The sequence below is a fragment of the Pan paniscus genome, chromosome 13 (assembly GCF_029289425.2).
Source record: "Pan paniscus chromosome 13, NHGRI_mPanPan1-v2.0_pri, whole genome shotgun sequence".
In the NCBI taxonomy this organism is placed as follows: Eukaryota; Metazoa; Chordata; class Mammalia; order Primates; family Hominidae; genus Pan; species Pan paniscus.
In genome coordinates this window covers 87,193,175-87,769,890 of record NC_073262.2, presented here as the reverse complement: position 1 = coordinate 87,769,890, position 576,716 = coordinate 87,193,175, and the positions used below count along the sequence as shown (strand labels likewise).

General features: G+C 34.1%; 2 protein-coding genes across 2 annotated transcripts; one reads left to right on the top strand and one right to left on the bottom strand.

Annotated features, from left to right (window-relative positions):
- Positions 1 to 166,099: 166,099 nt before the first annotated feature.
- Positions 166,100 to 509,402, bottom strand: ZNF804A (zinc finger protein 804A). Its single transcript, XM_003823521.3, has 4 exons — positions 509,270 to 509,402; positions 241,900 to 242,043; positions 172,384 to 172,514; positions 166,100 to 170,336 (listed from the first exon to the last, which is right to left on the bottom strand). The coding sequence occupies exons 1-4, from the start codon at positions 509,378 to 509,380 to the stop codon at positions 167,096 to 167,098; spliced, it is 3,627 nt and encodes a 1,208-aa protein (XP_003823569.3). The 5' UTR covers positions 509,381 to 509,402; the 3' UTR covers positions 166,100 to 167,095.
- On the top strand, positions 509,379 to 516,527 carry LOC117979419 (basic salivary proline-rich protein 2). Its single transcript, XM_034954620.3, has 2 exons — positions 509,379 to 510,074; positions 511,955 to 516,527. Exons 1-2 carry the CDS (start codon positions 509,379 to 509,381, stop codon positions 512,000 to 512,002), a joined length of 744 nt encoding a protein of 247 aa, XP_034810511.1. The 3' UTR covers positions 512,003 to 516,527.
- The last annotated feature ends 60,189 nt before the right edge of the window (positions 516,528 to 576,716 follow it).

Sequence of the window (576,716 nt, the reverse complement as noted above, 5' to 3'; positions counted from 1 at the left end):
GAATAAAGAAAGACTTCAATGTTACTCAGAGGATTAAAAAGTGGACAGAATCCTCTGGTATTATGGATTGTTTATTATTTGGGAAAGTAAAAGAGCTGTTCAATTCAACAAGATTATCAAGGAACTCATGTATTTAAAGACCAAAAATTTTAAAATATGTGTATTTAATCTGCTTCCAATTCTTCTAACAATATGAAAAATTCACCATGAACATGACTTTCTCTACCTATGATGTATATAACTATATGCTAACTGACAGTATGAAGCAAAGCTATAATTATGAATAATGATTAAGGAATCATAATACATTAATAATATTTTGAAACATCTTGTATCATACTAGAAAGTATTGTAGTGTATATTACTTGTCTCATTTTCTTTTTTACTAGATATATCTCTACAGTAATAAGTCTTGATGCTGATGAGATAAGAAAATTTAGATTCTAGCACACAATGAAATTAATATTAAAAGTATATTCAAACAGTGTATAATTATTTTGTGGATAATTTTAAATTAATTAAAAGCAAAGGCAAAATATATATATATTTTATATAATATATATTTTACATGTATATTATATTATATATATACACGTGTATATATATAATGTATAATTAGATAAATAAGCAAAAGGAATTATAACTGAATTTCAATTAAATCTTGTTTGGGGAATAAACATTTTAAATTTTCTTTCTTAACTGAATTTATTCTTTGTATTTCAGCAATACTCATATATTAACCACTATCTTGAAATCTAGATGTTGAAAGTTATGTTTCAGGCTTTTTATAAGCTAGTGAGAATTTCAATTTACATGTAGAAAAATGCCTTGATGGAATTTTAACATCTAAGGAGTTACTAAGTAGTGCTGTGTATGTACAGCTTTATGAAAAACTAAAAGATTATAGAAATCAGAATAACCAAGTTCCTAATAAGGTTGGCAATCTAACTTTTAGCTACAAGCAAAATTTGTATTAACGTTATCAAACCTTTCCCCTACTACCATTATTACTTTAAATCTGTATTAATTATGGTGCATTAGAATTGGTTGCTGATTAATATCTTCTAATCCTTTTATTTTTACCATAAAATAGTTCTAAATCAATTCTTTGCATTATTTAACCCCTCATACTTAATTAAATTCTGAAGCATTATTATATGACTTATATTGTATTATAACAGGGCTATCCCAGGAGTTTCCATTGCTGCTGCCAAGTTTTCCAAAAGTGTTTATGTTTGTTTGTTTTGTTTTGTTTTGTTTTGCTTTTTGAGACAGAGTTTCTCTCTTGTTGCCCAGGCTGGAGTGCAATGGCATGATCTTGGCTCATTACAACCTCTGCCTCCTGGGTTCATGTGATTCTCCTGCCTTAGCCTCCCAAGTAGCTGAGATTACAGGCACTGGCCACCACGCCCAGCTAATTTTTTGGTATTTTAGTAGAGATGGGGTTTCACCGTGTTGGTTAGGCTGGTCTCGAACTCCTGACCTCAGGTAGTCCATCCACCTCCGCCTCCCAAAGTGCTGGGATTACAGGCATGAGCCAGCGCACCCAGCCTCCAAAAGCTTTTAAAAAATTTTTTGGATACTTTGAGCCCACTTGCATTGTGAAAAAATGATTATAACTTATTTAACAAAAGTTCGACAAGTGTGATTTTTCTTCACCAATAATGCAACAAAGAATTGGAGACAGTCTTCGCAGCCACAGCAATATTTTCCATATGGTAATATCAAGTAGTAACAACAAGTAGAATATCAGAGAGGTAGAAATGCAAGTGTGAATCAGGGAATTGACACATTCTCAGCTAAATAACTGGCATACAGAGTAAAATTTATTGTTCTAATTATGGTATATTCTTTACAATGGAGATTAAAAAAATATTCCATGATCCATACTTAGTATTAAGGACATTTTATATTCTTCTCTTTCTTCCAAAGCTGTTTTATTTCCAATTTTAAAAGGTGCTATGAACGTATTTGGCAGCAGTAAAGTTTCTAATTCTCTGTTCATGTTTATGTTGAAACAATTAAGAATCATATTTTAAATGATCTCTTGAACATCTTTTAAATATATTCATGCATATTATATTTTACTTAAATAGTCCTTTTATTTACTATCAAGATTATATTTCCCTAGAGTTACCTCTGGCTATGCTGGTATGGTTTATAATATAATAATACAGATTTGTGTAATCAGTATAAAACGTTTATACTGAAATATTTCAAGTCATTTGCCATACAGTGAAGCTAAAATTAAAAAAAATTATGCCAAAATATAAATAAGAAGTAGAATATATGTGCATTAGACAGAGCCTATTTAAACTGTCTTGGAAGTGATGAAAACATGACACAAAAATGTTTATAGTAGAAATATTAGAATATGTTTACTGCATCTGTTCTTTGATATAACCCCTTATCTCAAATTAGTTTAATTATAAATATTTAGATTTATTTCTTATATAGCAGAGTAATATTTTTATTTAACTTTTGAAAATATATTTCTTATTCAAGGGTGTTCTGGGGTGCTTTATATATAATAGAGCTTTTAAAACAGATATACTCGAAGTTTAACAGTATTAACACAATACCAATAAACATTTCAAACTAGAGAAGCTGTGAAAAATAGGAATCTAGAGTTGGAAGTAGCTTTAATGATCATGTAGCCCAATCCCCTCATTTTACAGACAGAGAAATTAAAGGACAGTGAGAGTATTTGATATTAAGCCAAGATTATGATAACAAATTACCAGTAAAGCTAGGACTTGAACCTGATCTTGCAGGGGCCTGGCATTTAAAATCAGTGCTCCTTCTATTATATTAAACAGTAACAGAAGTGTTTGTAGCGATATATTACTAAATTAACTCTATAGATTATTCTCATTTCATTTCTTACGTTTTTATTAGATTTCTTATAACATTATTTTGATTTAGGTTTTAGAACTTAAATTTAACTTTAAAAAGCATGAAAGAGACGTTGTATGTTAAAGGCATATTCATTTTCCAAAAAGTCATAATTTTGAAAAATTCAGATTTGAGTAAGTCAAATAAAATCTAAGTTAAGTATATAACATGCTAAAGTTCTAATATTCATCAGCAGGTCTCCTAAATTAGAACTTGTAAGTGGAAAGAGACAAATTTCAGAACATTTTCAAGTTATTCTGTTTGTCATTTTCTGCTCAGGTCAATTAAGAGACTCTTAAAATCAAAAACAGTTGCTATTTATTGTTAAGTAAAATTAATGTTGTATTAATTATATATAACATTTTTCATTAGGATACATTTAGAATAACATCATATTTTTATAATATTACAGGTTCCTAGTATTTGCACCCCAAAGTGCTGCAATATAATACCCTAATTCTTGCTATTATATACCAACATGGAAGTACTAATTGCTTATTTTTCCCTCTTTAAAAAAGTGTGCAATATGTTGCTTTTAGATAGTCACATAATTATGTGACTATTATTAACTTTCTAATTTTAGAACATTTTATTCACTTCTAGAGAAACTTTGTAAGCATCACCAGTCATTCCCACACATTCACTCCCACCCCCACCCTCAGTTCACAGTAACCATTAATCTATTTTTTGTCTCTAAGATTTGCCTATTCTAGAAATAGTACATAAATAAAATCATACAATATGTGCTAATTGACACTAGCTTCTTTCACTTAGTATAATGTTTTGAAGGTTCGCCCATGTTGTAGCATGTATTAGTGCTCTTTTTTTTATTGCCAAATAATATTCTGTTGTATGGATATATCACATTTTGTTGATCCATTAATCGGTTTCCTAGATACCTTTTAACAGCTCGAGAAAATTCCCTTTTATTTTTACTATATTCTTATTATAAATTGGTATTGCTTTTTCTGCATTCATTGAAATGATAATGTGTTTATTCTGTTAATATAATGCATTAAATTTATTTTATGTATTAAACCAACCTTAGATAATTGGGATAAATATCACTTAACCATAGTACCATTACTGGATTCAGTTGGCTACTATTTTGATAAATATTTTTGTGCCTATATTCATAAGAAATATTAATCGGCAGTATTAACTAATCAAGATATCTTTGGTTTTGATATCAGGGCAATACTGACCTCATAGAATGAGTTAGGAGGTATTTTCATTTTTTTCTATTTTATAGAAGCATTTCTGAAGAATTGAATTAATTTTCCTTCATATTTGGTAGAACTCACCAGTGTAAGCTGGGGTGGGGGCTGGGCTTTTCTTTGTGGGAAGTTTTACATTCACTAATTCAATGTATTTACCTGCATGGTCTATTCAGGTATTCTGTTTGTTCTCGAGTCAGCCTTAGTACTTCGTATCTCTCTAGGAATGTGTTCTTTTCATCTAAGTTATCCAATTTGTTGGCCTACATTTATTCAAAGTACTCAACATCTAATTCTCTTGAAATGGAGCTTTCGTTCAAGGCTGACACAGAGCTGGAACAAAAGAGATTGAGATAGAACAAGCTAAAATGCCCTGAAGCTGATAATTTTCACTTAATGTAATTTGTACTAAAATTTTCCTGGTATCCCATTATGATAAAACTCTCAAAAATGATGGTTATTAGTAAACCTAATGTATACACATTAAACAACAACATATTAAAGATAATTATTAGATTCAACATATTAAAGGTGATCATTAATCATCTGATTATGATTACTTTTGAAACATGTGATTTCAATAATTTTGGCATTCAAGTCATAAGACCTACCTTGCCAGATGACATTATTTTATCCTTAAACTTATTATAATAACAAAATAAAAATTCATCTCACTTTAAAAATAAAAATACTTTGGAAATCTTAGATTAGTTTTTTTCTAATAATACTTTATTTTCTAAGATTTTATTATCTTTAAATCTTCTTCCTGATGTGCTCAGCCTTGTGCATGTGTTAACAGCTTGCCTGGAGTCAAAAGCAGCTAACGTTGGGTTTCTGGTGTGAAACCTTTTAGTTAATCTTTTCAGAAGCATTATTAAAATACTGTAACCTCCAATGGAGTCAGTTGGCCTTTGGGAAAAGGTACTATTTTAAGAAGATCTAGGTCTGTTGGAAATTTCTATGCTGCCTCATTTCTACTTTTTTACATAATAGCTATTAAAGTGAGTGATGCTGTGCTGAATGACTACACAGCAAAACCTACTTGTTTTAAATACTATGCAATCTGTGCTTCAGGTTACTGGCTAATTGCAGTAATTTTTTCCACTGACCAGTGAAATTTCACTCTCTGTGGGAGTTACTAATCCTCACAAAACAGACTATGCTACCCTCTCTGAGTATTCATGACCACCCACAACCCTAATCCCTGGAGTTCATTACTATCTATTAAAAATCTCTATGACCCAAAACAACATGGGGACCTGTGAGTACTCCAGAATAACCACAGATGCAATAGTCTATGTCTTCATTTCTGCGTGCCTTCGAAAGCTTTGTTTGCACAGACAAAAATACAGCTTTTCAGTAAAGCTTCAAACACAAATGACATCTATAGTGTGTGATAATTAGCAAACTCAATTTGAAATAAACATTGTTAAAACAATATTACTTAATGTTAGCTATATATTTAGATTCAACGCTTATGGTCATTAGTGCTCATCAATTGATTCCTGATTTTAAAAGACAAATGTGCTAATTAGAAAAAATACAGAAAGCAAAAAAATAAAATTACAACACCTGTAATCACACTACATATAAGCTGCTAATATATTTCTGTTTATTGCTATACAGCTCTTAAATCATGAATTTTTATGTATCAATTAATAGATGAGCAGAGCAATAGAAAGACATATATTTGTGTACATAAGGCAACTGTATGTAAATAATTTACATCTTGCTTTACTCTCTCTACAGACAAAAATCTTTCTGCTACTGTACTTTTTATATTTACAATGGCTGCATATTATTCCAGTGTGTACATTTACCTAATTTATTTCATCATTTCCTTTGTCCTGTGCTTTTGAATTATTGTGAGTTTGACCTATTATAATGAAGGGTTGAATATCTTTGACCATACATTATGGGTAACACTTTGCATTGTTTTCTTAGGAGAAATTCCTAGAAGTAGAAGTTGAGGTCAAAGTAATGCTTAATTTAATACTGTTGGTAATAGCGGGAAATGATTATTCCATACTGTCACTTCATTTGTCCTTGAAATTCGTTCTATATTGAGTTTACCATTTTTATTAAAATAGAAGATAAGATTTTTTTTTCATTTTTAGCTACTTGTAAAGCTTACAGTTTATGTACTTACATGTTTTCTTTATGATATTACGTCTTCTTAAAGATCAAATGAATTTATGTGTGTAAGGTACTGTTTTCTTTATCTTTTCATGTTGTTTGGTAACCAGAATTTTACACCAATATTTTATGATCTTTGCAATGTCTGTGGGCTGTATAACGTAAATCCTCTGTTAAATCCTGGTGTAGATTACCTGACTTCTCCTTTTTTTAAAATAAATTTATCAAGAAGTATATCAATTGTATTAGTCATTTAAGTAACCTACATTTGAAATTTTTGGATCATCAATTGTAAATTTTTTCATTAAAAAATAGTTTGGGCCAGGTGCAGTAGCTCAAGCCTGTAATCCCAGCAGTTTCGGAGCCCGAGGCAGGTGGATCACCTGTGGTCAGGGGTTCAAGACCAGCCTGGCCAACATGGCGAAACCCCATCTCTATTAAAAATACAAAAATTAGTCAGGCATGGTGGCACATGCCTGTAATCCCAGCTACTCGGGAGGCTGAGGCAGGAGAATTGCTTGAACCTGGGAGGCCAAGAGGTTGCAGTCAGCTGAGATTGCACCATTGCACTCTAGCCTGGGCAACAAAAGTGAAATTCCATCTCAAAAAAAAAAAAAAAAGGAATTAAGACAAAGGAAATAAGCATGCCATGCAATTCAAGAAGTATGGTGATGACTTCGCAGATATATGCATATATTAATTATTGTCTTGCCAATGGTATGGACTGGGACAGGTGTAAGAAATGTTCTTGGGGAAAGCGTGCTACTTCCTAGTTCTCTGTTGACTCATTATATTCTCAAGTACACATGAAAGCACTTGAGTGAGCAGTAATGCAGAGGTCATTAAAAATAAAGCAGAGCCGTAATCCCAGCAGTTTGGGAGGCTGAGGTGGGTGCATCACGAGGTCAGGAGTTCGAGACCAGCCTGGCCAACATGGTGAAACCCTGTCTTTACTAAAAATACAAAAAGTTAGCCGGGCATGGTAGCAGGCGCCTGTAATCCCAGCTACTCAGGAGGCTGAGGCAGGAGAATTGCTTGAACCTGGGAGGCAGAGGTTGCAGTGAGCCGAGATTGTACCACAGCACTCCAGCCTGGGTGACGGAGTGAGACTCCATCTAAAAAAAAAAAAAAAAAAAAAAAAATATATATATATATATATATATATATATATATGTATAGATAGATAGATACACACACACACACAAATTTACGAGTTTTTCCTTCCACACTCTTTAGATCAAATTTTCTTGTTCTGTCTTTGATAGCCCCATAGATTATCAGTTTTTTAGACCTTCTTTTTTAATATATAAATGTATAACTGTAAAATTCCCTTTGAGCACTGATTTAGCTATATCCCTCAAGTTTTGATATTTCTTTATATTTTAACTCAAAATACTTCTAATTTTTGACATAATCCATTTTTACATTCATTTTTTCTTAGAAGTATAGGTCTTAATTTTCAAATATATGAACTTTTCCATTCATATTTCAAGTAGATTTTTTATGTTAAACACAGAGTGATCACAGAACTATGTTATCTTCAAATTTCTGAAACTTCTTGTGCATTGTGAATCTAAGGCACATTGTGTCTTAGAATATAATCAATTGCTGTATGTATCCCATGTGCTCTTGAAAACGTGTATTCTTCATGAGTGTAGAGTTCTATTGTGTTATTTTATATATGGACATGCATTCAATTTTTATATGTATTTGTGAATTATTCAATATTCTTGCTCGTTATCTGTGGTCACCTATCAGTTACTGAGATATGTGTTAAAATCTGTCATGAAGATTACATTTGAGCCTATAGTTAAATTTTGGCTTTATAATTTTGAACTTTCATTATTAGGCACAAAGATGTAAATTTTAAATCTTCATGAAATGAAAATAAGAGCAAGAAGAGATGAAAAAAATTTAAAAAAGAGATAATTGAAGAAGGCCTCACTGTAGCTGACAACTCCTTGCTCTGAAGATCTGTGATAATTTATCTTTATTAGTACTAGAACCAAATATCTAAAAGCTCATTAGATCATGCTGTGGATTCCAGAAACATATTTTTTTTTAAATGGCATGAGAAATGGTGACATCAATACAATGGCCAACTTGAAGCTTCTAGTGGTCTTTCTCCTCCCCAACCAACAAAACAAAACAACAAATAAACAACTATATTTTAAACAAAATAACTAACGAAGAGCACCAGAGAACAACATAGAAGCAACAGAAAATTTTTAGAGCACAGAAACCCATATGGAGGTATACAAAAAAAAAAAAAAATCTTGCCTCTGCCACCCCATACTCCAAGTCATGATCAGCTCAGAACCAGGAGGGACTTCACCCTGTAAGGGAAGCTTCAAGTGAAATGGTAAGCAAGAGGACCCAAACAGCCCCCATCACCAACATAGACTCCTGGAGTCTGCTACTGGAAAACGCTGCGGTACTCTCAGGCTCTGTGCCAAGTTGAGGGAGCTCCCAAGATTCAAGAGTTCATATGCTGTGCTACACCTTAGAGGAGGAACAATACTGTGCCCTACCCCAGTTTCTATGCTGCTACTGCTCTGTGCCATCTTGAAACCAGAGTCACTGTTAGAGTGCATCCTATTCCTGGTGCTAGCAGCCATTGCAGCCTGGAGGCTTTGCTGCCACTGTACCATGACCACTAGAGAGTACATCAGTCTTGAGCCTAGCGGCTGCTATGCCCTAACACCTGGAGTCAAGCTTTCTTAGAGTTTTCCATGCTCTCATCCAAGGCCATGGTATATCCTCCCATTTGTGCCCAAGCTGAAGTAGAGGCTTGCTTTTTGAGGATCCAGGGCCTGAAACTGCAAAAGTAGTTGTGGCCAGCAGTGTTCCTTTTTCTCCACAACCTCACCAGCATCTGTTATTTTCTAGCTTTTTAATAATAGTCATTCTGACTGGAGTGTGATGCTATCTGTTTTAGTCCATTCTCATGCTGCTAATAAAGACATAGCTAACTAAGACTGTGTAATTTATAAAGGAAAGAGGTATAGTTGACTCACAGTTCAGCATGGCTGGAAAGCCCTCAGGAAACTTACAATCATGGCAAAGGCATAGCAAACACATCCTTCTTCACAGGGCAGCAGCAAGGAATAGCGTCCAGCAAAAGTGGGAAAGCCCCTTATAAAACCATCAGGTATCATGAGAACTCACTTACTATCGTGAGACCAGCAGCCTGAGGGTAACCACCCCCATGATTTAATTACCTCCCACTGGGCCCCTCCCACAACATGTGGGGATTATGGGAACCACAATTCAAGATGAGATTTGGTTGGGGACACAGCCAAACCATATCAGTATATCATTGTGTTTTTGATTTACATTGCTCTAATCAGTGATATTGAGCTTTTTTCATATGATAGTTGGCAACATGTATGTCTTCTGAAAAGTGTCTGTTCATGTTCTTTGCCCACTTTTTGATGGGGTTGTTTGTTTTTTATCTTGTAAATTTGTTTCAGTTCTTTATAGATGCTGGATATTAGACCCTTGTCAGATACATAGTTTTCAAAAATTTTCTCTCATTCTGGAGGTTGTCTGTTTACTCTGTTGATAGTTTCTTTTGCTGTGCAGAAGCTCTTTAGTTTAATTAGATACCATTTGTCAATTTTCATTTTTGTTGCAAAAGCTTTTGGCACCTTCAATCATGAATTATTTGCCCATGCCTACGTCATGAATGATATTGCCTAGGTTGTCTTCAAGGGTTTTTATACTTCTGGGTTTTGGGTGAATATTTTATTGTGGTTTTGATTTGCATTTCCCTAATGTTTAGTGATGTTGAGCATTTTTAAATATACCTGTTGGCCATCTGTACGCCTTCTTTTAAGAAATATCAATTCTGGTACTTTGCCCACTTTTTAATCAAATTATTTGGGCTTTTTTTTGGTATTGAGTTGTTTGAGTTTCTTATATATTTTGGATACTAATCCCTTGGCAGATGTATGATTTGCAAATATCTTTTTCCATTCTGTAGGTTGTCTCTGCGCTCTGTTGGTTGTTTCCTCTTCTGTGCAGAAGTGTTTTAATTCAATGTAATCCCATTGGTCCATTTTGGCTTTTGTGGCCTGTGCTTTCAAGGTCTTATCTAAAAATTCCTTATCCCTACCAATGTCATAAAGAACTTCCTTTATGTTTTATCCTAATGGTTTTATAGTTTTGGCTCTTACATTTAAGTCTTTAATCCATTTTGAGCTGATTTTTATAGGGTGAGACATAAAGGTCTAATTTAATTTTTTTTATGTAGATGTTGCAGTTTTCCTAACATCATTTGTGGAAAAGATTATACTTTCCCCAATGAATGCTCTTGGCACCTTTGTCAAAAATCCATTGGCTGTAAATGTGTGGATTTATTTCTGGGCTCTTTATTTATTTATTTTCCAACGGCCTACATGTCTGTTTGTATGCCAATATCATGCTATTTTGTTTACTATAATTGTCTACTATAATTTGAAGTCAGGTAGTATGATGCCTACAGTTTTCTCCTTTTTTTTTTTTTTTTTTTTTGAGATGGAGTCTTGCTCTGTCACCAGACTGGAGTGCAGTGGCGTGATGTCACCTTACTGCAACTTCCACCTCCTGGGTTCAAGCGTTTCTCCTACCTCAGCCTCCCGAGTAGCTGGGGCTGCAGGCATGCGCCACCAGGCCCAGTTAATTTTTTTATTTTTAGTAGAGATGGGGTTTCACCATGTTGGCCAGGATGGTCTCAATCTCTTGACCTTGTGATCCACCCACCTTGGCCTCCCAAATGCTGGGATTACAGGCATGAGCCACCGCACCTGGCCTTCAGCTTTGTTCTTTTTCCTCAAAATTGTTTTGACTATTCAGGGTCTTTTGCAGTTCCATACAAATTTTAGCATTTTTTTTTCTATTTCTGTGAAGAGTGCCATTGGTATTTTGACAAGGATTGCATTGAGTCTGTAATTCCTATACACTTTGGGTTGTATAGACACTTTAACAATATATGTTCCTCCAATTAATGACCATAGAATATCTTTTTGTTTATTGTGTATTTTCAACTTCTTTCATCAGTGTTTCATAGTTGCTATTGTAGGGGTCTTTACCTTTTTGGTTAAATTTATTCCTAGGTGCCTTTTTTTTTTTGTAGCTATTGTAAATGAGATTGTTTTCTTGATTTCTTTTCAGGTAGTTTGCTAGTTGCATATAAAAATGCTACTGCTTTGGGTTTTTTTACTTTTTCAATTTTAATTTTAATCTTAGAAACGGGTACATCTGCAGGATTGTTATGTGTATTTATGTGATACTGAGAAGGGATCTTCTTGCAGTGCAGATTTTTGGGGTGTAGATTCCATCACCCACTTAATAAGCATAGTGCCAAATAGATAGTTTTTCCATCCACGCCTCCCACTCTCTCTCCTCCAAAGTATTCCACAATGTCTATTGTTCACATGTTTATATCCATGTGTGCTCAATGTTTAGGTTTCAGTTGTAAGTGAGAACCTGTGGTACTTGGTTTTCTATTTCTGGATTAATTTGCTTAGGATAATGGCCTCCAGCTACATCCATGACGCTGCAAAGGACATGATTTCATTCTTTTTTACGGCTGCTTATTTCTCCATGAGGTGTATTACCACATTGACTTTATCCAGTCCACCATTGATGGGCACTCTAGTTGATTCCATGTCTTTGCTATTGTGAATTGTTTGGAGATGAATATATGAGTGCATGTATCTTTTTCACAGAATGATTTATTTTCCTTTGGGTATATACCCAGAAATGGGATTGCTGGGTCAAATGGTAGTTTTGTTTTAAATTCCTTGAGAAATCTCCAACTGCTTTTCACACTGGCTGAACTAATTTACATTCCCACCAAGAATGCATAAGCATTCAGCCTTCACCACCCTCTGTTGTTGTTTTAATTTTTTTAATAATAGTCAATGTGATTGGTTTGAGATAGTATCTCATTGTGGTTTTGACTTTGATTTCTTTGATGACCAGTGATGATGAGCATTTTTTTCATATGTTTGTTGGCTCCTTGTTCGTCTTCTTTTGAGAAGTAGTCATGACCTTTGCCGATTTTTTATTTATTTTTTGCTTATTCATTTGTTCAACTTCCTTATAGACCTGGATATTAGACCTTTGTCAGATGCATTGTTTGCTAATATTTTGTCCTATTTTATAGGTTGTCTGTTTACTGTTGTATTGGTCCCTTTTCACGCTGCTCTTAAAGACATAGCTGAGACTGGGCAATTTACAAAAGAAAGAGGTTTAATGGAGTTACAATTCCACATGGCTGGGGAAGCCTCACAATCAGGGCAGAATGCAAGGAGGAGCAAGTCACTTCTTACATGGATGGCAGCAGGCAAAGAGAGAGGGAGCTTGTACAGGGAAACTCCCATTTTTTAAAACCATCAACTCTCATGAGACTTACTCACTATCAAGAAAACAGCACAGGAAAGACTTGCCCCCATGATTCAATTACCTCCCACTGGTTTCCTCTCATAATATGTGGGAATTGTGGAAGTTACGATTCAAAATGAGATTTGGGTGGGGACACAGCCATACCATATCATTCCACCCCTGGCTCCCCACAGATCTTGTCCTCACATCTCAAATCCAATCATGCCTTCCCAACAGTCCCCCAAAGTCTTAACTCATTTCAGAATTAACTCAAAAGACTATAGTTCAAAGTCTCATCTGAGACAAGGCAAGTCCCTTCCTCTTATGAGCCTGTAAAATCAAAAACAATTAGTTACTTTGTAGATAAAATGGGGGTACAGGAATTAAAGATAATTATACCCATCCCAAAGTGGGGAAATTGACCAAAAGGAAGGGGCTAAAGGTCCCATACATGTCCAAAATCCAGTGGGGCAGTCAAATCCTAAAGCTCCAAAATGATCTCCTTTGACTTCATTTCTCACATCCAGGTCACACTGATGCAAGTGGTAGATTCCCATGGTCTTGGGCAGCTCTGCTCCTGTGGCTTTGCAGGGTACAGCCTCTTTACCGGCTGCCTTCATGGACTGGTGTTGAGTGTCTGTAGCTTTTCCAGGTGCATGGTGCAAGCTGTCAGTGGATCCACCATTCTGAGGTCTGGAGGATGGTGGCCCTCTTTTCACAGCTTCATTAGGCAGTGCCCCAGTAGGGACTCTGTGTGGGGACTCTGACCCCACATTTTCCTTCTGCACTGCACTAGCAGAGGTTCTCCATGAGGGCCCTGCCACTGTAGCAAACTTCTCCCTCACCATCCAGGTATTTCCAAACATCTTCTGAAATCTAGGCAGATGTTTGAAAACCTCCAATTCTTGAGTTCTGTGCACGCACAGGCTTAACACCACGTGGAAGTTGCCAAGGCTGAGGGCTTACACCCTCTGAAGCCATGGCCCAAGCTCTAAATTGGCCCCTTTCAGACATGGCTGGAGCTGCTAGGATGCAAGGTACCAAGTCCCTAGGCTGCACACAGCATGGGGAACTTGGGCCCCACCCAATAAACCATTTTTTCCTCCTGTGATGGGAGGGGCTATTGTGAAGACCTCTAACATGCCCTGGAGACATTTTCCCCAGTGTCTTGGGGATTAACATTTGGCTCCTCACTACTTATGCAAATTTCTGCAGCAGGCTTGAATTTCTCCTCAGAAAATGGGATTTTATTTTCTATTGCATTGTCAGGCTGCAAATTTTCTGAACTTTTATTTCCTGTTTCCCTTATAAAACTGAATGCCGGCCAGGCATGGTGGCTCATGACTATAATCCCAGCACTTTGGGAGGCCGAGGTGGATGGATCACCTGAGGTCAGGAGTTTAGACCAGCCTGGCCAATATGGTGAAACCCCGTCTCTACTAAAAATACAAAAATGGGCCAGGTATGGTGGCAGGTGCCTGTAGTCCCAGCTACTCAGGAGGCTGAGGCCGGAGAATCACTTGAATCTGGGAGGCGGAAGTTGCAGTGAGCTGGGATCAGGCCACTGCACTCCACCCTGGGCAACAGAGTGAGACTCCCTTTCAAAAAAACAAAACAAAACAAAACAAAACAAAAAACAAAAACAAAAAAACTGAATGCCATTAACAGCACCCAAGTCACCTCTTGAATGCTTCACTGCCTAGATATTTCTTCTTCCAGATACCCCAAATCATCTCTCTCAAGTTCAAAGTTCCACAAATCTCTAGGGCAGGGGCAAAATGCCACAGGTCTTTTTGCTAAAACATAACAAGTGTCACCTTTACTCCAGTTCCCAACAAGTTCCTCATCTCCATCTGAGACCACCTCAGCCTGGATTTCATTGTCTATACCACTATCAGCATTTTGGTCAAAGCCATTCAACAAGTCTCTGGGGGTTCCAAACTTTCTCAGATTTTCCTGTCTTTTTCTGAGCCCCCCAAACTGTTCCTACCTCTGCCTGTTACCCAGTTCCAAAGTTGCCTCCACATTTTCAGGTATCTTTTAAGCAGTGGCCCACTCTACTGGTACCAATTTACTATATCAGTCTATTTTCATGCTGCACATAAAGACATATTCAAGACTGGGCAATTGACAAAAGAAGGAGGTTTAATGGACTTATGGTTCCATATGGCTGCGGAAGCCTTACAATCATGGTGGAAGGCAAGGAAGAGTGACTCACGTCTTAAATGGATGGAGCAGGCAAAGAGAGAGAGCTTGTCCAGGGAAACTTGTTTTTCAGATCATCAGATGTCCGGAGGTGGAGCTTGCAGTGAGCCGAGATCACACCACTGCACTCCAGCCTGGGCGACAGAGCAAGACTCTGTCAAAAAAAAAAAAATAAAATAAAAATAAATAAATAAATAAATAAACCATCAGATATCATGAGACTTAATCACTATCATGAGAGCACGGGAAAGAGCCCCCACCCCCCCAACCCCCCACCCCCGCAGTCAGTGATTCAATTACCTCCCACTTGTTTCCTCCCAGGACACATGGAAATTGTGGTAGTTGTAATTTAAGATGAGATTTGGGTGGGGACACAGCCAAACCATATCAACCGTGTTGATAGTTTCTTTTGCTGTGCTGTTTGCATGTTAAGTTCATATCCTGAAACTTATAACTTTAGTACTTAAAGTTTGATGAAAATATTAGCCTTTGTATAATCAATAAAAGTTCATCGTATGTATTCTAGTGGTTGAAATATCTCAGCTAACAAATATATTTAACATTTTACTCCCCTAGATGAAATTTCTGATCTCTGCATAGAACTTAAATAATTTGTTTCCTTGACAAATGTCCACACATCTCTTATTCTCAATAGTTTAGCTGACAAATATTGTGGCCACTTTCATATATGCATGATCAGTGTTCCTTTGCAATAGGCTTTTCGAGGTTTAGTAACTCTTAGCTAAAAGGTATACCTTCTCCTGTTCTGTTGAGAGTTATGAGGTCTTATCTTTCCTACTTTCACATAATGAGATCGCACTTCCACTGCTAACAATAAAGCAATTTTAGTACAATTAGATATAAAAAAATACCTGTGATTTTGGCATGTTAAAAATTGTGATGGTTTCTTTTCTATGTTTTCTTCTTGCAGTGCAGATTTTATGAGCAACAAAGTTTTGTTTGTAAATTCTATACCTGTTGGTTTTCTTCACAAGCTTGATGTTGAGAACTTATTAAAACAACAAATTTACTATGAGTGTGCATTGCAGAACAATTGTTTCCTACAGGGTTTCTGCAGAGCAAGAAGTACAGTGGGATATTAACAAATATTTTCTAAAAACAATGTCTGGGAAATTCTATTTTATATAAAGTTAATAGTATTTATGTTTCTTACAGGATTTCTTTGTGTCTTACTATGCTAAATAAATTGTCACTCTTTCTAAAAAGGCAGTTACAGAGCTTAACATTATCCAAATGCATTTTGCTGTGATACCTGTAATAGACTGCAATATTGTTCCAAGTTTTTACCTCTCTATGTTTCTGCGTATTTGCCCTGGGACTGAAGTTCCTTCCATTAGAGATAGAGTGACCTTTACATTCTCTAGGTGTCTTGCTTCACTTTGTGACTTACTTTGGCTAAGAGAATGATGTGGAAGTTATGGTATCACATTTTCGAGCCAAGGATATAAGAACCATCTTATTTTCTGTTCAGCTATCTGTTATGTTTCTGCCATTAAAATGAGAAGAAAAGAAGCCAAAGTAGTTATTTTCTCCAAGTAGACACAATTGGATGATACATGGACCCAATACAAAGCTTGGAGACACACCCAGCTGATCTCTGCCAAGATAAATAAACCAACCTCAGCAAAATGACAGATGTGTGATCATGGCATTAAATGCCTTTTGTTTTATACCACTTAATTTTGAAATGGTTTTAATGCACATTAATTTATAAATAGCTACCTGGTACAGAAACATTTGTATAGAAGTCACTATGGTTAGATTACTGTATTATTAGAGTTCTCTAGAGAAACAGAACAAATAGGAAATTAGATAGATGAAAGATAGATAGACAGATGATAGATAGAGCAATAGATAGATGGGTAGATAAATAAGCAGGAATATATACATACCTACAGAGAGGGAGAGATACCTATTTTAAGAAACTGACTCATATGATTTTGGGGCCTGCCAAGTCTGAAATCATTAGGGCAGCCTGAAAACTTGACAGAATTTGATGCTCTGGTCTCAGAGCAGAATTTCTTCTCAGGGAAACCTGAGTTTTTGCTTTTAAGGCCTTCAACTGACTGAATGAGGCCTGCCCACATTATTGCATTTAATCTTTACTTAAAATCAGCTGAATGAAGATACAGCAATGACAACAGAGTACCTTAACTGCAGCACCTAGATTCGTGTTTGATTAAATAACTGGGTACAATAGCTCAGGCAAGTTGACACATAAGACTACCCATCATGATTACCAAGGAAGACAGTTGATAAAATATTGCAATGTAGGTAAGCCCACAGATAAAAGATGGGACGCAGACTCAATTTATTTTCTTTTGTTGATCTTTCAGTTTTAGTAGATGGCATTAATTTTAATATTAAAAGACAAAAATAGAAAAATATAAGTGCAGACATGAAATTATAGCTCACCTTCTTGAGCAAAATTTGAAGATTGTTATACCAATGGAGAGTATTAATGAAATTAGAAGCAACTGAAAGGCAGACTATAATTTGCCGCCTCTTTCCCACAAGAAATGCCTAATAATCTAGGCTGAATCCAGTTACTTGATAAAAAAGAAAAGGAACAGAAAACTAGATATGCATGAAATGACTAGCTAACACTTTATTTTCCTTAATTCCAGGATTACAGCAGAGCAAAACAGAGATTAAAATTAGTGGAAAATTAAGCTGAATGTTTTGGAGAATAAGTCAGTAGAAAGAAATTACATTTTATTAATCTTCTTAACATTCAAATTGAGAAACTATTTTAAAACTATATAACGTAAAGCTATTGTAAATTTATTAAATCTAAGAGTTCTAAAAGAAACCTGTCAATGACATAATCAAGAAATATCCTAAAATAAATAAAATAATGAAAAATGTATTTCAAGCAAAATATAGTTGAATAAAATAGTTCAGATGGGTTAGTAATTACACAAATAAGTTGTATTATACATAGCTACAGATCATATGGGATAGAACAATAACTCAAATTGTTAATTTATACTTGGAGAAGAATTATTTATATTAAGCTGAAAGATCTTAACTTTTACACATTCAGAAAGTTAAAATACCTGTTCTAATGATAAGGCTTGAACTGAGATTTGTCTAGCTTCACAGTTTCTCTCTGTTTATATATTGCCATCCTGCTTCCTTTATTTGGCTTACATTGTCCCTTAAAATCTGGTTCTTCCCTCTTTACCAACTTCATCTCCTGAAAGCCCCCTTTCATGAACTACACTCCAACCATACTACATTGTGTGACATTAATAAAATGGGCTGTGAGTTTTACTCACTCTTTGTGCTCTTCTTAAGACAAACTTTTTCCACTTTCCTATAAGGCAGTGCTTCTTAGACTTTAACACAGATTAAAATTACTTGGAGGACTTTTTAGCAGACATATTGATGGACATCATCTCCATGGTTTTTGACTTTAGGTTGGTGGCCTAATAATTTGCATTACTAAGAATTTCCCTTGTGACACTAATCCGTCTTGTTTGGGGACCACACTTTGACAACCGCTGCCATATAGGACACATAGTCTTCAAGCTTCTGCTTGCTATTGTGTTTTCTGCAATTTTAATCTTAGTCCATTGTCTTCTTCTACATTGTAATGTGATGCTTATAATGAGATAATTTCTATCTGTAAAATAAGATTCAGAATTTATATCTGTAAAATAAGATTCAGGATTATTATAAGAACAAAACATTTCTCAAAATAAGTTTTTCCAAGTCACGTAACTAGTAAGCAGTAGGAAAAATAAAGGGCAAATTTAGGCCAGGGTGGTGGCGCATGCCTGTAATCCCAGCAGTTTGGGAGGCCGAGGCAAGCGGATCATGAGGTCAAGAGATCAAGACCATCCTGGCCACAATGGTGAAACACCATCTGTACTAAAAATACAAAAATTAGCTGGGCGTGGTGACACATGCCTGTAGTCCCAGCTACTTGGGAGGCTGAAGCAGGAGAATCGCTTCAACCCTGGAGGCTGAGGTTGCAGTGAGCTGAGATCACACCACTGCACTCCTGCCTGGCAACAGAGCGAGACTCCATCTCGAAAAAAAAAGAAGAGACAAATTTAACTATGAAAATACAGCATACATACACAATAGAAATGGGGTGTATGTGTGTGTATTGGGGGAGCATAGGAACAAAGAGAAAATAAGTTAGTTAAATGTCATGGCTAGATAAATGACACAGAAAATGGTGAATATGGGTTAAGACTATAGTGCTCATGTCTGAAATTGACCATCTAGATATAGCAGATACTTGTCATATCCTTGATATTCTGCATATTCTCATTTAAAACCTCAGAAGATTGAAATTTCTTTGTGGAATAGAGTGACCTAAATATTTATTCTTAGTGAATCTGAGCCTGTTTGTATTATCTGAGTAGATTTGAAGAAGAATCTGATGATTGTTTCCTGAAGACTCTAATGAATGTGTTAATATAAGGTGAAACATAAAAGTCGCCTAAATTTTCATCCATATCATTTCCTTCCCCAGCTTCACAAGCATAACTCTGTTAGGGTCGATCACTTCAATAATAAATGCATAACTAATCTTTTTGCTTCATTACTTGTGATGTGAGTAATTCAAATAACCCAATGACCATCTTGTCATCTAATCCATTGAAACATATCATAATTGTTACCCCTACTGGAAACATTTCTTTCTTAAACTCTAAATTATATAGTTGAACTATACTGGTTAGGATAGTAAGAAAAAAAAAGTGAACATAATTCAAAGATTTAGGAGACCCTATGCTATAGTTCAGTGGTTTATAGTCTCATTCTTCAGAACAGCATTTCAACTCATAAGAAATTGCCTTCCACCCAACACTGTGCTAAAACACTGGGTCATCCAGTGCTTAAGAAAATCTTCTGCTTCTGACTGATGAGATAGATAATAAAACTATTGCATCCTAAACATTAATCCATTGCCTTACATCCTTCACTGTGAATGAGATTCATGTTGCAATGTTTTTTTGGGGGGTACAATATCATAAAGTTATATAAAACAGTCACTAAATACATGAATGGCAGTACTTGCAAAGGCAAGATGTCTGAATAAAAGCAAATCTAGATTCCTGCTAGCAAGTTTCTAGCTGGATTCCTTGACATAATGTGGCATTCCTAGGCTTAGAGACATGAAGAATAGTGGCTAAAGAAATTATTAGGGATTTTTTTCAAAGAGGCATTTTTTTTCCTTTTCAATATCCTCATTTTCTCATATGACACCTAGAAAGTTATGACGTTTACTGGTGTTACAGTGTAGTAACCCTGAGAATCAAGCCCCAAGTTTGTTTTTAATGAATTGTGTAAGACTCTGGTTACGTAAGCCCAGAGATAACTTAAACAATGACATAGAAATTCAGAGTTATGGCCTATATCTTAAGATAAAAGTATGAAAAGTTAAGCTTATTATTCTCTTACTTTATATCCATTCTCATAGGTCACAACCACCCTAATCTCCTAACATATTCAATGGCAGAACCTGCCTGGCTACACAGAGCATAGCCCTCAGTAAACCTATGGTGTTAAATAACCACAGTTGATAATATATTTATCTTTTTTTTTTTTTGCAACAGGATACCAGCGACTGTTAAGATCCCATCCAAAAATATTGATTATATTGCTATTTGTTACCCTGTTTACTCCATGCAACATAATACACCATATTTCCTCCAGGCCCTGTTATCTTCTTTATCTGTGGCATATGAGAAAAGAACACTCAATCATATTGTAGACTTTCTGATAGGTCACAAAGAACAATACATCAAAATTGCCCCATAGGAGGATGAGAAGACTGAGGCATTTGTCCATTCACAACTAAACACATTTGGCTGAGGGAAATACTTCTGGGATATATTTGCATGCAGCTTAGAGGTTTCCTATAGCTTGAGGAAGTTGGTGGTGCATGGAACTGTCAACTGTACTGTAAAAATTAACAATTGCTGTATAACAAATTATTTCAAAACGTAGTGACTTTTAAAACAACACAAATTTACTTTATCATTTCTGTGGGCTAGGAATTTGGACATAGCCTACCTGGGCCATCTGCTTCAAAGTCTGAAAAGTTGTGCTCAAGACGTCAATGAGGGCCTCAGTCGTTTTAAGGCTGAAATGGAGAAGGACTCACTTCTAAACTGACTCACATGACTGTTGTTAGTGTTCAGTTCTTTGTGAGCTAATTGAACTAAAGGCGTAATTGAACAAAAGGCCTCAATTTGTACCTGACTGATAGTTGCAGGATTTCCTTGGTTTCTTGCCATGAGAACCTTTTCAACATTGCAGTTTGTTTCATCAAAGCATCCAAGCCAAGGAAACAATAGTCAGCGAAAATTATGGAAGAAAATGTATTTTGTAACCTAATTACAGATATGGCAATCTGTCGTCTCTGTTGTTTTCTATTCTCTAAAATGTGAGTCACTACATTCAATGCACACTCACAGGGAAGAAATTACACAAGGGTGTGAATACTAGCTAGTGGTATTTTTGTGCACCATTTTAAAAATCTGGGTATGATACTGTATTAGTCCATTCTCACGTGGCTATAAAGAACTACCTGAGACTGGGTAGCTTATTAAAATAAGAGGTTTAATTGACTCACAGTTCAAAAGGCTGTACAGGAGGCATGGCTGTGAGGCCTCAGTAAACTTATAATCATGGTGGAAGGGGAAGCAAGCACATCATCACATGGTGGCAGGAGAGAAGGCGGAAGTGGTATGCACTTTTAAACAACCAGATATCATGAGAACTCATTCACTATCATGAGAACAGCAAGGGGAGAATCTGCCCCCATGATCCAATCATCTTCCACCAGGACCCTCCTTCAACGGGTGGGGATTACACGTCGACATAAGATTTGGGTGGGGACACAGAACCAAACCATGTCAGATACATAAGGTGCTTAAATTACGTGGGCTGGGAAATGTCCAGTGCATCAAAACCATCTGCTAGAACTAAATTATTTTAAATGCCTTATTAGAGTAGATTCAGCATATAAAATGTCATTCCACATAAACATATTAATGAAAAAATAGATGCGTAAGGAAAACTAAAGATGCATTTACAGAGTGAGATGCTGTTTCAAAAACAATGTGACTTACCATACATTCTTACTCACTGTCCTAACAGAAAAAGAATATAGGAAATAGTTATTAGCTAGTATTTTCATTAGAAGACACTGAAGTCCAGGAATTGCCTGTGGTTTTAAGCTCACTGTTTTACAGAACATAGGCACATTGAAACAGCCAAACTAAAAATAATAAAGCAATTTTTCAATATCATTACTTGATTATAATCAAATTAATCATAGCTAGCAAAAACACTAATCAAACCACATAAAATAAATTATATGCTAGAGAGATTTACAAGTGAGTCAAGCTTAGCCTCGCTTTTTGAATTTAAACTCTCATTAAAAGATCCTTATTTCAGTGAATTTAAGTAAAAGGAGAACAGGACAAGTACTTCCTTTCTCCTTAAGAATAATATAGGTCTAATAAAGGATTAAAGCTATGATTTATTAATCTTAATAATGTAGGAAAATTAAAGTGCTGACTCTTTTTTTGTAATTTAAACAAAAGAGCAACATTGTATGGGTATGCAAAATAAATTTTCCTAGAATTTGTCAAAAGAAAATATAACATCATCCTCAAATAGTTTCCTGTAGACTTGTCCATGTTTTACCCCAAGACTAGAGATATGTAAAACCTACCGACTTAATTTTGTCTTTGGGAGTAATTATCTTGGAAATAAGTGGTAAGTAAATGCAAATTGCTTAAAAAAGTCAACTTCATTTTGAATCAACTTAATTGTATTCGTAGATTCAAGAAACATATTTTGTTGATATAGATTAATAGTTTCTAATAATAATTTTAAAAGCCATTCCTTTCAAATAATTTTACTTAGGAATTTCAATAAGCTGCATTTCTATTATATGAGGTATTATGTTTGCTGCTTTGTATTGTATTCTATAAATAACCTACTTTCACATAAACGATGTTACAACTTATTATCCTAGTTAATTACAAGCATTTAAAATCAGATCCCAGGTTGTGGATTTCCTTTATGCCTGAATCACATTCTAATTTTCATTACAAGCTAAATCTCTTAATGTAGCTTATACATAATATTTCATAGATTAGAAATGTATTTAGAAAATACCGTGAAGGCAAACTGAGTCAACTTGAAGCATTCTCTTCATTGATTAAAAAATTATGACTTTTAAAGTAAGTTTGATTCTCTCTGACTTAATGAAGAAATTGGATCTTTAGAAATATTTCAAAAAGATAGCAATCTTCACTGGTTTTCTCCCATAAAATCAATTTCAGAGAAAATATCCTAAAAAGCATGTTACTAGAGGTTGCTGCTCTGTATATAGAGCCTATGAGAGACCATTTTTCCATATACTACTGATACTGGGTACAGACAAAGAAAAACAGATACCACGAGAAGACATTCAGAACACAGGAAAAAATCAAGAAATGCATGCATGGAAGATCCATATTTTTTTCTGTTTCACCTTGCTCAAGTTCAAAAGAACAATGAGTTAATTAGTTCAGGAAATGAACATTCCGTTCTCTAAAATATGAAGTAATTAGTTGAAATGTCTAGAGGATAATAACTTCATCGAAATATTTATTTTCAGTGTTTATTTTTACTGTGTGCGTTTAAGGCATACAACATGATGTTTTCAAACATACTATGACATATACATAAGTGCATAATTACTATAGTCAAACACATTAAAATGTCTACCATCTATGGTTACTTTTTGTGGTGTGAGTGCCTAAAATCTTCTCTCTTAGTAGATCTTTAATATACAATATAATAATATTAACTCTAGTCTTCATGGTTGCATTACATCTCTAGACTTATGCATCCTACATAACTGCAAATGTGTACACTTTGACCTACTTCTCTCCCATTTCCTCCTGCTCCCTGCCTCTGGTAACCACCTTTCTACTGTTTCTATTGATTCAACTTTTTTTTTTTTCTAGATTCCACATATAAGTGAGATTATGTCATTTTTTGTGTGTGTGTTTGGCTTATTTTACTTAACATAAGGTACTCAGGATCCATCTAATTGTTGTAAATGGCAGTATCTTCTTCTTTAACAAGGCTGAAAAATAATATATTATTTATACTTATATATATATACACACAAGCGTATGATATTCATATATACACACACACACACAGACACACACACAATTGACCCTTGAACAACATGGTTCTGAACTGAATGAATCTACTTCTACATGTATGTTTTTCAACCAAATGCAAATTGAAATACAGTGTTGATGAGATGCAAAACTCATGTATACAGAGGGCTGACGTTTTATTTGCAAGTTCTGCAGCGTTAACTGAGGGACTTGACTATGCCAGGATTTGTGTATATGCCGGGTTCCTAGAGCTAATCCCCTGCATATATCAAGGAATAACTATAAGGAATAACTATATATATATAGTTATATTTATATATAGTTATATATATCAAGGAATAACTATATATTAAAATGTATATATAACTATATAACTATATATATCTATATATATAGATATATATAATTTTTTATCCATTCATCCATGGATGGTCACTTAGTTTACATATCTTGGCTATTGTGAATAATGGTGTAATGATCCTGGGAGTGCAGATATCGCTGTGAGATGCTGATTTCATTTTGGGAGAGGAGCCCCAACAGAGGGGTTCCTGGGTCATATGATAGTTCTATTTTTTATGTAGGAACCTCCATACTGTTTTTCATAATGGCTGTACCAATTTGCATTCTCATAAAGATGTCCTTATCACCACACCTTGTCGGGTAAGAGACCAAAGAAGGTATTGGTCTCTTATCTTTTTCATGATTGCCATCCTAAAAGGTGGGAGGTAATATCTCATTGTGGTTTTGATTTGCATTTCCAGATGATTAGTGAGACTGAGCATCTAATCATATACCTGTTAAGCATTTCTTCAGAGAAATGTCTGTTCGGGTCTTTTGACCATTTTTTAATCAAGTTATTTGTTGTTTTTCGTATTGAGCTGTTTGAGTTCCTTGTATATTTTGGATATTAACACCTTGTCAGATTTATGGTTTGCAAATATTTGCTTCCAATTTACAGGTTACCTTTTCGTTTTGTTAATTTTTTCCTTTGTTATGTGGATTTCTTTTAGTTTGCTGTAGTCCCATTTGTTTGTTTTTGCTTTTGTTGCTCAAATTTTTTTTGATATCTAAAAACATTATTGCCAAGGCCAATGTCAAAAAGCTTGTCCCATGTTTTCTTCTAGAAGTTTTACAGTTTCAGGTCTTACATTTAGGGATTTAATCCATTTTGAGCTGATTTTTGGGTTGGCATAAGATATGGGCCCAATTTGATTCTTTTGTATGTGAAAATTCAGTTTTCCTAACATCATTAATTGAAGAAACTATTCTTTCCCCATTGTGTCCCCTTGGTAGGCTTGTTGAAAATTGGTTGACTTTACATGTTGGAGTTTATTTCTGGGTGCTCTATTATGTTCCATTTACTTACATTCCTACTTCATGCCAGTACTGTGCTGTTTTGATTACTAATTAACCTATTTTAAATCAAGAACTGTGATTCAGCCAAATATGTGTTTTTTTCTCAACATTGTTTTGGCTATTCATGGCCTTTTTTTCCATTTAACTTTTGAAATTGTTAATTTCTATGAAAAACGCTAGTTTAACTTTGATAGGGATTACATACAGTCTATAGATGACTTTGGTTAGATGGATTTTTAACAATCTCAATTATTTCAACCCATGGGCAGATAATATCTTTCCATTTATTTGTATCTTCTTCAATTTCCTTCATCAATGTTTTATCGTTTTAAATGTACACATCTTTCATTTACTTTGTTAAATTTATTTCTAAGTGTTTAATTTTTCATGCTATCATAAATGGCATTGTTTTCAATGTTAAGTTTGGATTAGAGTACTTGCATGTACCTATTTTAGTAAAGTGCATTGATGAATGGAATTTTGTCTATAAAAGACAAAGTGTTTCTTTTTAATATTGTATACAGTTAACTTTCTCACAAACAAGAGTCTTTTGAAGGTATTTTAATAAATGATAAATTGATTTTTGAATCTTGCTAGAAAATTATAATTTGAAGAATAAAAATGGGAACTTACCAAGATCTATTTAGGTTATTACTTAAAATAATATAATTTATATTAATAACAGATGGCTAATATTATATCTGAGTATGTATATTTATGTATATACATATTTCATGCTCAGTTAAGCACAAAATCAATCTTTTAAACAAAAATACACAAATTTATAAATTTGTTACTTGCATTTTATTTATAAGCATCAGCAACATTAAATAAGTACCAAACCCTTGTCTCCAAATGAAAATTTATATTCAGTGAATGTATATTCAATGAATAAATAATTGATGTTTCATAATAAATTCCAGGGAGAACATTAAACTTGATTTAAAATGGATCTTAAATAAAATTTTATATGAATTGTATATGCTGTTTGTCATTTCAGAGTAAATTAAAACTAAAACTTTTTGGGTATGTGTTATTTACTTGTGATTGTAACTTTGACTCATTGTGACATGCAGTTAATATTTAATTTTTATATTACTAAACTTAATAATATAAAAATTATATATAAAAATATAAAATATAATATCAAAAAACACAGAAAGTAAAAAAATATTATTCCACCATATTTAATTGGGTACAAAATAAATAATGCCTAAACTGTTACTGTAATTAACACTGAAACTGCTCCTTTCTGCTATTTGCATTTTATTAAAAGGTTTTTATTTAATGATAATTAATTGAATGACTGTTGATATTCATTTAAATGATCACATTTCTCTTCATTCATTATAACAAATGGAGTAGAATTAATTATATTAACAGAATTTACCCTGTAGAATCAAACAAATAGTACATATATGATCTCAGAACACAATTACAATAAAATATCTGTTGATTCAATATTCCTATATTTTATTAAATAATTTTGAAACTAATACTATTCTTCAGTTTATTCTGACACCTCATTGCTCTATGTCCCACATCTCATTGTGGGCTTTTACCAGATTTTACTTTCAGCAGTTTTATCTGCCATTGTCACTATAGAAAACCATTGGCACTCTCAAATTAAGATAATTCAAGGAAACTTTAATAAAAAAAACTATTTATGAAAGTGTGGGGAAATCACATGGGAACCACAAGTTACTAATATATTGAGAACTAAAGAGATTTGAGAGTAGAGGTGTTACCAGACACTGAAGAAGAAAACCCCTTTAAAAGTGACATGGCCAACCAAGGGGACTTGCAAAGAGGAATCCAGGGAATTAAATGTCCTTCCCATATTCTGATCCCCCCCTTCAATCTCATTCCTGGGTTAACATTGGCCGAAATCAAGATAAGCCGTTTAAGACCGGAAGCCAGATGAATGTAGTTCATACAGTGAAGTCACTGAGACAATAATAGAAGATAGTCGGCAGAGTATTATATTAGTGTATAGAAATAATTGGAAAAATGGAGGGCCATGTTTCTGTAGTTAGCCATCTGCATTCTGTAAGGGTCCCAAGGTGAAGTGGGAGGTCAGGGGCCTAGGGCAGGAAGAAAGACCTGTCTAAAGTTTAATCAAGCTAAAGGAAAAGTTAAGGTTGTCTTTGTTAGTGATCCCTCTTTCTTCAATGGTTACTTTTATTTACATTCAGAAAATTTATGGTTCTCTCACAGTTTTTACTTTCTGTATTCTATAGGCCTCATGTTCAGCCACATATAAGTAACTTACTGGAGACCTCTCTAAATTTTATGAACAGGCTCAGACTTTTGCACAACTTTCCAGACCACCAAGAATAAGTGAGATTTTGGCAAGGCACTCTGGCTGTCCCTTTCACTGGATATGCCTGTTAAGTACCTGGTCTGCCATTGTGCTGTTTGCTACCAACAGTATGATCACCTCCAGCTATCCCATGCTAGACTTCCCTAATTTTTGCCAGAAGCTATCTATTGTTTTTGACAGTGCTGGGCACGAATTTTCCCACAGTGTACTCCTAATAAAATCAGCTTGTCTGAAAGCACAGCAGGACTGCCCTACATGTTGGGGAGGTGAGGGTCCTGCCCTACATGTTGGGGAGGTGAGGGTCCTGCCCCATACGTTGGGGAGGTGAGAGTCCTGTCCTACATGTTGGGGAGGTGAGAGTCCTGCCCCATACGTTGGGGAGGTGAGAGTCCTGTCCTGCATGTTGAGGAGGTGAGAGTCCTGTCCTGCATGTTGAGGAGGTGAGAGCAATCTCAGGCTGAAATGCCCTGGACTCTCACTTTTACCAAGATTTAATAGGCCTTCTTGAATGTTTCTCAATTTATTAAATCTTTAACTGGTTGCTTTTGACAACTTTGCTAAGTGTTGTTTCTGCTTTTGGGGGATGGCATTAACCAAGCCTCTTAGTCGTTCCAGAAGCCCTCCTCCTCCTCATTCTACATTTTTTTATCCAGAATTTTCTTGCCTCAAGTTGTTTTCTATTGCTGAGGTTAGAAAGGCCATTCGTGGTGCTGCTTAAATAAATGATTTTTTCATATTATTTATATCTAATAATCATGAATTATCACAAATCATATTGCTAAATATTTTTAATTAGAACAATTCATTTCATATTGCATTATTTCAGAAACATAAAATCTCTCCTAAATAATCTCCCTGTTTGACTTTCTTAAACAGTGTTTCACTATGAGCATCATAGAATCTGATTGAAATGTAAATCTGATCACAGCACATGCTTGTTTAAATATTTAATAGGAGCTCTAACACTTCCCCAGATTTACAACATTCTGCATATCTGGAACCATCCTGTCTCTCTGCCTCATATTTTACTAACTCTTTACTTTGTAGTTTATCTTTGAATAACATTGAACAGCATGCATTTCCTTGCTACACACCATACCCCTTCACATCTCTGCAATTTGGAATGATTAGATTGCAATGTTTATCTCATTATCATTTAGTTATATTTTAACAGTTGACAAGTATGCATTGCCGAACACCCACATTTGAGGCTGGATTAATCAGTTCTTTCACTTATCCAGTAAATCTTTGTGCATAATATTTTACTATAGTTTGGAAGCCATTTTGTTAAAACTATCACTGGATTGTACATATGTGCTCCTCAAAGTCACATAACCTTTTTTATTCATGGTACTTACCATAGTACCTAGGAAAAGAAAATGAGTTTTGTTAATATTTGTGAACAAAATCACACTGATTTGGGCTGACATAAATGTAAATTATAATTTATTTTTGTGTATATACATTTACATATATCCCTTTACATTATTGCAACTTTTAAACATCAATTCTTTGACTATAAGCCCAAAGACTGTGAACTTCATTTGTAAAAAGGCAAAGATGGGCAGATGTACAACTCCATGGGCCCAATTAACTGTTGCCTTTGAGGTAAATATAAGTTGTCAAAGGGTGCATTGGATGATCTACTGTTCTTTGCACTAGGTTAGAGAAAATTACTAATTTTGTCATATGCAAGATCAAAGCTGCTCGATGTCACTGTGTCACTACGTCATTGTAACCATGCACCTTTCTAGACTTTTAAAATTTCCCCCATAATTCACAGCCTGGGGGATTTTGAATAAATTTGTTTTTAGCATTTCTTAGTTCATTTCTTCCTTAATTTATTTACTCATGCAATACAAGTATATGTTTCAGTATTTAAAATATGAAAAGACTTGTCTAGGCATTGGAAAATAAAATAATTTTTAAAATAAATAATCTTAATGAATTTCATTTATTTATTTATTTATTTATTTGAGACAAGATCTCACCCTGTTGCCTAGTGTGGAGTACAGTGGCGCCATCATAGCTCACTGCAGCCTCTACCTCTTGGGCTCAAATGATCCTCCTGCTTCAGTCTCCTGAGTATCTACCATGCCTGGCTAATCTTTATATTTTTTCTATACATGAGGTCTCACTTTGTTGCCCAGGCTGATCTCAAAACTCCCGGGCTCAAGAGATCCACTTCCCTCGGCCTCTCAAAGTGCTGGGACTACAAGCATAAGCCACCGCAACCAGCCATTTTCATGAATTTTAATCCCAGGTGGAGAAAAGTAAATTCAAATGAATAACTGTGTAATATACCTATTAAAGACATAATTAAAATACACACTGAAAGTAAATCTAATAAATATTTTACTGGCTATTCCAAATAATGCAATAAGAAAAAAAGATAAATGTCAGGGGAAAATAACTAAAGCTACTATTATTGTACATAAAATGTTTGTCTGCACAGAAAGTCAGTAGAATGAATTACCAAACAATCATCAAGCTCTTCTAATAAAAACCTGTTATGCTAATGGACCCAATACAAGTTCCACATATTGAAAGCATTAGCTCTCTATTCACAGTCAATATGACAGCTCTAGATGGAGAAAACTTTTAAAGTGTGCTGTTGGATATTGATTAATACCCTTCGTTATTCCATGTACTGTGAAAATTTCAATTTAAAAAAATCAAAAAAAATGAAGATTAAAAATAGAAAAAGAAGTGGAAGAGGTAATTCTTCCACTGAATGTTGAGTGAAACATTCTATTGATTTACTATATAGCTTTGTTAGAAATATACACTTTCCTAAACAACACACTATTTGGCTAATTATCTATGGAATCATTATAATTGTACCAATGAATAGAACCACCACATTGTAGGGGTGTATCTGCTAAAACTTACTAGGTAATACAAAATTATTTTACAAACTGATTATGAAAATCTGGGATCAGCATGTTATGAGCCTTTTTAATTGATCCATTCAGGAAGACGTAAAATGTCACATTTTGGTTTCAATTTGTATTTCCTGTTTACCAACAAAGTTAGCTAAATTTTCTATGATAAGTAACCATTAATGTTTTCTCTAAAGAGAAATGCCTGTTCTTGTATTCTGCCTATTTTTCTTTTGGGTGCCTTCTTATATATTGAAAGGATTATTATTGTTTATTTACACTTTTAAAATTTTCTGTCAATTTTATTATTAATATTGTAAACATATTTAATATAGCATACTTATGCATTTATAACAAGAGGAGTCACTGTATATATGAAACAAAATGCCAGTCTCTTTTGAAGTACAAAGAAGGAAAGAAGAAGGGAGAAAATAGAAAGGGAAGGAGGGAAGAAAGAAAGGAAGACAGGCAGGAAAGAAAGAAGGCAGGCAGGCAGACAGCTGGGCGAAGAATATCACCAAGCAAACCTACTTATTGGTATCTGCTTTAGAAAAGTCCTTTTACTTGTTCACGTATTGGATGAATGAATGATTTGTTTTCTAATGTTTTATTTCCTTTTCTTTTCTCCCAGGACCATTAATTCTAGTTTTAACTAACTATAGGTTTACAATATGTATTCTTTGTATTATAATTAGCTGTCAGGGTGGATTGTGAGTAGTGTTTATTCTTGATCTCAATAGTTTGGGGGGATATGCTGAGAGATTCAGATTTTGGTGGTCAATTTTATCTTACACAATCAAAAATTCTTTGTATTTTGAGTCATTTATTATCTTTTTTCCTTTGTAGAGTAAGATTTCTTTAGTAATAGGCTTTCAACATATGAAATAAATGAGTTAAACAAGTAAAACATTTTGACCTTACCTCTTTCTCTTAGATGACCTCTTTTGCTTAGATGATATGCCATTCTATTGTTTGATCTTTTCATTAAAATTTTGTTTCAAATATCATTTTAAATTCCCTAATGAAAATAAAATACTTTTGGCCAAATTTATTTACATAGATATTTTAATTTCCAAGAGTCTTTCTGGAGATATATATACCTGGATTTCTGAATTTATGTATATCCATATGGAACAATGCAATTTTTTAAGCAATAGATTATGCATTCTAAACTGAATGGCTGGAACTGTACTTGTGATTATACAGTATATATACAATACAATTAGTAATACTAATACTATACAATTAGTAACCATAAATAAAAGATGTAGCCTTTCTATATTTTCAATATTTGTAAAATATAGTGGAGCACTGTATTTATGATTCCATCATGAAAAACCAGCATCACATTTAGTCCTCCTTATGATTTTATAAATCATGCTGATAAATTTATATAATTTTTGCAAAAATATTTGAGTACATTGCAACAGAAATATTTTATGCACACACATGCAATATTCAGTATTCATATAATATAAATATAAATATTGAATATAATATAAATTTTAATGTAATAGGGATAATATATATTATGTGTAATATATATAATAGTTGCAATGAATGCACACACATATAATACTGTGTATAGTAACACTAAATAAAATGTATGTATATGTAGCAGATGACATATACTGAATAGAACAATTATTTCATTGTGTGATGAAAGAATAAATAATCATTGTGTGTTAAGTTATCCACTCTGAATGATTTAAGGGAACACGTTTATCAAAAAAACAAAAAAAACAAAAAAAAAAACCAGCATATTTGGGCCAGGTGTCGTGGTTCAGTCAGAGGCGGGGGGATTGCTTGAGGCTAGGAGTTTGAGACTAGCCTGGGCAACACAACAAGACCCTAGCTCTACAAAATTAAAAAATTAGCTTGATATGTATGGTGGTGCTCACTTGCAGTCCCTGCTGCTCAGGAGACTGAGGCAGGAGAATCGCTTGAGCCCAGGAGTTTGAGGCTGTAATGAGCTATGACTGTACCACTGCACTCCAGCCTGGGCAACAGAGGGAGACCCTACCTCAAAAAAACAAAATAAAAAAGATTTGTAAAATGGATACCACCTTTTTCTATTAGTGCATTTCAATGTACATTTGAACAGTGATGATGCATTGTCAATAGTTTTAAAACCGTAGCATGACTTGACACAGGTTATTTTTATATTGGGATGATCATTTTTAGTCAGCACCTCTTATTTGTTACACCAAACTTAGATTTCAAGAATCTTTAAAATAATCTTATAAATGCACACATTCTTAATAGTCACACTGGCACATTTTCACTTGAATTTTAGCTTTTGGTCCCATGATGCTCTTCTCTTTGATGTTCATCTGTTAGAGCAGAGTTCATGATTATTTCTCCCTACTCGCACACAGACAATGATGTGCTTCAGCAGCTTTCTAATATTGTTGATTGTCTTCTCTATTCTTGATTTATTACACTCCAAAGAATGTGGGTTGAAATGAAAGGCTAAAAGTTTGCTGTGGCACAAGGTATTTTTTCAAAGATGTCTTGTTGGGAATATGTCTTTTACAATTTTTTTGTTCTTTTTTAGATGCTCACAAAATTGTTTATTTAAAGAATTGGTGGTTTTAGAAGCTGACTTGCCATTGGGAAAAATATTTCTATCTATGCAAGAGTATAAGAGCTTGACATATTCATTTATTGTGAACTTGAAAACTCTTTGTACTTGGTGGAGACTAAAAAAGACAAAAATAGTTCTCATCATGGATTTCATGTTTCGGAACTATCCAAGCATAATAACAATGAACAGTATAAACAAAAAGGGACTAATCTATGTTATTAAGTTCAACAACTTCTCAAGACAGGCATTTTAAAAATTAACTTCCCTCTTCAATCCACCAAATTTTAGTTGTTAATATGTCATTGTGTTAAAAGCTGTTGAAACAAGAAGTTTCCCCTTAAGGAAGGAAAGTAAAGATGTAAACAATAAAATATATAAATATTTTAAATGGTTGTAGTAATACATCACAGGAAACTGTAACAGAGTATAAGAGGCAACACATAGATTACATAGAGTTATCTGAGAAAGTGGTACGAGAAGGGATCATACATGAAAATATAGTGCTATGTGCTATTGAAAAAGAAACTGAGTATTTTTAATGCTTACAAAGACTCCTTCACAATATTTATGGTTACATGTTTTTTAGATGGTCATGATATTTGTTATAACTCTCTGATTATATTATGCTCACCTTATATTCCAGAGTACTTGATAATGTACTTAATTGATTTTTGAATGATAATAGGTAATTATTAGAATGGCTAATTTCTTTTTTTCTCATTTTACTGAATATATATTTTGAATGCTCCAAATGATTTTAATAAAATGTTACCTTATCAATTTGTTATGACAGTTTTATTTTTGGCATAACGTATATGTTCTCATCCTTTAAACACAGGTGGCCCAGGGTGACTCAGAATCAGACATTCTCTTTGGAGACATGGTACTGAAACAGAATGTAAATTGAAACACCAAAGAACAAAAAGATTTCATTTTCTCACATGCTTGTTGTGTTGGGTGGAGAAGACAAGGAATGAAAAGAAAGGGTAGGCGACTTCAGAGAAAGATATTTCCACTCGAATGAATATAACTAATTTTTTTTCTTATTTACTTAAATAACTCAGAACATTATGTTGATAAAGTAAGATCTGGGAAAATAAATAGGAAAAGCATGCCAGATAGAATCCATTACATTTATAGATTTCAGGGACAAACAGCTTACCCAGTGAAAATCTAGACATCTGGGATAACAAAGAAATTCTGACACAGAATTTTCAGTAACCAGTGTCAGTAAATGGGAGGAAAAATGAATGAAATAATAGTAAACTTAGTGATGTATTAGGTATTTTTCGATTCCAGATACAACTTAATTTCAGTTGGATGTTTTTGTTTCAGAGTATGTTTATTCAGTTAAATAGAGTTATAGTATTTTATATTAGAGTGCACAACATGCTGTGGGTATTCTCAAGAATGTGAATTGTACTTGGCACTAGAGTTAGAATTCAATGTAAGTTGAAAAGGTTTTACTCTGTATTATATTCTTTAGCCATTATTAGGTGATCAAATTGATGATTCTAAACATTAGATTCTAGACACTTTTTTCTTAAGGCTTACTTTATAGTTGGAGTAGATAAAGGCAAATATAAATAGTAATACCAAATTGCCATTTTCCCTTCACTCTCACCTGTTGTCTCAGGGCTGCTCATTCTCATGGTCTAGGTGTGTAACATAATGATAGATATTCTTTCTGAGGATAGTATACTAGTGGGTTTACTTAGATCATAAACTGATCATTACTAGGCAGCTCTCTTTATTCGCTTCTTCAAAAAAGTGAAACCAAAGTGTGGAGTCAGCATGTGACATGTTATTTTAATAAACAGATGTTCAGACTGAGAGAATATGTGAGAGAGAAAAGTCAACTAAAACACTATTGCAATCAACATAATTCACAATCAATATAAAAATCAAAAGTTCTCCAATTAATCAAAATAATGAGATAGAATATCTCATGGATGAATACTTTGTTCACAGATAGCAAAACTTAGGAATAAAGTCACCAAGATATGTGCAAAATCTCTATGGAGAAAGTGGTAATAGTTTATTGAAGAATAAGAATAAGCTCTAAAAATATTCATAGAAATGCCATGTTAATGAACAGAAAGACTCAGCGTTTTAAAGATTTCTGTTCCCCCTAAGTCTGATAATGGAGGCATAAGTCGCCAGAAAAATATGTCAGAATAGAACAAATAATAATATAATATCACAAAAATACCTATATATATATAAAAAATAATATATAATGAAGTTATTTTAAGGCAGTGGATACATAGTAAACTTTAATGGCAATATGAGGAATAAACACTTATAAAATGTATATGATGTATGTCTATATCTTTCTAGCTAATGAATATATTACAGAGGAGAATATTAGAACATTTCACCTTAGATATTAAAATTTTAATACATAAGACACGAAAAGAAAGCAACAAAGTGAAAAAATAACTGCTACATAAATGTATATACACATATATGTATTATATATCATATCTATCATATAAAGGAATATTTATAATTAATATATAAAGAAGTTATGCAAAATGTTGAATAAAGATTACCATATAAATATGCATAGGTTGTGCCTTGCACAAGGGGGTTTGTTAACTTGCAGAAAGGAACTGAAATCTAGTCTACATCGTGCTCATCAAGCCTTCCTGGCCTGAGGGTGTGTCCACCTGGAGGCACACTTTCTTTGTTGCACAAAGGTGTCCAGTGAGCGGTTCACAGTGGCCTTGATGAAGGCAAATGATATAAACAGGCAGTTCAAAGAAAAAAATTCAAAAATGTTCGAGCTACATATAAAAAGAATTCCATCGTACTTGTATTCAGAGTAGTTAAGAGGTACTAAGTATACAGGAGAAAATATTATATGTCTAATAGAATAATTTAAAAGAATTAAAATAGCAAATTTGATATGGATAAAAAGAAATATTACCCTGTTTGCAATGTTCAATTATAAATAAGTATGAAATTTTTGGAAGTTATCTATCAACATTCAAAATACATATATAAATATTAACTCAAAAATTCACCTCCTAGGAATATATCATACAAATACAGATATATACAGGAATTCATGTACATAGATTTTAATTGTAGTCCAGTTTCTATAATTAAAATAGAAAAACAAATATTAACATAATGGATAATAAATTTTTTTACATTAATTTCATATAATAGTACACATATAAAATACACTTTATTTACTGACATTTCAAAAAATCAATGAATTTTGCTATATTAAGAACAAATTTCCAAAAAATTCAATTATCCCACAAGTATTTATTGAGTGCTTACAAGGTGCCAAATGCCAAATATCATGGACAAATGCCTTTGCATTTGTGTAGTTTATATTTTAGTGGGGATAAATAAACAGTATACATGTAAGAAGGTAATAAGCGTTATGAAAAAAATGCAATAAAACCTGCAATGTGTATACGAGTGAAGGTAGAGGTGGAATTGGTTGCAATTTAAATGGGGTAACCAGGGTAGATTTTATTGAGAATTTGGTATTTGAGAAAATGCTTGAAAGAAGACAATGGAAGAAATCCTACAGATATCTAGTAAAAGAGTGTTTTGCTGCTAGAGGGAACAGGCAGTACCAAAGCCCTGAAGCATGCTATGTGAAAGATGAGAAAGGAATGTGGCTGCAGTAGAGTGAGGGGGAATACAGAAATAACAAGAGATGAAGTCAGTATAGAGATGGGCATCAGAGTGTCTAGAGATTCATAGACTAATCAGAGTCGAAAGACAGCATAATTGTAAAGTGAAAGGTCATAAAAATAATGAAATAATAATGAAAATAAGATAATGTGTGAAATTACATACCGACAAATTAGTTTGATGATAAAACAGCTTACTAAACATTTTTTAAAAATAAGTTATTTCTTTCAGAAATACATACCTGTAAATTACATGTGCTTTACATTAAAATTAAATTTCATTAAATGGGCAGCAGCAGCGGGAGAGTTTTGATTAGAAGAATGGCATGATCTGATTAATTTTGACAGGCTCACCCTGTGGAGTGTGTTGACAATAGACCCTGAGATAAAAAGTAGAAATGAGGAGATCAGCTAGGAGGCCGGGGCGGTCTTCCAGGTGAGAGAAGGGGGCTTATATCAGGATTTGGCATGATTATACTTTGGCAAGGTTCCTTTAGAAATAAAAATAATTAAAACAAATCAAATGTAGGTCTTCATGTATGTATAGAGAAAGGTTGTAAATTCTTAGATAAGGATCCAAAAGTAGATGTGCAAAAATATTAACAAATTTCACTTCTAGAAATTTAAAAAACACAATTTAATTCATAGAATTTAACAGTTCTCATTTGGATTTTGCTTAGCTTATGAGAGTGGTGCAAACACATGTAATCAAGATAAATGTGTATGGTATCTCATATTTGATCCCAACTATTTGCTTCTCAATCCATTGCCATGACCCTTGTATGAGGATTATCCTTTCCCACTCTACTAAATTATGAGCTTGGTTATTTAACTAATGGAATGTGCGTGGAAATTACATATGCTACATTGCAACACAAGCTTTATAAGTGATAACATAATTGGCTTCTCTTTGTTCTCTATTTGGCCTATGACGAAGATTCTTTGCTTGGTCAAGCTTAGGTCAGGCTTCTGGACCTTCTCCTAAGACTATCTGTACACTTCCTTGTAAAATCCATTTTCAGCAAAGAACCCTGCAAAGTCAGTTCAGCCAGAACCCCCTATCATCCATATCTCATTTTCCTCAATATGTGGTCAGGTTCCTCATTTCGCAGGTAATACCTGATCACTCTGGCCTGCCTTCAGCACGAATCCTGTTAAGTTGGTTTAACCAGAGCCCCACTTACCGCTGAAGTTTGCTCTCAGAATTTTCTACCTACTGATCCCCATGCTGCTTCATGGCTAAAAATTTCCACTTGCTCACAATGTATTTGGAGTTGAGTGCAATCTCCCGCACTGCAAGACCCCATTGCGGAGGTTCCTATACCTGTCACATTGGTCCTGAATAAAATCTTTCTCACCGTGCTTTAACAAGAATCATTGAAGAGTTTTTTTTTTTTCCTTTAACATCTAGACCATAAAAAATAGCATGTTCTAGAAAGGAAGCTATTTTTTCATTGTGTGTTGTGGAATGAGAATACATGGTGAGGAAACCATGTTTTTGCTATTGTTCTTGAACCTCTTGGCAAAGAGTTAGTAACATATCCTAGATATCATTCAGTTGGGGCAAAGAAAGTGAGGTAAGGAATACAGAGGTTATTGATGGTTCTGATGACCTTTCTATATAAGAAAGTATTAGAATTATCTCCTCTGTTATGCAGATAATCTGATGCTTAGCTTAGTAACATAAAACTTACCCTGGTTGTACATGGGAAATTTAGGGACATGGAAATATTTTTCTCAATTACAAAAATTAAAATGTTCTTTATAGTAACATGAAAAGACAATTAGCTTTGTTATGCCTTAGGATGTTTTATAGTTCTATTTCTCAAATATAGATGATTAGAAAGCAAACAAACGGATATGAAAAGTTTACTCATAGATTATTTTCAAAATGTATATACTTTGCTATATTTAATTCAGTTTCTAAAGGTCATCTATCCCAGTTCTTAAGTGGATTAATTTTCTTTACTTGTTTTTGTCTGTTTGAATAATAAAAAGTATCCAGCTATTAATTGGAATATGCTGGCTAATATTAGAGGAAGACATAGATTAATTACCTTTACCTGAAAAAGAGATAAAAGAACAGTATTTCTCTTACCAAAAATTGTATAAATGTATACATTATTTAATTTATTGATTTCTTGAAGTTAATACTTTTAGGAAATGGTATTTAGATGAATTTGCTATTGGAAATCTGAAAGAAGACTTTCCAAAACTTAAATATCTGAAAAGCAAAGATCAATAAGTATGAGAAATAAATTCATTTTAAATATCAGAAATGAATGTGAGATACAAGCTCTAAAGCAAATTAAATTCTCTAAAGCTGCCCATCAGCCAGCCACCACGGATTTGAAGGTCATTGTTGCTGGCTATTTGGCTAAATTTCAACTCAATTTCAGCCCTGATCAGTGATTCGAAACTGACCCACACAGATGGGCAACCATGTGGTGCCCCAGTGCATATTAATCAGAAGATTCTCCTACTCCATAAAGGAATAGATCAGATGTTTAAAAAGAAACTGTGTGAGGACAAAATGCAGAAGGCTTGAGAGATGTGCCAAACAATTCTGAGACACTTTGCATATTGACTCTTCACTCTGTGATGCCTTCTTGCCTATGGGGAATCTAGATCCTACATAAATAACTTTTCCATGCATGAGAGGACGCAATCAGGGAATAAACATCCAGTTCAAATGATTTACAGTTATTTTAGCTTTATAGAATACAATACATCCAAAGTTTCTATTTCATTGATTCTCCACAGTGAAATATAATTTTTGTTATTCATTTTTTTTGTGCTTGATTTTTGGTTATTAGTGCCCTAAGGGTATGGAGAACTAGAAATATGAAGCAATCGAAGCATGAATGTACATGACTTTGAGGATTCTATCTCATTTTGAGTTAAAATTTAAATAATATCTACATTGGCTTCAATAACATGTTTCCTCTATTATCTAATTACAAATATCTAAAAATGGTTTCTATTTCCTCAATATACTTTGATAAAAATAACTGTGTATAGGCCAAATAAGTGACAGATGTAACCAAAAAATATACAATACAGAAAAAGCTATTTTCATACTTTTTGTTTTAGTAAGTTTCTTTATTTCCTCACCAGATGTATTTATAAGAAAATAAAAAACTGGAATAATTTTATGACTAGCCAAAATCACCCAATAAAGCAAAAAGTAGCTGTTGTGCCTTTATCATATGAATAGAAAAGATAAGAAAAGAAAAATGTGGCACATATACACCATGGAATACTATGCAGCCATAAAAAATCATGAGTTCATGTCCTTTGTAGGGACATGGATGAAGCTGAAAACCATCATTCTCAGCAAACTATTGCAAGGACAAAAAAACCAAACACTGCATGTTCTCACTCATAGGTGGGAATTGAACAGTGAGAACACATGGACACAGGAAGGGGAACATCACACACCTGGGACTGTTGTGGGGTGGGGAGAGGGGGGAGGGATAGCATTAGGAGATATACCTAATGCTAAATGACGAGTTAATGGGTGCGGCACACCAACATGGCACATGTATACATATGTAACAAACCTGCACGTTGTGCACATGTACCCTAAAACTTAAAGTATAATAATAATAAAATAAAGTACTAATTTTTAAAAATTACTTAATAAGGATTATCTGATTCCCAAATTCTGACACTCCCTTTCATTTAGAAAAAACTTGCTTTAAAATTACCTATTCATATAGTTTGACTAAGTGAGCTATAGAAAGGAATTTCACCTTTCTTTACCAGATCAACTTTATCAAATCTGTGTTCCTTTAAATTCTTGTGGTGAAACAAGAAAGTACAATAGCATTCTGAAATGAAAAGGTTCAACCACTTTAATAAACCCTAGAATATCTGACTTCGTCTACTACTCTGGACTTATGTTTTCCTGTTATACCAGTTTGCTGCTATTGATATTTCTAGGGCTATTTTTAAAATTTTTCACCATGTGTGTATGACTACAATTAATATCCCTCTTGAAAAATCACCATTTTCTATCTCTCAGGTTTTCGGTGTTTTACTTAAAAAAATAAGATTTGTTTTATAATATTCTCAAAAGCAATATGGATAATCATAACTTAGTTTATTCTTTGAAAGATTTATCTTTGTGGATTTGTTGAGTTGGTGACCTGTGTTTCCATCCAATTTGGAATCACTGAAAAGTTTTCAGACTTGACACTGTCCTATTTATCCCCAAAGCACAAACAAAAACAACAGTCTTGTTACGTAAATGCATGCACAATAGTACAGCCTTGTACTATAAGGTTTACCTATGTTATCTCTCATATTAATCCTCACAACAATCCTGTAATCCTATTGTATGCTAGCATGGTATCTTCTATTGCTCTTTATTCAATACTCTTGAAAGCATATATTCAATTTCTGTTTTTTCCGTTTAATTGTAAGCTCCATGTTAAAGAACCTCTTGACATGAATCTAACATTCATGGGAAAATCCACAATAATATGACTGTCTAATAGCGTTTAGACAATAAACTTGTGTTGAGCAAATAAATTAATGTTTGGAAGAGGAAGATATTGTTTCTATTACAAATGCAGAATCTGAGGTTAATTAGGTTTAAGTTCTTTGCTCACCTTCAAATATCTAATAAGTAGCAGAGCTGGAAATCTAAGACCCACTTACATCTCCATGAAACCTAGATGAGTCTCATTCAAAAGCACTTGCTTTTAAACATTACATTAGTATGTGCACGTACAATCTTTCTTAAGTAATGACTTATCTTTGTCATGACTATCTAGTCAGCCATCAACCCCTATTCTTGTTTTTGTTTGTTTTAGCAATTTGTTTTCCTCTTAATTTCTTTTTTACTATGTCCACTAAACCAATAGCTACTTTATTTCAATCATCAGGTAACTTATTTTGTTCATTCTTTTTCTCTTGGATAATACAGCCTTACAAAAGCACTCATTTTAATTTCCTAAAATATTTTTATTTTTGTTTTATAACTCAATTGTTTGGCATTAAATGTCATCATATAGAGCTTCCAAACTGTATTATTTAAGGCCCTGATACTAAGGATTTTCCTATGGTGAGGTGCAGAGCAGGGCCTGAGGAAGCAAACCTACAGTGCCTTCATTCCCTAATTTAAACAGAACAGAGCTGCTTTTATCGATTTCATATATTTATTGTTTAAATGGTTTTAATTTGAAGAAAGGATTCTAATATTGTCAGTAGTAGTAGTGGCAGTAGCAGTAGTAGTAAGAGATTTATTACCTAGTTACCTTAATACTTCATAATCCGAACTTTGAGCCAATGGCTACCAATTAACTTCCTTAATTCCAATTATTATTCCATTTACATAAATACTTTGTGTTTTACAGTATGTTTTTTCTAGTCTGTCATGTAGGTCACATTTTGGTTCAGTTCCAGTGTATCCTCAGAAATGGAGAATTATTGTAAAGATACTAAGGAGCTTGAGATGTCAAAGAAGGTCAAACATTTAAATTATATACACTCACTCCTAGGATTTTATGATCATTAAATCTGAGAAACTGTCATAACAACCTTTTACTTGGCATAACTCAAAATCAAGGATCCCAAGCAACACAACTTCTCTCTGCTAAACTAACGTGTATTATTCCTGAACTAAGGGTTTGGATTGTGTAGTTTTGGCAGTGGATGACACTAAAATGGATTATCCAAACCCTCAGTGGTCCTCTATGCCCATATTTAAGACTATAGTAAGCTTCAAGAGTTTTTTTAAATTATGCCCCATCCATCTCTTCTTCCTTTGTCCTTTGAAGAGGCATTATGAAAGGGGTTAATATTTAGATTTTCTTTAGGTTATGGTAGTTGTTTATGTTATTTATTAATGATTAAAAGGGCTCCTTAAGAAACTGTGGTTTACATTTGTTTATTTTAAGGGGCATTAATTATTTAGCCCATCATTAGAGTGTTTTTTTAATTTAACAGTCAATAACTAATTTGAGTGAAAAAAGAATCTGCCGGTAATTTATCTTTTTCTCCTTTTACTAAGATAAGCATGCCTGGTCTTGTATTCCTTTTTATTATCAAATTACTTTGTAATAACAAAGTATAGGAGTGGTAAGAGAGGGCATTCCTGTCTTGTGCCAGTTTTCAAAGGGAATGCTTCCAGTTTTTGCCCATTCAGTATGATATTGGCTGTGGGTTTGTCATAGATAGCTCTTATTATTTTGAAATACGTCCCATCAATACCTAATTTATTGAGAGTTTTTAGCATGAAGGGTTGTTGAATTTTGTCAAAGGCTTTTTCTGCATCTATTGAGATAATCATGTGGTTTTTGTCTTTGGCTCTGTTTATATGCTGGATTACATTTATTGATTTCCGTATATTGAACCAGACTTGCATCCCAGGGATGAAGTCCACTTGATCATGGTGGATAAGCTTTTTGATATGCTGCTGGATTCGGTTTGCCAGTATTTTATTGAGGATTTTTGCATCAATGTTCATCAAGGATATTGGTCTAAAATTCTCTTTTTTCGTTGTGTCTCTGCCTGGCTTTGGTATCAGAATGATGCTGTCCTCATAAAATGAGTTAGGGAGGATTCCCTCTTTTTCTACTGATTGGAATACTTTCAGAAGGAATGGTACCAGTTCCTCCTTGTACCTCTGGTAGAATTCGGCTGTGAATCCATCTGGGCCTGGACTCTTTTTGGTTGGTAAGCTATTGATTATTGCCACAATTTCAGATCTTGTTACTGGTCTATTCAGAGATTCAACTTCTTCCTGGTTTAGTCTTGGGAGAGTGTATGTGTTGAGGAATTTATCCATTTCTTCTAGATTTTCTAGTTTATTTGCGTAGAGGTGTTTGTAGTATTCTCTGATGGTAGTTTGTATTTCTGTGGGATCAGTGGTGATATCCCCTTTATCATTTTTTATTGCGTCTCTTCAATTCTTCTCTCTTTTTTTCTTTATTAGTCTTGCTAGTGGTCTATCTGGCCAGGGCAATTACGCAGGAGAAGGAAATAAAGGGTATTCAATTAGGAAAAGAGGAACTCAAATTGTCCCTCTTTGCAGATGACTTGATTGTATATCTAGAAAACCCCATCATCTCAGCCCAAAATCTCCTTAAGCTGATAAGCAACTTCAGCAAAGTCTCAGGATACAAAATCAATGTACAAAAATCACAAGCATTCTTATACACGAACAACAGACAAACAGAGAGCCAAATCATGAGTGAACTCCCATTCACAATTGCTTCAAAGAGAATAAAATACCTAGGAATCCAACTTACAAGGGATGTGAAGCACCTCTTCAAGGAGAACTACAAACCACTGCTCAAGGAAATAAAAGAGGATACAAACAAATGGAAGAACATTCCATGCTCATGGGTAGGAAGAATCAATATCATGAAAATGGCCATACTGCCCAAGGTAATTTAAAGATTCAACGCCATCCCCATCAAGCTACCAATGAATTTCTTCACCGAATTGTTAAAAACTACTTTAAAGTTCATATGGAACCAAAAAAGAGCCTCCATCACCAAGTCAATCCTAAGCCAAAAGAACAAAGCTGGAGGCATCACACTACCTGACTTCAAACTATACTACAAGGCTACAGTAACCAAAACAGCATGGTAATGGTACCAAAACAGAGATATAGATCAATGGAACAGAACAGAGCCCTCAGAAATAACGCCACCTATCTACAACTATCTGATCTTTGACAAACCTGAGAAAAACAAGCAATGGGGAAAGGATTCCCTATTTAATCAATGGTGCTGGGAAAACTGGCTAGCCATATGTAGAAAGCTGAAACTGGATCCCTTCCTTACACCTTATACAAAAATCAATTCAAGATGGATTAAAGACTTAAATGTTAGACCTAAAACCATAAAAACTCTAGAAGAAAATCTAGGCATTACCATTCAGGACATAGGCAAGGGCAAGGACTTCATGTCTAAAACACCAAAAGCAATGGCAACAAAAGCCAAAATTGACAAATGGGATCTAATTAAACTAAAGAGCTTCTGCACAGCAAAAGAAACTACCATCAGAGTGAACAGGCAACCTATAAAATGGGAGAAAATTTTCGCAACCTACTCATCTGACAAAGGGCTAATATCCAGAATCTACAATGAACTCAAACAAATTTACAAGAAAAAAACAAACAACCCCATCAAAAAGTGGGCGAAGGACATGAACAGACACTTCTCAAAAGAAGACATTTATGCAGCCAAAAAACACATGAAAAAATGCTCATCATCACTGGCCATCAGAGAAATGCAATTCAAAACCACAATGAGATACCATCTCACACCAGTTAGAATGGCGATCATTAAAAAGTCAGGAAACAACAGGTGCTGGAGAGGATGTGGAGAAATAGGAACACTTTTACACTGTTGGTGGGACTGTAAACTAGTTCAACCATTGTGGAAGTCAGTGTGGCGATTCCTCAGGGATCTAGAACTAGAAATACCATTTGACCCAGCCATCCCATTACTGGGTATATACCCAAAGGACTGTAAATAATGCTGCTATAAAGACACATGCACACGTATGTTTATTGTGGCATTATTCACAATAGCAAAGACTTGGAACCAACCCAAATGTCCAACAATGATAGACTAGATTAAGAAAATGTGGCACATATACACCATGGAATACTATGCAGCCATAAAAAATGATGAGTTCATGTCCTTTGTAGGGACATGGATGAAATTGGAAATCATCATTCTCAGTAAACTATCACAAGAACAAAAAACCAAATACCGCATATTCTCACTCATAGGTGGGAATTGAAGAATGCGATCACATGGACACAGGAAGGGGAATGTCACACTCTAGGGACTGTTTTGGGGTGGGGGAAGGGTGGAGGGATAGCATTGGGAGATATACCTAATGCTAGATGACGAGTTAGTGGGTGCATTGCACCAGCATGGCATATTTATACATATGTAGCTAACCTGCACAATGTGCACATGTACCCTAAAACTTAAAGTATAATAAAAAAAGAAATAAAATAAAATAAAGGAAAAGAAAACAAAGTATAAAATAAAACTATTGAGTGAAATTTTTAACAATCAATTAAAATAATGTCAGAAAAATATGTACTATACTAAATTCCCCACCAACTTAAGATGAAATGCCTAAAATTAGAAGCCTTCTTACCTGTGACCAGATCAAGATATACAAACTAATTGTCCTTAGCTTCAGTCATCAGCCTCCAAAGATTGATTCCAAAATATACATAGGGGATTGATTTTTTGAAGATTTTAATTATACCTTTTCTTACTTCTTCCAGATTCCTATTTTTAAAAACAACAACAAAGATCAGATGGCGGTAAATGTGTGGTATTATTTCTGAGGGCTCTGTTCTGTTCCATTGGTCTATATCTCTGTTTTGGTACCAGTTCCATGCTGTTTTGGTTACTGTAGCCTTGTAGTATAGTTTGAAGTCAGGTAGCATGATGCCTCCAGCTTTATTCTTTTGGCTTAGGATTGACTTGCCAATGCGGGCTCTATTTTGGTTCCATATGAACTTTAAAGTAGTTTTCTAATTCTGTGAAGAAAGTCACTGGTAGCTTGATGGGGATGCCATTGAATCTATAAATTACTTTGGGAAGTATGGCCATTTTCACAATATTGATTCTTCCTATCCATGATGATGGAATGTTATTCTATTTGTTTGTGTCCTCTTTTATTTCCTTGAGCAGTGGTTTGTAGTTCTCCTTGAAGAGGTCCTTCACATCCCTTGTAAGTTGGATTCCTAGGTATTTTATTCTCTTTGAAGCAATTGTGAATGGGAGTTCACTCATGATTTGGCTCTCTGTCTGTTATTGGTGAATAAGAATGCTTGTAATTTTTGCACATTGATTTTCTATCCTGAGACTGCTGAAGTTGCTTATCAGCTTAAGGAGATTTTGGACTGAGACGATGGGTTTTCTAAATATACAATCCTGTCATCTGCAAACAGAGAAAATTTGACTTCCTCTCTTCCTAATTGAATACCATTTATTTCTTTCTCCTGCCTGATTGCCCTGGCCAGAACTTCCAACACTATGTTGAATAGGAGTGGTGAGAGAGGGCATCCCTGTCTTGTGCCAGTTTTCAAAGGGAATGCTTCCAGTTTTTGCCCATTCGGTATGATATTGGCTGTGGGTTTGTCAAAAATAGCTCTTATTATTTTGAGATATGTCCCATCAATACCTAATTTATTGAGAGTTTTTAACATGAAGGGTTGTTGAATTTTGTCAAAGGCCTTTTCTGCATCTATTAAGATAATCATGTGGTTTTTGTCCTTGGTTCTGTTTATATGCTGGATTACGTTTATTGATTTGCATGTGTTGAACCAGCCTTGCATCCCAGGGATGGAGCCCACGTGATCATGGTGGATAAGCTTTTTAAGGTGCTGCTGGATCCGGTTTAGAAATATCACACATCTACAACCATCTGATCTTTGAAAAACCTGACAAAAACAAGAAATGGGGAAAGGAGTCCCTATTTAATAAATGGTGTTGGGAAAACTGGCTAGCCGTATGTAGAAAGCTGAAACTGGATCCCTTCCTTACACCTTATACAATAATTAATCCAAGATGGATTAAAGACTTAAATGTTAGACCTAAAACCATAAAAACTCTAGAAGAAAACCTAGGCAATACCATTCAGGACAGAGGAATGGGCAAGGACTTCATGTCTAAAACACCAAAAGCAATGGCAACAAAAGCCAAAATTGACAAATGGGATCTAATTAAACTAAATAGCTTCTGCACAGCAAAAGAAACTACCATCAGAGTGAACAGGCAACCTACAGAATGGGAGAAAATTTTTGCAATCTACTTATCTGACAAAGGGCTAATATCCAGAATCTACAATGAACTCAAACAAATTTACAAGAAGAAAACAAACAATACCATCAACAAGTGGGTGAAGGATATGAACAGACAATTCTCAAAAGAAGACATTTATGCAGCCAAAAGGCACATGAAAAAATGCTCGTCATCACTGGCCATCAGAGAAATGCAAACCAAAACCACAATGAGACACCATCTCACACCAGTTAGAATGGCAATCATTAAAAAGTCAGGAAACAACAGGTGCTGGAGAGGATGTGGAGAAATAGGAACACTGTTACACTGTTGGTGGGACTGTAAACTAGTTCAACCATTGTGGAAGACAGTGTGGCTTTTCCTCAGGGATCTAGAACTAGAAATACCATTTGACCTCACCATCCCATTAGTGGGTATATACCCAAAGGATTATAAATCATGCTGCTATAAAGACACATGCACACATATGTTTATTGCGGCACTATTCACAATAGCAAAGACTTGGAACCAACCCAAATGTCCATCAGTGATAGACTGGATTAAGAAAACGTGGCACATATACACCATGGAATACTATGTAGCCATAAAAAAGGATGAGTTCAACTCCTTTGTAGGGATATGGATGAAGCTGGAAACCGTCATTCTCAGCAAACTATCGCAAGGACAAAAAACCAAACACCTCATATTCTCACTTAGAGGTGGGAATTGAACAGTGAGAACACTTGGACACAGGAAGAGGAACATCACACACCAGGGCCTGTCATGGGTTGGGGGGAGCGGGGAGGGATAGTATTAGGAGATATACCTAATGTAAATGATTAGTTAATGGGTGCAGCACACCAACATGGCAGATGTATACGTATGTAACCAACCTTCACGTTGTGCACATGTACCCTAAAACTTAAAGTATAATAAAAATAAATAAATAAAATATAATAAAAATTAAAAAATAAATAAATAAAAAAATAACAACAATATTTTGTGGGGCTTCCTTTTAGAGAAAAGTGCACAGAGCCTATTTTTGTGTATTGAACTAATTTGTCTCTATATTGTTTTGCTGTTAAAAATTTGAATATGAACCTTTAGCCAGGCTTTTAACAGATAACAAGAAGAAAACAAAATCATTGAACTTTGAACTCTGTGGTTGTCAGTGGTCTCTGGAAAGGACTCAACACAGTGAGTCCCTATTCCTGGTTATTGAGTTGGGTTTAAAATGCTGGTCAATATTAGAGTTGCAGATGTGTTGTATGTGAAAATAAATAATTCACAATCTAAGCTGTTGGAACCTTAAAATATTTTGAGCTTTAACGGAATGTGATTATGAGACCTGAGCCACATAAATAGGCAGCCATAACCTAGGAAGCTGTGAACTGTGTTTCTCTAATTATAGACTAGTCTTTTTCCTTATCTACATTGTTCTGTAAAATGTTATAAATGACTAAAGGGCACCAGGGAAGACCCTTTCCATCTTAACTTTTGTTATGTATTATAGATTAACTTCCCTCTTTCCTTTCTCATGCGAGGACTGCATGACTATCACAGTGTCTAAGGTGACACGTTTAAATACACTCTTTTATTTTATTTTTATAATTTCAACATGTATTTTAGATTAAGGTGGTACATGAACAGGTTTGTTATAAGGGTATATTGCATTCTGCTAAGGTTTGGGATACGAAGGACCCCATCACCCAGTTAGTGAGCATAGTACCCAGTAGGTAGTTATTCAGTCCTTTCTCTTCCACTCTCCTCTTCTAGTATTCCCCAGTGTATATTGTTCCCATCTTTCTGTCCATGAAATATACTCTTTTAAATTCAAAAGGAAAAGAAAATAAGTGATAGGAAAGAGAACAAACTGTAACTAATTAAATTACTTACACTCATAAACCAAACCAGCCTTATATAAAAAATGTTACAGTCCCACTACATTTATTTGTTTTCTGCCTATGTAAGGAAGACCTTGACTTTTAACTTCAAGGCACGACACCATTCCTTTGGAGTTTGTGTTATCGCAGTGGCCGTTCTTAGCTTAGTGCTTAAATAAACTTTTAAACTGGATTCTAATCCTTTCAGTTATTTCAGGTTGACAAATTCAAACCCTGCATCTGTTGAGAAATACTATAAGCTGAATAGGTATGGGAGATATTTACCAAGGCTAGTTATTAGTAAGTATTAAAATGCCTTGAGGAAGCCAAGTCATTACTAGAACTCAGATAAAGCCACATGGATAAAACCACTCAGACCAGATCACATGGATAATTCCACCACATACAATTGACCTTAATCTGTTAAATTATGGATAGAATGGCTGAGTTTGTTTCTCTTAAATACATAGTCATAGTTATTGTCAGTTTAATCTTGATCTCTGAGACTACAGACATTTTTGGCACGTTTTCTATATTATTTATATCGCCTTCTCTTTATCCATTTCTAGTTCATTCTCTTTTGTGAAAACGCTTGATTTTGGAGAACTCAAGTTTAGTTCTTGATCTCTTCACTTTTCTATATACTCTCACTTCTTCGCCAATATCATCCAGTCACACAGTTTTAAATCAGTCATTACAGTCATCACTTGGAATCTGCAGATTGACTCCAGGACTCCCGTGAGTACCAAGATTTGTGAATGTTCAAGTTCCTTATATAAAATGGTGTAATCTATGCATATAACCTAGGTAAATCTTCCTGCAAACCTCAAATCATCTCTAGATTACTTATAGCACCTCATATAGCACCTTATACAATGTAAATGATATGTGAATAGTTATTATACTTATTTTATTTGTATTATTTTTATTGTTGTATTTCTATTTTGTCCTTCAAATACTTTTGATAGGCAGTGGGTAGAATCTGCACATGGAGAACGTGCAGATATGGAGAGCCAACTATATGTTGATGATGCCCAAATTTATATTTCCTTTTCAAACTCTTGGCTCTAATAAAGAAGTGAATACCTGTCAATTTAGATAAGTGATATTCATGTCAAACTAATTTTTTTAAATAATTGCATTCTAATCTTTATCCTGAAAAATTTCAGTCCATTCTCAATTTTAAAAGATTGAGAAAAGGTACACCTATATATGGCACTTCCCATGAACGAAGCTTGTAGGATTGGAAGTTGGATTGGGTGAGTCAGTGAGAGGTGACTAAATGTGAAGGCTGAGGACATTAATGTACATTACTATAGACTTTATAAACATTGTACACTTAGGTTGTACTAACTTTATAATAATAATTTTTTTCGTTTATCAGTTAACCTTAATTTCTTTAACTTTTTGGCTATTTTGTAAAAACATTTCACTTAAAGCACAAACACATTGTACAACTATGTCAATTTTTATATTATTATTCTATAAACATTATTAAAATAATTTTTTTAACTTTTCAAACTTTTTTCTTGAAAACTAAGACACAAACATACACATTACCCCAGGCCTACACGAGGTCAGGATCACCAATATCACTGTCTTCCACCTCAATGTCTTGTCTCACTTGAAGGATTTCAGGGGCACTAACACACACGGAACTGTCATCTCTTGTCATCACAATGCATCTTCTGGAATACCTCCTGAAGGACCTACCTCAGGCTGTTCTACAGTTAACATTTTTTATAAGTAGAAGGAGTACACTCTGCAAAAAAAGAATATAGTAAATACATAAACCAGCAACATAATTCTTTATTATCAAGTGTTAGATACTCTACATAGTTTTATGTGCTATACTTTTATATGACTGGTAGTGCAATAGGTTTATTTATGCCAGGATTACCACAGACATGTGAGTAATGCATGGCACTACAACATTTTGATGGATACAACATCCCTAGGTGATGAAATTTTTTTAGCTCCATTATAGTTTTATGAGACCACTACTGTATATGTGATTTGTTGACCAACTGTGTACCTGTGTGTAACTCTACATAGAAATTTTACTAAATTTGGGGGAACGATTGTCTTTTCTTAGTATATGTGGTTTTATTTTGATGTGAACAATTTCTGTATACTGCTGTATAGGATTTGAGTAATCAAATACACAGTGTGATTGGTAATACAAGTTTCAGCTTGCCTCTTTAATCAAGGTAAAACAGTTATTCAATAATAATTTTCTCATTTTACTGCGTGAATTATTTAATAAATAAAATAAGCATATTTATGATAAATTCGTATATAGTAGACTCGGAAAAGAAAGATCAATTAAAAGCTTAATTGTTTTGATAGGCTAGAGTAATTGGGGGTTGAGATAAAACAAAAGCAGCAAAAATGAAGAAATATATTAGAAGACACCTTGCCACAAGCTGAAAGCTGCGGCATTCAGACTACATTTATTGTTCAGAGTGTGCACTAACATAACAACAACGATGACGAAAACCCTGTTTTTTATATTTAAGGCTGACTAATGACATAAAGGTTACAAAGGCAAAGTTCACAGTAGGTCTTTTGGAGTCTATTGTCACTTATTTTTTAAACTTAACATCCACTAATTAGGACGTTTTCTTTTAACTTTTTTTCATGGAAATAGATATTCATTTTTCTGAGATACATGCAAGAGTGAAATTGCTGGGTCATATGGTATGTCTATTTTTAGTTTAAAAAGGAATTGCAAACTATTCTCCAGAATGTCTATATTCATATAAGTCTACTAAAATAAATGAAGAAAATTTTGGGAACTTAAAACTTGACAGTAAAAGAATGACTTGACAATAAAAGAATGATCAAATCAAAGAAAAACAGATAAGTTGGTCCTTATCACAATTAAAAACCTATGCTCTGTGATAGACCCTAATAAGAAGATGAAAATACAAGCTATGGACTAGGAGAAAATCTTTGCAAACCATGTTGTATCTCACAAAAAAACTCCTATATAAAGAATTGTCAAAACTCACAATTTTAAAAAGCCAAGTAAAAATGGGTAAAAGACAGAAACCCATATTTTACTGAAAAGGATATACAGAAGGCAAGTAAGAACATAAAGCCTGTTTCACATCATCAGCCATTAAAGAAATGCAAATCAAAACTAAATGCAATTTCAAATTAAATGACATTCCATATACCTATAATTATAATAATGTCTAAAATTTTTTAGTGTCTTTTTCGTAGAAATTTATGTTCAAGTCTTCTGTTCACTTTTCATAGATTTTTTTTTCTTGTTATTGAGTAGTTTGGGTTCCTTGTATATTTTAGATATTTGTTCCTTATCAGTTACGTGATCTGCAAATATTTCATCCGCATCCATGGGCTGTCTCTCAATTAATTGTTTTCTTTGCTATGTAGAACCTTTTTATTATAGTTTCATAAAATCCCATTTGTCTATTTTCACTTTTTTCCCTAAAGCTCTTTCCAGACCAATGTCGTAGAATTTTGCTCCTGCATTCAACTTTTTAATCTATTTTAAGGTGATTCTTGTGTAGGAACTGAGACAAAGGCCCATTTTTATTTTTTTGTATTAGATACTCAGTTTTCCCAACATCATTTATTGAGGGACTGTCCTTTTCTCCTCATGTGTTCCTCACACTTTTGTTGAAAATCAACTTACTATAGGCATGTGGGTTTATTTTGGGCTCTTTGTCCTGTCCCATTGGTCAATTTATCTGTTTTTATGCGAATATTATGCTTTATGATAAATATAGCTTTGTAATGTAAACTGAAATCTTTGTAATGCAATCTAATAGTGTGATGCCTTCAGATTTCTTTTTCTCAAGTTTGCTTTAGCTATTAGGGTTTATTTTGTAACTTCTGTTTCTATAAAGAATGACATTGGAATTTTGATAAAGATTGCATTGAATTTGTAGATTGCTTTGGGTAGTGTAAACATCAAAAATTCATTTTTTCTAATCTATAAACATGAGATATCTTTACATTTATTTTTGTTACATTCAATTTCTTTCATCAGTGACTTATAGTTTCCAACTATATATATCTGGACAACATATATATAAAAACGGCTCAACACCTATAATCATCACAGAAATGTAAATTAAAACCACAATTGGATACCACTTTATACCTGTTAGATTGGCTATTCTCAAAAAGATAAAAGACAACAAGTGTTGGCAAGAATATGGAGAAAAGGGAATCCTTATACATCATTGGTGGTATTGTAAATTTATACAATATTTTGAAATATTTATACAGTATTATACAAAATATTATACAATATTTTGAAAATATTTATACAGTATTTTGAAAAATACTGTGGAAGCTCCTCAAAAACCTAAAACAGAATTACCATATAATCCAGCAATCCTACTGTTGGGTATATGCCCAAAGGAATTGAAATTGGTATGCTAAAAAGGTGTCTGCATGCCCCTGTTCATTGCAGCATTATTTACAATGGCCAGGATATGGAAACAACTTGAGTGTCTATCAACAGATGAGTGGAATAAAAAATGTGATATACTGTACATACACAATAGAATACGATCCATTCTTAAAAAGAAAAAAAAAACCAAACAGGCAATTCTGCCTTTTATGACAGCATGGATGAACCTAGGGGACAGCATGCTGAGTAAAATAAGCCAAACAGAGAGACAAATACTATATAACGTAACTTATACATGGAAACTAAAAAAGTCAAACTCATAGAAGTTTAGAGTAGAATGGTTGTTACCAGAGGCTAGAGGCAGAAGAGGTAGACAGGGAAAGGGAAGACTTTGGTCAATGGAAAAAAAAGTTACAGTTAGGAGGAATAAATTTTATTTCACAGTAAGGTGACTATAGTTAATAATAATGTATCATGCATTTTAAAATAGCTAAAAGAGAGGATTTTTAATGTTCTCACCATAAAGAAATGATACATATTTGAGGTGATGGCTAATTACCCTTATCTGACCATTCCATAACATATATATTCATCAAAACATCACATCGTGCCCCATAAATACATACGATTATATTTTCACTTAAAAGCAAAATAAAAAATAATAATTAAAAAAGTAAAATTTTAATATTCTGTTCATCATAAAAACATTATTTTCAAAAATAAAATAATGATGGCACCAAATGCCGATGAGGATGGGGAGAAACTGGATCACTCAAGCATCACTGGTGGAACTTTTATAGATATTTTTGTTATGGATTGACTTGTGTTCCCCTAAATTTTATACATTGAAATCCTAATCACCAATGCCAGTACACTTGGAGATAGGACCCTTATAGAAATAATTAAGGTTAAATGGTTTCACAAGAGTAGGTCCCTAATCTGCTAAAACTTGTGTTGTTAATAAGGAGAGAAAGACACCAGAGCGCTCTCAGTTGTGGAAGGACAGAAGAAAGGCCATCTGAGGTCACAGCAAGAAGCTAGGAAAATGCCTCATGAAAAACCAACCCTAAAGCATTTTGATCTTGGACTTTCAGTTTCTATAACTGTGAGAAAATAAATGCCTGGTGTTTAATGAAGCCAACCTGTCTGTTGCATCTTGTTATGGTAGCCCGAGATTATTAATACATTCTTTTGAAGTGAAAGAGATCCGAATTTTTCTAACTGTATCAGATATGTTGAACAAGTTACAGAAGAAAGAATGGATCCAAAGATGAAAACCAGCAAAAAGAAAAACAAAGTTTTTCAAACCATAGTGATATATCTTGATCTGTTGAATAAATATATTGCTTTCTAAATTTGATGGTACAATAGAGTTCCCACATCCTTGAACCACACAAGATGTTAAATTCTAGCAGGCGTGAGTGGAGAAACCAGAGTTTTCCATAGAGTTTAGAATGTGAAGAGCACATGGCACAAGGGCATGGACCACCCTCTATCATGATTGTGAGTTAATCTCTTTGTTCCTTTCTTATATTGTGATCCTCTGAAAGGAAAAACATAAAAAAACTCTTATAAAACTAAGCAAATGAAACAAGGCAGGTTGACAACAGAATACATACAGAATGAGTGAACATTAAATTTTTGGCTCCTTATTTTGTGTAAGACATAGTGCAAAGCATCAGCAGGAGACAAGTTTATTTTCTAGAGTTTTGCATTCTGAGAAAGGAAGCAAATGTTTCAAAAATATATAAATCTAATACAAATAAAATTGAATCAATGCTATAAAACAGAGCCACTTGTGTGCCCTCTTGCCCCTGACTAATTCTAGTCTGCAGGAAATGTACTCCTTTCTCCCTAGGAAAACCACCTGCATATAACTAACTAGGACTTGAGCTGCTTATGACACTGAAATATCAAAGAAGAAGTATTAAGTAGAGGATTAGAAAAGAGAATCCAGTTTCAGAAACATTTACTGGGTCAGAGATTTTTAAAAATGAGGTAGTGGTCACCTGCATAGAAAATACCTACTTAAAAAGAGATTAGATCGAGGTAACAGAAACCTTTTCCAAAACTTACAGATATTTTAATAAAGTTCAAGAGGAAGAAAATTCAGTCGTAATGACTGAAAAAAGATTACATAAGAAGGTCTTACATAATCCACACATTAATTTAATCATACATTTGTGTGGGCTGGTAATACATGACATGATCAAATAATTCTTGTGAATCTTTTCATGGAGCTTTTCAACATTATGCTGTAATCAAAGTTCTCTGGCAGATGTTGAGGAGGGGAGTGCATTGGCAGAAGGGGGCATGTTTTCCATCATGAAAACCATTGTGTATGTACATAGCCAAATAATTTGCCTCCGTATAGGCCCAGAACTGTAAGGAAATAAGTCATTTTAAAACCATTAAGTCAAATTATCTTACTAGAATAAAATTACTAACACAAATCACTAACAGAGAATGGAACAGCATGAACTAAGGTTCTTTATAAAACTTGTAAATGGTATGTTTTATTCATTTATGTACATACTCCCACAAATTGATCTTTTCAAAATGACTTACTTTATATTTTCAGTATTTTTTCTACAGATTTTGTACTAAAGTTTATTAGAACATACTACTTTGCAGGTAAATTCTCTACTTCCTTTATTCTCCCTTGGCTTCTAAAAATGGCATAAAAATTATAAAATTTTACCATATTAAAGGAATCCTAAGTACTTAAATATTTCTCAATTATAATTTCACTTTCAACTTTTTCTGGGAGTCTGTAGGAGAGTACAAGGTATCACACAGTGGTACAGATATCAGTTTTCTCCCACTCAATGACTTTTTATGTGTTCATCTATAACTTATTTATAGAATTTAATTCTGGCATAGAAACGATTCATCTGTTCTCTTAGCAGTGGCAGAAGATACTCCATAAAATTAATGGATTGAGATTATTTCCTAAAATATCAACCTTAAAATGTTGTGCAGGAAAGTGAAGCAGAGAAAATACTGTTCATTTGATGCTAATTTATCTAATTCACCATACATTCACTTATTCCTCACAGTCATTTCACATTTGATATTGACTCACTCTGAATAACTATATCATTCCAAAACATTACTGAAGCCAGAACTATTCTTAAAAGGATAAGTCAATGTATATACTTAGTGCATTCAAAATAAATAAAATCCCTAAATTTTAATAACACATAACACCTAGAAAACAATAGATTGGTCTTTATTTCTGAATGTATACTGAAAAGAAACATCACAGTTGTCTTTGTGATTATAGTGTAAATAGCCAAAATAACTACATCAAAAACATGCTGAATTGTGAGAAAGCTAACATATTAAGTCACATGCTTTAATCAAAATGACTGATATCCTTAAATCCAATATCATCTTCTTTTCACATTCCTAAGAATAAACAGCTAACTTCTTTTTAAGCTACTTGTCAATAGCTCACAAAATTCAAATGTTCATCTATTTAATAGAGAAATTCTATTTCTATAAATAGATTTTACAAATAGACTTTGAAATTCAGCACTGCTAATGTATGATTATGCATTAGTCCTTTCTGATTACTTACACACATTCATGCTTTATATGCTCAGTTCACATTTCAAATTTATAACTGATGGACATTTTTCTACTACAAAGGTCTTCGCAATCATTTTCCCTTATATAACAATGTTACAATTGAGAATGGACACCATAATTTGGAAACCTCAACAGTTAGTGTGGGGTGCCTCTCAAATGGTTGGGAGAGGAGCTTAGTGGACACTGTCTCAGTGAAAACAGTCTTTTGACTGGTGAAAACTATAAAAACAGCTGTAGTCTGCTGACATTTTTCTAAGGACAAACAGCCAATAGTGAAATATGTATTCAAGAATATACATTTAAACTCAGAAAAAAGAGAGAGTGAGAGTCTGTGGCATTTGAGCCACAATCCACTTCAATTTTCTCTTCCCTTTCCCAGCTCATTGTTACTTCAGCTCTTCACTAGTCAGACTAAAAGACCAGGCTGTTTTTCCTCACCAGTTACTAGTTTAGGGCTATATTTTCAGTTGAGGGCTTCAGTTTCGCACTGGGAGAGGCAGGTTGTTGACATCTCTTAGCTTCAATTCTGAAGTTGTAGAAACTCCATTTCAAATAGATGTGGCCAAAAAAGACTTTAGTTTTATTACTTCACTCACAGGGCAGAAGTTCTACCCCAAGTGCAGTAGGCTGGAAATGCTGAGGCCCAGTTGTCTCTACTACAGTTTGCTCATGAGGTAGAGGTTCCACATTGGGAGAGGCAAGCCAAGAAGATCAAGAACTACTATCTTTGGCCAGTGCCCTGCTTAGAGAGCAATAATGTCACTGAGAAGAAGTAGGCTGCTGTCCTCAACCTCAGCTACAGTACAGTAATACACTAAGACTGCCTTTATTTGGAACAGAGTATGGGGAAGTTCATTGGTAAGGGCAACAAAGAGGTGACTGGTAGCTCTATGATGCAAATACCAAAAAAATGATAGAGCATGTAGATATTTGAACCAGAAAATGCTAGGGAAAGAGAAAGTTAAAAAGAAAATTTGTGGGGTCTACCTCAAAGTGTAGTGACATCCTGGCTCTGTAAAGTTGCCCACATTTTACTGGATCAGACTATGGAGAAATGTATGCTTCACAATGTAACCAAAAACAATATAGCATCTGCTGGCTATTAGTGGAGATTACCAGCTGAATGTGAAACAATAGAGGCTGACCAGCAAGAAGCTTACAGGGAGACCGGGGGAAAAACACTTAAAGAGATCCAGACTAAAATCAATCCCACTCTGGTGGTAAGAGAAATTGTGTGCAAGGCCAAGACTGGACTCTATAGGGAACATCAAAGGAGGCACACTGTGGGAGGAAATAAATTTCACAAATAAAGTCGAGCAAAGTCACTAAATAAATAATAACAAGCTGTATAAATGTAAGTTGAATCAGTATTTAGAGTTGATTTAATATATTATCTAAAATGTTCAGTTATAAATGAAAAATTATGAGATATTTAGAAAATAAAAAAGAGTAATTTGTTTTCAGAATAAAAAGCACTGAATAGAATCTGTCTTCAGGGAGGCCCAGATACTCGACTTAACAGACAAAATTGTTAAAATAGCTAGTATAACAATGTTCAAAGAAGGAAATATCACCATGCTTAAAGAACTTAAGAAGGGGGCTAGGCATGGTGGCTCATGCCTGTAATACCAGAATTTGGGAGGGCAAGGTGGGAGAATCACCTGATCCTACAAGTTAGAGATGAGCCTGGGCACAATGATGAAACCTAATGTGTATTAAAAGTACAAGAAATTAACCAGGCATGGCGGCATGCACCTCTAATTCTGGCTACTCAAGAGGCTGAGGTGGTAGGATCATCTGAGCCTGGGAAGTTGAGGTTGCAGTGAGCCATGATCATACCACTATACTGCAGCCTAGACAACAGGAGTGAAACCCTGTCTCAAAGCAAAACACAAAAAACAAAAAAAGAATTAATTTAAGAAAGGTATGATGGCATTGACTCATCAAATAGAGAATACTTATAAAGAGATAGAAATTCTAAGAAGAACTAAACTGAAGTTCTAGAGTTGAAGGTTTTATGCCAACAAAAATGAAAATTTATGACAGGAGCTCAACAACAGATTTAAGCTGTCAGGGGAAAGAATCAGTGAACACAAAGATAGATTCATAGTGACAAATCTGTAAAAAAAAACTTAAAAAAAACAGAAAAGAACAGAGTATATAAGAAATGTACAACGTAGTTAAGTAAAACAACATGTAAATGATGAGAGTGTAAGAAGGAGGAGAGCAAGTGTGAAGAAAATATATTCCAGGAAATAATGCCTTAAACTTCCTCAAATTTTATGAAAATCATTATTCTAGACATGTAGGAAACTCACCAACCTCAGGTTGGTGTATATAAAGAGATCCATGCCTAGTCATATCATCATCAAAATGTTGAAAGACAATGATGAAATCTTGAAAGGAACAAGAGAAAAATGAATAATCACATAAAGGGATGATGTGTAAGATTATCATGTATAAGATTAATGAATGACTTCTCAAAACAAAGAATGGACACCAGAAGGCAGTGGGATAATCTGTTTAAAGAGTTTAGGGCCAGTGGACTGTCCACCAAGAACTTTATGTACAAGAAAATAATCTTTTCCATGTAGAGTAAAAACACAGATTTATTGCAAAGCAGATCCAATTTACAAAAATTGAAAAAAAAGAATGTTTTTGAGGCAGAAAGGAAGTAGCACCAGACAATAATGTGATTACACCTGAAAATACAGAGTACTTGTTACGGTCTGAAATGTCATGCCTTCCAAAAATTTATATGTTGAAATCCTAGCCTCAGAATGTAATGATATTTGGAGATAAGGTATTTGAACTGGTAATAAAATTAAAATTAGGCCATTAAGGTGCATCCTATCAAATATAATTGTTATCTTTACTAAAAGAGAAAATTTGGACACAGACATATACAGAAGGAAGACAATATAAAGATACAGAGAAAAGCTAAGGAGAGGGACCCAAAAGAGTTCTCCTTTTTTTTTTTTTTTTTTTTTTTTGAGATGGAGTCTCACTCTGTCACCAGGCTGGAGTGCAGTGGCGATCTCGGCTCACTGCAACCTCACCCTCCCAGGTTCAAGCAATTCTCCTCTCTCAGCCTTCCAAGTAGCTGGGACTACAAGCTCACGCTACCATGCCCAGCTAATTTTTGTATTTTTTGTAGAGACTGGGTTTCAACATGTTGTCCAGGATGGTCTCAATCTCTTGACCTTGTGATCACCCGCCTTTACCTCCCAAAGTGCTGGGATTACAGGCATGAGCCACTGTGCCCGACCCAGTTGTGTTTTTTTAAATGGTCCTTAGAAGAAATCAACTTTGCAAAAATTCTTAGACTTCTAATTTCCAGAGTAGAAAAAATATTTTTAAACTCCAGAATGGAAAATAAATTTCTATGTTTAAGCCACTCAGCCTGTGCTATCTTCCTACATCAGCCCAAGTAAATGTTAGTGTTGCTAAATGCAGTGCTTGTAGAGGTGACTGTAGGTAATTATTAAAAGTTATATAAACGTGGAGTAGAAACAGCAGTGTTTGGAGGCTCCCATTGAAAAAAACCATAATAAGCATGTGAATTCTTCACCAGCAATCAAGGTATCCAGGTTCTCTCATTACAACTGACTAGCCAGGCTGGCCTGGCCCACAGAGAGAAGGAGGAACAGTGTGGTGCAGCTGTCCACCTGAAGACCACACATGAGAACCAAAGGAGGCAGTGAGTGAGCGTGCTACCCAGCAGGGGAAGCCATGCTTTTTCCATGTAACTGTGCAACCAACCCACGGATCTAAAGATCTCACTCGTGAACCCACACCACCTGGGCCTTGTATCCCAACCCCGGAACATGCAGACTCCTAACAGCCTTTCAGCTGGGATCTGCTTAGGCTTACCTAACTCCCAGTGGGAGGGGCAACCAGCACCTGGGCTGTAGCTGACTGCTGTCTAAGCCATCTGAGCTCCTTGAAGGAGGGGCAGCAACCAGCACTAGGACTCACAACTGCCTAACATGCTAATCCCCTTGGGTTGCGGAAGGGCAGCATCCATCTCTATAGCTCCAGGCTGTGCTTTTCCCCTGCTGGAGCCAGGGAGGCTGGAGCGCTTGGTCCCAAGACTTGCTGTGGTAGTCTGTGGTCAGAATGCCTCTTCAGGCCTGACCCTGACCCATCTTTCCTTATTGGGCAGGGCTTCCCTGAAGGAACTCCAATAACTCCAGCCAGAGGCTCAGGGTCAGAACCCAGATGTCCCTGGGCCTGACTTCTTAAGGGGAGGGGTGGCCACAGTCTCTGCAGACCAGCAGGCTTAGCCTTTTCTGAAGAATCTGGGCAGCCCAGACAAGTAGGTTTCCCCCAAGGAAGGCACACCCCCTCCACCAAGGGACAAAGCCTTCATTAAATGGGTCCTGTTGCCTGTGCCACCCAACTGAATGTGACTCTGACAGGGGTTGTCAGACACCCTATTCAGGAACAATTCTGCTGACATAAGGTTGATGCCCCTCAAGGTCAGAGGTCCCAGAAGAATGAGCAGGCACCCACGTTTGCCGTTTTCCAGCCTCCTTGAGTGAAATCTCCAGGTGCAGGAGTGAATCAGGTGAATAGGGCCTGAAGTGAATCCCCAGCAAACTTCAGCAGCCCTATAGAAGAGGGATCTGACCATTGAAAGAAAAACAAGCAGAAAGCAACAACAGCATCAACAGAAACAACAAAGCCCCACAAAAACCCCGTCCAATGGTCAGCAGCCTCAGAGACCAAAACTAGACAAACTCACGAAGATGAGAGTCAAAGAAAAATCCCTGAAATCCCAAAAGGCAAGAGTGCCTCTTCTTTTCCAAATGATTGCAATGTCTCTTCAGCCAGGGCACAGGACTGGACAGAAGATCAGATGGATGAATTGAAAGAAGTAGGCTTCAGAAGATGGGTAATAAAAAACTGTGCTAAATGAAAGGAGCATGCTCTAACCCAATGCAAAGAAGCTAAGAACATTGATAAAAGATTAGAGGAATTGCTATGTATCTAGAATAATCATTTTAGAGAGGAACATAAATGACCTGATGGAGCTGAAAAACACAGCATGAGAACTTAGTGAAGCACACACAAATATCAATAGCTGAATTGATGAAGCAGAATAAAGGTTATCAGAGTTTGAGGATCACCTTGCTGAAATAAGGCATGCAGACAAGACTAGAGTAAAAGGAATGAAAGGAATAAACAAAGCCTTCAGGAAATACGGGACTTCATAAAAAGACAAAACCTATGATTGATTGGTGTACCTGAAGGAGATGGGGAGAATGGAAACAAGCTGGAAAACACACTTCAGGATATTATACAGGAGAACTTCTCCAACTTAGCAAGGCAGGCCAACATGCAAAATCAGGAAATACAGAGAACACCATTAAGATACTCTACAAGAAGATCAACCCCCAAGACACATAATCGTCAGATTAACCAAGGTTAAAATGAAGAAAAAAACTGTTAAGCACAGTCAGAGACAAAGATCAGGTCACTTGCGAAAGGAAGCCCATCAGACTAAGAGCAGACCTCTCAGCAGAAACTCTACAAGCCAGAAGAGACTGGGGGCCAATATTCAACATTCTTAAAGAAAATAATTTCAACCCAGAATTTCCTGTCCAGTCAAACTAAGCTTCATAGCAAAGGAGAAATAGAGTACTTTCCAGACAAGCAAATGCTAAGGGATTTCATTATCACCAGGGCTGCTCTGCAAGAGCTCCCGGAAGAAGCACTAAAAGTGGAAAGAGAAAGCCAGTACCAGCACTGCAAAAACACACCAAAATATAAAGAAAGACCAATGACGCTATGAAGAAACTGAATCAACTAGTGTGCAAAATAACCAAATAACAGCAAGATGACAGGATCAAATTCACACATAACAATACTAACCTTAAAGGTAAATGGGCTAAATGTCCCAATTAAAAGATACAGACTGGAAAATTGGATAAGGAATCAAGACCCATCCGTGTGCTGTATTTAGGAGACTCATCTCACATCCAAAGACACACATAGGCTCAAAATAAAGGGATGGAGGAAAATTTACTAAGCAAATGGAAAAAAAAAAAAAAAACAAGAAGCAAGGGTTGCAATCCTAGTCTCTGACAACACAGGTTGTAAACCAACATAGATCAAAAGAGGCAAAGGAGGGCATTACATAATGGTAAAGGGAACAATTCAGTAAAAAGAGCTAATGATTCTAAATATATATGCACCCAATACAGAAGCACCCATATTCATAAAACAAGTTCTTAGAGAGCTACAAAGAGACTTAGACTCACACACAATAATAGTGAGAGACCTTAACACCTCACTGTCAGTATTAGGCAGATCAATGAGACAGAAAATTACAAAGGGTATTCAGGTCTTGAACTCAACTCTGGATCAAGTGGACCTCATAGATGTCTACAGAACTCTTTACCCCAAATCAACAGAATATACATTCTTCTCAGTGCAACATGGCACTTATTCTAAAATCGACCACATAATTGGAAGTAAAACACTTCTCAGCAAATGCAAAATAACTGAAATCATAACAAACAGTCTCTCAGACAACAGTGCAATTAATTTAGAACTTGGGATTAAGAAACTCAGAACCACACAATTTTATGGAAATTGAACAACCTGCTCCTGAATGACTCCTGGGTAAATAATGAAATTAAGGCAGAAATCAATAAGTTATTTGAACCCAATGAGAACAAACAAACAACATACCAGAATCTCTGGGACACAGCTAAAGCAGTTTTAGGAGGGAAATTTATAGCACTAAATGCCCACATCAGAAAGCTCGATAGATTTCTAATTGATACCCTAACATCACAATTAAAAGAGCTAGTGAGGCAAGAGCAAATAAATACAAAAGCTAGCAAAAGACAAGAAATAACTAAGATCAGAGAAGAACTAAGAGATAGAGACACCAAAAAAACCCTCCAAAAAGTCAATGAATCCAGGTTTGTTGAAAAAATTAACAAAATAGATAGAGCACTAGCTAGACTAATAAAGAAGAAAAGAGAGAAGAATCAAATAGACACAATAAAAACGATAAAAGGAATAACAACACTAACCCCAAAGAAATAGAAATTACCATCATAGAATACTATACACACTCTACACAAATAAACTAGAAAATCTAGAAGAAATGGTTAAATTCCTGGACACATAAACCATCCCAAGACTAAACCAGGAGGAAGCCGAATCCCTGAACAGACCAATAACAAGTTCTGAAATTGAGGCAAAAATTGATAGCCTACTAACCAAAAAAAGCCCAGGACCAAATGGATTCAGAGCTGAATTCTACCAGAAATACAAAAAGGAGGTCATATCATTCCTTCTGAAACTTTTCCAAGCAACTGAAAAGGAGGGACTTATCCCTAACTTATTTTATGAAGTCAGCGTCATCCTGATACCAAAACCTGGCAGAGACACAACAAAAAAAGAAAACTTCAGGCCAATATCCTTGATGAACATCGATGCAAAAATCCTCAGTAAAACACTGACAAACTGAATCCAGGAGCACATTAAAAAGCTTATCCACCACAATCAAGTTGGCTTCATCCCTGGGATGCAAGGCTGGTTAAACATATGCAAATTAATAAACAATAGATGTTGGTGAGGCTGTGGAGAAAGAGGAACACTTTTACACTGTTGGTGGGAATGTAAATTAGTTCAACCGTTGTGGAAGAAAGTATGGTGATTCCTCAAGGATCTAGAATCAGAAATACCATTTGACTCAGCAATACCATTACTGGGTATATACCCAAAGGAATATAAATCATTCCACTATAAAGACACATACACACGTATGTTTATTGCAGCACTATTTACAATAGCAAAGACATGGAACCAACCCAAATGCCCATCAATGGTAGACTGGTTAAAGAAAAGATGGTACATATACACCATGGAATACTATGCTGCCATAAAAATAATGAGATCATGTCCTTTGCAGGAACATGGATGAAGCTGGAAGATCATCCTCAGCAAACTAACACAGAAACAGAAAACCTAACACTGCATGTTTTCACTCATAAGTGGGAGTTGAACAATGAGAACACATGGACACAGAGAGGGGAACAACACACGTCAGGGTCTATTAGGGGTTGAGGGATGAGGGGAGGGAACTTAGAGGATGGATTAATAGGTGCAGCAAACCACAATGGCACATGTATATCTATGTAACAAACTTGCAGATTCTGCACATGTATCCCATTTTTTTAGAAGAAATATTTAAAAAGACATACAAACAGCCAACAAACATAAAAAATTATATAATTGTATTTTTTCTTTTTCATATTTATTGATTTAAAAGCAATTTAAAAACAATATGTAGGCTGGGTGTGGTGGCTCATGCCTGTAATCCCAGCACTTTGGGAGGCCAAGGTGGGAGGACCACCTGAGGTCAGGAGTTCGAGACCAGCCTGGGCAAGTTGGTGAAATCCCGTCTCTACTAAAAATACAAAAATCAGCTGGGCATGGTGGTGCATGCCTGTAATCCCTGCAACTCTGGAGGCGGAGGCAGGAGAATTGCTTGAACATGGGAGGCAGAAGTTGCAGTGAGCTGAGATCACACCACTGCACTCCAGCCTGGGTGACAGAGAAAGATTCCATCTTGGGAAGAACAAACAAACAAAAACCCCAAAACAAACAAACAAAAAAACCCAATATGTATATAATTGTAGTGTTGAGACTAAATATGCAAAGCTGTAATGTATTGGAGAATAACATCACAAAGGAGATGAGGGGGGAAGCTTCATGAGTGAAAGAAAGTTTCACAAGTTGAGAAATCAAATCCACAAGAATAATTAATACAATCAGCAATAGTAATTAGGAAAGTTGCTACAACTAAGTCTGTAAGTATATACTCCCTTTGCTTAGCTTCTTTAGAAGGCACAAAATTATTTACAGTCAACTATTGTCTTCCATTCAATATCTCTTCACTCCCTTGATTGTTTCCTTTGTTGGACAGTAGCTTTTTAGTTTAACATAGTCTGATTTCCCTATTTTCATTTTTGTTACCTATACTTTTCAGTCCTTAGCCGTAAAATATTTGCTACCGGAAAGTCCATAGGCTTTTCCCCCTATATTTTCTTCTACTAGTTTAATCATTTTGGGTCTTACGTTGAAATCCTAAAACCATTTTTAGTTGATTTTTGTGTATGGTGAGAAATAGAGGCTTGCTTTCATTCTTCTGCATATGGATATTCAATTTTCTCAGCACCATTTATTTAAGAGGAATTCCTTTTCTCAACACATATTCTCTGTCTTTGTTGAAAATCAGTTGATTGTAAATACATAGATTTATTTCTTGGTTCTCTATTTCATTTAGTTCTGCTCTGATATTTATTACTCCTTTCCTTCTATTCATTTTGAATTTGGTTTGTTTTGTGTAATTTCCTGATGTGCATCATGTAGTTGTTTATTTAAAATTTTTCTACTTTTTTGATGTAGGTGTGCATTGCTATAAACTTTTCTCTTAGCACTGTTTTTCCTGTGTCCCATAGGTTCTGGTATTTTGTGTTTACATTTTCATTTGTTAAAACATTTTTTCCTATTTTCTTCTTTATTTCTTCATTGACCCAATGATTGTTCAGAAGCATGTTGTTCACTTTCTATGTAATTGTACAGTTTTCAAAGTTCCTCTTCTTACTGGTTTCTAGTTTTATTTTATTGTGGTCTGAAAAGACACTTGATAGAATTTCAATTTTTTCAATTTGTTGAGACTTGTTTTCTGTCCTAACATATCGTCTATCGCAGAGAATATTCCATGTGCAGATGAGAAGAATTTGTATTCTACAGTTGCTAGATAGAATGTTCTGTCTTTTAGGTCCATTTGGTCTAATATTCAGTTTAAGATAAATGTTTCTTTATTGGATTTCTGTCTAGATGATCTGTTTAATGATGAGCATGGGATGTGGAAGTTTCCAATTATTATTGTATTGGAGCCTATCTCTCTCTTTAGATCTAATATGCCTGAGTGCTCTGGTGTTGGGTGCATATATATTTAGAATTTTTTATCCTCTTGCAGAATATATCCATTTATCACTATATAATAATCTTCTTTTTCTCCTTTTACTGTTTTTGACTTAAAGTTTGTTTTATCTGATTCAAGTAGAACTACTCCTGCTCATTTTTGGTTTTGTTTGCATGGAATATATCCTTCTATCTCTTTAATTTCAGTCTCTATATATCTTTACAAATGAAGTGAGATTCTTGTAGGCAGCATATAGTTGGGCGATGCATTTTTTTAAGTCAGTCTCTATCTTTGAATTGGGAAATATAATTCATTGACATTCAAGATTATTATAGATAGGTGAGACCTTATTTCTGTTATTTTAAAAATTGTTTTCTTGTTGTTTTGTATATCTTTTGTTTCTTTCTCTTTCTCTTATTGTTTATTATTACAGTTTGGTATTTTTCTGTAGTGGTAATATTTGAGTCCTTTGTCTTTCTCATTTTTGTATCTGCTGTATCAGTGAGTTTTACACTTCTGTCTGTTTTTCTGATAGTAGGTAGCATCCTTTCACTTCTGGGTGTAGGATACCCTTAAGCATTTCTTGTATGGCTGGTATAGTGGTGATGAATTTCATCAGTTTTTTGTTGTCTTAGAAAGATTTTATTTCTCCTTCATTCCCAAAGAATAGCTTTTCTGAGTATGGTATTCTTGACTGACATCTTTTTCATTCAGCACTTTGAATATATCATTCCATTCTCTTTTAGCCTGTAGCATATCTACTGATAAATCTGCTGTTATTCTGATGAGGTTTCCCTTATATAAGGCTTGACACTTTTCTCTTGCTGATTTTAGAATTCACTCCTTGTTCTTGACTTTTGACAGTTTGACTGTAATGTACCTTAAAGAATACATTTCTATTCAGGGATATGTGAGCTTCCTGCATCTAAAGTCTACACCTCTCATAAGAATTACAACGTTTTCAGTTATTTGGTTAAATAGATTTTCTATGCCATTGATCTCTTCTTTGCCTTCTAGAACACCCAAAATTAAAATATTTAGTCACTTTATTATGTCTTGTATGTCATGTTGGCTTTTCTCATTCTTTTTTATTCCTTGTGCTCTGACTGGGTTATTTTAAAAGACCCATATTCAAATTCAGAAATTGTTTTTTCTGCTTGACCTAGTCTATTATTGAAGCTCTCAATTATATTTTTAATTTTATTTATTAAATTATTCAGTTCCATGATTTCAGTTTGGTTATTTATTATTATAACTATCTCTTTGTTGAATTTCTTATTTGCATCTTGAATTGTTTTTCCAATTAGTTTATATTATTTATCTATGGCTTCTTGTATCCTACTGAGCTTCTTTAATATCATTATTTTGAATTCTGTTCAGAAATTTTACAGGTGTCCTTTGGAATCTATTACTTGGAGAATTATTGTGTTTCTTAGGAGTTGTTACATTTTCTTGCATTATCATGTTTCTTGTGCTCTTATGTTCATATCTATGTATCCCCATGTAAGAGTCACTTCTTTCAGTTTTCTCCATTGGCTTTTAAGGGGAAAGAATTTTTTCCTATAGCTTTATGTTATAGTGATAAACACCTACATATGAAAAGAATGAAGATTACAAATCAATCACTTAAGTGGCCCTCTTCCTCATTGACTTTCAAAGTGCCTTCTAATGAAGTGTAAACTTAGTCTGTTTTTTTGGCTTTTCATGGTGTGGATAAAACCTGTTTTTTTATTTTAACTTCTTATGTTCTGTGTCTTTTCACTCATGCTAATGAAGATATCCTATTAGCTGTTTTCTCTACTGCCTTGTATTTTTTTTATGTTTGTCCATATTTTTCCTTTGCAATGCTTTCTTTATTTCTCCACGTTCTAGTCTTTCTTACATTTTCTTCATTTCTCATTCAAGTCTTAGTAAGAACATGGAAATTCATCTTTTAACCAACATACATGCTAAATCTACCAATGAATGACAGTTGTGTAATGACAGAGGCCACTTTTTCTCTGCATAGAAAGAATGGCACATCATTCTTCCCTTTGTTTCCTTTTAGAATACTGTGGTTATTTTCATTAGGCTTGTATAAGCAACCAGTTTTTGGATTTTTTTTTATATTTTAGCACCCTTTTAGATCATTTTGTTGCAAATCTCTTTCTACTTAGTATCATATATATTTAAAATCTTCCTTATAACACATATAAACTGGCAGTAAATTCTGTCAGCTTTCCTTTGGCTGAAAAGTCTTTCCTTCCTTCATTTTGCAAGGCTGTTTTGCGTAGCATAATTTTGAATTGAGAAATTATTTTTTCTTGAAGTATTTGCTAAAGGTCATTCTATTGTCTTTGGGCTTGGATGGTTTTACAATGAAAGCCTACTGTGTTTTTAACCTATGTTTTTCTGTATGTAACCTGTCATATTTGTCTGGCTGCCTTCAATATTCTTTATATCTTTGATTTTCAGCAGCTTAAAAATGAAATGTCTGGGTGGTGTGTTTGTGTGTGTGTGTGTGTGTGTGCACACATGCATGCATGTGTCTGTTGTTTATATTGTTTGGGGTTCACTGTGATTTTAGGACCTAAAGTTTGATGGGTTTTTTTTTTCATTATTTTTGGAAAATGCTCAGTCATTATATTTTTAAATATTTCTTCCTTCCCATTTTCGTTCACTTTTGCAATTTTGATCACATACATGTTAAAATAGTTTTTTTCTTAATTGTCCCACAGCTTTTGAATGTCTCTTTTATTGGTTTTCTTCACTCCTTTTTCTCTGTGTATTTCAGTAGAGAAAATGTTTAATGACTGTATTAATCCATCCTTACACTGCTATGAAATACCCTAGACTGGGTAATTTATAAAGGAAAGAGATTTAATTGACTCACAGATCCACATGGCTGGGGAGGTCTCAGGAAACTTAAAATCATGGCAGAAGGCAAGGGAGAAGCAGACACCTTCTTCGCAGGGTGGCAGGACAGAGTGAATACAAGCAGGGGAAATGACAGATGCATATAAAACCATCAGATGTTGTGAGACTCACTCATTAGCACGAGAACAGAAGGGGGGAAACCTCCCCCATGATACAATTACCTGGTGCAATTACCTGGTCCTGCCTTTGACATGTGGGGATTATGGGGATTACAATTCAAGGTGAGATTTGGGTAGGGACACAGAGACAAACCATATCAATGACCTATCTTCAAGCTTCCTGATTCTTTCCTTAAATATGATGAGTACTCTTATGAAACTTTTAACATAATTCTTCATCCTTGTTACAAGCTTTGATTTCTAGCATTTCTACTTGATTTTCATTATATCCGTTTTTCTAAAAATTCTCATGAAATTCTGACTATTTCCTAACCTTTTCATTAGATCCTTTAACATATTAATAATAGCTACTTAAAATTCACTGTATTATATTTCCAACATCTATATCCTTCTATGAGTCTGATTTTGTTTTTTAAATGTTGAAAGTGAGTTGGAATTTTTTTGCACTTCTCTGTTTCTTGTAATTTTATATTGAATGCTGAACACTGAATTATGGACATGTAACAGCAGAGACTGATCTGAGGTAAGTAGCAATCGTGCTGAAAAATGGCATACTGTTTTTTCTGCCTGATGGATATTGTGGGGATTTAGTCAATTTAGACAAGATTTCAGCTGGATTTGGGGATTTTGTTGCTCTGATTTCTTATAATTGATCACCTGCATAAAATTCTTCTAACATTACCTTGTATAGCTAGGGATGCTAATTTTTTATTAATTATTGTTTCTTCTCTACTCTCAGTGTTCATATGTACCATATGTACCTGTTTCCCAGAGTCTGTATTTGTCTATGGTTGTGATCTTCTCCAGGTGTAAAATGTAATCACTTGTGACTGTTCTTGATAATCAAATGGTGGAATGTAGCTGAAATTTTCTGTTATTTTTTCGTTTTCCTTTTTAGTCAGGCCTTGTTTCTCTGTCCAAATAATATATTCAAGATCAAAATCAAATATAAAATTCTCCTCCATGAAGATCTCTTTTTCCTTTTCTTCTGCTGGATGTCTGTTTTTCCTCTTTTGAATCTCATAGGACTTAATTTATCCTCCCCTTGGTAAGTTCCACGTTTTATTTTGTAATAAACATGCATAAATTTTATCTAATCTTTAAGGTATTGGGACTTTAAGTGCTTACATTGTTTTCCTACATATCTTACAATTCCTAAAGTATGTGAATACAGTCAGTTATCAATAAATACTTACAAAATGAGACCACTTTTGACATAATCTAATGTGTGATACATATTTGGGAAATTTGTCATAGAGCAATTAGTAGTTTGTAGCTTATACTAGTCATTATAAAATGAATATTTTAATGCATAATAAAAATAAATATATAAAAAGGGATCTGAAGATTGAATCATAAATTTCCTTCATAAGTTATTAGCTTCATGTGTTAAGCTAATTATTTTATTAAATTAAAATTTCTGGGTCACTCTAGATAGGGTATTTAATTTTTTAAAAGGGATAGCCTCACATTATATTGCTGAATCTGCAATGCTACTACATTTTATTTCTTTACAGGATGCACTTTTCAATTAAGACGAAAGAGGATATAGTACAAATATTTGATTGATATTGAAGGGGTACTAGAACTCCCATAATAGTAACAGTTGAGCACTTTCATTATGGACTAATGCCAGAATTGCACATAATATATTACAAAATGATGTCTCTTCTCTTTCTTCCTTTCCATTAGCATTTATATGCTATTTCATTGTTCATGATATAGAAAATTTACTTTTTAATTATCAGTGAAGGAATTTTTGTAATGTACAAAAACTACTTATACTTTTGTCACAATCACCTTTAAAAGCCTACATTATTATACTGGGTATGTGCTCTATGCTTTTAGAGATTGTGACAGTTTGAAATGTATTAAATATGTTATCACTGTGTGTAAATTGACAGAAAAAGTTTGATGCTTAGAATATTTTAAGCATGAAAATATCAAATCCATTATAAAATAACACAAGAAGGAAAATATTTAAAGAAGTCAGTTAATTTATAGAACACTTCACAATATATTTTTGTTTACTTCCTGGAAAAATTAAATGTATTATTGGGAAGTAAAATAAATTCACCTATTACGAAAGTGGGATACATACTATTTGTAATAAAAGATGAACAAATTTTGTTTACTATGAAGACACATGAAAGAAAAATAATCTTTTAAGTGAATTCATCATTAGAAAATTTTTAAAAACTATAAATTATACATGTTATATTAATTTATAGAATTTATCTAACTGATGCTACATGGAGTGATTTATTTCAAATAAGTTATTGATATAAAAATCCAAACACACTCTTGTCCTAAAGAAATGCACACACACACACACACACACAGTTTCCTTTTCCCTTTCTCACTTTTATTTTTATTTATGTATTTATTTATTTAGTTAGTTTTTGAGATGAATTCTTGCTCTGTCCCCCAGGCTGGAGTGCAATGGCATGATCTCGGCTCACTGCAACCTCTGCCGCCTAGGTTCAAACAATTCTCCTGCCTCAGCCTCCAGAGTAGGTGGGATTACAGGCATGTGCCATCACGCCTGGCTAATTTTTATATTTTTAATAGAGACGGGGTTTCACCATGTTGGCCAGGCTGGTCTCGTACTCCTGACCTCAGGTGATCTGCCTACCTTGGCTTCCCAGATTGGTGGGATTACAGGTGTGAGCCCTCACACCCAGCCTCCTACTCACTTTTAAAATATGTTCTATAATTCTTAATGTTGTCCCATGTGGAAAGAAATTGCTGTTGTACTAAGATTATAACCATCACTTTACAGTTATTTTATATGTACAAATTTATTTTGAGTATGTCCTATACTTGTTCATCTGAATATACACTTCACAAATCATCCCTGCTTATTACTTTCAGCTCAAGATTGATAAATGACTTGTTTCAATATCATAGGTAATTTAAAATGTCTTCATCCTGCCTTTCCTTAGGGCCTCACTTTAGGTAGATTAGGTGTCATCCTTGTTTACGACAAAAAATATAACAGTGAAAGAGTTTCCTATAGATGCGGCAACAGTTAGTAAAATGTATAACCTGCTCTTTTGTAGTTATTATTCTCTGGCATTTCTGCCCTGATAAAATGGTCCAACTAATTTATGAATAGGCAGTTTGCCATTCAGACAGATGGCTCTGACTGCAGTCCAGAGACCATGTATAGTCCAAAAATGCTGGTGTTGACAGGATTTTCAGACATAAAAAATCAAATGACTGTCAGTCTCTTCTTAAAATGTGTCATCACTAACCCACTACTTATTAGACTATGTTCTAATACAATTTTTTTTGTTCCCATAAGAACCGCTTTATAAAAAGAAGTATTTTTATGAAAAATAAATAGTTGGGCTTCCTGTTTCAAACAACAAGGCAAAATTTTATCTACAAAAGTTAATCAATTCAAACATAAAGTATAATTCTAACCCACAAATTTTATACTACTAGGCCAGAAGCTGATCACGCCACCAAAATGATTAGACTTCTTGCCTTAGAGAAAAAAGATCATCAATAGCTTCAAAATTATTACTTCTGATATGATCTATAATTCATGAATATAAAGCACTATATTAGATTTATTTTTAATAGTAGTTTGATATGTAAGAAACCTTAGTTATGATTTACTGTGAAATTAGTTTATTTTTCATTAACTATCTGAAACATAAAATAATAACTGAAAGACAAGTAAACATCAATAGAATTAGTAGCCCTATATTCTGATACCAATTTTCAATTGAAACTAAACAAAATCTACCACACATTTGCTTTAAATGTCTATGTTACTGGTACATATAGACACTACCTTTATTTATAATGTTTTTTTTAATATAAAAGGGGATCAGTCTGCTAAAAATACTACTGTTTTGATGATTGGCATGGTTAATGGCATTGGGTGCAAAACCACTATTGTCATGAGGCCTTTCTTAAAAAGAAAAAAGGAATGTGATGTTCTAATGAATTTAGGAGAAAAGTTGTTTTATAATGCAGAGAATATTCTACTCCATCTAAATATCACTCTGTCTAAATCACAAACTCACTTTCAAAGTTATTTGGGATTGCTTCAAAAAGACAACGTTTTAAAAGACTGTTTGAAGACAAAAATGGACAAAAACTAGAATAAATTTAACATATATACATTAAAATAATTATTTGCAATTTCACTGCAAGCTAAACAAAATAATGAGTGCTGAAAAATAGCAAATTTTGAAATCACATGCAGGGTCATTACTATTTATATGCATTCGGCATTAGAACAGTCATACCAACAGGCAGCAGTGAGTAAATAGAGACTAGTTAGTAAATGGAGCCTTCATTTAAGTAGTCGCAGTTTTTAATTTTCCTCCATGAAGCCAAACTGCCAATATGAGTAAGCTTGGAGCTCTTTAGCAAGAACTACTAATATATAAATATATAGCTAGTTGGTTAATGATTTACATATTATTTCTACATTATTCTCTGTGCAGATTCCTGTGTGAGAGCAAAATGATAAAACATAGATCTTATTCTTTAGAAGTTCAATACACATTAGTGAGACAGGACACATATCTAAGTGAAGATGTGCAAAGAAACAATTGAAAGAGACATCATAAGAGTTTCGTAAGGGACATAGAAAACAATGTATAGTATAAATTAGTACTTAAGAATAAAAAATTAAATTCAAATAATTGGTTAAAAAAAAGAGGATATAAAAATTAATTTTTACAAATAACAGTGTCCAAATAGTTATTTAATGTGAGTGAAACCAACAAATTCTTATTTGCAAAAACAAAATTTCTGAAAATATCTTTGGCCCTTTCTCTTCATTACAATAAATATTATGTTACCATTCTATTTTTTAATTATAAACATTTCAATCATACAGAGTAATGTAATGAGCTAATTTAGACATATTAATTACCTCAATTTGCTTAAAACAAGTATCAAGTTTGTGATCACTTAGAGTTATGACATTCAGATGCTGTAGTGTGGAATTTACTATGGTTCTATTAAACATTTTAATCAATTTCAAATATATTCAGCCTATTATTTTCCATATTGCAAATGGAACAAAAAACAAATGTTTTAGTTTTGAACTTAGAAAATAAAAAGTCATCATTTTAACCAATTGAAAAAGGCTTCATTCACACAGCATTGCAGATATTTAAGGTGAGTCCAAAATCTACAACATTTTCTAAACATTTTACCATTAGACTCCTTATTCTTGAAGAATCTTGTCAAACTATTGTACATTGAACAAAAATTAGAAAACAAAATTTTAATGATACTTTCAAAATATAAGACAAAAAATAAAATTAAAAGGGGGAATATAGTCTTGGCAATCTTAATAATAGTATAAGCAAAATCATCATACTAGGAAAGGCTATTACAGCAAAGACAAATGTTCTTTATATTAAATTAGAAAAAGACTATCATCTTGACATCTGCTCCAGTATAAAATACTGGTGAACTAGTTACAGTGGTCTTGAGTGGAAACATCACAGTTTGGAAATAAACTAGCTAGACTTACCAAGAGAAATGGAGGAAAGACTCAGATAAATAAAATCAGAGATAAAAGAGGCGGCATCACAACTGATACCACATAAATACAAAGAATCCTAAAAGACTACTCTGGACAATTATATGTCAAAAATTGGATAACCTTGATGCTAGAAGTTGGATAATCTCATAGAAAGGGATAAATATTTAGACACATACAACTGACAAAGACTGAATCATGAAGAAAAAAAAAAAAACAGAAAACCTCAGTAGACCAGCAATAAATAAGAAGATTGAAGCAGTAATAAAAAGTCTCCCATCAAAGAAAACCTCAGGATCTGATACTTTTACTGCTGAATTCTGCCAAACATTTAAGGAAGAACTAATACGATTTCTCCATAAACTTTTTCAAAAATCAAAAAAGAGGGAATACTTCAAATTTTTTGCAATGCTAGCGTTAACTTAACTTCATACCAAAACCACACAAGGACATCATAAGAAAAGAAAACTACAGGCCAATATACTTGATGAATATAGATGCAAAAAATTATCAACAAAATACTAGCAAACCAAATTCAACAACAGATTAAAAGGATCATTCACCATTATCATGTGGGATTTATTACTAGAAAACAAGGATGGTTCAAAATATGTAAATTAATAAATGTAATACAGCATAGTAACAGAATGAAAGGAGAAACATCATTTGATCATTTCACTACATGCAGAAAAAGTGTTTGACAAAATTCAGCATGCTTTCATGATAAAAACACTCAACAAGGTATAAAGGGAATGTACTTCAACACCATAAAGACCACATATAATAATCTCACAACTAATATTATACTGAACAGTGAAAATCTGGAACCGTTTTCTCTAAGATCAGGATCAAAACAAGGATGCCCATTATTGCCACTTCTATTCAATATAGTATTGGAAGTCCTTGACAGAGCAATAAAGCAAGAGAAAGAAATAAAATGCATCCAAATAGGAAAAGAAAAAGTGAAACTATTACTATTTGTTGACAATAAATATTATATAAAGAAAACTGAAAATAATCCATCAAAAGAATGTTAGAACTGACAAAAATTTAATAAAGCTGTAGGATATAAAATCAACATAAAAATCAGCAGTGTTTTTATACACTAACAACAAGCTTTCTTAAAAATCAATCAAGAGAATAATCCCGTTTACAATAGCTAAAAAAAAATAAAATACTTAGAAATAAATTTAACCAAAAAGTTTAAAGACACAAACACTAAAATCTATAAAACATTAATGAAATAAATTGAAGAAGAAATACATAGATGAAACAATATTGTATGTTTATGGATTAAAACAACTAATATTGTTAAAATGACTATACTACCCAAAGCTAACTACAAATTCAATGCAATCTTTATTCAAACTCCAATGTCATTTTTCATAGCTATAGAAAATATCATATATAAATATCATTTATAAATCATATATAAAAATATCATATATAAAGGTATAGATATATCATTTTTCATAGGTATAGATATAGATTGATTTCATATGGATCCACACACACACAAAAACAAATAGCCAAGGCTCTCATTCAAAAAGAACAAAGCTGGAGGTATCACACTATTTTGTTGCAAACTATATTACAAAGTAATAGTAATTAGAGCAGCATGGTACTGGCATAAAAACAGACACATTGACAAATAAAATAGAATAAAGAGTCCACAAGTGAGATTCTAACTATGGTCAATTAATTTTAAACAAATGTATCAAGAATATGCAATGGAAAAAGGACAGTTTCTTCAATAAATGGAATTGGAAAAATGGGATATTTCAATAGAGAAGAATGGAATTGAAACCCTATCTCATACCATATAAAAATCAAATCAAAATGGATTAGAGACTTAAACATAAGATCTGAAGCATAAAAACTATAAGAATAAAACAGAGGAAAACCACATGAGATTGGTTTAGGCAAAATTTTTTTAGATTTGATCCCAAAACTGCAGGCAACAAAAGCAAAATAGACAAATGAAATTATGTCAAAATAAAAAGGATTCTGCACACCAAAGGAAACAAGTAACAGGGTGAGGAGACAACTTATAGGTGGGGAGAAAATATTTGCAAACTAAAGTACTAATATGTACAAGATAAAGTATTAATATATAAGATATATAAGAAATTCAAAGAACTCTGCAGAAAGAAAACAAATAGGCTAATTGATTAAGAAATGGCAAAAGACCTGAACAGACATTTCTCAAAAAATTCTCAAAAGAATCTTCTTGGTCTATATCTCTGTTTTGGTACCAATACCATGCTGTTTTGGTTACTGCAGCCTTGTAGTATAGTTTGAAGTCAGGTAGCATGATGCCTCCAGCTTTGTTCTTTTGGCTTAGGATTGACTTGGCAATGCGGGCTCTTTTTTGGTTCCATATGAACTTTAAAGTAGTTTTTTTCCCCAATTCTGTGAAGAAAGTCATTGGTAGCTTGATTGGGGATGGCATTGAATCTATAAATTACCTTGGGCAGTATGGCCATTTTCACGATATTGATTCTTCCTACCTATGAGCATGGAATGTTCTTCCATTTGTTTGTATCCTCTTTTATTTCATTGAGCAGTGGTTTGTAGTTCTCCTTGACGAGGTCGTTCACATCCCTTGTAACAGAACAGAGCCCTCAGAAATAATGCCGCATATCTACAACTGTCTGATCTTTGACAAACCTGACAAAAACAAGAAATGGGGAAAGGAGTCCCTATTTAATAAATGCTGCTGGGAAAACTGGCTAGCCATATGTAGAAAGCTGAAACTGGATCCCTTCCTTACACCTTATACAATAATTAATTCAAGATGGATTAAAGACTTAAATGTTAGACCTAAAACCATAAAAACCCTAGAAAAAAACCTAGGCAATACCATTCAGAGCAGAGGCATGGGCAAGGACTTCATGTCTAAAACACCAAAAGCAATGGCAACAAAAGCCAAAATTGACAAATGGGATCTAATTAAACTAAAGAGCTTCTGCACAGCAAAAGAAGCTACCATCAGAGTGAACAGGCAACCTACAGAATGGGAGAAAATTTTTGCAATCTACTTATCTGAAAAAGGGCTAATATCCAGATTCTACAATGAACTGAAACAAATTTACAAGAAAAAAACAACCCCATCAACAAGTGGGCAAAGGATATGAACAGACACTTCTCAAAAGAAGACATTTATGCAGCCAAAAGACACATGAAAAAATGCTCGTCATCACTGGCCATCAGAGAAATGCAAATCAAAACCACAATGAGATACCATCTCACACCAGTTAGAATGGTGATCATTAAAAAGTCAGGAAACAACAGGTGCTGGAGAGGATGTGGAGAAATAGGAACACTGTTACACTGTTGATGGGACTGTAAACTAGTTCAACCATTGTGGAAGACAGTGTGGCTTTTCCTCAGGGATCTAGAACTAGAAATACCATTTGACCCCACCATCCCATTAGTGGGTATATACCCAGAGGATTATAAATCATGCTGCTATAAAGACACATGCACACATATGTTTATTGCGGCACTATTCACAATAGCAAAGACTTGGAACCAAGCCAAATGTCCAACAATGATAGACTGGATTAAGAAAATGTGGCACATATACACCATGGAATACTATGCAGCCATAAAAAATGATGAGTTCATGTCCTTTGTAGGGACATGGATGAAGCTGGAAACCATCATTCTCAGCAAACTATTGCAAGGACAAAAAACCAAACACCGCATGTTCTCACTCATAGGTGGGAATTGAACAATGACAGAAAATGGACACAGGAAGGGGAACATCACACACCGGGGCCTATTGTGGGGTAGGGGGAGAGGGGAGAGATAGCATTGGAGATATACCTAATGTTAAATGAAGAGTTAATGCGTGCAGCACACCAACATGGCACAGGTATACATCTGTAACAAACCTGCACGTTGTGCACATGTACCCTAAAACTTAAAGTATAATAAAAAAAAAGAATCTTCTTATCAGAAGACAGATACAAGAAAAAATTCTCAAAATCTCTAATCGTTAGGGAGATGCAAACTAAAATCACAATGAAATACCACCCCATACCTGTCAGAATGACTAGTATCAAAAAGAGGACAAGTGTTGGTAAGGTTGCAGAATAGAGAGCCCTTGTACACTGTTGGTGGGAATGTAAATTAGTACAGTCATTATGGAAGGCACTATGAAGATTTATCAAAAACCTAAAAGTAGAATTACCATAGGATTCAGCAATCCTATTAAACTCATAAAAGCAGAGAGTACATTGATGGTTTTCAGAGGATGAGGGATGGGTAAAGTGGGGAGATGATATTCAAAAGATGCAGGGCCTCAGTTAAATGGGAGAAAGAAGTCTGTGTTTTTTTTAGATCAATTGCAAAATTGGTGAATATAGTTGATAATTGAATACTGTACCTTCAAAATCACTAAGAAACTAAATTTCAAATGTTCTAGTCACAAAATGTTAAATATTTGTGGTAATAGATGCTTACTTAACTAAATTATTCCACATTTTATTCAAAAATCATATTATTTTGTATCACAGGAATATATACAATTATAATTTGTAAATGTGTAATAAAAATTTTAAATGTATAAGCATGTGCCAAGAAAGTATTTCTCAACTTTCCATTTAATATGATATTAGTATATAGTACATTTTTAAAAAAGAATGCTTCATCCCAGCACCTTGGGAGGCCGAGGTGGGTGGATCACAAGGTCAGGAGATTGAGACCATCCTTGCTAACACGGTGAAACCCCATCTCTACTAAAAATACAAAAATTAGCCGGGCGTGGTGGCGGGTACCTGTAGTCCCAGCTACTCGGGAGGCTGAGGCAGGAGAATGGTGTGAACCCGGGAGACAGAGCTTGCAGTGAGCCGAGATCGCGCCACTGCACTCCAGCCTGGGCGACAGAGTGAGACTCTGTCTCAAAAAAAAAAAAAAAAAAAAAAAAGAATGCTTCAAGTGTTTTTCACTTCTTGTCAGAATACCTTTATTGAGTATAAAATCAAGAATACTGAAATGGTCCTGCAGGAAAATCTGTCAAGTGACAATGAACCCTGGGGTTCCTGAGTATACATGACTTGTGCATGTAAGAAGTTTGCAAAAATGAGTGGCTGCTTGGTTTTGGATTTGAGACATATTCATTGCCTTAGGATATTGGCACTAAGCATGACCACAGATTAGGAAGATGGTTTAAAAATAGAAAACAGGCTGATTGAAAAATAGAAAATAAGTAAAGTTAATATAAAGTTATATTAAGCATCAAATTTAGTCAATGTTCCTGAGCAGAGAAGACTAAAAAGCAAGTTATCATTTTTTTCATACATACCTATTTCTGCAATTTTGGGAACAGAATGAGCAGGTCTTTGAAGGACAGTTGAGAAATTTATTTCAAGAATTGGAGTCAAATCACATGCAAAAAATATCATGTGTTTATGTTAAAGGTGTTTCATATAGTAAGTGAAATTAAATACCATCATAATGTTTCTAGGTAGGCATTTTGTTCTTTAAGTCTAAAATTTTAGTTTAATATTTCTACTTCTGTAAGCTTTATTTTAAGAAATTTTATTATAAAAGATGTGCAAAATATTTATTGCAGTTTGGGAAAATTACAATTGTGAAAAAAGGAAAATGCCTCAAATTAGCATCTTGATATGGTTTTTCTGTGTCCTCACCCAAATCTCATCTTGTATTTTAGCTCCCATAATTCCTTCATGTTGTGGGAGGGATCAAGTGGGATATAATTGAATCATGGGGGCGGATCCCCCATACTGTTCTCATGGTAGTGAGTAAGTCTCATGAGATCTGATGGTTTTGTAAGGGAAAAACCTTTTTGCTTGGCTCTCACTCTTCTCTTGTCTGCCATCATGTGAGAGATGCCTTTTACTTTCCACCATGATTGTGAGGCCTCCCCAGCCACATGGAACTGTGAGTCCATTAAACCTCTTTCTCCTGTAAATTGCCCAGTCTTGGGTATGTCTTTATCAGCAGGATGAAAACGGACTAATACATATCTCATGTTTAAAAAATAGAAATAGCTCTTTGAAACACTAATTGTTTCTTTTGCATATATACCCAGGAATGGGATTTCTGGATCACACAGTACTCTTATTTTTAGTTTGCTGAGGAAGCTCCATACTGTTCTTCATAGTGGCTACACTAATTTGCACTCCCACAAACAATGTATGAGAGATCCCTTTCATCTGCATCCTTGCCAGCATTTTTTTCTTTGTCCTTTTGATAATGGCCAGTCAAACTTGGATGAGGTAATAATCCGTTATGATTTTTATTTTCATTCCCTTGATGATTAGTGATGTTGAACATTTCTCATATATCTGTTGGTTATTTTTATGTCTTCTTTTAGAAAAGGTCTATTCAAGTCTCTTGCCCATTTTGATTGGATTATTAGACTCTTTCCTATAGAGTTATTTGAGCTCTTTATATCATCTGGACATTAAACCGCTGTCAGATGCATAGCTTGAAAATACTTTCTCCCCATCCATAGGTTGTCTCTTTACATTATTGTTTATTTAGTTGTGCAGAAGCTTTTTGTTTGATGTAATCCCATTTGTCTATTTTTGTTTTCGTTGCCTGTACTTTTGAGATCTTATTAAAAAAATTCTTGCCCAGTACAATTTCACAAAGTGCTTCTCCTATGTTTTCTTCTGGTAGTTTTATGTCTTACATTTAAGTCTTTAGTGCATTTAGAGTTCACTTTGTATGTAAGTTTCATTCTTGTGCATGTGGCTATCTAGTTTTTCCAGCACCATTTATTGAAGAGACTGATGCGGCACTATTCACAATAGCAAAGATATGGAATCAACCTAAATACCCATCTACAGATGAACTGGGAAAGAAAATGCGAATATTATTGAGCCACAAAACAGAATGAAATTCTGTCATTTACAGCAACGTTGGTGAACCTGAAGGACATTATGTGAAAAGCAGTGAGCCAGGCACAGAATGACAAACACCACATCAGCTCTTTCATACGTGGAATCTATAGAGTAGTGGTTACCAGGGACCAAGGAGCAGAGTGGTTACCAGGAAATTTTGGTACAAAGTTACAGCTAGAAAAGAAGAATAATTTCCGATGTTCTGTTACACAGTAGGGTAACTACAGAAAATAATAATGTAGTGCACATTTCATGATAGCTTGAAGGCAAGATTTTGAATGCTGTCACCACAAAGAAATGATAAATGTTTAAAGTGATAGATATGGTAATTACTCCACGTTGATCATTATGCAATGTATACATCCGTTGAAGTATCACATTCTACCCCATAAATATGTATAAGTATGTTTCACTATAAATTAAATAATAATTAATAAAAAAGTAAAATAAGGCTAGGCACGGTGGCTCACGCCTGTAATCCCAGCACTTTGGGAGGCCAAGGAGGGTGGATCACCTGAGGTCAGGAGTTGGAGACCAGCCTGGCCAACATGGTGAAACTGTCTCTACTAAAAATACAAAAATTAGCCAGGTGTGGTGGTGTGCAACTGTAGTCCCAGCTACTTGGGAGGCTGATGCAGGAGAATCTATTGAACTCGGGAGGTGGAGGTTGTGGTGAGCCGAGATCATGCTACTGCACTCCAGCCTGAGCGACAGAGTGAGAACCCATCTCGAAAATTAAATAAATAAATAAATAAATAAATAAATAAATAAATAAAAACCTGTCCTAAAAAAAATTGAGATGGGAGTGTTAAATTATACTTATGGCATGAAAAAAATGTAAAACAAAGCAGATAACAAAAGAAAATCAAAACAGAAACAGAACATATCAGGCTCCAGAATGTCCATGTTGCATAAATATTCAGGTCTATCTCTTATGGAAATTATGCCCAAAAAGGGAATTATTACATGAACATAAACAAGCATCCTCAACATGCTTTTTCAACAAAACTAGAAAGAGGTACAATTTGAGATTGCAACATGTAAATCCTATCAAAAAGATACAAGATCAGGAAGAAATTATAAAATAGTAAGTGGAATGAAAGTAACCTCACAGAACAATCTTGATGAAAATGTCATGCAGTGGCAGATATCAAAGACCTCCCAGTCAGCAACAGATACACTTCCTAAATAAACTGCATTGTCTAATGTGGAAAGACACATAACTTTTTTGCCACAGTTGATTTTTAGAAGTGGGGTGAACAGGGTTGATGTGAGTATTCCACAAACTTGATGGGATTCAATTTATTATAGGAAACGAATTTATGTAAGAATATAGACAAACCATACTGTGTTACCAAAATACCAGGGGTTCGGGCAGCTCACCACAAAGAATGCCAATCATTGAGATGATGATTGTTGCCAAGGAAGAAGACTAATTGGGTGCTGGAGCCGTGAAGATGGGAGATGAGTCTCAAATCCATCCCCCTGACCAACTAAAGTTAGGGGTTTATATAGGAGGGAGGAAATATAACAATGTGTAGAAAAACAGAAACTCAAGAGGGGCAAGGAAGCAAACATGATGAATGAGGGGTCCTGCATTGCATTATCTGGATGTGATGATCTGGTGAGTGTCAGTTCTTTGACACTTTCTGAGAAAACTAGGGGACCTTTCGTGAAGAAGGAACTCAGATAAAATAAATGTAAATTTCTTTAAAAAAATATTTCCATAGGTTTTTTGGGCAAACAGGTGGTATTTGGTTACATGAGTAAGTTCTTTAGTGGTGATTTATAAGATTTTGGTTCACCCATCTCCCGAGCAGTATACACTGGACCTAATTTGTAGTCTTTTATCCCGCACCCCCTTCCAGCCCTTTCCTCCTGAGTCCCCAAAGTCCATTGTGTCATTCTTTGCCCTTGGGTCCTCATAGCTTCCCTCCCACTTATGAGTGGGAACATATGATGTTTGGTTTTCCATTCCTGAGTTACTTCAATTATAATAATAGTCTCCAATCCCATCCAGGTTACTGTGAATGGATTAATTCACCCTTTTTTATGGCTGAGTAGTATTTCATTGTGTGTGTGTGTGTGTGTGTGTGTGTGTGTGTGTTCATTTATCCATTCATTGACTGTACCAGTTTACATTCTCACCAGCAGTGTAAAAGTGTTTTCTTTTCACCAAATCCACACCAACATCTATTATTTTTTGTTTTTTTGATTATGGCCATTCTAGCAAGAGTAAGGTGGTATTGCATTGTGATTTTGATTTGTATATCTTGTATTTCCCTGATCATTAGTGATGTTCAGCATTTTTTCATATGTTTGCTAGCCATTTGTGTATCTTCATTTGAGAATTTTCTATTCATGTCTTCAGCCCACTTTTTGATGGCTTTAAGACCTAAAGGGTCAACTTCTACGTTTATAAAAAAAAAAAAACTGTCTATGGGACTATTAGACTGGTTTCACTTGCAGAAAGCAGTAAAGTCTGTGGCTCCAGATAAGTGATTTATTTGTTTGATGAAAACAAATCATCTTAGGACAGTGCCTAATACCTCGCTGCCTCCCAAACTGGGATATTCTAGCAAATCATTGATTTAGAAAAAAATCCAAGTAATTCAATTTAAAATAATAACAAAAGGAACTGGTATAGCATCATATCATACAAGGATTCACCACGAAAGTGTAAGTTGAAAGATATCAAAGACTATTAATAGATGAAGAACGTTTATCAGAAGAAATACACCCATGTAACAGATGAGTGTCATGATCAAATGTTTTTCTATGAATTTAATATAGCTAATGGAATGATGTTTCTGTGATATCTAAGTTGGCAGATACTAGACTCACCTGCAAAAAGAACTATAGGAAACTTGATAAATTACCATAACAATAGCAACAAATAACTAATAACACATCAAAAATAAAGCACTATTTGAACAAAAGCCCTGCCTATTGAAGGCATTAGAGAACAACCAGAAAAAGAATTGAGAAGCCAAATTTATTAACAGAAAGTAATCACATTAAAGTGTGCTGGATCTTCACAGCCTTCCTCTCCCTCTCCCAAGATAATATGTCTATTTATAAGGGTTAAAGTTTAATAGAGAAAAAGACATAAGGAAGTATTCCTAGACCTCAGAGAAAAAAAGCTCCACTGAAAAGCAACTGTGTATGCATCATTATCATCTTCACTCTCTTCTCCTATAGGACAAGTGCACTGTGACTTTTCATGTTACTTAAAAATACAGACTTCTTTGTTTTTGTGTTTGTTTTCAATCTCACGTTGCTAAAAATCAAGTCCTATCTCCTCTTTTTAGGTTTTTGTTCTATTTTACTCTCAAGCTTAGTTTGCAAAAAAAAAATTCTCACAATATGCTTTCTAAATTGCACATTCTTATTTAACGTAGGCCTTCATCAACTTCACCAACAAACTAAGCAGCAATAAGACTATCAGAAAAATCAAGTTTAAGACATGTGCCTAGGCATATTTATCTCTCAGGTATTGTCAATTGACATCATTTCAATCACCCTGTTTGCTACTGTGCCTTGCAGTGATGTTTGCTTTTATACTAAAAAAAAAATTAAGAATAAAATATGACAATTGACTTTTGGTTATATTTCCCCTTCTTTACAATGCTCTAGAATTTTTTTCCAATTAGGAGGGTAAAACTTACTCAATGTGAAGTACAGTAATGCATTGAGGACATTAGACAAATTAGTTTAGTAAGAAGCCTAGTGTTTCTTTTTTTCCTTTTTAAGGATGTTAAACAAGTCTGTCCATAAAATTGCATATTTTTGGTTCTATTATATGTCCTATTTTTATTTCAATTTTCAAATGTGTATTGCTAGTAAATAGAATGACTAAATTTTATATATTAATCTTACATCTTGCCACATTGATTAACTCACTTATAAGTTCTAATATGTTCTTTGTAAATGCTTAAGGATTTTTCAAAAGTGTTCCTATCCATATTTTTCAGCACCATTTATTCAATAGCTATCTCTATTCACAGATGGCATTTATAGACACAAAAGCAAATGTAAACAAATAAATTTTGAATAGCTATACTAATATGAATAAAAAATCACCTACAAAAGGAAGCAGTCTGGTTTCAGCTTTCTCCTACAAATCATTTATCTTCAGAAATTAGTGTAGCAATATCTACTAGATCATCAGAGAAAGAAAGCGTAACTTGAGGATTTTGTGTTTTATATTCAGCAAAAGCATTCTTAAAGTATAAAGGTGTTGAAAGCTTGAGGCCAGGCGCGGTGGCTCACACCTGTAATCCCCGCACTTTGGGAGTTTGAGGCAGGCGGATCACTTGAGGCCAGGAGTTTGAGACCAGCTTGGACAACATCATGAAACCCCATCTCTACTAAAAATACAAAAAAAAAAAAAAATAGATGGGCATGGTGGTGGGCACCTGTAATCCCAACTACTTGAGTGGCTGAGGCAGAAAAATCACTTGAACTCGAGAGGCAGAGGTTGCAGTGAGCCAAGACTGTGACACTGCAATCCAGTCTTGGATGACAGAGCAAGGCTCTCTCTCAAAAAAAAATAAAAATAAAAATAGAAAAAATAAAATAAAGCTATTGAAAGCTTATAGTACGTTCTTGTCAAGGTTGAAAATGGCATTATCATATATTGCTAGAGGAAATCTTGATACAAAAATAATAGTAAGGAATTTGGCATTATCAGAATTACAAGCACCTATGCCTCTTGACTTTGACTAATTTTTAAAATAAATCCTATCTATTCTAATATAGGTCAACATTAAATTGCTCATACTCAATTTATATTAAGAAAATATTAGAATAATACAAAAGTCTTGGTGTTTCACATGCTACCATGTTAACATTTTGTGCAATCAGGAACCAGCAGCTGAAGACAAAATACTGTAGTGTAGCTGAACACATCACTCTCCAGAGAAACCCAGTATTAAACACAATGCCCAATCACTCTATATTCTTCATCTTGGTTTATTCTGTTTTGTAAATGTTTAATGTGTAATTCTTGCTGATTTTGCCTATGTATCCTTGTCCCGGTAATTGAGCAACCTCAATTCTTTATTATTTCCCCTTCTTCATTTCTCATTTTCCCTAAACTTTAATAGGTAAAGTTCTTAATTTTCTATTAATTAATTAGAATTTAAGAAGTCTTAATATTTTACCAATAGTTTACCTGACTTGTTATTTCTTATATTAGCACTCTAGTTAAAAAGTTTAATTATTTTGGAACAGTGTGCATTTAATGCTTTTTTTTCCATAAGTCGTTACTGTCAGTGTCCAATGTTATAAAATACAGGGTTTTGCAAAACAGATATTAGGTAACTTTTTCTTTTCATATCATGTCAGTTAAAATAGTTAAGTCCTGCCTCCTTCACCCATGTTTTTTTCTGATCTATCTAACCTTTGAAACTAGTTCATAGTAGTTTTCTCACATTTCAAAGTATTCAAAAGCAATTAAACTATCAGAAAACAAAAGTTGGGACACGTTTTTGGGCAGATGTATCACTTCACTTCAAATCACTCTATTTAGATGGGTACTGCTCCTTGTACTAACATTTATATTAACTCTCAAAAGAATGTTCAAGAAAATGTGAGGAATAAATAAGGCAACTGACTTTGGTTATTTTTATCTTTGTTCATGATCATTTAGAAATTCTGGTTAATCAGGAAAACAAGCTTTCTCAATCTGAAGTCCAGTTTTGCATTAAGGAAATAAGGCAAGTTAATGATTTAATTCAAGCAGTGACATAAAAATGTTGAAGGACAACCAAGTACATATAGTGCATTAACTTAGATGTGTTGATAGACATTATAATATATTTTTATACTTTAGTAGTTAATTTTACTGTAATTAATGCTAACTCTTTTTGAGTTGCCTTTGAATCTCTTAATTTCTTCAATTATGCCATTAAAATTATTGTATTCAAAATTGTGTCAAAAACAAAAAGATTGATTGCCACCGGTGGATAATCAGTGGCTTCCTGTTTGCAATTGAATTTTGAGAACATGATTTAAAATTTATCTGAAACTCTAGACCAATTTCACATTGTTTTCATAATTAAACTCTCAATAGCTGTTAAATACCAAAAGACTGCACGTGTGATTTAGGCGCTAAATTTGGTGTCATAAGCTCTTTTATCATGTGCACACCACCAAAGTGCCACTATCATTAAAAGTAATTCTGTCTATTTCATCATTGTTCTAATGACTTTGAAATCTCCTTTGGCAATGTCATTGGATAGTAAAGAGGTCGCTTAACCAAAGTTCTTGTGTATCTGAACATAGATATATTCTCAAGAATAGAATAGAATAGAAGCTCCTCTCTTCTGAATAAAAAGAAATCCTAGGCTATTTATATGTACTTTAGGGTGCTTATCGAGTAATTTATGATATCACATTATGTGTTGGTTGAAATCTTTACCAACTTCCAGTGCTTGTAAGCCCATTTTCTCTGCATCTATTGATATGAACATACAAAGGAGGTAGACCTCACTCAGATTTTCAGCAGTGCAGAATGGATAACGATCGAGATTTATTCTTCATTCTAAAATACCCTTTAACAAAAGTTACACATCGCATAAATGTCTCCTGCTCCTATCCTATTATGTGTGTACAACATTTTTAATATTCTAGTGTAGTCATTTTAATTATTTAATAATATTATTATATGATTTAATATATATGTGAATATTAAAGATTTCCAATGATCCTACTTTTAAACCAGGTCTATAGATATTCTCTTGTCTATGTCATTTATCTCTTATTTAGTCAATTTCCTTTATTGAAATTCCCTTACTCATTTTCTTTCTCAGAAAGATAAAAATGTTTAGAAAATGGTATCTTATCTGAACTATTAAGTTTTACAATCATGTAAAGAGAGAGGGCTTTTGATGTTGAAAGTTTCATATCTTAACTTTCAATAAAATTATAGAGAATTTAAAATAAACTGTATTTAAATTGCCTTTTAATGTGGTTTTATCTTTCCTATGAAAAATTGAAATTAAAATAACGTATTGCCAATATTTCCCAGAGATAGGCATTTTATCATGTTTCTTGTATAATTTCAACAGTACGTGCTTGACCTAATGTGACTTTATGTTACATGTAATAGTGAATTTGGATACATATTTAGATTAACTCTCTGTCAATATTGATTATGTTTTAAAAATTCCCAAGAAATTACATAATCTTAGATAAACATGTATAGAATTAATATTTTACAAATAAATTTAAAATATGTATGACAATACCCAAATGCATTAAGTTAAAGGAAAACCCATCAAATTTATCTAGTACAGTTATAAGAGTTTTGAACAATATTGAAACATGGATTTATTCCATTTCTCTAGATCTTTTAGTCAAGGATTTTAGTGTAACATATTTGACAACTAATGTTATTTTACTGTTATTCTTAAGTATACACTACTGTACATACATTATTTAAAAATACAGATAAATGTGTGCAAACGTACAAATACATGCAGTTTAGTATACTACTCATATACTCAACCCCAATGGATTCTTAGTTTCATTTGACTAAGAGTGATTATACATCGATTTTCATATTTTAAAAACATTTGTGTAATAATATTTTTCACAGTATCATATTATAATTAAGTAAGATACTTTAGAAAGTATTAAAAAAAACCTGAGGTACAAGAAATAATGTTGAGAAAATAAGCTGTTAAGCCTACCTAATTGTTAATTTTTTTATAAAAGCAATAATTGTATGACAAAATACCAGATGACCTCAAAATGGGAATGAGTAGGACAAAGAGGCCAATATTTTCCTAAAAATGTTGCTAATGTTCTTTACTAGTATTATATGTAGGGAGGACACATTAATTCTACAGACTGCTAAAGAAACAAGTTAAAATGCATGTCTTAAGTTGCCAAAAACAACTAACTAAAGAGGAGAAATAATATGCATTTCTACAACCACTTGAGGAAAAGAACAATATGTAGACAAACAAAGCAAGAAAAATCTAGTAAAACATATCTCAAAAAAAGGAGTCAAGCAAAATAAAAACATAAAAGTGATATAATTCAATTTATTGTATCAGTAAACATAATAAATGCATATGAGTTAAATTTGTCTATTAAAAGTATAGGATTTTAGCCAATATAAAATTTAAAAATTAATATAGTACTTTCAAAAGAAATTCTGAAGTGAACAGAAAACTAAAGCAATAAAGATAACCCAGAAAATGCAGTAAGTATAATATCAAATAGAATATTTTAAAACTCTATTTTTTCCACTATTTGTAATATCTGATAGAACAGTAGTAATTTTAGCATCAGACAGAATAGAATTCAAGACAGAAAACTTTCAAAGATCGGAACATGGATATCACATTTTAGTAATTCTAGGAGCTTAAATAGAGGAAATTACACAATTGATGTTAAGTTAAGGCCCTAGTAAAAGTGGGAACAGTGAATACATAGATACATACAAATAACTAAATAATAGCTAATAATAGTCAAAATATACAATTTTTGGCAATAAAAGCAATACAATTAGATTGAAGCTTAGTATAAGTGATACATTTTTTGTTTCCTTACATAAAAAAGTAATCAATGTACAACCTACTGTTTCAATTGTAAAACATAGTTATTGATGCCCAGTGCTGCAGAATAATCATGGTAAATAGGTTAAGCAATAGAATGTTTCATTAAACGGTATGTTTTTCAGGAGTCAGATTTGATCTCAAATATACACACAATTATACATGGTAATTAAATGATATGTAAGCCATTTTATATCAATGAGGTTTAAAAAGTTTTGTTTCTATGGAAACTGAGTTGAATACTATAGAAAGACTCAAGAAAACATTCTGATTCATTATTTTAAGGACATCAAATAAGGTTTGGTTAACAAAATTGTGGAAAATGTACAATGAAATTATAAAAATTTAAGTTTTTCTAAAATTAAGATTGCTTCAAATTTATATTCAAGTTTTGACTCCAGAGGAAAGAAATAAAAACTGAAAATTATACATAATATGTTTTGAGTATTTTTGTAGGATATAAACCAAATAAAATAATAATCAAAGACCAGGAAAGTGCATGAGCCAAAATAAAATATTAGTGGATACTACATGGTTACCCAATATATTTTTAAAAGTCATTAAAATTACATAAATATTTTATTTTATGATGTTCTGTTTTAGATATTTTTACATTATTTGAACCATGTCATGCTTAATAAAAATAATTTTATTTAATTTTAAGGTTTAATTTTATTAAACATGATATGGTTTAGATAATTTAAAATATTATAAAAATTTATAATATTACTAATTGCTGAAAACAATGTATATGGCTTTTGAATATTTGTATGATTGCTGATGGATATGCACATACTTGTACAATATATGAGGAATCAATTTATTAATATGTACCCAGAAACTTTATATGATTATGCTCTTTGTTTTAGTGATTATTGTTCTCAGAAACTATTCCTGAGAAAATATAAAAGTTAGACCAAATATCATGAAAAATAGATAAACTATAAAATATTTAAAACAACTTATATCCCTAAAATTCATAAAATATCTAAACTGTATATAATAAAATCTAATACAGTCAAATTAAAGTATATTTATGAAAATGTAAGTGATACAAATCTATATTAAAAAGCAAGAAAAATTGAATGTAGAGCAGTGGTTGGCAAACTTCTTACATGCCAGATAGAAAATATTTTATGCTTTGCTGGCCACGCAATATCTTTGGAACTATTCAGTTCTTCTGCCATATGATAAAAACAGTCAAAACTAACACATAAACAAACGAGTGTGGCTGTATTTCAGTGAAACTTTATTAACAGAAACAATCAGTGGCCTTATCTTATTTAGCCCCACTCCACCTAGTTTGCTATCCTTTGATAAAGATAGTTATTTGTACTATTAAAAACACATAGAAAAAACACAAATATTAATTGTGACTGCTCTAAACTGTGATGTCAGTATGCATTTTTAAATGTTTTAGTAACACATAATACCTTAACCCTTGTTTTAGACTTCAAGTTATTCTAATGAGAATTAACAGCAAATATTCTCAGAGGATAGATTAGTAAAATATCTAAGATATTTTACTAAGATATTTAAAGTATCCTAAGATAGACTTTGATGACTTCTGTATTTCCTGGACACCACAAATCAAATATTTTCCCTAGATGTGAAATCTCTCAAACGTGGCCACCAACTCTGCAAAACGGCTTAGATTTAACCCACCCTTCCATCTCCTGTAAGGGCAATAACTTCATGTCTGTTTCCTGTAATTTTTTTCATAGCTTCTCAGACCTTACATTAACTAATATCCCTTATTTCTCCAGAATATTTAAGATCTCTTGTCAACTTGATCTTTTCCAGCTACATTTTTTTTTTTTTTTTTGAGATGAAGTCTCACTCTGTTGCTCAGGCTGGAGTGCAATGGCACAATCTTTGCTCACTGCAACCTCCACCTCCAGGGTTCAAGTGATTCTCCTGTCTCAGTCTCCTGAGTAGTTGGGATTATAGGCATGCGCCAAGATCCCTGGCTAATTTTTGTATTTTTAATAGAGAAGGGGTTTTGCCATCTTGGCCGGGCTGGTCTTGAACTCCAGACCTTAAGGGATCCACCCACCTCAGCCTCCTAAAATGCTGTGATTACCAGCATGAGCCACTGCACCCGGCCTCCAGCTATTCTTAAACATGATAAATTCTTTCCTGATTTAAGCAAAATATTTGTCTTGATCCAACCCCTAGCTCAAACCTACTTTACAGATATCATCCTGTTTCTTACTTTCTATTCAAAAGCTGTTCCTACAGTTGTCTCAAGGAGGTAAACTTGTCAATCACTAATTCAGATTTGGAAAATGGGCTATTCTTTATTTTTAGAACTGGCTTCTAATTTCTGACCCACCCAGTCTGCTTAATGGCAGATAACTTAATTGCTTTAAGTTAAATTTAGTCCAATCCAATGATTAATGAATCAATTTGAGACGTAAAAATTAGGCACAGTCTATTTAAAGCTTTCCATTTTTGTTCTCTTCCTCAGGTTCCAGGCTCTATATTCAGGAATGAAAGAGTAGATGAGTATATAATTACTCTCTTGGCACCAAAGCCTTTTAAATCTGAGTCTACCATGCCAGCATCTTTCTTCTTGTCCCTATATCTATTAATGTGACATGCATATAATAGTTACCATTCCTAACTGCAACCTAAAAATGGTTGGCGGGTGGTCAGGGAGATTCCTCTTATTCCAGAATCCCTAAACTTTGGAAAGTAGATGAGTAAAAAAAAATGGAAGTGCTCCTCTGTTTACCTTTTTTTTTCCCTTCAATTATGTAGGGAATAGCATTTTTCTGGTTCACATAAGATCCAGTTTCTATTGCTTGTCACTTAATTCATTAACAATTCAGTCTACATTTCAAAAGTCAACATGTTAAGTCTTTTGTTCCAGTCTTTAGTGACTGTACTTACTACCTCATTCACATGGTGAATGTATGTCTTGTGCTCTGCTTTCTTTTTTTTAATTTACCACTCACACCTTATAAACTTTAATGCAGCCATATCTGTTCCCTTATCTGCTATAAAAATGACAAAACAGTACATTTCAGTGTCACTGAATATATTTCACTTAAATTTTCATCAACATCCCTTTTGTATTTTTGATCTTATTATGGAAAATTTCTAACATGTACAAAAATAACTATATTGCCATAAGAATACTCACAGATAGTTTCCAAGTTCTTTAAGAACCTGGCAGAGAGAAACAAACATGTTCTAAATTTTGATTACAGGTGTATACCTTGCTTCATTATTAAAGGCCATAAATAGTTCAAATATGTTTCCTTGACTCTGAGAAACAAAACATGGATCAGCAATATTTCATTCCAAGCAAAGGTTAAAAAGGTTTTCTTCAGTTTCCTGAGTTCAGTTCATTTAGTTAATTCTTATTTTGCTTGATATTCATGAACATTTCAGCTCTTCATGAGTCCTATACTTTTTTTATTTCAATGTTACAATCTCTAAAGTTATCAGAAGCTTGTATTTGAGAGCACTTGTTACAGTTCTATAACTTATTATAAACCATCTTTTGAGAAGGATTAAAAAGAGCCAACAATTATCTGCGAATAACAAAATGTCCAGGGTAGATAAACTTAGAAACATGATTGACAAAGAAGTTTGGTTATCTCTGTGGTTTACAATAACAACATAAAGACCTTAATTATAATTGATAGCATATAATCAGACATTAGAATTTCAGAAATCCCATACAATTTTGGAACACATATTAGCATTATTCACCAAGATAAACCTAAAGAAAATTGAGCATTATTTTGGTAATCCCATGTACCTAAATGTGTCAAATAATCCTCTTTACCTCTTATTTTCTGGATGTTTCAGGGGCCTTCTGAAACACCTGAAAAGCCAGTTGTCAGGAAAGACAATTTTGAAACTTAGGTTTGATTTTGGGAAGCCTTTTAAATATGTTTAAAGCACTTGATATTATGAAACAGAGTCCCAGATTACCATAAACTATTTATTTTCCCAAAATGATGACTCAGAAATTTTAAAGAAGCAAAAACCCTTTGTAATCATTTTGATTGTAGTTAATATGCTCATACAGAGAACCTCTTCTGCAATATTAATTTCCACAACTTTTCCTCCACTTGTTTGAACCTTCAGCTTTCCTTATTTAACTCAAAAGAATCCTTTAACCCTAGGCAAAAGTTTACATTTCTATGCATTCTTATAACCTTTTGCATGAAAACACATTTTACTGTTCTTATACCCCTTGCATGCAAATCTATTTTTGGTAGTTTCAATTACATATTATACCAGAAACTCCTAACAATTTTTAACTTTAAGGTAAACCTTGGTAAGTTGCTTTAATTGTGTGCTAACTGCCATCAAGGTTTGCCTTCTTAGGTAAGGGCCTGGTTAGTTTTATATGTTCCCAATCCTTACCAGTTGTGAAGCCAGCAAGTCAAATAGTTCTCAAAACCCAAAAAGCAGTTTGTAACCTTAAAACACTTAGCAAACCTTGCATCTAACCTGCATTTTACCAATAATCTTTATGGCTGTTTTTATTTCTCAAAGATAAAATTCACATGAACTGAAAGGTACAGCTTTTATATTCCCTTTAAAAAACATTTGATCCAAGTGCTTGTTTTTCTTTAGACCAAATTAATTAGAGCTTTTTTTAAAGACATCAAACACAGTACACACACATACAGGCAGAAAAAATCCCAGTTGCTGGGTGGGGCTCTTTAAGAGACAGGGCTGGGAAAACATGCAGATATTGAACCAGAGAGAGAGCTCATCCCGTAAGGCAGGATTACTAAACAAAGCATTGTCAAGCAGTTGCAGGCCATGCCCTCAGGAAGTAAAACAAGATAGAGGCTTGCAGCACAAACCATACAGACATGCCAAGCACACCAGATTGGCCACAGCCCAAGACTAGTCCCACAAATCCTTTTCCACGATTAAATCTTTACAGAGAATATAAACAGGAATTCTTACCATTCCTAGCCAAATAAAACGTCTTCTAGAAAGAAATAAACTTGCTGAAACTTAACTGTTGATGGGGTGGAGAAGAGGAAAGAAAAAAGGTTTAAAAATTCCTAGGGAAGAACCTCTTGTTATTCTTATGCAAGTGATTCCTCCACCAGGGAGAAAAGTTTACTGTCTGATGAGGCTGAACCCCTTGGGTGGGGAAGGGGAAGGCTGTTGTGGCAGTGCGTAGCTGGAAACCAGGACCCTTGGGGCATGCTCCTAGCCCCCACACAGAAGGGAGGGGGAACAAGGAGCCCCCACTCACCTGTCCTTCCTGAAAAAGGAAGGAAAGGGCTTTTTCCCAGACCCCCAGGAGCCCCGGGGTTTAGGGGCATGTTTCCCTCACACTCAGAAGTGTGAGAATAAAAATGCTTAGGAGCAGCAGTGAGAGGTTTTGAGTACCCATTTTACTCACTGTTTTTCCAGCCCCATGTTGGGCACCAAAAATGTTGCAGGACTTTTCCGTAGTTCAGCTGAAGATGGGGTTTTTGTCCGTCCCATGGCCACAAAATTTAGGCTTACTGATGGTTTAAAGGGTGAGTTAAGCAGGGTTTTATTGGGTGAAAAGGAAGAAAATGGAGAAACAGATACTCTTGCAAGGCCAGATTCCCCTGCTAGAGCACTTCCCACCTGCAGCCTGAATCTCAGTTTCCACACATGAAGAGGAGGTGCCAGGCTCCTTCCTGCTGCAAACATCATGAACTTCCCAAGGCTCCACTTCATTGGGGGGCTATGTTTGGAGTTTCTCCAGGGAACCACTCCCACTTGGCTGTCTCAATAAATATTTATGTCCCTACTACCAACCTTCAACAATTACCAATTCATGATCAATCTTATTTAATTTATATCCTCACATGCTATCTTCTTCCATTGAGTTATTTTAAAGCAAATTGCAGACATTATATAATTTTACCAGAAAATATTTTCCAATGCATCTCTTTTCTTTTCTTTTCTTTTCTTTTCTTTTCTTTTTTTTTTTGAGACGGAGTCTCACACTGTGGCTCGGGGTGGAATGCAGTGGCACGATCCCGGCTGGCTCACTGAACCTTTGCCTCCCAGGTTCAAGTGATTCTCCTGCCTTAGACTCCCGAGTAGTTGGGATTACAAGTGCCTGCCTGACACCACACCTGGATAATTTTTTTGTATTTTTAGTAGAGATGGGGTTTCACTATGTTGACTGGGATGGTCTCGAACACCTAACCTCATGATCTGCCTGTCTCAGCCTCCCAAAGTGCTGGAATTACAGGTGTAAGCCACCGTGCCTGGCTGTATCTCTCCTTTTATAAGCATAACTTCAAAATTCTCTAATTATCTCTTAAATGTTTAAGATTTTTTAGAGTCAAATCCAAAAAGGGCATACTTTTCAATTTGTTGATCTATCTCTTAAGTCGGTATTAATCTACAGGTTCTCACTTTTTGTCTTTTCTATTTCTTTTACCAGTTTTTTTTTTTTGAAGAAAGTGTTCATATCCCTACACTTTTAAGCAATCGTTTTTCTTAGATTCTTGATAAATTATTTATTTGGATATCTTACTATTTTCTGCTCACTTCTATTTTTAATCTTATCCCTTTTTTCCATCTTCATGGTGCAGAGCTTAAAGGTGTGAGAAATAAAGAAGAGCCCACAAAGAAGATGAAGAAATCATTAGAAAGAAAAAACAATCTTAATGACTTTGTTCTGGAGGCAAAGGAAATAAACAAAATTTCAGAGAGAGAGAAAAAGAAACTGTTCAACTGTGTCAAATACTCTTACGAGGTCTACTAACTGGAGTACTAATAATTGATTATTGGATTTGAAAACAGATTTTTGAAGACATTAACAAGACAGTTTCAGCAGCCTTGTAAGTGTGGTGTGGAGTGGATTTAGGGATAAATTAAAGAGTAATTTAAAACCGTCAGTGTAGACAATCTTTTTGAGGAGTTTTACTAGAAACAGGATTGAGAAATGGAGTCATAGTTTTAGAGGAAGGTGGAGCTAAGTGGATCTTTTTTTTTAAGCATGAGATTTCACTATATAGTGATGTGAATGCCCTGAAGTGGAGGAAAAGATTGTCAATTCAAAAGAGAGAGAGGTGAGAATAGTTTTGTCCAAATCTTTGAGTAAGTGATAAAGAGTGGGATCCAGTAACAAAGGGGAATACTTGGCAACAGGTTTGAACACAGAGAGTCAATCCTTAGTAACAGAAGAGAAAGCAGAACTTATAAGCTGGTAGATCTGTAGACAGAAGAGGAAGCTTTCAAATTTTCTTTTTTAATTTTCAAAGTGAAAGAAGTCAAGATATGATCAGAGGTACTAGAGATGTGAAGAAATTTTGAAAACAAATGAAGTAGTTATCTAAGAAAATGAGAAAGTGAATAAACTAGAATAATTGAGTATGATTATGAGCCATCATAAAAGATCCACCTGAAATTAGTAATCACAGAATTAATGTGTAAGCAGTTAGTGTGATTCATAGTTTTCTCCAATTTGATCAACTATATAGGTCAAATGTACATATAAGCAGAGAGTTGTATAATCACAATTGTCATTTTGTCAAGCACACATGGGAAGAAAAAAAGAAATACATGCACACAAGGAAGTTAAAGGAATACTTGAGTTGGGAGTCTAATTAACTATAATGTTTATACTGAGGTAAAAAAAAAACAAGAGATGGCATGAGGGAAGTTGGAGATTGCATAAATATAAGGAGATCAATGTATTGTAAGTCACAATGTAATGGAAAGAAAGTTGGCTATTATAGTATAAGCACATTGAGAAACTTGATTGGTAATTGGGATTATAGAGATTGCAATGATAAATTTTAGGGAGAAACAATCCAAGAGGACTTTCTATGATAATGAAAATGCTCTTTTATCTGTTCTGCTCAATATATTTGCCATTAGCCTATAGGATTATTGAAGACTGAAATATGGAACCATACATCCATTGCTAAAAGCAAATCTAGGAACTATATTTGTCCCTTTCCTTAGTGGCTTTCCACAAGATGTGCTCTGTTCCTAGAATAAATTTTCATCTTTTTCTACATATGTCCAGAATAAGTATCAACCCTTAGCATAGACACAACTGCTATTTTTCCTATTTCCCTTTCCACAACTGAGTTACTGTCTTTCCAGTGTGTTTACATAGCAGTTGTAAAATGCATTATATTTCACTGATCACTTGTCTATCTCCTTAATTTGGCTAATGTTCTTGGAAAGAGATGTTCTATTTTAATTACAGTATTTGGAGCATCTATCATGATGCCTAGAACTTAGGAAGTATTTAGTATATATTTGCAAAAGAAAGTCAAAAGAAGATAGAATTAAGGAAATAAAAGGAGAGAAGGAAAGAGAAAAAAAGGAGGACAACAAAAAAGAAAAAGAAAAAAGACAAAAAGAGATAAAGGCAGGAAAGGAGGAAGGAAGGCAGGAAGGGGAGAAAGGAAGAAAGAAAAAGAAAGAAAATAAAATGGAGGTGTGGAAAGAGGAAGGAAGGAGAGAGAAAAATGTTGAGAGTGACAAAAAAAATAGAATTAAACTATGGCTAACTCATAAAAAAGAAATATTTTCTTAAAATTAGAATGTGTCCGCACATGGACTGAGCTGTCCTGTGATAAAGTGAGTTCACTGATGAAGGTATTTAAATAGATAATATATAAGTGCCTGTGAGAAATATATAAAAGATAGTTTTTGCATAAGGTAACAGACTTAATTTTGCAAGTTCTGAGGTCCTATATGAGCTCCAAGACTTTTCAATGACAGATTATTATAGGAATTAAGATTCTTTAGAAAATATTCTTTTTTTTTTTTTTTGAGACAGAGTTTTGCTCTTGTTGCCCAAGTTGGAGTGCAGTGGTACAATCTCCGCTCACTGCAACCTCCACCTCCCAGGTTCAAGCAATTCTCTTGTCTCAGCCTCCTGAGTAGCTGGAACTACAGGAGCCCACCGCCATGCCTGGCTAATTTTTTGTATTTTTAGTAGAGCTGGGGTTTCACCATGTTGGCTGGGCTGGTCTCAAACTCCTGACCTCAGGTGTTCCACCCACCTCAGCCTCCCAAAATGCTGGGATTACATTAGTGAACCACCACGCCCAGCCAGAAAATATTCTATTTCTGTTTTTTCACCTTCCTATGTTACCACCTATGTAGGTAACCATGTGATATGTATTCTTGCTTACCAGTGACTGGCAACAAGAATGTAGTTAAAAATTTCTACTTGGTAACAAAAAATTTATCTTCACTGATATGAATTTTAATGAATGACATGAAGTAATAAAAATATATGTTTTCCTGAGCATCACATATTAAAATGTTCGTTTTAAAAATTCACCAATAAGGTGAATTTACTCCCATTAGAATTTTCATAATTTCTGACAAAGTTTCATATGACACACAAATAATGTCTCCATGTAGCTACTGTCAGTCAAACATTAAAGTCATAGGAAATTATTGAGTAGAGTGACAGGAATAATAATTTCTTAGGAAGATTGATGATTATATTAATTTTACCATCAGAGAAAGAATGACATGTATTGGAACATTTTTACTCATAAAATAACTGAAATATCAGAAAAATGTGCCTAGAAACAATAGAGGGATGAAGTCAGAAGAGCAGCTTCAGAAGAAGCTGAGATTTAATAAGGAACAGGGTAACCTCTTGAAATCTTCCTAATTTCATAAAGTTGAGGCAAAAATATTCTGTTTGGTGCAGTGAGAATTTGGAAAATATGTTTACTAAAGATAATTCATCTTAATATGATAGTTTTTCCCTTATTGTTAAATTTTATGCAACTGACCTGTTGTTGATGGAGAGCATAATTACTTTTTGAATGTAGCAGGTGAACTTATCCAAAACATTCCACATTCACTTATTTGTTTGTATAATTAATGGAATAAGTTTACGATAGATTCTGGAAAAGGTAAAAGTGGCACAGGATGAAAAACAGAAAGAGAAGACCAATTCACACGTACCACATACACACACACACAAACAATAATGATGGCATGTTCACCAATAGGCTTCTGCCTGCCTGTGTCTGTGTCTGGGTGTGTCAATTACGTGTTCTCACCAATGGGTTTCTGTGTGTATGTGTGTGTGTGTGTGTGTCTCATACAACTATGTAGTTTTAGGGTATATGTGCATATATTCAATTAGCTTTAAATAAAAACACTTATATTGTGTCCTGATGTTATCATAATACATATGTATTCTGAATTGCAAGCTTTAATTTGACAGCCACTATTGGTATCAGAACTTTGTGCACCATTATGATATGATTATAGGGTGATAAGTACTCTGAGAGCTAGAGTGAGTTTGGGAGCATTGAGCAGGCTGATAGCAGTGGAAATTGTCCAAATAAGTCAGATTCTGAATATCATCTGAAGTTTGAGCCACTGGGAGTTGCCAGTCGATTGAATGCAATGTGTTGGAGAAAGTGAGTAATCAAAAAGTATTCTAATATTTTAGACTTTTGTAAAGATAACTAAGAAACAACAGAGAACAATTCTAAAAAGTTAGCACTATCAAAAATATCAAAGAAATCTTGGCTGAATAAATAGTTTAAATGATTACTTACTGAAAAAGTTCTCAGAAAATATTATTCAATAAAATACAAAGTAATTATCCTTGCTCCTCCACAGTAGGTAAAGGTTTTATTTGTTTTTCCTGCCTCCCTCCAAAATTTTCTTTTTTGTCTCTGACTTTCTACAGTTTGCATATGATATGTCCAGGTGTAGATTTTTAGGTGCTTATACTACCTTTGTTGTTCATATTAATAGAGCTTCCTGGATCTGTGGTTTGGTGTCTGTCATTAATTTTGGAAGATTCTTGGCATTTCATTATGTCAAATATCTTTTATATTATGTTCTGTTTTTTTTTCTTTTTTGTATTCCTAATACACGTTATGCTTTTTGAAATTGCTTCATATATTTTTGTTGTTCTGTCTTGTGGGAAATCAGGGACCCTGAACGGAGGGACCTGCTGAAGCTGTGGCAGAAGAACAGAAACTGTGAAGATTTCATGGACATTTATTAGTCCCCAAATTAATACTTATATGATTTCTTACATCTGTCTTTACTGCAGTCTCTGAACATAAATTGTGAAGATTTCATGGACATTTATCACTTCCCCAATCAATACTCTTGTAATTTCCTATGCCTGTCTTTAATCTCTTAATCCTGTCATCTTCATAAGCTGAGGATATATGTCGCCTCAGGACCCTGTGATGATTGTGTTAACTGCACAAATTGTTTGTAAAACGTGTGTTTGAACAATGTGAAATCTGTGCACCCTGAAAAGGAACAGGATAACAGCAATGTTCAGGGAACAAGGGAGATAACCATAAGGTCTGACTGCCTGCGGGGCCAGGCAGAACAGAGTCATATTTTTCTTATTGCAGAAAACAAGTAGGAGAAATATTGCTGAAATCTTTTCCCAGTAAGGAATAACCCTGGGAGGGGAATGCATTCCCAGAAGAGGCCTATGGACGGCCACTCTGGGGGTGTCTGCCTTAAGCAGTTGAAGATAAATGTTGAAATATGCCCAGGTCTCCTGCAGTGCCCACAGGCTTGCTAGGATTAGGAAATTCCAGACTGGCAAATTCTAGTCAGACGAGTTCTCTGCTCTTGAACCCTGTTTCCTGTTTAAATGTTTATCAATGACAATGCGTGCACAGTGGGACATGGAACCTCATTAGTAATTCTAATTTCACCCTGGCCTCGTGAGCTTGCTCTGCCCTTCTGCCCTTGTGATCTTTTATTGCCCTTTGAAGCATGTGATCTCTTCGACCCACTCCCTATTTGTACACCCCTCCCCTTTTGAAATCCCTAATAAAAACTTGCTGGTTTTGCGGCTCAGGTGGGCATCACGGAACCTGCTGACATATGATGTCATCCCCGGAGGCCCAGCTGTAAAATTTCTCTCTTATGTACTCTTTCTCTTTATTTCTCAGACCAGCCTACACTTAGGGAAAATAGAAAAGAACCTATGTTGAAATATTGGGGGCTGTTCCCCCGATAGTTCTGTTTCATTCTTTGCATTTTATTTTCAGAAATTCCCACTGACATTTCTTTGTCTTCACTAATTCTACTGTCATTTATGTCCAGTCTACCAATGAAACCATCAAAGACATTTTTTATTTCAGTTAAATGTTTTTAATTTTTATCGTTTGATTTTGATTTATTTTTAGAGTTTCAGTCTCTCTGCTTACATTACACATGTGTTATTGTATGCTTTCTACCTTTTCAACTTAAACTTTTAACAAATTAATTATAATTATTTTCAATTTCCTTTCTGAAAATTACAAAATCTGTGTCACATCTATATCTGGTTTTGATATATGTTTTGTCTTTTCAGATTGTTTTTTCTTGCTTTTTAACATGTCTTTCATTTTGTTTTGTTTTGTTTGAAAGTCAAAACATGCTGAACTGGTAATAGGAATTGAGGTGAATGAGTATGAGATTTTATATACATATGACTAGGAGTTAATGTTCATTTTTTTTTTAGCTATAGGTGCAGGAGACTTCAAATTTCTCTTTTGTCCTTGGTTTTGTCTCTCCTGTTGTTTTTGGCCTTCTTGAAGATCCCTTACTTAGGTAGAGTCTGAGTCTCGAAGTACTTTATACTTCATTGTTATATTGGATCCTACTTTTGGGAGGGGTAGGGTGCAGGGGAGGAGAATCTTCTATTATCGCATGACTAAAGCATATTTTTAAAATGAGACCGTATCCTTGGACAGTGACCTTAGAAGTATTTTGTAGCTTTCTCTCTCCCTTTAGTAAAACTGGAAAATGCTGAAGTCAGGAAAATGTTTTTCCCTTCGGTGAAATAAAGCTCGGGGTAAGTTCCGCCCCTGCCAACCCAGAGGATAAGCCTTTTTTATGGAGAACATTCTAGGCCTATTTCAATTACTTTCTCTCTTACTCTGTCAGAGACGTGAGACCTTTATAGATTTTCACCAAGAGACCAAATGTGGTCCCTGTACATGAAAACCATGAAAGTGTGTCCCATATCCTCCTGCACTGAGGATTGCAGCCCCAGGAGTTTCCCACTCATGCTAGTTTACAATGAACCCCCAGAAACTCCTCACAACTAGCATTTAATTTTTGTGCCAATTTATGGTTTTGGTGGCTTAGACTATAGGTAAATCAGCTGTGATTCTGTCAATTTAACTGTATCTTCTGATTTCACGGCAGTGCTTTGCTCTGAAAGCTCATTTCTAAGAGATATCCAAGAAAAAAATGTTTTTCAGTTCATTCAAAAAAAATTTTTTTTCTTCTAAGAATGGGAGTGATGACTTCTACCCTCTTTAAGTGCTGGGGATGAATTCAGAAGTCTACAATCTTTTTTCACCCAGCATTTCCAAATCCAGGAATTTATCTTTAGAAATCAATGAAGAATTATACAAAACTGCTCAAAGATGTATGTAAAGAATTTCCATTGAGGTATTATTTAAAATAGAAATATGCAAAAAAAAAAAAAAAAGCTGAGGACCAAGAGAAGGATGTGAAGCAGCTGTTAAATACAAGTATACTATATATTTGTTAGCATCAATTTTGTGTGGTAAGGTTTATGATATATTGTCTATGTTTTTAAAGAGCATTTATGTTTCTGCCATATAATTTGCCTGAAAAATATATGAGTGGTCAGAAAAAAAAGACAGGAAAGACTTTTTTTCTTATTTTTAAATAGATTTAGGGAGAACAAGAGCGTTTTACATAGACATTTACATAATGGGGAAGACTGGGTTTTAATGTAGCCATCATCAGAATAGTATACATTGTACACATGAAGTAATTTCTCATCCCTCACCCCCCATATCTTCCCACCCTCCCACCCTTCTGAGTCTCCATTGTCTATTATTCCACTCTCCAGGTCCATGTGTACACACTATCTCCCACTTAAAAGTGAGAACATGCAGTATTTGACTTTCTGTTTCTGTAGTTTTTCACTTAAGATAATGGCCTCCAGTTCCATTCATGTTACTTCAAAAGACATGATTTCATCCTTTTTATGGCTGAATAGTATTTCATTGTATAGATACACAATACATATATATACACACACATACACACACATACACATATATATACACATATGTGTGCACATGTTCTTTTGTATGGCTGAATTGTATTTCATGCTATAGCTACATACATATGCATATATATACACACGTATATAATACATTTTTTATATATATAACATATGTTTTATGTATATATATATTTTATGTATATAACATATTTTGTATACATAAAATATATATATATAGCATATTTTCCTTATCCAACCATCTATTGATGGGCACTTAGTTTGATTCCATATCTTTGTTATTACAAGTAGTGCTGTTGAGATATGAATGTAGGTATCTCTTTGATAGAATAAATTTTTATTTCCTTTGTAAATGCCCAGTAGTGGAATTACCACTGAATATAATTTTTTCATCTTTTATACTTTTTTATTCCACTGGTTTGTTTAGTAGTAAACCTGATTTGTTTCGCAATTAGAAAAATGAAGTAATTAAAAATTGTGTGAAATTCAGGCAGATTGAATTAGAATTAATTGAGGCCATATATGTATCATTCTTCTTTGCAAAATTATGCTTCTATAATAACAATGTATAGCTCTTAATGGAGATGTCTATTTTCTTAAATATGTCATAAAATAAATAATTGGTGCAAGAATAAGAAGAAGGTATGTTAAGTATATATTCTTTATTTATAATGAGTTGAAATGTTTTAAATAAGTGGTAAATAAAATTTTAGTTAAGTTTGGGTTTTTGTTTTTTATTTATTTTTATTTTTATTTTTTTAGAGATAAGGTCATGCCCTGTTGCCCAGGCTGAAACACAGGATGTGATCAAAACTCATTGCAACCTCGAACTCCTGGGCTCAAGCAATTCTCCTGTCTCAGCCTCCCAAGTAGCTGGGCCTATATATGTGTACCACCCTGCCCAGCTAATTTCTCTTATTTTTAATAGGGATGAGTTCTCTCCATGTTGCCCAGTCTGGTCTCAACCTCCTTGCCTCAAGTGATCCTTCTGCTTTGGCCTCCCAAAATGATGAGTTTACAAGTGTATATCACCATGCCTGGCTTTTTTTTTTTTTTTCCTTTTTTGATTCAAAGTTTCACTATGTTGCCCAGGCTAGAGCTCAGTGGCTATTCATAGGCGTAATCACAGAGCAGCCTGGAACTTCTGACCTCAAGTCATCCTACTATCTCAGCCCTCTGAATAGCTAAGACTACAGGCATGTGCCTTTATGCCTGGCTATAGTTAAGCTGTTTTTAAAACCAAAGTCATTTAACTTTCTAAGCAATCTTTCTCCATTTGTATAACTTATAATATTTAATTTAAGGTTTTATAATTTTTATTCTGTATATCACTTTAATTCTCAAGCTATGAAACAGTACATGAATATTTCAATATCTGAGGGAACTCATTCATGACCTTGGTTATTATTCCTCAAATTAAATCAGTACCATCATTATAAGCTTTTATATTTTATTTTCTAAAATCATAACAGTTTAAAAAATAGGATCATTTTCCCAAAATAGTATATATGTAGTTCATATCACCATAATATTAGCAAATTGCTCACCACGGTAACTACCTTTGAAACATCACTTAACACCCTGCAAATGATATTATTTTTAAAATGGCCACAATAATCAAGAGATTTGGTTTTCTTTTTTTTTCTTTTTAATTGAGGTGAGTATTGAGATCTCAGTACTTTTTTGTTTCATTTATTCCTTGTCTTTCTGCATTTATGCAAAACAAAGATAAAATAGGGTCTTGAAATATTTCAAAAATCAGTCTGTGTATAGGGTTTACTTATATATTTTCAATTCAAAAAACAGAAACCCTTTGGCAAAAATTCAGTGTTTATATATTTTATGGACGTATTTATGTAAACATTTGCAAAGCATAGGCATTAGGAAATAATTTACCATAAACTCTTCATGAGGCATATTACAAATCACTATATTCGCTTTTAGAGCGTTAGTACAAGAGTGATTAAAGTAAGGAAATTTTTCCTAGTGGCCTAAAGAAGTGAAAGGTTAATGGCTTAATGAAGTCTTACAAAATAAACAGTAAGACTTTTGCCATCTTTCAACCAGCAGGTGGTAAATTAGCAGGTAATAATGTTTGTGTTTAATAAACATTCATATATCAATAAAGTACAATAAGAGATTATTTTAGCTGATGGCATGCATTACTTGAACTATATGATTTATCTGCAACCATCCAAGCAAAAGAATATTGGACAGGAAGAAATTGATATGGTTATACCATGACTCTCTACATAGTCATTTCATGACACGAGCATGTACTTCACACTACCTGAGGTAAAGTTAAGAATATGTGGCAAAGGCATAGAAGGAGAGGTAACCTGATGTTAAGAGGAAGAGATCCAAAGACCATTAAAGTCCTTAGTTCAAGTACCTGTGCTGATGGAACTGAAGGCTCAAACACCAGCGAGTTTGAGCTTGAACTTTATATTATGAAAATTCTACAGGATACAGCAAAAACTAGGACCTAAGGTGTCAAAGTGAAACCAGGGAAGTAAGGGGTTGAGATATATAGGGATTTGCAGTTTGTAAAGATATATGGGAAAATCAGGCTCTTTGTGGTGCTTGGGGAGAGTTACATTAGTAAAGACTCTTAGATAGGTATTTTTTAAAGGAAGTCCTAACAAGAGTATTTATGTAATTGTAGAAATAGCAAATTTGAGCCAGAAAGCTACTAAATGTCAAAGAGCTGGGGCCATTGTTAAACTCCATGTTAAATGAGGAACAAATGGGTGTGGGATAGAGTAGGATGCCTTGTTAATTCAAAGGAATTAAAGAGCATCATGCCATACTATGTGTCTGACTACATGATTTGCTTATGGGATCTCATTATGTGGGGACTCTGGATCACCATGGATGAATCCCACAAACAGATTTCGGTATTGTTGTACATAGTGAAATTCGTAAATTTAACATAGGATGTAATAAGTTCTACAGCAGAAATTTTTGTTGTAATAATGGAAGGTTACTATTTTTGACTATTTATATGTTAGGTCATTTTACAGGCATTATTATTAATTAATATTTAATAGAAAGGAGAATAAATCATAAGGAATTTGAAACTCTTTAGGGAGACCTGGAATGCAGTGTTTTCAAAGAAGGAAGTTTTGAAAACTTGGTGTGTGAAAAGGAGGGGTTTTCTTTTTAAATTTAATTAGTTTGTATTTTATGCAAGACAAAAGCAATAAAAACAAACAAACAAGCAATACTCCTCTTGCCCATGTCCCTGCTTCTAATAAGCAATCTTGATGATATATAATACAAGTAAGAAGAAATGAAGAGCAGTATGGAACAGGTCTCAACTTCTGATGATAACAGAGAGAGCAAACATTATATCTGGATGAATTCACCATTGCATCATCTGGTGAGCATTCTGTTTGTTGAGGTGATGCTTTCCATCCCAACTTGACTACTTGACTATGGTTCCCTACATATTCCATATTCTAGAGAAGCACTACTATAATGTATACAGCACTATCTATATTCAGAAAGAGGACATCTGGGCAAAAGGATATTGCAATTTGCAGATGTGGGATGTAGATTAAGTAGTGTATGTTTGCTGCCTCTACTTTGTCCTCTATGCTGTGCACTCTTAATATATTAACCTCTGTTGTAAAAGCCTGCATTTTGTAGGCACTTGACTTAATGAACCTATATGGATGACCAGGAAAGAGTGAAATAAACTTTATTTCCCAAACTTCATGCCTACCCTACTCAGTTCTCATCCATCTATTAATAATATTTATTTAAGGCACTCCACAGTTCTACAAGATAAGCACAAGGACTAGTTATGTTTACTTAAGGACACTGAGGATTAGAGAACTTAAATAATTTGCATATGTTCTAGCTAATAGTGGAACAGGATAGGTAGTCAAGGAAGTAACCATGTACTTGGTATGTGGCAACCATGGCACAATGAGCCCCAGCATTTGCACTGTAGTCAAGCTCATTCAGGCACAGCTATCTCCATAGGGAACTTCCGTTGTAAAGAGCATGTGCATTTTAATTTTACCTGTCCTTAGATTGACACTTTGCTCATTATGATAATGAAAAACATACTCCTGAGTGGAGATTCAAGAAGCTAATGAGACATGCCGTTAACGAAATAGTATGGAAAGTTACTGTACATGTACACCCAGATGACAAGCCAGAGCATGCGTACTGGTAACACCTCTTCCCATCCCCTCATGAATAATCACATAAGTCTCCCATCAGGGAAGTTTCCCCAGTAACAGTGAATACTGTCTCATCCTCATGTGTAGCCCACTCTGAATTATCTCCCAGAGTGTACTGTCTATTCTGCAACCAACATTCAGAGTACTCTTTCTCCTTTGCAATAAATTGTTCTATGCTTCTTCTCCTATGCTGTATGTCTCTTGTGTAAATTCTTTGGAATTTTTAAACTAAGAAGACAAGAACCAAGTTTTCACAACAGCCATCAACAGTAGCAGATCTGGGATTTGAAGTCAGCCTTGTGACTATGTTCTTAATATTTGACATGTTGCCCATTTATTAATTCATTCACTCACTTATTCATCTGGAAGCCTTACAAATAAAGACATTACATGAGAAATTGTTCAAGACTAGAAATAAAAACATACTAAGGAATACATTAATACTCACTGAGGATAAATGTGATGTGTTCAATGACATGGAAGAAAAAAAGAAACATTATGGCAGTCTTTCTTCCATGTGTCTGATAACAAAATGATTTAGAATTGGTTTTTGGGGATTAATACAGGCATACCTCAATGTAGTGTGCTTCACTTCATTGTGCTTCACAAATAGTGCATTTTTAAGAAATTGAAGATTTATGGCAAGTCTATGTCTGGCAAGTCTATGGTCTCCATTGTTTCCAACAGCATGTGCCCATTTTGTGTCTATGTGTCACATTTTGGTAATTCTTGTGATTTTTAAACTATTATTATTATTATTATATCTGTTATGGTGATCTGTGATCAATAATCTTTGATGTTACTATTGGAATTGTCTTGGGGTGCCATGAACTACACCCAATAAGATGGAGAACTTAATCCATAAATATTGGGTGTTTTCTGCCTGCTCCATCAATCAGCCATTCCCTTATCTCCTCTCCCTTTTTTTGGGTTTCCGTATTTCCTGAGACACAACAATATTGAAAACACACCAACTAATAACGCTACAATGGTTTCTTTTCTTTTTTTTTTTTTTTTTTTTTCTCAGAATGGGTCTAACTCAGTTCTCCAGGCTGAGTGCAGTGACACGATCATGGCTCACTATAGCCTCAACATTCTGGGCTCAAGCGATCCTCTCACCTAAGCCTCCCAAGTAGCTGGGACTACAGGCACACACCACCATGCCTGGCTTATTTTGTATCCTTTATAGAGACAAGGTCTCGCTGTGTTGTCCAGGCTGATCTGGAGCTCCTGGCCTTAAGTGACCCTCCTGCCTTGGCCTCCTAAAGTGCTGGGATTACAGGTGTGAGCCACCACACTTGGCTCCTACAATGGATTCTAAGTCTTCCAGTGAAAAGAATAGTCCCATTTCTCACTTTAAATCAAAACCCAGAAATGACTAAGCTTAGTGAAGAAGGGATGTAGAAAGTCAAGATAGTCTGGAAGCTAGGGCTCTTACACCAGTTAGCTAAGTTGTAAATGCAAAAGAAAAGTTCTTGAAGGAAATTTAAAATGCTACTTCAGGGAACACAAGAATAAGAAAATAAAACAAACTTATTGCTGATATGACGAAAATTCATCCTCTGGATAGAAGATCAAACCAGCCACAACATTTCCTTAAGCCAAAGCCTAATCCACAGAAAGGCTCTAACTCTCTTCAATTCTGTGAAGGCTGAGAGATGTAAGAAAGCTGCAGAAGGAAAGTTTGAAGTTAGAAGGGGTTGGTTTGTGAGATTTAAGGAAAGAAGCCATCTCCGTAACATAAAATGTAAGATAAAGCAACAAGTGCTGATGTAGAAGCTACAGCAAGTTATCTAGAAGAACTAGCTAAGATCATTGATGAAGGTGGCTACAAAAAACAACTGATTTTCAATGTCGATGAAACAGCCTTATATTGGAAAAAGATGTCTTCCAGGATTTTTATAGCTAAAGAGGAGAAGCCAATGTCTGGCTTCAAAGCTTCAAAGGACACGTTGACTTTCTGTTAGGGCGTAATGTAGCTGGTGACTTTAAGTTGAATGCAATGCTCACTAATAGTCTCCCAAATTCCAAACCTCTAAATAATTCTGCTAAGTTTACTCTGCATGTGATATATAAATGGAAAAGCAAAGCTTGGAAGACAGCACATCTGTTTACAGCATAATTTACTGAATATTTTAAAACCACTGTGGAAATCTACTTCTCAGAGAAAAAAAAATTCCTTTCAAAATATCACTTTAGAAGTGTAGCCTAAATATGTGACTGAATTGTTGCAATCTCATGATCAACCTTGAACAGGAGGGATTGCTTACTTTGGATGTGCAAAAAAAAAGTTTCTTAAGATGGTAAAGAAACTGTGAACATTGTTGAAATGACAACAAAAACTTTAGATTGTTACCTAAACTTAGCTGCTAAAGCAGCAGCAAAAATGGGAAGAATTCACTCTAATTTTGAAAGAACTTTTACTGTGAGTAAAATGCTATCAACCAGCATTACATGCTACAGAGAAATCTTTCATGATGGGCAGAGTCGATTGGTGTAAAAAATTTTCTAGTTGTCTTATGTTAAGAAATTGCCACAGCCACCCAACCTTCTGCAACCACCAGCAAGATCAGTCAGCAGCCATCAACACTGAGACAAGACCCTCCATGAGTAAAATATGTACAGTTTGCTAAAGGCTGAGATGATTGTTGGCATTTTTCAGCAATAAAATATTTTTAAATTACTATGTGTACATTTTTCAACATAACACTGTCTTTCAACATAACTACTGTAGACTACAGTATAGTATGAACATAACTTTTATATGCATCAGAAAACCAAAATATTTCTGTGCCTCACTTTATTGTGATATTTGGTGTATCGTGGTGGTCTGGAACTGACTCTAATATCTCTGAAGTATGGCTGTGTTCAGAATATTAACTTATATAATAGAGTAACAGTTGTTGTAAAAGAGATCATCAATTTTTTTTAATAAATAGAGGTGATAAAGATATATATTGTCCAAGCTAAAGAAGTGAAAACATGTCATGTCCAGTAATATAAAGTGATTATAAATTTTTCTATAATTAAATCAAAATAGTATATAGCAAAAGCCCCCATTAACTAATAGCTGTAGTTGTAAAATAGATTATATATTTAGAAGGAGTTTAGAAATCATTGTGCCTAGTCTGTAATACAGGAGCGACTTCTACAGCATCCCAGAAGTGTGTCTTTGTGAGTGGTGTGTGTGTACGGGGGCAGGAAGTGAAATGAAGGAAGGAGCTGTCATTCCATCTCTTTCTTAATAACAGAAACTTCAATGCTTCAAATAAAACCAATTACAATCTTCAGTTATATAATTGCAAAAAGTTCTTTCTCATAATGAACAAAAAAATTGTTTTGCTGGAAGTTATAAACATTGGCCCTAATTCTGCCCTTTGGAATTAAGAAAACAATATAATCTCTCTTCCATATGGTTCTAATAAAAGTATTTATTAAAAAGTGGGAAATTTTTATTTTCTTGCGCTGTAAGGGAATAGAGGGAGGAGCCCAAGGGAATTCTTTCTGTTTGCATGAATGCCAACACAACCTGCTTTAAAAAAACTGTGCTATAACATGGTCAGGGATCAACGTAATGAATACTGGTGCTATAAAAATGACTAGTACACAGGAAACACAAAATGAAGTGCGGGGGAAATCATCTGGGGAATTCAAGCTAAAAGGAATTCTGACTTCTGAAAAAAATACAGTTCTTCAAAAGATTCACGCAAAATTCATTTTACCTTTTTCAGAGAAAGAAAATCAGGGAAAGCGTACAAGAAAAGTTTATCAGAGCAAGTTTAGAAGAAATCACTGAAACCAAATAATATCCAACATATTTATTGAAATATCCAAGTGTAGTTATGTATCACTTGGGTTATAAGCAATATTTTAAATATTTTGTTAGTAGTATCACAAACCTATAACAAAGCTACAGAATATAAGACAAAAAATATACATGTATGAAACATTTAGATGTATTAATATTAACATTTTGCCATATTTGTTTTATATCAGTTTATATTACAGAACACAATATCAAGAATAAGGTTTACTTCACAATGTATTTTACCCTCATTATATTTCACTAACTTCCCCCAAACATAACCACTGCTTTGAAGTTTGTTATATATTATTCCCAATAATATCATTATATTTGTTATTTCTATATTCATAAAAATATTTTTTATTTTATAACTTTAATTGAGCAGTGTCAAATTATTAATTTTCTTGGCTTAATATTCTGTTTGTATTGCATGCACATTGATACATTTAATTTTACTATTACAGAAAATTATAATGAAATTCTGCATTCATTTTCTTCTTGGTAGATAGGTACCTCCAGATGATTCCCACTACACATAAGGTTGCAATAAAAATTTTCTAGATTATGCAATTATATTAGTCAATACATTTATCTCTACAGAAATCTCTTTACTAGAGCATTTCTTTTAGTTTTTACATGATTTAGTATGTATTATGTAAGATATAGTTATATATTTATTTGGCCAGAAATCATTATAATTTAATACTTTGTTATAATTTTGTATACAATTATAAAAATTTCTAGTTAGAAAAAATAATCCTTGACAATCCTTATTATCCTAGTTTTGTGGTTATAAAATAGTAGAAGGTTATTAATCCTCACATGTCTTTTGCATGGAATCTTCTATTTTAGGCATACCAAATTGTCAACTTCATTGTATACTACTTAATCTAGGCCTTGAGCAGACAACTGAATGGATTTAATGTGACAGGCAACAAAAGCAGCATGATTTGAGAAATATTTATCCCCGTTTTTGCGGCTTCTGACCTTGAACCTCTGCATCTATCACAGTCTGGGACAAGACCCAGGCAAATTCACTTTGAATCACTTGTGAGTTGGTACTTAACTGGCTTCTCTGGCTCCATACAAATAGACTGAGGTGGATTGCAGGGAAGTCCAATCTTGTAGTTGAAGGGGCAGATAGAGAATAATCTCTGCAGTCAGATATTTTATAGTTAAAATTATGCTCCAGCAATTAATAGTTCTGTGTGTGTGCCATTGGATGAATCATTTAAACTCCAAACCTCAGTTTCCTGTTCTGTGAACTGGAAATAATGGTTTCATGTTAGCCCAATGGCAAATGATAATGATGGATAATATATATTGAATGTTTATTTTTTCTGGGCAGTACAGTGTATAATTCTAATACATATGATTATTTAATGCTTTCATAACTTTATGAAGAAATTGCTTCTAAAATTCTTTTGAACAGGTAAGGAAATGGAAGCACATAGAAACAAATTAAATCGTGTAAAGTTACAAAGCTACTATATGGCAGAGCTGGGATATGACCCAAGACATTCTGAATCTATGGCCATCAGTGTTTATCTATTGATACAGTGTGCCTCTTGTGTCATGTATTAGTCGTCTGTATAAAAATGAATTGTTTACAGCCTGCCTGTACTCAGCAACCTCCAAAGTAGAGGTCCAGTAAGTTTTAGTCATTCAAATAATAGTGGAAAATATATTACTTTAGGAATCCTAAACCAGGTGTAATAGCCTAAAAATTTCCCTATTTCACAAAAGGGTTTGAAACATTTTCTTAGCATTTTGAGTCTCAAATTTCCTCATTTATAAAAAATAGAAGTGAAAAAGTTCTACTTTCAAGCCATATTAAAAATATCTATTAAAGTCAAATATATTTTCATTAAAGTATATACTTAAGTTATGATCTTTCTGCTGTGTTTTTATAAATAAAACTCATATTTTAAAAATGTTATATACAGGCAACAAAAACCGACATTTTAATATATTATTTGAAAACTGTCTTACAACTCTTATGTGCCACGTAGGAGACATTCAATTTTCTTTTCAATAAAATCATTTGACTTTTATGAACAAATTCCACCTCTAAACAGGTCTTTATACTAAGATTTTTTTAAAAAAAAGATTTTTAAAAAATACGCATGTTGGTGAAGAATGTGATATCAGTTACAGATTTTCCATATTACGCTGCTTACTGTGAAGAACTTTGTTCCCCTCTTTACTGCTCCTGATTTGACAAATTCATTGGCAATGAAGTGCAGAAATCCAAGAAAGATAACAACCTCAGTATTTTGGCCCAAAGTTTCACTCTCAGACGTACATACTTGATGCTCATATGTGGTCTTTTGGATGCCCACACATGAATGCCATCTGTTAAGTTGATAACATGTTAAACAAAATGGATTTACATTTTGGCAGTTTACATGGAACCAAGAATAACGTTTTTGAAACAGGCTTTACACCCATTTAAATGGCTGAAGCTATTCTTTTAAACTAGAATGCATCTTCAGATTCTGGAGAAAAGGATGCCTTAGAGTGGGGGAAAAAGAAAGATGTGATTTACGACATGATTTGGTTGCCAAAACAAATTATAAATATGCATAAAAGTATTAAAATTACATAAAATTTCAAATGGCAAGACCATAATAAATCAAACAAAAGAGTGCAACCTGATGGTTCTCTAAAAATGGGACATCTACCCAAATAACAAAAGCAAATAAGTTGAAATGACAAATAAAGTAAAATGATGTAGAAAAAATAAAAACTTAAAACAAGAGCCACATTTTTAACTTTATGAAAACACTGTATTTTAATGATATATGTACATTAATTTCTTTCTACCACCTACTTTTTTCTGATTAGTTGGAATCAACAGGTAAATCATTACTATAAGGGGCCCCACATTGAATTGCTGTTTTTTGAAGTAAACAGGAAATACTATTGCTCTAAGGAGAAAATAGGGTTATCCAATATATCTATCAGAATGTTGACAATATATTTTTAGCCATATTTGGTAACTAGTCAGAAGTCACATTTAATGATTCTAAAATTATAATAAGAAAACTTGAAAAGGAGCTTATATTATTATTACCACATGCTTATGATATAAGAAATTTTGTTGGTTGGTTTTTAGTTTTATTTACAAATATTCAGCTACAAAAAGGCATAGTTAATATATTTAACTGATTACTAACAAGTTACAGAAAATACAGTGTTTCCTGTGACTCAAATATTTGGAAAACTTTAACCAACTGTAAATTAGTTTGGTTTTCTTTTTAGTGCCATATAGTCAAAATCAATTAAACATTAATATGCTTTTCCTACATAACCATTTTGGAATGTATAATCAGCTTTATTAAATAGATATCAATATAATCATTGCAATGGTGGAGTCATAATCAAGTAGATCCTACCACCTTCCTTTTTCAGATATCCTTATTTATAGACTCTACTAAAATATGTCACTTCATATATTTAATGTTAATGTCAACCTGACCATTGTGAAGCCATTCAGGAATATTTTAATAACCATTGTGAAGTTTTAGCATACATGTATGTGTGTAGGACAAATTTCATAAAAAAGCTAATTATACTCAGACCTCTTTAAATGCTTTAGGATATTAAGAATTGTAAAAGGTTTCTTGGTTGGTTGCATTATTTCAAACTGGATATAGAAAAAATATACATATATACTCACATATATACATATATGTATAGGTAGATGGATAAATAGATGGATATAATTTTGGCTCATTCATCATTGTTTTCTATAAATCTAAGTTAACCTTGCCTGTGGAGTTTATGATAGAATCAGAAATGTGTAAAACTCATTTCACTCTCTACCAGTAGTTCTCAAATTGTTGTCTCCAGTCCAGCAACCTCAGCATTTCATGTGAACTAATTAGAAATGCATATTCACGGCCCTCCACTCAGATCTGCAAAATTAGAAAGTCTGGCTATGAAATTAGCAATTTATATTTTAACATGTTCTATATATGTTTATTATGCACATTAAAGCTTGAGAATCTTTGCCTTCTGCCATTCCCCAACCCTAGAATTGACAACTTTTTTAAGGGGACTTCTCAAGTAATTTTGGTAAACTGATCTGCAAAATAGAATGATTATTTATATATCTTATTTTTATTCTTATTTTCCTACAGAGAAAAATTTTCTTTATTTTATATTTATTAGCACTTTAAAGGATATATGCATTAAAATTAGAATTTTGTGTTCGTTTCGCTGTTTGTTTTCAAATTATAGTTCTTTCTGAATACAGGTCCTATTAGGTAGTAACATAACCATAACATAAGTAGCAAAGATCCATGGAAAGTGGAAAATAACTGTCATCATTCAGGTGCTTTCTGAAAACTCTCATTATAGGACAATTTTAATTAGAAGTCTGAACAGATTTGTCTAAAATTATTTATTTTAGGCACATGCTGCAAATGGAACACTCCATATCATTTCACTGTCCTTCATGCTCATTCTGTCAGTTCCAAAAAGAAAAATAAAACTTACTTCCGATGATTTGTGATGTTGAGCATGTTTTGTATACCCATTTGCGATTTGTATGTCTTCATTTGAAAACCATCTATTCAAATCTTTGCACATTTTTTAATTGGATTATTTGGGGTGGGGGGGAGTTGTCACTGAGTTGTTTGTGTTTCTTTTATATTCTGGATATTAACCTCTTGTTAGATGCAGAGTTTTTAAGTATTTTCTCCTACTCTGTAGGTTTTCTCTTCACTCTATGGATTATGTCCTTTGTTGTACAGAAACTTTTTAGTTTGATGAAATCTCATTTGTCTATTTTTGCTTTGGTTACCCATGCTTCTGTTATTCAAAAAATTATTCCACAGACCACTATCATGAAGTATTTTTCCTATGTTTTATTCTAGTAGTTTCATAGTTTCAAGTCTAATGCTAAAGTCTTCAATCCATTTTGCATTGATTTTTGTAAGTAGTGAGAAATAAAGATGTCATTTTATTATTCTGCCTGTGGATATCCAGTTTTCCTAGCACTGTTTATTGAAGAGACTGTCCTTTATCCAATGTGTGTTCTTGGCACTTTTATCAAAAATCAGTTGGCTGCAAATGCATGGATTTGTTTCTAAGTTCTAATTCAGTTCTATTCACATGTGTCTGCTTTATGACAGTACCATGCTCTTTTGGTTATTATTGCTTTGTAGTATATTTCAAAATCAGGAAATATAATTCCTCCAGCTTTGTTCTTTTTGCTCCAGATTGCTTTGGATATTCAGGATCTTTTGTGGTTGCATATGAACTTTAGGATTTTGTTTTTCTGTTTCTATGAGAAAAGTCATTGATATTTTGATAAGGATTGCATTAAATCTGTAGATTGCTTTGGGCAATGAGTGTGTTCTAACAGTTTTATGATAGATTCTGTAGGATTTTTTATATACAAGATTATGTTATATGCTAAAAGTGAAAATTTGACATCTTCCTTTCCAATTTGGATGCTCTTTGTTTACTTCTGTTGCCTAATTGCACTAACTAAAACTTCCAGTACCATGTTGAATAGAAATGGTGAAAGTCGTTTAGTTTGTTTTCTGTTGCCTATAACAGAATACCTGAACCTGAGAAGTTTATAAAGAAAATGAATTTATTTCTTATAGTTCTGGTAACTGAGAAGTCCAAGGTGGAGGAGCCAATCTGGTGAGAGCGTTTTTGCTGGTGGGGACTTTCTACAGAGTCCCAAAGTGATGCAGGGTATCACATGGTGAGGGAGTTAAGCATGCTAACTTGTTTGCCCAGGTCTCTCTTTCTTTCCTTATAAAGCCATAAGTCTTCTCCCATTATAACCCATTAATCTAGTAATTTATGAATGAACTAATCCATTCATGAAGGCAGAATCCTCATGAGCCAATCATCTCTTAAAGGCCTCTCCTCTCAATACTGCCACACTGGGGAGTAAATTTCAACATGTGTTTTGAAGGGAACAAATATTCAAATCATAACATTTTAAGCCTGCTCCCCACAACATTTCCTTTTCACATACAAATACATTTATTCTGTTTTCATAGCCTCAAAATCTTAGCTTATTCCAGCACCAATTTCAAGTCTAAATTCAAAGCCCAGTTTCTAAAAGTCTCACCTGTGGGCCTGTGAAATCAAAACAACTTATCTTCTCTCAAGATACAATAGTGATACACAGGAATAGGGTACGTATTCCCATTCAAAAAGAAAGAAATAGGCTAAAAGGTAAGGGACAACATAGCCCAAGCAAGTCTGAAACCCAACAGAGCAAATATTGGATATTCAGACTCCATAATAATCTCCTTTGACTCCACACCTGGCATCCTCTACTCACTGGTGTGAGGGTTGGGCCCCCAAGGTTTGGGGCAGCCATGCCTCTAGGCTTGGCTGGGCTCAATCCACCCAGCTCTTTCAGGTTAAAATTGCACACTGGCAGTTCTACACCTCTGAGGTCTCAGTGGCGTTCCTGCTCCCACAGCTTCAATAAGCATTGCTTTGGTGGTGACTCCTCTGCAGCAACTCTGCAGAGGAAAATGGCAATTTTCCACTTGGCATTGCTCTGGCTGGTATTCTATGAAGTGGTTCTGCCCCCACAAGTCTCTTCCTAGGCCTCAAAGCTTTTGACAATATTGTTTGAAATCTGTGGAGGCTGCCAAGCCTTCACAGTCTTGCTTCCTGCAAGCCTGCAGAATTAGCATTACGTGGAGGTTGTCAATGTTTGTGACTTGTACCTTTGGAAGCTGGGTTCACTTGAGCCAAGGGGCCTTCATCCTGAGCTATCAGCATGTGAGGAGCAGTGTCCCAATGTGGTCAGGGCAACAGTGTCCTGTACCTGTCCTCAGAATTCTCTTTGGCCTCTGGGCCTGTTATGGGAAAGGCAGCCTAGAAGATTTCTGAAATGCCTTTGGGTCCATTTTCCTATTGTCATGACTATTACACCTGACTCCCTTTTAGCCATGCTAAGCTTTTTGACAAGTGGTGACTCAGCTACACCTTTGGATTACTCTCTTGAAAATGCTCTTTCATTTTCTAGAACATGGCCAGACCACTAATTTTCTAAATTTTTTTGCTCTAGCAGTTCACCACATGCAATTAGAAGTAACCACACAGCAGCCTGAGCACTTTGCTTCTTAGTAATTTCTTCCAGATACATTCATTCCTCTCTCTCAAGCTCAGCCTTCCACAAAGCCCTTGTGCACAGACACAGTTCAGCCATGCTCTTTGCCAATTTGTAACAAGGGTAGCCTTTACTCCAATTTCCAATACCTTGTTCTTCAGTTCCATCTGAAACCCTGTAAGAATGGTCTTTACTGTCTATATTTATTTCCCTAGTGTTAACAGCAAAAGCAAACTAAAATATTTTAAAGAGGCTTATTCTGAGCCAATATGAGAAACCATGGCTCAGAGAACATGGTGTCAAGAGGTCCTGAGAAAGTGCACCTGCAATGGTCAGGTTATAGTGTGGTTTTATACATGTTAGGGAGACAGGAATTGTGTGTAAAACAATAAAACAATACATGGAAGGTACTTATTGGTTTGACCTAAAAAAGGCAGAACATCTCATAGTGGTGACTTACAAGTCATAGGTGGGTTTTATAAATTTTCAGTTGGCAATTGGTTGAAAGAGTTAAGCTTTGTCTGAAGACTTGAAGTCAGTAAAAAGGAATGCTTGAGTTAAGATGGGGGGTCTGCTATCTGCCATGTGATGCTATACCAAATTCAGGTTGGAAAGTAGGTCACATTATACCCAGTTAACTTCTTTTAAAAGTCACGTAAAGAGATCTTGTTTGTTGGATGTGACTTAACCTTGCCTTGAATGGCCTTATGTCTTATTTATAATTTATCTTATTGCCACAAAGAGTTTATTTTGTCAGTTTTTAATCTCTATTTTAACCTAAATTCTGGTCAGTTGCACCCAAAAGGGAGGGGGTATAATGAGCCATGTTTGGGGTACCTTCCTATCATGGGTAGAAATTCAATTTTTAAGGTTGTTCTGTGGTTCTTTTGGCCAACAGAGGGTCCTTTCAGTCCTTCGAGGGTGAAGCTTAGAATTTTATCTTTAGTTTACATTAATCTTCTTGTTTTCTAAGCCCTCACCAGAATCTAAGCTTTTTCTAGCTTACTCCTCCAAATTCTTCAAGCCCCTGCCCATTAGTCAGTTCCAAAGCTGCTTCCGTATTTTCAGGTACTTATTATCTGTGTTAACAAAAGACCTTAAGGTCTGTAGAGAAAAAATACAATCTGCAGATTGAGGAGGCACAGACTTCATTACAAGTGAAAGCACATCCACTAAAGAACAAAGGGAGAGTCTGGCTTAAATAAGGAAACTTCTCACCCAGGTTTTAATCAGTTCAATTTATGTAAATGAAGGAGTTAAGGTTGTTCAGTTCTGATTGGTCTAAATAGTTGAGCTGTGATTTGGTGGTTTACAAGCCCAAAATCAAAAGTCTGTGTCAGATATTTATTTTTAATAGCTGGTGGCATTGGGGGTTTCTAGCCACAGTTTATCCAGCCACGAAAAACAAGAACTGGTTTGGCTTGATTATAGAAAGGGAAGTCCTGTCACACTTTTACAACATTTACAACAACATCTTCTTGAGGACATGTAGTACATGGTCATTCCCTCACCCAGTATAACTGCCTGATTGTGTTTTCATATAAAGCACCTCAGTTAGCCATAGGGAGTCAATTTTGTCTGTCAGCTAAATCATACTTTCACATCCACAGCGCACCACTTCTCTGTACCAAAATGTTCTTAATTTATCTCTTTTCTTTTACATGTAAAAGAATACCTGAAGCTGGGTTCTTTGTAGAAAATAAATTTATTTCTTACAGTTCTGGAGCCTGAGAAGTCCAAGGCTTAAGGGTTACATCTAGTGAGAGCCTTCTTGCTGGTGAGGACTCTCTACAGAATCCCAAGGTGGTGGGCTGAGTATGCTAACTTGCTTGCTCAGGTCTTCCTTTCACTTCTTGTAAAGCCAACAGTCCCACTCTGATGATAACCCATTAACCCGCTAACTCATGAACATATTTTTACATTCATGAAGGCAGAGCCCTCATGATGCAATCATCTCGTAAAGGTCCCACCTCTCAATGCCACCACTTTGACAATTAAATTTCAACATGAGTTTTGAAGAAGACACATATTCAAATCATAGCACTGGGCATCCTTGTTTGTTTCAGATTTTAGTGGAAAACCTTTCAACTTTTCCCTAGTTGGTGTGATGTTAGCTGTGGGTTTATCACCTATAGCCTTTATAGGGTTTAGGTTTGTTTATCTGAGAACTTTCTACTTTTTTGATGTTGGTGTTTATTGCCATAATCTTCCCTCTTTCAGCTACTTTTGCTGTATTCCACAGGTTTTGGCATGTTGTGTTTCCATTTTCACCTGTCTCAATAAAATTTTTATTTACATTTTAGTTTATTTACCCATTGGTTGTTCAGGAACACGTCATTTAATTTTTATGTATTTGTATAGCTTCCAAAGTCCCTCTTGTTTTTGATTTCTGCTTTGTTTCATTGTGGTCAGAAAAGATACTTACATGATTTTGATTATTTTTAAAATGTTCGAGACTAGTTTTATGGCCTAACAAAATTTGTAACTACTATAAAAAAGACAAAAAAATAAGAAATACTGGGAGGAACATGGAGAAAAATGGTATGCATATGTTGTTATTGGGAATGTAAATTAGTACAGCCATTATGAACAACAGTTGAGAGATACCTCAAAAAATTAAAAATAGAACTACTGTATGATCCAACAATCCCAGTAGTGGGTATATATCCAAAGGAAATGAAGTCAGTATGTTGAGGACATATCTGCAGTTCTATGATTATTGCAACACTATTAACAGTAGCCAAGATATGTAATCAATTACACATCAATTATTAAATGGATTATCCATCAATTATTAAATGGATAAAAAGAAGTTGTATATATACATGATGGAATACTATCCACTTATAAAAAAAACAAATTAAATTCTGTTATTTGCAACAACATGGACGAACCCAAAGAACATTATGTTCAAGAAAAAAAGGATGAAGATCACAAGATCTCACTCATTCTAGATCTTAAAAAGTTAATATCATAGAAGTAGAAGGTATAATAGTGGTTACCACAGGCTGGGAACTGTAGGATGGGAGATGGGGAGAGGTTGGCCAATGGGTACAAAGTTACAGTTGCCTAGGAGCAATAAGTTTTGGTGTTCTATGGCATAACAAGTTCACTATAGTTACGAATAACGTGTTATATATTTCAAAGTAGCTAGAAGAGAGAATTTTATATGTTTTTAGTGCAAAGAAATGACAAGTGTTCTAGGTGAGGGATATGCTAATTAACCTGATTTGATCATTCCACAATGTATGCATGTATCCCAACACCATCTTGTATCCCCGAAATATGTATAATTATGTGTCAATTAAAAAAATTTAAAAATCATTCTAAATGATCACTTTAAGACTCAAGTTATATGATATTTTGACTCCTCCAACTGAAAATGTTTCAATGATGCTATTATTTCCCTACTAAGTTCTTTTGAGGCTTGCCTTACTCATTCACTGCTAATCAACTTTTATGAAAAACCAATTTAACTGTTGTTTCCAATATTTATATGTCTCACTTTGAAAAAGAAAGGTTAGCAAAATAATGTGTAGTATGTTACAACAGCAAATATAGTATTCCCCCCACGCCCCGCACCCCCCCCAACACACAGAAGTATCCTGACTAGTTGATGTCATACCTGGACACACAAAAAATGAAGAAATTATAAAGAGGATGCCTTTAAGTAATAAGTACAACAACCATAACCACACTGTCAATGCATGCTATTTTCTTTATTCAGAAGAAGTGGGGCATAAATTTGCAAAGAAAATCCGAGCTAATTGTATTGTATGATATCCTGGGTTGTAGCATCAATGCTGTAGCAATTAATACTGCACAGGCATTGCAAGTATAGATTAGATAGTGATAGGTGAAAACATTAATTTCATAAATCTAAAAGATTGATTAGGTGAAATATGATGACATAATTCTCTTGTTATGTTAATGATGACGTATATTAAGAGAGAATACATTCTCAATACTAAAGTAATGAAGCATAGAATACTGTTCAAAATATTGTGTTTATTCAGAAATATCTGATGATGTTTTAGAAATCATTTGCTCCAGCTCTGGTCCTAAAATTGAGCATATCACCTTGGGTTTGTACACGAAAACTATGAATGCAAATCCAAGTGTCCATAAAATATTTTGTCATTCAAGTTTGTGGAAAGATGACAATAAAGCCAAAGGAGAATACAAGTGAACTTCAATGACATTTTCCTACATCCTCATCATTTTCATGTTTGGCCACTGGATGTTGTTGCTTCAGCAATCCATGGAAACACACTCCTGCAAAGTACTTCATTTCACTGCAGTTGATGTGTATGAAATGAAAGCTCTTATGAGATGTCACTAAATTCATAATTTATAATACTTGATATTATTGCTATGACAGATTTTAGGATGATGAGGGAGCAAGCAAAGTGTAAAGAAAAAAGATAAAAGAGTTTAGTCTGTAAGCATATTTAATTGAGAGAATAGAAGGAACATGAAGTGGAGAGAAAATGAAGAAACAGAAGCTGGAGTTTTATATAGGATTAATTATTTTGTTGTCAATGTCATCACTGGGGAGGGAAAACATTCTTCTACTCCCTTAGGTTTTGTCATTGAAATCTGAGAATTAAACTGACAGAAGACAGATTAACAGGAGAAAGAACAAAGTTTACTCATATATGTTTGTAGGAGCTTGCAAAGATGGTGACTGAAAGAAGTAACTAGAGTTTAATTTGTATAAAATCTTAATAGGGGAAGGAGGGGGAAAGGAGAAGTTACAGAACAACAAATAATTTTAGGAAAAAAAATTAGAGTCTTTAGGAGAGTAGATGGAAGGTATGACTGTTGTGACTATGTTTATTTATACTACTTCTCATCAGAGTGCCAGTTTTCTTCAGTGATGGGAGTGAACTTCCTCAGCCCGAGTACAGGAAGCCTCCATTGAAGGAAAAGTTAAGACAGTTGAATTTAATACTCTTATTTTAGATTATTATGGGTACATAATTGTTGTATCTATTTATGGGATACAAGTGATGTTCTGTTACAAGCATACAATGTGTAATGATCAAAGTAGGGTAATTGGGGTGTCCGTCACCTCAAGCACTTACCATTTCATTGTGGTAGGAGCATTTCAATTCCCTTCTTCTAGTTATTTTAAAATATATTTTTGTGAACCATAATCACCCTATTGTGGCAGTTCAAATTTTTTTCTGATAGTTTCTGTTTTTAGACAGATGTTCTAAGGGAGGGGACATGGGTCAGAGAAAATCTCTTTCTGCATCTGCTCATTCTCAAATGTCTTCAGCTCAAAATAGTTTTTATGCCACAATGGCATATCCTGGGTCTCTTTGTCATTTTTTCTTATTGCCAATGGTAACAACTTAAACTGTGTGAATAAAGATGAATGGGGAAATATATTAATCATAGCTAATAATAACAAAAACAAGAAACAAGAATCTGTAACATTCTAGCACTCTTTAGGTTCCTTCTAATAGCTTATGGACTTTTATTTTCAAACACTTATGTCAAGAAAGAGTTTGAATCAATGGAAGAAAGTATAGACAATAGTATATCCTGACAAATATACATGTACTTGGAGAAATGCAATATTCTTTCCATTATCAGTAACTTTATACTGTCTAAATGACTTGTATTTTTCACTGAAACCATCAATTACCTTTTAAAGCATCCATGATTTTTTGCAACTAAAAATAGTGTAATCATACAGAAAAAAACCCAATATCATTGACAATGAAGTTTTAAAAGGAGAATATAATCTAGTAGAATGATTTTTATTTTCCTGTCCTTGGTATGGCAGTGTGCTTATAAAATTAATCACAAAATTAGTACATCAATGTGTTGCTTATTTTGTCAGAAATTTTGTGACATATGGAAACAAAACCTGGGTGGAAATTCATTTCAGTCACCTGGTGAGAAATATATGAATTACTGGAATAATCTGTTAATTAAAAATTCTACAATGCCCAAGCTATTTAATTCTAAATTGCAGTTTCTAGGTTTGAGCAACATTGTAAATGAAATGTGATTAGAAGCTCTCTTTCTTTTGTGTCTCAATTGTTTCTGAGCACAATCAATTTGACAAGTATCCCATGAGTTACCCCTAGAGCAGATGCTCTCTACATTGTCTCTATCAGCTGTCCAGAGCTCCCAGAAAATGAAGATAAAACAATTTCACACTTGTCCTTAAGATTCTCAGACCCAGTATTCTATTGAATTATTTTCAAACATAAGTTATTATTTTCAAAAAACAGATGTCCTAATAAAAAATACATAGCTATATGAACATTTGCATAGGGTTCAAAGGCTGTAGAGTTGCTTTTTGAAAGTCTTTAAAATTCTGTAATAATGGTTTATGGTACCTTTTCTCTTTGTAATATACTTTTCTTTCCTAAAGACGATATCACGAAGCATACTAATCTATTGAACAAATTAAATTGCTCCAAGAAATAAGTTTCATTTTCTACTCTGAAACAATCCATTAAACAACCCATAATTTACTAAGGTAATGCAGGAAAATTGCCACATTTTACTGCAAATACTTTAATAATCTTGAACATGACTATTTTAATATCCTCACCTGTAGTCATACTGGTTTAGTTTTACTTTAGCAGACAAAATAATGAGAGTACAGTTAAGAAGATGTCTTGAATTTTTCTATAATCCTCAGTTTATACAGAGCAGTAAATTACATTTTACCAAAAGCAGTAGATTAAGGATGAGGGCAATTTTTGGAGAAGGTAGTCTAGATTTCAAGTTGAAGGGAATACAAATGTATTTATAATGCAATAGGATCTTCAGCAACTTAAAAATGCTTTTAGTAAAAGAACACTTAAGCTGTTGAAATGAAATCCACATTAAAGACTACAATTTCTTGTTGAAAGAGGAAAAATAATATCAGTTATTTGCAAGTATTTTAGGGGATATTTTGCTTATTAATGGAAAATTAAACCAATTTCTACAAACTAGCAAAATCAAATTACCATTTGCTCGTCTTCTCATTCTACTCTATTTCTAACTCAATATTTCAGATAGTCAAAAAATATGTAAATAAATGGCAACAATTTATAATTGAATTGCCCATGTAAATATGTAAACATGGCATTTGCAGTAAAAAGTCCTGCTTAACTTTCAAGACCTTCTCTTTTCCTCATATGTATTCAGGGTATAGCAGCTTGAAAAATCAATGATGTTCAACATGTGTATACCCACATCACTAATTTAATTATGAAAAGAAAAAGAATAAAGCATGATTATGTTTGCCTTCAAAATTTACATCATTCAGACTTAAAAATTTTTTAAGAATGTCTTTTTGATATTTCTATATAGCTGAACTACCTTTTCATTTAAGAATGATACCAATAATTAAATATAATTATATAAAATTTTAAAATAAACACGTTAATATTTTCTTGATGGTGCTTAAGCAATATTGTAATGTATTACTTTTGTCTTAGTTTATCTTCCCTTAGAGGACACCTGGAGGCAGAGTTTCCAGGGAAAGTTGTTTATTTAGAAGATGACCACAGGAAAACTCAGTAGAATAATAGGAAATATAAGGAGGACAGGGGCAGTAAATTATCAAGCAAGTACCACACTAGGCAGCTGGAAATTTATCCCACTCAGGATCTCCGAGAGTCAGTACAGAATATTGACTTTAGAGTTATTCTGCCTATGGGGATAGAAGGCTAATTGATTATTGTCTGAGTGCTGTTTGAGAGAGACTGGTTATCCATCTGACTTTGTCAGCCTGGCCCCATGCATAGATATACTGACCTCTTTCCATCAGAAAAACTCCAATGTCATTTTTTTAATGTGTTGACTTAACTAGACTACAGTTCCCAGTTGTTTAGTCAAATATGAATATACGTACTGCTGTTAAGGGATTTTGCAGATGTAATTTAACAGACTCTTAGTTGACTTTAAGTAAAGATTATCCTGGATAATCAGGCTGATCCTGACTAAATCTGTTGGAAGGCTTTACCTGTGAGCCTAAAGCTTCCCTGAAAGAGAAGAAATTCTGCCCTTGTGCAAGAGCTTTGACCCCACTCATGTGCTCCAGCCTGCCATGTTCTCCCTTGCTGAATTTGCCTGCCCTGTGCATTTCAGAGTTGCTTGGCCAAAGCCTGGAATTGTGTGAGCTAAGCCAATGCTAATTATACACACACACACACACACACAAACGTATACATATATATATGTTTCTATAGTTGAACTCTGACTGATAATCCTTTTGACAAAGATGCAGTTGCTGGCAATTGGAAATTGAGCTGATGTACATGGAAATGAGGTTTAAAGTGAACATAGGTGGGGCACTTATAGAATCCTCAAACTACACAGATGCATTCATAGCCCATATTAAGTTATTTCTATCTGATTGTTTTTTTTTAGGTGACTGCTGTTGAAATTATACATATATATATGTTTCTATAGTTGAACTCTGACTGATAATCCTTTTGACAAAGATGCAGTTGCTGGCAATTGGAAATTGAGCTGATGTACATGGAAATGAGGTTTAAAGTGAACATAGGTGGGGCACTTATAGGATCCTCAAACTACACAGATGCATTCATAGCCCATATTAAGTTATTTCTATCTGATTGTTTTTTTTTTAGGTGACTGCTGTTGAAATTCTCTGAAAAATGTATTTACATTAGGAGATTTAGTAGAATAAGCCATAGAAAATGTTGCTGTTTTGGTCCTGGGGATGCAACTGATATTTACTATCTTCCTCCTTTGCCACCACATATTCTAGATATTTCTCCTCTTAAAGTCAGGTGTTAATGTCTGTTTCTTGTCTTATAGTGTAACCCAGATCTTCATCCCTAAGGAATCTGAAGTCTTGGTTAACATGTCCATGTCATTCTGTGGTGGATTTGGCACTAATCATTGCTCCAGAAGTAACAGTGGTCAGGGTTGGAGTCATATCTAGAGGAAGACAAGTCATTGCTTCAGATATTGCTTTTTTGAAGTCTCCAATCAAAGGTACTTTGATATCCCCTAACACAGGAAAGAAAGCCACTTATGACAGCCCAGAGAGGTCATGGAAACCGAGGTGTTCAAGATTTTCAATTGCAATCACTGAGGTGTCTCTATTTCAGATACCTCTCCTTCCCTATCAAGACCATTGCTTTGCTATAGAAGATGTATTGGTCCAGAAATGCATTTTTTTCTTTTTTTTTCATAAACACATTTTAGGCATTTTTCTGTGCAGATTTCCCTGCAGCTGCAGGAGATGAGGGTCTCCTTTCTATAGAGCCTATGACCTTGACTCTGAGCTCTGAGTTCATATTTGGTCAGTAGTTGCTGTTTTTTTCTTTTCAAGAACTCAATAACAGTTAACAAAAAGCTCTATCCTCCTTACAACTTTATTTCTCCCTGCAGACCTCCAATGTTAGAGATTCTGAGTAAAGCAATGTGTCATCTTTCATCTGCACTATTTCTCAAATCATCATGCCAGAGTTTATTACCACCCCTTACCTTTAATAAAATGGCCCCTTTTAAAATAAAATACCTGGCCCAAAAGTGATCAAATTCTAGAACCCAATCCTGAGGCTTTGCTTCCCAGGATCACATATGGTACTGTGTGTCTTACTATGGTTTCACAAAAACCAGAACCTGAGACAATAATCTAAGTGCTAGTAGTTTATTCAGGAAAATAATGATAGGAAAGTGAGGAATTAAGGTAAGAAGGGAAAAATTTAGCAAAAAGCATATTATCAAGGAAGTTATATTTGGGAGGTAAAGCAGACCATACATCTCAGAATCATTCTCCTGGAGAAGTAATGAATTATACACCAGTTTATGTCACTCATTAGTTGTGCTGATGGAGAAAGACCTCTATTTCCTAGAATTTCTGGCTTTTCATTCACATTGTTGGTGCATTTTTCTTCTATAAGAGTAAACTCTTTACAAAGAGTCACAAGTGCTGGCTGTTGGTAGTCAGGAAGGCCTGCAAAAATCAATACAAAATAACAACAGTATGTAGTAATTAACTAGAGGATATGGATGGGGCATCTATATCAATCACATTTACCTTAAAAATAGTGTATATTCAAGATAATATCTGTCAACCTTTGATTCACTAGGATGAGTAAGACATGCATATGTAATAATTATTAAGAAAGCACAATAACAACTTTTGAGAAAGTCATTGGAAACTGGTATTCATGGTGGATGACACAGCCTTTGGAATAAATGTGTAATCAGCATAGCATTACATAAATGGTAAAGGAAACTGTAGAGGTAAGAAGGTCTATATTATAGTTTCAACACAAATATCATTGTGCATATGGAGAAGTAAATATTTTTAAAATAATGTACAAAATAGTGTAAGCATATAGGAGATTCTCATGGAAGTGGTCCAAACACCACATTATATTTTTTAAAAGTTTTTTCATGTCTCAGATTCATAAAGATAGTCTTGTGTGTTTCCAAAAATGTAAAATGTATAATCTATTTGGAATACATTTTTTTCTACAGGATGTGAAGTAGAAAAGTGTTTTCCTTACTTTTAATATAGATGTCTTTCCTACAACCATACAGGATCAATCCTAGTTTATGAGACCCTAGGCAAATAGAGTTTGCAGGAGTCCTATCTATATAAACAATTATTTTCCAACTGAAGTATAAAATGCATGCATTCATGTGATGTAGAGTAGTTTAATGATATAGATTTGGATAGATAGAATAGAGGTATTTAAGAATTTGTTTATTGTCCAATTAATGCATGTGAAGATTATCTGTAAAGTACAGGAATTATTGTTTACCATCCAAATATAAGAACCATGTATTCATGTTCTTTCTCACTAAATGTGTGTATCTCCCACCATGACCAAAGAATATCAATGCAGTTATTACTCATTAATTCATGCCATGGCTCTTGTGAACCTGTTTGTATTAAAACTATAATACAGATATTCTTGCCTTTTCAGTTCCTTCCAGGACTCACTCACTGCCAATGCTGATTACATCAATACTCATGGCGCTTCATCATCCCCCATAAACGCTGGTTTCCAATGACTCTCTCAAAAGTTGTTACTGCATAATCTTAGTAATAGTCACAGATGGATGTCTTACCAAGAATATTAAAGAACATGTGACTGAGAATTCCTATTCTTGCTGTGTTAAATTTACCATTGAGATTTCATAATGATGTAGAACCAAACATCTTCCAACCATGTTATCTCTTAAATTCTTTAGGACAAAATCACTTCATTTTTAGAATGCAATCTTTTTCAGTGGACCACACCCTAGTCTTCCACATATCATCAGGGAGGGCAGGTGGGTAGCTGTGGGCACGCAAAAAGAGTGATCTCATTCAGGAAGTAATATTTATCCCTTCTCTGCCATGGCTTAAGACTGACTAGGGAGGCCGGAATATCCCCCATACATATCAAAGTCAAGAAAGGATATCACAGTAAAGGCTCTGTTGGCTTTGTGGAACAAGAGTGTTGAAAGCTCACAGAATAAATGACACCATGCTTGAAAACTACCTGACACATGGCGTGAAGCCTGCTCAATGTACAGGCTGTGGATATCACTGCTTAAACTGTACAAAGAGGGTTAAGGACCCCTTAACCCTCAGATATTTTAAACCAGAGGTGACGCTGCAGTGGACACATGTGTGAGTAGAGGCCAACCAAACCCCTCATACTCATAGCTCTAACCCAAGATAAAATTGTAGGCAAATAGTAGCCCAGAGTCCTGAATGAATCTTGTGTATAACATTGAGAGTAATGCAAAACCAGTATGTCAGCTCCTTCCTGGTTACTTAATAGCACACAATTCCACAAAAGAAATACTGTCAGTGGAAGCATCCCACTCACCAGGCTACCCTATTGGATCTAACACATATCTGCGGAGCACCAGAATAACTCTTAGGCCTATCAATCTCCAAGGTCCTAAGGATATCCAACAGGCTTCATATCCAGGGGTATAAAAAGGGAGCAAAGAATGTTCCTCAAGGGGAAACAAGGGCCCAAGTAGTGAGACTTGTATACTGTTATTGGTGGAGGTGACTTTATTTGACTGAAGCAATCTCTAAAGGGAGATGACAGCAGGGACTATTTAGGAACAGAACTTCCATTACTTGTAAGTATTTAATAAGTACTTTATTCCAGAAGGTGATTATGGGCAGGGGATCAAAATATCCCTTACTGGAATCTTTTTAAAAGTATTTTATAACTTAGTTGTAGGTATAAAATAATAAAATTGGCTTTTACATTTTGATTATATATCTGGCATATCGACTAAACTTTCTTATAAATAAAATACTTCATATTTCTCCACATCCTCTCCAGCACCTGTTGTTTCCTGACTTTTTAATGATCACCATTCTAACAGGTGTGAGATGGTATCTCATTGTGGTTTTGATTTGCATTTCTCTGATGGCCAGTGATGATGAGCACTTTTTCATGTGTCTTTTGGCTGCATATATGTCTTCTTTTGAGAAGTGTCTGTTCATATCCTTCGCCCACTTGTTGATGGGGTTGTTTGTTTTTTTCTTGTAAATTTGTTTGAATTCATTGTAGATTCTGGATATTAGCCCTTTGTCAGATGAGTACATTGCAGAAATTTTCTCCCATTCTGTAGGTTGCCTGTTCACTCTGATGGTAGTTTCTTTTGCTGTGCAGAAGCTCTTTAGTTTAATTAGATCCCATTTGTCAATTTTGGTTTTTGTTGCCATTGCTTTTGGTGTTTTAGACATGAAGTCCTTGCCCATGCCTCTGTCCTGAATGGTATTGCCTAGGTTTTCTTCTAGGGTTTTTATGGTTTTAAGTCTAAGATTTAAGTCTTTAATCCATCTTGAATTGATTTTTGTATAAGGTGTAAGGAAGGGATCCAGTTTCAGCTTTCTACATAAGGCTAGCCAGTTTTCCCAGCACCATTTATTAAATAGGGAATCCTTTCCCCATTGCTTGTTTTTGTCAGGTTTTTCAAAGATCAGATAGTTGTAGATATGCAGCATTATTTCTGAGGGCTCTGTTCTGTTCCATTGGTCTATATGTCTGTTTTGGTACCAGTACCATGCTGTTTTGGTTACTGTAGCCTTGTAGTATAGTTTGAAGCGAGGTAGCGTGATGCCTCCAGCTTTGTTCTTTTGGCTTAGGATTGACTTGGCAATGCGGGCTCTTTTTTGGTTCCATATGAACTTTAAAGTTTTTTCCAATTCTGTGAAGAAAGTCATTGGTAGCTTGATGGAGATGGCATTGAATCTATAAATTACCTTGGGCAGTATGGCCATTTTCACGATATTAATTCTTCCTACCCATGAGCATGGAATGTTCTTCCATTTGTTTGTATCCTCTTTTATTTCATTGAGCAGTGGTTTGTAGCTCTCCTTGAAGAGGTCCTTCGTGTCCCTTGTAAGTTGGATTCCTAGGTATTTTATTCTCTTTGAAGCAGTTGTGAATGGGAGTTCACTCATGATTTGGCTCTCTGTTTGTCTGCTATTGGTGTATAAGAATGCTTGTGATTTTTGCGCATGGATTTTGTATCCTGAGACTTTGCTGAAGTTGCTTATCAGCTTAAGGAGATTTTGGGATGAGACAACGGGGTTTTCTAGATATACAATCATGTCATCTGCAAACAGGGACAATTTGACTTCTTCTTTTCCTAATTGAATACCCTTTATTTCCTTCTCCTGCCTAACTGCCCTGGCCAGAACTTCCAACACTATGTTGAATAGGAGTGGTGAGAGAGGGCATCCCTGTCTTGTGCCAGTTTTCAAAGGGAATGCTTCCAGTTTTTGCCCATTCAGTATGATATTGGCTGTGGGTTTGTCATAGATAGCTCTTATTATTTTGAGATACATCCCATCAGTACCTAATTTATTGAGAGTTTTTAGCATGAAGTGTTGTTGAATTTTGTCAAAGGCCTTTTCTGCATCTATTGAGATAATCATGTGGTTTTTGTCTTTGGTTCTGTTTATATGCTGGATTACATTTATTGATTTGCATATATTGAACCAGCCAGAATTGGAAAAAACTACTTTAAAGTTCATATGGAACCAAAAAAGAGCCCGCATCACCAAGTCAATCCTAAGCCAAAAGAACAAAGCTGGAGGCATCATGCTACCTGACTTCAAACTATACTACAAGGCTACAGTAACCAAAACAGCATGGTAATGGTACCAAAACAGAGATATAGATCAATGGAACAGAACAGAGCCCTCAGAAATAACGCCACATATCTACAACTATCTGATCTTTGACAAACCTGAGAAAAACAAGCAATGGGGAAAGGATTCCCTATTTAATAAATGGTGCTGGGAAAACTGGCTAGCCATATGTAGAAAGCTGAAACTAGATCCCTTCCTTACACCTTGTACAAAATTAATTCAAGATGGATTAAAGACTTAAAACGTTAGACCTAAAACCATAAAAACCCTAGAAGAAAACCTAGGGAATACCATTCAGGACATAGGCATGGGCAAGGACTTCATGTCTAAAACACCAAAAGCAATGGCAACAAAAACCAAAATTGACAAATGGGATCTAATTAAACTAAAGAGCTTCTGCACAGCAAAAGAAACTACCATCAGAGTGAACAGGCAACCTACAAAATGGGAGAAAATTTTCGCAACCTACTCATCTGACAAAGGGCTAATAACCAGAATCTACAATGAACTCAAACAAATTTACGAGAAAAAAACAAACAACCCCATCAAAAAGTGGGCGAAGGATATGAACAGACACTTCTCAAAAGAAGACATTTATGCAGCTGAAAAACAGATGAAAAAATGCTCACCATCACTGGCCATCAGAGAAATGTAAATCAAAACCACAATGAGATACCATCTCACACCAGTTAGAATGGCAATCATTAAAAAGTCAGGAAACAACAGGTGCTGGAGAGGATGTGGAGAAATAGGAACACTTTTACACTGTTGGTGGGACTGTAAACTAGTTCAACCATTGTGGAAGTCAGTGTGGCGATTCCTCAGGGATCTAGAACTAGAAATACCATTTGACCCAGCCATCCCATTACTGGGTATATACCCAAAGGACTATAGATCATGCTGCTATAAAGACACATGCACATGTATGTTTATTGTGGCACTATTCACAATAGCAAAGACTTGGAACCAACCCAAATGTCCAACAATGATAGACTGGATTAAGAAAATGTGGCACATATACACCATGGAATACTATGCAGCCACAAAAAAGGATGAGTTCATGTCCTTTGTAGGGACATGGATGAAATTGGAAATCATCATTCTCAGTAAACTATCACAAGAACAAAAACCAAACACCATATATTCTCACTCATAGGTGGGAATTGAGCAATGAGAACACATGGACACAGGAAGGGGAACATCACACTCTGGGGCCTGTTGTGGGGTGGGGGGAGGGGGGAGGGATAGTTTTAGGAGATATACCTAATGCTAAATGACAAGTTAATGGGTGCAGCACACCAGCATGGCACATGTATACATATGTAACTAACCTGCACATTGTGCACCTGTACCCTAAATCTTAAAGTATAATAATAATAAAATAAATTTAAAAATCCTTCTTAATGATGTAGAAGTTTTTAAAAAATCATTCTTAATACTGCTCTTTCAAGATGTATTTCTTATATGTCAACATTTATGCCAAACTCCCAGATGACTTTTTTTCAATCATTAGGTTTTATTGTTTACAGTGGATTTCATTTGTTTTCAGACTTACTTCACTCAGCACTGTAAGTTCTGTGTTCCAGAAAACCATTCAGTCCTGGGCAAACCAATTATTTCATAACACTAGAACTGGTAACTGATTAAATAGTGACTCTCAATGTTGGCAGGGGATTGGGGGCAGAGTTTATGAATAAAAGTAGGGAGAAAATGCAGCTGTAGTACCCAAACTTTAGGTTTTATATCTTTTCATTAAGAAACGACTTGGCACAGCCCTACTTTAGCATTTTACTATGTAAGAATTCAAAAACAAATACCCACACTCCTATCATCACTATCGGTGAATAGAAGAAATCCGAGTTTAAGATTTAAAGATGGCAAAATATTGAGTGGTGAAGCCGGCTGGGCTTCTGGGTCGGGTGGGGACTTGGAGAACTTTTCTGTCTAGCTAAAGGATTGTAAACACATCAATCAGCTCTCTGTGTCAAGCTAAAGGTTTGTAAACGCACCAATCAGCACTCTGTAAAAATGCATCAATCAGCTCTCTCTGTCTAGCTAAAGGTTTGTAAATGTACCAATCAGCACTCTAAAAACGGACCAATCAGCACTCTGTAAAATGGACCAATCAGCACTCTAAAAACGGACCAATCAGCACTCTGTAAAATGGACCAATCAGCGCTCTGTAAAATGGACCAATCAGCAGTATGTGGGCAGAGCCAAATAAGGGAATAAAAGCTGGCCTCCGGGGCCAGCAGCAGCAACCTGCTTGGGTCCCCTTCCATGCTGTGGAAGCTTTTCCCTTTCGCTCTTCACAATAAATCTTGCTGCTGCTCACTCTTTGGGTCTGCACTACCTTTATGAGCCATAACACTCACCTTGAAGGTCTGCAGCTTCACTCCGGAAGCCAGCAAGACCGTGAACCCACCAGGAGGAAGAAACAACTCCAGACTCGCCACCTTTAAGAGCTGTAACACTCATTGCGAAGGTCTGCGGCTTCACTCCTGAAGTCAGTGAGACCGCAAACCCACCGGGAGGATTAACAACTCCAGATGCACCACCTTTAAGAGCTGTAACACTCACGGCAAAGGTTTGCAGCTTCACTCATGTAGTCAGCAAGACCACGAACCCGCCAGAAGGAAGAAACTCTGGACACATCTAAATATCTGAAAGAACAAACTCCAGACACACCATCTTTATAACTGTAACACTCACCGTGAGGGTCTGCAGCTTCATTCTTGAAGTCAGCGAGACCAAGAACCCACCAGAAGGAACCAATTCTGGACACAATATGATGTTGGATTAAAAGAAAATCATTAAAATTATGAACACTGTATTTTCTTTTTTTATCGCAGGTGGCAAAAAAATTCCCCCGGTGGCATATTGACCTGTATTGGTAAATTCTGCTTTATGTGATTGATATGCTCTATGTCTCCTTTCCATAAGATGAGCCAAACTCTTCTCCTCATAAATATAAATAAATAAATATAACACATTTATTTATTTATTTGACAATCCAAGTAAATTTTTTACTATAATTTTAGAGAATAAAAAGCATCTAGGTGAGTAATACTTGGAGTAGGGGAAGGTATGTAGCCATAATACTTTGGGGCTTCTTAATACTTTAGGATACATATGACAATACAAGAGACTTTACTCCCTCTAAAAAACTGCTCATCTATATATATATATAAAATCTATTGTTTATAATTTCAGGTGCTTCTCATATTCTCTGGAGCCCAGGGACCCTGGGATCAGAGCTCCTGTTCAAACACAGCTGACAAATGTTTAATTATCTTCTAGTCAAATACATTCAAATGGCTTTCTTAAGTCTCACAACAGCAGTTATGAAAAAATGCATGTGCTTCTCTGAGGTCTCCACTGACACATATCCATAAGATCTGCCACATCAAATATACCAGTGAGGTTAAGCACATAATTCTACAGGATAAGACACAGTGAATGAGACTTGGATAAATTTCATCACAGAGCGGTATTACGGTGGAGAGACTTTAAAACATTTATATTTCAAATAAATATTAGTCTTAGGTATGCAGCAGCTTTATACATGGGTTGTTAACACAGCTTTGCTTTCTGTGAAAAAGATTCTGGTAGGTATTTGCTATTTAAATATTTTCAGTTAATTAGTCCCTATGGTGCCTTCCATTTCAGGCTCCAGCTGTTCATGCTAATGAAATATAACCTGGTGTCAGGAATCCCCATCCTCTAGCATTAAGTGGTTAACCAGTAATGGGGTGCTTGAGAAGTTGCACACATAAAGGGAGGTGATGAACAACTTAAACTTAATTATCACTGCTTTTATCTTTCAAAAGAAAAAAAAAGAAAAAAGTGAGAGCTATAGCATTAGTAGTGAGTCCCTCTCTGATGAAACATATTTCAAAAATAGAAGCAGAAGAGAAAAAAAGTTTAACATTTTAGCCATAATTAGAGCAAAGTTATTTCTTTAGATATTCAACCTGATTTGGGAATGTATTATACTCACAAAAATGATCAAATGTTTACAAAACATCACCTCTTCACTCCCATTTTTACAAGAAAATTTCTAGTTAGCCAACGTAGACAGCCATAGAAGGCAAGTTGTGAGTCCCACATTTAGTATACAGTGCCTTCACAACAATGTTTTGCCTGACTTGGTCTAGGAGTGAGTGTTTTACAGCTTCAGAAATTGATCATCTATGTACAAGTCTTGAATTTAGTATTTAATTTATAATATAAAGATGATACACTGTCACAAAGACACAGGTAATTAATTCCAAATAGACAAGCTGCAGAGCACATTCTCATCAAATTGCAATAAAACTAAAGGTAAAGTTCAATTTAAGAACCTATGAAAAAAATTGAACACCATTCCATTGTACTAAAATAATTACCGTATGAGTAAATCAAATCAAAATACAAAATAAAAGTTTGAAATAAAAGTGCCTTAAATTTGTATATAGGGAAAGTTGTATTTTTATTACTAAAGGTAAGTTTTGTTATTAAACAAGAACATTTAGATAAATTAAGTAAATTTTAAATGTAAGAAACAAGAAAAATGAAGTTTCAGAAACTGACAAATATAAAATTAACAAATTATAAAATATAGAAAAACTGGCAAAAATACAGAGATAGAGTCCCTCAAAGGTGGTTATAAAAAGGTATGAAGAATACATTGAAAAACACATTATTTCTTAAAAAGCATTACCTATGAAAGAAAAGACAAGAAGCAAAATATACATAAGGATAGAGAATGAGATAAAACTATATATAGATAAAACATAAATGCTTATGAAGGAATAAGATGGGCATATTTGGTCAATACATTTAAAAATATAAATTAGTTATTAAAAAGTTGACCTACGAAGTATAGGATAAATATAATTATAAAATCAAAGATGAATAAACATTTATAGTTCAATGTACTTTTAATTAAGTAAGGATATTTTTGTGTTTGGAAAGTCTACATATCTACATGTGTTTGTGTATGTGTATACAGATACAGATCTAGATACATGCTTTCATAGACAAGAAAACAACCTAAATAATTTCAAACACCAGACAATGTGGTAGGCTTTGATAAGGAGAAGTGACTTTCACATTTTATTTTATATTTTAGGTTAAAATATATCTTAATTTTATGATTTTTCATTCATTAAAAATCATATTAACAAAATATACATCTGAAAAACTGTAGCTAAGTTACTCACCTACATTTTATATGTCTGGAGGTCTTCTACTTATGGTTATTATTATTATATAGCTAATACAATCACTAGCAAAAACTTTTAAAACATTAAAAACCTTTACAATTGCCAGGGCCATGGGAAAATTTTCCCTTCGCCTTCTGAAGGTTTGCTGAAAAATGACTGACAAGAGGCAGATTAATAGGAGAAAAGGAATTAAAATTTATGTAATGTATACATGGGAGCCTTAAGAATGAAAACCCAAAGATACAGGAGAAACTGTCCATGTTATCCTTAGGTTGAACAGATGATCAGCAGTGAGGTAGAAATATGATTGGGAAAAAAAGGATATGATCTAATGTTAATTGACTGGGAAAATCCAGCAAGGCCTGTCTCTCTAAACTCTTCATGGTCTTTCTAAGTATGCATTCCTTCCTTTTGGGGGTGGGGTAGGGGGGCTTTTTTGACCTACAGTCAAACAAGGTAAGTTAGGTAACTTCTCTGTGACCAGTTTTTACACAGAAAGGTGAGGGCGATTAGAGTAACAATTTTCAGGTTTTATGGCTAGCTTTGGGGAGAAGGGGTTCTGGTTTCTAGGACCCGCTTTGGGGAAGAAGAGATTCTAACAGGAGCAGGGGAGAAGGTGAGAGAAAAGCTTTTGCCTCTGAAGCCTTCATTTTGGAGTATTCTTTTCCGAGTCCCAATAAAATTACACAATATAAACTAGGGGAAAAGTGCAGCAAAATTTGGGGCATCATACTATTTCTTAAATAACCTGAAAAAATTCCAGTTCTGAAAAGTCAACAGACATTAACTCAGCAATAAGTCTGACCAACATCATGATGATGTTTGCTATTAAAATCTGAAGTTCATTAAGGTAAATTTCATGTAATAGTCCTACTTAAAATTCTTTCAAATGTAAGACAACCACTTACTGGACTTAAGGCCAAGAGCCAGACATAAAAGATCTTGTCTTACAGAAAAAAATAGAAAAATATTCAGATGATGGTTGCTGTATAATCATAACAGTTTTTGTGTTTTAACAAAATAAAGAGGAAAAATTCTGTGTTCATGAACTCCAGCATCACCATCTCATTTACTTGTCCTCTTTTGATTTTATACTAATCTAGGGGATCTCAATCCTTATTGCATGTTAGAATTAAGTGAGGAAAGTGTGAAAAAATAATTTGTAAAGTCATATAAGGATTTACTATTTCAGAAAAATTGGGAACCTGTTGTTTACAATACATAATTCTAGAAATTCTTTGTTGTCATTTTGTTATCAGTTCTGGGTAATTTTGAATAGCCAATAATCTTTCCTTAGCTAATATACTATCTTTGACAGACAAATCATTCCAAGATGACAAACTTCAGCTTTGTACTTTCAGAAACTTTATACTCCTTCCCAACCAATTTAGTTTCTCTCTATAGCTATACAGATGCACAGCTATAGAGACAGAGAAACAGAAACAGAGACAGAAAGAGTGATCATTTCTTTCCAGATAGATGAATAGACAGAGTTTGATTTATAGATATCCAAAACAACAGATAATAGACTATCAGTAATCTACATATTGGATTAACAAAGATTAAGAAAAAAACATCTTAAATTGAGAGAAATAAGACAGAGACTGTAAATCCTGAGGCATTACTTTTTAGTATATTATGTTTTCCCAGGTAAAGGCAAACAAATATCTTTTCTTTTTATCTGTTATATTGTTCTGTTGGGATGCATGCCAAAAAAACACAAACAAAACAAAAAACCTAACAGGTTCACACAAAACTATCACCGAGAATTAACTTCTGGAAAGACAAAGCAGGTGTTGTGTTTGAGCTAGACTCTAACATAAAGTAAGATCTTAAACTGTTGCAAATTTTGAATATATTTATTATTTTTACTAGTTTGTCTATTCTACAGACAACAGAGGAGTGTTTCAAGAAACAGTGAAAGGAATAATTAGTACTTCTCTCTAAATGTCAGTCCCAAAGATACAAGATCTCCGGTTTCAGTATTTAGAAAACACAGTAATCTTAGAAAATTATTTGGAAGAGTCAAACCTAAGCTTCTATAAACTCAGTTTCTGGTGTTTACCTATTTCAGTAGATTTTTTTTAGTCCATTAAGATTCCAGAAGAGCATCTCACTCTTAGTTTCTTCTTAAATCATATTTAAAACGAGCATACAAATATATAAATCACATGTAATTTTGTTAATGACAGGAGAATTTTATGAATCCTTTACAAACAAATGCTGCAAATTATTTTGATGGTTTGTTTACAAAGCAAATCTCTGCTGTTCAATTTACAAATTTAATATTTGCTGAGGCAGTTTCATAGAGAAGAAAGAAGTGGTCTGTTGATAGTGGTCCCAAGGAAATAGTTACAGGAAGAAAACTGAAGAAATCCAGGACTGTTAAAAATTTATATTACCCAAGGAACTTTAGTGCTGTAGGAAGGCTGTTATTCTATAGTAACAGGTTTGTAAAATAAATAGTGACAATATTTCCATGAGGAAAATTAATCGTCATCCATATACACTTATAATTAGTTCATCTTGGAAATTTAGTGAAAAGGCAGTGAGTACTTGGATGATAGATTCTTCATTAAAACAGCACCATTGGGACAAGGGGTTAACATCCAATAGTATAGGAAGAACTCAACCAACTCAATAGCAAAAAAAAAAAAAAAATCAAATTAAAAGATGGGCAAAGACCTAAACAGGCATCCGTCAAAGGAAGAAATATGAATGACCAACATACATATACCGTTTACAACGTATACGTATACGTGTATGTATAATATGTATATGTATATATACAACGTATACGTATACGTATATGTATACATATATGTATATATACAACGTATACATATACGTATATGTATATATACAACATATATGTATACGCATATGTATACATATATGTATATGTATATATACAACGTATATGTATACATATACCGTTTACAACGGTATATGTAAAAATAGTCAACATCACTAATCATTAGGGAGATTCACATCAAAACTATAGTGAGGTGTCACTTTACCTCAGTTAGAATAACAATTACCAAAAACACAAAAGATTACAGATGCTGGTGAGGATGTGTAGACAGGTGAACTCTTACACACTGTTGCAAATGTAGATTAGTACAGTGGAAAACAATATGCAGATTCCTCCAAAGAATAAAAAATATAACTACCATATGATCCAGGCAATTCCACTACTGGGTACATACCCCCCAAAAATGAAATTAATATGTCAAATAGATATATGGACTACCATGTTTATTGCAGTGCTATTTACAATAGCCAAGATATGGAATCAACTCAAGTGTTCATCAACAGATGAATGGAGGAAGAAAATATGTATATATTGAATACTATTCAGCCATAAAAAATGAATGAATTATTGTCATTTGCACCAATGTAGTTGAACCTAGAAGACATTAACCGAAGTGAGCTAGGCACAGAAAGACAAATGCTGCATGATATCACTCATATGCAGAATCTAAAAAAGTTGATATTTTTTTAAATTTTATTATCATACTATAAGTTTTAGGGTACATGTGCACAATGTGCAGGTTAGTTACATATGTATACATGTGCCATGCTAGTGTGCTGCACCCAAAAGTCGATCTTATAGAAGTAGAGAGTAGAATAGTGATTACCAGAGGCTGGGGAATTGAGTGCGGAGGGGGAAGAGGGAGACGTTGGCTAATGGTTATAGGGTCACAGTTAGATAGAAGGAATAAGTGCTGACGTGCCATTGTGAATAAAGGTAATTAAAATTAACAATAGTGTAGTATATTTCAAAATAACCAGAAGAGATGATTTTGAATGTTCTCACCACAAAGAAACGATGAATCTTTGATATAATAAAATGCTAAATGCCCTGATTTGATTATTACACAATGTATATATGTGTTGAAACATATCACTTTAATATATAAATATGTATAATTATTTTGTGTATATATTTAATCATATAATTATCCATTAAATAAATAAATAAATAGATACAGTCCATTGGGTAGGTTTTGTGCCATTATACATTTTTATTTTTGCTAATATGAATTATTGGCTATTCCAAAGCTGTTTCTGCAAATATTTTTACTAGTAGATCTTCAATTCTTAGAAGAAGCCCCATTGGCATAATTCCTATTTCAGAGTTCACTTGTTTTTCGGAAAACCCATAAACTTGTTTGTTTCTTAAATTGTCAGTTTTCTAAGGCCCACTAAAAATATTGGGCTTATGTTAAACATTGTTTAAGTCTACAAATTCCCATTTCAATTTTGTTTATCAAATAATTTGTTAACTTAGTCAATTTATGAAAACAGAGGACAGGATTTTTTTTTCCATCAGCTCTTGGAGCTGAATAGCACATACTTCTAGTTTGTGGTGTTTCTGTAGACGCCCTCCTCATTGAAGTGGTCACTGCTCCAAAGCCAAACTATTAGATCACTGAGGGACTGCTTTCTCTAGGCTTATCCCTGGGCAGAATGTAAACAGATATCTCCCAAATATAACACTGTCAGCAGTGAGAAAGAAATAAAAATAATCAAAATAGAAGTACACAGGATTCAGGAAGAGATGTTCTTTCCTCCAGCCATGTAACTATATGACACGATACTGACAAAGTTTAACATCACACTGTCTACAAAAGAGAAATGCTTACAGTCTAGCTCTATTATTTCAGATCGAGGTAAACAAACTAGATTTCAAGCTTAGAGATAATATTATAAATTGATAGTGGGCATGTACATGATCCTATAGAATTACCAAACATCATGCCTCACCTCCCACCTCAATGACATAGCAGAAATGCATTCCTGACCACAAATTTTGATCCCCTCGCTACAGCCAAGTCTGATATTAGCTTGTTCCTGGGACCTTTGACTCTAGCTAAATGGAGTTGCCCTTCTGAAATTTGTATCTGAAAAAGTACTGATTGGTACAAAATATTATTTAAAAACAAATCTGCAAAGCAGAAGTAAAGAATATATTACAGTTCATAAGTAATTCTTAGGTCTAATATTTTCTATATTGTAATTATTTAGAGACTCTCATTCTTGTTATAGGGAATTTCTTCATGAGCTCTTTGGTATAGTGTCATGATTCACAATCAAACAGAACTGAAATTAATGCATTCTTTTGCAGACTTCTGGTTTGAGTTGAGTTATATAAAGAGTGGGAAATCTTTGCTCTTATCCATACACCAAGATAAAAACTGAGAAAATCAAAAATCACTGACTTTTATAAGATTCTCCAGAGAATTGAGGTCGTAGGACAAACTACCTCCCTGAAATCTGGAAAGCTAGACAAAGACAATTACAACCATGATGAGTTTACCTGATACAAAAGTAGCTGGAGCCAGTAACTTGCAGGAACACTTAATGGTAATTTTGGAGAATTGCTGTAGGCTGAGTGTGGACTAGCTTGACAGAGAAAAACTTCTAGGTGCTCAGTGTTACGAGGATTGCTGTATGAGTCCTTTTCACACGCTATAAAGATACTACCAGGGACTGAGTAATTTATAAACAAAAGAGGTTTAATTGACTCACAGTTTCACATGGCTGGAGAGGCTTCAGGAAGCTTTTAATTATGGCTGAAGGCAAAGGGGAAACAAAACATGTATACATGGTGGCAGGTGAGAGAGTGAGCAAAGGAGAAGTCCCACACTTTATTCTTTTTTTTTTTTTTTCTGAGATGGAGTCTCACTCTGTCACCTAGGCTGGAGTACAGTGGGGGTAATCTTGGCTCACTGCAACCTCCACCTCCTGGGTTCAAGTGATTCTCCTGCCTCAGCCTCCCAAGTAGCTGGGATTACAGGTGTGCACTACCATACCCGGCTAATTTCTATATTTTTAGTAGAGAAGGGGTTTCACCATGTTGGCCAGGCTGGTCTCAAACCTCTGACCTCAAGTGATTCGCCCATCTCGGCCTCCTAAAGTGTTGGGATTACAGTTGTGAGCCAGTGTGCCCTGCCAGCCCCACACTTTAAAACCATCAGATCTCCTGAGCACTCACTCACTGTCATGAGAACAGCATGGGGGAAACCACCTTCATGATCTGATTACCTCCCACCAGGTCCCTCCCTCAACATGTGAGGATTACAATTCAAGATGAGATTTGCATGGGGACACAGAGCCAAAATGTATCAATCCTCAGATTTGCTTGGGTTCCAGCAATTCTACCAGCTCACTGTGAAAATTGGAAAAAAAAATCCATTTATGTTTTAGTCAGGAGGAAAGGGAAAGTAACCATTTTGAAATACACCCAGAGAAAAAGTAGCCATTTCTAAATAAGTTCAGAGCTGTCTCCATAGCAAAGATTTGCCCTCCAGGAGAAACGTTTTTATCAGAGTGTTGTCATACTTGGGGAAAAAAATAATTAAACAACTCTAGACCCCTCTATAGATTCTGCGTCATGCAATAGGGGAAAAAATCTTGAAATGCTTCTGAGTCACAGTCCAGTGACCCAGGCTCACTAAAACTGATATTTGAAGTATTGAATTATATAGAACATTTCCCCTCCTCAACACCTTAACGCCACACCTATAGAGCTCCAGAATGATAATGGTGAATTATTGCCAAAATAGGTAATTTAAGGAGTTCATAGGGATAAACAAAGACAACAGTGGAGGGAAAAATGAGGAAACTGAACCTAAATCTATAGTAAATATTAAACACAGCACTAGCCAGATAAACAAAAAAACCTGACATTCAAAGCCTAATTACCTGAATTTCTATTACCTGATGCATGATATCGAGCTTTCATCAACTATAATATGATATAAGGCATGCTAAAAGACAAGAAAAAACTTGATCCAAAGACACAATGCAAACATTAGAACAAGACTCAAATATAAAATTTATTTTAGAATGATCATATAGGCAATTTAAAATCACTACGATTAACATGTTACATGCTAATGAAAAAAGTAGACAGGATACATGACCAAATAGGTTATGTAATGTGAGAGATTGAAATTGTAAGCAAGAATCAGAAAGAAGTGCTAGAAATAAAAAACCCTTTAATCAAAATTAAGGATGATTTTGATGAGTATGTTAACAAGGTGGTTATCATTAAGGAAAGTATCAATGAGTTTGAGGACATGTTAATAAAAATTATCCAACCTGAAAAGCAAACAGATAAGAGATATATTCTTTAAAAGGAAAAGAATAGCCAAGAACTGTGGGACACTTACAAAAGGCATAACATTCATGTAATGGAAATGGTATAAATAAAAGCAAAAGACACAGAATAAATATTTAATATAATAATGTCTATTTTCAAAATAATGTCTCAGCATCCAGCAATTAATTAATGCAAACTTGTTGATAACAGGCTAATGAAGAAAAATTAGCTTAAAAATTTAGAAAAATTCTAACATCATATTTCAGCTAACATAATATTTAAAGTGAAAAAATAGATGCTTTCCCTTAAGATCAGGAACAATGCAAAGATGCCCCCCTTAACACTCTTATCCAACATTATACTGGAAGTTCTAGCTACAGCAATAAGACAAGAAAATAAAATAAAGGTATAAATATTGGGAAAGAATAAATAAACTTGGTTCACACATTATATGATTTTGTCTATGTAGAAAATCCCAAAGAACCAATGAAAAATTTAGCAAACTGGTAAAAGTAGCAGGGTACAAATTTACTATATAAAATTCAATTGCTTTTCTATATACTAACAATGAATAATTGGAATGTGAAGTTAAAAACATAATATTACTGTGTTAGTCTTCTTGGACTGCCATAACAACATACCATAGATTAGGTGGATTAAACAACATAAATTTATTTTCTTACAGTTCTAGAGGCTGAAAGTTTAAAATCAAGGTCCTGGCAGGTTTGATTTCTCCTGAGGAAGTCTCCTTTTGCTTGCAGATGGCCGCCTTCTTATTGTGTTTTCACATAAATTTTTTTCTGTGTGAACACACTTTTGATATCTCTTCCTTGTTTTTATTTTTTTAAAAACTATTTATTTACTTTTTATTAGTAGACAGGATTTCACCATGCTGTCCAGGCTGGTTCCGGACTTCTGAGCTCAAGCAATCTGCCTGCCTCAGCCTACCAAAATGCTGGGATTACAGGAATGAGTCATAGTGCCTGGCCTCTTCCTCTTTTTATAAGGACATAGGTCCTACTGGATTAGGGCTTCACCATTACAACCTCAGGTAACCTTAATTACCTACATAAAAGCTATATATTCAAATACAGCCAAATAGGTCTTCAACCTGTGAATTTGAGAGTCGATAAATCAGTCCATAACAATCACTTACATTGGCACAGTAAAAATGAAATATTTATGTTTAAATCCAACAAGCTATATAGAAGATCCATGAGAGGAATTTACAAAACCCTGTTGGAAGAACCAAAGATGATATGAATAAATGGAGAAATGTTCATGGATAGGAAAACCCAAATGTTGTTAAGATGTCAATTTTCCCACCTGGATCTATAGATTCAATCCAATTCCAAACTCCCAGCAAGCTAGTTTGTGGATATTGATGAATTGATTCTAAAGTTTATGTGGAAAGCAAAAGACTCCAAATAAGAAGCACAATGCTGAAGAAGAGAAGAATTAAAGGATTAACAATACCTGACTTTAAGAATTACTATAAAACTACAGTAGTGAAGTCAGTGTGGTATTGGTGAAAGAATAAACAAAGAAATTAACCAAACAGAATAGAGAGCTCAGGAATAGATCCATGCAAATACAATCAATTGATCTTTGACAGAGAATTTTCGGCAGTCCATATAAGACAATTTGTCTTTATACTGAAAATGGGTCTGGAACAATTGGACATCAATATGCAAAAGAGAATACACAGACCTTTTACTTACAGATAAATTGATCATAAGTATATCCTACAGAGGGTTTCTATATACACCCTTTTCCTAGTGCACAATTTTTCCTATTATTAACCTTTTGCATTAATATAGTATACTTGTTAAAATTAGGGAACAAATATTGATGCATTATCATTAACTAAAGTCCAAAGATTACATTAAAGTTCACTCTTTGTCTTTTATAATTCTATGGGTTTTTACAAATGCATAATGCCATGTATCCATTACAGTGTCTATATTATCTATACCATTATAGTATCTAATCATTTCACTTTTCTAAAAATATCCCTTATAATTCATCTATTCATGTTAGCTCCCTCCCCTGAACCACCAACAACCACTGATCTTTTTACTTTCTCTACAGTTTTGTCTTTTATAGAATGTCATATATAATTAGAATCATACAGTATCCTTTTCATACTGGCTTACTCACATAGCAATATGCATTTAAGTTTCTTGCTGTAATTTTTATGGCTTGGTAGCTTTATTTTTTAAACACTGAATAGGACTCCATTATATGTATATACTACAGCTAAATAAACACACACACATACTCTTTTGTACTCATTGAGCATGTGATTTTAGAAAAATTAACCTCTTAACATCAGTTTGCTCATTAATAAAATGGCTTATTAAAATATATCATAGTATAAATGTCATAATACTAATTTATAATTATAAATTATAAAATTATAATTCATGATTTATAAAATTTCTAACCCTTAGTTAATGTCAGTGTACTATGTACAACATGTCCTTATCCTTATTATACAGACCTATCAAAGAGGGTTTCTTCAAACTAAAATTTGCCCAAAATGAAAAACTCAATTTCAGAAGATATAAACAATGAGGAAGATTATTATCTCATACAGCAGGAGTTATATGGGTAAGAGTGGTGCCTTGGAAAAAAACAATTATTGGGTAGACATCCAGGAAGTGTCCATAATTTCTATCTTATCCAATACTTTGGCATTATGTGAAATATACTCTTATTGCTATAATTTGTTTCAAAACTAGCTTAATAATAAATACATGTTTGCCCCTTCCTAGACAGCTTTGTGGAATCACAGAGAATTATGGAATTATGTGTCCATAATGCTTTTTATTTTAATCTCTTCATCTATTTTTGCCTCCAGAGAAACAATGGTGTTTTTGTTGACACACAGTTGTACCTGATTTTCAATCATATTATTTCTTGCAGTATCACAGTTGGGGTTGCCGGAGATTTATAGCAAAGTCAGAACACTATTATTAAATCCGTTATAGTTTTATAAGAGCATCAGGAGACTGAAGCTAAAAAGAGTACAAGCTATATGGCTTTTCTTATAAACATTTCTTTTTCTAAACGATTATGACCAATGCTGTTATTCTGTATTCAGTCAGAATATATTTTTATCCCCAGAAAAACTGTTAAGGGTAAGAAATTGCTTCAAGTAAAAGTTAATAAATTTGGATTTTGGAAAACGTATATTTCAAATGAACAGAATCACCTTTAATTCTATATTTCTAGCTTATTATTTATAAAGTTATTTTCAACAGAGAATCACTTAATACCTACTAAGGCAATCAGTGTATAAAGCATTGAAGTTCCCTTATCATTAGGGTCAAGAGAGTACCAGAATGCAACATGTATTGTATACCGATTACTATTCTGGACATATGTCCTCTTTTAAAAGACTTGAGCCAATTATTTTAACTCAAGAAAGATTTTAAAAATTATTGTCATTTATTTTTATTAAATATCATTTTAACTTTTATTTTAGATGTAGAAAGTTCATGTGCAGGTTTATTGCATGCATGTATCGTGTGACACTGAGGTTTAGTTTACAAATGATCTTGTCAGCCAGGTAGTGAGCATAGTACCCAATAGGTAGCTTTACAGCCCTTGCTGTCCTCTCTCACTTGCTCCTCTAGTAGTCTCCAGTGTCTATTGTGCTCATCTTTATGTCCATGCACACTCAATGCTTAGATCCCACTTATAAGTGAGAACATGTGGCATTTGGTTTTCTGTTCCTGCATTAATTCGCTTAGGATAACAGCTTCCAGTTCTATCTATGTTGCTGTAAGGGGCATGATTTTGTGCCTGTTTATGGCTGCATAGTAGTCCATGGTATATACATACCATAGTTTTCTTATCCATTCTACCATTGATGGGCATTGATTCATATAGCTAGCCAGCTATTCCAGCACCATTTATAGAATAGGTAGTCTTTTCTCCATTGTTTATTTTTGTCAACTTCGTTATAAGTCAGATGGTTGTAGATGTGTGGCTTTATTTCTGATTTCTCTTTTCTCTTTCATAGGTTTATGAGTCTGTTTTTGTATTAGTATCATGATGTTCTGGTTACTGCAGCCATATAGTAAAGTTTGAAGCAGGGTAATGTGATACCTCTGGCTTTGTTCTTTTTGCTTAGATTTGCTTTGGCTCTTCAGGCTCTTTTTCGGTTCTATGTGAATTTTACAATTGTTTTGTATAATTCTGTGAAAAATGACATTGGTAGTTTGATAGGAATAGCATTGAATCTGTAGATTGATTGCTTTGCGTATTATGGCCATGTTAATGATATTGATTCTTCCAATCCAGGAGCATGGGATGCTTCTCTATTTGTTTGTGTCATCTATGATTTCTTTCAGCAATGTTTTGTAGTTCCCTTCATAGAGACCTTTCACCTCCCTGGTTATATGTATTCCTAGGGGTGTGTGTGTGTGTGTGTGTGTGTGTGTGTGTGTGTGTGTGTGTATGTGTGTTGTAAATGGCATTGTATTCTCGATTTGGCTCCCAGCTTGAATGTTATGGTGTATAGGAATGCTACTGATTTTTGTACACTGGTTTTGTGTCCTGAATCTTTACTGAAGTTGTTTATTAGCTCCAGGAACCTTTTAGTGGAGTCTTTTGGGTTTTCTAGGTATAGAATAATCTCATCAATGAAGAGAGACAATTTGACTTCTTTTCCTATTTGGACGCCTTTTATTTGTTTCTCTGGCCTGATTGCTCTGGCTAGGACTTCCAGTACTATGTTGAATATGAATAGTGAAAGTTGGCACCCTTGTCCTGTTCCAGTTCTTAATGGGAATGCTTCTAACATTTCCCATTTAGTACGATTTGGGCTGAGAGTTTATGTATTTGAGATATGTTCATTTGATGCCCAGTATTTCAGAAATGATTATATTTTTTATTAATTGTTCCAGAACCAGGATGCATAGTGGTGGATAGAGATCTAATTTAGAAAAAATAATGTAATTCTTTGTAAAATATGGTCATTTATTCAATTAGAAATCATTTAATTCAGCTTCCTGCTAGTGATGGGAGAAGTCTCTGAATTACAGGGAGATTGGTTTGTTAACGATTGTATTCCTAGTTGGTATAATATTGAGAGTATAAAAATTATGCTCCTGGTTCACTCCCAGGTTAGTTTATTTCTCTGTATCTACAAAAGAATAACCAACTGTTCTACTAAATGAATAACAAAAAAAAAGTTAGTTTGTGGTAAGTGGCCTATAAAAAAACTTTTTAAAGATCTAAACTTTGTTCATCAATTGAGAGAATTATCATTTACAAGGTTTTAGTTCTGTTTTTCACTATTTTTCATAAATTGTTTTCTCTGTGTGTCTATCCATCTCTCTCTGTTCTAATTGTCTTTGTTGGCATTTTATAAATGAGGGATCTCCAATACATTTCAACAGATTAGGAAAGAGGATCACAACCTATTCTTGTACATTTGTGTACTCTTCTATGTAGTAATAGACATCCAGTCTTATTTCTCCATATAGGTGAACACCTTTTCTATGGTCTCATCATTTCTTGACACCCTTGTAGTTATTATGTCTGTGTCTATAAACATTTGCATGCAATTAAATAAAAAGATACATTAAACAGATATAATTATTTTTGCAATTTTTTTCCGTTGGGATTAAACTATGTATTCTAAGACATATAAACACTTTTGGTTCAAATATTTAAGGTTAACTTTTTCCTTGTGCTTTATTCATGAAAAAGATACTGAAGACTGTTAGAGAAAGTAGCTAAAATTTAAAAATAAGAATAACATGAACCAACAATAAGTGAGTGATATAAACAATTTTACGTGAAATTATTTTAAAGGGTCTGAGATTTTTACCTTTCTTGAAAGTTAACAAGTTAGCATGCACAATATTCTGTATTTGATAGAAGTATGAGACAAATTAGCAATGAAGGGAAATACTTATTACTTATAGCAGTATCAGCATTTTTGTGCAGGTTCTCTGATCCTCAGTTCTGACAGAGTAATGTCAAACAGACCTAGGTGACACCTGCACACAGTCAGTTGCATTAGAGCAGAGGAATGCTGATTTAAGAGCATCTGATATTTTCTCTATTTTTGCGTAATAACTCATGCCTACCTTTTCTTCAGAAGAAGAAACTATCACTCTCCTCCAAGTGTGTTCACTATTTTAACATTCTTGAGAAGAACAATTTAAAACAAAATGAATTCAGTGCCTCACTTATAAGGGATGCAGCAATGTAAAAGCCACATGGAGAATTGCCTCTCAATACCTTCTAATTTACAAAGGTGATTTCTTGGGACCTGCTTGTAATTATTGGAAACATTTGAAGATGGAGAGAACATCGAATCAACATCATTTGAGAATAAAATAGTGCTACATGATTCTAATGAGGTAGGAAAGGTAAACTATAAAAGAATAGTAGAAAATAACGCAGTTGTAGCAGACACTGGAATTTTACTCTGTGTGTGTGCCCTTCCTCCAGCTTGTATTTTATTTTATTTTCTTCTTAAGGGCCTGTAATTTTATTTCTAAGGTCATGAACTGGCAAGTCTTTTCACAGAACTTCCCTTGGGATACTGGTGACACTTAGCCTACACTTGCAGAGTTGAAAGCAGTGGACAGTTTTTTTTCCTGATGGCTGCTTTTAGCCAATCAGAGATTGATGCTCGAATTGAAAGGTCACTATGCTTCTAATCAAGACAACACTCAAATGGAGCTTACACTTCCATGTTTTCCTGAGGAATCAGGCTGAATTTACCTTCAGAATTTTCTGGAAATAATATTCTTCTTGACTTCTTCCCTTTCCTTTCTTGGTTTTCCCTATGTTCTTAGTTTTCTTCTGGAAGCTCTTTTTTAATAAATCATTTACACACAAATTCATGTCTCAGATTCTCTTCTGGTTAACTATCTGAAGACAAATGGGAAAGATAAATGAAAAGGATAGCTAAATCCTTTTCATTAGTGCTTACCATATACCAGCAGTGTGTCAGAATTTTATTTCATTCTTACAACAACGCTGAGATAAATATTATTATTCCATTTTACTTATGAGAAGCCGAGGTTCAGAGAGGTTTAACTAACTAACTTGTCTAAGTCCTGAGCTAATAAGTGTCTTAGTCTGCTTAGGCTGCCATAACAAAATGCCATAGACTGACAGGCTTAAAAGCAGGAATGTATTTTCTCACAGTGTGAAGGCCGGAAGTGAAAATCAGGGAGCCAGCATGGTCAGGTTCTGGTAAGGGCTCTCTTTCGGGCTTGCAGATGGTTGCTTTCTCACTGTGTCCTCATATGGCATGGAAAAGGAGAGAGATCTCTCACTCTTCCTCTTCTTATAAGGACACTAATCCCATTATGAGGGCACCACTTTCATGACATAATCTAACAGTAATTACCTCCCAAAGGTCCCATCTCCAAATACCATCACACTGGGGCTCAGGGTTTCAACATACAATTCTAGAGGGACACAAACTTTCAGTCCATTGCAGTGGTGAAGCTCAGTTCTAGAGCTGCCTCCTTCTAAAAACTGTGCTCCTAAATATTTAACGTAAGTTTGTGGGAGAAATGTATGTCTTTTTCCCTCCTGCAGAGTTTGGGAAATCTAGTTCAACTTCTAGGCTTCTGAACTGTACTTTTCTAGTAAAAGAGCATCTCTGAAGAATATTTTCATGTTATTCTTGGTATAGATATATTTTAGTTGGAGGTACATGACAGATCCTAAATGCTAGATTATCTAACCCATATTTGAAAACCTCTTATGAGTTTCCTAGCTTTCCTGCATTTGTTGCAATAGGTGTATCTCAGGTAAGTAGAGGTCACTGAGATGAGCCACTCTGAAGTGTCCAAAAACACAGTATTTCCAAGGAAAATAGTACATTTTCAGAGGCAGTGCTTAGAGACTTGATCCACCTGTGGATCTTGAGAATTAACTTATCTAGTTGGATATTTTGCTAAATTTTGACTCATTGGGCTGATTGACATAGAAGCAGAATTCTTAATGAAATGTCTTTGTATTAGCAGCAACTAACTAAAATAACTTTATTAATTCTTAAATAAAAGAGTCTTATAGCTTCCCTCCTAGTCTGAACGGGAATTTGCCTTTATTTTCTTATAGTACCTTTGTGAATAAGAAAAGAATAGAAAACTTCCAGTCTAGTAATGATGAAACCATTCCACAAGGAATTGACAAGTTCAAACTGCTTGGGTGCATGCCACATCCAATCCAACTTATTTAAAATTAATATTATTTTTAATGGCCAAAAACCATTACGAATGATTACAAATTATAAAAATGTCTTAACATATAGTTCACTAAAAGAAAAAAATCAAAACAGCAACAAGGACATAGGAGAACAAAGAAAGCTTTTTTGTTTTCTAAAAAATAATACATAAAATTAATCTTGCATAGAATTTGCCTTAATATTTTGATTTATCAATTAAATAGTAAAGGGAAAAATTATATTATTAAATGAAATAGGTCACATAATATAAACTTGAAAATGAAAAAAGTGTTGACTTTATGAATCGATAAAATTATGACTGATTTTAATCAAATAAGTTATCTCCATTGAAAGTGTGTTAAATATTAAGGAATATGGACCATTTGATTCTCAAAGTAAGATATTAAGTAAAATATATTCAACACATTAATATTTATGTACATGTGAATTATATAAAACAGATGACCCATATAAAGTTAAAATATTAAGCCTTTAAAAATGTCTCAGATTTCCTTATGCCTACTTCCACTATTATTCAACTAATATTTTTGAACATATGAATACCTACAGTCATTTTTCATATCGTATAGTATTAGTCTTATCCAGGTTTCCTTATATAATTTGGTTTCCTCACATTCAACTGTATCCTAAAAGGAAACATGAATAATGATACTAAGGAAAAATAATCAATAAGTTATATTTGTTTTACTAGGAAATTTCAAAAAAATTTACATGAATAACATCAGTGAACAACTTGGAACTGCTTTATAGAATTTAAGTCCAGAGGATATTCTAAACATACATTCAAGCTCTATATTAACATATAAGGAATCTAAGTTGCACATAAATTAATTGATAAACATGATCTTATACCTAGTCAAATCTTCATATACATGCAGTAGAGTTGGACATCATTATAAAATCTAAACCTATTTTTGTAGTGTTTATAACCATAATTCTATTTCTTTCTAGCCCTTTGTAGGTATTCTAAAAAGCTTTGCATATATTTTATTGCCCACAATTCTCTTTTAAAGTCAATGCAATATGGCTCCTACGCTTACCATTCTATTAAAACTACCATATCAGACTCAGCAATGGCTTAGGTCATGAAACGAAGAATGCATGCTTCTCATTTACTTAAACACTTAAAGCTATTGACAACTCTTAAACATGCCCTTTTACTTAAAACTGTCTCTTGCTACCATTTTCATGGTGCTATAATTTTCTAGTTTATATTCAAGCTCTATGGATACTTTGTGTCCTCTGTAGTTGTTTCCTCTTCTTCCCAAGCTTAAATGCTGGTTGCTATTTCCAGGATTGACTTCTCTCTGTAGTCTTTACATTTTTTCAGAGGGTAATCTCAAATCTCATAATATTTTAATTAAAATGAATAGGGTGATGATTCCAAAATACATTTCCTTAGTATATGTGTATGTGTATATATGTGCCTTTTAACTTTATACCTGTATAATAGATTATTTTAAAATGATCTGCATTTGTATCTTTTCAGAGTAATTGAATTCTAAATTCCCTTTAAAACTGATTCTCAAAGCATAATGAGTAGCTGTTAGGATATGCTGTAGGACACCATTACACTTACTATCACTACTGTTGATAATTTGCTTACCAAAATTCAGATTTGTTTGTTCTCAGATCACTTTGTTCATGTTTCATTTGTTACTATAATTACATAATTTAATTCACTGTTAAGTGAAATGACGAAATGTGAATATAAGCAGATACAGTTTATTCCTTAGCATGCTTTAGAAATTCTAAATTAAGGTGGTTGCTAACTAAATTATTTTAACTGTGGTGTGAGTATAGCTATATAAGATAGGAGAAAAATAAATAATTTAAAAACACAATTTTAATTTGTTCAGAAATGTATTTAAGTCCTCAGTACATTTTAAATAAGAAAACTTAGAATTCCATAGATGATTTATTTTGAGTATGGATTATGTAGAAGATGACCAATAACTTCAAAGGATTATGTAAGAAAAGGTGACTAATAACTTTGAATAAATTCAAAGCAAAGACCTTGGATCTATAGCACAATGTTGGTAAATTTAAAATACAAAAAGATAATGTGAGTTAGTACACGATGCTTATACTGTGCCTGTGTGCATATGTGCCTTAATGTGTACTTCATCACTTTAAGCAAGTGATAGACAACAAACATATTTTTATTGTTTCAGTTAAGAGAGTTTCTACTACAGCTTGAACTATTTATAAGACTGCCCTACTTAGATATATTCCAGGTACCTCAAATTTCTCTTTTAATTGTCTTTTTTTTGAGATTATAGTAGATTCACATGCAGTTGCAAGAAATAATATGAAGATATCCCATGTACCTTTGGCCCAGTTTCCCCCAAAGGACGTATCTTACAAAATTACAGTATTTGAAGATGTTATCTTCCATTCTCCAACTTTTGCTTACTGTCTTTCACTTCTATCTTCTCTCCTTGCATTATTTATGAATAACCACATCAACCTAATTATGCAGGCCAGAAACTTAAATTTCATTTGTAAATCCTCTTTTGCCCTCTTCCAAAACTTCTCCTGTAACATAAACCCATACAAGACTTATAAATTATCTAACTTTTTGATTATCCAAATAATATGATTTCTATTTGCTAGCTAGAACTTGAAACTTCCTTTATTTTTCTGGTCTCCTCAACACCCACCAATGAACACACACATACTAATCCACTCTTTCTTATAGAATCCTGCTGATAATTCTAATCTGATACTCTCAGTGAGGGTTATTTACCTTGCTATTTAAAAACTATTAGGGACTATCATCTTACACATAAATTCCTTAATGAGTTCTCTGGCTTTTGTGTTGCTTTTCTCTTCCCTCATTTATCAGAATTTCTCCTTTTATTCTTAATATGTTATATGCTTTCTCAACATATTACGTTTATTAAATTTATTATATTACTCAGCCATCTTATGAAATTGGCTATTTGTTTTTCAACTTCCCCCTTTAGACTCTAAATTCCTTGTTGATAGACTTTATTTCTATTCACTGTTTACTCTCCAGAGCCTAGGAGAGTGCCTGGAACATATTAGACATAAATGATCATAAGAGACAAGTTAGCCTATAAAGGCATTTAATTGAAGAGGCACCTCAAATATGACAATAGCATGGTTATAGCCAGCAGGGGTATAGCATGGTTATATCATTAGGCATAGTTTATCTCCTTCTCCTGAGCACTGATCAAAACTGAGGACAAGTGACCTTGGCTAAAGAATTATTTATTCAATAATTTACTAGAATAGTTATCATGTCATTTTCCTGGTATAACTATGTTTGTCTCCCTTATTCTGGAAGACCTAGGGAAACACGAGATTTATTGATGACATAGAAAATGAAGGTGTCTTACAGTTTTCCAGTAGTTGGGAATTTTTTTTTCCCATCTTATATTATAATGTACCTGAGCGTATATTCCACTCCATTTCTTGACTGTGACTGCAGAGAGACAGAGGCTAGCATCTCATTAAGGAGAAAATGTCCAGGAATTCCATGCAGCAATGATCGGGCTTTATGTTTGTTCCATAAAGTATGGTTAGAGAGACAAAACTCATCCCAGACTTCCTGCAGACATGGAATCCAATGCCTCTAGCTCTGGACTTTTGTGAAAATAGAAGTGATAATGACCAGTAGAGGGTAGACTGCCAGGTCCCTCCCTGTGTGCTAGGCCTAACTGAATGATTTGGACTTTGGAAAATTTGTTATTTGCTGAAGCAGCAGTAAAAGTTTACATCTCTCAAAATACGATGAAGACTTGAAGTCATTTTGAAAGGAATGCAGCATACCTGAGGGCAAGTGAGCCAGGTCAGGAACAAAAACATTACCTCCTTGTGAATGAGGGTTTTTTTGGTTTTGTTTTTGTTTAACCAGGTAAAGTCATACTCAGTGCCTGATTTAACATTTATACTCCCACTTTGTAATTCCTTCACCTACCTCAAAATGTCCCAGCCCATTAATTAAGAAAGCCACATACGTGTTCCTTTCCAAAGGCACTATGGGACAACGTGATATAGGAACACTGTGGCCTGCTTTATTCAACCTCTTGACTGTGACTGTAAAGGAAGAGTAGCTTTGCCAAGGGGAGAATGTTCAGAAGTTGCAGGCAGTTACTATCATGTAGTACAACGGGCACTGGTTCCTGGGAAGGAAGAGAGAAAGCATTCAGTACTGCAAAGCAGCTTTCAAGTAACAGATTTTGAGATTTTTTTTTTTTAATCCACTTTCTGTCACTAAGTTCAGGTCTCACATGTAATTTAATTTTAGATTTGTTTGCTGAAATGCTATAATGAATTATTTTTCATACAGAAGGTTTTGTTTTTGTACTCTATCTAAAACTCTGTATCTATAGCCAACTTTTAAACTTCATTGTTGGTAAAGTCTTATTTTAGTCAACATGGATAAACCAGTTCTTAACATAGACAGAACCTCCAACAAATTGACAGTATAACCACAATGAGCTTTAATAGCTACCTCTAACAGTACTACATTTATTTATATACAAATGCATTGCTGTAGAGTCTTTTCTATGCTAATATGTTTAGGCAAAGCTTTTCTATATGGAATAATAATGTTACATTATATTTGTTTAGCAATTTTAAAAGATAGTGTCAAGACAGTGTTATATATTAGCACAGAGGATTGGCAAGCACATAATTAATCCTTAGGTACTATAAAATGCAATTATAATTGCTAATGTGTAAAATGTATTTAAAATATTACATTATGCTTCACACTACCTAAGAAATTGTATGGGCTCACAAAGGTCATGGTCTGAAAAGTTGTAATGCAGGATAGAAAATAAAAGATTTCACATCTCAAAACTTATTAATATTTCTATCATTGTTTTATTTCAGTACAACTGTTCTGGAAATGAAAGCCATTTAATAAAAACTATAATCTGTTTGAGGCTTATCATTTTAATGTGAAGATTGATTCTCTGCCAACAGACATAAGTTGAAGTAATAGTCACTTGCGAAATCATTAGATTAAAAAACAAGTTGAATGCGGTAAGCAGATTAGTCAAAACTCAAAGCATTAATTTGAAGCATAGCTATTTTCAGAGATGCATAGAAAACATGGGCTTCAATATTAAGGCACCTTAAATGTTGGATTTTTAAAAACTAAAGTCTCCTTGACTTTAAAATGTTGTAACTTAGGTAAGCTCAGTCAAGAAATATAAGGGGAATTATTCAAAAGGAGGATAATGTGCAATGTAAGTCAATAAGCATCCAGAACAAACATAATTTACTCGGTTACAGAAGCTGGTTGCAACAAGTTCAACTAGAATAATCAAGACACAGTGTCTGGGTTGCAAGCTTAGGCACTAGCAAGACGATGGATCAATTAGAAAACACAACAGGAGCAAACCCCAGGCAGCAGTTACATTCTGCAGAGCACAATACAGTGCCAACAGGAGCTAGGAAGGAGCATAGGGTCTAGTCTTGTTCTCGAGGGGAATGTGAACTAAGCAGAGTAACAAGGGAGCTTAGGCTATGAGAGGGTTTTCCAGTTAGAGGTTAAGTAATTGCACAAAGCTACTGGAGCAAAAGGAAAATCATTCTTTTACACAATTACTCAAGTCTTGCTTCTAGTTAATTGAATCTTAGTTCTTGTAAGTTCTGATAAAAATTCAGGTCTGGTAGAGTTGTTTGTTATGGAATTAGAGATAATAGAACATTTTTGGAAAAAACTAAAGGTTTAATGTGAGGCCTGTCATCAAAACTCCTTACTTAATACATGGGCCCTTCCCAAAGAATGTATGTTTTATGCCTATACCATCAATAAACATGTTGAAAAAAGAAAGAAAATTAATATTAAATGAAATAATTAAAATAGTCTTAATCAATACAGTCTAGATACAAAAGGTAACAATACTAAACAAAGTATGCTTAGTTCAATTGAAATATAATGAGATCTATTTTTTAAAAATCTAAAGTACATAATAAAATACTCTAAATACTGTGAAGATAATAAAAGTATAGAAAATCACCACATGAAAAATGTTAGGAAGTAATTTGTAAAAAATTAAAATGCAGCAGTTGAAACCAGATTTTTTTTCTTTTCTTTTTTTTTTTTTTTTTTTTTTTTTTGAGACAGTCCTGCTCTGTTCCTGGAGTGCATTGGCTTTTTTTTTTGACTCATTGCAACCTCTGCCTCCCGGGTTCAGGCGATTTTTCTGTCTCAGCCTGCCAAGTAGCTGGCATTATAGGTGCCTGCCGCCATGCCCGGCTAATTTTTGTATTTTTAGCAGAGAGGGGCTTTCACCATGTTAGCCAGGCTAATCTCAAACTCCTGACCTCAAGTGATCTGCCTGCCTCAGCTTCCCAAAGTGCTGGGATTAGAAGTGTGAGCCCCCCCGCACCTCTCCTAAAACCAGAATTTTTAAAACTGAAAATATTAACATTAATTAAATATGTAAACACATATATTCAAAATAAGAGTTATCAATAAATTATCAATAAAAATAATGAGGTAATTTAAAAACAACAAGTTTGTCCAAATGTTGTGGGTTATTGTTAAGCTGATTAAAATAACAGTTTAGGAGATTAAGGGAGAAAGTAAAAGAGATTATTTAAAAATAACAGTTTAGGATATTAAATAAGAAGAAAGCTGGTTACACTTTTAATTTTCTCCCAGGAACTTCCAGGCTCAAGTAGATTCCAGAGCTCACATTCTTAAAGGTCAAAAGCTCAGGGCAGTTGCTAGTCTACAAAATGCTTGTATCCATAAGTAAAAGTATCTTGCTATAGGCATTTGGCTTAGTGGGCAATGATGTCTTTGTGTAAAAAACAAAAAGCGGTCTCTTCCTCTGAACCAATGCCTGCCATCTTGGTTGGGGGGATAAGGATGTAATCCACAAGGGTGGTAGACAGTGGCCTATGTTTCAGCCAAAATCAGCATTTTGGAACTAACTGCATAGCCTTCTACTGTTGCTTCTAAAGCAGGACTTTGGGCATCACCTCATGATATAAATAAGTCTCAATCCTTTATCCAATTTTATTTGTGAGAGAAGGTAAACAGCTTATTGGAAAACTTCCCAGGGGCAACATTCTCTCCCAAGGACACATAAGTGACAGTGGCTTAGCAGACGAATAAGTAGAAAAAAAAAAGTAGATAAAAAAATGAGGAATGAAGAACACAGGACAGTGGTGTAATGCAATGCTGAATATAAATTCAATCTATTTTAATTGATGAATAATGAAATCTCAAACTTTGGATGGCTAAATACAAGATTTTGCATGTCTGCTTTCTATACTAGACTCAAATATCTGAATAGCAAGTATGTTCTATTAATATCTCTGGCCCTGAAAACTAGTTTAGTGTCTGATACATAATAATATGTTATGTTTGGTAGCAAGTATTAATAAAATGATAGATGATAGATGCAGGATAGATTAGATAAATAATAAACAGATAGATAAGTAGGTAGGTAAATAAATACATTGAGATCAAGATGAATACAGTAAAGTTTGAGCATTCCTCTTGGGCCAGAAGAAAGGGTTAAAGTTGTGCTTTGATTTTTGGTGGTAGAGTTCTATTTTAAGTGATCTACAATTCCATTAAAAAAAAGTTCTATATATTTAACATTTTGAAACCGTATTTTGTTTTGAAAAATTATCTTTTTATTTAGAAGGATTTAGGACTTATTTGGAGTAAAAATAGGTAACAATTCTGGAACCCTAGTACACTCTTCATAGATTTTAATTATATTTTTTCAATTCATTTTATTCTTCACTTAACAAAATTTTGTTAAATGTTTACTATGTGTTACATTCTACAGAGACTCAAGGAGCTCTCAGTCTAGTGATTTTGACAAACAAGGCAATATATTCGACACAGAGAATACACTATGACAAAATTTGTGCTCGGCATGTTACAGGAAGAGAGAAGACAAGAAGCCATCTCATTAGGGGAGAGGGGGAACCTGGGAGAGAATTCCTAAAAGAAATCGACATCTTGAATTTTGGCTCTTTAGTGGTTATCCAAGTGAAGAAATATAGAGAGAGTAAGGCATTGTAGGACAGCAAAACATGCTCACACAATCTCAAGGGAGATTTAGATCAGTATATTAGAATGGTTGGCCCAGAGGAGAGCTGGAAGGAATGATCCTGAGAGGCTGGAACCTACTTCAGCACAGATTTTCCAAGACATACTAAGGACTTTGGTGTTTATCTTGAGAATAATTGAAAACTCTGAATAAGTTTTAAAGTAAGGACATGTCATAATAAGACTACATTTTAAAAATGTAGCCCTGGTGAGAGCAGTGTTAGAAGATGAATTGCAGAAAAGGGAGACTGGGAGGATGGAGACATTGATTTAAAACAGCAATTCAGCATATGGACAACTAAAAGCAGGAGAAATGGAATTGAAAAAAAATTTAAGGAAATAGAGCCAAATGGTTCTTGATTGCTTTGATGTGGGCATAAACTTATAACTTGAATAACAGGTTTTATTATAATGATATCCACAAAGTTTAGAAACACAGAAAAGAACAGATTTTGGTAGTATGTATAAAGTAAGATGATGGGTTTGAGTTCTGAGTTCAAAATACTTGGAAGATATCCAGGTTAAGATGTCCTGTGGATAGTTTGATATAGGACTTTGACTTATAAAAAAAACTTGGAGAAAATGTATAATTGACACATGCATAGTAGTTGAAGTTGTGGATGACTTTCCTTCCTATTATCCAATGTAAAAACCTTTGTTAATTGGCTACAGTTACTTTCTACATTCAGGTTTCATTCTATTTTCCAAATCATTCATCCTTACAATAACAGATGGTATGACAACGCCTGTAACTAGCAGACTAGAGATGGTGGGTAAGAGATAGTGTTAGAATCATTTAAATTTCCAAAGTATATAGGATGTACAACAATTTATGCTGGGAAAGGACTGAAATTTTTTCTTCAGGATACACCTTATAGCACACTGTCAGCCAGCATCCAAAACTACTTCCAGAGTATGACTGCCCGAATGGCTTGACTCTTGCTGCCATTAATGTGGGCTTGCCTGGTGGTCCTCTGACAGCCTCACTGCCTAATGACAGCTCTCTGACTTACCTGTCTGGTTGCTCTGCTCATTGTTGTTCTTCAGCCTACTGGCCTGATTTCCTTGATTCTGGAGTTGATGTTGTCAGAATAGTTGAATATGTGTGTCTCACCATCCATTCATTTTGAGTCCTTGACACATAACAGATGCCCAGACCATGTAAGCAATATCTTAGCAATGTATCAGAAAACTAGAAGAATTTTTTATAATCAGACTGACTTTGACAGTGATTAACTAGGTTCAAGTTTCTTGTCCAGACCTGGTATCCATGAGAACCAATTATTTTATCTGTAAAGCTGAGTTTTAATTAATCTTAACTGAGAACTTTCCTCCTCAAAGTTTCTAGAAATTCCTGTCATATATCTAGCAATCAGGCACATTCTCCTACAACTAAAAAGTTAACCATACCTAACCATATCATTTAACAAATAAATAAGAGAGAAGCAGAATTTGAAAAACATGAATGATAACATGGTGAAAGAAAAGGAGGCACATAATACACAAATGATGTCTGCAATAACGTTAAAAAAGATCAATAAACAAAGCAATTGCAGGATTAAAACAAGAGGTAAGAGGTGAACAACCAAGATGATAGAAGATACAAAGAAGAGGAAAATATGCATGTTTTAAAGTCAAACACTTGGTTTGATTTTTTAACATCAAAAACAGCAATTCTGCTTTGACAGATTAAAAACAAACTGGGTCAGCATTCCCCAGTAGATATCTCCATCTATTTTATCTTCAAAGATAGTTTCAAATATTTTGCCTGGGGAAAAAATCATCCTTTCCAATTTTAGTTCCTGTTTTTTGAACATATTATCTTACAGCATTTGACATGGAATTGCTTCCTTATTATTTTTATCTACTTATTAGTCAATCATTAAATGGTATACTCAGTCTTTCACAAGCATTTTTCAGGTGAACATTCAAATAAACCAGTGATTATTATGCCAAATATCATGAAAGTAAATGGCCTAGATTTTCTTTCTTATTTTTCTTACATAAGATATAATTAAATATTGATTATTTTTATATGGGAAAATACTTTTAGGTCCCTAATTATTTAGGGTAATCCAGTTCCTATGCCAGCCATATAAAATATTTCCTCAGTACAGCATCATTTAAAACTTGCTTTCCATTTAAAGTGACTCAATTGGGCTCCGAAACCCTGGATTTATTGCCAGGCTACTATAATCTGCTCTTATTGCAAATGGTGAGGACAACCCACTTTAAAAGGGATGTATACTTTGTCTTGCCAATGGTATGGACTGGGACAGGTATAAGAAATATTCTTGGGGATAGCGTGCTATTTCCTAGTTCTCTATTGACTCATTATATTCTTAAGTACACATAAAAGCACTTGAGTGAGCAGTAATGCAGAGGTCATTAAAAATAAAGCAGAGCCTGTAATCCCAGCACTTTGGGAAGCCGAGGCAGGTGGATCACTTGAGGTCAGGAGTTCGAGACCAGCCTGACCAACATGGAAAAACCCCGTCTCTACTAAAAATGCAAAAATTAGCCAGGCATGGTGGCATGCACCTGTAATCCCAGCTACTTGTGAGGGTGAGGCAGAAGAATTGCTTGAACCCGGGAGGCAGGGGTTGCAGTGAGCCAAGATCACGCCACTGCACTCCAACCCGGGCAACAGAGCAGACTCTGTCTCAAAAAAAATAAATAAATAAAATAAAGCAGAATCTGGAAGAGTGATGTGGACTTTCTAATTGTTCCTGAGCGATTTAAAAATATAATACAAGCATAACTACTAGAAAGATTTGCAGGTAGAAGGGCTATTTATTTACTCTCCATCCCACTTCCAGATTCTCAATTAAGAGTAACATCCTTATACCGATTGTGTTTACGCCATTCATCCCAAGATGTTATATAACAGGCAGTGTTTATTAAAGTTAAACCTATTCCTTAATTCATGCCAATATTTCCACATATTTCCCACAATAATTAAAAATAAACACAATAAATTTGGGAATTTAAACATTATAAGCACTTATATTGGTTATTTACCATCACTTGTCTATTAGTCCTGTTCTAGAGTTCCAGAAAGAATACTATATACTTTGCATATTTTTGAGTTATTACCCACCCAAATACTAAAATTACTTTAACATGAATTTCCATGGATTATTTTCTAAAGAGGGGGTCAATTGTTTAGAAAATATAGTAAACTTTGACTATAAGTAACATTGGAAAAACAGAAAAACAAATCGACCCTCTGTTACACTATTCTAAAAGACAGTATCATAGTTAAAGTATTGATAGAGCTCCAAGGATGTTTTGATGGGCCTTGGAGATTCAGAGATTCCTGTGTATGAGTAAAGTGATATAAATCCAACACCTATTGTTACTATACATTCCTAAAACAGGGAAAACCAACTAAAAACAAAAGTTTGATTTACTTAAATAGTTAACAAAAATTTATTGCAAGAGATATTTTTCACTGAATTTACAGTTTCAAGGAACATGGTACAAAACATAGTGCCATCAGCTTTGTCTAAACGTTAAATAGGTGCAAATACACAAAGATTAAGAAAAACCAAGGGAGCATACTTTACAACATAAATTAGAGTACTATAAATATATTTTATGTACATTATACATACTCTTAAGACATCATTTTAATATACAGCATATATTGTATTGATTTTCAAACTATTCAGTGCATTAATAATATTATATATCAGAAACTTAGGGATTTATTTGCATCATTACACTTACAGTAAATGATTTCAAACCAATGACGCCATGTATCGGCCAGTTTATTTCCACCAGTTAAATAGCCATGTACCCACATAGATGAACACTTAACACATATAGCAATAGTTTTCACAAGAGTATTTTTTCCCATTATGGTGATGACTAGAAGAGAGGTTGCAAAGGGATGACAGTAGGGTGTGGGGAAAGCAGTGAAGGAAAGAGTGCATGGGGTAAAGATGGGAAAGCCAGATGGCTAGGATGAAGAACGGAAGCTGGAATGATTGGCATCTGAGGAGGAGCAACAAAAGTTGGCTGGTTCCCAGGACAAAGCCTCGGTCCTACTGGTCCTACTGAGAGCTGAGGTAATGAGGTTCTGGTGAGAGCTGGGATTTGGGAAAGAAACTGTTGGTGTGGCTGAAGCACTTTAAAGGTTCCTGCAGCTGCGGCTGCAGCTGCAGCTGCAGCAGCTGCAGCGTGCTGCTGCAAAACAGTGTGATGGATAGTGGTTACAGAGGTAGAACATAAGGACTGCTGCAAAGGCAAAGGCTGCAGAGGTGTGCTAGGGGGTGGGAGGGCAGCTGGAGGAAAGGTAAATTTAACCTTGTTGGCCAGCATGTTTGGCTGAAGAATGTGCTGGTAGACCTCACATGGTACATTTTTGAATTTGTCATGGTTTTCTAGTGGGATCAATAATGCTTGCTCTGGTAAAGCTAATGGAGCCAGGATTTGCTCAGCTGTTACAAAAGTATGACCACTGACATGTGCTTCTCTGAATGGTAATGGTGGTTGTGTGTTAAGGATTCCTGAATTATAACGCAGCCACTCAGTTGGTGTCTCATTCATCTTTCCTTGTGGAAGGGCCTCAGCCAGTTCATAATGGCAAAGATAGGATTTAGGCTGTGACTGTCTAAAGTTCCTTTCAATATTAGGCACCTGAAAAGGAATTTGCTTTTCATTAAGATTTATATTCTCACTTCTTTCTTTGTGTTCAAGCAGGGTATTGTCAATTGCTTCTTTTGTTGGGGCACTAGCTACACAGACAGATGTGGTGGGATCATTGGAAACATCTGACAATTCACCAGAAGTGGTCTCCATTTCTAAATGCTCAGTTTCACCATTGGTTTCAGAAGGAAGGAGATTGTTAGGGTGGAAAGACAGTTTGTTTCTTAATTGGTTTGTTTGTTCTGAGTTCCTTTCGATTTTTGCAACTTCTTGTGGTTTCATTTTCTCTTTTTTGTCTTCACTTATTAACCTATCCAGAGGATTTAAGGAAGAATTGTCTTTCATGGGATAATCTGTATTTTCTTTGAGTTCTAAAGTTTCAAATCCGGGGTGGAATCTGCCTCTTTTTCGCCTCCGTTTCTTTTTAGGCTTACAGGGAGCAACTGAAGTACTTGGTGGCCTCAAAAATTCTTCTGGTAAATGATTCTGTCGATTTAAACTTTCATCTGAAGAATAAGAATGTGAATGTTGTCTACGTTTTCGATAGAATCTTTCTGATTCATTCATGACAGAATTGTAACCTCTTTTAACAGCCTGATTCTGACTCATGCGTTTCATATCATTTTGAAGAACTAAGCTTCTGTGATCCTGACTACAGCTTGACATTTTGGTTTTCCAACAACAGTAAGTTCTAGAATATGTTAAATTATGTTTCCCAGAATGTATCATTGTTGCATTTGATTGTCCGTTTAAAAGTATTGTGTTATTTTTACAGTGGTTTTTAGAACTGATAGTATCATAAGTGTTGTATTCAGTATTCCATGTTTTACACATTTCTTCATTGTCACTTAAGGATACGGATTCTGATTTGGGCCTTTTATCAAGTAACTGATGTGAGTCTAATAATTGCTCTGCAGCTAAATACTGCTTTTCTGAAATTGGTTCCAATAGATATTTCCCAGCATTTTCAGTGTAACTATTCTCTGCTTCCATTTTGCAGCAAGTTTCTGATTCTTTGGTTTTCTCCATATGATGATGCTGACATAACTTTTTTCTTTTTTTCTTTCTTCTACTTTTATGGAACCAGTATTCATGAGTCTCTTTCAACCTTATTTTGTTGTATTTTTCATCTAGAGTGTCCTGTTTTATTTGACTTTTAGTAAAATTATACTTTTCTGTTTCTCTGATCTTACAGGAAATGTTTTTATACCTCCGACCCGTGTTCTCATTTTTTCCAGAATCAAAACTACTGGAGAGAATATCATTAGCCAAAAGAGGAGTGACTTGGGTGCATTTATTTTTGCTACTTCCAATTTCATAATCAGTGAGTCCTTCTGTAGATACATCCTTGCAATCTGAAAGTGGTCCCATGCAAATATCTTCCTGCTTCTGCTGAGAACAAAGATCTTTTAAGTCTGGCTTATTTTTATCTAGATTATTATTTACTTTAGTAGACTTGAAGTCAAAACATAGAGGATTACAGCTATAGGAAATTGATGGTTTAGTAGTTGTATAAACCAGCATTTCTGATGGCCACTGAAGAACTGTAGATCTGTGTTTGTTAAGGACAGGTACAAATGGCTCACATTGTCTTTTGCAGAAATTTGTTTTCTTATGTATAGTTATGTTAACCTCTTCAGTATTTGAAGGATCCAATGTCTCGGGGCCATTTTTATTTTCAACCTCAGTTGTGGATGCCTCGTTGTGCTTAACATTTTCCTCTGTGGTAGCTTGCACAGATATGCAATCATTAGACATGTCAAGAACTGTGGATTTATTTCCTAACAACTCAGAACTGTTACCACTAACAGGTATGTCTTCATTAATAACACTCTCTAGTGGTATTTGATCTGCTAATGGGACTGAATTTTGACAATTATCTGCATCAGAAGATAACTGAAGTTGAAACTTGCAAAATGAAGGTAATAATAATGCATCTTTTTCACTGGAGACTACTTTTATCTCTTGAGTTTGAACAGTTTCTTTGTCTCTGCACATTGCCTCTGGTGGATGAAAAGAGTTAGTTTTCTCCTCAGAACTTAAAAGCACATCTGTTGGTGAAGATAGTTGAAGATGACAAGCACTGGGGACAAATCTACTTTTTCTGCTAAATCCTTTTCCCACTGAGGCATCATCACTGTATTCAGAGAAGGCTGCAGCTGAGGACTCTAGCTTCACGGACGCTTTCTTTGGAAATGCAAAAGAAAAGCCGATTTTGTGTCTGTGAATCCCCTGGGCTTGATCCCCAACTTGGTTATTTTTTGCTGTATAATTATTTGCACTTTCTGGATCTTCAGCAACAGTGGTAGCATCTTTAGTATTCTCTTCACTATGAATCAAAGTATATTTGAAATCTTGCTGGTTATTAACTGAATCCACAACAACTCGTTGGGAAATTTCATTACAGTTTTCTCTCACAGTAACAGTTGTTGATTTGAACATGGGGCCACTTCCAGGAGCACTAGAGAGAGAAACAGAAGCGTCTGTTAAATAGCACACTTTTGAGAAAAAAAAATAGTCAAATATTTTCATCTTCAAAAAGTCATTATAATATTTTTTCAAATTTTAAAATCTTTGTGACAGAATTGCCTTCATATGGTGTAAGTACTTTCCATGGTGCCACAATATCATTTACTTGTTGGTTACTGTTTGGAATAACTTGGAAATATTGTCCTGAAGTTGCTTTTATAGCTGTTATGAGCAATGTTGAGGATATGCTCTTAACCAGTTCTATCTGACCAAAATTGTCTACCTTCATGGCCTCTTCCGTGATATTTTGAAGTGTTGTATTGTCTAAAGTAAAATTACTTTTGATTCACAAATACTTAATATCATTGATGCTATATGGTAAATATGATGAAAGTTCTAAACAAAACCCTTAATCATGACTGCAGAAAAGCTGGGAATTCAGTTGAACAATTCAATTCACCCAGCATTCACCAAGAGTCTACTATAGCCCAATTGGTATGGGCAAAGGTAACTAAGAGATAGTACTAGCTTTATGAGAGCTTTGACTCTTTTGAAATTGTTAGTCTCAATATTTAAAATTATCCTGAAGTTATACATTATATCATAACATGCAGTAAATGCAGGATAAAAGAAAATTCACTTAAAATATAACTTATTTGGAATTACATTACACTGTAGTGAGTTCTGATGAAAAGAACTATACTGACAAACGCATAAATATAAGAAACCCTAAACCTTATCCTTAGCAGAACTCTGTGTGAAGAAAATTCCTGCTATTCTAAAAATTCAGTGTTTTAAATATTATAAGTAGACAAGAAAATTTTAGTTGGACATTTCCTTTATCTAACCACTAACACAATGTATTGCTTCATTTAGCTTTATCTGCTAAGTAACAGAGTGACTTTCTTTTCCCATCTTTTGAAGCATAAAATTAATGGGAAAATCATGTATGTGTGGCTGTGTGTACATATAATGTAAAATATGTGCTTTATACTGAGGATAATAATTTAAATAAACAGTATTGCTTTTTGTGTATATCATTATTAGCTCTAGTTCACTTAATATATCATAATTTATATTTGCAAATGCTATTTATAGAGCGTTAAGTTACATAGGTTCCATGATTCTGTATAGTTAAAATTTGTATAATTTTTTATTCATTACCACAAAAAGTAAACATATCTGATTAGTGTAACTGAACAGCAGTAACATCTGTTTTTAACAGTTGCATGTAGGATTCCAAATACATATACATTTTATTTTGGTTTTTACAAATTTGGCATCCCTAACAATGTTTCGATATGTCAACATATCCCATAACATTATTCAGCAAAAAATAAATTTGGAATGAAATAATTTTGATATAGACAATAATAAGAGAGGCTTTATTTATTGCAGAAACAAAGACTACTTTTAAAAAGTCTTCTTTTAATAACTTTGCCCTGGCTTGAATTGTAAAGTCTGAATTACAACACTGTTCACACCTAATAGCTGCTCACTGTTAGAAGCAGATCAAAGTTTAAAAGTTGTGAACCTCTAACAGCCCAGTTAGAGTTTATTCACAGTGCACTTAATGTTGGTCTGCTTCTCAAGCGAAATTCTTATCCTTTTTTAGAAAAAGAACCTTAAACATAATTTTAAATAGAAGTTCTCCAAATTTTCATTTTGAAAAGTATCTCTAAAAACTTTTTGTTAAAAGGGTCATAAGATACTGCCTTGCTGTCTTCCTCAATCAAATGTTTGAGTATCACCAATAAATGGGGTAGCTTTCAACTAAGATAACTTAAATAATAACATAAAGTTTATTTTTTAATCCAAAATTACAGTAATTTTGGCTTTTTACTGAAATGTGCATTAAACAGGTGTTTGCATAAAATTCTAATTCAAATTACTGTTTACAGCCTACAGAAGGCCATGAAAACATGTGTGCCTTATTCTGGGTACAGTAATAAATAGATTTGTGCCCTTTATTTCTGACTCCCCCATACCCCTTTTTAGGTCATGTTTTAAGAAAACTTACAATTTCATTGGATACTCACCATACAGTTTCCTTTCTTAGCTCAGCCAGCTTGTGCAGGCGTTGGAGTGCCTTTTCCTGTTTTCTTTCATCTTTCCTGGATTTAGATGCTACATTTCGAGCAAATTCCCTTTGTTTCAGTTCCTTGAGCCTCTGTTTAAAAAAAGTTGGAAAATGATTAATTGTATTTTGGTCTATAGCAGTTTAAAAGTTTCATTGTTATTGTTGAAATTTTCCAATGCATCATCTTTGACCTTGTCGAGAGGTAAACACAACATTCATGGCAATCCACTTCTAACAAAAATATTTTCTCACATTTTGGCTTGTGAAAAAGCCAAAGCATATTATTACATCATAGTGAAATTTATATCTATGCTTTAGGCAAATTTTAATTGAAAACTTCAATCTCTTCTTATTGATCATTTCCTGCTGTTTCTCTGCGTAATTCAGATGAAGTATTTGTGTCTTATAAATCCCAAATTTACAAAAAAATTCAACTTGCTTATTGCTTATGTATTTCTGTTATATATAATACATTTTCTTATATTTTGATGTACAGTATATTAGAAAGTTATCTGGTCCTTTGTGTCTGTGTGTGTGTGTGTGTGTGTGTGTGTAAGTGAAAAGTTTATTAGGAAAGTAAATGAATAAAGAGTGGCTACTCCGTAGGCAGAGCAGCCCTTTTTGTGTGTTCTGAGAGTACATTATTTATGTTAATCCATAAGACAAATGATCTCTCCTGATGTGGTTTAAAACAATCCCTTCTCTCAAACAGCAGGCACATTTCCAGAATAATTCAAGATATTGGAAGAAAATTAGTACTGTTTTTCTAGAAATTCTTACTACATTGGGTATTATCTTTCATCTGTGTTAAAGAAGTTCATTTTCTGGGTTGATGGCAAGAAAAACAGCATGCCAACTCGAACATAACTGATAAATAGCCGTGTGTGTGGTATAATTTTGGAGACATCAAAGTTATCTTATGCCACAAATATTTTCACTATGTACTTTCATGAAGTGTACAGTTATTAAAAATAATAAAAGTACTATTTTCCCTAATGGTTCATTGTTATTATGCAATTGTAATATGTCAGAATCTTGAGTAGGACTCACTTATACTAGTGATATAATGTGGCTGTGTCCCCACCCAAATCTCATCTTGAATTGTAGCATCCATAATTCCCACGTGTGGTGCGAAGTACCCAGTGGGAGGTAATTGAATCATGGGGGCGGGTCTTTCCCATACTGTTATTGTGATAGTGAATGAGTCTCATGAGATCTGATGGTTTTATAAAGAGGAGTTTCCTTGCACATGCTCTCTTTCCTGCCTCCATGTAAGACGTGACTTTGCTCCTCCTTTGCCTTCCACCAAGATTGTGAGGCCTTTCTAGCCATGTGCAACTGTGAGTCAATTAAACCTCTTTCCTTTATACATTACCCAATCTCAGATGTGTCTTTATTGGCAGCATGAGAACTAACTAATACGGTAAATTGGTGCTGGGTAGTGGGGTGCTGCTGTAAAGATAACTGAAAATGTGGAAGTGACTTTGGAACTGGGTAACAGGCAGAGGTTGGAACAGTGTGGAGGGCTTAGAAGACAGGAAGATATGAGAAAGTTTGAAACCTCCTACAGACTTGTCAAATGGCTTAGACCAAAATTCTGATAGTGATATGGATAATAAAGTCCAGGCTGAGGTGGTCTCAGATGGAGATGAGGAACTTATTGGGAACTGGAATAAATGTTACTCTTGTTATGCTTTAGCAAAAAGACTGATGACATTTTGCCCCTGCCCTAGAGATTTGTGAAACTTTTTCGAAGAAATTTCTAAGCAGTAAAGCATGCAAGAGGTGAGTTAGGGGCTGTTAAAAGCATTCGGTTTTATGTATTCGCAAAGTTATTGTTTGGAATTAGAACTTATGTTTAAAAGGGAGGCAGAACATAAAAGTGGAAAATTTGCAGCCTAATCATGCGATAGAAAAGAAAAACCCATTTTCTGAGGAGAAATTCAAGCTGGCTGCGGAAATTTGCATAAGTAACAAGAAGCCAAATGTTAATGACCAAGACACTGGGGAAAAATATCTCTGAGGCATGTCAGGTTTCTTCACAGCAGCCTGTCCTGTCACAGGCCCAGAGTATTTGGAGGAAAAAATGGTTTTGTGGGCCAGACCCAGAGCCTTGCTACTTTGTGCAGTCTCAGGACTTACTGCCCTGCATCCTAGCCATGGATAAAAGGGGTCAATGTACAGCTCAGGCCATTGCTTCAGAGGGTGCAAGCCTGAAGTCTTGGTGGCTTCCACATGGTGTTGAGCCTGTGGCTGCACCCAATTCAAGAATCAAGGTTTGGGAACCTCTGCCTAGATTTCACAGGATGTATGAAAATGCCTGATGTCCAGGAAGAGGTGTGCTGTGGGGCAGAGCCCTCATGGAGAACCTCTGCTAGGGCCATGCAGAAGGGAAATGTGAGTGGGATCCCCCACATAGAGTCCCCACTTGGACACTGCTTAGTGGAGCTGTGAGAAGATGGCCACTGTCCTCCAGACAGCAGAATGGTAGATCCACCAACAGCTTATACCATGTGCCTGCAAAAACCACACTCAACACCAGCTCGTGAAAGCAGCCAGGAAGAGGTCTTTCCTGTGCTGTTCTAGTGATAGTGAACAAGTCTCATGAGATCCAGTGGTTTTATAATGGGAAGATCCCCTGCACATGCTCTCTTGCCTGCTACCACATAAGACATGACTTTGCTCTTCCTTCACCTTCCACCATGATTGTGAGGACTCCCCAGCCATGTGGAACTGTGAGTCAAACCTCTTTACTTTATAAATTTCCCAGTTTCTGGTATGTCTTTATTAGCAGCATGAGAATGAACTAATACCACTAGTTACATTTTAAAAAACTAATTGGATAAAGTTTTAATAAATACCATATACATATGCACTTATGTGTACCAGGAACTTAGAACAATACATGGTTTATAACATTTCCGTTCCATAAAAATTTTTAAATTATTGTGTAACTGATTTAGATCCTCCAAATTATAAATGTTCCATCTATTTTAAAAAGTTCATCACTATGAATAAATAATAGTAGGCTCCTAATGATTCTGGATTGTAAATCTGAATTTCCCCAACATAGCATGAGGTAGCTCAAATGACATATAACACTGACATAGTTTAAACTTAAAATGATCTCTAATATTTAAATTGACATGATTTATAGAAAGTGTCCTTGTATGTGTATATATCTATATATTTTTGAATTTACACAAAGATATTTCAAGAATGCTCATTTGCACTGACATATTTGTGTAGGATAAGACTTTCCAGAGTAGAATTTAGATGAAAGATAAATCATGTCATAAATGTCTCAATTGTATAGATATTTCCCAGAAAGCAAAACTTTGAAATCATTTCCTTAATATGACTATTAAAATGGCTATAATTTTATCATATGCATCAAATTATTAATTGCTTTTCATAAAACAGGTGTAGAATTACAGTATAATAGGTCAAGAATATTTTGCTCATAAATTTTAGGTATACAGCGTCTTGGTCACTTTTATTTCTTAAAAACTTAAAGTAATATCAAGACTCATTCAACAGATAATTATTGAGAACTAGCAGCAGTCACTCTGTTAAATGGCTGAGATTTTTTTTAATTAAAGAAAATATTTTTACTTTCATTGTGTGTTTCTATGAGTGTATATGTGGGCAAGTGTTGTGTATTTGTGCGTATTTTACAGAAATAAGGAGTGAACATACACATTAAGAGATAACAGCAATCACTGGTTGGATTATTCTTACAGTGCCATGTATGAAGAGAGAGAAGTGCTCAAGAAAATCCTAAATACAGCTACTTGGTAAAAGTGATATCTATGCTGGGTTTTGAGGAATACAAATATTAACTAGAAAAAAAGGGTTGGATGTTGGGGATGAGAGTGTGTATCAGGGACCATGAACAACTTCGTACAAACACAAGAATCTAAGTTTTCTACAATAAGATGTAAAAGAAGTAAAATACCAGGTGAAATAAAGCAAGAAAGAGTTTTAATACCAGAGCTAATCAGCAAATAATCTTTGATTATTAGTTATAAATAGTTTTATTCCAAGAAATACAGATAATTTATTTCCTACTGGTTCTTTAGAAAAGCTCTAGTCAACAAACCAAAAAGATAGACTTTACTGTTTTTAATAAAATCTTTAGTATAAAAGTTAATTGTTATTACATACTCACACATACACACACACACATATATAAACATATATAATACATAAAATACATGTAATAATCAATGATTAAAAATAGTGGTTTTAAATTTCATTGGTAAGATAAAAGTGCAATGCTTCTAATGAAAAACGAATGAAAAACAAACCATATTTTCCAAAGGAAGCATGCAAAATGCCAGGACTTTCACTATTTACTGTTTCAAAGTAACCATTGAGGTTTAGAAATAATTTGGTTTCATTGACATAATCATTGAATATTGAGGAGTCAGTCAAATATATATTAAATGCCAATACTGTTGTTATTTGTAATATAAGTGACTGACAGACATGGCTGGAAGCAGCTCCAGATTTAGATAACTGTGCCTATTTAAAACGTAAATTTAAAGAGGAGAGGCTAGATGGTAGAATAGAAGGCTCCACCAATCATCTTCCCCCACCCCACAAGGATAACAATTTATCTACACAAAAAAGGCACCTTCATAAGAACTAAAAATGAAGTGAGTGTTCACAGTACCTGGGTTTAACTTCATTTCATTTAAAGAGGCACTGAAGAAGTAAGATAAACAGTCTTGAATAGCCAATGCCTCCCTTCGCCCAACCCCCAGAACTGGCCATTCTGCATGAAGAGAAAAATCTGCACACACGAGAGAGTGAGAGAGAAACAATTGTGAGACGTTATGTTGAACTCAGTGCTTTCCTGCCACAACAGAAAGCAAAATCGAACTGAACTCAGCTGATGCTCACCTATGGAGGTAGTATTTAAACCAGCCCTAGCCAGAGGGGAATGGACCATCCCAGCAGTTGAAACTTGAGTTCCTGCAAGCCTTGCCACCTTGGGCCAGAGTGCTCTGGGGCTCTAAATAAAGTTCAGCTTTATTTACTTCAGCTTTATTTATTCAACTTGCGGCAGTCTAGACTGCAACTCCTAGGCAAGTCTTATTGCTGAACTGGGCTCAGAGCCAGTGGTCTGGAGGGGCACATAACAAACTGAATAACAGTTTGGCTAAGGGAGGGCTGATGCCGCTCCTCTCTCTCCCCTAACCCCAGGCTGCAGAGCTCATGGCTCTGAAAAGATCCCTTCATTCTGCTTGAAGAGAGATAGGGGAGGGGAGGGGAGGGGAGGAGAGGAGAGAGAAGAGCAGGGAGGACTTTGTCTTGCATCTTAAGATACCATCTCACTCACCGCAGGAAAGAGTACCAGTCAGAATTGTGAAACCCTCTTTCCAGGTCCCAGCTTCAGGAAAACATTTCTAAACACACGCTGGGCTAGAAGGAAACTTACTGTCTTGAAGGGAAGGACCTAGTTTTGGCAGAATTGATCACTTGCTAACTGAAGAGCCCTTGGGTCCTGAATAACCAGCAGCAATACCCAGGTAGTACTTCGTGGGCCTCGTGTGAGACTCTGTGACTTCCTGGCTCCCAGCGAAACTCAGCATATTCCCAGTTGTGGTGGATATGGGGAGAGGCTTCCTCTGCTTGAGAAAAGTAGAGAGAAGGAAAGGGGACTTTGTCTTGCACCTTAGCTACAAGCTCTGCCACAGGGAGATAGAGCACCAAATGATCTCTTGGGGTCCCTGAATCCAGGATTCGGCTTTTGCATGGCATTTCTGGATTCGCCTTGGGCCAGAGGGGAGCCCACTGCCCTGAAGGTTGAGCCTCAGGCCAGGCAGTATTCACCACAAGCTGAACGAAGAGCTTTTGACCCTTAAGGAAATAGCAGTAGCCTGATAGTTTTCCCTATGGGCCTGTGATGGTGGTGGCCATGAGGTGAGGCTCCTCTGCCTTAGGAAATGGGAGGGATAAGTGGGAAGGACTACATCTTGTGGTTTGAGTGCCAGCTCAGTGACAGTACAATGGAACACCAGGTAGACTTCTAAGGTTTTTGATTCTGGACCCTGGCTTTAAGACATAACCTCTGGACCCACCTGGGGCCTGAAGGAACTTGATTCCCTAAAGGGAAGGACATAGGACACCAGCCATTAGTAAAGCCCCAAGGCTTTGAGTGAAGAGGAGCCAGGTAGTGGCTACAGCAGGCTTTGGGTAAGACCCAATGCTGTGCTGGCTTCAGGTCTGACCCAGTGCAATCCCAGTGGTGGTGGCCACAGGGGTGTTTATGACACTCCACCCCTAGCTCCAGCCAGCTCAGAACTGAGAGAGAGAGACTCCATTTGTTTGGAAGAAAGTAAGGGAAAAGAACAGGAGTCTTTGTCTGGTAATCCAGATAATTCTTTTGGATCTTGTCCAAGACCTTGGAGGTGGTATCTCTGAATCTACAAGAGCCACAGAACTACTGGGCTTGGGGTGCCCCCTAATGTAGATACAGCTTAGTTCACAACATACAGTCCTTTCGGACCTGGAAAAACCTTCTAAAAGTGTAAGTACAAACAAGCCCAAACTGTGAAGACAATAAATACCTAACTCTTTGATGACCAGACATGGACAGATATTCCTAAGTATTAAGACCAACCAGGAAAACATGATCTCATCAAAGGAACCAAATAAGACATGATGGACCAATCTTGAAGAAACAGGGATATGTGACTCTTCAGACAGAGAATTCAAAATGGCACTTGTGAGGAAACTCAAAAATATTGACGATAAGAAAGAAGGAATTCAGAATTCTATGAGCTAAATTTAACAAAGAGATTGGCGTAATTAAAGCAAGCAGAAATTCTGGAGCTGAAAAATGCAATTGGCAAACTAAAGAATGCATCAGAGTTTCTTAAAAACAATTGATCTATCAGAAGAAAAAATTAGTGAGCTTGAAGATAGGCTATTTAAAAACACGAAGTCAGAGGAGATGAAAGCAAAAGGATAAAAAACAATAAATCACACCTACAGGATCCAGAAAATACCCTCAAAAGGGACAATCTAAGAGTTTTTGGCCTTAAATAGGATCTTAAGCAAGAGATGGGGATACAAGTTTTATCCAAAGGGATAATAAAAGTGAACTCCCCAACCTAAAAAAAAGTTACCAATATCCAAGTAAAAGGTTATAGAACACCATGAAGATTTAACCTAAAGAAGACTACCTCAAGGCATTTAATAATCAAACTCCCAAAGATCAAGGAAAAAGAAAGGATCCTAAAAGCAGCAAGAAAGAAGAAACAAATAATATAATATGGAGGTCCAACATGTCCAGTAGCAGCCATTTTAATGGAAACTGTACAGGCTAGGAGAGAGTGGTATGATGTATTTAAAGTGCTTAAGGAAAAAAAAAAGACAAAAAACTTTTACCCTAGAATAGTAAACCTGCTTAAAATATCCTTCAAACAGGTAGGAGAAATAGCAACTTTCCCAAACAAAAGCTGAGGGGTTTCATCAATACCAGATTGTCCCACAAGAAATGTTAAAGTCAGTGCTTCAGTTAGAAAGAAAAGGTTGTTAATGAGCAATAAGAAATCATCTGAAGATACAATATTCACTGGTAATAGTAAGTACACAGAAAAACATGTAACACTGTAACACTGTAACAGTGGTGTATAAACTACTCTTAAATAGAAAGGTTAAATGATGAAACAATCAAAAACAACAACTACAGCAACTTTTAAAGATATACATAAGATAGAGCGAGACTCCATCTCCAAAAAGAAAAGAATAAAAAAGATATAGATAAGATTCAAACAGAAACAACAAAAAATAAAATAGGAGGGGAACAAAGTTATAGCATGGGGTTCTTAGTTTTATTTTTGCTTGTTTGCTCACGTTTGTGTAAAAACTGTTAAGTTGTAGCTTAAAACAGTGGGTTATAAGAGTCTATTTGCAAGCCTTATACTAACCTCAAATTAAAAAATATACAATTAAAACACAACAAATAAAAGTAAAGAAATTAATTCACATCACCCAAGAAAATTACCTTTACTGAAAGAAGGACAGGAAGGAAAGAAAGAAGAAAGAGAAGACTACAACAAAACCAGAAAACAACTAACAAAATGGCAGCAGTAAGCTCTTACTTATCAATAATAACATTAAGCATACATGGACTAAACTCTCCAATCAAAAGACAGAATGGCTAAATTAATTTTTTTTTTAATCTGAGATCCAATAATCTGTTACCTACAAGAAACACACTTCACCTATAAAAACACACACATAGTGAAAATAAAAGGATGGGAAAAGATATCCCATGACAATGGAAACCAAGAAAGGATAGGAGTAGCTATAGTTATATGAGATAAACAGATTCGATGATAACAACTATAAGAAAAGACAAAGAAGGTCACTATATAATGACAAAAAGATCAAATCAACAAGAAGATATAACAAATGTAAATATATATGCACCCAACACTGAAGCACCAAGATTTATAAAGCAAACATTAGAGCTAAATAGAGAGCTACACCTCAGTACAATAACAGCTGGAGAGACTTTAACATCCACTTTCAGCATTGCATGAATATTCCAGACAGAAAATCAGCAAAGAAACTTTGGACTTAACCTGTACTATAAATGAACTTAATAGATATTTGTGACACATTTTATCCAACAGCTACAGAATACACATTCTTCATTATATGGATCATTCTCAAGAGTAAACCATATGTCACATCACAAAACAAATCTTAAAACATTAAAAAAAATTGAAATAATATCAAGCATCTTCTCTGACACAATGGAATAAAACCAGAAATCAATAAAAGGAGGAATTTTGGAAACCATACAAATAAAGGAAAATGAAACAATATGCTCCTTAATGATCAGTGGGTCAATAAAGAGATAAAGAAGGAAATTGAAACACTTCTTGAATCAAATGATAATGGAAACGTAACATACAAAAATTTATGGGATACAACCAAAGCACTATTAAGAGGAAAGTTTACAGCAAACTAAAAAAGAAGACAACTTCAAATAACCTAAGAATTCATCTTAAATAACTAGAAAACAAAAGCAAGCCAAACCCAAAATTAGTAGAAGAAAAAAAAAATAAAGATTAGAGTGGAAATAAATGAATATGAAGTAAAGGAAACAATACAAAACATCAATGAAATAAAAAGAAGTTTTTTTTTAAAAGTTAAACAAAATTGACAATTTTGGCCAGACTAAGAAAAAAAAGAGAGAAGATCCAAATAAAACAAGAGATGTAAAAGGAGAGATTGCAACAGATACCATATAAATTCAAACGACCATTAGTGGCTACTATGAGCAACTACATGTAAATATATTGAAAAATCCAGAAGAAATGCACAAATTCCTAGACATATACAACCTACTGAACCATGAAGAACTCCAAAACTCAAACAGACCAGTAACAAGTAACGAGATGGAAGCCATAATAAAAAGCCTCCTAGTAAGAAAAATCCCAGCACCTGATGACTTTACTACTGAATTGAACCAAGCATTTAAAGAACTAGTAGCAATCCTACTCAGACTATCTGAAAAAATAAATAAGAAGGGAATACTTCCAAACTCCTCCTATAAGACCGTATTGCCCTGATACCAAAACCAGGAAAAGACACACTGAAAACATACACACACATACACACACACACACACACACACACACACACACACAAAACAAAACTACATGTCAACATCACTGATGACTACTGATACAAAAATCCTCAACAAATACTAGCAAACTGAATTAACACATTAAAATGGTTATTCATCATGACCAAGAGGAATGTATCCCAGGGAGACAAGGATGATTTAACACAGGCAAGTCAATCAGTGTGATACATCATATCAACAGGATGAAGAACAAAAACCATATAATCATTTCAAATGATGCTGAAAAAGTGTTTGATAAAATTGAACATCTCTTTCTGACAAAAGCCCTCAAAAAACTGGGTTTAGAAGGAGCATACCTCAACATAATAAAAGCCATATACCACAGACCCACAGCTAGTATCATACTGAATGAGGAAAAAACTGAAAACCTTTTCTTTGTGATCTGGACCACGACAAGAATGACCACTGTCATCACTGTTATTCAACAGAGTACTGAAATCCTAGCTAGAGCAATCAGACAAGAGAAAGAAATAAAAGGCATCCAAATTGGAAAGGAAGAAGCCATGTTTTCTTTGTTCCAGATGATATAATCTTATACCTGGAAAAAACTAAAGATGCCACCAAAAAGCTTTTAGAGCTGATGAACAAATTCAGTAAAGTTTCAGGATACAAAATCAACATACAAAAATCAGTAGCAATTTTATATACCAACAATTAAAATTCAGAAAAAGAAATTAAGAAAGTAATTTCATTTGCAATAGCTCCAAATAAAATAAAATACCTCAGACTTAACCAAAGAAGTAAAAGATTTATACAATAAAAAACTATAAAACATTGATGTAAGAAATTGAAGAGGACACCAAAAAGTAGAAACGTATTCCATTTTCATGGATTGAAAGAACCAATATTGTTAAAATGTACATACTACCCAAAGTAATCTACAGATTTAATGCAATTCATATTAAAATACCAATGATATTATTCACATAAATAAAAATCATAAAATGTATATGGAACCACAAAAGACCCAGAATAAGCAAAGTTATCTAAAGCAAAAGGAACAAAACTGGAGGAATCACATTACTTGGCTTAAATTATAATACAGAGCTAAAGTAACCAAAATGGCATGGTATTGGCATAAAAAAGACAGACCAATGGAATAGAATGGGGAACCCAGAAATAAATCCATACATCTACAGTGAACTCACTTTCAACAAAGTTTCAAAGAACATACATTGCGGAAATGACAGTCTCTTCAATAAATTGCACTGAGAAAACTAGGTATCCATATGCAGAAGAAAGAAATTAGACTCCTATTTTTTGCCATATGCAAAAATCCCACCAAATAAAACTAAAAGAAAACACTGGGGAAACTCTTCAGGACATTGGAGTAGGCAAAGACTTCTTGAGCAATAACTCACAGACCCAGACAATCAAAGGAAACATGGACAAATGGGGTCACATCAAATTAAAAAGCTTCTGCACAGCAAAGAAAACAATTAACAAACTGAAGAGACAACTCGCAGAATGGCAGAAAACATTTGCAAACTACCCATCTGACAAGGCATTAATAACCAAAATATAAAAGGAGCTCAAACAACTCTATAAGAAAAAAATCAAATAATCAGATTAAAAAATTGGCAAAATATCTAAATAGACATTTCCCAAAAGACATAAAAATGACAAACAGGAAGTGAAAATGTGCTCAACATCATTGACTATTAGAGAAATGTATATCAAAACTGCAATGAGACATCATCCCACTCCAGTTAAAATGGTTTTTATCCAAAAGACAAGCAATAAAAAATGCTAGTGAAGACATGGAGGAAAAGGAACCCTTGTACACTGTTAGGAAGAATGCAAATTTGTACAACCACTCTGGAGAACAGTAACTTAAAAAACTAAAAATAGAGCTACCATACAATCCAGCAATCCCACTATACACAAAAGAAAGGAAATCAGTATATTGAAGACATATCTGCGCACTCATGTTTATTGCAGCACTATTCACTATAGTAAAGATTTGGAAGCAGCCTAAGTCTCCATCAGCAGATAAATGGAAAAAGAAAATGTGGTACATAAACACACAAATTATCATTCAGACATAGAAAATAAAGAGATCCTGTCATTTGCAACCACATGGATGGAACTGGAGATCACTATCTTAAGTGAAATAAGCCGGGCACTGAAAGACAAACACCACACATTCTCACTTATCTATGGGAGATAAAAATTAAACTCACGGAGATGGAGAGTAGAAGGATGGTTACCAGAACCTGGAAAGTGTAGCTGGGGGTGGGGTAAGTGGGGGATATTTAATGGGTGCAAAAGTACAGTTAGAATAAGTAAGTCCTAGTATTTTTGAGCACAAGGTGACTATAGCAGAAAAATAATTTAATTGTACATTTAAAAATAACTAAAAGTAACTGGATTGCTTGAAACACAAAGGATAAATGCTTAAGGTGAGGGATACCCTATGTACTCTGATGTAATTCTTATGCATTGCATGCCTGTGTCAAAATATCTTATGTGAGCCATAAATATATATACCTACTACATATCCACAAAAAAATAAAAATTACAATTAAAAAATAAACAAAATGTAAATGTGTCAATATTGTAGAGGCTGTCCAAAAGCACTATGCTACATCCGGGTGATTGTACTAATCTTGATCTTCTATGCACAAATACTTCTCTTATTTTTGTGACAGACTTCCTGATACCAAGGTAAGAAAAAACTCACCTAATATTTTGATAATATTCAACTGCTTTGAGACCTGGCCAAATATTTTGTAGGGTTTTAAAACTAGAATTTACCAGTTTTAATGTTTTTTCTTATATTTTTCTGCAACAAGAATAAAGTTCCATGTCATATTTACATCTAGAAAAGTAATTTTGAGAGGTGAATAATAGAAATCAAGTATAGTTACACTCCAAATAATAACACTTTGGTCAATGATGGACTGCATATAGAAATGTGGTCCCACCAACCAGGCCAATATGGTGAAACTCCGTTTCTATTAAAAATACAAAAATTTCAAATAAAGTGATTAGGGAAGGTGTATGAATTTTCTATTTTGGTGTAACAAATTACCACAAATTTAGCAGCTTAGCCCACATTTATTCCATGGTCTGCATACCTGTCCTTTCATCAATCAAGAAGTTGGCTAGGGTGTATTTTCATCTGGAGGGTTGTCTGTGGAAAATGTCCACTTCCAAGCTTTCTAATGCTATTGGTGGAATTCATTTCCTTGTGGTAGTAGGACTGAGAGCCTGGGCTTCTTATTGGCTGTCAGCCAAGGCCGTTCCAAGCAACTAGAGGCTACCAGCAGTTTCTTGTCCCTGGGGTTTTTCATAAGACCCACTGAAATCATGACAGCTTATTTAAAGTTATCAAGGAAGTGTCTCTCTCTCTCTCCATTCTGCTAAGTATATAAAGCAACCTAGTCAATGGAGTGTTATCTCACCAATTTTTCGTATTTTGTCAGTTAGAAACAAGTCACAGTTTCCATCCACATACAAGGGAAGGGAATTATATAAAGGCATGACTCATTGGGAAGCACTTTAGAGTGTGTTCACCATAGAGTTCCGCATTGAGAAGGTGACATTTGAAAATAGACATTTAAGAAATGTAAAGTAACCCAAACAGATATCTCAGGGAAAACCCTCCAGACAGAGAGATCTTTCAGAGTGAAATAATAAAGAATTTGCAAGTCATTTTTGTTCTGACCACTGCTCATAGTCGCATGGTAGCACAGATGCCCTTTAACTGCAAGTTTTAAAAGAGTGGGGAAAAGAAGAATTCTCTAAACCACAACACTGGGCAAGTGACATTTGACAGAGGAAAAGAAAACTCAGGCCTGATTTATAGATGGTCCTGTGTGACATGCAGGCACCATTTGAAATAGATAGCTGCAGCACTACAGGTTTTTTGTTTGTTTGTTTTTTGTTTTTTAGATGGAGTCTCACTCTGTTTCCCAGGCTGGAGTGCATGGTGCAATCTAGGCTCACCGCAACCTCCTCCTCCCAGGTTCAACCGATTCTCCTGCCTCAGCCTCCCGAGTAGATGGAACTACATGCATGTGCCATCATACCCAGCTAATTTTTATATTATTAGTAGAGATGGATTTCACCATGTTAGCCAGGCTAATCTCGAACTCCTGACCTCAGGTGATCCACCCATCTCAGCCTCCCGAAGTGCTGGGATTACAGGCATAAGCCACCATGACCAGCCTACAGTTCTTTTTTGCGACTACCCTGAAGAGCAATGATGACAGGAATTTCTCACAATGGGAAGAACATCAAGTAGTGAATTTTGTTGTTCATTGTTTTTGGAAGGAGAAATAGTGAGATGTAAAATTATATACCAGTTCATGAGCTGTGGCCAATGGGTTGGCTGGATGGTTAGAAACTTGAAAGAAACATGATTTAAAAATTGGTAACAAGAAGAATTGGGTATGTGGATAGACTTCTGTGAATGGGAGAAAAACAAGAAGATGTTTGTGTCCCACATAAATGCTCATCAAAAGGTCAGCTCAGCAGAGAAGAATTTTAATAATCAGGTAGATAGCCTCTTTCCCCAGCTGCCTGTGTCACTGCCCAATGAACTCATGAACAAAGAGGCCATGGTGGCAGGAACAGGGGTTATACATGGGCTCAGCAATGTGGACTTCCACTCACCAAGGTTGACCTGGCTATGGCCATCATTGAGAGCCCAATGCCAGCAGCGACAGAGACCACCACTGACCCCTGATACAGCACTATTCCCTGGAATGATCAGCCAGCTGCCTGGTGGCAGGCTGAGTACATTGGATGGCTTTCATCATGAAAGGGGCAGTGTTACCTTCTTCCTGGAATAGAAACTTACTCTGGGTATGGATTTGCCCTCCCTGTACTCAATGATTCTCACAAAACTATCATCTGTGGACTAGCTTACCTGCATTTATGATATTCCACACCCAGCATTTCTCTAATCAAGGTACTCACTTCACAAATGAAGAATAGCAATGGGCCCAAGCTTAAGAAATTAACTTCTCTTACCATGTTTTCTACCACCCTGAAGAAACTGGTTTGATAGAATGGTAGAATGGCCTTTTGAAAGTTTAATTACACAGGAAATTCTTCAAAAGACCAAAGAATGGGTGAAAAAATATATTTTTCTCTCCTTATTTGTTGAAACAGGCACTTTACACTAAACACTTAGTTTAATGTGGTATGGTGGTTTCTAGTTTGGAATACCATAATATATATACCCCTCCCCTACTGGTGGATGTCTAGGTTGTTTCTGATTCCCATTATTACAAATAGGTGTATAGTAAAGTCTTTTTACATAAACCTTTGTATATGTGCAAGTATCTCTGAAGGATAAATTACTTAAAAGGAAAAATTGTTAGAACAAAGCATATATATGGATTTTTAATTTAAATTTTAAAATAAATACTGTTTGATTACCCTCATCCACCCCAAAAAAGAAAATTCAGTTTCAACTCCAGCCAGGTGGCAATACCAGGCAGGGTTTTGGTAAGACTCTCCAGAAAGCTGTATATGTTCTGAATTAGCATCCAATATATGATGTTGTTTTCCTTACAGCCAGGATTCATCATCCCAGGAATCAAGAGGTGAACATGGGACAGGCACACTCCCTATTACCACTATTGATTTACTTACTAGCAAATTTTTGGCTTCCTATTTATGCCACCTTATGTTCTGTTGGCCTAGAAGTCTTAGTTCCAAAGGAAGGAATGCTTCCATCAAGAGACATATTAATTATTCCACTGAACTGGAAGTTAAGACAGAGTGGGTTAAGCTACAGCTATCCACTTTGGGCTCCTTATGTCTCTGAATCAACAGGCAAAGGAGGGAGTTACTGTTCTGGGTGAGGTGATTGATTTTGATTACCAAGGGGAAATTGGACTGCTACTGCACAATGGAGGTAAGGAAGATCATATCTGGAATACAGGACATCCCATATGGCATATCTTAGTATTACCATTTCCTGTGACAGACATCAATGGAAAAATACAACAATTCAGGCAGGACTAATAATGGACAAGACCCTCAAAAATGAAGTCTTGAGGCATCCCACTAGTCAAGGAATGACTATCAATTGAGGCGCTTGTTGAGGATAAAGGGAGTGGGTAATAGAAGAAGGCATTTGTAAATACTGGCGATAACCATGTGGCCAGTTACAGAAATGAGGACTTCAATTGACATGAGAATATTTTCCTTATTTTATATAAGTATTTGTGTGTGTGTGTGTGTGTGTGTGTGTGTGTGTGTGTGTGTGTGTGTGTGTGTGTACTAGTTATGCCTTATCTGCATGGGATACATTCCAAAAGCCCCAGTGGATGCCTAAAACCACATATAATACCAAATCCTATATTTACTGTATTTTCCTATATATATACACACACACACACCTATGATAGTTTAATATATAAACTAGGCACAGTAAGATTAACGATAACTAATAATAAACAATTATAACAATATACTGTAATATACGTTTTGGGAATATGGTCTTTTTTTTCAGAATATCTGATTGTACTATACTCATCTATTTTCAGAACACAGTTGACTGTGAGTAACTAAAACTGCAAGGGGATACAACTGTATACACACACACACATATTTGTTTTTCTTTTTATCCTTTTATGATATGACATAATATGTATTGAATTACATCATAGTATCTAAGTATTGTTAATTTTACATCATAGTATTTAAGTTACAGAATATTAAGGAAAAAAGTGAACATTACCCAATGACTTTAAATTATCTTCTGGGGAAAGGATTGGTATCTTTTGGGTTGTATGCAGGATAGCTGTATCATGTTAGACAGAGTGTGACCTTGTTATTACATTTATTTGGAGATTAAGTTTGGGTTAAAGGGATGTGTATGGGTGCCAGGTTAACTTAGAAGGAGGTGAACTTGTGATGGTTAATTGCATGTGTCAACTTGACTAGTCCATGCTATCTATGTATTGGTCAAACACCAGTCTAGATTTTACTGTGAAAATATTTTTTAGATAAGATTGATATTTAAATCAGTAGACTTTGAGTGAAGTAGATTACCCTCCATAATATGGTGAGCCTCATTTAATCAATTGAAGCAGAGCAGAAAAATCAATAGATTCCTAGTCCTTAATAGCATCATTGAATTACAGCATCAGCCTTTGACAGATTACCTATGCATTTTTTTTTCTTTTTCTGTTTTTTGTTTTGTTTTGTTTTGTTTTTTTGTTTGAGATGGAGTCTTACTCTGTCTCCCAGGCTGGAGTGCAGTGGTGCAATCTCAGCTCATTGGAGCCTCTGCCTCCTGGGTTCAAGCGATTCTCCTGCCTCAGCCTCCCAAGTAGCTGTGACTATAGGCACACGCCACCACGCCCAGCTAATTTTTGTGTTTTCAATAGAGACGGGGTTTCACCATGTTGACCAGGATGGTCTCCATCTCTTGACCTCATGATCCACCCGCCTTGGCCTCCCAAAGTGCTGGGATTGCAGGCGTCAGCCACCATGCCAGGCCAATCTTTTTAGAGTCAACTTTGAAATTTCTCTTATTTACAGTTGAATGTAATCTTATCATAGATATTCACTTACTGGATATTGTTCCTGGATAATTCTCTTTATATTTTCAGACTTCTGTCTCCTCATATGATATATAAAATCCCTTCAAGTTTTTATATTCTAAGGCCTATGTTTCCAATGCCATCTTTCAAGTTGGAGTGAGTTAGTATGAAATAAAATATATATTTAGATTAATAACAAGAATTACCTTGTTAAGTGTTTTCCCTACCACAAGTAAATACATTACTCTCTTGTTCCAAAATTTTTGGTTATAATTTCATTCTTCTTAGTGAGTTAATATATTATCCACTATTCCTGTTTCCATAGGCTTAAAGCTTCCTTTGAATTCCAGAGAGTTGTTTCTGTCAAGAACTATTTTTTACAAGCTTTTGAAAAACCTAAGTATGATTTTTACCTTGTAGAGAAGTAACACCATGAAAGAATTACAACTCAATCACCAACTCTATTTCCTGAATCAATTTAGCTCTCTTCAATGACACTATGCAAAAGTTCTATTAGAATGTTAGCAAATATCCTTCTTCAGAGAAGGTTAAGATATTCTAGTGGATGGTATCACACATTAATGTGTAATTTTGTTCTAGTCATTATTTAATCAATGGCATTATGCTGAATGAACCTGTGGAAGACTCTTTAAAATTTCCTTTCCCATTACTACCATGAATGTGTATCATTTGGATTTTTCTCATGGCAGCTTTAAAAGCATGTAATCTCTTAATGACATATCAGATCTGAACAATATCTTTCCCCAAGGCCTCTCCTTCTTTAGATTCCATTAACTCAAGTTTCTCTTTGTGTACAAAATCTCATTCTAGTTTTAATATAAAAGTCTTTGCAATCTGTGCATGTTATGTCTAAAACTGATTTTCTGACCATTCAGTTCATTTTCTTAACGCTGGATCAGAAGTGTCTCATGCATTGTAAGTGCCCATGAATACTTTTCAAATTGATTGAATTCACATAGGATGGCAGTGATTAACTTCTTAATAGAATAGGAGGCTTTCAAAATTTGCTAACAAAAACATTGGATAGTACAGTGAGAGTAATAGAAACTCAAGTGTAAGAGGCATTGATGCTATTATTTTTTAATATATATACAAACAACTGAATGCCCAGTGATTGAAGAATGGTTAAGAGACATGGCTCAACTTTATATAGATATACCTTGCAGCTATTACCAATAATGTTAATAGCTGTAAAATATTTGAGATATTCTTGAACTAAAATGTTATTTTTTAAATGCAAATATTTTTACAATGTAATAAAAGTATCTGCATCTATAGGAATAGAGTAAAAATGCCAGAAAATATACAAGATGTTAATTATATTTCTCTTTGTACAGTAAATATGGAATAATTTTACTTGTATTTTCTGCAATATGTTATTTCCCATTTTCTTCTGACTAGAATGTTTTACACAGATAAGAGTTTCTTAAATTTAAATTTGAAATATAAAACTAAGATTTATTGTAAAACCAAAATAAAAATTACTACTGCATGACTACTCCAATTATATTTTTATATATATGACTTAATAAATAACTAGATTATTCCAAATAATCCCAATTCGTTGAACATTCACAAGTAAATCAACATATCAAATAATATCAGTCTAGTGAATTATTGCTTACATGATTTTTAAAACCATGAAATCTATATGGGTTAGTTAACATTTTAATCATTTATTTGATGTAATGGGAAAATAATATATACACACAGTTGTAGTGGTCTGTGAGAAATATAATATTATGCTATATAAGTGTAAATATATCATTTATTCTTTTTATCTTTTTCAAAAGTGTTATGTATATATAGTTACAATTGATATATTGCTTAATATATACTAAATTAATTGTAACAATTTAGCAAGTGTTTTCTCCTTCTTTATGGAGGAATTTAAATCTGGTGTAACTTTAGATTTCCAACTCTTAGACACGGAATAAAGGTGGAATATCAATTTCTGTTATTAGGAAATTTGGCTTAAGATTTGTAAGTTATGTTTACAAATAACTTCAAATTGCTTTTGGACTCAGAAGTATGTGAAGAATTTATTATTTGGTGGGAAGCCATAACTGGGATTTTCCTAAATACAAACTAAGTTTGTCCCTTGCCAGAACAATGGAAGTTATACCTAGAGAGCCTCTTATAACATGTATTAGTTCTTGAGGGGCTTCTAAGCCATCCACCCACATTATCTCATCTCTCTGCAGTTAAACTGTAACTTGGAATACCAGAGAAAAGAGCCCTAGAATTACTGTGGGAATGCAAGGACTCCTACTGAAAAGGATGTAAGATGCTGGCCTGTATCCTTCTAAGTGAATCTAATGTTGAATAATCATTCAAAAATGCATGTGTGGCAGGATGGGCCAGGTCAAGAAGCTGTGTTTTCTAGGCAATGAGACCAGAGCCTCTGACCTGCATCCAGCCTCTGATCTGCATCCCACAGGACATATGAAATTCTGTTTACGTCGTGAGAGGACACAGATATTCTGACACAGGCATCCACAGATACAGAAGAATGAATCCAAAGGTAGTACTTGAGCATCTGGGGTCAAATAAGCCTGAGGAATCTGAAAGGAAACAATCCATAATCCAAGAAACAAGCCTTGGTCATAATTAAAAGATGATCAGAGGAAGCTGTTTAAGAATGTGACCTGAGAATCTAGAGTCATGCAGGCACATGAGTAGTAAGGTTAAGCATCTTTTCAGATGTTTACAAACAATTATTGAGTGACCTTGGTGGAAATGGAAGAGTAGGAAATTTCAAAGCCTTATCTCTTCACAGAAACACTGAAAAAAGAATCAAAAACTATCAGAATCAACTTCTTGGATATCTGGAAAGTAATCAAAGGTTTACAGGAACTGAATGATCACTGAATCGAGGAAAAGATAACAAGCATGTGAGACTTTATTTTCTCCTCGTCCCAATCCCCTACCTGGAAAAAGAAAAAGGAACTGTCAACCAAGAATACTGTATCTAACAGAACTATACTCAGAAATAAAGCAAAAATTAAGACATTCACAGAGAAACAAGAGCTGAGGGAGTTGTTGCTAGTGGACTTGCTTTATAAGAAATGCCAAGAGAAGCCATTCAGGCTGAAATAATGGACTCTAGAGAATAACTTGAAGTCAAACAAAGAAATAAAGTACACTGGTAAAGGTAACTACATAGGTAAATAAATAAAAGTCAGTATAATTGTATTTTAACTCTTCTTTCATTCCTATGTCCCATTATCCAATAATTATAAATCTATGCCAATGTATACACAATGTAAACATAATGTAATTTATAACAATAACTACATAAAGAAGGAGGTCTAAAGCTATATCAGAGCAGGTTTTGGAATACAAGTTAAGCTAAGTTTGCAAAAGAATGGTATTGAACATCTACCTCACACCATTTAAAAAACTTAGCTCAAAATTGATTAAAAACATAAATATAAAACTAAATCTATAAAAGTCTTAAAGGTGATTATAGGGCTAAATCTTCATGGACTCAGATTTAGCAATGGTTTCTTACATACAGCATCAAAAGCATGAGCAACAAAAGAAAAAATATATTAATGGGACTTCATTAAAATTAAACAATTGTGTGCATCAAAGATAAAATCAAGATCTTTGAGAATACGATGTAGAGAATAGGTGGATTGTTTGCAAATAATGTATCTTATAAAGGCCAAGTATCCAGAATATGTAAACAAAAAGACAACCAAATTTTTAAAAGTAGGCAAAAGACTTAAATAGACATTTCTCCACAGAAAATTTACAAATGGTAAGTAAGCATGTGAAACGATGTGCAACGTCATTAGTAATTAGAGAAATGTGAATCAAAGCCACAATTAGAAACCATTTCACACTCACTAGGATTGTTAATTTTAAAAAAGAATAGAACATAATACATGTTGGCAAGGATGTGGAGAAATTGAAACGCTAGTTAATTGCTGTTGGCAATGTAAATTGGTGCAGCCACTGTTGAAATAGTTTGGCAGATTCTTGAAAATTAAACATATAATTACTGTATGACCCAGCAGTTCCATTTCTAGGTATATGCCCAAATTGTTTGAAAAATGGATATTCAAACAAAAAATTTTACACAAATGACCATAACAACACTATCTGCAACAGCCAATATTTGGAAACAACTTAAGTTCCAATCAATAATAAATGGACAAAACTGTGATATATCCAAGGAATATACAACTTGGATACACCATAAAAAAATTGTATTGTATGGGAAATAAGCCAGACACAAAAGGTCATATACTGTATAATTCAATTTACATGCAATATTCAGAATAGCTAAATCAATAGAGACAGAAAAATTATTGGTCACCTAGTGCTAGGACTATAGGGAAATGGGAGTGACTGTATAAAGTTTAGAGAGTTGTTTTTTGTGAAGGTGAAAGTTTGGAACTAGAAAAGGATGGTGTTCACACTATGTAAATGTACTGTCACTGATTTGTTCACTTTATTATGGTGAATTTTTTGGTGAATTTCACCTAAAAAATTACAAATGCTTTGATTTTCTCATCTTTTCTAAATAAATCTCAATTTTCTCCAAGTATTTTTAATCAGTAAAAACGAAAGGTCTAAGCATGTTTTCAGACCATAAAACAAAATTTTCAAAGGGAAAATTGTAGGAAAAAAAGGAAAAACGAAAGGGAGAAAGAAATAAAATGCAGAACAAAAACAATTTGTTTTTTAATTTATTCACTGTAGCATTCATATACACAAATAAACATTCAAGCTGAGAGCAAAACAAGAATATAATTCCATTTACAACAGCCACAAAAATATCCAAGAATACGTCTAACCAAGGAGGTGAAAGGTCTCCACAAGGAAAACTACAAAGCACTACTGAAATAAATCACAGATTACACAAACAAATAAGAAAAAATTCCATGCTCATGAATTAGAAAATCAATATGGGTAAAATGACCATACTGCTTAAAGTAATCTATAGATTAAATGCTATTACTATCAAATTACCTACTACTGTCATTCTTTGCAAAATTAGAAATACTATTCTAAAATGGATAAGGAACCAAAAAAGAGCCCGAATAGCCAAAACAATCTTAAGCAAAATGTATGAAGCCAGAAGTATCATGTTACTAGACTTCAAACTATACTGTAAGGGCTTCAGTAACCAAACAACATGGTACTGGTACAAAAACAAACACATAGACAAATGGAACCGAAGAGCAAACCCAGGAATAAAGCTGCACACCTGCAGTCATCTGACCTTTGACAAAGTTGACAAAAATAAACAATGGGGAAAGGACTCCCTATTCAATTAATAGTGCTGAGATAGCTGGCTAGCTATATGCAGAAGAATGAATCTGGACCCCTAGCTTTCACCACATACAAAAATTAACTCAAGATTTATTAAAGATGTAAGACTTCAAACTATAAGAATCGTAGAAGAAAACCTGGTAAACATCATTCTGGACATTGATGTTGGGAAAGAATTTATGACTAAGTCCTCAAAAATAATTTCAATAAAAACAAAAATTGACAAGTGGACCTAATTAAAATAAAGAGCTTCTGCACATCAAAAGAAACTATCAACAAAAGTAAGCAGAGAACCTGCAGAATGGGAGAAAATATTTACAAATTATACATCTGATAAAGGTCTAATATCATGAATCTATTAGGAACTTGAACACCTGAACAAGCAAAAAGCAAATAATCTTATTAAAAAGTGTGCAAAAGACACATCCAGACACATCTCAAAAGAAGATATACAAGTGGCCAACAAACACATGAAAAATGCCCACCATTACTAATCATTAGGGAAATGCAAATCAAAACCACAATGATATACCATCTCATACCAGTCAGAATGGCTATTACTTAAAAGTCAAAAAATAATAGCCTCTGGCAAGGCTGTGGAGAAAAGAGAATGCTTCTACACTGTTGGTGGAAATGTAAACTAGCTCAGCTACTGTGGAAAACAGTTTGGCAATTTCTCAAATAACTCAAAGCAGAATTACCACTTGACTCAGCAATTTCATTATTGGGTATATTCCCAAAGGAATATAAATCCCTCTACGATAAAGACACATGCATGTGTTATGGTCATTGCAGCACTATTCACAATAGCAAAGATGTGGAATCAACCTGTTTGTCCATCAACAGTGAACTGGATGGTGAAAATGTGGCATATTTATACCACGGAATACTATACAGCCATAAAGAAGAACAAAATCATGTCCTTTACAGCAACATGAATGCAGCTGGAGGCCATTATCCTGAGCAAATTAATGCAGCAACAGAAAAGGAAATACCACATGTTCTCACAAATGGGAGCTAGATATTTGGTGCTCATACACAAAAATATGGCATAGGAGACACTGGGAACTACTAAAGGGGGAAGAAAGGATTGAGAAACTAATTGTTGGGTACTATGTTCACTACCTGGGTAATGGGATCAAATCTCAGCATCAAACAATATATACATGTAACAAATCTAAATACATCTACCCCCTGAAACTAAAATAAAATTCAAAATTATAAAAAATTAAAAACTCTAAAAATAAAAAATAGAAAATGAAATTATTGAGACTAAAACTACTACATTGTTTTACTCCTCTTTTGTTTAAAAAATAAACCATGAACAGTCCAGAGGATTGCTTTTGATCTGAACAATTGCAGGGATCACATAAATTCTTGGCATAGCACATATGTAAAACACATATACTGCCTATTCCTCAGTATCAGTTGTCTTCTTATTAAATATCAGTTTCTTTTTTTTTCCTTATTCAGACCCTGCAGACAAAAGGTAGAATTCTACATATTGAATACAAATCTCATTTGAGATTGAGAAAATTGACCCAGAGGTGAATTTATCTTGTAAATTAAGACAAAATAACTGTTTTTCAAAATTATGATTTAAGAAAGTGGCATTATTGTTTAAAGGAATAAATACCATGAACATTTCAAATTAAACTAGTTTAAAGTTGGAATATTTCTTTATCAATAAATATGATGACATTTCATTTGTATAATATAGATGTCAAGTGAATTTCTGAAGGTAGATATCTTTAGAATGCACTTTATGCTTTAGAAAAACAACTTTATTTTTTGTTTGTGTTGTCAATTGGATTTATGTGTTGTGCAGCAATGGATCATACATCTATGTTGTAATAAGCTTAAAATTATTTTAAAATGCATGTAATTTTGCCTATTTATATAAATAATTATAAGTAAATGCTCTCAGCAGCTAATAAAGTAATTAACTTGTCTTCTGAACTCATCTGTTAATTTTGCTACATTTTCCTCGATAAAACCAGTTGGGACAAAGCCAGTCTCATTTCATTGTTGCTGTCTGTTGGAAACAGACTTGCTCCTAATAGAACACTACAATAGTCCAGAGATGAATTCTAAAAAGGCCTAGTGAAAAAATAGCAGTTCATAACTTAATCAGCTTATGAGTTTGAACAGTTTCCAAAGGAGCTATTGTACACAAATTTCAAGTTATGAAACTGTAAGAAAAAAATAGAGTGGTGGCATTTCACCTCCAAAAACTGAAGTTTAGCTGTTAACTTGCTTAAAGTCACGGAGCAAGGGAGAGTGATGCTTTTTACCTTTATTTTTAGGACTCCAGTGCTAATCTGTTCTTTAATCCTTTACTGGATATTTGCTTAAGAATAACTCACATTAAACTGAAGTAACAGAGTAGCAATTTGCATTCTGAGTGTAACTCAGTTTTGTAAAACCATGAAGAAATTGTAGAGTTGTTTGTTTATTAGTAATATGTATTATAACAGTGCATTCATTAAAGCACATTTTATATACTGTTTCATCTTTTAAGTACAATATGTGGAACTGTTTAAAATTTAGTGGCTTTGATGAAGAGCTGGATTTTTAGAAGTCTGCTAATCTTAATATTGAATAAACCTATTGATAATTAGCTATCTTATAATTCTAACCCATGGATGCCTGTGGTAGACAGAATAATGTTCCCCTTAAATGTACATTTCCTAATCCCCAGATCATGCAAACATGTTACTTTACATGGCAAAGTAACTTTGCAGATGTGATTAATTTAAGAACCTTAAAAGAAGAATATTGTCTTAGATTACCTGCTGGGCTGTATGTAATCAATCAAAGGGTCCTTATAATCAACGAGTGAGTCTGAGTCAAGAGAAAGAGATGTGGTGACAGAAGCAGAGCTTGAGGTGGGGGAGAAAAAAGAGAGGGAGATTCAATGATGCTAGGCTGCTTCTGGCTTTTAAAATGGAGAAAGAGGCCATGATCCAAGGAATAAAGGTCGCCCCTTAAAGCTGGCAAAGGCAAGGGAACAGTTTGTCTTCTAGCACCTCTAGAAAAAAAAACATAATCCTGCTGACACCTTGCCTTTAGGACTGCTGACATCCAGAATTGTAAGGTAAATGCTTTGTTTAAGCCACTAAATTTGTAATGAATTATTACAGAAGCAATTGGAAACTAATATAGTACCCAAGATATAATTATTTTCTAGCAAAAACATATCACAACCGGGCAGTATCAGATGCTTTGGAAGGAGAATAGGTTTAAGTGTCAATATTTATCTACAGTCTAGGATTCATTAACAAATATCTGTATGATTTTATAAATTACATTATAAAGAAATCTGTATCCTACCAAATGTGAACTTCCTATATTTTATATTTTTTGGAAAATCAAAAAACATGACAATGTTTCTCAAACTACAAAATGTGCAATTATATGGCAAAATTATTGCTATTATTATTGTTTAAATGATGTAACCTTTAACGATTTGTATCTGCAAGCCTAAATCTCTATCATATTCCCTTATTTTAGAGTCAATAGTGTAATAGTTTCTATGCAAATCTATCCTCCATTGAAGGAGTATGTTAAACTTGTTACAGTTCTTGTTTCTGCCAAGTCACAACTTCATTCAACCATATGATTTGTCAATTTCCAGGGTATACAACACTATTAAAGGTGCTACAGAGGCGAAGTGATGGAAAAAGGAATGCTCTCAGCAATAAAAATTTAACAGAATAAAATATATTGTATGTGGGATATGTAATACTTCTTTCAGAAGAGGGAGGCATATTCCCAAGAAATGATTTATGAATTATTGTAAATAAGCTTTGTGTAATTGTCAAAAACAAGAGAAAACAATCTTTAATAGATGAAAGAAGAGCCATCACAGGTAATTTCCAAGTCAGAAACAATGACATGAGAATGTAGAAGTAATTTTTAGAGTTTAACATAACAAATACAGGATGGTGAGAGAATGTGCTAGTTTTCTACTGCTGTGTAAAAAATTAACAGAAACTAAATGGCTTAAAATAATCCATGTTTCATAGATTGTCACAGTTTCATAGATGAAAAGTGAGGCACAGTGGCTGTGTTCTCTCCTCAGGGTATATATGACTGGGATCAAAGACTGGGTTCTCATCTGGAAGCTCTGGAGAAATATCTGCTTCTGAGCTTACTCATGTTGTTGTCAGGATTCAGTTCTTCATGGTTGGAGGTCTGAGATACCTGTTTTCTTGTTGTCTGTCAGTCAGAGATCTCCCTTATCTACCGGATGCTGCCTCATTCTTTGTTATGTTGCTCCTTCCATCTTCAAAGCCAGCACTGGGGTATTTCTCATGTGTCAAATTCTTCTCATGCTTCAAATCTCTGGCTTCCTCTTTTTAGAGCAGCCACAGAAAACTCCATATTTTTAAAGAGCTCAGGGAATTAGGTTAGCCCCAATGGGACAATGTTAAACTTAGCTGATTTGAGATCTTAATTGTATCGCAAAATTACTTCACAGTAGAAAATAAATTAATGACTGATGAGGTGTATACATTAGGGGTACTGGTAATCTTGATGGCCATCTTAGAATCCCACCTACCACAGAGAATAAAGTAAAGATGACATTAAAAAGGAAATGTTCCAGGCATGGTGGCTCATGCCCATAATCCCAGCACTCTGAGAGGCTGAGGCAGATGGATCTCTTCAGCCCAGTAGTTTGAGACCAGTGTGGGCAATATGGTGAAACCCCATCTCTACAAAAACATAAAAAAATTAGATAGGCCTGTTTGTGTGCACCTGTAGTCCCAGCCACTCGGGGGACCTGAGGTGGAATAATTGCTTGAACCTGGAAGGTTGCGGGTACTGTGAGCCGTGATTGCATCACTGCACTCCATCCAAGGTGACAGAGCAAGACCCTGCCTCAAACAAACAAACAACAAAGAAAAAAGAAATGGAAATGCATTTCTTATAAGGATAGAAAGGCTTGAATATTGTGTTCAAATGCTTAGATTATATTCTATAGTTAGACAAAACTGGGGCAACTTAACCTCCTGTATATTATTTTATGAATCCTTTAGATAAAACCAGCAATTTCAAATGACTTGAAAATGTCTGATAACATCAAATATCTCCTTTCCATTTATTTCCAATGATCAAATATGACAACAAAATACACTTTAAAAAGTTAAAACCATAACTGTTCTTCCAACCAAGAGAATTGGCCAGAAGGTAACCTGATATTTGAAGAACTATGGATCACTGAAGGTCAATGAAATTGGATAGACAAGAAATACAGCTAAGGAACATAGCAGTCCAGAACACTGCATCTGCAAGCTGCATCACCAAGTACACAAATGATGAATGAGCCTTGGTGTAATTATCAGATGATTCAATTTTAAATTGGAACAGCTAGAACAGTGGTTCTCTTCCAGAAAAACAAAGGCCTTCTAATTTAGCAATAGTAGAGGTGACCATTTTCTCTAGATTCACCATAAAATCACCCCCTAGATGGAAACATGCCTGTAGACACATTGTACTCATAAACACAAAGCCCAGAGTCTCTATGCCATTTTCTTGAAGATTCAGTTCAAGGAAAAGTAACATTGGAAACAAACATATATTATAGCTGCCTGTATTAATCATACTGGTTCTACTACAGAAAAAATAACACATCACCTAAAAGAAATGAGAATGAAATTGAGATAATCGGTAACACTAAATGATAGAAAAGTGACAGATGCAAATCTCTCAGGGAAAATGATTTGAATCCAGAATTCTAAACTCAGACAAATGTTAAAAGCAAATATAATATTTTTAAACATGCCAGATCTAAAAAAAAATGTTGTTATATGATTATCCTAAATGTGAAATTTCTTGTCAGGAAGGACCACTGTAAAAGAAAAAGAAATAGAAAGGAAAGGAAAACATTAAACATAAGAATCAGTGGTAGTTGAGTATTATCGAAAAGAATCAAAGAAAGCTTACAAGAAGTTAAAAGGAAGTGCTTTGAATCTTGACAGCAGGGAGAGTGTCTTTTAAGCAGCAGGATTTAATGACAAAGGATTACACTCCTTTTTTTATGTGTTCAGTTACTGACTTGGTTCTGTAAAAAACACTGACTTAATCATAATGACACACACACACACACACACACAGACACTCTAATCTAGTGTTGGGTGTAAAATGATTCAACATAGAAATAGTGCCTTGATAATTATAGTTGCAGAACAGAATAAATTCCACTAAGTCCTTCTAAAATGTTCAAATTAATGTAAAAATTATTAAGTAGAGAAAAATTTAAATTGCAGGCCATACTAAGATTTCTATCTTTTGTATAAATGGGTAAATAGATAATACTTAATGTTGGTGAATCCATAGAGACAGAAGAAAGCATTGTCTCAAGTTATAAAGACAATGACTGGATATCATATGAATGGATAATAGTATATTTCATAAAAATCATATCATTTCTCAGTTTCAAAGAAAACTGATAGACTACAAGCAAGCCCTCTCTCTCGATTATAAAACAGGAGTAGCACCAAGACTAAGTCATGACTCAAAATTAATTAACGATCGATTAGAAATAAACTAAGGACTTAATTTTACCCTTCTTTTATAGGTAGTTACACAGTATTAGAAGATTTGAACTCCTCCTAAGTTGATAAATTTTTTCTTCATTTACCCAAAGAAGTAGATTTTATACCCAGAATACTTTGTCATGGCAAGTATAATGTGGTAATTGTGCCTGTGAAACTAAATGTATAATTAAGGTCTAATGCCATGCCACAATTGAGCAACTTAGTCAACTATTTAGCTTCTATCTGCACCTCTAAATTATGCCACCTGACAATGGTTGACAGTATGGGACTAGGTTCTAACAAAGCTTTGTTCAGACCCCTCATTCTATAACACTTTAACTGTTAAACTAGTTTCCTTATCTGTAACATGCAAAATTCATAAAAATTTTTTAATTGTAATAAAAATTAAGTAAACTATTAATGTTGTTGTTTCCTTTGCTGTTTCACTTATTTTTGTTTGATTTATTTTATCAGTATTTTGTAGTTTTCATTATACGTGTAATTCACCTCCTAGTTTAAGTTTATTCCTAAGTATTTCATTCTTTTTGATGGTGTTGCAAATTGAATTTTAAAAGTCTTCCTTTTAGAGTAGTTTGTTGTTAGCATGTAGAAACACAACTAATTTTTATATGTTGATTTTATATCCTGCAAGTTTACTGAATAAATTTATTAGCTCTAACAGGCTTTTTTTCGGGAATCTTTAGAGTTTTCTTTATTTAAGATCATCATCTGCAAACAGAGGCAATTTTAATTATTTCTGTCATATTTGAATGTGTCATATTTGAAAAGTGGTCACATGCACAAAAGTAATAAAGAAAAAAATAGGAATGATTTCTGGCAGTGATGGATATGTTTATAGCATAAATCGTGGTGGCTACATGAAGCACACATATGTCCAAACTCATCAAGTTGTATACATTAACTATGTACTGCTTTTCATATGTCAATCATACCTCAGTGAAATGATTAAAAAAGAAAATCTGAAAAAGTTATAAAAATGAAATAAACTAAAGTATTATAAACACTTAGCACAGTTTCTGGTTTACAGTAGGAGCACAGAAATGTTACAAACTCTTATACTACAGTCATGTGCCCCTTAACAACTGGGCGAGGAATGCATCGTTAGGTGATTTTGTCACTGTGCAACCATAATAGAGTGTACTTACACAAACCTAGGTGGTATAGCCTACTACACACCTAGGCTCTATGGTATAGCCTATTGCTCCTAGGCTACAAGCCTATATAGTATGTTACTGCACTAAATATTGTAGGCAATTGTAACACAATGGTAAGTATACATGTATTTAAACATACTTAAACATAGAAACGGTACAGTAAAAATACAGTTAGTATAACCTTATGGGGTCATTGCTATATATGTGGTCCACTGTCATGATGTGGTGCTTGACTGTATTTTTGAAGTAATCTTTATTCTATATGTGGAGCTTTCTACTGAGTCAGATTTGATGAGCATTGAATCACACACAGGAATTGTTGGGGGATAGTGGAGAATAAGACAAATAGAAAGTACTGATAAAACTAGAAGAGTATAGATCTGTATTACAGAGAAACAAACCTTCTACTATGTTACTGAGACAAAGCTGCAGCTGTGGAAAACCTACAAACTCTCTTAAGAACATGGTTCCTGCTGTATTGTCTCAAAATTTTTTCTAGGGAAACTGCTTACTAAATGAGGGACACCTAAGGTACAGTCTTTTTTATTTGATCCATTTGATATAATTATTTTAAACCTTGTAACTGTACATTCCTTGGCTGAGCCTAGTAGGCAGAATCTTAGGCAAAGTATTAGCACAAACAACAGTTCAAAAATAGCAAAATTATGTCAAGTGAATTTCATGGAACTCATAACATTTGGCCTTAAGCTTATTACAAAAACAGTGACAATAGAAACAATATCAGTCACAAGATTTATGGTTTTTATAAGGTAAAAAAAAGAAAACATTCAGAAGTACAATTCAACCAGAACTTGAGACCAGAAATACTCTTTAAAAATTTTTTATTGTCATTAAGAGCACTCTAAGTAACATAATCAAATGCATCTGAGACACAGCATATTCGATTTAACAGTACCCTTTTCACTAAAAGAGGAAGGTCATGAAAGAGGCTCCTGGTCCTCCCAAAGCCAAAGTCAAAGGAAAGCAAAGAATTTGAAGGCCAAGAATGCAGTGCTAGAAGGCATCTACAGGCACACATAAAGATGATCCACACATTACCCACCTTCTGGTGGCCCAGGACACTGAGGCTCCAAAGCAGCCCAAATATCTCAGAAGAGCACCAGGAGAAACCGGTATGACCACTATGCCATCATCAAGTTCCCCCTGACCACTGATTCTGCCATGAAGAGCGAAGCTAACAACACAGTTGTGCTCATTGAGGATGTCAAGGCCAACAAGCACAAGATCAAACAGACTGTGAAGAAGCTCTATAAGACTGATGTGGCCAAGGTCCACACCCTGATCAGGCCTGATAAAGAGAATACATATGTTCAACTGGCTCCTGACAATGATTGTTTGGATGTTGCCAATAAAATTAGGATAAGCTAAACTGAGTCTAGCTAATTCTAAGTACATATTTTTTTACCATAAAAAAATATTTTCCAACATCTGATGACAAAACTTGTATGAGCTGCATCCTGGCACTGCCTTTAAGTATAATTTGAAGAAAAAGGTAGCTAAATTTGTGTATAATTTGGAGATTTTTAAAAAGTTAAAATATGTATACAAATGGAAAATAAGAAAGTGTCATGTGATATTATCTATATATTCATATATATAAATACATATGGATAAGTCACTTGAAATCTCATTTATATTTTGAAAAATATTATTATTATCTAACAATTTCTAAGACCAAGGTTTATAATTAGCAAAACATATAAAAGGAGAAATAAAGAAGAAAATGCATTACCTCCTAGATTATTAATACACATGAATGGCTTTCTGGAATTTACAATAATATTTAGAGCAAAAATATTCAATGACAGTTGATTAAATCACAAAAGCCTTTCATATCATGACAAACTATTGATGCATTTAGGGATTATTACCAAGAATGATGGCAATGAAAATTCACCATTTGGATCTCCTGCTGAGGAAAGTATAATTTACCTATGACCCCAGATGCTTCCCTTGAAGAACTATTGCCACTTTCATGCTGAAGTTATGCTTCCCACCAACTTCTCTCACGTCATTACTAATGTAGAAGCAGTCCTACAAGTACTGCCAGGACTTTTGCAGTGGATGCCTTTGATGTAAAGGTCCCATATAAGCCTGGCCAAAACTTTCTTTCAATTCTCTTTCCTCCCCTTCACTCTCTTCTAAACAAATTTCAGACCTGCATTATGATCTGAAGTTTCCTCTGGCTTCCCTGGTTCCCTCTTCTTTATCCTTTGTAATCGTTTATCCCAATAAATATTTTTTTCCATTCACATCCAGTCTTAGAGGTAGGCAAACACATACAAGTTATGCCAAGAGTGGTCTAAGAAACAGGTATTAAGATAGTTTTATAAGAGATTCTATTGCTACATGCCATTTTAAGCAGTGTAGGATGTATAGATACTTCCTGGCTCAAAATGGGAGCTAATTTTTAAAGGATTCTATACTGGTAGAGGAGAATGCCCCTGCAAACAAAATGGTTCAAGCATATGGAGATAAATAATAAATAATCTCTACAAGAACAGCATCCTTTGGCCAGTTACGACTAGGTTGTATTGAAGTCCTACAAAGGGACAGTGAAAAAGTGGGAGTCATTAACAAAGAGTTAAAAGCTAAGTATGAAAGATATGCATTTTCGTTTGAATACAGACAGATGTGTATTACCCCCCGTGGGAGCACTGGCAATACTGACCTGCGGAGGATCTGATGGACTTTTCTAATCCACTCTTCTTCCATTTCATTTCGCTCTCTTTTACAAGTGTCAAATCTGTATCCTGTATCACAGTCCCCAAAGCATTCCCAGTCTTCTCTGGCTAACTGCCCTATATATAGATCCTTCATGACATTTTCCCCAATAAATCTTTTGAATATTTAATCTTATTTGGCTTCTGTTTTTTAGGACCTACATTAATACACCCAGGACATGAGAAAATAGCAAGCAATTGTTTGAACTATTTAAAAAGAAGAAAAAAATACTGATATTACAGCTGTTTCTGAAATATTTATTCCCCTTCCAAATTGTATAACAGGTATGCAGTGTTGTGGTGATCTACGCCTGTCTATACACTTGGAATATGACTAGATTGATTTAAGCGAATTAGCCTCCTCACTCTTCTTCGCGTAGTTTTAAATTCAGGGATTTATATGTAGCACCATTGATACACAGCATTTCTGTGGTGTAACACTCAAGGGGGGCACTGTACCTAAATATATCCCATAATGTGAAACATTTTGTTTTCAAAGAGAAGGGAACTAATATCTTCCACCAGAGATGAATAAGAAAACAGACATGAGCAAAGCTAGCAGGATAAATTAGCAGAGATGAAAAGACTGAGATATTTGCAGAGAATCAGAGCTGATGTCCTGATTAAACTGGGCTGGACATTCACCCACCACATTTGCCATTGTCTCTCATGTAAAAATTTTTCTTAGATTCTATTTATTTTTAAACTGAATTATAATTTTTATTATTTCCAAAAGTTTCTTAAATTACTCAAGCATTTTTTAGTATTTGCTACTTTTATTTGAAGATGGGTTGAGCTAGCAAATACAAATAAAAATAATTGTATTTATCTTAAAAATGTATCTCATTTTCTTTTATTTAAAGAAAAACTTTACTTTTGCAACATTAGAAAAATGACAATCTAAATGCTGTTATATCAATTTATGAGAACACGAGGCATTATTTGCACTTGACTTTCATTAACAATATATTATTTGATTTATTTATATTCACCTTAAACAGAAACAAATAAGATTCAAATTTTAAAAGAAAAAATAGTAAGTATAAAGATGTATTTTAAATGTTACTCATAACTTTGAAAGTATTACTTTTTCAATTTATTTTAGAATGAACTAGACTATTATAAGAGGATTAAATATGCAATTATATTTTTCTTTCTACTCGCTTATTATAGAACATAGCTTCTTCTAAAGGGTTTCAAGTAAAATTTTCTACTTAGAAAAACAAAATTTTTCTTTTTAAATCCCCTAGAATCCATGCCATCTGCATTTGAACACCCATGAAAAAGACCACACTTTTGAAAAACGAGTGTGACTAATTCATTCACAAATTTCATTCATCAGTTAGCAAGTAAAAAAGAGATTCTATACATTTAAAAAATTATCCTCTTAAAAATACATTTTGGAGCAATAAATGCACTTTTATGCCTCTCAAGTCTGTGGGACACACACTTCAATGAGTGATCTGCCTATTGTTAAAACTACTAAAGCCAAGATTTGATGCCTGCAAATAGTCACACATATATATCTTATATTTAAATACATATAAAATAGGCTTTTGAGAAGTTAGAACTTCTAGTAGACTAATTAGAATAGAAAACAGAAGCCCATGTAAGATGATTAATACAAACCATGTATCTTATATTAAGTCAAATCCTTGAACATGATGATTGCCATTATATAAAAAATTCAATAATCTTACCATCACTGAATGAGTATTTTAATGAATATAAAATTAAACACATATTTAGTACAAAAATATGTTTAACCACACTTACAAACACAAGGCTTATTAATTACATTATAATGACCACTAATTGTAAATATTATCATAAAATAGTTACACAATTACAACTTTTACCATTTCGTGTGCATGTAAAAAATTTATGTTGTAAACAACCAAAATTTTTCACACTTATAAAACTAGAAATGACTGAACACGGAAGTACTTTTCATAGATATTTCTTCTTTGGAAGAAATAAGAAGAGTTAGATGATGAGAAAACAATACAATTAATATATTATCCTGTCCTTAAGAAGATTGTGTCCTGTATAAAAGTAAATTATTAATTATTTTCAAGTTCTATCTTTATAAGCCACTTATATTCAATCTAGAGAAAGGTAAAATATAAACAAAGTGAGTTTTTCCAAATTCTTCTTCAGACCCTTTATTCTATTTCTTACTATCTATAACAATTTCTTATACTTTGTAAACAATTTGCAGTTGAATTCAGGAATGCTTTATCACCTCCCCAGGCTTAGTATAGGTATGAACTGGAAAGGCAGTGAATATAGATAACAAAAACTGTTACTTTGGAGTTGGTGTTCTATATTCCACAAGCAGGTGATGTTGTAATTTTTACCACAGACTTCTAAGTAAAGAGCTATTGAACTGGAAAGGAGAGTAAAAACACGCTTTTCTTCACTGTTCATCACTGTTATATTCACTATTACAGTAGCTTCACATTGTTTTTGCAGTTTATACAAAATATGAGAATATAACTCACTTATATGCAGATAGAATCACAAAAGCCCATACAAGAAATTTCTAATGCTCTACCATTCTTTATTATCTGTATATACATTAATAACACAGGGTTAAGTATAGTGTCTTTTCAAAAATAAAAACTGACATGTTTTGATGTTAAATTAAAATAACAAAACATTTAAATGGTTTATGATTTGTACCCCAAATATACAATGAACTCTTTAACCTCTACAGTAAGAAAATAAACAGCTGTCTTAGCTGAAAAGCTTAGCATATAACCCTGAAATGTTAAGGAACAGACCTAGAGCCCAGATCTTGGTTTGTACTAACATTGTCCAGTAAAAGTCATCAGGGCTCCTGGAAGAAATGGCTGATTCTTGGTTTGACGCACGGAATAAAGAGCCTAGACCATACTCTAGCGTCTTAAAGAAAGGAACTTCTAAAAACAAATAAAGAAACAAAGAAACCATAATGATGGAAGTATGGGGGTGTGTTAAAGGAATACAAAAAACAATGGAAAGAGTTCCTAATGGCCAAAGCTGGAATAATTTAAGCAAGAAAATATGGTAGTATTAGATTGCAAACCAAAGTATAAGATGAATGTCTACGCTAATATAAATTAATGATTGAAATAAAAAAGTGTTGGAGAAAGATCAAATTCCCTAGGAAGACAATTTCCAAATTATTTATTTAGATACTTTCCTTTGAGGAGGTAGATCATAATACTTTACTTATTAAGTATGAGCTACACATAGTGAGTGACTCTATCCAAAAATTGCTGTATGGAAACAGGAAAAAAATGCTGTATGGAAAGGGGAAAAAATTGCTGTATGGAAAGGGGAAAAAAAAGGGGGAAAAAATCCAAAAATTGCTGTATGGAAAGGGGAAAAAAACAGTAACTAATTGCTGTATGGAAAGGGAAAAAAATTGCTGTATGGAAAGGGGAAAAAAACACTGGGGAATCCTGACACACTACTTTGTCCAGGCAATCAAGTCAAAATCAATCATGACAATTTGTGATAATAGTATGTACCCTTGATATTATGTGACAAAATTGGTATTTTCCTCTGTAGTATTTCTTCCGCCCAAAACATAGCCCATTTTAATCATAAGAATCATTAAGCAAATCCCAGTTGAGGGACATTGTACAAAATACCTAATACTACCCATTTGTATAAACATAACTACAAATATCCTTAACAATTACTAACACATATTAAAAAGATAGTACAACATGAGAAATTTTACCTGTTCTAGGAATTCAAGTCAGAATTAACATTAAGCAACCAATAAAACCCACCACAAGTAGAAGTTAAGTGAGATTAATAATCATATCCACACATATAAACTTAAGATAAAATGTATGAAATATTTCTAATAAAACTATTCACAAAAGGAATAGAAGATAACTCGCTTGCCTGATAAAGAATATCAAACCCAAATGCACAGCAAATACCACTTGTAATGTTGAATTTCGATGTATCTATTATTTTTATATGTAAGGATGACTTTTATTCTACATTTAACTGTATTGACAAACTAATCTAGCAAACAAGAAAACAAAAATATACTGCTTGTAAAGAAAGAATTAAAACTGCCATATTGACGAATGGTGTTTTGTCTATATGAGAAAAATAGCTAAGGCACAGGTTTTCAAAATAAGAAAATTCAGGCCGATCCTGTCAAATTTCATTATAAACATGCTAATGACAGACCTCCTGGCAATCAGGCTCATGGTATTTGCTAACAAGATACTAGAGCTTTTATTTACAGAAAATTTTTGGCAGGATGAAACTCATTATTCACTATTGGCTATGAGCTATGACAAATGAAGCAGGAACCTATTGATTGATGGCGCCATGACTCCCTGGAAAATTTCAGGTAAACTGTACCCCTATCTGAGTAAAACATGAAGATGCTTCATGACATGAGTGGTTCTTTATGTATAAATGATACCAATCACACATATTATTTAGAGTTCATATATAAATTTGGGACATGAATGCATCCTGATAGGGAGTTAGAGCACCTTGGGAGTTCTGTTAGAGGCCCCAGATTTCTTACTGCTTCACTTATTATCCTGAAATTATTAGGGGTGATTGATACTAGGTAAATCGTGTTTTGTGAGAGTCTGGCTTGAGAATCCAGCCATGTTTATTATTTCAAACATTCAAAAATTTTCAGAAAAAAAACACGTGGCAAATAACATTACACAATGTCCCCATGTTTTTAATAAACTAGATTTCAGTATTTTATTCATATATGTTTATAGTATGAACAACACAATGTGTTTTTATGTTAGCACATACATATTTCTAATTAAACTTTATTACATGCTGAAGGAATAGAGAACTATATATATATATTTTTAAAATGAAAGTCAATGCCCACATAGACTAAAATGCATAGCAAAAACAATACATTTTGTGAAGAGAAAGTTTGTTCAAGTGCTGAACTAAAGACTACATTTTAGATTTACTGCAAATTTACTTTTTTACAGTGAAATTACTAAACACTTTAAATTTGAAAACAAAAGAAAATCAAGGTTGAAGTAAAATCCCACGGAATTTCTTTGCTAGAGTTGAGAATTGCAAGTACATTTCCTTCTCTTAGTTCAGAATCATTTTAATTAAGTGACTTGAGAGCCTTCTGGGAAAGATTAGGCACAGAATTATAACTGAGTTTTCAGACTAGTATGGAGTGAGAAAGTAGCACAATTCTCTTTGAATGACCATAGCTTGCTATGTATTTCTGTTTCTGTTTTAATGAGCACCTAGTTGCCGGATTTGTGTGTGTGTGTGTTCTCTCTGCTTTTATTAACGATTCAGTATTCATTTGAACATCTGCATATCAGAGAGCATGAGCTGACTTTGTTCATAACAATAATTCCATCTTAAAATGCTTCTTAAAGATTCATATTTAAGTTATTGAGTTATTGTTTAATCATGCTTTGAGGTCCCTGTCCTCTGTCCAAATTACATAGAAATAAAAAATATAGCAAGTTAAAAAATACATTATTTTCTCTCTCTCTCTCTCTCACACACACACACCCCCACCCACCCACAAACACACACACACACGAGCATAAAAAGACCGATGCTTCAGCTTGTTGGACTAGAACACTAGTTGTATAGTTTCGTGTATTATAAATAGATGGAACTCAAATTCTAGGTTACACAGAGAGAAGGTTGGTATGAATTTGCACAATGTGCCATAGAAGCACCGATGTAAAGTACTTCATTTGAAGGCAAAGGAAATAGATACAGTAAATAATCTTGAACTTCATCGTAGCCTTCTATTTTTACGTATATCTTAAGAATCTTGGATGCCGAGGTGGGGGGATCACGAGGTCAGGAGATGGAGACCATCCTGGCTAACACGGTGAAACCCCGCCTCTACTAAAAACAAAAAAATACAAAAAATTAGCCGGGCGCGGTGTCGGGCACCTGCACTCCCAGCTACTCCGGAGGCTGAGGCAGGAGAACGGCGTGAACCTGGGAGGCGGAGCTTGCAGTGAGCCCAGATCTGGCCACTGAACTCCAGCCTGGGCGACAGAGCAAGACTGTCTCAAAAACAAATAAAAAAGAATATTAAGTATATCTTAAGTAAATACACAAAGATAAGTATATTCGCTTAACGTGTAACATATAAATTTTATCAATATAGTAATATATAAATGTGTATTAGAGATCAAGGGTAATTAATAAAAGTGTAATCTAGATTTTTGAAACTAGCAAAAAAGTAAAAGGAAGGGTAGTAGAGAGATAAATAAAAACAAGCCAACAGAATTAAAAGGGCAAAAGTATGCCAATTAAAATACGTTAATAAAAAAATTTTAATAGTAAAAATGACTACAAATATATCAGTAATGATTAAAATATATGTATTCAAGTCATCTCAGAGACAAAATATTCATATGAAACATTTCATGTAGCATTTAAACTTAATAAATTGGTGTATATGTAGTAATATGAATACATATTAAACAAACAGTATTGATTTTTCTTAATGGCATGTGGGTTGGCATACCCCTTCACCGAGTAAAGCTTAATGCAGCATCAATTAGTGTTTTGTTACCTTTGATTTTATTATTTATAGCATCAGTAACTGAAACGGGGTAAGCTTTGTTTCCTTTCCATATCTTAAATCTAGGAACACTTTGTTAATATCAAAACATGATCTTCTTGTAATTAATAATGCATTGTTGTTCTCAGAGTATCATAAAAATGATAAAAAATTGGAAGGTTTTATGATTAGACAATTTTATTTATAGAAGAATTTTATGTGCACAGCATTATGGGCACTTGCTAGGCATTCTGAATCCACTACTTTCTTATATTTAAAGATCGTCCAGTCTCTTGAAAGTATGGAGTTACAGAATCAGTTACCATGTATCAATTAGACACTGCTCCAGGGAATAAAGTGAAACTATATCTAAGACATCAATATAACACAAAAAGTTCAGTATATATCAACGAATTGATGCACACTCTCATCAATGATATCTCAAAGATGATCTTCACAAAGTCTATGAAGACTCATACAATATATGATCAACAATTCAACGCTTTCAAATGTTGTGTACTTCACATAGAATTCTAAAACATGTTATCCATTATTAATTTGTAGTTTTAAAATAAAAATGTAATAAGATTAGGAAATATTTTAGAATATCTTTATTTTCTTATCTTTCATTGGTGAAATTTAGTCCCTGAGGGACTAATTTAATTTATAAAATAAAAGTTTAAATACTTGCATTTGAAAATTTAACATTTGATGTATATAATGATCCTAGCAATTTGCTGACTTAATAAAAATGATTATATGATATACTTCTACAAGAAAATAATCTTACAAGCATATAAACTAAGTGTTTGAAAATTTAGGGTGTAAATTAAGAAATACTTCTATAATGATCTAAGCATTAAAACAACAACTGAATAGATAAACGATTAGCAATTTACTTTGAGTCCTAAGTTGGTTAGGACTCATACTAAATCAAGTTACCTTACCAAATTTTTCATATATCAGGGAGCAAACACATTTAAAAAGTATTATCAACAGGTAAATATGTTTACTTTTTACATAATAATGTTTTCTAATTTTTAGGATGAGAATATTTTAATATATACTTGTAGATAATGTTTTATATATTAAATTGAAAATAAAACATTAAATATCTTCAAGTGACTATCACAGCATATTTTACAGAGTGTTTCTAAACTTTAGGTGTGATAAATGTTTATCCAATTACAGTGGAAAAATACGATATATTATTTTTAACTCAAAAGTTTAGCCTCTAGCCTTCCTTTATATAATTTTTCTTTATGAAAAAACAATGAAACCATCAATACGGATTATAACACAGGCAATAATGCACAAAATATAATCATAAATACAACCAGGCAGAATTAAAACACCCTTATGGTAAAGAGACATGAGGTAAGGACTTCAGGTTTGTGTGTATATTTGCTTTCAAATAAAGAACACGGCTGAGTGCAGTGGCTCACACCTGTAATCCCAGCACTTTGGGAGGCCGGCCTGGGTGGATCACCTGAGATCAGGAGTTCCAGACCAGCCTGGCCAACAGGCGAAACCCTGTATATTGTAAAAATACAAAAATTAGCCAGGCATGGTGGCGCGTGCCTGTAATCCCAGCTACTGGGGGGATGAGGCAGGAGGTTCGCTTGAACCTTGGAGGCGGAGGTTGCAGTAAGCCGAGATCGAGCCACTGCACTCCAGCCTAGGCAACAGAGCAAGACTCCATCAAAAAAAAAAAAAAAAAAAAAGAACACAACAATGTGAGGAATAGAAGGTGGAAGCGAAAAATGCTAATGTGCTAATGGTATCTTTCCTCTTCTGTCATTTCTCACCCTTTCTCATTGAGCCCACACAGTCTTTCAACAACCCAAAAAATGCACGTTACCCTTGTTTTTCTCTAACTCTGACTGCTGACACACCATGAGGCTGGGCTCCGCTAAAATTACTGAACAAAGATTGGTATTTTAGGAACACTTTTCTCACCAAATATTTATTAGGTGATAAAAATTTGAGAGAAAATTGCTTTCTATGTGACATATTAATGTTCTTTGTAATAGAATCTCATTGAAAAGAGCAAAATTAGTGTGGAAATGTTGCTTTGGTTTTCAAAACTAATAATTGTAAAATAAACATTGATGAAGAGAAGTAAGGCAAGTTCCTGCAGAAAACCTATGTTACCCACGTATAAAGAATTCAGTAGTAAACTGTCAAATAGGTCTTTTGTTTTTCTCCTTGTAATTTCTTTCTGTTATTTCCACAACTTGAGCACATTTTTCTAATACAAGCAGTTTTGGTTTTTCTAGAAATATTGATATCACGTAATTTTTTGTTTTAGGATAAACACTGCAATGTGACTAATGGTTTGGTCAAGGTCACGTCAATTTATAATTTTAAATTAATGAGCTTTTAGATAACTAAGAAAGACACTATTCCTCTTTAAAATGTAAATATTGTTAATCCTGGATAAAGTTAATTCTTTGTCGATTGTTAGGTATATAAAGAATATGGACAAGACTAGCAAACAAAAAATATGTTTTCCATTAATTTAGTTTCAGTACCCTAGAGTCTAGGTAGAAAGAACATACGACTGTGCTTTGAAATCAGAGAAAAAAGTGGACCCTTTGTCAAGTAGAGTGGAGGCTGAGAAAAAAAGAATAACAGTGGTTCCCTACAGACCTGTAAACATCAGAAATAATATGTCAAATAGACATGTTGAGTTTTTCTTTTTTACTCTGTAATTTCTTTCTATTATTTCCAAATAGCAGAATGCAGTAAAATTTTATTAAGCATTCCATTATGATTTTAACTAAGTTTAGGAGACTTCTGTAGAGCCCCCTGCCAACATTGGTATAACATAATGGAGTGGAAGACATAACTGTCTGAAGAAGATACTCTGAGTTCAGATGCCAGGAGTAAAACCAGAGTATAGAGCAAGACTAAAGTGACAAAGAACAATCCAGGCAGCTTTGTAAATATTTAACCATATTTTAGAAATCATTGCAATACTTTGTTCAGCGGACAGGAAAAATAAACTTCCTGCTGACAACCATAGTGGGACCTATGGAGAATGTCAGCTTGGCATTAAAGAAAGGTAAATTTCCAAAGCCTGCAGAAACAAGGTTTCTGGCTTATATTAATTTGAATTTTTAATACAAGATCTAATTGTGGGAAATGGAGGAACTAAACCAAGATTGTGGTTGTATTGCTCACTATTTTATCTTTTGTTCTCACAATGGTGGTATCCATGGTGTAAAACCTCCTTGATTAAGTTTAGGTATCTGCGTTTATGTGCAACATATAATGTGTATAATATATGAATAACATAGATGTATAATATGTAATATATATATTTGACACATATACTACAGTGTAAATAATCTATATGTTATATATAATATATAATGAACCAGATATTATAGAATATAATAAATCAGATATAAAATATTTAAATAATTATATCAAACATCAATTTTTTAAACTGAAGGGAATTTTAAGGAATAATTAATTTTGGAAGGAAACCAATCTATTCTCAAGGACTGTTATATTTTAATATGATTACTATTAATCATTATTTAGTAAATAGAGTGAAGTATCTTGGAGAGTTACAGTTACAAAATAGAAAATAAATATTTAGGATATATATGATTGAGCAAAAATGGCTTCTTCCTATACAACCAGGGTTAATGAGGTCTAAAGCCTCTATGTGCTTTCATTTTCTCTTTGCTTCTCATATATTCTTTAGTGCCATTCAGTTCCAAGAAGCATTTGCTTCTAAGAAACAGAAACTGAACTCACTTCACTTTTTCAGTCTTACTTGAACCTACTATGTGAATTACATTTGGACTGCAACATTGTTGATAGCTTTCCTTAAGGACTCCAGGGCAAATGAGCTTCTGCAGCCCACAGCAATGTCTGTGGTGAAAATAAGGTTGGGGGTTAACATCTAGCATTTCTTCTTATCAACGAAGTCATATAAGCTTTTAGCAAATATTTTTGTTGAATAAGGAAACACAGTTACATTTTTAAAAATTACCAGTCAGCTATGAAAAGAAGTTTTTTTAACATTGTGTGGAGGATTTTGTTAGCAGATTTTTGTGACATGAATCATACTTTCCTTGATTGGAATTCATCATGCTAATGATCTGACCGTTATCTTTGGTTATCCCAAGGAATATCACTAAAGTGGTATCAACCTCTCCACATTAATATCTGCTTGTTTTATAAAAATACAAGCAGTTATCCTGGACTAAGTAAATGGGCAGTATTTTCCAAATTGTTACAAAAACACTTAGAAAAAATTTAAGCAGGTGTGAAAATGGGGGAATAATTGTATCATTTCATGTTTAAGTTTCCTACTTAGTAAAAACCATATGAAGAAAATGATTTTTGTATTAAGATATATGTTTCAATAGATTTTTGAATTTAATGTATTTTATGTGCATTTCTGGTGTATGTTTAGGTACCATGTATTTAGTGAGGCATGCAATTGAATAAGAAGAAACATTAAGTAGCAGTGACAATGATTTTCCTATCAAAACACATACACACAAATGTGTGTATGTATGTGTGTGGGCAGCTTTAATATTCAATAATATATATCTATATCTGTACTTAAAGAAACAAATATATGCATGTTAACATACATATTTTTAATATACTACAGCTTTAATATAAAAATTATTTCAAATGTTATTATTTTTTATTTTAAGTTCTGGGATACATGTGCAGAACGTGCAGGCAAGTGTTATTTTTATACTAGTAATTAAATTTCCAATCAAATGATTCATGGCACTTAAATATATTTATTTTGACAATAATAAAAATAAAATTGCTTATAGAAGTTCTGACATATGTGACCATTTTGAAAATTGCTTTCTAGAAAATTAGTACATCAGGTCTCAATCAGATTATCGTACATTTTATAAAACAAAGAAAAATTAACATAATTTCTCTATTTCATATTCATTTCCAGAGTCTTAAAACAAGGTTAAAAAATTAAGTCTGAAGAAAGTATCAGTATCCCAAAATTTAAATACTGAAAGAAACTCAAATAACAATGGGAAATGTTTAAGTAAAAAGAAAAAAAAATACATGAAGAGAAATTGTGAATCCATTAACATGATTATTAAACAAATTTTGCAAAAACTAAAGTACATGCTGTTGACAATGTTGGAGTGAATAATGTGGAGTGCAAAATAATGTCTATCTAAAATATGCACACATACACAGAACAGAAAAAAGTTTTGTTTTTAGGGTAAAATAAACAGGTTTTTTTTCAGATCACAAACTTACTATACACACATACACACAAACACTTTTTATAAAAAGTGAAAAGAAATAGCAATTCATGAAATGTAAATAGCTTTAAAATTTAGTCTTTGAACAAAATCAGTGTATAACAGCAATTTGATTTACTAAGAAAAGCAGAGGATAGGTATTCTCTTCCCCTCTCATGTTCTAACTTTTCTACCATTTTTTCTTCTTTTTTATGCCTCCAATAAGTAAAACAACAACAATAAAAACAGCAAAATCCCTGAGTTTCCAGTGCCTGAAACTCTGTTCTCTTTTTCTAGGCAGCATTTAGAACTTAGGAGCAGTTCTGGACTCCATGATTCTGACATACTGATGTTTAAACTTTATGGCACTGCAGTGTAGATTCAGGTAAAATTCTTCAAAGTTTGTATCCATCACTTTGGGATGAGATGCCTATGCTTAGAATACATACCAACAGAGAGATCAGAGAACCAAATTGAGCAAGGGATCTCAATAACAAGATGGATGCTTTAGTGGAGCGAAGGGCACAGCATACCATATCCTGAAAATTGTTTCTGCATGTGCTTTTCAATAGCCACACATATATTACATCTTACACATTTGATTTTCAAAACCTAGGAAGAGAATGGAAATGAGTAGTAGAATTTGAGGTGGAGGTTAGGAAAAATTCATGGATAACTTCACTTGAAATTCTGCTTTACTTCTCGGAGAAAATTTTATAATTACTTTCATGTGCTTATTATCATAATTAAATAATCATATTTAAGTATGTCCCAAAGTAAATTCTATGCAGAATTATTTTTACATAGTAAAATTTTCTAAATTTTCATTAAAAATTTTTATTTTAGGTTCAGGGATACATGTACAGTTCTGTAATATAGGTAAATTGCATGTAGAGGAGGTTTCTTATTGAGATTGTTTTGTAACCCAGGTAATAAGCATAGTACCCAATAGGTAGTTCTTCAACCGTTACCGTACTCCCACCCTCCACTCTCAAGTAGGCCCTGGTGTCTGTTTTTTCCTTCTTTGTGTCCATATATACTCAATGTTTAGCTCCCACTTATAAGTGACTTCATGTGGTATTTGGTTTTCTGTTCCTGTGTTAACTCACTTAAGATAGTGGCCTGATATGGTTTGGCTGTGTCCCCACCCAAATCCCAACTTGAATTGTATCTCCCAGAATTCCCATGTATTGTGGGAGGGACCAAGGGGGAGGTAATTGAATCATGGGGGCCAGTCTTTCCTGTGCTGTTCTTGTGATAGTGAATAAGTCTTACAAGATCTGATGGGTTTATCAGGGGTTTCTGCTTTTGCTTCCTCCTCATTTTATCTTGCTACCACCATGCAAGAAGTGCATTTCACCTCCAACCATGATTCCAAGACCTCACCAGCTATTTGGAACTGTAAGTCCAACTAAACCTCTTTTCCTTCCCAGTATCAATTACGTCTTTATCAACAGTGTGAAAAAGGACTAATACAGTAAATTGGTATCAAGAGTGGGGTTTGTTGAAAAGATACCTGAAAATGTTGAAGCAACTTTGAAATTGGGTAATAGGCAGTTGGAAAAGTTTGGAGTGCTCAGAAGAAGACAGGAAAATGTGGGAAAGTTTGGAACTTCCTTGAGGCTTGTTGAATGACTTGGCCCAAAATGCTGATAGCAATATGTACAATAAGGTCTAGCCTGAGGTAATCTCAGATGGAGACGAGGAACCCATTGTGAACTGGAGCAAAGGTGACTCTTGTTATGTTTTAGCAAAGAGACTGGTGGCATTTTGCCCCTGCCCTGGAGATTTGTGGAACTTTGAACTTGAGAGAGATGATTTAGAGTATGTGGCAGAAGAAACTTGTAACCAGCAAAGCATTTAAGAGGTGATTTGGATGCTGTTAAAGGCATTAAGTTTTATAAGGGAAGCAGAGAATATAAGTTTGGAAAATTTGCAGCCTGACTATATGATAGGAAGGAAAATCTCATTTTCTGGGGAGAAATTCAAGCTTTCTGCAGAAATTTGTTTAAGTAGCAAAGAGCCTGATGTTAATCCCAAAAACCATGGGGGAAAATATCTCCAGGCCATGTCAGAGACCCTCATGGCAGCCCCTCTCATCACAGGCCCGGAGGCCTAGGAGGAAAAAGTGGTTTTGTGGGCCAGGCCCCAGGTCCCCAGGCTGTGTGCAGCCTAGGGACTTGGTGACCTGTGTCCCAGCTGCTCCAGCCATGGCTGAAAGGGGCCAACATACAGCTTGGGCTGTGGCTTTAGAGGGTGCAAGCACAAGCCTTGGCAGCTTTCACATGGTGTTGAGCCTGCAGGTGCACAGAAGTCAAGAATTGAGGTTTGGGCACCTCTGCCTAGATTTCAGAAGATGTATGGAAATGCCTGGATGCCCAGGCAAAAGTTTGCCACAGGGGCAGGGCCCTCATGGAGAACCTCTGCTGGGGCAGTGCAGAAAGGGAATGTGGGATTGGAGCCCCCACACAGTGTCCCTACTGGGGCACCGCCTAGTGGAGCTGTGAGAGGAGGGCCACTATCCTCCAGATCCCAGAATGGCAGATCACTGACAACTTGCACTGCGTGCCTGGAAAAGCCACAGACACTCCAATGCCAGCCTGTGAAAGCAGGCTGGGAGGGAGGCTGTACCCAACAAAGCCACAGGGGCCGAGCTGCACAAGACCATGGTAACCAACCTTTTGCATCAGCGTGACCTGGATGTGAGACCTGGAGTCAAAGGAGATCATTTTGGAGCTTTAAGATTTTACTGCCCAGCTGGATTTCAGATTTGCACGGGCCTTGTAACTCCTTTGTTTTGGCCAATTTCTCCCATTTGGAATGGCTGTATTTACCCAATAACTGTACCTCCATTGTATCTAGGAAGAAACTAGCTTGCTTTTGGTTTTACAGGCTCATAGATGGAAGGCATTTGCCTTGTCTCAGTTGAGACTTTGGACTGTGGACTTCTGGTATAATGCTAAAATGAATTGAGACTTCAGGAGACTGTTGGAAAGGCATGATTGGTTTTTAAATGTGAGGACATGAGATTTGGAGAGGCCATGGTTGGAATGATATGATTTGGCTGTGTCCCACCCAAATCTCAACTTAAATTGTATCTCTCAGAATTCCCACATGTTGTGGGAGGGATCCTTGGGGAGGTAATTAAATCATGGGGCCCGGTCTTTCCTGTGCTGTTCTTGTGAAAGTGCATAAGTCTCACAAGATCTGATGGGTTTACTGGGGTTTTCCACTTTTGCTTCCTCCTCATTTTCTCTTGCTGCCGCCATGTAAGTAGCGCCTTTCACCTCCAGCCATGATTCTGAGACCTCCTCAGAACATACAGAACTATAAGTCCAAATAAACCTCTTTTTCTTCCCAGTCTCAGGTACGTCTTTATCAGCAGCACAAAAGCAGACTAATACATGGCCTCCAGCTCTGTCCATGTTGCTGCAAAGGCCATGATCTTATCCTTTTATGTGGTTGTGTAGGATTCCATGGTGTAAATGTACCACATTTTTTTAATCCACTCTACTTTTGATGAGCATTTAGCTTGATTTCCTGTCTTTGCTATTGTGAATAGTGCTGTGATGAACATAAGCATGTGTGTCCTTTATAGTAGAAGATTTATATTCCTTTGAGTATATACCCAATAGTGAAAATGTTGGGTCAAAGGTTAATTCTGCTTTCAGTTCTTTGAGAAATCACCAAGCTGTTTTCCACGGTGGTTGAACTAGTTTACCTTCATACAAGCAGTGTATAAGTGTTCCCTTTTTTCAGCAACCTTGCTAGAGCCTGTCTTTTTTTTATTTTTAGCCTTTCTGACTAATGTGAAATTGTATCTCACTGTGGTTTTGATTTGCATTTGTCTAATGATTAGTGATGTTCATTTTTTATATGCTTGGTGGCCATGTGTATATCTTCTTTTGCAAAGTGTCTGTTCATGTCTTTTGCCTACTTTTTAATGGGGTTGTTTGCTTTTGTTCTTGTAAATTTGTTTAACTTCCTTACAGATTCTGGATATTAGACTGTTTTCAGATGCATAGTTTGCAAGTGTTTTCTTCTATTCTGCAGGTTGTCTGTTTCTTTGTTGACAATTTCTTTTGCCGTACAAAGCTCTTTAGTTTAATTAGATCCCATTTGTCAATTTTTGGTTCAGTTACACTTGCTTTTGGGGTCTTTATCATGAAAACTTTGCCAGGGCCTATGTACAGAAATATATTTATTTCCTTGGTTATCTTCCAGGGTTTTTATGGCTTTAGGTTATACATTTAAGTCTTTAATACATCTTGAGTTAATTTTTGTATACAGTATAAAGAGGATTGATTGTACATGTGCAGCATTATTTCTGGGTTCTCTATTCTGTTCCATTGGTCTATGGTTCTGTTTTTGTATCAGTAACATGGTGTTCTGGTTACCATAGTTTTACAGTGTAGTTTAAAAAGGGGTAATGTGATGTCTCCAGCTTTGATTTTTTTTTTTAAGTAGGGTTGCCTTGGCTATTTGGGCTGTTGTTTGGCTCCATATGAATTTTATAGTAATTTTTTTTCTAATTCTATGAAGACTATCATTGGTAGTTTGGTAGGAATTGCACTAAATCTGTAAGTTGCTTTGGAAAGTATGGCAATTTTAACAACATCAATTCTTCCTACCCATGAGAATGAAATATTTTTCCATTTGTTTGTGTCATCTTTGACTTCTTTGAGGAGGGTTTTGTAATTCTCATTGTAAAGATCTTTCACCTCCCTGGTTACCTATATTCCTAGGTATTTTATACCTTTTGTAGCTATTGTGAACTGTGTTGTGTTCATGATTTGGCTCTCAGCTTGTATGCTGATGTATAGAAATGCTATTGATTTTTGTATGTTGAGTTTTTATCCTGAAACTGCTGAAGTTGTTTATCAGATCTAGGAGCTTTGGGGCAGAGACTATGGAGTTTTCTAGGTATAACATCATATTGGCTGCATACAAGGATAGTTTGACTTTCTCTTTTGCTATGCGGATGCCTTTTGTTTCTTTCTCTGGCCTGAATGCTCTGGCTAGTAAAATACCTCTAGTACTATGTGAAATAGGAGTGGTGAGTGAGTGCATCCTTGTCTTCTTCCAGATTTCAATGGGAATGTTTCCAGCATTTGCCTATTTGGTATGATGTTCACTGTGGGTTTTTGATAGAGAGCCCTTATTATTTTGAAATATGTTCCTTCAATTCCTGGTTTGTTGAGGGTTTTTAATGCGAAGGGCTGTTGAATTTTATCAAATGCCTTTTCTTCATCTATTGAGATGATCATGTGTTTTTTTAGTTTTGGTTCTATTTATATAGTGAATCATATTTATTGACTTACATTTGTTGAACCAACCTTGCATCCCAGGGAAAAATCCTAATTGATTGTGGTGGATTAGCTTTTTGATGTGCTGTTGGATTTGGAGCTCTTATTTTTGCATCTATTCAAAAGGATTTTGCATAGATGAGGATTTTTGCAACTATTTTATTAAGGATATTGGCTTGACATTTTCTTTTTTGTGTGTGTGTCTCTGCCAGGTTTTGATATCAAGATGATGCTGGCCTCATAGAAGAGTTAGGGAGGAATCTCTCCCCCTCATTCTTTTGTAATAATTTCAGTAGGAGTGGTACCAGCTCTTCTTTATATGTCTCATAGAATGTGGCTTTGAATATGTCTGGTCCTGGGTTTTTTCTGGCTGGTACACGTTTTATTATTGATTTACTTTCAGAATCCATTATTGATCAGTTCAGGGATTCAATTTCATCCTGGTTCAATCTTGGATGGTTGTATGTGTTTAGGCATTTATCCATTTCTTTTGGCTTGTGTGGACACAGATGTTTATAGTAGCCTTTGAAGATCTTCTTGTATTTCTGTGAGGTCAGTAGTAATATACTTTGTTTTTATTTCTGGCTGTGTTATTTGAGATCTTCTCTCTGTTTTTCTTTGTTAGTCTAGCTAGTGATCTATCTTATTTATTCTTTCCAAAAACCAAATTGTGGATTTGCTGATCTTTTATGTGGCTATTTATATCTCGATTTCTTTCAATCCAGCTCTGATTTCAGTTATTTCTTTTCTTCTGCTAGCTTTGTGGTTGATTTGCTCTTGATCCTCTAGTTCCTTTAGTTGTGACATTAGGTTGCTAATTTGAGATCTCTCTAGTTTTTTAATGTGGGTATTTAGTGCTATAAACCTCCCTCTTAACACTGCCTTATCTCTGTCCCAGAGATTCTGGTATGTTGCATCTTCTCATTAGTTTCAAATAATTTCTTGATTTCTGCCTTAATTTCATTATTTACCCAAAGTCAATCAGGAGCAGGCTGTTTAATTTCCATGTAACTATATGGTTTTGAGCAAGTTTCTTAGTATTGATTTCTATTTTTATTTCACTATTTTGTAAGAATGTGGTTCAATTTATTATTTTTTAATTTGCTGAGCATTGTTTTATATGATCGTGAGTATGTGCCATGTGAAAATGAGAAGAATGTATATAATGTTGTTTGGGGTAGAGTGCTCTATAGATATCTATTGGGTCCATTTGGTGAAATGTTATGTTCAAGTCCTGAATATCTTTGTTAGTTTTGTACCTCAATGATCTGTCAAATATTGTCAGTGGGGTATTGAATTCTTCCAGTATTATGTTACGGTTATTGAAGTCTCTTTCTTCATAAGTCTTTAGGAACTTGCTTTATGAATCTGGGTGCTCCCGTGTTGCATGTGGACATATTTAGCATAGTTAGATCTTCTTGTAATCATCTTGTTGATATGAGCTCTATACCATTATATAATATCCTTCTTTGTCTTTTTTTGATATTTGTTGTTTTAATGTCTGTTTTGTCTGAAATTATAATAGGAACCCCTGCTTTTTTCTGTTTTCTCTTTGCTTGGTACATTTTTCTCCACTCCTTTTCCTTTGAGTGTATGTGTGTCAGTGCACGTGAGATGGATCTCTTGAAACCAGCATACCATTGGGTCTTGCTTTTTATCCAACTTACAATTTTGTGCCTTTTAATTGGGGCATTTAACCTATTTACATTCAAGGGTAGTCTTGATATGTGAAGATTTGTTCCTGCCATGATATTGTCAGATGTTATTATATAGACTTGTTTACATGGTTACTTTGCAGGGTTACTGTTCTATGTACTTAAGTGTGTTTTTGTAGTGGCTAATAATAGTGTTTCCTGTATGTTTAGCACTCCCTTCAGGACCTCCTGTAAGGCAGGTCTGGTAGTTATTTGGTCATTATGAAATTCCTCAGCATTTGCTTGTCTGAAAAGTATCTTATTCCTCCTTTGTTTATGAAGCTTGGCTTGGCTAGTTAGACTAATAAAGAAAAAAAACTCTTAGTAATTCTTTTCTTTAAGAATGCTGAATATAGACCGCTAATTTCTGCTAGCTTCTAAGGTTTCTGCTGACAATTTTGCTATTAGCCTAATGGGGCTTCCATTATAAGTGAACTGCCATGTTTCTCTAGCTGCCTTTAGTATTATAGTTTTTCTTTCATTTTAACCTTGGAGAATCTGATGACTATGTGTCTTGCAGATTGTTTTCTCACGTAATATCTTGTTCTCTGCATTTCCATAATTTGAATGTTGATTCAAATCTAAGTAAGTTTGGGAAAATTTTCATGGATGATATTCTGAAGTACGTTTTCCAAGTTGCTTGTTTTCTCTACCTGTCTTTCAGGGATGCCAGTGAGTGACAGACTTGGTTTCTTCACATAATCACATATTTCTGAGAAGTTTCATTCATTCCCCTTTATTCTTTTCTCTTTATTTTTGTCTGACTGAGTTAATTCAGGGAGTAGGCCTTCAAGCTCTGAGATTCCTTCCTCAGCTGGGTGGATTCTGCTGTTAATACTTGGGATTGTATTCTGAAGTCCTTGAAGTGAGTTTTTCAGCTCTATCAGCTCGTTTTGATTCTTTCTTAAAATAGACATTCCACCTATAATCTACTGTATCATTTTATTTTATTGCTTAGAATTCTTGGATTGGGTTTCAACTATCTCCTGAATGTCGATGATCTTCATTCTTTTCCATATTCTGAATTCATCATATTCTTGTGAAATTTAATTGTCATTTTAACAATATTTAAAGATGAGACGTTTAAGAGATGATAAGGCCATGAGGGCTTCTGCCTTCATAGGTGGTATTGGCGTTGTTATAAAAGAGTGAATTGGGCACCCTCTTGCTCTGTCTTGCCCTTCTGCCTTCCACCATGGGACGACACAGCAAGAAGGCCTTCAGGAGATGTTGTCTCCTTAATCTTGAACTTCCCTGCTTCCAGACATGTCAGCCAATAAGTTTCTATCCAAACAAATACTCAGTCTCAATGTAATCTGTTACAGCAGCACACGACAGACTAAGAAACATGAGATCTCCTGACTTTTTAATGATTGCCATTCTAACTGGTGTGAGATGATATCTCATAGTGGTTTTGATTTGCATTTCTCTGATGGCCAGTGATGATGAGCATTTTTTCATGTGTTTTTTGGCTGCATAAATGTCTTCTTTTGAGAAGTGCCTGTTCATGTCCTTCGCCCACTTTTTGATGGGGTTGTTTGTTTTTTTCTTGTAAATTTGTTTGAGTTCACTGTAGATTCTGGATATTAGCCCTTTGTCAGATGAGTAGGTTGCGAAAATTTTCTCCCATGTTGTAGGTTGCCTATTCACTCTGATGGTAGTTTCTTTTGCTGTGCAGAAGCTCTTTAGTTTAATTAGATCCCATTTGTCAATTTTGGCTTTTGTTGCCATTGCTTTTGGTGTTTTGGACATGAAGTCCTTGCCCACGCCTATGTCCTGAATGGTAATGCCTAGGTTTTCTTCTAGGGTTTTTATGGTTTTAGGTCTAACGTTTAAATCTTTAATCCATCTTGAATTGATTTTTGTATAAGGTGTAAGGAAGGGATCCAGTTTCAGCTTTCTACATATGGCTAGCCAGTTTTCCCAGCACCATTTATTAAATAGGGAATCCTTTCCCCATTGCTTGTTTTTCTCAGGTTTGTCAAAGATCAGATAGTTGTAGGTAAGCGGCGTTATTTCTGAGGGCTCTGTTCTGTTCCATTGATCTATATTTCTGTTTTGGTACCAGTACCATGCTGTTTTGGTTACTGTAGCCTTGTAGTATAGTTTGAAGTCAGGTAGTGTGATGCCTCCAGCTTTGTTCTTTTGGCTTAGGATTGACTTGGCGATGCGGGCTCTCTTTTGGTTCCATATGAACTTTGAAGTAGTTTTTTCCAATTCTGTGAAGAAAGTCATTGGTAGCTTGATGGGGATGGCATTGAATCTGTAAATTACCTTGGGCAGTATGGCCATTTTCACGATATTGATTCTTCCTACCCATGAGCAAGGAATGTTCTTCCATTTGCTTGTATCCTCTTTTATTTCCTTGAGCAGTGGTTTGTAGTTCTCCTTGAAGAGGTGCTTCACATCCCTTGTAAGTTGGATTCCTAGGTATTTTATTCTCTTTGAAGCAATTGTGAATGGGAGTTCACTCATGATTTGGCTCTCTGTTTGTCTGTTATTGGTGTATAAGAATGCTTGTGATTTTTGTACATTGATTTTGTATCCTGAGACTTTGCTGAAGTGGCTTATCAGCTTAAGGAGATTTTGGGCTGAGACGATGGGGTTTTCTAGATAAACAATCATGTCGTCTGTAAACAGGGACAATTTGACTTCCTCTTTTCCTAATTGAATACCCTTTATTTCCTTCTCCTGCCTGATTGCCCTGGCCAGAACTTCCAACACTATGTTGAATAGGAGTGGTGAGAGAGGGCATCCCTGTCTTGTGCCAGTTTTCAAAGGGAATGCTTCCAGTTTTTGCCCATTCAGTATCATATTGGCTGTGGGTTTGTCATAGATAGCTCTTATTATTTTAAAATATGTCCCATCAATACCTAATTTATTGAGAGTTTTTAGCATGAAGGGTTGTCAGGAAACAACAGGTGCTGGAGAGGATGTGGAGAAATAGGAACACTTTTACACTGTTGGTGGGACTGTAAACTAGTTCAACCATTGTGGAAGTCAGTGTGGCAATTCCTCAGGGATCTAGAACTAGAAATACCATTTGACCCAGCCATCCCATTACTGGGTATATACCCAAATGACTATAAATCATGCTGCTATAAAGACACATGCACACGTATGTTTATTGCGGCATTATTCACAATAGCAAAGACTTGGAACCAACCCAAATGTCCAACAATGATAGACTGGATTAAGAAAATGTGGCACATATACACCATGGAATACTATGCAGCCATAAAAAATGATGAGTTCATATCCTTTGTAGGGACATGGATGAAATTGGAAACCATCATTCTCAGTAAACTATCGCAAGAACAAAAAACCAAACACTGCATATTCTCACTCATAGGTGGGAATTGAACAATGAGATCACATGGACACAGGAAGGGGAATATCATACTCTGGGGACTGTGGTGGGGAGGGGGGAGGGGGGAGGGATAGCATTGGGAGATATACCTAATGCTAGATGACGAGTTAGTGGGTGCAGCGCACCAGCATGGCACATGTATACATATGTAACTAACCTGCACAATGTGCACATGTACCCTAAAACTTAAAGTATAATAAAAAAAAAAAAAGAAAAAAAAAAAAAAAGAAACATGAGATCTCAAAAAAAGTTGTCTGTCCACAGAATAATTGATTACTAAGACACAAAAGAATTTCAATAAATGAAGAATTGATGATACTAGGTTACACAATAGCTTGTGTTTGCCTATATTATAACTTCTCCCAAGTCTAATTTTTTTAAAAAAAATGTGTCTTAACAATAGCAGCTTGAAAAAGCATAGATGAGTGAAACATTCAGTAAAAATAATTTTGTACAAAGAAAAGAACTAGCTGCACAGTTACAGCACCTTATGGAAGTATGTTTATTGTAATAAAAAAAGCTAAGCTGCATCTCTGTAGATGATTTACTTTGCTTAGGGTAAAGCTGTCATATCTTTTCCAGCATAACTTACTCTTCCATTCTTAATTTTTTTTTGAAATATCTTAAATAATTTAACATTCCTTTATAACCTCTTAACAGTGACAAATCTGGGGTAGAAGGGATTTTATTTTTTCCCAAAAGGGCTCTATCTTTGCTATCTGTTGATCACTCTTAGAAAATCTAACTATGATCAATAAATTTTAACAGTTGATGGCATCCTGTGTCAGCTGAAGTAGTTGGTTGCAAATATTAAAACCTAGTACTATTTTCCCTCAGTAACATGTAATTGCTACATTTTTGATAAGAAGGTATGCTTAGAAAAAAATGTGAAAAATCGCTTAAACCAAAGCCAGTTACAAGCAGTTATCTCTCCTGTTGATTTACCTTCACCTCAGAACCACAAGAATGTTACAATACATAGTGAATAGTTGTCTGTAACATTTCTACCAGATGTTTCAGTAGCATATTCGTCTTGGCATTTCTTGGCACTATGGTTCTGTATTCTTTGCAATGTCTCATTGTTTGTGAGGTTTTGTTTAAAACAAAAACAAAACAAAAACTAAATGGGGCTATATATGTAGATGTGTGTCAGTACCAAAAAATTATTTTCTCAAATCCCTAAATTTCTGATTTCCATTCAAGTCTTTTAGACTCTTTTTCCTGCTGAACAGCAAAGGACTTTTATTTTTCACCTTCCTATATTCCTAAAAAGTATGAACAATGTGTTTCAGTTGACTCTATTGCATACTTGTTTGCTGAAGACTTTTTCTGTAAACACAATTGCCTTGTTCAGTTTGTTGTAAATTGATTTACCATAGGTGCACGGTTGGTATGCTTTCTGATGTGTGTTTGATAAGAGTGATAAAATAAAAGCTTAAAAATCAAAAAAGAAAAAAGAAAGAAATGTTTATTGGAAATGAGGTTGAAAACTTCACTATGTTCTCCTTTCCTACAGTGTGACCATAATAAAGAAGTCTATTTTATATAATTTAAGTGAGTTAAAGACTGTCAGAACTCTCATTTGTCAAAGATGCTCATGGAGATATCAATTATTTATAGTATTTTCAACCTCAAATTACCAAGATTGCAAATATTTGTATTCATTAATAAAGAATGTAGATTATTTTCCTCTTTCTCTCTCTCTCTCACACACACAACACACAAAAATATATCTTGTTTTATTTGTTTCTAGTACTCCGTGAGGCATCATTTTGTTTGTAGTAGTATAGACATAATTTGTTATCATAAGTTATCCAGGTTATTGTGAGTGAGTTATGTTCAAGACACTAGTTGATGACTTCTAAGTGTAGTTCATCTTATTCTTAAATATAGGTAAATATTATGATAGGTAAGCATAATAAGTGAACGATTCCATAGACTTTATTCATGATCAAATTTGATATAATTTGAAAATTTCTGAAAATTCGGGTATGGTCTGGTGATTGTCATAGCTTAAAGAATAAAAAAAAATTTTATTATCAACAATAATAATAGGGCTCATTGGTAAAATATGTAACCATATTGGGTGAAAATTTTCTATACATCACAAATGTGAAAATACGTTTTTGCTTTCTTATTTTTTAAATAAATTACCTTCATGTTTACCTGAGCCATCCTCCACTGAGTTGTAGAAAATGAATAGTATTCCAACATATTTTAAATACATAATTTACTGACAAGTTTTTTGAGATAACTGCTAAGTATCTTCAATTTCTTATTTATGATCCTTGCTCCTTCCAAATATTCTAGTTTGAGGGCATGCCGAGGGCCAGGAGATGGCTTATAAGTCCTTTTGACAACCAAAATCCTTACGCTTTCTATATAAAATACCTGATTCCTCTAATCACATATCATATTGCTGCCTCCATTATTGAAGTCGGAAGCTAGTATAGCCCATTGTATATTTTTACAACTTTGATTGAAGACTCAGTAACCTTCTTCAGGTGACTCAAACCCAGCTTTGTGGTAGTTCTCCCTGGTAAAATAGACATCTCTGAGTCTAGTTGTGCCCTCAGTCCTACTCTTTGGCTCATATAATCTACCTGCATTTCTTTGTTGTCCATAGCAGGATCACCAGGTCTCAAATCAGTTATCTTATTAGTCCTCTAAAGAGAGTAAAAGAGAAACTCTTGGCAACATTAATGGAAAATTTAAACACAGCAATCTGGGAAGGCCAACCAACAAACTTGTTGCATAACACATTCTGCTGTCAAATTGAGATTGATATTTGCTGAGTTACAAATTGGTGTGGAGCAAGTTGCCCAAAAGACACTTTCTGTCCAGAGTCCCTACTTTCTTTGTATCTTTGTAATGCATCTCCCCTTCTACGGGTCAATGCCTGGGGAAAGGAGAACACAATACCCTTGCTTAACTGCTTCTCTCCATTCTCTTTGTTTCTCTCTTTATTTTCTTCATATTATTTTTTCAACAAGTATTCTGAAACAAGTGGAGATGTACTTCACTATTCTTCTGCATCATAGAAGGATGAAACATCATCAAAGGGGAAGTAACAGTAACCTCATGATCCTTGGCATTTTGACTCTCTTTTCCAACCTTGGCCTCAAACTATAATTTTCTGGAAATCTTCAAAGAAAGAAGGTAGCATGGACCTATACCAGACTCTGGGAATGCTATTTTTAAAAACTTCTCTGGTTATTCTCATATTCAACTAGAATTAAAGTTTTCTTGCTATTTACGATATCTATCTCTTACCATAGAGAGCAAAAATCCTAACATCTTAGTTTCTATAGGTGCCAGGAGAATTTTAAATATATTATGAGATAATCCTTTCAGCAGATAATTTAAGGTTTGGTTCTTGATAGGATTAGTAGGAGATAAAAATTTTGATTCTAGGGATGTACCCTTCTTAAATCTCCACATGATGGTAATATTAGATTTTGCATATTTTTTCCTGGATGAATTTTCTTCTTAAAATTTTGAACTTACTAAGAATAATTCCCAGAAGGTGTCTCAATTTCTTTAAAATAAAATAAAGTATTAGTAAATCTATACAGAATAAAGGATACAATAAATTCACAAACTATTTCCCCAAACAGATTTATTCTCAGAAAGTGTATTTGTTAAAGGATGGTCATTTAAAAAGTGCATTAAAAATAAAATAGTAAAATAAAGCTGTACAGTTTCACTGATACCACCAACCAAGTCATCATGTAAACTATAAGAAAAATATACTTCCAAGAGTTAATAAATGGTTATTAAAATAAAAATAAATATGCATTACTTTGACTCTAATTGGCTTTCTTATAGTTTTTTTAATGCATATAAAAGTTTTAGTGGTAAAAACTCAACGTGGTAGGACTTTTATTGGATTACAGTGCTAAGTTGAATTCATAAAATGAAATCTGTAAAATTAGATGCATTTATCTCTTGCATTCTTTTTTCTTTTGGTGGGGAATAATTATATTTAGGTAACAGGACAGAAATCTTTGTTTACAGTTTTAGTTTTTGCTCCCTACCCTCTACAGGGGCTGAGTCAATAGACAGCCATCCACCTGAAAGGAGATGGCAGAAGGAAGGGAAGGAAGAACCATAAGGTTGACTTGGGGAAGGTGTACGAAAATGGCAACATTTCAGATGCTAGAAATGATTCTTTTATCCAGAGTCTGGTGCATACTCAAGAGAAAATATACAATTTATTTCAATCCCAATTATGGCTTTAAATGAGAAATGTCAAAATAGGACATTTTTATAATTAGCTATATATATGTAAATGTATGTGCCTGTGTGCATTTCTTGGAGCAAAAATATTTCTGGGTTTGAGGGCTCTGTAGGAGCAAACTGTATGTCTTTAATTTGTTCTAAGAGAACAATGTTCTAAATGGCTAAAATAAAAACCATCAGAAGTTCAATTAGATTGCAGTACGCACGACATACACACCAAAAAATCCCAGGGAAGATATTTGAAGTGATTGTATTGCGCATTACCTTGCCAGTATCTCCTACTTTTAAATTAAGCTTTAGTACATGTTTCCCCACAAATGAATATTTCTATTACCAAATATCAAGAAGTAATTCCTTTAAGTGTCAGATCACTAAACAGCCGTTTAAATTATTATGAAATGCTCAAATTTGGGGCTAAATCTGTTTCATTTCTATAGCAATAGAATTCCTGGCAGAAACAAAACATTCCAACAACCTGGCCTGACCTTGACTTCCTCTGAGGCAGAACAAAATAGCATGCTGCAAAGCACGGAATCTTGACTTGCTGAAGTGAAGGTCACTTCAGTGCCTGTTGGGAGGTATTTCAGTTACATTGAAACCACTAAAGCAAAAATCAAGATGTTTGAGGGGCAGCAGCAATAAGACAATCATTCCCTTTTCTATCTCTTCAAAGCATCAGTGTGACAAATCTCTTACAGGGAAAATAACTTTGAATTGCCCATAGGCTGCCAGGTGAGAGGACAGACGCAACTATGGCTTTACTTTAAGGGCAGATGAAGAAGTCTACAGGAAATTGTTTTCTCTTTACCTGATTCTGAGCTTTCCTTTTTTTTTTTTTTTTAATGTCAATGACTAAAATTCAGAGTGACATACCTTTACTGAGAACTATTTTAATTATCTTGTTATATGAAAGAATCACTTAGAAAGTTTGAAATTGAGAATTAAGTACATATTGCTGATTTATGATGGACACTGTCTCTGTACATTTGTGTTGCTAAAAAGAAATATCAGAAGCTCAGTAATTTATAAAGAAAAGAGGCTGATTTGGCTCACAGTTCTGCAGGCTGTACAAGAAACATGAGGGCAGCATCTGCTTCTGGTGAGGACTTCAGCCTGCCTCCACTCATGGTAGAAAGAGAAGGGGAGCCAGCATGGGAAGATCACATGGCCAGAGAGGGCACAAGAAAGAGAGGGAGGAGGTGCCAGGCTCTTTTCAACAAACAGTTCTCCTGGGAAGTAAGAGTGACAACTCACTCGTTGCCATGAGAATGGCACCAAGCCATTCATAAAGGATCAGCCCAGAGATCCAGGCACTTCCCTTTAGGTCTTACCTCCAACATCAGGGATCAAATTTCCACATGAGATTCCAGGGGCAAAAATATCTAAACTCTATCTAACACATAGCTCTTAACTTTACATTATACTAGCTTGAAGAGTCACATTAACTAGGCCATTGCCTTTAGACTTCCATCTTTTTAAAAAGTATCCAAAAACATTGCTGCTTTTCCACAAACATACATATTGTGATCATATTATTTATTATCCAAATAGGGACTTTTCATAATTAAATCAGGACAGTGGTAGAAAGTGAGACCATCCTAGAATATTGAGATGTATAGTTATCCTTAAAATACTGTATTTCCTGTTACGTAAAGGTATTTCCTATGTTTTTACAATAATAATTTAACTATTAGTGCAAATGTAGCTTAAGATAATGATTTGCATTTAACATTTATCTGCATAAAATCAAATTTTATGTGCATTAATAAAATCCTGTGCTTCTGTGGGCTTTTGAATAAAACATGCTATAAGAACATAAGTGTGACAGAAATCTGAGCACTGTTTACATTAATAAAAAGAGGCTGGTATGGGCAGATGATAAAAGAGAAAGAGACATGGAAATATGCCACTGCCTTTTGATTTTTCATAGAAATTTTTATTTTAATATTGATTAAAGTTTAACAAAACAAAATTTGAAACAAGATTATTCTGATAATTACTGAACAGGGGAGATATTTTAATTTTTTTTAGGAAATGGTGAAAGACTTGAATGGCACAAGGAAGAGTTAACAATAGCATCAATTATAATTCTCCACTTACTACTGAGTTAGTATTTCCCTGAAATTAAGACAGCTTCTATATCTGTAATAGGACAGTTGCAGAAAATTTGATATCATAATATTTGCTTTATTATGATATTTCCTGGCTTAATTTATTATGTAGTATGTGATGTGAGATGTATGCAATCACATAAAGCATTATATACTAAGTTGAATAACTCTGATACCACTATCCAGTTTAATAATTAGAATATATTTCACATGGTTACGTCTCCTATGGTATCCCATCATCCTACATCACCTCTTGAAGTAACCACTATCCTGAGTTTTGTATTCATCATTTTCCATTTTCTAAAGAGAGATTAATCACGTCTGTATCCTTGAAAATGAAAACATTACATTTTGCTTTACTTTGAAGAATATAAAAAAGGTGTAGTCTTTGCAATCTTTTGTTCACTATTTTTATTTCTAAGATTCTTTCATGAAACACATACCTACAGTTAATTTGCACTGCAGAATAATTTTGCATTTTGTGAATATATCCTAATTAATTTACAAATATTGTTGTTCATACCTATTAGAATTAACATTAGGGATTTGTTTTCTTTTAATATGTTAACATATAAATTTACAAGATTGTTTTCCTGAGTTGCTAAATCAATCATACTTTCAAAAATGATGTGTAATATTTTCTATTCATCCATATTATCACTTGATATTATCAACCTTTTTAAAATCTATGTTGTAAAACTGTCGCTTATTTTTGAACAATTTTTAATACACATATAAGCCTTTAGTGTTTCCTTTTTTGTAAAATGTCCTCAAATATTTTTGTTCAGTTTTCTACTGGGCCATTTCTGTTTTTCGTATGTGTTCATATTTCTACAATAAAATCATAATACTAAATTCTTCTTGGTTTTGTAAATTGCAGTTATATTTTCCCAATTTCTGGCTTGCCTTTTTATGTTATTACAAATTTCTAGTAATAAATATCATATTACATGCAGTTAAACTTACAAAACTTTCACACAACACTTTGTGTTTGTTTGTTTGTTTGTTTGTTTACAGGTTCTTGCTCTGTCACCCAGGCTGGAATGCAGTGGTGCGATCATGGCTCACTGATGCCTCGATCTCCCAGGCTCAAGCGATCCTTCCACCTCAGCTTCCTGCATAGCTGGGACTACAGGCACGGCCCTTCATGGCCAGCTAATTTTTGTATTTTCTATAGAGACAAAGTGTTACTATATTGCCCAGGCTGATCTCAAACTCCTGGGTTCAATCAACCCGCCAGCCTCAGTCTTCAAAAGTGCTGGGATTACAGGCATGTGCTTTTAATACTTCTATAAATTTTACCTATATACCCCAATGTCACAAAAATAATTCCCTAGATATGTTCCTAAAAAATATATAAAGTTTTGACTTCCATTTTAACCTCTTTAATTTTAAACTCTTCATCTGACATTGATTTTGTTTGTTTATGAAGAAAAGATCAATCTTTTTTAAAAATAAGGATAATCAATCATCAAATAAAAAGTTTTGGAAAGTATATCCCTTCACTACTGACCTGCTTTCTGCTCCTGTCACTTAATAAATTTCTAAATATAATCTTTGTGTCACAGCTCTGTATTCTGTTCCATTCATCAATCTGTCTATACCTGTATCAAAAAAACACATCTTCAGAATGCAGAACTGTGTGTAATAGTCTTGGTAACTGTTAGGCAAGATCTCACCACTTTTAGTTATTTCTTCAGGACCGTATTCATTCTAATATAAAAATTTTGGAATCAGCTTGAGAAGTTTATCACAAAAAAATACTGACGTTTAGACTAAAAGCTTTGTTGAATCTGAGGTCAGTTTTGGGGCAAATTGGTGTCTCTATGATTATGTCTATTTTTATATGTATATGTGAACAGGTTTTTATCCTTCCATTTAATGCATTTTAAAAACAATTTTCTAACTTTCCTAATTCAAAGTTGTATGGCATTTTTAGGTTTATCATTTAGGTTTATCATATATGGTTTATTGTTCTTCTCATTGGTATTTAATTTTGTTTTTGTTTTCTCAAAATTTGTGCAAGTCCAGAAATGCAATATAATAGCCAGACAACTTTTCAAATTCTCATTAGACCATCATAGGATCTGTGAATAATATACTGATAGCTTTGTTTCTGCATTTTAATCCCTATTTTGTTGTTCATTTGTTGTTGCTCTACGACCTCAGTATACTGTTCAAAGAATAGTGGCATTCTTGTTTTATCTATACTCCTAAAAAGAATGTGTTTGGTATTTCATCACAAAGACTGATGTTTCTTCATATGAAAGTTAGATAGCTTTTGTCTGATCAGCAGATCAGAAGTAAGATTTATTCTTGGTTTAAAATAGATTTTCATATATATTTACTAAATTTTATGAAATAAATGCCAATCTAATGAAAGATATTTATAACATTTTAATGAAAACATTTACTTTTAAATGCAGTTTGCATCTTAGTTTCCTTTAATAACTAGTGAGCTTTTTCAATCTTTTTCAAAAGAAACTAGAAGTAGGTCTTCATTAGTTCTTAATTCTTGAATGATAATTTTCTGTGTTCAAATTCTAGATTGCTCTATTCTGTTTTGAAAATCATGTATCTCTTCACTCTGGATACATATAAGATTTTAGCTCTTGCTTTCCTTGTGATACAGTCTGAGTAATTCTTGATAAAGGTCTTTCATTTCCTACTTTATTTTTCTTCATCTGTTTTTATTCTCCTAGTAAACTAAACTAAAATATTAAATCAACTAATCTTTTATTTTCTTAAACTATTTAATTTTAAACAATTACGGTTTGCTTTTAGGACATTTCTACATGTTCATTATAAAACTCATCACTGTCCTTCTAAAAGGTTCTTTGATGTTACTCTCGTTATACTTTTTACTAATTTAAACTTTTCATACATACATATATATTGTATTCTGTATTTAATGAATCCAATACCCAAGTAATTTTTTCCTGTTAATTCTCACTCTTGGCGATTTTTCTCTTGGTATATATATATGTTTATTTTTAAAACCTTGGCTGTGAATTCCTATTTTGTTAATAATATTCAGTGGAAAATCTAAATTGAGTTTTTTGTTTGTTTGTTTGTTTGTTTTTTGCTGGAGTAATTTCTATGTTTCAGTCAAGATCGAAGTGCAGCTTTCATCTTAACCCAGAAATCATCATCAGAGTTTACCAACTGCTGTCCACAGTTCACTTTCCAGGTTACAAAGCTCACAGTGGTATCTACTCTTCATTCAATTTCACTCTTTGTAGGTGATTATTACTGTAGGTCCAAGTTTTAGCCAGTAGCTTCCTACTCCTCAGCCTCCAAGGGTGGTGTTGGTAGCAGGGGCTCTTTGGAGATATCATCCTTTATAGGAACTCAGCAACTGAGTTAAGAAAATTGTATTGTGGAAGATCTATTTATTTTGTAGTAGAAGAGTCCTTCAGAGTATCTTGTATGCTCTTCTGATGAAAGTGAAAATTCTAAGGCATTTCTGAAAGTGTTATTTGCTCTTAAATCATGTTCTCACATGGAAAAACAACGTAAATCCAAACTATATCAAGATTAAATGGTTTTATGCATGTGAAGAATTTTATAGAGTGCATATATTATATGTAAATTGTTGCTATTATTATCATCAGTAGCATTACTCTTATGAAGGATGGACATTTATGGATGTTCGAATAACTCATTCATCTTATAACAGTCACACCATCCTCATATGTAATATTCTCCTTACAAATACTTTTATCTAAGTTTAAATCCATAAATAGATCATTTTGTTTTTTGAAGCTCTTACCTACCACAAAATTTTGACTTATTACAAAATCTCAAAATAAATTTTGACACTAGCCTTTTTACATTTATATATATGAGCAGCATTAATTGGGTGTCTAAATTGTGTATTTTTTTAAGAAACAGTGAACGACTTGAATGGCACACGGAAGAGTTAACAATAGCACTAATTATAATTCTCCAGTTTCTATATATTTGAGTTAGCAGAGTTTCAGAGAGTATGAGATCAAAATATTGGATTTTTTTCATGATATTTCCTCCTTTAATGAATTATTATGTAGTATTTGATCTATGCAATCATATAAAGCATTATAAACTAAGTTGAATATCTCTGATACCACTATCCAGTTTAAGAATTAGAACATATTTCACATACTTAACGTCTCCTATGGTATCCCGTCACCCTACATCACCCCTTGAAGTAACCACTATCCCGAGTGTCATATTCATCATTTTCCATTTTCCAAAGAAAGATTAATCACATATATCTGTAACGTTAAAAATGAAAGCATTACACTTTGCTTTACTCTGGAGAATATAAAATATAAAATCTCAAAATGAATTTTGATTCTAGCCTTTTTACATTTATTTATATAGCAGCATTAATTGTGTCTAAATTGTGCAAGACACTTCACTAGACACCGGGAAGATAAGGGCATGTAAGAAAGAGTCCCTGCCCTAAAAGGGTTACAATCAAACATCTTTTGAGTTACAAAGTTAAAAAAAAAATTCAAACAAAGATACTGTAATTTGTGAGCTATTGTAATCATATCTGTACCCCTGTATTTCTTCTTTCTTTTTAACCCTCTGTTAGCAAGTCTTAGTGATAAGTGAGAGAGATTTTAAAGTTATGCAAAGAGAATGTGGATGAAAGGAAACCGAATTTCCTTTGAAGTTTAGAGTTCAAAGCAACACATATTCTGTCATAACAGATTTGCAAAGATATATGAGGCATTCACAACAGCTCTTAGGTCCAGATTACCTGGATGTGTTTTAAAGACTCTATTAGCCTACATGAAGTGAAAACAGATCCTCACTGGGAGGCCTAAATAAAGAATCGTCTCAAAGGCAAACTGTCAGTGTCCCAAATATTCTAGGAGAAAAAAAATTTTAGTAAGTAATAATAATAAAAACTTATTAAATATTAAGATTTTACTATTTTCCATGTACTCTGCAATGCATATTAATGTGCATTCTCTCATTTAATTTCCCTAATAATAGACAGTTGAGTTCACTGGGCGTTTGATTATTTAACCCAAAGTCATATGGCTGGTAAGAGACAGGGTTAGAACTCATTCCATTAATAAATCCTTCTCCCTTTTTCCATTCACTTATTGGCCCTTGGTATCATATCTCTGTAGGAAATGAATGCATCAGAAGTATCCACAATTTGCCTTTTTCTAATTCCATTCAGGAAGTGCTCTAATTCCATGTAAGTACCCATATGACACTTAAGTGCTTAAGTGACACTTACTGCATACAAGTTGTAGGAAAGACTGCTTTTAGGAATTTGAAGGCCATATGGATTTTGAGTATATGGGTTGAGTGTCCCTTATCTGAAATGCTGGAACCAGTATTTTGGATTTCAGAAATTTTTTTTTCAGATTTTGGGATATCTGCATTATAGGTACCCAGCTGAGCATCCCACATCCGAAAATCCAAAATCCGAAATGTCCAAATGAGCACTTCCTTTGAGCATCATGCATTTCAGCGCACAAAGAGTTTCAAACTTTAGAGCATTTTGGATTTCAGCTTTCCAGATTAGATATACTCAACCTGTACCTGTTTCTTGTAAAGGTATTTTCTATGGGAAACCAAAAAGATTGCTTTGATCTTCAGAGAGCTTAATATTTTATGAAGAGATTTTTTTTTGGTTGCAGGTATTAATAAGCATTAAGCTGGAGTTTTCGTTTTATTTGCTCATTTGCTTTGTCTTAAGTATGTTTATTAGCAGCAAGCTGAAATGTCTCTCAAAACTCAAGGACAGGATCTGCATAAAAGTTGTAGGAAAGACAGCTTTTAGGAATCTGAAGGTCATTAGGAACCAAAATTGCTATTTCCATACTCTCAATTGTCACAGAGTCACTTGTATCTCATTCTCTTTTAAGTTTGTTTTGTTCTCTCTTTATGCAAACCAGTTTTCTCAGCTTTTTAATCAACTTCACCACTGAACAATCCCTACATTTTTAAGTGTCAAGTACAGCCATTATCAGACATTAGGCATTTTTTTCTTTTTAATCACATCCCAATTTCAAGTTCTCAAGAGAGAAAAATCTGAATTGTCTATATCCAATCTGTTTCCCCCTCTACTTCATTCAAAGTGAACAATGTGTTAGAGTCATGTGGTAGAAGTATATATTGATGGTCATAGTGATGACGTTATTTGTTCAGAAAAAGGAGAGCATTCTCTAGGAAGACACGCTCAAAGACGCACTATTATCTTACTGGGAAGGCATAAAAGATTCTATAGATTTTAATATTTTTAGCTTCTGGAACATCATATCACATTGAATTAATCAATTAGGACTGTGCTGTCTACCAGAGTTTATGAGTATTTTGATCGAGTAGCTGTTTTTAGGATTTGATTACTCTGAGCATTGTCAAAGGTGGGCCTCTAGAATACCAAAATTGCAAGCCAGATCCAGCCCAAATTCCCTTTAACTTCTCTGTATAGAATATATAGTATACTAAGTTCACTAAGAATAAGAAACTGAAAATGCCCTTGGGCTAACTTTAGTAAGTTTTATCTTCAAGACAGCCATATGGCTAAATGAAGCATTCTTTTGCAAATGATAATAGATATTCTTATAACACACATGCATTTCCAAATACCTACTTTACACAATGAGACATATGTGTAGTAATATACTCAGGCTTTTAGATACATAGGAAAAATCAGAGGAATGACTTTCTCAGACTTAAACTCTTTCAAAAGAGCATTCCAGAATTATTTGATAAAACAAATGTCAGTAACATTATCACAAAATAATACCGTTTCCTAATGAATGTTAATGTTCAAATCAAGCAATGATACACTTATGTATGTATTTTTATGTAAGAAAAGGAATATTTCCATCAAAACCTTTCCCTTAACCAGTGGGCCAACAGATCTACTACCAGGGGAAAGAAAGGCAAGGACAGATCATTAAGCTAAGTATGCATTAATCAGTGAACTATGCAATTGAAGGGTAAATTCTTCCCTACACCATCCTCTCCAAGCACAGTGTAGTTGGTATGAACGACTGCAGGATTGACAGCAAAGGAAGTACACACAATTGGTTCATTATCGTTTAACATGATCACTTTCCCTACTTTTTCTTTCTTACAATAAATAACTCTGATATAACAGAAAGTTAGGGCAGGTTCAACTGCTTAAAAATGTACCTTTAAATTCATATCAAAATGAGTACTCAGCATGGTATTTGAGGGTGATAGCTAAAATAGAAAATGTTTATAAATTAATGCTAATACTGTGTATTGTATCAAGTTAGCTAAACAATGAATGAAGTTGCATTGGTAAATATAAGGCATATTAGAAAGTGGAATTTGTATTAACTACATTTATAACATTACTACTATTTAAAACTCATTTACATAGAGTGTTGAAAAATCTAGGATTTATAATTGATAGTAATAATTAATCTGGGATTTATAATTGACAATAAAATGAAAATATTAAAATGAACAAAATCATAGATATATTAAGTACTCAATCAATAACCTAGGACCATTTGTAGCACACTCAATCTTTTTTTCACATGTTTTCATAGTAGCTTAAATCCAAAATGCTTTCTACGGAAAACTATGTTAAATTTTATTTAACTTTGATAAATATATGTATATATTACATTTATAAATAACATAATAAATATATAATATAATGCATTAATTATTGATTTAAATATTTAAAACAATACATTTGAGGACAATAAGAGGATCATCACTTGTAGAATATTGTTTTCAAAACACTTTTACTCATTAAAAGGCAATTGAATGGTATTTCTTTATGTTGATTATTTCAGACTTTGCTATTGGTGCCTTTTTTTTAATAAAAAAAAAAAAAAGGATTTTGCTGTAAGTCATCAAATTATCATCCCAGAATGATATATTTCAAAAGTGTACAGCAAATTAAATTAAATAAGAATATCATATCATATTCATAAAGTCTACACAATTAAAACTATTACACAAGTCCAGAAATGCCAGAATTTTTTCACATCTCTTTCTTACCTGCTTGTGAGCGTGGTCATATGAATTAATGTGATTGTCAAACTCCTGGTGCTTATAGTACTGCTTGTCACAGAGTTCACAGTAAAAATTTGCCTTCAGATCTTCCAGAGCTTTTGCTATGGTATTTTCCTTCTCAGCATAGTCCTGAAAAATAAAATTTCAAGGAAGGATACAATTAGCTCTCCCCTGTGTTTACTTTGTTTTAGCAGTTGTCAACTATAGTACAATAATTAGAGTTAGAAACAGAATACAGCAAAGAGAAAAAGAAAGCAAATACTAGAAAACCAAGTTAGAATAAATTATAACTTAAAAATTAAAAGACTAACAGAAGAAGCCAAGATAAATAACAGAAAAATAGCACAAATGTGGAGGAGAAATGCAAATGACAGAAATAAATAGAAGTCCTTGATTGAACAAGTTCCTATGCTAGGTTAGCATAAAAGCTGAAACTCACATAGCTGTCTTGATTCAACTGTGGATTCCTGGCAATGACTCAGCTAACATAAAATTTTTCTATTCTGAACATGTAAAATGTGTTCTGTTTGAAAAGGTCTATATTTGTGCACAAATATACAAGTTTTGTATTTTGTTTGTTTCCTTAATTATCTATATAGTAACTTATTATTCATTCCATCTAGGCATTTAACTGGACTGATTTTTTTTTTATCCTGACCCATATCAATTTAGAATGAACATTAAAATAATCTCTATTTATTGGAAAAGAAAACCCTTTTCTGTGGTTATTTCAGTTATTTACCTAAACTGAAAAGGATTAAACTGCATAAGCAGATTGTTTTCATCATATTCACAGTAAATAAAGACAGTGATATAACCAAACCCCTGAGAAGATGAACATATAGCCAGTCATCATTAGCTTTTGTTTGCAATGCATAAAATGGCCAAATGTTTGACTGTGGATTTTAAGTTACATTAAAGATAAATTACTTGCTATTTCATGCTTACTTAAATGTCAATGAAGTAAGTGTCACAAATAATGGCAAAAGAGCCTAGCACCTCCTTGAAGCTCTTTCTTGCCCCCTCTCGCCACATGTGATCTCTGAACCTGTTGGTTCCCCTTCCCCTTCTGCCATAAGTGGAAGCAATCTGAGCCCCTCACCAGACGCAGTGTTCAATTCAATGTTGCCAGACATGAATAAAGTTTACACATGGAAACACTGTCCAATTCTTTCACTGAATAAGTGAAAATTGGACAATGTTTCTGTGTGTAAACATTATTCATGATGTGAAGAAGACCTAAACTTCAGACCTCACTGTAAAATATGTTTCTAACTTCCAGATTATCTTATATACAACTCCTTTAAAATTCAAAATAACTAGGCCTGGCGCCGTGGCTCATGCCTGCAGTCCCAGCACTTTGGAAGGCCCAGGCATGTGGATCACTTGAGGTCAAGAGTTCAAGACCAGCCTGACCAACATGATAAAACACTGTCTCTACTAAAAATATAAAAATTAGCCAGGCATGGTGGCAGGCACCTGTAATCCCAGCTACTCGGAGGCCGAGGCAGGAGAATTGCTTGAACCTGGGAGGCGGAGGTTGCAGTGAGCTGAGATTGTGCCACTGCACTCCAGCCTGGGTGACAGAGCAAGAATCCGCCTCAAAAAAAAAAAACAAAAACCTAACTATATATTCAAGTCTCTTACTTACTATTATAAAACACACTTTTAGCACTGATATTTTTAAATAAAATGTAGTCCTCTATATGGCAATGGCACTTATCCTCCTTAAATACACAAACTAGAAAGGACTTATAGTCTGAAATTAAAGCAATTTGTTTAAATTGTTTCTACAATACTGAAAAGTGGTTCACCAGTAATTTAATACATGACTAATACTTTGCTTATGTTATTGCACTGTATATTCATGCATACGTCACATATAATAAAGTTCACCATGGTTTGGGAGGCATAGTTTGTAGTAATCAATGCATACATTTGTCATAATACATAGCTTACTTTCTCATTTTAAAGATAATAATCTATTGTTATGTTTTATTAGTTGTATCAACTGCACAACAAAGGTGACTCTTACAGTTTGGATAATTTTCCCTTCTAAACCTCATGTTAAAGTGTGATTTTCAATGCTGGAGGTGGGGCCTAATGGGAGGTGTTTGGGTGATAAGGGCAGATCCTTCATCAATAGATTAACACCCTCCATGGAGGATTGAGGTAAGTTCTTACTATATTAATTTTCTTGAGAGTTGGTTGTTAAAAAGATCCTAGCATCTTCCTATAGCTCTCTCTTGCTTCCTCTTGTACCGTGTGATCTCTGCACCCACCAGCTCCCCTTCCCCTTCCATTATGAGTGGAAGCAGCCTGAGGCCCTCATCAGATGCAGATGACAGCACCATACTTCTTGTACAGCCTGCAGAACCATGAGTCAAATAAATCTATTTTCTGCATAAATTACCCAGCCTCAAGTATTCTTTTAGAACAACACAAATGAACTAAGACAGTGATAAATCACAAAATAACTTAATTTTTTATGCATAATTCCATCAATTTCAATAAGTAATGCACCATTTCTCAGCAAATTTGTCAATTATTCCTACTTATACTAATTGATTCTTCCAATATGTTAAAAACACTTAGCTTAAAAAGGTAAAAGTAAGTAATATAGACCCAAATTGCTTACTGAATTTTCACTAAAATCTTCAAAATAATACTTTATGGATTAGTCAATTTAAAGGAAACAAAAATTAAGTAATATGATTTCATGGCTAAAGCGTTTGAAGCAGAGATAACATTCTAATCAATAGAGGAAATGAAAATAATTTTGGGATTAAAGCTGAATTAGCTCTCTGGACAATCTTAAACCAACAGAAATTTCATGGTAAACTAGTTGATTTTCCCCATTCATTATAATTACAATAAAGCTACTTCCTCCCTCTAAATATTTGATTAGTTCTTATTATGTTGTAAGGTGTTTTTTTTTTAGTAAGTTTGATATTCCTCTAGAGAAGCAATAATTGGTTTCTGTTTACCCAGTCTACAAAAGTGGGGAGGTTTTTTGTGGAACAGATTTCTTGGTCAAATTGCATTCTTCAAAAATATTAGCTTCAGCCCAGATTTAAAAATAAAAACAGTAATTTAAAAGTAACTATAGCTATTAGCTAGTGCTTATTTAGGGTCAGTCACTGATGAATAATTTGGATGTATTAACTCATTTAATCCTGATTCTTTTCATTTCCTCACTTTACAGATGGAAATGATGAAGCACAGGAAAGTTAAGTAGCTCCAGGATATAATGAGCAAATGTTCACTCCATATTTAAACCCAAATATTCTTGTCCATAGCATTTAATTATTTCTAAACTTTTAAGCACATAAAAAAGACAGAAGAGTATAATAATCCCTATGTATCCACTAATCAGCTTCAATAACTATGAACTCAGGATCAATCTTGATTTATTGTATCCTATCCCATCTCATACCCTTTCATCTTACTCAAATAATTTTTAAATGTCTTCCTAGCTTTATATCACTTTATCTGTAAATATTTCAGTATATCTCTCTAAATCAGGATGACTTAAAGAACATAATCACAAAAGCAATATCAGACCAAAACAAAGAAACAAAAACAGTAGAGAAACCACAATCATTTTTTATTGTCATCAAATATCCCAGTCAGTGTGTGCAAAGAGCTCCAATTCTCTAATATTTAAAAATAGGTTGTTCAAAACAAAATTCCATTAAGGCCCATACATTACCATCTTCTATGCTTCTTAGTCTCTTTTATTCTGTATTTCCCCACCTCTTTGCTTTATTTCTTATTACAATTTATTTTTCAGAAAAAAATTAAAATTATACTTCACATTTAAAAAAATGCTAATAACTATAGAAAAGTTACAAAACTATGATAAAAGACTCATATGATTTTCACTTAAATAAAATTATTGTTAACATTTTGATATATTTGTGTGTTCTGTTGCTTTCTCTCTATCTCTATCCTCCTCTAAATTATTAAAGGAAACATAGCATGGCCAAAGTTAAGTTTGTAAATGATAGTACAATTACAAACATTTGAGCCAGACTTTCAAGTTGATGTTAAGTGCAATTAAGGAATCAAGGCTGTGTTCTATAAAACATTAGCAGAGTAAAAAAGACTTCATTATTGTATGTGCATCTTAAGGGAAAGGAGTCATATGTATTGTTACTGATCATACATTTAAAAACATGTATGTAGACAAAATCAGTCCTAGTTAGGCTGACACGTTCCATGACCCCTCTCTTTCATTGTGGCTAATATTGAAACAGGTACTGACTGATACTTTAAAGCACATATTAAATACAGCCATCCCACTGCAGAAAGTAAGAGATACATTTGAGTGAGATGAAAAAGGAGCACAGCCGTTCTTATATATACAATCCAAAATGTTCACCCTCTATCTGGTAAAGCCATTCTAGGTTGAACTATGAGCACAGTTTCTGTACTGTGTCACTGAGAGTGAAGGCACAAAGTGAAAAAGAAGGACAATCTTCCTGCAATGAGTCAGGTCATTCTAACTCAGCACTTTTTACATATATGTAAAAACAGTAAAGGCTGAATCCTTTCTTTTAGGGAAGCAGTATGCATATACCTCCAAGTTATAAAATCACAAATCTTAATGGGTGACAACAGCAACTTGGCAGTATAATAAATTTTGTAGACAGCGAAGTGAAATAGAGAAGATAATGGTTTATCCACACCCCAAGGACAATCTATCCCCCAATACTAAAATATGAATAGCACCAAAGTAGAACCTTGAAGGGAGAAACATTATTTTCCAACATGACGCAATTCATAGTAGCCTCATCATAGCATATGGCCTCTTTCCTAAAGTACTGTTAGTAGGGTATATACAAGTAACCTTCCCTGACAAGTGTGAGCTCTCTGAGGGAAAGAATTTGTACCTGTTTTCCTTACTGTTGTGTTTCCAGAGCTTTTAGCAGAGCCCAACATTAGCAGACACTCAACAAATAACAAATACATGACATTAGGACTGTGCTTTTTGTCTTGAAAATGAGTACAGAAGGAAAGAGGGTCAATGTCAGCAAGATGATGGAAAATAGGACTCCCTAGTGCTTATTTCCTGCAGAAACGTCAATTTAAACAACTATTCACACACAAAAATACCTTCATAAGAGCTAAGGAAACCAGATAAGAGATTGTAGCACCTGTGTATAGTGCAGAAATAAGAAAATACCCATTGAAGAATGTAGGAAAGATAGTATTACATTACCTATGCCACCCTTCCACCAGCTCCAAGCAAGAAAGCATGGAGAGATATATTTTCCACATGAGGAAGGAGAGGAATGTGAACATAGGACTTTGCTTCAGATCCCAACACCAGTCCCGTCCCCCCAAAAAACTAATGCTGGGCAGGGCCCCAGAGCCGCAGATTCCAGGACAGTACCTGTGGACTAAGCCTCTAGATCTGCTCTAGCACCAGGTTAGATTCTATAGCCCTAGGCTCCAGGCCTGAGCAACAGACTTGATCTTCAGTCTGCTCCACCACTGTGCTGACCTCAGTAGCCCCAGGCTCTGGACCTCATCCAGCACAAGGCTGGCCCACAGCAGCCTCAGGCTCTGATTTGCCCATACCCTAGGCCAACCCCAGAGGCCCAAGACTCCTGAATGCGCCAGCACTGAGCTTGGCCATTGCCCCAGGCTTTAGGCCTTCATCAGCTAAAAGTCTACTCCTGCAGCCCCAGTTATCAGGTCAATACCTACAAACTCAACTCCCAGGCAATCCCCTGCAGATACAGGATCCAGGTCCAGCCATTGCCATGCCACTGCCTGTGGCATCAGATTCCAGGCTGGTACCCACCTACAGGGCCTCCAAGTCCACCCTGGCACTAAGCAAGTTCCTATAGTTGCAGAAATCAGGCTATCCTTGCGGACTCTTTCTGGGCCTTTCTTAGCACCAGGCTGATCCCAGTAGTCTCAGGCTCTGGATCACCCTAGTGGACCCATGTGCTGGGCCAAACCCAATGCCACACTGGCCCCTGCAGCCCTAGTCATTAGGTCATCACTTGAAAACTCAGCCTCCAGGCAAGTTCCTGTGGATATAATCTAGGTTCATTCACTGCTAAGCCAGTTCTTGTGGTCCTAGACTTCAAGTCTGCCCTAATGCCAAGTTGGCACTTCTGGCCTCAAACATCAAACAGGTAACCATGGACACAGGCCCCAAGACTTCTCTTGTTTAACCAGGTTCCAGGCTATTGACTGAGGACCCAGGACCCAGTCCAGTTCCCACAGACCAAGCCTCTAGGCCAGTACCTATACATCTAGCCTCTAGGCCAGCATCAGCAGATAAAGATTACAGGCAAGTCCACATGCCCTGGACTCCGGAGGACCCAGGGCCAAGGCCCACCATAGTATACTCCAGTGCCAAGGCACACCCTATGGACACTGAGGACACTCAGGGCCCAAGAACACCCCTGTAGACCCAGGTTCCAAGCCAGTCCTCATGGACTCAGGACCCAGACCTATTCCTGTGGAGTTAAGGCTCCATTTTCATCCCAATGGAACCAAATGCCAAACCCTTCCTAGTGGGTAGCCAGCCCTTGAAGACTCAGGCTCATGGCCCACCCCAGTGCCAAGGCAGCTCCTGTGGACACAGGCTTAGGAAAGCCATAGGTACTAGGCCCACCTACCTCCTGACCTAGGCAGCAGGACAACTCGACTTTAGATTCCAGCAATAAGCCAACTGTTGAATCATGCCAGGTGGCCTGCTCAGAATCTCTGGACAGACTGACTGAAGTAGGGTTTCCCAGACAAAGAACCTGGAATAATAAACTACTTCTAATGCATACACATCAATGTAAGGCAATAAGAACCATGAAAAACCAAGGATATAGAAGAACATCACCAAAAGAACAAAATCTCCCACTAGCTGATCTAAGAAAATGGAGATATAAAAACTGCTTGAGAAAGAATTCCAAATAATTGTTTTAAGGAAGCTCAGTGAACTTTAACAAAACACAGAAAAATGAGTAAATAAAATGAGGAAGACAATAAATGACCCAAAATAATACATTTAACAAAGAATCAATAATATATAGAATAAAGGAAATTCTAGAGCTGAAAAATACAATGAATGAAATTAACAATGCATTAGAGAACATCAACAGCAGAATTCACCACGACAAAGAAAATCTGTGAACTCAAAAAAGAATATTTAAAAATATACAGTCAGAGGAGAAATAATTAAAAAAAAGAATAAAAGATCCTTATGGAATTTATTGAACAGCATCAAGCAGCACATATTTAAATCATAAAAGTATAGAAGAAGAGAAAAAAGGGGGTAGAAAGATTACTTTTAAACACAATAGCAGACACTTTCAAAATTTGAGGAAAGATATAAATATCTAGGTACAGGAAGGTCAAAGATCTCCAACTGTCAAAAATTAAAGACAAAGAGAAAATCCTGAAAGCAGCAATAAAAAAGAATCGAATAACATATAAAGGAGGGCCAATAAAACGAGCAACATATTTCTCAGCAGAGCACTTACAGGCCAGGAGCCAGTGGGATGAATTACTTAGGTGTTGAAGGAAAAAAACTATCAGCTAAGAATATTGTGCCAAGCAAATCTGTGTTTTAGAAATGAAGGAATGTTAGACTTTCCCAGACAAACAAAAGCTGAGGGGTTAACTTATCATTAGATTTGTCTTACAAAAATGGATAAAGGGAGTTCTTCAAGCCAGTAACATGAAACATATGAAAGTGTAAAACCGACTGATAAAAGTGAGTACTGCAAAAGTAGGTACAAATTAAGAATAATCTAATAATGTAATGCTGGTGTATAGACCACTTATATATTTAGTATGAAAGTCCAAAAAAAATTTAAAATAATTATCATTACAATAATTAGTTAACAAAAACACACTATTAAAATATGTAAATTAAAACATCAAAATACACGTCAAGATGGAGTGGAATGAAAATGTAGAGTTTCTTAATGCTCTCAAATTTAAGTTGTTGTTATCTTTTTTTTTTTTTTTTGAGACAGAGTCTCACTCTGTTGCATAGGCTGGAGTGCAGTGGCGCGATCTCTGCTCACTGCAAACTTCGCCTCCCAGGTTCAAGTGATTCTCCTGCCTCACCCTCCCGAGTGCCTGGAATTACAGGTGTGTGCCAACATGTCCTGCTAATTTTTGTATTTTTAATAGAGACGGGGTTTCGCCATGTTGTCCAGGTTGGTCTTGAACTCCAGACCTCAGGTGATCCACCTGCCTCGGCCTCCCAAATTGCTGGGATTACAGGTGTGAGCAACTGCACCTGGCCTAAGTTGTTATTATTTTAATGCAGCCTCTTACAACTATAAAATATATATATTTTAAGTTTTACAGTAACCACAAAGCAAAAAGACATAATAGATTTACCAAAGATAAAAAAGTAGGAATAAAAGTCTATCACTAGAGAAAATAGTACTTCATCACAATGGAAGGGAAGGCATCGAGAGTAGAAGAAAGAAACAAAAGATCTACAAAATAACCAGAAAACAATTAACAGGAAGACAGCAATAAGTTCTCACCTATCAATAATTACCTTGAATATAAATTAATTAATTTGTCCAATCAAAAATATAGAGTGGCTGAATACATTAAATAAACGAGACCCAACTATGTGCTTCCTGTAAGAGATTCATTTCGCATGTAAAGACACATAGAGGCTGAAAGTAAATAAATGAAAAAAGATGTACATGCAAATGAAAACCAAAATAAGTAGCTATACTTAGATAAGACAGGCTTTAAGTCAAAAACTGAAAAAAAGATTAAAAGGTCATTATATAGTGTTAAATGGGTCAACTTAGTAGAGGCTATAACAATATAAACATATAAATATTGTAGTGTGTAAATACATAAAACTAATATTAAATATCTGAGGGGAGAGATAGACTATAATAAAATAATATTAGAGAAATTCATTGCTCCATTTCCAGCAATGGACAGTTCATTCAGACAGAAAATCAATAAGGAAACATGGGACTTAAACTACATCTTAGACCAAATGGACCTAACCAACATGTACGGAGTATTATATTCCACAGTAACAGGAAATACTTTCTTCTCAAGTGTACATGGGACATTCTCCTGGATAGCCTATATGTTAGGCAACAAAACAAGTTTTAATAAATTTAAGAAAATTAAAATTATATCAATCTTTATTTCTGATCACAATGGTATAAAACAAGGAATCAATAACAAGAGATATTTTGGAAAGTATGAAATACATGGAAATTAAACAACATGCTTCTGAACAACCAATCAGTCACTGAAGAAATTAAAAGGAAAAATTTAAATTATCTTCAAACAAATGAAAACGAAAGACAATGGAAAATAAAACCAAAACTTAAGGAATGCAACGAAAGCAATCCAAAGTGGAAAGTTGGTAGCAATAAATGCCTACATCAAAACAAAGAAAGATGTCAAATAAACAACATAATATTACACTTCCCAGAACTAGAAAAAGAAGATCAAGCTCAAAGTTAGCAGAAGGAACGAAATAGTAAAGACCAGAACAAAATCAAATGAGAGAGAGACTAGAAAAACAATAAACATACATAATCTACCAAGACTGAATCATGAAGTACTGGTTGAGTATCCCTTATCTGATATGCTTGAGACTAGAGTGTTTTGGACTTAAAATTTTTTCAGATTTTGGAATATGTGCATGTACATAATGAGGTATCTTGGGGATGGGACCCAAATCTAAATACAAAATTCACTGGGTTCTTCATATATTCCTTATATACATGGCCTGAAGGTGATTTTATATAATATTTTCAATTATATGCATGCAACAAAGTTTGAATATACTGAACCAACAGAAAGCAAAGGTGTCACTATCTCAGCCACTTCTGTACGATCTGTGGTTGTTTGGTATCACCATCATTCCTGATTCTGAATTTATACGCAACTGATAATCATTTTCTTATACTTACACATACGTACTTAACAGTAAAACATATGACATGCTATTATAAAGTGAAAAAATAATGTGTTCAGGGTAACTAAGCTACACAGTAGCAACCCCAGAATACTTGTGTAAATGGTTGAATAACAACAACACTAGAAAACAGCAGACTTTCACTCTACCTATGACGCTTTGTTTTCATTAAGAGATTACTGTACATCATATTTTTTTTTTAGATAAAAAGAAACATTGGAAACAGTTGAGGGAAGAGAAAGTGGTTCCTCTAGAAATGAGAAGAAATTCAGAAAGATGGCTTTTTAAAATGTTTCCTCCAGAATCATTTGTTTCATTAACAATATGTGTTTTAGAAATCTGTCTTTGATTTTATAAACTGATATGCTTTATTGTTCTTCATATCATGGCTTACAATACATGCTGCTCTAGTCCTTGAAAAAGCCCATCACACATATTTACTATGTTGTCTATAGGAGCTTGTTCTGCACTATTAACAACAGCATTTTGATTGTTACTATTATTATTATCACCTTGCTTCAGAATCGTTTTGGCTATTTCTCCATTTATCAGTAAATAAATAACTGGAGTCTCATTATTGACATTAAAAAGTTATTTGATAGTCATTTGTTTCTCCTTACTGATGGACTCTGGAGGTCTGTTTCTGAGGATTGAAGGAAGTCATACATTATTTTATTATCTCCTGACATAGAGTCCTTCAAAGTGAACACCTGGGTTGTTTTCATTAATGAACATATTCACATGACAGGGATTGTGCCTGACATGAACAACTGTGTCTTTAGTTACTGTGTTCCAACTCACTGAAAACAGAATATATGGCGTCCATCATGATACACTCCTCCTGAAAACCTTCCACACCCACCCACATATTCATTCGCTGCTGTTAGTGTGTTGTTCAAGAAAGTGCTTTGTGTGTGTGTGTGTGTGTGTGTATATATATATATATATATATATAAAAGTATGTGTACATTACAGTATATATATACTTTCTCTATATATACTCTTCATTGATCTAAGAATACCCTGGTCACAGGGCTGAATTAATGAAGTCACATTTGGGGGACAATACACGCTATAAACGTTATGTTTGATGAGAATTATAGCTGGAGGAGGAGAAGAAAAATTTTCAAGAAATAACAAAATCTGGCTGTTTTCATCAAGTCCATCTTTCCAGCAGTAAGCGCAAGCCATTGAAAACAAAGGTTTGTGAAACCAATGGGAAAAGATTTCCTTGGTGATTTATGTCTTTTTTGTTAAGGCAATAATGTACTGGTAGGATATTCACTCCTCGAAAACACTGAGGACACAACTTTTGACTATGACAGCAAGTTTACACTTATGCATGCCTACTGCATTAGCATATCCCAGCACAGTCATTCTACCCATGGCATCCTTAATTTCTATAGGGGCTGTCTTATTGGTTGTAGTCAGTGTCTTTCCAGAGCAATAACACCAAGACAGTGATGTTTAATCAGCGTTATAGATTTGGTTTATTACAGTCTGTAGACTTGGCATCAGATCTTCATCAGTGATAACTTTGGGAAATACATTGATGAATTTTCTACTGCTTTGTGACAAGTAAATATGTTATCAACACAATTTTTTTAAATTAATGTCGTGTCTTTTCTTAAATTGCTGCAACCATTCTGTTGAATATTCACATTTCTATTCAATTTGTAGTTCATTGTGATAGATCTTTGCTTGTTTCATGATCAGCATACCATTAAGTAGCATATGTTTACTTCAGTGCTGACAGATTCACTCTTTCAAAACACAATCAAGATCTTCATTTTAGCTTTATAAAGTGTTTTACTATTTATCATTAACTTCTGTTGATCACTTTCATTATAGCACTTCAACAGTTTATCCTTCTCTTTCTTCAGGTTTTATAAAGAGGTCATTCCAACATCATACTCTTCTGTAAGACATTACACACATTATTGTTCAGTTTGACTTTTTGTGCTACAGATGAACATGAATGCTTTTATTCTTACAACTGTTAACTATAGAAAAATCTGTAGGTCCTTTTGACATTTTCAGCAATATTTTTACACCACAGGGTAGTGAATAAGCAAAAATACAGTGGGTAATGCACATCGAACTTTACCCTATATGAGGCATCACAGGGAACTTGTTGTTGGCACATCTGGCCTGCATGCATATCATTTTATTACCCTATGTGGGAATACTTGCATGGGGGAATCTGAGCAAGTGTGGAAAAGTTATTTCACAGCTGCAAGTAAGCTGGATGTTTTTTCCTGGGGGATGTTGAATAAATTGTGTAGTGTGCCTGTATTTTGACTGTGATCCATCACATGAGGTCAGGTATAGAATTTTCCACTTGTGGCATCATATCAGCTCTAAAAATTTTCAGATTTTGGAGCATTTCAGATTTCAGATTTTTGTATTAGGGACACTCCACCTGTAATAGAAACTCTGAACAGGCCAATAATGAGTAGGAAGATCAAATCGTTACTAACAAGGATTAAATAAGAAGTCTCCCATCAAAGAAAAGCCCAGGACCTGATGGCTTTACTGCTGAATTCTACCAAACATTTAAGGCTAATACCAATCCTTCTCAAACTGTCCCAAAAAGTTGAAGAAGAGGAAGTACTTCAAACTCATTTTATGAGGCCAGCTTTACTCTGATATGAAAATCAGACAAGGATACTGCCAAAAAAAAAAAAGAAACAAAATTAAGGTTACTATCCCTGTAATATCAATTTTTTTGGTGGAAAAATCCTCAGCATAAAGTACTAGCAAACAAAATTCAACAGCACATTAAAATAATTATTTACCAAGATCAGTTGAGATTTATATTGGGGATGCAAGAATGGTTCAGCATACAAAAATCTATAAATATGACACACCATATTAATAGAAAGAAGATCAAAAACCGTATGATCATTTCAATAGATGCAGAAAAAAATTTAACTAAATTCAACATCCTTTCATGATAAATGCTCTCAAAAATTAGATATAGAAGGAATACGCATTAACACAATGAAGGCCATGTATGACAAACTCAAAGCTAACATCATACTCAATGGTAAAAAGTTCAAAGCTTTTCCTCTGATATCAGAAAAAAAGACATGAATGCTGATTCCTATCACATCTGTTCAACACAGTATTGGAAGTCCTATCCATACAATTAGGCAAGAGATGAAGTCAAAGTTCCTTGTTTTCAAATGAAATAATCTTATATAGAGATAACCCTAAAGATTCCACCAAAGTTCTGTTAGAACTAATACATAAATTCACTAAAGTTGTAGTATATGCAATCAACATATAAAAAAATCACTAATGTTTCTATAAAATAATAATGAACAATCCAACACAGAAAGAAAGAAAACAATTTCATTTAAAATAAGTACAAAAATAATGGGCATAAATTTAACCAAGGATGTGAATGACCTGTACACTCTTTAAAGCACTGATGAAAGAAATTGAATGACATAAATAAATGGAAAGATATTCTGTGTTCATGGATTGGAAGGATTAATACTTTAAAATGTTCATCCTAGGCAAAGTGATCTACAGATTAAATGGCACCTCTATTATACAATTCCAATGACATTTTTCACAGAAATAGAAAAAAAATCCTAAATTTATATGAAACCAAAAAAGAGTCCAAATAGTCAAAGCAACCTTGAATAGAGAGAACAAAGATGGAGGCATCACACTAATTAATTTCAAAATATGCCACAAAGATACAGCAACCAACATGTTGTTAACATTATAAAAGACACATAGACCAATGGATCAGAATGGAGAGTTCAGAAATAAATCTACACATTTACAGTCAATGCATTTTTGGCAAAGCTGCCAAGTACACACAATGGGGAAAGGATAGTCTGTTCAATAAATGATATTGGGACAACCAAATATCCACAAGCAGAATAAAATTTGACTTTTATTTCACATCATATACAAAAACCAACTCAAAATTGATAAAAGACTTAAGCATAAGCCCCGACACTGTAAAACTGCTAAAAAAAAAAAAAAAAAGCCAGGGGGAGATCTCTATGACATTAGTCTGGCAATATATTTTTGGCAGTGACTCCAAAAGCATAGGCCAAAAAAAAAAAAAAAAAAAGCATAGTCAAATGAGATAACCTCAAAGTATAAAGCTCTGCACAGTCAAGGAAACAATTAATAGGATGAAGAGACAACCAACAGGACAGGAAAAATACAGTAGCCCCCTTTTATCCATAGTTTTGCTTTCAGTAGTTTCAGTTACTGATGGTCAACCATCCGAAAAATAGGTGAATGCAGTACAATCGGATATTCTGAGAGAGAGATAGAGAGAGAGAGAGAGAGAGAGAAAGAGACCACATTCACATAACTTTTATATTCAGTATATTATCAGTACTATCTGTGATTTCAAGCATCCACTGTAGATCTTGGAACATATCCTCCACAGATAAGCAGGTGACTACTGTATTTTCAATCATAAATTTGATAAGGTTTAATAACCAAAATTGATAAGAAATTCAAATGACTAAAGACTAAGAAAACAAATAACCTGATTAAAAATGGGCAAAGGACCTGAATAGACATTTTTCAGAAGAAGACATACGAATGCCCCAAAGATATATGAAACAAAATGCTCAGTATCACTAATCATCAGAGAAATGCAAAGTAAAACCACGATGAGATACCACCTCACACCTGTTAGGATGTCTATTAGCAAAACACAAAAGATAGCAAGTGTGGACAAGTATGTAGAGAAATGGAGCCCTTGTGTTCTGTTGGTGGGTATGTAAATTAGCAAGCCATTATGCAAAACAATATGGAGATTCCTCAAACATTAAAAAATAGAACTACCATATGATCCAGCAATCCCACTGCTAGGAATATATCCAAAAGAAATGAAATTGGTATGTTGAAGAAATATCTGTACTTCAATATTTATTGTGGCATTATTCACAGTAGCCAAGGTATGGAATCAGCCTAAACCTCCATAGATGCATGAAGAGATAAAGACAATGTGTTGTGTATATATGCGCAGTGGAATGCTATCACTCTTTAAAGAGAAGAAAGTCCTGTCATTTATGACAACATAAATAAACCTGGAGGACATTACGTTAAGTGAAATAAGTCAGGTACAAAAAGACAAATACCACATTATGTCACGTATACGTGGAACCTAAAAACATTGAACTCAGAAGCAGAAAGAGAATGGTGGTTCCCAGGGTATAGGGGTGGGGGTTGAGGGTATGGAGAGATGTTCGTCAAATAATACAAAATTTCAGTTAGGAAGAATAAGTTCAATAGATCTAGTTTCACAATATGGTGACTATACTTAATAACAATGTATTGCATTCTCAAAAACTGCTAAGAGGGTAGATTTTACGTGCTTTCTCCACAAACAAATTAAAAGTATATGAGGTAATGCATATATTAATTAGCTTGATTGAGACATTCTACAATACATACATGTTTCAAAACAACATATTGTTCATGGTAAATACATAAAAGCTGCCAATTAAAAATAAATTTTATAAAAGAAAATGTGTAAAAAAGCAAACAGAACAGAAATTAGAAGTACTAGATTCACATATTATTAAAATAACCGCTCATGGTTGGGAGTGTGGTACCCAGTCATTTCAGGGACACCTTTGTAGCTCATACCAAGCTAATGTACAAATTACCATTGATGAATAGTAGTTGTAATCACATACATCCTTGCATTTCTACTAGAAATATCCCATTTAAATAAGTTAAAATTGCAAAGATATAAATAGATTGGGAACTGTTAATATATAATTATTTTAAATGTTGAAAAATAACATTTGTATCTAATTAACATTTAAAATGCTTTGGAAAATCACTCTCTCTTCCCTACTGCTCCTTCAAGGATAAAAAGCATCTTTGCTTTTATCATTTTGAAATGAAATTTATATGTAGTGTAAATTTCATTATAAGTTCTTAAGAGAGAAATCTAAAAAAAAAAGAAAGAAAGAGAAAAACATCATTTGCTAAATTCTGATTATACAAAAAAGATTCATCAAGGGAGAGAGGAGAAAATTGTTCTCTTCTGGAAGAATATTTCCAGACAGAATAAATTCATCTGGAAATCCATAATCTATACTTCCTACAATAGTACATATCTTTCATTCCACTCGTTGCTTAACTGATTGAGTCAGCCAGTTTCCAGCAGCTTCATGTAGTACTACTTGACTGCATTTTAAAATTAATTTTTAATTATTATAGGTACACATGATGTTTTGATATAGGCATATAATATCTAACAAACACATCAGGGTCATTGGAGTATCCATCACCTCAAGCATTCATCATTTCTTTGTGTTAGGAACCTTCTAATTCCACTCTTTTAATTATTTTAAAACATACAGTAAATTATTGCTGGCTGTAGTCATCCTGTTGTGCTATCAAATGTTAGATCTTATTCATTTTAATTACATTTTTGCACCCATTAACCATCCTCACTTTTTACCCCCACTCCCTACTACCCTTCCCTGCTGCTGGTAACCATCATTCTACTCTATCTTCATGAGTTCAATTGTTTTAATTTTTAGGTTCTACATATGAGTGAGAACATACACAATTTCTCTTTCCGTGCCTCCCGTATTTCACTTAACATAATGACCTCCAGTTACATCCATGATGTCTCAAATGACAGGATTTCATTTTCTTTTATGGCTGAAAAATATTCCATTGTGCATATGAACCCCATTTTCTTTATCCATTCATCTGTTGATGGACACTTAAGTTGATTCCAAACCTTTGCTATTGTGAATAGTGATGCAATAAGCATAGGAGTGCAGATATCTCCTCAATATACTAATTTCCTAGCACTGGGATTGCTGAATCATATGGTAGTTCTATTTTTAGCTTTATGAGGCACTTCAATACTATCCTCCATAGTGACTGTACTAATTTACATTCCTACCTATGGTATATGAGGATTCCCCTTTCTCTACAACCTTGCCAATATTCATTATTGCCTATCTTTTGGATGGAATCCATTTTAACTGGGGAAAGATGGTATCTCCTTGTGGTTTTGATTTACAGTTCTCTGATGTTTAGTGGCATTGAGCATTTTTTCATATAATACTAGCAGCCTAGTTCCATTTTTCTGCATTATTAGCAGTCTCTTTCCATTCTTCCATATAGATATCCATTTTTCCCAGCAGCACTTACTTAAGAGACTGTCATTTCCCCAAAGTTTGCTTTTGTCAACTTTCTGACTGCGTTATGCCTCAGCCTATGCTGAAGCATCTTTCACTTCCTGTCCAGGGTCTACTATAACTCATGGTATGGGAGCTTGCAAAATCCCGCTCCATACTGATAAATTAACAACCCAAAATTCTGAGAAATTAATACCACATGGGTCCACCCTTGACTACTGTGGCTGGTGAGGGCTCAAGTGTAAATTATTTTCTCTTTTATTTCCCAGGCAGGCATTTTGAAGATACATTTCTAAGATTTTAAAGAGGGTCACAGTGAGATGGAGCACCAGTTAGTTGTAATAGTGGCAAACAATATAGCAGTATATTTGTTTTCCTTTTTTACCTTTTCTACTTTTCTAGAACTCCATTTCTGCTTTCTGGGATCACTTCTCAAATAAATTATCTACACACAAGCCTTTGTCCTAGGCTTTACTTTCAAGAAGCACTGGGCTAAGATTATAAGGTTTTTGTTATTTTCTATGAATATCTTGCTGTGAAGCTATGTTTTCTAGAATTTAAGATGTTATCATTCCTCAGTTAAAATTGTTCCAATAATTCCTCACAATTACTAGCATAAATACCCTTACAAAGTCTTTACAGGTTTTATGCTACCTGGTTCCTAGCTACAGCTGTGTCATCATCTTCTATCATGCTCTCTACCTCACTTAACCACCCTGATTGTCTTAAAGTTTCTGAAGCTTTCATAACTATATGCCCACTTTGACACTTGGACTTGTTATTTATTCTTCCTAGAATGTTCTTATAACAGATGTTTGCATAACACACTTGTTCACTTCTTGCAGATCTCTGTTAAAAATGCTATTTTCTCTACTTCTGTTATCATTTTTCTAGAAGAGAAATACTTTTTAATCTTTGTTTTATTTCCCTCTTATGTCTTTCCTTTTAATATAAAGAGAAAATTTATTCAGGAAGAAACAGTGATAGAATACCTTTGGGCATTGGAGTCTCATAGCTATATTAACAATGAGGGAGAGACAGAGTACAACATAAGCATGTGGAGAAAGTGGTTATCATATTGTGATATAAGAAGTACATAATTGGGCTTTATCCCTTGTTCCTGGCACAGAGCTGCTAAAACTGTTTGGATTCTCCCAAGTGATTAGTGCCTTTTTTATGCTAATGAGATGATTGGTGGCTGGGTGCTCCTGAATAGCTTCAGGATGGGAGTTGGTCACTAGAAAGTCCAAGACATGATTAGAAGGTTGGAACTTTCAATCTCACTCCCCAACCTCTAACAGGGAGAGAAGGGCTGAAGATTGAGTCAATCATCAATGGCTAATGACGTTATAATTAATGTCCACACATTGAAACCTCCATTAAAAAATCCCTAAACTATGGAAAACAGAGGTGCTGGAAATGTGGTGCACCTACAGAGGGCAAGGAAGCTCCACAACCCTTCCCCATACTTTGCCCTGTGCATCTCTCCAATCTGGCTGTTCCTGAGTTTTATCCTTTGCAATGAACTAGTAATAGTGAATAAATTATTTGCCTGAGTTCTCTGAGTCATTTTTGAAAATTACCAAACCTGAGGAGGGGGTCTTAGAAACTCCCAATTTAGAGCCAATGGTCAGAAGTACAGGTGATCTGGACTTGAGACTGACATTGAAAATGGGAACAGTCTTATGGGACTCAGACTTTAACCTGTGGAGTCTGACATTAACCCAGTTGGTGTCCAGAGATTTGGAGGATTAATTAGTGTGAGGAAAAAATACCCACGTATGTGGTGTCTGAAGTGTTGTTGTAGAAATACATCCTGGCAGTACTAATGCTAGTCTTTATCTTGTTGAAATCTTTTCCCTGTTTGGCAAGAGGGCGACTGTTTCTGGGTGATAAAAAGCTTTGCTGTTGTCTCATTATAAATGTCATTCTGCTCTGAAAGGTCAGGTTCTATTATCTCAAAGGCTGAAGAATGGATCATAAGATGATTTTGAAGAATATAAAAGGGACAAATAACAATTGAGTTAGAAAGTCACAATTTTATCAAAAGTCACAGATATACTGAACAGAATTTTACTAAAAACACGCATTTAGATGTAAGGTCTTTAAAAAAGATTCCACAGAAATGCAAACTCATCTACACCATCATCAAAGGTAAAGGCAGAGACTGAATACTAAAAAGGCTGTGTATTGAATATCATATCTCTATAGATTCCTCTGGCGAGCTAAATTGAGTACAACTCAACAGTAAAAAAGAAAGGTACGTTAATGTTCACATTTCTGAGAATTGGAACAAGAAAAATTCTTTCTGAAAAGTGATATCTCCTTTAAGAATTAGTTTCAAGGAAAGAGGTACATTCATAGGTTTTAACTATTTCTCTTCTGTGATTATTTAGCTGATAAAAACTATTGGACCAACAGCATGGTTTCTAACCTTAGAATCTGTTCATGTACAAGAAGGATAGTTCCCATAAGCCTCAGCTGTCACAGTAAAGGTTTGGCCATTCTACTTAGCTATACTTATCATCAAGACAATGCCTCATTGGGGCATCTGTTTTATTTTTCATCGCTGGACTCTAATGGAAGAAGTAGCCTGTGACCAGTACTTATTAGACTCGCTGGGTAATTTAAACTAGTAATTAGTACAATTGGACAAGTCATCAAAACACCGAGTTAGATTAGTCACCTTCATGTTTGGAAAAATCTGAAGGATAGTATATTTTAATAGTTGACTGAAACTTAACATCACCCTGCAGTCTCTCTGTGCATAATCAGGGCTGTCGGGGGAATTTAATCTCTTAAGGCAAACAAGAACATGTACATCAGGTTTTCTAAAACTAAATACTAGCTGAGGTGTGTTGTATTCTAGTGCATATATATAAAATCCATACATGTAATTTTTTAATATGAAAATTTTATATAAGTAGATTCTGCGAAGAGTCTCACTGTAGACTATAAGTGATAGTAATTGAGGGTACTTATTTCAACTTAGAAATCTCTTATATGTATAGGCATTGGCCATTTTCTCTGAAAGGTAGAAAAAAGGCGTATAATGATCTGCTGCATATGTATTACTAGCTCAGTTTTCACAGTAGTCTTGGGTAAGGCAGGATGGTTTACATAGTAAATTGTCTCACTGGTGGTCCTGTCAGAAATACACACTGAGACAAATACCTTAAGTGGCTTATTTTAAACACATGAGTGCTTTGAGATTTCAGGAAACACTGGTAGAAGAGTACAAAGTGAGAGAGAGTAGGAAGCTTATAAAGACCTCTGGTTTCAGCTCTGACACATACGAAGCTTGAGAGTCCACACATCTGTCCTAATAAAAGAAAATCTATGAAACTTGAAAATCAATTATTTGTCTTAGTATTATTGGAGAACAGAGATCATGGGGTAAAATACCATCTTAAAATCCAGAGAAACAATCACATTCAGAGAGATACAGAAACTAAGAACTGTTCATCTGGAGCAGAAGCTGCTGGAGTCATGAACTGGTAGGAACTCTTAAATGTTAACTTTGGTGAAATGCTATAGGCTGACTGTGGCCCAATATACAGAAATTTCTGTGTAATATGCAGAAACTCTTGATGGCTGCAATCTTAGAGGGACACCCCCAAACAATTTTGTGGGCATTCCTTTCATAAGCCCTACCACATTCTCATGATGATGATCTGAGAAAGAGTCTCTCGTGTCCTTGGCAAGTGAATGGGAGTAGTAACTAATGTGAAATAAGCCAATAGCCTTCTCTATTAATAAAGGCCTGGTTCCAAGAGGTAAAGGTTTTCCATAGCTCAATTCAATTACTTTGTTCCAGCCAGGGGAAGGAATTTATTACCAGTCCAGACCCCATAGCCTTTCTGTCTCACCCAAGTTGGGGAAGTGTGAGCAACATTGTCAACAGAGCTCAGGGCTTCAAGAAAACTGACAGGAAACTCTGTAGCCAAAAATGGAATAAAGGCCTGGGGGAGAAAGAAAAAAATTCTATATCACAGAAGAAACAATTATTATAGTCATAGCACTGAGAGATAGAGACATTAAGAGGCTAATGTTTAATCTTTATCAAAGACTGAAGGTCTATTTATCTCAGTTCCTACTACCTGATACATTTCCAGCTTTTAAGAAAAAGCACACTAACAGTTAAGGAAAAAACAGTCTGAAGAAAAAAATTAAACATCATAACAAGGCTCAGACATTACACAAATGTTGGAATTATCAAAGAGGAAATTTAATGTAACTATGATTAATACGTTAAGTTTTCTAAAGGAAAAAGTAGACACAATGCAAGAATACACAAGTTATATAAACAAAGAGACAGGAATGCTAAGAATAAATAAAAATAAAATATTAGAAATTAAATATACCTTGAATGAAAAATGTCTTCAACAGACTTATCCATTGACCGTGTGCCAATAGAATCTGAACAAACTGAAATGCAAAGAAAAACTAAAAAGGAAGGAAGGAAGGAGAAAATGAAGGAAAGAAGCAAATAAGCAGAACAAAACATCTAATAACTTGAAATAATATCAAAGGGTGTAACATATGTATATTTAGAATATAAAAAGCTGGACAGAGAGAGAAGTGGAGTAGAAGAAATAGATGAAGTAACATTGGCTGCGGACTTCCCCAAATTAGTAACAGGTACCAAACCATAGATCCAGGAAGTTTAGAGAAAACCAAACAAAATAAATAAGAACACAGCAACAACAAACACATAAGCATATCAGAATCAAACAGCAGAAAACCCAAGAGAAAAGTCTTGAATTTATATGTTTTAAAGGAAAAAAAAAAGTGTTACCTATGGAGAAGTAAGGATAAGAATTACAATAGACTTCTCATCAGAAATCATGCAAGAAAGAAGAGAATAAAATGAAATATTGAAAGAAAAAACAACAACCTAGAATTCTATAACCAGTGAAATTATTTCTCAAAAGTGAAACAGAAATAGACTTTCTCAGACAAGCAAAAACTGCCAAATTCATCACCAACAAATGTGCCCTGCAAAAACTATTAAAAGAAGCTTTTCAGGAAGAAAATGATGTAAGAAGTGTTGTAGAAGGAATAAATGAAGGTTAAGTGGTATATTTTATTTTTTTAGAATCTTAATTGATCCAAAAATTAACTTTGTTTTAAACAATAATACTGAAAATGAAGTGGCTGATTATATCATATGTATAAATGAAATGAATCACAGCAATTTAAGAAGAAATGGGGGGGTATAATTAGGAATACTCTCTTGCAAGGTATCCACACTACATATGAACTATTATAGTGTTGTATCATGGTGGACTTAGATTAGTAAAAATGTACATTGTAAACTCTAAATCAACCACTAAAGAGTATTAAGAACTATAATTGATGCCCTGAAAGAGAAGATAAAATTGAATCATTTAATTGCTCAATTAAAACCACAGAAGGCAGAAAAAATGGGGAGGAGAGAAACAAAGAAAAAATACAACAAATACAAAACATTAAAAACATGGTAGATATTACTCCAACTATACCAATAATCACTTTAAAACTGAAGGGCCTAATTATACCAATTAAAAGGTGACAATTGTCAGAGTGAGTTAAAAAAGCCAGACTAACTATTTTTGTCTACAGCAAACCACTTTAAGTATACATAATCAGATAGGTTAAAACTAAAAAGACAAAAGCCATTAAAGACTGTGTTACCGTTACTAGAGATGGTAGAAAAAGCTTGTCTATGCTGAAAACTCTGGAACTTCATGGAGAACACAAATTTCAGTGTTTTAGGATCCATGCACAAGGGAGTTATGTAACTTACCCAACAAATCCCTTTAAAGGTTGATGGCAGGGCCAAGTGTGGTGGCTCACGCCTGTAATCCCAGCACTTTGGGAGGCTGAGGTGGGTGGATCACCTGAGGTCAGGAGTTTGAGACCAGCCTGGCCAACATGGTGAAACCCCATCTCTACTAAAAATACAAAAAAAAAAAAAAAAAAATTAGCCAGGCATGGTGGCAGGTGCCTGTAGTCCCAGCTACTCAGGAGGCTGAGGCAGGAGAATCGCTTGAACTCAGGAGGCAGAGGTTTCAGTGAGCCAAGATCATGCCACTGTACTCCAGCCTGGGCAACAGAGTGAGACTCTGTTTCAAAAAAATAAATAAATAAAATGTAATTTAATTTAATTTTAAAAAAAGTGTTGATGGCAGTTTGCAGTGGGCATTTGCACCTGGAACTTTTGGGTTTTTCATACTCAAGGATGGAGTGATCTCTTGTGCTCAAAGAAAGTTCCCACGAAAAGAGTTCAGGTGATAGCAGCTGGAGGCCAGGACTGTATACATGGACATGATAATTGCTTGTGAGTATGAATGGGAAACCAAGAGCATCTGCTATTCTGACTGAACTAACCCAAAGCAGGGGTTTTAAGTAAAGGGCAAGACATGAGCTCACCAGAATCTGTGGACTCTGGGAGTATCCCTTAGTAGAAACAGTAACTTTTCATAAAGCAACCTAACCTCTACCATTATGGTGCTCACTGTCTGAATTATCCTCCTCTTCTAGAAACTATATTTACAGTTTGTCGATGATCCTGGAAATGACTACTCTGTTAAATCTGTGAAACTGATCTTGAGGTGTTTTATTTATTTATTTTTTCTATCAAGACTAAAATTTCCCAGAGCTTATATGTGAATTGTTTAATATTTTCTAGCCTCACTCAAATCTAATTTCATGCAATTATAATGCTTTTCTATAGGTCATTTCTTATCCTTTTTTCATTGTTATGTATTTTAAACATAGAATAAGACAGATCAAAAAGTCAAATACAGATTTTAAAAAGAAAATGAATTCCAAATTAATTTTATACTAGTTCTACTATTTCCTAAAATCATAAATTTCCTTTTTTTTAAAAAAAAAATCCCAGCTACAAAAGGAAATCACCTTGCTGAGGACAAAATAAGGTAAAATAATAGTTCTCAAAACTTCTAGCTTTGTGAATTTTTAGAAAATATTTTCTCAAAAAGCAAGCATGACACTGTAGGTGTCACATCACAGGGGTTCCCCAGATGCTTTGAAAGATCATCATGCAACCATAGCTTCCATAATAAGAGGAACAATATATAGAGACATGCTGTCCCTCTCATCAGCGCCAGCAGGCTCTGCCCCTGTGGTTAATTCTGCTTTGTCTTGAACTCCAAATGGGAGTGATAGTCTGTGCACTTGATACATTGTTAGCACAGCAGGGAAATCCCATTTGGAAATAATCACATGTTCAGATATCCAAAAGAAAAGGGATATTTTGAAAAGAGAAGCATTTTAACTTGAAAAATTTACAACTAAAAATTGGATGGAGAAGATACAATGAGTAAGGGAAGGACATTAATATTTATTGATGCTACAAACAAGCACTACATTCACATTATCTCAGCTTTGACAATATTAACCCTCAGACAAATATTATTAGCCCCATTTTACATATGATAAAAACAAGACACGAAGGGGAAGGATAATTTGCCTGGGGTCTTATACCATGTAATAGTGAAGTTTGACACTTAGTTGACTCTTGCTGAGCTATCTGCTAACCCTCTGTCTCTGCCTGACATTGCTCTCAAGAAGAGTAAATAGTGCCCTAAAAAAAATTGACACAGCAAAAAGATATATCTGAAACACAGATTTTAATATAAATTAAACATTTAAGAATGAAGTATTTTTTAAAATGTAAGTTAAATTAAAATGTAAGCATATGATAATATAAAACACTTAATCCCATCTTTTAATTTAAATGTATTGTTACTGGTCAGCCAGTGTATTTAAGAAGGTGGTATATTAAATAGTAACATTTATATAAGACTATACAAATATTACAATAAAACTAAACCAAGCTTAAGGAGTAGATTAGTAATGCTGTTTTACTAGTCATTATAAATTGTTAAAAACCCATTCATGAATATAATGTGTCATGCCACAATCACAGTGGCATTAATTAGATAATGGAAACACTATGAGGTTTTAAAATATTTATAAGATGTAGCTGTAATTAAACTCTAATCAAAATGTAGCCTGCAAATATCATTTTAAAAGATGGTTTTGAAATTCTGTTTAGTAACAAAAATATTTAGTTAGAAGATATTTTGATAGCCTACTTGTGGTGAAAGTAGAAGTATCTTCCACCACTATTCCTTTTCCTATAATTGGAGTGAGTTAGGATGAGAACAAATCAGGAATGAACTGCTTTTCCCAAAGAAATGGAGAGATTTCACATTTCTAGGGCTTGTATAAAGAAGACATACAGGGATATATGGCAAAAACGTGAAAGATAGTGCAGGAATTACACCCAGATAACTGGATAACAAAATTCAAAGGGAAAACACGTACAGAGAGAAAATCATGAGGCAAAGATAACTGAAAACCTTCATGAATCTGAAAAACTCACTGAATTTCCATTGTTCGCTTGCAGCATTATGGCGAAACGTCTTAATTTCTCCTAATGTTAAGTAAAATTCAACTGAATATGGTCAAGAAATGGTGGTGTTTCAGGGGTAAAGCAAAAAGTCGATACCTAGGGTCTATGTTTGAGTAGATACAAGGTCAGAGAAGAAAAGAGTGGTTAGAGAAGGAAGTTAAGAATAACCATTTAATTCTTATTAAACAATTTAATTTAATTCTTAAGCTGAATAAGAGATGACTGAGAGAAATAAATTTTCCTTTAGTTTTGTTAGCGGGGGTGTATATTTTGGAAGAGAGAAATTGGTTGCTGGGTTTCTTGCCATATGTAAATAAGGGGGTCAGTAAATATTTCTGTTTTGTTTTGCTTTTACTAAAAGAAAGAATCTTTCCATGATACTGAAAAAATTAGAGAGCACACAGCATATGACGTTTGAATTAATTAAAAATGACATTTCTAATTTAGAATATCAATTTCAATTCAGCTTTTAACATGTTATTTCTTGAACACTGGAAACAAAAGTTTGATTTTAAACTGATTTTTGCAGAGAATAACAAGAAAATAGTTAAGATTTGAGTCTCATTGACTTTTTTTTTTGTTTTGAGACAGAGTCTCACTCTGTTGCCCAAGCTGGGATGCAGTGGCATGATCTCAGCTCGCTGCATCATCCGCCTGCCAGGTTCAAGCGATTCTTCTGCCTCCTGAGTAGCTGGAATTACAGGTGGGTGCCACCATGTCCAGGTAATTTTTGTGTTTTTTAGTGGAGATGAGGTTTCACCACGTTGGTCAGGCTGGACTCGAACTCCTGACCTCAGGTGATCCTCCCACCTTGGCCTCCCAAAGTGCTGGGATTACAGGTGTGAACCACCACGATGGCCATGAGCCTAGGTGAAGCTAAAACAAAGTTCCATTCATAGCTTAGAGAAGTAGCTTTCAATGGGTTTATCTAAAGAGTCTATTCCAATAATTAAAAAATTCTTATTAGGATGAATTAGCAATTGTGCAGGCAGACTTAGATATTAAGTTCATGGACACCTCAATCCAAGTTGAAGGGGTCGGTTATGGTCCCTTATTCTATTTTTTTAAAAACAAATAACTCAGGTCAGGCCACCTTTAAAAGAGATTTATTGAGAACTGATAAATGTTAATTAATCAAAAATGAAAAAATAACCTCAAAATTCTTTAACTTTTACAGAACAAAGTTTTCATTTCATTATATTTTTTCCTATGGAATTATTTATATGTAGTAAACATTCTGTTAAGAGAAATCTTATTAAATATATTCTTACATCGTGAATTAATTACTCAGGATAATGAGGCTACCGAACACTTTTTAAAGTGTAAGTTCAATTCTGGACACTACATTTTTTTCTTTTGTACTGCCAAAATTATTTTATGCTATGGCCTTTCCTGAAAGAGAGGGCAACCTGTTTATAGTTTCTTTGTACTACAAAACACCTATAAATCAACAATGAGTATCCTATTGATAAAGAAATATAATTTTTCAGCTGTGAGTTAATATTTTACTTTAGGAAATACATGTTAAATTAATAACACTATTTTAAAAATCTGAGAATGTATAACTTTGCACAGAAGTCCAGATTTTTAAATTGCATACGAATCCCCAAAAACTTAATAAACTTAATTTTAATGTAATGATATGATACTCTAATGTAATAAAATACTTTGTAGCTATTAAAATAATAATATACATTTATTTATTGGCATGTATACATGTAGCATGACATCATTTGTTTAAATTACATACACACATACATAGATGTCTATAGCAATTTGTTTATCGTGCTTTATTTGTGCTTTGGAATTGTGGCAGTTTAGGTTAGGTTTACATTTTTCTTTGTCTTTCAAAGTACTTCTTAAAGTACGTCATGAACATGTATACAAAAAATATGAGAATGTTAGTTTGAATAATATAATGAAGACTATATCAGATTTCAATGATCAATTCTCTGGACATTGGGAAAGGTAATGACCATGTAACCAACACACAACTTTTAGCCTAGGTAGATTCTATCATATCAATGGATAAAGTATTATCATTCAGTTTTCTAACACAGAGAAAAACCTTATGAAAACAATGTTTTCTATATAATCAATTTGTAGGCAATATCATATGCATGCATTGTAAGAACAAATAGAGCACTGCCGGGCTGATATTGATTATTTTTTCTATAGTATAGATAATGCTTCTGGTTTTTAATATAAAATTGTCCCTTTTCTGTTATGGCTATACATAGCTTCTGTTATGGCTATACTTTGATACAACTTTCTGTGTGGTTCTTATTCACATTAGCACAAGCTATTTTAAATAAGGCATACACAGAAAAATATTAAAATGGTACAGATTGTATTTAATAAAAATATGAACATTTAATGTCTTACTAATTCTGGGTTATTCTCTATGTTGATCTGACTTTCTCAAAGAAAAGTTTAATTAGCAAAATAAAGAAATTTCCTAGAAATCTCTATAGAATAATCACAATATTAATAATATTGAATATTTATGTGTCATCTACTACTTGCCAGGGTCAGTTTCTAAGGATCTCACTTCTCATAACAACTTCATAACATTGGTTCCTATTATTGTTGTCATTTTAGATATGAGTGCACTGAGGCACAGACAGTTTAACCTGCCCGAGATCAAACAGCTTTGGTGGCAGAATCTATCTAGATTTGAAGATAAGCAGTCTAGTTTTAATGCTATGCTGTCTTGATTGAAGCTGATAATAATGGGTTCTAATAATAAAAATGAACACAATCCATGATTGCCCAAGCTGCTGAACTCTAGAATTTAATATAGAATCATAAGAACAATAAAAAAAATTCTCTGTCTTAAACTCCAACCTGCTATTTCAGTAGTCCCAACACCCTGCAAATATCCCCTGAGAGAGGCTCCCACGTGCACTCCTGCATGTTCTCTCTTTTTCTGGGCTACCAGGTCCTGCCTTCAGAAATTTCTGCTGCTGGGGCTCCTCTGACCACTGAGCAAGGTAAACAGCCTTTTTTCCTGCTGTTTCTCTCAAGGCAAGCTCCCAAAGGCTATGGTGATCATACTAAGGCTAATAAATCTTGTTATGACCAAAGCCACTGAGAAGGCTTCCACTGGCAGTGGATGAGGGCAGAGCTGTTCATGCCAGGCATCCTCATAAGTGGAGAAACGCTTGTATATCTTGTAGAATATGCTCAGTGAGCCTTCATACACGAGCTTATTCCAGTGAAGAAATCACATTCAAATAAAACACTAAATAAAATGATAGATCATAATATTTTTCTTCATATCATGTTTGTTTTTCAAATTTATACCTTTTAAGATTATTAAATATTTCTGTAAAAAAGTGCTGTTATTCTATTTCTTTCTTTGTCTTTAGGAAAAAATCACTGCTGCAATTATGCCTCTTACTCTATCAGTATGTGCCATAAGTGATTTTAATTTTTCTTTAAAATATCGAGGTATTATAAACAAATAAACAGACTTAAAAATCATAGAAGTCTGAAAATATACTTGAGAATTTTATCCATACTCTTGCTAAAGTTAAAGAAGTCATCATATCTAATGTTACTATAGCAAACATTAAAATAAGTGAAATTAACGCTAGAAAATATGTCATAATTTGGGGGCTAAATTAGCCTGAAGAGAGGTGGCCACTCCCTTCTTTGTCTAACCTACTGTTTACCAATCACTATACCAGATTCTGAGTTTATGAGGAGGAATAATAAGGACGCATGTTTCTTCCTGGTATCAAGAAACATAAGACCTAGTAAGATACTCACATAAATAGATGCTGTCCACCTAGTAATATAAGTAATGTAAGCGCTATGGTAAAGACTTCATAGGATTCATTGCAGCACAGGAGGGTCAAGGCAGGCTTCTGAAGAGTATGACTACTGAACTGATCTGCGAAGAAGCAGTAGTAATTATCCAAGAAAAGCAATGTGTGAACAGATTTCCAGCAAGAAGACACACCATGTACATAGTCACAAAGGCTTGAAAAAAACTTGATGCAGTCAGGGAACAAAAGCAGTTTGATATTATTAGTGCTTAAAGTATTATGCAGGGTATGTAAGAGATAAGAATAGAGAGAGGGGTAAAGGCACAATCACAAAGCATATGGCACGCTAAGGAGATTGCAGTTATTTATATTGATAACCATATCAATATAAAGAGAGATTAAGAATAGGGAAGCTGTGAAAAGACTATTAAAAAATGCTCACACAAGAGATGAGGGAGTCTATCATAAAAATATATATATATATATATATATACACACACACAAAGCATCTATATCTCTATATAGTATCTATGTATCTACCTATAATATCTATGTTTATTTCCAAGATCAGCATTCATATTGATTTTAAGAACACAATTCTATGATATTTATATTTAAATAATAATGAATGAGTTTATCTAATCTGTGAGGATACTGTTTGAAAATTTCTGTAGAATTACTGTTATATTTATCAGTTGTAATCACACTGTCCCACTGTAATTCAACTTCCCTTATTACTCTTCCCTCTAAGACAGTGATTCTGTATCTTGTCTGTAACAACTTATTCCCAGTGTCAGCAACATGGTGTGTGCACAAACAACTCCCCTAGGTTTGTGAACACGAACAGATTTCAGGCCTGGGTGGATGCTCCTTTTTAGGAAACTCCTTGCTTTTAGTAACAGGCAGCAAACAAAGAACAGGCCCTGCCATAATGGCACTCATTATCTATCCTTTTTCTCTTTCCCCAAGAAAGACTTCTTTGGTATTAAATAACTTAATTTTAAAAAGCAACTACCATGTGCCAAGCACCATGCTAGGCATTTCTGATTTAGCCTTTACAGCAATCCAGTAAGTATTATTAATTCTCATTTATAGATTAGGGAAAGGAGGCCCAGAGAGACAACATAGTTATTCCAAGTTTCAGTGGTAGTGAGTGGCAAAGTTAGGATTTAAATCTGCCTGCATGAGTCTATTCAATTTCCTTTTTCACTTTAAAACTTCTGATGGCTCCCCATTGTCTATAGAACAAATATCTTATTTATTATTGTGACATATAAACACTCCCAGACTGAAGTCAAGGTCTCTTTCCAATTTAATTTCTTGAGTGCTTTTCCACAAACTTGCCTGCAACACCAAACCAGTTGTCCCCAGACACTCCATGAACCTTCAACTCTGTGTCTCCATTGCTGCTCTTCCTTCCACCAAATGTTCTCCACCTGTGTCTGAGTCTGTTAGTCCTTTACGGTTCCACTTAAGGTCACCTCTTTTTCATCTTTTTTCTGTTTTTTTTTTTTTTTCATGCCTTCCTGAGCTAAATGAATTATTTCTCTCTCATTTGTGTTCTGATAGTTATTACAGTACAGTACTGAGGTAGGAGGTGGGACTTGACTCTGGAGGCAGGGCTTGGACTCTGGGCCAGGTTAACAATTAGCTGAAACAGGGAAGAGGTAAAAGCACCTCTTCATAAGACATGCCCACGAGTGCCCTGTCAGTTTACCATTGCTATGGCAACATCCAGAAGTTACTGCCCCTTTCCAACCACTGGATACCCAGAAGTTATCATCCTTTTTCTAGAAATTACTGCATAATCTGCCCTTTAATTTTCAAGTTAAAGGTGGATATAAATATGACTGCATAGCTACCCCTGAGCTGCTACTCTGGGCACACTGCCAATGGGATAGCCCTGGTCTGCAAGGACCAGTACCTCTGCTGCTGCTCTACACTGCTGCTTCAATAAAAGCTGCTGTCTGACAATACTGGTTCACCCTTGAATTCTCTCCTGGGGGGAGTTCAGAACCTTCCCAGTACAAACCCCAATTTTGGGGCTTGCCTGTCCAGCATCAGCATTATAAACATCTTCCTGGGTCTTCTTCTATCCTGTTAATTTGCTGAGGAAGGAACAATTTAACATTTAAATCCCTAACACCTAGTTCTGTGCCTGCCAAATAGTAGGTAGTCCGTTGATTTTTCATGTAAGTTGAGTTATACAGTTCAACATGACTTACATAATTCAACATTCATAACTTTCATGAAAATATGCATAATTCAATTTACATGAAATCCCTGAATTGCATAATTGCATAATCCAGGGATTTAAGTGAATAGTCAGGGCTTCAAAGCTGAGACATCCAGACTGACATGCAGAGAAATTGAAGCATGTATATTTCTAACAGGAATGTAAAATACACAAAAGCAATCATAAATATTCTATGGTGATAGATAGTTTCACCTCAGGCTTCAGATAAATTCTACAGATTACTTTCAAAGCAGTTCAGATCAAAAAACAATCATGAAAATGAGAAATACTAGACTGAACCCTCCTTTGTTGCATGTTGGACTAGAATTGAATATATCTGTATGAACTCTTTCTGAGAGAGAGAGAAAGGAAGGTAAAGGGAGCAGCAGCAAGACAGAGAGAGAGAAGTGTATGAGAGATACACATTTTCTAGCTCTGTCCACTAAGAGGATTTAAAAGAAATGGCATTCTGGTAGAAAACAAAACATCTAGCTCCCAGATTTTCAGTCCTATGTCAAGGCTCATGGCATCTCGGAGAAATAGCTGATTCTAGCGCTAAGGGCATAGAAGGAAAGATGAATCTGGAGTATCATGTGTGACAGCAAGTAAGAAAATATGTGAAGAATGATGGTACATATCAGAACTTCATAGAAGCCAGCTTGAAGAATCTTCCAGTGGCCAAATATTGGACATGTTTAGCATCAAATAAACAGTTATTATTTGACATAAACCATCAGATATAATAGGAATTTATGAATATATTGATTTAAGCATGTAAATAAATCATGGAGATAAAAAGTATTTTTATAATATAATGCAAATTACTAAATGAGGAAAGGATTTTAGATTTGGAAAAATCATCACTCACAACCATTAATTGATTCACGCGAGGATCATTAATAGATGCTAAAAGAAGTGAGTGGAAGTTTAATATAAAATTGAAATCTACACGGTCTCAAAATATCTGCCCAAAAATATTCATTACTTACAAAGGAAGTCATATGCTTTTCACAGTATTAAATTGTCAACTGCCACATTTTTAAAATAATTTTTTTATACTCTAAGTTCTGTGGTACATGTGCAGAATGTATAGTTTTGTTATGTAGGTACACACGTGTCATGGTGGTTTGCTGCACCCTAAGGGAGGGATAACTATCACTTTTAACTTAAAGATGGGACAAAGTGGCATCTTGTGCCTCCTGATATAATGTTTTGAGAATTACATTCCCTCTCTTTCATGATATTCTTGTGAAAGATTCAAGAACAAATCAAAATAAAGATTGCATGTTGAAAAGAAAATAACTTGAAATTAACAACAAATAAACTAGAAATATATTACCTAAAACCAACAAGGCATCAATATTTTGAGCTGCATGTTAAGCATGGTAACAAGTAGCCACATGTAGCTACATAAACTTTGATATAAATTAGTTAGAACATATTAAATGGCATATTCTGTTCTGAGGTCACATTAGCTACATTTCAGGTGCTAAACTGCCACATGTGGCTTGTAGTGACAGTATGGGATAGTGCAGCTATAGAATTTTGGGTAATGCAAACATTTCTGTTGGACAGAACTGATCTGAAGATCTAGACTCTACAAAGAACTCCAGCAATAAGGAATCATTAAGGAACCTAATAGAAAATAAGTGGTGATAGATAATAATGTATAATCCAAAAAAATGGGAAGCCTAAATGACTAACATGTAACACAGAAGTACAAGGTAAGACAGGAACAATACAATATAGAATGGGAAATTTACAAAAAATACTTAATCCCATTGCTGAGATAAGTGTGAGAGTAGAAAACTTTGGGGTACTGCTGGTGTGAATATAAACTAGGACAGTTACAGTGGAAAGCAATTCTCTAAGAGTATTTAATGAAATTAAGTATGCATGTGCCCTGCAACTCAGGAATCTCACTGCTGGGAAAATATTTAAGGTGAATTCTTGCATAAGTCCAATAAAATTTTAGGGTTATTTGTGGCAGCATAAATTACGAGAAAATCTAAACATCTCCATTTCTGGGAGAACAGATAAGTAAAATATTTATGAATTCTATTGGCAATGTGCAACAGGTTGAAGCAACAACTAAATATAGAGAATCATGGAAAAGTATAAAACACAATGAACTTTTGGTATAATATCATTGATGTACACTTAAAACATTAAAAAATATCAAAATTATAGATTGTATAACATTTATGTATATGTAAGAGCATTTATCAAGCAATTTACAATAGATGTCTATTTGGGGGATGAAAAAAGATAGTGGAAATTAAGAATGAAAAGTATAAAACAAAATAAGAGAAGATCTTTCATAAATTAATGATAAAAACATGCTATAAACTGGGAGTATGATTAACTCATCTCTTGATATCTAAGTCTTAATATGAAAGAAGATAACTGGACCCAATATTTAGGCCAGAACAGTTTTAATGATTAAACAATCTACATTTTTGTCCAAATTAACCGATTTCATTGCAAATAATTTGTGACACCTTATAACCAAAAAAGAGTGTTTTCTAACAGAAATATTCATGAAGAATAAGCATTTAAAATGTAACACGGTATAATAACTCTGGAAAGAGCTTTGACATTTTTCCAAACTAAGTTCTTGACTCCTAAAGGAGTCATATAAGTCAGCATTCTTTAAGCACATAGCAAATTCCTGCTGTGCCTATAATTGCAAAACAGGAGATATTTGGATATCTAGGACCCCCCACTGGCAAACTACCAAGTTGTTATAGGCCTTCGATAGCTTCTTATGGGCTGGAGGAATGGATGCTTGATTATGATGTGGATAAAAGAGATGGACAAATTGCATAGTTAATTGGTAAAGCCAAGTATACTTCGATGAATTTATAATCATTGAAATGAGAGAGACTGAATAAAAGCCCTAAAGAGAATAATGCATTTTTTATTAATTTTTTATCCTTGAATCTCCTTATTTTCTATATATGGTAAGAGAGAAAAACTCGTTTCCACTCATGTGTAGTTCAGTATTAAAAATTTAGAAAGACTTTTTGACTTCTATAACAAGAAATGCAAGGTTCCATTTATATTCCTGGCATTATCCAGGAATCTAAAACTGATGGAATATTTTCAATGGAAAGTAAAACTCTTTCCAAAAGTGTACACTTTCCATTCTTCCATTCCATTCAGTGGTTTTTTGCTGTTGTAGTGGTTGCTTTTTTTTTTAAGTGAGGCCAACATCACATAGGAGGATATTCCTTTTCTTCAGATGTGAGTGATTAATTCAACTAGAGACTATTTAAATCAGTGTGTTTCAAATCTAAATCTAAATATACATAGCAATCACCTGTCAACAGGCAGTTCCTGATTCATTAACGTGGGCTGGGGCCTGAGATTCTGAATTTCCAAGGTGTTCTCAAGCAACACTGATGCTACTGAAATGCAATGTGAACAAAAAAACTGAAATCACTCAGATACCTAAAGTTTCCAATATTTAAGAAATGTTTTTCAAAAGCGTTTGAAAATAACAGAAAACATCAATATCTCCTTTGGTTGAAACTTCTGTATAACATAACCAACAACCAGTTTCATTCAGAGAAAGAGTGATTAAATCACATGAGCAGGTGATACTTACTCAAAAAAGACACACACACACACACACAGAGTAAAGGAAAAAATGCAAAAAAACTGATTTAATATTAATTTTCAAAATCCAAAGATGAGGCATCATTAACACTAACACCAACCATTAATTTGAATATGAATTTACTTATTAATAACATATAAAAGCGGGCGTATAAATAAGTGGTGCTGTACCTGTAAGGGAAATCTTGTTTTCTCTCCTCTCGCATTTTAGAAGAAAATATGCCTTTTTATTCTTAATGTAACTTTCAAAAATTTATGAAATATACCAGTGTTTTCTGTCAGTAGATTCTGGAGATTTTAAAACATACTTTGTTGCAGAGATTTATTCTAGCACAATAACTATATTTTTGCTTCTTTACCCTCTAGCTTACTCCTTCAAATTGAAATTACAGTTAAAGAAAATTTCTATTTTATTGTGTCATGTTATTTTCTCAGAAGTAGTTGGTAAAAATTATAGCCATTTGTGTACCCAAGCCAGATTCCATCATATAGTAAAATGCTTTATTCTGATGGAACTCTTTTCAGTGCTTCAGAGAAACAATTCTATTCTCTAGGAGGAGGAAGGTGACTCATTACGAAATATCAATATCAAAGTTTGGTGACTAGATACTGCAAGGTATCTCACTTGTATACTAACAGTTTTCTTTTTAAATCCAATTCCCCACTCATGAACTAACAAAAGGATCAGAGTTACTTGACTGCTTACTAAAATACAGATACTTATGTTAGCATTTCACAGCATCATTGCTGCACACAAATTCCTTATTTAAATCACCTCTCAAAAATGCCTGTCTCAAATGATAGAATCTTCAGGTAAAAAAAGTAATTACTTCTATCTTTAATCCTGGTTACTGTTTCAAAAAATCCCCAGACTTCACCACTGAAGAAAATCTCTCTATTATTAAACCTGAGACTTGTGAGTTAACCAAGCAGATCACATATTATATCTCAAGGTAAACAATTAGTTGATAATATTTTAAAACTTGTTTCAAGCTAGACTTCTTATAAAAAATAAATCAGGTGTATTTCTGTCCATTTAATAGACACAAATTTATTAGCATTTTATGAGTAAATAGAATCTGAAAATATGTATTTGTTCAACACTATAATTACACTTTACATACATAAGTAGTATTTGCAAAATATAAAATTGTTGTCAAATAGATTAAGATTATTTGTGTGTGTGTGTGTGTGGGTGGGTGTGTTGTTGAGACAGGGTCTTGCCCTGGCACCCAGGCTAGAGTACAGTGGCAGGATGCAGCCTTGACCTTCTGGGTTCAGGTGATCCTCCCACCTAAGCCTCCCCAGTAGTTGGGACCACAGGTGAGTGCCACCATATCCAGTCCATTTGTGTGTGTGTGGTTTTTTGTTTTTTTTTTTTATTTTATTTTTGGTAGAGACAGGGTTTTGACATGTTGCCCTGGTTGATCTCGAACTCCTGGGTTCAAGCAATCTGCCAGTCTTGGCCTTCCAAAATGCTAGGATTATAGGCATGAGCCACTACACCCAGCCTATTTTCTTATTTTATAAGTTTTAAAATAGGAAAAAAATGTAATCAGTGAAAAGGTTAAGAGAAAATCTTAATCTCCAAAGATTAAGAGAATAATCTATGGTTCACCTAATAAAATTAATAATTCCTGTAAAATAATTCATCATATTGTCTACATCAGATAATATCAGATAATATAAGTCTAGATTTTCTTTTGCCCGTAAGTTGAATGGTAGCTCACTGAAATCTTTTTGGAAGCAAATCAGAAATAAGTATCATCTTTAGGAGGGTAAACATTTTGTAAGGTATTGTCCTGAAAATGCCCTCTAACATATACAGAATACATTGCTTGAAGAATAAAAAAATAGCAATTCTTATACTCTTATATTTAAAATGACAATGGCCAGGTCAGTAGAAAGTTTTAAAGGCCATTTAATGTCTTCTATGTCTATTAGTATGAGATGTTATGATAACTAAGTCTTTAAAAATTATTTATTCTAACATACTTCTCACATTATATAAAATACTACATAAAGTATTAAATTATTAATTAGGCTAGCTACTTCTATGATAAGTAATATATACACATTTGATATAAATCTAAAGGCACTCTGTACAATAAGTGATGTATACGATAAAGTGCATTTAGATTTAGATTATGTATATTAAATAATATATGATACATGTGATAAAGTGCATTTACATTTACTATACATAGTAAATGCATTTATATTTATAGAGATTAAGTTTCATTCTGTTAGTTTTGAATTCAATTATCTCCTTATAAAAAACATACTAACACAAAATTTTGATTTTCAGGAAGTACGTGAAGTATACTGTGAAAGCTAAGTATTAGGATGTATACAATTGATAAAATTCAAGAAAAGCAAATTCATTTCAGTCTCATTTTCGTTTGATTCTCCTTTAAGAAGAATAGTTTTAGTGAACTATCATCATCAGATTTTAGACTCAAATTATAAGTGATGAGAACAAGATTTAACTGAAATCTAGAAAAGAATATCAAGCTACTAAGCTCTAAATATGTAAAAAGTAGAGCTAACAGAAGCTCAAAAGTAGAGGGGAGATGTAGAATGGGCCTAATTTTCTCATTTTACACATCATGAAGTCAAGGGAACCTGTAACATTGATATATTGGGAAATAAGCATTGAAATACAGTACCTAAAATTATAAAGTTTACCAACAGGCAAAGCATAAATAAGAGAAACTACTAAAATAAAGAGTACAAAATTGAGGGGGAAGGTATATAATCTCTTTTTTTAATGAAGGAAAATTTGGAAATTTTAATGAAGGAAAACAAACAAAGAGCTCTTTGTATTTACAATTGTGACCATCAAAATTAAAAGAGTAAAGCATTATTCCTTTTGGAAACATGGAGACAATATAAAATAGAATACACGGTTTTTACTTACAGCATCAGCTTTTGTTACTTCAGTTATTTCATAGTTTTATTTTGTTATCACATTGTAATTATATTAACAAAATAAAACTATTTGTGGACTCTGAGTCTACTGGATGGAAAATCATTCAGTTGTTTACTAGCCATATGATCATGGGAAAATTCTTAACCTCTGTAAGTTTCCTTTTTAAAAAGGGAACATAAAACCTATCTTGTTTTTTACAGTTTGGAATAAATAAAATATTGTATAAAATATTTATGCCTTATGTACTGTATCTTCCATAAAATTAATTATTATTATTTTGTCATTATCATGGTTATATTTGATGAAAACTCATGCCACCATTAATGATGTTTTATGTAATTTTTATATTATTCTTGGTAAACCATTAAATAGAATAGATGATAGGAGATTATAATGATGCTGTATCATCTGAACATCGAATTATTTTATTACAAGTACGCACTCACAAGGAAAGAAACAAAAATTTTTTAAAGATATTTGGAATATCAACGTGTAAACAGCCTGACTTACAGCTGACAGTAATGGGTATTATACACCCATTACCAGGTGAATGGATATACTTATTGTAAGATTTTCATAAAATGAAACACCACTCAACCATAAAAAAGAATAAATTACTAATTCAGCCAATAATCTGGATGAATCTTGTATACATTATGCTAAGTGAAAAATACTAGAAACAAATTAGTTTATATTGATTCCATTATCTGAACATCTAGAACATGCAAAAGTAATCTACTTATTGCTTGCCTGAAGCAGATGGTTGCTGGAAAGATTGACAGCAAAGGAGCATGGGTATATTTCCTGGGTAGAGGTTACTACTACATATTATAATTGAGGTGAAAGTTTTATATATATATATTTTTATATATATAAATATATATTATATTATATATAAATATATTTATATATTGTTTTATATAAATATATATAAAGTTATCAATTTAAACAATTAAATGGATGAGTGTTATTATTTATAAATTGTACCTCCAATGTTGATTTTAAAAAGTTTGAAGTGAGTGTGTAGGGGCCTACTTTCTATATAAAAATATAACTGGATTTTCAACATTTAATGTTATATAATATCTATTTCAATGAAGAGCCATATTATAGTCATATATATCTCATCTATAATAGAACCAGATCAACTAATTGTCCATAGTTTAATAAAATTAATTATTCACACTTAGTTAAATTTGCTGACCATTTTCAGGTTGAATAATGTTAACTCATGTAGGACCTCTGCAGTAGAAATGACATTTAACAGCTTATAGATATTTAGAGATCTTGACTACTATGTTTTCTTAAGTGAATTGATTGAATTTTGAGTGGAGGGCAAAAATATATGACCAAGATTTAATACACATGATAAAATGAAGTACAAACTATATAAAAGAATACACATGATAAAATGAAGTAAAAAGTATATAAAAGAAAATGGTCTCCATAAGTGTTGACAATGGGGACTTAACTGTTTCCTAGGTCATGCCATTTGTCATTTTTCAAAAATTTGTTTTTAATGCTGTTACTATATAAAAATATACATGCAGTGTAAAAAACAGAAGAATGAACAATAACAGTAGGCTTTGATAATATAATGTGTTTTTACAGGTTTCTCTGAATTTTTTCAACAGTTAGAGTAAACTTCAAATAAGTAATCAACTGAGGTTTCAAGTATGTATTAATAAAGTTTCAATGACCTAGTAAGAAATTCTAAAAATAAAACTTCCAACTTGAGTGAAGTCAATTAATAAAAAGCAATGTCACAAATGTCCCTTTTTGTTTGTGTTTTTAAGGAATAAATGGTTAGCAGACCATTAAAATATAATAATTTCAATAATTTTTAAACAATTTCACAAATATAAAGAAAACAATTATGGTTCACTAATTTCCATGAAATTTAATCTGAAAATAATTCAACTCCTAAGAGAATAAATTCCTTGTTCACAAATAAGAACTGTAGGAAGATCTGAAAGTCTAATTTTAGAAGTCATTTCCTCATAAGATAGTAGGACACATTAAATATACGTATTTCATTCCATAATGTTTCATTTCTAAATTAGACAAAATTTTAAAGAACAAAAAAGCTGTTAAATATATGCAAATAGATGTACAGTTTTGAAATATAGAAAATGTCACATTCCGTTATTTAAAAATAAAAAGGTAGCTGGGCTCGGTTGCTCATGCTTGTAATCCCAGCCCTTTGAGAGGCTGAGGTGGGTGGACCACAAGGTCAGGAGTTCAAGACCAGCCTGGCCAGCACGGTGAAACCCTGTCTCTACTAAAAATACAAAATAAATAAATAAATAAATAAATAAATAAATAGCCTGGCATGGTGGCATGTGCCTATAATCTCAGCTACTCAGGAGGCTGAGGTAACAGAATCGCTTGACTCTGGGAAATGGAGGTTGCAATGAGCCGTGATCGTGCCACTGCACTCCAGCATGGGTGACAGAGCGAGACTCTGTCTCAGAAAAATAAATAAATAAATAAATAAAATTAAAAAAATAAAAAGGCATGGATGCATACACATGTGCATATACTTACATACATGCCCATATATGTAATATATATTCCATTCATTAATTTATTTTGAAGATGCAAATCTGTATCAACTCCCAGTAATGACTTCTTTTCCATTTTGTCCCATACCACAGTCTTTGTATGTTTGAACATTCCCTAGGTTTGAAATACCACTGAGCTTCCTGTTTGCCAAGTTACCTGGTCAAGAGTTTCTTTCTCAAAGGAGCCCTTTTGAGACACTTATGAGCATTTTGAGATATAATAATATGTTGTTCCTTTCTGCTAGAGCTCTGGTATCAATCTGTCATTTACATATACATATATATACACACACACACATGCACACACATTAATTTTTATATTTGAGTTATATCTGTCTCCCTGAAAGGACTACATTGCATAAGAAAACAAAACATGTGACACTTTGGTTGTTATTATTCATCAATGTATCCTCTGTGCCCTGCAAAAAAAGGGCAAAAACAATCATGATCAAATTCTGATATATAAACTTATCTGTACTACTAACATTTTAACCATTTTAAATAGTTTATTCTGTTTAGTCCCTTTTCTTCATGACTGAATTAATTCATTCTAATTAGTTAATTTATTTATCCATCAGATATTTTGTGACTACCTATTTGTACATCAACATTGTGTTAATTGCTAGAAGTGAAAAAATGACTGATACCTGTTTCCTTGCATTATTGGAAAGAGAAGCTCATAAATTTCGTTCATAAAATAGAATTGGAGACAGATTATATTTTCTAAAAACAGCCATAATAAAATTTCACATTTCATATGCTTATCATAAATATGACTTTGACACTCATATTGAGACGTGGGGCTTACATGTTTTCCCTTAAATCTGGCTTGTGGCTACTCTAGGACTGACTCCATAGGACTTCTAAGAGTAGGTCACAAATGGTCACAGTCTTCCCTTGGAACCTTGGTCATTATGCTGTGAAAAAAAAGCCTCTTACAGGTGTTCCAGCTGGTGTCCCCAGCTAAGTCCTGGCTGCCAGTCCCAGCATGAGCTCCTAGACATGTGAAAGGACCAGCTCTGAGAGGATTCCAGCCTTCAGCCTTTGATTCAACCCTGTAATACCATAGGCAAGAGACAAACCATTCACACGGTATCCTTCCTAACTTACAGGCCCAAAGAATCCAGAATTACAATAAAAAAGTGGTTGTCTCAAGCCACCAAATATGAGATAGTTTGTTCTTAGGCAGAAATAGTAATAAGAACAGTAAATAATATTGGAGATGTGTATAGAAGTATGAGAGAAAATATAAAACGTAAGAGAGCGTTATAAGCAATAGTAATCATAGCACACTAAAATGTCCATTCTGTTTTTTCTTTTACCAAGGATATGTATATGCTTCCATGTTTTCTTCACATATAAAGATGTAACAAACGTTATCAAGTTATACCTTTAAGGTCAGCTTGACTGCCGCATTTCACATTTTAGTGACCATCTAAAGATATGTACTTTAAATATTTAGAGTCAAAGTTTGACATACACGAGATGTGAATTTAATTGAAATATTTAAAAAATATATATTGTCATGGAGGCTTTCAGAAATGTAAACAGAATGTGAATTTATCTTTATTTGATAAGATTTTAATTTAATTTAATTTTCAATGTGGCATTGAACATAACCAGCTGTGTCTCACTTCTGCCTGAGTTATAGGCTACTAGAAGTTTTAAAGAGGACAGCCACAGAGTGAGGGAAATTCTGTTTCCATGCTGGGAGAACATTCCGGGCATATCTATTGATCTTTTTTCAAGAGTTCAATAAATATAAAATCTCACAATGGAGGAAATAAAGAAACATTTACTATTAAAAGTAAAGATAACAATATTTGCTTGTAAAGCTTACCTGTAAAGGGAGAAAATTTGTTATGCTCTTTAGTATTTTTGACATAAGATTTAAAGGCAATTTATATGAATTTTTTCTTACCTGCTGGAATCATGAAGATCATACATTTCAGGATGTAATTTCCCAACAAACTAATAATTGTAAACATATTTTATCTCACAAGAGGAATTCTTATATAAAGGGTTTTTGGTTTTTCAAGTATATCACCAATGATGAATTCAGAAATAGATATACTCAGAAGACCAATGAAATTCATGTATCTGAAGGAAAACACAGCATGTTTCCCTCCTTTTTCCCATTCTAAAGCTGTATATCCAATAAAAAAATACGTATATCACACATTAATGGCATATTTGTTGTAGACAATTTTGACAAAAGGATTTAATAAGCATTAGTAATAAATAATGTGCCATAGACTAATGTCATCCCTTTGGTTTTATCCTGTATGTCAATAGTTCTGGGTGAGAAACTGGGAATACTACTATCAGCAACAAATGATCAGAAACTCCTGAACTTTAAGAGTCACTGCTCTGTGATCATAGAACTTCTATGATCGCTATGGTTTGAATGTGTCCCCTTCAAAATTTATGTTAAAACTTAATTCCTAATATAACAGTATTAAGAACTGGAGTTCTTAGGAGGTGTTAAATCATGTGGGTGGAGCGCTCATAAATGGGATTAATGACCTTATAAAATCACTGGATCAATCTAGGTGGGCCCTTTCTGCCTTTCCCTCCCTTTGCCATGTGAAGACACTGTAATCCTCCCCTCCAGAGGACAGAGTGTTCAAGGTGCCATCTTGGAAAGAGACCAGGCCTTCACCAAATACCAAACCTGCTAGGGCTTTGATCTTGGACTTCCTAGCCTCCAATACTGTGTGAAATACATTTCTATCATTTATAAATTCCTTAGTCTGGGGCATTTTGTTATAGTAGCAAGAATGGACTAAGACAACGACTATTTGTCTTATTTGGCTCTTCTGAAACACAGGTACAATTCAGATATATACTAAAACATACACACATACACATACACACACGGACAAAAAAATAACATTTTCTTTAGATCAAATCAAATAATCCCAAACAAGGTTTATAAATATGGTAGACTTTGAATATCTGAAATAAAATGGTTAATTTGAGCAACAATGTATACATTTGTATTAAATGTACTAATATTGCTATTGACTTACTAAGTATTTAGTCTTGTGTTCTATAAGATTATCAAATTTAAATTCAACAAAATGGAATTCACCATTCCTCACCCAAAGTTCTATCCTACCTTTTAAGTTAGTTTAAAAAATAAATCTCAAAAAAAAATCTGCTCAAAAGTTTAAGCTGGATTCAAGAGGTACTCTTAGACACTACTCTTTCACTCAACTCTTAAATTCAATCTCATGTATGTCTCCTATTTACCTTTTCTTCAACTTTTATTTTAAATTCCAGGGTACATGGGTAAATGTGTGCCATGGTGGTTTGCTGCACGAATCAATCCATCTCCTAGGTATTAAGTCCAGCATCCATTAGCTATTCTTTCTGATGCTCTGCCAGGCCCCAGTGTGTGTCGTTCCCCACCATGTGTTCAGATGTTTTCATAGATCAGTTCCCACTTACAACTGAGAATATGTGGTGTTTGGTTTTCTGTTCCTGCATTAATTCGCTGAGGATAACAGCTTCCAGCTCCATCCATGGGCCTGCAAAAGACATGATTTCCTTCCTTTTTCTAGCCGCATAGTATTCCATGGTGTATATGTACATTTTCCTTATCCAGTCTACAATTGATGGGCATTTGGGATGATTCCATATCTTTGCTATTGTGAATAGCCCTGCGATGAACATACACATGCATGTGTCTTTACCAAAGTATGATTTATATTCCTTTGGGTATACAACAAGTAACGGAATTGCTGGGTCAAATGGTATTTCTGCCTCTAGATCTTTGAGGAATCACCACACTGTCTTCCACAATGGTTGAACTAATTTACACTCCCACCAACAGTGTAAAAGCGTTTCTTTTTCTCCACAACCTCGCCAGCATCTGCTGTTTCTGAACTTTTTAATATTCACTATTGTGACTGGTGTGAGATGGTATCTCATTGTAGTTTTGGTCTGCATTTCTCTAATGATCAGTGATGTTGTGCTTTTTTTCACGTTTGTTGGCCGCATAAATGTCTTCTTTTGAGAAGTATCTGCTTATGTACTCTTGCCCACTTTTTAATATGGTTGTTTGTCTTTTCCTTGTAAATCTGTTTAAGTTCCTTGTAGACTCTGGATACTAGACTTTTATCAGATGGATAGATTGCAAAAGTGTCTCTAATTATGTAGGTTGTCTGTTCACTCTGATGACAGTTTCCTTTGCTGTGCAGAAACTCTTTAGTTTAATTAGATCCTATTTCTCAATTTTCATTTTTGTTGCAATTGCTTTTGTGTTTTCCTCATGAAATATTTACCTATGCCTACATCCCTAATGGCATTGCCTAGATTTTGTTCTAGGGTTTTTATGGTTTGGAGTTTTACATTTAAATCTTTAATCCACCTTGGGTTAATTTTTGTATAAAGTGTAAGAAAGGGGTCTAGTTTAAATTTTCTGCATATGGCTAGCCAGTTCTCCCAGCACCATTTATTAAATAGAAAATCATTTCCCCATTGCTTGTTTTTGTCAGGTTTGTCACAGCTCAGACGGTTGTAGGTGTGCAGTTTTATTTCTGAGTTACCTATTTTGTTCCATTGGTCTATGTGTCTGTCTTTGTACCAGTACCATGCTGTTTGGTTACTACAGCCTTGTAGTACACTTTGAAGTCAGTAGCATGATGCCTCCAGCTTTGTTCTTTTGCTTAGGATTGTCTTGGCTATTTGGGCTCTTTCTTGGTTCCATATGAATTTTAAAATAATTTATTCTAATTCTTTTAAGACTGTCAATGATAATTTAATACAAATAGCATTTAATCTATAAGTTACTTTGGGCAATATTGCAATTTTTGCCATATTGATTCTTCCTATCCATGAGCATCGAATGTCTTCCTGTTTGTTTGTGGCCTCTCTGATTTCATTGAGCAGTGGTTTGTAGTTCTTCTTGAAGAGGTGCTTCACTTCCCTTGTTAGCTATATTCCTAGGTATTTTATTTTTTTTGTAGCAGTTGTGAATGAGAGTTCATTCATGTTTTGGTTCCCTGCTTGCCTGTTGTTGTGTATAAGAATGCCAGAGATTTTTGCACATTTATTTTGTATCCTGAAACTTTGCTGAAGTTGCTTATTGGCTTAAGAAGCTTCTGGGCTGAAATGATGGGATTTTCTATATATAGGATCATGTCATCGGCAAAAAAAGATAATTTGACTTCCTCTCTCCCTATTTGAACATGCTTTATTTCTTTCTCTTGCCTGATTGTCCTTGCAAGAACTTCCAATACTATGTTGAATAGGAGTGGTGAGAGAGGTCATCCTTTTCTTGTGCTGGTTTTCAAGGGGAATGCTTCCAGTTTTTGCCCATTCAGTATGATATTGGCTGTAAGTTTGTCATATATGGCGCTTATTATTTTGAGGTATATTCCTTCAATACCTAGTTCATTGAAAGCTTTTAATGTGAGAGGATGTTAATTTTATCACAGGCATTTCCTGCATCTATTGAGATAATCATGTGGTTTTTGTCTTTAGTTCTGTTTATGTGATGTATTACAATTATTGATTTGCGTATGATGAACCAACCTTGTATCCCAGGGATGAAGCCAACTTGATGGTGCTGGATAACCTTTTTTATGTGCTGCTGGATTTAGTCTGTCAGTATTTCATTGGGGATTTTTGCATCAATGTTCATCAGGGATATTGACCTAAAGTTTCCTTTGTTTGTTGTATATCTGCCATGTTTTAGTATCAGGAGGATGCTGGCCTGATATAATGAGTTAGAGAGGAGTCCATTGTTTTTAATTTTTGGAATAGTTTCAATAGAAATGATACCAGCTCTTCTTTGTACCCCCGGTAAAATTTAGTTGTAAATCCATCTGGTCATGGGCTTGTTTTGGTTGGTAGGCTCTTTATTACTGCCTTAATTTCAGAACTCATTATTGGTCTAGTCAGGGATTCAATTTCTCCCTGATTCATTCTTGGGAGGGTATATGTTTCCAGGAATTGATCAATTTCTTCTAGATTTTCTAGTTTATGTGCATAGAGGTGTTTATAGTATTCTGTGATGGTTGTTTTTATTTCTGAGGGGTCAGTGGTGATATCCCCCTTATCCTTTCTGATTGTGTCATTTGATTCTTCCCTCTTTTATTATTTATTAGTCAAGCTAGCAGTCTATTTTATTAAATTTTTTTTTAAAAAAACAGCTCCTCCATTCATTGGTTTTTTGAAGGGTTCTTCGTGTCTCCATCTCCTCCAGCTTCACTCTGATCTTGGTTATTTCTTGTCTTCTGCTAGATTTTGGGTTTGTTTTCTCTTGGTTCTCTAGTTACTTTTGTTGTGATGTTAGGTTGCTAATTTGAGATTTTTCTAACTTTTTGATGTGGGCATTCAGTGCTATAAATTTCCCTCTTAACACTACTTTAGCTGTGTCCCAGAGATTCTGATATACTGCCTCTTTGTTCTCATTAGGTTTAAAGAACTTCTTGATTTCTGCCTTGATTTCATTATTTGCCCGGGAGTCATCCAGAAGCAGGTTGTTCAGGGTCCATGTAGTTGTGTGGTTTTGGGTGAATTTCTTAGTCTTGAGTTGTAATTTGATTGTGCTGTCATCTGACAGACTTTTTTAAAAAATTTCCTTTCTTTTGCATTTGCTGAGGAGTGTTTTACTTCTGATTATGAGATCAATGTTAGAGTGAGTAAGTGCCATGTGGCAATGAGAAGAATGTGTATTCTATCGCTTTTGGGTGGAGAGTTCTGTAGATATCTATCAGGTCTGCTTGATCTAGAGGTGAGTTGAAGTTGAGGTCCTTAATATCTTCGTTAATTTTCTGTCTCAATGATCTGTCTATTATTGTCAGTGGGGTGTTAGACTCCTACTAGTATTGTGTGGGAATCCTAGTCTCTTTGTAGGTCTCTAAGAACTTCCTTTATGAAACTAGGTGCTCCTGTATTGGATGCATATATATTTAGAATAGTTAGGTCTTCCAGTTGAATTGAACCCCTTACCATTTTGTAAGTCCCTTCTTTGTCTTTTTTATTTTTTTCCATGTGTGTTGGTTTGAAGTCTGTTTTGTCAGAAACTAGAATTGCAACTCCTGCTTTTTGTTTTTTATTTGCTTGCTAAATTTTCCTCTATCCCTTTATTTTGAGCCTATGTCTGCCTTTACACTTGAGGTGGATCTATTGAGGACAGCATATCAATGGACCATGACTCTATCCAGCTTGCCATTCTGTGTCTTTTAACTGGGGCATTTAGCCCATTTATATTTAAGGTTAATATTTTTATGTGTGAATTTGATCCTGTCATCATGATGCTAGCTGGTTATTTTGCAGACTTGTTTATGTGGTTGCTTCATAGTGTCATTGGTTTGTGGATTACAGTATTTTTTTTTAGTGGCTGGTAATGGTTTTTCCTTTCCATATTTAGTGTTTCCTTCAGGAGCTCTTGCAAGGCAGGTCTGGTGGTGACAAATTCCCTCAGCATTTGTTTGTCTGTAAAGGATCCTCTTTCTCTTTCACTTCTGAAGCTTAGTTTGGACAGATATCCAATTCTGGGTTGGAAATTATTTTCTTTAAAAATATTGAATATTAGCCTCCAGTCTCTTGTGGATTGTAAGGTTTCTGCTGAGAGTTCCACTGTTAGTCTGATGAGATTCCCTTTGTAGGTTACCTGTTCTTTCTCTCTATCTGCCCTTAATATTTTGTCTTTAATTTCAATGTTAGAGAATCTGAAGATTATGTGTCTTGGGGTTGATCTTCTTATGTTGTATCTTACTGGGTTTCTCTGGATTTCCTGAATTTGAATGATGGCCTGTCTTGCTAGTTTGAGGAAGGTCTCCTAGATGATATCCTGAAGTATGTTTTCCAAATTGGTTCCATTCTCCTGTCTCTTTCAGGTACCCCAATCTGTTGTAGATTAAGTCATTTTACATAGTCCCTTATTTCTCAGAGGTTTTGTTTGTTACTTTTCATTCTTTTTTCCTCTATCCTTTTCTGCCTGTCTTATTTCGGAAAGATAGTCTTCAAGCTCTGTAATTCTTACCTCTGTTCAGTGTATTCTGGTATTGATACCTGTGACTGTATTGTGAATTTCTTGTGTTGTGTTTTTCAGCTCCATGAGGTCAGTTATGCTCCTCTCTAAACTGGCTCTTCTGGTTATCAGCTCCTGTATTGCTTTACCATGATTCTTAGTTTCCTTGCATTGGGTTACAATATGCTCCTTTGGCTCAGCAAAGCTCATTATTACCCACTTTCTGAAGCCTCCTTCTGTCAATTCAGCCATCTTGGCCAGAGCCCAGTTCTGTGTCCTTGTTGGAGAGGTATTGTGGTCATTTGGAGGAGAGGTACTCTGGTTTTTTTAGTTTTGAGTGTTTTTGCATTGATTCTTTCTTATCCTTGTGGGCTTATTTACCTTTGATTTTTCAGGTTGCTGAGTTTTGAATGGAGTTTGTGTGGGGTCTTTTTTGTTGATGTTGTTGTTGCTGCTTTCTGTTTGTTTATTTTTATTTTAACAGTCAGGCCATTTTTCTATAGGGCTGCTGTAGTTTGCTGGGGGATCACTCCAGACCCTGGTGGCTTTGTTTTTATCCCTTACCTCCAGATATCACCAGTGGAGACTGAAACAGCAAAGACGACAGCCTGCTCCTTTCTCTGGGAGCTCTGTACCAGAAAGGTACTGATTATCTCTCTATTCATCTTCCCACTTTATATCTTCACTACCATGACCACTTCTCCAAATGCTCATGGTTTTACTGGTCTTCTTGCTTTCCTTTTTCTTTAAATACAATATTTACAGTGTTAATACTGCCCCCTTTTAACTACAAATATTAATAACGTACTGATCTGCTAAAATTTTAAATGGCTTAAGTACTTAAGATATATTTCAACACCCTTAATCAAGCATAAACTTCATTTAAAATTTTACGCTTCCTGGTCTCAACATCCCTTCTCACCATTAAAAACTTATGATCTAGTTATTAAAAAGTACTGGTAGCTATGGAAATCATTTCAAGCATCCACGCTGTTCCTCATCTGAGTAGAGGAGTGAGAGAGAGGTAAAACAGCAACAGCAGCAATGACAAAAAAAATACTCCCAAACAAGAAAGAGCATGATGAGACAACACTTTCAAAGGTTTAGCAAGTAAGGGGAGATAACGGTAACATTGTGGGAATCTAAAGAAGGCTTGAATGATTGATCGGTTGATAAATGAGACAGTTTTGACCATGTTTATGGCAAAAATTAGTTCTAAAGATCAAATTCTAAAGAAGTCATGAAGAAGATAAAAAGGAACATTGAACGTTGAATAATTGTAAAAATAAATACCCAGAAAGGGAGAAATCCCTGAGCTTAAGAGTTAGAACTTTCACAATCTTACAATTACTTAGAAACAGAAACTACTTTCTTTAAATCTTGAAATTCTCTAATGGAGAAAGTGCCAAATGATAAACACAGCCCCTCGAAGGATAAAACTATATTGCAAATATGCCCTCCAAAGGTAAAACTGTATTCCAAATAAAAGAATTAGGTAGGAGGGAGAGCCCAATTCCCATCATAAAAGGCAAGTAGGTGTCAAAAGAGATATCAAACAGTCACTTGGGGAATTAGGCGCCATTGCTGCTTAGTGGCTTGCTGAATCCATCTGGGAACAATTGCCATATTCTTTGTTTAAGCTAATAAAGTTGTAGCCTAAAGTTGTATTCCATTAAGGAATCTCTGGAGTCTTTTATTGCCTGAGGGAAACGAGAATCAGCAGTGAGGAAAATGGGATGATGAAAGATGTTATGTTCCTGGCTCTGTGTTCATAATGCATTTGTCAAATGACAGCTTATGTACTGTACCTGTATATTTTAAAATGACATTTTAGAGATTTAAGGCACTTGGTGTTTATATGTATCAAAACAAGACAAATTGACAAGAGGCCACACACTAACATGCCACAGCAACACAAATACAAAAACCAAATCAAATTGTGGCCTTTTTTTACATGCACTCCAGATATCATTTCCTCATCTTTATGATAGAGTCAATGTGATAGCATTTCATTCATTGTAAGACGTTAACTATCTATATTACACGTTGCGATTATTTTTAAGGTTAGTATATTCATTTTATATAACAGCACCTCTTATGAATTCTATCCAGGAAAAAATTTATTATATCCTATGAATCTGTACATTAGTAAATTTAAAAGACATAATTAAATTAAAACTGCTTTATAGATATTAAATAATAAGACTAGCATATACACTGATTTTACAACCTATCTCTATTTTAGAAATATTTTGAAACTATGAATCATGAAAATAAAATCAAGTAGCTATATATTATTCTGATTTATAATATTATTTTACTACTATTTTATTATAATGTCCATTTATGTTTAACTTTAACAGATAAGAAAACACAGAATTATGAACATAGCACAATACCCTCATATAATTTATTTATTTTTTCTCATGAAGTCCAACATTTTAAAATAACAGGTTAAGAATAATAACTCCAAGTGAGGGCTTTATTTTTAGTACATATTATTTGAGAAAATATTAGATTGCAAAACCTAGTATGGATTTGATAATTATTTTATGTTTTTTTAACAGCATCTATCGGTACTGAAAAATAGGTCATGTGGATGATTACTTAATCTGTGGATAATGTGGATTTCTGAACTTCTTACACTAACTTCACTGTATCACTCACTGACTTTCAAATTGTAGTAATTGGTAATCACTCATCAGAGCACTAACATTCATGAGAAAATATTTGTACATTTTACGTTATTTCTATTGATTAATTTCTTCCTCAAGAATAACTTTAATTTTCTATAAAGAAGATATTCTTGTAAATTCCAAAGCAAAACTCAGAGTTGAGGCTAGCAATGTCTGTTCTTGATAGCAACAATGTGATGTAGACAAGGGCTACAGGTATTTAAAAATGTCAGGCCCTTCATAGGCCAGAATTTCTCTTACACTTAAAATTCTACCTACACAAAGGAAATGCTTAAAACTATACCTATTAACCCAACAGATATGCAAGAGCAACTACCCAGGTGACGGAGATCTCATTTACATATGTCAAATTAAGTCCCCACGTTTTAAAAAGATGCCAGAAATATAAGTGGATTTTAAGTAGGTCAGGAAAATCTACTCAGGTTTAGAAAGGCCTCTCAGCTACCAGACAAGTGATTATATCCCAGGCAGCTCTTGAAAGCCAGAAACTGCCATGCTGTGCTGAATAAATTCTTCTCAATGACCTTTCCATGACAACTTTCTCATTTCCTATAATGTGAAGACAATTAGGTGTTAAATTATGTGTTTGTGGAGCAAAGCAAAAACCTTTGAAGCAGAGGTTTTATTGAAGAATATATTTGGTGAATGTGTAAAAATAGCTCCTAACAAGTAATAGAGTTGTACAGTGTCCAGCTCCTTAATTTAACAAATGAGAAAACTGACGTCTGAATAACTTCTCTAACTTATCAAGTGCAAAACAGCAATTTTGAATCAAAGTAGTACTGGAAATCACAATGAAATTCTCAGGCTAGAGACTTTTTTAATCAACATATTAGTTTTGTACTTTTCAATAATTCAGGTTAGGCATTTGTCTTTCCAATCAACCATTCATTTAATAGCAATGTATTGATATATAATGAAACTATCTCAAACATGGAACTATCAGGAACTGTATGGCAGTTTCTACCTTTCAAAATAACACGAGTTCCCTACCCTGAGAGAAATCAGTCTTCAGCCAATACACACTCTTTTGAGGAATATCTATGCTTTGGTACTATTTTAGGTGCTTGGAACAGAGTAGTAGACAAGAAAAAAAAAAAAAAAAGCTGCCTTTCTCAAACATGCCCTAAAGTATATAGTAAGTGTTTCAAGCACACAGAGGTAAAAACCTGAAGCATGTACTGAAGGCATCCAGAAGGGAGACAATCAAAGAAGAGCTTCATCTTGATGGAAAAAATAGCAGAGGTCTAAAGAAAGTTTTATGAGGAAAGAAGAACAAGGTATGTATGGTGAACCATAATATATTTTGAATGGTTGTCATAGGGGTGATTTGAGGACTTCAGAAGATAGAATAGACCTGTAGTGGCAGGCACATGTCATATAACACTAAATTTTTGCTTTGAAAACCCTGGGCAGATGGTTAAATAAAATTGTGAAAAAATCACAAAGTAAAACTACATACTTTCATTCACTTCTTAAATTTCTGCTAAATTTCTATTCAATTAGAATAGAAAGGATCTCTGCCTTGCCCTTATATTCTGCCCCTGATACTATTACTCAAAAAACTCTTAACTCAGGCAAAATCTTCTACAAGGTGACCAGAATCTCAACCAATATTTGTCACCATGTTTTTCTTTCTAGAAATGTCCTATTTCCTATTACTTTAAATCCTGCCAAATTTTCAATATCCAGCTCAAACCCTAATTCTCCCTCAATTTTCTTATCTCACCATTCAGAAATGAGCACCTGACAATTTTAACAGTTTTCTCATATTGGTTATCTTCATATGAGTAACGTATATTACTTCCTCAAATAGATTATAAAGACTTTGAGTTTAGAGAGCAGTTTTATACTTTTTTTAAATTATCATAGTGCCTACCAAGTTACCTTATAATCCATAAAACACAATTTTAAACCACTTTGTATGAATAAATACTTTTCTGGTTAAAATGAACAATTAAATATAGTAAAATTCAACAATAATGTGACTTCTGACAACTCCACTCAAAGCCGACTCTCAGACATCTTCCATGTAGTTCCACAGATGATATTCACCTCACTATAACACAAACAAGCAGCTTATATATGACTGAATATTTATTTTGGCATTTCTTTTTTAGTGTTATGCACTACTAATGAGGTGGGGTTGCTTGACTTTAATACTGGTGCCTTGTTTTTCACGAGTTATTATTTCATTATTTATTTTTATGTATTCTTTACTCTCACCAATGTTAACATTAACAAACATAATAAACCCATGCTGCTTACATTTTATGGAGAGTGAGAGAAATTGTATTTCCTCAAGAAAATAATTCCAAATACAGTCAGGGCAACAGCCTCACAATCAACAACAATCTTCTTACTTTTGTTCATCATGTTTTAGCTCTTTTTCCTAGAAAGAAAAGTGCTTTCCAGTGCCAACAGCTACCCACCTCCCAGCAGGTAGAGCCCGCGCACCCCTATTGTAAATGATACTTATAGGAATTTTGTCCCCTTTTTTCCTTTTATCTGAGGACTTCATTGGCCACTGCCTATGTACTTTCATAAAAAAGGATCCTTACTCCTTCTCGCTTTTCCTCTGTGATCTTCCAAGGTCAAATCTGACACACAGAGCTGTCAGAGAAGAGGGGAAAAATAAAAAGTTCTTTATTCCATTGTGTTTTTTTAATCTTTATCTTCACCGAAACTATTAAGGGGAAAGGGAAAGAAACTGTAAGGAATTGTTTTCTGCTCTCCTTGAGTTCTTTCTCATTACTCAAAGGTTTCCCTCTACATTTTTCCCTCTGGGACTCTGACCAGATTTCACAGAATATCCCAACTCAGACAATGTGTGGTTGGCGAAATAGAGACAGCAGGACTAGAAAAGACACGGCCATTTTTCATTTTAGTTGAATATTAGGTGTTCTCAGAGTTATTATGGAGCTTGTAGGGCCAGGTAACTGATATTCAAATCTACAAGAACGTTAATATAGGAAAGGTTTCCTAAATATATAATTGAAGAAACTGACTATGGTTTGCCAATAGCACTGCTGGAATTCAGAGTTTTTTATTAGTATGTTATTTAGGTATTTGTGTAAGTCATACAACTCAAACTACAGTAAGTGACTTAAAACTTTGTCCATGTTTGAATGATTCCCGAGTGATGGGCGACTGTGTTCTCACCTTTTCTAAAATAATAACAACTTTTTTGTAATGCTAGTTTTCTGCTGAATTAATCTGCAAAGCTAGGAAGAAAACTCCTAAAATGATGTTTGACTGCCATGTTGTAAATTTTGAAATGTTAAAATATTAATTAAGATGGAGGCTAAAATCCTGTATAGATTCATTTTCACTAAATTTTGATGACTTATTTTCTTTATTATTATTACTTTTTTGGAGATAGTGTCTCACTATGTTGCCCAGGATGGAGTTCAGTTGCTATTCACAGGTGCCATAATTGCACATTGCAGTCTCAAACTCTTGGCCTTAGGGGATTTTCTTGCCTCAGCCTCCTCAGTAGCTAGAACTGTAGGTGTGCAACACCACACCTGGCTTCAATATTTAAATTCTATCCCAATGCTGGTACTATAATGCGTGTATTTTTATGCTCTATATATTTTAATAAAATAGAAAAGGAAATAAAAGAAAGTTCTATCCTAGGTATCTAGAAGACCATGATACTAATAATCTCAGTAATACATATTTGACCAGTTTATGATAAAATTGACAATAGGTTATCATTGGTTCTTGATTCAATTTACTAATGAATTAAAAAGGTGGTTTTATCTATGAAACAACTTAGAAAGTAAATTACTATGCAAGGCTACTGACACTATAAAGGAATGAAGAGCATGCCATCGGTATGCACTACAGCTGGTGTTTATGTGTCATTTCCTTGTCAATGATTTTGATGCTATATACCTGATGGGCTTGGCTGAATCCTAGCATTTAATTGTAAGCGTAATTTGCCACCTCCATAGCGTGCCATCCCCAAAGTGGAACATCTGACAAATGTGCAAGCAGATTTTTACTGCAAATTTGTAACACCTCAGTGCCTGTCATTTAGAAATGCATCTGTACATCCAATCTTATTATTACTCTCACTTTGAAAGAGTCTGTAAAAATTAATGTTGAGCGTGGAAATGATTATATTGCAAAGAAAGTATTATATAGCATTTGACACCTAATGAAAATTTCTTATACATATAAAGACACCTTTTCAGAGATATTTTTCATTTAAACACTATTTCTACGCTCTTATTCTGGTGGAAATCCATATAATAGAATGGTTTTTAGTGTATTTGATCAATCTCATGAAAATAAAAATGTTTCGGCCAGGCGCGGTGGCTCACGCCTATAATCCCAGCACTTTGGGAGGCCGAGGTGGGCAGGTCACGAGGTCAGGAGATCGAGACCATCCTGGCTAAAATGGTGAAACCCCGTTTCTACTAAAAATACAAAAAATTAGCCGGGCGTGGTGGCGGGCGCCGGTAGTCCCAGCTACTCGGAAGGCTGAGACAGGAGAATGGCGTGAACCTGGGAGGCGGAGCCTGCAGTAAGCAGAGATCGCTCCACTGCACTCCAGCCTGGGCGACAGGGTGAGACTCTGTCTCAAAAAAAAAAAAAAAAAGGAAAAGAACATAAAAATGTTTCAGAAATGTAATTATAATAAGAAAAAATCAACTATGACTCTCAAATTGAGGGTAAATCTAAAAAAATAAGTACATGATTCTGTATGCAAATGTGTGCACTGGTGCCAGAACAGCTGTGAACACATATAATTGATTTGTTAATAATCTAAGATCCAGATGAATTCTTACAACCGGATATGATCATCACCTATAGCAGGCGTTGGCAAATTCTCTATAAAAACTGCAAATATTTTAGTCTTTGGAGACCATATAGTATTTGTTCCAACTCCTCAACTCTGCTAGTGTCAGAAAAAGCCAGTCATAGGCAGTACATAGACAAAGGGTAAAGCTGTGCTTTGATAAAACTTACTTCACTAAGTTTTTCACCAGTATTTCAGACTGGATTTAGTCCTGGGCGATAGTTTGTCCATTCATAATCTGCAGACAAAAACCTAATATGTGTTATACTTAACAAATGGCTCAAGTCAAACATTTATTGAAAATTAATTGCCTAGTCCTTTTTGCTATTTGAATTCACTGGGCCTTTAATTTGAGAGTTATCATAAATCAAAATGTTTATATTTTGCTATGGTATTTGGGATATTAAAGGTTTATATTATACCTCGATATTTATAAAGCAAAATATACGAGAGAGTATCTGGGGAGTCAAGGTATTGAGAGTATTTGAATAGATTACTGTATATATAAACATATACACACATATAAATACATATTCATACACGCATATATAGACACACAGGGATAATTTTTTGTAGCATTTTTGACCCCCACCTTAAAAAGCCAACACTCATAGTGACTATTTTACCATAAAATATATAGTATATATACTAAATGCATACATATGTAGGTTCTAGAATAATATTTATAAGTAAAATATTGACATATCAAAAAGAACTAGATGGCTCCCTTCTAATGACTTGTAAAATACTTCAACTGTGTCTTTTCAATGACTAAATAAAAATAACCAGAATAAACAAATTTTCTAAATACACATGCAAATATTTTCTATATTTTAAATCTTTGTGCCTCCTAGGCAATCCAGAATACTTTTCTTTTGTCCTGTATTACTTAATATTGGCTTATATCAGGAAATATTAAGTACATGTTTTCTTTCCTCCATTCACTTTCTCCTACTCATTCATTCTTTTCTTGAGTCCCTTCCACTTATGTGTATACTTTATAAAAAATTATTTTCAAATAAAATAAAAATAATAATTTTATCCATTTACCTATTTGGGAGGAAGAACTATTACAATACTTTATAACCAAATTAATACCCTATATTGTGTTTTTATAAAATTATATCCATTATACCATACACAGCATGATATATCCCTTTCCAAAACTGTTTTCCCCAAACATTGCCTAACAGATATTCTTTCAATAATTAACTACTTCAAGTCTTGATTTTGGTATAGATACAAAAAATTTTTCATTAGATCTCTGATTGCATTGAGACTGGATTTATAAAAAGGAGCTAAGTCAATATTTTATAACATCCTAAACAACAAAAGTTTAGAAAATCAGAGTATCATTTTGCTTTGTTTTGTTTTTTTGTAGAAAGATACGTCTACAATGGACTGGGTTAACAAGTATGCTTGTGGCTATACATACTAAATGTAGAAAATTAAAATGAAATACTAAAAATAGTTAATTTTTAAACATTAAAAGTCATTGTTTTGTTGTGATTTGTAAAGCATTTTATTAAATTCTGTTTTTACCTCTGGATTCTAAAACCAATTTTTACTAAATATTTAGGGTTTGCATTTTTATCTGATTACTCAATGTTAAGTTTTTTGTGTGTGTCTTTAGGCATAAAAGTGTATTAGTGCACAAATTAAGTGTAAAAATATAATCTATTAATATTTAAATAATTTGAAAACTAAATGATATATGCTTTAAAACTAAGATATAATCCAAAATTTCATATCTGTATTATTCTAAATCTGAATGTTGAATTAAAGTCTGTATCTCGCTTTCAATATAAGAGATTCACATTTCTGTCTGATAATAATTTAGCTCTTCAAAATTTAATTATTTTACATCACTTCTGCCAAAAATCATGAACTTGAGCCCAAATCAATCCAATCTTCTAACCACTGAAAATTAGACATAAAATAAGTTGTATTTTCAAAAAAGTTTTGGCTTTCAAAGAACATAGGAAAACATATATGATTGTAAAAATATACTATAAAAACAAAATTAAACCTGTAAAATAAAATGAGATAGAAAATTAAAAATTATAACATTGTGTATGATATATGCTTATATTTATTCAGTCATATTATTAATCTTTCGGTAATGTGTAAATAAATGAAAAGTATAGAATTCTATACTGAACTAATAGTCTTATATTATCAGTAAATATTAATATTGAATTAGATTCATCCCATAAAGTTAAGGAATATTACCTTTTTGTTGCTAATTCTGCAATTCAAAGAAAACACATTTTTAAAATATAAACAAATTAAATTATGAAAAAAGCCTATAGTATGATTACGGTTCAGAACCAAATAATTATTCAAATTTCATCTGTATTCTAAATAGAATATTGGATACAAGCCTATTTCTTGCCCTTTCTCTAAATAATATTGGTCTTTGTACAAATATTCAAGGCCAAAAGAAGCAGCTAGAAAAATGAATGCCTTAATATGTGTTTTTCCTAGTCTATACTGCTGTATTGGAAACTTAATTATAAACAATACACATTAGATTCCACAATGACAGTCTTACTCATCAGTCCATAATTCAAACCAATTGGGAAAAAAAAGACTCTATGGGACTTGTTCTGTTTAATGTCAAAAAGTAGTTATATTATTCAAGGTCAAATTTGCTTTCTTGCATTTTTTAAAACAGCATTTTCTCAGCTTTTCTTCCATCACTGCAGATAATTAGACAGGTGCTTTTTTCCTGATTTTGAAGACAAAAAAAGAATCTAAGTTCAACAACCAGCCTTCATTTATTCACTATTCATGCTGAGAATGATTTTTCATTGTATTTTGATAGAAAATCTTTATGTGTATTAATACCTCTAAAACATGTAGCTTCATCTATCCCTTCACATCTATCCCTTCACCCCCTTTCATTTCTTTCTTTCACTCAACAGAAAATGGTGAACAATTAACCCAGGTTGCTAAATTTGGTGCATCCAAACTTCACAAGTTGATAGCATAATTATTTTAATAACTACCTTAAATGTAACATGATGACAAGTTGACACTAGGCTTTGCGTCCTGCAATTTTATTTTCTAGCATTCTATTTTTACAGGACAGGAATAGTAATATGATTGGAGTGAATGTTACAATGTTTTCTTTGCTTCTGATTTAGGTCTGATACACATATTTAGTCTAGTTTTTTTTTTCAAAATATTCAATGTAAAGACTATGCCAAGTTGGACAGGGGCTATCTGAAAAGAGCAGAGACAATATAACACTAGTCATACTAATGTTTCCTCATCAGTGAAAATAAAATACATAAACATAATTTCCTTCTTGACTTTTGATAATTCAATAGAATTTCATACAAATATGACAATGCAACTTCTGTTCTATTTAAATAAAGACTTTAATATACTTAATATTTATCTTTTTAGTCACTAATGATCTTATAAACAAATTAATTTTTTCTTTTAGAAAAGATCTTTATCTGTTTTAGTAGAACTCAGTTTCAGTGAAATGTTAGACTGTAGCACGGTTTTTAGTACTTTTGTAAAAATAAAAGTAATCTTTTAGCCTAAGAGTACACAAATTGTAGGGATGATGTATGTCACATATTAATATACAATATGCATTACTTAATGATAGTGACACTTTCTAGGAAATATGTCTGTATATTAAACAATGTGACTGTATATTAAACAATATCTACAGTTATTACATTTATGTCATGACAATTTGTCCTATTATTTTATCTGGCTTGAAAAAATATTTCTTGCTCATCATTCCTGATTGTGATGATCAATTAGTAGCACCTATCAAACCATAAATAATTGTATTCCCAAGAGAAATATAATTAAGAAATCAGTTTTTTAAATGTTGATGAAATGTTTATATCCAAATTAAATAAACACACATTTATTTATTTGACTAAAATTGTATGCATTCTAAAAAACATGTTAAATTTCTATATGTCTATTATTGATCCCCAATAAAGAAAAATAAAGACACAAGGGAAAAAGATTACGAATGTATAAGAGTATGAAATTTTTGCCAGCAGAAGTTACAGGTGTTTTCCTTCCTGCAGTGCTCTAGAGAACTCACTGCTCTATTCTAAGTTGTCAGAGGTTGCCTACTTATTCAATGCCATTTATTAATTGGCTTCTAAAGTCAATAGTGATGGATACAAAAAAATAATTTTTTTTCTGACTATAAATATCCCGGGGAAACAAAGTGGATTTTTTTTAACTTCCTTTGATATAAATTTGTCTTCTATGTTTGTTTGGTTCGGAGATTATTAAACAATTTCAAAGTCCTAGTTCAGCTTCTTGATCCTCTACAGAACTGTAGATAATATGTGCAAATGCTAAGAATCCTCACTATTGATATAATAAGCTTCTCTTTCTTGGTTAGATTCATAATTTCTTATAACAGACTTACTTCGTGGATGTCTCAGAGAAGACAAAGTCCTTGGCTCAATAACTTAATAACCCAGTATTTTTCTTTAATCCTTGCCTCACATTTTAATAAATGTCAAAATCTCAAACTCCTCAAATATTTGCACGTTTCCTTAGTTCAATTGCTAATGGCTTCTAGTTTTTAAGTTTGAACTACCTATTCTGAAAAAGAGGTTAAAATCTTTTTGAAAGTCTCTCTCTTTTTAAATTTCAAAGCAATTCAAACATTTTGACCAAAATAATAAAGGGACTGTTTTTTCCCCCCTAAGATCTCCTTACTTTTCCTTTGGTGATATTCTTGAAGGAGGCTCTGAAATATTTAGAAAATGATTATGAGGGCTGGAATAGCCTGCTATCCCCAACTAAAGTACAGTAAGTGGTTTGAGATTGCATTCAGTAACATTCATTTAACAAGCATATTCCAAAACTACATCTCTAGACATAAATACCTGACATTACCAATTAAGCATATACAGTACTAAGACATTATATCATTTGTAACTTAAAGACAGAAGGCACTGTTCAACTATTAGAAATATTAAGATATCTTAAGAATGTTGTGACCACAGAGATACAGATATTTCACACCTAAAGTTTGCTTTCATTTCTACTATTACCTGTTTTTCTTAAAAGCAGAAAAAATAATATGATAGACCCTGTTAAAACTGAGAAGGAGGTTCTTAAGGAAAATTGTAATTCAAGGAACTTAAGCTTTTATGTTTCTTGTTTATTAGTATATCTAGATAAATGCTCTAAATAGCTGTAAGGAAAATGTCCACTCAGTGTGGTCCCTGGACCAGAAGCATCAACCTTATGTGGGAACATGTTAGAAATAAAACCTCTGTAGCCTGTCCCATACCTACTAGATCAGAAAATCTGCGGGTATACATAGAAATATGATTTTAACAAGACCTCCAAGTGAGTCTTATGTATTCCAGATCTGTCTGGAGTTAAAGAAGATAGATATAGCTATAGCTAATCCTAGCGAAGTGTACGGCTATATTTATAGGGTGATTTTCTTCTTCCTGTTGCTGTATAACGCACTTGATATAATTCACTTGATCAAGCTTTTCTTTCCCCATAGATTTTCTGAGTTGTATTTCCTGGATACATTAAACTACTCACCCTTCTTTGCTTTTTCAATTTTTGTAAATTTCCTACCACACATTTTCATAAAATTCTGTAACACTTGTCTTTTGGTTTCTAATTTTATAGCTGTTTAATTTCTCTGCATTATCTAGTTTCTGCTCCATTCTATTTCTACATCAAGACTTTTCAAACTACAATGTGCATATGAAACAACTTAAGATCTTGTTAAAATGCATATTTAATTCAATTACTTGAGTGTGGGACCTGAGATTCTGCATTTCTAAAATGTTTCTGGATGATGTTCATGCTGCTTATGCAGAGACCAGATTTTGAGTAGCAGCATAATTATTTCAGATACATCCAGACACAATTTGCCAAATGCTTAAACAGTGATGCCAAATATACTGTCTCTGATTGGTTTAATAGTGGCCTCTTCAAAAGACATGCCTATCCAGGACCTCTGAATGTCACCTTGTTTGGCAAAAAAGTCTTTGTGCATGCAATGAAGTTAAAGATCACAAATCAAGATAATCTGGGATTACCTGAGTGAATTCTAAATAAAATGATCAAATGTCCTTATAACAGACAGAAGAGGCCAGGCATGGTGGCTCACACCTGTAATCCCAGCACTTTGGGAGGCCGAGGTGGGGAGATCAAGAGGTCAGGAGTTCAAGACCAGCCTGACCAACAAGGTGAAACTCCGTCTCTACTAAAAATACAAAAAAAATTAGCCAGGCATTTTGGCGCACACCTCTAATCCCAGATACTCAGGAGGCTGAGGCAGGGGAATCACTTGAACCCGGGAGGCGGAGGTTGCAGTGAGCCGAGATCATGCCACTGCACTCCAGCCTGGGTCACAGAGTGAGACTCCATCACCCCCTCCCCAAAAAAAAGAGACAGAAAAGAAGAGGATATAAACACAGCAGAGAAAGCCATGTGAAGACAGATACACAGATTGGAGTAATGCAGCTCCAAACCAAACAACACCTGGGGACATCAGAAGCTAGAAGAGGTAAGAAAATATTCTTCCCTAGACCTTTGTTGAAGTATGAGGATTAAATTGCAATTGTTTTAAACACTCAAGATTTTAGTATTTTTAGATTGTAGTGCTGGGAAATTAATACAATTTCATGCCCACAATCTGTAAATAAATGTTTCTTTCTTATGTAGGTGTTGTTCAGCAGAATTCAAATTTTCAACAACAGGGTATCTAGCACATATGATAATTCACATATAGTTCTGGACAGTATTTGGAGATGCTTAGATAAACACAAAACCCTTTGCTCATGTAGTTCAAATAGAGAGGAAAAAGAAAGACAATAAAAACAATTTTAAAAAAGTTAGAAAAAAATAAATGCTATGTGAATATAAAGGAAGGCAAGGGGTATCAAAAGTATAATAAAGAATGATGGGTGTTGCAATTATAAATATGGCAGTCAGGGTGGGCGTCAATGAGAATATGACATTTGAAGAGACTAGAATATGACTTGAAAGAGATGAGGAAGTTATTCATGCAGTTAACTTCTGAAGAGCACTTTAGGTAGAGGAAACAGACCCTGCAAAGGCTGAAGGAGAAGTACCTGATATGCTCAAGAAACAATAACGTGCCAATGTGGCTCTAATAGGGTGATAGTAATAATGAAACTAGTTATAATAGCAAATATTAATAGCTAATATTTATTTAGGGCTTAGTTTACTATATTTCAGATAACTCATATGGTTTACTTTAATAAATCTCTCTATAACCTTACTAGTCAGTGACTTGTACTCATTTTACAGATTGGAAGGTTGAACCTTAAGAAGTAAAATCACTTTCCTAAGGCTAGATATCTAGCTCATGCAGAAGTCATGATTTACATCTAAAGTCTGAGTACAAAGTTCATCCTTTTGATCAGGACACAGTAATGACTCCTAATTGGGTGATATTAAGAAATGTAATTTATTAGGAAGATTAATGGCAAGTATTTAAAAATAATTAAAACTGTATGAGCAGGGAATTCTTATTTTAGCTTTCTCATATAGGGTTTGGAAGATACTATTCCAAGAAGTAAAAAAGCTGAACAAACTAAATTCAACTACTTCCCTTGCACTCATCAGAGAATTGAAGTTGTAGGGCAAACTGTCACCCCAAAATCTGGAGAAAGAAGTGATCTCAGAGAGTCACAGTCGAAATCTGCTTACTTGGAGCAACTGCCACCAGACACATAAACTGTTATGAACAGTTAAATGGTAATTTTGATAAATTAGTTGTGTTTGAATGTGAGTTAGAACATGAGTGAGAAACTTCTGAAGGCCACAGTCTTAGCAGTTTCCACATATTTGTGGATTTTACCTTAAAGGACACAACGATATTCTCCAATAAAGGGCCCAGAAAAACTCTGAAGTGCTTTTAAACTCTGAAGGGCAATCTACATAACAAAGGTTTACTTTCCAGTGAAAAAGACTTGAGCAGAGCCTAACTTTACTTGGGTAGAAAGCCTTTGCCCAATTCCAACCCTCTGTAACTTTCATGTCTCTCCTAAGTGAGATGAGCGGGAGAAGGTGAAGCAAAACTTGTGAAATTCACATACTAGGGACAAAGGCCAATACAAGGCTAAGATTTAATCACAGGATTCTGAAAGGTACCCTTTCTTCGGCACCTTACTACCATGAACAGGTCTCTTGAATAATAAAAGTGGATTACAGCTTAAAGAGCTACAATATTCAGCCTCGACCTAATGAGTGGTTGTCAAGCAAGCCCCCGGACAACAGGGTGCTAGACATTTGAAGCCTCTGACACCTACAGCTACAGCAAATGTTAAACACAGCCCAACTCCTAGCAAGATTAACATAAAACCTCACACTAAAGGCATATTTCCCCATTTCCATCGCTCCTAACATAATACCCAGATTTCAATAAGAAATTACAATGCAGACAAAAAGGCAAGAAAATCTACACTCTGAAGAGATAAAGCAAGCATCAGAAGTATACTGTTATTTATGCTATACAGATTTTGGAATTACCAAACAGGAATTTAAAATAGCTGTTACGTTGTTAATGTAATCAAAGAGAAAAAAAAATAACATGCAAAGCATATGGTTTATGTAAGCAGAAACATAAAAACTCTAAGAATCAAAAGGAAATGAATGAAGTCATGAATGCTGTTACAGAAATGAAGAATGTCTTTGGAGAGATCATCAATAGATCAGAAATATCCCAGGAAAGAATCAGTGTGCTTGAAGATATGTTAATAGACACTCACCAAATGAAATTGCAAAAAGAAAAAGAATGACAAAAATAGAACAGAACATTGAAAAATTGTGAGACTATTTTAAATGGTGTTAACTTATGTTAATTGGAAATCCAGACATAGAATAAAGAAAGAAAAGAATGGAAGAAATACTACAAGTAATTATGGCCAAGAATTTTCCAAAATTTTGACAGATAACAAATCTCGGATACAGAAATTCAGAGAACACCAAGCAGGATAAATAGCAAAACTTCTACACTTAAGCATTTATTATATTCAAGCTGAAGAAATATAAAAACACAAAAAAGTCAAAAGATGAAACACAATACCGATTAAAGAACAAGAATTGTAGACAATTGTCAACAGAAATTAGGCATTAAAGAAGAGTGAAGTGAAATATTTGACGTGTTGAAACAAACAGAATCCTAGAGTTCTACGTCAGGCAAACTTACCCTTCAAAAGAGAAGGAGAAACAAACATTCTCAACAACATAAAAACTGATGAAAGTCATCACCAATAGACCTGTACGGCAGGAAATATTAAAGAATTATTCAAAGAGAATAAAAATGACAATGACACAGTTCAGAAACTCAGATCTACATTTAAAAAATGCATCTAATAAAGAATAAATATAAAAGATATATTTTCTTTCTCTTATTCTTAATTGATAACTGACTGATTAAAGTAAATTGACTATATATTGGGTGGTTATATGGTTTATAAATAAATAAAATGAACTCTAGAAATATCACAAGTGATGGGAGTGAAAAATTAGGTATGCTTTTTTATAAAGTATCAACACTACATGTGAAGAGTATGGTATTATTGGATTAGGGACTTAGACTAGTTAAAAATTTAGATTACGAACTCTAAAAAATAAAAAAATTGTACAATATTTTCAAACTAAAACAAAAGTAAACTAGAAATTAAGAGATAGCTAGAAAATCTATAAGTATTTGAAGATCCAAAAAATACTTTTAAGTAACATGCAGGTCAAAGAAAAAGTCTTGAGATATTTAAAAAATATTTTGAAATAAAAATGAAAATGCAACTTAATGTGGGAGATATGACTAAAGCAGTTCTTTGAGTAAATATATAGTATTGAATGTATATATTAGAATAGTAAATAAAATCAATAATCTAAGCTTCAACAATTAAAGTAATTAAAAAGAACAATTTAACCCTAAATAAGGCAGAAGAAAAGCAATAATAATAATACTTAAAAAATACTTCAATGAGAATTTCAGCAAGACTTACTGAAAGAAGGAAAACAATAGAGAAAATAAGAACATGAAAATCTAGTTTTATGAAGAGTAAGAAAATTCATAAATTTAACCCAGTTAAACCAAGAAGAAAGGACAAAAGACACAAGTTAAATATATGAGAAGTGAATGAGAGGTCATCACTAGTAATCACATCACTTTTAACAAGATAATAAGTGATATTATGAATATTTCTATGCCCATATCTGATAACTTAGATACAACAATACCTTGAAAGACACAAACTACCAAAACTCACACAAAAGAAAAAAAATAGATCATATACGTAATAATTAATAACTTTCACATAAAAAAAGCATCAGGACCACATGGATTTCACTTACAAATTCTCCCCACACTTAAGGCAATTGATAGTAATCATAATCTCTTCCATAAAGCAGAAGCATAGAAAACAATTGCTGGCTAACTGCAGTGGCTCACGCCTGTAATCCCAGCATTTTGGGAGCCTGAGGCAGGCAGATGGCTTGAGCTCAGGAGTTCGAGACCAGCCTGGCACAACATGGCAAAACCTTATCTCTACACATACAAAAAAAGAAAAAATAAATAAAAATAGTAGCCAGGCATAATGGTGTGTGCCTGTGGTTCCAGCTACTTGGTAGTTTGAAGTGAAAGGATCATCTGAGCCTAGGGAGGTGGAGGTTACAGTGAGCTGTGATTGCACTACTTCACTGCAGCTTGGGCAACAGGAGTGAAACCTTGTTTCAAAAAAAAAAGAAGAAGTAGAAGATACTTGCTAATGCCTTCTTAACCATGGTTACTCTAATGCCAAATCCAGATTACAATATGATAAGGAAGGAAAACTGTAGCTTAATATATTTCAGGTACATAATGCAAAAAAACTTCAAAACATAGAATAAATATATAAAATAACATAATATACCATCATTAAGTGGGGCTTATATGAGTATGCAAGGCTAGTTTGACATTAAAAAAAATCAATCGGTGCATCAGGAATCATCACGGCGGATGAGAGGCAGAACTATATTGCAGCTCTGACTGGGACAGACAGCAGTGAGTGGAGGCTGGCATCATGAATTTTAGCTCCATATTGATGCAAGAACAAATCAGCAATCTCCAAAGGACCCACAGACCCTCTAGAGTCCTCCTTCAGGACCTGGGAGACACACCAAATACTGTGCTGGTATCCATGGCTGAGAGACCTACAGACAATTCATATCACAGGACTCTGTGCTGACAGCCCGCGGTACCAGAGAGACTTGCTGAGTGGCTAGACCGAGAACAGAGACAGCAATCACTGCAGCTTGGTTCACAAGAAGCCATATACATAGGAAAAGGAGGAGACTACAACATCAAGGGAACACCCTGTGGGACAAAAGGATCTGAACTACAGCCTTCAACCCTAGACCTTCCCTCTGACACAGCCTACTCAAATGAGAAGGAACCAAAAAACCAACTCTGGAAATATGACAAAACAAGGCTTTTTAACACCCCCAAAAATCACACTAATTCACCAGCAATGGATCCAAACCAAGAGGAAATCCCTGATTTATCTGAGAAAGAATTCAGGAGGTTAGTTATTTAGCTAATCAGGAAGGAACCAGAGAAAGGTGAAGCCCAATGCAAGGAAAACCAAAATATAATACAAGAAGTGAAGGGAGAAACATTCAAGGAAATAGCATAAAGAAAAAACAATCAAACTTCAGGAAACATTGGAAACACTTATAGAAATGCAAACTGCTCTGGAAAATCTCAGCAATAGAATTGAACAAGTAAAGAAAGAAATTCAGAGCTCAAAGACAAGTATTCAAATTAACCCAATCCAACAAAGATAAAGAAAAAAATAAGAAAATATGAACAAAGCCTCCAAGAAGTTTGGGATTATGTTAAATGACCAAACTTATGAATAATTGGTGTTCCTGAAAAAGAAGAAAAATCTAAAAGTTTGGAAAATATATTTGGGGGAATAATCGAGGAAAATATCCCTGGCCTTGCTAGAGACCTAGATATCAAAATAAAAAAAAGCACAAAGAACACCTGGGAGATTCATTGCAAAAATATCACTACCTAGGCACATTGTTATCAGGTTATCTAAAGTTAAGATGAAGGAAAGAATCTTAAGAGCTGTCAGACAAAAGAACCAGGTAACCTATAAAGGAAAGACTATCAGATTAAAAGCAGATTTCTCAGCAGAAACCCTACAAGGGAGAAGGAATTGGGGCCCTATCTTCACACACACACACACACACACATATATATCAGCCATGAATTTTGTATACACTGAAACTAAGCATTATATATGAAAGAAAGATACAGTCTTTTTCAGACAAACAAATGCTGAGATAAGTCACCACTACCAAGCCACAACTATAAGAACTGCTAAAAGAAGCTCTAAATCTTGAAACGCATCCTGGAAGCACATCAAAACAGAAACTCTTTAAAGCATAAATCACAGAGGACTTATAAAACAAAAATATAAGTAAAAACCCAAAAACAAAGAGCAAAAAATCCAAGGTACACAGGAAACAAATAGCATGATGAATGCAACAGTACCTCACATCTCAATACTAACATTGTATGTAACAGGCAACAAATAGCATGATGAATGGAATGGTACCTCACATTTCAATACTAATGTTGAGTGTAAATGGCCTAAATGCTCCACTTAAAAGAGGCAGAACTGCAGAATGGAAAAGAACTCACAAACCAACTATCTGCTGCCATCAGGGGACTCACCTAACACACAGACTCATATAAACTTAAAGGGAAGAAAAAAGGCATTTCATGCAAATGGACAACAAAAGCAAGCAGGGGTAGCTATTCTTTATATCAGACAAAACAAACTTTAAAGCAACAGTGGTTAAAAGAGACAAAGAGGAACAATATATAATGGTAAAAAGCCTTCTCCAACAGGAAAATAACACAATCTTAAACATATATGCACCTAAATCTGGAGCTCCTAAATTTATAAAACAATTACTAATAGACCTAAGAAATAAGATAGACAGAAACACAATAATAGTGAGAGACTTCAATACTCCACTGATGGCACTAGGCAGGTCATGAAGACAAAAAGTCAACAAAGAAACAATTGATTTAAACTATACCTTGGAACAAATGAACTCATCAGATATATACAGAACATTTCATCCAACAACTGCAGAATACACATTCTATTCAACAGTGCATAGAAATTTCTTCAAGATAGACCATATGATAGGCCATAAAAGAAGCCTCAATAAATTAAAAAAAATTGAAGTTATATCAAGCACTCTTCAGACCACAGTGGAATAAAGCTGGAAATCAACCCCTCAAAAAAATATTCAAAACCATGGAAGTATATGGAAATTAAATAACCTGACCCTGAATAAGCATTGGGTCAAAAACAAAATCAAGATAGAAATTAAAGAATTCTTCAAATTGAACAACAGTAATGACACAACCTACCACAACCTCTGGCATACAGCAAAGACGATGCTAAGGGGAAAGTTCATAGCCCTAAACGCCTACATCAAAAAGACTGAAAGAGCACAAACTGACATTCTAAGGACACACCTCAAGGAACTAGAGAAACAAGAAGAAACCAAAACCAAACCCAGCAGAAGGAAGGAAATAACCAAGATCAGAGCAGAAATAAATGAAATTGAAACAACAACAAAAAAAAGATACAAAAGATAAATGAAACAAAAAGTTTGTTCTTTGACACTACTGAAATAAAAAGATCATTCAAGGCCACTATGAACACTTTTATGCACATAAACTAGAAAACCTAGAAGAGATGGATAAATTCCTGGAAAAATACAGCCCTCCTAGCTTAAACCAGGAAGAACTGGATAACCCGAACAGACCAATAACAAGCAACAAGATTGAAATGGTAATTGAAAAATTACCGACAACAACAACAACAAAATTCCAGGACCAGACAGATTCATAGCAGAATCCTACCAGCCATTCAAAGAAGAATTGGTACTAATCCTATTGACACTATCCCACAAGACAAAGAAATAACGAATCCTCCCTAAATCATTTTATGAAGTCAGTATCACCCTAATACCAAAACCAGGAATGGACATAACCAAAAAAGGAAACTACAGACCGATAGCCTTGATGAACATAGATACTAAAATCCTTAACACAATACTAGCTAATCGAATCCAACAACATATCAAAAAGATAATCCAACATGATCAAGTGGGTTTCATACCAGGGATGCAGGGATGGCATAACATATGCGAGTCAATAAATGTGATTCACCACATAAACAGAATTAAAAACAAATCACATGATCATCTCAATAGATGTAAAAAAAAGCATTCGACATGGTAATTTTTTAATAACCATTTCAATCTCTCTGATTGTTATTGGTCTGTTCAGGGCATCTAATTATTCCTGATTTAAGCTAGGAGGGCTGTATCTTTCCAGAAATTTATCCATCTCTTCTAGGTTTTCTAGTTTGTGCACATAAAGGTGTTCATAGTAGCCTTGCATGGTCTTTTTTATTTCAGCAGTGTTAGTTGTAATATATCCTGTTTCATTTCTTAGTGAGGTTATTTGGATTTTCTCTCTTCTTTTCTTGGTTAAACTTGATAAAGGTCTATCAATTTTATTTATCTTTTCAAAGAACCAGCTTTTTGTTTCATTTTTCTTTTGTATCTTTTTGTTGTTTCAGTTTCATTTATTTCTACTCTGATCCTGGTTATTTCCTTTCTTCTGCGGGGTTTGGGTTTGATTTGTTCTTTTTTTCTCTAGTTCCTTGAGGTGTGACCTTAGATTGTCTGTTTGTACTCTTTCAGACTTTTTGATGTAAGCATTTAGGTGTATCAACTTTCCTCTTAGCACCACCTTTGTTGTACTGCAGAGGTTTTGCTAGGTTGTGTCACTATTGCCATTTGGTTCAAATAAATTTTTAATTTCCACCTTGATTTTGTTTCTGACCCAGTGCTTAATGAGGAGCAGATTATTTAATTTCCATGTATTTGCATGGTTTTGAATGTTTGTTTTGAAGTTGATTTCGAGTTTTATTCCACTGTTGTCTGGGAGAGTGCTTGATACAATTTCACATTTCTTTAATTTATTTAGGCTCATTTTGTGGCCTAAAATATGGTCTACCCTGGGGAAACTTCCATGCACTGTTGAATAGAATGTATATTCTGTGGTTGTTGGATAGGTGTTCTGTAAATATCTGTAAATCCATTTGTTCTAAGGTATAGTATAAATCCATTGTCTCTTGGTTGACTTTCTGTCTTGATGACCTGTCTAGGGCTGTCAGTGGAGTACTGAAGTCCCCCACTATTATTGTGGTGCTGTCTATCTCACTTCTTAGGTCTATTAGCAATTGCTTTATAAATTTGGGAACTCCAGTGTGTTAGGTGCATATATATTTAGGATTGTGATATTTCCCTGTTAGAAAAGGCCTGCTCACTTTTGTTGTCCATTTGCATGGAATTTCTTTTTCCACCCCTTTACCTTAAGTTTATATGCATCCTTATTTGTTAGATGTGTCTCAAAGGCAGCAGATAGTTGGTTGGTAAATTCTTGTCTATTCTGCAATTTTGTATCTTTTATGCAGAGCATTTAGGCCGCTTACATTCAATATTAGTATTGAAATGTGAGGTACCATTACATTCATCATGCTATTTGTTGCCTGTATACCTTGGTTTTTTTGTCTTTCTTTAAAGAAGTATTTTTGTTCTATAGGTACTATGAGATTTAAGGCAAAAGGAAGTCAGTAAACAGACAACTCACAGACTAGGAGAAATCTCCAAAATCTATACATCTGACAAAGTACTACTATCCAGAATCTACAATGAACTCAAACAAATTAGCAAGAAAAAAGAGAAACAATCCCATCAAAAAGTGGGCTAAGGACATGAATAGACAATCATCAAAACAAGATATACGAATGGCCAACAAACGTATGAAAAAATGCTTAACATCAGTCGTGATCAGGGAAATGCAAATAAAAATCACAATGCAATATCACCTAACTCCAGTAAGGATGGACATAATACAAAAAAATTAAAAAATTAGATGTTGACGTGGATGCAGTGAAAAGGGAACACTTCTACACTGCTGGTGGGAATGGAAACTAGTACAACCTCTATGGAAAACAGTGTGGAGATTCCTTAAAGAACTAAAAATAGAACTACCATTTGACACAGCAATCCCACTACTGGGTATCTACCCAGAGGAAAAGAAGTAATTATTTTAAAAAGATACTTGCACACACATGTTTATAGCAGCACAATTCACAATAGCAAAAATGTGGAGCCAGCCCAAATGCCCATCAATCAATGAGTGGATAAAGAAACTGTGGTGTATGTATATGATGGAATACTACTCAGCCATAGAAAGGAATGAATTAATGGCATTTGCAGCCAATTGGATAAGAATGGAAACCATCATTCTAAGTGAAGTAACTCAGGAATGGAAAACCAAACATTGTATGTTCTCACTCATAAGTGGGAGCTCAGCTATGAGGATGCAAAGGCATAAGAATGACAGAAGGGATTTTGGAGACTCAGAGAGAAAGGGTGGGAAGGTGGTGAGGAAGAAGAGACTACAAATTGGGTGTAGTGTATAATGCTCCAGTTATGAGTGCACCAAAATCTTATAAATTGCCATTAAAGAACTTACTCATGTAACCAAACACCACTTGTTCCCCAATAATCTATGGAAATAAAAACAAAATAGACATACAAATGGCCAACAGTCATATGAAAAATTGCTCAACATCACTAATCATCAGATAAATGAAAATCAAAACCACAATGAGATACCATCTCACACCAGTCAGAGTGGCTATCATTAACTAGTCAAAACAACAGATGCTGGAGAGGTTGCAGAGGAAAGGCAACACTTATACACTGTGGGTGGAAATGTAAATTAAGCCAATCTCTGTGGAAAGCACTTTGGAGGTTTCTCAAAGAACTTACAACAGAGCTTCTGTTTGACTCAGCAATCTCATTTCCGGGTATATATCCAAAGGAAAGTACATCATTCTACCAAAAGGACACATGTACTCATATGCTCATTGCTGTGCTATTCACAATAGCAAAGACATGGAATCAACCCAGGTGCCCACCAATGGTAGGTTGGATAAGGAAAACATGGTACATATACACCATGGAATACTATGCAGCCACAAAAAAAGAAGGGAATCATGATCTTTGCAGCACGATGGATGGAGCTGGAAGCCACAATCCTAAGAAATTAATGCAGAAACAGAAAACCAAATACTACATGTTCTCACTTATACATGGGATAAACAACAAGCACATATGGACATAAATTGGGGAACAATAGACACTGTGGACTGCTAGGGGGTGGTGGGAAGGAGGGAGGGCTGGGTTAAAACTACCTATTGGGTACTATGCTCACTACCTGGGTGACGGGATCCATACTACAAACCTCAGCATCATGTAATATTCCCATGTAACAAACCTGAACATGGACCTCCTGTATGTAAAATAAAAGTTGGAAAAAAAAAGAAAAACTCCTAGAAGATAACATAAGAGAAAATCTAGATGATCTTGTGCAAGTTGATGACTTTAGATCCAGTAAAAAAATTATTGATGAACTGACTTCATTGAAATTAAGTTTCTGTTCTGTGAAAAACATTGTCAACAGAATGAGAGGTTAAACCATAGACTAGGAGAAATCATTTGCAAAGTATATACCAGATAAAGAAATTCAAGAGAATATATTCAAGATATACAAAGAACTTTTAGAACTCAATGAAAAAATGATCAAACTAATGAAGAAATGGGCAAAAGATCTGAACAGGCACCTCACAAAAGAAGATAAACAGATGGCAAAAAAGGATCTGAAAAGATACTCAACATCATATGTCTTTACGGAATTACAGACTAGAAAAATATACTGCTACACATCTATTAGAATGGCAAAAGTCCAAAACATTGACAACACCAAATTCTTACAACGATGTTGGGCATCAGGAACTCTCATTCATTGCTGATAGAAATGAAAGATGGTACAGCCACGATTGAAGAAACAGTTCAGTGGTTTCTTACAAAACTAAACATACTCTTACCATATGATCCAGCAGTTGCATTCCTGGGTATCCACTCAAATGAACCAAAAGCTTAAGCCCGTACAAAAGCTTGCACCCAAATGTTTATAGCGGCTTTATTCATAATTGCCAAAACTTGGAAGTATATCTTTCAGTAGGTGAATAAATAAATAAACTGTTGTACATTTAGACAATGGAATGTTAATCAGCACTAAGAGGAAATGAGTTATCAAGCGATGAAAAGACATTTAGGAACCTAAAATACATATTCTTTAATGAAAGAAGCCAATCTGAAAAGGCTACGTATTGTATGATTCCAACTATATAGCATTCTGGAAAAAGCAAAATCATGAAGATAAGTAAAACTATCAGTGGCTGCCAGGGTTTGGGGAAAGAGATGATTTTTTAGGGCTCTTAAACTATTCTATGTGATACTATTACCGTGGATACATGTCATTAATATATTTGTCAAAACTCATAGAATATGAAACACCAAGAGTGAAATCTAATGTTAACTATGGACTTTGGTTTATAATGATGTGTTAGCATATGTTCATTGACTGTAATAAATGTAACACTGGTTTGGAACGTTGATAGAGTGTGTGTGTTGGGAGTGAGATTGGGGGAAGTAGGGGATATATGGAGACTGTACTTTCAATTTTGCTGTGAACCTAAAACTGCTCTAAAAATAAAGTCTGTTAAAAATAAAAAAAATAAAAAACAAATCGAGGGACAAGAGATTGGGAGCTTATTATTAGCCTCTTTTAAGAAAAAATACTAGCCAAGAAGCTTATATCCTGCCAAACTAAACTTCATAAATGAAGGAGAAATAAAGTCTTTTCCCAAACAAGCATTCACTAAGAGTTGTCACCACTACACTGATCCTACAATCAAAGGATTTTCAAATACGGAAATGAAAGGCTGATACTCACCATCAGCAAAGGAAATAGAAATACAAAGCTCACAGATCCTATAAAGCAACAATCAAAACTTCAAAACAACTAGCCAACAACACTACATCAGTAACAAAATCTCACATATCAATTTTAACCTTGATGCACATAGCCTAAATTCCCCACTAAAAAGATACAGAGTGGAAAACTGGATAAAAAAAATAAAAGACAACCATCTGCTGTCCACAAGAGACCGACCTACTGGCTAAAGATACATTCAGACTCAAAGCAAAAGGGTAGAGAAAGATATATCATGCAAATAGAAAACAAAAGTGAGCAGGAGTAGCCATTCTTATATCAGATAAAACAGACTTTATATCAACAACACTGAGAAAAAGACAAAGAAGGGCATTATATAATAATGAAGGTTTGAGGCGGGGCGCAGTGGCTCACGCCTATAATCCCAGCACTTTGGGAGGCCGAGGTGGGTGGATCACAAGGTCAGGAGATTGAGACCATCCTGGCTAACACGGTGAAACCCTGTCTCTACTAAAAATACAAAAAATTAGCCGGGCGTTGTGGCAGGCGCCTGTAGTCCCAGCTGCTCTGGAGGCTGAGGCAGGAGAATGGTGTGAACCTAGGAGGGGGAGCTTGCAGTGAGCCGAGATCACTCCACTGCACTCCAGCCTGGGCAACAGAGTGAGACTCCATCTCAAAAATAAATAAATAAATAAAAAATAAATAATAAGAAGAATAAAGGTTTGAATACAACAAGAATATTTAGCTGTCCTAAACATATATGCATACACCACTGGAGAACCTGGATCCATAAAACAAATACTGCTATATCTAAGAAAACAGATTGATAGTAATAAAATAATACTGGGGGACCTCAACATCCCACTGATATCAATAGAGACATTGAGGCAGAAAATCACCAAAAACCTCTGGACTTAAACTGGATATAGACGAAATGGACCTAATAGACATCTACAGAACGTAATACTCAAACAATTACAAAATATACATTATTCTCATATTTGCAAAGAACATTCTCCAAAATCGACCATATGATTGGCCATAAGGCAAGTCTCAAAAAAAAACAAAAAAGCAAAAAAAACATGAAGTTGTACCAAGTATTTTCTCAGAGCACAGTGGAATAAAGTTAAAAATCAATACCAAGGGGAACTCTCAAATCTACACAAGTACATGGAAAATAAACATGTTGCTTCTTAACAACTTTGGAGTAAACAATGAAATAAAGGCAGAAATAAAAAATATTTTAAAAGAGTGAAAATAGAGATATAATATATCAAAACCTTTGGGATCCAGCAAAAGAAGTGTGAGAGGAAAATTTATAGCATTAAATGTCTATGTCAAAAAGATAGAAAAATCTCAAATTAACAACCTAGCATTGTAACTCAAGGAACTAGAAAAACAACAGAAAACCAACCCCAAAGCTAGCAGAAGAAAAGAAATAAAAAAAGGTCAGAGCAGAAATGAATGAAACAGATTAAATAAAGATACAAAGAATCAATGAAACTAAAAGTTGGTTTCTTGAAAGGATAAACAAAAATCACAGACTACTAGCTACACTGTTATAAGAGAAGATTCAAATAAGTATAATCAGAAATAATAAAGGTAATATCACAACTGTTACCAGAGAAATGCAAAAGATCATCAGAGATTTCTATGAACATCTCTGTGCACACAAACTAGAAAACATAGAGGAAATGAATAAATTCATGGAAACATACAACCTCCCGAGATTGAATCAGAAACAAACAGAAACATTGAACAGATCAATAGCAAGTAATGAAATTGAATGAGTCCTAAAAATTAACAACAACAACAACAACAACAAAGCCTAGGACCAGAAAGATTCACATCCAAAGTTTACTAGACACACAAAGAAGAGCTGTTATCAATCTTACTGAAACTATTCCAAAAAATCAAGGAGAAAACATCTTTCTTTAACTCATTCTACGAATTAGGTGTCATCCTTACACAAAAATCAGGCAAAAACACAACCAAGAGAGAAAACTACAAACCAATATCACTGATGAGCACAGATGCAAAAATCAGCAAAATGCTAGCAAACCAATTCCAACAGCATGTCAAAAAATAATTAACCATGATCAAGTGGGCTTATTCCAGGAATGCAAAGATGTTTCACTATTCACAAAACAATAATCATGATCCACCTAATTAACAGAACTAAGTACAAAAACCGTGTGATCAGCTCAGTTGATGCACAAAAACCATTCGATAACATCCACCATCACTTCATGCTAAAAACCTTCAACAAACTAGGACATAAATAGAATATATTTCAAAATAATAAGAACCATCTCTATGACAAACCCACAGCCAATATCATGCTGAATGAGGAAAAGATGAAAGTATTTCTCCCAGGAACTGAGAAAAAACAAGGATGTCTGCTCTCACCACTCCTACTCAACATAGTAAGAGAAGTCTTAGCCAGAACAATCAGATAGAAGAAAACATTAAATGCATCCAAATTGGAAAATAGGATGTGAAATTATCTCTGTTCACTGATTACATAATCTTATACGAGAAAACTCTAAAGACTACTCTAAAGACTCCTACACCTGATGATTGACTTCAGTAAAGTCACAGGATAGAAAATCAGTGTACAAACATTAATAGCATTTGTATACACCAATAACATTCATGTAACAACCAAATCAAGAACTCAATCCCATTTACAATAGTTATACAAAAAATAAAATACTAATGGATGTATCTAACAAAGGAGATGAACGATATCTACAAGAACTACAAAACACTGATGAAGGAAACTGTAGACAACACCAACAAATGCAAAATTGTCTCAAGCTCATGGATTTACATAATCAATATTGTTCAAATTACCATTCTACCCGAAGTAATCTAGATTAACACAACTTTTATCAAATTGCCAGCATCATTTTCTTACAGAGTTGAAAAAAAATCCTTAAGTTCATATAAAACTGAAAAGAAGCCAGACCAGCAACAGCATTCCAAAGCAAAAAGAACAAATTTGAAGGTATCACATTGTTTAACTTCAAATTATACTATAAGGCTATAGTAACAAAAACAGCATGGTACTGGTACAAAAATAGACACATAGATCATTGGAACAAAATAGATAAACCAGAAATAAAACCACATATCTAAAACAAAATGATCTTGGATAAGTTTGACAAAAATAAACAATGGGAAAATGACACCGTACTCAATAAATTGTGTTGGGAAAATTAGCTAGCAACATGCAGGAGAATGAAACTATCCTATCTCTCATTATGTACAAAAATTAATTCAAGAAGGATTAAAGGCCTAAACCTAGGACATGAAGCCATAAAAATGTTAAAATAAAACCTAAGAAAAAGCTCTCCTTGACATTTGCCTAGGCAAATAATTTATGACAAAGACCTCAAAAGCAAATGTAACAAAAACAAATATAGACAAATGGGACTTAATTAAACTAAAAAAAAAAAACAGCAAAAGAAATAATAAACAGACAACCTACAGAATGGGAGAAAATATTTACAAATTATGTCTCCAATAAAGGTCAAATATACAAAAACTACAAGGAACTAAAAGAAGTCAACGAGAAAGGCACCAAAAAACTCAAAAGCTGGACAAAGGACATGAACAGATATCTCTCAAAAGAAGAAATACAAGTGGCCAACGAAACACATAAAGAAATGCTTAACATCACTAATCACCAGAGAAATGCAAATTAAAACCACAATGAGATATATTACACCAGCCAGATGGCTTTTATTAAAAAGTCAAAAAACAACAGATGTTGGTGGGTATACAGAGAAAGAGGAATGCTCAGACACTGTTGGTAGCAATGCAAAGTAGTTCAACCTCTATGGAAAACAATATGGAGGTATCTCAAACAACTAAAAATAGTACTACTATTCAACATAGCAGTCCCACTACTAGATACCTACCCAAAGGAAAAGAATCCATTATATAAAAGAGACACCTGCAGTTATATGATTACTGCAGCACTCTTTACAATAGTAAAGTCATGAAACCAACCTAAGCGTCTATCAGTTGACTGGACAAAGAAAGTGTGGCAGAGAAGCAGAATATCAAACATTGAATGTTCTAATTTATTAGCGAGAGCTAAACAAAGTGTAAGAATGAACATAAAGATGAAGAGAATAACCTCTGGGGATTCCAGAAGAGAATAGAGTAAGAGAGGTGAGGGTTGAAAAATTACCTATTGGGTACAACGATCAATATTTGGGTGAAGGGTATCCTAGAAGCCCAACCCCAACCATTACACATATATGGTGGAACAAACAAGCACAAGTACCTCATGAATTAAAAAAAAGTGTATTAATATTAGTTTTTAAATTGTACTTAGATAGACTATATTAAAGTTAAATAATAGCAGAAATTTGCTGTGAGATATTTGCAAACTCTCTACCATCATTACAATTTTTCTGTAAATCAAATTTCTAAAAATAAAGTTACTTAATCTAAAGAAATACATTAGGAATTATGGTCAGATTTGGAATTAAAATTATATTCATGTTAAAAGTTCATCAATAAGAATTTTATAGTAAAGTAATCAATGTTATTTATTTTTAAACAATAATGAAAGAGGAAACAATTGCTCTTCAGGACATTCCTGCTAATTTATTATGTTCCAGTAGGCTAGTAAAAATATCAGAATAAAAAGGAATTAGGAGAAAGGGCGATGACTTGGGACTTCCATTAATCTGCATTCCAAAACCTGGCCCTTCTAATTTCAGGCTCTGAACTAAATTAAACAGATTTTTAAAATTTATACGAAGGAGGAAATAATTTATTTCCTTAATGGTACTATTATAAAGATTTAGTCACAAAAATGTTTAAAATGTTAAGCATACATTCAAAATGACTAGTCCAAAGTGAGTTTCCAGTTTTCACTGTAGTTCATATCCTTTGTCTTACAAAATATAAAAAAAGTTATTAGGGAATTGCTTACAAAATGTTTCAATTTTTTTAATAGCTGAAAAAACAGAAGAACACAAGAACCTGAACAAGAGAACTTATTGATTAGCTTGAGAATTCCAACGAAAAGCAAGCTAACCATTCTTCTCCTAGTATTTACTGACTAGAAAGGATGTGTAAGAAAAAATAAGCAATATATAAAGCTAAATGTAAACTTTTAAAAGAGTTATGTCTTTTATTACCTTTAGAGTTAGGATTTTCTTTGGAATTGCATGATGTCCTTTTGCATGGATTTTTTGACTTTACAGTTCCATATTATTACTGATTTTCATACACTGGGAATTTGAGACACCTCTGACTTCAGCTAGATCTACCTCTGACCTCAGCTACATCCCAACATAACAAGTATTGATCATTTCTGCCCCAGATTCTGCTGGCTGCATCTAACATAAAGTATCTCACTTCAGTGATATAAGGATATGATCTTAAGAAAAGTTGAATTGCCCCAGCTGATTCTACTGACTTCTGTTTTTGTAATTCCAGTATAATCAATGTGTACAGGTATATGTGTATGCATTTATATATGCACAGATATGTATTTTATGTGTGGTATCTATGTTTAATACATCAGAAGGTATACAAATGTTCTTGTATATGCATACACACATATACATTTATATGTATATGCCTACCTATTTATTTATATATGTCTTTTGCAACCTTCTTGTTCTTACTAATCTTAGCCAGACTTGAATTGGATTTTCACAGTTTCTGGTGAATGACTTCTATGTAGCAAGGCCATACAAAAGTTAACATAGAACTTAAAGTAAAATAGACTGTCTTCATTTTAAAACTTAAAAATATTAATAACCATTACACCTCCATAATATCAGGAAAACCAGTGGTGTGATGATAAGGGTGGTTTTAACAGATAAAAAATTAATAGTTATTCGCGGCACATTATTACACTATCCAAACGTGTGGTTGGATTTTATTAGTACTTCATTACATTAATTGCACTTAAGCACACTTAATCACAGAGTATTTAGACTTGAAATGCTCTTAATTTTTAAAATAAATTACAACTAATTTATGCAGATTTACATACAAATTATTTTATGGCATATTACTGGGCAATAAATTATATTCCTGATGAACTTAAATAAGCAATAGGTGAGCAGGGGGATAAGGAGGGTAGGCCATTTGTAGATACCTGGGAGTTTTTCTTCACTGGGATGGAAACCCTAAGATAGCAACCTTGCAGGGATACTAGCTCAATGCCACATGGATTTTTATGAGCAATAGAAATGTTTATGTGAGAACAAACTTTTACATACGTATCATGCATATAATTAAGGTAACAAATGTGGGGAGACAGCCAAGGCGAAGGGGATCAATAGGTAGGGAAGCTTGTCTCTCAAGCGACCTGATTTTGGAGGCACTGGGTCAGCTTCCACCTAACTCCCAAGTCCAAGTTTATCCACCATTGATGGAAGTCTTAAATTTTCCTTTCTCAGGACTTATGGCATTGTTGTTTTTACAATGCTTATATTCCTCGGATGAATCATATTTAAGCATGTATTTGTTACATGTGGTGAGTTAAGAAGTGAAATAAGTTCAACATTTCAGAGAGAAATCAGCTGCAACCCTTGCCTCAGGAGAACAAAATTTATAGCAAAACATAATAGTTTCACACACACAAAAAGACAACTGAAGTACTGGGAAAATTTGTCCTACTCTACAGTTTTGTCCAATTGCAAACTTAAAATAACAACCTGTCTGCTACTATCTTGGGACACTGGATACTTTTACAAGTAGTTCCAGCAGTTTCAGTTACTTAAAGTGAAGCCTATTTCCTACTGCTGTAGGTATATAAAAACAAACCAACAAAACCTTTTGAGCGATTGCAAAGAAAATGAAGAATAAAGTGTATGCCATCAGACCTCCAGCAAGAATAACCCCACATTTACATTATTAATATAGTATTATGTAGTATGTAATACATATTTCTATAAATATGGGATGGCAGGTATTAATAGATAGATAAATATACATCTAGCTATATGAAATTTAATGCAGCAAAAATGTCTTGCTGCTGAAGAAGTTTGAAACACAATACTCTCCTGGAATAGTTATCTTAGAGCCATCAGTTGAAGATTGTCTTCAATCCTTAAAAGATAACATGGTTCACCTTACCAAAGTTGTATTGAGCCCCACCTAAAACATGAAGCACAGTGATTCATGAGCACCTTTTCATTTGTGTTTCTCTGTGAATCTGTTTAGTAGAAGCTTTCTGATAACCAAACTGGATGTTTTCATGATAATAAATTCACTAGTAAACAATATTTAGAAAGAAAACTAGAAACATAATGGCATTATTCTGGCAATAATGAAGCATTTAACATTTTATTCAATCTAAATGTGGTGATTGTCTTAAAATTATTTTATGGCATTGCAATACTTCCGAAGAAAGAGCCTGTTTTATCAGAAATTGACAAACCACTTTCTGTAATTCAAACAAGGATACCTTCATGCCTAAACAAAGGAGGAACAATAGTGATGTCATCTATTAATGAGCTACAAGTGGAGCAATCAGTGAGATAACAACGACTTCCAGAGCTTAGATGTGCTATGGAAAGGGCACTGTGGAATACGTGGCTCTGCCAGAGATTAAAGAGATGTTAAAATTGTAGGCTTACAGGAGAAACCAGAGAAGCTGATGTATTAAGGTTTTCCATTCATAGATAAAACAGAAAACCATAAAGGCAAAACAACAGAAGTGACAGAGAAAAGTGACTGAGACAGAAAGAGACTCATTTCCAAATTTAAGTGCATCCATTACATACCTCTGTAGAACTACCTTCTGGTCTAACAGAGACAAAAATTTTTAAATAATACAATTTATTTTGTAATGATTATTCAGTACATTGTAAGATTTTTATTGCTCTTCCAAAAGCATTTTCTAGAAATATATTAGTTTTCATGGTTATATCTTAAAATGTACTTTAACAAATAAAGATATCTGCCTAGTTTATAATAAAAACTTGGAAGCTTCTGATAATCACTAACCACATTCATTTTTATGTAGATCACTCTAAATTTTGGGCCAGATACTGTTGCCTACCCGCTGTATCCTATCACTCACAGTGGTAGTCTATCCACTAAAACTGAAGGATTGTCCACTCTAAAAATGTATTACCTAAAAAAAAAAAAAAAAAAAAAAACTCACTCTTTTATATAATTCTTTTTTTAATTGAAAAATTATTTTACATATATATTTATTACCGAATATTTTGGAACACAAATTTGAAATCACACTGTGGAGGAAAAAATATTCCTATTAAAAACAAAAATGAACAAAAAATAGAGATAAATATACATCTAGCTATATGAGATTTAATGCAGCAAAAATGTCTTGCTGCTGAAGAAGTTTGAAACACAATACTCTCCTGGAATAGTTATCTTAGAGCCATCATGGGGAGCATGCTAAGTTGTCTACAATGTTGTCAATATAAATCAATTTTTTATGCTTATTCTAAACTTCAGAGACTAAGAATCTAGAGAGTGAGAAGAGTTCAGGAAAAAAAAAAAATCCTTACTGGAAAACTGTATTAGTCATCCTTCTCTAGAAGGACAAAACTAAGAGGATATATATATATATATATATATATATATATATCCTATATATAGGATATGTATATCCTATATATAGGATATACATATCCTATTAAGCATATATATATATGCTTAATAAATATTAACTGGCACAATCACAAGGTCCCACAATAGGCCATCTGAAAGCTGAAGAGCAAGGGAAACCAGTTCAAGTCCCAAAACTGAAGAACGTGGAGTCTAATGTTCAAGGGCAGGAAGCATCCAGCATGAGAGAAACATGTAGTCCAAAAGGCTAGGCTAGTCTAGTCTTTTCATGTTTTTGTTGTTGTTGTTGTTGTTGTTTTGTTTATTTGTTTTCTGCTTGCTTTATATTCTAGCCATGCTGGCAGCTGATTAGATGGTGCCCACCCAGATTAAGGGTGGGTCTGCCTTTCCCAGCTCACTAACTCAAATCTTAATCTTCTTTGGCAACACCTTCGTAGACACACCCAGGATCAATACTTTGCACCCTTCAATCCAATCAAGTTGACACTCAGTATTAACCACTACAAAAACTAAATGTCAAATTCCTATTGTAAAGTACCTCTGCTATAAGCTAAATGGTGTCCCCCACCAAAATTCATATGTTGAAGTCCTAACCCCAAGTACTTAAAAATGTGACTGTATTTGAAGATAAGGCCCTTAAAGAGATAATAAAGATTAAATAAGGTCAGTGGGGTGGGCCCTAATCCACTAACTGATATCCTTATAAAAGAAGATATTAGAACACAGATACATACAGAGGGAAGATGATGTGAAGATACAAGAAGAAATGGCCATCAGCATACCAAGGGGAGAGGCCTTAGAAGAATTTATCTTGCAAACACTTTGATCTCAGTCTTTTAGCATCCAGAATGGGGAGAAAAATAATTTCTGTTCTTTAAGCCAGTCGGTGGTATTTTGTTATGACAGCCCTAGAAAACTAATGCAAACTCTTTCATGTATTTTTCTCTCTGCTCTGATTACAAAAAGAAAAATTTTCAGAAAGATTGTTTTCTCTTGCACAAAGATGATGCAAAAAAGTAGAAGTTACTGTGAGCTAAAACCCTTTTTATAATTACCAAGATTTAGTCACAGATGAGCTTAGATAAGGCAAGTGGAGTCAATAACAGAAAATATGTGTACACAGCACTTTTGACTCCAAGCAGCCAAGGTGTAGTGTGGTACCCACAGGAATTCAGAAAATGAAAATTTCCCAAAAAAGAATATTTCAAAGTTTTTTCATAAAGTAGAATAAGTACTTAAACCATTGTGTTATTATCAAGAAATGATTGTTTGAAAGTTAATGAAATGTTACTTTATCTTGTTTTATTTTTAAAGATTGTGATTTTGTGGGGAAATATAAATGAGTTAAATACATGTTAAATGTAATTTAACAGTTATTCTCTCCTGGGGAAAAGTATAGCTTATTTTTCCTTATTGCCCAAATAAGCCATCATATGACATAGGCATTGTACCTAGGAGAAAATATAGCAGCTTTTCTTGGCCCATTGCAAAGCCAAAATATAACAGAAAACGTCAAATTACTAAGATAAATTTGTGCACAATCATATGCATGTGTCATTTCCTGCAAGGATGTCTCTGTTTCCCCAAATCTAGAGTTCTGGAAGAAATACAATGTGTATTTTGATTGGCAAGATTTAAATATCAGTGAGCAAGGCTTCTGCTAATCTCCAAGGATGAGAGATCACACATTTCCAAGATTCTCATGCAGAGAAGCACAAGGACTCGGAAAACATCTCCCCAGTCAGACTTCATGGAATTTACCTCTAAGTTGCTGCTATTCTCTATAAAGGACACAGGCTACTTGTGTCCTTTTCAGAAGACTAACCCACCCCTAGAGAGAAATTTGAGATGCAAGTGGAGTAAATAACTAATTGATAGCTCCTGCTGAAGTTAAGGATAGAGCCATGATTGAAATGCAAGTCTCTAGTCTTCAGTTTACTGCTCATTGCACTCAATCCATTATTGAAGAGAATTTTTAAAGTGTAGCCAGAATTTTTAAGACCTAGCATTTATGGTTTCAAGATGTCTAGGGAAGGGATAATTTCTCCAAGATAAAAAAGCTTTTCTTCGTTTCACTTCAACAGTATAAGAAGCTCTGGTGTCAAAAACCTTGCCCCAGAGTTTGCCTTGACTCCCATCAGGTTTAACCTCTGAGTTTAGAGCCATTTTTCATTTTCTGTTTCACTTCATGTACCTCGCTCCATCTGTGATTAAGGTTCTGAAATGGAATAAGCACAAATGGAAAAACAAACAGAAAGACAGGAACCACTTTTAAGAATAATTCTTCAGTTCTCAGTTTTCAGTTCTCAGATTTCTTACCTGTAAAAGATGGAATAATTCCTAAGTCTATTTTACCATAATTTTTAAAAAAAAGTTTAAAAGCGCAGCATATAAATTATTATTTACTGGTTTCACTAAGAATTAAACCCTTCCAGTGGTGATTTAGCCTCACCCTTCTATGTAACTCTACATAGTGGTTTTGTTTGTTTGTTTGTTTGTTTGTTTGACATCAACATGCCTTTTGGCTGAAATTTTCACTCTGGTACTACATAACATGGCCAGTTGTAAAACCTGGCACCTGTGTGGAAACATTTTACTGGGCATGTTCTTATTCATACCTTAATCAGTATTAGGTAGACTTTATAATGGAGATATCACACAGTCTGAGCTGTACATACAGTCAGTATATACACATTTAGAAAGTTCTAGAATGGTCGTGAACCTGTGAAGCCTGGGAGCCTGTGGGACCATGGTATCTAATACAAAAATTATTGTGAAATTTTTTTATAATGAAGACTGTCTCACAGAACTGAGACCCTTGAAACTTTGGTGAATATACTGGTTTCCTATTTGTTGCTGTAACAATTTTACACATCACAAAATTTAGTAGCTTAAGATACAGCAAATTCATTATCTGACATCTCTAGAGGTCAGAAGTTCAAAATGTATCTCACCAGGATAAAATTAGGGTGTCTGCGGAGTTGCGTTCCATTCTGAAGGTTCTAGCAGAGAATCTGCTTTTTCACCTTTTCCAGCTTCTAGAGGCCAGCCCGTTTCATGGCTATAGCTCCTTCCCATCTCCAAATCCAGCAATAACCATTCAAGCATTTCACACTTCAAATCACTCTGACAGGGACTCTTCTACCTCTTTTGCACTTAAGGGCCATTGTGATTACATTGGGCCCATCTCCATAAGCCAGTATGCTCTCCCTATATTAATGTCAGCTAACAAGCAAACTTAATTCTATCTACAACTTGTAAACAGAATTTCCCTTTGCCATGTAACCTAACATATTCACAGGTTCTGGGGATTAAGATTTGTGCATCATAGGGTGACATTTTCCCTCATATTTGTAGAAGAATTATAATTAGAAACAGCTCTGAAGCAACAGAAATAAAATAGCTATAATAGTAAATATTTCCTAGGAAAAAAGAAAACAAAACATAACAACAAACAAAGAATGAAAGTACAAGTGGTGTATGGCTCAAAAATCACAGATGAGAGGCCAACCAAACTTCAAAGCCACACTGGTTGTCATGCCTACACCTGGAAAACCTGCCTGTACAACTACAGTTGGCAGCTTCATAATATGGCATCCTAGTGACCTCAGAACCACAAGAGTATTTTTTAAGAGCAGAAGAAAGGGGAAAAATGTCTTATGGTAGCCAGAGAGAAACAAATGATAAACAATGGTGAAATTGTGTTGGTGGATGTTGAATTAGAAATTTACTAATTTCTAATTTTTATTAAATTTACTACCCTATTCACTTATTCTCAACTGACTCCAAAAAATAATCTTTATAAATATAGAAAATTTAACTCATTTCCTGAAGATGATGATTCAGTAGGCCTTTGAATGTTGAGGTATACACTGTCAAGTCTGTGAAGCTCTGGTCATTTTAGTCCTTGAGCTTCTTACATTCAAGTTCTATATAATTTTCCTCTGTACCTCCAACATCAATGACAGTCCCTGGATCATTAAAGGTACCCAGTGAATTTTAGTACAATAACTGTATATAATAGCACATTATTAAAGAATGCCTGGTGTTGCTTTGGAAAAGGGTTATACCTTAAAATTTCTGGTTATGATATTTTTCATTACTGTGTAGGGACCCTAGCTATTTGCATATCTTGGGCTAATGTTGAGAGGTTTAAAAGTAAATTGTGTCAGGATTATGAAATTGCTACAAATAGCAGTCATTCCCTGAAAATTCCATCTGTATCTTGTATATCCCTGTCCCTCTCAGTCCTCTTGTCCGGTTTTATTTTCTTATAACCACTTTACACATATGTGTCGGATTGTTAATGGACTCTCTCATCACTATAATGTACACCCAACAAAAAGTAAAATATTGTTAGCTTTTTCCCCATATCTTTGGGGAAAAAAATTATCATCTTTAGAGAAGGGGTTAAATTTTCTATGCCCAGGATCCAGAACAATGCCTCCTGAGAGTTATATGCTCAATGAATATTTATTAAATGAGAATATTATATAACGTGACAGAATGAAATCATTATAAAACAAATTTGTGCATGTCAAAAGCTTCTTAATGGAAAGCAAAGCAAGAAAATTCTCAGACATAACAGGAGCTTTAACACAGCTACTTTGCAGCATAATGCTAGAATCAAGCTGAAGCAAAGGGTACATATTTTTATTCCAATGTAGAATCTTCTAAACTGCAGGGGAAAAGTCACATTAAAAAAGCTAACATAATCCTTTTAAAAACATTATTTCAATTACATTTTGTAAATGAATTATTAATTGCTTATATTACAGTATGCTGTTCAGTCAATTATATTTTGATACTCACCTAATTTAGCTAATATTTTTATCAACTCAACAAAATCACTCCTATAGTGTTGGTAAACACTGTGGTTCATCACAGCATAGGAATAAGTCCAGGAAGGAAAAAGAATAGATAAAAAGGCTATGGGAAACTCTAAAGGACAAACAACCCACTAAACACATTTCATGAAATCATTCAACAACAACAACAAAAGACCAATTAAAAGATAAATGAAGGGTGAAGCTATAAATTAAAGGATTTTTTAAAACTTGATCAACAGATATATGGAGCTTATTTAAATTTTGAATGGTTGTATGAGTTTCTTTTGTTTTTGTAAGTAGGGCTTATCTTCCTTTAGATAGCAGTAAAAAAAAATGTAGACAGCATTTTTTTCAGAGTTAGGACACTGGGCATTGGTATGAGGTAAAGATAGAAGTGAAGGGAATGACAGTGATGCTGAGAGAGCAGTTCAGATACTTCCTCGTATCATGTAAACCAATAGGGAAGGAAAACAGCAGAAAGGGTTTAAAAAAGTCACTAATCTGGAAAACATAGTTAAAGCCTGGTTAAGTCTTTCTGAGGTTTAGAAACATGTAGACTTGCAGTGTAAACTAAGACACTGAAGGGTAAGTATGCATTATCAGAAATTAGGATAAAAGGCATTAAAATTTCCAAAATGGTATATCAAAATGGTGGGTCCAGTTGGTTACTATGTGAGTGGGTAACTGAAGAAAGTAGAAGAGTTTATTAATAGTTTGGGGGTTGAAAGATCTGTAAGGTGTCTTTTGGGTAAGGAGGATGACTCATGAAATCAGCTACAATTGGGACAAAAACAAAGACAGAGGCACCATCAAAATTTTCTGAGGGTGTGCTGGAATAATCATTAGATTCAAGAAGTTCTCTGCTCTCTTTTACATCCAGATCTGCAAGAAACAGAGCTGTGGACATTGCTAACCATAGCCACCAATCTTGAGATAAATGCCTTACATGCTAACATATAATTTTTAAAAAGGTAAAGTAATGAGTCCCGCACTTCAACATGAAATAAACAGGTGTCAAGGAATTTTTTCCACTCATTAATTAATGAGGGGAACAGTGAGATGTTCAAACCAGTCTGAAGAGGGTTTATAAGGCTAAGCAATGTTAGGATAACTGGCTAATGTCCAATAGGTGCAAAACTCTAATCCCTGGGGTACTAGTTCCATGCGGCAAAAATATACAGGTTAGCATGAAACTTTACTAAGACTGGGACATTTAATAAATACAACATAAAAAGCGAACTAATTACATTTCCCAAAACAATCCTCAGGTGGTTTTCACTATTTTTATGACAATGGAAGGTGTCTCAGACAAATTTGCCTTATTTCAAAAGGTATGAATAATTATTCTGACAGAGAGAATAATTACACATTCCGAAGTACTAACTTTTACACAGAGGTTTACAAAAAAAAAAAATGAGGTTTATATAAATAAACCAACAAAACCTGAACCTCCAAAGTGTCATCTAATCACTCAATAATGACAAGAGCTTTTTAATAAAACAAAATTTATAGTAGATTTTTTTCTATCTATACTGTTGCCATCCTCATCTAAGCCATTATAATGTCTTTCTACATTTGTTCTTCTTGTCATTCCAGCATTTTTTTCAATGCCAGATTTCTAATTTCTCTCTCAAAGAAATCTTCCCTCAACTCTTATATAGCCATCAGGAACTTTCTAACAAAAAACTCTGTTTTCTTTTATTTGTTGCATATGTTATTGCATATTTCCTCGATATTTATTTATGATTTAACTGTTCTTTTTTCTAAGAAACTATGTTAGGGTATAAACATTACCTCTTTTATTACCCCTGCATTTACAGTGTCATTTTAAATGGTGCCTGGTACAAACAAGGTGCTTAGTAAATACTTGTAGAAAGATAAATGTTTCTAGCTCTATCAGTTTTATAAACACTATTAATGACTGTTATGAGATGTAATCATACTTCTAAGCAAAATTCTTCTGGAGCGTAGAGTTTTATAACTTTTGGAGTTGTTGACTCAGCCCTGAAATACTAATACCTAACTGAACAAAGATTTACCCTCATATCCAAACATCTAGTGCTGTACCCCATTAGCCATCTTCATTTTTGGTAATGAGAATTAGTGTGATTTTTATCTTGCTTCATGTCTAGGAAGTGCTTGAGCAGTACAAATCCTTTGCCATGGCATTACAGATACTAAGTATTCAAGCTTCCGTGGATAATTAAAATATGGGAAATTGCTTGGGGGAAGTTGTCTGAGAATATGAAAAGAAGAACAATTTGTTGTTTACTAACAGTCCTAACTCACAAAAAGAAAAGGGTCTTGTAAAAGCATTTACCAAAATTGGCTCAGGAGTTCATGATGATATGACATTCATATAAGATAGCGCTGTTTTCTCTAAAGTAGAAGTGTAGAACTGAGAAATGGCACCGGCCACTCTATAATTTCATAGCAGACAGCTAAGTATCATGTAAAGAATATTTACTCATTCTTTAAGTTAAAACTTTCCTTCACAATGACTATTACTACACTGGCATGCAGGAGATTCTCCTTTCTTAGTTGTTATTGTGGTTTCATATCATTGCTTCCCAAACTAGGTAAATAACCTGTCTTCTTTAAGACAGTCATAAAGTCACTTTCAAAAGAACCCACAAGTTCCCAGTGAGTTGTTTATATATTTTTGTGACAATTTAAAAAGTTTACTTAAATACATAACACTCCTAAGATCTTAAAACTAATTTTAAAGACTATTGAGGAAATTATACATATTAAACATGCCCATAATTACACATTTACATTATTACTTACAATAGGTCAAAAAGAAATATTAAGAAATGCAGATCATGATAACCATCTCAAAATTATTCTTACATAGGTACTAAGGCAATCATGCCATTAAACAAATATAGACATATTTATGTTGCTTTTCGAAAATTTCATTTTCATGTAAAGTGCAAATAAATAAAATCCAGCATTAAGAAAAAAAAAAGAGAGTGATCCATCTCTTCCCTCATGAAGTGTAGCTGCTTTGTTTATGGCCACAATAATATTATTGATGTCCAGAAGGCACATGTCACATGTGTTAGCTTTCCCAATCTTTGATTTCATTCTCACATCTTCATATTCACTTGACCCTTTCCTCCCTCATTAACACTACCTCAAATAAAGCAAAAATGTATCACAGAGATATCTTTCACAGAGCAAATATTTTTGATAAAATGATTAAAAATAGAACTAATTTTTCTTCAAAAAGCTTCATCAACTGCTGAAATGGACCTTGAGAAAGATATGAAGAATCAATTCTGCCACAGATGGAGAAAAGAAGAAAAGCACTGAGGTCAAAGCACAGTTAAGGATGGAAGACCCCCCTTTCACAATTTCTGACCAAACCAATAAAATGAACAACAACAAGATGTTCCACTTTCTCCACTTTTTCCCAGACAAGATTTTTTTTTACCTACCCCTGAGAACCATCTACAAAGAAATAATATTTTCAAAATACAACCATATATTCTTCTGTAATAAAGAAGTATATTGTAACATTATATGTTCTTTATGTTGCTGGGGACAAGACACACATGCTGTACACCAGGATTTTTGTTTGCCAACCTGGACATTAGTCGCCACCTCATTATATAGTTTACCAAATAGATGTAAATTCTGTGTATGTTTATTTTGTTTACGATTCAACAGCAAACAAAAGCAGTTAATCATCACCAACAAAGCCATAGAATAAGTTTTAAATTCCCCACACTATATACATATCAAATAGTAGGATTCCTTTCCTAACTTTTTTAAATACACAAAATACCTAAAAAAGGCAAGATTTCAGGAAAGTTGTTAAGACAGACAATTTTGAATAAATACCTGTGGAGGACAGTAGACTAAGTATTTTTCTAATTTTTACTGACACAGCTCTGGATTCAAACCCAATGTGCAGAGAAGTGAACAATCAGTAGTGCCCCAAATTCTACCATTTTGTCTCCTGACTTTACATTAACACTTAATACTAAACTTCAATATGGTGTTTTCTGTTGGCTCCCCTCTTGCTGTTTGATACTAGCTTGCTAGACCTATTAATCATTTATAATTTTTAAAAAAATTTTTATTTCAATGGATTTTGGGAGAACAGGTGGTTTCTCATTACATAAATTCTTTCTTTAGTGGCGATTTCTGAGATTTTGGTGCATCCATCACCGAGCAGTGTACATTGTACCCAACCTGTAGTCTTTATCCCTCACCTGCCTCCCACTCTTTCCCTCAGTCCCCAAAGTTCACTGTATCATTCTTATGCCTTTGCATCCTCATAGCTTAGCTCCCATTTATGAGTGAGAATATAAAATGTTTGATTTTCCATTCCTGAGTTACTTCACTAAGAATAATGGTCTGCAATTCCAACCAGGTTGCTATGAATGCCATTATTTCCTTAGACCTATTAATTTTAATCGGCTACTTGGTTTCCCTTCCTGACCATTGTTAGCAGGTTTGTTCTCTTGCTCATGGTCTAATGGTGTGTCAATTGAAATAGAGACCAGAGGCATTGATTCTCCAGGATTTCCACTTGCATTATTCTATTTTCACAGCAGAGGTGAGATACAGGTATTGGTTGGAGAGAGAATTGATGACCAGGTTAAAAAAACAAACAAACAAAAATCTAAAAGAACTGTTTAATACTCATATGATACAGATATTAGTAATGGTATTTTTCTATTTCTCTGTTTTTTTTAAAAGTAAGCTAATCCATTATAAAATAGAGAAAAATAGTCAAATCATAAGAGTATAACTCAATCACAAAAGTATAACTCAATACATTTTAATAGGCCAAATATACATGTATGTGTGTGTGCACATTAAAAATATATATATACACATATATATTTGTGTGTGTATATATATACACACACACCCCACACACACACATATATATACATATATATGTATATGTATATATGTATATGTATATATATGTGTGTGTGTGTGTGTATGTATTTTAAAGTAGCCCTCAGGGTAAAGCAAATGAAAACTACAGTGAAATACCATGTCACATCCACTAGGATGTCTATTACAAAAAAGACAGATAATAACAAGTGTTGGTTAGGGTATGGGAAAGGTTGGTAAGGATATGGGAAAGTTGGAACTCTCATACACTCCTGGTGGGAATGCAAAATGATGCTGTTGCTTTGAAAGCAGTCTGAGAATTCCTTGGAAGTTTAAACATAGTTGTCATGTGACCCAGAAATTCCTTTTCTAGGTACATACTCAAAAGATTCAAACTGTATATCCACACAAAAACTTGTACACAAACGGTCATAGTGGCAATATTGACAATAGCTAAAAAGTAGAAACACCCCAAACTGATGAATAAACAAATATTTTATATATACATAGCTAATAAAATATTATTCAGCTATAAAAAGAGTGACAATGATATATCCTACAGCATGGATAAGTCTTCACAAAATGCTAAATGAAAGAAGCAAGTCACGAAAGACGTTTCACAATGTTATTTATAAGAAAATTTCAGAATAGGCAACCTATAGAGATGGAAAATAGATCATTTGTTGCATAAGGCTGGAGTAGAAGAAGAAACAGTGACTGCTATTTTTTTTTTTTTTTGGTCAAGGGGAGTGATGAAAATATTCTAAAATTGCAATGACAGTTGCACAACTCTGAAAAATATGCAAAGTACATTTCAGTAAAGCTATTATCAACAAAACGGAAAATCTGCTTATCTGTTTTGGAATAACTGCAGTATCTTATATTTATGTTTATAGAAAATAATGGAAAATAAAATATCAAGAAATAGAACATTAACATTATAATGGACAGATTCTAAAGGGATACCAAATGATCTGTTTTTTGTTTCACACATAATGGTGTGAACACCATTCCCTATTCCCTCTCCCTTTGAGAGGAAGTGAGACATTTACCTTGCTTATACCTGGTAGAATATGACAAAGGTGATAGGATACGACTCTCATAATTACATTACGTTATATCGCTAAAGTAATCAGGTGTCACTCCTGAGATTACATTGTTTTATAAAAGACTCTTAGTTTTTCTCACTCTCCTAGTGGCCTTGATAAAGCAAGTGGGCATCATCGTAACTTGTCTATGGAAATGTCCACATGCCAGGAGCTGCAGGTAGTCTACAAACTGAGGGCCTCAGTCCTCTAACAATAAGGTAGTGAATTCTGCCAACTGAAGTGATCTTGGGAGTAGACTTTTATCCAGTTGATCTAACAGATGAGAAAGGCCAGTAGACATCTTCTTTTTTTTTTTTTCATTTTAAAATTTTGTATAGAGCTGGGGTCTCGCTATATTGCCCAGGATGGTCTTGAACTCCTAGGCTCAAGTGATCCTCCTTCCTTGGCCTCCCAAAGTGCTGGGATTACAGGCATGAGCCACCCCACCTAGCCCCAGGAGACATCTTGACTGCAATAGACATCTTAACTGCAGCCTGATGAGGCCCTGTTGTGGAGTTCCCAGCAAAACCTGTCTGGACACCTGACGTACAGAAACTGTGATATATTAAATACATGTTTTGTTTTTTTTTAAGCCACTAAGCTTGTGGTGACTTGTTATGCAGCAATACATTGCTGATATTTTCTCCTCTCAAGCACTACAACCTTATTGTCAAAAATGACCAATATTTTAATTTCAAAAATGTTGAAATAGTATTGACTATTTTAAAAGCACATAGTTAGAATCAAAGAATGTAAATATTTTTTCCTGGTTTCCAGTGCCCAACAGCATGGTTATGAGAGTAATTTCTTTTGTGTGTGGTATTAGTTTGCTCATCTTCATACTGTATGGCATACCACTGTGTAAACTAATATATCAAAATTTATTTATCCATTTTGTTGTTGATTTACATGAGAGTTGTTTGTAGTGTTCGAGTTATGTTGCTCTGAATATTCTTATTTACGTATCTGTCTTTGGGTGAAATATACACAAACACACACATATTTCAATTGAATATACCTATAGACAAGATTTTGGGTTATAGAATATCTAATATTTATATACTCAGAATTATTGACACTGCCAGTTTTCCACAATAGTTCTACTCATGCCAGGAGGGTACAAAAATTTGGGTTTCTATATATCTTTTACATTTCAGATAGTTTTGATTTTAGATATTTGGTAGTGGTACTCTACATTTTCCATGAAATAACTATCACATTATATTAGCCTTTGACATTTTTCATGTCATCTTACTTGTTTATAATTTATCTTTCTCTACTAAAACCAACATTTTCTTTTTGAGATGTAAACTTTGTCTGCTTTTTTATACACCTATATACCCAGCTTTCATAAAGAACATAAATGTTTCATAAAGAACATAAATGTTTGCTAAATGAGTAAACTACTCACATAGGTAGTCAGTCCCTTCTCCCCATGCACTTTTTAAAAAGCATTCCTAAAGGGAGTGGAACTGCAATATATGGCTACTAATGCTGAAGCAGCTTAGTTTAATGACATTTTTTCTGGCCAATTTATGAAAACGTTATAACACATTCTACTCACAAAATTTAAAATTTAAGAAAAACAATTTATCAAACTATAATATGTATTTTATAGTACTCTGGGCAGTTTGGGTTGGAAAAGTGGGTGAATTCTAAGTATAAAAGGAAAGGGGAGCACCAAAACTCACACACAATTTGTTACTATAACTTCCCTTAATCATTTGGACCACATATTTTTTAGTAAGAAAGTTTGGTGGATAGTCTTTAAATCAGATGATTTCTAACTTGTCTTTCAGTTGTTCTCCTCTATGACTTTACATATTGAGTGGATGGTAGAATGTAGGTTGATGATAAACTGTATATATACTTAAGCTTATTTATCTAGTTAAAATATGACAATGTTTCTTCACTCATTAGATATAATATTGGGAAACTCAAAATTATAACTGTAAAATATTTATGTATCTTTGTTATATCCAAAGGAAAAATTATCTCTCTAGTTTTGCAATAACAGATGTTCTACTTGTGCTTTCAAGCCCAACTTCTAAAAAAATGCTTTCTTGAAGGTCATTAATAATGATATCTTACTTGGCAAACATCTGAGCTCTGATTACCAAGCCTTGTTAAGATGAATGCAAAGAACACAGTTCTGACCCAGAACTATGTACCCTTATTTCTATTTACCTTCATATTTCTGAGGAATATCCATATCTCTGGGCTATCATGGCTTTCCTTGCTCTCCTCTGCCACACCAGAATGTATTGCTTTCTGGTAAATGTCATTGGATTGGGATGCTAATGTCTCTTTTTTTTCTTTTCCTATATACAGATGCCATCTTTGCAACTTTGTAGACACTAAATATAGCAGACCTTCCATTTCTTCGCCTATATAAATAAAAAAAGACTCAGGATTTCTATGGTTCTATTAAATTATATTATTCAACGCTTCAACATGTTGAGATATCTGCTGTGCTCTTGCTAGATTTTCAGTTAATTAATTTTGGTTCCAGAAATATAAAATTGAAAAAAGATTCAATACTAGGCTACCAAAGCCCTTCTTTTGAGAAAATGATACATAGGTATGTCCTCAGAATAATGGCATGAAATAAAGCTCAGATGATACAATACAGGATGTAGGTTCTTGGGAGCCTGTTGCCAGAACTTACATTTTGCAAGCCTGATTCATAACTTACAGCAGTGTGTTCTTTCCTTAAAGGAAGCAGACAGAGCTTTGCCAAGAGAAAGTGTGCAATTACTATAGGTCATTCTCCAGAGGCACTTAGCAATCAGAAGGAGCAGTAAGTGGCTGTGAAGCAGAGGCAATGTGATCGAAGACAATATTCCTTCCCTCTACACAAGACATGAAAGTACTATAAAACATATGAATAAAAGCAAAATCAGAATAAGATAGCTGAAATCTGATACATCAAACATAGATGCAGGATATTCACTCTGTAAATAATGGTGATGATCTGATTCTTTTGTAGTTATATGCACACAGTTAAAAGAGGGTGATTAAGATGAGACAAAATCGACTAAAGGGTACATTTATTAAATACTTTTTAAAGATCTGCTTTGCTATGATCATTTGGGAATCATTTAATTTGTACAAAATGTCAGTAAAGTTACTAAGTCATTTGTAAATATAAACTTAATTATTTTGGTGAATTTAACAAAGGTCCAAAAATTATAGTATTTTAGTTTTATAAGACATGATCTTATTTCCACAACTGAAGGTGTACCCCTTAATAACCCTATTTTCTATAATAGTGGCTATAAAAATGTGGTCCCTAGACCAGAAACATCAATATCACTTGAAAAATTCTTAAAAATACTGTATTTCAGACCCCACTTCAAACCTACTGAAACAGAAATTAAGGAGATTCACCCAGTAATCTGTGCTTTTACAAGCTTTCCAGATAATTCCAATGCACTCTAACATTTAAGAACCACCATTCTTTGAAATTAAATTTCATCTTTCCTTTATATGTACCCAAAATTACAAATTACAGATCTTCAAAGGATGTATCTTCAATGTTTCATGAAGTCCACTAGGAGTTTTATATTAGTATAATTAAAACATTGCAGTATAGTGGTCTTTTGATATCTTCAGAGGAAGGGTTCCAGGACCCCTGCAGATACCAAAATTCAAGGATGCTAAGTCCCTTATATTAAATGGCATGGTATTTGCATACACTCTATGCACATCCCCCAATACACTTTGAGTATCTGTAGATTACTTATGATACCTAATTCAAGGTAATGCTATGCAAATAGTTGTTTTCCTGTATTGCTTTTTAAGTTTGTATTTTTTACTGTTGTATTTTTATTTATTTATTGAATATTTTGATCCGGGTTGGTTGAATCTGCTGGTGAGGAATCTGTAGATACGGAGCACCAACTGTAATGTTAATTACTTTGTCCTAGTTATATATTTGGTTTACTATTTATGTGGCTATAATAACTAGAAAATAACTTTTTAAAATGTTGCTTCTTACATATAGCAGCTATAAAACATGACTGAAGAAATTAAAAAGAATGCTTTAGTAGCGAACAGATTTGGATTCACTGATGCCTGCCTTATTTATTTGCAACAATTTTGGATTACTTAGAATTACTATTCATGTTGTTTTTCCCTTTGAACTTTTTAACAAGGTAGACTCCTTGTAATTCCTTACATTTTTACCTAAAGTGTTTTTTACTCCTAATATTGAAATTATAATTTTACTTTTACATTTCAAAAGCAATAGTTAATAATATTTTAAAGACTTATCTTTAAGTAGCCTGATCATTTTAATAAAGTGAGTGGTGACTTTTGTTTGTTTGACACTTTGTGGCAAATATATGTAACATAAAATTTACCACCTTAGCCATTTTGAAGCACGTAGTTCAGCAGTGTTCAATACATTCATATTGTTTTGTGATCTCCAGAATATCTTCATCTTGCAAAACTGAAACTCTATACCCATTAAACAACTCTCCATTTCCCCCTTCCACAAACCCGTGGTAACTCATTCTACTTTCTGTGTCTATGAGTTTGGCTACTTCAGATAAGTCATGTAAGTGGAATCATACTGTATTTGTTTTTTGTTTCCGGCTTATTTCACTAACCCCAATTTCCTCAAGGTTGATCCATTTTGTAGAATGTTTCAGAATTTCCTTCCTTTGTAAGGTTAAGTAATATTCCATTGTGTGCATATACTCCATTATGTCTATCTGCTCATCCACCAGTGGACATTTGGGTTGTGTGTTAGTCAGAATAGCTATAACAAAATACTATCAACTGGGTAGATTTAACAACAGAAATGTATTCCTCAGTCTTGGAGGCTGGAAATCCAAGATCGAGGTGCTGTTAAGGTTACATTCTTCTAAGACCTTTCTCCTTGGCTTGTAGATAAAGCTGCTTTCTCTCTGTGTTCTCACATGGCCTTTTTCCTGTAGTTGCATGCCTCTGGTATGTCCTGCTGTTCTTATAAGGACCCTAGTCTTACTGGATTATGGCCTTTCCCTAAAACCTCATTTAACCTTAATTACTTCCTTAAAAACCCTACCTCTGAAGGCAGTACCATTGGAGGTTAGGATTCCAACCTCCAAATTTTGCATGGGACACAGTTCAGCTCAAGGCAGGCTGCTTCTACATTTTGGCTATTGTGAATAATGTTGCTATAAACATGAATGTACAAATATCTCTTTGAGATAATATGAATGTATAAATATCTCTTTGAAACACTGCTTTCAATCATTTTGGATACACCCAGGAATAAAACTGTTGGATCGTAAGGTAATTCTCTTTTTTTTTTTTTGAGCAACCACCATATTAAGGTATTTTTACAAGACAGTCATATCGCACAGTAAAGATACAGACAGAACAGATATTTTGTTGGATAATCTTATTAGTTTCCAAGTACTCAAAGACAAGGTTATATATTCACTCTAAAACAGAAGCCTCAATTAGACTCTTTAATATTTATGCTTCCTAATAAAAAGAAAAAAACTATCATTTTAAAAAATCTTAAAAATCTTTTGGGTATATCTATGATTGTTTATCTGTGCTTAGTTCTACAAATAAAGAATTGATATTTATGTGATGTGATGATACTATATAAAACTTGCAGATTAAAACTTATCTACTAATATTCTTATCTATTAAGATTCAAAACATCTGAATAGACATTTTATCACCAAACAATAATTTTGATATTTATTCATAAAAATAATAATTTAGCAATGAATTAATTTGGTGTGTTTAGCAACTTAGAAATTATAGTAACAGAAACTTAACAATAAAGTAATAGGCACGTTTACATGCATAAATTCTTTTTAACTGATATATTGTACATCGACACATGTTGTGGGGCAAAATTAATAGCCATTTTTTCTTAAAAGAAATGCCAGAAACATGCTGTATTTCATTTCTACAATAATAATTTATTTCTCCTGCTCTAACCAAATAACATGACGGCAAGTGTTATATTGATTTTTTCAAAGTCATATTTCAGTAGAAAATATTGCAGATATATAATTCTACTTAAAATTGGGAAATTCACAAAGACCTATTATTAAATAAAATACTACTTGTTGTGAAAAAATATTTTAGAGTCTCCTCAATGGCATGAGAAAGTAATAGAATTGGAAGAATTAACTTTCAGTTTCAGTCTCTTACTGTAGCAGGACGAGCCGTATACAAAACTCCTCAGACACTGAGTTAAGGAAGGAAGGGGTTTATTCTGCAGGGGGCATCAGCAAGACTCCTGTCTCAAAAGCTGAGCTCCCCGACTGAGCAATTCCTGTCCCTTTTAAGGGCTCACGACTCTAAGGGGGGGGTGCATGTGAGGGGGTAGTGATTGATTGAGCAAGCAGGGGTTACGTGACTGGGGGCTGCATGCACCGGTAATTAGATCAGAACAAAACAGGATAGGGATTTTCACAGTGCATTTCTATACAATGTCTGTAATCTATAGATAACATAACCAGATTAGGTCAGGGGTGGATCTTTAACTACCAGGCCCAGGGTGCAGCGCCGGGCTGTCTGCCTGTGGATTTCATTTCTGCCTTTTAGTTTTTACTTCTTTCTTTGGAGGCAGAAATTGGGCATAAGACGATAGGAGGGGTGCTCTCCTCCCTTATTACCATAGTAGTGTGACTTAACAGCACGTTCCAATTTACTCCTATATGCTTATTCAGCCCAATCAGTCACTAATATGCTACTGAAGTCAGAGATAAAATTGGCTTACCCACAGTAGTTACATGGCTCTCTACAAAACAATTCAGAAAACAATGTCACCAGCAAAACTATATTCTTACGAATATACCAATTAAAAAGACAAATGTACTGATTGAAAAGACAGTTCAGAATCTGGCTTGAAACTACTTACTTGTGTATCTGTAAGAATTTTTCACATAAAATTGAATTCACAGACATTTTATTCAGGCAAGGAAATAGTTTTTTTAAAAAAATAGTTTTTTTTGTTTTCTAAATAAAATTTCTAGTCATTTATTCTAGTAACTTTAAAATTTACTTGGAGCAGTTAGATTTTTTTAAATGATTGTCATAATTGTATGGACTAAAACATTCAGAAATTAAAAACAGTATAAATTACTTACACATCTTTTTTTCATAAACTATTATATTGACTTTAATTTTGGCTGTCATTTGCGACAGACAAATATCAAGGGGATGATTTGGTAATATGAAAACAGTTTTATTATCTCATGCTTTTATTTCTTAAAGAGTCTATTTATAGACATTACATTTCTGACTGGCAATGAAGATGTGCCTCTATAAATTGTTGTTTTGTATCTTTTTTAAAAGAATGGAAGGGAATCATATACCTGGATTACACAGTGTATGGCTAATGACGGTCTGCCCTAGGTGTCACAGAAGGGGCACTGCCCAGTTGATGGACAATTTCATATGTCCAGTTTGAATTCTGAAAGTCAAATCACACTTCTTCCTAAGAGTGTGTTTTGTGGTTAATTACTCAAGGAAATTGAGGTGATATGTTTATAAGAGGAAAATGAGGAATGAAATACAAAATACTGAAACGTGTTTGGTTTATTTTATGAGTCCTTTAACTTAAAATGCCAAATTTAGACATATTTTTGGCTATAATTAATGACCACCTAATCAAAATATTCTCTCAAATAAACCCACATAAAGATGGCTTCATGACTATTTTAGTAAGGATGCATTTAGTGTGTAGACCAGAAAAAAAATGAATAAAAGTCATAATTTTTATGTTTTTATGTATTTGAAAGTTGTTCTTATTTTAACCAAAGTCTGTATTTAGTTTGTATTTAGTTGGGTTTTATATCAGAGATTCATTGAATTCAATCCTTTAAAAAAATAATTGAAAACTGAATATGTGTTTTAGGAATAGAGACTCAAAGTAGTGAATAATAAGTCCTTGTTTTCATGGGGGTGGGCATGAGAGGACAGTTTAAGTTAGAGATAGAGACCATTAAAGGAAAAAGCATTTTGGGCCAGCGCGGTGGCTCACACCTATAATCCCAGCACTTTGGGAGGCTGAGGCAGGCAGATCACAAGGTCAGGAGATCGAGACTATCTTGGCTAACATGGTGAAACCCCATCTCTACTAAAAATACAAAAAATTAGCCGGGCGTGGTGGCAGGTGCCTGTAGTCCCAGCTACTCAGGAGGCTGAGGCAGGAGAATGGCATGAACCCGGGAGGTGGAGCTTGCAGTGAGCCAAGATCATGCCACTGCACTCCAGCCTGGGCGACGGAGCAAGACTCCACTAAAAAAAAAAAAAAAAAAAAAAAAAAAAAAGCACTTTGAAGAAAAAAAGTAAAGTAAAGCAATAGAGAGTGGTAGATGGGCACCTTAATACCAGATATTCAGAGAAATAAATTAATGGCCTTCATAATGGTGGGTTTCATTGGGCTGTTAGAAAAGCCTAACTTGAGATGGTTTGGAAAGAATATGAAGGCAGGAAGTCTTAGTAGTAATATTTAAAGAAAATATACTTCATAGAAGAACAAAGAAACGAACAATATTAGAAAAATACTCCATTGTTTCAATTCAACCTCTGCTTCTCTCATCATATGGCTGTCTACGAATCTTTTTCTTCTATTTACGTTTGTCTCTGTGTCCAGATTTTCCTTGTTATAAAGACGCTGGTCATATTGAATTAGGGCCCATCATAAAGAGCTCACCTTTACTTAACTCCTCTGTAAAGACTCTATTTCCAAATAAGATCACATTGTAAGGTATTAAGGGTTAAAACTTCAACATATCTTTCTGGGGACACGATTCATCCCGTAGCATCTTAGATCTAGATGGTGGCCATGAGAATTGAGATCATGAGAAAGATTTGAGAAATATTTAGGTAGAAGAAATGATTTCATGCACATGCCAAAAAAGATAATACTTAAAATTATTTGATACATTTTTACATATTCTAATGACTAAATGGCTAGAAATAACATTTCTGATTTAAAAGAGGCCAAAAGCTTTAAGACTTCTTTCATAGTAATTTAAGGAGTATGCTTGGAATGTCCTCCTTACAACTATAAGCTCTTAAATTATTTGTTATATTATTCTCTTGTAAATGTTTATTTGCAAATTCATTTCCTCACTGCTTAGAAATAACGGCAATATTGAAATTGGGCAGAATTGATTGTAAGGTCATCATTGATAAATAGCAAATAAAAATAGACAAATAATAACTATTTTATTGTGTCATTCTTCTCCTTTGAGCATTCGATATAATTAAAAACTCAGATAAATAGTCCCCAAATTTTACATACTATTTAGGATGAACACCTTATACAGCCTTCATTAATGTTAATAACCATTTATTATTATATATAATAAATGTGTGAGCTATTTGGCTTTTATCAATGTATGGTAACTATTTCAAATATAAGTAACAGAGAGTAGGCAAATATTTGCCATTTAAAAAGACACAATATTTTTTAATTTTATAAACTTTAGATTTTAGTTTCAAGATTCTCAAACATTACATAATTCTTCTTGAAAGGTATGTATACACTTGATAAATTTTTCTTTGTAACATGCATGACCTTATGAGATATATTCATTTTGACTCCGGATTACCTGATTATAACAAATATTTTGTCTGTTTCACACATTACTGTATTCCCTGAAATGAAAATAATGTTTAGTAAATAGTAGGTGCTTGATAAAAATTTGTTGAATGAATGAATACAACCATAGGCAAAAAAAAAAAAAAAAGAAAAGAAAAGAAAAGAAAGAAAGCATTTCATTAGGGCTATCCAAAACAGAGAAATCAGAATTTAAATAGTAAGAAAGCAGACAGAGAAAATGAAGGAGACAATGTGAGAAAAAAAAAAAAAGAGAGAGACATCATGGAATGTGACAGAGATATATTCCTTTATCCTTCTTTCAGCATCTAAGCTATACGTCAGCAGTTTGAAGGAAGTAATAAACTACAGAATATGCTTCCATTGGGTTGGAAAAATTTAAAATATAGCCTTCTTCAGAAGATGGTATCAAAAGTTTAGTTTCATAATTTCTAGGCTCAAAAGCTCATCAGGGACCTGAGGTAAATAGCAGCCAGGAGTAACGTCAGATCCATACATCCTAAAAGTTCATCTCAGTTCTATTTAATAGACATGATCTTAACACCTTCAAACAATTGCAGACACTTACATCATCTACATTCTGTGCACAAACATACTTTCATTGTGCCACTTAATATTATCCCAAATTTATTTGCACATCTATGGTGATATCTGGAGGTTGAGAACTTGTTTTTGTTTTGTTCAGTTATGTTTTTTATTTCCTACTTGGCCCCCAAGTCCATTGCACAGTGACTGGCACACAAAGAATTCAGTAAATAAGTCCGGGATTGATTTTACCATTATATTTAAAATTATGTACTGGAATAGACTGTTGTAAGTACTAAATTATATTCCCGCTATTGCCTTAAAAACTTGCAATGCTATTTCAATCATTTTATGCATCAAACTATCCTATGCATATGCCTCAAAAGAGTTCTTAGAGCTGTAAGCTTCAAGTTTGAGCCTTACCTGGCTGAACACAATTTGATTTACAAATTTATCCTGAAATTCAAAGAAAGAGATAAGAAAACTGAAGGAAAAGCAATTTTTCTTTTCATAAAACCTTACTACATTTTTAAAAATGCAAACTTGACAGACTGAAAATATCCCAACTGTGCTTGCCTGTATGCATAATGGCTTTATACCACTTTTGTGTTTGTCAAAATTTCTATAGAAATCACAGACCAGCTTTATCTCTTGACTTTCAAACATACCTCAAGTAAAATATGCTGAGGTAGTAAAACTAATTTAAGTTCCGTGAAAAGTATTCCAGTAAGAACTCAAAAGCAACACATTAGTTGGCTTTCTAAAGCCTAACAGCTTATCTGATATTAACACAAATAAAAATGTAGTTTTCGTTATATGACCGAGAAAAGGAAATTAAATGCAAGTTAAATTGTAGCTAACAGTTAGATGTGCCATGTGCCAGCCGGTGAATTAAACCTTTTACAGATTAGAATATTGAGGTTTGGAAAATGGAGAGAAAGTCTCATACATTTTATGAGGCCTTGGAGTTTGAAGTCAGGCAACCAATAATGTATTGTGGGAGAAAAATAAAAGAAAAGCTACTATATAACCTGAAGAGTAGCAAACAAATTATTCTAGAGACCTGGTTGCGAGACTTATTTATCCCCAATCATCTTTATTCCAAGCATGTAGCCAAAAACAGCCAACCCTTGATGGGGTGTCTGTAGTCTCCTTCTTCAAGCCAACCCTTGAAGCAAGAGAAGAGCATATGGCTTCTTGTTACCTTTGTCATGGTGAAATATGAAAGATATGCTACCATATGTTTGGCCAATTAAGATATAGTACCTTAAAATTCACATAATATGCCAACTTAAGCTCTACTTTAAACATACATGATGCCTTTCTAAAATTCTTGCTGATACAGTAAAACCACAGTTTAGAAATCAGATTATTTTCAAAGTGAAATCTGAAATTTAACTTAGATCTATTATCTCAATAGAAAGTTATATGTATTTTAATGAAAAAATAATTATATATGTCATATGCATATGTACTTATTTACATATTACATAACTATGTCTCCATTTTTGTAGTATATAAAGTTATCAGTTTATTTAAAATTTGTTCAAATAAACAGTCATGTTTATTTAAGATTTCAATTTTGCATAAGGCATAATTGTCAGGCCTCTGAGCCCAAGCCAAGCAATCGAATCCCCTGTGACATGCATGTATACACCCAGATGGCCTGAAGTAACTGAAGAATCACAAAAGAAGTGAAAATGGCCTGTTCCTGCCTTAACTGATGACATTCCACTACCAAAGAAGTGACAATGGCAGTCCTTGCCTTAACTGATGACATTACTAAGGGCGGACTCAGCGAGTTCACGTCCCTATGAAGAGACCACCAAACAGGCTTTGTGTGAGCAACAAGGCTGTTTATTTCACCTGGGTGCAGGTGGGCTGAGTTCGAAAAGAGAGTCAGCGAAGGGAGATAGAGGTGGGGCTGTTTTATAGGATTTGGGTAGGTAAAGGAAAATTACAGTCAAAGAGGGGTTGTTCTCTGGCGGGCAGGAGTGGGGTGCTCAGTGGGGGAGCTTTTTGAGCCAGGATGAGACAGGAGAAGGAATTTCACAAGGTAATGTCATCAGTTAAGGCAGGAACTGGCCATTTTCACTTCTTTGTGATTCTTCAGTTACTTCAGGTCATCTGGATGTATAGGTGCAGGTCACAGGGGATATGATGGTTTAGCTTGGGCTCAGAGGCCTGACAATAATATCATTCCTAAAGTTAAAAAAATCAATTGCTATCCTTATTGCATGAGGTAATTTATATATTTTATTGTCAGTGAATATAGAAAGACTATTTAGTATTCATGTTCTATTTCTTTTAAAAAATATATATTATAAAAATTTTGGAATAATTTTAGATTTACAGAAAAGATGCAAAGGTGGTATGCAATTTATCTGTTTACTCTTCATAAGTTTTTCCTAATGTCAATACAGTTCATAATGATGTAGTTGAAAAAAACTATAGAATTAATATTAGTATGTTATTACCTCAACTACAGACTTTTTTCCCAATGTCCTTTTTTGTGTAAGATTTCAATCCAGGATCCATTGCATTTAGCATGCTATACTTTTTAACAATGCACTCTTTTACAAGATAGGTGTCCATATTTTTATTTTCAATAATGAATATTTTTCTTAATAATTGGTTCCCTATGATTGTTATGAGAATAACAATACCTCCATATATATAAATTACACATATTACATATTATACATACAGATTAGATATAATATATAATACATAAGGCAAGCAATTTACAGCTTACATATTACATATATACTACATTCTATAAGCACTTCTATCTACATATAACATAAATATATGATATTGCATATACATAATAATGTGTGTATGTGTCTAGGTATGTATCTCCTGACAAAAAATTTGAGAAAATTGAATACTACTTTCTTGCAGAAATGCAATGTAAACAAGCATAGATATAGGTGATGAGAAGTGGAACAGTTAGTATTTTTAACTTTGTGAAATTTAAAATTCTCAATTTTATTAAAATTCTATTTTTAAGTTATAAATACACCCAATAATATAACCAATGATTTGTGGTTCATAATTGCAATGGAGAGGCATTATGTTAATCATATTGTGTCATATCATTAGTTATGTCATAATATAGAAGCATATTAATAACTGTAAAATCCACTGTTTAAAGGTTCAAAATCAGTTTAAGTGAATGAGAGCATAATTTGATGATGTCTTCTACAAAATATTAGACTTGATAAATAAATTACTTATAACTTTGTAACTTTGTTGTTAAGCATATGAATACAAAGGCAGACAATATGCTTGAAATCCTAGCATTATTACAAATTGAGTAACCTTGGGAACTATGCCTTAGTCTCCTTGCCTGTTAAATTCAGTTAATAATAGTATCTACTTTATAGAATTGTTGAAAGGATTAAACTAGTAAATTCATGTAAAACACCTAAAATAGTGACTTGTAAATAATCAGTGTTATTAGTAATCGTTTTCATAAACTAATTGTATATATAAGTGCCATTATTGATATTTATTTGTATCATCAGAACATTTTTATATTACCTAATTCGCTATCTTGAATGATATTATTTTTCAATCCTCATGTCATAAAACTAATAAATATATTCACCGGAAGCTTAATATTTATCCCCATTCAATTCTTTAAGAATCCACAGAAATATGTGGCAATATGCAAAAGAGATGTCAAATTTCCCCATAGTAGAGTCTACAAGCACTCCTGACAATGTTTTCTTTTAAAATTCTCCATTATGATAGCTTTTCCTGCACAATGCTAAGCAACAATACCTCCCAGGCTTTGCAATGCTTGAAACAGAAAGAGCCCATCAATAAAACAGAAGAAGGCTACACAGTAAGGGAAATCTTCAAATGGTTTCTCAAGTTTTTCTATTTCCCTTCAAGAAAATTAGTGAAACTCCAAACAGGAAAAGACTGAAATGTCTATTTACTCAAGCTCTAGAGGGATCAGCTAAGTCTTTCTGCTTACATTAGATATTTTTATTGTTTTGTTTGTTTTCACACCCCTACACATAATCACTTTGAATCTCATGGCAAGGATGAAAGAATAAGTACAGCATCCTCCAGATAACATTTTAAAAAATACAAATTAAACATAATTTCAGAACTAGCCAGTGTTTTTTAAGGTGAATGTTCTACTCTTCAAACTATAATGACAAACAAAACAACTTTCAAACCATTTGATTGCATTGTGTTATAATTTTCCATAGATACCTATTGTCATTCAAAAAGACTGAAAGAGAAAAGCATCCAAGAAACATAAATGTAAGATGACTTGGTCTTTAAATAAAAGGCCACAGTCAAAAATCAGTAGTAAAATAAAATATTGATTTAAGAGGAACAGATATCCCAAGGAACCAGCAACATTAATGTGGAGATAGTTGCAATAATTCAAGCAGGACATGATGAAGGAAGTGTAACCTGCACATGTTTAAGAGGTGAGAATTAGTGTTTAGACATTGTAGAGTGTGTGGAAAGGAAAATACAGACTTTGTGCAAGGATTTGGATCAGGTTTCCCTTTTGATTCATGGAACAAACCTGAAGTTCACATTGACATGAATTTCAATTACCCTCTGAAGATCACTTCCTTGATCTTCAACTGAATTATGAGAGTAGGAAGCTGTTTTGACAATATTAAAGATGTGGTCACATGATCAGATGGTGATATACTACAGCTCTGGAAACTGAAAGAGTTTATCATGTAAGATAAATTAATATGACAGCTCAGCATGAGAAAGCAAGAATTTAGTGGAGACCTTGAGACTTGTGGAATGTTTAAACCAGACGTAGAGGAAAACTGAAGTTGCTGATTAAACCTACATAAAATAACTGTTTAGAAAGATGGAAGACTGAGCTAAGTTTTAAAGTCATAAATTGTTTGGCACTAAACTGCTCATTTTCCCAGTTGTCTCTGGGGTGTTCAACATATCAGTTATAAAAGCAGGGAAACAAATTTTAGAGTATTTTGTTTACCAAAAATAGCAAGTTAGAAATAGAAATGTATTTATGAAAAAAGACACATGTATCTATATAGTTACACCTATACACACTCGTACACCTATACACACATGTATTTAAATGTCTGTGTATATTCATACACACATTAAGACCATTTAATCATTTTCTAGGATATTACTTAAAAATGGACACATGAAATAATATATGCACATACTAGTCTTGCTGTATACATTAGGCACTCTTTTATGATTATTACATAGAAAAATCTTTGAATCATTGAGTTTCCTAAAAATAATTGAAGAAAAGTAACATTGCTTTTAAAACCTATAAAATTCATACATAAAATGTAAGAAAATATTAAGGGAAAGTATTCTATAAGTGTATGAATCTGACATAAGTGAAAACTCAAAATTCTTTAGTTACAGAAACATATTCATTATAAAATTTAAGCAAATTTAAGATGGTTGCAGTAGCTGACACCTGCAAGCTCGCAATTTGGGAGGCTGTGGAAGAAAGATCATTTGAGCCCAGGAGTTTGAGACCAGCCTGGGCAACATAGCAAGATCCCATCTCTTAAAAACATGAAATAAAATTAAAAATTTAAGCAAATTCAATAAAGTCCCTTTTAAATAATGAGAACACACCTTCAAAAAAGAAAAAAAATACAATATAAAATCATGTTGAATTAGAAGGTTGAGTAAGAAATGAATATTTATAAATACTGAGGAAAAAAACTCTATAAACAAAAGCACATTTTAACTATAGCTTCAGGGTATTTCCTGAGCCAATATTTACTTGTGTTCATACAGTTTGTTTTTGCAAGGGTTAGAAACAAGCAAACTAATATTTTGTTAAACATTAAATAATTTGCATGTTATGAAGAAAATATGTATTTTTTGAGACTTATAATGACTTTAAATGAAAATAAATAGCATGTATTTCAAATATATTCTCTCCTCTTCTGGGAGTAGAATTCAGAAAAATGTCTAGTTGTTACAGCATTTTAGGTTATTCTAGAACAAAGCAACTAATCCAACTAATCAGGGATGCATTCGAAGAGAGTAAAGTCAGAGGCAGCACACATCTTTTACAAATGTATCAAGAATTGACTAGTTTACATTAAAATGGGCTTTAAAAATATTCATTGCTAAAAATCAGGTGTGTTGTGATTCATTTTATTCACAAATCTGTTACTCTCTGTCAATAAATCCATATACCTCAGCACTGCATCTCAACACAATGAAAGTAAAGAATCCATTTTTATTGCATTCTAAAACTCACAATTAAATTCTAGGAGGAAAAAGAAAATGACAATATAAGAAGCAGAAGGATTCATCCCACAGCCTCATAAATATGTGAATAACACATACAAAAATAACAAATATGCTGAGAAATATAAAATATGAACATGATTGCCTTAGGGGCCAAGTTAAATGCATTGTTGGGATGCACCCCATGTGAACTATTGAGAAGACTAGATAGAAACAAACACTGCATTTATAGAAAGGAATCATATTATAGAAAGTTGGCCAAAACTGACTCTATGTCCAAAGGAGAAGCCTTAATATTTTTCTGGTAGGTCGACATTATAAGGTCACCATCAAACACGCTCACGAATCATATAGTTAATATTCCCCAGGAAATGGAGGACTATATTGTATGTAGGTAACCTCAAAGACTAACTTTGACATAACTTCCAAAATTGTTCTCATGTAAATTAAGGGTCCTCTTTAACACTGAGATCATTCTGCTCTCATATGGTTTGGCTCTTTGTCCCCACGCAAATCTCATCCGAAATTATAAACCTCATGTATGTGGAGTGGGACCTAGCGGGAGGTGATTGATCATGGGGGCAGTTTTCCCTGTGCCGTTCTTCAGATGGTGAATGACTTCTCACGAGATCTGATGGTTTAAAGGTGTGTGGCTTTCTTCTCTCTCTCTCCTGCTGCAAAGTAAGACACGCCTTGCTTCTCCTTCAACTTCCACCATGATTGTACATTTCCTTAGACTATTTCTAGAATACTTTTATATGATTACACTAAAGGAAATAAGACACAATTTTTTTTAAAAAAAAGATGAATAAATTTTTCAAGCCAAGAAGCTCACACTGTACTAGAGGAAAGAAAAATATAAATAAATACAGATAATACTGCATACCAAATACTGCAATGATAAATATATAATTCAAAGAAAAAACAAAGCTGAAAATATTTATTTTGATGTGTTTCAATTTGAAATATTTACCTTCATAAGTAGAATAAACAAAACACTTATTTCTACCATTAATTTAAAAAACATTTATAAAGAAACCAATAGCTGAAATAGGGAATGACTTGAACCTATGAATATGTGCTCATGAATAGCACATATGTGAACAGTGACAAGGAGCATGAGGTAGGCACTAGACACTTAACAGAGGAAAAATGGGGAAACAGTTATATAAGTGAGTTCAGGAATTATATAAATATTCTAATCATAATCTATTTACCAATTGTTATTTATCAACCCCAAATGTTTTCACATATTGGTATAGGTCTATAAGGGAATACAATTTATTGCTGAGCATTAAATGTGCTAAATTAGAGAGTTATAACTAAACTGCACAATATCTGTCAATAGTGTCTTCGTCCAGTGTTTAGCAAACAAGGAGTACCTAACTTTATTGAGGTAAGCTGTGGACATATCCTGAGGACAGAACATGAGCCTGGGGACATTCTTAACTGATCAAACTTATGTCGCAAGTAAGGTTACCAGATGAAATATAGGATGCTATATTTAATTTTATTTTCAGATCATAAATACAGATATGGAGATAGAGAGAGAGTGAGAAAGATGAATGGGTATATAGACAGATAAAATGTGTTTTCTCCATGCAATATTTGGAACATGTTTATACTAAAATAAGTATTATTTATCTAAAATTCAAATTTAATTGGATAGCTTTTGTTTTAATTTTGTAATCTGGCAAGCCTAGTCTCTGGATACTTAGCAAGGAAAAACAGGGGAATTTTATTCTTCATCCACATGTTAGCTTATAAACCTATTTCCTTCATGAAGGCTCCTGTGATAATCTCACCTTTAGAAATCTTCTGATTTTTTTGAGTGTCTGTCAACACAAGGTTGGAGATTACTAAATTGGATTTAGAAAGAGTGTTCAAAGAGAAGTTGCTAACATTGCTGAGTTATCATGTGAATAATCCACAACACATTTTTACCGCTACAGGTAACACTAGAATGTTAGGACACCTATTAGATTCCAACAGGAGAATACGGAGCAGCAGTGGTACAGTATCACAGGCCATCCAAGACAGGCAATTCTAGTCCCAGAGCATTAATATTTAGCTGTTTTTGACCCATTTTTTTAAACATTGATCAGAGAGGCATTTTTGTAAATTTATGAGGGAATTGGTATTGCATAGACCTAAGAGTAGCATGGTATGTGTATTTGTGATATGTCGTCCAGCATTGTTTTTCAGATTTTATGTATGACTATCTTGAAGTTCCTTTGTCATTCTAGGACAACATGGAAGGAGGAACCCTCCAGCCTATTGCCTATTGCCTTGAGAAGCAACGCCCCCCAGCCTCATTTTGCAAATACATAATTATTATCAATTTTTAAAAACATTTTTCTTGAAATAAGAATATTTGATATTAAACAAGTGTGAAACTATAAGGCAAATATAAAACCCCAACAAATCATTATGTCAGCATCAGGTCATCTCCTGGGCCAAGAGTTTATGATCATGGACTCATTACTTCTACCAAATTAACATAATGTAAAATGTTTTCATGATGCTCTTCTCTACTTGGTTTTTACCCCAGTAAAATCATGATCTTATATGTAAAAGGGTACCCTTTTCCCCCATTTTCACCAAAACTTATTTTTTTAATTATAATATCTATGTTAACAGATGTGAGATAACATCTCATTGTGGCTTTGTTTTACATTTCTCTGATGATTAGCAGTGTGGAGCACCTTTTAATGTGCCCGTTGATCATTTCTTTGTATACTTTGGAAAAATGTCTGTTCAGATCCTTTTCCTATTTTTTAATTGGATCGTGTTCTGCTATTGAGTTAATTAGACTATATTTTTTCAATATTAAACGTTATATATTTTGAATATTAAGCTTTACGTATTAGGAATATTATCAGCTCTGATTTGCAACTATTTTCTCCAATTCTGTTTGTTGCCTTTATGTAAAATACGTTTTATTTTAAATTCAGGGCACAAGTTCATGTTTATTACATGGGTATATTGTGTACTGGTGGGAATTGGGCTCCTAGTTTACTCAGTTGCAAATAGTGAATATTGTACCTGATAAACAATTTTTCAACCCTCACCCTCCTCCTATCCCCCACATTTTGGAGTCTCCAGTGTCTATTATTTGCTTCTTTATGTCCATGTGTACTCATTATTTAGTCCCACTTGTAAGTAAGAACATACAGTATTTTATTTTCCATTTCTGAGTTAGTTCTCTTAGGATAATGACCTTCAGCTCCATCCATGCTCCTGCAAATAACATAATTTTATTATTTTTGTCGCTGTGTAGTATTCCATGGTGTATATATACCACATTATCTTTATTCAGTCAACTGCTGATGGACTCTTAGGTTGGTTCCATGACTTCGCTATTGTGAATACTGCTGCAATGAACATACGAGGACAGGTGTCTTTTTTATATAATTATTTCTTTTCCTTTGAGTAGACAGCCAGTAGTCCAATTGCTGGGTTGAAGGATATTTCTATTTTTAGTTCTTTGAGAAATCTCCGTACTGTTTTCCAAAGAGGTTAAACTAATATACATACCCACCAACAGGGTATAAGTATTCCCTTTTCTCTGCATCCATGACAACATCTCTTGTTTTTTGATTTTTTTAAAAAAGCTATTTTGACTGATGTAACATGATATCTCATTGTGGCTTTAATTTGCATTTCTCTCATGATTAGTGATATTGAGCATTTTTTTTGTGGTGTTTGTTGGCTGCTTGTATGTCTTCTTTTGAGAAATGTCACTTTATGTCCTTTGCCCAGTTTTTAATGTGGTTGTTTGTATCTTTCTTGAGTTGTTTGAGTTACTTGTTGGTTCTGGATATTAGTCCTTTGTAAGAGGCATAATTTGCAAATGTTTTCTCCAATTCCAATGGTTGTCTGTTTACTCTGTTATTTCTTTTACTATGCAGAGGCGTTTTAGTTTAAGTTAGTTTCACTTGTCTATCTTTGCTTCATTGCATTTGTTTTGGGGGTATTCATCATGAATCCTTGTATGTTGCCTTTTAATAGTGTTTCCTTTGAATGTAGAATCTTGTTAATTTGATGTAGTGTCACGTGCCTGTTTTTAGTTTCGATACCTATGTCTTTGGTGCCATATCCAAGAAATTACTGCCAAAGTCAATGCCCAGAACTCTTACCCTATGTCAATCCAGGTGTTTTGTTATTTTAGGGCCTGTGTTTAACCCTTTAATCCATTTTGAGTTGATATTTCTGTATTGTATAAGAGCCCAATTTAAATTTTTTGCATGTGGATATCCAGTTTTCTCAACACCATTTTTTGAAGAGACTATTCTTTCCCCATTGTGCATTCATGACACTCTTGTCAAGGTTATTAAATATTTAAAAATAGAACAACCATATGAACCAGCAATCCTACCCCTCTGTATATATCCAAAAAAAATTGAAATCTGGATCTTGGAGAAATATCTGCACTCACATGTTGATTGTAGCATTATTCACAGCATTTAAGATGTGCAAGCAACCTAAATGTCCATTGACGGCTGAATGGGTAAGTAATATGATATATTCTGACAATACAGTATTATTGTCTTAAAAACAGGGGAAAATCCTTCCATTTGTGGCAACAGGGTGAACAGTAGACCATTTTGCTAAGTGAAATAAGCCAGATATAGAAACACAAGTACTCCATGATTTCACTTATATGTAAAATCTAAGGTAGTCAAACTCATAGAAGCCTGAAGTGTGGAATGGTGGTTTCCAGGGTCTTGGGGAGCAGGAGAGGTGGTACATGGAGGTATCAGGCAAAAGACAAAGTTTTGGTTACAAAAGATGTATAATTCCTAGAGGTTTACTATATAGCATAGTGCCTATAGTTAACAATAGTGTATTGTGCACTTAAACATTTGCTAAGATCTTATGTTGTGTTCTTATAAAATTAGTAATCATAATAATAAATAAGATGGGAGAAAACTTTTGGAGATTATTGGATAAGTTTATGACATAGATTGTGGTGACATTTTTACAGGTATATACTTAGCTCCAAACTCACCAAGTTGTATACATTAAAAATGTGCAATTTTTGTATCCCAAACATATCTCAATAAAGTGATTTAAAAAAAGATTAGTGCAACTATATATGTCTGTACCCAGGATTCGACTTTCCTGATCAATATTTCCAATGGCAATTTATTATGAATAAAACCAATCAACTTTTTCAAAATGAGATGTAATGTATTGATTGGCAGAGCTCAGGATATAATATTGAAAATATGTATTTTTGTCACATTAAGATGTGAATAATTTGTATTCCTTATTCAATGAGAGCTAAGGTGAGTCTGGCAACTTGGTTATGCTACGCTGTATTGTGAAGATCATTTTCATTTACATTATCATGTATCCATGTTGGTTTATAGAATCCTTAAAGAAATTAATAAAGCTAAGTTATCACTCCTCAATAAATTTAAAATACAAAAATTAACCAACACAAGTAAATATACATCATAAAAAATTAGTACAAAGAAAGAACAACACATATATACAGTCTCGATGTAACTTCAGTAATACCCAAGCTTGAACTTTCTGAGAGACCATCTTGTATTATGAATTATTTCAGAATTAAATAAGTATATAAGTATTCATTATCTTTATGCAAATCCCACTAAAATGTTCTGACAGCAATAAGAATTATTATCTTTATACTTTTGCAGGATCTTAAATCTTTTGTAATAGTTAGTATTAAAGTAATCAATGAGTGAGAATTTCAAATGAAAGCTGAATACATGAAAAATCTTTAGCAGTTTTACTTGAATGCAATGTTATTTAACTTCATTGGAACCCATGAAGCCAATTAACCACAAGAAATGCCATAAAGTAATAAATTAGGGAATTCATTTCTTACATCCAAAAAATGGCTGGTCTATCCCAAAAATAAATAATGAATCATTACAATTGTGAGCTACTTTTATTATACTGTTAAAACATAAAAAAGATACAATATTTTTTAGATGTAGAATCCCTCGCCAGAGTAATGAGGCAAGAGAAAGAAATAAAAGGCATTCAAATAGGAAAAGAAGAAGTCAAACTCTACCTCTTTGTTGACGATCTGGGTCTATACTTAGAAAACCCTAAGGACTCTGGCAAAAGGCTACTAGAACTGATAAACTATTTTACCAAGATTTCAGGCTACAAAATAAATGTACAAATATCAGGAGCATTGCTCTACACCAATAACATCCAAGCTGAAGGCCAAATCAAGAACACAATCCCATTTAAAGTAGCCACAAATAAAATGAAATACCTAGGAATACAGCTAACCAAATTGTTGAAAGATCTCTACAAGAACAACTGTAAAACATTGCTGAAAGTAATCAATGATGACACAAATGAATGGAAAAACATCCCATTTTCATGGATTGGAGAATCAATATCATTAAAATGGTCATACTTCTCATAGCAATTTACAGATTCTTATCAAACTACCAATATAATTCCTCACAAAATTAGAAAAAAACTATTCTAAAATCCATATCGAACCAAAAAGGAGCCCAAATAGCAAAGGCAATTATAAGCGAAAAGATCAAAGCCAGAAGCATCACACTACCTGATTTCAAACTATGCCATAAAGCTACAGTAACCAAAACAGCATGTTATTAGTACAAAAACAGACACACAGACCAATGGAACAGACTAGAAAACTCAGAAATAAAGCCGCACACCTACAACACGCTGATATTCAACAAGTTCAACAAAAAGAAGCAATGAGGAAAGGACTCCCTATTCAATCAATGGTGCTAAAATAACTGGCTAGCCATAAGCAGAAGAACGAAACTAGACACTTACCTTTCACCGTATAAAAAATTAACTCAAATTGATTAAACATCTAAATTTAAGACCTCAAACAATAAAAATCCTAGAAGAAAATCTAGGAAATAACCTTCAGAAGCTATTGCAACAAAAACAAAAATTGACAAATAGGGCCTAATTAAAATAAGAGCTTCTGCATAGCCTAAAAAACTATCAGTGGAATAAAGAGACAATCTGTAGGGTGGGAGAAAATATCGACAAGCTATGCAACTGTCAAAAGTCCAACATCTAGAATCTAAAAGGTACTTAAACAAATAAACAAACTGGACACAAATAATCTCATTAAAATTGGGTAGAAGACATGAACAGACACTTCTCAAAAGAAGACATTCAAGGGGCCAACAAATGTGTGAAAACACTCTCAACATCACTAATCATCAGAGAAATACAAATTAAGATCCCAATGAGAAACCATCTCATGCCAGTCACAATGGCTATTATTAAAAAGTCAAAAAAAACAGATGTTAGTGAGGCTATGGAGAAAAGAAAATGTTAATACACTGTTGGTGGGAATGTAAATTAGTTTAGCCAGCATGGTAAGCAATTTGGAGATATCTCACATACCCTAAAACAAAGCTAACATTCAACTCAGCAATCCTATTATTGGGTATATACCCAAAGGAGTATAGATCATTATACCAAAAAGACACATGCATCACGATGCTATTTACAATAGCAAAGACATGGAATCAACCAAAGTGCCTATCAATAGTGGACTGGCTAAAGAAAATGTGTTACATATACATATGGAGCCATAAAAAAAATTATGTCCTTTGCAGTAACATGGATGGAGCTGGAGGTCATAATCCTAAGCAAATTAATTCAGGAAGAGAAAACCAAATACTGCATGTTCTTACTTATTAGTGTAAGTTAAACATTGAGCACATATAGAAGAGAGCATAGGGAAAACAGACACTGTGGCCTACTAAATGGGGGAGAGAGGAATGAGTTCACAGAGAAACTACCTATTGGGTACTATGCTCACTATCAGAGTCCAGTATACTCATGTAACCATCCTACACATGTACCTCCTGTATCTAAAATAAAAGCTAAAATTAAAAAAAAAATTAAAATTGAAAATATTTTAAAACAGAATCCCCAGTGGCAAACATTACCTGATATGAAAATATTTTGTGCTTAAAATAAATAAGAAATTATGACATTAAATTAAAACATATATTCTCCTTTTATTTCTGCTTATATTAAGTAGAAGAACATTATTTATGAAATACATAACGGTGTGATCAATTTATTTTGTATGTAAAACATACTCTAAACATAACATTGTAAAATATATTAAAATCATACTTGTTTAAATGTGTTTAAAAAATGAGCAAAATACATTTATTCTATTTTGAGAACATCTGTACATTTACAAGTTGTTTATTTATTTCAAACATTTCTTTTTTTTTTTTTTTTTTTTAGCAGCAAGATTTATTGCAAAGAGAGAAAGAACAAAGCTTCCACAGTGTGGAAGGGGACCCGAGCGGGTGGCCCTATTTCAAACATTTCTTAATTTCATTTCTGTTTTGTTTTCTATGTATTTAAGTCTTCAGAGGCTAAAGCAGAAAAGGTTAGAGAATGGAACTTCTCTACTTCTTGAAAAGTATAACTAAACTTTTTACTAATATTAATGTTGAACTGGCTCAAAATATTGCTAACTAATAAAGGAGCAGGGCTGATATCTTTGAAGGCTGTAAGAGAATATATTTCTATGTGACTCTGCAAGAGGGATTTGGATCTGTTCAGAGCTTCAAGTAAAACATGCAATCTTTTGTCGATTGTCTGAAATGAACTGAAAACTCTCTCAGTTTGATTTCTCAAAAATACGTCCTTTATTATTCCACCATAAAAATGAATGAAGTCCTGTCATTTGCAATAATGTGGTTGGAAATAGAGAACATTACGTTAAATGAAACTTAAGCCAGGAACAGAAAGAAAAATGTTGCATATTCTCACTCATTTGTGGGAGTTAATAATGAAAACAATGGAACTCATGGAGATAAAGAGTAGAATGATAGTTACCAGAGTCTGGAAAGGGTGATGGGGGAGGGGGAAAGTGGGGATGGTTAATGGATATAAAAATATAGTTAGATAGAATGAATGAGATCTAGTATTTAATAGCACAACAGAGTGATTACAGTCAACAATAATGTAATGCACAGTTTAAAATAACCAAAAGAGTATAATTGTAATGTTTGCAACACAAATAAATGATAATTGCTTGAAGTGATTTATACCCCATTCACCCTGATATTATTATGGATTGGAAGCCTGCATCAAAATATCTCATGTACCTTATAAATATATACACCTACTATGTACCCACAATTTTTTGTTTTGTTTGTTTTTTCGATCTCATAGTGGTAGCAAATATAATCTGTTAGAGGCTGGGAAGGGTAGTGAGGAGGAAAGATAAAGGCAGATTAGTTAATGGGTCCAAAAATACACTTAGAAGGAATAAGGTCTAGTGCTTCGTATCACAATAGGGCAACTATAGTTACCAATGACTTATTGTGTATTTCAAAGTAGCTAGAAGAGTAGAGTTGAAATGTTCGCAACACAAAATAATGATAAATGTTTTAGGTGATGGATATACCACATATCCAGATTTTATCAAATATGTGTGTATGTATTTTATCAAATATTATGTTTCAGTAAACATTAAAGATTGGAAAAATGTGAAAAAAATGCGTGCTTTTTGATTCATGATCCTTTCTAGGGGAAAAAAAAAGCTTAATTTTTAAAAAGTATAGGAACAAAACTTTTATTTAATAATGTCAAATTTTATTGTATTTGTGGCATAAAATACCAGCATATACTTTAAATAATTCATACACTATTTGGTATTTTATATGGTATACATTGATTACATTCTTTGTTAAAATTTATTCACTCAATCTATATTTTCCATTATTTACTTTGTCTTAAGCATTATGCTAGGGCATAAAGGCACAACATAGAACATGATTTTTGCCCATAAGTAGTAATAATACAAGTAATCTTTTTTTTTTTTCACTTCAGACATTGGTTCCACATCTGTGCTAAGAAAATAAAATATTCTAAAAATGGGATATCTGTTAATGCCTAGAGAAGAAAAATTAAATATGCATGAGTTTATGTTCTGTTTGTACATTTGATTGAAGAACTTTCTTTTCTCTATAAATAGGACTTTAGGCTTTTGTTCTTCATATTTCATACAAATAGCTTATATATGTTCCCTGAAGGATAGTGATAATTACATTCTTGAAAAACCGCATCAGTTAAACGTTGATTTAAATAGGAATACTAACATAAGTAGATAGTTGTTTCTGAAAAATTATTAATCTCCTAATTGATCTTTAATACTGAATACATTAGCTATTATGCATGGCAAATGTTTCAGCAAAACTCATATTTACGTAGAATCCATCCATATGATTGTTCCAGTCTTATAATTTGAATTAGTGTTACCTTTTTCTTTGTAAAACCGGGAACACTAATGTAGGGTACAGTTTCAAATTTAATGGTTTTATATTCAACAATATTACAATGCCAATATCTGTTATTCTTGAGTAAATACTGGGCATTGTGCATATTATCTATTTTGTGCTATACATGTAAAAATAGGTATAATACACTAAGCATGTTTTTATGCAGCAGGCACAATGGTAAGTAATATAAAGTATAATAACTCAATCCTTAGAGCAACAGTGTTTTTAAAAGGCACTTTTTCTCACTGAATAGATATGTGAACAACTTGCCTATGGTCAAAAAACAATAAAATAGACACATTACTGTAATCAGGTCTTTCTGGCCCTATTGTCTGAAATATTTTTTTTCATCCCACATGATTAGGACTTGAGGTCACAGAGGGAAAATCTACTTAAAATAATAATTGGGAGTTAATTGTAAAAAATAAACTGCATATTTATACGGATAGTTGTTTGGTGAACAGAAAATGTTGGGAATGAAGTTTTGTTTTGGAGTTATTTAATTCACTTGTATATACACTTGTAAACTAACACTTACTTGAGTTGTTAATACTTTTCAGAGGAAACCATATTATTGTTTTTGGAAACATTATGTCTTACTTTGTTTGGTTTGCTATAACAAAACACTATAAAATGGGTGGCTTAAAAAACAAAGAAATTCCCTTCTCATGGTTCTGGAGTATTGGAAGATCAAGATCAAGGTTGCAATAGATTCGGACTTTGGTGAGGGCCTGCTTTCTGGTTCATAGATATTCCTTCTTGCTGTGTCCTCACGTGGTGGAAGGGGCATGGCTCTCTCTAGGGCCTCTTTTATAAGGGCACTAATCCTGTTCATGAGGGTTGCACCCTCATGGTCTAATCACTTTTAAAGGCACTACCTCTTAAAATCACCTTAGGGGTTAGGGTTTCAACATATGAATTTTGGGGAGACACAAACATTCAGACCATAGTACATTCTATGATAATATGATGTACTTATACTGTATATAATACAAAATAATTGCAATGTGTTGGTTTGACCCTTGTAATAATCTATGAGTTATAAAGGGTAGTTACGTATAGTTCTAATTAGTAGATAAAGAAAACGAAGAGCAGAAAAGTAAAGGCATTTACCTAGATACATAAAGGCTCACATGGCTAGGAGACGGTAGAGCTGAAATAGAGCAGTTCTCCACTTCCTGTGTTATTTGTGCCCATTAACAAGTGGTTATTTTAAGTAATAGAAAATGGATTCATTTTAATGCTTATTTATAATAAGATATTACCATATGAATCCAAAACTAATACATAGATGTCAATATAATGATGACCACACATTACTTACAGGATTCTCTAGGCAGCTAATTACTTCTTATACTACTAAATCCCTTCACCTTAGGCTTTTATACTTCATGTCTATTTTGAATGCTATATAGAGAGTGCTTCTAAAAACACTCATCAAATTTATAGCATTTCCAGTTTATTCTGTTATAAATTAAATCACAGTAAGAATAAACTAAGTATAGATATATACAAAATATACCACCATTAAATATTTTAAGTCTTGGGAGTCTCTTATTTCTCCTGTTTTAATATTTTAATATTATGTGTGGAAATTCAAAATAAAGAGGCCTATATTTTCTAATTTGATATTTATTGAGCCTACTAAATATAGTGTCATGCAATGCATTCCACGTATGCAGTTTCATTTAGAATTTTAAAGTTTGTTTCTGTGATTTTATCTTAACATTCTTTATCTTTCATTTGTTTAAAATACTATTGCACTTCAAGACAAATTAAAATAATAATAGATATACATGAGTAAACATTTAACTTGGAAAGCTCCCCAAATGGAAATAATCAAAATTAATGCTTATCCAACCACTGTTCGAAGGCATCAATTATGAACAGTATAAAGTGAGTCAAGAATACCATTGCTATTAGAAACAAATAGATGCATTCCCAATAATTCTTGAAATAGAGTTGATGTAACTTGCTGATTCATTGGATGTTAAGTCAGAAGATTCAAGAATAATTTAGAGGTTTTGGGTTTGAATTCAAGTGGGGTGGATAATGATGCTGCTTATTGCACTAGGAAAGATTGGAAAGGATTTCAGTCTGGTGATCTCAAAAGGGGAAAGAGACAGATATAGAGTACTGCCTAGGCTATGTTAAGGTCAGGTGATTATTAATGAATGAGACAAAAAACATCAATTTTGCCAACTATAGATTATAATTCCAAACAACATGGCAAAGATATATATACCAGAAATTTTCACTGTCTAAAAGAGAAAAATCTTCAAACTCAATATTTACAGACTGGCTGAGAGTAAAGTCGACTCCATGAGCCTGAAACTGAGAGCTATGAGATATTTTTTATGTGTTTATTTACAACATGGCTCACTTTCACCAGATTGAGATCTGTTCCTATTAGACTCCTACGTCTTAGAAGTTGGAAGCTATATAATATAGTTATATATATACACACACATATAGTTATATACATACACACACATAAATAGCATTTAGAACTTTGCTATGTATGTATATATATATTTATTTATCTATTTTTCTATATTTTTTCACCAGAATCCTAGAACCTAATAGGTGACCAACAAATATTTACAAATATTTATTAACCAAGTGGCTACAAAACACGTTCTGAGGCAGTTAAATTCAATGTGAAAATTCTGAAGAAAACTTAGGAAATAAAGTAGTTACTGCAAGTTTATTTTATTTTTATCTAAGTGCCATACAATATGCAAAAATATCTTATTCTTTCTATCAGGTGATAGGTTGTCAGAATCAACTTTGTTCTATCCTCTTTTCATTCCTACCCTATACTTTACTCTTTGCAAATACCCATGAAATATATTCAAAGGCAGCTGTCAGGTACTTTCGTCTGAATACAAAAAATGAAATTGAATACATGAAAGGGAATATATTACCTGAGAATTTTAAGCCATAATTTTTTTCAAAATTATGGTAATTGAAACACTTACACAGGTTTAACAATGGATAATAAGAAATAGAACAGCTTTTCTCTCTTTAAGCTTATTATCATAATGATTGAAATGAATGCACAAAAATACTTGTCTGTATAGTTACACACCATATCCGAGACTAAATGATTAAAAAGAAAGGTTACTTTTTTCAAAATGATCTGTAAATTGGTACCTTACACTTACACCAACAGGGCTACTTTATAAGAGCAGATTTTATATCTTATTGATAAGAATCAACTTCTAAAACTAAACATAAAATAAAAAATAAAAATTAGACTGAATATATAAATTAAAATGCAAAAATATTTATTATAAACAAGTGCAAAATGATGACTGTATTGCTTCTCTATAATTTGAAAAATGTTACTTGCTTTCCAGAGGGCAAATAAAATTCTAATTACTTGTACACTGAAACAGAAACTATTAAGACACAATTAACGTTTTGCTTCTAGAAGAATGACCAGTTTATCACAATGGAAAGCCTATGATAACTGTGTATTATTAACTATTTAAAAGAATGGGTAGCATCAAATATTACCTGTATATTTTTCTACATATTTGAGTTTCTATTCTGAAACACTAACAATAGCATTTAGAACTTCAGCAGTGTAGCTATAGTAAGTAATTATTCCTGCCCAAAGAGTGATGTGTCCTTTGCTCTCGGCTCCTGAGAAGTAATCTCTAAGCCTCTGAATGCCCTGCCTGATAAAATCATCTTTGTTTAGCTAGGGGTCATGCCAGATATTCTGCGATTTATGGTGGGGACTTTGAGTCACACAGTATCAGCTCTGCCTCCTGGAGATCTAGAGGGGATGAAGTCTGAGGATACTCATATGGGCAATTAAATGGGTTGATGAATCCCCAATAAAAAGGATGGATATCAAGCCTCAAGTCAGCTACCCTGATTGGTAATATTTTGTGCAAATAGTCACACATCATTGCCAGGAAAGTTAGTGCTGTCTGCAACTTTACTGAATGAGAACAACTGAGAGCTTCAGTGTTTACTACTTTCTTAAACTCTGCCCCATACAACTCTTCCTTTGGATGATTTAATCTTTATTATTTCAAGAAAAGAAGCTGTAGCTGTCAGTATACCTGCTTTCAGTGAATTCAATGAATTCTAGTGAAGAACTGAAACTGAGGATAATCTTGGGAACATCTAAATTTGCAGTTTGTGTCACAAGCGGTGGTCTTGGAGACTCGAACTTACAATTGGTGTCAAAAGTGAGAGTATTGCAGATTACTCCCTAAATTTGCAATTAAAATTACTTTAATTCAATCTTTATAATTTTACAACCGACATCTATTAACTGTAGTCATTGATCATTTAATCCTTGCACTACACTCCTGAATTAAATATTATTATAAAGTCTGCTTTACAGATGAAGGAAAGGAAGTAGTTGAGTAATTTCTGCTAGGTCCTAAAGCTCTCTGTCACAGTGGTGAAGATAAGTGAATATTTATCCTAATCTTAATGAATTTTTATATTCTGTCTTTATAGTTGAAATCCCCCATATCGACTTCATGACTTTCAACATATTAAAAATTCAAAAAGTTAGAAATAAGTTGAATATAAGACAGAATGTTACTAAAATTTTAAATTTACAAACTAAATTACAAATACTTTAAAGGGGAACTTCTTTCTCTTGCCCTAAAAACAAATTAACTTCTATCCCAGCTCTGTTTCTCACAGCTATCATCTTTCTAAAAGTTTTCTGAGGTTTTATTTAATCACAGGGAAAGATAATTTTGAAAAAACTAATAAATCTATGCCTGAGAAATAAAAGATTTGTCTTCTGAAATATTCTGAGTTTTGAGACATGTTCTTCAGCGTCATCAGAAAATCAAAGTGCAGTCTTTGGATAGTGTTCACTAAGCATATTATGTAAGCACCGTAAAGAGGCCAACACTCTAATGCTATTTAACACCCTTAGAAAACTTGCTCATCTCCCTTGCTTATTATTGTGACCATAAATATCAATTGGGCATTTCTAAAATATATTCACCTGGTGCTAGTCACATTTGATATTTCTAACAAATGCACATGAGCCTTAATAGAGAAGACAGTGACTTGAGGAGTCTTAAGAATATACAAAAAATATGAAATTCCACTTATGGAGTTGACTGAAGCACTAATGTGGCACAGTATGAGACTATGAGTCCCTTGAAATATTGAATTTAAACAGGTGTTGAATGAGTTTCAGGATTCATTTACCAAGTCATGAACAAAATTGTCACAGATGGTTGACTAAAATACAGAAAAACAAGTGATAAATCTTACAAGAAAATTGTATTTCATTCTATTTCGATTAATTCAACAACTGAGTTAATTTTTTTGAAGAAAATGTATGTTTAAATATAGAAATGAATGTTGGAGAATGTCTGCACTGATTCTAATCATAGTCAGTTTTCAATTATTTGATTATATTTGGCTTACAGCTAAGGCATACAGGCAGAGACAAAAAGGCTAAAACATGTAAGATCTGAAGAGCAGGGGAGATTAAAGTATTGGGACATTGAGTGGTTGTGTATGGAGGTAAGCTATTGTATATCTGTATTTTGCATTAATTCTATAAACAATAGTCATGAGGCCCAGCATGGTGGCTCACACCTGTCATCCCAGCACTTTGGGAGGCCGAGGCTGGAGGATCACTTCTTGTCAGGAGTTCGAGATGAGCCTGGCCAACATGGCAAAACCCTGTCTCTACTAATAAAAAAATGAGCCAGGCTTTGTGGTGAGCACCTGTAGTCCCAGCTACTAAGGAGGCTGAGGCACAACAATTGCTTGAACCCAGGATGCAGAGGTTGCAGTGAGCCACGATCATGCCACTGCACTCCAGCCTGGGTGATGGAGTGAGACGCTGTTCCCCCCACACTGCAAAAAAAGTCATGAAATCATCTTTTTATTTGTTAATCACAGAACATATGGCAGGAATTATTAACAATAGCCAATATTCTTATTGCTTAAGCCTTTCAAATCAGCATGTAACTACAATAAGACTAATTTGTGACTCTTATTTGGAGAATACATGACTATTTTTATTCCTTGAGTTTATAATTAAGCATGTACATGGTGGGTGCAATTAGGGATCAAATGTAACCTAATATAATTAATATAAAACTTTCAATTTCTGTTCATACAACTGTATTCCAAAATAATCATGGGAGCTAAAATAAAATCTCAAGCTTTAAATTTAGTCAGCATGATAAAAGGTTTATGGAGTCAAAATTATTGTTTATCCTACAATCAAATTTCAGAATCGTGTAAAATTTCAACCTTGTGTTTATTTGCTAATTATCATAAATGATTCTACAAACCAAAGATAATAAATAAATTGTTTTGATAACATGTGTCAATGGAATTTTAATTCATACTTATTTTCTTTGCTGTCTGTGGAAGTGTTTTATATCTGCAAAACATACATAAAATTAGAATAAGCTCAACTTCCTCTTTTATATGCTTTGTAGACATCTTGTTTCCATTTATTTTGAGCACACAGTTGTACACATTGTGTCTACCAACTTTTGCATAACAAATTATTTTCAATTACATTAGTATCTTAGAATGAATCTTTTCCTGAACTCCATTTGTTACTTTGATGATACTTTGGGATACTTGCCAAAGGTGGGGTTGCTGGAAACTAGTCCTTTAGATGCACAAAGTGAATGCAGCAAATGGAATATAATGGGACTAAAAAGAATACACTAATGCTAACTTGATCATAGGTGTGAAATGAACTATGTTCTAATTTACAATAATGCCTTTGTACAGTAAACCATTTAATTATCCTTAGATAAGGTAATTTATCTATAATTTGATGTCAACATAGTCTATTAGGCTATGTATCCAAAAGGATCATCAAAATAACAAGCGGAGCTCAGGAAAAGATTCATTAAGATTCATTCTAAGACTCTAATTGTCCATGTTTTTTATAAGTTTCCCAACTGTTTCTGACTCTAGGAACCCTAGGAAGTTAAATGCTTACACATGCACTGTCCTTTTTTTTAGCAGTGCTCATCCATCAATTTCTCAAAACTGATTTTATCTATTTTTCAGCTTGCCTTGCCACTAATCAGTATTATTTATTTTCCCATTTTAACTTTCACTTCATTGGCTTCCATTTCTCCTTAGATCTGATATTTTCTTTTTTTTTTTTTTTAGACAAAGTTTCACTCTTGTTGCCTGGGCTGGAGTGCAACGGCATGATCTCGGCTCACTGCACCCTCCGCCTCCCAGGTTCAAGTGATTCTCCTGCCTCAACCTCCCAAGTAGCTGGGATTACAGGCATGCACCACCACGCCTGGCTAATTTTTCTGTATTCTTAGTAGAGACAGGGTTTCTCCATGTTGGTCAGGCTGGTCTCAAACTCCCGACCTCAGGTGATCAGCCTGCCTCGGCCTTCCAAAGTGCTGGGATTATAAGCGTGAGCCACTGCGCCTGGCCAGATCTGATATTTTCTTTATTTTTCTTTTGAGAAATACAGGTTATCTTTTCAAATGCAATTCTTGTCCTGGACCCAGTTAATACTTATTCAAGTCGAAGAGTTTATTCATATAGGCTACAGAAATGTATATTACTATGAAAGTCCATATGAATATTTATAACACCTTAGTTCTTATGAATGGCATAGACAAATATAATTTGAAATAAATATGAGAAAATTAAACATATTTATTAATTAAAATCAAGTAAATAAACAGGTCAGCAAATCATGTTTATTTTTTAGTTTAGAGAGATATTAATGATAATTACATAAACATGTTCAAAAGCACCAAGTATAAGGTTTTACACAAATGACTATCATTGTAAATCATTAAATTGTATTACAGAAGAAAATGCATACAGTTTATCAATTATTACAGAAAATTCACGTGACAAAGTTCAACACTATTTCATGATTTTAAAAATAGCTTAAAAAGGAGTAGTAAAGCCGGGCGCAGTGGCTCACACCTGTAATCCCAGCACTTTGGGAGGCCGGGGCAGGTGGATCACGAGGTCAGGAGATCGAGGCCATCCTGGCTACCACGGTGAAACCCTGTCTCTACTAAAAAAAAATAGAAAAAAATTAACCGGGCATGGTGGCGGTTGCCTGTGGTCCCAGCTACTCAGGAGGCTGAGGCAGAAGAATGGCGTGAACCCAGGAGGTGGAGCTTGCAGTGAGCCGAGATCGCGCCACTACACTCCAGCCTGGGTGACAGAGTGAGATTCCATCTCAAAAAAAAAAAAAAAAAAAAACAAACAAAAAAAAGTAGTAAAGGGAATTTTTAAAATTTGATATAAGTAACAACATCTACAACAAAACGTATTCTCAATGAACCAATGTTTAATATATTCTTTAAAACAGAAAAAACACAAGGATGTTCATAAATACCACCACTATTTAGTATAGTACTGGAAGTCCTGGCCAGTGCTTTATGCAGAAAAAAAAAAAAAAAAGAAAAGAAATACGAGTTCTAAATATTGGAAGGGAAGAGAAAAAACTTATTATTTATAAATGAGATCACCTAATTAGAAAACGAATTAACCACTGTTAAGTTAAAAACAAACAAATAAACTAGAACACATATTTTCTTTTTTCCTTTTTCTTTTTTTTAATTTAAGTTCGGGATACATGTGCAGAATGTGCAGGTTTCTTACATAGGTATACGTGTGCCGTGGTGGTTTGCTGCATCTATTGACCCACCATCTAGGTTCCCTCCCCTCGCCCCCACCACCCAACAGGCCCCAGTTGTGTTGCTACCCTGCCTGTGTCCATGTGTTCCCATCGTTGAACTCCCATGTGGTATTTGGTTTCCTGTTCCTGTGTTAGCTTTCTGAGGATGATGATTTCCAGCTTCATCCACGTCTCTGCAAAGGACATGATCTCATTCCTTTTTATGGCTGCATAGTATTCCATAGAGTATATGTACCACATTTTCTCTATGAACACTTATTTTCTATTGCCTCCATATTTTAATAAAATAATGGTCATTTAAATATCAAGGAGAGCAAATAATATCGATCAAAAATATTTTCAAGAAAGGGCAGTAGACAAAATTGTCTCCCTACTGCTAGCCTAAGAAATTGGTAAGGTCAGGATCACATGGAAATCATGTTGCCCTATGCTGTGTTTTTCATCCTGTAAGCAATCAATAAAGAACTTAAGGTGTAGCCTAGACATCAAGGGGCATGTGCATGTGTTAGAATGAAACTGAGGGGAGACTGAACATCAAAATGGAAAGACTATGAAATGTCTTATTTTATCAGTAAGCCAAGCTTTATTCAGGATCCGGTACATTTCATATCTTTCAGGATACTTATATTTCATATTAGATTGTGATGGACTACAATGAAATATAAAAATAAATCATCTACTCAATGTTGTATCTCTGTGCCTGTGTGGGGGTGGTGGCTAAAAGTATTACAGTAATTTTTAAGTATTTTTGCTTCACCATTTCCCACAAACTTCTACATGCTTAGTTCTGCCCCTAGTAAACTACGCATAGTTTTCTTACTTTCCTCATTTTGGCTTGCAGAATAAAAACTATGAATCAGCACTGATACGAAGACTGCTCTTGGAAAACCACTGTTTTACTCCACAAACTGTCATGCTAAAGAGCAATTTCTCTGACACTAATCATCAAATACCATCATTTTTTTACCTTCAACATTGAGTATCAGAAATTAGTGTAATAATATGTAAGTCATAAGATTTATTTATTTTTAAAGTTATTCTTTAAGTTCTGGGATACATGTGCAGAACATGCAGGTTTGTTACATAGGTATACACATGCAGGTGGTTTGCTGCACCCATCAACCCATCATCTACATTAGGTATTTCTCCTAATGCTATCCCTTCCCTAACACCCCACCCCTAAACAGGCCCCGGTGTGTGATGTTCCCCTCCCTGTGTCCATGTGTTCTCATTGTTCAACTCCCACTTATGAGTGAGAAAATGCAGTGTTTGATTTTCTGTTCCTGTGTTAGTTTGCTGAGAATGATACGTAATGTAAATAATTATTTCATTAATCAGGCGTTTCATTGTATTTTACAGCCTGATCTTGGACCTATATAAGAAAGAAAAGGAGAGAATTATTTTTAAAAATAAACTGAAAAAAAACCAAGTGGTAGATAGAAATCCAACTATATAATCATTTTAAACACCAATGGACTAAATGCAACAATTAAGAAACAAACATTATTACAGAGGGTTAAAAAACAAGATCCACTACATGTTATCTAGAAGCAATACACTTTAAATATAAAGACCCGTATTGATTAAAGTGGTTGGAGAAAGACATATGATGCAAATACTAATTAACAAGCAGCAGGAGTGGTTATGTTAATACAGACAGTGCAGTCTTTAGGGCAAGAAAAGTTATTGGAGATAAGGGAGACATTCCATAATAATAAAGGGATCAATTCTCCAGGAAGACATAACGATCATTAATTTAAATGCACCTAACAACAAAGCATCATGTTATACGAGGAAAAAACTGCTAGAATTGCAAGGAAAAGCAGGTGAATCACCATAATAGTTTAAAACTTCAGCATCATTTTGCCAGATATGGACAGAATGAGCAGGCAAAAAGTCAGGGCACTGCTGAACTCAAAAATACCATCAATCAACTAAATATAATGAACATCTATAAACAACATTATCAAACAATAGCAGAATACTAATTCTTTTCTAGTTCACATGGAACATTCACCAAGATAGACCACATTCTGGGCAAATAAAACACACTTCAACAAATCATAAAATAAGAGGAATCATATAATGTTTACTCACAGACCACAATGGAATTAAACTTGAAATCAGTAACAGATGGATAGCTGGAAAATCCCAAAATATTTAGAGGTTAAATAACACACTTCTAAATAACACATAAGTCATAGAAGAAATTTCATGAGAATTTTTTTAATATTTTGAACTAAATTAAAATAACACAATTTACAAAAGTTTGTAGGATGTAGCAAAAACAGTGTTTAGAAGGTAATTTACAGAATAAAGCACATATTTGAAAAACAAAAAGATGTAAAATTCAACAATCTAAGCTTCCACCTTAGGAAAATAGAAAAATAGGAAATGCTGGAATATGCCTGTAGTCCTAGTTACTGAGGCAGGAGTAACTTGAGCCTAGGTGTTTGAGCATGCAGTGAGCTATGACCAACCAGACCACTGCACTCCAGCCTGGGTGACACGGCAAGATCCTATCTCAAAATAATATCAAATAAATACATAAATAGAAAAAGAGGAACAAATTAAATACAAAGTAAGCAGAAGAAACAATGTTACTAAAAAAACAGCTAAAATCAGTGAAATCAGTAAAGAAAACTAAAATACAGACATCAAAAGCTGGTTCTTTAAAAGATCAACAAAATGATATGTCTCTAGACAAGCTAACTGAGAAAAAAAAAAGAAAGTGCACACAAATTGCTAAATTAGAAATTAAAGAAGAGACATAACCACAGATTACATAAACACTAAAAGAGTAATAAAGGGATATTAAGAATAAATTTATGTCCACAAGTTTGTAACCTAGAAGAAAGGGACAATTTCTTTAAAAGTCACAACTTGCCAAAATTCACACAAGAATAGACCATCTAAATAAGCTTCCATCTATTAAATAAATTGAATTAATAATTTACAATCTTCCAAAACAGAACATACAAAGCCCAGATGGGTTTACTAAAGTATTCTACCAGATATGTAAGGAAGAAATTATAGTAATTCTCTAAAATCTTTTTCACAAGATCAAAGCAGAAGGAAGATTCCCTAAGCCATTCCATGAGGCCAGCATTTTTCTAATACCAAAATCAGACAAAGATAAGGAAACCACAGACCAAGAACTATCATGGACAGAAATGTAAAAAACTCCCCTCCAAATTATATCAAATCAAATCCAACAATTCATAAAAATAATAATACATCACAACTAAGTGTGATTTATCCCACACATAGAAAACTCATTTAAAACTCAAAAATCAATTAATGTAATCTATTACATCAACAGGTTACAGAAGAAAAAATCACAGGGGCATAGAAATAAATCCAGAAACGGGTTTTGAGAAAATTCAACACCCATAAATAACAGAACCTAAAACATAAAATAGGAATACAGAGGAGCTTCCTCATCTTGATAAAGAATATCCACAATAAATCTATAGCTAGCATCATACTTTATGGTGAGAAACTCAAAGCCTTCTGACTAAGATCAGGAACAAAACAAAGATGTCCCCTGTAACTCCTCCTTTTCTATATCATATTGGAAGTTCTAATTAATAAGACAAGACAAGAAAAGAAAAGATACACTGATTTGGAAGGAAGATATAACACTGTCTTTGTTCACAGATGACATGATCATCTATGTAGAAAATACAAAGAATCAACAACAATGGCAACAGACCTGGGACTAATAGGCAATTACAGCAAGGTTGCAAAACACAGGGTTAATATAGAAAAGCTAGTTGCTTTCCTATATGCCAAATGAACAAGTGGGGAGTAAAATGAAAAACACAACACCATTTACATTAGACATTAACATCCCCCAAAACAAAATACTTAGGTATAAACTTAAAAAATATATATCTATATGAGGAAAAGTATGAAACTCTGATGAAAGAAATTAAATAACTAAATAAATAGAAATATATTCCATGTTCATGGATGGGAAATCTCAATATATTTGAGATGTCACTACTTCCCAAGTTGATTTACAGATTAAATTAAATTCCAGTAAAAATATCTGCAAGTTATTTTGAAGATATTGACAAAGCAAAATTTATAGGGAGAGGCAAAAGACACAGAATAGCCAACACAGTAATAAAGAAGAACAAAGTTGAAGAACTGACATTACCCAACTTTAAGACTTATTCTTAGTCTACAGTAATCAAGACAGTGTGGTATTGGTGAAAAAAATAGACAAATAGATCAATGAAACATGATAGAAGGTCCAGAAGTAAACCCACACAAATTTTTAGCAAAAGAGAAAAGACAATATAATGGCAAAGAAGAGTATTTTCAACAAAGTATGCTAGTACAACTGGATATTGACATGCAAAAAAAAATGAGTTTAAACACAAACCTTACACCCTTCACAAAAATTAAATCAAATAGAGTCCAGACCTAAATGTGAAACACAAAACTATAAAATTCTAGAAGATAACATAGAAAGAAACTTAGATGATGAGTTTGGCAAGATATTTTTGGATATAACACCAAATAAAACATCCACAAAGGAAAGAACTGATAAGCTAGACCTCTCCCAAATTAAACATTTCTGATCCATGAAAGACACTGTCAAGAGGATAAAAATACAATTCAAAGACTAGGAAAAATATTTGCAAATTGCATCTCTGATAATGGCCTGTTATCAAAATATACAAAGAAACATTAACAGTTTATTAATAAGGATACAAACAACCCAATTAAGAAATGGGTTAAAGGCCAGGTGTTTTGATTCACATCTGTAATCCCAGCACTTTTGAAAGGCTGAGGCAGAAGAATCATTTGGGACCAAAAGTTCGAGATCAGCCTGGACTACATAGACAGACATCATCTCTACAGAAAAATAAAAATAAAAAATAGCCAGGTAGTGTGGCGCATGCCTGTAGTCCCAGCTACTCAGGAAGCTGAGGTGGGAGGATCACTTGAGCCTAGGAGGTTGAGGCTGCAGTGAGACATGATTGTACCAAGGCACTCCAGCCTGGATAACACAGCAAGACCCCATCTCAAAAAAAAAAAAAAAAAAAAGTGTTAAAGACCTTAACAGACATCTCACTGAGGAAGATATGCAAATGGAAAATGAGCATATAAAAAGATGTTCCACATCATACGTTACTGGGGAAATCCAAGTTAAAACAACGCTATAACATCACTACATATCTATTCGAATGGCCAAAATCCAGAACACTGACAACACCAAATGCTGACAAGGATGTAGAGCAATGGGAACTCTCATTTATTGCTAGTGGGAATGCAAAATGACACAACCACTTTGGAAGACAGTTTAGCAGTTTCTTTTTTTTCTTTTTTCCTTTTTTTTTTTTTTTTTTTTTTTTTTTGCGGCGGAGTCTAGCTCTTGTTGTCCAGGCTGGAGTGCAGTGGCACGACCTCAGCTCACTGCAACCTCTGCCTCCCAGGTTCAAGCAATTCTCCTTCCTCAGCCTCCTGAGTAGCTGGGATTACAGGCGCCTGCCACAACACCTGCCTAATTTGTGTACTTTTAGTAGAGACAGGGCTTCAGGGTTTCACCATGTTGGCCAGGCTGGTCTCGAACTCCTGACCTCAGGTGATCCACCCACCTCGTCCTCTCAAAGTGCTTGGATTACAGGTGTGAGCTACCATGCCTGGCCCAGTTTAGCAGTTTCTTAGCAAAGTAAACATAATCCTATAATCCCATCCAGCAATCATGCTCCTTGGTATTTACTCAAAGAAGTTCAAAACTTATGTCCACAAAAAAAAAAAAAGCTGCAAATTGATGCATGTAGCAGGTTTATTCATGATTGCCAAAACTTGGAAGCAACAAAGATGTTCTTTAGTAAGTGAATAGACAAATAAACCATGGCACATCCAGACAATGGAATATTATTCAGTGCTAAAAAGAAATGAGATATCAAGGCACAAGAAGATATGGAGGAAACATAAATACATAGCACCAAGTAAAAGAAGCAAATCTGAAAAAGCTACATACTGTGCTTCAAACTACATGACATTCTGGAAAAGTCAAAACTAGGGAAACAGTAAAAAGATGAGTAGTTGCCAGGTGTGGGGGAAAGGGAAGGTTGAATACAGCACAAAATATTTTTTAGGGAAGTGAAATTACTCTGTATGATGCTACAGTGGCAGATGCCTGTCATTATACATTTGTCAAAACCCATAGAATGTATAACAACAAGTGAACCCTAACACAAACTATTGATTCCAGGTGATAATGATGTGTCTGTGTATATTCGTCAATTTTAACAAATATACTACTCTGGTAGGGGTTGCTGATAATGAAATAAATTATGGATACACAGGGACAAGGAGTGTGTAGGAAATTTCTGTACTTTCTGCTCAATATTGTGGTGAACCTAAAACTATTCTAAAAAAACTACTGTTAAAAAATGGTAACCAAGTTAAAGAAAATCGTCTTTATAATCAATTACCTAGAGGATATTATAAGCTTATTAAAATTAAAGAATAAGAAAAAAATCCCTGAGATTTAGCTGAATCTTGATTTTACCAAAATAATCTCTTAAGGAGTTTGTTCAGGTAATGGCAACCATATTAGTAGTTATATTAATAGTAGTAGTTACAATTTATTGGTCATATACTATGAGTCAGGACCAATACTAGTAATTTCCATGGCACATATTTACTCCATGAGTGTTTGGGACAGGCATGCAAAGAGAAATTCATACCATGATAAGCTAAGGATAATATTCAATGCCTGATCACACAGGGTGATTTACTTTTGTGTTTGCTTTTGAATAGTTCAGTGTGCCATATGGATTTCCATAGGCTTGGCCAGAGACTATAGTGTTTTATGTTGGCATGACACATTTGTCAAGATATCTAGACACTATAGTAATAAGTGCTACATAAATACATAGAGTTGAGGAAAAACGTGTCAGTAACAAAATGATTTCTACAGTCTATATTCAACGTTTGATTAAGCAACTCATTTCCATCAACTGAATAAATCTATTTTTTTGTTCACTTTGCATTCAATGATTTGCACAGCAATATGATTTTCAGATTACTTTGGATGAGTAAATTGGCTTACAAGAGATAACATTGAGGAAATTAGAATACTTAATTTTGAAAACAAGAATCTGACTGAACTGAACCAACTGATTGATTTGAAATCATGGGTTCCATTTCAAATGCAATATATTTAAAGATGGTTTCACTGTTGGCATATACTCATGTTTTTATGGGAGATCATGAGGTATTTCTTCCTGAGCTGAGACCCTTTAATTTCAGGAAGTAACATTTTACTTAAAAAAAATTTATTTTAATTGACAAGTAAAAATTGTATATATTTATGGCATACAACATGATTTTTAATATATGTATGCATTGTAGAATAGCTAAATCAAGCTATTAAAATATGAATTACCTCACATACTTATATTTTGTGTTGAGAGCACTTAAAATTTATTCTTTTGGTAATTTTAGTATATACAATATATTGTTCTCACTGTGATGTTCAATAGATCTCTTAAACTTATTCCTCCTGTCTAAATGAAATTTTGTGTTATTTCAGTAACATCTCCCCAATCTCTTAACCCTCTAGCTTCTGGCAACCACTAGTCTAGTCTTTGCTTCTGTGAATTGGACATTTTTAGATCCCACATACAAGTAAAATCATTCAGTATTTGTTTTCATGAGCTTGGCTTATTTCACTTAATGTCATGTTCTCCAGGTTCATCCATGTTGTTGCGAATAAGAGCATTTCCTTTTTTAAAATAGCCAAATAGTATTGTATTGTCTATAGAAAATGTAGTATATATAACATTTTACTTTTAAAGGAAGAAAAAGAGACTAACACACTGTTATTATTTTTTTTCTTAAGCAAGCTAAATCAAGATCTCTTTTTGAAAATTATGCTGGCTTATTTTTCATGTTTCCATTTCAGGGTAGAAAGAAACTTCTTCCAATGTCACAAGTGAAATAAGAGAATTATAACAGTTATCCACATGGCTCAGATTTCTGTACTGAGGAATTAGAATACCACCCATCTTCAGACAGTCTGTCAGACCAGAAGGAATCTCTAGGTGCAAAGTCCTATCATCTTCTTTATTACCCATTCTGAAATCACAGGCTTAAAGCTGGAAACAACATGGATATTTGCTGACTATTGCTAGGAACTAGTTTGATAAAGCATAGAAGCAATAATACAAATTGATCTCCATCATTTAATGATCTGAGTTTTCTTACTCATTGTGATTAAAAACATCAAAATATGGCATAGCTCAAAGTGAGAAATCAGCTTTAATTTTTGTGTATCATCCCATAACATTGAGAAATTGCACGGAACTGGAAAATAGTCTCTAAAATGTTATTAATATTTGTATCCTCAGATGCCTGTTCATATTCGGAATTCAGAAATATTTCTCGAGTTAGTTATTTCTATTTCTGGTGATTTAATGCATTATGTCTTTCCTTTTTATAAAGAGCAGCATATGTAAATACCTTCTTCATTTTTTAATTAATAGATTTTCATTTGAAAACTCTACTCACAAGCGTTATATAACTAGTATATTTTTAGGTATGGGTCATCTGACTGCTATATGTTGATTACTTCCTGTTACTGCATCTGGTTATCCACAGTTAATAACCACCCAATGCTATTTTTAATATATTCTCAATTCACAGACCGTGTTTGCCATTTACCAGTTGAATGTTCTTGGGCAGATTATTCTCTGAGTTTAATTTGCAAAATGCCAATAATAACAATACCAAATGAAATTCTGAGAACAAGCTATCTAAGATGGAATCTGCCACACTGTAGATACTCATAAACTGATCACTTCTTATACTGTATTTGACTATAAGTAAGTGTTTAGTAGAATTAAATAGATAGCATTTGGCATGTGAGTATCCCCTATTAAATCATTAAGCATTGCATGCAATACTTTTGCTGTGAAAATTATTAACTTCCTGGTATATAAAATTATTTCTAGTTATGTTTAAATATTTTCTCTGGGATATTATCATCTTAGATCTGTAAAGTGGTACTAAAATAGTTAAAAATTATTTATAAGATATACACAAACAGAAAAATATAAAATCAAATGTATCTTATACATAGTACTTGGACTAAATTAGGCATCATGAGTTAGTAGAAAAATAATGAGGCATAATAAAAGTTTAGCTGAGTACTTGAAGTAGGAGTCCATTTCATTCCTGCAGGAAGAGACCAACAATATTTAATGACTCTGATATGTCTGGTAATATATTAACACCTTTGACTTTAATTGCTTTGATTAAATTTTAGTACTCAGACAATTCTTTCATATTGCTTCCATTATTTACTTAATGAATAATACATTCTCCTGGAAGAGTATATCTTCTGTATTATGCCAAGCTCTGTGAGAAAGGTTAATGTGGTATTTTATAATGCTCAAGATGTGTGAGGGAGCGAAATTCTATTCAGACAAACAGAAATGCCAGGGCATTTTTAATAAGACCCTAAATGAAATGCTAACATATGTTCTGAAAAATATAAAGTTCCTTTTAAGAAAATGCAAAGAAAATGTTATGTTTTATGTGTTATTTTGCTTATAGATAAGGTTTACTTTGGTTAAATTACCAAGGAGACTATTTTCCAATTCCACGTAACTCCTCAATGTTTGTAGTGCTAGAGCATTCAACTTCTAAATTTTACTATTATTATGCTGTATTAACATGCATTATACTAAAAACAATTGTTCTTTTAATGTTTTGCACATAGGCCTTTCTTTTTTAAATTTAGGGACTATGGAGCTAGCATCTTTAGATCAAAACTGTTACAAGGTATATACTTTCCTAAGACCTAAGGCATTTATTCAAGGGATAACTATGTATTTTTACAAAAGTATTTTTAAGAGATATATTTAAGGCCGGGCGCGGTGGCTCACGCCTGTAATCCCAGCACTTTGGGAGGCCGAGGCGGGCGGATCACGAGGTCAGGAGATCGAGACCATCCTGGCTAACATGGTGAAACCCCGTCTCTACTAAAAATACAAAAAATTAGCCGGGCGTGGTAGCGGGCGCCTGTAGTCCCAGCTACTCGGGAGGCTGAGGCAGGAGAATGGCGTGAACCCGGGAGGCGGAGCTTGCAGTGAGCCGAGATCGCGCCACTGCACTCCAGCCTGGGCGACAGAGCGAGACTCCGTCTCAAAAAAAAAAAAAAAAAAAAAAGAAAGAAAGAAAAAAAAAAGAGATATATTTAAATAATAAATATAAATTCTTGGAGTCATGTTGCAGAAAGATGGATAACGAATGCAATTTTAATACGAAGAATAATTACTGGCTAGTTTGACTGTTTTTTTAATTGTCACTGATATACGTGAAATGCATTTATGTAATTATTTATTTTCTCATGACAATTTGAAATGCTTCTTAACTCTCGTCCAAAATTCTGGTTTCAGCCCTATCCAATTGGAAATACATTTTTTTTTCTATCTGAATTTCGACAGTTCTCTGATAATGTAGCAGAATTTTATTTTTCCAAATTTCAATTTAATACCTTATTTAGAAAAGATAAAGGTATTTTTACCTATTCAGAAATATGTTCCTACAAAAATGAATATTTTCATTTTATATGAGTATCTTAAGACCACAATGAGGTGTACCTATTTGAAGAGCTAAAATAAAACAAACAATGGTGACAATACCAAATGCTGAAACTTATGTGGATAAACTCATACATTGCTGGTGGGATTGTAAAATGGCACAAACACTCTGGGAAATGGGAAGATTCTTAAAACTCTAGAAATACGCATAGCATACAATCTAGCAATTGCACTTCTGGGCATTTATCCAGAGAAATGAAGAAAACTTATTTCTTTACAAAAGCATGTATATTATTGTTCATAGCCATTTCATTTGCAGTAGCCCCAAACTGGAAACAACCAAAATGCCCTACAGTGGGTGAATGTTTAAGCAAACCGTGGTGCATCCATACCATAAAATATTACTTTGCTAGAAAGCTATCATCTCTAAATGAATGCAAACACCTTAAATGTATCTCAGGAACATCATGCTGAATGAAAAATTCTAACTCAAAAGATTCAGAAACTATATGATTTCTTGGAGTAACAAATTATAGAGATCTAAAACACATTAGTGGTTACCAGGGATTAGCAATGATGAGTAGGGGAGAGGAGGGTGTGACTATAAAGGGGATAAAGGGGTAGCATCAGGCAGAGCTTCTTGGTGGTGAAATAATACTGTGTTTGATTGCAGTGGTAGTTACACAAATTTACCTATGTGGTAAAATGATATAGAACTACCCACACACTTTACATCTTGGTTATTTTCTGGTTTTCATATTATACTACAGTTATGGAAGATGCAGCCAATGGGGGAAACTGGATGAAAGGTATACAGGACCTCTCAGTACTATTTTTGCAACTTTCTGTGAATCTATAAATATTCCTAAATGAAAGTTTCAAAATGAGTAATTACAAACAAGTTGTGCAGTGGAAAATTATTATTAGAGTAAGTGAAGTTTATTCAAATTGATGGTAGAGTCATATTATTTTATATTTACTTTATAAAATAAAATGTTACATAGTTAAAGATAACATTGCATATTTAAATTTTATTAAGAAGAGAAGATCATACTGATGCTGGCTAACATAGAAATATGATTTAAATATTTTCTTCAAAACCATAACCGTTATATTAAAAAATAATCAACTCTTACATGCTTCAGTAGCACTCTCTATGTATACTTACAGCAACATTACATGTAAGCACTGTTATTCTCTTCTTATAGGAGGTAAAAAATAGATTTAGACAAGCTAAGAAATTTCCAAAGGTCATTCTATATTTAACAGGCAAATCAATATGCAGAACTAGTCCTAGTAGCTAATCACTGTGTCTTATTCTAATATTCAATGGTGAAAGCCTTAATTCTCAAAAAATAATTATAAATCCCTAGGAATAACTGTATGTATTCACTAATTTTTAAAATACCCTGCATCAATGAGAAATGCAACTCTTTCACATTACTCTTATCTTAAAATTTAGGCATCAGCCTACTGCCTTAAAATTACCACATTATTTCATCTCTCTAAGCCTTTCCACATGTTACTATTGCTGCTTATAAAACTACTTTGCTATTTGACAAATTTCTAGCCATACTCTCAAATCTTTTTTTGTGTCGTTTCTGCAATAGGCATACATTTCCCGTGCTGCTTTAATTGCCTTGTAATTCACTTATTTACATGCCCTTCTTTATAGTTAGATGGTGGACTCGGAGTAGAATATTTTCTTATTCATATTTATAGAATCAGACATCAGCACAAGATCTGGGTTTAGCAAGAGTTTGCCAATAACAGAGTGACTATTATTCAGTGACTAATATTCCCTCGATCTAATAATATCAGTAGTATCTTAGTATCTTTTCATTTATATAATGCACATCCTCCCAAGATTTCTCATGCTTCCGTGAATTTCTGTATTGGGAAACTCTCTGATTCTTTGCCTGTCTTCATTTTTAGGTAATCATATCACATCTATGATGTTCTCTTTGTGCTTCCTATGGGAAATATCATGATTTCAAAATCGTGTACATTTTTAAATTATAGCAGCTATCATTTTTCTTCACTTAAGACACAAATAAATGTACATAGAGCATTAAATACATATATTCTACATGCGGAACTTCATTTACTTACATAAAGTAATAAATGTAATTCAAAGCCATTTCTTCTTCCATCTTTTAAGAATTTATGCACAGTTTATTAATGTGTTTCTTTTACTACCAGCTGCTTGAAGCAGGATTACAATGGCCTTTTCCTGGTGCATAGCTTAGAAAAATTTAATTCACATATGAGTGCTAGGAGATTTTGATGAGGAAGAGAAGTACAAGTAAAAGAATAAGCACAATATTATCAGAGATATATAACAACTGCCAAAACTATGTTGAACTTCACAGATTCTACAGTATATAAGGATCTTCATTAATTTCTAAGTATGTTAATTTTCACGTCAATATGTCAACTAACTTTTTAAGAATAAAAGAGTTTTTAAAAATCCATCCATCTATGTATCTGTCCTTCTAATATATAATTAAGTGTTAGAACAGAAGCAAAATAAATACTTTCTTGAATATAGAAATCCCCAAATACCTACACCATTGCAGACCAATCTAGTGACCAAAATCATTACAGTTTTGCTAGGGATTACACAATCTTGTATGGAAAATCATTGCTGTTTTCACAGTGATCAAAATATACATTTAACAGACCAATATATAGACTGAAAGCAATAAGCCAATACTTAACTGAAATAAAAAGCTTACTTAAAAAATGTTTTCATTAAAGTAACCTGTGTTTTTACAATTTCGGATGAAAACACTAATACGTAATGGTTGAATGGTGTTCCTATAAAATAATGAAACTGATATCCATGCAGGAAAATCAGCCTCAGTATTTACAGTTACAATACAGCCCAAAGTAACTTCTATGATGTATGAAAAATGAAATGACATTTTAATCCAAATATACTTGTTTTAATTTTTCTACCAATTTAAAAAAAATTAAACATTTTGAAAATCATCTTATTCTAATATTGAGCCATAAAATGACCATTTCTTCCAAATGGAGAAAATTCTTGTATGTCAATCACAGTGATACATGCGAGCCTGTTGCTAATTATGTGATATGAGTCAGTAATTTAGATATTTTAAAATTTCTATCATATAAACCTTTCTCTACTTGAATATATCATTGCTTTAAGCATATATTTTAGAATAAGTTTCTATTAAATGAAAAAGGAATATACTGTAATGTGTGTATGTATCTATTTTACCTTCTGTGGTAATTTTTAACATGGTACAGGGTTATTTAACAGATTATCCATGTTACTCGATGATTTCTCTAAAAATCCATACTAAAACTAAGCCTAGCCTCCAGATTCTGTATTATGCCAGATGATGTCTTCACAGTAATATATTCTTAAATTGGATGATTACCTTAATAGCCTAGGCAAAGTAACACTGTTTTGAATGGCTGCACACTTTAAATGAAGCCTAAACTTTCCTGTAGGGTAAATACTGTTAACATGAAGCAATTTTAAAACTCATCTATGATCTCCATCAATGTCAGAGTTTCACATTCTGATGAAATTTTCTTAGGGAGAATTATTTTGAATAATGCATTTCAAGGTTAAATTAGCGATCACATCTAGAAAAGAGAAATGACATTTCACCTTAATTCTGAGTATAGAGTCATTGTAACATCAAAGTTACAGGTATACAAACCATAAGTTATAACTTTCATTGTTGAACATGTATCAGTGGTGTTATCTGACTTTCAGAACACATATTTAACCAATTCATATGTCACTATTGCGTATAGGAACCTCCCTCTCTAAGTTCTCTGAAGGTAACTCTGGACTTTTCTTCAATAATTATAAATATAATTGGTAAATTAGATTCATTGTGTTTATTTATAGATATGAAATTTCAGAATGAAACTTCTGTCTTCAGAAACATTCACAGTAGATTTTGTAATGTATTCACATTTCCTAGATAACCACGTTTAACTCAAAATTCTAAAAACATAAACTTCACAGACGTAAAATTTCGATGTACACCATTTATTTTCCAGCCATCTTAAACACAGCATAAAGAAGAACATTTTAAATCATCGGATGATTTACTTACATTGTTCTAAGTATTAATTACTAAGCAATGCTTAAATTATTTGCTGCAGATGTAGACACACAACTGTCTACTTAAGCATAACATGATTAAGAAAGCAGTGGAGAACATGAATTTATTTTTACATAAGCTTTTTTTACGTCAAAATGATGTTTCTTCATCCCCCCCAACCCATACACAAACGCACCCACACACTCTTCTCAGAGTGTAGTGTCTATCATTCCACTGTCTACCTCGATGAGAACAACTCTTTTAGCTCCCACGTATGAATAAGAACATGTAAACTTTGTCTTTCTATGCCTCGCTTATTTCACCTAACATAATGCCCTCCAGCTCCACTCATGTTGCTGCAAATGACATGATTTCATTTTTTTATGACCTAGAATTCCATTGTGTGTATATATCACATTTCCTTTATCAGTTTATTCATTGATAGACATTAGGCTGATCCTGTATCTTTGCTATTTTGAATAGTACTGGAAAAAACATGGGAATACAGGCATGTTTTTGATGCTGATTTTATTTCCTTTCAATAAATACACACTAGTGAGATTGCTGGGTCATACAGTCGTTCCATTTGTAGCTTTAGCTTTTTGAGAAAACTACATGCTATTCTCCATAATGTCTATATTAATGTACATTTCCACCAACAGTGTATAGGAGTTCCCTTTTCTCCACATCCTCACCAGCACCTGTTATTTTTTTGTATCTTTAATAACAGCCATAGTAACAGGAGTAAGATGATAACTCATTGTGGTTTTAATTTGCATTTCCATGATGACTAGTGATGTTAAGCATTTTTTTTTATATACCTGTTGGACGTTTGTATGTCTTATTTTGAGAAATATCTGTGAATGTCCTTTGCTCACTTTTATTTATTTTTTTACTGTTGTTTCAGCTCATTGTATATTCTAGGCATTAGTCCCTTGTTAGATGAATAGTTTGCACATATTTTTCCCATTTAACAGGTTGTCTTTTCACTCTGTTGATTGCTTTCTTTGCTGTGCAGAAACTTTTTGGTTTAATATAGTCTCATTTGTCTAATATTTGTTTTTATTGACTGTGTTTTTGAGGTCTTAGCCATAAAATCTTTGCCTAGGCAAATTTCCAGAAGTGTTTCCCCTATGTCTTCTTCTAGGATTTTAATAGTTTTGAGTCTTATGTTTAAGTCTTTCATCCATCTTGAGTTGATATTTGTATATGATCAGAAATAGGAGTCCAGATTTGTTATTCTGTATATGGGTATCAAATTTTCCCAATATCATTTATTGAAGAAAGTATCCTATCCTCAGTGTATGTTCTTGGCACCTTTGTCAAAATTCAGTTGGCTGCAAATATATGGACTTATTTATAGGTTCTCTATTCTATTGCATTGCTTTATGTATCTGTTTTTGTATCAGTATTATGCTGTTTGGTTACTATAGCCTTGTACTATATCTTAAAGTCAGGTAATGTGATGTTCTTTCTAGTCAGGATTGCTTTGGCTATTTGAGCTCTTTTTGATACCATACAGATTTTAGAATTTTTTTGTTCTATCTCTGTGAAACATGACATCGGTACTTTGATAGAGATTGCACTGAATCTGTATATTGCTTTGGGTAGTATCGTCATTTTAGTGGTTTTATTTCTTCTGATCCATGATTATAAGATATCTTTCCATTGGTTTGTGTCTTCTTTAATTTTTTCATCAGAAATCTATAGTTTACGCCTAGAGGTTTTTTATCTCCTTGGTTAAATTCATTCCTAGGTGTTTTATTTATTTATGGAGTTAGTATAAGTGAGATTGCCTTCTTGATTTTCTTCTTAGCTAGTTCATTATTGGTGTGTAGAAAAATTACTGGTTTTTGTATGTTGATTTTGTATCCTGCAATTTTCCTGAATTTATTTATCAGATCTAAAAGTGTTTTTATGAAGTCTTTAGGTATTTCTCCAATAAGGTGTCATAAGTAAAAAGGAACAATATAAATTTCTTATATTCCAAGTTGGGTGTTGATATGGTTTGGTTGTGTCTGTCCCCAAATCTCATCTTGAATTCCCATGTGTTATGGGAGGGACCTGGTGGGAGGTGACTGAATTATGGGAGCGGGTTTTTCCTGCACTGTTCTCATGATAGTCAATGAGTCTCATGAGATCTGATGCTTTTAAAAACAGGAGTCTCCCTGCACAAAACGTCTTCTCTTGTCTGCCACTGTATGAGGTGTGCATTTCACTTTCTGCCATGATTATGAGGCCTCCCCAGCCATGTGGAACTGTAAGTCCAATAAACCTCTTTCTTTCCTAAACTGCCCAGTCTCGGACATGACATTATCAGCAGTGTAAAAACAAAATAATACCTTACATTGAAATTCAGAAGAGTGGGGCACTGCTGAAAAGGCACCAAAAAATGTGGAAGTGACTTTGCAGCTGGGTAAGAGGCAGAGGTTGGAACATTTTGGAAGGCTCAGAAGAAGACAGGAAAATGTGGGAAAGTTTGGAACTCTCTAGAGACTTGTTCAATGGCTTTGACCAAAGTGCTGATAATGATATGAACCATGAAATCCAGGATGAGGTGGTCTCAGACAAAGATGAGGAACTTGTTGGGAACTGGAGCAAAGGTGACCCTTGATATGTTTCAGGAAAGAGACTGGCTGTATTTTGCCCCTGCCCTAAAGATTTGTGGAACTTTGAACTTGAGAGAGATGATTTAAGGTATCTGGTGGAAGAAATTTCTAAGCAGCAAAGCATTCAAAAGGTGACTTGCTTGTTGTTAAAGGCACTCAGGTTTATAAGGGAAGGAGAACATAAAAGTTCCAAAAATTTGCAGCTTGACAACATGATAGTAAAGAAAATCCCATTTTCTGGGAAGAAATTCCAGCCAGATGCAGAAATTTGCATAATGAATGAGGAGTCAAATGTTAATCCCCAAGACAATGGGAAAATGTCTCCAGGGCATGTCAGAGACCTTTGCGGCAGCCCCTCCCATTACAGGCCTGAAAGTGTAAGAGAAAAAAAAAATGGTTTCATGGGTGGGGCCCAGGGTCCCTCTGCTGTGTGCAGTCTAGAGATTTGGTGCCCTGCATCCCAGCTGCCCCAGCCATGACTAAAAGGGGCCAAGGTACAGCTCAGACTATTGCTTCAGGGTGTAATCCCCAAGCCTTGGCAGCTTTCATATGGTATTGAGCCTGTAAGTGCATAAAAGTCAAGAACTGGGGTTTGAGAACCTCCAGCTAGTTTTCAGAAGATGTATGGAAACGCCTGAATGCCCTGGCAGAAGTTTGCTGCAGGGATGGGGCCCTCATGGAGAACCTCTACTAGGGCAGTGTGGGGGAAGGGCAAGGTAATGTGGGGTCAGAGACCCCATGCAGAATCCCGACACAGAATCCCCACTGGGGCACTGCCTACTTGAGCTGTGAAAAGAGGGCCACTGTCCTCCAGACCCCAGAATGGTAGGTCCACCAACAGCTTGCACCACACAACTGGAAAAGCCGCAGACACTCAATGCCAGTCTGTCAAAGCAGCCAGGAAGGAGGCTATACCTTGCAAAGTCACAGGGTTGGAACTGCCCAAGACCATGAAAACCCACTTCTTGTATCAGCGTGACCTGGATGTGAGACACTGGATTTTGGACTTGCATAGAGCCTGTAGCACCTTTGTTTTGGCCAATTTCTCCTATTTGGATTGGCTATATTTACCCAGTGCCTGTACCCCCATTGTATCTAGGAAGTAACTAACTTGCTTTTTATTTCATAGGCTCGTAGGTAGAAGGGACTTGCCTTGTCTCAGATGAGGCTTTGGGCTATGGACTTTTGAGTTAATGCTGAAATGAGTTAAATCTTTGGGGGACTGTTGGGAAGGCATGATTGGTTTTGAAATGTGAGGACATGAGATTTGGAAGTGGTTGAGGTGGAATGATATGGTTTGGCTGTGTCCCCACCCAAATCTCATCTTGAATTCCCATGTGTTGTGAGAGGGACTCAGTAGGAGGTGACTGAGTTATGGGGGTGGGTTTTCTTTGTGCTGTTCTTGTGACAGTGAATGAGTCTCACAAGATCTGATGATTTTAAAAACGTAAGTTTCCCAGCACAAATCCTCTTCTCTTGTCTGCTGCCATGTGAGACTTGCCTTTTGCCATCCACCATGATTATGAGGCCTCCCCAGCCATGTGTAACTGTAAGTCCAATAAACCTCTTTCTTTTGTAAATTGCTCAGTCCCAGGTATATCTTTATCAGCAGCATGAAAATGGACTGATATAGGTGCCTTTTATTTTTTTCTCTTGCCTGATTGTCCTGGCTAGAATTTCAAATGCTATATTGAATAACAGGGTGAAAACAGGCATGCTTGTCTTGTTCCAGTTCTTAGAGAAAAGCTTTGAGCTTTTCCCCATTTGATATGATGTATATTTCAAAATAGCTTTAAGAGAGGACTTGAAATGTTAAAAACAAATAGAAATGATAAATACTTGAAGTGATAGACACCCTAAATAACCTGACTTGATCATTACACATTATATGCATGTAACGAAATATCACATGTACTCCATAAACATGCACAAATATTATGTCTCAATAAAAATAAAATAAAATACATATAATTATGAGTATATTCTAAAAGTGACCATGGTTTGTTTGCCAACTTACATGTAATGCAATAACCCTTTTCCACAGTTCTTGTAATGGATGGCGGCAAAAGAGAATCTTACCTGTGTGAATTCACAGTATCTCTCTTCTCCCCTATCTTGTATTCAACACAAAGAATTCTAGTTTTGCCAATTTGAAACCTGGACATTTACTGTGAAGAATTTGAAAACTGGGTAAAGGGAAGCACTGAGATGCCTTAAAAGGATGTTGAAAAATTATTTTGGAACAGCAGGACAGAGTTACTGATGAAAACAACAAAACAACAGCAAATAGATCTAAAAAAAAGAATCTGGAGAAAGGTAAGAGTACATAATTGAAAGAAATTTGGGAAAATAATTATAAAAAACTGGGAAGATGAAAATAAATGAAAAGATTTCAGGGCAGTTGCTGCACAAGATGGATCATGAGAGAGAGACATAAAAAAACTAATTTTAAGAAGCATAGTAATGTATAAATATTATCTCCATCTGCCATTTTTCAATAAATTTCAGTAAATCATAATTCAAATTATTTATTTATGTCTAATTCGTTTGTCTTTACATCTGATACCCTGCCAGGATGGGATGCCTGTAGTGCTTGGTGTTTATTATATTATGATTTTAGAGAGGAGTTATGACAGGGTTTCCACCTAGGCTCTTCCAGGGTGTCCTATACTGTGGTCAAAAGAGGACAGTTGTAGGTGTATAAAGTTTATTAACATGTACGAAGTACAAAAAGAAAATCTGACATTTAATACAAATAAAAAATTATTTTCTTCTCTCCATTCACACTAGTTATAATCTTGAATATTTTTACATTCATGTTCATGAACTCAGTTGCGTGTACACACATATACACACACACAAACCAACTACAACACTTCTTAAACCTGCTGCTAGAATTTGTCTTGTCTAGTATTTGGCTCATATAATATTTGTCTTGAGTAGTATTAAAATTCAAATAACTAAAAGTTATTCACTCCATGTAAGCATTCAATAATTTATGTGTTTAAATTATATGATATTCTTACACAAAATTGAGATATTTAAATCATCCTGTCTTTTATTTTAGATCCCACAAGCCTAGAAATCATGAGCATATTACTGCCATCAGGAGTTACTTAAAGATAAATTACTGTAACAATTACTATATTGCAAAATTTTTATATTATGTGCCTTTTCACCAATTGCAATTTTTACTGATTTTAATAATCTGTAAATCATGAATTGTGTAAATATTGCATTGATTATTCATATATTATTACATTACTAAAAGAAAATATAAAATACTTATATCAAAATATTAGATAAAACAGAATATAAGATACTATTTGCAATACCATTACAAAAATGTGAAAGTACTGGCTTAGGAAAATACATGAAGAAAGTACTACCAGACATTCATAATCATGAAAATGGCAAGGTATATAATTATAGTTACATTCCTCAAAGTTTATGATTCTGGAGTCATAATGCTTCTTTGGTTTTCTGATTGTTCTATTTCTGTTTACTAAAATTAAAAGCTATATAATGCCTTCTGATATTTCTTCTAAGTAATTTAAATTAAACACAACTCACTATTTACAAGTTACAAAACTGATAGGAATAATGGATTTTGGTTGGGCTCATTCTCCCAAATGTTGCTCTTATATGCATTAGACCTGTTGGCGTGAAACAATGTTAGAGCATCTGCTTGAACTTATTCATTCATTAAAAATGTATTAGTTGAATGCCTATTATGAGCCAAAACCCGCGTGAAGCAAAGCAGATTTAGTGAAAAACTAACAATGTAAACATATTGTAACTCCTTATCAGTCCCCTATACTCAGTGTTTCTTTTAGAAATTAATAATTTACCAAAATACTCATTAAAATTGATAAAGTTATAGAAATATTTAAGAACATGATAGAATAATTGTCTTTTAAAAAGTATTGGATGTGGCTGGGTACAGTAGCTCATGCCTATAATATCAGCACTTTGGGAGGTTGGGGCGAGTTGATGGCTTAAGCTCTGGAGTTCAAGATAAGCCTAGGCAACATAGCTGGACCTCATCACTAAAAGAATTAAAAATTAAAAATTAAAAAATCAGCTGAGCATGGTGGCACATGCCTGTAGTCCTAGCTATATGTGGGAGGCTGAGATGAGAGGATCTCTTGAGCCCAGAATTCAAGGTAACAGTGAGAGCCATGATCATCCTGCTGCCCTCCGGCTTGGGTGACACAGTGAGACCATGTCTCTTAAAAAAAAAAAGTTGCACTTATATCTTTTATTCTTCTTAGAGCAAGGTAAAGAACTATAAAACTCAGTCACAAATGTGGGCATATTTTCAGAAGTGAACACTTTAACTGAGCTTTAACTAAACTTCATGAGTACTCAATAACTTGTGTCTGTGTCACCTAGTCCTCATTACCCAATAATAGGTCTTGTCCAAATTACACTCATTCAATAAGTCCAGAACAGTTAGTCCCCAAGCTATTTTGAATCTTGAATCCTGAAGACAACAAAAATTTATACTTAGGAACCTTTTGCAATTTTGTGAAAAAGTGTCCAAGATTTTCCTTAGGCTACTCTCGTGGGACACAGGGTATTTAAGTTCTTAGTCTGGCTACCAGCCTTATATGGAAGAAGGCTAAAGCCAGAGAGAAACTTTTACTAACTCCGACCTTTTTGAAGACTCATCCTTCAATATTTACTTCTTCTGAGTATGAAGAAGATATAAAGGGAAGCAGTAATGCCAGATTTCCTTTCTCTCTGTCATTTATAAAATGTATTCAGTCTTGGATTGTCCTTCACATTAGGAAATATTTTTATTTTATTTTGTCTTAAAATAGTCTCCAAAACTATGAATTAGATATTGTTGTGTACATGTTGGTATATGGCACATAGTTGTTGTTTCAAGACTTTGTGATCTAGAGAGGAAAATATGAAATACAAATACAACTATGTAGACAAGTTACCTTACTAGAAAAATTGTGTGGACCTTATTATTTCTTTTAATGCTCATTCACAACACTACAGCAACCAAGCCACTCTTCACATTCACTGTTCTCTGAATGCTTTCTTAGCACTTTTTAGATAATTTCATTTATTGACTGTATCCTATCAGTCACTTGGAATAATTCACAAGCTGTAGAAGTCATCCTTGAAAATATGCAATGCCAGCTTTTTACTGAACAAATGTAAATATATTTTAACATAAAAATGAAACAGAATATAACAATTCTAAACTTTAGAAATGTAGCTGTAGACATATGAGTAGTAATGCATATTTAATAGTTTACCAACATTAAAATAAAATGGAGACATTTAAATGTTGGCAGCCAGGAATAGTGTGTGCATGTGCATGTAATTTGTTTCTGCTGATTTGGGATTGTCAGAGGGAGTAAGACGAACAGAAAGCAAAGTAAGAGGAAGGCACCTGAATGTTTCTGAATGACTTTTGTATTTTAATTCAAATTAGGAACCATTTGGAGCAGATCAACCACTTTCCAACATGATTTAACAATTAACCACCCTATAATATACAAATTATTCTAGTTAATAAGAGGCATTTAAAGTTAAAACATTAAAGTACAGTGGAGTAATTTATTATAGCTGTTAAATATTTAATCCATTTATTCTCTGTACCAGTGTTTTTAAACAAAATCTTATTGCATAGCCTATTTTTAATAAACCTCTGCATGTTGCTTAAAAAAATCTCAAAATGACCTTACTTAATTTCCCATGCATATTATTTTGTATATGCAACAACCCAAATATGAATTTAATTTCATCTGACACGACATATTATTTCCTCTTTTGCATTAAGGACAAATTTTCTTTGCCTTGTACTCAGTATGCATTTTAATACAAAAGGCAGCATTTAATAGTTGATTCCTAGCTATCACGTAGTTACTAATGAAATATCTTAGAAACAAATGCGTTGTTAATATTTTCACTGTCCAGAATTTTTAATGATAATCCTGTGATATAGCCTATACTTTTATTTTGTCTTAAAATATTCTCCAAAACTAAGAATTAGATATTGTTCTGTACATGTTGGTATATGGCACATAGTTATTGTTTCAAGACTTTGTGATCTAGAGAGGAAAATATGAAATACAAGTACAACTATGTAGACAAGTATCATTAGAGTGCCATATACAACCTATTATCACTCATGGAAGACACACTTTTTTTTTAGATGGTTCATGTAAGTTCCCACATAATGGTGAAACTTAAACCGTGGTTTGGATAATTTTATGAAGCTTTATTTGCAGAAAATGAAATTCAATTTAGCTATATTAGGCAAATATAACATAACAGAGGGAACTAGGTGTATATATAAAGTCAGTGGAGAATATGGAGAACTGGCTTGCCCAGAAATGACTCCCAGAGCAACATATAGAACTGGATCATGAAAAAAAATAGCCATCTTTGTCACAATCATTGAGGAGTAATCTAGACTGTCTAACTTGGCTGATTGGTTAAGGTCCTTTACTATTGAAGCCAGTCTGTAAAGACTGGGAGAGGTGGCTATTTCTTCAAATACATAGACGCTAATGGAAAGCCACAAGGAACAAAAAGAATTGGGGAAACATGACTCAATTAAAAAATAAATAAATAAATCTCCAGTTACCTAAATTAGAAATGGAAATCTATAAATTGCCTTATAAACGCTCAGTATAATCGTTTTAAAGAAGCTCAGTGAGTTACAAAAAACAAAGATGGACAACTGTATAAGATAAGAAAAAAATGATACAGGAACAAATCAAGGATATCAACAAAGGGCAGAAACTATGCAAAGAAGCAAAGAGAAACTCTGGAGCTGATGAGTATAACTAAACTGAAAAATTTCCTAATGTAGTTCAAAAGCAGACTTGATCAGAAGAAAGAACCAGAAAGCTTGAAGGTCATTAGAAATTATAAGAGAAACAAAAAGAATAAAAGAATGAATAGGAGTGAAGAAAGTTTAAGAGAATTACAGGCACCATCAAACCAACTAATATATGCATTATGAAAGTTCTGGAAGAACAAAAGAAAGGAATCAAAAGCTTATTTAAAGAAATAATGGCCAAAACTTCTCAAATACAGAGAGAGAAATAGACATTGGGATTTACGAAGCTCAGAAGTTTGCAGACAGAATCAACCAAAAGTATAACTTACACCAAGACTCATTACAGCCAACGTGGCGACATTAAAGACAAAGAGATAATTTTGAAAGCATCAAAATAAACTCATCATGTATGGGAGAGCTTCAGTAAGACTATCAATGGGTTTATTAGCAATACCTTGCAGACTAGTAAACAATGGGATTATCTATTCAAAAGGATGAAATAAAAAATTGCAACCCAGGAATATACTATGTCTGGTAAAACTCCCCATCAAAAATTAAGTAGACTGTTTTGTGAGGCTGAGGCAGGAAGATCACCCACTTGATATCATCAAAAAGAATTAACTTCATAGGAATAAACTTAATCAAGTAGTTGAAAGACTTGTACACTGAAAACTACATAACTCTGATGAAAGAAATTGAAGAGATCACAAAAAGCAAAAAGACATCCCATGTTTGTGGACTGGATGACTTAATATTGGTAAAGTGTCCTTATTACTCAAGAAGATGTACAGATTCAATGAAATCCCTATCAAAATACTAATGCATTTCTTACAGAAAAAGGTTATAATTATACTAATATTCATAAGGATTCACAAAAGCCAAATCAATCTTAAGAAGAACAAAACTGGACGCATTACAATTCCGAATTTCAAAATACACTACAATGCTATAGTAATCAAAACAGTATAATAATGAAATTAAAATAGACAGACAGAATAATGGAACAGAATAGAAAGCCCAGAAATAAACCCATATATGTATGATCAACTGATCTTTGACAAGGGTGCCAATAACACAAAAAGGAGAAAGGACAGTCTCTTCAATAAATGGTGTTGAGAAAACTGAGGATTCACATGAAAAACAATAAAATTGGATGCTTCTCTTACACCATACACAAAATAAAATGGATTAAAGATTAATTAAAAATCATAAAAGAAAACACAGAAGGAGAGATTCATGGCATTAGACTAAGCAATTTTTTAAAATATGCATAAAAAGTGCAAGCAACAAAAGCAAAAATAGACAAGTAGTACTCCATCTTACTTAAAAGCTTCTGCACAGCAAAGGAAACAACCAACAGAGTGCAGAGGCAACATACAGAATGGGAGAAAATATTTGCAAAACATATATCTGAAAAAGGATCAATATCTAAAATATGCAGGTAACTTCTACAACTTGATAATAAAAAAGCAAGTATCCCAGTTAAAATATGGACAAAGAATGTGAGAAAACAGTTCTCCAAAGTAACATATAAATGGTCAACAGATATATGAAAAGATGCTCAACATCACTAATCCTCAAATAAAAGCTAATCAAAACCACAAAAAATATCACTACACTCCTGTTTGAATGGCTACTATAAAAAAGTAAACAAAAGATTAAAATGCTGGTGATAATGTGGAGAAATTGGAACACTTGTACACTGCTGGTGGGAATGTAAAATGAAGTATCTGCCATAAAAACAATAGTCACATCTCTCAAAACATTAAATATGGAACTAATATATGATCCAACCATCTTCCTTCTGGATATATATCCAAAATATTAAAATCATGATCTCAAAAAAAATCTAGACTCTCATTTTCATTGCAGCATTATTGACAAAAGTCAAGATATGAAAGCAACCTAAATGTCCATCAATGGATAAATGGACAAATAAAACATGGCATAGACATAGAATGAAATATTATTCAGCCTTAACAAAGAAGGAAATCGTACCATATGCAACATGTTGGACTTGGAGGGACTATGTTCAGTGAAATTGGCTTATCACAGAAGGACGAATACTGCATGATTTCATTTATATGAGGAATCTAACACAGTCAAATTCATAAAAACAAAATAGAATGATGACTGCTAGGGGCTGCAGTGAGAAAAAAATAAGGAGTTCTTTTTCAAAGGGTATAAAGTTTCAGTTTTATAAGATGAGTAAGTTCTAGAGACGTGTTATGCAACACTGTACTTAGAGTTCACAATACTGTATTATACACTTAAAACTTTGTTGAGAGGCTACATATCATCTTAAGTGTTCTCACTACAATAAAGGCAAGAAAGAAAGGGTAAAATTTATGAAGATTAAAATTATAAGGTATTTGCTTTCAGAATGTGGTTTAAAGGCACAAAAAATAAATATATATATATATATATAAAAGGTATAAATTCTTTATAAAAGAAGCAAACAATTCAACAGTGAATGAAAGTAAATGAATGGTTTCTTGGGAATTCAGGGCTCACAACAGTAGGAAAAATATTATTGTAAAGGGGCACAAGGTATCTTTGAGGGTGATGGATATGTTTATTATCATGATTATAGTGACAGTTTCACCCATGCACACGTACTTCAAAACTTACACAATTTTGTAAGTACATATGTACGGTTTACTGTGTGTCAATTATACCTGAATAAAACATTAAATTAAAAATACAAGACCACTTTGAAGGTAATAACTTGGAGATTCTTCCATTGTATTAAGAAAAAGAATAACAATAAAAAAACAGATACAAATGTATCATTTCCTGTAATAAAAACTATTTGAACTCCTGGTGTGAAGCCCACAAAGCAATATAAATACTATATATTTACATAACTAAATTAGGTATATTAATATAATGGAAATGTGGAAGAATTCCTATACTTTATGCTTTTATGTGATTTGTGTTGTCTTATGCAGTCTTAAAATATATTGTATATTTATAATATATACTATAAAAATATATTTTCCTCATATTAAAATACACAATATTTTATATATATATATATGAAAAGTCTAAAGAAGGAAAGCAGTACACTAGAAACTTTATGTTTGGAGCCAAGAATGTTTTTAAAAAAAGTATATGCAAAAATCATTATTTTGGAAGTCACCTTTAGAGACGATTTTTTGGTAACTTCTCATCTACTAAAATAATTCTTTTTAGATTGTTTCTGAGAGAAGACTCGAGGTTTTTTTGATACTTTAGTTACAGTAAACTCTACACTCATGTGCAAACTGTACCACTTTTAAATATTTCAAATATACAAAAGTATTCCTTATAGTCAGGAAATATCAGCCTTCTTAAACTTCCTTAACTTACAGGATTGTTCTCAGAATAATATTGGAAACAGGAAAAAAATTTCAGAGAAATCAGAAGTATTAGATAGATAGAGAGATAGATAGATATTCATTTAATTTTCTATATTAAAGTATATAAATGCAATTCAAATATATTTTCAATATTACTTCATATCTGATTCATATCTACATGACTTGGTTTCATTTGTGAGAGTAAAAGAAGATCTGAAGGCAACTTGTTTCTTTAGATAAAATTCTTTAGTTTCAGAGAGTAAAAGCAGGCACTGACATTCTGAATTCAAATTCCAGACCAAGTGGAGGATTGTTGTATACCCCAAAGGGCAGTACAAACCCTCTTTAAGTCCTTGCACATGGCAGTAAAAATATTAATGGTCATTTCACATGGTGATGTATTCCTCAAGAAGGTAGAATACTGAAGTAATAGAAACTGCAGAGGCATTTGGATTTGATAGCCAGGAAGGTTTCATCTGGGGAGACGACATGTGACTGGAGAGAGCTGAATGACAAGAACAGAGCAGCCACATGGAGGTTCAATGGAGTTTAGAGGGTGTGTGAAGTGGGAGATGGGACTACAGTAGTAAGAAGATTGAAATAGTAAGGACGTAAAGACTTAAAATAAGGAGTTTGAATGTCATTCTGAGTTCAGTGGGAAATCCTTGAGATGTTTAAAGCAGGAAGAAAGCCTGAGGTGGTTACATATTAAAGTTTCACGAGGCATTTTATTCAATGGACAGAGATTACTTTACATAGTGTATATATTTATAGAGATATACATTTCCTTGTCATAGATTGTAAGACTAAATATTTATTAAGTTATTATATAGAATTTCCCATCTTGAGTTAATATTTGTATATGGCAATATAATATTTTAGTAATATTTGTATTTGTATATGTATCTTCTGCATATGGTTAGCTAGTTATCCCAGCACCATTTATTGAATTTGATCCTTTCCTCATTGCTTATTTTTGTTGACTCTGTTGAAGATCAGAAGGCTGCAGGTGTGCAGCTTTATTTCTGGGCTCCCTATTCTGTTCCATAGATCAAGGTGTCTGTTTTTCTGCCAGTACCACGCTGTTTTGGTTAGGGTAACCTTATAGTATAGTTTGAGATTGGGTAATGTAATACCTCTGGCTTTGTTCTTTTTATTTAGAATTGCTTTGGCTATTCAGGCTCTTTTTTTGTCCTAAAAAGTAATGGCAACAGAAACAAAAATTGACAAGCGGGACCTAATTAAAGAGCTTAGGCACAGCAAAGAAACTATCAGGAAAGTAAACAGACAAACTACAGAATGGGAAAAATATTTGCAAACTATGCATCTGACAAAGGACCTATAAGAAACTTAAACAAATCAACAAGCATTTTTTAAAAATTGAAAAGTATGTACAAAACATAAACAGACACATCTCAAAAGAAGACATACAAGCAGCCAGTAAACATATGAAAAAATGATCAAAATCACTAATTATTAGAGAAATGCAAGTCAAAGCCACAATGAGATACCATCACACACCAGTCAGAATGGCTATTATTAAAAAGTCAAAAATAACACACGCTGATGAGGCCATGGAGAAAAGGAAATACTTATACACTGCAGGTAGGAATTTAAATTAGTTCAGCCACTGTGGAAAGCAGTTTGGAGATTTCTCAAAGAACTTTGAATTACCATTCCACCCAGCAATCTTATTACTGGGTATATATCCAAAAGAAAATAAATCATTCTGCCAAAAAGACCCATGCACACATATATTCAAAAATGCAACACTGTTCACAATAACAAAGATATGAAATCAGCCTAGATGCTCATCCATAGAGGATTGGATAAAGAAAATATCATACATATACACCACGGAATACTATTTAGCCATAAAAAGAATAAAATCGTGTTATTTGCAGCAACATGGATGTAGCTGGAGGCCATTAACCTAAGCAAATAAACACAGGAACAGAAAAGCAAATACTACATGTTCTCACTTATAAGTGGGAGCTAAACATTGGGTAAACATGGACATAAAGATGGCAATAATACACACTGAATATTACTAAAGGGAGAAGGGGGCAAGCTTTGAAAATCTACCTACTGGGTACTATGCTCACTCTCTGTGTGACAGGATCATCTGTATCCCAAACCTCAGCATCACACAATATAGTCATGTAACAAATCTGGCATTATCCCTGAATCTAAAATAAAAGTTGCAATTATAGAATAAAGTAAAAATGAAATAAAATTATAATTCTTTCCCCACACACTCCCTCCAAAATTACCCATGTACACATATTAAGAGTGGCTAGGTGAGTGGTTTTAGAGAAAGGAAGAACGCCTCCATTCTAAAAAAAAAAGTTAACATTCTTCAATGTAATATTTCCATACTATATTTGGATCTGCGAGGTCAGTCCTAATGAGTCAATACAAGTTATAAAGCAGTAGACAATTAGCAGCCTTGAATCTCTTTATGCCTATGAAGTTAACAAACCTGGCATTTCAGGTAAAAGATTTTCACATAAAAATGTGGCACACAAGGACTCCTGATAAGCTGATATGCTTTACTAAAACTATTGAAATACACATATAAACTCTGTCTGGCTTACCTCCCATGATATTCATGTAGTTTTAATTCTATTTTGTAGAATAAAGTAGTAAATGCTCATCAGTACGGAACACATTTCCTATAAAAATTCCAAATGTTTAAACACATGATATATTGACACACGAAGTTGGATATTGTGGATACCAGCTCTCCAATGAATAATGAAACATAGAGTGCAATCAAAACTATTACAGCTGTATGGTCTAATATGTAGTCCTAAACCACAGCTATCCTGATGGTCAGGTATTTCAAAAGATAGGGGAAGATCATCTGAAGACTCCATATCTCTCACTGAAATGTCAGGCTAGACAACTCTCAGTCACCTTCATGTCATTAAAGCCAGAGGCTCAGTCATCTGAGCCACCTAACCATAAATTTTAAAGTTATCAGCAGCTCTCTATCAACAAATGAAAATGGTATATACATGATCACACCCTGAACTAACAAGTAAGTTACATGATGAAATGGCTTCAATGCCCCTAGCCTGCACTTTTGCTGTACTGCCTTCTCTGCCTATGACCTCATGAGGAGTTCCCAAAAATTACTTAACAGAGGAAGAAGACTCAGGTCTGGTTTACGAATGAGCCTGTACAACATATACCATGTACGCACCACCTTAAAGTGGACAGCTGCAGGACTACAGCCTCTTTCTGAGACAGCCTCAAACAACAGTGACTGTTCACTTTGCTTGGAAGGAGAAGTGGCCAGATGTGTGATAATATACCAACTCATGGGCTGTATCCACTGGTTTGGCTGAATGGTCAGGGACTTGGAAGGAACATGACTGAAAAAATGGTGATAAAGAAGTCTGGTGAAGAGTTATGTTGATAGAGCTCACTCTATGGGGGTGTGGGGGAGAGAACAAGAAGGTGTTTGTGTCCCATGTGAATAGTCACCAAAAGGTGACCTCAGCAGCAAAGGGTTTTAATAATCAAGTGAATAGCAGTCAGCCTCTTTCCTCAGCTACTCTTCTCATTGATCCATGGCTCATAAAAAAAGGTGCCATGGTAGCAGAGGTAGAGGTAATGTCAGGTGTCAATCTGTTGTTCAATAACTTTTGTGAAAAGAAAGCCATGGTTTTTTGTGTTTTAAGCTCCAAACCACATTTTCTACCACCCCAGCACATGAAATGGTCATTTGCCAAGATGCATATTCATTGTGTTTGTGTGTGTGTGTGTTATGTGTGTGTATTTGTGTGTGAAAGGAAGTAGTTTTTCTTAAAAAATAGTCCATATAAACTATCTGAAATAAACTATTAATCATGTAGCACAAACCTACACTTCAGGGAAAGAAAAAAATAGGTACCATGCCTTCAGAGAACTGTCATCTCCTAACCCCTTGGGTTACTACAAAAATGACTGAGGTTATAATTGTAGTTGTACTCTGAAGAAAAAAGCAGAAAACATTTATTAAATATGAAAATGAGAATATATTCTGGGTTATCTTTTTAGCTACACTCTTCATATACATGATTAGAAAATTGTTACTATTGAAATCAAGGCTTACATATGTAATATCATATTTATTTTTACATTCCCATATCCAGTCAACTGCTATGCTCTGAAAATTTATTTTGCCTGTACCTTTTCATAGTCACTCCTTTCTTCCTATTCCAAATACCACTACGTCAATAAAGTTCTTCACTATGTTCAACTGGGCTATTTTAAAATTTTTCTAACTGGGCTTACTGTCTTCAATATCCTTTTCTCAATTATGCTATGAAACCAGTTTTCCTAAAATATCACAACTATCAGAAATCTCCTACATACTTCCTATCATCCAGGCATCACTTCTTCCAGTCTCATCTCTGCTTAGGCTCTGATTAACCTCAAACAGGTGCAATCTAACACTGCCACATTTCTTGCCCAATTTATAATCTGAAAGAGCAGGAGTATTAACAACTTATGGTGTGAATGTTTAACCAATGTGATTTGAGAATTGTTCTCAAATTGTTTAACCAATTGTAATTTGAGAATTATTCTAACTTTCTTCTTTCTTTCCATGAGAAACAGTCCAAGCAGAGTCTACAAGGATTCTCAGGGCATCCCCTCAAGGTTTGAGCAGTCAGTTGTTGTTAGCGACCAGCGTCATTCAGGCTTTTTCTCCTTCCCAGTTTCAATGCATTGTCCCTCACTTTTGTGCTTTGAGATTCATTCCCTAAGAAAATAAAAGCATATAAGCTTACCCTCAGGCTCTGTGTTCTTAGAAACCCAGGCTAAGATATTTGCTTTGGGCTTTCCATTCTGTCTTCAAAAAATTCTATTAACCAAAGTTTAAACCTCTTAACTCTTTTTAATTCAAGGGATTTCAAAAACCTAGGACTCTGACTAATTTATTTTTTCACTAATCTTCCACAAGAACTTAACCTAAACTATAACTTTGAACATCTTTTCAACACACTCCATATGGATCCACCCTTTCAATGTCCTTCCTATTTCTCTGTTGGAAATTCTACCTATATTCTTTTTAAACTCTTTTAAGAAGTAATCCCAGGACTTTGGGAGGCTGAGGCGGGTGGATCATCTGAGGTTGGGAGTTCGAGACCAGCCTGACCAATATGGAGAAACCCCGTCTCTACTAAAAGTACAAAATTAGTCAGGCATGTTGGAGCATGCCTATAATCCCAGCTACTCAGGAAGGCTGAGGCAGTTGAATTGCTTGATCCCGGGAGGAGGAGGTTGCGGTGAGTAGAGATGGCACCACTGCACTCCAGCCTGGGCAACAAGAGTGAAACTCGGTCTCAAAAAAAAAAAAGATTTCCTGAAACTCAATCTGAAAGTGTTCTCTCTCTTCTCTAAATACCAATCATTACTAATAGATTCACTTATCAGGCATAATTTTATCTTAATATATTAACATTGTGGCTGGTGGTACCCCTACAACTCTCTTTAAGGTCCTTAAAGAACTTTTTGCAACTTTGAAATAAAACAAAGTAGTTTATCCTAAAAATTTTGTAATTGTGAAAAAAGTATAGTCCTCTGAGATTTATCATGTTGATCTTCTAGTTTTAATTAGGCTCAACAGATTTATCTTCAAAACATATTATTCTGGATTTTATATATGCACTATTATAAATTTCACTTTTTTTATAAGTTAAATGTGCCTTATATCTCTATACAGCACCATTCATTCAAAATATACAGCTCTTCTTTTGCAAACAAATGTTTCCTGCATTGATATTTTCTTTCTTTCTTTTTTTTTTTTTTTTTTTTTTTGGAGATGGAGTCTCGCTCTGTCGCCCAAGCTGGAGTGCAGTGGCGCAATCTCGGCTCACTGCAAGCTCCACCTCCTGGGTTCACGCCATTCTCCTGCCTCAGCCTCCCCAGTAGCTGAGACTACAGGCGCCCGCCACCACGCCAGGCTAATTTTTTTGTATTTTTAGTAGAGACGGGGTTTCACCGTGGTCTCAATCTCCTGATCTCATGATCTACCCGCCTCGGCCTCCCAAAGTGCTGGGATTACAGGTGTGAGCCGCTGCGCCCGGCCTGCATTGATATTTTCATTTCAATGATTATTAACTATAACTAGAGTATATGTGTTCACTATGCATGCTTTATGGAACAGGGTTTTGCAATATTTTGTTTGTGGTATGTTTATTTTAAATCAAACTCTAACAGATTCCATTTATACTAGGTTGGTTCAAACAAGCCAGTGATAAAACTACTTTTTAGCAACAGTGATTGTGATTCTGAGAAAATACGTATATAACACTCAAACTTTTAATAGTAAATACTACAGTTTTTCCATTAAAATTATTTGGGTAGTAAACACTTCACGAAATGTAAGAAAAAGAAGCCTTTGTGTTGTAGAAGCTGTAATGGTTATATTGCAATTAAATTGCTTATAATCAAATAGGAGCTACTGCAAAAAACAAAAGAAGCCAGACAGAAAATTCTGATATGCATAATATGACATATGCATACACATAAAACCCCAGATACTCAAACAATATTTACTGAGTTGTTAGGTATAAATATGCTTATAAAATTGCCTGACAAAATGAGAAGGAACAAAACTGCCATTACTTAATAAAGTAGTTTTAAGTATATCTCTACATAGATATACATAACATATACACATAACATACAGAGGCAAATTAACCTATGTAAACGTGACTCCATAAAAAATGCCACATAATTGTAACTCAAATATTAACTGTAAATTGCTGCTTCCCTGAATTTCTCCATTCAGTGTGCTATTGGATACTTTTTGACATGTGTACATGACTGAGAAAAGTGACATTACATTTATTGTTAATCAGGATAATATCTTCATTATGAACCAGATCAGTTTTGAAATCAAAGTTTCAAGGTGGTAGTTAAAATTTTGCTTAGTGAACTCTTTATCAGGATGATTTCATAAATATAGAAGTAAAGAAGGGTGTTAGGAATAGAGAAGAAATCAGGAGTCAGGATTAGAAATTTAAAGTGGCACAACTGGAAAAACTAAAGGGATTATTCAGATTCAAAATCAGAAACTGATGAATTAGGTTTGAGGAATCATAAGCCAAGGGATGACTGCCTGAAGAGCTAAAATATGAAATGCACATAACTTCTACCATAAATACTTCAGTTTCTTGCATGTAAATTCATATCTCTATGGCATGTAACAGCTTTTAAACAGTTGCATTCCAGTTGTCTCACAAAATCAAAATTTGACAGATTATTGAAGGAAATGATCATAGATAAAGGGCTGTGACTATGCAATTATTGATACAATTAGCATATATTAGTACACATAGACTTTTAATTCTTAGACATAGCAGTGAAAACAAGGTTCTTTAAACAGAAAACAAGTATAGTTTATTTTTATTTTTATTTTTATTCTACAACTGGCTTACAAAGAGTGATTTTCCTTCTAGCTCTTATTTTAAAATAAAAATACAGACAAATTTCTCCAAAGACCTATAATTACTTCACATTTACAAGAATCTAAACTCTAAAGAACTCTTTTTAACACCAAAGTGCTTTATCAAATGAATAATCATTAAGTATCTCCCCTTATGCACTCAGAGAGTCTTAATATTAATGCAAGAAACACAAATTCTGGAATCACATAACTTTAGTGACGTAGAGTGGCCTTAAAACAACACTCAGGTAACTCTAATTGTAGTAATTTGTTAGTGGTTAGCAATTCTACAGTAATAGCATTTTCCCAGAGAGACTGTACTATGAATGCATAGCATTTAATTTGCCTTCATATTTTTATGATATCAACCTGGAGAAAAAAAAGAACCTGATTTTTAAGAAAATCAAGCTGTTAATGGCCATTTGATTATTCTAGACATCTAGTGGCACTAAGTCTTTCTTTTCTCCCTTTAGATAAAATGTTCCTAAGGCATAATAAAATGACTGTAAGCAGTGGCAGGCAAAACAGCTAACCTCATTTGAATCAAACTAGATGTTAATTTGCCTTCTTACTCATGATTTCAGGCAACATTATAAAATGACTAAAACATACTTTGAAGAAAAGAAGGTATATATTCAAATTATTTTGGAAATGTTTTATTACTGAAAGAAACAGAAAATTTATTTTAGCAGAATGGTCAAAAATTGCCTTTTTCTATTGTGTTTATACACAATATCTTTCTAGTTATTTCCCAAAATTATACCTGGAAACACTTCAAGTCTTTGGCTGTATTCTGTCGTAAAATTGTTTTTGTGGCTCTTGGTAGTCTATTTACTATAAAACTAGTGATTTTAGAAGTTTTGAATCACAGTTTTACATTAAAATGCATGCAATTAAAGTAAGGCAAACACTAAAACATAGCCCATTTCTTTTTTTAAGTACAATTTATTTAACTTAAGTTGATATATAATAATTTTACATATTTATGAGGTTCAATGTGATGTGGTGTCCTTTGCCACATTAAGGTCAATATAGTTTACAACAATGTATTTTATTTTTCCAAATAGTTAGAAAAGAGGATTCTGAATGTTATCCCTACAAAGAAATGATACATGTCTGAGGTGATGGATATCCTCATTACTCTGATTTAATCACTATACAATGAATACATATATCAGATCTCCTCTTTCTTCTTCACCCTTTCATCTTAACAATGAAGGAGGGTCATTTCCAAATAATACACACATAATTCACTTACTGTTTATAAATTTTACAAGTTCTTTGCTAATGCAGTTTTAACTTAGATAACAATGGCCTCTATCAAGTGAGAACTGCCCTCTTCCCCATTTACACTTTATATTTATCATGGCAGTTTCTATCAGTTTGGTATTTTTGTTGGTTTTCTTTTCCAGATTGCTGTCTTTAGTTTGTCTTTGTCATTCAAGGTTGTCTTCCAATGAATTTACAGGTTGAAACTTACGGCTGCCCTAATGTCAGTTCATAAGTCATTCTTTTATTATTTAAGCCTATGTCAAATATATGGTGTTTATTATTCTACTCGCAATCATTTCTTTTTAACTGTCATCACTTTGAAATGGACTTCATATAATTCTTAGTATTTGGTTATGACTATAGGCTGCCTAGATTCCTGTAATACAGAGGACTTATGTAAACTGCATGTGTCCTGAAAACCAGTTTTTACACAAAAATATTTTTCAGTAAACAGTATGGGAAATTATAGGACTGATAGAAGGATGTCCCACCAATCTATTTAGTTAAATTTATTCATTCAGTCATTCATGAATTCACCAAAAACACTTTTGTATTCAATTAAGTCTGTTGGACATCTAACAAAAATGCTTGAAAACACTTTTAGAAGAAATAAATGGCCCAGATTTACAATAAGTTTACAAATATGACTTTAGAATATTAATGTTATTCTTATAATATTACATCAAATACCTTACCATATTCTCTAAGAACTATGTAGTCTGGAAATAGATTGAGGCAACATGGCTTAAACACATTAGTGGTATAAATAAGCACATGATCCACATATCTCTTCTCCCTTGCACTGCTCTTAGAGGCAGGGTAGTATAGTTTTTAACAGAATGTGGGCTCCAGTGGCGTATTGTTTGAGTGAGATTACCAGCTCCACTACTTAGTAACTGCATAGCTCTAGGCATTTCCTACCTTTTCTCCACTCCAGTGTTTTCATCTATACAAAGTTGATAACAATAATAACAACAGAATCTATATTCTATAGGTTTGTTGCAAACCTTTAGTTCACTTACAATATTACCTGGCATTAAACACTGAGGTTTCAATAAATGCTGTCTACCATTATTTTTAATTTTCTATTTTGTATTTTAGTTGCTCTCAGTGATCTCTGCAATGAAAATATTTTATATGACAATCATGGCAACACTAGCTTGATTTTCAGGACTACATTTTTGGTGACCCTGACATACCAGTCAGTGTCACATAGAGTTCCCTGCTAGAACTACTTACATACTGTGAATATGAAAGCTGGCTCAAGGCCTGAAGTCCACATTGACAATGAAGGTATGCATTTTGGCAGCAGTTTTGGTCATCTTCTATGCCAAATTTCCTGAGGTCACTTGGTTATCTGGATTCACCATTTAATTTTCTATCTAATCAATACATCATTATGCATAATGGTGCCTAAATATTAACTCATTGAAAGCTTTCAGATTGGTATTACTTATGCAAATCTGTTCCATTATTTTTAAGCTGATTCTTACAAAGGTTTAAATGGCTAGAGAAGACTTGGGTAAAAATGCCTAGAATATTTGGTAATTCTATTTAGATTCAAATTAGTTTTATTTTGTCTGATCTTATTACTATTCTGATTATGCCATCATTGCCAATTATAAATATAGCCATATATTGTTAGCATTGTGTAGTGGACACAGATGTTTTCCTAATCATTATCCATTCCTGCTTTCTTTAGTTATAGAATCCCAGTTTTATTCAGGTGTCCACCCCCATGCACCATGCATATAACTATGCACTTCATGATAAAGTGAACCAATACCAAGTCTCATGAGTGGGCATGGTTCGTCCAGTAAATTAATCTTCCCTGCCATTGATTGGTTCAACTATATGCATGTGAGCCAATTCTAATCCATTCAAAATGAAAGCAATTCAGCTGAATTGCTTATTTAAAAATGTTCTTGTCTTCTAGTAGAAAATAATAAATACATGTTTCTCTCTACCTATGGAGAGTATTGCATCTGGATGTGACACTTAGAACTTCTTCAGACATCTTATTACCAGCTAAGTATATAGCCAACTCTGAAAGTTTCATACAGAGAGATCCAGAGAATTTGGGTCTACCTGACATACTTGAACTGCTGAGTCAACAAATCTCAAAGTCTACCATATCTCTGCAATTTCTATTGTGTGGTAATAAATTCCCTCTCTGATTAAGCCAGTTTCAGCGAGAGTCCTCCACCATTTGCAGTGCAAAACATCCTAAATGACACAGGATAAAAAGGATATTAAAGACCATCTAAGTGTTCCCTCAAAAAACAATTGAAGTTACAAAGGTTAAGGCGGAATAAATTAACTCAGCCAACAAGAGCCTTTATGTTCCGGCTGCTGAGAAATTACATGATTTAAATGGTAGTAGTGGCATATTCCTTTCTCCGTAATATTACTGATACTGCTTTTAGCTGTATAAGAGAAGTTATCAAGCTTTATAATTTCCCCATGTACAAAAATGAATTTGGAGGATTAAAATGTAACTTAAAAACTTTAAGACTATCAACCTTTTATAATGGTTGAACCCTTTATGTTCTCTGTACAGCAAACTAAACAGTACACATCATATACATTATTATGATGTAGTAGGATGGTTACTGTTCTAGCACTTCTAAAAGACTTAGGTGCCAGTCCCCATTTTGAATGAATTAGTGTGTGAATTTTACTGGAAAAACCTCTAATTCCTCACATAAAGACTGAATAGACTCAAATTAAATCTGAACCTTTTACCTCCTTTTAAAGGGAGCTAAAACTTCAATTTTCCAAATAACAGTCTATGTATGAAATCCAATATATATTAGATATACAGTAAATATGTTTGGTTCAAGTGGGAGCAGGGGATTCAGACCCACCCAGTGAATATCAAAGTCACAATCTAATGAAACAATGTCTCCAGTGAAACATTTGTCCTTCACTGAGGATAGTTTAAAAGCCACCGAATTCGATGATCTTGAAGCCCTCTTCTAGATTTTATATTTTAAGATCCTAAAAATCAAATGGAAACTAACTTTTAAAATATTATGAAGTACAACAAATGCTTGATTTTGTGTGTGTGTGTTTGAGTCATTTTCATGGTGATAATTTCTCATTATTTAATGTTAGAAGGACAACTAAACTGTTTTGATAAGTATTACTCTTTGAACTATCATATCTTGATAAATGCTTTTTCAATCTTCATAACATCCCTCATTAGCCTAATCACGAAAGTAATCTCCTGTGGATGATTTAATATATTATTATCTGATTCTAATTCTGTACTTAAATTTATATATTAGTAAATTAAATCAAATTATAGGATTAGCAATTTATTCAGGTTTTCTAGCATTTAATGTAAGTAGTAGTTGTTCCTTAATCAACTGGGATATCAAACTCACCTATTAATTTGGATTCTGTTAAGTGTCTCATACAGATTCTATGACCCAGAAACAAAGGCTTGACATGTAATGCATGATTCAACTGCTTCTCATCTTCCTTATCTCTTCATGTAACAGAAAGCATATTTTTTTAGCTTCATTATTCCCTTCACAAATCCCACAAGTTCTATGATTTGTTGGTGACCTCTTAAATCACTGTTAAGTGCTATTAATTATATATCTTGCAATAATAATAGCTACAATCTTTAAACTGTTGGGACTTATTTTGCTATAATTAATTTAAAATATAATCCCTTCTTCATACATGCAGAGGTTATCTTTATTTGTTCACTGTAAAGAGTAATCATATTTTATATCAATGTCATTTATACTAAATTACTGAAGTCACTATTTTTTAATAGTGAATAATAATAACCTAAAATATAAAAATATTAATAATTGTCATTTCTAGGTTGCGGGCTTCTGGGTGATTTTTTTCATTACATTTGTTTCTACATTTTTAAATTACTTGCAACAAGCAAATATTTACCTATAATCAGGAAGAACAGATAGCTTAATCAGCATATTTAATTTATATAACCCATTTGATTACAATTATGTAAAAATTATATGCGCAGCAAGAATACAGGAATAAGGAATGAAAACCAACTATTGTTGGTTTTGTGTGATTAACTAAGGGTGGCATTTTTCATACTTCAGATTTCTGTGAAAAACCATATGTTAATTCATAATAAAACTGTATTGTCAAACTATTGAAAGATTGGTTGCTTGCTTGGTTTAAATCATATAAAATATTTCAGTGAGAACTGTGCTGCATGATATTGCATTTCTTGAAATAATAAGAATTTTACAATAATTTATATGTGTAAGGTGGCATTCCCAGAAACTCTCATCCTTTAGAACAACATTATAGACCCCAAAAAGCCATATAAGCAGTCCCAGACAATTAGAACTTCCCAATAATAAGCCAGAATCTTTTACATTTATTTCTAACTTGCCCTCACCCCATCCCTCTTTTTACTAGATTTCAGACTTTGATTCTACATACATGAGATTTCAATCCTAACTTGGATTTGATGTTGTTGCCTATTTTTTTCCAGCTTGTGAAATCTAACTTTCCTTAACACATAATGCAATTGGTCTTCCTCTTTTGTTTTTTTAAACCCAATCTCTCCTTTGTTGGAAGTATTCTCTGACCTGATTCTTAGCCCCTTAAAAACTAAGTATTTTGTCCTCTAACTAAGAAGGTGTCACCTGGCCTGGGAGGCTCCTGTACGTATCATATTCCGCTAAGAGCTGCAGTGTCTCTGAAATTACATTATAGAAGTGTAGAAATGAAACTTCTCCATCAGCAATAATATAACGACGCAATGGATATTATAATGTAATTGGTTATGCTGGTTAGAACTCACATCATGTTTATGAAAATTACAACTGATTTATAGATAATATATAAACACTGGAAAAAATAATAGAAGTCATCTCTGTTCAGCAAATGGTACAGCCTAATTTTTGTAAAAATAATAAGCAGAGGATACAATAGTCTCAATGATTAGTAAAAATATATATACATATATAAATCCTAAAAGAGAAAGAAATGATACCTTGACAAACAAGAACAAGTCTAAATCCACTTTTGGTGACAAGATGCCCTAAATACCTGCTATAAGAAGTCATTCCAGACCTGGCACAGTAGCTTATGCTTGATATCCCAACACTTTGGAAGGCCAAGGTGGGAGGAAAGCTTTTGGCCAAGAGTTCAAGACCAGTCCGGGTAATATGGCAAGACCCCATCTCTACAAAAATGTAAAAAAATTAGCTGAACATGATCATGCCGATGCACTCCAGCCTGGGGAACAGAACAGAGTGAGACCCTGTCTCTTAAAAAAAGTTTAAAAAGTCATTCTTTTTTTTTTTTTTTTTTTTTTTTTAATGACGGAGTCTCGCGCTGTCACCCAGGCTGGCTGGAGTGCAGTGGCGCAATCTCGGCTCACTGCGAGCTCCGCCTACCAGGTTCACGCCATTCTCCTGCCTCAGGCTCCCAAGTACCTGGGACTATAGGCACATGCCACCTCGCCCGGCTAATTTTTTGTATTTTTAGTAGAGACGGGGTTTCACTGTATTAGCCAGGATGGTCTCGATCTCCTGACCTTGTGATCCACCTGCCTCGGCCTCCCAAAGTTCTGGGATTACAGGCGTGAGCCACCACTCCCAGCCTTAAAAAGTCATTCTATATGTTTTGTTGATAATCTCTATCTCTCTACATATTTTGAAGTTATAAACTAAGGTATTTCCATTCCAAGAAAAAACAAGGTGGGTTTGTAGGTCTGTATGCATGAACAGGAGTTTCGCCCATCCAGGTTATTTCCCCACTCAACCTCACCTTTCCCCTCAGAGCCTGCAGCCAATAATTGAGTGAAGTTTGTACCAAAGACCTGCCCCAAGATGGGGCCAACTTTATAGTGTAATTCGTACATCCATAGGAACAGAACTTCCCCACAGATCAGGGCAGTGTCAGATTCCGACTGACAAGACACCTTTGCCTAGCTCCTTCTGCCCTAACTTTTCTTCACTTCCTCTCTCTTGAGTAAGATTGTCAGATAAAATAAGGAACTCTGAGATTAATCTGAATTTCAGGAAATAAATGAATATTATTTTAGAATAAATATGTCCAAAGTATTTCAAATAAATTTTTACTGTTTATCTGAAATTCAAATTTCAAGCCAGTGATCCTATTTCTGAGAACAGTTCTTGAATAAATTTTATGTTCTTGAAGTTTTGTCTCAGGTTCTGCTTCTAGGAAACTCAAACTTAGATAATGCCAATTATATACTCTTAGGTTATTTAAAATGTTTCAAAACTATATACCATATAAACATACATGTATATCCTGATCAATTTATATAAGGAATATGTGTCTATCTGTATGTTATATACCAAAAGTATTAAGAATATGAAAGCACACATAATTATATAAAAATACATTATGTAATGGTAAAAACCAAGCTCCTAAAATAAATCATCCATGGACAAGCGAACAAGATTTGTGAAAGAACAATTTGTGGTGGTCTCCATTTGACCCTGAAATTTTTATATCATTTGCAGTTTATAACAGAAGATGTTACTTTAGGAACTCTAATAAAGACTAAGCCTAGCACAGTGGCTTATGCCTGTAATCCCAGCACTTCTGGAGGCCAAGGTAGGTGGATCTTTTGAGGTCAGGAGTTCGAGACCAGCCTGACCAACATGGTAAAACCCCATCGCTACTAAAAATACAAAAAAAAAAAAAAAGTAACAATAAAAATAGCGGGATGTGGTCGCACACACCTGTAATCCCAGCTACTCAGAGGCTGAGGCAGGAGCATCACTTGAACCTACAAGGTGGAGTTTGCAGTGAGTCCAGATCATGCCACTGCACTCCAGCCTGGGTGGCAGAGTGAGACTCCGTCAAAAAAAAAAAAAGACTAAGTTAGTTGCATCATCGATTTTTTTTTTTATTCTTAGAATAGTTGAGTATTCATGAGATTAGGTTTTTAAAATTTTATTTGGCTATTTTTATGCTGATGTTCACTGACGCTAAGCTGACATTATATGGAGCAAAGTGAGAATAAATCCAGGAAGATAAAAAGGAACAAAAAATAATTTATCAAGAGGGTAACACCAGCTACAAGAACATTTAAAAAATAAAGAAAAAAATAATGCATAGGCACATATAGGAACTATTATCTTTTTAAGTGGATTTAAATTTAAATATAAGTCATATCTGAGGCATAAATTGACTAGAAGTCAAAATTAAGCAATTAACATTGAATTTTCCTCCTGGGAAAACAGGTAAGTAATAGGAGCCATCTGTAACATAGCCTGCATATATGAATACTTATTTTGAAATGGGGCTATGGAGAAATGTGAGTGCAATATAACAAACATAAATTATGAGCTGCGGATTATAAAATGCAATAAGTAGAAATTATCTTGGATTGCAAGGCAAATGGTGTGAGAATTAGGTCTCATATTATTAATATTTGATGACCTTGGACAAGCCATTATGGACATTAATTTATCTACTTATAAAATGAGGTGTATGCCATATATGGTTTTAAAATACTTTCCAACTCATAAATTCTATAACCCCTTATAAAAGATAATTGAGAATACCTTATTCTAAATAATTATTTTTTAAACCTAGATTTTTCTCTACCACTAAAAGGAATATAATAATATGAAAAAATAAAAACCCTGCATTTTAGTACACAGGTTTGGCAGATGTGCAGAAATAATATATGTTCTAACCCCACAATGAATGATTTCTGCACTTCCTTCTTTAATTTTATATGATGACACTTCTTATATTTGTAGTATCACAATTGAAAGTTTCTACTCCTATAAGAAAAATACTGGATAAAATATTTTACTAATATTATATGGCTGTCAAAACCATGTGGTTTTATAAATAGTACTATCTCAATTATTAAACTATTCATTTTATAGAAGGTGATAGCTATGTTTTTTTTTATTTGTCTGAAGGCATAGTAACTCTAAATTTTTATATCTGTAATAGTCAGGAGAATCCTACTTGGTACTTATACTGGCTAAATGCCATGAAATAGTACTTATTATTACGATGATATTGGTAAATCTTTAATATGACCTTAATTGGTTAAAAATAGGTGTAATTGTTAAATGGATCCTTCAATGAATAATTAAATACCCTTATGGGAAAATCAATAAAATAGACAGATTTCTGGTGCCAGCATTCTACAGCTTTCTTTGAAGCTGTAAAAACTCAGGGTTTACTGTGAGACATTGAAAGGACATAGGATATTACACATAAATCCTGGGGGCTGCCACAAAACCAGAGTCAAGTGTCAGAAACTATAAACCTCCAGCATCGCTGACTAGGAGTAATGCTTATTATTTTTAATGCACTGCTATGAATTATTTCCACTGGATAATTTCTTGTCTTTGTGCTCACAGTGAAGGCCAAATAGACAGTTATGGGTGGTTGGCAGGAAATCTACATCTGTGAATAAACTCTCCTGGGATCTTATGAAAGACTGTAATGAATTCAACACATGGCGCTAGTCCTAGGGCCAGACACATTCACACCATGACAGAAGACAGGTTTTTCTAATAAAATCTAAGTGCTGAATCAGTGTGTGCGAAGTATTGTGGCTATTAACTGCTCTGCCCTGCATTTAAACAAACACACACATGCATATACAGAGATACTCACACACACTAGTTAATATTTATGAAAACACATATTGTTGAACAACTGCTGTCTGCTTTTGATTCCTAAAATAAAATGCTATGCTATTTTTTCTAGACAAAGACATAAAGCCTTAAAACATATCAAGCTTTTAGTAAGCTATACAGTTAAACTTTCTTTTAAGAGAAAGTAACATCTAATACAGACCTTTAGAAACTTTCACTTATAAATCATTTTACCAATTGTAAAAGACCTTTCATTGCTTCTCTCATAAGAAACTATGGATCATTTCTCTGTGTTTTAATCTGTTCCAGTTCTTTTAATGGCTATTTCTGAGATTGTAGGGATCACTGTGCTCTCACTTACAGTTTTGGAGAAATATATAGTATAAAGTATTTATCTAAAATATAAATAATAAATACAATGTAAAATAAAACAACGAATTTGTACTAGAAAGACATAGAAATTTTCTTATTCTATCCTTCCCTTAACTATATTAAAAGATATGAATAAATGCTAATTCTAAATAGCATCATCAGGTTAAAAATGAAAGTTTATATTAACAATATATCCAAATAATAATATTCTAATATTTTCAGGAACATTGGATATTGTAGATAGAAATATCAGTTTGTGCTGATGTCTATTTACATAAAGGTTTATGTATAGATTCACTTTTGTAAACTAGTTTGTCTCAACAAAGAAGCCATTTCATAAATAAAAATAAAATAGTAAATAAAATCAAGTTGTATAATTATCAACATTTACTATATATAATATATATATAGAATATATGATTTTGTATCTCATACCAATTAACTTGGAACAAAAGGAACATAAATCCTGTAGAGCATCAACTTATTCTAGAATTGGTAGTTTTTCCTAGCTTCCTACAAAGAAAGGGGCACTTCTAGAAAAAAGAGATAGGCAAAGTTTTTGAAGGTTTTTTGCTGAGCAAGTTGAAAGATCAGAGCAAAATTCTATTTTCTTCTCTGACATGAATCCGTAGATACTAACATAAGCCTTAAATATCACCTCATGAAAATTACATGAAGAAAAAGCATGATCATCCCTTCAAAAGCCCCAACACAAAAGTGTTGTGCATAAAAGTACCATACAGATGGAGTGAACCCCGCTAAATATATCTTATTTTTAAAAGTATCCTCACTAAATATGTCTTCTTTATAAGTTTTGCTCACTAAATATATCAAATGTAACAAATTATTGTGAATTTTTTTTTGCATATATTTATTTTCCAGATATACGCAGTATTTTTTTCCAGATATTTTTTCAAACAAAAATTGGTAGAATCTATTTGTATACCTGTTCACATATTGTGGTCTAACATGTATGGTTATATAAGTAAATACAAAACAGAATACAAGAGTGATATTTTTCTAAACCACCCACAGTACACACATTTCCAAAGAGATGTTCCCTCTGTTTTAGAAAACACTTTTGGTGAAAACATTACGATCAATGTGTCTTCACTGAAGATTAGGTGCAAAGGGACTACTTCAATTGTTTCATAAAGGTGACATTCAGTAAATATTTCTTGATTTAATGAATGGCTTACTAAAGGCGTGCTAAAAACTGTTCCCCTCTCTTGATTTCAGTAATATTTTGTAAAGTTACCTGTGAGGTCATAAGAAATTTCCATGCTTAGAATTTCTCTTCTAGGTTACAGAATTTTAGCAAAAATAAGTATTCTATCTCAATTCAACAGGCTGTTGCCATTCACTTGTACTTATTAAATAATAGTTTATCAGATTATTCATGTAACTCCATATAGAGCTTATAATTGAATGAGTAGAATACAAGGCATGTAGGATTTGATAGACAACTAGAACGGAATAGTAAGCACACTACATAATCTTTACTTGATGTTTTTGCAAAATGCATGGTGCTATGATACTCAAATTTAGGGTCCAATAGTACACCAAATATACAACAGTCTTGTCACCATTTATCCCTGTCATATTTATGATAGCTTTAACATTTTTATTATATCACTTTTTTTTTTCCTGAGACTTTCTTAATGCAATGCTGCATTTTCATCGGTAGGGCAAACTAATTTTTGTTCAAAGCCTCCCTACAGGATATTGATTATGAAACTTTATAAATCTTAGAATTCATGTTATTAATTAGAATAGTCACACATTTCTCAATTTTAATGGTTTTTGAGAGATGTTTTGAAATTGATGTATACAAATTATTTTATTAAAATTGTTCCATAAAAGTCTAAGGTATTTTACTTCCATATATAATTCCAAGGAAAAGGAAAATTATGCCATCTAATGGCTAACTGCCTGATTCTTTTATTACTACATTATGTGTTGTTTTACTTTCAGCTATGGAGTTTGCACCATAGGCCACATTCCAAGGCTACATAGAATATGAGAGAATAAACAGAATCTTACAATATTCTAAGGAACCTCTTCCAAATGTAGTTTCTGTTATGGCAGCCCTGTTGAAGAGCAGAACTTTCAATCTAAACAGGATAAATAAAGAGTTAAAAATGTTGTGTCTATAAAAAACTCATTAAGCATATATTACATATTTAAATATAGTAAAGATTAAACTACATACTCCTCTAACTATTATCTTGTAGTCCTAAAGCATGGCCCTAATTTTATGACCAGACCTAAAATTATTCTTATTTTCTTAAAATATATTATTTTCACTAATAGCTTTCAAATATATTTTCTTACCAAATTCCTTAATTTTTAGGCAAATCTAGTTATTCTGGTAGTGTATATTTTTAGTAGATGAAATAACTACAGTTCAGAGAGATAATGCTTTTCCAGTGGTTACATAATCATTAAAGGATAAGTCAAAAATTTGAACACTAGACTGCTAATGTCAGGTTTATTTTTCTTTTATTGTGAGCAATTTTTCATCAGTGTTACTTGAAGGCAAATAATCTAGAAGATGATTGTATCAGAAATATTGTATTTGGAGTATTGTTCAATATTTGAATATTTTTAGGTGAGATCAATATTTCTGATGGCTGGAGCAGAGACGAAGGAGAGATGCTCAGACTGTCAGAGGAATGAACAATGTAAACTAACCCATCGATTCAAAGCTTGATGGAATAACACAGAACCTAGTGGGTGTCATATTCCTTGTGTGTAGAATATTCCATATTCTACTAGTGTGTATATGTGTTATTAAATGTTAAATTATTTTTTATACTCTAAATATTATAGATTAAGATACATATCTGTTTGCTTCTACAAACATGTTGGTTATTAGGTATAGAAGATCCATAACTTCTCTCCAAACAAATCAGAAATATTTTGATGATATGAGATATACACTGCAGTCTATAATTCATTTCTCTTAACTTTACTTAAAATAGTCAGATATTTAGCATATCTCTAATTGGAATTTTAAAAACAGGTTTTAGGGTATCATTAAGTGCATTTTACTTTTTAAGTTTTTAAAAATGTTCCTTTTGGCACAAAGAAACATTGTTATTTCCTTTAATTGTTCATAATACTTTACTCATTCAAAAAAGCTTTTCAAGAAATCAAATATAGTTTTATATCCCTTGTCAAGTAAACATTAAAAATGGTTTGAAGTATTGTATATTGAGACAAATGTAAATCATAAAATTGTGGGAAATAGTTAAAATAGTAAAATAGGTAAGAATGGCAAAAGTAATCCTAACTCTCAGTTTAAGTGTTGCTGATATTTTAGGGGGGTGTCTGAAAAAAGAAATTTGGTCATCTTAAATCATTTTAAGAAAATTTTTAGGTTTATTCTTTGAAATATTATAGATTATGTATACCAAATATTAAAATGTATTGCTGTACTTTGGAGACACACACACACACACACACACACACACACACACACACACACAGAAAGAGAGAGAGAGAGAAAGAAAAAGATTTCTCCAATGATACATAAATTTTGCCTAAAAATCCTGCCCAGTATCCTAAGCAGAGAAGAATGAACTGGGGAGTGTGTGGCGGGTATATAATTTGTTCTATCACTATACTGAATATATATGATTTATGCTATGATTTAGAAATGTTTATTTATTATATGTTTATAAAATTGTTCTGTTTTGTTTTTGTTTTTGTTTTTGTTTTGAGACAGTGTCTCACTGTGTCACCCAGGCTGCAGTGCAGTGGTACGATTTCGGCTCACTGCAACCTCTGCCTCCCGGGTTCAAGCAATTCTCATGTCTCAGCCTCCTGGGTAGCTGGGACTACAGGCACACACCACCACACGCAGCTAATTTTTGTATTTTTAGTAGAGACGGGGTTTCACCATATTGGTCAGGCTGGTCTTGAACTGCTGACCTCAGTTGATCCACCCGCCTTGGCCTCCCAAAGTGCTGGGATTACAGGCTTGAACCACCGCACCTGGCCTATGAAATTGTTTTCACATTTGGCCTGTCTAAATTTTTTTTATTGTGGTAAAATAAACAGAACATAAAATTTCCCATTTTTATGATTTTTAATTATATAATTCAGTTGTACTAATCACATTCAACAAGAACTACAATTGACTTCTATTTACTTCTAAAACTTCTTCATAACCCCAAACAGAAATTCTATAACCATTAAGCAATGACATGCCTTTCCTCCCTTCTCTCAGCCATCAGTAATGTCTAATCTACTGAGTTTTATAATTTCAATTTTAAACATGGTAGTGAATTTTAGTCCTTGTGTTATGTCTTTTAAATAAGTATAAATCACAGTTTACATAATTACTTCTTCAAAGATCACAACATATTGACATCTTTCAGCATTCACTATTGACTTACATGTTGAACTGATCTGACCCAATAAATCTTTTAAACTGATCACAATGCCGAATAAATAAAAAATAAGTGGTACTGATCTTTGACATCTTCCAGCAATATATACATTAACATTTTTCTGATCTTTGACAAGGCCGACAGTAACGAGCAATGAGTAAAGGACTCCAGGTTCAATAAATAGTGCTGGGATAACTGGTTAGCCATATGCAGAAGAGTGGAACTGGACCCTTATCTTTCACCATATGCAAAAACTAACTCAAGATGGATTAAAAATTTAAGTGTAGCAACTCAAGCTATAAGAATCCCAGAAGCAAACCTACAAAATATCCTTCTCAACATTGGTGTTGGCAAAGAATTTTTTTATTAAATCCCCAAAGCAACTGCAACAAAAGTAAAAATTTATAAGTGATACCTAAAGAGTTTCTGCACACCAAAAGAAGCTATCAACAGAGTAAACAGACAACCTACTTACTGAATCAGAGAAAATATTCACAAAATATGCATCTAACCAAGGTCTAATTTCCAGAATCTATAAGAGACATAAATTAATAAGCGAGAAAAAAATTGTGAAATGGACAAAGAACATGAATGGGAACCTTTCAAAAGAAGACATACAAGTGGCCAACAAATGTATGACAAAACGTTCCACATCATTAATCACCAGAGAAGTGCAAATCAAAACCACAATGAGATAACTTTTCACACGTCAGGATGACTATTATTAAAAAGTCAAAAACAACAGATGCTGTCAAGGCTGATGGGAAAAAGAAATAATTATATACTGTTGGTGGGAACATAAATTAGTTCAGACACCATGGAAAACAGTGTAGAGATTTTCAAAAGAGCTTAAAACAGAGCTATCATTCAACTCAATGCTCCCATTACTGGGCATATACCCAAAGGAAAGTAAATCATCTACCAAAAAGACATATGAACTCATATGTTCACTGTTGTGCTAGCCACAATAGCCACAGACATGGAATCAACCTAGGTGTCCATTAATGGTAGATTAAAGAAAGTGTGGTACATATGATGTAGATAAAGAGTGGTACACATGATAGCAACAGCGGTCTGTCTGGAGTGGCCACTGAGAAGATGTTGGCTGCAGTGTAGGAGGCACAGCTGGGGTTACATGCTCCAGGGGGCCAGCAAGAGCTGGAAAAGGTGGAAGCCCCGCCCCCTACTGAGTTGGTGGGGCAGGAGCCCCAGGCTCCCTAGTGTAGCTGCAGCCACCTAACTTTGGCTCTGGACCCAGGCATCCCTGCACTCTTGGGGGCCTGGGAAGCCCCTGCCCTGCAAGCTCAGAAGTGCCTGTTCCTGTTGTCTGGCCTCTCCTCACACCCAGCACCCACTCCAGTGTGGAGCAAAGTTGTGGCCAAGCCCAGGCATTGTTGCAAACCAGCCCGGTGTATGTGCACTTGGAGCTGTGCTGACATGCCAGCCCCTGCCACCTCAGCCCCCTCCAGACTTTGGGCACTGATGAGCATGGGAGGAAGGCCATCAGAGGCTGAGGGCAGCTTGGCACAGGCCTGCAGGCACCCCTTGGCATGAACAGCCTGGGCGCTATGGACAGGATGTTGATGGTGGAGGGTAGACAGGTTTCTAGGCTGAAAGGGACAGCTCCCTGGTGAAACCACCTTTAAGCCATGAATGAACTGAAGCCTGGGGGCCTGAAGTGGGCTGCCTGTTCCAGGTAGAGTCCATGGCCTGGAATGAAAACATGTAGTGCTTTTTCCTGACCCACCTATGGCCACCTGTGGATTGACCAGCATGTACTTTCTCCCTTCTGAGCCCATAGAAACTCCAGACTCACACAGACATTGGGACATCCTGCCTGTGGAAAGGAGCTACCCACTTTTAGTCTCCTGAGAGCTGTTCTGTCACTCAATGAAGCTCCTCTCTGCCTTGCTCATGCTCCAATTGTCCGCATACCTCATTTTTCCTAGACGTGGGCCAAGAACTCAGGACCCTACAAAAAGGGGGACTGAAAGAGCTGTAACACAAACAGAGCTGAAACATGCCCCCACCCTCTGCTTGCCAAATTGCAGATAACAAGAAGGAGAGTAGAGCTGCGGCCCTTTGGGGAGCCTAAACATAGGGAATCTCTGAGCCACGGCTGTGACACTCTCTTTGGGGCTCTGCAGTTCCTGGCATCTTTAAGCTTCTGGGTGCCACTGCATTCCCCTCATCTAGACATGGGGGCCTGCAGCAGAAGCCACATGTGGTACATCTGGTCCAGCTACAACCTCACACGAAGCCAGCACCTATGCCTGAGCCTGGAGCTGCCTGCCCCCACATAGCAGCCAGCATGCCTGGCTGTGCGCAGTGGCTAGACCCCACACTCACTCACCCCCATACTCCTCCCCACTACATGCCTCCCTCAATCTTGGCAGGTGTAGGATCCAGGCTGGTTACATGAGCTGAGAGGAGCCTGGTGGGCTGAATGGGCGGAACAAGCCCAGCCGGTGTGAGCAACACTCAGGCAGAAGGCACCACCACAGATCCCATGACCTATATACACCATGGAATACTATGCAGCCATAAAAGAGAATAAAATCATGTCCTTTGCAGCAATGTGGACAGAGCTAGAGGTCATAATCCTAAGCAAATTAATTCAGGAACAGAAAATCAAACACCGTACATTCTTACTTATAAGTGGGAGCTAAATATTAACTTTAACATAAGCATGGGAACAATAGACACGTTAGACTACCAGATCAGGGAGGGAGGGAGGGAAATCTACCTATTGGGTACTGTGCTCACTAACTGGGTGATGGGATCCATATCCCAAAACTCAGCATCACATAATATATCCATACAACAAACCTGCACATGTACCCCCCCAGTATGTAAAATATAAGTTTAAATTTAATAAAAAAGAAAAGTAAACAAAACAAAAAATGATTCTTCAGCATGCAAATATACAATATTCTCTCAAAAAATACTCAGCCTCCATACATACTGCAGACTGTAAGGTTTATAGCAACATATAGAGCTTTCCCCCATAAATTAGATAGAGCTTTTAAAACAAAATAAATTTAGTTTTATAATTTCAAATTTCTTATAGCTGTACTAACTGGGTAGTTATTAACAAAGAAATCCTATTCATTTACGTAAACACAATTTTCTACCCATATACACTTATTTGTGTACCCCTACTGTTAGCAAACAAAATATTAACATAGAAATTCAGGCACATTGTTCTTAAATGTCCGTGTTTATGTACATAATTTTTCTATCTTCCTGGAACTTAAAAGTATCCAGTACAAACTCACAAATCATTCATTACGCCTTAGGCAAGGGTGGTTGTAAAGTCATAGCTTCAGAAGAAGCCACTTCCTTATCAAAAAGTATCACTCTACAGCCATCTGCCTGCTTACAATTACGTCTGGCTAGACATGTTTTAAAGGAATAGCAAACTAAATATGGAAGAGGAGATCAAGGTAAGAGACATTACTGGTAGTCAATAAAAGGTTACCAAATAAAACATAAAACAGACATATGCCACAAAAGAAACAATAGAGGATGCTATCTAGAGCAAAGGACAATAATGAGGCCCCAATTAGATATTATTAAAGCATTAAATAGAACATACGATAAGAAAGCTGACATTATTACAACCAACATAAATTGAATTTTTTGCTATGTTAAGGAGAAAAATTATAGAATATTTTACTGAATATTATTATTAAAATACTTATCCATATTCTCATATTCTTGGATAGACCTCCTTATGGCACTCTTAAATCAGCATTGTACAATTTTTTTGTTTTACTTCCCTCACCCTCTACCTTGCCTGTATTCATATACGCTTTTCCATTTAGCAACTCTGCTTTAGGAACTGTTCTTGCTATTGAAGCTCAAGAAGAAAAAAATGATATAGCCCAAAATTCTGAAAAATCAGTCTTTGGGGCAGTGATGCAGGGAAATAAATAAGAACAATAAATGGTGGGAAAGTATTACCATGGAAGCAAGTCAAAACACTTGCATTTGGGCTTATCATTCAATTGACCTCCAACATTAAGAATATGTTGCATAGGTAGGAAATATAAAAGCACTGTAATCTCAAATGTAAAATGTTGCTGAATAACTTCAGTTTAAAGTTGTATAGCAAAAGAGGTTTATTTTGACATACTTGAAACCTACAGAAAAAAATTGTATATCCCCCATACAACTAAATTAATAATCATGAAATGAAACAAATAATAATGCGGGTTTAAAAAGTAGACACTGAATTGTTCATTGTACTGAATTACACATACCTAGCACACAACCCCTGCAACACAGAGACATAATACAATGCCAAGGAAAATTAGATAAAATAGATACTGCAATTCAAATAAAATACATGCTGCAATTCAAATAAGAAAAATAAAAACTAAATTGATGTTTTTATTTTATTTTATTTTTTGAGACAGGGTCTCACTCTGTTTTATTTTATTTTTGGAGAGAGGTTCTCATTGTAGCATGGAGTGCGGAGGCACAATCACAGCTCACTGCAGCCTTGACTTTGTAAACTCAGGTGATTCTCCCACCTCAGCCTCCAGAGTAGCTGGAACTACAGGGGTGCACCATCATGCTGGGTTAATTTTTGTATTTTTTTGTAGAGACCTGGTTTTGTCATGTTTCCCAGGCTGGTCTTGAACTCCTGGGCTCAAGCAATCCACCCACCTCAGCATTCCAAAGTTTAATTACATTAATCTAACTTACCGGGGGTGGAAACCCATGAGAAAATGCTTCAATAAGAGTAAACACCACAAAATTCAGATTGATTTGCATATAGAATGATAGAGTTAAATAATTCATTTTGTTTGTTTTTCCCATCTGTAAAATCACTGTACTACAATTGCCTATTTACAATCTGTTATTTTAATGAAGGAGTATGCAGTGCCACAAGGATTGGAGACATCATCTGCGTCTCGAAAGACATCTTCTACCACATGAATTAATTCTCAAGCAAAAAAAGTCACAAAAAAAATCAAATGTAGCTAATTCTACCCATGTCAAGGGCTGACTGTATAACTGGAAGTACTCCAAATTAACATCCACGTAAAATGATTACTAAAATATAAATAATTAAAATATACTACCTAAAGATTAAATACATGTTATCAATACTCAAGCATAACGTAATGGGGTCCTTGAGATGTCACTTCACCAGCTGGAAACCTCTTTGGCCACTGGTGCCTTCTGTCTGAGCATTGCTGACACCCTCCCGGCTTGTTCTGCCCACTTTGCCTGGCAGGGCCCACCCCTTTCAACACAGGAACGTGTCTGCCTCCTGCCATCAACACTCCACCCATGGCACCCAGGCTGTTCATGCCATGAGCTGACTGCAGGCCCATGCGAAGACTCAGCCCTCACTGGTCTCCCTCCCTGAGCTTGTTGGTGCCCAAAGTTTCAGAGGGGGCTGAGGCGGCAGGGGGTGCTGTCGTGTCTGTGCTGCCCTAAGCATGCACACATGTGTCTGGGTCACAACAGCACTCAGGCTTGGCTTAATATGTGCTCCGAAGGTGCCAGGAGTGAGTAGAGGCCAGGGAGCAAGAGCAGGCACTTTGAAGCCTGTGAGGGCATGGAGGGGCTTCCTGAGAGCACAGGGATGCCTGGGTCCAGAGCCACATCTGGGCAGCTGCATTTGTGTTGGGGAGCATGGGGCTCCTGCCCCTTTAATTCAGTAGGAGGTGGGACTCCCTCCTGTTCCTGGCCCCTGCTAGCTATATGGAGTACACAGCCCGGGCTGCACTTCCCCTGTTGAAGCTGGCATCCCTGCAGTGACTGCACCAGACAGGCTGTGGATGCCATCAGTAAGAGCAGCAATTGCTTAGAACTTAAACCAATAAATGATAATTGGAGGAGTTTGCTATTGACATTGTTCAGAATTCCTGGCATATGGTCATATTAAAACTCAGACCTGTTTTTAGTTGCTATATTATTATTTTTAAATTCTCTATAGACCATGCACTCCCCATAGATCCACCGATAGTATGCTACTTTTGCACAAGAATAATGTCACTTTGATATCAGCTCTTTCTGGTTAGGCAGAAATTAATTCAAAGTCCTAGCATCATTGGGGCTGTCTTTTTTGTTTGGTAACATAAGAATCTTTTAATATTTTTCTCACAATCTGCTTTTAGTGGGATTTTTTTTGTGGCATAGTTTAGGCTCTTGAAGTCTCTCCTTGTCATGGGATCCTCAGGATGTCACTTTTCCATCTGGGAACCTCTGTGGCCAGTGGTGACTTTGCCTGAGTTTTGCCTGGGCCCACTGGGCTCATTCCACCCACTCAGCCAGGCAGCCTGCATTCGGGCTTGTGCTACTGGCCTGGATCTTGCACCTTCCAAGGGCAAGCCAGGAACATAGCAGCAAGGGGTGTGTGAGCGAGTGAGCATGGGGTCCAGCCAGGCATGCTAGCTGTGGTGGGATGGTCAGCTCCAGGTGCAAGCACAGGTGCAGGCTCCCTGTGAGGCTACAGCTGGACCAGGCACACTGCAAGCAGCTTCCACTGCTGGCACAGTGATGCCTGGTTGCTTATAGATGCCAGCAACTGCAGAGCCCCAAAGTGGTTGTCACAGCCCTGGCTTTGGGGAGCTCCTAGGTCTAAGCTCCCTGAAGAACCACAGCTCTTCTCTCCTTCTCATCTCCTGCAACATGGCAAGCAAGGAACATGTTTCAGCCCTGTTCATGTTACAGTTCTTTCAGCCCTGCCATTCAGTGGGTCCCAAGTTATTGTCCCACATCCAGGAATAATGAGGAATGTGGACAAGTAAAGGTTGAGCAAGACAAAGAGGTGTTTTATTGAGTGACAATACAGCTCAGAGGTGACCTGCAAGTGTTAGCTCCTTTCCACAGGAACATCATTCTGATGATTGTCCAGCTTTCAGCAGAGAAGAGATGCACAGTCTTTTCTGCAGGCAGGTGGCTCTTTTCCATGGGAAAGTTGTCCCAGTGTCTGTTCAGATCTCAGCAGTGAGGAGACCCATAGTGGGTAGCTCTTCCCACAGGCAGGTCATCCCATCTGTTCAGCAATCAGCAGAGAGAAGATGCACAGTGGGTAGTTCCTCTCCACAGGCAAGACCTCCCGACATCTGTTCAGTTCTCAGCAGAGAGGAGACCCACAGTGGGTAGCTCCTCTCCATAGGCAAGTCCTCCCCACATCTGTTCAGCTCTCAGCAGAGAGGAGACCCGCAGTGGGTAGCTCTTCTCCGCAGGTAGGTCATCCCATCTGTTCAGTTCTTGGCAGACAGAAGACCCACAGTGGGTAGTTCTCTCCAAAGGAAGGTCCTCCTGATGTCTGTTCAGCTCTCAGCAGACAGGAGACCCACAGTGGGTAGCTCCTCTCCAAAGGCAGGTCTTCAAGTCATCTCCCAAGTTTGGCTGAATCTGGAGCTTTTATGGGCTTCAGAGGTGAAAAAGTGTGTGCTGATTGGTCCATGAGTGTCCATGAGCAGGCCCAGGAAAAGCACCATAAGTTCTTACTCTGGGCCTGGGAACTGGCAGCCCAGCTCAGGCCTTCCCTGGCCTAGAGGTGGGGTTTCACTGGGAACCCACCCCTTTCTGCCCAGGAGCCCATCTGCTCCCTGCCACCATTAACCTGCCATCTACAGTGCCCATGGAGCCCAGACTGTTCTTGACAAGGGGAGCCTCCCAGCCCATGACAAGCTACCCTTAGCCCCTTCTCTACCTTCTTCCCATGCTCATCGGGGCCCAAATTCTGGAGGATGCTGAGACAATAGGGAGCTGTCATGTCAGCACTGCCCCAAGTGAGTGCACACTGAGCCAGGCTGCAACAGTGCCCAGGCTTGGCCTCAACTTTGCTCTGAAATCAGAGCAGGCCTAAGGAGTGGGGAGAGGACAGATAGCGAGAGCAGGCACTTCCAAGCCTGTGGAGGCAGAGGTTTCCTGAGCCCCCAGGAGTGCAGAGATGTCCAGGTCCACAGTAGTGGCTGGGAAGTAGTAGCTGCACCAGGGAGGGTGGGGATCCTGCCCCACCAACTCAGAAGGGGTGGGGCTCCACCTGTCCCCAGCTCCCTCCAGCTCCATGGAGCATGCATCCCTGGTCATGCCTCCCCACTTACAGCTGGCATCTTTGCAATGGCTGCTACAAATGGGTCCCCGCTGCCATCGCAATGACCCATCTACCTTGTCTATTAGTTACTTTTGTATTTTGCGTTATTGTATCTTTGGATTATGAAAACATCATCCACATCTTCCACCTAACCCAGTGATCTATAGCACATTCCTCTAAGTAAATACATTTCATCTAATTTAATTTTGTCTGAATCTACGTTCAACATCTTAATCCTCATTCTATTCTGTGGGATTCATTAATTGCTAATTAACAGTACAAATGTCTACAATGGAATTCTACTACTTTGTCTTGTCACTAGACATGTTTCTTTTAATTTTTTTATTATTACATTAAAGTCAGGTATTTTATAACCAAGTCTCACTATATATTAATAATAATATGTATGGTTTGTTTCCATATTTTAAATGTATTTTGTGTTTATCATATCTCTGTACTTTGATATTTGAATCTGTAAGAATACACTAAGATATTTTTTCTGTCTGCATTCTCCTGAATATCACTGAGATCCCCCTCAACTGTTTCCATCCTATTCCTCTTCAGTACATAGTGTTACACATACATTTTGGTATGTCTGTAGCATTCAGCACCCATTAGTTCATGTTAATATTGTGTTCATTGTTTTTCTTGACAACACATTTATCCTTGGCTTGTGAGGTGGGCTATACTTAGGTAGAAGATTATTATTTGGTAATTGTAGGCTTAAATCAAGAAAAGCAATGCAAATGCTTTTCTCCAGCATCATCCTGTATCTCTGTTGACTATTCATTTCTTTCAATCTGTCCCCAAATCAGGACAGTTAGCTTGAAAAAGTCAGGCATGTGTTCCCTGTTCTCTTATGTCTTTCAAGTACATTTAAATATTGCAAAGTTGCTATAGTGACTTTTCAGCAGAAAGCATTTCTAAGTTAATCAGAAAAAGTGGATAGTAGGAAATAGACCTGATATAAAAATAAGCATGATGATACAGAAAATCATTCCTATATTAAACTTAATTCGGTTTTGAATATCAATACTGGAAATACCAGTATAGCACACTGTCTGGTTTTCAGAATGCCTGCAATAAAAAATCACTCACATGATTAGCTGACTACTTCAAAATTACATTAAACCACATAAAAGTTTTCTTCTTAAGTATTATAATATATAACCACTTACACTGTTTTAAAGAAATAATGCTCTCGAAGGTTATAAAATACATATAACTTCAAAGTATATGGAGATATATTAAAACAACAGTGAAAATGAGTCAAATCTGTGGTTAAATTAATTCACTAACTAATTAATTATTACTGTGCTTCTGACCTTTTAAAAAATAAATACCCAGATCTTCAGACCTTCTAAGATGTTAAAAGGAAATATGCTGGGTTAAAACCAGTGGATATGATAGTCAGATAGTGTAAATTATTTAACATTACAGCCTGGACTACCTCACTAGGTTGTAAACTCATGCAAGCCTGTGGTGGGACCGAATTCCAATAGAAACAGGATAAAAATTATATAATTTTAAAGCTGATTTATCAGTATAACAGCAATAAATATAGAATTTAAAGAGAGCTCAAAGTTGAGGAAGGCATTTCTCCCACTGCAATGTGCTTTCTTTTAAATCATTTTGAACATTGTGTTACTAATATAACTTTGATATTACATACAGCAGTGATTTTGTTCTTAAATAATAATAACTATTACTTAAAATATATAGACAAAGATTTGGGGTTATATTCTGAACTTTTAATACCTTGATGTTATAAATTATATGAGTCATTAGATCAATTTATGCCCTCAATATAGCCAGTTGGAATTCATATTTTTTCTATTTGTCTAGTTTTGAGTAGGCTCAGTGTTATTGACATTGTAGATAATTTTCAAGATCTGTTCTATCTCAGATGACCGTGTACTGTCTACACCACTCATGGTAATCTCATTTCTCTTCCCAAGGATTGAGCAATTGACCCAATTCTGACCAAGGAAATAGTGACAGTGAGTCAGCCATAAACCGGAGGAAATGATCTCTCTTTATCCTCTAGATATTACTATATGGCCTGGATGCGACGACGACAATCAACATCAAGAATGACAACCTAGAAGAAAATTGTATTGTTGATTATATCTCTTGAATCAACTACCTGAAACCCTTCTAAATCCTCAGATTTCTGTTATGTGTGATGATAAATCCTATATAGTTTAAGCACATTGATTCTGTGTTTCTATTATTTGTAGCTGACATCATCAGAACAAGTATATCTGATAATAATAGGGAAAAAATAAATGTTTTTTTTTCTTTTTTGTTCTACTACTTTAGTACAATGTTCTTGAAAAGTTCAATGTTTTTAACTCCAAATATAATAGATTTACCTGATCCTGAATAATACTTTCAAACAAAATGAAGAGTAAAGTTAAATAAATATTTGTTAATAAAATTTATTTATTGTTGAACCTATTTACATTTATATTTTTAGTAGAAGTAGACAGTTATTTAACAGTTTTGTTTTTTAATGTAAGATGTACTGAACATAGTCCACTTCAGAAGTCTAAAAGGTCATAGAACACTACAGTGTGGTCCTGTAAAGTTCAAGATACTATTGATCTCCTAGAGCATTCTGGGTGCAGATTAACCAGTAAACTATGGTCATATTAAAATATAACTGGCATTTTTATTGATAGGTTATAGAATACACAGTGCTACAAACAGCTTTCAGAAAAAACATTATATTTATACTGTTGCCTATGGGATCTCACAAAAATACTCATATTGTATATGATATTGTATTGGAAATTATTAACATATAATACAAAATTATTTTATTTTAATAATGTCTTCATCAATTTGTTCAGTCTTTATTAACTTAGATTCAATTATCAACCTAATATTGTAAATTAAAATATATTTTCAACCTTGATAATATGTTAAACTATTTTTTACAAATATACAAAATCCAGAATAGAGTGTGTGTATGTGTGTATGTGTGTGTGTGTGTGATTAATGCTTTTTAAATATCTTCAAACATATTTCTAATGTTTGACCTTTAAGATTTAGAAAAAAAAAGTGAAGCAAGATATCTATATCCTAGCTAAATAATTCATATATTCACTGTAGAATATTTAATATAACAATAAACTACTTGACATATTGTCCTCAGTATATTTTCATTAAAATGGAATTCCCACTCAATCTCAGGGGATAGAATTATATCAGTTTTAGTTAATAAACTAAATTCTTTATGAGAAATCATTATAATGGCTATGGCCAACATGATTTGGTTACTTTCATGTAAATGTGAAAATAATTCTGTAAGTAATGTGAGTAGAAGTCATAAATATACGTATTATCACTCTTTGTGGTATTTTCATTACCGAGTTACTGAATTTTTTTTATAAATGTTCTTAATGTTTTGATAACCAAACCAGAAAATAAACAATTGAGGTTAGTACATACATTAAAATGTATATAAGCTTATCTAGTTCAATGATAATATATTTTTCTTCTGTTCACTAGTGTGGAAAGTATTTCATCCAATGAAAAAGAAATGACAGGAATAGTAGGGGCAGAATACAGATGCTGCAAACAAGGTACTATGTTGGAGATCTGATTTTGTTTTTCATTTACTAGCTATGAGACCATCAGAATATTATTAAATATCTCTGTGCCTCACTTCTTCCACAAAATGAAAATTTAAAAAGTATCTATTTAATAGCATTATTGTGAGAATTCAGTGAGTTAATAGAAATAAAAAATAGTCCCAGTAGTATCTGGCACACAGTAAGATTCAAACATTTTTAGATTTTATACATAACAAAACAATCTAGGTATCTCAGGTTTTGCTCTACATGCAGTGATTTAACTTACCGTTTATTTAAAAAGAATTATCAAACATATGCAAGAAAATTAAATAAAATGTATCATTGTAATATGTAATAATGCTAGGGTTTGATGCATATGATTTTGTAAAAAACAAACCTGTGCACAAAAGTAAGTCAAATTTATTGCTTTATATTGTGGAGGTATGACAATAACAGCAGTAGTTGTAAAAATAGTACTTTAAGATAGTCATAATAGGATTAGTAATAACAATAATATGAAAAATATATGTTCAATGCTTTCAATATGCATGCATGTTCCTAATATATATGTGTGTGTGAACATACATCTCTTTGTGTGAATACACATAGGTAGGTATACACATGCATCTACATCTATATATACATTCATAACTAAACACAAAACACTCATACATGCACAGTACATACTTACATAAATACATACATCCATGTATTTATGTGCATGTACAGCCATGTTCACACACATACGTATATACATAACTAAGGCATATATAAGATTTAACAGATTAATGTATGACTTTATCTGGTGTGTAGGTATGGACCACTGACATTATTTTATGTTCATCAATTAATAAGTAAACTTTAGGAAGACATTTATAAGACTGTTTCTTTTTCTTTATTATTTTAATTAAAAAGTTGTCGACATGGAATTTTACTTTTTTTAACAGTGAGTTGTTCACATTTTATAATTCTACTTTTTTTAGACTTGGAAAATTTTAAAATAATTTTTCTTTATATTATCTGTATTCCTGTATTCTGGTCTCTAATTCAGAAAAACATGTAATTTTTAAGTTGAATCAACATTCTTTTTCCTTCACACTTGTATATCCTCCAGTGATACCCATCCCATCCTACTGTTTTTCTTCTCTTCCTCTCCTTTCTCCTTTCCCTTATCCTCTTCATTTTATACTTCTACCCTCTCATTATTCCTAGGTATCAATAAATTAGTTTCACACAATCTCAAGTTTCATTATTATTTATAACGTAGAGTTAATTTTCTTTCTAATTTTGTCTCTTGATTCCCTATGTCATTATGTTGTTTTGCAAAAAATCATGTTCTCTTTTTTATTTGTGATTTTCTGCTTGTGTTTCTTCATTTACAAGCCTTCATATGTCATAGTAATACATCTTCTTCTAGTCCTTGTAAGCAAATTTGAATATTATGTTTATTCTCTTATGCTTTAAGATTATTAGTTTCCACAACTTTGAGTCAAGATGAGTCTGAAGCCAACCAATTAAAAGAAAAGAGGGATAATGACATAAATATTTTAAATTTCTACAATGTAATATTTAATATTTTTTAACATTAAACTGTTGCACTGAGATGAAACAGTACAGAGAAATGAGGAACAGACACCAAAGTCATAACAAATTATTTTAAATCTTCAAGTTTCTTACAATAAAAAAAACTTGCCATTTGAAAATGGTGAGAGTTAAATTTTAAATGTGTCTCTGCATTTGCACATAAAAAATTCAGAACCAACATGAAAAAATGAATAAAACTGCAACAATTTCACTAGCGGGTGAGATAGTTTATTATTTGTGAGTAACATAAAATGTCAAAGTCAAACTACTGATTTTTAGAATGGAATTATTCATTCTATTACCTACTTTGCTATAAGACATTTCAATACAATCCTTTTAAGTTTTCTTTAAAGTCTGTCCTTGGAAGTAGTGGCAGAAATCCAGTTTTACCTAATAAAGCCATTTATTTTCCTACAAATTGTGGTGCTACCACAATAGTTTTCCTTTTGCCCGTTTTTCTTTGGTAATCTATTTTAATGGTAGTAAAACATAAAGCAATAAAAGAAGCAATAATGAAGGAAGAGACACACAAAGGAATACTTAATAGATTGTCAGCTCATGAGGCAATTCACAAGCTGTGGCAAAACAAGTTCTGTTCACAAAAGAAATCAATACTTATTGTACCCTCTTTCCTGCTGCAGTGCAATTTATCAGTAAACAGGATACCGTCAAATCTCATAGGCCTTGGACAACTAGGTGCTCCAGCAAGCAATATTTATTCTAAATAAGCTTCATCAAAGCTGAATCTGATTTCAGCAAAGCACAGCAAAGCTTTCTTGGCAATTGGATAATCAGGATATGGTAAATGTGTAACTTGAATTGCAACATAGATACATGAATTAAAGACAAAAGCTATATGGATACTATGGAGGTTCTAAACATTGAGAAGGGGCAGCCGTAGGATAATTGCAAAGTATACAAAATGATGGGTTATTAAACACATTTGAATATCAAACACAAGCAATGTCTATCCCTTTTTTTGGAGAAATGTAGGAACATGATAATTAGGTTGCCTCTGGCTTTTCCCCTTTCCTTATCTTCATCCCTCCCTTTTTGTTTCCTTCTCATCTTTTCATACCCTCTTCCCTTCCTCCTTCTTTTATTTCATTTTTTTCTTTTCTCCTTTCTTTCCTTCATCTTTTTTTTCTGTAATTTTCATGCTTTTCCTATGATGAGATTTATAAACTCAATTCCAGCACTTTGGGAGGCCAAGGTGGGCAGATCACAAGGTTGGGAGTTTGAGACCAGCCTGGCCAATAGTCAATATGGTGAAACCCTGTCTCTACTAAAAATACAAAAATTAGCTGGGCATGGTGGCGGATGCCTGTAGTCCCAGCTACTTGGGAGGCTGAGGCAGGAGAATTGCTTGAACCTGGGAGGCAGAGGTTGCAGTGAGCTGAGACTGCGCCACTGCGCTCCAGCCTGGGTGATAAAACGAAAGAAAGAAAAAAAAAAGAAAAGAAAAAAAAAGAAATAGTAATCTGTTGCCCATCTGGCAAGATGCCATCACTGCCTTCTGTGTCATTAAAAAAAAAAGAAAAGTCATTCTTGTTCTTACAAAACTACTATGCAACTGAAATTCAAAAACTAAATGTAATAAATTTTAAAAGGTTAAATTTCTGGTAGTCATCTAGAATCCAGAGATTTTTATGAATGCTAACATATTTTATAATTTTATCACAAAACAACTTATTCAAATAAAAGGTCAGTGATGTTGTTAGGATATATGTATCTGGGAACAAATTTCCACTAATACTAATTTTAAATGATAAGCTGTTAGAAACATAGGGCATGGGATACTCAAAGCAAGCAAGGATATTATAGAAATAGCCTAATAATTGCCAGTGGATCAGTCATCTTTCTGAGGACCTCTCCAGTTTCTTCTGCAAGATTCTGGACTCATGGTCCAAGTCATCTACAGTTTCTCATTTTTCTTTATTTTTTTAACTTCTGCAACTGTTAGGAGCATAGAGCATAAAACATATGCAATAAGCAAAGATAGTACAAAAGTAGCCTTTATTTATCTTCATACTTCTGCTCTTCCCATGCTGTTTGAGAAATTCTAGTACCATCACTGAGTCTAGCTTTCATGAACTAGTTTAATTTTCACTCCTTCAAACTGTGTCTTAGATAATTTGAAAGTTTGACACACAGCTCACAGGTGCAGTGTTTAAGTTTCCCCTGTTCTGAAAACTTTAGTACTGTGTAAGTGAAGAGAACCAAGACATCAGTCCATATAACATTTTAAGTTCATCCTATAAACAACTGATTTACTCTACCCCTTCTCAGAGCACTTAGCAATGAATGATGCATTATTTTAGAAAAAGAACAATAACACACTATGGTAAATCTCATAATCTGAATTAAACATTTCATTGGACTGAAATGGGAGAAAACAGCAAAGAGATTTGTGAATCTGAAGACACAGACAAGTGGGACTACTGGTTCACAATTAAGCAAGGGAGACCAATGTGGCTCTGCAAAGATGGCTTATCAATCAATTGACAAAACAGTGGCAGCACATGGATATCAAAATAATTCAACTTTATTCAATCAATATCAAGTTTAATAAAGGGACTAATTACCAAAGTGTTCCTGAATATTGAGAAAGCACTAGGGCTTCTGCTGTACCCCAGAGGAATGCCGTTAATCACTCCAGACTCTAGGGAATGGAGGAGAACCATAAATACCAAAACCTAAAAAGATAGGTCCCTATAATACAAAGGATGTCACTTCAGTGGAGATACAAAGCCAATCTATCTGCAGGGACTCCCCAGTCTCTTGTAACTACTCGAGAAAGAATCCACAGCAATAAATAATTCAGCCTCTCTCTACTTCTTCCCACTGGTCCCTGGCTAGAGTTCTCTACGATTCAACCCAGACAGTAGTCAGAAGATAAATAAAACTATTGAAAGGTTCTAAACTGATTAGTTTCCTTGAATAAGAGCAGACCTGATGAAAGTGGATAGAGAGAGGCAAACATAATGTCTACACAGATGGTGAGTAAAAGCATCTGGGCTCATTGATTCAAAACAAAACTTTAGGTGGCACACCTTGTCCAAGAAAAAAGCTCAAAAGCCTGAACTGATTACTGCTTGGGGCCCTAACTTATTGTATGAACGTGATCACTTTAGGCAGGCAAACCAGTTCTACATCCATAATTACTACCTGAACAAATAGATTATTGGTTGGATATTAAATCTTTAATACCTCTAATATTGCTGCAGAAAAGAAGCCCCAGGTAGATGCTATAACCTGGTTAGATTGAGAACTATAATGGGTAAAATGAAAGCAAGTCCACTAGGCAAAGAGGAAGAGAGCTGGGAAGAGAGAGGGCAAATGCACACATAGACACCCATCCATTCAAGATGAATCTATAACAAACATACTAAAATCCAACAAGAATAATCAAAATTAAAGAAAGACACTCAATAAATAAACAATAGAAGATGTCTTTACTCTAAAAGACATATGAGTGTAATATAGAATGGTTTAAAATAAGTAAATTTAGAGTCCACAAAGAGATAAAGAAAAATATAACACCCATACAAATAAGAAAATATTGAATTGTATTAAAAAGGCATAGACTAGTAAGTGAAAATGTTAAATCTTCATAAATAAAAATATATGTAGTCATTTAAATAACTCACTAGACACTGCAATATCTAAGAACATCACAGTCAAATAGGGAATCCAAGAACTAAAATATGGTATATCTCCCAGAATATAGAGAAGAAAAGGAATAAAACCATGTCTGAGCCATCAATAGGCATCGCTCTGAAACTGACAGGCTCTAACATGTGTCTTAATAAAGTTCCAGAAAAAAAATAAAATAAAAGGCATAATAGGGAAGCTCTATTTTTTAGGGAAAAGTGAGAATTTCCTAGAAATATAATAACTGGGGTACTCTGATTAAAGATGCAAACCATGTACTGGAAAGGTTAATTAAATCAAACCAACAATTAAATACATTGGGCTGATAGTACATAACATTCAGAATAAACAGAAGAAAATAGAGCTATCAGACAGAAAAAGCATATTTATATAGAAAGGAATAGCAATTAGGCTGACAAAAGACTTCTTAGGCAATACTAACACTTTCAGAAAATTAGGCAGAAAAATCTTCAAAATGCTTCACGAAAATAAGTGTTAAGCTAGAATTTTAACACTGCTAAACTATCATTAAAAACTTAGTGAAAAATAAATGAATTTTCATATGAACAAACATTAGTATAGTTTAAAAGCCACAGACCATCACTGAAATAATTAACAAATACAACTTAGTAAGAGAATGGAAGAAAAAATTGCCGGCTTACAAAGTCTTCATATTTGTCAGATAAATGTAATTAACTCAAGTATAAAAATAACACAAATTATTATTTGTCCTTAAAAAGCTGAAACTAATTTAGAGAAAAAAAATCTTCTGAGTGTGTGTGTGTGTGAGTGTGTGTGTGTGTGTGAGAGAGAGAGAGAGAGAGAGAGATGTGGCAACCAAGTCATCCAGGAGGATCACTGACATATGGTTTAATGATATTTGATGTAATTTTAAACTCTTCAGCCATAAAACATTTGAAAATAGTTTTCTTATTTATGTGATTTGTGGATCTATTCAATTATTTCGCAACTACTCATTAGCCATTTTCACGTTTCGTGTGGATAGTGGATGTATAAAGAACCAGGGTGGCAAAGAAGGAGATTAATAATTTTTAGAAATTACTTTTTACCAGTCTTGCCTTTCATGTTTCAACTTAAGAAATACGTATTATTAAATGAAGAGAAAACTGAACCTCAGAAAATAATTCAATAATTTTTCTAAGGAACTATGGCTTATAAGATACGATTTGAAACTGTGTCTGTTCTTTCAGAACCTACAATCAGAACCATAAACAACAAATAATTATACACTATGTAAGAATCTCACTTGTATGAAGTACTTTATATGTCAGCTAATTACTAAAGACTCAACATTTCATGGGCTGTATTTCCAGAAAAAAATATGTATTCTCAGTGTATCTGCAAGAATATAGGAGTTGTTATGTATCCTTCGGAGACTCTGCCATGTTTTTTACTATATAAACTGCATTATATATATTTTCTGTCTCATAATACCATTTTTCACACAATAAAGGAAGGGTAGCAGAGTTGTTACATTCATTTTCTGCAACCAAAAGGGATGCTCCCTCACAAAACTGAGGGAAGTGGGTACTATATATTTGAAAGAGCAGGTATGAGGCTCAGTATTTCCTCAGAAGAACTGGTACTAAATACAAAAATGGTGTCACTTAGATGTTCTGCTGACCAAGAAAGAAACTTAAATAGCGGATCTCATAATGTAGTCTCTAGGCCCACCAATTCTCGGGCAATACTATTTACAACATTAATGAATTAAATTCATAAATTATACTTATTATTTCCATTGACATAATATATCCTCTTTGACCTTGTAGATACATTGTTCTCTCTAGCTATTTATAATATATAATAAGCCACTTCACTAAGGAAGATTCTTTGCCCTTTGGTTAATCTTCTACAATCTTGATCATTGCAGTTAAGTAGGATAACTTTCCAAATATCTCTTGAAGTAAACATTTTTCTTTTCTTCAAGGATCCATTGTAGCTTATCTCAAGAGTTTTTGAACCTTCTGAGGGGCTCCTGTTGCTTCTGGCAACTAAATTTCCTGCCATGTTTTATTGTGAAGAAAAAGAAAATCATACATTTTCTTCTGATAATTTGTTGATGGAGAGAAGTAATAACATTATTTCAATTATATAATCAACGATGATACTGTTCTGTTTAAATTCAATTGTCAAAAAATTAGCAGGTTATTATATTTTATTTGTAATTTATTATAAATGTGAACACAAACAGTATATCTTTCAGTGTCAGGCTTATTTCACTTAGCAACATGTCCTCTGGAGTAAATTTCAAATGTCTCACCATAAAATTGATAGGTAAGTGGAGTGATGAATATGTTAATTCATTTTATTGAATCATGCCACATTGAACACATAGATCAAAACATCACATTGTATGCCATAAATATATACAATTATAATTTATTAAACATTTTTTAAAATAAACATTAACACATAGAAAATAATATGTCCTTTGAGTTGTTATAGCTGTCCTAATTGATCTTTTTAAATTTACATCTGAGATAACTAGAGCCCTTTTTTTGTAAAGTTGATTCTGCTGCCCTTTTAAAAAAAAACTTGAACTAGAATATACTGAAAATCAGTTTTCAATCCAAGAGATCACATTGCCTCAAAGCAATGAGTATTAAGAATGCTTGATTTTTCATTATTTTGAAATAGACAATAATTTGAAGATATTATGAAAACACAGATATTTTTATTTTGGTTAGATACATTATATGATAGCTATTTAGAAATTTTAAATAATTTTCACACAAAAAGATTTATTTTAATTCTCACAAGAATTCTCTTATATGTGAATTAACATATATGTTCTCCACACTACAGATAATAAGCTGAGATTTAAATGTATCTGGAACTGGATCAAGTTACAAATAAAACTTAGGAAAAAAGAAACTTAATTCGTATACATTTTTGATGTTAACTCTTTAATGGCATTTTCTAAATTTCCTAATATATTTATGAATAGTGAAAGGCCCTTTTCATTATGTAATCCTGCTAGAGGGCAATTTTCTATCTATGTCATAATTATATTCACATTGCTTCCAGGATAATGTCTTTGACATAGTAGATCCTCGGCCCACAATTTCAGATGAAATATACCAGTATATGTCGATATGTGTGTGATAATTTTTCCCTAACATAGAATCTAACATTCTGGCTAACTAGGTCAAATGAATAATAAGACCTTTTAAAAACCATTAATTACTTACTGATGTTTCACAAATGCAGAATGTTTATGAGATGAAATAAAGTTACTGAAAGTTAATGAAAGTCTATACAAGAGATCTGAATCTTAAAAGACCAAGAAAACATTAGAGTGTATTTTAACAACTAAATACAATTCTAGTCTATAAATAATTTAAGCAAAAACAGTAAGACTGTCTTAAAGGCAACATTTATTTAAAATATAGTATAAAGCACTAAAATTCAAATTATAGTCAAACTCTTTTAAGTTTCTTACCTCAATACAATGCATTTTCAGGTCAATACATTCCGCAAAATACATTTAAATTCTCAGCTAATTTGGATTATTTGCCTTTCTATACCCTCAACATTATAAACACTTGAAAGTTAAATGCATCTTCATTATAACCAAAACCAAAATTTAGATGTAATTAACAAAAACTATGTTCCATGAAATTATCTTTTGGGACTATTTTCTAAATGGCCAGTTTTCTGCAATTCAATTTTTCTAGCAATGTATTTTATACACGTATATTTCCCTCAGCTGAGATACTCTAAGTAGTGAATTCTGATATTGATGCAAAGAGAATAACTAATAAATTTCCCATGAACATGCACATTATGATAAGAATACCGTGAAGGCAATATTAACATGTCAAGTTAATTTGCCTCCCTTGCCTCTAGCTAATTAGCAGAAATTATATTTTATGCTAATTTGCCTGAGATGATAGCACACAACTTGGAAATTCAGAATTTCTGCTGATCATAAGAAAACATTCACACAACTTGTGCAGGACAAAGTGACCACAAAATCATTTTAACATAGTGTTTAATACTATTACAGCTTATAATTAAAATATAAAGTGTATGGATATAAATTTTTATATTAGATATTAATTGTACATTTTTCTATTTGCATATGTTATTCCTACTGTATTTGATTAGCTAAAAATTTAGAGTACATGTATTTTGAATCTGGTATAATAGATTATCATGCTGTACTTGTAGATGTAACATACTTTTTGTATTTCTGCATAGGCTTTGAAATGAATCTGTTTTTCTAGCTTCTGAAGGAAGAATACATTATGATACTAATTAATAAGACTATTTTAAGATAATCAAATATGACATACGATATTAAAATCTATAAAAAAAGTACACTGCATTCAATTATGTTTTCTTATATACTGAAATTGCTCTACATGTATTTGCTATTGGGTAAAGGAAATGTTTGAAAAAAAGTGGTTGTATCAAATGTACAAATATCCTTTGGAAAGTAACTGTGGTACTCAGAATTTTGGTTACCATAATTTTCAATTTGTGGTGTTATAGCCACAGTAGCACAGTAAAAAGGATTTCGCAGATGAAACCAAATTTAATTAGTTGATATTAAAATAGAGAGATTATCCAGGATTATCAAGGTGGGTCCCGTGTAATTACCTGAGTCCTTAAATGTGGAAGAAGGAGGCAGGAAAGGAATCTAGAGGGATGTGATAGAGGAGGCGTCAATGAAATTTAAAGTACAAGAGGGACTCATGCAATGTCCCTTTTCTGGTTTGAAGATAGAGACTGGCCTCAGGAGAAGAAAAAAATGCAGGCAACTTCCAGAAGCAGATAGCAGCCCCCAGGAGCCTGTCAACAAGAAAATAGGGATCTCAGTCCTACAACCTCAAGGAACTGCATTCAGCCAACAAACTAAATGAGATTGAAAGAGGCTTATTCCCCAGATCTTCCAGATAACAGCTGACCCATTCTGATACCTTGCCTCTGGTTTTGTGAGACCCTGAACAGAGAGAATCCACTTATTCTGTGCCAGATTTATGACCTACAGAACTGTGAGATAATAAATGTATGGTGTTTTAATCTGTTAAATGTGTAGTATTTTGTTGTACAGCAAGAGAAAACTAATATGGTAACTCAATTACTATCTCCAAATTAGAATCCCAAAATTTATGAGTTCTTTCTGTAGATGAGCTTCTTAGGTGAAGAACTGATATTTTTCTCAGAAGAACCTAAGATACAGGCGCAGAAGTATCATAATTCCATAAGGGATGGTGTCCTGTATATTATAGCATACCCATGGGCATCTTCATGATCACAAAACATCACATAAAACCAGCAATATTGAATCTTTAATGCTAGTTCCTTACTGTCATCTGATATTGCTTATCTAGTACTACCTTTTAAAAAGCTTTGAATTATCATCTTTAAGAACTCTGAAATGTGTTGCCTGCAGTATTTTAAATGATTGTTTTAATACTAAGAGTTTGTGTTTGTCTTTGTGTAAATATTAATGTAGATCTCTGAAATATATATGATACAGCTTCAAATTCTCTATATCTGTGATTTAAAGAAAGTTAAACTAGTTGAATATCAGGCTGTGCTTCTTAAAAAATTATCATTATAATTAGATTTTAGAGATATTCTAGGATTCTAGTATACTATGCTGGTTTTTAGTTCTAAAGTATTTCCATTCAGAAATGTTTACACCAATTATTGCATTAGTTAATTAATATAGAAAACACATAATTACCGTCTATAAAATATAAAAACCATGCCTACAAGAGCTGTGGTAAAGACAAAATATTGTTGTATGATAAAACAGCCACTGCCATAACAAGCCTCCCTCTGTCCCAAACACTTTCTGAACAAGAATAATGTAAACATGATAGCATTGAAACTGACACTAGTGACGGTATCAAGTTATTCTTCTCTGCATGATGCAGCTAAAGAACATGAAGATGAACTGAGAAATCAATGTTGTAGCTGCAAAACAATAAAGAAAAAAATATTAAATTTCTCCTTAAAATAATCAATCATATTATGAGATTATTAAAAGATGAAAAATTTGAGTAAAGAAATGGGAATAGGTTTATCAAACTTCCAAATAGTTTAGGATCAGAATTACTAAGAGGAAATACATGTTCTTCATATTTAAGGTTATAGTTAGAATTATAAATAACATTTAATTTATGTTGAATTATGTCCATTTTACTTGTGTAGATTATTAAGCCACTTGTTTAATATTGTGTAGTTTATAATTTATACTCTTCAACATACATGATGAATATCTAATTCAATCCTTTATAGTTCCAGTGCTTATTTATTTCCATTGATTTACTTAAGCTTTATAATATATGAACACTTCTAAAAGCTAAATACTGGTATTGATACAAATAGTGTCACTTAGCTCTAGTTTGTTTCACTACTATTCTTGAAAACCTAAACAATTTTCTTCACAAATGAGGTAGGCAACAATAATAAAACATACAAAATAGTTTTTGTCTACACAAAAGAGACAAAGTATATATTCAAGCCAATTTCATGAAACTAGAACTTGGTGACTTCTAAAATTATTTCTTATTGTCTTCCATATTCTTCTAAATTATTCTGGGAAGTTTCCTTGTCAGCATCTTCTGTAACCTTCTTTCCTATAATCATTTGCTCTGCTTTTTGAAAACTGTTGAATTAAGCTTTGTGCTATGAAGGAGACTAAGATTAATACTGGGTTCCCATAGCAAGTGTTCTTTCATACGAGGCCTATAATCTATTTGTGATGTTTGCCTAGGGCAAAAAACAATGAGTCTGGCTGAGTCCTGAGTTTTTATGGGCTTCAGAAGGGAGGAAATGTGTGCTGATTGGTCCATGGGTTGCCATCGGTGGGCCCCAAACAAAAGCACCCTAAATTCCCAATCTGGGCCATGGACTAAACCCAGAACTGACAGCCCGGCCCCCATGCTTCTGGCCATCCCTGGCTTGAAGGTGGGGCTTCACCAGGGACCCACCTCTTTCCACCCAGGAGTCTGTCTGCCTCCTACTGCCATCTACATATCATCCGTGGCTCCCAGGTTGTTTGTGCCACGGGGCACCTGCAGGCCCACACCGAGGCACCCTCCCCCATCCCTATCACCCTTCTCAACACCCCCAACTCCCTCCCATGCACAGTGCCCAAAGTCTAGAGGGGGCCCAGGTGGCAAGGGAATGGCATATCAGCACCACCCGGCACGTGCATACCCAGCCAAGCAGTGACAGCACCCAGGCTCAGACACAACTTTGCTCTGAAATCGAAGTGGGTGCAGTGAGCGGGGAAAGGCCAGGAAGTGGGAGCAGGCACTTCCAAGCCTGTGAGGGCATGGGGGCTTCCCAGGCACCAGAGAGCACAGGGATGTCCAGGTCCACAGCCATGGCTGGGTGGCTGCAGCTGTGGCCAGGACAGCAGGCCTTCTGCCTGTTCCTGACTCCTGCCAGGTCCATTGAACATGCAGCCTTGGCCATGCCTCCCACTCTGTATCCAGTGTCTTCACAGAGGCTACTCCAGAGGGGCCACTGCTGCCGTCACTAATACTACATCAATGATAAGTATCTTGTATGGTAACCTAATAAAATGCATATTAGGTAAATTTTCTACAGAAAGCATTCTAAATACTTATGAAGTTTTCAGATGCTATATGATTAACAATGAATTGAAAGGAAAAAGATAATGCATGGTTCAAAAATACTTGATGTATTAAATAAAGGGTAGTCTCAAGGTTAGGTGGCATAACATCTTCAACATCACTTTATATCATAAAGATCTTATTTAATTTTTCCTGAGTATGTATATGTTCTGATCCTAAGTTATGATACAATTTTAGAATAATTTTTAAAGGTGCAATTATTATTTTACTATGTATTTTCACATAACCATTAAAATTATTTTGGTATGAATTTCAAGTAAAGGAAAGTTAACCTCAGCACCAACAGAGTACTGGTAGAAATTTCTAATATTTTCCTGAATTAAAAAGATAGTAAGATAAGTAATAAGTAAATACTCACTGAGACACCATTCAAATATTTCAAAGTATTATCCAGTTGATGATACGTTTCTCAAATAGCCAAGTAGACTAATGAGTTATCTCAATGGACACTTATATTTTCTTTAGATAATTTGGGTAGTCACACAAAGAGGGAACTTTATTATGAGTCTTTCAGTATAAGAAAAATCTGACACTTCCTGACAATTCCAAGGAATGAAGTATATAGTCTATTATTACAACATTCATAAACCTGATTTCTGATCAAAGCATCTCAAAACCTCAGTCTCTGTGGAAAATACAAAACGAACGTAGTCAAAAACTCCATATTGATGACACAACAGGTAATGTTGCTATTTCAGTATGTATAATAGCAACAGAACAAAACATTCAACCCAAGTAGATACATTCCCTGGATTTTTGGTAAGTCATTTAAAAAGAGTACTTAACAAAAGAGCAAACGTAGTCATTAAAACACTTGAGACTAAAAAGTGTTTATTAAAGAATTGTCGTTAAACTGAAAGTTCTCCAGGGTTGTGCCCCAAGAATCAGTTATTGAATTTGTTCTCTTCAAAAACTTTAATATTTGTTTTAAAAGAAAATCCAGCAGGCTTATTTTTCAAGCATGTAAAATGTCAAAATTAATTCCAAATTATATACTGGAAAGGAGAAACTGGAGTTTAAAAATGCTGGTGGAACAACAGTTTCAAATAACATGTTAAAATTTAATAATAACTTATATCATCTTGAGAGTGATGAGACAGATTAATTCCTAGACAGACAGGGACTGGTCCCTGGTGAAACCCCATCTTCATGCCAAAGACAGTTGAATTCAGCCTGAAAACCAAGCTGCTGGTTCCAGTAGAGTCCATGACCAAAGTGAGAACTTCCATCCCCATCTTACCCTCTCTCTTCTCTATTGGTTCCTTCTAGATTATGCTTTTTAACCAATTGAATGATGCTTTTTCCAAGCCTACTGCTGGACCAATCAGCATTCTAAGCCCATACAAACCTCTGGACTCAGCTTCATGGATGGCTACCCCACTTTTAGGGTCCTCTCTCAAGGCTGAGAGCTTTTCTTCTGTCGCTCAATAACATTTGCCTCTGCCTTACTCACTCTATAGTATCTGCATAGCTTATTCCTTTTGGTCACAGTACAAGAACCCGAAACTCACCCAGCTATGGGCAGCAGGAGCAAAAGAGCTGTAACACTCACTGAGCTGTGGTTGGTGCGAGTGAAAGAGCTGTAACCCTCCCTCCTACTCGTTGAACTATAGCAGAAAAAGAGCTGTGACGCTCCTGGGTGGCATGCTGAGCTGTGGGGTGGCAAGATAAAAAGGGCTGTAACTCTCCTTTTCACTCAATAAATGGAAGAGAAAAAGCCACTGGACAGCATTCCCTCCCACCTGCTGAACCACAAATACTATACATTTCTATATGTCAATTTCATATATAAAGAATAGCAATGTTCTATCTTAACATTCATTTAAAGATAAAATTATTAATATTTTATGGTCAACAGCTTCATTATAAATTTGAATGAAAACTTTGTTTTTTAGAAAAACATATTAGCTCATTGCATAAGACTGTTCAAACTACTTCTGGAAGGGCTATTGACATACTCAATGTTAATGAGAATAGAGTTACCAAAGCAATAGTTCTGAAAATCATATCAAGTAAGATAGCAGTTTTAAAATAAATTAATATCTACTGAGAACTCACTAGGTACAACGCACCATGCTTTGTGACTTTATTCAATAATTCTCTTACTGGCAGGTGTTTAGATTGTCTCACACAGTTTTCTCTAGATATCCCAAGTGTAGCAATTCCTCCTTCATATTACAGATTTTGTGTATGTGTTTTTTCATAGTAGACTACGTTTCTAGAAGACAAACACAAATGGCTCTTTGAATCTTCACAGTGCTTAGAAGGACATTTGACATACTACGAGAGATTAATAAATGATTTTTTTAATTGAAGAATTGTGTTCAAGACTCAGTCCTTTCATTAACTTTAGTGAGTATGGGCACAGAAGACAAGAGGAGAGAAGACAGGCAGTGGTGGGGTGCATGCAAAGTTTTCTTCAAATATTTGAAATATCTGTTTCTGAAATTATTGACAAGCTTTCTGTTTTATTTTAGAGAGTCTAAGAGAAACTTTCAGTTGATTAAGGACAAATGAACAAGCAGAGAGTTTTTTTTACAAAGTATTTCATAGTTTCTTTAAAAGTAGCTGGCAGCAATAATGTAAAACAGATTAGGCAAAATAAAAACATGTCCTATTCTAGTTGAATCTGACTTTTTTAAATGGAAGAATTTAGACTGTGCTTTCATACAAATTTCAAAATGTTATGTGTTTTGTGGATTGAATCAAGAACTTCTTCTTAATTACATTAAAACTACTAATGAGCAAAGCGATTTACCTACTCTTTTTTGATGGTTTGCTAGACAGGGTCTCACTGTCACCTTGGCTGGAGTGCAGTGGCAAGATCATAGCTAACTGCAGCCTTGAACTCCTGGGCTCAAGAGAGCCTTCTGCTTCAGCCTTCGGAGTAGGTGGAACTACGGGTACACAAAACCATACCCGGCTAATTTTACCTCCTAATTTTTAAGGTTCTGAAATTGACACATTTCCCCCTGTTCAGGTCTGCCTCTTGGCTGGATATAGAACTGCAGATCATCTGACTATCATATACTTCAGCTGTAAGGTGCTTCCTACTTACACTTTTCTACTTATACATTTTTTATGCCTAATCATATTTGCACAGAAAATAATAATAAACTCCGAAAGGAGTTAATACTTTAAGTTGTAGTTATGTATATACAGGAAATATTCATTCATATGATGATATACTTAAGAACATGGCTTTTGGGGTCAGCCATGCCTGAGTTTTGCTCCTAGTCCCATCACTTATTAATATAGTTTTACTTTGGACAATTTCTGTATATATGAGACTTTGTGGGTTTTTACAATTTTGATAAACTGAGAATAATATCTACATCATAATGTGTTTTTATAAGGTTTCAAATATATATGTGTATATACATGTATGTTCTATATATGTATATATATTTGTTTTATATATAGGTATATATAAAACACTAAAACTGTTTTGGAAATTTTTAATTAAAAATGTGCATATAAAGTATCCGACCAAGTGCCTAACATGTAATAGCTGCTTGATAAATGCCAAATATTACTATTACTGAGAGGAGGACTGGGAAATTAAATATACAAATGAATAGTGGCCAGACTATATATGACAATACAGTTCTAACCACAATTGCTTCAGCAATCAGTCCAGCAAACCATGTCTTAACCTCTGTAGTAATAAGCCCAGAGTGGTCAGGACTTGGTCAGTGACTGTCAATTTCCCTATTTTTTGCCTGTTTCAAACTCAAGACGAACCAGAAAAAGCCATATATTCTCCCTAAACAAATCACAGTTCCTATGCTATTTATTCTTAGTTTGATATTGGGGGTTTTATTGGTTCTTATTTGTTTGGCATCATTGGTGAAATTAAGCCACTCCTTCCTTTATTTTTGCATTCTTTCTGGATATTTTGTTGTGCTATCTAAAATTGCTGTTTATCATAGGAATATTCTGAGGTAAAATACAAGAAAAGGTCATATATAGCTTCTCTCTGCACTGGGTTTGCAGAATAGTAAATGAGAGATTCTTAACTGGACCAGTGTACATTCAGGTAAGTTTGTTTTGCCTGAAAACATTCTTTGCCTGAAAACATTTGCCTGAAATATAACCTGAAAAGATTCTCCTTTGGCTCATTCTTCTTTGTCCTGAAACCTATGTTCTGATACTTGAAGAGCATTAACTTTCATTTTCCAACTGCTAGGGAGCACTGATTATTGGGTGTGAACTTGGAAGCAGCCAAATGTCAGGTTAGTTGATCAAGACACCAAGTGTACCAGCATAAATTTCAACCAACCATCCCCAGTTCTCATAGTCTAAATCGCCTTCTCCTCCATAGTCTAAATACTCTTAAATACTCTTCCCCAGAAAAAAAATTCTTGGTGTTTTTGTTTGTTTGTTTTCTGTTTTTTGTTTTTCCTCGAGATGGAGTCTGGCTCTGCCGCCTAGGCTGGAGTGCAGTGGCACAATCTTGGCTCACTGCAACCTCTGCCTCCTGGTTTCAAGCAATTCTCCTGGCTCAACCAGAGTAGCTGGGACTACAGGCGTCTGCCACCACGCCTGGCTAATTTTTGTATTTTTAGTAGGCTAAAAATGTTGGATAGGCTGGCCTTGAACTCCTGACCTCAATTGACCCACCAGCCTTGGCCTCCCAAAGTGCAGGGATTACAGGCATGAGCCACCACACCTGGCCTGGGGGGGAAAAAATTTCTCAGTGTTATGTGTACTTTCATTATTCTTATTACAATCCTAATCTGTGTGCCATTTGTCTAAATATCATAAATTCACCAAAGAGGTAAAAAATTATCACACCAAATGAGAAACAATTTTATGTGAAGACCTCCATGAAATGCTGACTTTAAAAAATTATTTCATTAAAAGGTTATTTATCCAACACTAATGAACAATTTGACAATCGTATTGAGCAGGAACAAAGTAATTTTTCTAGTGACTACTCCCTGCTCCTTGTTGTTCCATTGCTTTCCTATATACAGTTCTCCATACTCCAATTATCCATTTGATCTCTCTCCTTCCACAGCCTGTTAACTCCTTTCTCCTCTTCCCCTTTCTAGACCAACTACCTTTTCATAATGACTCCAAATAGTCCAATTGCTTATAAAAATCCAACCCTCCCATTAGATAAGTATCCAGGCAACTGTAGAATTTAAACTTTCAGCCCAAGCTGGACAAAGAATCATAATTAAGAATTTTCCTAAACCCAGAGAAGACCAGTGATTATTCATAGAAAAATAATAATTAATTTGGGTGCATATACTCAGGTTTCTTGACATACATCAAATTGTATACATTGTAAGAAATCTCAGATGATAAATCCTGTTCTATAAAAAGCTAAATAGAGTTATCGGAAAAGGGATGTACAGAATCCCTTTTAATAAGCCTGAGTGTCAAAAAACAAAAAGCCCCAAAAGTAGGGCAAAGTCTACTAAGAGCAATTCCTGAAACATTGACAATTAAAAGCAAGTGATTAGAATTCAATCTCATAGGCAACATCAGGCGCTGTGGCTTAAGTCTATAATCTTGGCACTATTGGTGGCCAAACAGAATGGATCACTTGAGTCCAGGAGTTCGAGACTAACCCAGGCAACATGGCGAAAACCCCATCTCTACCAAAAATACACAAATTAGCCAGGCATTGGGGTGTATGCCTGTGGTTCCAGCTACTAGGAAGTCTGAAGTGGGAGAATCAATTGAGCCCATGAGATCAAGGCACGCCGTGAGCCATGATGTCGCTACTGCACTCCAGCCTGGAAGATAGAGCATGACAAACAAACTAAAAAGAATTCTATCTCACAAATGCACAAAGAAAGAAAATAGGAAACTGCTAGATATTTTCAGGATAGACAAAAATGTTTTCTATGATATTTAGCAGTTAATGAACTTCAACTTGAAAACAGAGACCTAACTGGAAAACATAAATTAGAATGAAAAAATGCCCCTTTACCTCAGATACATTACCTGGCAGAACGTTTTGAAAGAGCTCGAGAACAAAAACAGGACAAGACCTCAAATAAACTTAATGGCCCTGCTCCCAACAGACCACCTGGACAACTGTACACAATATAAACAGAAGGGACACTGGAAAATGATTGTCCTGTATTTTATGTATGTATGTGTGTGTATATATATATATATGTATGTATGTGTATATATATATGTATGTATGTATATATATGTATGTGTATATATGTGTGTGTGTATATATATGTGTATATATGTGTATATATGTGTGTATATATATATATACACATACAAGATAAAGAAAAGATAAAGAAAAAGACCCCAATTCAGATCAGTGAGTATGTTCTGAGGAAGAGAAATATATACAACATTCTGCCTTAATTTTAAACACTTAAGGTTAATTAACTATAAGTGTAGATGATCAACCTCAATCCATTCCTGGTATATGTAAGCACTACTTTTTCTACCTGAAAACCAGCCACCTTTGCTTAATTTCTTCATAGAAGTAAACATGCCACACAGATGGTAGGTATTTGAAATACTCCTCAGATTTTCCTTATTTCCCACCTTAACTGTAATTTATAGCCCACTAACAAAACACTCTTCCATGCACTGTAATAACACTCCTATAAATTTAGTAGGGAAAGTATTACTTTACAAATGAAATAGCAATATTGCGTGCATACTGTAGAGACTATCTCTTGAGGTTCCAGAGAAAATATCTAGGCATAACTATGTGTAATGTGCTTATATCTTTATTTTCTCCATTATATTTGATGTATACCACAGATACACATGCCATAAATGCCACTCTGTGGGTTAAAAATTCTACTGACAAAGGAAAACTAATGACAGAACACATTAAAATTCAGATATCTAAATAATTGATTAATAATTCGATCAATGACCTAGGAAGTTTGTTGGATTTAAATTTAGAATTTAAATTTAGAATCCAAATTTAGAATTTAAATAGATTAATAATATTAATCAATTAACGTATCTAATTATTTAACTCCTACTTTGAGTTTCACCACTTTTCACATGCAAAATTTTCATTCACATAAAAAAATTTCATTTTCAAATACTCCATAGACCAATGGTTGCCATCCACCTCTAATGGCCTGTTTTCTATTTTCTTTCTTTTTTATGGTAATTGTTAAGGCAGAAAATACTCATTGTAATACTCTTTATAGGCTGTCACAAATAGTAGAGCCTTCCCTCAATAACACTGACTGCTTAATATGCCATCTATCACTTGAACTCCACGAAAAAAAAACCTCTAGAGAATTCCATTCTATCAAATAAAACCATACGGAATTATATTTCATTGAACCTATATCTACAAATTATATTGAATAAAATCAAAATCTGACTTTGCTAGGACACTTTCATCCAAAAAGGACCAATTTTATAATCTATTAAACAGATCCAAGTTAATTCTAAATTTAAATGCAACAAACTTCCTAGGTCGTTGATCAAATGCATCCCACCTGAGACACTAGAGATTTGAATATGCAACCCAGCTAACACAAAAATTCAGTTGTAATCTTGGGCTGTAAACAGCTCCCTTTTTAGTGGATATCCATGTTTCCCTACTCTATCCTCCATCCTTTGCAACTTGACAGTGTTTGTCTCAGACCAATACTTTCTGCAGTTTAGCAACAGTATTCTGTGACTTGACTGCACACATAAGCACTAATTCTACAAATCAGCAAGACTGGAATTTGTGAAAGGGGAATGATATCTAAAACGTGGCCACACTTGTTTATGCTCTACTTAGAAAAAGAATGCAAACAATCTGCGCAGTATTTCCAATGGTGGGAATCATATAAATAGAAAAGCCTGTAAGAAATGCATCACTAACTCTTGTGTTAATTATTAATAAACCACCTTTTCCCTAGATAGAATATAATTCACTCTCAACTCATTGTAATGAGTAGAGATGTATAATCACATTGCTCCATATTTCCTGTTAGCTAGCCATGGTGGCATCTGTGCCATTTCTAAGTCTTGTTGTATGTAAATAAATGAAATAGGCAAGGTACATCACCATAAGGAAAAACTCACTTGGTACTTTATGATAGATCCTTATAGCCAATGGAATTATCTCTCTTGGCCCAGGTTGGGTGTTTGGGGTTCCTGGTTCTAAAGCATCTTACAGGGAGAAGCATTCTTTTTCTTAACATGATGACCATGATGCTGTTCCAATGCATTACATCCAGAATCCTATATGCTTTTTCATAGCTGCTATCTTCTCAAATGTTTTTCATATGGATACAATAAATTGGTCAATAAATTCTTGTGAAATATTTGACTATGGAGACAACTGAACACTTAGCAGCAAAGATCTGCCTCTCTAGATTTCCTTAAATTGGTCTACCTATCACAAGTGAGAGAATGACTAAAAGGGGGCAATGAGACATTGAATATACAAACAATAGCCAAACAATGTATGACAATAGAATTCTAACCATAACCTCTGCAGCAAGGAGCCCAGGAAAACAAACCATAACCTCTGCAGCAATCAGCAATATGGTCAGGATGTATTCAATGACAGCCACCTTCCCAATTTTTTTTGCCCTTATTTCCAACTCAGAACCAACCAGAAAAAGGAAGCATATTCCCCAAACAGATCACATATGATGTACTGTCTCTAGTTAATCTGCCTCCAGCTACCCCATGCCAACAACCTCCAAGCAGAAAATACCTAAGGCCTTGCCCATTTCTTTATTTGCCTGTCTTTGTGTCTCTGTCAAACACAAATGATGGCATCAGAACCAATGGCTATAGCAAAAGCTGAAGATATAGGCTGTATCTGTTTTTATCTGTGTATCTTGTTAGAGTAGGTAGCTAGTCAGGCATAAGCAGGGCAGGATTGGGCTCCCCCGACCCACCAGGAATGTCAGATGACCATCAGGTGATGGTCTGGCAGTTATCACACTGTATCTCTAAAATGATAACTGGTCACAGTTGGCACTAGGGAAAGGCCGTTTCCTGATGGTCTGGCAGTTACCACACTGGTTCTCTAAAATGATCATTGGTCGCAGCCAGCACCAGGGAGACGCAATTTTCCAATAAAATAAAACACTTAAGCTTCCAATAATATCTCAGGACTGGGGCCAATGGGCACGGACATTAAAAGCCAAACTGCTAGAGTATAACCTTCTGGGGGCATTCCACCAGAAAAGGGAAGAATGCCTCAGGAGAACATGCATACAACTCCTGTAAATGCACTGTGCATGCTCACCTCCCAAGTGCTCACAGGCCACCATGCATGTGGGCAGCCCACCCCATTGGAAGAACCAGGGGAAAATGGATGCAAGTCTCCAGAAGTATGCCAATATATAAAACCCAAAGTCTAAAGGTCAAACTCTGCACTCGATCTCCAGATGTCCACTTGGGTCTCCCAAGTTTACTTTCCTTTCTTTCCTGCTCTAAAGCTTTTTAATAAACTTCCAACCTGCTCTGAAACTTGCCTTGGTCTCTTTTTCTGCCTTATGTCCCTGAGTAAAAATACTTTCTTCTGAGGAGGCGAGAACTGATGTTGCTGCAGACCCATATGGATTTGCCACTGGTAATTCAGACATTCACCACCCCTAACAGTCTTTGTGGATATCCAAAATGTCTTTATATTATGGAAGTAAAATGTAGACATTTAAGTTTTGAGGAAATTTGTATATATAAATATTTAAGTTTTTAATTCTTAACAAGCCCATTAAATAACACCTGGTTGTTGTTTGAATTCCCAATCATGCAACATGATTTCAATTGCGATAGTATTGATTCATACCGTAATGAGGAAACATGAAAGAGCAAAGTAGAAAGAATCAGAGAAGGTGTATTTGTCCATTCTTGAGCTGCTATGAAGAAACACCCAAGACTAGGTAATTTATAAAGGAAAGAGGTTTAATTGACTCACAGTTCTGAAGGGCTGAGTTTATAAAGGAAAGAGGTTTAATTGACTCACAGTTCTGAAGGGCTGAGTAGGCCTCAGGAAACCTACAATCATAGTAGAAGACACCTTTTCATAGGGTGGCAGGGGAGAGAATAATGAGAACCAAGCAAAGAGGGAAGCCCCTTATAAAGCCATCAGATCTTGTAAGAACTTACCATCAGGAGAACAGCATGGGGGAACTGCCCCCATAATCTAATCACCTCCCATGAGGTCCCTCCCATAACACATGGGGATTATGGGAACTACAATTCAAGATGAAATTTGGGTGGGGACACAGCCGAACCATATAGAAAGAGATCAAAAGGTAGATTTACATTGAATGAGGGCAGGAGGAAATATGCTTAGAAAGGTACTGGAAAGGTAAGCAACTTAACAGAGAAAAACAAAGAGCTCTCTTTCATAGGTTTTTATTTTAACTGCCCTAGGAATTAGCCAAGAACAGGATTTCACCAAAAACTCCCATTCTCAAAATCCAATGAATTAGTAAAAAAGTTTTAAACATATTTTTCATTTAAAAATATTTAAATATAATTTTACCTTATTTTTATTTTTTTCCTCTGTTATTTCAGATTCAGGAGATACATGAGAAGATTTGTTACCTAGGCACATTGCTGAGGTTTGGAGTACAAATGATACCACCATGCAGGTACTGAACATAGTACCCAATAGGTAGCTTATCAACCCTCATTCCCTTCCTTTCTTCCCCTCTAGTGGTTCCTGGTTTCTATTGTTGCCATCTTTATGTTCATGAGTACCCAATATTTAGCTCAAATTTATAAGTGAGAACATACAGAGTTTGGTTTTCTCTACCTTCACTAAATCACTTAGGATAATGGTCTCCAGCCCCATCCATGTTGCTGCAAAAAAACTTGATTTTGTTCTTTTTTATGCTGCATCATAGTCTATAGCACATATTTACCACCTTTTCTTTATACAGACCACCACTGATAGGTACCAATGTTGATTGCATATCTTTGCTATTGTGAATGTTCTACAGTGAAAATATGAGTGCATGTGTCTTTTTTTCAGAACAACTTTTCTTTTGGATATATATCCAGTAATGAGATTGCTGAGTCGAACTGTAGCTCTGTTATAACTTCTGTGAGAAACCTCTAAACTGCTTTCTACAGAAGCTGAAATAATTTGTATTCCCACAGTGTATAAAATTCCCTTTCCTCCACAGCATTGCCAGCATCTATTATTTTTTGAATTACTGATAATACTTATTTTGAGTAGTGTGAGATGGTATCTCATTGTGATTTTGATTTGCATTTTTCTGATGATTAGTGATATGGAACATTTTTTCATGTTTGTTGGCCACTTGTATATCTTCTTTTGAGTAGTGTCTGTTCCTATTTTTTGCCTACTTTTAAATAAAGTTGTTTGTTTCTTGCTTATTCAAATGTTTAGTTTCCTTATAGATTCCAGATATAGATATGTTTGTCAGATGTATAGTTTGTGAATATTTTCTCCCATTGTGTAGGTTGTCTGTTTATTCTATTGATAACTTTTTTTGCTGTTCAGAAGCTTTTTAGTATAATTAGGTCTCATTTGCCAATTTTTGTTTTTGTTGCAATTGCTTTTGAGGACTTAGTCATAAATTCTTTCCCAAGGCCAATGTTCAGGATGCTGTTTCCTAGATTTTAATTAGGCTTCTTAAAGTTTGAGGTCTTACATTTAAATCTTAATCCATTTTGAGTTAATTTTGTGTATGGTGAAAGGTAAGGCTCTAGTTTCCACCTTCTGTATATGGCTAGCCAGTTATCCCAACACCATTTACTGAATAGGGAGTCCTTTCCCCATTGCTTGTTTTTGTCACCTTTTCAAGGATCACATGGTTGTAGGTGTGTGGCTTTTCTTCTGTGTTCTCTATTGTATTCCATTGGTCTTGTATCTGAATTCATACCAGTACCTTGCTGTTTTGGCTATAATAGCCTTATAGTATAATTTGAAGTTGGGTAATATGATATATCTGTCTTTGCTCTTTTTGCTCAGGATTGCTTTGGCTATTCAGGCTCTTTTTGATACCATACACATTGTAGAATATATTTTTCTAGTTTTGTGAAAAATGACATTAGTAGTTTGATAAGAAAAGCATTGAATGTGTAGCTTAATTGGGCAGTGTTTTTAACAATACTGATTCTTCCAATCCATGATCATAAAATGTTTTTCCATTTGTGTCATGTATGACTTCTTTCATCAGTATTTTATAATTTTCCCTGCAGAGACCTTTCAACTCTGGTTACATGTATTCCTAGGTTTTCGTTTGGTTCTTTGTTTTGTTTTGTTTCGGTTTTAGCTATTGTAAATGGGATTGTGTTCTTGGTTTGGCTCTCAGATGTTAAGAAATGCTACTGATTTTGTATTCTGAAACTTTACTGAAGTTATTTATCAGTTCCAGGAGCTTTTTGGTGGAGTCTTTAGGGCTTTTTGAGTATAAAATTATATCATCCGTGAAGTGAGACAGCTTGGCTACTTTTTATCTTATTTGGTTGCCTTTCACTCCATTCTCTTGCCTGATTGCTCTGGCTAGCACTTCCACTATCATGCTGAATATGAGCAGTGAAAGTGGGCATCCTTGTCTTGTTCTAGATCTCCAGGAGAATGCTTCCAGTTTTTGCCCTTTCAGAGTGATGTTCACTACAGGTTTGTCATAGATGGCTCTTATTATTTTGAGGTATGTTACTTTAATTCTTAGATTCTGAAGAGTTTTTATCATGAAGGGATTTCATATTTTGTCAAAAGCTTTTTCCTTACCTACTGAGATGATCCTATGCCTTTTGGTTTTAATTATGTTTCTATAATGAATCACATTTATTGATTTGTGTACATTGACCCAACCTTGAATCCCAGGAATGAAGCCTACTTGATCATAGTGAATTAACTTTTTGATGTGCTGTTGGATTTGGGTGCTAGTATTTTCTCGAGGATTTTTTCCTTTATGTTCATCAGCGATATTGGCCTACAGTTTTCTTTTTTATGTTGTGTGTTTGCCTGGTTTGGGTATTAGGGTGGTGCTGGATTTATGGAATTAGTTAGAAAGGAGTCCCTCCTCCTCAAATTTTTTGTAATAGAATTTTTTGTAATAGAATATCAGTTTGTCTTTGTACTTCTGCTGAAACATAGCTGTGAATCCATCTGGTCCTAGGCTTTTTTTTTTTTTTGGTTGATTTGTAGGTTTTTTAAATAATTGATTCAATTTCACAACAGTATATTGGTCTGTTCAGAGCTTTAATTACTTCCTGATTTAGGAGACTTTTAATTACTTCCTGTCTTGGGAGACTGTGTTCTTCCAGAGGAAATTCTAGAAGAATTTATCCATTTCCTCTGTTTTCTAGTTTGTGTGTATAGGGGTATTTATAATAGTCTCTGAGGATCTTTTGTATTTCTGGAGGATTAGTTGTAATGTCACCTTTGTCATTTTTTATTGTGCTCATTTGGATCTTCTCTGTTTCTTTCTTAATCTAGTTGTTAGTCTATCAATCTTGTTTATCCTTTCAAATAACCAAGCTTTGGTTGTGTTAATTCTTTGTATGCATTCTCAATTTCATTCAGTTTTGTTCTGATTTTAGTTATTTCTTTTCATCTGGTAGCTTTGGAGTTAGTTTCTGCTTGTTTTTCTAGTTCCTCTGATTGTAATGTTAGATTATTAATTATCAGTCTTTCTCACTTTTTGAGGTAGGCATTAAGTGCTATAAACTTTCCTCTTAACACAGCTTTTGCTGCATCCCACAGAGTTTGGTATGTTTTGTTATTACTTTCATTTATTCAAAGATTTTTTTTAAATTTCTGCCTTAATTTATTGTTTATTCAAATGTCATTTACAATCAAGTTGTCGAATTTCTATGTAATTTCATGGTTTTGAGAGATCTTGGTATTGATTTCTATTTTCACTCTACTATCTTCCAAGAGTATGGCTAATATAATTTCGATTTTTTTTAACTTATTGAGACTTGCTTTGTGGCTAAGTGTTTATTTGATCTTTGAGCGTGTTCCATGTGCACATTACAATAATATATATTCCATGGGTTTTGAGTGGAGTATTCTGTAGCTGTCTGTTAGGTTCAGTTGGTCAAGTGTCAAGTTTAAGTCCAGAATTTGTTAATTTTCTGCCTCAATAATTTGTCTAATGCTGACACTGGGTGCTAAAATTCCTGCACTATTCTTGTGTAGCTGTGTAAGTATTTTCTTAGGTCTAGAAGTACTTGTTTTGTAAATCAGGGTGCTCCAATAATTTGTGAGTATACATATAGTTTAGTTAAGTCTTCTTTTTAAATTGGATCCTTTATCATAAGTTGTGCCCTTCACCTTTTTTGACAATTGTTATTTCAAAGTCTATTTTATTTGATATAAGAATAGCAACCCTTGCTCTTTTTTGTTTTTCATTTCTATGGTAGATCTTTCTCCAACCCTTTACTGTGAGCCTATAGGTTTCAACACATGTGAGGTGTTATCTCTTGAAGACAACAGATTATGGGTCTTGTTTTTTTAGTTTGTTTGTTTTGTTGTTTTTGCTTTTAATCCAACTTGTTAGTCCACGTCTTTTAAGTGGGAAGTTCACACTGTTTACTTTCATGATTAATATTGATATGTGAGATTTTTACCCTATCAAGAAGTTGTTAGCTGGTTGGTCTTGAGTTTCTATTGTGTGATTGTTTTATATGACCTGTGGGCTATGTATTTAATTGTGTTCTTTTAGTAGCGGGTATTAATTGTTTGCTTCTATGTGTAAAACTCCCTTAAAAATCTCTTGTATGGCTGTTCTAGTGCTAATAAATAATCTAGTGCTTCCTTGGTTGGAAAAGATTTTAATTCCCCTTCATTTATGAAGCTTAGTTTAGCAAGATATGAAATTCTTGGTTGGCATTTCTTTTCTTTTCTTTTTTTAAAATTATTATACTTTAACTTCTAGGGGACATGTGCAAATCGGGCCCCCATCTGGCCTTTGTTCTGCTGAGAATTCTGCTGTTAGCTTGATGGAGTTCCCTTTGTACATTATTAGAGCTTTTTATCTAGCTGTCTTTAACATTTTTTCTTTAGTGTTGACTTTAGAATGTTTGATGACTATGTCCTTTGGTGAGATTCAACTTGTAGCATATCTTGCAAGTGTTCCTGAATTTCTCCTATCTGGATGTCTACTCTAGCAAGATTAGGGAAATTTCCTTGAATTATTAACTCACATATGTATTCCAGGTGGTTTACCTTTTTTCTTTCTCTCTCAGGAATACCAATGTTTTGTAAGATTGGTCACTTTACATAATCCCATATTTCTTGAAGAATTTATTCTTTTTAAAAACATTTTTTCTTTGTCTTTCTGAGTTAGTTCAAAATACTGATCTTTATGCTTTGACATTCTATCTTCTGCCTGATCCAATCTGTTGATAAATCTTTATATTTTATTTTAAAATTCCTTAAATGAGTTTTTCAATTCTAGATGCTCTGAATGATTTATTTTTATAATGTTTATCTCTTCCTTCATTTCCTGGACTGCTTTAGATTGATTTGTGTTGATTTTCAACCATGTATTGGATCCTGTTGAGCTTCCTTGCAATCCAAGCTGTGAAATCTTTATCCGTCATTTATAAGTTTCCATTTTGGTTAGGGGCCACTGTAAGAGATCCAATGTGATCCTTTGTTGGCGTCACTACATTCAGAGTTTTTATGGTGCCAGAATTCTTGCACTGGTTCTTTTGCATCTGGAGATAACGGCAATTACAAGCTTTGTAATCATTTTAATGAGGGTAAGGTTTTTCTTTGCCCACCCCCACCGCCATATTATCATTGTTGTTTTTTCTTTCCCTTTTCCTATCTCCTCCTTCCTAGGGGTGCAACTATAGTGAATACTGGGTAGGCTGTTTTGGCTTAACTTCTATAAACCTATGCATTTCTTTAGACAGGTTTCTATTGGCCTGTGTAGTTTGATCTACAAGCCAGTTGATGGTTTTTATAAGTAAGAGCTAGCTGCGGCAAACATGGCTGGGTGTACACTTGATCCTTGTTTACCAGCGATTGTCTATGTTACCTCAGGCAATGGGCTGATCCTTGGAATGCACAGTGGTCTGAGCTCCCTGCTCACTCCCCAGGTGGCAGGGGCCAAGGTGAGTAGAGCTGGATCAGGCAAATCTGCCGACAGGTCCTCTGATGGCAGGCGGAAACACCAGTGCCAAAGGGAGAATACAGTGTCTGGCCACCAAGTGCTCAGAGGTTTGCCTAGGCATGGAGGTGAGAAATCTCCTTGGCCTCAAGTTATCTGCATGGGGATGGGGGGTAGTCTAAATTCCTAATCCAGGAGAGTATATTCTCCAGATACTTGGACATCCGTCTGAGAATGGAACAGAGAGAGCCCCCTGCAGCTAATCTCTGCACAGGAGTTGTGGGGCAGCTCAGGCTGTTGATCTAAGTGAGCAGGTGCTCTGAATTCCTGGAGATCTGCCTGGGTATGTAGCAGACAGGGCCCCCTTGCACCAAGATCTCTGCACAGGAAGGGTGGGGCAGGTCAGGTTGCTGATCCAGTTGAGCAAGTGCTCTGAATGCTTGGAGCTCTGCCTGGGCATAAACCACAGAGGTCTCTGATGCACCAACATCTCAAGGGAGCAGGCTGGAGCACATAGCAATGGCATATGCAAACCAGTTCCAGGTCACCAAGCTGGACCTGGCTGCAAGTCTCACTGCCGAAGAGAAACTACAGCTGTAGTAGCGCTCTTCCTGCCCCAGGCTTACAACAGGCCAGAGGACAATTCCACTGCTGACTGCTGAGGCACTTTACATAGTTCTGGCTGTGGAAGCCCTTACCCCACTCCAGATATGGCACTCCAATCTCTGGCCCAAAATTTAAATGCCATGTGGTCATGCTGCTGAGTTACCAAAAAGTGGCTGACTTTGTATGTATGTGGTTGGCTAAAAATGGCCTCTGCTCTCAGTCTTGGGTCTGGGAAAATATCTGCAGCTTTTCCAGGTGTGTTTCCCTTACAGTATCTCCAAGTTTCTCACAAGTTCACTCCAGGACTTGAGAAAAACAAAGCGCTCTCCCTCAGCCTGACTTGCCCAAAAGCCCAGTGGAAAGGTGACTCCAGAGGGAGGCTCTCTGCCTCTCTCATGTACTGGGGCTTCACTTACTTTTATCAGCCATACATCTTTATGGGAACTATTTTTCAGTGTTCTCCTCCCTGGGACCTGGGATGTCCTTCACAATTCTGGTGCATTTCCATTTTCCTTCTTGAATTAGAGCTCACAGAGTTGATCTTTATGTACTATCTTGCTATTTCCAAGAGGCTAAAGCATGCTGAAAGCCTCTAATCCACTATCTTTGGGAAAATAAAAAATCCCTAAAATGTTTTATTAAATGATGTATCTTGCTGTCATGGCTTATAATATTCTCTACCTATTATATTCCAATAATGTTATCAGCTTTTCTTTTTTAATTCAGTGTTATACTTTTATTATCAACTAGTTTCCCTCTGGAACTTTAAAAAATAATAAACAGCTATATCTAATAAATGAATATTTAAAAACGTTCATCACCTCCCACTATGAAAAACAGAAAGTCACTTTATTTTGCTAATAAACTGGCCTATTTTGGTCATCATATCTTTAGCAATATACCAGAGAAAACCTTTTGCCCTTTTAATATTTGTACTGTAGACATTTTCAATATATCATCAATGTAAAATAGAAAACTATGGCAGTAAGTAAGTAAGTAAGTATCAGAGGAAAGTATATTTGAAACCAATTTCCTTTCTATGTGGATGTTATTACCATAATAACATATGAAGACAAAACGTTGAAATGGGAGACAGATAATACAAATGAAACTATAGAAATAATTGTGTTACTTCTCATCATTAATTTTAAAATAAATATGTAAGAGACATCTTACATTAATGGGCTTATGTCATTTATAGGATTTTAGAGGCTGATCTGGTACACAAATAACTTTGATGAATCAGAAGTGTCTAGGAATTATCCTCTCACAATTACACTACAAGCAGGTGATAATTATGAAGCCAAATATATGAAAAAAGGAAATGTAAACTTACTATTAGCCTTCTAAATAAAAGCCATACACCAGGTAATTGTGACAGATTTTTTATTTAAGAAAACTAATCTTGCTGACTGCTGCCCCAGTGTGGTACAATATTAAACATCAGAACTTAAAAAATAAAAGAAAAATATTTATCTAAAATGTTTCCCTAACATGGTCTCTTTTGATAATTCTTAAAATGAAAAGCAAGGTTTGAAACAGAGTTTTAAACCTCTTTGAGCAATCAGTATCTTGTTTATCTCTTCACGCCTTGTAATGCTTTCATAGAATTTGAAAGAGTGTCTTATCTTCATTTACATAGTAGGTTAAAGAAGGAACAAAGAAGTTCTACCTCAGATGCAAATACTAAACATTAGTATAAGATTTAATGACGACATCATTACAGGACATAAAATGTCTATACAGGTTTTTTTTTTTATTGAGAAACAGAAAATTTGAAGTTAATTGTCAAACAAATAATTACAGATTTTTTAATTTTATATCTCACCAGGATGACTTTTTATGCCTTTTAATATTTTATTTTATAATAACTTACCTTATATTTAGAAAAGAAAACTGGTTTAAAAATTACTAAAACACAAAAATATAAAAAATAAAATAATAGCCACACAAATATAGTTGCTTCTGCAGGGGTTATGAATACTATTTTCAAAATCTATTCAGTTGCTTCCTTTCAATTGCACTTCAATGCCATGTAACAGATGAGGTATTTTATATATATATATGATATACAGCTGTATTGCAATCTTCATATCTCTCCTTGGTTCTTGTCTTTGTACCTCTAACCCTGACAGTTAAATTTTTGCATATTTACTTCAGTATTTTTTTTCAGAAGGTTGAAGACGGAATTCCTAATTCCACATCCTACACTCTTCAATAAAAACAAATAACTGAATTAACATGATTCACCTGAAAGGCATTTTAAGGTAGTTTGAGAATTTTATGGTAAAATATTTTTCGAATCATGCTAGTAATAGAAGTTATTTGCATGGGTTATTCTTTTTAAAAAATTATTATTGGTACATAGTAGGTGTATATATTTATAGGATACATGAATGCATGGGTTATTCTTAACACCTGGAACCCATATTGTCAGTTAGGTTCTGTTCGGTTTTCCAATGCCTTTTTAAAATTATTGTTTATTTTATACTTTATATTATGTAACACATATACACATATCCACATTTTATATATTGATATGTATATATATTTATACATGTCTATATAAATTTATATGCACATGTTCACATATAATTTACATGTACAAAAATTGCAAGAGCATTTACTTTCTACAAGATAAGTAATTTTCTCAATATGTAACGTTATGATTAGAAGAATCCACAATAAAGTGTTTCTTGATTCTGCATTCTTAACTATGGGAAAAGCCAGAAAACGTTTTGATACAGTTTTATTTGAATTGTATAGTAAAATAGATTTGTTGCTCTTGAGTTATAGGTATACTGTAAGAATAAGACAATATCAGGGAATTAATAGTAACTACAATGAGTATATCTCTTTTTAATTTTTCAAAGCAAATTTATCAAGTATATTGTACATTCTTCACAACATTACTATGAGAAAAGGCTGCTAGACAGTATTTTTATTGCCATTTATGGGAAAAGAAATCCAAGGTTCAAAAATGTTTACATGACTTGACCAAGGCCATATGACAAACAAATGACAAACAAAAATAAGAACCTTTTACTATACTATATTTTGCATTATAACTTGCTGTCCTTTATCACAGAAAGAAAACAAATAAAAAGAAAAGTAATAAATATTTATTAAATGCATGAAGGAAAATAAAAAATGTAGGGCATTACATAATATTTTCAGTCAGGATTTCATCTTTTATGCCATGCCACTAGTAGATGTGCTTTTTAATGTGAGATTCTGTGTCTACAATTTTTCATCCAGATTTTTACCACTCTAGATAAATAGAGTATTTATTAGAGAAGCTGCAGATCAATAAAAGAGAACTGTAATTGTTTTTATGTTTATGAAAAGTTCATATCAATTAACACGTATTCTCTTCAATATATATGACTCCATTATCCATTACCATATCAAGAAAATTTGGCAGTTGTCATTCTAAAAGATTTTGTTTTCAACATGCAAAGAATCTAGCTTTATTAGAATACAGGAATAATTGTTGAGAATATGGTCTTAAGAACGTGCTCTTTAGACTTCTTCCATCCTTGGCACACAAGAGCTTCTATAATTGTTATCCTTAAAATATGGGTATAAAACATGGGTAGTAGGAGGAATGAGTTGGGGATGTTGCCAGAGTCACTAATGAAACTTGGCTTGGCCAGCAACTGGTTGTCATATACACACAGAAGATAATGTTGAAAGAGAGAATAAAGAAAACAAAATGGAAGGGGAAAGTAGTATACTATCTTACTTCTATAGTTCTTTTTCCTCTTATATCCCAGCTAATGAATTTTTAAAACAATTACAGGTTATGAAGATGTTGATACAAAGAGCCAAGTAAACTCTGAACTTTAAACCATCCTTTCTGTTTTGGAGAATAATATGTCCTCAGCTAGTATGTCTGATTCAATAAATAAGATCATATCCATGAAAAGGAAAGCAAAGAAAATGGAAGGGAAAGGATATGAATGGAGAGTAGAAATGGTGAGTAATGGCTACTTGAGGACAGTTTAGGCACAAATATTAACAAAAGAAAACAGTGTTACTCTCAGTAGGTCATAAAGTTAGGGAACTCATTAAACAATTTAATACCTTGAAATACATCAGCAACACATATGAAATTATATAATTAAATTTACTCTCAGGAAAAAATAGTGCCTACAAACATTTCAATTTGTATGTATTTGGGGGCCTTTCTACACTGTAAGAAAATCCTTAGCCATGTGAATGAGAAACATCAAGAGTGCATGTTCATGTGCATAAATGTGTGCATGTGTGTGTGTGTGCTTGATGAGAAGACAGACATTAAAAGTTAAAGGAGATAATATCTCAGATTATAAAATCTATCAGATGAGTGACATTCATTTCTCCTGTCAATATTCTAACAAAGCTGTTAGGACAAAAGACCTATTTTACACTAATACAAAATTATTTGTTTTCTAACTCCAGATAGTCAACAAAGGCAAGAAACCTATTGTAAATAGCTTATCTCTGTGTTGAAGAAAACATTCTCACTTACTGCATATGTTGCAATTAAATTCTAGAAAATCTTACTCAAAGCACTATAAAAAGATTAGACATATGTTGGAAACTTTCCTGGCAAAGTCACAAAGCTTTAATATTTAAGAAACAATTGAATGTGCTCTTTTATACATAATTTGCTATTTTGTGCAATGATATATATGTGTACATATTTCTGGACTATAATGAAACAGTGCAATTTCTTTTTTAAATAAATATTTCAAGATATGATTTAAATATGATAAAATGTAATCATTTTAAGCATACATTTTTGAGTTGACAAATTTGTATACCTGCTCAACCACCACCACAATCAAGACATAAAACATTTCCATTACTCCACAAAGCTCCTTGTTTCTCTTCCAAGTCAATTTCATCCTTGGCCCCAAGCAACTGCTGATCTGCTTTCTGTCATTATAGATTATACTTTGTTTCTACATGCTTTGGTTCAGCATAATGTTTTGGAATCCATGCCTGCTGCTCCATATATCAGTTGTTTAGCTTTATATTAGCAATTTGTACAATATTAAAAGTGTTGGCTGGGTATGATGGCTCACGCCTGTAATCACAGCACTTTGGGAAGCCGAGGTGGGCAGATCATGAGGTCATGAGTTTGAGCAGCCTGGTCAACATAGTGAAACCCCATCTCTACCAAAAATACAAATATTAGCCGGTCATAGTGGTCGGCTCCTGTAATCCCAGCTACTCAGGAGGCTGAGGCAGGAGAATTCCTTGAACCCAGGAGGCGGAGGTTGCAGTGAGCCAAGATTGTGCCACCGCATTCCAGCCTGAGCGACAGAGCAAGACTCCATATCAGGGTAAATAAAATAAAAAATTTTAAAAAGATAAGTGGAAAGATTGGGCACTGTTGCCTTATTCTCAAACTTAGAAAGAAATAAGTCAGTCTTTTCATCTTAAAGTACGATGTAAATTGTGGATTTTTCATGGATGTTCATTTTCAGGACGGGAGATGCCCCATGTATTTCGTTTGCTTAAAGCCATTATCATAAACTTTGTACAAACTTATTTCTAAGTATATTGTGATAATCATTTGTCTTTCATCTTTTATTCTAATATAATGAATAAAATGTTTTTGAATATTAAACAAATCTTGCATTCATGAGATAAACCTCACAACTCCTCACCTGATATTATATATCATCCTTATTATTCAATTACTTATAGTTTGTTAATAATGTTAGTATCTATGTTAATAAGGAATATTGGTCTGTAGTTTTCTGTAATGTTTTTTGTCTGGTGTTTGTTACTAAGGAAGCATTGGCTTCATAAAATAAGTGAAGAAGTGTTTTCTGTTTCTTTATATTCTAAAATAAATTATATAGTATTGATTGGTACTATTTATTTGTAAAATGTTTATAGAATTCATCAATGAAGTCATATAATGACTTTTTAAAATTTGAAAAAAAAGAAACTCTGAGTCAAAGTACTTTATGTAAAAGTATAACATTTTAATAATGTCCTATGAAATAAAAATTACCATTTCTCCTCCTCCTCCTTTCTTCTTCTTCTCCTCCTCCTCTTCCTCCTCCTCCTCCTCTTTCTTCCTCGTTCTTCTTTTCCCCTGCTCCTCCTCCTGCTTCTTTTTTTTCTTTGGTAAAAATGTCAATAATGTCCCCCGCCTAGAATCATAATTCATCAGTATTTTTACACATACATGAGTTCCAAAGTATAGAATTATCAAGGCTAGATTTATATGTGTACTGAGTTACCTTGATCTCTATTTTTTTATTTTTATTTTATTTATTTATTTAATTAATTTACTTTTTTGAGACGGAGTCTCTCCCTGTCGCCCAGGCTGGAGTGCAGTGGTGCGATCTCGGCTCACTGCAAGCTCTGCCTCCGGGGTTCACACCATTCTCCTGCCTCAGTCTCCCGAGTAGCTGGGACTACAGGCACCTGCCCCCTCGCCTGGCTAATTTTTTGTATTTTTAGCAGAGACGGGGTTTCACCATATTAGCCAGGATGGTCTCAATCTCCTGACCTCGTGATCCGCCTGCCTTGGCCTCCCAAAGTGCTGGGATTACAGGCGTGAGCCACCGCGCCCGGCCCTTGATCTCTATTTTTCTATCCTCCTCCAAAATAAAAATTTATGAATTTAAACACTCAAAATACAGATGAAATTAAAATGTCTTAATCATGACAACCTTTTGTTATTTTAATATATTTTCTTTTGTCTTCTTTCTCATGCATTTATTTAATAGGCATTCTCTGTTTCTAAAAATCAAAAATATTAAACATATTCTCAATCTTGAAGAACATCAATATCAAATGGAGCGAGGAAACTGAAAAATCAAAACTATATATTAAGAACAGCCATAAAGTTTCACAAAGCATATTTGGGTGACACTGAGGAGGTTAATCTCCTGAATCGTCAATGTTTGAAAAGGGCTTCCTAGGCCAGGCACGGTGGCTCATACCTGTAATCCCAACACTTTGGGAGGCCGAGGCGGGTGGATCACCTGAGGTCAGGAGTTTGAGGCCAGCCTGACCAACATGGTGAAACCTCGTCTCTGCTAAAAATACCAAAATTAGCTGGGCGTGGTGGTGGGCACCTGTAATCCCAGCTACTTGGGAGGCTGAGGCAAGAGAATTTCTTGAACCCTGGAGGCAGAGGTTGCAGTGAGCTGAGAGTATGCCATTGCCCTCCAGCCTGGGTGAAAAAGTGAGACTCTGTCTCAAAAAAAAAAAAAAAAAAAAGGAGGGGGCTTCCTAGAGAAGATGATGCATGAAGTAAATTATAGAACATACCTAACAAAGTGATGAACTCAAGCTTGTAAAAGTGTGATTTGATGAGAAACAACTTAAATAGTATAAACTGTGACTTTAAAGTGGAATTATGTGTCTATGATTATATTTGCTTCCCTATATCAACCTTACGGGAATGGAGGCCTCATGAAGAGTAAAGAAAGCTAAATGTGAGCATGTAGCCTTTGGAAATACGAATGGTGTATGGTAAGCATCAATTATGTGATGAAGATAAAAATATCTGTGATTTTTAAACCATTGAAACATGCATTCTTTTTTCTCACAAAACACACATTATGAGAAAAATGGAGGCAAGACATTGGAAATGGTTTTATGAATCACATTTAGTGACAATCCATAATAGAAAGCCACTTAAGGTTATATACATAAAATCTAGTAAGTTATACATTGCAGCCAAATGTATGTACTCACTAATTGTGTAAATGTAATTGAAATCTGATGAAAATACTTTTGAACTTCAAATTCTGAAGTTTGTACTGACTAAAGAATACCACCCATAAAAATGAATAAAAACATACCCACAGACCTAAGGTATTTTTTATACCACACATTATGAGGTCTCTGAGAATGAAAGATCCTAGATTAGGAGCCTCAATTTTGCAGTCTTTGAAAATTGTCTATGACTGTTGCATCAGAGGTAGACCAATGAAACTCGATGCAATCTTGATCCACATACAAAGTCTGCATGTCATCAAATAAATGTGAATTTTGAAGCCCCAAGTCTGTCATCCAGATTGTTCCCTAATCATACCTCAATGGATTTTTATCTATGATTGGAGAGGATGGAATAAATAATAAGTTAAATGTAAGAGTTATAGTTTGAAAAATCTCTGTGAAACCTGAGCAAACCTAACAGCTCTATATTGTTGCACAAGGAGGAGGATCAGAGAACATTTTACAGCACGGGGATATTAACTGGCGCACAACAACAGGATTGAATGGCAAGTTCTCTGTATAGCCAAGTTCGGACAAGGGGAAGGTTCTTTACAATACTGACAAGCTTAACTGACTGAGAATATACCTGACCATTACTGGAGGTCATAAGAAGGAAAACACCATTCTCCAGTTTCCCAGGGGTTCAGAATGTAATGGTAAAAAGTTATATGAAGGAGCAGGAGTTTCTCAATTTTTTGTGTGTGAGGACTGGATTAGAAAATTTGTTTGATTCCGCGTTTATGATTTAATTGCACCCTCAAGCTACAGTGGCCCAGAAAAACATTAGTTACAACTTTTATTATGTTGTATTTAAATAGCTAGTTCACAATAAATAGCTTAATTATTAAGTGCAATAATTATAAAATACCTTAAAAAGCTATTTTCTAAAAATAGAGAGAAGAATCTATTATGCCTGCAGAGTATTTTATAACATATTAACTTTGAGTAGAAATGAACACAAGATAAATCTGCTTTAAGATACTGCACTGTCTCTTTTCCTGTTTTGAACAGAATTATTAACAGATTAGGAACCTGGCCATAACTAATTTCAGATGAAAACACTAAAATGTTATACTTTTTATATTTGGAATACAGAAATAAAATGTTAAATTGTCATTAAACAGAAAACATCTTTTGCAGCAAATATGGAAAAGTCTTAAATATAATAATCCAGATTTTACTGGAAATATTCTCCTAAGTCTATTTCTCCAGAGAGTACCAAGTTTTCAATGTAAACATTGTGCATTTTTAAAATAATGCTCAGTTTCCTGCTGCCTAAAAAAAATGCGCCAAGTTTGGGGAAAAGACTTCATGAAATAATTCACATCTCATCTGCTCCTCGTTTACTATATAATTATCATGAGTTCTAAAGGAACCACCTACAGCAGATAAAAATTTGTCTCTTAAATGAAAAATGCCCCTAATTCTAAAAAGAGGTTTTTAATTTTAAACTCAATCCACTGCAATTAAAAATAAGACATATTTGAATAATGTGCAGATTAAGAAACTGATATTATTTCAGAAACTATTGAAACCACACAGATCATCACTATGAAAGCAATTAAAAAATCTTCTACACAACATTTTAAATTGCATTGATATCAAATAGCAAGAGTGTATATCAGAGATAAAGTTATTCTGAGCTGAAATATCATAATTTATTTTAAAAAGTAATACCTGGAATGAGTAGATAGAGAAGAGAGAATTCTTAAGTGGTAAAAAGACTATGATAATATAATGATGGAGACATTTCATTATACATTGATCCAAATTCTTAGAACACACAATACCACTAGTGAACCATAATGTAAACTATAATCTCTGGGTGATAGTGATTGTCAATGTAGGTTCATAAATCGCCTTCATAATTAGAAGCATTAAATGATTTGAAGACAAAAAAAGGATCTAGGACAAATAATGAAGAAAAAAACAGTGAAGTACACACACTGCTTTGGAACAATTTTTCATTATGACTGGGGGAACACACTAACACAGACAGACACACACACACACACACACACACACACACAGCCCTAGAGCCAATCTCACAATGCTTTGTCCTAGCCAAAGCACCTAGTTGAGAGAGAAAACACAAATATTTACCTCTCTCTCTCTCTCTCTCACACACACACACACAGCCCTAGAGCCAGTCTCACAATGCTTTGTCCTAGCCCAAGCACCTAGTTGAGAGATAGAAAAAACATAAATATTTCTCTCTCTCTTTCTCTCTCTCTCTCTCTCTCTCTCTCACACACACACACAAAAGAAAACAAGAAAATAAAAATCAGCATTTCAGTGGCATAGTATTAGTTCTGTTTTAATTGGAGAAACATTAAAAAAAAGCCATTGAGTCACTGAACATTTGATTAAAGGCATAATTTTTCAGTCTTTTCTACTATCAGCAAAGTAATTTTTTTCTTTCTATACAATTTATGCAGTGGGTATATGTGTACATGCATATATAAAAAATTAAGAGCTATTGGAAAATAATAAAAATAATTTTCACTTACTTCAACTTTATTTCATAATCCATGTTAGAATTATAAAAATGGATGAGAAAGATAAAATAGCTTAAAATACAAACCTAAGAATTCCAGTATTTTCAAATAGTAGTGGAATTTAAGAATCAAAGTGTTATTTGTTTTCATTTCCCATCAGGCACAATAGATGCAAATTAACAATCTTTCTTGGTATTTCCTTAACATATCATTATCTATCAACTAGTCAATGAGTGTATGCTAAGTCTATGATCTTAAATAACTTCCTATAGCTCTTGCTGTCTTTTAAAAACAAGCAAATAATCACTCAATCTTTCTGACACCCTAATCACGATGTGTGAGATAGTTCCCAACAAGAAAGCTCTTGCATGCTTTTACTAAAGACATTTTAATAAGAACAGGATATATAAAGTATTAAACTGAGTTATATTTCAAAAACTAATATGATACTGAATCATTAAGTTAATCAATCCCCATTGAGCTTAACTTGTTAACTAGTTTATATATATTAAAATATAAGTGGTCAAATTCTGGAGAACATATTGTATTTGCTTTCTTTAATAATACTTTTGCCATATAAATATAAGATTCATTATTATTGTGTTATCTCCCATACTGACTGTCTATGCAAGGTGATAATAATATCTTGAACAGCAGTAGTTAGTTTAATGTAGTGCTTAATGACTTCTAAATAAAAGCAAGTAGACAGCTTTATAATACTAGTGCCAAGCTACTCTTTATTCTTGAAGTGGAGCATCTGGTTTGACTTATTGCTAAACTTCCATAGGAAATCCTTTATGGTGTTAGAAAAACAATATGTAGTTGTTTCATATGGAAAAATGCTTGTACTGTGAAAGAATAGCTGTCTTGTTGAATGTATATATATTATTTGCTCGACAGGTACATACAATTAAATAAGAGTATGAATTACATAACAGCTTAGGTCTTTGTCAAAGTACTTTCCAAAAGAATAATATCCATTTCATAAGTAGACTACTATAATTATTTTAAAAGGAAAAATTCTGAAAAATTTAACCACTCTTTAATGCAAGGAAAGATGCAATCTCTGTGAGTCATGTGTTTATACAGCTTTTATTTTTTTAAAAAAATACAAAATTAGCAATGCAAAATTTCAAACAAATGGATATTGCTTTTTAATGACCAATATAAACAATTAATAATTTAAGCCTGACAAATACCACAAACATTTTCTTTTGGTTTGTATTAGTTTCCTATTGTTGTAACAAATGACCACAAACTTAGTGGCTCAAAACAACGCAAATGGATTACATCACAGTTCTGGAGGTCAAAGGTTGGAAACAGGTTTTATTAACTTAAATGAATGTGATGGCAAGGCTATGCTCCTTTTAAAGGCCCTAAGTAGGAATCTATTTCTTTGTCTTTTTCTGCTTCTAGAGGCCAACTGCAATGTTTTTCTTCATCATTAGAGCCAACAGTACAGCATCTTCAAATCTCTGTCTCCCTTTTCCTTTTCTCCCTGACGCCCTCCCTCCCTCCTCACCCCTCTGCTTCTGTCATCACATCTCCTTCTCTGCCCATGACTCTACTGCCTCCCTCTTTCCCTATAAGGATCCTTGTGATTACATTGGGCCCACTCAGGTATTCCAGAATAATCACTCCATCTAAAGATCCTTAATCACATCTGCAAAGTCACTTTTAAAAGTAATAAATTCACAGGTTTCAGGGATTAATATGTGGACATCTGAGGGGGGCAATTGCCTACTACATAGGTTAAGTGTTTGTTTTCACTAGGATATGCCTTTTCTATAATAACCAAATTTGGGTATGGTTGATAATTCTTTAAAATATACAAAATTAATCAGAAATTAAGGTATGCAAAAGAATAATGAAAAAAAGTTTTGACATATTGTAACATTGCATTGATCTATGTGATTCTGTAAGCAATTAATTCTTAGGATCTAGCAACTGATATATTGAATAATTTGTGAACCTGGGAATATCAGTTTTATAACTTCAATACTTTTTTCTTTAGTCCATTTAACTATCAGCCACCATCTCAGTTTGCTTGAAATCATCAGGCTTCATGTGGCACAAGCAGGGCCATATATACTAAGATAGTATCTATATTTTTGGGGAAGTTGGAAAGAAAAAAGTCTTAACCAACTGCTGTTAAAATATCTCACTTTTGCAGATTTTTACAAAAACATATGGTCATATGAACACACTGCCAGGGGTGATCTTAGACCTTAGAAAACTCTCATTTCAATGGAGGCTGGGGGAATTCTTAAGTTTAGCTTTAGATAATTCTCTTTTTTTACATTAAACATTCAGGTTGTCTTTGCTTTGATTTACATATTTTATGTTTACAAAAATGCTAAAATGTATAGATTTGATTCTATTTCTTTGTGGACATTTGTGATTATATATTTACGTTGGATTTCAAATATTTTATCAGGATGTTAAGTGGAACTTTTTATCCTTAAAACAAGTAACACAAAAACCTTATAATTTGAAGAATAATCAACATTTGGAGCTACTTACCTCCGTTCAAGTCACTAAGTCATTAACTACTTTTATTACCCAGACTGACATCTACTGGTTTCCTTTGTCTAGTTTATTTAAGTAGAAAACTGGGTAAGTGTAATGTTGTGGTTTAATGTGCCTGGTGGGAAATAGAGCAATTTTAAGTAGCACTTCTTCAGCCACCTACTTTTTATTAAAAAATATCCCAAAATAATCTGTTACAGAGACTAGTAATGTTTGCAAGATAGAAGAACTGACATTCTATTCCCAGGTAAGAGTTCTGTTCAAGCAATAGATACATGTATCTGCTCTGACTACATAAAGTAGAATTAAGAGATTATAGCAGGGTAGAGAGAGGACAGAATTGATAGCTTAAAAGCTAACTGTTGGGAATAGCAATGCAGAGTGAGCTTCCTGTTGGTCAGGCAAACATCATAGAATAAACTAAGATTTGGGGCCATCTTTCTGACACCCTAATCAAGAGAGCTGTTTATAAAAAAGAAAGGGTGGGGTGGGGGCTGTCAGAAGCAAAATGTTTTGGTAAGCAAAGCCGAAGCTGAGTAGAAAAGGTCAAACTTCATCTGGATATGAGAGAATCACACATCAAAACTACTAAGCATTACTTTCTAAGAATTCAGTCCCCAGACCAATATGTTTGCTACATGGAGGCATTCATAGGTAGTCAATGTTAGACTGATAACCTTCTATATTTGACTAGTAATGTTTGCTAAACTCTGGCCAGACAGGGAAGGAACACATTTCTTTGTCTTCCCCTTTTCCTTCTTCTACCCCAACAAAATAAGAAATTCTGAAGTTTAGAAAGGGAATATAAGATAGTTAAGCCATTTCATTTGAATATGAGCCTGACAATTAAAACTAAATGGGACTGGGCAAGGTGGCTTACGCCTGTAATCTCAGCTTTTTGGGAGGCAGAGGCGGGCAGATCACTTGAGCTTGGCCAACATGGCGAAACCTTGTCTCTACTAAAAAATACAAAAATTAGCCAGGCGTGGTTGTGCGCCCCTGTAATCCCAGATACTCAGGAGGCTGAGGTGGGAGAATCGCTTGGACCCAGGAGACGGAGGTTGCAGTAAGCTGAGATTGCCTCCAGTCTGGGCAACAGAGTGAGACTCCATCTCAAAAAATAAACAAACAAACAACACTAAATGGTACTTAGTAAAATAAATAAAAGTTACCAAATATGGTGGAATTTGCCAAAGTAGGCATTAAAGGTGATTGAAAGATAATTTAGCATTAATAGTTAAACTCACTGATTGAAAACATAAAACAATATATTTATACCTTGATGGAGAAGATTACTCAAACTTTCTTAAAAATAAAATTACTGAGTTAAAGTGTATGAATATTAAGAATTTTTGAAAGACACTTCTTATTTTCTTGCAAAAAAAAAAAGCTGTATCATTATATACTTCTACTGACCACTTGTAAAGGTACCCAGTTCCCAACATCAGTATGAAAATCTATTTTTTATCAAGTCTGACATTCCGTTATTACTTAATATTCTTTCTAAGTCAAATAGTGAGTGTTTGTATCTCTATATTTTACTTTACTTTGTAGGCCAGCTTCTCTATGTTTGTTCTTTATACACTGTGCTCCCTTTTATTGGAATATTTCTGTTTGATCCCCAACTTTATATTCACATTCTCCGAATCCAAGTGTCCTACATCAAAGGTTCATAAAAGTTAAGTTACTTCTAGTTTAATATACTATCTTCCTTTATTTCAATACAGACAATAAGCTTTTTGGAGTGATTTGGTTTCATAAATCAAAGTTATCAATTGAGTTAGAAGGGAAAAAGAGAAATCTGCATGTTAAAATTAGACATCAACTTAACAAAGAGATTTTTTACCAAATTTCATTTCATTAATCTTTGAAAAAGTGGACAGATTTCCACTATAAACCTGATATTAACTGTATATGAACTGTAACTTATTAGCTGCTTGTATTCATTTTATTTGGTCAGTGCCAGTGTTGTCCGGGTTGTTCTTGTTCAATATATTGAAAAATCTCCCAAATTTAGTATTAAATAAACCTAATTAAATATGCAGAATCAATCATAGCAAAAGATGATATGCCAGTGACTTTTAGTATTATCACCTAGAAAATATATTAATGAAGCTGGCATAACATTTTGCACTTTGGAACTTTTAAAATATAAAAAATTAGTGCAATAATGGTAACTCCAAAGCACCTGTGTTAAGCTTTAGAACTGACTTCTTGATATTTGTTTTCTACTATTTCTTTTATTTTTGCTGGGGGACAGCAGAGTGAAAGGAGTTGCAGATTTCCTATCCATGCTTTGCTTACGTATATGGTAAAATTTGCTTTCACTGTCTGGAGACACACTTAATTCAAAGAAACCTAGAAATGTACAAAGTTTGCAAGCTGATTTGGAATGCCTGAATGGCTGTTTATATTTCACAAAATAAATAAACAATATATCAACATATAATCCAGAGCTATTTAAGGAATTATCCAAAGTTACACCAAATTTCAATATGCTTTAGTTCAACAGCAACATAGTTACTAGACCAAAAATATATTTTCTTTACTTTGTGTTACATATTTATTAAATCCAATCTCTGAAGAATACCATAAAATACTTCTCTTTCAAGTTTTAATCAATTTTAGCAATAAAATATTTTTAATGTATTTTTGTTTAAAATGACAGACTTTATTTATATCTGTTTAAAAATGAATTTCCAAGTGCCTCAACAGCTCTTGGTATAAACAGTTTATTTTTATCACTTCCAACTTTATTTTAATAGAAGCACCTCACTCCAGTCCTTTGAATCTCCAGGCATTTGGCAGCCTGATAAACTGGAAGTAGAATTTCAAAATGATGAATGGATCATTAGTTGCATAGCTTCTATTATAAGTGACAGATGAGTAGATTAAACCTTGAATTTTTTACCCTTAGAATTTTATTTCAAATATTACTTTTGTTCAGGATTACATTTAGAAGTGGAACACTCTTTTTGCTTTTGAATCAAGAACCACAAAACACATAGAGCATTGTATTACACCTTCTTATATTTCTACAAAATATTTCTTCTGAGAAAATAAGAGGTTAGGAGAAAGTGTTTGGCATTGAGGTGTTCTTGTAAAAAATCGGAGGAAGGATTTAGTTGAGATTTCCTACCCACTGTTGAAAGGGACCTGAAAGGAGCCAGGAGACATCCTGGCTATGACTTAATAGCTAATGACCTTGGACAGGTCATAGTCTCTCTCTGGACTTCCGTATCCAAATTTCCGAATAGCAGTTGAACAAATTATCTTTCGGATCTTATCTAGGTGTAAAAGACTGTAAATATAGAAGAAAATAAAATATTACTTAGGAATGCAACAAGCCATTCACTTTTAGATTATAGCAGAAGTACACTGAAAACTGCTACAGTACCAGAGACCTGGTAGCTAAAAGTGAGAGACTGAACTGACCACTAAGCAGTAAAGAACTCATGGAAAAAAACTAAATAGAGCCCTGGAGGACAAACGTTGCTTTTAAGCCATTATTTTAACCAGAGATGGCTTGAAAACCTATTTTTTATTATGTTGGTTTCAAATGAAATGTATAGTGTATGGTGATTTTGTGATTCTGTTTTCACCTTGCAAGTCTCTAATGCCTAATTCATACTTTTATCCCCAGCACTCAGCCTAATGCCAGAGATATCACAAACAATTACATTACATACCCTGTCATAGTCTTCTTTCTCTGCCCACTAGAACATGCACATTTAGTAAAGGCATTTTCTATTTAGTCCAACAAGTAACTTCAGAATATTCAGTACAGTTATTTGCAATAGCTAGATTACAGAAAACTGTCCTAAACTGATTGATTTTAATATTGCAGATTGACTAATATTATTTTAGAATATAGCAATAATGATTAACCTCAAAAGGCTTTTTATATTAATGTTACATACAACTGAAGCTGTATTTTACTTTGAAGTGTTTATTGTATATTTGTATTAACTATTTTCTATTATTTGCTCATCTAACAATTCTCATCCTGAATTCATTCATTTTGGTCATCTATCTAGTTTATTACAATGTTGTAACATACAAAACTTTGAAAAATATAAGAAACTCTCCCTACTTCTTCAATTTAGAAAACTTGATTTTATCAATGTGCCTGAACTCATTGTTTATTTGAGATCTTTCTTCTTTTTTGATGTAGGCATTTATGGCTATAGGTTTCCCTCTCAGGAGTGCTTTTGCTGCACCCCCTAAGGAATACAGGAAAGATATTGGCCAAAAAAATAACATTATGTTTAAAACTACTCTCTGACAAGAGACACAATAAAGTGAATGATAAGTTGGTTAAAAAGAGGTTTTCAACACATAAAATCAACAAAGGAATATACTATGAATATATAAAGAATGCCCGTGAATCAATAAGAACAAGAAATGGAATTCAACATAGCAATAAACAAGTGAACAATGTCAACAGGCAAAAGACATTTCTAACACTTTTCACAAATTAGGGAAACTAAAATATTCAATAAAAGTGAATGTCAAAAAATGAGAGAATGAAAAAAGGTATAAGGAAAAATTATAATCCTAACGAGACTCCAATTTTCATGCACTAATTAAGCAAAAAATATGTGTGTAAAAAATGTATTATTTGGTATGTGAATACCACAGAAACTCCAACCTACTGCTATCAGAGAATGAACAATACAGTCTCTTTGAAAAACATTTATTACTTGGTAAATTTGAATGTGCATATACACTACAACCTGGCAATTCTATTTCTAGGTGTATACCAAAAAAGAAACTCATGGGCATGTACCACAGTATGCAATAGAAATACCACGATTCTGTACCATCAACTCTAGATGTGATGAACTCAAACACAAGTATTTTTGAAAAAAAAAAGGATTACCAAAGAACATATTGTGAATTAAAATGCAAATGGTAACAATAATGTTCTCACTGAAAAATATTTAATTTTGAGTAAGAATTTAAAATAAATCTGTTAAAATAATATTTATTTATTTTTATCTGGATACAAATGTCTGTTTTCCAAATTTGAAAAATATGACTTTTGGCATATATTTTAAAATTTTCAGATGTTCTTCAGTTAATTTTTGTAATTATTAACACTTGTAATTTTCCATATCTGCTTTTAAAGAATAAATATTTCTTTTAATTTTACCAGATCAGCCTTAAAATTTTGTTCTTTACACCTTTTTTTTCTTTCTTTTCTTTTTCAGAGATGAAGTTTCACTCCTGTTGCCCAGGCTGTTGCAATGGCACAATATCTGCTAACCACAACTTCCTCCTCCCCAGTTCAAGCGATTCTCCTGCCTCAAGACTCCCGAGTAGCTGGGATTGCAGGCATGCGCCACCATGCCCGGTTAATTTTTTATTTATAGTAGAGACAGGGTTTCTCCATGTTGGTCAGGCTGGTCTCGAACTCCCGACCTGAGGTGATCCACCCGCCTCGGCCTCCCAAAGTGCTGGGATTACAGTGGTGAGCCACTGAGCCCGGCCATATTCTTTACATCTTTTATAAACTTACTAAATTTTGTTCTTTTGTTCCCATTGCCTGTGACAGTTATACATAAGAAACTCCATGTTGAATAAATATTGAGTAAACCAGTTCTTCCTCTGTTTTAATTCCTTCTAAACTTTCCTAGGAAGTTGGAATTCAAGGCACCCATATTGATTTAATAAGTTCAGAATCCCTAGATTGGCAGTTCTCAAGACTTCGATTCTTGACCTAGCTGAGATATTAACTTGAAGAGCTTCTTAGAATAAATCCATTTCTAATGTCTCTTAGCTACCTATGCAATCTAAAGGATGATTAATAATCATGGCAAATTTTGAATTCACAATGCTCAAGATAAATTATTTAAATAGTATATTTTCTGCTTACCATACACATGTAAGATTTATATAATACATTTGCACATGCACTTATTATCCAACAAATGTCAAGCTAATAATAATTATGAAACTAGTGCAGTGTGGGTATATTGTAGATGCAATTCATTTCAAGGCAAGATCTCTGACAAATAATACAATTTGATCAAGGAAAAATGGAAAATAAATCAGAAAGTTTTCAGTTAAAAAAGCCAAATGTTTAAGTAACAAAATGTTTCTGTATTACAATAGAACTTTTCAGGCACAAATTAATTAGATATCTGTATAATTAATATGAAACATAAATTCATCTTTCTAGATAGCAATAAGTCAATGTATTTTTTTTCTGGAAAAAACACAAACATGAAATTTTGATATACTGGTTAAATTCAATTGTATTATGATTCATTTTATGTACTAATAAAATAAGTCAAGATAGGTAATTTTAATGATCAGAGTTGACAACAAAATGGCAAACAGACCATAATTAATGAATTTCCTATTTAGCCTTCTCTGGTATTGGCATTATTCCAGACTAGTTTGCTAGCATTAAGCAGCATCTTAATACATGTATTTTGTTTCACTGTAGAACTATGTATTTATTCATTGTAGTTGAGCCTAAATTAAACACTGCAAGAAATTTCGTTTAGAGACCCACCCGAGATGCTATAATTTTATCTATGGGTAAAGAAGTATGCGATTAATTTTAATGGGCATTAATTCTCCATTTCTGCTGTTACATGAAAGTCCATATATATGACAGTCCGCATGGTTTGAATGTCTTCTCTGCTCATACCCATCCCAATTGTTATAACATTGAACGATTCATTTCTATAAATGACAATTTTGAAGAAAAAATTAACTTGTTGGTATTACAATTTGATTCTATCAAAATATTTCAAGGTACACTAGTCATTTAATTATACAATTGTGTACTTATTTAAAACAAACATTCTAGTAATAAGACACAGAGGGTTTAGGGGCTATTCTCTTCAGCCATAAAGACATATCATTTCTAAATTTGTGACCATTACAAAAAAATTACCAAGAGGATAGCATGAAGAGATAAACATAATAATTTACTTGTTGAGCACTGAGGTATATGCCTATGTAATTCAGATGTAGTCATAATAATTTATAATATAATGGACATATCTATATGGCTAAGAAAAAATTCTTTTCCAAATTATTTAAGTTTATGAAAAAATGTGGATTTTAATTTCTATCAAGTAGTAAGCATACAAAATAGCTTTAAAAATTCCAAAAGCATAAATTCTTTTAATAATTTTCGTGCAGTCTTTAACAGATCTTCAAGCAGAAAAATGTAGAAATGTAATAAAGGATCATTTTTACTCCATCCACAATGCTGAAAATATACCACTCAAGCTGCTCTCAAAATACTAATTAAACAAAACAACCGGGGCTAGAGATTACAAAGAAAAACTGGAAAATTGCCCTGTCCTAGAAGTATTATATATTAAGAAATCCGGGCCGGGCGCGGTGGCTCACGCCTGTAATCCCAGCACTTTGGGAGGCCGAGGCGTGTGGATCACGAGATCAGGAGATCAAGACCATCCTGGCTAACACGGTGAAACCCTGTCTCTATTAAAAATACAAAAAATTAGCTGGGCGTGGTGGCGGGCGCCTGTAGTCCCAGCTACTCGGGAGGCCGAGGCAGGAGAACGGTGTGAACCCGGGAGGCAGAGCTTGCAGTGAGCAGAGATCATGCCACTGCACTCCAGCCTGGGCGACAGCACGAGACTCCGTCTCAAAAAAAATAAATAAATAAAATAAAAAAAAAAAATCCTCAAAGTTAGGTTATCTGTTGGTGTTTAGCTGTATAAAATTTCAAGTATAGTAAATTGTGTTCAAAACATTTATTTAAATTAATCTCTAGGAAGAATTTAAATGGTAAAACACTAAGAATATTACTCAAAATAAGTTAGTGAAAGAGTACTATTAATTTATAAACTGTTACTGTAAAATAATTTATCCCACTCTGTTTTATACTATAAAAGGTAAAATAGCCTCAAACAAGATTTATGAAAATATATTCATCTTAAATCGTGCCTTTTATCTACTTATTTATCTATTTCTCCATCTGTCCACATATATTCTGTTGTTCATTATAAATAGCAATTTTATTTATACTCTATTCATCTTTATGTAATGAAATATATACTAAGTCATTTATCTAGATTACACTGAAAACATAGATCCAGATCCTACCTACTCTTTATCTATCTAGACATAAAATTATACTTTATATAATAATGTTAAACATTAAAGTTAACTAATTTTCCAAGGAATCTAATTTATGACTTTGTGAGAAAAAATAAGAAAGCAATAATAAAATGCTTAATGATAGTGTATAAACTGAAGGCTATTTTATAATTTTTGTCATATTTATAATTTTGACATAACTTTTAAAATTATATCTGTCACATGCTGCATTACTGAAATTGATATCTACTAGAGGGGAAAAAACCCACATTTATTATTATTTTTGTCCTCCCACTTCTGCCAACCTGATTCTTGACATTTTCATTTGGGTGCTCTTGAATTAAAAATTTTAGACATAATTCTGAAAGATTAAATTGTTTTGATGATACCAAGAGTACCTCGTAGGTATAATCAAAGTATCCTGCTTATTTTAATGATCAGAAGCAATAGAACATTCCCATCACAAACGGAACAATCACTTACTGCTGTAAGTAATATAATACTGGAACTCAATACGCAGAAGCAGTTTGCATGCCACTCACCCACTCCCATTCAACAAAGTGATATATTTTCAAATTTACTCTGTAATGCAGTGTTACTTATTAATTTAATCAGCTGCTATTCTTCGTGGTTATAAATTCAAAACTCTACAGAAATCAATTCTGAATGACAACCAGCTTTTCACCAAGAATGTTGCATAATCAAAACAAATTGGAAATAAGTGTTTAGTTTAATCAGAAAAAGGTGTAGTTGACCCTCATAGAAGGAGGGATATCTACTATAGTAGTGTAGAATTTAGAATACTACAAATGGAGCCCCATTGTTTAGTTACAACCTGGAACCTCTGTTATGAATAATTCAAAAATTTATAAAAATGTGTGTCTTCTCCAATTTGTAAGTGATCCAACTTGGCACATATGCTCAGTCTTTTATAGAATCATTGCTAGTGCTCTGAAAAATGTAATATAGAACTTACCACATCCCTTACATGCAGACATGCATGTGCATAAACATGGGAGTATTGGAATTCAGATACTTAAAATTATATTTTTATCGAAGTGAGATGAAAGACTTTCACAGAAGTCTCCAAGCATTATATTTACAGCTAGCTTGTAGATGTCTTATAGTATTTTTAGGCTTTTTTATTGTGGTAAAATATAGCATAAAATTTACCATTTTTACCATTTTAAGTGTATAACTCATTGGCATTAAGTACATACACATAGTTGTATCACCATTCTCATAGTATTTTTTATCAACATTACATGAAAGAATATCTGAATAAAAATGGAGCCAACACTCCTTTAATCTACTGGTAACTGCAAATGTATTAATGGGCCAGCACTATTTTAACTATCCTTGTCAATCAATTATGAGGAATTCTGACATGCTTGTGCGACTTTTGGAAAAGCCAGACATACCTAAGAATTTTTAGTCCCCTTGACTAATTGTTTAAATAAGCATACTGATTTCTCGATATTATTCCAGAAGTATCTTGAATTATGCTTTCCTCTTAAAATCAGATGATTTATTTAAGTTTTGAGGCCTGGTGGAATGTTATAATCTGAGTAAGGATGATTTGTGCTTAATCTAGCAATCAAACGAACTTCATTAATAGTTTTGCTGTGACATTTGCCATATATTGCATGTGGGGAAGTTGTGTATGTGAGTGCACACCTGAGTGTGTGTTTGTTAATGTGGCTCTTTTTTAAAGATTGTGTTCAGTGCAATGACAATCATGCTCCAATGCAGTAACATTACCTGGGTCAAGTGCTGGGTTTGGATGTCATCTTCTGCAAATGTGTACTTTTGTGGTATTCAACATGTGTCACTTATTAAAGCTAGGCATGGCTTTGAACATCACTAATTTGATCTTAAGCAGTACACAAAAGTCAATAAAACAAATGTTTCTTGGAACCATTAACATAGTAAAAATATATGAAAAATGTGACCCACCCTTAATTTACATATGTTTAGTACAGTGACACAAAAATACTTGAAAAATCTTCAATAATTTCTGGATATTTTACAAATCCTATTAATTATCATTCTAAATATGAAAAGATAGAGAATATTTGTGCTTATTTTATATTTGAGAGTTTGGTTTTTTACTTCATGCAAGCATTAAAATGAACTTTTTAAATTTCATGTCAGGATTTTATTTTTTAGTAAATTTATTTCTAATATCCCATTACTTCCCAGTATTTTATTTTGTAGTATTTTATGCATATTAACTTTATTATTTTCTTATGAATTTTGAGGATAAAACATGTTGTATTTACTATTATTGCAGATTTCAATTAAGGAATGGCTGATAATATTCAGACATTTTTAGTTACCTCTTCTATGACTACAATAAAGAATAGTGTACAAAGTAATTGTTGCTCATATAACCCACTGCTAATTTTTCCAGCAAATAAAGGGAATGCCTTTCTTGTCCACCTAATAGCATATAGCTTCTCATTTGTGTAGTACTGATGTTGATACAAGGGATAGATTGTTCTAAGTTCTGATTTTTCAGTGCAATATCATATCTTTGTTGTGTGGGCACCTCTTCTTCAAATGCTATTTTCAGGTACACTTATAGGCAATAATCAAATGGCATTCCCTTCACTGAAAATTTTCTGCAGAATATGTATTCCGGTTCTAAGTTCTTTCCTTTCCTCAGTTTGTTTTCAGGCTAATTTACTTAAATTATTCTCCTAGATAATTTACTCATGCATACACACATCTTATACAAATCAATGAAGTCTTTTTCAATGTTGTTGTATTGTTTTTATACTTTTAACATCATAGTGTTTTCTGAAAGCAACTTAAAAAATAATAAGATGTCAGTATTACTGAAATCGACAAAAAGCTGATACATACACTCCAAAGTGTATGTATATGGCATAAATTGGTTTCAATAGAATGAAAGTCTATTGAAGGTGGTAGGCAATTTTTTCACTCAGCAGTACATATAATGTAAAATATTATATTACTATCTAATGCAAAATCAAGGCTCCTTTTGGTGCAAGAAATTTATCTCAATAAGCTCCATTTTCCCAGGTCTTGGGTGATCAGAACATTGTAAGTTCAAATTTGACTCAATCTTTGATTACAATTCAAACATTTAAAGAAAGCAATCGAAAAACCATAAATTCACACTGTGGAGAAAGGTATACTTTAGAGGAATTGAAATACTTCCTATTTCATGACACAATATAAAGATGCAAATAATGAAAAATGGATTAGTTATTAATATCATACTTATTTCCTGATCTACAGTTATCATTGCACCCTTTCAATGAACTTGACATGTGAGAGATATACTAGCATAGTGAATATAAGCTCTGGCTCTGAAGACAGATTGCCTGAATTTGAATGACACAAGTAAGATATAAGACAGATTGCCTGAATTTGAATGACACAAGTAAGATATAATCAGAGTACTTTCCAAATAGCGTTCTGTTAGGATAAAATACAAATAAAATGCCTGGAAATGTATACAGAACAGTCAAATTAATGACTAATTGATGTTTCAAAATTTCACATCAAAAACCAAACTCAGGCCGTATTTCAAAATTATTGTCTTTGGCCATAAGATGTTTTCATTGCAGATTGCAGTCAATTCTTTTCTCATATGCCAATCAAATCTCTGGATTTGTTTGACAGTATAATGCTACTAAGAAGGCCTTCAAATTAAGAAAATAGGTACAAGCATTTCTATACATTATAAAATGTTATAGAAATATTTTTAAATAAGATAACCACAAATATCCAGATAATTTTTAAAAATATTTCTACTTGCTGCCAGTAACATATACTACACACTTTTTTGGGGTACATGCATCCTACTTTGGAGACCACTGCACTAAACAGTACAATCTGTAAAAAAAGAACATTGTATTAGTACTCCTAGTAGAGTATCAGCTACATAGAGGCAATTAATAGACATTTGTTACAGAAATATAGAAATAAATGAATATGTACACACCAATGCAGACACATACTTTCTCTAGTAGCATAGTGTAATTATCCAGGAACAATACGACAGAAATTAAATCTACAAATTCTGAAGCCATTTATGTAGGATTGTCCATCTAGAAATATGGATACATGGATATATAACTATATACAAATACATGCACATATATAATTATTAATACAAGTGCTGGTAATGGGAAATAATTTGTTGCTGGGATCAACATGCAAATGTATAGTGTATCTTACTTGATATTTGTTACGATTTCTAAGTTTTATCCCAAATATCTAAACATGATTTAAAAATTATCTACCAGTGTTGTTAAAAAAAGAAATATATTTCATCTGGAAAGTTATTTTTCTAAATGATTCTATATTTTGAAAATAGAACTAAAAATGTATGAGATAATATGTGAAAATTTTGAGTATTTTATATACGTACATACATTTTTTTCTAGCCTTCTGAAATTCCAAAACTGACAGACTTGAATGTTTGTTTATGTTCGTCTGTTATTTCTGTCTGCTTCTGTTATTATCTAGTTATCATCTATTAATTATCCTTATTATAGGAAATTAAAGATACAGAAAAATAAATGCTATTAAAAATCCAAATAATTGTGAAATAAATTGCAGCTATCTTCTTATTAAACATTTACTACCATTTATGATACCAGTCCTTGTATACTAAAATTATAAAAATATTGATAGGATGTTTAGGTTTACAACTAATGAAATCAATCAAGTAATTACTACACATTTTATACTACCAATAATTGTGACACTTCTCTACAGAATGCTTATTACATCTATTTCACTTACAATTTTTTGCCTTCCATATGAAATTCTCTCTTCCTTTGTTTTTCCACTTATTGTAATATTATACTGTCCTTGAAAATGACTTTCAACAGGCTCAAGCAAAAATAATATGTGTGATTCCATACCCTGATGACTAAGAAATTACCAGAGGTTTCAGAAAGGGAGAATCATCATATTCTGTTACTACCCTGTTTAATTCATTCTGATGAATAAATAGATGAGTTCATTTTGCCAATTTTTAATAAGGCATAGTTGCTAAAATAAAAATCAAATCACTTAGATTCCAATCTAATGTCAAAAACACAACCTTATTTTCACGGATAGTCTTCCTCTTGGTGAAAAGTATTGCTTAGACACTTCTTCCTTTTATGAACTGATTTGCAGAACTAGCAATTTTTTTAGCAGAAAATTAAGCAATATATTTTAACTCTTATTTGTAGGAATCTTTGTCACACTATTTGTTTCTTTTGATTTGCATGAAGGAATGTTAAAGAATTATAACACAATATTTGGTAAACAAAACAGATCAGAGAGATTTATAAGCTAGAGCTCAATAACCTATCATTAAGTGTGATTACTTTATGTTTTTCAAATATTTCCATACAAACTTTCTTTAATAGTTTATATTTTTAAATCAGTGAAATAAGTGTTTATCATATTATTCATAATCTGATATCATATATAATTTCGTGATATAAAATAGTTAAGCTACAAAATATGCTTCCCTAGGGATGCCCACACACTTATTTTGAGAAACATATATTTGATTTACAATTGGATGTATTTTTTTACTTATAGATTTAATCATAAATTGTTTTTAAGGGTATAATGTGAAACACATTTTTGCAAATAATTTTAGTTTGAATTATATAATTAACTGACTTCTCTGCTGTATTTATTCTTCTTTGTAAAATATGTTTATAGTCTATCATTATTATAAGAATTGTTATAAATAACGATCATTTACTGTGGTTGTGATGGGATCACAACCTAAGTCAAAATTAGTCTGAACCACTCATAAGCATGTATAACTTCTGGCTAGATACTTAGAGTTGTTCATCCATAAAATGGAGGTAATAACTGTACCCACCTGCTTTAAAATCATGTTTTTTATTATAAACATATTTACATAAAAATACTAACTTAGAAGAAATGTGATATAGAGGCATGATATTAACTTGCAAACATCCATTTGAAGGATATCATTAATTTTATTCTTAGCCTTACAGTAATTGTTTCTAGCTTCCTTTATTGCCATTAATAATGTTGACTTCCTTTCTTCTCCACTTCAAAAGTCACTACAATATTTTCCCAATACAAAGACCCTTAAAATGATCCAATTCTATTCATATAACTTGAAGCAGTCTAGACTATACAGTAACCTTAAAAAAACACACAAAAATATGTATGTCTTCTATTTTTAAATAAAAGCTTCTAACTACATTATAGTTGTTATCTTGATCAGATTATATATGCATATATACATGCATAAATCTATATAATATTTATCACTATATATCTTTACATGTAAATTTGGTGTTGGAACAAATTAATGAAGACCGAAAGAATAAGAAACCCTTTTACAAATCACACCAAATGTCTGCTCACAGGCTCCTTCCTGATTACTTTTTGTTCACACATCACAAGGTGTTTTTCTCCTCCCTGCTCCCTCCCATTCCCTGCAGCAAAGCCAGCAATTAGTAGAAAATAAGTTTAGATGCATCAGCATCTTACCAAAAAATATATTAAAAGGCCCCCGATCTTTTTATCTTCTTATACTCTCCCTGAAATTAGTTTCTGAAAAGATAGAAGCATAACTTACACATTATAAACTGTCTTAGCTGAAAGCCAATCTCTATAAATGTGTACTGCAAAGCCCAGTGATTATAAAATGGGCAGCTTTGCTTATCTTACTCCTTTAAATGGAAGAAACAATAATATATTCCAGAAAGTGGTGGTGCACTTCCAGGTATAAACAGCCTGCAAATAATTCTTTATTTAATGTGAGAAGTTTATTAATCTTAATAGTATATAGAAGGTTTCAGAACTAGGAATTTTTAAAAGCTGGGAGAAAATTGCAACATGAATTGATACAGTCGTCCCTAGGTTTACAGGGGGTTTGGTTCCAGGAATCCCAGCGATACCAAAATCCGAGGATGCTAACGTTCCATGAAACCTGTGAAACCTGTGGATATGGAGACCTAACTGTACTAGAAAAATATTTTAACACCTGAATTTTACCAAAATCATATCTTTTATTAAATAATCTTTTTTCCTATCTTGGTGCAATATATAATGTACATGAAACACGCTACTTCGTGCTTATATAATCTAATTGACTAGCTTCTGTTCAATTACCTGTAATAAGGAGAAAAACAAACCTGAAAATGTCTTTGCTGAAAACTTTTTTGGTAAGTTAATAAATAGGCAATAATGCCAATTTTAATTAAGTATCAAGATGTTTATACCAAAAATAGAAAAACAAAGAAATGAAAGAGCAAATTATTTTTGCAAATTAAACCACGATATTTGGAGGCAATATTGAATGATTTATAAATGTGTTTCCTAATTCTAATCTCAATAACTGGGCATAGCCATATTTTCTAGGATATGAGAATGCATATTATTCATTACTTGTGAGATAAACTAAACACAATGGAATAAATATAAATATACATATGTTAAAGTCTTAGAATTCTTGTCCATTCTCTAGTGTCCACAAGACATGTATAAATTAAAGACAACATAGATGACCTTGGATAAGATGTAACCTCTAAACACTAAGTTTTCTCATTTGTAAAATGGCAATTATAATAATATCAAATTAAATAGTTGCTGCAATGTTTGACATATTTTATGTAAATTTTTATCAATGGACCTAACAAAGAATAAGTGCTCAATATGTGAGAAATTAATTTAAAGTTTGTTGATTTATTTTAATGATTTGAAAATATGATTTAGAGAAGATTAATCAAAGGTGTTTAGAATATTTATAAAGCTGTATTAAATAATTGACTTAACCACAAAATTATTAATGTAGAATTGATTCCTAAGGCATCGTAATCACAATATAAGTAAAAATTCTAAACAGTGATGAAAGTTCCATATATCCAGAAATGACTTAAAAGTACCTATACCATATTTTAAAATAAAATAATTGGTATAAGTTATTTTATTTATAAATCCAAGCTCTCAATTGTTAAATCTTTGATATACTTTTTTGTAAAAACACCTTGCATTTGTTCTGCTATTCATAAAGCTATTTACTTTTATGTCTTTTTATTTTTCAAATTATATGATGTTTAAACAAATTTATTGTCTCAATCATTTGCTTTGCTATTCAACACAATGGTTTTAAAAAACAGCATACATTGAAAATTATTGAATACTATGAATGCATTATTATACCTAATTTCTACATAAACTAAGACATTAAAGCATCGTTGAAAAGGAAATTGGCCAAGTTAACTAAATTTTCTTATGAAGCTTAACCTAGAACTAGATTTATTGTGCTTACAAAATAGTCTTACATTTCCACCCATTCTGTAGATGTTAGATTCTATTAAATTTTAAAATTATGTCCTTTAACTATAACTACAGTTTTTTCAAGTTTTTTTAAATTTATCTTCTTTCTTTTTTATAATGAAACAAATGAATAGCTAATTTTCTAAAAGATTTATTGTAGGTGATGGGAGGGTAAGGAGTGGAGAGAAGAGAACCTAAGAAAATGATGAGGGGAGGACCTCATCTCTCATACTAAATATGAATGTGTGACATCCAAACATTCTTCAGGAACATGTCCATTGAAGCCAAACCACATGTATTTTATTCTAGAACAGCAAGAGTCATCTGAGGGCACTTAGCAAAGCTAGATTCCTGCACCATCCCACAGATATTAAGATTTAGTACCTATGAAATGCGGTCCATGATGCTACATTTTCTGAACTTTCAGGTGATATTTATGACCAATTAGTTTTGGAATCTGTGCTCCATAGAACTTTATTTTCCTGCATAGAATAAACTAGGGAATCTACTTATAGGCTATTTATGGGTACTAAATTTTATGAACAATTCCCTGACCTTTATTTCCCTAGACTCCCTAAAGCACCTATTCCCTATTTATTTGGCAGCTCTTACGTTCTGTCTGATAAACACATGTCCATTTGTTAGCTTTGGAAGGGAAGAATGATAATTCTTCTATAAGATGGAAATAATCGTAAAAATAATAGCTTTTATTATATGCCAGACACTGAAGCAGACACTTCCCTTATATTATTTAATCTTTACAACAATGCCATTCACACATAGGCATCTTAGAGCATTTCAGTAGTAATTACATATAATATGTATAATATTTCAAGATAACATTTGGTGTACAGCAGGGACTAAAGTTAATTGTAGTTTTTGCTATTTACGGACAAAGAAACAGAAACAAAAAGAGGTTAAATAACTGACTCAGGTTACACAGCTAGAATTCAAACTCAGGTCTCTCTAGTTCCAAATAGAAAGGGGAATGGTGGGAAGCAAAGGAAGGTGTGAAACACGTGAAAACTCTGGAAAACCCAGAAAATATTGAAAAAAATAAAATTCTACATTTTTCCTAAATCTAGTCATGTTTCTCAGCAAAAATAAATAAATAAATAACTTACTGAATGATGCATAAAATAGGTTTATTGGAAAGGTGGAGGACAGATTCAAAGGTGACCCTGTTGAAACAGGCTTATTGAGGAACCAAAATGGTCAATGCTTGGGCCAAGTTCTGTCACTTAAGATAGGCAACTAGGAACAACATAGCTGGCTCTTCAGGCCCAGGAACTTTTCACTGATGATGTTAGTATGTGGTGACTGAAGACTCGCTGGGACTCCCTTCTTTTAACCCTGCTGCAGCTGCTTCCAGTGATCTCCAGTGGACCCTGTGTCTTTGTGCCATCCTACCTCTGAATGTCCCTTCTTGTATCAGGTGGCTAAACTTAACTTGCCAGAAAGTGGGGAGAAAGTAACTACATTCCTTATATCACTACCTATTATTGGGCTTGAGATTGTTAAAAAATAGCCAAAAATCATATGAAATACATCACCTGTAGATAGGATTCTGTCATGAGTCTACAAATCCTCAAAGAATGCAGAATTCAAGCCAGAATAGAAAAAGAGGTATCATTTCAAGTAGGTTCCTGTTACTATGGTAATTTTTATTTTTTATTTAGCAGAGTTACCATATAAGTTATCATCCAAATTAATTGTGAGAGTTAAAGGCAGTGTCATTATTAATAATGCCAGGACAACAGCATAAACTGGGACTGTCTTTGGCAAACCTGGATGTGCCATCACCCAATTATTCTTTCTATATTATTATAATTTAAGTTCTGGGATACATGTGCAGAATTTGCAGGTGTGTTACATAGGTATACATGTGACATGGTGGTTTGCTGTACCCATCAACCCGTCACCTACATTAGGTGGTTTCCAGCTTCATCCATATCCCTGCAAAGGGCATGAACTAATCCTTTTTTATGGCTGCATAGTATTCCATGGTGTATATGTGCCACATTGTCTTTATCCAGTCTATCATTGATGGGCATTTGGATTGGTTCCAAGTCTTTGCTATTGTGAATAGTGCCGCAATAAACATATGTGTGCATGTGTCTTTAGAGTAGAATGATTTATAATCCTTTGGGTATATATCCAGTAATGAGACTGCTGGGTCAAATGGTATTTCTGGTTCTGGATCCTTGAGGAATCACCACACTGTCTTCCACAATAGTTGAACTAATTTACACTCCGACCAACAGTGTAAAAGTCTTCCAATTTCTCCACATCCTCTCCAGCATCTGTTATTTCCTGACTTTTTAATGACTGCCATTCTAACTAGCATGAGATGGTATCTCATTGTGGTTTTGATTTGCATTTCTCTAATGACCAGTGATAATGAGCTTTTTTTCATGTTTGTTGGTCACATAAATGTCTTCTTTTCAGAAGTGTCTGTTCATATCCTCTGCCGACTTTTTGATTGGGATGTTTGTTTTTTTCTTCTGAATTTGTTTAAGTTCCTGTTACTATGGTAATTTTTATTTTTTATTTAGCAGGGTTACCACATAAGTTATCATCCAAATTAATTGTGAGAGTTAAAGGCAGTGTCATTATTAATAATGCCAGGAGATTCTGGATATTAGCTCTTTGTCAGATGGATAGATTGTATAAAATTTCTCCCATTCTGTAGATTGCCTGTTCACTCTGATGATAGTTTCTTTTGCTGTGCAGAAGCTCTTTAGTTTAATTAGATCTTATTTGTCAATTTTGGCTTTTGTTGCCATTGCTTTTGGTGTTTTAGACATGAAGTCTTTGGCCATACCTATGTCCTGAATGGTATTGCCTAGGTTTTCTTACAGGGTTTTTTATGGTTTTAGGTCTTATGTTTAAATCTTTAATCTATATTGAGTTAATTTTTGTATAAGGTGTAAGAAAAGGGTCCAGTTTCAGTTTTCTGCATATGGCTAGCCAGTTTTCCCAACACCTTTATTAAATTGGGAATCCTTTCCCCATTTCTTGTTTTTGTCAGGTTTGTCCAAATCAGATGGTTGTAGATGTGTGGTGTTATTTCTGAGGCCTCTGTTCTGTTCCATTAGTCTATATATCTGTTTTGGTACCAGTACCATGCTGTTTTGGTTACTGTAGTCTTGTAGTATAGTTTGAAGTCAGGTAGCATGATGCCTCCAGCTTTGTTCTTTTTACTTAGGATTGTCTTGGCTATACCGGCTCTTTTTTGGTTCCATATTAAATTTAACATAGTTTTTTCTAATTCTGTGAAGAAAGTCAATGGTAGCTTGATGGGGATAGCATTGAATCTATAAATTACTTTGGGCAGTATGGCCATTTTCATGATATTGATTCTTCCTATCCATGAGTATGGAATATTTTTCCATTTGTTTGTGTCCTCTCTTATTTCCTTGAGCAGTGGTTTGTAGGTCTCCTTGAAGAGGTCCTTCACATTCCATGTAAGTTGTATTCCTAGGTATTTTATTCTCTTTGTAGCACCAATTCTTCTTATATCGGCTATGTTAGCTTATATTAGCTTCTTACTGCCTTAGAAGAATTAATGAATTTCTCTTTCCCCTTACCCCCATCTCTTTCTTTTTATTTATTTTTAATTTGTAGGATTGTCCGTCCAGTGGAACTTTGACCACTGAGTTACTTCAGGTTTTGCCAAATCTTACTAACATGATTTTCAGACCTCTGGTATTATATTGGTCGGCCAGAAAGTTCTTACTTTTCAAATGAATTATTGTTTACATTTCTGGCCATGGCTAAAGATGCTAGTAGAATTCTGTGGACTTCAGGAGAAACAAACATTCAGACAGGCTGAAACTGAAATAACAGCACCCTCTACTACCATGGTGTGTAGTGAGACAGCGAGAGCAAGAGAGTGAGTGACAGGAAGTGGGGCAGAGAGAGAGAGAGAGAATATGAATGATTTTGTTCCACATGTGCATGTCTGTTTTGCCTTGAACCTGTGAATAGATATTACCCTTATTTTATGAAGGGTTCTAAGAGAAAAGAGGATAGTGTCTCATACTCTACACAGTTTCTATGCTTCATAGAATTATATCCGCACCTTGCTAATGTGTCAAAATAGTTGGCATGTTTGATGCCTGAAAGGCAAATAATTGTTCATACAACATCATATGTGAGTTAAATTGTGGTATCATATAAGGAAACAACATCCTCAGTCTCCAAATCTTTCTTACTTTATCAAATTGAGCTTATATAATGCTAGCTGTTGCATAAAGATCTGTGTGTTTTGATTTATTATTATTATTTACTTAATTAACCCTTTACTATGGAATAATATGGAAATAGATTGTCTTCAATGTGGCTCTTCAGGACAGCAATAAGTAATAAACTCCATCTGAAATTCTATTACTATCAGTCTACCTGTGAAACAGCTTTGTGTGTTTTTGAGTAACAGTATGTATCATAACATCAACTACTTTAAGTCCTCATCCATAAAAATTACATCCTTTGGGAGGCTAAGGTGGGCAGATCACCTGAGGTAAGAAGTTCAAGATCAGCCTGACCAACATAGAGAAACCCTGTCTCTCCTAAAGATACAAAAATTAGCCGGACTTGGTGGTGGGAACCTGTAATCCCAGCTACTCAGCTGAGGCAGGAGAATTGCTGGAACCTGGGAGGCGGAGGTTGCAGTGAGCCAAGATCACACCACTGCACTCCAGCCTGGGCGACAAGAGCAAGACTCCATCCCCAAAAAAAAAAAAAAAAAAAAAATTACATCTTTCATGTTGAACCAATAATTTCCCAGTGATTGGTAATACAAATAGAAAAGTTTGTATAATTTTAAACAATCTGTACTATTTCCCTAGAAATATAATACCAATTGCTATGAAGAAAATTCCATTAAATTTTAATAAAGTTTGAAAATTTGGATCTCAGATATTTTTCACCTTTTTTTTCTATTTATATAATATCACTTATGGCAATCATGAAAATAAGAAATAATTTTCAAAATTTCACTTATTATTTCATATTTTAGATATTCTTTCAGCAAGTAACTATCATCACAGTCGACCTTTATTTTGGTTAATAATGTACTCCATGAACATTTCAATCAAATTTAATGATTAATTAGCTATGACATTAAAGCAAATTAGGTATTAAGAATCACAAAAGGTTTAAGAAACTAAAAAACCCTAAAAACATCAGCTTCAATAGGAAGACTGATACTTTTACAGCCAAGAGTGACACCTAAGGAAGATATAATTGGTCATCAACTCTATGTCAGCAATATCTTATCCATGTATCACATGTGACTAAAATAGATAATGGCCAAAAATAATTACTAGGTGAAGTATACAAATAAAGTACACAGCAAACACATCACCCCTATGTTGCCTTCTTATATTGACTTTCTGGCTAACAAAATTTAAACTGACTCTTTACTAATAAAATTGTCCTAAGTATATTTGACAATGTTATTAATCTATGGTTGATTACTATGCCTGTCTTTTTGAAAAGAAGAGAAAATGTTATGTCGCCCCCTAGTGTAAATATTAATTTTGTAACTTCAGAACTTCAGTAATCTAGAAGACATTGCAAGGGAATTACAGCTATCAAAATTATTATTGAAGAGAATTAAAAGAATTTCTAAGCTTCCCAAAAGAGCAAGCTTCCCATTGTTTCGTGAACTTTATGAGTCACAGCAATGACTGATATCTGAGGGTTTCCTTATGATTTTCATGCCTTCATAAATATTTAGGGCTAAATATTTATGCCCTAAATATTATGCCATAAATATTTAGCCGTAAAATATTTAGGGCTCAGCACATATTTAAGATTCTATACATTCTTGGTGTATGGGTAAACATGTAAGAAATGCCACGGGTAAGCTAAGAGCAATGTTCTGAATGTTTGCCCTCCCCAAAAAAAAGTATATGTTGAAATTCTAAGCCCCAATGTGATGGTATCAGAGATGAGGACTTTGGAAGGTAATTAGGTCATGAGAACTCCACCCTCATAACAGATTAGTGCCCTTATAGAAGAGGCCTAGAGAGTTCTTTTGCCCACTTCCCCCATATGGGAAGAAGTCTGACTATGAGGAAGCAAGCTCTCACCAGACACCAAATTGGCACCTTAATCTTGGAATTCCCAGCTTCTTGCACTGTGAGAAGTACATTTCTGTTGTATGTAAGCCACTCAATCAGTGGTATTTTGTTATAACAGCTCAAACAGGCTAAGACACTGAGAAAAAAAGGAAATGTTGACATGGTTCAATACTAATAGTGTCCAAATTATGTAAATCCATACATAGCTAATTTTATTATCATATCTTTTATCTAAAGATAACATAACTGACAGGGAGAGAGGTGAACTTTACCCAGGTCATAACACAAGTGACTGGCTGTAGTAGACTTTCTTGCTAAATTGGGTGCAAGAACACAATTCTGAAGTGAAAGCAGTCATTTTCTTCTCAACAATAAATGCACATTGTCCAGACATTGACTGTCTTCACCAGGGAGTGGTATTTTGCTAACATAACCTTTTGAAGGAGGTAACACAAATGTAATTTTACAGTATTTCCATTGATACTTTCTTGGGGGTCACTAGATTATGCCACTTGAGACATTTTTACTAAACAAAGACAGAATCTACATATAATTCCATCTTTTTGTCCTTGACCAGTTGTTAAAAAAAAAAAATCACTACACACTTCTCATTAAACCCATTCCTTTTCTGCAACTAGTCTCACTTCCTTCCTATTAACTTACTGACTTCAAACATCCTGCTTTCCATAACCAATCTAAAAGTCTTTGGCAACTCCCAGAGTTTCAGACTTTTTCTAAAGTATTTGCAACAAAACTTACTCACTCTGATGTCTTAGTCTGTTCTCTGTTGCTATAAAAGAATACTTGACACTGGATAATACATTAAAAAAGTTATTTTTTACAGTTGTCAAGGCTGGAACATCCAAGGTAAAGGGTTTGGACTGCATCTGGTGACAAGCTTCTTACTGGTGGGGACTCTCTGCAGAGTCCAGAGGCAGCACAGGGCATCACATCGCAAGTGGACTTACGAGTAACAGCCAAATTGATTTTTATAACGGATCCATTTTTTTAAATAATAAACAACCTCCCTAGATAGACCATTAATCTATCAACCTATGAATGAATTACTCCATTCATGAGGGCAGAGCCCTTATGACCCAATCATCTCCCAAATGTCCCACCTATCAACACTGCTGCAGTGGTGACAAAGTTTTTTCAACACATGAGCTTCTGGGGGACATATTCAAACCATAGCCCTCTACTTTTCATTCTTTAGGTGTTTCCCATCTGAGGGGCACAAACAAGACAATATAGATGGGTGCTATGAATGTGACTTCTGTATCCCCCAAAATACATATGCTGAAATCCTAACTCCCAATGTGATGGTATTAGAAGATGAAGCCTTTGGGAGATAATTGGGTCATGAGGGTGGAACCCTCATGCGTGCGATTACTTCCCTCATAAGAAGACACACAATAACTAACCTCCCTCTCTGTCGTCCATCATGTGAGAATGCTATGAGAAGACAGCCACATGCAAACCAGGAAGCAGGTCCTCGCCAGACATGGAATCAGCTAGGAACTTAATCTTGGACTTCCCAGACTCCAGAATTCTGAGAAATAAGTATTTGTTGTTTAAGCCACCCAGTCTATATTAATTTGTTATGGAAGCCCAATCAAAGGCAAAGAGTTAATTTTTAAATTGTTGTTAATAATTTAACTCCTAGTGGCTGAATCTGGGAGAAAGTCTGTGCACTAGCAGTAATCACGCCTCTCTGTCAGAACACTTCAACAGGAGTCAGGAGAGAACTCTGAAGCTCAGAGAAAGGGTCATGCATAATTCAGTGTCACAGCAGTAGTCAATGGTGAGCCCCAAAATTCTGAGTGCTGCCCATACAGTCCTATATCTGTTTCCCTCCACCACTCCACTGCTGCTACTACCAATAGTATGATTGTCAGAACCAATTTTATCCTACCCTGTATCTCCAGTGACATTGTTCACCACAAGAAGCCCAGAACTCCCAAATTCTTCCTCATTACCTGAACTTTATTCTCCATATGGCTAGGTTACATCCTCTTTTCTGACACAAATCTCTACATTTCTACATATCCTAAAACTCTTGGACTATGTCCTCCTTGAATTCATAAGTGTCTATTATCAAAAAAAGTTCTGTAGATTCAAACTTTTCACTGAAGTTAAACTTCTTTTCTTTTTTGCTCTAAGTGAAGCCTGTTTCTCCCGAAAACACTATTTACCCTGTGTCTCTCTCCAGAGGTGGATGTTTTATCCTCCAAATTCCTTATACTAATGTGGTAATATGTGGCACAAGCCCTCTTTGCTCCATCTTGACACCTCATTCCTAAAACTTCTCAGCTTTGGATCTCATGTCCCTGAAATAATCTTCTCTTATAAGCTTGTCCTCCTTCCCTCTCTTGCAATCATCCATATCATGGTCATATCTGAGAAAGGAAAAAGCAGCTCTCAATAACTGATGGGTAGGAGCTTGTCTGGATCTAAAAGTGAGGAATAGTATTCTCTTGTCAAATATAAACAGTTTCACGATACACTAATGTCAGACAAGGTCACTGTATGACTGTGATGGAGCTTAACAATAACAAGTCCACTCCACAATCACATTTGAGCACATACATTACCAAAAACACTGTTTTTCTTACCCAACATCTCCCTCTGCCAGCCATTATGAGGAAAGCTGCTTTTCCACCAATTACAGCCCTACCTCCACTTTGTTTCTCTTTGCTCCTAGATAGAAAGTCCTAAGATACCCAATATGGAATTGTCTTTTCTTTATCACAGTATCCAATCCAGAATTAAACAATGTTTTAGTAAACTCTCCAGAAAATACACCTCACACAATCCCAAATCCTAAAGAACAACCCCTTATACTCTCTTCAAGAGATGCATCAAGGTTCTCCATGGTGTGCAGTTAACCTTGTTTCAACAAATACCAATGTCCCCAACTTGGTTCAACTAGAGTTGTGTCCTGGTATTTCTGGCTGGTGGACATTGACATAACTCTGTACATATTTTGTATATTTCATGAAGACATTTTTGTTTTGTAAAATGAACGTCCTTCATTTTACATACCTCAATTTAAAGCTCATTTGCTTAAATTCAGGCTAACAAAGTATAAACTTTTGAAATTAACTTTAAAAGATATTTGATATTGTTTGGTTGTATCCCCACCCAAATCTCATCTTGAATTGTAGTTCCCATAATCACCACGTGTCATGGGGGTGGAAGGGGGGGACCTGGTGGGAGGAAATTTAATCATGGGGGCAGTTACCCTCATGCTGTTGTCATGATAGTGAGTTCTCACCAGATTTGATGGTTTTATAAGGGGCTTTTCTCTCCCTTCACTCGGCACTTCTCCTTCCCACCATCATGTGAAGAAGGGTGTGTTTGCTTCCCCTTCTGCCATGATTGTAAGTTTTCTGAGGCCTCCTCAGATATGCAGAACTGTGAGTCAATTAAACCTTTTTCCTTTATAATTACCTAGTCTCAGTTATGTCCTTATAGCAGCATGAGAATAGACTAATACAATATTTTATCTAATTTAGAGAGAGCTTGACTTTCTTCAAGTACAATAAACATGTGTGGTAAGCTGTTGGGGTTGAACAGATAAGAATAACTCCATTTTACATAGAGGTTGTTTTAGATGCTTGAGATGTGTCGATTGAGAGACAGAAATTGTAATCCAGGCAAACATTTCAGATAAAGTTATTGTAAACCTGTATATAAAATAGCAGAAAAATTTCACAGTCAGCTCTATCAATTTTAAACCTATATAGTTATCAACATCAATGCATCTATTTCCTATTAAATCCAAATGAGATTTACATTTCAAACATTTAGTTAGCTCATTATAAAAGAAATATTATAAACTGATTTTCACTGTATCAGTTAAGGGTCTCCAGAAACATAGGAACAATATGATATGTGTGTGTGTGTGTGTATGTGTGTGTGTGTGTGTGTGTGTAGACACACCTGATTTATTTTAACAAACTGACTCAGTGATTGCAGGAGCTGGTAAATCTTAAATGTGAAGGCAGGTCCTACATGCTGGAAACTCAGGTAGGAGTTGTTACAGAAGTTTTCAGGTAGAATTTTTTCTCCAGAAAGCCTCAGTTTTTGCTCTTAGATTTTTCAGCTGGTTATCAGGCCAAACCACATCATCAAGAGTAATCTCCTTTTCTTAAAGTGTCAACTGGTTGTCCACATTATGTGTATCTACAAAATACCTTCATAGCAATACCTACATTAGAATTTGATTAAATAACTGGCTACGTGATATGATTTGGCTCTGTGTCCCCACCCAAATCTCATCTTGAATTGTAATCCCCAGGTGTTGAGGGAGGGAAGTGACTGGATCATAGGGGCAGTTTCCCCCATGCTGTTCTCGTGATAGTAAGTGAGCTCTCACTAGATCTGATAATTGTATAAGCATCTGGCATTTCCCCTGTTTGCACTTCTCTCTCCTGCCACCATGGGAAGAAGGTCCTTGCTTCTCCCTCACCATCCACCATGATTGTAAGTTTTCTGAGGCCTCCCCAGCCACGTGGAAATGTGAGTCAATTAAACCTCTTTCCTTTATAAATTACCTGGTCTCGGGTAATATCTTTTTAGCAGTGTGAGAATCAACTAATATGCTACTATTGTAGGTGACACATAAAACTAGCCATCATGTTTAATACAGGTAATTTTCCTAACACTATTTAAGAAAAACTGTTTTCTTATAATTTGAACACACCATTGACCTCATAAACAGTCAGTATATTAAATGTACTTACATTTAGAAAAGTATATAACTTTCTTCCAATGCTGCTAAACCATTATGAAAGAATTCAGAGTAATACCTCAGGTAATGGACTTTGTTTACTTTGACAACCATGATTGAATTTTAATTATTTATTACTCCACTTAATCTTATACTGTAATAGGAAGTATACTATAATACATTTATAAAATTATGAATCATGGCTACTTGAAGACACTATCATAATACAGTACACAGTTATCTCTGCATATCCATGGGGAAGTGGTTCTAAGATCCCCCTAGGATATATATCAAAATCCACAGATTCTCAAGTCCCTTACATAAATGGTGTAGTATTTACATATAGTCTATGCACATCATCCCTTATTGTTTAAATTTTCTGGAGATTAGATTACTTCTAATGCCCAGTAAAATGTAAATACTATATAAACTGTTGTTATACTGTATTATTTAGGGAATAATGGCAAGAAAAAAAGTTTATACAAGTTAAGTACAAATACAATGTGCTTTTTTTCTTTTTTGAGTATTTGAGATACTCAAAATATCCACAGTGGTTGAATCCATGAATGAGAACCCATGGATATGAAGGTCCTACTATGTATTGTAACATTTTCTCAGATACAGTAGATAATTTAGAATGAGGTAAAACAGATCAAATGGTTTAGGTTAAAACTTTTAGGAAGAGAAACTAACACAATTATATTTATTATTGTGGTTAGCAATATAAAAATGTGATAAACAGATATAAGTAATTTCTTCATAAATTTTTGTTGCAGTACACCATATATTATAACCGCTCTCTTTTTTTGGTAGGATTACTCAAACTCCTACCAGCAAGTCGCTTCAACAGTACTATCTCAGTTAAATGGACATGATAGGAAATTATTTCAATGCTGTATCATTACTACAAGTATTTAAATAAGATTTACACTATGTATAATACTTTTAATAAACCATTTCCCAAATATGGTATATAAACGTAACATGTTTATTTAAGTATATATTAAAGAATAAAATTACATTCTAAATTAGTTTTTTGAGGTGAAAAACAACAGCAAAATACCAAAAACACCAGTAGCCTAAGTAAAAGTTTGCAGTTTTAAAATGCAAAAATTTATCACTCTGAAATCCCTGTATATTTCTTATTATGATAGAGATCTTAGATATTTGACTTGGAGAATACTGTTAATTCAGTTCAAGCAATATGTGGCAAACAGGTACTACAGAATAAAATATAACGATAGAAATATTTCTATCTCCACATAGGTAAACTTCGGTCCTTGAACTAAGCAAGGTATGGAACACTGAAGTGCCTTCGATGGTAAGGAAAGTAACCTAAGTAAATGAATAGCCTACATAGCAACAGAATGTAGCGTAGACAGTGGAAAACGGAGAAGTGTCTTCTTCCAACTTCATTTCAACCCAAGTATTTTAAAACACTGTGCACATTAAACAAACTAATTTGGCAGCCTGAATTTGGCCCTGAATATAATTCCATTAAACCTCTAGACTAGGTCATCCCTGAAATTCTCGCTGATCTGTATTTTCATTAAAAATGTGGCCGGGCGCGGTGGCTCACGCCTGTAATCCCAGCACTTTGGAAGGCTGAGGCTGGCGGATCATGAGGTCAGGAGATCGAAACCATCCTGGCTAACACGGTGAAACCTCGTCTCTACTAAAAATACAAAAAAAAAAATTAGCCCGGCGCGATGGCGGGCACCTGTAGTCCCAGCTACTCGGGAGGCTGAGGCAGGAGAATGGCGTGAACCCGGGAGGCGGAGCTTGCAGTGAGCCGAGATGGCGCCATTGCACTCCAGCCTGGGCAAAAAGAGAGAGACTCCGTCTCAAAAAAAAAAAAAAAAAAGTAATTGCAGTCATCCATAACCTGAAACTATCGGTGCAGAAGTGAGAAGTCAAGACATTATATCGCTATTCAAATTTCAGCTATCTAACATAACTCAATATTTAATGAATTAACAAAAGTATGTGGTAATCATGAATATTATTTGACATTTGCCTTAAAATACTGCTTGCATGTTTGTGTTATAACACTAATTCAAATATCAGTTATTTTCCATACTAGAATAATGTGTTCTGTAAAAGGACATGTAGTAAAGTTTCACTAGAATTCAAAACCAACAGAACAAGAATATATGACACCTTAAGTTCAGAAAATTGAGACACAAGATGGTCTTTAATATTGAATATATAAGAGTTTAAATGAAATTTGGAAGAATATATAATTGGACTGCTTGTGTGAAGAAGTTTATAAAGTGGGAAGGTATGAAGATATTTTAGGATATCACCCTAATCCACCCTCACCCCTGAGCTCTCTTGAGGACATTAACCTAAAAATAAATAACTTTTCCAGCAGCACCAGTTCACCAATTGATCTCTTTAGTCTTACATGCACACTCTTAAAGTGCCACCTAAATGGGTTTCAATGAGAAGAGAAGCCTTTTAAATTACATTCTCCAAGAGATTTAGAAAATGTTCAAAGGAATTATATGAAAAATAAGTTATATTCAATAATGAAAACTAAAACAAAAGGCCAAATAGTGTTTCAAAAGCCTGCCAAATTTTAGTGTGTTCCTATATACACAAGGGAAATAACACAGAATTTTTTCAGGTTTTTCAAAATTAACACACATGACAACGTCCTGAGTGACAATAAACCTACAAACATGTCAAAAGACGTGAATTTTTTTTAACAGATTCAAAATGAGCAAGAGCAGCCCAAAATGCTCCTTAGCATGTATTATTTAGTGCCTAATACAGAGCCTGTGGTGCCTAGAACAGTGCTTTGTAATTGAGGCACCTCGATAAATTTGAATGAACTAAATAACAAATATTTTGTGAACCGATTAGTAAATTAGCAGTTCTTTTCTTGCGGAACATAGTATTTCATATATTAGAAATGCAGGGCAGCCTACAGAAACAAGGCATTCAGGTCCGACAGAAATGAGTGATATCTGCATGTGGAGGATGAGTAGTAAAACAAATTTAATCAAATTATTCTGTGAATCTGGCACTACTTATCCATATCTGTAGACAATTGGAAAAATAAAGTGCCTTCGACCAAACAGATAACACAATACCATCTCTTAATCATATTATCATAATGATCCCTAGATATTCCATAATTTAGCATATAAATTATAAAGGAAATATGTCTGGAGTCAGGAAATCTGCTTGATAATATTGACTCATTGTGTGACCTCAAAACTATCACTGATTCTTTTGAATTCTATAGTCAGTGAAATAGATATAATGTTATTATGAGATACTAAAATGCTGACCAAATAATAGAATGTAATGAACAAATTAGTAATGATTTCCAAGTTTCCCAAGACAAATCCCAAATTACATATTAAAGTGATTAAAGGGATATTTAAATTCCATGTTAAATATGTAGTATACAGAAATATTCTGTATTTATTTAAATATATAATTAAGACAAACTTTGTAAATCAATTCCAAAAAGGATGTACCAAATGTCTTCATTCAGTAAGCAATTGCTTACACAATGATTAATTGGGAAAATCTAAATAAAAAGAATGAGATTAGATGGAAGATAAACTTTATTCTTTTCTGTTAAGCCCTATAACTTATCCAGAAATGTTCTGGATAACTACTAAATATTCACTTATTTCTTGTTCTATGAAATTAAAACTATATCACAGATATGTTGCAGCTTTTAACAGAAATCATGATAAATAGGTTGACCTTTCTTTTTGCTTGTAAGACATTGCAAAATGAAAATTTATATGTTTTTCATTAGAATTGGCAAAAGGAATATATTTAAAAGCTCATAAATAGGGTCAACATTAACAAGAGGCTTAGTCTTCAAGAATGTTGTTGTTTTATTTTCCAAAATTTTATGTTTGGGTGGTATAATATGACCTATAGAAGGAACTATATATTTTGACTATCTTCTCAATATGAATGGCAGGATAACGTTCTGGATTTAGGATTAAAGCAATTAATCACTGGCACTAAAATATGAATTACCCTGGTTATTCTATAAGTAACATCTAATTCATAAAAGAAGACTGTATTAACAGTTACAGGCTAACTTAAATTAATCCTGTGATTTTTTTGAAGATTATAAAATTATTTTCTAAATTTGAATTTTAAAAATTCTCAAATAGCCATTAAGTATCTATTGACAGAAACTAACTAAAAGGTCTTGCAGTAATCAAAGTACCTTTTCACTGAGTAATTTTATGTTTAAAGTTGCACTTCCCCGAAGTAAGAAAAAAAACATTTGCGATATTATTAAAATCCTTAGAACTTGGTACACGATTCAAAATACAAAAATGTGATGATTTTTAATGGCAAAATTCAAATATATTAAAATAAAATATAAAGTTGGAAAGATATCATAATTATTACTCCATAAAACTGGGATTAAAATCATTGTACACGATAAACACAAGTTTATCTGTCAATTTAAAAAATAAAAAATAAAACTGTAAAACCATGATAAGCATAAATTCTTACTTGAAAATTTATAGAATGTGGCATATATACCTTCTAAGATGATGTTTGTATTTCTTATTGAGTTGCTAATTTTTAGAAGTTTCAGATCCAGTTTCCTATTTCTAAGTGACAGTATGTTTTAGCATATATGTAAGTGCTCATAGCATCCTATGTGCTATAAAGAATCACTTTGGGGTGAGTATAGACAGCTGTTTTTAAAATTGAAATCATTCATTTATGAATAGATCTAGAATATTTTCTGTTATACTTAAAGACAGGCATAAATCTCATCATTTTCCATAATAATACTCATGAGAAGGCTAGAAAGCACATATAATAGATGAATATATTATCTTGTAAAGCAGTAGTTTCAAATATATTCACATCATATATGAAAATTTACTTCTTTTCAGTCAGTGCAAATCTCATACACAGGAAATACAAACTTGGGCCGTTTTAAAATCATCTGGAAGGGCTAGCTCAGAAGTGCCTAAAGTCTCTTTCATGATAACTAAGATAATTATGGAGTTATTTCAAAGCCATTTTATCCTTGTTTGTTCTTTCTGATGTTTGTCTATATTTAGGTTTATTCATCTCATTTACATAGCTGTTTTTTAGAACCCAATTTACTCACAAGGTTACAATGGTAAATCTAGACTTTAACCTACCTTTTGTAAATATAAGTCATGAAGAATGAACCAACTCCAAACACACAACAAACACATCAGCATAAGCAAATTCAACTATTGTTAGAACCTAAGATTAACTTGAGAATCAAGACCTATAGAATTTTAACAAGTTGAGGTTTGGTAAATAACTTTTTTTTTTCTATAAACCCCACTATGCATTTTATCACCTACACCATTATTGTAAGTATGGAAATGAAATCTTGTGCATTAAGTTTGCCTTTAACCGTAAGTGAAATTTAATTGAAAAAACAGTGTGTACTTTCTTCAAACTGAAAGTTTTTCCCCCAAAATTTTACCTTCCTTTTTTACTTCTCTAAGTGGGGCCAGAACAATTTCAATAACTCCTTTAGCCTTTGGCTACTGCTCTTTGTGCTACTCTACTAAAGAAGACTGCAGAAGAGTATTTTCACTTTCTTTTGTTCAACAACAACCAACAACCACATCCACAAAAACAATAAAAGAAACAAACTAGCCCTGCTTTTGTGAGTCTTAAGTGGGCTGAAAGCAAGTAGCCAAGAGATTCAAGTAAAAAGAATGTCATTAAATGCATCAAGAATTTACGTAAAACTTTAGATGAGAACTTTTCATTCTTGGAAAACACATATCACAGCATATTTTCTTTATTCATAAAGAAACATATTTTAAGATACATAAAGAAAATTCGATCAAGAACGCTATATTTATTTTTGGACTATCTGAGTCTGTCCTTAAACTTCTACTCTCCTCATTCAGGCTAAGTTACCACTGTGTAAGAAAGGGGAAGGAAGGCTGCTTGCTAATAAACATGGACTTCAGTGAATCATACATTTTCATATTGCCACCCTACTTTGTCTTTACTCTTTGCAGTACTAAGCCTAATGAGCCTTTATTCTACTTCCTTTTTTACTTTATGGAGGTGTATAGTTCTCCAAACATACCAATACATGAAAGTCAGTTCTGCAGGGAGGTTTTATAGCTAAAGGGGGATTTGGATGAGAAGTAGGAGCAATCATCCTGCACTATCTCAATGCTCAGTACATCTTCTCCCACCAATCAGGAGTGCTCTTCCGACTAGGATCCTGAAAAATGAAGCTCTGTGATCCAGTGAGAACCTTCCAGCAACTGCATGGGTTCTATCTGCCTCACGTTTTCCCTAGTGGCTCTAATGGTGACATAGTGATAGTGTTTCACACATATCCACCACCACTTTACAGTGAATAGCTGAAAGTGGACAGCATAAGGTTCTAGAGTCACTCTCTTAAGCTTAGCACTGACAACTTCTCACTGGAGAAGTTTGCTATCAGTCCTTCAGGAAAGAGCTGGAATACAAACTCTTTCTGAGACCATCACTCAATCCCGCCGCTTCCTCCTTGTGACCAGCCACATGGTTCCCTGCCTCCATCAGAGACAGCCACATCCTCATTCACCTTCAGCCTCCTAAGCCAAACAAAAGAGGTTATGGGGTAACTTGGGGTTAGAGTTCTTTTCTTTTCTCTTTAAACAGGTCCTGTTGACACATTTGCTTCAAATAAGGAGAGACTGTGGTAATCTTCAGCTTAATGGAGTGAGGTGAGATAGTCCAGAGCATTGTGGAAGTGTCAACCAAAGCCATGGATCACAGCTTCCCTAAGACCCCTTCCTTTTTCTACACCCAATTCTCACCCCACGCCCACCAGATAAAAAAAGAGTAAATTATAAACCAAATTGAATCTCAAAACCTCCAAAAACTCAATCTTCCAAATGCCCTCTTAAATATGAGAGAGAGAGAGAGGAAAACAGAAGCGATTACCAGAGTTTTGTTCCCGTTCTTGCTGAGAGGGCCCCGGAAAACTCCCTTGATGTTGCGAAAGTGTCCGTTGCTGAGATGCGTGGAGCTGATGACAATGTAGTAACACTCCATGGGGCAGCCGCCGCCTCCTCCGCCGCAGCCGCCGCTTCCACGCACCCCGCGCCCACAGCCGCAGCGCGCCGGGGCCGGCGACGGTGGGCTGGGGACCCGCCACGAGGGCACGCAGCCACCCCTGGCACGTCCTCTGGAGACTGGCTCACTGCACCCCTCTGTGGTGAGCGCCGAGGCTCCCCCGCCTCCGCATGCTCGCCGCGCTCTCCCCTCAGTCTCTCGCTCCTCTGTTTCTCCTCAGATTCGCGTCGGGACGACGAGCCCCGCGGGAGGATTCCAGCCTAGGAGGGGGCCGGGCCGGCGAAACGGAACCGAGCGGGAGTCAGTGCCCGCGCGGTGGCCGGGCGGAGCGGGGCTGCGGGAGCCGCCCGCGCGGCAGCAGAAGCGGCGGCGGCGGCAGCATCCCCCGCGCTCGGCGCCTGCACTCGGAGTTGCTGCTGCTGGCAGGCATGAGTGTTATTATAGTGAGCGGCGTTGCCGGTCCATTGCACTGAGCCAATGGCAGGGAGCCACTGGGCTGATACTGAGAGCTGTCAGAGGAGTACATCTGTCACCCGCTGCCTCCCCCGCCCACCCCGCCGCCGGGACCCGCGGCCGCGCCAGCCCGAGCGCGAGTGGGAGCGCCCCGCGCGGCGCCGCTGCCGCAGAGGGCCGGGGACGCGACGGCCACCGCCAAGTGGGAGACTCCTGGAAGGTGGGGGCGGAGAGGAAGCGAAGAGGCCGCGATTTCTTCCCTGGCAGTCGGCGTGGGGGTGGGGGCGAGGGGGATAAATAAATTAATAATTCAATACCGAAAGCCACCCGCTTCCGACTGCAGCGAATCCAGGCCGGTGCCAGCAGCGGCTTCTTTCTCAAGATAATTGCTATCCACTGGGTTTGGCTTATTTGATTTTGTTATTTAATGTGTGTTTGGTATGGAGGCTGATACCCTGTTCAGTCTTAGGGAAAGGCGAGGAAAGAAAATATGCCCCCCACCCACCCCTGCTCCCACACATTTGTAGATACCGTAAGTGCTTGTGTTGATGATAGTTTCGGGGGAGGGTAGTTGTGGCGATGCGAGTACAAGTGAGTAGAGGGTAAAAGCAGGGACTCCTGATTTATATGTCCCTCCTCCTGGCAATCCTCTCACCCCACCTCCCCTGAGAACCTCAGTTCTTCCTAAACTGCTAAAGCTGAGGGGAAAGGGATGCTTTGCGGCAAAGGCGCTGCTGCCTCAAGCTTGCTTTACATGCCTCTCTAGTTCCTCTCGCACTACAGAGTGGTAGCGAACAAAAGCGTTCGCCCTAGAAGCGACCTGAATGGAAAAATCTGCACACGAACTAATGGGTTTGTCACGGAAAGTAGGGAACCGGGTCTGCAGCATTCCCTGGAGACAGACTTTCTGGTTGGTTTTCAAGGGTCCAAGGCGGCCATCAGCCCGGCTGTGCCCTCCCACCCTGCCTCCCACCCAGTTGATTCTCTCTTTGTGTAAGTTTAGCCCCTCTGAGGTGGTGGAGTGAGAGCATCCCATCAGATATATATACGATTCATCAGTCGGCACTTAAAAAGATCGATAACAGGCAGTGGGAGGCTGGGAGATGGTACCTTCAATGGATTTACTGAAGGCTTTATTTTTCCTTTGCTTTGAAAGGCTTAATTGGTTAAAGCAGATTCCAGACATTCTGATGCCCCTGTGTCAGAACAAACTGCACTTTGATATAAACTGTGTTTATTTGGGAAACTTGTTTATTTGGGAATCGAGATTGCAATACATTCCACTGTGTGTCTCATATGTAGGATTTTATGTAGCAGTGGCCCTGCAATCCATAATAAGCTCCTTAAATAAATCCGACAGTTTGATTTCACTTTTTGAAAGAGAGAAGAAAGAGAGTCAATAGTAGTGTGAGTAAATTATAACTCATAGATGGTAGAAAGGGGAAGTTACCACATTTACATAGTCATTCTTCCTGTATTATGCTTCAGTTCAAACAAAGGGGAAAAAAAAGTTGGTATGGTTTGATCAAAGCTCATTATGAAGTGTCAGAGTTGTTTAGAGGCACTTGGCTAAATTTTTCAGATATCCACTTGGGGGAGTCTGCAAGTCTCGGGAGAAAGCGAGAATTTGCAAAACTTCTGTACTCTGTGGAACAGATCACCCAATAATTTGTTAGAATTCAGTATGAACACAGTTCTATCAGAGGAAAAACATATAATTGATCTACACTAAATATTGCATGGAAATTAAATCCATTTCCAGCTATCATAAAAATATTGTTTCATGTTTACATTTTGAAAATGCAGGCATTCTCTGGACACGTCAACTTTGGAAAGAACTAATAACCTGTATGATTTCTAGTATGTCTTTGGAAGGTTTGTAAACTTTCCAAAGTTAGTTACTAGAAAGGAGATAACATTGTTAGTATTAATAAGCTATACCAAGGAAGCTTGTAGGGAAGTAGAAGAAGCACCATGTGTGAAAGGACCAGATGATGTAGGTTATTTTTTTTTAATTTATAATAATGTAATTTTGGAGGTTTTTTGCAATATTTTTCTATCAAAATACGTCTAATGAAATTCTAAAATTTTCATCTACAGGATAAAGCTCAATATCCAGTTCAGGAAATGGGAAACACTGATATATGACTCATCCCATGGAGCAGAATATAGTCTACGTGGAATGTCACACTGTGCTTCTAGTGGCAAAGTTTGCATATATGTATGTATCAGTGTATCTTTAAATTTGCCATTGTGTTGCAAGCACTTGTTATATCCTTCCTATTATTCCTATTATTTAAATCAATTTTTATTTTGCAAGACTACTGGTAAAGATTTTGGAATGAAATGTTTCTGGGGAACCGAGTCACCCTAATTTAAAAAATAAAAATATCTCAGTAATTTGGACAATAGGTTTAATGTATGAGGTTAAATATATACCTGCTTATTATAAATATGCAGAATCACTTCTTGTTTAGAAAATATTTCAAATATTTTATGGAATAATTACAGATTATTTGTGTTCAGTTGGCAATGTTCTAGCCGAACAACTTATAATTAAAAATGTAAATAAAGAAGTGTCATTAGTCTAAAAACTTGCAGTTCATTTTTGCTACAACTTCACTTCAATTTTGCCCTTTTTGCAACTGCAATTGCCCCTTCAATTCGCCATTTACAACTGCAATTCAAACCAAGATTCTTTAAGTTTTGCTCTTATACTGATTTATCCCACTTGTCTTGCTTTGCTTAACTCAAATTTGGATAATAGGTTTCTGCTCAGCGTTGTTCCTCATCTGCTTCTGGCTCACACAAAATTTCAGGACAGTGTTGCCACCTTGACATGTGAAACCAAGGTCTTGCTCCTTTCCTGCACCAGGGGCTAGACCTCTGAGTTCTAAATCCCTTTCCAGATTCATTCAGTCCAGCTCTTCCAGGTGTAGGTAAATCTTTCCTGAGTTTACCTACTGATGTTTAACACTATATGTTACTACCTCCACATGCCTTTCCACTGGACTCGCTACTTCGTGTCATAAAAATCTTTGGATGCTTTTACTATGTCTGAATAACTTCCCATCACTCAACTGAAAAATCCACAAATTAGATTGACTTCTGGGTTCCAGCAATTCAGGCTTACCTGGGCTTTTGTGAACCAAGTTTTTCATCTTATGTCATCCTGAAATAACATACAAAGCAAATATGTATTCCACCACTTTTCATATGTGTCTGGGACGTATTCATAGTCATCACTGAGTATATTTTGGGATTCAAAATTTTCCTTTTCATTACTGTAATAATCTTAAGCATATTTTTATCATCTGTATAACCATACAACTGGATAATTTGGAACTTAGTGTTGCCACTATTTATCACTTTGGTTTACATTCATGTTTATTATCACATTGGTGCCCAACACTACTGCTTTTATTATTTTTGAATAATAAAAATTTAACACACGATTGTTCACTCTAAGTTAATGCCAAGTGATATGATGGCATGCTGCATAAATGAAGGTGCTACATAGTTAAATTGGAAAAAGTGGTAGAGGAACAGCATCACCATAGTGCACTCATAGTCATTGTAAACTTCAGGCATGTGGAGATCAGTGTTGACACACAAACACTCATAAACAAATTCATGTTTGAGATAGGATTTGATTTCAGCAAAGCAACATCATCTGTTGTATTAAATTAAGTTGGGAAATTTGGATATTTTGCCTGTTGTATTTTCATTTGATTTCTTTTTTTTTTTTGGTTTGTGTTTACATAAGAGCTATAAGCATATGGGGTTGTATAATTAGTTTGATGTTAACATATTTAAGTAAAATTATGCCTCAAGTGAACTTAGTGTATTCAAGAGAATATTTAAGAAAATGTCTATATGATATTTAGTATGAGAAACGCTGATCTATACTAGTCATGGGATATATATTGAATACCAAAACTGATATTACCTGAAGATGATAATGCAATTGTATTATTTTATGGGTGATGGTTAAAATTTTAAGGTAATTATTAGATAATAATTTCCTAAAAGTAGCTCCATGATCATAACCCTGTTTCTGTATTCAAATTCGGCTGAGTTGAAATATGGTCCTGTTAAAAGCAAGGATCAATAAATTGTCACTGATTATAAGACATATATAAAGATGTTACAAACAGAAAGGCATCTTCTAATCAAGGAAGTGTGAAACCTATATTTGTGTGGATTCTATCACAATTAACACCTTATTACAAACCACTGTAAGGCACCTTCAACTAAAACAACTTTTGAATATTGGGCAAATAATTATTCAGACTCCCTTAACTTCACTTATTTAACCTTTGAAAGAAAGGGAATAAGCAAGATATTATCTTATGTTTTTTCAAGCTTAATTATCTGATTCTCTGGCAACTTGCCTAGAGCTGATGTTGATTATGCCTGGCAGAACAGAATACCAACTTAGCTCCCCACTTGAAGATGTGTCCCTTGAATAGCTGGTATAACTGTAGAAATTGTGGAAATGTGGAAATTGATACAAATGTAAAAAGGATTAGAGAGAAATTTCATAATTTTTCTGGATTCAACCTTAATAAGTAGATAAACTAATTTAATTATGCAACTTTTTACATCTTAAAAGAATGATAGAGCACTTGTTAGGCTGTAAAAAATATTTAGGTGATATTTATATTTTTCAAGCATTTTTGCCCCTTACTTTTTAATTCTAATAAGTAGCCTTGGGATAAATGCCAAAACAATGCAAACTGGAAAGCCAAAGCTACATTTCTAATATGTTGCTAAAAAAATTAATGCAATTGGATGACATGTAATTAATTTACCAAAAGGAATAAAATTAAGATATATTATTATGAGTAAAGAAGAAAAGATGAACAATAACTACATTCCTGTGTTTTATTCCCTTTTTTGAATGAAATTTTATAATATCTATTAAAATTAAAATTACAGCTAACCTTATATCTAGCCATTGCATTCCTGGGACTTGTTACGTAGAGTAAAATTACCAGTATAAACTGATATTTACAAGAACACTTAATGTAACATTAAGGTAACATTCTTAGCTTAACATTATAATTATAAAAAAGCTGGAAACAAAGAAAGTCATTTTCAATAACGAAATAGTTGCATAAATTATGGTGTATATCATAATTATGATATATTATGATATATTTCATAGACTTTCATATACCTATTAAAATAATAAAGTTTATACACATTGATTAGGTAGGATTTTCTAGTTGTTTTATTATATAAAAATGTATATTACAAACAAGAGAGTAGATTAGGATTTAGTTTTGTATAAAAACAAGAACAAGTGTACATTTTTGTGAAAGAATAAACAGATATTAATAAGGTAAGGGTGCATGTATTTTGTCATCATGAGTTTCTTAGTGTCCGGTAAGTGGGAGAAGAAAGAACTAGAAGAGGAGAAAGCTGGTATGGGGAAAGATAAAGGTGACAAGCAGGTACCTACAGACACATATTGTTTCTGGGTTAAAAACAAAGGGAAAAAGGAAGCATTGGTGGGAGGGAGGAAGATACAAATACCGCTCTAGTTAGGATGTAAAGAACTGATTCTAGGAGATATGTAAACTCAGGGAGAATATTAAGAAGATACTGAAATGAAAGTAATTGGTCTAAGATGTTAAGTAAAGATGGGGAGGAGGGACAGATTGGGGAAATTGTTTATAAAATTTGGATTCATTTTGGATATACGAATAGAGATAGTGAGATGTGCAGGTATAAAATATGGAGTCAGGATCAGAACCGATTTGGGAGCCACTGGCATATCAATGCCATTTATAAGCAAGGACTGCATGAGATCATGTGAGAGCTTATACAGATAGATAAAGAGCCCCAGGACAGATCAGGGGTGACCTGAGAAGCAACAGCTAAAAAGGGAGATAGAAAACAAGCTCCTGGGAGAAGATTGTAAAGCCAAGAAAATAAGATGCCTCATAAATCCTTCCTTCCAATGCAAAAAGTTAGTTTTAAGGAAAGAGTAACCAACTGTGAGGAATGCTACTGATAGCTTTTAAGAAAAATGAGATGAATAAATAATCTCAATTTGGCCATCTTGAAGGTCATTGGTGACTTTAACAAAGTAATCTCTAGAATATACTAACAAGACTGCATATAATTTACAAAAACTAAATTCTGCAGCACAGTTGAGTAATCAGGCATCTGTGCTATTCATATGAGAGAAATTTTGTAGAAATATTTCTCTATGTAGTACAGATGTGGCCAGATTTAAGAAAAGCATAGGAAGTTAAGACACAATACTGTTCCATAACACAACTTTTGTATATACTCAAACTGTTCTCTTCTCTACCATACCCCTTTCTGATAAGAAGATGTGGGAATTTCCACTGAGGTTTCAAATTTATGTATGGTCGTGTTGACTTAGAACAAGATAAATATTAATTAAAACTACATAGATTTCATTCACATAAAATATATTTGTCTTAGTCATTTTAAAATACTGTAATAAATATACCATTACTGAATGTCTTAAGCAATAGAAATTTATTCCTATGGTTCTGAGGTCTGGAAAGTCCAAGATCAAGGTTCCAGCTCATTCAGATTCTGATGAAAGTCCTCTTCCTGGTTTGCAGATGGATGCCATCTTGCTGTAACCTCATGGCAGTTTTAACAAATACTTTTATATGTTTATTTGGTAACATGAAATGGGTGCCTTGCAAAATTCAGATGGCAATATTTGGTAGTATAATATTCCTAAAAATAAATGTGGAAATATGTATCTGTGTGTCATAAATTCCACTTCCATTCCACTATCGATGTAGCTTTGTCTGTTAGATCACCCAATTGCCTACCAAAATTAATTTATCCATGGAATACTCCTAAACCAAACAAGCCCAAGAGGCTCATGCTAAGTTTTAGGGCTGACCAATAATGTTTTTTGTACCTGAACTCTAAGAAGCTCAGGAAGAACTGATGGGCATTATTTCTATAATGTATTATTCTAGAGAGGTCAAGAATGGAGAAGGTCCCTAAAGATATATTCTTAAGATCTACTTGGTTTAATATTTTATTTATATATGACACCTTTGAATCTTTATAATAAAATTCCTCATATAAATTTAGTATGAATTGGATTAATGTAACTGATTTCATCTATAATATATAATCTTTAACTCTTTCATGAGGATTCTGAATTCTAGTTATAAATATTGAGGAAGAAAAAAGATATTTGTTTATCTATTACGTATGATAGATGAACAGCATGAGTGATAATATTTAAACAATGAAAAAATTTAAACAATTCAAACAATACACAAGATATATTATTGGAAGTAATATATTAAAAATTATATCTGATATAAAATCATAAACATTAAATAAAAATATACAACAACATATAACATTTATGCTATTTTAGTGGCATGAGAAAATCATCATGAAGAAAATGTTACAAAAGTGACAGGATATAAGATTGAATTTGTATATACACAAAAACACCCCCTCACATGCATAGGTACGTACACAAATAATATACACAAAGAAAAAAATTGACATTAAAATATTGTAACAACAAATTCTGGCAAGGCTGCTGAGAAAATAGAATACTCATACACTGTTGGTGGAAACGCAAATTAGTTCAGCCACTATGAAAAACAGTTTGGAGATTTCTCTGAGAACTTTAAACAGAACTAGCATTCAAGCCAGCAATACCATTACTGTGTATATATCCAAAAGAAAACAAATCATTCTACCAAAAATACCCATGCACTCATATGTTCATCACAGCACTATTTTTATAATATCAAAGACATGAAATCAACCTAGGTACCCATCTACAGTGGATTGGATAAGGAAATGTTATACATATACATCATGGCGTACACAACCATAAAAAAGAACAAAATCATGTCCTTTGTAGCCACATGGATGCAACTGGAGGCCATTATCCTAAGCGAATTAATGCGCAGGAACAGAAAACCAAATACTGTATGTTCTCACTTTATAGTAGATGCTAAACATTTAGTACTCATGAAAATAAAGATGGCAACAATAGACATTGAGGACTACTAAAGGGGTAAGGGAGGGAAAAAGGAATTGTTGAAAAAGTACCTTTGGGATTCTTTGCTCAGTACCTGAGTAATGGTATCATTTCTACCCTAAACATCAACATTATGTAATATACCCATGTAACAAACCTGCCCACATACCTCTGAATCTTAAATAAATCAATAAAAATAAAATTATACAAAAAAGCATTGTAACAAAATATTTATAGTTAAACCTCTCAAGAGTAAAATTAAGGTTAATTGTTTTTCTCAAATATTTTCAGCATATGTTCATATTGTATGTGATAATTTTTCTTTACATAAAGAAAAAATATTAATTATAAAAATCTAGGAAAATAATAAGTTAAATTGATTTGATCTAGCAAAAATTGATGAGAATATAAGAAATAGTAAAAATATAAAAACTAGTAAAAATTGAAAAAAATAGGTATATGACAAGCATATGTGTTATCAAAATGAATGGAAATAATTTAATTATTCCATAAAAGGAGATATTCAGTTTAGGAAATCTAACAAAAGATATTACTAAATCTATGCTGACAGAATAGTTAGAAGTAAACAAATGGGAAAGATAGCAGAATTAAATACAAACACAAAGAAAACTGTAATATTTACATTTCTACCAATATCAAGTAATATTTAAAAACACTGAAGAGTACAATCAGTGATGAAAACATAACAGTCAAAAGTATTTCCGCAACAAACAACATAACAGAAAAATGCATAAAGCAAAATGTTTGGGGAAAACAAGTAAAAATCTATAAAGAAAAAATTTAAAAAGTAATATGAATAGCCAATAAACATGAGTTGTTGTTGATCCCTTATTTTTTCTATTACATTGTCCAAACAAAAATATTATGTGCTGGATTTTTAAGATTAGTGGTGGCATAAATTGATAATAATGTTTGAAAAGTAACTTGATTTTATTTATGAAACATTTTAAAAAGCACATATCCCATGACTCAGCAATTTTACTTCTCACAAACTATGACACAGAAATAATATCATGAAAAGATAAAAATATGAGCATAGACATGCTCCCTGCAGACAGTTTGTAATATCTAAAATTTGACAAATACCATTATATACTGTGAAAAATAGTAGAAATTACTGTACATTTATACAATGGTATACCAGAGATAAATTGTTAAAACATACATATGTCTGTATTAAGAAGGATTTTGGCTGGGTTCCTATGGCTCACACCTATAATCCCAGGCCTTTGAGAAGCTGAGATAGGCGGATTACTGAAGCACAGGAGTTTAAGACCATCCTGGGCAACAGAGCAAGACCCCCATTTCAAAAAATAATAAATAAATAACAAGGATTTTCATCTAAGGATATCAAGACCAATTACTACAGTATCATCTCATTTTGGCATAAATAAGGATATGTATTCTTCAACACATAAGCAGATGGATATTGAAAATCATAGAAGAAAGAAAGACTAGATATGCAACAAACACTTAACAGTGGTTAACACTGTCAACATTAACTTGGATAATTTTGAGAGGAGGATGAGGAGATTGAGTGGAGGAGGGTGTCATAAAATCTCAAATGAGAATATTTCTTAATAATTTTCAGTGGAGACTATAATAATACTGGTCTTTTCAAAGAAATTCAGAAATATTTATGCCTATTTAAATTGACTTATTTAGAATGCATTCAATGAATTTAATAAATCCAATCATTTTTAATTTTATCCGTTTATTTATTTTAGCACCCCAACACAAATGAAGGCATTTTAAAGGTAGCGGCCTTGGCTGGTTTGCCCATCGTTGCATTCCCCGGGGCCTTGAAGTGTACTCAGTCTTTAGAATGTGCTCAGTAATTATTGTTGACTGGCTGAGTTACAAGAAATTGGAGTAAATGTTTGAAAACGCAAACACATTATAGCAATACTTTCCCCCATGATTTACCTTTTTATTTTAATTCCAGTTCAACAAATATCCTGCCTCTGTATTCATAAACAATATAACATGAAGGAAATTAGGCTCCCCTAGTACATCAGTGAAAATCAATATCAGATTCTCTAAAAATACTTCCAGACAACAAAAGCTTAAGGAAATAGCTTATTTTACTTGTCCATGCCAGTCAGGGTACATGATAGGGAGTCCAGATGGTGTCAGTGACCCAGGATCTTGGCGTTCTGCCATGCTCAATGTATGGCTTCCATCTTGTAATCTAGGATGGTTGCTCTTGCCTCCATCATCGTGTACATGTTGTGGCTAATACAACCGTGATAAGAGAAAGTAGAGGGCATTGCTCTTCAAGAGAAAGTCTCTTGTAAAGAAAAGCTGTGAAGTTACATGGGACAGTTCTCCGCTCATATTTTAATTAGCTATAACCTTGACATATAGCCACCCAAAGCTGCAACAGGAGGCTTGGGTGTGTAGTGTTTGGCTGTGTATCCACCTGAAATTCAACAGATGCATTTTAAAGAAATAAAAGAGAATTAATATTGGTAGGCAACACTAATAAAGTTTCTAAATTGATGGGACACTTTATTTTAGGGATATATATTTGTGAGGGACTGATTTTTTTTTTCATTCTTTTGCCCATATATTATACATGCTGCTGACAACGTTTCAATGATGTTACATACACCAGAAACACAAAAATCAGAATGTAGTATTTGACTAAAAGAAATTTAAAAAGAAATTTGGAGATGAGGAGGAAATATATGAGTAATTACTTTCTTTTTTTTCTTTTTTTTTTTTTTTGAGACGGAGTCTCACTCTATCGCCCAGGCTGGAGTGCAATGGTGCAGTGGCACGATCTCAGTTCACTGCAAGCTCCGCCTCCTGGGTTCACGCCATTCTCCTGCCTCAGCCTCCCCAGTAGCTGGGTCCACAGGTGCCCGCCACCACGCCCGGCTAATTTTTTGTATTTTTAGTAGAGACTGGGTTTCACTGTGTTAGTCAGGATGGTCTCGATCTCCTGACCTCGTGATCCGCCAGCCTGGGCCTCCCTAAGTGCTGGGATTACAGGCGTGAGCCACCGCGCCTGGCTCATATGAGTAATTACTTTCAACATAACTCTTACAACTCTTATAAATCCATAAAATTTGACCTTCAAATGTTGTTGAATGTCAGGGAAATGAGGCCAGAAAACCCCAATGTAAACTGTTACACATTGATATTCAACTATATTTTACCCTCATAACTTAATTATTCCACATAAACTTAGCATTCCTATAATTAATCTGCATTTAATACATTACAACTCTGAGTTTAAACTTCTAGTACCATAGACAAAAATTAATTTACCTCCTTCCCAACAAACTAACTTACTTCAAGGTGGTGATATTAAAATACACTTTAAAAACATGTTTCTCAAGGAAGATTCTTTGTGTTCATTGGAAAAGAAAGGAAAGAAAAGCAGCAGCATCCTTGTGACTATTCATCCTAATGTGTGGGTATCATGACTGACTAATAGAAAACAATGCACTCATTCGTCTTCCCTCTTTGATTATAGTAACTAACACGCAGCAATGGGCCTTAAGTCTTGAAAACTTATATTCCAAAAATACATATGTATATATAAATATATGTGTGTGTGTGTGTGCGTGTATATATATATATATATATATATATATATATATATATATGTATATTGAGACAAGGGCTCACTCTGCTGCTCAGACTGGAGTGCAATGGTGTGAACACGACAGTCGTGACTACCTGGGCTTAAGTGACCCTCCCACCTCAGCCTCCTGAGTAGCTGAGAACCGATGTACATGCCACCATGTCCAGCTATTTTTTTATTATTTTTATTATTATTATTTGTAGAGACAGGTCTTGCTGTGGTTTTCAGGCTGGCCTTGAACTCCTAGGCTCAAAAGATTCTGTGGCCTTGGCTACCCAAAGTGCTTGGATTACAGGAGTAAGCCACTGGACCCATCCCATATTCTAATATTCCTTATTTGATTTTAGAGATACCATTTTGACTGGGATTTATTTTGTGACAGAGATATGTATTAACTCTGCTTATCTTTGATTGCAAGCCCCATTATGAAGAGTTCTCATTCTCATAGCTCAACCTTAATTGCAAGTCAACAACAACAACAAAAACAAAAGACACAAAAATCCAGTACGTACAGCTGAAGTATTCTGTTCTGTATGAAACTTTTGCCTTGATTTTAATGATCAATGTTTAGCATTAACTAAGGCTCAGTAATCTTTGCATTAATTTGTTTTAATCTTTAAATCATAGCCTCATTGCTGAGACTATAAGCTGTACTCAAAGCAGTAAAGTACAGGTTTTCAAACTTCAGTCTGCATCAAATCAACTGGATGATTTTCAAAACACAAACTTTTGAGACAACCTACAGAATGGGAGGAAATATTTGCAAACTATGCATCTGACAAAGGTTTAATATCCAGCATTCATAATGAACTTAAATACATTTACAAGAGAAAAACCAACAACCCCAATAAAAGTGGGCAAAGGAAACGAACAGACACTTTTCAAAAGGAGACATGCATACAGCCAGCAAACATATAAAAAATGCTCAACATTACTGATCATTAGAGAAATGCAAATCAAAACCACAGTGAGATACCATCCCACAGCAGTCATGATGGCTATCATTAAAAAGTCAAAAAGTAACAGATGCTGGGAAGCTTGTGGAGAAAAGGGAACATATACACTGTTGATGGGGGAGTAAATTAGTTCAACCATTGTGGAACACAGTATGGCAATTTCTCAAAGAGCTAAAAAACAGAACTACAATTTGACCCAGAAATCCCATTACTGCGTATATACCCAGAAGAATATAGGTTATTCAACCATAAAGGCACATGCATGTGAATGTTCATTGCTAAACTATTTGCAATAGCAAAGACATTGAATCAACCTAAATGCCCATCAACGACAGATTAGATAAAGAAACTGTGGTACATATACACCATGGAATATTATTCAGCCATAAAAAGAATAATATCATGTCTTTTGTGGGAACGTGGATGAAACTGGAAATCATTATCCTTAGGAAACTAATGAAGGAACAGAAAACCAAATACTGCATGTTCTCACTTATAAGTGAGAGCTAAATGATGAGTACTCATGAACACGAACAAGGAAACAGCAAACACTGTGGTTTACTGCAGGGCAGAGGTTGGGAAAAGCTAGAGGAACAGAAAAAATAACTATTGGTTACTAGACTTAATACCTTGGTGATTAGATAATCTGTACAAAAAACCCATGACATGAGTTTAAATGTATAACAAATATGCACATGTACTCCTGAATGTAAAATAAAAGTTAAAAATAAAAAAAAAATCACAGAAATTTTTGTACTCCAACCCGAGTTTCTCATTCAGTATGTCCCAGGTAAGAATTCATAATTTGCATTTCTAACAAGTTCCCAGGGGATGCTGAGGCTGCTACTCTCTAGTGTGTGGACTACATTTTGAGAAACTTCGGTATGCACAGCCAGCGTTTTGATTGCTGCAAGTTCTTTCTCTGAACAGAGCTAAGGTGTCTAAGATCTCTGTAAGTGGAGTGATGACCACAGCCTTCTCTTCAAGAGCTGAAAAATAGATTTTCCTTGATGCCACTACACTATCAAGCACATATGGTGTAGCTATGCTTTCATCATTCAAGCTTATGGTCTGACCTTTTGGTCAAATAATGCTTATCATTACAAAATTCAAATACTTTTTAAAAAATGTTATTTTAAATTATTCGAAATTAGCCCACAAAATACAGCTTCTTAAGTAGATAATTATAATGAGAAGGGTATTGCTAAATAGTATAGCATCAAATCAAAATACTATAACATAAATGCTGTTTAAAATTCCATAGTAAAGTATCTGACACAGAGGTACAATTACACAAAAGATTTATTTTACTAAAATATAAGAATATGGCTAACAGTAACAATGTGACAAGTAGACTGTAAATAAATATTGAGGCCAAATTTAGAATATATGTAGGAAGCATTTGAGTGGTCAACTGAACAAGTACAAACAAAACAGATAAATTTTTTGCGATGACTTCCAGTAACAAATAAATAAAATAGAGTGAAAGCATGAAAGAAAATGAGATATTTTAGATTTTCATTTTATTTTGCAGTATTTTTATCGTGTCCATTTTTAGTGGAAAGAGGTATAGTTACAAATATCATTAAGCCACATTTTGCAGCATTCATTTTCTCTGACTAGTTGTGAGGAAACAAACCTTACATGACGAAAGAAAGCGATTATGATTTCAAATGATTAAAAGTTGTTTTATATGTCTTACTTTTATTTTGAGGTATTTTAAATCTTATATGCAAATCTAAAACAGTGTCTAATTTAAGTTGGGAGTAGCAACCTCCATCTTAATGGTAGGACAATAGTGTGTCAAACACTCACTATGTAAGAATCTGCAACTAAATGAGTGACTATTTTAATTAATTTATTTTTAATTGATTTATTTTTAGAGTAGATTTAGGTTTACAAAAATAATGAGCAAAAGGTATGGAGTTCTCATAACCCTCTTACCTTTCTGTCGTGCAATTTTCCCTATTATTATTATCTTGCATTAGTATAGTACATTTGTTACAATTACTGGACCAGTATTTATACATCATTATTAATTATAGCATATGGTTTATATTAGGATTCACTGTGCGTTATAGAGTTCTATGGGTTTTGATACATGCATAATGTCATGTATCCACCATTATAGTATCATGCAGGGTAATTTCACAGTGCTCAATATTCTCTGTGCTCCATCTAGTCATTCCTCTCTCCTTACCCCAGACCCTGGGCACCACTATCTTTTTGTTGTCTCAAAAGATCGTTCACTTAACAATATGTATTTCAGCTTTTCATGCTTGATGGCATATTTCTTTTTATTAAGTAATATTCTGTTATACCAATGTATTGCATTGTATTTATTCATCTATTGAAAGACATACTCGTTGCTTCCAAATTTAGAGAATTATCAATAAAACCACTATAAACATTTATGAGCATGTTTTTGTGTGGACATACTTTTCAACTCGTTTGGATAAGTACCTAAGAAATCAGTTACTGGATTATAGAGTAAGACTATGCTTATATTGTAAGAAACTGCCAAACTGTCTTCCAATATGGCTGTACCATTTTACGTTTCTACCATCAATGAATGAATTCCTTCTGCTCCACATCCTTGCCATCATTTGTTACTGTCAGTTTTTCAGATATTAGACATTCTAATTGGTGTATAATGGTATCTCATCATGTTAATTTGAAGTTCCCTAATAACATATTGTCTTGAGCATCTTTTCTTATGTTTATTTACCAACTACATATCTTCTTTGAGGAAGTGTTAAGATACAATTATTTGGGCTTCTAGTTCAACATACAAATAGTGTAGCCCTCAAAAAATCAGTTTCATATCTTAAAGATTTCATTTTCTTTTTACTTGGTCTCAGTGGAAACTCTCAATTTCTGTCTGTTCCATCTATTACGTGAGATTTTTCAGCATAAATAAATATCAAATAAAAGCAGTTATAAAATTGTCTTCCTAAAATCCAAGCTGAAGAAAAGATAATTCATCGCTTTCAAAACTACTGTGTAACAATCAACTTTTTTACATGAATTTATGAAAATATCCTGCCAAATCTGAAATAAATAATGTTAAGATATACATTTTCAATAGCATAATCATCCCTCAGGGTCTAACAAGGATATTTTTATTTGTAATATAGGTACATAAACTACATGTAGAAATAAACATATTTATATAAATTGTCTTGTATATAATTACATAATTTTATATAAAAAATTAATTTATCTCATTCATATGGCTAATTCAGTTATCACTTAATTGAAACATATTTAATTAAATTATATCATTTTAATTGTTGCACATATGTGCTACTACTGACATTTTGTTAATACAATTAAACTTAATTGAAGAAAATGGTTGAGAGGCAAGTTTAATTTTTTTTTTAATTATTGAGAATTTTATTCACTATAGGACACTTTGTGTTTTACACACCAGGTAACCAGCTATGGATATTTTACCTTCCAAGTTTCCGTCAATAATTTATTCCTATGTAATACTTGAAGATATTGAAGAGAGTTATCGTTTTAATATTTGCTTCATCAATAAACATGATTAGATTATACTGAAATCATGGAAATTCTATGAACTGCTTATCCTCTGTATTTTATTACAAAAGTTTTGGGGGGTAAATAACATTTGGATACAGACAGATTTGGTGGTGTTACAAAACAACATTTTTCCCTGATTGAATATGATGCCACATAATGGACTTGGCTAACATCTTTCATATGCATTTATACCTATATATTTGCATAGTTGTAAATGGCATCTTGTAAAAGGGGTACTGGAAAACTGTCACTATTCTTTCGCCCTGTATTAAAGTTAAAATATGGGAAACTATATAGTTAACTAATAACCTTTTTGAATAGTCAGATTGAAATAATAATAATACCTTAAGTCTCCGTGTAACTCACTATCTTAGAGTTTCGACCAGAAAGTCAGATTTAATATACATTAAACACAGTGATACTAGTTCCAGGACCCAATTTAATAACTTGGGAGTCATAGGTGTACTTTAAGTAAATAGGATTATGAATATAAATGTGAGGATTTGTATAAATATGGACCTACACAATATTGCTGTGCTTTACTCTTCATGTTTGTGACACTGAGAGGAATGATGGCCAACCAGAAGAAGATACATCCATACTGGTAGGCAGCTGCGAGAGATAAAAGTGGTGGCCAGCAAGGAAACAGGCTAGAGAGAATAGGAGATTCTTTGAAACTGCTTCTTTCCTCAACTCTTAGCAGGGTATTTTGTGCAAGCATCCAGCTCCTTCAGCTCTATCAGGCAACAGCAGGGGTATCAGTGGCTATTGAGATAAACAAGCAATAGAGAGGCAATTGAGACAAAAGGGAAGTACTGTCTATTTATCAGTAGTTGTAGTTTAGTCTGAAAGGGTGAAATGGAGACACTCATGCTACATTAAGCAACAGCAATTGAACTAGAATTGTTATTTATAAAAATATGTAAACATATCTATGGATTCTTAGAAATAGGTAGAATTGTGAAACCTGCAAAATATTGGACTGCTAGCTAACAAGCAGGAGGTGGCTTGTACCACTCAATTTTTGAATTGATAGCCAAACTTTTTCTGAACTGAGGCAGCAATATACTGAAATCATAACCAGGTTTTTTAAAAAGGGTTGTTTTATCTTGGAACCTTTTTAAAGTTAGAAGAAAAATATTGCTAAAGGACTGAGAAAAGAACCCGAATGATCAGCTCTAGTACCAAATATTAAGATACTTTGATCAAAATAAATTCAACTCTTCAATATAAATAAGTATGAAAATAATCACCTGTAATGATAAACTAGTGACATTGTTTGCCATTAAACAGTACAGGAGTGCTGTTGCTAATAAGGAAGAATGTTATAATAGTACCTATCTAACTTGGCAGAGCCATTCATTGAAAAGATTAAAAATCACCTGGAAGTATTATAGGTTGTCAACTAAGAGAATATAAATTAAAATTTTAAACTAAAATAATATTGCATGTATCAGATAACATACACACACATATATACACACACAAATAAAAAAAAGCAGGAGTAGGCAGAATAAAGAACAGGAGGAAGGTTCAAGCTAGGACAAAGCAGGTAGCTGCAATCCAAACTGCATTTGCCATGCATCTGTAATAGATGCAGAAACTTTGGAGAAAAATTATGCATTAGCACGAAGATCCATGTCAGTATTATGGCTTCTAGGTCCTGTAAGGGTCTAGAACACAGGCTCCACAGAAGTGCTTTGAAGAGTCAGCCAATTTCCTACAACGTTCTATTCTAAAGTAACAAGTAGTAGATGAACCTCAACACTCAAGATGGCACAAAATTAATGCTCATAAGCATGCAGAAGTCCTTGAATATTCCCCTTCAACTTCTCATTAAAACATACACAATCAAGAAGAATAAAGAAGAAATTGAATCAAACAGTTACTAAAAACTGAAATACAGGGCTGCACAGAAGTATATAAAATCGATTTTGAATTCTTGATTTGGGTTAAAAAGTTGTAGTTACATTGCCTATGATACAGTCTAAATTAATAAATTAACCACGATTAAACAATGGTGAATGACCATTGTGAAATTTCCAGAATGAAAAAAAGAAAGTATCTACAAGTATCCTCTACAAGGATACAAGTTGAAAGTATCCTACAACTAATATCACTCTACAAAAAAGGTGAAGTGGCGTCCTCAAATTATTTTGCAATGCTACATAAACCCCTCAGAAGTTATTGTTTTCTTAAAGGAGAACGGCTTTTTATGTAATATTTCCATACCAAGATAAAGTATTCATGCAAAATGGTAAGAGAAAAACAATTTTATTTATGCAAGGGCAAAATAGGCCATTTATTAAGCCAGAAATACAAGACAGTTTAATATTATAAATCAAACTATATATTGCATCAAAAGGTCAAATGAGAATTTACTTTTTATATAATGTAAATTTATCCCTAGGAGATTTGCTAATGGAAACATCATTTATATATAGTCTAATTGCTGTTATGGAATTCAGGACATATAATTTACCATACAGTTACGAAATAATTTGCCTGCCATCATTAGGGATTTAAGTGTTCTAGTTAAGTGAATTTTCAATACCCTTAAAATTTTAAAAACTCATTAATTTTAAATATATTACATACTTCACTGACTTAATAAACAGGGTATTTTAATAAAATCTGGTATGCTAATAAATGTAAAATTGTCATTATGAATATCTATTACTATGCTCTATTACAATGATAACTTAGGGCTGTTTGTTCAGGACCTAACTAAGAGCTGCATTGTAAGATACGAACAATTTGGATGAAGCATGAAAAATATATATTTGATAATAAGTGTAACTATTCTTTCTCCTATGCTTTTCTCTTGAGTCTACTGTCAATTCAAAATGAGTATGTTTATAATACTTCTATTCTCTTCAAACCTGCTGACCTGTTATTTAAAGAGAACAAAACTAAATGATTTCATAGGCAGACAGGAAACGTCATACTTTTAAGTAAACTTTTAAATTTTAGAACAGATTTTAATTTACAGAAAAATCATGATGATACTCCAGAGTTCCCATATACAGCATATCTAGCTTATTTTATGTTAGCATTTTAGATTATGTAGTTCTCAATTAATTAGCAAATATTAATACATTATTACTAAAGTTCACAGTTATTCAGATTTCATTAGTTTTTTACCTAACTTTTTTATTATTCCAGGATTCTACCCAGGATACCACATTATATGCAGTTTTTATGTTTGCTTATCCTCCTTTGGGCTCTACCAGTTTCTTATTCTGGTCAGATTTTGGTAGAATGTTCTTAGTCAAGATTTGTTTGACGCATTTGTGATGATTAGACTTGGAATATGGGTTTTGGGGAGGAAGATCACAAGGACAGGTGACATTTTAATCACATTTTATTCAGAGAACATGCTATCAACATGAATTATTACTATTAATGTTGATCTTGGTCACCTGGTTGAGGTAGTGTTTTTCAAGCTTCTCCACTCTAAGATACTCCTTTCTTGCCCCTTTCCATACTGTACTCTTTAGAGGGATGTCACTATGAGCAGCCAGCATTCAAGCAATGGGCATTGTGCTCTATTTTCTTGAGTAAGGATTATCTACACAAATTATTTGGAATTCTTTGGCATGGGATATTTATCCATTCTTTCCTATTTACTTAGTTATTCAATCATATATTGATATAAGTAAGAATATTCATTTTATACTTTGGCTACAACCCAATACTACATTACATGCATTAGGCATATTATTTGAGTAATGGCCCCTAAGAGTTCTTTTAGTTGGTTCCTCTGTCCCTTTGACATACGTCCATCATTCTGGGTTTTGAGGAGATTTTTTTGGAACACTTCCTTTCTTTATGACACTTCAAACATTCCAGGATCAGCAGTCCCAGAATCAGCCATTACTCCAAGAACTCTGGATACTTTAATTGGAAGATGTATTAGAATGCAAGTTCTGGACACTAGGCATTCTCATTGTTACTGGGATGTCATGGCTTATAGGTCCTCTCAGCTGACAGAACAAGGAAATATGTATCTGTATACTAATTCACATATATACACATGTATATGATTATTTCTATATAAAATCATCAGTATCTATATTTAACTACCTAAATTAAACTTGAGTTTATACTGATGACTCCAATTCTAATCCATTGCCATATGGACTCCCTTGCTTATATGTAATCTCTCACTCCAACAATAAGAAACCTACTTACTTACTTACTTCGTTAATTCCATTGTGCTATGGTTTGGATGTTTGTTACCCAAACCTCATGTTAAGATTTGATCCTATCGTTGGAGGTGGGGCCTAATGGGAGGTGTCTGTGTCACAGGGGCACATTCCTCATAAACGCCCTCTCTTGTGGGTGAGTGACTTCTCATTCTATTAGTTCCCCTGACAGCTGGTTGTTAAAAAGAGCCTGGCATGTTCCTCTTCTCTCTTTTTTGCTTCCTTTCTCACTATGTGATTTCTGCACATACTGGCTCCCCTTTGCCTTCTGTACAATCTGCAAGGCTACAAGCTAAATAAAACTCTTTTCTTTATAAATTACTCAGTCTCAGATATTCGTCTATAGTAACACTTAGTCTACACTAATAGACTAAGACAATCATTGTTTCAGGTTTGTTAACATTTACCCAAATAGGAAGTAACTTTATTACCTACAATAGTGTTCACTTATAGTTGCTCATAGTTAATTTTGTCCTTAGTCTTATAGAATCAATTTATTTCCAAAGCTACTAAGGTAAGCATCTATTTACCCATATGATTTAGGAAGGATTTTTAATATATTTATAATACAAATATTTTCCTTTGTTACATTCTGCATTCCTTCCTTAGATCTCAAAACTTCTAAATGATTTTTTTAGATTTCATACATTAGGTTAACACTTTGTGGTGTGAGTTCCATACATTAGGTTAACATTTTGTGTTGCTATGTATCCAATATGATAGCAACATACAGCACAGTTTCATCATGTTAAATAATCCACTGTACTTCATCTATTCCAATCTCATCCTACCCAAGCCCCTGAAAAACACTGATCTGCTTACTGTCTCTGTAGTTTTGTCTTGTCCTGAATGTCAGATAAATGGAATGATAGAGTACATAGTCTTTTTAGACTGACTGATTCCATCTTTCAATATGTATTTAAGATTAATTTATGTCTTTGCATTGCTTAATAGTTCATTATTTGTTATCACTGAATAGTATGTCATTGTATGGACATATCAAAGTTATCCATTTATCTATGCAAGGACATCTTGATTGTTTCCAATTTTTGGTAATTATGAATAAAGCTGTTTATAAAATTCTTATGCGGGTCTTTGTGTGGACATAAGATTTCAACTCAACTGGGTAAATACCTAGTATTATTCTATAAATGTCAATTAATTCAAGTTGATGGATAGTGCTGTTCTAGTCTACTATATCTTTACTGATTTTCTGTTTGCTTGATCTATCAATTACTGGAATAGGGGTTTTGAAGTCTACAACTGTAAGAGTGGATTTCTTTTCTCTTTTCAATTCAATCATTTTGCCTCATATATTTTGACATTCTAATGGAATGGACTCAAACAATCCTCCCATCTAAGCCTCCTGAGTATCTGGGACTATAAGTGTGCTAATTTTTTTTTTTTTTTTTTTTTTTTTTTTTTTTTTTTTTGGTAGAGACAAGGTTTTACCAGGTTGCCCAAGGTGGTCTTGAACTCCTGAACTCAAGCTATCTGCTACCCTTAGCCTCCCAAAGTGTTGGGATTACAGGCATAAGCCACTGCACCTGGTCTTCCACTTCATTTTCTTCTTGCTTGTACAATTTCTCATGAAAAGTCCACTATAATTCTTATCTTATACCCCTGTGAGTAAACACCTTCCCCACCTTATTTCAAGATTTTTTTTTTTTTTTTTTTTTTTTGGAGACGGAGTCTAGGTCTGTCACCAGGCTGGAGTACAGTGGCGAGGTCTTGGCTCACTGCAAGCTCCGCCTCCCGGGTTCAAGCAATTCTCCTGCCTCAGCCTCCTGAGTACTTGGGATTACAAGCATGCGCTGCCATGCCCAGCTAATTTTTTGTATTTTTAGTGGAAACGGGGTTGCACCATGTTGGCCAAGATGGTCTCCATCTCCTGACCTCGTGATCCGCCCGCCTTAGCTTCCCAATGTGCTGGGATTATAGGCGTTTGAGCCAAAAGTGCTGGGATTATAGGCGTGAGCCACCGCGCCCGGCCAGATTTTTTTGTTATTGCTTTACTGCAGTTTGAATATACGTCTAAGTTGGCTTGTTGGTTTGGTTTATTTTATTTATTCTGTTTGGTCACGTTCTTTGAGCTTCATGGACCTGGGTTTTGGTTTGGTGTCTAATATGGTTTGGCTGTGTCCCCCACCCACTCATCTTCAATTGTAGCTCCCATAATCCTCACGTGTTATGGGAGGGACCCAGTGGGAGGTAATTGAGTCATGGGGGCAGTTACATTCATGCTATTGTTGTGTTAGTGAGTGAGTTCTGATGAGATCTGATGGTTTTATAAGGAACTTCTCCCACTCTTCACTCTCATTCTCCTTCCTGCCACATGTAAAGAAGGACATGTTTGCTTCCCCTTCCGCCATGGCTGTAAGTTTCCTGAGGCCTCCCCAGCCATGCTGAACTGTGAGTCAATTAAGCCTCTTTCCTTTATAAATTACCCAGTCTTGGGTATGTCTTTATTAGCAGCATGAGAACGGACTAATACAGCGTCTGTTATTAATTTTAGAATGATCTCAACCATTACTGCTTCAAATATTTATTATGCTCTGTCTTCTCATTACTCTTTCCAGTATTCCAATTACAGTTATGTTATAAATGTAATATTGTGCTATAGTTCTTGATATTGTGCTACAGTTCTTGGATGTTTTGTTATATATTGTTTTATTATTTTTTCTTTATATATTTTAGGAAAGTTTTCATTGACTTTCCTTCAAGTTCATTGATTATTTTATAAGCTATGTCTAGTCTACCGATGACATCAAAGGCATTCTTCATTTCTCTTAGTCTTTTTCATTTATAGTGTTTTCTTTTCATTCTTTCCTAGGATTTCCATCTCTTCTTATACCACTTGTTTCATATGTTGTCTATTTTCCACTTGAACCCTTCACATATTTATCATAGTTATTTTAAATTCCCTTTCTGATAATTCCAATATTTGTGTGATATGGTTTGGATTTGTGTCCCTACTAAAATCTCATGTCGAATTGGAGGAGGGGCCTAGTGGGAAGTGCCGTGATCATGGGGGTGGATTTTTCCCTTGATGTTCTTATGATAGTGAGTTGTGATGGTATAAATGTATGTGGCACTTCCTCCTTCTTTCTTTCTTTCCTGCTGCCTTGTGAAGAAGATGGTTGCTTCCTCTTTGCCTTCTGCCATGATTGTAAGTTTCCTGAGGCCTTCCAGTCATGCTTCCTATTAAGCCTGTGGAACTGTGAGTCAATTAAACCTCTTTCTTCATAAATTACCCAGTCTCAGGTAGTTCTTTATAGCAGTGTGCCATACCCGAGTCTGTTTCTGATGATTGCCTGGTTTCCTCAGAGTGTTTTTTCTTGATTTTTGGCATGGCTTATAATTCCGTTGTTGTTAAAATGAAGTCATGTTGTAATGTTCAGTCATTAGTAATGTAGGGTAATGGAAACTGAGGTAAATTGGCCTTTAGTATTTATGTTAATATGGCTCGGAGTTGAAAAGTGTTTAATGTTTGCTGTAGCTATAAGTGCTAGTGAATACAAATTTCTCCAGTTTCCTTGGTTTTATTTCCCCTCTTCATTTTAGGGTTCCCTAAGTACTCTTGCTCAGAGATAGTCTGTATCTTGCATTTCTTTTAGCTATAACCCATTGTTATTATGCTGGAGCACTCACTCTTGGTATGGTGGTAAGGTATATAACAGAAGTGAGTGTCAACTTGATTGAATTGAATGATGCAAAGTATTGTTCCTGGGTGTGTTTGTGAGGATATTGCCAGAGGAGATTAACATTTGAGTCACTGATCTGGGAGAGGCAGACCCAGAGTGGCTAGAATAAAGCAGGTAGAAGAAGGTGGAAAGAACAGACTTGCTGAGTCTTCCAGGCTTCAACTTTCTCCCCTGCTGGATGCTTCCTGCCCTTGAACATCGGATCCCAAGTTCTTCAGTCCTGGATTCTTGGACTTACACCAGTGATTTGCCAGGGTTCACAGGCCTTCAGCTAAGGCTGCACTGTCAGCTTTCCTTTTTTGAGGTTTTGGAAGTTTAACTGGTTTCCTTGCTCCTCAGCTTGCAGACTGCCTACTGTAGGAAATCAACTTGTGATCGTGTGAGTCAATTCTCTTTTAAACTCCCATTCAGATATACATATATCCTATTAGTTCTGTCCCTCTAGGGAACCCAGATTAATATATCAGTGCACGCTTTACTCAATTTTGTTTTTAGGGGAATTTTGATAGAAGTTTTGTGAGGAATCAGTACATACAATTAAAATGGAAAAGTTGTGTTGAGAGGAGACTATTTCTTAGATAAAGTCTCAAATATATTGAACTACTCTTTCCCTTTCTCCATGACAATCTGCATTATAACACTTTAATTTTTTCTCTGGAAGAGAGCGGAAGTTATAAAATTATTTTAGAACCACTTTTTATTATTATTATATTTTAATTCTGGGATACATGTGCAGAAAGTGCAGGTTTGTTACATAGGTATACATGTGCCATGGTGATTTGCTGCACCCATCAATCCGTCATCTAGGTTTTAAGCCCTGCATGCATCAGGTGTTTGTCTTAATGCTGTTCCTCCCCTTCTACCCCACCTCTGACAGGCCCCAAGGTGTGATGTTCCCCTCCCTGTGTCCAGGTGTTCTCATTAGAACCACATTTTTAAGAAGCAAAAATATACATTTACATTATCCTTTGCTTTTTGACAGTTATTCCTCTCAAAAATCTTTTTGATTAAATATTTTGTTTAACCATTCATTACAGAATCTTAGGTATGTAAATAGTAATTTATTTTACCTATTTTATATTTTTGGCTTTTTGATTTTCAGTTTATTTCCTTTCCCCAATAAAATACATTGCAACAGAATTATAACATGCTACAGCCAGTCATGTTCCAAATGAGATAATCTGGAATCAACTCCTTACTTGCCTTTATAATAAAACATCTTTCTATACTATTTAATATCTTGAGTAGAGTCTTTTAGAACTTTTATTTCTACAAAAATGTAGTGAAAACTTTATGTAACCATATCTACTGGGGAAAGCAAGCGAACTTAATGATAGAAACAAGAATAGAACTCTCTTTTCCTGCTATGTGGATGTTTTTGAAATAGATCCAATCCTTGAATCTTCTATATTTGTTTAAAGGAGATATAAGATTCATTTTTATTTCAGTTATTTTTGGTTCCCTATTATTGACAGACTCTTAGGACAGAGAACTCTTTATTAGTATCCTTATATCCAAGCCTTTAAATAAATTAAGAATTATATTGGCTTTTATAAACCTACATTTTACTATTTTAACTTTCATGTTAAACTTTAAAATAATATAATAGAACAAATTTAAGTTCTAAAGGAGTCTCCTTAAACATACTAGACTGCTTATAGGAATGATATTAAAAATTCATAGAACTACTTGTGTACAAGATAAACTTCCCTTGAAGAGTGATTAGTTTTCTTTATTATTTTATGTATATTTAGGAGAGGTTTTAACTTTTCATAGATTACTGGCCTGACAGTTCTACAACTGGAAAAGAATCTCTGAAAAAGAGTTTTAGAAGATGCAAACTTTCTAGCAAAAACCCTTTTAGCTAAAAGATTAAGGCTCACCACACTTGTTTAAAACTCGTAAGAATTGTTACTGTTTCATAATAACAAACTGAACCTTTGAATTTTGCCTGTGATTATCAAGGGCATAACTATCAAATTTGGTTTAATAAAATAAAGTATCTCAGATAATCTGAGTAGGCCTGATTCAGTCAGTTCAAAGACCTCAAAAGCAGAGCTGAGGTGTCCCTGATAAAGTATAAATTCTGCCTGTGGACAGCAACTTCAGCCCACACCTGAGATTTCCAGCTTGGCTGGACCTGTGGATTTGGACTTGTGTAGCCAGCCTCATAATTGTTTAAGCCAATCCCATGTAATAAATCTCTCACCATATCTCCTTACAATTTTCTTTTTCTTAATGAGCCCTGACTGATATACCGGCAAAACAAAGAAACATGAATTTTGACATGGTAGTAAATATTCATTTAATGTAAAATTGAGTTAATAATCGGGATTACTATTAAATAATCCTAAAGCAACTTTGTAAAATAACCAATTTTATATTTTATTTTATAAATAAAATATATTTTACACATTACATCGGAGAACAATTTTCACAGAGTAAATTCATCCCATTTTTTTCCCATATGGCTCTCCAACTTTTGGCAAATGCATAAAGTAGTGTAATCACCACTATAATCAACATTAAAGTTGCTTGTCACATTAGAAAATTTCCTCTTGTCTTTTTTTTCAGCTAACCACTCTCTCCCACTACCAACAATTAAAAACCATTTATCTATTTTCTGTTCCTATAGTTTGTTTTTTTCCAGAAATGTCATATAAGTGATACTGTACATAACCTTTTATATCTGTATTATTTTACTTAGAGTAGTGCCTTTGTGGTTCATTCATATTGTTGTGCACATTAGTTCTTTCCATTTTAATGTAGTGTTCCTTTGGATGAATGTACCACAGTGTGTTTAGACATTCTTCAGTAAAAATAAATTTGTGTTGTTTCATATTTTGATGATTACAGTTCAGCCCCTGTAAGTAAGCCTACTTGCTTTTTTTCATTGTCTCTTGAATGTATTCATTTATTTATAAAATATTTACAGAACTCCTGTTTTGTGAGTAGGTTAATAGTACTGGAGATACAATGATGTGTAAGGTAGTCATTGCTCTACAAGTTGTGATAAAGTTGGCTAAACAATAACTTTGGGAGTGGTGGATGCTTAAGGCACATGAGGCTCACACAGTTTAGCATAATTTGTGGAATTAGGAAATGATATCTAATTCCACAAGTTATATGGGAATTAGAAATCACTCACATGAAATGAGAGCTTTAAGTCTGTGTCTGAAAAATCCAAACAAGATTTCTAAAATCAAGAAACCATAGTTCATCCTTGGCCCTGTCAAATAACATTTTGCCAAGTCCTGAAAACCTGCTGGATCTCAGTTTTCTTATCTGTCAAATAACTCTGGATTAGATAAATTCTATAACTCTTTAAATAGCTCTAAATTTTATAATTTTTAACATATTTTATGACTAATAACAAGTGTGAATTCAAAACACTTGTCAATAAGAAAAAAGTATTAAATTCTGTAGAACTTTAAAAATGCTATTACATTTCTAGAAACGTTAGAAAATCTAGTTTTAGGGTGTTGTTAAAAAATTTTTGAACTGAGATCAACATTTAAATCCCTGAATCCTGTGTTAGTTCACATATTTCTTAATCTACAGATGCATGTATACAAATATTTAGAGATAATTTGTTTTCTAGACTTTTGAGGATTTTTTCTCAGGGAATGAAAAACTTAGTAGAAACCTTAAAATGTTTTTTGTACCAAATTTTGAAGTAGACAAATTAAGCACAGAGGTCTGGCTAGAGGGATTAGAGGTAATTATCTATTTTATCTAAATAGAAAATTACATTGTCTAAAACAATTCTGATATGGCCTTCAAATTATATAGGACCAAAGAAAGGAAAACATTTTGAAGGAGCAATTAATTCTTGTCCGATGATTTTCATCCTTCTAGAATTTTATTTCCGATATCCCTTTGACAAAAATAGTTTTCCAGTAGCTTCAGATACATTATTTTCAAGGTAGACCTCAAGGATTGAATTTAAGGTAGGAATAATAGAAGCTCCCAGACACATTATTATGCGTTAAGAAGGGTAGATGCAAATGACCTAGTGGACCTACTCTACTAACATACCTCAATGCCATTAAAAGTACTGCTCATGTAAGATTTGAAAATTAATTATGTAGATTGTAGTTTCTGTGTACAGCAAATTTGAAACTGAAAATTATTATAAGTTGAAAAGGCATGTTTCAATTTCTATTTTTAAAATAACTCTTGAATATGCATAGACAATTAAAAATACATTTTCTAGATAGCAAATAGTATTCATCAAGTAATATTTGAATTCCTTTTAATCAAAACCCTTATGGTTTTAATTATGAATTTTTTCCTAACTTTTTCATTTCTTGTAATTTAAATGCCTGTTTTGAAATCTTTTTATGAAAACTTGAAACTCATTTTCCTTTGGATACAGTGTTAAATTTCTCCCAAAAAATACATAGTGTCAGACAAACATATTTTATTCCATGTCTTGTACCATGACAAGCACTGAGAATAAAACAGTGAACATCATGTCTGCCTTGAACAACACAGTTCGCCCACTTGAATTAATTAAATGTATATACATTCATGCTTGTGAGGGCAAGCGGATGTGTATTTGTGTGTGTGGGTGTGTGTGTACATGTCATTTTCATTTCAAAGAATTTGCATAAAATAGACTTGATTACTTCAGTGAATTTAAACTGCTAATTAATAAGAGAAAAGTAGAAATCAATAACAGAAGGATAGAAATTCTGAAATATTTGGAAATTAAGGAGTATTAACAAATAATATGTCAAGTAAATCACAATGGAAATTTTAAAAATATTAAACAAAAAAAAAAGGAAATACAACATATCAGGACTTATGAGGCCGACCCAGTGCTTAGAGGAAAAGTTAACTCTAAATATATATTTGCATACATCTATATTTGCATATATTATAGGTACATACATATATATTTACAAGAAGATTGAAAAATTAATAATGTAATTTTCCAACAGAAGAAAAAAAAGTTTGAAAAACTCAAAGAATATGGAAGAAACCCAATAATAAAAGTAAGAGTAGAACTTAATGAAATAGAAAGTAGATGTACAATACAGACCCACATCAACATTTGTTACCTTTTTTCTTTCATTAAAGACAAAAGAGATTCTGTGAATAAAAAAAATTTGTGTCCCTGTTTATTCACAATAAATAAGGGATATTACTACAGGTATTAAAGACATTTATAGACAATAAGGTGTTTAAGAAACCGTATGTCTGTATACCAATTAATATAAAATTGACAAATTCTAAGAAAAATGTTTTAATAGTTGTATTTTTAAAGAAATTTTTTCATTCTTTCAACAAATGAGGAAAAGGCACTTGTTAAAATTCAATATTTCTTTAAAATACAGTCTCTCAGTAAAGGGAAATTACAAAATCTGTTAAAATTCATCTACAATAAAAAAGTGTCAACATCATACTTAAAGGTAAAATATTCAACACTTTTCATCTTAATTCAAAGGACACAAAATATTCATTCTTATAATTTTTACTCAATCTTATATTGGCTTTCCTATCCAGGAGAAAATAGCAGGAAAGGAAAAAAGTTATAAAGAATGAAAAGCACCAGTAAAACTGAGATTATTTGAAAATGAATTATTTTGTACATTAAAAAATCCAAAAGAATTTATGTAAATATTATTAATGAAACATATGTTCTTAAATAAAATTATTCAAAGCAATAATTTAACAATGCTTCTGGATAAGAGGTCAGTGTATAAAATGAATAGACTTTTAACTTTTAACAACAAAAAACAGAATTGAGATTAAAAAGCAATATCATTTACAATAACGTCAAAGATGTAGAATACCTAGGAATAAATTTAATAAAAGATGTTCAAGACTTCTAAATTAGAAACAAAGTAAACCATTTCTGAGAGAAAAATAATATCAGCCAAACAACTGAAGAAATATTTAAAGACCATTCATTGGATGATTCAATATTGTAAGATTTTCATCCTCCCCTAATTTTCTCTTGGTTCTGTAAAATCTAACTTCATATTGTGAATGTAAAGCACGTAACCTAAACTGAATAAAAAAGTGCTCCATTTCTTGGCTCCATCAATAGATTTAGTGGTGCTTTCTGACTTGGTCAATCCAATCAGAGTGAATCTCAGAATACTGGATGTCAAAAAATTACCAGATAAAGGTGATACCTTTTCTAGCTGGATAGAAATTAAAATAATGTTCCTTCCATGATCTCCTGGCAGCCGTATTTTGACTACATTGGGTTGTGACTGGGGGCAGTGGGCAGTTTTAGGATGAAAGCTACCTTCTGCAATGAAAGAATTGCAGAAATAAAAATGAAGTCAGATATTTGGTGAAATCATTAAGTCTCTGGGTCAAGCCTTGACTGAAGTACTTGGTAATACTGGACATTTTTGTTATTTGGGCCAACAAACTTCCTTGATTATGTAAGTTATTTTGAGTTGTATTTTATATATTTTGCAGCACAACTTATTCCACCAAGAACTTCTGAATCTGAAAGTGCTTGCCATTGTAATAAAAAAACAAACAAACAGACCGGGCGCAGCGGCTCACGCCTGTAATCCCAGCACTTTGAGAGGCCGAGGCGGGCAGATCACGAGGTCAGGAGATCGAGACCATCCTGGCTAACACGGTGAAACCCCGTCTCTACTAAAAAAATACAAAAAAATTAGCCGGGCGTGGTGGCAGGCGCCTGTAGTCCCAGCTACTCGGAGGCTGAGGCAGGAGAATGGTGTGAACCCGGGAGTCAGAACTTGTAGTGAGCCAAGATCGCGCCAGGGTGACAGAGCGAGACTCCGTCTCAAAAAAAAAAAAAAAAAAGTCACCAATAATAGGCATACTATCATGATGTTTGGTTTATTCTATTTTAAAAGCCAAAGGACAGAGAATAATCTCTCAGGAGGCTGTCTTCTACCTACACTTTATACTTTGGCATTACAGAATGTCTTGAAGCTTTGAAGATAGAATGTTCCCTGATAAATTTTGCCTCAGATATGGGATCATTAGGATTGATGAAAATCTCAGAGTTGGGGTAGAAGAAATGCAATCTAGATATTGGAGAATTGAAGTATTTAAATGAGTGGAACAGAATGGGGAAAGTTTTCTAGAAGGCAGTAGGAGTTGGATCAATGGCATAGAAGAAGGAATAAGAAAAGTTATATTCACAAAAAAACAGAAAAAAAATCCAGCTTCACTAAAGCAAAACAATCATTTGCAGAATAGTAGGAGACATTTGCACAATGAAGATCAAGGCAGATGCAACAGCACTGAAATCCAAGCTTTCAAGGCTTCATTTGGTTTTGAAGAATTGAGAAGCATCACCTATCTCTTTGAGAATTGACTGGAAAATGGAATTCCAGTAAGAGTTAGTTACAGTTAAAGCATGGGTGATAAATACATGGGTAGTGTAAATACATCTTATTTGAGAAGTGGCTGAAGACAAGAAACTCTGGGGGTTGGCAATCATAGGAAGTATTATACAGAAAAAACAGGCTGAGACAAAATGTTCAGTGAATAAACATGTCTCTACACATTGTATTCTCTCCACCTAGCATGCCCCTCCCTGTCCCTTACGCACTGAATATTTCAGTGGCAGCAGCTTTGCAAATGAACCTGGTTTTGAGTGCCAGTTTAACCTCATTAAGCTTCATTTTCCTCAGCTATAAAATGGGGAAAATAGTAATGTTTATTTTTTAGAGTTGTGTAGGATTTAATTTCCTATAAGATCTAAAGTAATTAGCACAATATATAAAATAATATAAACAATTATTGTGTCCCAGAATTACACATTTGTTCTTTCATAACATTACCTTGTTAATAAAATGATTTTAACAATAGCAAAATAACAGGTAATGTCTATTGAACATCTGCCATATGACAGTCATTGAACTTCTGACGTTACATGTAGGTGTCTAATTTAGTTCTCACAACACATCTGTGAAAAATTGTTATTATTACCATTTTACATATGAGAGGACTGAAGTTAAGAGTTTAAGTTACTTTCACAGTGTCACACAACTAGCAAGTGGTAGAGCTTTGATTTGTGCTCTGGGTTACTGCGCTCTTAACCACACTATGTAGAGCCTCTCATATAGACTGCACTTACAGAAAAATATTTTAATATTTTAATTAATTGTTTACATATGTTTGTAGCCTATAAGATTTGTGGACAACAAAAAACCAACATCTACATATTTCTCATGTATTTTATATAATTTGTACATAATGCCTGTCATATAATAACCGCTTAATGTATATCAGCAGAATTGAATTTGATTTGTGGCCCAATAGCAGGCCCAATCCAGCATCTGAACATCTATACCTATTCTTACAAGGCAGAAACATTTATCAAACATCTACTCTGTTTTCCTCTGACATTACAAAATGACTTCACAATAGTGACAAGCAATTGGATAAATTATACAGTTACATTTTTTCCATGTTAACAGGCCAATTTGGTGATAGTATTTTACAGATGGCACAATTAAGTAATTTTCTTCCACTCAAGAATTAAGCCTTGATAATACAAATAAATCAAGTCAATGTAATGACATTTAAATAGTACAAGTATAGAATAAAACACCAACTTCATGGTTAAAACAAACAAAAACACTTTTTTGTTTGTTTGTTTAATATACCAATAATTTATAGCATTGAGTCTAAACATGAGTTCTTGAGGCTTGCTAACCCTGGATATAGATAGTGGAGATTTTTTAAAAAATTATATTTAACCAATTCTTAATAACTGCAATACAGATATTTACTTCTTTAGTGTCCTTTGAACATTCATTTTAATTACTGTGAAATTATAATTTTTTTTCTTTTTGGTTAGTTATGTATTCCTCATGTTTATGTCATTTATCCATCCAGTGACATGTCTGCCTATAGGAATGTGGTTGATGCCATATATATTTATTTGGTATTTTCTAGGTTCCTAATGGGGACCTAATAATGTTATTAGGGACCTAGAAAATGCCAACTACATATAATGTCTATGTAAGTTCAACACTTGTTTTCAAAGGACATCTAAATGTTCAAAATTTGTAAATACATGAAACAGTGGTTGTTGACTGAGGAATAAACTGAGGTATGTCTATTTACTGGAATTTAGGAATATTAAAATAAAAAAATAGATTCCAGTTTTAATCCATTTAATGTTTATAAAACAAAAAAAGAATACATTTTCCCCAAAATGATGATTAAATCACATATTTTGAGAATGACTAAACATAGTTATAAATATATTTAAAACCTATGAATCCCTCCTTAGTTGTTAAGTGTAAACCTGGTGAATTAAATTTCAGTAAGACACCAGAAGGAAAATGCTGCTGAGTAAGTTTACATGACTATCTTACACTTTTTTTTTTAGTTTTACACATTTCATTTTCTGTTAATGAAATCTTTTCATTTTTCTATTTGTTATAATATTGCTTTATGTACGATAATTACCCTAATGAGAAAAATATGGGACATGTTTATAAGAATACTACTCTCTAGCCTTTAATTTGAAACCAGATATAAAAGGAACAGTTAACACTCAGGAGCGTTTGAATAGAAAAATTATCCTGAAAATTGCTCCAAGTGGCCCATGTATGTGCAGTAAACAATTTTACTCATTTAGTGGATAGCAAAGGGAAAAGAAATCTCCATATTTATCTTATCATGTTTTAAGTATCAATCAGTTGTGTGAAATTGTAAATCATGCCTTACATTCCACTTGTACAGTGCCAAGTCTGCTCAGGAATTAAACATAGTTCTTAAAGACTCCCTGAAAATGTGTACCCTTTATCTTATATTACATCCATACGCTCAGAAAGTACAGTTTAAATTGGTAGAGATCATAACCTTTCCCTCTACAACAAAAATATGCACTTAAAAATAAACACTCCAGGCATTGTTAGATGATAGCTTTTAATGGACTTTCTGTTCCCTCTTCATTCTAAAATTTTGTGTTACTATATTTTACTATCATGAGACTTTATGTCCTTGAAACCCAAATGTTCTAGTTAACACTATAAACCAAGATCCAGAGACTATTGAGCAGGTTCCTGACATTAAAATATCAAATCATTTGGTTCAACAACTGTCATTATTATAATTTTTTAAGAAAAATATGCTTTTGGAGATCATGCTTACAGAACATGCTCATGATTTCAAGCCCACACAATATTTTAAATCCATAAGGTGTGTGGGTGGTTATTTCAAATTGACATAGTTTTGTGTTATTTTTTACATGCAAAATTATTATCAGATGGAAGGGAAATTAAATATTCTAAATGTGATTTTAAAAACCCAGTGTTCTTTGTAACTAGTGCTTAAATTTATCCATTTTTGGAAAATGAACAACCTTGACAACATCAGTATTAATAAAAATAGAACTTTGTCAAAATATCTGAATAAAATTCTTGTGTTACTTGGTTCAGCGTATAAATGTGAGAAATATTGCTAAATAATCTATACTTTTATCAAATAATTTACTGACAGGTATTGACTAAAATATTTTATAAAATGTAAGGTTGAATTTCACATGAGAGAGCATTGTTAGGTCAATTTTACAATATATTTTAGATATACATTTTAGTAACAGCATAAATAAAACGCTTGACAGAAGGTTTTATCCTAAGTTTTCAGTCATTAAATATCTGAAATAATAGGAAATTAAGTCTCTTTTGTCAAACAAGGACATCACAATATGCTTACCAATAACCTAATATACGATTTTGCAGGATAAATTCAATAACTCTCAGTAACCAGTATTATAAGGCAACTAATATATGTCATATTGTGTCAGATATTAGGTTATATACATGGTTTCTTAATATTAGCGAATTCATAAAATCATAGGGTTTACGAACTAATATTTTAAACACTATTAGGGAAGAAATTTTATGCTACCATAAGGACTTTTGCTGAAGAAAACCACTTTACCTATGCTCAAGTCCACTTCTAAGGGGCAGTTAGCTTTCAATGACTAGTGTATGTATCATCTTATTATTTAAATTTGGGACAACTCTGAAGGGCCATCAAAGTTTCAAAACTCTCCTGAAATTGGTGGAGGGCTTCGTTGTGAATACTTTCCACTCCAACTTCTCTCTTTGCCCAATTCTATTTGTAACCTCTCCTTATGTGTTGATATTGAGATCAATCCACAATGAATCCCTGAACTTAAATTTCTACCGTAAAATCTATTTCCTGAAAACTATGAACATTGCATAGATAACTATCATGAATCTTAAATACACTGAAAATGCATGTGTATTAGTCAGGGTCCTCTAGACCGACAGAACTAATAGGATAGATGTTTGTGTGAAGGGGAGTTTATTAAGAAGTATTGACTCACACGATCACAAGGTGAAGTTGCACAATAAGCCATTTGCAAGCTGAGGAGTAAGGAAGCCAGTCTGAGTCCCAAAACCTCAAAACTAGGGAAGCTGATAGTGCAGACTTTAGTCTGTGGCTCAAGGACCAAGAACCCCTGGCAAAGCACTGGTGTAAGTTCAAGTGTACAAAAGCTGAAGAACTGGGGGTATGATGTTTGAGGGCAGGAAGCATCCAGCATGGGAGGAGATAAAGGCTGGAAGACTCAGTAAGTCAGCCTCTCCCACCTTCTTCTGCCTGCTTTATTCCAGCCATGCTGGCAGCTGATTAGATGGTGCTCACCCAGATTGAGGGTGGGTCTGCATCTTCCAGTCCACTGACTCGTATGTTAATCTCCTTTGGCAACACCCTCACAGACACACCCAGGAACAGTACTTTGCATCCTTCAATCCAATCAAGTTGCCACTTAATATTAACCATAAGTGTACCCCTTGTCAACTTAAACTCATGCACATTCTCCTGAAATCATATATAATCTCCAAATAAAGACAATAATAAGGTCATAATTATGCTTATCATAATACAGCTATCCCTAGTACAACCAGGAGGGCACTAATCCTTAACCTAAATGTTACAGAAAGTTAACAACACTTAAATGATGAAATGAAGTCAATAAATCTTATGTCACATGATAAATGAAAAAGAAAGGAAGTAAAATGAAGATATTTTCTTAGTACAAGTGTACACATGCACAAACATGTTCTTAACAAAATAGGCTAGGCACGGTGGCTCACACCTGTAATCCCAGCATTTTCGGAGGTCAAGGTGGGCGGATCATGAGATCAGGAATTCGAGACTAGCCTGGCCAATATGGTGAAACCCTGTCTCTACTAACAATACAAAAATTAGCTGGGTGTGGTTGTGCATGCCTGTAGTCCCAGCTAGTCGGGAGGCTGAGGCAGAAGAATCGCTAGAACCCAGGAGGCGGATGTTGCAGTGAGCTGAGATCGTGCCACTGCACTCCAGCCTGGGCAACAGAGTGACACTCTGTCTCAAAAAATACAAAACAAAAACAAAATAAAGAGGAAAGACTCATGACAATTATAGTCCTCGTTTCTGCAACTGGTAACATGGGCGTAGCTGGTATTGATGACTACCTTCTTTTACTACCCATTCTATATTCCCTTTGCCTTCTGCAAGCACCTCAGCGGGTCATAGTTTTGGCCTAGGGGAGTGACCCAAACCTTCATTCCTGAAGGGTCTGGGCCATTTGTAGTTCTGCCTAGATTGGGTTGTTGTAGTTTCCTATTGACATTAATCACAGGGCATGGTAATACTAAGAGATCCCCTATGGGAGCTCCTGTATTCCATACATACTCTTCCTTACTTCCAATGTGGAGTAGTAGACTGATTTCATCTTAATATTCCAGGTCAATCACCCCATCCAACAATGTAACTCCCTTCCTAGCCTGTTAACATAGAGGGAGGAGGAGCCCAAAGTGGCCAGGTAGCAATCTTAACTTCAAGTTTAATGGAATCATTTGTTGTGTCTCCTGGTGGCAGGATTCCTCCCTCTGCAACTAAGACCTCTAGGGCAGCAGAACATGTCACAGGAACAGGTAGGAACAATTTTGCTAGTAGGTCACTAGGGGTGATGGTGAGTGGTGCCACTTCCACTTCCACCCCTTGATTCCTGGACCCATGGGTCTTGGTTATGAGAGAAATAGCACCATATATTGGACACTGAATCAGGGTATACACAGTCTTCTGGAGAACTTTGCCCCAGTCCTACAAAGTATTGTTGACGGCAGCGGCAGCTCCAGATGTCCAGCCACTGCCATCACGCTGGCTGTGGCAGGGAGGGCTGCATGCTCCACGGAGCCAGTGGGAACCCCGCCCTTCTGGGAGGAGCTACAGCCACCAAAGTTGCGGCTGCACATCCAAGCCTCCGTGTGTTCCTGGGGGCTGACATGCCAGACCTCTGCCACTTCGGCCCCCTCTGGAATTTGGGCAGGGACGAGAGTGAGAGGAGAAGCCGAAGGGGTGCTGCAGGCAACTCAGCGCTGGCCTGCAGGTGCCCCTTGGTGCCAGGAGCATAAGCACCAAGGACTGCAGCGGGAGACAGACAGGCTCCTGGGCAGAAGTGGGTGGCTACCTGATAAGGCCCCACCTTCAGGCCAAGGAGCGCCAGAAGGCTGGGAGTTAGGCTGCCAGTCCCATAAACAGGAGTGGGGACTGGTGGTGCCTTTTCTTGGCCCAACCATGGTCGCCCATGGACCAATTGGCATGCACTTTCTCCCCTGTGAGGTCCATTAAAGCCCCGGGCTCACCCAGAGCATCCAGATGACGCAGAGACAATGGGATGACTGGCTGCAGAGGGTAGCTACCTTCTCTGCTGATAGCAGGAGAAGGTGAGCAGCTCGAGAGAGGAGCTATCCTCTCTGCTGAGAGATTCAGAGACCTACAGAGACGTCAGGGCTACGAGCTGCAGAGAGGAGAGGGCTACCAGCTGCTGAGAGCTGCAGAGAGGATGGGAAGACCTGCTGGCAGAGAGAAGCCATCCACTCCAGGGCCTCCTCCCTGTTAAGAGCTGAACACTCCATGGGACGACCTGTCTACAAAGGAGCTATCAACTGTGGGTCTCCTCTGAGATGTTCTAACACTAAATAAAGCTCCTCTTTCTCTTGCTCACCCTCCACCTGTCTGCATATCTCATTTTTTCTGGACACAAGACAAGAACTTGGGCAAAGGCACCACTGGCCACAGAGGTTTCCCACCAGAAAAGGGACACCCCAGAGATCCCTTAATGTTGTTATCTAGTTGGTGTTGTAATTGTGCCTTCAAAAGGCCATTCCACTGTTCTATCAACCCAGCTCCTTCATGATGTACATGTTCAGGGGAACATGGTAAGAACAGTGAATTCCATAAGCATGAGCCCACTGCTGCACTTCTTTAGCTGTAAAGTGAATGCCTTGGTAAGAGGCAATGCTGTGTTGAATACCATGATAGTGGAGAAGGCATTCCATGAGTCCACAGATAGTAGTATTGGCAGAAGCATTGCATGCAGGATAGGGAAGCCCGTATCTGAAGTAAGTGTCTATTCCAGTGAGGACAAACCACTATCCTTTCCATGATGGAAGACGTCCTATATAACCAACCTGCCACCAAGTAGCTGGCTGATCACCCCCAGGAATAGTGCCACATCGAGAGCTCAGTGTTGGCCTCTGCTGGCAAATTGGGCACTCAGCAGTGACTGTAGCCAGGTCTGCCTTGTGAGTAGTAGTACATGTCATTGAGCCCATGTGTAACCTCCATTCCTGCAACCATGGCCAGTTTGTTCATGGGTCCATTGGGTGATGACAGGGCTAGCAGGGGAAAGAGGCTGTGTAGTATCCACAGAATCAGTCATCCTATCCACTTGATAATTAAAATCCTCCTCTTCTGAGGTCACCCTTTGGTGAGCATTCATGTGGGATACAAATGTCTTTAGTTTTTGATGACTCAGAGATATCTATCCCATACCTCTTCCCCAAATCTCTTTGTCACCAGTTTTCTAATCATGCTTCTTCCAAGTCCCTGACCACCCAGCCAAACCACTGGCTACAGCTCATGGGTCAATATATAATCACACATCTGGTCATTTCTCCTTCAAGCAAAACACACAATCAGGCACACTGCTTGAAGTACAGCCCACTGGGAAGATTTCCTTTTGCCACTGTCCTTCCGGGATATCCTAGAAAGGGGCTATATGCTGCAGCTGTCCATTTTTGGGAGGTGCAATTATATCATGCAGAACCATCTATAAACCAGGCCCTAGTCTTCTCTTCCTCTGTCAACTTTGCATCCTTCAATCCAGTCAAGTTGACACTTAATATTAACCATCACAATATGTATTGTTCTTCACTCAAATGAACCACGTTTTAAGGCAGGAAAAATGACAAGCACAGAGAATTGAGAATTAGCTTAACAGCCTCACAAAAGAAAACAAAAAAAGTAGAAATCGCTACCAAGAATAGGAAGAACCAATCACCATCAGTTGTCACACTTTATAACCTAGTAGGGAGTCAAATAGCTAATTAACAATGTTGTAAAACTACAGCTAGAAGGAGCATTCAAGGATACATTTTAAGTGGTAACTTATGCAAATACCCTAAAATGGAGGCCTGACCACAACATATAAAATCTTTATCATCTGGCAAATGATTTTCTATATGGCTCTTCTAATTTTAATAAAATACAAATCAGACATAAACAATATTTGATAATGCTAACAAAACAAGGTGAAAGGATCATTATGATAGCACTGTGGGTTGTATAATATTACTGGTCTAAAATAATTCATAATTTCAGGAGGACACAAAATGTTTCTATGTAATAAGACTTATGTGAAAGTCATGGATAAGTTTTAAAAGTCTCTCCTCCTTAGCAAGTAAAATGTAGCTTTGAAAAATTAAGCAAAGCCTCAGACTAATTATAAATGCCTTTTTACATAACTGGGCATCCCCTTGAAAGAAGCAATGAGGTCCCAGGCCCTGACAAAGAATCAATGGTTTGATAATCCATGTCCCCTAATGTTGGCTACTCCGAGCATCTGAGGATCTGCACTTCAGAGCAGCCAGCATTTTCTTATTGTTCCTAGAATATTATAGCAAACCAAGGAAGATATCAAAATAAATATCTTTATAAACCTAAGTAGGAATAAATGAGGTTGTAGATATATTGAAAATGACTTAAATAGGTAGTGCTGATATTTTAGAATAACTCAAAGTATAAGTGTAATAATATACTATGTAAAAGTTGCATTTCAGCCTATCTTGTCTTCTATTTAAGGTATTAGATGTTTAAAAAATCAGTTATATGTAATAATGAATTGCATTGTAAATGGCTTAAGAACTTATTAAGTGTTTAGTCAAAGTTTATTTTTGTAAAAAATAACTGAAAATTTTATGTTTTATATTTATACATATATATCTAATAAATTATATGTTAGGATGCATTAAAAATATACTCATAAGCAATTTTCTCAAAGTGCATAACTTCTTTTAGGTTTATTAATTAAACAGATGAACCAAAACATTATCTTAAATATCTTTGTAAGTTTTATATATATGTATATATATGTAACATTCCCATTACTAACAGTTAATTTACATATCAATTGATTATCATAATACTAATATCATAGTACAACATTTTTTTCTAAAGCACACTTTTAAATGTTGCACTGAGAGACACTTCATACCCTGTAGCAGCTCTGTCTAATATATTCCTCACCTGAACTGTAGGCATTCAATCATGTATCCTCTGCTATGTATCCTCTGCTATCTCCTGTCTAAGAACTGCATCTTTTCTGATATTTAATGTTTAGGACATTATAATAAGAGCTAACTGAACAGTTTCCCACTTAGCTATTGCCAAAACTCAGTTTCTCCCATTATTATGTGTGCTGTGAAAATGATAGAACTACCAATTTGCTTCTAATTGGGTGCTTTCTCACCAGGCATATTTACAAATTAAGGGTATATTGAAATCATTTAAAAATTTTAAAAAGCACACAATTTTTTTCTGTAACAATGCAGTCATGGTTTATGAGCCAAAATAAGTTCTCATGAAAACAGACCTTTATAAGCCTTTGTCTGCTTTTTATTACATCCTATTAAATCATACTTCACTCCTGCTTCTCTAATGTAGATAACCATATTTTATCCTAACTTCTGATCACTGGAATTTAATGAATCACATGATCTATATTTTTTCAAATAGGCTCTTTTTGGGAAACATAATATCATAGTTTATAGCTGAATTGATGCTTTAATTAAAGTAACATTTTGAGGTTTAAACATTGAAATACAGACCAAACTGAGTTATTTCTGTTCTAATTAACCTTGATTGCTAAATATATTCCTCTTAGGTACAATCTCTTCCACATTGTCCTGATCAAATTAAATGTTGCTAGCCATTATCCCCAAATATTGGGCAATTCTGCCATTAAAATCATTAGTAAATTTGGTTATAAAAACAGGTGCCTCCAAAAGCCTTGTAAGAAAATGCAATCTTTCCTGAGAAACACAATGGGAATGACAATATATTTGGAGCCAGAAGGGTATAATTTGAATCCAGAATTTAACCCGTATTACTTTGGGCAAATAAATAAACACCTCTTAGCCTTAAGGTATTTCCTTGAAATTGGGGCAATAATATTTAATTTTATTAGGTATTTAATGTCTTTTAGAAAATTTTCTAAGCAATTTACATGCATTGTGTCATTTATAGTCACAACAACTATATGAGATCAGCATTCTTAAATTCCCATTTTCTAGATAAGTAAACTGGAGATAATAGTACCTGCCTCTCCTATTCATTGGCATTACAGAGAAAATAAATTAAGTTAATGAAAATAAAAATGCCTTTTCAGTACCAACACATAAAACATGATGAAAGTTATTATTATTTTTTCCTCCTCCTGGCCCTCTTCTCAGCTTTAAAACACTTGTCATATTCATGAATTGATTGACATGTACATTTATGTGCTTAACCTCTGAAACAGTGTTACTCTTCAGAGAGAAATACAGGATTGAGGCATCTTAGCAGCACAATTTTGCAATAATTTTTGCAAAGCATTCTAGGAATATGAGAAAAAGTTAAATAACTTAAGGAAAGAATCGTTTGAACACTCCAAGAGAAGAGGGAAAATATGGAGCTTTTCTAATTTGCAAAAGGAGCAAAGATATACAGCAGCGCCACTCCCCTCAAATACACCCATTCTTCACTCTTTTTTTTTTTTTTTTTTTTTTTTTGAGACAGAATCTCGCTCAGTCGCCCAGGCTAGGGTGCAATGGCGTGGTCTCGGCTCACTGCAAGCTCCACCTCCCGGGTTCTCGCCATTCTCCTGCCTCAGTCTCCCGAGTAGCTGTGACTACAGGCGCCCGCCACCACGCCCGGCTAATTTTGTGTGTGTGTTTTTAGTAGAGACGGGGTTTCACCATGTTAGCCAGGATGGTGTCGATCTCCTGACCTCGTGATCCGCCCATCTCGGCCTCCCAAAGTGCTGGGATTACAGGCCTGAGCCACTGCGCCCGGCCCATTCTTCACTCTTTAGGTGAAGCCTCTACAGGGAGAGATTAAAATATTATTGCCAAGCAGATAGAAATTACAGTAAAATGCATACGTTTGAATTCCTTCCAAGTGAGCATACTGACCACAACCGGAAATAATGTTATGTTTTGTTTGCCATCATCTCAATACTCAATAAATATGGTTTTACTGCTTACATGCAAACACACACACACACACACACACACGGACATGAGTGCAGATAGGAACATTTCCTCCAGTTTAGATAGTCTGAGTATACAATAGCTTTTAGTAAATAAGAGTAATAAACGAAGTGGTTATTAAACAATTGAAAGCATCTTCAGCAGAAATTCCTAACAATTCTGTTGCTAAGATAAAAACAATTTGCTTTTAATAGTGTTGAAGAGGTGCAGTATTAATGTCAGAAGACTTTTATTAAACTATCCCAATGGTGTGCTTAAGTCAAAATACTACATTTAAAGGTTCAGAAATGTAATTTTACATTATTTTCCTCCTTAAATGTTGTGCAGTTCAGAAAAAAATTTGTATAATAATGTAATGTGAGTCTTAGAAGTAGATTTATAGATTAAATCAATGTAATCAACATTCATTCATTTATTAACCCAGCAACTATTTCTTGAGTCAGTGTTAATGGCAATAGTATCTGTGCCAAGCCTGTGGCTTGGGGCTAGGGAAATAAACAAGAGTGAGTAATATTCCTGTCTTCAAGAGGTGCAGAGTCTATTGGAGGAGGCAGATATAAAAACAAAATGTAAACAGACGAGGAAAGAATGAAAATAGAAGTATGTACACTTTATGATAAAGTATTTTTCCAGTCATGACCTGAAGTATGTGGTTGAGGCTGATGTCATGAAGAAGACTTTATGAAAAAGATTCTACCTATGATGCATCAAAGGATGTATGTGACTTAGGTAAGTTTTGCAAGAGGGAGTGGGCAGTTCCTGAGCAGGCCAGGAAGCAGGAGCAGGAAGTTCAGTGAATATAGAGGCAAGAACATCATTCTGTGTGTGGATTTCATAAAAAGCAGCTCTTGATTATGATAAAGTATGAAGCAGTGAGTGGTAGTACTCAGTGTCTCTTGGGTAATTATCTAATTCCTTAACATTGTGGAAAAGATCCTTTATTTTCTGCCATCCTACCTCCTTCACATTGATGTCCTTAGCCCTGTGACTATGGTTGCATCAGATACATTTAGTCCTTTCCTCCCTCCACTGGGTTTTTGCCCATTGTTTTTGCCCATTATTTTATTCACAAGTACCTACAACAATTACATAACATCTATCAGCCTGCAAATCTCAGCTCAAATGCCAATTTCACTCTGAATATTCAGGAGATTCTCTCCCCTGAAGTCAGATTTTTTTAGACTTTCATGAAAGGTTGTTTCCCAATTTATACTTAAATATTTATTTACATGTTTATGGAGTTAAAGAATGCTTTTCTCACCAGACTACAACCTCCTTGAGAATAGGAACCAAGTATAATTTTGCTCTTCAGTGTTTAGTCTAATGCCAAAAATACAGTAGGTAGTCAACAAATATTTGTTTAATGAATAAAATTATAGTTTCTAATATAGTGACTGGTTCAGTTTACACACATAATGCGTAACATATAACATAAAATATACAATGCAAAAACCTTACTATTTTCACTTGATTATTTACTATGTATGTATTATTTAATATATGAAAGGAAGAGATTGCTTATTTCCTGTCTGATGTATACTTTGTGATGCAATTTCATGACCAAATCCCTAATTTTCTTAAAACTAGTGATTATCTCCTTAAAATATGTTATTCCCTTAACTCCCTTGCAGTCGGTTGTGACCAATGAGATAAGAGCAGAAGTGTTGTCTGAGATTTCTTAGAAAGTTTCTTAGAGAGCTGACTCAACTTGGTAGTGTTCTTATTTTGCTATCATCTTCCACATCCTTTTTATTAAGAGTTACTTAAAATTGGGACATGATATCTCAAGATATCTTGGATTATGTAGTAATCCTAAGGATGGGAACCATGAACCAGAAATGGGTATCAGAAAGATTCAAGGAAACTGAGTCTCTGATGACTTTGGAGCCATTTTATGAGAATCTGTCAGTCTACTTTTGTAATTATTTTACCTGAGAAGCAAACTCGTATTACTATTACTAAAATTAATCTAGAATCAGTGAGTAGATATTTTGTGACAGGAGAAGCATGAAGAAGGAGTAAATGAATTTTTCAATGACCAAGTAGTAAAATAATGATGTTCTAAGAGAAAGATGTGCTAACTGCATGAGCATCATGAAGAAATAATCAACAATACAAAGTAATATACTGAATTTGGAAAAAGGGAGGCACATTTATTATACTGCTTTTCTAGAGGAATGTTTACAATAATAGGGCTTTTGAGGATGTACATTTTGGGGGTAAAGATGAACTTTTAAAAAGATAATTGAAATTGAAACAATTATGCAATGACAAGTGAAGCTATTTAGTGTTTACAATTGCAATGCTAGGACTCACTGACTATAACACATTAATTTTGGAAAATATTTCTCAGTTTTGAGAAAGGATTTGGGGGGGCATTCTAGTGCCTATATATACCCTGCTATGATTGTGCTCACTAGCCCACTTCAGAAATCATTTCCTCACTTCTTAAATTTTCTTTTCATCAAGGTGAAATTCACATAACATAAAATAAATCATTTAAAGTGAACAATTCGGCTACATTTAGTACATTCCCAATGTTGTACAATCGCCAACTCTATCTTGTTCTAAAACTTTTCATCATCCCAAAATATAACACCATAGCCATTAAGCAATTACCTCCCGCCATTCCTCCCTCTCTTAGCCTTTGCTTCTATCTCTATAAATGTATCTGTTCTGCATATTTTATTTCAAATGAATGGAAAAATATATGTGACTATTTGTGGGTTTTTTTCACTTAGCATAATGTTTTTCAGATTTATCCACATTGCAGTATGTATGAGTACTTCATGTCTTTGTATGACTGATTGTTTCTTTACTCCTTAAACTTACTTTTTGGTTTATATGTGAATAATATATAAAATTTTTTAATGATTTTTTTCATGTATTCCAGCTAAGTCTACCAGGTTCCCCGCTGTTCTAGAAATAAACCATGCTTACCTCCAACTTTGATGTTTTTACTTATGCAGTTTCAATTATCTAAGTTCCCTTCTTGTTCCACCTTAATTTGAATATTCAAGTTCTTCTTATGCTGCATAGCCAGCTTTTATCCTACGTTACCCACTGAAATTCATTTATCATCCCTTAAAGTTAAAAGTATCTTGCAAATCAGCCTTATAATAACTTGCTCTGTCAAATAAATGTTATCAGGACTATGTCATGTCTCTCTGTTGATTGAAAACTTCTTAAGGGCAGAAGTCACATAATTTTTATATCATCCTATAAATAGTTTTTCAAGTAATTGAAAAAACAGAGTACAATTTATAGACTTAAAAAACATTAATGCTACTTTCCTATTTATAGAGTTTTTGTGTTACACGTATATTACCTCAATTTACTTGAGGATCCAGGAAAATAGACAGGGTGGAGGCTAGTATTCCTGTTTTTTCGACTAAAATTCTTACCAAAGACTCATTTCCTCTTAGTAAATGGCAAGGCTGAAGTTGAAACATTAGCTTTTACTAACACAGTGGGTGGGCATGTATCTGAGTCCAAAGCTCAGCATAGAAATACCATTGTCTTTATATTTTATAACTTGATCTACTTGAAGTATGGCTTGAATGCTATAAACATCATTAAATTGAGATCTGTGGGACTTCTCTAGTGAAAAGAAGTACATGATAGGAGTGGTTTATTGCCACTGTTCTTTCAATTTCATATGACCATGAAGACAGTTGCAGAGATTTTCATCATTTTGTTGATGGGCTGTGCAAATTGCTTCTCACTTATGGTTATTTCTATGCACATTTTTTTAATTCTTTTTTCCCCCACTCTGGGGAAACTATGACCTTTATGTTTCCTCCTCCATGTTCAAACACAGAAAAGATTTTATAAGCACCTCAGCTGCCTATTCACTTCATGTGCCAATTTCTTTTTAACATATCACAGCATTGATTGAATTTAACCTTAGGAATGGGGAAATGGGCTCTGTTAGCGCACAATCCCATTTCGAACGCATGCTGCATTCTATGTAGTCTTAGGCCCAGCATGTGTAACAAGGGACCCACAAGTATTTGTTTAACAACCACTTGATTTCCATTCTCCCCACCTCCTTCAGCCCATAGATTTTTCTCTACTGCAAGTAGAAAAGTCGGTCTTTGGACATCTTATATAATTTTTATAATTAGTTTTATAGTATCTACAAAATAATTTGCTGAGATTTTGATTGAGATTGTGAATTGTGTTGAATCTATAGTTCAAATAAGCAAGACCATCTTAACAATATTGAGGCTTCCAGTTCATGAATATGGAATATCTCTTCATTTAAAAATATATTCGATTTTGTTCATTAGAGTGTTGTAGTTTTATGCATTTAGATCCAGTACACATTCTACTAGATTACACAAAGTGTTTTATTTTAGTGCTAGCGATCTATATATATATTTATTCCAAATTTATATATGTGTATATATACATAGTATTGACCCTTGCTTTCACTGCATTTATTTTATATACATATACATATATATATAGTGTGTGTGTGTGTGTGTGTGTGTGTGTAATTTTGATCACTTAGATGAAATAGACCAATTTCTTGCAATGTACAAATTACCAAAAGTCACTCATGGAGTAATAAATAATCTGAGTAGCTAATGTCTATTAGAAAATTTGTTTCAATAATTAATAACCTTCTAGAAACCAGCACACAATCCAGTGGTTTCACGGGTGAGATCCACCAAATATTCAAGAAAGAACTGATACCAATTATCTATGATCTTCCTGAAAATAGAAGCAGAAACACATATACATATTTCGAAGCCTTGTGCTGTACAACAAAATAATGTATATCATGTTTTAAATATATATATATTTAAATTAAAAATTCCTTTTTGTTTTTATTCTGTTGATGTAATTTACATTGAACAATTTTGAATGTTAAATCAACATTGCACATCTGGTATTAATTAATCCTCCTTTGTTGTGGTATATAACTACACGTTGTTGGATTCCATTTACAAATATTTTGTTGAGGATATTTCATTGGTGGTAATAAAAGATATTAGTCTCTAGTCATCCTTTGTTGTAATGTATTTTGCCAGTTTTAATATTAAGATAACTCTGGTGTTATTAAAGGATTTAGAAAATGTTCTTTCTGCTTCTCTTTTATTAGTAGTAGTACTTTTTTGAAACTGACAAATGAAAATTGTATTTATTGATGGTATATAACATGTTATTTCGAAATATGTATCTCTGCCTCTGCTTTCTGGAAGAAATTGTGAATAATTGGTATAATTTCTTAAAGGTTTGGCAGACTAAACTAGTGCAGCCATTGAGCTGTATGTTTTGTTTTTGGATGTTATTAATTATTAATACAAATGCTCTAATATAAATTGGCTACTCATATTATCTATTATCCTTGTGTGAATTTTGTTATTTCATGTCTTTTAAGGAATTGGACCATTTTATCTAAGTGGTCAAATTTGAGGCCTCATGTAGTTTTAATAATATTCATCTATTATACTTCTAAATTTCATGGGATCAATAGTGATGCCTGTCTTTCATTTCAGATATTGGGAATGTGTTATCTTCTCTATTTTTTTTTGTTAGCCTGGCTAGAGGTCTATCAATTTGATTAATCTTTTCAAAACCCTAGATTTTCGTTTCATTGAAATTCTCCATTTTTTATGGATTTTTGATGCATTTATTTTTGCTATAACTTTTATTATTTATTTTATTTTGCTTTCTTTATGCCTATGCTGCTCTCCTTTCTCTTGTTTTCTGAGAAGAATATGTAGAGAAGGACATTTAGGACACTAACACTATTCTTTTATGCTAATCTATGCATTCCATATTGTAAATTGCCTTTTAACCATTCCTTTCACTGTATTTCATAAATTTTGATAAGCTATACTTTCAGTTATATTTAGTTCAAAATATTCTAAAACTTATTTTAAAATTTTTCATTTGGCCTATGGATTATTTAGAAGGCATTCTTAATTTTCAAATATTTAGGGATTTTCTAGCTCTCTTTCTAGTTTTGATTTCAGTTTAATTCCTGTAATCTGAGAATGCATATTGTATTATTTCTATTCTTTTAAATGTATTAAGGTGTGCTTTGGAGCAGAATGTAGTCTATGTTAGTGAATATTCTAGGTAAGCTTGTGAAAAATGTGCATTCTGTTGCTACATGGAGTATTCAATAAATGTCAATTAGATCAAGTTGAATGCTATTGTGGTCAACTATATCTTTATTGATTTTCTGACTTCTTGATCATTTCCTTACTGACAGAGAAATGTTGAAGCTTTCAGCTATAATAGTAGAGTTGTCTATAAATCCATTTTTTATCAGTCGTGCCTCATGTATTTGACTCTCTGTATTGTTGGGTACTCACATAGTTAAGTTTTTCTTTTTTCTTTTCCACATCTCCTTAGATAATTTAGCCTTCTGTTATTATGTAGTGCCCCTCTTTATGTATGTTCTTTTCTATATTTAAAATTGGTCAAAATTAGTATTCATCAAATTTAGCATTTAATAATTTAAAGCTTACTATAATAATTATATTTAATATTTTTGGAATAAAGACAATATAGACACTGATCCTTTCCTTCAACAACTCCAGTATGTAGGAGGAAGCCCATAACTCAAGGTTTAAGAGCATAAGTGAATAGGATTATATAGATGATGTGATTCTATAAGGGAGTGGTATTGTTTTTACTGGCAAACTCAGAAATATCTTAGAAAACAATGTGTTTTTAAATGGTGCCTTCACCGAGGCATAAATCTGTAAACCATTTCAAACATACCTTGTCAAGACATGCCAATTCTTAAATTATTGTTGTCCATTATCCCCCTATGTGTATCAAACAACAAATGAGCTGTGAAACTGTTAGATGTTAAAGAAGACACACATATAAACCAATACATAACATATTTCTTTAAGGGTAATTCATGAAAAAATGTTTTATGCATTGTACAGATCATTTCTTCTCATTGGGCTTAGAATGAATTTTCACTACAGTATTAATCTAGTTTATCAGGTTCAACAGTAAGGTTCAAGGGCATCAACATAGCATGCATTGCCCAATTTAATGTGTATTATCATATATAATATATAATGCACCTCATAAAAGAAAACAAGACAGCCAACAGACAAAAGAAATAGATGAAGCAAGCTTGTAAATAACATCCAAATTTTAATGATTGGTATTAAATTGAAATAAGAAAACAAATACGTGTGTGCCAGCAATGAAGTATATTAAACATTTTGAAATGATTACAGCTAATTTTCTCCTGATAATTTACTAAAATAATTACATTAAGTGTTCACCAAACATTCTACAAAATATTACAAAAAATAAACTACATTCCTACACATTTAAACTCATATATATGTACTTATATGTATAATTTATAAATACAAGACACTGTATTAAGTGATATAAAAACACATTGCCAAAATTCATTATTTCTCTCTCTCTTTATTTATTCTTTTTTTTTTAAAAACAGGATCTCGCTCTATTGCCCAGGCTGAAATGCAGCAGTGTGACCATGGTTTACTGTAGCCTTGGCCTCCTGAGATCAAGGGATACTCCAACCTCAGCCTCCCAAAAAGTTGGGACTACTGGTGCATGCCACCACACCTGGCTAATTTTTAAAATTTTTTTTGTAGAGATGATGTTTCACCATGTTGTCCAGGCTGGTCTTGAAGTCCTAGGCTCATGTGATCCAACCAACTTGGCCTCCCAAATTTCTGGGATTATATGCATGAACCACTGCATCCCCAAAATTTATTATCTTAGGAAATTTGTGTCATTACTATTATAACATAATTTAATATTATGTTTTAAAACCTAAATAATCAGTTTTTGCATATTTTTGAACACTGGGGAGTCTAATAATATTTTCATTTAATAATAATAATTTATTAGTCACTTTGTAACCATAACACCAGGTGTTTGGTCTAGGTTCTGCTGCTCACCACACAGAAAGCCAATTACTGAGACAATGGGTATTGTTGGGGAAGAATGATTTAATCAAGTGCTGCAACCAATTAGATGGGAGATCAGTCTCAAATCCATTTCCCTGACTTACTAAAATTGAGGGTTTATATAGTGGGGAAGGAATGTAACTATACATGGGTAAACAGGAATTAGGGAAGGATAAAGAAGAGGAGTTGGACAACAGGAAGCAGGTGGTTGGTGTGGCAACAATGATATGTGACAGGTCTGGTGTCTCATTGTCTAGATGGGGTGATCTGGCAAATTTCAGTTCGTGATATTATCTAGGAGGCCTGATTGTTAGTTTCCTGAGAAATGAACTCAAATAAGACAAATGTAGCTATTTTTTAAATTAAAGACTGAGAGGGTCAATTTCTTTGTTTATTCAAAAGAAAGCATAAATATCAATTCTATATAGCAATTAAGCCAGTTTCAAATTCAACTTGTCTGGCCTATCAGAATGAGAATTTACAAAACACCTAAACAAATAAAATATTTTAGAGGATATTAGAGTAGCCAGGATTGGTTGTTTATGAACCCTGAATTTCAAAAATTGTATTAGATAGTAACAATTCTGGCTTATATTAATCTATATTTCAAGTAGGAAGCTGTATATAGTCTTAGGTACATATGCCAGAATTATAATTTTAGCTTGAAAATAACAATGTGAGGCACGCAGCCAAAATTTATTTCAATACATTTGGCACCATATCATATATATTCAACTGTTATAATAACCTCAGTTATTAAAGTGATGCATATGCAGAACTTAGGCTAAACTAAATTTCAGTCAACATAGAAAATTTTAACAATGAGCTAACAGTATAATTAATAAAAATAGAAGGTAAATTTGGTTGTTCTATTCTAGACTGTCAGGTTTCTGAGTTTGAAAACATCCTAAAAAAGATAGAACTCATATTATTACTGAATAATCAACACTTACATAGAAAAAAGATGAGATAATGAGATAATTTTAATAGCAATGAAGAAACTAGCACTAATTAAGGCACAGCTGTAGTCTGGGTAAAGCATCATTGTATAAGCTTTTGAGCACAAATATTTAGGTTGAGATGGAGGTTGGCATAAAAGAGAAGGCAGCCATTTATTCATTCCTTCACTAAATATATTATCTGAACACCAATTTTGTCCAGTTGTTGCTTTAAGCACAGGGGTTTAAGTAATTAATGAAACAAGACCAATGTCTTACATTCAAAGGGCTTATTTCTAGTAGGAAACAGAAAATATACAAAATAAATAAGTAAAACACAATAGTAAGTGTTATTGCTTGAATGGTGTACCCCTAAAATATATGTTTAAGACCTAACTCCCAAATCTATGAATATAAAAATTTTTGGAAAGATCTTTGCAGAGGTAATTAAGTAGACGTGAGGTCATTAGGGTGGGCCTGAATCCAATATGATGGATTCTCAATATAGGAAGAGAGAAATTTGTACACAGACAAGTATTTACAGTGAGAATGCCAAGTGACAATGGAGAATGAGGTTGGAGTTACACAACTGCAAGCCAAGAAACACTAAGAATTGCCAGCAACACCAGAAGCTGAGAAGAACATAAAACAGAATCTTCCTAGAAACTCCAAGAAAGCATGACCCAGCTTTATTTCAGACTTGTAGCCTCTGTAACTATGAAAAAATAAATTTCTGTTGCTTTATGCCACCAAGTTTGTGGTAGGTTTTAATGGAAGCCCTGGGGAAGTAATATAGGGCCTAACAGAAATCTATCGAACACTCCATTTAACAATGGCAAAACACATATACTTTACAAGTACACATAGAACATTCTCCTGGATAGTCCATAGGCTAGACCATAAAACAAGCCAAAATAAATTTCAAAAGTTTCTTGTCATACAAAGTATATTCTTGGATCTCAATGAAGTGAAATTGAAATGAATAACAGAAGGAAATTTGGGAAATTTACAAATATCTGGAAATTAAGCAATATATTTCTAGATAATCAAAGACTCAAAGAAGAAATCACAAGAGAAATTAGAAAATACTTTAAGATGAATGAAAATGGACACACAATATACAAAAACTAATGAATTGCAACCAAAACAGTGTGTAGAGGGAAATTTGTAGCTATAAACACCCACATTAAAAAGAATCTTGAGTCAATGACTTAAACTTCCACGTTATGATACTCGAAAAAGAAAACTAAACACAAAGCAAGCAGAATGAGGGAAATAATAATTAGTGTGATAATTGATAAAATAGAGTAGAGAAGAATAAGAAAGAAAATCAACAATACCAACTGTTGATTCTTTAAAAAGATCAATAAAATTGACAAAATCTTAGCTAGACTGATTCAGAAAAACACCAAGAAGATTCAAATTACTAAAATAAAAAATGTAATGGAGGATATTACTCCTTACCTTACAGAAATGAAAAAAAATTATAAGGAAACACTGTGAACAGTTATATATATATGCCAAAAAGTTTTCATTCTTCAGATCTCTGTTTTTCTTGAATTCCAATTCAGTTGGCTCTGTCTCAAAAAAATTTAAAAGTATTTAGCTTTTTCTTTGTTAAAAAAGTTGATATCAATGAACTTTAATAAGTTAGATAAATATTGTTTGCACACTTAGTGGCTCCAAATTATGCTTCAGATAAATTAAGTTTTGCTTATTGGTAATTTGGGGGTTGGTCTTCTACCTTGTCACAGAGGTGAGTTATACTCTTATTATTTATTCTTTCAAAATATCATTAACCATGTTCTTTGTGTTAGGGGTGTTTCTAGACAAAAATGTAAAAGCCATACTAAAGCATATAAAATATAATTGCACAGGTTCTTTTTTTATAAAACAGCAAAAACACTAACTTTCCAAAAGCTAAACCGCAAATCAGTGGCTACCGCATAACTACATTCACAAGCTTATTTAAATGACACACAGTAATGAGAGACTTTTTGGAGAGAAGCTAAATATTCATCCTACTGGGAACATCTAAACTTCTCTGATAAATTGATTTGGCCCACCTTATAATTACATATTTCTAATTTTCCAAAGAAATGACTGTTTTTGGATTTTAACAATATTATCCCCTCTGCTTTACTTTTAAAATGAAAGTAAATTAAATAAATAGTCCTAGGGGAATATTAGTATTTTTATAAAACAGAGATTGAAGGTTTCCTTTTATGTTTTACATCTATCATATATTGGCCCATCAGTAGTTATGTGTGGAGTTTACAGTAGTCCCCTCTTACTCACAGTAGTCCCCTTTTATTCACAGACTCACATTCCAAGACTGCATAGGATGCCTGAAACTTAAGAGTACCAAACCCTATATATATTATGTTGTTGTTGTTGTTTCAATCTGATAACCAAGACAGCTACTAAGTGTTAAATGGACAGGTAGTGTATACAGCATAGATATGCTGGAAAGTAGAATGATTCACTCCTGGACAAGATGGAGCAGGATGATGCAAAATGATGTGAAACCTGAAAGTTATGAATTGTTCATTTCTGGAATTTTCCGTTTAATATTTTGGACCACAATTGACCATGGGTAACTGCAACCTTGGAAAGTGAAACTACAGATAAGGGAAGACTACTATAGTTTCAAATAGTTGTTTTCTTTATCTGTGAATTTTGCACTTTATTTTAAGTTAAACTTTATAAATTGAATCCTTTTATTTTTTAAGAACATGGAGTTGAATTTAAAGCTAAAAATAACCAGGTCAATTCAGTACTGTTTTTTACTAATGTTTTTAATCGTTTGAACAAATTTTAAATTTTCTTATTTTTATGTGCTAAGTGTTTCTTAAGTGTTAAGAAAATCTTTTCATAAAATTTTGTAAAATATTCCATTTATTGTCACATTTCTAGTTTGAGAAAACCTGGGTTGCTGATAGAATATAATGATACTTATAAAATTATCATTGCTATGGATCTAGGATCCCTATTTTAGTAGTTTGAAAGGCTGGGACGAAATTAGTATAAACGGGAGAAATATAGTTGATGCTTAGAAACCTGCAAATGGTTAAAAATACATTACTGAATAATCTCTGAATTCAATTTTTTTTTTGCTCCTGGTATCCTCTGCTATCTTCAGTGACTCTCTTTTAGTATGGGTAAGCTTCTAATACTTTCCACAGAAATACCATCATGTTAAAAGAAAAAAAAAAAGCAAATGGAGCTTAGAAGTTATGCTTACGAACAAAACTGAAGTTCAACTGAACACGTTTTTGTGTTTAATTACAGTTCCCTGTTATTTTTCTTCCAGAGGGAAACGTGTTTGAGGTATTTATACCTCTTCCTCTTAAGCTAACAATGTGTTAGCAATGATTGATATTTGACTTTCTTACCAAATAACTGTGAACCTAAATTATATGGCATTGCATCTGTTGTATAAAAATGTCCAAGGAATTAACAGATTCTAAAAGTTTAAAGATAGAATTCAGTAAAATATTACATAAACGTACTAAAATTGGTTCCATGCTATCACTAAATCAAAGGGGACACTCAAGAACACAGAACTTTTTTTAATTTTATTTTATTATTATTACACTTTAAGTTTTAGGGTACATGTGCACAATGTGCAGGTTAGTTACATATGTATACATGTGCCATACTGGTGTGCTGCACCCATTAACTCGTCATTTAGCATTAGGTATATCTCCTAATGCTATCCCTCCCCCTTCCCCCCACCCCACAACAGTCCCCAGAGTGTGATGTTCCCCTTCCTGTGTCCATGTGTTCTCACTGTTCAATTCCCACCTATGAGTGAGAACATGCGGTGTTTGGTTTTTTGTCCTTGTGATAGTTTACTGAGAATGATGATTTCCAATTTCATCCATGTCCCTACAAAGGACGTGAACTCATCATTTTTTATGGCTGCATAGTATTCCATGGTGTATATGTGCCACATTTTCTTAATCCAGTATATCATTGTTGGACATTTGGGTTGGTTCCAAGTCTTTGCTATTGTGAACAGTGCCGCAGTAAACATACGTGTGCATGTGTCTTTATAGCAGCATGATTTATAGTCTTTTGGGTATATACCCAGTAATGGGATGGCTGGGTCAAATGGTATTTCTAGTTCTAGAAACCAAAATAGTATTTGGGTTTCTCAGCCTATCCCTGAGGAATCGCCACACTGACTTCCACAGTGGTTGAACTAGTTTACAGTCCCACCCACAGCGTAAAAGAGTTCCTATTTCTCCACATCCTCTCCAGCACCTGTTGTTTCCTGACTTTTTAATAATTGCCATTCTAACTGGTGTGAGATGGTATCTCACTGTGGTTTTGATTTGCATTTCTCTGATGGCCAGTGATGATGAGCATTTTTTCATGTGTTTTTTGGCTGCATAAATGTCTTCAAGAACAGAGAACTTTATGCTCATATAATTTTGAAAATGAAGAAAATTGTGTAAATCTTCTAATCTAGTTGTAGTGTACATGTCTTTTCTTAGTCATCCCGTATCTCTTCTCTCTACAATTAGCAATCTACTCTCCTACCATTTTGGGGAATGGTAATCAAAGTATATGGCTGCCCTTCCCCTTTTCCTTTCTTTATGGTTAGGTTTATGAATCAAGTCTGGTTAACTATACTGTACTTATTCCTTATAAATATATTTAGCTTATGAGCTAAGGAGTAAGTACACTATGGTTAGCTGTACTTTTGATTATATATATTGGAATATATATATTCCAACAGATTAACTTATAGTACTATGACTAAAATGAGTCATATTTTCATATTTAATGACTAAATATTTGGTCATGTTTATGTGAACATGTGTGGTCATTTTTCTTGTATAAGTGCCCAAGAGTACAATTTCTCAGTAGCATGGTACCTCATGTATATTTAAACAAAATAAAACCTAGGCATCTTATTCATTGAAATATTTACTAAATAAAATTTGAATATTTACAGGCAAAAGTGTCTGTTTTCTTTTCAATAGCATTATCTTCTCAGAGTACAAAACAATTACTGTGTCTATCAGTGAACAATAAGTGGCCATATTTACTAAAGGTAAATGCGTGTTCTATATCCCAGCAATTGCCATCCAAAGAATACACCTAAAAAGAAATGAGTATACTTGTTCATCAAATGATATGGACTAAATATATTCATAGCATCACTGTTTTCAAAGTTAAAAATTAAAAAATACTGTAAGCTATTTAAAGTCCCATTATGATTCAAATTAATCAATAATATGTGTTCTGTGTACACAATAGATAATTATACACCGATGAAAATGAATGACTTTTATTATAAATTATTAAGGACATATTTCCTAAACATAATTTTGAATGCAATAAGCCAGGCAAAAATAAATTTATACAATGTATAATCTGTTTATATGAAATACAAAAGTAAAAAAATGTGAAATTTGCTTATGCAATTAGAAATTTTGAGAGTGGTTATTCTTTCATGGGAGTGACTAGAAGGGAGCACAAGGGAAGAGGGCTTTACTTGTAATTTCTTGCAATTCTTTCTCATAGTTTTCCAAAATATAATTCTTTAAGGCAGCACACATTTAATTTCTTGCAATTTCTGTAGGTCGGGAACTGGGAATAACTTAGCTGGGTATCTTGATTCAGTGTTTCTCACAAGACTGAAATAAGGGGGTTGTCTAGGGATGCTCTCGCCTCAATGCTCAACTGTGAAAAGATTCACTCCTAAGCTCACACATACGGTTGTTGGCAGGATTCAGTTCCTTGCACGTTATTGAACTGAGAACTCAAATTCCTTGCTGGCTGTTGGTCAGAGGCTCACCTGAGTTTCTTACAATGGGAGCCTCTCCTACACAACTGCCAAATCAAAACCAGTGAGAGAGAGAGAGTGTTAGCAAGATGAGAGTCATAATCTTTTGTAACATAAACATGAAAGTGACATTCCCTCAACACTGCCTGCTTGTCTGTCTTTCTTTCTTTCTCTCTCTTTCTTTCTCTTTTCTTTCTTTCTTTTCTTTCTCTCTTCTTTCTTTCTTTTTCTTCTTTCTCTTTCTTTCTTTTTTCTTTCTTTTCTTTCTTTCTCTCCCTCCCTTCCTTCCCCTCCCTTCATTCCTTCCTTTTTTCTTCTCTTTTTTCTTTCTTTTTCTTTCCCTCCCTCCCTTCCCCTCTTCCTTCTTTCCTTCTTTCTTTCTTTCTCTTTCTTTCTTTCTCTTTCTTTCTTTCCCTTCTTCCTTCTTTTCCTCCCTTTTTCCCTCCCTTCCTTCCTTCCTTTCTTTCTTCCTTCCTCCCTCCCACTCTCTCTTCCTCCCTTGCTCCCCTCTCCCTTCTTTCTCTTCTCTCCTTCTCCCTCACCTTCCCTCCCCTTCTCTTCCCTCCACTTCCCTTCCTTTCTCTTCGCTTTCTTTCTGAGACAAGGTTTTGTTCTGTCACTCCAGCCAGAGTGCAGTAATGCCATTACAGCTCACTGTAGCCTCAATCTCCACTTCCCAAGTAATCCTCCCACTTCAAACTTCCAAGTGGCTGGGACCATAGGCATGAATACCATGCCCAGCTATTTTTCTGTTTTTATTTTTATTTTTATTTTTCTAGAGACCGGGGCCTCCCTTTGTTACCCAGGCTGGTCTTAAACTCTTGGGCTCAATCAATCCTCCCACCTCAGCATCCCAAAGTGTTGAGATTACAGGTGTGAGCCACCATGCCTGGTTAATGTTGCCAATTTCTGTTGGTTAGAAAGAAATTACACAAACTCAGGAGATTACATAAAGCTGTGAATACCAAGAATCAGGGATCACTGTGGGCCATCTTACAGGCTGCCTTGGCACCTTTGTCAACAACAAATTGAATACACACACAAACTATACACCTATAGATGTTGCTATATAAATATCTATCTATACACTCATTCTTTATTCTGTTTCATTAATCTGTATATTTGCTCTTATGTGAATACTATGATGTCTGGATTACTGTGTTATATTAAGCTTTGCAATTGGGTAATAGAAGTTGCCCAATTCTGATCTCTCTCTTGGGCATCTCTCCATACATTCAGAGTTTCCCTGTCAGTTTCTATAAAAACACCTGCTGAGACTTTGATTTGAATAATGTGGAATATGTAAATCAATATTTAGAGAATTGATATCTTAGTACTGTTGTTTTCCAATTTCTCTACTTGGTATATAATTGTAGTCATCCATGCTATATAGTTTTATGTGTCCAGGTTTTACACAAATATTTTAAATGTTTATTCCAAATATGACATGTTTTCTGATGCTATTGAAAATAGCAATTTTTACATTTCAATATAAAACTATTAATTGTTAACATATAAATGTACTAAATGATCCATATTTTGTGACCTTAATTAACTCATTTATTATTTCTAGAGTCATCTTTGCATTTTTTAAGGATTTTCTATGTATGTGATCAGGTTATCTGAAAGTAAAGACAGTTTTAATTTTTTAATGCTGAAATAGTAATATATGCCTTTTATTTCTGATTAGGACCTCCAATACAGTGTTGAACAGGAGGGTTAAGAGCTGATATGGTTGCCTTTTTTACCAATCAATCACAGAAAATATTCAGTCCTTCATCATAAAGTATGATGTAAGTTATATGATTAGAAATGCCCTTTATCAGACTGAGGTTGATACCGTTTTGTTTACTAAAAGTTTTAATTAATAAATACCAAAACTTAAACTTTGTGTAAATGTTTCAATTAAGTTAAAGTGTTAAACCAACTTTACCTTCCTATGATAGCATTTATGTGGTGCATTAGCCCTTTTAAACGTTACTGGATATAACTTACTAATATGTTTTAAGGAATTTTGCTTCTACATTTTAGTTTTTCTATGATGTCTCTGTTAAATTTGAATATCAGTGTAAATGTAGCCTCATAAATTGTGTTGACATGTGTTATCTCCCTTTTATTTTGTGAAATAGTTTGTACTATTTTGGAATTACTCTTTAATTTTTTGATGGAACTAACCTGACTTTTCTGTGTAAGAAGATTTTTAATTACAAAGTAAAATCACTTAAAATAGAAGGTGAATAAGATTTTCTATTTTTTCTAGAATTGATTATGGTAACATGTGTCTTTCAAGATTAGTTTCTACTTTATGCTGTCAAATTTGTTGGCATAAAGTTGTTCACGACAGTTACTTATTATTCATTTACTATCATTATGGGGTTTGTAGTTACGTTCCCTGTTCCAATTCTGACATTTGTGGATTTCCTCATTCTTTTTACCTTGTTTTAATCAACACAGCTAACAGTTATCAGTTTTATTGATTTTTCAGAAAAGGGATGTTTGCTTTTATTAGTTTTTCTCTATTGCTTGTCCATTTTCTTTTTTATTGATTTTCACAGTTATTTTTATTTATGTTTTATTTCTTATACTCATCCTGGGTTTAATTTGCTCTTGTTTGTAAAGCTTCTTAAGGAAGAATATCATTGAATTTAAGGAGTTTAGGTATAATAGAAAGTTTATAATTTTAACATTATTGCCATTTTTATGTTACCATTTTTACTTGCATAGGTGTATGTTTCCATCTAACTTATTACTTACATGCTTGAGAAATATTCCTCAGCAATTTTTATAATGCAATCCTATTAACATATTCTACAGTTTTTATTTGTCCGAAAATAAGTTTTTATTTTACCTTCATTTTTGAAGAGTTTTATTGAATTTGAAATTCTTACGTGACTTTTTCCCCCTTTTTTGAGCACTTTATTTATATTGTCCTTTTCTTGCTTGCATAGCATCTAAAGAAATGTATACAGTAATGCTCATCTTCATTCCATTGTATATAATTTATCTTTTTGTTTTTCCCACTTTTAATATTGTTTCTTTAGCAGTATTTTTTAGCTATTTAAATATGATTAGCTTTTTGGGGGTGTATTTCTTCGTTTTTCATCCTTGAGATGATTTAGCTTCTTGGAAGTACTAATTCATAATTTTTATCCATTTTAGAAAACACTGTTATTTCTATCTTGAAATATTTTTTTTCTGCCCGCCCTCACTTTTGTTTTATATTAGGACTCTAATTATTAATACATGTATGTTAGATCAAATTTTATTGTCCCTAGTCCACACCTTCCCTACCTCCCTCCTTCCCTTCCTTCCTCCCTTCCTTCCTTTCTCTCTCCCTCTTTCTCTCTCTGTGACAATTGTCTTCCCTCTGTGCTTCCCCTTTGGATGATTTATTTTGCTATATTCAAAGTTTTATCAGAAGTGTATAATCTTCTGTTACTCTCACCAAATAAAATTATTTCAGACAGTATTTAATATATTATATTCATATCTAGGAGTTCCATTTAGTTTTTATTAGCTTCTAACTCTTCATTTTGTTTATATTTTCCTTTAAATTCATGTAAGTAGCCCTTTAAACATTTTTGTCTGTTATTTACATTGTGTCTGACATTTTGGGGTGTTATGTATCAATATTTGCCACTTATAATAAGTTACATATTCCTCCATCTTGGCATATCTTGACACAGGTTATTGGATATTGGGTATTGCTATGGACTGGACTAAATTTTGTCTCCCAGAAATTCATATGTTGAAGGCCTAACCCTCAATACTATATTATTTTCAGCTAAAGACTTTTGGAAGATTATTAAGATTAAATGAAGCCGTAAGGGTGAGTCCCTAATCTGACAGGATTGGTATCATCACAGGAAGACAAAAAGACACCAGAGAGTTCCCTTGCTCCCCTTGCATGATGCAACAAGGAAAGTCCATGTGAGGACACAGCAAGAAGATAGCCATCTACTGAAGTAAAAAATTAAAAAAAATAACAAAATAATAGCATAAATAATAATTATAATTACAATAAAAAAGTAACAATAGCTCATAAAATAAACTGCTATATTAACCAAGGCTAAAAAATTTAAATAGCCCCCCCAAAATTAAAGTTAAAAAACATATTAACTGTCTCTCCCAAAAAAACATTAACCATATCTGCCCTCCATACATATTGTAAACTCCTATTTCTTTCTTCCCTCGGGTTCCAAGGTCACAAAACAAATAAGCATAAGCGGCAAACCAAATTTTCCCGGAAATATAAGACATATTGCCAAAATATCACAGCAGCCTTTATTCTCACTTCTATAAAGCTGCTTCCTACTTCACATAATGCCTGCCTCAAAATACTTTAAAAAAACTCGTTTTCTTTATTCTAAGCTCAAATTTTCAAAACACGTGTCCACTAAGCTGATATACCCCTTAAATAAACACTTTCCTGCACTCCATTCAATCTCTCCAGTTCCTTAATTTCCGGCAACACTACAAGCCAGGAAGAAGGCCCTTGTCTGAAACCTAATTTGCTGCTATCTTGCTCATGAACTTCTAGCCTCAACAACTCTGAGGAAATCATTGTTGTTTAAACCAATCAGTCTTTGGCATTTTGTTATGGCAGTCCAAGAAAAAGAGTACAGATTTTATGAATGTTATGTTGTTTTTGGTTTGAATCTTGTCTTCATTTAATTAGTGATATTTTCTTTCATGGCAGGCGGTTAAGTTTCATGTGGGTTAGTCTCATAGGCCTACTAAAGCTATGATAAGATGGTTTAAAGTATCCTACATTTAGTGAATAGTTCCATCCTATTAATAAGGCATGTCCTTACTGGTAATGCTATTGACTGTCTGTAGGGTTGAAATCACTGGCTGGTTGGGACTCAAACATCTCCTATCCTGTATGAATTTCTGGAATTCTTAAACTTATAATTCTATGATTTTTTTACACAAATGAATAGCGTTTCACCCACTAGTCATTTATTGGAAACAACTTAAGGATAACCCTGTGCAAATCTCTGGATTTTTTTTCTCCACATAGTACCCTCCTCTTTGTTACTCTTCCTCTCAATTTCCAACCACTTTGGCCTCCCCAGACTCTGGCCTCTGTCTTCTCTACTTAAAAAGTCTGCTAAATTCTGATTGAGTTTTCCTTCCCTGGCCCTCAGTTTGGAAATTAACTCTGGGCAGTCAGCAATGTTAATCTTACTTCTCATTTTAATTATTTAATTTCTTTAGGAATCACAATACTGTGCTGCCTGTTTTCCAACTTCCGAAAACTGTTGTTTCATGTATTTGTGCTCTTTCCAGTTCCTAAGGGTAAAAGAAGATCTAAAGCTTCAAATAAAAAATCACTGATCTATCATAAAGTTGGATTAATCTAGTTGAAATTCCCCCCTGCCCCCCATCTGGAGAGGCTTTATTGTTTTATTTAAAGTGGTCAGAAAAATACTCTTTCATAAAAAGCCTGCAAGTAATGAAGGTGCAAGTTGAGATTATACCTGTAGGAAGTTTTTGGTTAGAGGAAATAGTGTTAAGTGTGTAAAGTGGAATGTTGAACAAAACGCTAGGTGGCCAATGAGTCTTTTGTGGATGGGGAAAGGGGAGGATAGTAACCACTGAGGTATGTTTTAAAGGCCCAGAATTTGGCTTTTCCTCTATGTGTGCTAAGAATGCCATCTGGGCTTTTGAGTATAGTATTGGCATGCTCTGACTTGTCTTTTTAAAATACCACTGGCTGTTTCTACAAATATAAAGGGCAGAAAATATATTATAAATAATTAAAACGTGATTACCATATAATGTGTCTATTATTTGCCAGGCACTACTCGAAGTGCTTCCTATCTGTAAATTCATGTAATCCTCACAATCAAATGGTAAAGAGATATGCTAGCATTATTCCCATTTTACAGAGAAGGAAATGAAGGCATTCAGAGAGTAACCATGGTTACCTTGATAATAAGTATGGCAATCTAGCTCCAGTGCAGTGATCTTCCTAACTGTAATATGTCGACACAATCCCCAGGGTTGTTCTGAGAAATGACTGAGACAATTAATATAAAAGGTTTAGAAGAAAGGTCTGGGGCTTAGTACTAGAGAAACATTAGCGACTGTCATCTCCCTTGTGCCAACTCTGCCCATTCCTACCTTACCATTTATTGTGAAATCATATAACACTTATTACAGTTTAATCTCTTAGTATTTTTGCTTTCTCATATCCCTGGGTCTTTGCAAATGGATTGTATTCTTAACTTTCTATTTCCCAAGGTAAACTTTAATTTTTCTTTTCTTTCTTTTTTAAACCTTAAATTTTATTTTAGATACAGCAGGTATATGTGCAGGTTTGTTACATGGTTATATTGCACCATGCAGAGGTTTTGAGAATGTATCCTATCATCCAGATAGTAAACGTAGTACCTAATAAGCAGTTTTTTAGACTATGCCCCCTTTCCTCCCTCCCCAACCCAGTAGTCTACAGTATCTGCTGTTCCCATGTTTATGTCCGTGTATGCTCCATGTTTAGCTCCCACTTATGAAATCATGTGGTATTTGGCTTTCCGTCCCTGTGTTAATTCCCTTAGAATTGTGGCCTCCAGCTGCATCCATGTTGCTCCAAAGGACATGTTTTTGTTCATTTTTATGGCTGCCATAGGATTCCATTGTGTAAATATAAGATAGGAACATAGAAGGTAATTCTGTTATGTATAAATTTAGATTCATACACTTCATTTAACATAGCTTTTTCAAATAGTTTAACTGAATTTCCTACTAGTTGTAAATTTCCCTCAGTAATAAAGCAGTAATTACTTGTGCCTATAAGTCATTTTGAGTGTCTTATTATCTAATGAGAATGGAATTATATAATCAATTCTCCTTGAAATAACAAATAGGCTATAATGAAATTATTTCCCTGTTAAGAAATTAGTTTTAGTGTTAAGGTCATATTAACTTCTTTATATACTTATGTATTTACATATTTGTTTACCCTGTGAAATTCAAGCAAAATGATAAATTGTGCAAAAATTTTACAGAAAAAATGCAAGTAATATACTTATAAATTATCAAAATTAACAATTTTTCTGTCAGCTTCCTGAAACAAACAAATCAAACTAAGAGAATCAGCATGATGTAACAAACATACAACTAAATTTTTAATCAATCAAAACTTAAATCATTACACTGAGAACCAGCATGATGTAACAAACATACAACTAAAATTTTAATTAATCAATCAAGATTTAAATCATTTCACTATCACTTATCTTTGGCAAGTAACTTAATTGTGCTAAGTCAAAATTTTGTTCAAGTGAACCTACGTCTTTTGAACAACTGCTGTATTAACTATATCAGTGAGCACACAGAGAAGAGGTCACATGAGGACAGAATGAGAAGGTGGCCAGGAAGAGCGGCATCACCAGAAACCAACATTGACCTTGATATTAAGCATCTAGCCTCCAGAACTGTGAGAAAATATGTTTTCACTGTGTAGCCACCGAGACTGTGGTATTTTGTTATGATAGCCCTAGTAGACTGATATAGCCATCATCAACAATTTACATGTGTTTTTTTTCCTCTTAGAAATCATATCATTCTTAATGTATGAAGTTAAGGGCACCATGAAAATATAAATCTAAATCCACACACACCCCTACATAATGATTAGGTATGTTTACCTCTTTCCAGGATTTATAGACAACCTGCATATATAAAATTAATGCAAATAAAAAGAACACATCTAAAGTACTGTAAATACTCATTAAACTGCTCTCAAACTATTCCTAGGCACTACTATTTAATAAAAACCTTGGTTATTTGAAACTTATGCATGACAGAATAACAGGCTATAAGGAAAACAAAAACTATAGCTAATCTTTTTACTTTGTGTTGTCTGAAACTCTAATATTATTTTATTTCTCTCTGAACTAAAATGAACCATAAACTAAAAAGGAGTAATATATTCTAAAAATGGACTATGATATGATACAGCAAGTTTACTCTAAAATCCCAAGGGAACTACATATAACAGTAACAATTTTCACATAATAAAATGAATTGGCATGAAACAATGTGAAATTGTGAATCAGCTGCCAAAGCTCTTGTATTAAAAGGAAAGAATTTCATATCTGAATAACAAAAACCTTTGTAACCATGACAGTTAAAAAGCAAAATGTTAGTGTTGAACAATGTGTTAATTCTCAAAATGAGTTTAGGCCAAGGGCACCTGAGTAAAGTTTATTGCTCTAGCAATACACACAGCATATTATTATTTTATTTTACTTTAAAAGGACGGCTGTTTTCTATTGAAATATTTGTTATGGCTGCTAGAGTTGGAAAATCTAAGTATTTTTATTTTTCCCTAAAAAATCTATAAATCAACAAAAGCAGTGGCTCATTGTGTATTTACCCAGAAGAATACAAAAAATCAACTTTAAACTTTTATGGCTAGTGTACATAAATATATATGTATATATATATTCATATATACATGTAGGTAAATTTCACTCCAGTTCTACCGAGGTTTCTTCTTCTTGGAATGGAACAATGTATAGAGTGTTTTTGTTTTAAGATCCTTAACCTAGATAAAAACAATCTTCATTATTGAACTAGAAAATCTTCATCAATTATGGACTTGATCTTATTCAATTTTGAGTGAGTCATATCCAAGCAATAAAGTGTCTTTCTATATTACATATAATGTAATTAAACTATATTCTGTTTGAGGCGGTTTACAAATATCTCACAACTTCAACAAAAAAGTATAGGGTAAAAATTATCCTCGTTTCACACATAAGTCCCATGAGGTAATATACTCAAGTTGCACACCTAATTAACAATAGAACTAAGATTAGACCTAAATACACATTATAAAATATCGGTAGTCATTATCAAAAGACAGTAAACGTTAACATCACATTAGGTCACACTTTAGTGAATATTTATCTTCATGAATGGTATAGTAAGACCTTACACAATGACTTCAAGCGTTTAATAAACTCCTTTTACTGCATTTAAAAATAAAGACATGATATCATAAACTACATGCACATTTTGACTTTTTTTTCATTTTGAATTTCGTTTCTCTGATTCTGGTTTGACATACATAAGTGCAGTACTTCCTTTGATTTTCATATATACCCAATAATTTTACTATATATATATTAGTATATATAAATATATATTACTATATATATTACTATATATAACTATATATATTACTATATATAACTATATATATTACTATATATAACTATATATATATATTACTATATATAACTATATATATATATATATATATCCGATGGCAGTGGTAGCCGGTTTGAATAACTAAAAGAGCTGTGGCCGTGGACCCGAGAATCTTTGCATTCTAGCGGGTCCAGGAAGCCCCCTCCTAACAGGCTTGGAAGTGTCTGCTCCTGCTGCCTGGCCTTTTCTTGCTCTCAGCAACCGCTTTGATTTCGGAGCAAAGTTGGGGCCAAACCCAGATGCTGTCACAATTCAGAGGGATGTGTGCACACTCGGGGCAGCATGGAAATGCCACACCCCTGATGCCTTGGCTCCCTCCAGACTTCGGGCATCAGTGAGCATGGGAGGGAGGCAG

What these genes read in the sequence shown, in the direction of transcription:
- LOC117979419 (XM_034954620.3), top strand. Translation starts at nt 509,379, where the DNA reads ATGGGGCAGCCGCCGCCTCCTCCGCCGCAGCCGCCGCTTCCACGCACC. An exon ending in AAGTGGGAGACTCCTGGAAG is followed by an intron (nt 510,075 to 511,954) that starts GTGGGGGCGGAG and finishes TTTCATCTACAG; the next exon opens with GATAAAGCTCAATATCCAGT.
- ZNF804A (XM_003823521.3), bottom strand. Translation starts at nt 509,380, where the DNA reads ATGGAGTGTTACTACATTGTCATCAGCTCCACGCATCTCAGCAACGGA. An exon ending in AGAACGGGAACAAAACTCTG is followed by an intron (nt 242,044 to 509,269) that starts GTAATCGCTTCT and finishes TTTATTTTTCAG; the next exon opens with GACTATGCTGAGAAGGAAAA. An exon ending in ATGACCACGCTCACAAGCAG is followed by an intron (nt 172,515 to 241,899) that starts GTAAGAAAGAGA and finishes TTTTTTAAACAG; the next exon opens with AGGCTCAAGGAACTGAAACA.